Raw genomic sequence first — 507642 nt, 5'->3', positions numbered from 1 at the left:
GGTTGTCAGTTTAGTATCTGGGAGGTGATTCTGTAGGTGTGATGGGGTCTCTTGTCAATTCAAAAAGGACATAGCAGCAAAGTATGCAGATAATGGAAGGGAACAAAAATCACTTCTGAACCAGTGATACAGTGAGAAGTTTGAAATGTCTTAAATTTGGGGGCAGATGAGTAAGGGAATTCATGCATTAGATAACACAGAAAGAAAACGTTAATATTCCAAGTTATATTTAATTTAGAAACAAGGTGTCAGTGTTTTGCAAAATAGGCTCAATATTTTGACCCGCCGCTGAAGAATGCTGGAGGTTTTAATGCCCGAGGTAAGTTGAACTTCTCATGCATCTGCTACTTTGAATCCTACAAACTTTCTCTGTAAGTCAGCTTATTCTACACCTGTCCACTGTTAATCTTTCTCCATCTTCTTCTCAAGCTGCTTTATTGTTTGTGCTGGATCTACCTCACATTGCTCCCTGCGTATCTATTCCTGTGAGTTTTGTTTTCTTTTTTAATGAGGTGTGATTTTTTTAATCCACTTCCTTGGCTATAATGCTGTTTGAACTTACTATCCTACAAGGTAGATTTGAATAGTTCAAGGAGATTCTTTGAAGAATCGGCACAAATGGGTTCTAGTTTTTTCTCCCATGATATGTTTCTGCATTCTTTTTATATCTTTGAAGACTCCTACTGCTGTTCACCATTGTTTTCTTTCTTGCACAAACTTGATTGTTTTCTTACAGTATACTGTGGTGGAGGGCACAAAAATTTTTCTGATTGCATTTTCAAGTGTGCAGATTTTCAATTTCATGCCTTTGGTTTCAAGTCCTCAGAACTGAGTCTGAATTCCACATGTTGCTCACTTTTTTCTTTTTTTTTTCCCAAAAGTTCCAAGTTATCTAGATATTCTACCTATTGTGAAGAAAGTGGAGTGTTTACCTAAATTTTCTAGATGCCAGATTCTCAGTAAATGTGGTGCTGGTCCTCACACTTCCCCTTGTACCAAATATTATCTGCAACATGAACCATGCATATGTAAATACAAGATGCAGAAAACTGTTGAATTAGAATGCCAGTGATACTCAGTATGTTAATTTGGATTAAACTCAAACAGTTCTACTGTCTGGAAGAACAGTTTACAGATTTTTTTTTTTATATGTCCTGATATGCCTTATTACTGAAATAAGAGATTTTGAAAGTGAATCAGTAATCATTTTAAGGGTTTTCATAATGGGATATAAATAAAAAGTAACACAATTACCTAGTTGCCTTTATGCTCACTGTAGTGTGTAAGCTGCTTTATTTTTCATCTTTTTTTTGTCAGTGAGCGTGTGAATTACAGTTCTCAGTAACTGTATTTAGGCAATTTCTATCCATTGCCTGGGAAGATAGGTCAGCTGCTAAACAGTAGCCCTTGCCCAGAAATTTTATAGAAAAGAGATCTGGATGGGATGATGCCACTGGCAAAAGTGTTGGAATAGAGAAGGTCACCTTTCAACCTCTACGTTATACCTACCTGCAGCTTTCCCAGTAAGCACTGGGTCTTCTTTAGTAAAGTTCCCAGAGTAATGGTGTTGGGAATCAGACCTGCAACCTGGAGTCTTAGGATTTGATACGTGTTTTACTGTTATTACTTACTGACATTAGAAGTGTTTTTCCCACAGCTGGGTTCCCTCTCAAACATCCAAGGCTGTGAATGGACAACACTCCAGAAGAGCTGATAGTAGAGGCACTTTGCAATGGGTAGGGTGCCTCAGGTGCTGATTTCCTTTTGGACTTTCCTTTAATAGAATAAATCCAGAAGAGCTGATAGTAGAGGCACTTTGCAGTGGGTAGGGTGCCTCAGGTGCTGATTTCCTTTCGGGTTTTCCTTTAATAGAATAAATCCTGAATTTGCACTATGGTTAGCCAAATCTGTGACTTCAGAGGAAAAAGATCTGCTTCTTAGAATCAGGGTATTCTCATATGAGATCTACATCTATATTCATTGAAAAAGTAAAACTTTCTTTTGTGTCAGATAATGTTTATTCAGCTAAATCTAGTGGTTTGTGGAATTTTCTAATAAGCTGCAGCCAAGACACAGTGTATTCCATGGGTTTGTCAGAAACTAAATTATCCCAGTGTTCAGTTCTGGGCTATCAATCCTTTTCCATAGGCTCAGATACAGTCTCCCGTCTGGAAAACAAAAGAGCCTGGAAGCCTTGGAAGTTTGAGGCCCCTGAAACCTTCTGGCTTCTGGCCGTGCAGAGGAGGTCTCCCAAAGTCTCTCCAAACTTGAATGCTCCCCACCACAGAGCAAAGAACTGGAAAACCTGAAATCACCTTGTGGCTTTTGTAGTTCTAGTATGGGTCAATCATTGGAGGCTGTCCTTACAGCACTTTCCATGCTTCCTGCTCTGGAGGATGTTTTTTGGGAGGCTGGGGAGGCAGGGATGGTCAGGCTTCATGCTGGGGAGTGCTGACTGGACAGATCTAGAGGCTCCAGGTACACACCAAGGAGCACCAGCTCAATAAATTGTGTTTTGGACAACACATTCTTACTCTTCAGCTTCTTTTGGAGTTGTTGGAATGTTTTGTGAGGAACAACATCCAAGGCAAATTTCACTGCAGGTTTAAAGAAGGATCAGCACATCTCAGTTTTTGAGAGCATTCTGAGTTAGCAGTAATGTCCTGGTAAATGAATGTAAATACAGGTTTGGACTTCCCACAAGGATCAAATGTGGTTATTATGGCATTTGTAGCCACTGTTAATGGGATTTTGTTCCAGGCACAGGCTGCCATTTCACCAGCCATCTGAGAGGTTGATGCACTTCAATGCAGAATGGGTTATAGATGCAGATTTTTAGGCAGTGGTTTGAGAAAGAAATCACTACATTAATTATACTGGCCCATGATAAAATGATTGCAAGAGAAGTATTCTGTTACGATTTTTGTCACCATCCAGGATAGTGGATCTTTGAATATTTTTGGCCAGACCCACATCCCTTTGCTGTCTTTGCATCTGGTGAATCAAAAAAAAAGCAATACTAAAAAAAAAAAAAAATTTGCCTGCATGTGTCTACACAAACAAACATATGTGTATGCATAGAGCTGTAGATCTCTGCAAAGAACAATGTCATACATGAAATAATGGAAACAATGGTTAAATACTGGACCATTTGGTACGTGGCCACCCCATGAACCTCACAGAAGTGTGACAAAACCTCTCGTTCTGCTGAGCCTGCCTGACTTAGAACGGGGTGTGTTGCTTCCACAAAAGTCGATAAATCTGCAATGTATTGTTTCATATTCTGCCTTTATGTAAACCTAGCCAGGTTTTTTAGTTGTCTTCTTCCTAATCAGTGGTAAAGTGCATTTAATAGCTCACTTAAGGTGTCATCCATTACTATGAGTTACTGTTAGAACTAATTAATAGAGCTGAAATTATTTTGTAATGAGAAATTGAAGTATTGCAGTGTTGAAAAAAAATTACCATTCATAGCTAATTAATGTTTAACAATGCAAATAAGCTGATAATTATTTTTCAGGCCATAGAAAAATTCTGTGACATTTTATATACTGCCTTTGTGATCTTAATTGTTTCTGAAAAATACCTTTAGAGATAAATAGTGCAAAGACATCTCCCTGGATAAAAGGCATATTCTGTAGTGCACAAAGAATGAAAGCTCTCCATTGCTTCATGTGGGGCTGCATTCAGCGGCTCTTTTTCCCTGTAAATATTAAGTGAAGGAAAAATTAAGGGTTCCAAAGTCAGGTGGAAGAGGAAATTACATGGGGTCTTGGGGAAAATTTCCTGGCTGCTCCAAATCAGTCATTCTTCTCTGGCTGCTGTAGATACCATAAACGTGGCCCCAGTGGGCTGAGATCTTTTGGATCCTTCACAAGAGAAGATGATAAGTGAACACAAAATTCACAACTGTTTTTAGGTCATATATGTGTTAAAGGAATGCAGAAACAAAACAGAAAACTGAGTCTGACCTTGTGTGGCATGTGAGATCACAGTCCCCCAGAAATCGAGATGTTCATTCTTCCCAAATTTCATCACTTAGGACGCTGCTTGAAGCAGGAATTTTCAAAGGAAACACTGAATTCTCAGTGTCCTTTTAGGTGCCCAGCCTCGTGCCACAGGCATTGCCTGCTGATCATGCAGGAGCCACTGCAGGCACAAAGTTTTGTTCCATTCTGTGGCACTTTTCACAGTCCAAGGCACCATTAAAATCTCTTCTGTGGTGGCACAAGTGGCCACTCTTGTGACTGCTAATCTTGATAGATGAAATATACTCTTACTGCACCCTGATTTTTATCCTAACTTTGTAAACTTGACTGTATTTTACTATGTCAGTTTAATGCAACAAAAACTTTATCACAAGTTTTTCTGAAAGTGTTCATGTTTGGTGGTGGGTTTTTTGGAGTCAACTGGCAAGAAGTACTATTGTATTTAGCAGGTAATATATAATCAGCTGGCAAGTGAATCGCAGAGGCTCCTGGTTGTGTCCTACTAAACACACACCTGTTATACACGTGGTATTTTTCAATGTATCCCAATTTCTCTTCAGCAGGATGGTATCACCAGTTGCCAAGGGTGTGGTCTACTCTTGCTAATTTTTTACCTTTTTCTCTATATATTAGAGTTGCCTTCTGCCTTTTAGTTGTCAAATAGCATAAATAATCCAGATTTACTCTCAGTGCCACAGAAAAGCATTCCTTGACAGTTCTTAAATTTTCTAGCAGAACACAGGGTGATTTTTGTCATCCTGCTCTCAGATGCCTGTTCTTTCCCCCACTGTGAACTTTCTCTTCAGGACTGTCCACCACTGTTTTTTTAATATTGAACTGGTATCAACCCATCTTCCTTAGAAATGGATTTCAATTTTTGTGTTGGTTTAGACCTCAGATAAGGCCTTGTGGCCATGCCCTGTATAATCTGGAAATTTCCTGTAATACCAGATGTAATGTTGAAAGCCACCATTTCTGTTTGTGTATTATCCTGCAAAATTTTTATCTGGAAAACATCACCCAGTTGTGTCTGGTATTCCTGTGCCAGAGGAAAGGGAAAAGAATGGTGAAAGTAATGTTTTATTTTATTAATTTTTGTTAAATTATTTTAAATTGAAATTATTGATTGATGAAAGACAAGTTCTGAGTCAAGACTACCAAAAGTTTAGTGTTGGCAGAATTAAGCCTGTGAAGCAGGTTCATCCTTTGGTTGGCACGTGAGTCATGTAGCCTCTTAAAGTGGGGGAAATGCTGGTAGGCCAGCACAGGTTACTGTGCCAAGGTTTTCCTGCCATCAGAAATGTTTGGGACAGCACTCAATGAGGTTGTCATCATTCTGTTTGCTGATTTAACGATTAAAATACTAAATTCATTCCATAGGCAAACCTGTCTTTGGACAGTATTTTATACAAGTTCACGTTAAATGTTTAATAACTGATGTGCTTGAAGGCTGTGACTTTCAGGGTGTGTTGCCAACTTTGATTCAGGTTATGATGAGGTCCTTCCTGGGTGGTTTCCATATCCATTTTGAGTCATCCCACGTCCTGCTTTTTGTTCCCTCCAGGACCAAGCACAGGCTCCCTCTGATGCTGACCTCCTCTGATAGTCATTTTCCCTGCTTCACTCAGAACAGTCATTAATGACAGTTCGAGCACCTCTTGGTGCAAAATTTGTGGGTACTTCACAATTAAACATTTTTTCATATTTTAATTTGAGAAACGTAGCATGAGAAGTAATGCTTTCAGCAGTTTTATTCTCATCAGTCTCTTCTTGTGGTTATCATCTTGCAACGATGGTGTCTGAAAACCTTCCCCCATGTGTTACAGAGCAGTGAAGCAATTTAGAGAGGAAGACTTTCAAGGCACTTCATAGCTGAAGTAGACAAATCTTTGCAACTTGCACCTCTAGTGCAGCCATAGGCTATCAAATGTCTTAAGGTGTGGGCTTAATTGCCACAGCTCAGAGTGCACACCACAGAGCCTGGTGCTTTCAAACACTAAGTTCTGAAGACGTGGATAAAAAGGGTGGGGGAAGGCTGAGAATCTTTCCTGTAGCAGCTCTCACGCCGCTTGTGTTTCTCCATCACGCCCGTTAACAACTACACGAGAGAAACAAGCAGCAGATTTTTTTTTTCCCACTCTGCAAGTAATTGTCTGCACAGCAGTGACAGATGTGCAATATAGCAGCTTCTTCAGGAAAAAATTAACAGTTTGTCCAGCATGTCAGCTCGCTCTTTTTAGTGCTTTGGAGGTCTTGGCCCCATTATGGATGATTTAGAAATTGAGGCAAGCTAAGACCAGCTGCCTGGGTTGAAAGCCTTAGTTAGTAGCCCTCATCTGCATTCCAGTATTCACTTACATCTAGAAATTGGTAGGGCCCCTCTGGCCACAAGATGAGTATGGGCTGACAATGCCTTGATTTGTTGAGAGAGAGAATAAATGGGTTTTTCAGAAGATGAGGAAATATCACCATTACTGGCCAATTTACAGCATTTTATCTGTTCTTCAAACATGTCACTTTTGTTATTGTTGCATGGTAATTACATAGTGAAACGGAAAGAAAACAAATTCTGGTTACATATTCAGATGGATTGCAAAATCATATAATCCTGATAAATGCCCATTTATGATACACACGGATGAAAGGTTCATTTTAATTTTGAATAGCTAGCACAGCCATAAATAGGATATAGGATTAGATCCCACAGAATCTGATTACCTAAAAGCAAATAGTATTTTTCTTCACTTTTTTCATAACCAGGAAATTCACTGTGTGCAGGGTATTAAAATAAGCAGGTTTTCCACTAAAATATTTGAAGTATATACTTCAATAAATTCTATATTTTAAATATAATAATTTAGGACTATTCAGCTAAGTCTTTTCTGAAGTACTTGTTTGTAAAAAGACATCAACCCACCAATACTGCTGAGAAAGATATCTCACAGCTGTGCCCTGTTGCAAGCTGTACATTTGTGACAAATAGAAGCAGCTTTGCTTCTCAGGTATCAAGTGCAACAAAGCAAAAGATGGTCAGTATTGGGCATTTATAGGGAATGGCAACTGTTAGACCTTCATAGTTGTTTTAAACAAAGTTTCCAGGCAGATCATGAATTTTAAAAAGCAAGTTTTGACAAAACATCAGGCAGCTGCAATTTTGGCAGTAGCTTTTACACTTGAAATAAAATACAGGAAGCTCCATTTTCCCCAATGGACAGGCACGAGGAAAGGAGTGGTGTGAAAATACAAAGATTAGCAGAAATCTGTGCAATTGGTTCCTGATCATTAAAGAATCTGCTTGGTAAATTTATCTGCTTCATACATCATTGGTGTCCAAACTATCTTCATGAGTTGACACTTTGTTTTCCCAGCTTTAGGGAGGGTTTATTACTGCTTCAAGAGTAGGGATGGCAGGTAAGTTCTTACTGAACCCCCTGCCCATGTCAGACATCTCTGTCCCTGAAGAGAAGCCAAACTCTGGGCATCCTGACAGACGTGGCACAGGCTGCCTGAGCCACCTGAAGTGAGCTTCCTCACAGGAATGGCTACTACAGCTTGCAAGTGCTTCCAAGAGAATAAAGATTTGAAAGCTTCAGGTTTGGACGTGTCTAAGTACAGTGCCACATAGTGCCAGGCCAGCCTTCATGTTAGAGGTTATGTTCTGCAGCAGAGAGTTAATGAAGTTGGTTAATCAAAAGGAATATAATTAGGCCCCTACTAAATGTTTACATGTAGCAAAGTCTAGCCAGAATTTTTTTCAGCTCTTTGTATTCAAATACATCAGAAGTGTAAGTAGGTACCAGTAGTCTGAGGAAACAGACCCCAGTTGGATCTGGTCTCAAATGATTATAAATCTTATCTGCCTGAACATGTAATCATTTAAAAGTTTATAGTTTGGGATCAATTGTTACAGTTCAGTTTATGAGTAAAATAAGCCTGATGCTATCACAGGTAAATATGACTTAAATGGCTGGTATTGTTGTCTTCCTCAGCTTCACACAGTATTTGTAATATCATTTCTCTTCCTTTCTCTTGGCAAGTCCTTAATCTATATATATAGCTATTGACTAGGCTGGGACCAATGGAAGATTTGAAATGGCAACTTTACTGTGGGTCAGACTTTCTGACAGTGGGAGAGGGAATATATAAAAAGCCTGAATAGCTGGTCATCACCTCTAAAAAGACCATAGTTTTTCCATAAGCAAAACTATGAAGAAATCCTTCATTATTATTATTATTATAATCTTTAATTCCTAGTGTGCCTGAATCTTCCATAATATGCAGCCCTCTGGAACAATTGCTTCCAAATACATCCTTACATTTGATTGTAGTTCCTGGAACATCAGCCTGTAGGAATATGCTGCTAAAAGCGTCTTCCTTTATTGCCTGATGTGAAAAAAATGTAGGATGTTACAGTTTATTCAAAAGCCCTGGTTTTTTTTTATCTTAGATGTATTCAAAATAGGTGGGATTGTGCAGGCAATACCCCGAAGGAGGCAAGGAGAAAGCCACACCAAATTCCAACAAAGCACTGTAAGGATGTGGATGTGCTTCATATATAATTAAGATGAAGTGCAGTTATCTCAAGGGTACTTCAAACCACTTGTTGATTTAAAAAAAAAAAAAAGCTCTTTTACTGGGGACTGGTGTAAGGCCACTAAAATGAGGTTCAGCAGCAGGAGTTAAAACTAAGTTATAACTATACCATCTTCATGTTAATAACAGAATAGGCACAGAGCTTTCCAACCTCTGCCAGGTCCTGCAGAGAGAGGTCTGGAGCAGGCAGAAGGAAATACAAGGCTGGCACAGCCCCCAAAACTGGGAAACATTGATTCTGCTGCTGCTCCTCAACCTGTGCAGCAGGACAGGGATGCTGCTATGCCCTCCAGCCCTTCTCCTGCAGCAGGGTGCTTGGAGCAGGTTGGGAATATGTCCACATGAGCAGGAAAAAGGCACTTGTCTGCAGGATAGTTTCTATATAATGCTCAAGGAGTAGCCAAGATCACAGCATATAAAGATTTGCATCCCTGTTCTCAAAGCCACCACATTTTTGCATGGGTGTAATTGTGTTTAAGGGACTGCTCTTGAGATTTAGTTAGAGATCACACCAGGTTTTCCCTGGCACCTTAGCAAAGGCATTTATTCTCTCTTTGATACTGTTCTTCCAGAGAAAACCCAGATTATTCCTCTATGTTATTTGTCTGTATATCCATTTGTGTCTCATTTTCTGTGACAGCTTCAAACTGTAACCTTAATCCAGCCCAAATACAAGAGCAATCCATGGGTTTAGGTCAGTCCTAATTTCCATTCTCCCCTTAATATTTTCCTTTATATCTGTCAATATCGAGATGCTTTAGGAGAAGATGCATCTTTGCAAAAGTCAAGAGCATGGTAATCTTAAGGAACTGACTACACCGTTCATAACAGATGCTTCAGCCAGGTAAGGGGTTAATGGCTAGTCCTGAAGTCACAGCTTGTTTTGTTTGGAATTTGTGTATTCAACCTGCTAATTACTCTTCATTTCCTCCGATAGTTTACTTACACAGTTAATTAATAGGGCAGTTTTTAAGGTAAAGCCGTTGTCATAAATTATGTGGCTAATCCAGTGTAATATATATACCAAAAATATACATATAAGGTACAAAACGGACCAAAGAAATGGAAGTGCTGTTAAAATAGAGTAGATCATTGTGCTGCCTGGTTCCCAAGTCCTACGTGCCTCGTACCAGCACTCAGACCCTTGAAAAGCACTGCCATCAGCTTTGAACAAAGACAGCTATTTTCTCCCAGGGTGTGGGCTTCACATTCATAGCTGGGATTAGCTTGGTTACCCTGCACGCTGCTCTTGTTCCTCATGTGAGATGTTTTAGTTAACAGTGCGACCTGCTATTGAGTGCGAGACCTAATACCCTTCAGCCTCAGAAGGAAGGATAAAATAAACCTTCAGAGGTCCCAGAGCTTGCCAGGTGATCTCAGTGGCGTGCTTTAGAGAGCACTCCTGGGGTCTGTATGCACTCGTGGAGCTGCTGCAGCTGCGGATTTTTGTGCAGCTGGGGGGGATTTCCTCGGGGAGGCTGCGGCAGAGCGCAGGGAGGGTCCCGGCGCAGGGGAAGGAGGGCGCTGGAAGCGGGGGGCTCCCGCCAGCCCACCCGCCCCGTGGGTGAGCGCTCACTGCTGGAGACGGGATGGAGACAGCTCGGCAGCAACACATACTATTTAAAGAATAAACGCTGCAGGCTCGTTTTTAAGGGACCTGGCGGCTGAAAGAACGCAGATCTCCTCCCGTAACAGCAGTCATCTCCGCTGCTGACAGATCACAAAACCAAGTATAAGCAACAGCTATTTTTCATAATGTCCTCTGCCATTCCCTCCTGTAAATAGCAGGGCCTCGTATGTTAATGTTTCTATTGTTTTAATATTCTTATTTTCCTCATTCATATTCGAAGGTATTATTGTTACTGCCAACTCACTTGATTTATTATTTAGAGCAAGCATTTGTTCAAAAAGTCAACACTGGATATTAAATGATGATTGCTTGCAATGAATTTCTTCTTAACATCTGCAGAGACAATTTTGCCTTTTCTTCTTCCACTTAACTCTAAATGAGAGATCTTAAGCATAGTTAAATAGGATTCATAATATCATGCTGACTGAAAATCATCTTGAAGTGGGAGCTATGAAGGGAAAAAGTTATCTGCATACAAAGTCCTCTTCCCTCTGAATTTTAAAATGAGAGGTAGGGCAGAGTGTTTGCTCTGGTTGTGCACTGCTGCTGCTGGCAGTGCACGTAGTGAAGAGAGAGGAAACTCCAGGGTCAAAGCCACGGGTTTCGTGGAGATGCAGGTCACAAACACTGACACCCTGTCCCTTTCCCCAGATCTCAGGTGGTTGTATATGATGTTTTAGAGTGTGATCAACAATTGGGAAAACAATCGGTGAAATAATGCAAGTATTTTTTATCCTCTTAAGTTACAGGCTACCTAAAAATACAGCTAAAGCCCAGTGGATTCAGGAAACATTTTCCACTGATTTGTGTAAATGTTCTATCAGGTTAATATTCAGTCAAAATTTTTTTGTCATTATTATTTTTTGGCCCAGAGAGTAACATCTCACCTTTTCGTTAGCATCAGCATCCTGGTAAAGAAGTAAGATAATGTCTCCATATTAATTATCATTTTTACAAAGCTTATTTTAAAGTTCTTGTGCAAGCCAAGCTGCTGAAGGCACTTCATTTCATTATCCTTGAGGAAAAAACATGAAAGCAGCTGTAAATAAAGGTGCAGTCTAGATGTTCACTGCTACTAGCCAGGTTGCAAAGCTGGACAAAATGAGAAAAAAAGGTAATTAAATTACAGATTTAATTCAAGATTATCATTGAGGAGGCTGGTAAAATAAACAAGTATAGTATTTTATAAGTCTCCCAACATGAAATATATGAAGAGACTGAACATTCTAGCAGTGCTTTTGGCTTTTTTTTTTTTTTTTTAATGCAACTAGTTTTCCCCAAATGAGAAAACACTAGCAGATAGCAACTGAGCGCACTGATGTTGCACTTTTCCATAGGGGAAAATTTTAAAAAGCAGCTTTGGTTTAAAATAGTTGACTGCTTTAAAACATACAGCCACAATAAAACACTGAAGCAGAAAATAGTTTTTGGCATAGGATTTAGCATTGTATTTCTGAATATATTATTATGAAGCTAATTGTCACAGAATTATGTTTGAATTTTATGACACATCCGAACAACAGTGACATGAGCTGCAGAGCAGGCATTTCTTACATAAATATTTTGCCCCCTTTCCCTTTAGACTGTGACAAACAGCAAAAATAACTCCTGCTACAGCACACTTGGAAGCCACAAACAGATTGTGCTCTCACTTTAAACCTTGTAGTTTGATTACCTTGCTCTTCTGCTAGATCTTACACATCTGCTAGAGAAGGAGGAAACATCATCATACAAATTGATTTGATACTTGGTAATTATAAGGGAATCAAGAAGGGCACAATAATAGAATATTAGCTTAATTTTTTCTCATTTTATTCATAAGATGTAGTTGTTTTATTAAATACCAGCATGCTTGATAATGCGATGTGACCTAAAAGTTTCTTTCAGCATTCATTAGACATGGTTTTCTTACCAAGAGGAAAATTCAGACTTAAACCTGCCACCTATGTCTTTTTTTCTGAGCCATTATGTATTCCACGTAGGCCACACAGGTTGCAAAATATTATTCTGCAAACAAATTATTCTGTTGCATTGGCTTTTTTTTTACATGTCTCTTCATACTCCAGTTTGCCTTATTTTCTAAAGGCCATATTATGCATTTTGAAGAAGATAAATTGATAACTAATGTATTTTAGAAGTCTCTGTGATTACTTTGGAATGGGTAATTTTCAAGACTATATGTAAATGTGTGTATGAATATAATTCTTCTTATCTTGATTTCTAGAGAAATTTTTAAGCTGTAATGGGCTGTCATTGCGACAGGTGGTAACAAGCCTGTGTTTAATTCTCAGTGACTTCAGATAAAATGTGTGCCCATTGCCATTGCTCTGAGCAGGAGCACTTACTTGACCTAGGACTGTGTGGAAAAGATGCTTTAGAAAGAAGATGGAGGCACATAACTGATGTGTTTGTGCACCTGCATTTTTGGGACTTGGATGTGAATCCTTGGCCCAAGGTAAGGCATCAGAAGTCAGAGTGCTGGGAAGGTGCAGCTGGCTGGCTGTGAAACCACCAGAGCAATTTCTGCCTGAGGCAGGGCAGTGCTGGGAAGGGCTGGGCAAGGCTGGCAGCCTCGAATTTTGTGAGAGCTCCTGGGTGCTGACCTGCGTGGGACAAGGTGCACAGGGACACTGCAGGGGTCTCTCTCTCACACAGGGGACGTGAACAAGACCAGGTGATTATTGACCCATGGGCTATAATGGCTCTTTCTGAGCCAGCAGAGATCTGATGTATACATCTGGAATTGGAGACCCTTAAACAAACTCTGTGAATCACCTGACAGTCTAAAACTGCTTCCAAAGTGATGCAGCAGTTGGTGGTATAAATTCACAGTTCTCAGATAGCTGAGCATCATCTCAGAGACTGCCTCACACACCACACCCAAGAGCTGATAACATTAGTGCTAGGATTTGTGATTTCCTTAGTTCATGTCAGTATTGTCACAATTTTTAAACCTCTTTTTAATATGGTCAACCAACAACTACCAAATTAAAGAACTGAAACTAGCTGGAGACTTTTTGTCACAGGAAAAAGAAAAGCTTCAGAAACCAGTAAGCCCTTTAGTTGTGTTCTGTAATTTAGAGTTGCTGTATACACAAGCTGCTTTTTTCTTTTTTGTTTTCCTCTTTATTTTCCCTTTTTTTTTTTTTTTTTGTCTGTTTTTCCCCCTGTAGTGCTTCTGAATTGCATCTTTGCATATGAGATTTTGGCCTAGAGCTAATTGTTACTGTTAATGAATTATAAACTGCTTTAAAATAGATTATAAAGAAATTCTGGATTCTGGCACATTCTTGACTACAGTAGCATGATCTGGCTTCCCTGGTACCAAAATAAGCCATAGTTTCCTCCTTAAATTAGTTCTGTTAAGTCATCCACAGTTTTCAGATCCTCGTGCATTTCTTTCATGATTCCCCTGTGGAGTTATCCTTGTGGTTTTAAGGATAGTCTCAAGTCTGAGCCTGTACTTCCAAGTCCTGCTCTCTGTTGCCTTAGGAGCATACAAAGGTTTAGATTGCATCTTTTCAATGCATTATGGCACTGCAGCCTGAAGCCAGTGCTTGTTTTTTAACTGGCAACCTGCCTGTACGAATGGAGAAAGCAGATTGCCTCTTTGCTGAACACTTAGACAAGGTACTGATTTAACAACAGTGGACAAGCAGCTGGGAGCTGGGCTGTCAGCCTGTCACACACTGACAAATCTGTTGTTCATATTCAGGCAGGATGTTCCAGTTAGATTGCCATCAGTATCATCCATCTACCACGGGCGTGCGAGCCACGCCGGCCTCTCCCGCATACCCAGAGACCAAATGCTGGTGGTTCAGTTTCTTGGGCAACCTCAAGAAAACAGACAATTACCTCTTTTTCCTTTTCTTTTTTTTCTTTTTTTTTTTCCTTTTATTTTATCCCTTTGCAGTGGTCTCCTGCAATAAGCCCAGGAAGGCAGCAGATTCAATTTTTGCCTCTCTCTTTGTTCCCTCATTTGGTATGCTGGAATTATGTGTGCAAATTGTTGGTTGCTCCAATTTCATGTCTCAGGCATGAAAGGAAACCTCTGAATGGAGCCTTCCCACTTTTGATAAAGCCATGAAAGCTTTTTCAAAAGCAAATTCAATAAAATGCAGTCTAACTAAATCAGAAATAATAAAACCAAAAATGGTGATTAATAAAGATACACTGAAATTTCATTGTTCTGGCTTCCAGACTAATATTTAACATATTTTCATACAGCTACTAGATTTGTAACACTAATAATATTGTAAAATAATACAAACTCCCAAACTGTTTCATTCTCACAGTCAGGCCTAGTCTGTGGGTGAACTCTGGGCTAAAACCTGTCTGTTTTTTGTTTCTAAATTCATGTTAATCAGTTGAAGTTAATCTCTATTGGCTTTGTGTGTAAGACTGGGTGTGGAGAAAGGGGGTTTATCAAAGCTGTAGAACATGTGCTGTAATAATTTTATCACAGACCTATACTTGCCTTTTTCTTTTTTAATTTGGAAAAGCTGCTTTTAAATATGCTGATTATATATTCAACAGATTATAGTTTTATATTATCTGTCCTTATGTCAGGGTTACCCAATTTGTGGCCCCGTGTGCCCTTCTCTTGTTCCAGCTCCAGATCTGTAATCCTAGAGCCCACAAAAAAAAAACTCCTGAATTTACCTAGGGGGGAAAAATTGCTACATCTGTATAGTTTCATCTGAATTGGTCATCTGATTTTGCTGCTGCCTGTTCATCACCTCTGAGTGATAGAAATAACCCACAGCTTTCTCAAGGAGGTGACAGAAGAAGGACTCCAGTTAACGTGCTACTTATTCTCACAGTGGTATAGACAATTTTACATTTTTAGACAAGCACTGGTGTAATTTAAAACAGTAATGGCTCTGAAAAGTGGTTATTCTTAGTATTAATCTAGGTCTCTTTACAGGTTTCCTCAGTGCTGTAAAAGTCAGAATGTGGCATACATTTACATAGTGTATAATTTAATCAGCTAAGATCTCCAAGTGCTCTTCCCAACTTCTTCATTGTAATACCTTTTCTGGTCAAGAAAGCCATTTACCTTCATTGTATTTTTCACAGTAAGGTTCAAGATCTTCTGGAAAACACCAAGTTTGTGAAGATTAGTAAAGTGACCTGTCCAAAATCGAAAGAATCTTGCAATTTTTTGCCACTTTTGTTTTTGAAGTATGGCTTTCAACAAGAAAACTTGTATGTAGAAAATCGTGTAGTACACCCTGTAGTAAATTTTCACACAATGCTCAGAACAATATAAAAAGTCAGTAAAAACATGCATAAAGAATGATGGACAATAATCTGTATTTCTTATATGGTATGCTGTTGATTCTTCAGTTTTAGAATTAGTTCATTTCATGTATTTTTTCATCCCTCCCTAAAAAGAATCTCAGTTATTATTCCACACATAAAAATGTAAAATCTGAAATCTCTTTAAATTGTTCTTCCTATATATATATATACAAGCTGTGTTCCCAAATATGAACATTGGGAAGAGTGTCCAAGTGAAGATGCTTTTAAATTCATTAAATTTTCTTGCTTTCAGTCATATTGAGATTAAATAACTACATAGCAGATTTCACAAATTATCAGCTCCAGCATTTTTTAATTTGTTGAAGTCTACTGATTGTTTTTTCTAAAATAGACCTACAACTTCATCAAGCAGTAAACAGGCAAAGAAAGCAAAAGTATTTCTAGATTCTTGTTTAAAAAAATAAAATCCAAGGGAATGAAGCTCCTTGGTGGAACATGAATAAAAAGCACTCTTTGAAGTCTTTTGTACATGGCCACATGTCAAGACAAAGCTCCTACTTTTCATACACAAAGGTAACAATATCAGTTCCTTATGTTTATAAAATCTCTGGGTGTTCTTTACTCAGAAACCTCTGTGATTTTTGATTGACAGAAAGATTACCTAATAAACCTTCACCACAAACTAATTAATCACTCTGAATACAACACTAAATTGGCAAGTATAAAAAAGCAAATGAGATGGGTGTTAAAGACCGATTTCAAATGACCTTAGTTAAAAACCAAGTACAGAATGTTGATAGCATCAATAATACTGCACTGCTGGTAAACTTCCCTCTTTACCAGAGCTCCTGCTTCCAGGAGGCATGGCAGGGTGAGATATTAAGTTGCACCATTCCCAACTGCACAACCCAAAGACATTTTGGTCATTGGGACCGCAGTCAGAATGGGCATCACCTCTGCTGAAAGGACATGGGCAGGGTTGGGGATCAGGTTTCCAGTACTTCTTCACTCCCCTTGCAATTATTATTTGCAAATATTTCTCTCAGAGAAAATATATTGTTGTAGTAGTTATCCTAATGTAGAAATGTCACTGCATCCTTGAGCCAAGGTTCAGTTTTACTGCACAAGGGTGGCACATTGGCAATGCACTAAGTGGGGTCATAGTGGCTCCTTCAAGATGTGAGAATGCATCTTCCCCATGCACAAGTTTAACAAAGATAAAGTCACCACAAAGTGATAGTGCTGACAAGTTTATCTAAGTCTGAGGCTTAGGTCAATATAAGATCTTAGTTCTCTGCTTTCTTTTTTCTTTTCTGATGATTGAATACCACCACAGTCTCATTTATGGCTCAGGTATAGGGTATACTAGCATCACCACAGGAAATACACTTGTCAACTTTTTAAGCCTTGAAATTAAAGACAGGAGAAAGCTCTGATGGTTTTTATCCTAGTCAGACTGTTGCCTCCATTCAGGGAGGCTAATATCAGGGATTTTGTTCTGGCAGTCCCTGCCAAGGTTGAGATGCACAACCCCCCCGGGAATGCATTGCCTTTGATGGAACAGCTACCTCTGCTGCTGATCCACTTCCCTCTGCAGGGGTGGCTTGGCTCATGGGGCAGAAGGGACCATAGCACCAGCAATAGGGGTAGAAAGAACCTGGGGTGCAGGAAAGAATTGTGAAGCCCCTCAAACACTTAGAAGTGTGAAGGAACAAAAGAATAAAATTAAATTAGGAAAACCAAAATAGTAGGATAGGTGCTGTGGGGTTTTTGGCAGATGAGAGAAGCAGGAGGCATGTTTCTGTCAGGTTTTTACCTATAATTGCAGCCTGTTAACCTCTGTTTCTATATCCTCTATTTCTATTTCTTTCAGCTGAGTTCTGCTGCATATCCCAGCTTAACATCAGTGATGTATTGCATTAGGGTGCTAGTTTACCTATTCATTTTAAGAAAGGGTGAAATAAGCTTTCTTTCCTGCAGTTTTCCAACTATTATCTGCACAGCATCTCAATGGCTTGCTAACTTTCTAGTTCATATCTTCTGCTTCTTCAACAATTCTTATGTAATCTAATGGAGAATGTTTCTGTGTGCTATCTATCTGTGAGCACACTAACTTCAATCCAGCTGCTACCTCTGCATTTCCCATTCATCCACTTAACTGGAATTCTACTTAAAATAATCATTTCAGATAGGTGGACTTGGTTTTTGGTGTTTTTTTCTTGCTGAGGCTTGGTTCATGGTTTAACTGGCTTCTAAAATTTTTATTTTGTAAGTTAATCTAAAATCCTAAGTAGGCTGGTGGTAAGGGAATAGATAATCATAAATTCATGGAGTCATAGAATGGTTCGAGTTGGAGGATACCTTAAAGACCATCTTGTTCCAGCTCCCCTTGGTATGGGCTGGGACACTTTCCACTAGACCAGGCTGCTCAGAGCCCCATCCAGCCTGACCTTGAACATGTCCAGGGATGGGGCATCTACAGTTTCTTTAGGCAATTTATTCCAGGGCCTCACCACCCCCACAGTAATTTTTTCCTAATGTCTCATATAAACCTACCATTCTTCACTTTAAAGCCATTCCCCCTTGTCCTATCACTTTGCAAAAAGTCCTTCCCCATTTTTCTTGTAGCCTCTTTAGGTACTGGAAGATGCTATAAAGTCTCTCATGGCCTCCTTCATCTCACAGTGCCCTAATGCACAGAGACCCCTCTCCTCTCCAACCTCCCAGCACCCTGAAGTTCAGCCCTGTACCTGCTCCATCTCAGGATCTAAAGAACAAAACCAATTTCCAATATTGCAAATATCCAATTCATCTTTGGTAGGCTTCAAACTAAGCAAAAAGGGAATGGTCTGCAATGGGTTGCAAGGTTGAAGCCAGGGAGAAATTTTAAACTGGGTCCAAATGAGCATCAACCAGAGCTGGACTGTCAGTTCTCATAACAGCATTTTCATCTTTTGTCCCCTCCCAGTTGTTTTTATGGGAGTTCAGGGGCAATTTGTGCCCCCACTTGCCCTGGCAGTGGTGGCTGCCTCCCTGGAGCAGGGTGATGTGTTGCTCACCCAGGATGGGTGGGAAATGCCTGCTCAGCTCCCAGGCTGCCTGCTCAGCTCCAAACACACACATGGCCTTTCCCAACAAGCAGCAGCCACCGCTGATTCCAGGGATTTGAATGAATTGGCCGCTTTTCTCCAATCCACTCATTTGCCTCCTGCAGCCCCCCGCCTCCCTCTGCCGGTCTCCTCCCTCCCCGCTCCCATCCTGGCTGCTCCCAGGCAGAGGGAGAGAGGAATTATTTATTGTGTGCCTGTTGAAAATGAAAGGCTTTTACATTTTAATGAGCACTAAATAGGAGCGAGGAAATATTGTTCATTAGCTGTAATCTGTGGAATTGCTTGAGTGAACTTCCTTTGGAGGCCGCTTTAAACGGTTCACTCAAGTAAAGCAGTTTGTATGGTAATTAAGGGAGCATTTTTCTGTCAACATCTGTGCTGCTATTTATAACACCGAAGGTATCTTATTACTCCACCAGAGAAGCATTAAAAGAGATGGGCAGAGAGGAAGTTGTATTTTATATATATGTTTATATATATATATATATAATATTACTGGTTTCTCTCTTCAAAACCCCTCCCTTTTCCTTGTTTCCCTTTTTTTGCTTTCTTATTTTGTTCTCACTCTTCCCACCACCCCCTAATTTGCCAAGGGAAAAAAAAAAAACAATCCTGTCCACTATTTCCTGATAGTAAGGATTATCATTCTGACATCTTTTCATTAATCACACCCTTTGCTGAGTAGTCAGGCAGGAACATTCAGTTGCTTGGCAGAAACAAGAGGCCTGTGTCTTTGGAAACCATTCCTCTCCCACTTCTCTCCAGAGGAAAATACATCCCTTTTGGCTGGGCTGTTGCAGTGTCCCCAGAGGGGCAACACAGAATTGCCTCTGTCCTCCTGGCATCCCTCGGGTAGCACTGCTGCACTGAAGCCAGCCCAGACTCCTTCAGGGAGGGATGTGAGAGGACAGGGAGGCATGGGGAGAAATAACATTTACCTTACTCAGTGTTGTTCTGCTGTTTGAAGTTTAAAGTCCGTGTTTTGACTTTGCTGCTGCGAGGAAAAGGATTTGAGTTTAATGGCAGAACCTGGGTTTTGCATGCAAAAATAAAATAATTATTTGTTTGCTTTTATTTGATTAACACCCATAATTTTAACCCTACACAGCTACACTGTGCTATGGCAAACGGAAGGCATCACCAGATGTAGTTTTACCCTTACTTTTCCCTGTTTGATTCTCCTATGTTAATAATAATGGTGTTTGCACCCTGCAGCTCATCACCTAGGGATATGGGAAATTATGGGAAATTATGTCCTTTAAGAGCTGGAATTGCTGAAGAAAAGAGTCACCTTACCCAACACTGCCCAGCAACTTCTCCCAGCCCTCATGGCTCTAGGTGATTTCCAAAGACCTGCAAGCCATCTTCTGTCATGGATATGTGCAGTCCCACTTTTCCAAGTCTTTCCCCTATCACATCTTCCTCCTTTCTCATGTTAGGAATGCTTCATTTATGCTTCTGCTGGTTTACTTCTCCCTATGACATGATTTTCTTCTTTACTTTATTCTACCTTTAGATTGAACTAAATTCGAACTTGGGATGCTTAGATGGGTTTTTCATTGGTGTTATGAATATGTTGTGAAGATTTTACCCTTTTTACTAAAAAGAACCTCACAGTGCATGTGGAAAAATGCATAAGGAGAGGCAAGTAGTGTTGAGCTCACTTGAGTGCCCCAGATACATGGCTCTACAGAAATTAAGTATGCTGTGCCAGAGCCAATAACTTGTATAGATTTTTCTTTACCTGTAATGAAGGAAAAACATGAATGACTATCATAAAAAGTAAACATTAGAGATAGAAAATCCCTTTTACAGCATTCAGTCCATCTTTCTGCCAATAATAAGTTGTTACCTGTATTATATTTTTCTAGTGATTCCTCCAGTCTGGTGTTAAACATTTCAAGTGATGGGCCTCCCTGTTCCCCTGAGAGATGAGCTGAAAGCTTAATGCATTTCAATGTCAAGAAGTTTTTCTTGGCAACTTTGATTATCTTATCTTTATTTCCTCCTATTTGTCTTGGGATATCCCTATAATTACAAATATTCCTTTGAATCTTCTGGTTGGTGCTGTTTTGGAGTTTTCTCTATCACCATTTCGTTACCCTGCAACAAATATTCTGACTCCACATTTATTTTTCGTTCTTGGCTTAGAGTTTGATGAATCAGTGAAGTTTTCTTAATGTCTGCATGGCATTTACAGTAAGAGAGTTTGTCATATCACCAGGCTCACTATCACTGTTCTTTTATTTTAATGGGTAACCAAATCACGAGACTCTGACATCTGCTACTTTTGGTAAGGGGCCAGCATTAGTTTTGGAATCAGGAAAGGGCTTCCAAAGAGAAAAATTACAAGTAGACAGAGGAAAAAAAAATGGAGAGAAAAACTGTAAAAGTAAAAAATGTTTTAAAATTGTAAAAAAAAAAAAAAAAAAATAAAAGAGGTCAAAGATGAAAAGGAGAGGTTTTTCAGAAGAAAGCAGGTGAGTGACAGAATCTGGTACAGAAATCAGCCTGGGAATTCTGAAGATTTTGTAGTCAAGGAGCAATAGAAGTTTTCCTGGACCTGTTATGAAGGGGTTCCATCACACCTTGTGTGCATCCACCCATCCAGGAGATCAGAGGGGCTGCCAGCCCTCCTGTGCTTTGGGCAGAGGATGTCCAGTGTACACCCTCTTGCAAACTGGGATCACAACAAGCAGCTGGGGGCCATTCTGGGGCTGAAGAATTTGCTCAAGAGGTGGAGAATTTCCATTAAACCACTGGCAGGAAAGGCAGAGGTTTTTTACCATGGTCCATATGAATCTAAACCTGCATCTTCCAGTGATAAAAAGAAGGGAAATGCAGTCCAGATTGTGAGATATCAGAGTGCTTGAAAAATTCAGACTCTGTCTGGACTTCCTTATGTCTAATTAGTTGTGTGATAAATGCCAGAATATGGAACCTTAAAATTTTCTCTATCTGTATTTTGTTAATATTTGGAGTCTGCATAAAAGGTCTATTTTGCAGGCAATTGTGTTTGGAAAATCATCTCTCCCAGAGCATCTGAAACCCCAACAGACATAGTTATATTACAGGTAGCACTGGGAAGAGACTTTTTAATGTATAAGGTTGACACAAAATGTTTCAGGACCCAGCCACCTTCAGATGAATGTGATGCTGCAATTGTATGATCAGCCATTAAAGGACTAAAAAAGAAATCTTCCTGGTAAGTAGTTACTTATGTCTCTTACAAGATGCATTTTACTTATTCTTAATAAGCAATTTGTTTGGTCCAGTTGTCTAAGAAGCCTCTCAGGAAAATAATATAGCCTAGTCAAAAAATGCATGAGAGGAGGAACATAAGCTCATAAGCTGTGCAGTAAGTTCATTTTCTCCTCTATTATATTTTTAGATGAGATGCCAAGTGAGGAAACAACTTACGGCATATGGAATATTCTTATTTTTTGCTTCTATTAAGGTAAGCAAACTGTATTTTAGAAAGCTCTTCCTTTCTTACTTGTCACCAACTTGTTTTTCCCAGCTCTTTTATGTGTAGCATTCCTTGGCATCATGTAGAAGGCAACTGGCTTTGCAGCATCCATACATTTCCTTCCAGCAAGAAGCCCACATGTGTGCTTGTCTTTAGGAACATGTAACTTCTACTGGAGCTCAGTGGGACTTAAGCACATGGAGAAACTGTGATGCTCTGCTGAGTGGGAGTGCATTTTAGTTTATGCTCAAGTATTTTTCTCAAGAGGCATATGTTTATGCATAAGACTTCTTGAAAGGCCCTTCTGAGTTAAAAATACCTGAAGTTCTTTCTAATGAGGATCTGTAGCATTCTGCTCTAGGTAATCAAGGCTCACAACATCTTATATTTCAAAGTCGTCCTTATGAAAGAATAAAGAAAAGTTGCAGTAGATAAAATAAGCACAGGTTAGAGTGAAAGATAAAAATGAAGGAGGGAAATAGAGCAGAAATGTGTAGGCATCTCTCACTGAACTTCTTCATTCATAACCTTTCTTAAGCTACACTCTATTTACCAATTATCTCTACAAGGCAAGGATTCATCATTCTACAGTACTTGAGAGTTTGCTCATGTTGTTCAGGGTGCAATTTAATATGCAAAAGCAGATCATTTTCTACAGGTTTTCTAGAGTTTATTTGCTCTAATACCATTGTGTTATTTATTGAATATTTGAACAATACAATAAGCACAGACAAGCAATTAATCATAATATTTTACAAAGCTCAAAAACATTCTCCTTGGTTTTTGGAAATTATTTCTGAGGCTTCCCAGGTAGTGCACCACTGTATTATGATATTAATAGGTGACAAGACATGTTTCAGAGGTCCACTAATGCATACTGTGGATGTGCAACCTCATGCATTCAGTCACCTGAGGGGACTATTAATGGACCATTAAAACATGCCCAGGAGTGTCTTAATGCTATTACAGCATGGCTCTACAAATTTTAACTCAACTTTTATATAAAACAATTCTTTTCAAAAATACCTTTTTTACTATACTCTGAAATCTCTATTCTGAAAAAAAAAGATTTTTTTTTTTTGTTTACAGAATAATACAGGAGGACATGGATTTAAATAGCTTTTTTTGCTACCATTTTAATACATTCTCTTTTGATTTTATATTTTTTATAAATAGAATAGTCCTAAGGCTTGATTATATTTTTTTTTTCTGACCTACCTTTCCATTGCTCAAGAAGGGTAAAGGAGTCTTAAAGTGCCATAAATGTAAATCACACCACCATACCACTTAGCTTGGTTGCTAATTTCAATAGACATTTCTAGGTTTCTAGGTGAGTAAGACATTTAAGCAGCTTTGGACTTTTGTTGAAGAAGCAAAACTAGAAATCCAAGCAGTAAGTTCTGTGCTAGAAAGGTAGAACTAGGGAAGGAAAAACTGGGCTATCACAGGAGGTCCTACTCTCTATACCCCCAGTAAACTTTGCAACTACATCAGTGTAACAGCTAACCCTCAATTTAATTAATTCTGTAAAGTTATCATTTGGTATTGTAATTTTATTGTAGTTGTATACCAATAACACAGAAGATTTTGTTATGCTAGTACAGCAAACAATCGTCCATCATTTCATACTAAGCCCTGTGTGAGCACATACTGCAAGCTGGGAAAGAAAACTTACCCTTTTATGTCAGCCTCTCATTTAAAAGTCAGGAGCAGCATACAGAGCTTGGAAGTACTTGAGCCTGATGAGAGAAGATGTTTTTAATAACAGTACTTCGAAAGAAGACCACACTTCAAAAAATTTACTATCTGCCACAAAATAAAATGCTGTCTCAGATTAATTAAAAATTTGCATTTTGGTTTTTGCCTTTATTTATTTATCTATTGATTACTCTGTGCCATTACACATAGCTGAAGGCAGCAGTCATTTTGAAATGGAATGTTGTGCATATTGTTCACGAGAGGTTGTAATTAGGTATCAAAGCCTGATTTTTCTGTTTCTTCCTAGGAATTATTTAAGGAATTATTTTCCTCTTCCTGAGTTAGTTTTCTGATAGAAAGCACAGCAGTGGAGCTCAGCATTTAGACTAGCATCGCTCAGGGCTGTGTATAAATCATCATTATCATAAAAACAGCATTACACTGTTATTACACATTACTCCTCCTCTGAAGTGGAGCAGGTACAGTGAGCTGCAGTTTGTAAATACAAGCACTGCTTCAGCTCCACTTCTCATTTGCAGTGCTGCATAGGAGCACCAGAACAATGCCAGGTTTAGGTGCAGCAGCATCAGCTCAGAGCATCAGGTGCTCAGCCATAAGCCCTGTCTGCTGATCCACGTGCAGGTGGAAGGTCTGGAAGGATATGTGGCTGGCAGGACAGTGGATTCAGCTGGGAATCTTCTTTTCCTGCTGTTTTTCTAAGAGAGATGTGGTCTCTGTCAGCCCCAGAGCAGGAGGATCTGCTCAGTGTGACTTGTTTGATAATTTAGAGCATTGTAACAACCGGTTGGATTTGAGAGCTTTTTCTCTGTTCTTCCTGACTTTAACTGTGGGGACAGGAAGGCTTTTTAAGGAGCTCTTTTGAAAAGAGGAAGAAGGGATGAGAGGGCACTTGTGTTTGGGTTTTGGGGGTTAGGGGGATTTCACTGGATGTGCTGCAGACTTCCTGTGTCTGCAAATAGAAAGGAAGGAAGCTACTATTGATATCCCTACCCGTGAACATACCCTGTATGTTCATAACCCAGTGATGATGACTTAGGTCTTACCATGGCTGATGGGGTCACTGTCTTTTTGTGGTGCTCAATAGCCATGGCAGTGCTGTTGTTGACTATTGCTTTCCAAGAGGAGCTTGTATCCTTCCTTGTAATTAGATTTTCTGGTTGTAAAGGAATCCATCAAAACTACACAAGTGATGAAATAAACCATACTGCATGTTTTCTTTGAGGCTGAAATCATATATACGTATAATCTCCAAATGCCTTTAAATTATGTGATCCAATTAGAGCAAGATACGTGGTTTGGACCAGGAACTAGAGACAGTCCTAATTAGGCACTGTAGTTTTTAACTTTGAAGCCTGTGGGTGCCAGTATTTGATCTAATTCAGCAGTTAAACACCTCATCTTTCTCAATAATTTAGGTCACATGCTCCCAAATTGTAATCCAGAATCCAGTAGATTTAGTCAGTAAGCAAAGAGCTGTCTCTAAATTTATGACACATTTGCTTTAGGGCTTTTCATGTGTGTGAAACAAGGACTAGGATGTAATGCTGAACCTGATTACATGGGGAGAATGAGCTGAGAAAAGGGATCTAAACAGAGAAGATCAGGATAGGGAAAAGGAGAATCTATAGAGGACCAGGCTGAGACTTGTCAAGTTTGGGGCAGACATGCAAAAGCATGGATCCATTACTGCCTGCTCTCCTCCTCTGCCTGCAATAGGCTGGATTTTTACCTTGTATTTTATATTTTTATGTGTTTTATGTCTTATATAGTTGTATATTGAATTGTATATTTATTGTATAATTTCATATTCTATTATTATTTTAATCTCATGCATTACTTATAAGAGGTCCATTACTATTTATAGCCAGGATTCCAGGATCCATCAGTGATTTATAGCTTATACAACCTTAATTTACTCCTTTCAGCCTGAAAAGTATGTACAATGTGGTTTTACCATAACTAGCACAGTAACATAGCTGCTTCCAATATATGACTTTATGGAGACTGCTGTTCCTTTCCTGAAAGGCAGCTCGTGCAAGTGTCAGCTTTTAAGATATTTGGAGTTACACGTAAAATAAATGAGGAGAATGTTGTGCATTTATTGGTCATCATAAAGTCAGGTCATAATTATTATAATCAGTAAGTAATGGAATAAACAAATATTTGTTCAGCAGTTTGAAAAAAATCAAGACTCATGAAAGTGCTCTGTACAACTAAGTACAGGGTTTAGTGTTATCATAAATGATGCAGGTATCCCACCCCTCAGCAAGTGCCAGTTGTCTCTAGGGTTGTTTGAGGATTACTTTTGTAGGGTTTATTAGGCATGTCAGGAAAGAGAAACTTTATATACAGTATGACACAGAAGACACCACTGCCCCTATAGATATTCTGCTAGCACTTCAGCTGGCTTTTCACCCACGAGCCACATGGCTTCCTCCAAAATGGTCCCACACTAATTGCACCTCAGTACTGAGACTGAGGCAAATATTCAAATAATGTCTTTTTTGCAAATGTAGTGATATCTAAAATGTGGCACTGTTCAAAATAATGTGGGCTTTTTTATATAAAGGCAATTCTGAAAAATAATTCTGATTCCTACCCTAAGCTAGCATTGAGTTTTAACTTTCCAGAAGCAACTTTCCAGACAAAGCGCATTTGTCCAAAGTCCTGTTTTAATCGAAATAAGAATGCTAGAAGTTAATTAGCCAGCACAGGTACTTCTCAGAAATCCTGCAGCTTTTTCAGCTTTCCAGATAAGGGGTAGGAATTTCCAAATGGTTGCATTGAAATGGTTTCTCCTACCCACTCTTTGTTAGTTTATGTCATGATAGGAGAAGACAGGGAGGAAAGTACACACAAGTTCTGATTACAAAAAGCCACATTAATTTTTTTCTAAAATAATGCCCCATGACATGCTCAGAGATTGATGTATGATGGTAATGATGCATAGAACAGCTCCTCACTTTTTCTCTCAAAGGCTCTGTGATTGCCTCTTACAGGGAGAGCCCTGTCACTGATGTGGTTTGGAGTCCCTCCTGGCAAGCAGTAGTAGCAGCTACTTCAGACAAGGAAGACTGAAAGGAAGGGATCCACACCTCAAACAGAATTGCCCTGGACATCACTCTGATGCCAAGTTTCAAAACAAATCATACCACATTACTTGAAATAGCATGATACTGTGATATACATGCTTTTACAGCAATGACTTCATGAAGAAATCATTAATTTAGTCATTGCTAAAAGCACATATCACTTTTTAAACAAGACAACAAAAATTATCTTAAAAACGCATCACTATAAGACAGATGTGGGGCAGAAGTATAAAATTAGACTGCAGAGTATTTAATGAATTATCTTGAATGTAGCACTGCTGTTGCTGTGGTAGCATTTAAATCCTGCAAGGTGTTCCTGGGAAATTCCTTCACTGGCATGGCTTTAACCTGCATTAAATGATCTCATGATGGACACTGCCACTTAAGCAGCAAATACTAATGGAGACGAGATGGGTGGTGAGAAGGGAAAATCAGAGTATCAATGCACAAATGCTGACTGCCATCTGGCACAGATGTCATTTACTGCTGTTCATGAATCAGGAACCAGTTAAATTTAACTGATGTAGCAGTCCATCTATCCTTGTGCAGTGCTGGGTAACACAATAATTATTCTTTGAGATTGCAAATTGTACAGTTCGTTATTTTGTGAGCAGAAAATCTGGAGGTTTTTTAATTAACATTGTTTTTAGAGTAATATTCTAAATACACAGCATACAAAATCTAACAACAACATAAACCTTTGACAGTAATCTTTCAGCTCTAAAATGTGTGTGTTTCAAGGTTGCTTTTTGAAAGAGAGTTATCAGGATTTCTAGCTGAAGGAGGAGCTGCTGAATAGGCAGGTGTTTTGATTCCCTGCATTAAAGATGAAAGTTTCAGGTTTAAATTTTTTAGAAAAATTCATGTAAATTTTTTTCTAAGAAATATGGTTATTTTCCTGAGTATCTGTGAATAAAGCTTTATATAAGGGATTATATAGCCATACATAGGTTTTTAAAATATATTACATAGTACTAAAATAATCCATAGCATAATTCCAAAGCTATTTTATTTTTTGCATTTTATTTTTTTAAGAATAATTACATGTTTACATGATTGCCTGGTTTAGTTAAATGCCCCCTGTCTGACATTTCCTTATAAAAGCAAAGCTGAACTCTTGAGCTCTTACAAGCTTCAAATTAATATTTTGGGCAATCACCATTAATAATGACAACTAATCTATTTAGCTTATATGTTGAGTAACAAAAACCAGTCTATATGGGTGATAAAAGATATTATTTTTATTAAGGCTTTATAAATTTCAGCCATCAGCCCCTTGGACTCTTAAAATTTGATGTAACTGGGTGAGACAAAGGTGTTTTCAGAAGTTTGCCTTGGCAGTCAAAGGCTGGGAAACAAAATGACAATGTTATTCAAAAGAAAACTGAAAATGCTGTTTAAACATGAATTCTGGCCTGCAGATGGGATAATGGCAAAAAACAGGGAAATGGGGAAGAAGTGAAAGCAAAGGGAAGCAGAGCCACTACACCAGCTATAAAGCCTTTTTAAAACATGGTTGCTTCTAGAATTATACTCATAGCATTAACTACTCTGCTAAATGTAATTTCAGAGCAGCTTGGCTATGCTGGGACCAATAATGTTTCAGCAGATGTTAACAGTGAGGGAATTTAAAGATTACAGAGTTTCATGGGTGTAGTAAAGCTGCAGTGGGAACAGAAATATTGCAGTAGCTGTTATGTTCTGAGTGCACCACATTTACTGACAAGTAATACATGAGTGATAGTGAGGACCATGGGAACAGAACTTTATACTTACTGGTCAGCAGCCTATAAATTCCATAAATTAAACAAAGTTTTATGTATTTTTCATTCCTTTTCAGAATGATCTTCTCTAAGAGCCTCTGCTTCATGTTAATTCCATCAACAAAGCATAGCTCTGTCTCTGAGCTTTTTTCACAAGGGTATTTCCCCACATGCATGTTCCTTTTTCCTTCTCCCACTGCCCTCCCACTCAGGTTTTCCCCAGCAGCCCTTTTCCCTCAGTGATCCCCCATGGGCCAAGCCTTCACAATGAACCAAAGAGCCACAGAGAGCAGCTCCTCTAGGAAGGAGGTCATACACAGACAAACCATTTCTCCAAAATGAGACCAGCCATCCTGTGCATGACTTCTGGGCATTCTCAAAGTAGGGAAAAAATCACCACGACCTGCTGAGACTGCCGAGATATTTATAGAGATTACAGAGTTGATACCTTTTTATTTGCCTCCCTAAAAGATTAAAGTTGCAAGCCTCAGATGAGCAAGGCAAACTAGAAAGGTTGTGGAATCATGTAACAACATCCCTGCAGTACAAGCAGTGAATGGAGAGTGGGGATAAATAAATTGGCCAAACATTGTACACAGATCAGCCACAAGGTGCATATTGGCTTGTGGATCTAGCTGGAGAGAGAGCACAGGACAGGTGGGCACTACAGAGACCTAAACATATGGAAACATGAACTGCTCTATGCAGGCTTACCTACCTCAGTATGGCTAAAGTGTTAAGATTAATTAAAGAGTTATGTTTGGTTGATATTTAGCTGGTGTTCAGCTTCTCATGATCACGCTACTCAGCAACAGCGTGGCTTACCACTCAAGGAAAAACAAATTAGTCTGTTCAGAGAAACAAAGAAAAGGGATAAAATTTATGTTGTTTTCTACCAAAAAGTAAACCAGATTATAGTTTAGAGTGAATGTTTCCTGTGCAGCTATGAGGTCAGGAGGAGATAATTAACATATGATTATAATTAATATAGTCACATTTTAAAGGCACATTCTCACAGTGCCTGCTGATTTCTTTCCTACTTTCAGGTTGGGCATTAGTAGGTAAAGAATAGCCTTCTGTCAGCTTTTTCCATCTCAGTGTTCACTAAAAGGCACCACAGCTGTAAAAGTTGCTTTTCCATCTTGCTGACTGTTCAGAGCCCTGCCAGTGCTGCTCCTGCCCCAGACCTTTCCCTCAGTGAGCTGGATGAGAAAGGGAGCAAGGCAGCCCCAGCACGATGCTCATCAGGGTAGGAGATGCCAATACAACACAAGACAGAGTGAAAGCCTTTTTATTTTGATGGCAGCCTTTCACTGTCTATCATAAACTTAGTGAAGCAGGCTTTCTCTATCCAGCTCTCCTTTTATTGGGCACAAATCACCGCTGACAGGAAGTTTTATGCCTAAATCCGTTTACTGTCCTTGTTGGTAGTCTTTAAATTAATATTTATAAGCTGAGAGAGGCCTAAAAGGATGCAGCAGTAAAATATCTAAATGCTTCAGTTTGGCTTGAGCTGAATTTTCTCCCTCTCGACCAGTGACTTTCCTTAATTACTACTGACCCAGGCATACATTGTCTTCACTGCTCTGAGCCTACAAATCACCACCCTCCACAGCGTTGTGCCTGACAAAAGGGGAGGTTCAAAGCAGACTAGTTTGTATGATATATTGAAAGAATAGACGTGGAGACAGGCTGGAGAGAGAAAAAGAAGTAACCTCAGACAAATGCCTCAAGAGAAGTAACTTTGAGCTGAAACAAATGACTTGGCTTTGAGAAAGATTGAAAAATGTTTGAATTGGCAAAAGAAGCAGATTTGGCTGCTATAATTTTTTTTAAAGTGAAAACAAATCTGAAAGAAACCAGAGGGCATACTGAGCTCAGAAAAAAAAAAAAAACAACTCAGTTGAACATATTCACATCTTGACTGGACGCTACATAGCATGCCCTCAGCAAAATGACCACTTTCATTAAATCAGGATGAAGGACAGTTCTTTTGCATATTAAAAACTGCTGGGCAAGCTGAAATTAGACCAAAGCTAATTAAAAGTAAAATTTTGTTGCATTCAATCTTTTCCTCCTTTTTGTCACTGTCATTCTGTTTCTTGGTGTCCTATTTCTGTTCAAGTAGGCATAGGGTGTACAACAGAAAAAAAGCAAATATAATAAAAACCAGATCAGCTGCCACCACCTCAGTCCATAAGCACTTAAAAATAATGAGGCTAGATAGACTGAAAAGAAATAGAGATAACAAATGGTGTGGTCTTTTTTAAAATGCTATTCCAGGGGAAAAAAAACAAACCTGTAAAAGAGAAGAGGTGCAAAGGATTCTAATGTGTAAGACATGAATCTGCATTCTCTTGCTGATGCAGTTCAAGTTTTGGCGCATGAATCATTTCATGACTGCGTAGGAGGTTTCCCAAACAAGAGCAGGTTGGTGTCCATAGCAAGATGTAAATGATCCGAATCACCACTCTCTGTAGATTGTGTGAAATCTTTTTTCCTAAGGAATGAATGAGACTATTTGGACCCCAGGTAACAGTGAAACTGAATAGTTTGTAAGAGAGCCACTTAAAGATGCAATACCAATCTTTCTAATCTACTACTCATGTCTTTGCACCCATTAGATCTCTGCCTAAAAGGAAGGTCTAAAAGATGGGTTAATGCATAACTGTTTATATTTGGGAGTGAAGCCATGCATCATCTTATTTTATTTACTCTGCAAAGACTAATTTGAGGACATAAATGATACTTATTTTGCTTAAGACCTCTGTTGACTCCTGTATTTGCAGATTTGACTTTTTTACATTTGGCCAAACTTTATTCTCCATCCCTGACTGCTTTACCTCTGAAACCATGTGCTGGTGAGTCATTCATCCCCTCTCTTCTCAGGAGTGCTATACCTCATACATGCTACATTCACACATTACAATAGGATATATTTGATACATGGAAAGAAGACTGGACAATAAGACACTAATTCTGTATTGCCAGTAGGTTAAGCTGCCTCAGTTAGTCTGCAAACTTCCTTATAAACAGTGCCCCTGCCAGCTGAGATAGCTAATTGTGAGCCTACTCTCACAATTATCAAATAGGCACAACTATCTGTTCTATTAGAATGACTCACATTCCCCCTAAATCCTATTCTTTCTGAGCAAGATAAAATTATAAGACTTGTAGAATAAGCCGATCATCTGCTAAAGGCAACTAATTCCCATATAAGTCTCCCTGCTCTTGGGTATTCAAGCATCCAAAGTGATTCATTCTAGAGCTCAAAGAAAATTGGCATTTTGACTCCTGGGCCACTACCTTGAAACTCCAGATGCAGACATGTGAAACTTGACATAAATGATGGGATATGTGTGACCACACAAAGAGAGACATAAAAGGCAGATGAGGCCAGACAACAAATGTAAACTCAAGAAGTGCTAAATCTGCCCATTAACTCTTAACTCACTGTTTTCCAACCTCATTCTCTTTCTAAGAGCACAAATTAGCAGGTTGAATAGGCAAATTGTGGCAATATTTCCCTTTGCTTCTTTTTCTTGAGTTTTACTTTGGACTCTTTCAAAACCATGAGGTATGTCATGAGCACAGGGGTACCTTTTCTTTCTGTCAGTGGTTCTCTGTGTCTGCAATGAGTTAGCCAACCTTTCTGGACACAATGCTTCCATTCTAGTGAGCCATAGTGACCACTTATCAGGGCTGCATCTCTCCTTAGGCCTTACAAAAATCATAGCTTTAGCCTCCTTTAGTTCAGATGCTCATTCCTAAGTCAGACTAGTACACTGTACAAATTCAAACAATTTATTGACACTTCACTTTTTCAACATCTTTTGGGTTATTTATCTGGTTGGTTTTGTTCATGCTCTTTCTGAAAGATAAACATATAGCTGAAGCACTAAAGCAGTTTACAAATGCTTAGAGAAAAAGGTCTAAATGCCTTAATCTTATTCTAGCTGTTCAGCAGTAAAAATAGCACTGTTAATAAATACACGGTTTGTTGTTTCCATCATCAGGACCAACAGCACAATAGTCCTCAGTCATGTTTCCTGAGGCTGGCCTGACAGTCACTAAAAAGCACAGCAGTAACTAACAGCTCTTACATAGTCAGAATTTTTTTTTTTTTTTTATGAGGAGGTGCCTGTGTGGAACTTTACCACTGAAACTCCACTGAAACTCCTTGCCTTTTAGTGGTGTTTTTCCTCCAAGTTGGACGAAGATTAGGCGCGCGCACAACAAGCATTTGTGGAGGGAATCTGCCTATGGCTGAGGGATGCCTGCTAAATGGACTGTCATGCTTTCTAAATGCACTTTCCCTGGTGCCTCGACCTGAAACAAAGCCCCATGGCAATCATTTTCCATAGCTGAGAGACCTTTAAATTGAAATGTTTGGAAGTTGCCTTTCCATTGGCTCCAACCCATTGTTCTCAATAGCCCATTTACTGCAACTTCCAGCTGTCCTAATAGGGACAGAATAGTCAGTTTCCCCTTCCGTGCTGTGCTATCAAATGCTTCCCTGTGTCCTGGTGTGCAAGCTTTGCTCCTTTTGGGGAAAATCCTTTAGAAATTGAGTATTTCTGGTCTGCACACCAGCATGCTGAATGTCTTAGCCAAGATGTAAATTTTCTGTTAACTTATTTAGGCTAGCAAGGAAACAGCTGTGTCTGGGCTTTGCATTGGGAATCCTGCATGCTAGTCCCAGTGTTATGGAAAGCACAAGAAAGGCTTTTTTTTCTTTTATTTATGTTCTGCTATGTCTCTGCAGGTGGCTTGTTGTCACCTTGTCTCAGTTCTGTTCATTTCCCATTGCTCTTCCTCTGCTTTTCCACTCACTATCCAGAACTGGATAGAAGCATCTATTTGGACTGGATACAATCCCTTTCCAACTCTTTTACCTCACAGCCTTAATGCCACCTCCTTGCCTTCCCTCCCTCTCATTTCCCTAATTAATTTTTTTGGCAGGGGAGGAGGTCAGAGTAACAGGATTTATTCCTATGACCTGAGATAAGACAAGGCAATATTTGTTACCAGTTTCATGTGTCCTGCCTGAAACAGAATTTTCTTCAGCTCAGGGACTGCTTTAGAAAGGGGATGGGATTTAGGTATTTAGATGCCTTGAAGTCTGATCCTCTATTTCTTCTTCCTCTGGGCTAAGAGATTAAATCTTGTGGTACTTTGCCTGGTGAGGTCTCAGTACCAAGGCTGATGCTGTCCTCAGATTCTGAGGGAATTACAGCCATCTGTGTTTGGCCAGAGTTATGAAGGGCTGGACAGGAAAGACACTAGAAATAAAAGGAAAAGGAAGGAATCTTCAGGCTGCAAGAAGGCTTTGGATGTCCACATCCAATCCACTCTCTAACCAAACTCCTCTGAGAGTTAAAGCCATAAATAAAGAGCTCTGAGCTGCCACACAAGACTTCAGTGCTGCCACATCAACAGCTGTAAATCTGCTCTCGAGCACTTCTTGCTTACCCTGTAGGGGAAGCACAATTCTGCCTGGATGAGGCAGGAGCATTTGGCAGCAGCACTCTGGCAAACAGATTTCCAGATGTTTGATGAGAATGACAGCCTCAGAGTGGGAGTGCTTGAGTGTGTGCATGCGTGCCACTTTTTAAAATTCAAGGCTAGCTTGCAGCATTATCAGGGAGTGAAAATGTCAAAAGAAGACAGTGTTCATAGCAGGCATCGCATTTCAGGCCTTAGGAGGAAAAAAAAAAGAGGAAAGACAGCACTGAAGCAATTTAAAACATGAAGAAGCAGAGTTGGGGGGAGGGTTGTAGTAGTTAGAACAAGTCTCTGAAATATGGAACAGACTGTTACCCCCAGTCCAAACCCATCTGCCAGCACTTATCTGGTCTCATTGTGCAGTATTTCAGATCTCTGTGCCCATCACATATATTTGGTACCACCATACCCTTTCCAGAACCCATTTCCTGCTACATTGCACTCAGAAAACTGGGCTCTATGTTCTTGCCTACAATGTCTGACTCTTGCATCTGACCTTCTACTGATTTCTTCAACAAATGTCCTTCACTGCCATGCTATTCCTGCAGTCCCCTCTCATACTTCTGGGATTTTTGCTTTCCACATGTCCCAGTTTCCTCTATCCCTGAGGTTGTGTGTCTCTACTACCATCCATCACCTGCAAAGTCAATGCCATTGCACAGCACACTCTTACACCGTATCCTGTTCTCTCATCCTTTGTCTATTTGGCCTATATATGTTCTATGTATAATACCAATATGTTAACCTGATCTGATTTTTTTTCCTTTTTCCTATTATCTGGAATGTGATATTAGATTTTCCTGGTTTATTAGACACCTGAGTGAAAAAATACATAGATAAGGAAATCTAAGTAGCATTATAATTTGCCAAACACTTTTTTTTTCCAAGTTTGAGAGCTAATCATGTTCTTAAGTATCTCAGCTGCTGTCATTTCCATATTGGTTTATTTCCTTCTGATGAAAGCTTATGAAAATCACATACTGAGACCATGAGTATTTACTTGTAAAAATATTTTTGCATCCTCATTCGGATATGCTCCCTTCCATCTGGAATTCCTGCTTTCCAAACTACCTCATGTATGTTTCCCATTGCTCTAGTGATCTTTGCAAGTCTATGCATTGTAAATATGAGCTTTGCTACCCCTGCAGAAAGGCAAACCTTTTGTTTCACAAAAAAATATATTACAATCTCCTTTCTTTCTCTTCCACTTCAGTGTAAATCTCCTGTAATATGACCCAGATATTGCAAAGAGAAGAGTCTTGGCTTGCTTTTGTTTGGAAAGAGATTTCAGGTGGATCTGGCAGTGTTGGGAAAGGTATCTAAGGGTCACACTGGCCGAGTGCAGTCATTGCACCTTCTCTGTGAGCCATGCTGGAGCACAGGTTTTGACAAAGTACTCGTACATGACTCTGATCACCAGCTGCCCTTCGTGTGAAGTACCCACACCGCGCTGCGGAGGGGAAGGGAGCCCGTGGCTCAGTGCACTGCTCTTATTCCAAAGCCTCTGCCATCTTCCCTAAATAAACACCAAGGGCTGATGCTTCCCCTGGTGTAACACCAGTGACCTCCCCGAAATTACACCAGGCATGAATTTGATCAGATTTGTCATCAAATCCATTTTGTACCAGCAGGAGCACAGACGAGCCATCCCACAAGTCCCATCCAGGGCTTTTCTGTTGCCCCTGCTATTACCCCAGGCTCCTTCCTCACCTTAGGCTGAAGGGAATGATAAGGTCCAACTTGTCAGGACTTATTACTTATTCACAAAACTATCACACCTTTGACACATCTGTCAGTTTTTATACAAAAAACGAATGAGCAAGGATGCTGAAGTTTCCTTTCAGCACACTGGAGGGCAGTCCTTTTTACCACACCCTTAAGGCTTTCATGTCAGGGCTTAGTTGCAATGACAGAGCAGTGTGAGAGAGCTATCATTTTGTCTGGCTATACTGTGCTTTCCTCTGGACAGATTATACTTGCCCCCTGGTAGTTAAGAGAATTAAGCTTTCATCCTTTACATAAAAGATAAATAAATAAATGTGGTATGTAATTGTTAGAAATATCTATCATCAAACATCCAATTAACATTAGTTATGGATTAGATGAACATGTAGCCTTTTCTTTTTTTCAACACTTCCTAAAATAACTTTAGCTCATTGCCACATCGTAGAGATCAGTCTTTTTGCAAGAGCAATGACAATTTTTTTCTTTTTTATTTCTTCTTTTTTTCCCCCCAAAAAATATGAAATCTGGACAAGAGAAGCTGAGAATAGAGAAGCATATTTTCTAATGAGTTTGTGGTCAGATCTGTAATTTAAACTTGACAGTAGAATCACAGAATTCAGATTAATACTGAAGCCACCAGGGACCTCAGGAAACATTATGTTCGATAGAGTGTATGGCTAATGGTTACAAAGTACAAAGGATATGGATAAGCATGGCTGATTTATGAAAATTCTGTCTGTATACTGAATGTATTTATTCCAGCATTTGGGCTTTGGTTGCATTTAAAATGAAAAGGAAGGCTGCTTATTAATTTTACATGAGCTTTTTTGGCTATCTTATTCAAGGCCAAGTTCCAAGCGATTTGCTGCATCCTCCTGTACACACAGTCATTATGTGGCCTGAACATCAAAAGTGGTTCTAAGTTTCCAATGGTTTGATAATCCTGTTTTCACAGTTCCCATTTTCTGAAAATCACCACAACTAGCAACAATGCCTTTTAATGCTTCGAATCATTAACATCCCTGCAGAACAGAAAGGAAAGGGCCATATATGAGAAAGTTCTTCAGTGCCAGCATGGACTTCAGTGTAGTCTGAGCTTTTTTTCAGAATCCATAATGCATTCCAAACCTGAACCTCACAGACTTGACTTCATGGCATGTTCCCATGCTGGCAGTAAGTTTGTCATTTCTTGTTGAGCTCATTTGGCTTATCTCTGTTGCAGTTCTCATGAGTGTTGGTGACTTCTCCTTTACAAGAAAGAATGCCAAAAAAGAGGCAAGGATTAAATGATAGTATTTTCCCTTTGCTTTTACATTATGAAAATAAATATCTATGAAAATTAGTATCTACTGGTGTCATATAAAATTGGGAGCCACCTTTTGTAAAGGGGTAAGGCTTACTCAGTCACACAGTTTGCATGTTTGTGTATATTTTGTATTTAACATACATTTTATCGTGTGTTTAATTTAACCTACTCAGGTTTTAATCTCTTTGGTGATTTCTGACAAATTTGGCAGAGAAGTAATCTTTAAGATTAAAACAAAATCCTGTACTTGTTGTAGAAGGATAGAAGGAGGAGGATGGTGAAGAAAAGACACCCATAAGGAGCCTGCCTAACAACAAGACTGCAGAGTGAGTTCATGCATTATTAACCATAAAGAATCCACACAGTATATCTATCTATATATTTCTCAGAGAGTGTGAGAGATGGACCATATGTGCCCCACCCCTGGGAAAAGCTTCAACTGTAGCTCACAATTAATTATGAGGCACAAAGCTGCAGGAAACAGGGCTTCATTAGTTCTGCTCTTGCAAAACTACTTATTTTATGTTTTTATTTTCTTTCCATTGCACTTGCAAACATAGAAATTGTGACAATTGAATGTACCCCAGGACTTCTTTAGTGAGTTATTTTTCTACCACTTTTCAATCTGTGGTAAAAAAAAAAATAGCACATACATTAAATAACATAAATTGAGTAGAATTATTATTCCTTGTGCACCTCTAGGTCTCTTTGTCCATATCACCTCTTTAGTAGTAGTAGCAGTAATAATAACAATAATTTAAAAACCCATAGAGTCTCCTCTGTGATGCCAGAGGAAGTCAAGTTGTTCCAAATATTATAGCTAAAAAAAGCCAATTCAGGAAAAATAAAGTGGACTGACCTGCCCACACAGCATTTCTCAATTTGGATCTCTGTATTAGCACTTAAACGTGATTGTCATCATCATCCTTAACATAAATGAAATTGAACAGCCTTCCTGACTCTCACTGGTGGCTGGATGTGGATATGGAAAGGGTGGCAATTGCTATAAGGAACATCTTCAAATGAGCCAGAAACATTGTATGAAACAAGCTCTCCTGCCTGCTTTGTATTCCACCTTCATTTCCCACTTACTGGAGAGATGAATGAAAGCAGTACATAGAGAGAATAACAAGTTGATTGTAAAACAATTACATCATCAAAACTAATGTCATATGCTATCTCCTAATTGCTAAAATGTTGTAGTCCAGAAATTATGTTTTAGTTCCTTCCTCAAAGCACCCCGACCACAGCTGAAGTCAGATCAATTTTGAATCAGCTAAAGCCTTGTTACTGTGCTTTTGTGGCAGAAAAACCTCCCTACTGCACTGCCTTTCCCATTCTTCGACAACTCAGTCCGTGTACAGCTGCAACACATCTGGAGCATGGTCCTGACCCAGCTCCCACTGGAGGCTGCAGCAGGACTCACCCTGACTTCAACTGCAGATGGATCCAAAGTGGAATGGGAACGAGCAGATATGTTCTGGATGTTTAAGGAATGTATTGACCCCCAGGCATGAGTTTTGCACAAAGCAAAAGGAAGTTAATGGCAAAATAATGATTGTTGTTTTGAAGAGAGCAATGGGTGAGGTAAAAGAGCAGCACTCTTTCTAATTATAGGACAGACATAGCAGGATGCAGAAGTGTGTGACGAGGGCCCTGCTACAGCAACACAGCTAAGCATAGGCTTAAAATTAAGAATTTATTTAAGGGTTTTGCTGAATAAGGATGAGATCATTCACATACTTAAAGTTAAATGTATGCTTAAGTGCTTTGCTGAATCTGGGCCCAGATACATAAACCATTAAACAGTCACTTTAAGAAAGCAGTGGAAAGCTGTTACATAATTTCTAGACCTTTTAAGTTACTTCTCCTATATTTCCCCCCTACCTTTCTCTTATTAGCTCAAAGAGGAGGTTTATAAAACTCCATTTCCCCAAAAAAGATAATGCTCATTGCTACCCGATTGTAATTCAAATTGCTTCGTGCAGCCCCAAGCATGTGTTCAAACATATAATCAAGCAAACAGGAGACCTGAGACTTGCCAGTTGGAATACTGTCAGTCGCAGATGCCACACTTTTATTTTTGTTGGTTTTTTTTTGTTGTTGTTTGTTTGTTTTTGTTTTGTTTTATTTGTTTTATTAAGAAATAGGGAGGGGTAGAGAAGTTGATAAAAGCTGGCCTTTGATGCCCATTTTTGGCACTCTGTTCCTGTGGCTTGGGTTATTTGGGTACATGTTGCTTTGTGTCTCTGAGGGCTCTTTTTCATCCCTAACTCTCTCTCTCTCTCTCTCTCTCTCTCTCTCCCCTGGTCAGAGAAGCTGTACTCATCACCTGGAGTGAAGGCTGACAGGAATGAACAGAGGCAGGAAGCAGCGTGACACACACATTGTCATGCATGACTGACCAGCAGCCATCAACAGCAATTAAACATTGAGAGCACTGGATCCTTTTGGACAGGTTCAAGTTTCCTGGCACTGCTGTGATTAGATGTTTTGCACTGTTTCCCTGTAGTCAGTATGTGACACATTCCCTTTTGCTTGCTCTTTTCTGATATTTATTTTTGCACTGTCCTGGTGTTAGCATCTTCTCATGGAAAATTAATTACTTAGAAAGGGATCATTTTGAAGGAGACTTGTGAGGTGGGTGAAAGATAAAATAGATATAAAGAAATCAGCTGGGTTTTTATTAAAACACAAAATTCCCGGCCTTCAGATGAACATTGTAGTGTTTAAGCATTTTTGAGCAACTATAGGTGAGCATGAGAGAAAACTCAGTGAATTGCAGAAACCAGCAAAGAGCAACACGGGCCTTTGGGTTTACCCAGCTGACTGCAATTTTACTGTAATTTAAGACGACAAAAGGCAAGGCTTAAAGGCAAGACTGAAGTGAAGAGCAGCTGCAGTTGTGCTGGGCTGTCAGTGGCTTGCCCTCATTTCAGGGCTGAGATCCAGAGCAGTCCAACTACCCGGCGTTTAACGCCGGCGCAGACTTCCAGGGCAAGGTCTGTGGCTTGGCATGAGGTGCCGCAGCTCCCGAGGCCGGGGCGAAAGGGCTTCTGGCACGCGGCGAGGTCTCGTGCCTAATTGAATAGTCACAGGGTCTAGGGCCAGAAGGGCTCGTTAAGGTTCCATTCTGACCTCGTGGATTGTCGTCCTCTCCATTCCCCCGGACTGAGTCCAGCAGCTTACATGTGAGTAATTAATTGCTTCTGTTAATTTGCACTCTCCCAGTCTCTGTGAGGACCGGGGAGGTCCGCTAATGAGTTGTAAGGGACTGCCGGACGTCTGTGTAGGAAACCTTCGTGCCCACACCCTTTCCATCCTTCATCTTCTGTGTGCAAGGCGTGCTCCATACCCTGTTTTGACCAGCTGGAGTAATCAAATGAATGAAGTGATCAAAAGTAGCCTGGTTTCAGCACTCTGCAAGGATTAACGTGAGAGGGCAGTGTGATTTGAATGGGCTGTGCTCTGCTGTGCCACCAGCCCAGCCAGGGCTTGGAGCCAGTCAGTGTGGTAGGCTTTTCCCCTGCTAGCTCCTCTCACTCAGTTAATGGGGGTGGCTCCAGCCATGCCTCTGTGTTACCTTTATATTCCTGCACTAGCATTTAGAGGCCAGAGCAACCCTGGGGCTTTGACAGTGCTGCCTTTCATTGATAAAACAACTCTTTAAGAGCTTTTTTCCTCAGATGGATGCCTGGAATCATGAGGGCACATCTAAGAACTGCTGTGAGAACTTCTGCTGAATTTGTTGCTTTCAACAGTCATTCCAGATTGACATATTTGTTAAAATAATTCCACTATTAGCATAATGAAGCATTGTGTATTGACAACACTAAATAAGCCTCAGAAGAACTGTGTGAAGCAGAAAATGTAATTATTATTTCTGTAATGAAGATACAGAAACAAAGACACAAAAGGGATGAGTGACTCGCCCAAGGTCATACAGTAAATGAGAAGAGTAAATATACCAGAACCCCATCCACATTTCATTTCCTTATGGTGTGAGTATAGTCAGGGGAAAATAGCTGACTTGATTCCATGATCTTTTGCAGTCTTTCAAAGGCTTTCTATCTTTCTCTTTGTAGGCTTCCAGGATGTCCTGATAGACCAACACAGGCACTTCCATAGACAAAGGAAAGAGCATCAGGTGGTAACAAACTCGTGCTTGAGTTTCTGTTACCAAAGTAGATGGCAATCAAATGGACTGGGCACCCAAGTCTGGGATGTCTTCTTTACCCAGGACCTTCTACTGATGTCTTGGCAAACTAATTGTGGCATAAACAATGAGACTTTGGATTTCCAGCCTTGGGGAGGCATTGTACATGTTCACAGACAATTGTCCAAATGTAAATGACGATGAGGATAAAAAGAACGTGGAAAAATTGAATATGCACTGGAGAGATAGCACTTATTTCATTAAGTAACTTCACCATTGACTTCTTTAGTTCTATGAGTAAATCCATTAAATCATAGCTGAGATGCATCAGGTTTTGCTCTAAGAATTGGAGCAGAGATATATAAGAACACAGCAAACCAGAAGATTAAAAAGTACTACTGCATAAGTCAACTGCTAGTTGCTGACATCAATAAAATATTGTCCTTTATTATAGTCATTAGGGAACCTTTTAATAGTCATTAAAATTTCTTAATGCTGTAGTAAAATTTTTAGCTGTTGCCTGGAAAAAAAGAAGGTACTCTGAACTATATGGCGTGCAAATATTTCAGACAAATGCTGTCGTATGGTGGAGGCATTAACAAGTGCTTCTTAAAGCTGATGGGCTGTTTTTGGAACATGCTCAGAAAAAATATATATGAATATATATTATATTTAATACAAGAATATTGAGATTTTTCTGGCAATGAAATAGGAATAAATTATTTAATCCCTTAAATCCCTTTCAGGTCCCCTAGGGAGCTGAAACCTATTAATTATGAAGTTCTGATATATACTGATTGGGCTTTAGTGTTGGTTTCAGGTCCTAGGTAGTGTCTTCCTTTTTTCTTCTGCATTCTGTTTGAAAAATATGAAACCATGAAATTAAACTGAACAGTTTCTCCAGGTACAGGAACTATATGATGATGCCACCAAGCAGGGGAATAGTATAGAAGCATGGCTATTAATTAGGAATGTCTTGGAAAAATAGTGGCTTAGGAAGATAGAAGGATTTTTTTATTATGATTTAATTAAATTTTGAATAGAATAAACTGATATTCAGTGCTACCTATATAATGTTTTCACTTCAAGTGCAGGCACACAGAGCCAGGATTTTACTCTTAATACTGTAATGGTAGCAGTGTTTCTCTACTTTGTCTGAAGTTCAGTTCATATGAGCTTGGCACAGGATGTGTGAGACCAACCATGTGATTTTTTTTGATTCAAAAAGACAGGGAGCTTAGAGAAGCTTCCTACCTGCTCTGTGTGCTGCAAACAGCCCACTGTGACTATAAAACTGGGTCATATTCTGATGTATTTTAAATCACAACTGGTAGGAGAAGGCAAGGGGAGGCACAACACATCTAATGGCAGCGGTGAGGATTAAGGCAAACAGAGCATAAAGTTCTTAAGCAGCATGTTGGCTGGGGAGAGGGGTAATGACTTGAGCCTGGTTACATCCTCCGAGACCTTTTACAGCCTTAAGTATTCAGGTTACACACCATGGGAAAGAGAGCACTTCTGGAGCTGCAGTGCCCCACAGAACAGAGAGAGAGGACTGATGAGAGGGAAGGCTGACCAGCAGCTCGGAGTTGTCAGCAGTAGTTTCTTACCTGGGGGTACAGAGAATCTCTGCTCATTGCTCACAGCTTTGATCGCAGAGGGGTCTGGTCCAGACACTCTCAAACTTGCAGTATCTGTTTAAACAGGCTAGTTTCTGGTCCTATTTTTAATCTCATCTGGAACCTAAGTGAATCTAAAGCTGTTAGTAAAAATTATATAAAATACATTTCCTTTCTCGTAGAAACCATTTCTATTTAAATGCACAATCCACAGATTTTCTCAGTTCTGAAAAATCTCTGTGATTATTCAGATCTGAAGCAAAAACTCAACCATTTGAGGGAGGAATTCTCATGACACCCTCAAAGAAAGAGGTGGCATCTATTTTTTCACTTTGCATGAATGTTCAGTGATGGATCCAAGCTGAGTGTGATATACCTGTTCCAATCACTCTTATCCAGTACCTAACTTTCATAAACTCTTTGCAGCAGCCAAAACTTTCAAAATCTAAGGTTCTGGTTGTATCTGCAGCACAGCTTGATGCAAAATAAACAGGTGCAGGAAAACCAGTACTCTGCTAGAGGTGAGAGAATTGGAATGGATTTATTAAAGTTGGAGTAAGTATAAGGTCTTAAAATGTACTATGTTCAACAAAATTCATGTATCAACATGTCCTGGGAGGGAGTTCATCTTACCCTTTGCAGTGTTCTATAAATGGGTGTTACAGTAGAGTGGATTTTCAGGGGATTTTCAGGGGAAACTTCCTAATTTGTCTTTCTCACAGTTAGGACCGGCTTATAGCTGTGATTTTCTATAATAACTAGGAAAGTCACTGTGAAAATTTCTAGGGGGGAAGTTTCCAGAATATTGGATGAAAAATTTAAGAAAAGCAAATAGAGTTGAAGGATGCATTAGCCTATTTCTTATAATTTTAACTCTGTTTTTTACCCTCATGGCACATTTCATCCTGAAAGAATACTCTGGGCAACATGGAAGATCACAGTGCTCAAATGAGGAAAAAGAAAATTGCTACCCTTGGGCAGAGAAAACAGAAATTTAAGTTAGGTCACTGTTAGCAGCTAGCAGTGTTTTGTCCACATCTCCAACTCACCAGTAACCTCCATTTGCTGCCTGTTGCCACCAGCTGGTGCTTGCCCTGTCCCTTCTCCTGCCATCATGAGACTGTTACAGATCTCAGGAACATGGATAAGGTTATTTTTCCTTCCCCCCTTCCACACTGCACATAACCGAGAGCGGCAGTGGGGCAGTGGTGCGGACGAGGATCCCTTTCAGCTCCGAGGGCCGCCTTTCAGCGTGTGCTCTGTTACTACCTAGTTTAATTAACATCTGTGCCAATCAGAGCAGCTGCCTATAAGATAGAGAAGGTTAGCCGAGCATTCAGGAAGATAAATGAGACAAGGGGTTGCCAAGGGGATGGTGTGTCAGACACGTGCCGTGGTTGCAGCAAGCGTACACACCCCCTTTAGCTGTACCGCTCTCGAGTCTGGGGGCAGAGCTAAGGCTTGGAGGTAGGGATGGTACATACTTTAATTTCACATTTTTTATCTTTAAAAATGGGAATACAGATGTATTGGTGATTCTGAAAAGGTATGCAACCCCATGGGTCAGCTTTAACTCTGTATGAATAGAGCATTAAAGCAGCTAACAGAAACAATTAAACATTTGACATCTGAGGAAGATTTCCGGACTATGTGTGGTGTTTCCTTCAGAACATTTAGGAATATTATGTTCAAATGCCACAGTATCTCAAAAACAGAATATTTAGAATATCTGATAAATTAGGGTTCTCCATTCCAACTGCATGCATCATATCTCAGAGTCTCATGACCCAACTGTGCTATAATAATATGGAAGATTCTGAGCTTATGTGCCTCACTAAATTGGAGTGCCCATAACAACCTTGTATTGTTTTTTGATTTGTTTTTGGGGTTTTCAGTTCTTTTTATCTGTTTTTTCTTTTAAATTTATGGGGGAAACAAGCTACACTGAGATCATCGTATCTGGACGTATTAGCTTCAGAATGATTGCAGTAAAATCTTTATGCCCCAGCACCCTGACAGCATTGTAATGCAATAGTCAGAGGGGCTAGGCATACAGTGGAATAGTTTTACCATCACGATCTTGCATCCAAATGGCCTGATAAGACAATCCCTGTAGACATGCAATGAAATCCTTTCCTCCAGTGACAGCATCACAAACTCTAATTGTTAGGCATTATTCTTTCTTTGACATTGACGTGAAATCTCTACTACAGAACACAGATTTCATGCAGGTTTACATTGCATTAGCACACTCTATTATTTACCTATGTACTAATTATTCTTCAGTTATACTGAACTTATACAAACGTTTTGGCTTCTCAGTGTTTTCCTGGCCTAGGTACATTACAGTGGTTTTGTAGGGAAGAAAGCCTGTTCATCCAGGTTTGAATAGGGAATGCTAGCATTGGTCTTGAAAGCATTCCAGCAAAAGGTGTGCAGTTCTACAACAGAACATTGTTTCTCCTCTTTAACTTTTTTTTCCCCCCAGAAATCTAAATTGTTCATAAAGCAAGTAATCTCAGGTTTACTTACGGAAGGATTTGCCTTCTATTTTTCTCCATACCCCTTCATAAAGAAATCCTTTACAAGGTACTTGTCAATAGCAAGGTAAGACCTACTGTGCACTTATCTAAAGCTTTTTCTGAAATGACAAAGAATATTAACTCCTACTTTCACTTATGCATCTGCAGCAGTGATACATTCACAATAATTTATAAAGGTCTGGGATTTTTAAAAACATTTCTAATTTCCTCTCAGCATTTCCTCAAAAGCAAATGATTGGTCTTGGAAACTGAAGCACACGGAGGGTATTAGTGTGCTTAGCTCTACTTTTGATTTTCAGTGAAGTCACTTTGCTTCAGCAAAGGTTGGGCACCTCTGTGGTGAGGAGCACAGGCTTCTGAGGAGACAGAGGATGTATGTACAGAAGTGGGCAAAGACAGATATTTGTTCTTTTACAGCAGATGTGTAGTCTAAGGCAATGCTGTTTCTAAGGATAAAAGCTGAATGAAAGAGCTATCATAGCACCAGTCAAAATATAAAATCCTTCCTTTGTTGGCACTCTCATCTCTTTTTCTGTGTGCTCTCATCCCAAAAGGGAGCAAGGGTGGGAGCCACCCTAGCTGCACAGGGCAACTGAAGTGGAGAAAATATTTTCTGTGAGTCTGCCAGGGGACCCTTATTGGTACCCTGGAGAAGACCAGGGAGCAAAGATTCATCATAATGGAAAAGACCTAAACTTACCATGGAGATAGTGGGAAATCACCCTGGCACCTCTGGACAACCTGGGCAAGGCAAGAGTGTCTGGAGATGTTTGCTTAATACCGGGAGTGTGCTGGTAGCCAGCAGTGCAGCTCCTCATTGCCACACCTTCCAAGAGGGAAATAAGAAGATGCTTTGCTCTAATGCAAGATTTTGCATTTCTGTAGACTTCCATCCACAAAAATCAAAGAGATACTCACTGTCTGTGTGATGCCAGCTGTAGCCAACGGAGATGGTCCAAACAATTTTGCTGACATGTGGACTACATTTTATTGGGACATGCTAAAAAGTTGTCCAGCCACTAAAGGTTCTTTCACCAGCTAATCTAGGTTTAAAACACTTAGTTTTCCTTTGTAGTGAGCAGGCAGATGCTGACAGAAATCAAGACAAAAATGCAAGCCTGTTTTTACTACCAAAAGAGAGTGTGGGTATTCCACCAAGTCCACTACACACTTGAGCATCATTGTTGATTTCACTTGCAAGGCACTACTCCAACGGTGCTGAGCAAGCAATAAAAACCCACTAATAAAATGTCCTAATAAAGAAAAGTTCCAGTGAGTGGCAGGCACTTAGGCTGAAATGGGAGTATTGGTCACATGGGAGTATATGGTTGAAACAGGGGTTTTGGCAGATGAAGATAAAAGACACACTGCCACCACTCTCATGGTGAAAATGGTGTGTTTTCATCTCAGAATAAAACTGCTGTGAAGGTTTTGCCTTTGAATATTTTCACCCACGTAGAGGAAAAGAAGTCTTTTCATTAAAAAGTCCCCATATATTTTAAAAATGTTTTGGTACGTTACTCTAAATTTAATTATGCAAGTACATTTGCAGTGGACTCATTTGGGTTGCATGCATGCATACTTTGTGGATAATGAAGTCATCAGCAGTTGCTTGGCATTACTGGATAACTAAATAGGTACTACAGCATTGTTGTGAAGAACCTAAAACAGCCTGGGGCAGCCCTATTTTATGCACCTGAGTTTTCCCAAACTAATTCTGCATTCATGAACTGTTGCTATTTGTATCTGGAAGGATGAAGCTTCCAATTTTTTACCCTTTTTTCAGCCTCTTTGGAAAATTTCCTCATTTCCTCTGTTCAAATAAATGAAGTGGGAGTTACCCTTCTTATGAAGATGCAGGGAGGGGATGATGTACACATGAATGCAAAGAGTCCCTCAAAGGGCAAATCACTTCTCAATCTGTCATATGGTAGAAGCACTTTTCAGATGAATCATTACTAAAATACAGCTTCTCGTGTATCAGAGTAACTGAGTTGTTTAATTCACTAATGTATCCACTTGATGTCACTGTCACTGCCCAGTAGAATTGTTAATGTCAAAGGGTTTTCTGGTCACAAAAACTTTGCACCAATAAGTAACTGAGCTGCACAGACAGCCACCTTTTGGACCCTTCCAGGTAGATCTAGCCCTGTGACAGTCCATTTTGGTAATGTGGACACTTCTACTTCCTGATTCTCTTCATTCATGTTTTGCATATCCCTGAAACAAAAATACTAGTTTTTCAAGGTTGTCTTTTCCTGCATAGAAACATTCAATCATTCTCATTTTCTTGAAAGTACAGAAAAACCTTGTAGCATTACTTTAATGGTTTGTTGTTACTCATTTCTTAAGGATAATGACAATTTTTTCAGAAGTCAGTGAACAGTGTTTATTTGTTAATTTAATTATTTATTATCGGCATGAAGCCTAATGAATGCAGGTTTAGGTTGAATATCAGGAAAATGTTCTTCACCCAGAGGGAGGTTGGGCACTGGAATAGGCTCCCAGGGCAGTGGTCACAGCACCAGGCAGCCTGACAGAGTTCAAGAAACCTTTGGACAATGCTCTCAGGCACACGCTGTGACTCTTGGGGTGCCCTGTGCAGGGCCAGGACTTGGACTAAATGACTCTGATGGGTCCCTTCCAATGCAGAATATTCTGTGACTCTGTGTTGCATCTCTTGGTACTCTTGTCATCATTAGGCTTCTTAATTTTATGATGAATGAATTACATATTTTCCTCTCTTTCTCTTTCCAGCATGTTTTTTTGTCTTTTGTTATTTCCCATAATTTTGTTCGCCCTCCATTCTATATTTCTTTTCATAATAAAAATAGATGTTTCAAAAAATATATAAAACCTAATTTTTAGTTATTTTTGCATCCCTTTCTCCTAGAGTTATCAGATTGAAAGATCATCATGTGAGGGGGAGTAGAACACTTAACCACTTTAAGCTGGGATTTAGGCAATCATCCACAGCAAAACACAGCTACTGCATGTGAACTGTTCCTTGCCAAAGCCCGTTGGCCAGGATCAAGTTCTCTGGGGACAGCTGTATCCAGGTTTAACAAGCCTTGATCCTTTCACTGTTGTCTTCTTTCTGCTCAGGTCATAAACACTTTCTGTCAGTCTATAGCTCTGTCTTCAGAGCCAGAATAAAGATCTGACCTGACAAAGCATTTTAATATGTTCTTTGCTCCTTGTTCTGGGTGTCAGCATCTTAACTGTCCTCCTGCCCCCTCTCTAATGCCACTCTGCTGGAGTCCTTGGAAGGGCTGGAAAGCTGAAGAACTGGCATGTGGTTCTGCATATTTGTACACGAGACTTTATTATTTTTATGCACGTAGGTATTATTGTGGGGGCTGGAAAAGAAGATTGTAAGCATTTCATGGAAACATGCACTCGGAGCCAAATCCTCATTAAAAACTGCCTTAGCATCCAGGCCAGGAGAGAATTGCAGGCACAAAGATTATTTGTGTATACTGCACTTTTAGAGGGTTACTGAGATTCATGTTCCTCTCTACAACATCTCAGACAGTCAAGCTTTGCTCTAAGAGGAATAGCCAAGATTTTCCCCTGTGGAGCTACAACAGATTTACACTGCCCCAGAAGACCAAAGCGACCTTAAAACTCAAAGTGAAGCAGGAAATAAGAGGATTATATTATTTCAAGAGACAACTTAGAGATGGCATTCTCAAAATCAACACCTCACTTTGCTGCCAAAAGAGGATGCATGGCAATGGTGCTGCCTGCCCCAGTTCATGCTCAGCTCTTGCACTGCTGCCCTCTGGGCTGTTGGTAGCCGGTGTAATTTAGAGCTGTCCTTATGCTTGGACTGCAGAGCACTTGCTTGGCACACAGCCACTGCAGGCTCTGAAGATAGCAGAGGCCAATGGTTCTGCCCTGAGCTGTGCACTCAGGCCGTAGCAAATTATCAAGATCAAAGGTTTTGGTTTTTTTTTCTTTTCAAAGCTTTGGGGTTAAACTCTTTCCTATGTGAGGACTCCCTTCAATATATTCTTAGGGGCTGTTTTGCAGGCATTTTGCTCCCTCCCATGGATAACAGCAATTACCAAGTTATGCTGAACTGTAATTTTGGAATAGACCATTAGTGGATGGCTGTAGCAGTACACCACCATTCCCACGATTTACCCTTCATCACACTATGTGAATAAGAGAAGGACTCACATGAAGGAAACTCAAGTCTGGCATGCTTAGGTGAGTGCAATTTCTTTTTTTTCCTTCAATATCTTAATTCTTTATAAGCTATTTGTGGCCCTATTAGCATCCCTTTGCACGGTGTGAGCAGCACAAGGAAGCTGGCTGTGGAGAGTCTGGTTCATTGCCATGAACAGGGCAGCAGATGCAGCACTGTCCCCACAGCAATCTGCCTTGCTGCCACGTGAGCTAGCAGCAGCAGCTGCAAAGATGGCTATTCTCCATGTTTCACCCTATTCCTCATTGAGGTGTGAACTTGCACACCCAGATAATGAGCTTAAAATGTTAGTAACAATAGAGTTGGGATTTTGTCCATTATTCTTGTGTCTACAGTCTTTTTTTTGCTGGACTGAGGATAAAATAAGAGGTAAAACCTGAAAAGAGGAAAGCTTATTGTGAACATTATAGAGAAGAATGAATCAGTTTTAAAATTTTATTCATGTCTGTTGCAAAATTGCAGGAGAATGAAACTTAACACAGAAGTCAAAAGCCAGTTGTACACCAAATTTTATAGACAACATGCCACATCTAGCTCATCCATTACAGGTTTCTGCATGACCTGCTTCACTGTGCTTCTCAATACAAAGGTTCTGACTCATAAGTCTGACAAATCATCCTCCATGGAAAGTAAATTCTGCAAGGCTTCACCTGCTGTGCAAGGCCTGGCCCAAATATCAAGGAATAATAGACAGGTTTTGAAAGTTATGCTTATAGAGGTGCATAACATAATGTTTTCTGAATGCCATCAATTAATTTAAAAGATTTGTTCGATTTTTCTTCTGTTCATTGATGGGATTCCAGAATACACTGCTAAAAATGCCTTGGCTGACCCATGGTCTGACAAAAGCAGCATAACTCTTAGCCTGATCTTAGAGACAAAACAAGAAGTTTAAAGTGTTATGAGAAAAATTAGTTTATACAGATTTAGGTAGAAAAGATTAAGCTGGATGTTAACACGCTTTGACAACACACTGTCTCTACTGGCCTCAGCAGAGTGAATGGCTACTATTGAGAGCTGGCCATAGAGATGGAGAATGTTCTTCTATGCCTACTGGAAAAGCTTCTCAACTGAAAGGGTTGTCAAGCACTGGAACAGGCTGCCCAGGGATGTGGTTGAATGACCAGCCCTGGAGGTATGTAAAAGACATGGAGATGTGGGACCTTGGGACATGGTTTAGTGCTGGACTTGGCAGTGCTGGGTTAATGGCTGGGCACAATGCTTTTACAAGTCTTTTCCAACCTAAATTATTCTATAATTCTGTCCAACTGACTCTATCCACAAATAACCCCAGCTAGTCTTTAGCTAGTCTTGTCTCTTGTATCTTTGGTGCTGTGTAACCACCAAATATTTCACGTGGTCTCTAATGCTCCCACATCTAATTGCCCTCCAGGTGTTTACAGTTAGAAAGGACACTCATAAAACTACCTTCAAAAATGTGAAGGGACAGTAGCTAAAATAATTTTGGTTTGTTTTTTCCTCTCATGCTTCTGTGTGAGAAATGAGCTGCAAGGGGCAGCTGGGAGCATGCATAAACACAGTCTTGAAGAAGTGATCAGAAATGTTTTTTTCTAAATTGTAAAAAAGTTGTGCCCAAACTACTGATCAGTCTTTCACCAGTCCAGCTCTATTCTGGGCCCTAAACTAGTCAGCAGGTCTATGAAAGCAGCAGCTGAGATTCTTTCTTTCAGCCAAGAGCAGTCTCAGGAGCCGCAGACCTCTCCAGCTTACAGCTGCTTCCATGTAGATTTTATTTGTTGTCTGAAGAAACAAATAAAACTGAATCCATTTCTTGTTCTTTGAGACAACAAAGGCCTTTGTGCTGCAGCATTAGGCATGCCATGAGGAGAAGAGGAATTTCTGCTTCCAAGAAGCAAATGTTTGTGGGTATGTGAGCCAGGCCAGAGAGAGGTCACTTGGATCTTCAGGTTTTCCAAACTCTCACACGTCCTACAGCCTGTGGCACTGGAGAGTGCAGCAATGTAATGCAGCACAAAGGGACTGTGACACTTTAACAGCCAGTGAGGCAAAGCAGGAGCGTGAGGGGAGCAAGCTCACACCCGTGTTCATCCTCCAAATGGCTGCTGGTGCTTGGATTATTAGCAGGAAGGACATTCCTTCATGGGAAGCCCCCTCTGAAGTCATTTGCTACTGGAAGCAAGACCAGGCAGCATTTCTTGGACTACACCTGCCAGGTGGGCAGTGCTCTCCCGGACGACTGCACAGCCCCTCCGTGGCTCTGGGAAGGGTCAGACAAGCTGTGCTCACCACCCAGGCTTGGCCAGTCCCTATAAACTCCCTCGCACAGCGCTGCCCTCCTGCAGGAGCTCTTTTCCAGCATGCCTTCCCCTTAGGCAGAGCCAAGCAGCTGCACCCCCAGCAAGCTGCTTCCCGGCCACCTGCTGCCCGTTTTGGTGGTCCAGCTGGTGAGCATTCCTAGGCTTTCACCCCATCGGCCTCTCCTTACCCCCGAGGTGATGACATGTTCTCAGAGGGGGCCTCAGACCCGTGGCTAATGAAGCAAATTGTTCTTGGAACTATTTCCTGAATATTGGCAGCCTTGCTCCTTTGCATCTTAAAAACAAACTCAGATTTTTAATATCTCTGAAAACAGTTTGTGAACTCAGGGCAACTCTTGCACGTCAGAGATGGTTGTGCTACTACTGTATGACACAATTTTTTCTTAAATTCCCACGATATACTGGAGCTCCCTAGTCTGTTTTAAAACCCCTTCTTTTTGTCTCAGTGCCCTTAACAAAGTATGTAAACCGTGGCTAAGCCCTTTCCAAGGTGATTCCTTTGCCAGTTTTCAGGAAGCAGACGTGGACCTCCCACCCTGCAGCCATTATCCCACATCAACCAGCGCAGAGCCATGGCAGAGCCACTGCTCCTCATGAGGGAGCCCAGCCTGGAGGGTGCTCACTGCCCACACGTGAAATGCTTGCTCTGGCCGATTTTTATTTTTTACACACAGCCTCGCTACCAGCTAAGTGCTCTGGCTGAGGAGTGGCTGCAAATCAGGGCTAAAATGATTTCAGGTGTTCCGACACTGATTGGGTGGTAAATGTGTATAAGCTTGAGGCTGCTTTTCTTTATCCCTATCAGGTGCTGTTTAATGAGGAAAGCCCTTCTGATGAAGCTGAGCCATCCAGGGTGGAACCCCTCTGCTGCCAGCAGGTGAAGTCTCTCCTGGAAGTGTTCTTCCAGTCTCCCCAGAGTGAGCCACCACACCAAGGACAACCCCCTGTGCCCAGGCTGCTTAACTGAGTTGTGATGAGCTTGTGTTTTGACAAAGTTATTAAGGTAAGCAGAACATATAGAAGTTTTTATTTTTCTTTATCTTGTAGTCAAATTTTTAAAAGTCTATTTTAAAATCTTTTTTTGTTTTCTTTGCTTCCCCTGTTAAGGGAGAAATGTGTGTCTCCCCTAGGAGTTGTTGTGAGAGGATGGATATTTTGCTGTGGTTTTAATATGGAAAATCCAAGGTTGCAAAAGCAGTATGCTTGTCTCCAGAAGTTTTGGCTTATGCTTTTATCAGAAAATATACTTTTGTGCTGGATCCTCTGACAAAACACAAATAATGTAAATGTTTTTTCTTGGTTGGCAAATATGTTTGTGTTGCTAAGTAGCAGAACCATGGATTAAATCCTGGAAAACATTGTGAATAATTAGAAGGAAAAAAATTATTTTGCCTAAGATACCCAAAAGCAAGGATTTATTTAATTTTTACCTTCCGATTTTGTGGTTTATCTGAGCTTTCTGGCTGACTTTGTATCTTACTTGTGCTGATCTGCTCTGGGTTGTTTGGGGCTTTTTTCTATTATATTTTTAGTTGCTGCTTGGGCATATTAAACCTCTGGCATAAATCACTTATTGTATTTTGAAAGTTGGATAATGTGTTTAATGCACCCAACATTGAAAATACACATCTGCTTTGATGTTAGGTGCATCATGGCAGTAAATAGCATCATTTATCTTAATACTTTTCACTTCATATATAAATGAATAATGAGTTTACGTCCATAGAGGCATTTGTAAGCTGCATGGTTTGGTGGGGTTTTTTTCTTCTGGGTTTTTACAGTACACTGTTACAGATAAAAGTTTTTTTTAATGTATTTTAGGTGGGGTTTTTTGGGTTTTTTTACATTTCTAGGGGTTCATTAGCTTATCTCTGCTTTCCCCCAGATACAATGTCTCCACTCTGCCTCTGGTCAGGCTGCATTTCATACTTTGTGCCTAGTATGGATGCTTCTGTGGTTTGTGGTGGTGCATTCTTAGCGTTCATCACCAGCTGAGCTCCCTGTGTCCCTGGCCTGTCTGAGCCCAGAGCTGCCATCTATGTGTGTCTGCTGAGGGGGGAGGATGGGGACAGCTATCCTGCTTTCCACTTCTTTGCTGATGCCAATTCAGCGTGGATGCTGAATCATGCAACAATCGAGTTATTGGGTTAAGTACCAAAGCTGCAATTTTTATTGAAATACAATAATTCAGGCATCCGTGGTGCCTGGCAGATAATAGACCCCAAGGTAGTGAGTGTTCATAAAGCTTGAGGCCACCATATGCCCTGGGCTGCAAAGCAATGTGACCCTCAAGGACCCTGCCCCTTGCTGCCCTTCTGTCTCCCAAACCACAGTATTCCTGTCAAGCTGTTTAACAAGAATCATGTTTTCTCAGGGTAAATTGTACCCATGCACTATTTTACTCTTCCTCCTGCTCCCTTTGTACGGATATAGGGCTAGAAGAAAGCTCTTGGCTTCTGAAACAGTCTGTACTATCATAGGTATCTATTTCATATTGTTCTGTTTAAAAATAATTGGTTTGCTTGCCCTCACTAGGAGACATGTCAGGATTTCTAGGTTTCTGAGTCTCAGAAACTTAGCTTCAGTTTGCAGACTTATTTGGCCCATCTCCCATTTCTTAAAATATATACACTGTCTTCTAGCTTAAGCAACTCTTTTGTCTCCCTGGTGTCTACTAACAATGACATGTTAGGAAACATCATTTATTTCCACCCTTGCTCTCTTTTTCTACTAGACATACCAAGACCTTTAATTCCCACAAAGTGTCCCTGCTGTATAAAACTGAGTAAGAGGTTTGTGGAGTCATGCTGCACCTGGCCTAACATCACCATATCCTTCTAATTTTGTGTCTGGCTCCTGCAGTTCTGAGGAAGGTGTTCCTTCAGCTCATAATTTGCTGCTTGCAGATAAATTCCCTGATAATGAGACTCTTCATCCTACTTTCAAAGTTGTTTGTGAATGCCTCTCCCTGCAGAGGTAGTCCTCTCAGATCACAAACCAGATGTGATGCTAAAGGCACCATCTGATGTTGGTACCAACCCAACCATTACTATTTGCTTCCTAATTTTGGTTTTTACACACTGTCAGATTTGCATCTGTAATCATCACTAAATTAAGAAAATTAAATTAACAGCACCAGACTGTGTGGGAAGGGAAAACAGGAATAGGATATGTTCTAGGTCTCTTTTCAGTTGGCTTCCATCACTCACATCGTGGTGACACTCCTGGGGACCGTCCCATATTTTATATAGTATTTATCTCTATTTACATATGTGTGTGTGTATTTTTCTTATTTTATATCTATAAAATAGATGTGTGTGTACATATAGAGGGAATTGGAAGTTATCAGTACCTTACCTCACCTAGCTCATGGTTCACAGTAGATGAATGAGAATTATATCATTTTCTGTCACAGAGACTGAACAGCACTAGACAATCTGAGTTCTATTCCTGTTTTCCCTGTATATTTTTGGGGAGATGCCATGTGGTAGTGAAATCATTCCAGAGAATCCACAAGTGCTTCTGTTGGACCAACAGACATCATACAGAGCACATTTGTCATTACAGCCATACATTTTCATTGTTTTAATGGCTCATTGTCAACATTTCAGGAAGGTTGCACCAATGAACCATCATAGAGCTCCAGAGTATCCTGAAAATAGATAAATGTCAAGCTTATCTTGCTGAACTTTAAGGGCCACTGCACTTCCATGGGTTGGTGTTTCCAGTCACACAAGTACTTGCATCTCAGACCAGCTGGATTCAGGGGAGTGCTAACCAGCCTGACACAATGGATGCAAAAACTCCCAGATGAAATTAGTTTGGATGACCTTGGTCCTCCATTCCAAGTGAACATATTCAATAAAACAGCAGTGCACTGGCATCAGCTTCTCACTTCCAGCTGTGGGAGGCCCACAGGGTGGAGGGAGAAGAAAGAAATTTCTGTCTGTGGTAGCAGTGGGTAGTGGCCCAAGGTCAGGTGTGATCCTCAGCAATGGCTTGGAGGATGTTATGACAGTCTCATTGTGCAGCTGTTCTCCCTCTTTCTAATCTATCCAAAGAGAAAAGGGGGGAAAAGCTTCTTTTATTTTTAAAGTACATGTTCTTTAATGGCACCTCTTGGTAGTATCAGTGACTGTGAGATCTGCTCTTGCAGCCAGCAGCGTGTAGGCACACTGATGACACTCTGCCTGGAGCCATGGAGAAGTCCATGGGACTCAGTGTGGACAAAGCAGTCTGGCCATGGAGTATCAATTTTGGGGCCAGAGCCTGGGAAGATGTTTTTTTATATCTTTAATACAATTTCAGAACTGCAAATAAAGCAGAGTAAATAAATTAATGAAGTAGAGGTACCTGGGGATTCAGAAGTTGCTATGTGTGTCTCTAGCCCGATTGCAATCAAAAAGCATTTCTGCACCCTTGCATCAACTAGGCAGACCAAAAGAATGTGATATTTTTAGTGGGGCTGCAGCACACTCTGCAACAGTACTTCAAGAAATGTGGTGTTGTGCATCCTGCCACTGTACATATGCACACTAATATAGATTTGCCTGGATCTTTTATTCTTTGTTAATAGATAGTGACTTCTTTCTCTATTGTATAAAAATGTCTCTTGACTAAATTCCTTGAGCTATGAAGCAGTTTAATTTTTTTTTTTTTCACCTATATCCTGATGGACAGCAAAATCCAGGGTGTGACAAATGGCACCTGACATCCAGGAAGGAATATATCCTTAAGAATAAATCCATATCTCCAAACTCTCTCTAATTTTCTGGGACAGCCTTTCATTCTAGATCCATATCTAGTGCAGTTTCACAAAGACTAGATCTTATTTCTCAGTTCCTGTGAAATACAGGCATTACTAAAGTTCAGTTACAAAACTAAGTTTCTGTTTACTTCAAAAACCTGGCTGAAGTTCCTGGCCATTCCTCTGTATTTTATATTAGTTTCAGAAGGCAAAATTTAACTTGGAAATATATGCATAATTTGTGTCAGAGAGCAAAAGGCAAAGCAATTACTCCTCTGGAGATGTTTTGTATGTAGCCCAAGAGATCTATGGTTTTTTGTTCAACTAAGATATCCTTTTTTAGGGTGGAAAAGGTATACAAGAAAGACTAGAAACTAGACATTATAGTATTTGAGTATAAATTTGCTGTGTTATTACTAGATTGTCTGGAATATTGAGCCTTTAGCAGTTGTTACTGAAGTGCTGGAGAGGAAGAGAAACTGATCCTCTTTTCTTTAATTGCTTGACTTAGTTTGAAGAATTCCTTAGTTTGTTATAAATGACCAAAGGTTTTGCATAGGGGCACATAGATGTGGTTATAAACATTCATCCATGATCCGTGTTTCTGAAACCTCTCATTACAATATTGTATCAACATCTGTGATTGATGGACATTAATGTCTTTGCTGCAGCTATAAATCATTCTTTTTATAACACTGAGAGCACTTCATTCCCTGCTGCCTCCTTATGGAGGTCCTAAGTTTTCTAATTGAAGAGGATTTTATGTTTCCTCATCTCTCTTTATAATCTGGGTGATATCTACAGTGTGGTTTTGTGGTTCATCATTTTTTCATCACAGCATTTTGGAGCTACCTGAAGTTTTGAAATAAAAAGGACCAGGTAACAGGGGAAACTGATCCACCTGTAACACAAGGTGGAAGAGACCACATAGAAAAAATGCCACAGGTCTTCCACAGAATACATTCGAACAATATTTTATTTCTTTCTCTGGATTGCTCTGTGTCTTTTTCAGATGCTGATTTCTTTGCCTTTGGATAGCAACAAGTTTCTGACTGTGTTTTAAGGGAAGAAACTTAGAGGGCAGGGAGTGCAGTGTTGCACAAGCCATACATGCTCTGCCTTGGAAAACCTGTCAGCGGTTTGCAAACATGAATACAACAGAAAGGGTGTCTGAGAGGTGGGTCAGAAGTTAACAGGATTTTGCCCTACTATGGAAACTTAAGCCTCAGATCGGAAAGTGTTTATGTGATATCACAGTTTGAGTGACAACTGTCAATAGGTGTTGGATGGAGGTGAGGTCAGTATAGATTTTTTTCAAAGGCTGTCTGCTGGTATTGCCTGTCATGAGATAGCTGTCATTTCCAAATCACTCCATACATTCCATAAATGTAAGGCATCAGCATGCTGGCAGAAACACTGAGGCAGCAACTGTTACGAATTTATTTCTTAGCCACAGTGCTATTCTTTGAACTGTAGTGAGTGTAAATTTTCTACACTTATAAAATATTTGGGAGGACCCATAGATTTAGTAAAAGCATTAATTAAGGTATTTTTCTTAAATTTGTGTGTGTTTGGTGAATTTATGGTGTGCAAATCGGTTCTAAGACTTTTAATTAAGTACCCCAATGTATTTTATGTTTCTTTTAATGGACAGAAAATGACTTTTGCTCAAACGGACTTCATTGTACAGTGTTATGCATTTTTCATCTGATGTGGGGAAAAATCAATTATTTTATGAGTTCCGTTCTTCTGGCAGTTCATTTAAGTGAATTCTTACTGTGTTAAATGATCATCGGTATTTTCTTTTTACGTAGCAACTCTTGTAAAAGTATTGTAATGCACACAAAAAAGTGTAATTTGAAATCACGTAGAGAACATTAGTCTTGTGCCTTTTATGGACTCATGAAGCTCTCAGTTTCAGCCACAGTGCTTTAATTTCTATTTGGGTAAAGTTTGTGGGGAAATGAAAATGAAAGATCAAGTAATAGAAAATTGCTCACAGATTTGAATATATCTTTTATTTATTGCAGCTAAGGGGCTGTAATTCCGATGAACCCATTTGTCTCACAGTAATTCCAACAAGTCCAATGGAATAAATGATTAATTGCCTCCATCTGACCTCAGAATTACATCTGCAATAGTTACTATGTGCTTTGGGTTGTGCAGAAATATTTGTGTTGAAAGTAACACCCAGGTAAATGTAATAAAACTTTAAAGAGAAGTTAAATCTGATGTTGTTGCTACTGAATTAGAGCTTTTGACAAACACATGAGTAAAATATTAATTTGATGTTTTGTCTAAGATAATTATTTTATCTTCCAAAACCACAGAAAGAGGTTGGAGCTTCCACTTTATCTCGCTCTGGATCTCTTAGCTCAGAGGCTGTTGCAGATGATTGGTTTCATCACATCATACATTTCTTTATTTTCGCCCTGGGGCGAGGGTCTACAACTCTGAGAAAAACGTTTCTAGAACAATAACATGCTTTTCAACTGCCTTTACAACTACAAAATGAGAAAGGTAATTGCTAACAATGACAAGTTCAGCAGGCTGTAGTACACATATGTGTGTGGAAAGTATTCTTCTAATATGGATAAGAATGGAATCAAGTATGAATAGACCAAGTTTTCCATCCTGCTAACTATCTTTGGTTTGTTGCTAAACTTTGTATTTGGAGTAATTATAGTATTATGATGCATTTTAGTAGAAGTGAGCCTTTTAAAAAAAATATTTAAAACAATTTTACAAACATGAAAATAGGTTGGAGGCATGAATTTTTAATGTATTTCCAGAATAGTGTTTTCAGAACTTTGAATCACACTTCCTAATCCTAATTTTCTATGAACAATCACAAACAAAATGTTGGGTACACAACAGCAGTCCCTTAAGAATAGAAGTACGGCTTAATATGTAGAAATCTAGGGGTTGGGTTTTTTAGTTTTTGTTTGGCTTTTACTCTTAAAAAGATGCAGAACTGTGACTTGGGTATGGTGCAGGTTCTTTCAGGTTTTATTTTAAAATGTTTACACTGGAGCAGCTCAGGAAGAACCAGATGTCCAAGGGTTGCAGGCTCAAGAGGTCTGATGATTCATGGAGAGGTGGGGTCAGATGTTCCTGTCCCAGTGATTCATCCCTCCTCTGTCCTGGCAACTGACTCTGTGGCATGGCCAGAGCTGAGGTCCTGGTACCATGGCTTAAATCATTATTGATTTCAGTTTATATGGATATCCCTGGCTGTGAACTCCTGCAGCTGAGGGCTCTGATTCACAGTCTCTGTCAGGCTTAGAAGTGGTGTCTGAGGAGCTTTCTGAGCATAACAACCTCTTTACCAAGTGCATTCAGTATTATACAAGTTGGGACTGATCCTGGATTACTTTGCTGTCCTTTTGTAAATATTTATTGTGTTCTGCTTAGTATTTGTATGCTGGAGTGTAAAATAGACAAAAGCACAGTTGAAAAAGTGCTTAAAATAAAGATCTCAGCAGAAAACAATCATATGATGGGAAAAAGGCAGGGCCACAGGCATGTGATCAAACTCTTGATCGTATCAAGAAACAGCAATTACTTCTCTGTAAGTTCTTGTAAATGCTAGAAATATTCTGGTGGAAGAACCTCATTTATATCTTGGTGGGAAAAAATAAAATGGCAGAAGAAAGTATCTTTTCATGGAAGATCAGAAACTTTCTTCTGCCAGGTTCTTCCTATGGTTGAGAAGATTTTTCTTTCAGCAGAAAAGAATTCAGACAAACTTTGCAAAAGTAGATGCTCAAATGTCATAAGGGACATTGTCTAAAAGAAAAAAAGTGTGTGTTGGGTGAGGATTGTATGTGCAAACCAGTGTTTTATTGGGACCAAGAGTCCAGGGTCTGTCAATCCAGTAGCTGTAACAATTTCACCTGTCTGTAAACCCACATGCAGGTAAAATAAGTAGATGGCAGCAACCTGCTGAGCCACTGATTCATTTGTAGATTAGATAGAATATGGACCCTTAGATTTATGCAAGGGTTGTGATATCTTCTAGACTAAACTGAAGTTTCAAAGGGATTTTTCCTTATTTGCTTTTTTTCAATAAAAACACCTCACCAGCTGTCCAGAATTCATGTGCTTTCCGAACCACTGTGTGCAAACAAAAGAAAATTTGCTTTGCCATGACCCCCTGGTACCTCACACATATTAAAAGGACTATACTTCACTGGCCAGGTAGCTAACTTCAGTTATTAGCCTTTTTGGGCAACTATTAGAAATGTTTCTATATTCTTGTACTACATAGGATGAATATGCAACCCGACAGACCACTCTTAGTCATGGCGTTATGATGGCCAGTGCACGTGAGCCGACAAGAAATTGGATTATACCTCAGACTTCCGTTTCCTCCTTTGCTCTGGGGCAGAACCTTTCTCATCTCCTGTGAATTTCTCTGTTCCTGTCATGCTGGGCCTTTCGGTCAGCATGCAGAGAAATGCAAACACAGGCTGTGCCCACTTCTTCCCTTCCCAAGGCTTTCCTCTGCCTCTTTCTGTCCCTCTGAGACCACCTGGGAACAGTCCAAAGGAGAACAGTAAGATTGTCAAAGTGATTTTAACAAAATATGTGACTTTAGATTTTAGATTTTTAAATCTAAATGAGAGGAGTTGGAAGAGTTGTGTGGTTTAGTGCAGCAAAGAAGATGGGAAATGGAGGTGCAAGGGAAGGATGTGGTAACAGTCTTGAAATCTTTGAAAGCCTGCAGTAGGGGGTTGACTCTGTAAATTGCCTGGGCTTCGTTTCACATCTGCAACAGGTGAGAGGCAGTGGTTAAAGTGCAGTAAGACTTCAAAAAAGTTGTCACATGTTTAAGGCAGTTGGGCAGTGGGATGAACAGGCTGTGGCATCTCCATCGTTGAATGCTGATTTTTGAACCAAGATTTTTGGATGTTCTTCTGTCAGCAGCAGCTGATTCTGCTTTGGGACAAGGGAATGGACAAAGTGATCTTTTGGGAAGATCCTGGTTTGTTCTAATCCAGGAAATAGGGTCAGAAAGGGGGTTGAAACAGTGATATGGCAGGGCCATGCACAGAATAAGATGCAATTAGGATGCATGGAGACCAGTCTTGTTGATAATTCAAGTATGCAATAAGCCTGTACAAAATGCTGGTTGGGCATCATGTATCTTTACAGTCACCTTTCTGTCCTGGTACTGATGTCACTCATCATTAGGGAAGGGGCAAGAAAGTGTAATTTCTTTCATTCTTGTAATGCAACTATCGGATGTAAAAATTGCAGCCCACAGCTTCCACATTTTGAAACTGCTAGTGCACTTCATTTGGAGGTATCCTTGACCCCCCTGGAGTGGGTTAGTGACTTCCTGCTTTCTTAGTGATATCTTGACCTGCTTCAGACTTGCATTTTATTTACGGGTTTATTTCAAAGTGCTGGTTTTGATGTAGAAAGCTCTTTTTGGATTGGATCCTGTATATCTCTGAAATTACCTGTCTTTTGTATTTTGCTTCAAGAGTTGAAATTACCTAGGAATTTTTGAGTTAGGGTGCCTTAAGCCCTACACCATAAGGTGCTGATGGTAGGTTACATTTGCTGTGTAATATCTTTCCTCAGTCTGCCTTGCCCTTGTGGATACCTTTTCTTTTTTCTGTAAAGCAAAATAGATGTACAGAGGAATTATGGTTTTGTTTTTTTTTTAACCTGAAGACTGCCTTCATGTTAGATGCATTCAGGCAGCTGCTTTGGTTAGGTTTTTGCATTTTATTGTAAACACACTCTTAAACATTCCATGTGACTCATTAAGTAAATGGACTAATCAAGTAAATAGGAGTAGTAGTTGTAGGTAGCAGTACACTGGCTCATTGTGTTTGTTGGAGTTTTGAAATCTCTTTGCAGTGTCACCTGAAGTCTTTACCTGGCCATTTAAACATGACCTTTTCTCATGGACCACTGGAATAGAGCGCTGACAGCATAGGTGTTAGAATGTGCTGTGAAGCCAATCAGCATTACACATGATGGTGGTGCACAGATTTTTTTCAGTTGCCTGAGTTGCTGAAATAAGCCAATTTACTGTTGGATAAAAGCAGAAAGGCTCATCCACATCACAGAAGATGAATCCTCTGTCCTGGGATTGGAGGTCTCCAAAGGGGAGCAATGTCAACAACACCCACGTGGTGTGTGTAAGGAAGTGCTTCTCCAGGAGCTGATTTATAATTTACTTATTCTAGCCCTAGGCTTTGAGGATGAAAAGTTCTCCATGGCAGTGGAGTTTCATTATGGAAATAGCACAAAATATTTGCTGATCAGGGGCATTCTTTGGGGTGATTATTTACTGGTGGCACACCTTCTCTTGAGGAATTGCTGTCTGGTGTCTTGCTGTGGCCATGCTGCTTCCCAGGAACTGCTCCAAAGTGTGTCAAACATTCATTTCACTGGCTGTTTAAGTTTTATGTATTGCTTTGAGGAGCTGGTGATGACAGGGATTTTTAAAAATGCATACCAGATAATGGTAGCTGCCAACTCTAAAGTTGAAAAACGTTTGTTCCAGTGTCATTATTTTTAAGGCAGAGAGGGAAACAAAACTTTCAGCTAAATTCATGTGTCCTAGAGCTGATATTATTTTATAAACTATTTTAATCTCAGCATAGCATATTCCTAGGTTTTCCCTTGGGCAGTTTCTCATTGACTTCTCTTAACAATGTGAGTTACTCCAAACAAGAACTGTGACATCTTTCCATTTGCAGCTCTTCTGCATGTTTTGGGATATATTTGCTTGAATAAAATGGGAATTGGGAAAAAAAAATATTGAAATAGATTAAGGACTTAAGAACTTTTTCTTCTTGAATATTTATATTGACAAGAGTTCTGCCATGCTAATACATATCGATTGTCTTTTTCTTTTTTTCTGTTTTTTCAATCTTTGATCCTCTTGTTTGGGTGTTCTCTTGAATTACATTTTTTCCAAGCTTCAAATGTTAACAAACTTGCACAGGAGAAAATAGAACAAGTTAAAAATGAAGACAAAAAAAAGAAAATCCTTTCCTGTCTCTGCAGCTGGCATGAACCCCTAAACAGCAGGACCAAGCTGTTCTGCTCTGTGTGGGAGGAATAACTTGATAGCTAGCTCAGATTCAGCAAGACAGTGTAAGCAATGCTCCCAAACCACTTTGATGTAACAGTTCTTCATTACCAAAAAGAAAAGGTGGCAATCTTCTGCTCTGACTTCTGGCACATGTTAACCAGCTTGGCCATGCAGGGAAGGAGCAGGGTAGAGTTGGGAAAGACTGGCAGAGCCAGTTGTGCTACCGTTGCCTGGAAAGGGTCCAGAAACATGCAAGGAACATCTGACCTCAAGGTATCAATGAGCACTTCAAAGTGCCAATCTGTTCATTCATTCTGACTGCCATCGTGGCCAAGGCATTGGGAAGATGACAAACCTGATCAGGACCATGCTGTGTATGTTCTCTGAGATAAGGCAATTGGGAAAGCTGCATAATCGTGCTGACAACGGTGATAAACCTTGCTCCTCCCATGCTAATAATATTGTGACTGAATAATGGAATTCATGCCCAATTCATGCTCGCTTTGGACATTTGGAAATGGATTGAAAATGCTATTTAGCAGTTTCATGCAGCCAATTCCTGTTTTTTCAAACTGATAATTCAAGATGTGGCCAGTTAACACCAGGGAGTGGGAAAGGCTTCTCTCTTTGACTTGTTTGGTTGCCCAAGTTTGAAAAGCCAGGTCAGTTTCACATATTTTATGACACTCTTAAATGGCAGGCGTGGTAATGCTGCCCAAAAAAATAGACACACAAAAAGCTGAACATCTTGGTAATGGTTGAGGATATGAACAAAACCAAACTTCTTCTTGCCTTGGCTCTAAAACACAAATTTCTCAACAGTTTTGCAGATCTTCTGAAAAACTCTCAAAGTGAAAACTTCAGAGTTTGGGGGACCTAGGGTTATAACATGCATGGGTTCTGGTGGCTGCTCTTGGTATGATTCAGCAGTGTATGGACAGCTTTCTGAGCTTTTCCTGGAACACTGGATGAAAGGAGACAACTTCTTGTTCAAGCCTTGTTAGGTTTGCTGCTGCTAGGAAGAGAATTAAATGGGTAATGTGAGTTTTGCTCAAGGCCAGAACCCTTGATAGAGTAAATCAGTTCCCTGTATTGCAATGACTAATACCATTGATTATCACCAGCTGAGAAGTGGGCCCCAAAGAGTATAAAACAATAGTGGATTAGAATGAGCAATCTATTTTCATATATCCAGAATGATTATGACTCTCCAGGGATGGAGCCAGGCAGAGTTACAGTCAATTATAACTAGTTCCTTTTCATTGGAAAAATAAAATAGAAACTGTTACATCCATTCATCTTTGTGCTTTTCTGTATCAATACTGTTTGTAGCTTAAAACTAACAGATACTCTGGAAATCAAAATGATATCCTCTCAGATTAACAATGCACACTTCTGTACTTATATCATTAAGTTCTTCTTTTCATTTATTTGCCATCGCATGCTTGATCTTTATTTGTTTTCCTTAGAAATTCAGCCTTATTTACACTATTTTGTGCTTCTCATACTGATTTTTTTAAGTTACACCTGCAGATTTTTATCTGCTTTCCCTCAGCATAAAAGCCTTGGGATCAGCACTTTTCCATTCTCCCATGAAAAGTGATGAGGTCTTGCAAGGGCTTAAGTCATATGATCTGTCTCATCGCTGCCTCAACCAGACACCAGGAGCAACAGCACAAAGCCAGAGCCGTTTTGGCAGCGCTTTCCTGAAGTCCCCATGCAGATGCTCTGCATGTTTCACAGTAGAATTAGTAACAGCAATCATTGTCGAAGGCCGAAAATGTCCCTGCCCGGGCCCGCTGCTGGCAGCGGGCGCTGACAAATCTGTTCCCTTCACTCGGCGCCGTGAGATGTCCACGCGCCGCAAAGCTGCCGGTTCTGAGACACTAAATCACATCCTGGGAACAAGCACGACTTGGCCCTGGTACCCGAGGCTCTCCTGGCCTGACGTATTACACTGTCAGGCTTTACAAGGCACAGTAGATCTCTGCATTTGGACTCCGCTGAACGCCCCGTTCCCTTTCTTTAATTTGTCAGATGAAGTTCTCCGTATTCAGAATACATGTAATCCTGATCTGTACATAGAGAATTTAGTAAGAGTTCACTTAAAATGTGTGGCTTGAATAGATAAGCAGTCCTTTCTGAAGTGTTCTGTGATGAATTTTAAACAGCAGCACTGACTTGTGCTGTTTGAAATAAATTTTAAATGCTTTCTTCTACCTGAAACAAAAAAAGTCTCTATCACTGTTTGCAACTCCTAGTAGTGTCCTTAAAAGTGCAGCTTTTAGTATGAAGTTAGATATCTTGCACATAACAATTCCACTTAAAATTTCTCAGCCTTAGCTAGGGGAAGGGATTTTATTTCTTTTATAGTAAAAATAGGTATTTTCAAAGTTTCTTTCAGTGGATATGGCTAACCTGAATTGTTGATTTTTAGTACCCAATGTCTCATCAAACCTAACTTCAAATCCAAAAGTGTCTGTGACTTGTTCTCCATGTGTTCAACTCAAACCAGTATTCATTTATAAAAATGGGGCTTTTAAAAGGTTTAAACTGTCAAAAGAGCAGTGTTCAGAAACTAATTCTTTTCCAGCGTGACAGTGAGAGCTTTAGCATATGTTCTCAACAATTATGTGTTTTCAATTACATTCTTTTTATGACTGGACTTTAAAAAACAATGTGTGTCCTACTGTTGCTTATATTGATTTTGCTTTTTTGATTTAGGGAAACCAGCATGAAACGGAATTGGGAACTGTACAATATTAGAAGTATTAAACATTTCAATATTTTATTCATTGAATCATGGCCTTACTGGATGCAGGTTGTCAATCAGTGGAAGTGGCCAAAACTAAAATTCTGTAGAAGGCAGTGGCATAGAAGTAAAATAGTGGATTCTGTTTCAGCATAACCCAATGAAAATAGTGGAAGTGAATGCATTTGTGTATGGATGAGTTTGCTCTTGGTCCAGAAACCATGATTTCCTGTATCTCTTCCTTTTTTTTACTGCCACATTGAGGGCACCAAATGGCACAATGCAAGTTTAATTCATTCTGAAGACAATGCATGTGAGAAATGAAAAGGAATTTGAATACTGAAATCAAGATTTGGTCATTTGACAGTAATGTAGTTTTACTAGTGAAAAGATGATGCCTTGCTTGAAGAATAGTATCAGCTTTTCCTTGCAGTCAAGAATCTTCCCCTTCCCGCCCAAATAGTAATAGTATATAAAAAGTCAAATTTGGAGTGGTTTTTGGTACTGGTTGGACAAATTAGAAGGAAGAATTGGAGGAGCCCATCTCAGTCTTAAGAAGTAATTATGTGCTTATTGACATTGAGCTGAACATATGATTTACTTTTCAGCCCAGATTCCAGCCCACATTCTTGGGGATTACTCATGTGACCAGTGGGTTTGTTAATTGTAATCCATGGAGATTCTTCAGCTTCTCTCTCTATGCCCATTCACAAAGACTTCCTGTCTTGGACAAGATTAGAGAGAAGGTCTAATTTCCAGATGTTTCACTTTTTATTACTTCTCCTTTTGTGGGTGTGGTGTTCTTCTTTAGTTAGGACTATTAGTAAGAATTTTGCAATGAAATGTTAACATTAAACAAAACTGGAAGTTATTCAAACTAAGAAAAGTAATTTAAAAGAGCAGAAATAATTTCTAAATGTCTGTAAATTTACATCTTTTATAGTCTTAACTAGAGAAGTCATTCTCTGCTTTGTTATAAATGGGGAAATAATGCAGTATACCCTACATGATGGTAATTCTCTTTAATTAAATTGCAAGCATCCCCAGCTGAGCACAATGAGCTCTTCTCTGCAGCTAGAGGTCCTTATAGAGCCTTGCCAGGAAGGTCAGAAGGTTCAAACATCACGTGATCTCTCTCTTGGGCTATATTCCCTTTTTTGACTGGATCAAAGGCCATCGTGTTGCTGTTTCTTACACGTCTGTTGATAAAGGAGGTCTTCATACTGCCCCAGATTCATACATTAATCTGTATTCATCTGAGAAAATAATAATCTCAACTTCAATATTTGCAAAGTAATAATTTTTTCTCTCTCTTTTTTTTTTAATTTTAATTTTACAAACCCTTGAAGATCTAAATCATAAAATCCCTCTGCAGCAGAAAAATTCAAAGCCCTTTAAAATTCAGGCTTTGGGCAACTCACTGGGTTTCTTTGCTCCCTGTAACTGGCAACACCATAACAATTTCACATAGGAATCTGCATGCCCTTTCTTACTTGGTTTCTGCATTACTTTTCAGTAGGGAGGCTTACGTCTATTGTGTTCAAATTTTTATTTTTTTTTTAGTTACAGAATAGGCACAGAGATGCAATCCACAGTGCACAGTGTCATATTGGTTTCCCATTATGTGGCTGAAGTTTGTGCCTGTTGGGATATCAAAGTAGAAAGTGAGTGAGATGAGAAGTAGTAAATGAAAGTAAAGCCTAACTTCTTGTAATGGAGAGGTTATATTTTGCAAAAATGTAGATTTATGATGCCAGCTAAAGACTCCACATGTAAGCTTTCAGGATGATTAGTTGTTCCTAGCCCATTTTACTATTGTATGTTCACAGCAATGCTGAATTTTGGCTGTAGACCTTGATGAAGGCATCTAAAACTGTGATGTGTTTCTCACCCAGACTTTTTCTGTTGTTTTTTTTTTTGTGGGAAGACCCAGAACCTGTAATTCTAAAGAAACATGGTCACCATTAGTACTACAGATTAGGCACAATAGAAGTGTTCAGGCATCACAAGATCTCACTTTTAGGTTGCTCTCACTAAGAAACAGAGAGAAGGGGATCCAATAATCTTGTAATGTGAGAAGTTGAATTTCTGTTTTGGAGATGATTAATAAAGCTTGTAAAATTTAGATGGGACTTTAGAAAAATTCTTTACTGAATGTATTTTCAAACACTGGAATAGGCTGCCTAGGGAAGTGGTTTTGTCACCACCCCTGGAGCTATTTAAAACACTATCTACTCCATATGGCACAAGCTTCCTCTTGGCAATTTAAAGTTATTTGCTACCACCTCTGAAGTCCAATGCACCTTGGGACAGCGTCTCCCATCTATCATTCTGAGCCTTTCTTTCTGTTGTGACTGTCACTGCTTGATGAGGCATTGTGGCTGCTTGTTCCTGCATGTCATTTGACCACACAGGTGTCTGTGCCTTCTCAGTGGAAGGGCCATGTCTTGAGAAATCATTGATCTCAGTTTGCCCTATAAATTACTCCACAAGATTACTTTTTCCTGTCCAGCTTCCTGTATAGCTTATTATTCTAGGCTGTTGCTACGTTAAATCTTAGGATAAACCAGAAACATTTAGGAAGTGTCAGCAGTAGAATTTACTAATACACTCACTAGTTTTAGTTAATTGGTAATCAGTTAACCTGAAGCAAAACAGTCTGTTATAGAAACACACTAAGCCAGTGCTTGCTATGAATTCCCCAAGTGCTTTTTGTTGCTCTTTCTTTCTGAACACTTTGATTTCCACAGGGAATTGTTAGGATTTTTAAATATGCTCAGCTCTAACCCAACTTTGAAATTTTCAGCTTCTTTCTCCCAGTCAAATATTCTAGAAAAGGAAATTTTTCCCAAAAACTGTTGTCAGACCTGCTGAATCATCACATTTTATTATAGAAAACATCTTCTAAAATTTAAAAAACTGTCCTTTCTGGGGAAATTAGTTAAGACAATAGCTCACTCTTCTTTTTTGTTTTTTGTCATTAATAATATTATAGTTTATTATATTTAATTCCTTGAGCTTGAAGTAGTGTTAAAATGAGACCCTTCTGTGTTGTTCTCATGGCTCTTGCAGAAAAATATATTCCAGGTGAACAGTATATATTTATATTTTTATATGGTTGATTTGCAATTATTGGTTGAATTGCAATTGCAATTATTATATCAGGCAAGTAAAATTTAAGTTCCAAAAACTGAAATGAAATTTTGGAAGCTCACTCAGGTTCTCTAGTTTTGATCCTCACCAGGGTTCTCCTGTGCCTGTTCCATTTCAGTAATAAAAGCCAGGCTACACTGGCTTTTGCAGGGACTTCTTGGCAGTGAGTTTCAACAGCACTTGAACAGCAGACAACAGTATTGTGTCCTGTTTTCTATAAGATGAAAGCAACGTGCAGCAAATCAAAATATATGTCCCCAAGGTCATCTATCAAGGCAGGGGTAAAGATAAACTTTATGACTCCAGAGAAGTAGCACAATGAAACATTTCTTAAAAGTCACCACGTTGGCTTTTTCTGCACAAGATTTAGTTGTGAAGGCATTCATAATAACAGTAGGTTGTGTCTAACATTTTTCTTTTTTTAATACTAGAATGTAACCATTGCTCTCTCTCTTTGTTCTTCACAAAGATATTGTTTAAACCACAAGTGTAGGTTATGTACTGGGGCAAAATCTCTGTAGTCTTAGATCATTTGTGATGGGATGGAATGTACTCTCTGTTCTGCTTGCTGTACACCATTGAAAATCCAGAGGACTTCACAGCAGGAGTGAGTGTTTTAGGTTTGCACACATTTGTGAGAATGTTAATACCGCATTGTGGGAATAGTGCTGAGTTCCCTGTTATCATGCAAGCAATTGCTAACTGTAGACCTCTGACTTTGTAATTTGTTCTTTATGGACTAGCCTGCAGCCAATAAGCAAAATCAATAGTCTTTGCTGAAAAGTAAGCAAGTGCCAGTGTGTTATGTGACAGGTGAAGATACATGTGCTTACCAGGGGTCAGGGGGCCACATCAAATTTCTCTCTGACTTCTTTTCAAAAAGCTAAATCCATTTAGGGAGCATTCGTCATTGGAAAATGTTGCAGTGGGGAATTAGACAGGCTCCTGCTCTTCTTTTCTCATTTAACGATGTTTGTTTTCAACAGTCTGTTCAATAATGTCACTGAGAAGAAATTATGTGAGAAGAATAAAGTGCTTATAGTCTATTTATTTATTCATTCATTTCTGTAGAATAACACTAGCTGTTGCATTCTCATGTTTATTAATGCTATTGTGACAGTCCAAATATTTGTTTGTTCTCCTTTTCCTTTGGAAAAAAAGGTGGGACAGAGCAGTGTGGAACAGATTACCTCCTACCTAAGCCTGAGGTGAAGGTTACACACCTCCCAGCAATGTTACATATTACATGTATATATATAAGTATGTTTTCCTCTGCTTGAGTACGGTATCTAAATATATGCCATAATTTTAGTACTGCAGAGTTTGGGAAGTCTCTTGTTTTCCAAGTGGAATGAGCAGGATTGAGGCCACTCAGAAGTCTGCTGGAAAACACAGCAGCCCCAGCTGAGACGGATGCTGCTGGCCTGTGATAAATCATGGTGGATGATACTGGTGCAATTCCCTCTTTTGCATTAAATGCTGACAGTGTTAAGTGTTCTGGGTTCTAGGGAAGCTGTTGTTCTAACCTGCCCTTCTATCTCAACAGATCAGGCTACAATGAAAGGTAGAAAGTGAAAGGGAGCTTTTTTCCTGAACAACTAAATTAGCTTAGCTTCATAAGCTACCCAAGAGAAGGACTCTCTTATTTAGAAGTTTAAATTATATTAGATTTCCATGTTCAAGCACCTGACTTTTATTCTTTTGAAAGCTTTAGATTCTGTCTAATAGCAAAAATTATAGAAAGCTTAATGCCATTGTTTGCTTCTTATTTAATGTAGTTGCTCCATTTAATAGCCTGGCCTGCTGCTACAGTACTATCACATACACATGTTCACTCCCAGTCAGGTAAAACAAACAGTCACCACACCAGTTCAATCAGACTAAAAGTTCCCAGTATGAGAGCTGAATACCAAAAACCAGATTGGTGTGTTATATTTCTCTCATGTCCTGTTTGATTGTTTTTGGTTTTTTTTAGCATGCATAGTAAGTGCCTCCTAATTTCTCTACCCAGCTTTCTCTATGACTGTTTGTAGGCTGCTGACTGCACAGGTCATCACTGTAGCTGGGCACTAAATTTAGAGATGCTGAGCAACACTTGAAGCTTTCAGAAAGCTGTAGTTGAAGCCCTTCATCCTGCTTTCTGCTGTGCTTCATGGCAACTTTTGAACTAAGTTTGAGGGTTCACAGGCTGCTTTTGATACTACATTGTACCTAATAAATGTCCAGGTTCAGACTGTTCAAGAAGATAAATTTTGAATGTGACTCACAGCGTCTCTCAAACACCAAATGTAAGAATTTAAGAAAACTTCTTTTCAGCATACTTGAACAAGACTAATGTCTCTTTAGCCACGAAATAATTAATGCATTTTGGATAGAAAACCTGTGGACTTTTTAAAGTTTTATACCGCTAAATTAGGTTACTGTAGGAACATCTCTTCCTACTTGATTTTAGTGTGTCAAGGTACAGCTCTCTTCCTGACCAATATTCCCAGGCAAATTCTTGGAGTTGTGATAGACAGCTGAGGAAAAGAAAGAGGCGGGGTATGGATCTTGCAGCTGATTTTTTTCTCAGGGAATGGGTCTGTCAGCAGACTACAGACAAATCAAGAACATGCCTTTCTATCTAAGATGTTGTAAAAATAAATTTATTTTTATAGTTTGAAAACTGGAAAGATAAACAATTAGATACTCCAACCTTCCTTTCCTCATTTTCCCTTCAAAGGGTAGCACAGTTGTTGTTCTGTAGTGACAAGATGAGATAAAACTCAAGTGATTGGAGAGATCCCCTGAGCTTCAAGCTGCAAAGGGTTGAGGTTAAGCTTGAAGTTTGCCTGCTCAGCTCCTTTTTTCTTTTTTTTTATTGGGTCTTAAACCTTTCCCACACTAAATAAACACCCTTTTATAGGCTTTTTTTCCTCACAAATAGCAAGTTTTGTAGCTTTATATGAAAAAGTCTAGTTGCTGATTCAAACTAAACACTCTTTCATTGCCACCACTTCCTCTGCTCCTGGGGACCACGGCTCACACTGGTGGTTGCCTGGCCCTGCTGGGCTTACACTGGAGCTTCAGGTCTAATCTGTTTTGAATTTTCTGTCCTGGATGTGGTTTTGATCACTTGGATGATGATCTTGTATACCTATTGATCTTGTGGCATGCAGCACATCATCCAAGGGCCACACACCAGCCCCACTGCCCTGCCTGCACGGCCGAACAGCTGTGACTGTGACATGATCAGGTGTGCGCAGGCTCTCTGTAATTGAGTTAGCACAGTTAATGCAAGAGTGCAGAGGACACGGGTCCTTTAGGGGCCAGTGCTGCAGCTGCAGCACCATGCCAGGTCTCCAGAGGCTTTGGCAGCTCGTGTCTGTGCTGCCACGACCTCGCAGCCGCTGTTTTGTTTTTTACCGCTTTGTTACCACGCCATCACTTGGCTGCCAAGACAGAGCATCCAGTCCAGCTTAACCAGGAGTCTCTTCCTCTTAACTCCCCCAGAACCCTATCATTTATTATCTTGTCTTTTTTTCTTGCTTTTATACTTGCAAGTATCTCATCAAAAGAAATTACCAGCAAAATTTCTCTGGTGCTTGTCACTTCCCATTTCATCACCAGCACGCAACGTGTACCATTTACAATAACAACTCCTATCACTGGTGTGATGGCAGAGCTACGCATTTGGTGTGACACATGCAAAGAGAGAGCAGAGCAAGAGGCAAGCAGCTTGTGTTCTAATAGATAACAAAACTTTGGACATGCATCCTTCTTGGCAGTGGTCTCCAAAACTGTGATCTGTTGAGATTTTAATTTTGAGGGCTATCCAGATCATGTCACTTAAATTTATTTTCTTTTCTGCCCAGCTCATCAGCTGCAAGATGTTCTTTTTTTGTTATCTTCATTCTGGGCATGTTAAAATCAAACAAAATCTTCCTGAGAGGAATACTTTATCACAATTTTATTGTCCTTTCTTTCTCAATGTCTTGCTCTGCTGTCATATTTTATTGAGGAGGATGGGTTATATATACTTGCAAGATCATCTACAGAAAATTTATCTTACTGTGGACTTAAGCCTTTCTCTGGAAGGGAATCAAGTAAACCTGTCTAGAAATCAACACAAAGCATCTTCCATATGGTTACCTATTGCATTATTCTATATTAGCCTGTTTGCTTTCCTTTAAGCTATTTTAAAGTAAAGTTGATACTTTCATCTTTACTAATGGGGCTACAAATACATCATATATTAGTGCTGCATTTTACTTTTTACTATTTCTCTCCTTTTCAAAACACACTATAAATATTTCCTACTTTATACATATGTTCTTGTAGTGCTTAGCATTGTGCTGCTGAAACAGAAATATTGTTAATATCTATATAAAGCCTAGAGAAGAGCAGAGGCAAATTCTAAAACAGTTTACAGAACCTGATCTTGCCTTAATCATTCAGAAATAGTTTCATAAAGAATCAGTGATTTGGAATATTTCTGTGCTCTTTGCTTGTCCACTATATAAAATGATTCATGCTGACCTTAGTGGATTTCAGAAAAGGTTCCTGGCGTGGCAGAAGGAAAGCAAGAACGAGATCCATGATCAATAAAATTTCAAGAGACCATGTGTAATTGTTTCTTAACCTTTTTCTCAAAGGTTTATTTTCTGATAATCATAAATTGGACACATTTATTCAATTAATTTAGCTTTTTCAGTTTCTAATAGTAATAGTCTAATGATTTATTATTTGAAATTCCTTCTAGAGCAAGTTCTTCAGCTGACACCTTTTTTAATCACATGAATATATTTTTGTCAAAGTAAACCTTTTGTCTGCAGTTTTTTACAGGTAGTTCATTACAAATGCTTAATTTTTGACATTTCTTTGTAGTGGAAGATGTAAAGCACATGATGGTTAATACTGAATTGTTAACCATAAACATTCCTACCGATATAACCACTCTAACTGATTTAAGCCTATGATGACTATGTTTGGTAATTTTTATACACATACACTGGTAAAATTTGCTTTGCTTTAATGTTGCTATTTTGCAATGCTTTCTACTAGAAAGAGAAATACTTTGAAAAAGCAAGGTCTGTGTAATTAGAATGCAATTCAAGTCAATCAACTTCAGAGAAAAAAAAAAGCTCATGCACTAGTTTTTCTTTCCATAAAAAACTTTTCTTTAAAGAAAATATGAAATTAGGCTGTCAAATGGATCAAAATTACTCAAAAAGGGATTAAAATTTCTTGAGTAGATTTCCAATGTGAATAAGATTGAAACAACTGGTAGTTAAGGAGGTTCTACTAGTAAGAAGTGTTATGTCTGACCAGCTCTCTGGAGAAGTTCTGCTGCTCTCCACTGAGCAGTAATGTTCACTTCCTTCTGTATCTCTAAACAGGCTGGAAAAAAGGTATCAATGTTACCCAGCTGCGATGCAAATAAATATTCATAACAATGGCACATGCATAGCTAATTGAACAGTTTTTGTTAATATTACACTAGATATTCATGGACATGTGCCTTTTTCTATAATGAAAATACTGCCTAAGGCTAGCTTTGTTTTTCTTGTCAAGAACAATTTATGTGCTTTCATTTAAATTAATATAAACTTCTATTCTCATGACAAAATAATTCACCATTAATTTGGGCAAAGAATTTCTTTATTCCCTTTGTGGTGCATTTTATTGGAAAAGAAAAACCTAAGTGTATCTCAGAAAATTTCTCTGTGCATTCTCTCTAATTTCTGTAACAACTGGCATGAATATGTAGGAATTTGAGTGATTACTTGCTAAGTAAATAGGGGATATGGGCATATATTTGATTTAAAATTAATCTGAAATGAATTTTCTTGAAGTAAATTATTCCTTCACAAATGTTTTCATTGTTTTACACATACAATTTAGGAATATAAACATTAAAAACATCGCTCTTCCCTTTTCTTTATTTCCTTTTCTTATTGTGGTTCTTCCTCTCTTATTTATAGCTGGGGTTCTGACATTCCTGAGGTATGTTTTGGGAGATGAGTAGAGCTAGAGTGAGACAAAAACAAATCTCATAAATGCGACTGAAAAGCACAGCTACTGAGAAAGGTCTGAGTATTTTTTTCCTCCTTTTTACTGTGTAGCAATGTCCATATCCCTTCTTTCATGGGACTCTTACTTTCTCATCTTATGAACTGTTTACACGATCCTCTCATTTAAATTTCAGTGATGTTACTTAAAGGAAACAAATGGTGCTGCACGCTGATTTAACTAATGAATTAATTCCATTCAGATGGCAAATTAAGGCTCCCTAGTAAATAGAATGTAACTATTTCTATTAGGAGAGTGAATCTTAGGCTACTCTGCTGTCTGTGCCACCCAGGTTATTGACTACATTATGATTCTTTCACTCAGAGCCTGAAGAGCAGTTCTTGGCAATGCGCTTTTAATCAAGTGTGGATTCTCACTCTGGAGTTCAAGCACCTAAAGAGGGGGAAAGGGAAATGTGGAAAAAGCAGGCAAAGGCTGACTGTTACTGAAGATGATGAATCTAAGGCAGTACAGGCAGGAAGTTCCTGACTTACTTTAAAATTAGTACTTTTCAGCATTATAAATTAGTACTTTTTAAAAAGTACCACATATTTGGCTTACAGGAGTGATAAATTCCACTGGCATAGTGGTTTCATAGGTAATTAAAATGCAAGGCATTATATATTCTCATAATGCAGACCTGCAGAGACTCCTTGGCATCCTCTCTTTTTGGATTTGGGAGCCTATTTCCAGCCAGGAGATATTAGTCAATGTTTCCATCACAGCCATCTCGTTCTGGGTGAGGGAGGTGACATTTCCTTTGCGACATGTAGCCTTACCTCATGCTGGATCTCAGATGGTGTCTCAGAGTAAACAAGCTGCCTTCATTCTTCTGCTCCTGACATCATTTAGACCAGTCAGACATTAATTAACCTGGAAAGCTGGAGAGGAAGTGATTTTACCATTAGGAGGGGGCAATCTAATGTGATTGGTGTGGCCCGTGGCTTGTGCTGCCTTTAAGTTCAGAGAAGCTATTTTAGGTTAAACATATGCTGCATCCTGACAACCTGCACAGCCTGCAAACGTCTGAGTGCACAGAATATGAGCACAATACTGAGTTTAGGAGAAGACAAATCATGAGACCAAATGGGGTGTATTTTGGCATGCCAGGTCTTTAGAAAAATTCTCTGATCTCTGGACAAAAAGGATTTATTTATTTGTGGCCTGCTATTTTTCTTACAAAAAGAATACATTAAAGAAAACCAAACAAGCTGTCCTGCATGGAAGGGTGTTCTCTCTGAACAGGACATTAAGCAAATCAGAAGTTCTTACCAAGTTAATTTAAGAAGAGGACATTTCAATTTGACTTAGTAGTTGTCTCTTACTAACAAGTTTTCAAACCACATGACCACAATTTTCTGAGAATTTTTTTCCCATTTAAGAGATATTGTAGATGAAAAGAGTGGATTTTTAAATAAATCTTAAAGACAATCATGTACCCACAAAGGAGTAGTACATCTTGAAAAAAACACAAAATCTTAAAACATTATAAGATTTGGGATTCTTTCCTTTAATTTCTTTTTCTTTTTTTCTCTCATTTAAGGTGAATGAGTGTAGCAGAATTTCCCAACTAGCCCCAAAACAGAGACAATTCTCTGAATGCTGCTACTTTGCAAAGGGAGCTATGAGCTACAATGAATTGTGATTTTCATATTTCCATTCCTTTCTTATTCTTGTTCATACGCTGCTCTGACAATGTCTCTAATATTGAGAATGACTTTTGACTTTCTCCCCTTTCTCTTCATCCTGTTTCCTGTCATATCCAAAATTTTTCTACTTTTGGGGTATTTTTCATAGCAAAATACATTCTTTCCTGGTTTATAGGTTTATCCTTTTACTGATGTTTTATAAATGATATGCAAAATGAGAACCAGCATGGGATGGGTGGAATATGCCAGGAGTTGTCCATAGCAGCACAAAGCACCACTGGCACCTCTGGCCAGCTCCAGTCTGGGGCAGCAGAGGCAGGCAGCAAACACGACCCTTCTCAAGGCCAACATTTTCTCTCCAGAAGTTCCCCTGCTCAAGAGAAATCTGTGCAGGTTTTAATGGTGGTATAAAACAGTGCCACCTGGTGATTTTTCCATCACCAATGAGACTTTTACAAAGTTCTTGGCCAATTTTATCTCCCTCCCTGTTGGTGGGAATTTACATTTAGTGGAAGGATTTCCACTGCTGCAGTGGGCTCTTGGAAATACTGGATCATTTGTTTTCCATACTTTGTAAACATTATCCTTCCTCCTACTCTTACCCAGTCTTGCTTTTTTGCATCATTCAGCTTCCAGTCTAGCAAGTGGTATCAGTGTACTGGGCTAATTGTATTTGATGGGTAGTTAACAAACAAACTGAGAAAGGGGCTGATTCAGATTCTTTGAGCCAGATCATGCCTTGAAGATCTGCAAGAAGAGAAAATGGTGTGTAAATAATGTTGGGTACTGCTAAGAATAAATAACTCAGTAAAACCTCTAATTAAGTCAGATTTCATGGCATTGCTCTGCTCATGCGTGTTAAGAAGTAAAAACCTGTGAGTAAAAACCACAAGAATTACCACCTTTTCAGAGGCAAATGTATACTTCTTCCAAATCAATGGCCGTATATTTCAATTCTAGTTGCTGAACCTGTCCAGATTGTCTAAAACAAGAAATATTTTTTCCATTTATAGTGCATAAAAACATGTTCATGTAATTTAATATAAAGGTCTTAGAATTAAATCCTTGTAAGATGTTGATATATTTTATTTCTTGTCCAACTGTTCCTGTAAAAGCTGTTTAAATACTGCTAAAGAGAGAAACTGTATTTGGCAGAGAAGCCTTTTACCATCAGCAAACAGAAATGTATTTTTGTGTAATGTATCAGGAAAATGTTTTGTGTACAGCAAATGCAGGAAAGTCTCATATAACTCATTGAACAGGATAAAAAGCTGAATCACTGTGCGCTGCTGCGTCCTTTCCTAAAAAGAAGTGTTGTCATCAGTACTTAACCTTGCATACAGTTGAGAACTGAATTTGATTCTTCCTGTCTCACAGTCAAGCATATTGCAAGAAATAGATCTGCAAACAGATGATGCTCCTTTCATTACCATGCACTTTGTAGTGAACTAATGCACTACAATGGATGACTTCAGTTTTATTTGTTGTGTGATTCCATGGAGTAACAAAACCTGCAGAATCCCTGTCATCAGACATGCAAAACTGAAATTAGGAATCTTATGAGAACGTATTCTTATTGTGATTTTAATATTCATAGGTTTCATTAATATAGGGGGAGGGTTAATTTGCTAACAAGAAAAGCAATATTGGTGAGTGTACAGACCATGTCTGGAAAGACATACCTATTTTCCTCTGATGCTGGCCTCAGGAGTAGCTGTAGATCACACCTTATCTTTTCACAATCTTTTTTTTCATCTGATAAATAGCATCAAGGAGACCATTCTCCTTCAGTAATGGGCCCAAAGACTACTGATGTGAGTTTTTTTTTGTTTCAGTTAATTTAGCAAAGTAAAAAACATTGCACCATAGTATTCATATTTTCACTCTCTTTGTAGAAAGTGACAAACAGGAGTAGTTCTGTGACTACCGCTTTGTAAAACTCCTGATCCACCTATTTGGAGGTGTTTCATGGAGATTTGTTTCTTCATGGCCTTCATATGTCCTTTAGAAAACAAAAAATTGTTTCTCTGCAACAGTGACCTGAATGAGAGGATCAAGTGCACTCTCAGCAGGTTTGTAACACCAAGCTGGTTGGGAGTGTTGTTCTGTCGAAGGGCAGGAAGGTTCTACAGAGGGCTCTGGATCAATGGACCAAGGCCAATTTTATGAGGTTCAATAAGGTCAAGTGCCAGGTCCTGGCCTTGGGTCACACCAACCCCTTGCAAAGCTTCAGGCTGGGACAGAGGCTGGAAAATGGCCCAGTGGAAAGGAGCTGGGGATGCTGTGGACAGCTGAATGTGCCAGTGTGTGCCCAGGTGGCCAAGATGGTCAATGGCACCCTGGTCTATACCAGCAATAGAGTGGCCAGTAGGACCAAGGGAGGGATTGTCCCTCTGTTCTGGGCATTGGTGAGGCCACACCTCAAATCCTGTGCTCAGTTCTGGGCCCTTCACTGCAAGGAAGACATTGAGGGGCTGGAGAGGGTCCAGAGAAGGACAACAGAGCTGGTAGAGTTTGGAGTGTGAGGAGCTGCTGAGGGAGCTGGAGTGTTTAGTCTGGAGAAAAGAAGGCTCGGGGGGATCTTATTGTCCTCTCCAACCACGTGAAAGCAGGGTGTAGTGAGAAAGGTCAGTCTCTTCTCCCACGTAACAAGTGACAGGACAGGAGAGAATGGCCTCAAGTTGCATGAGAGAGGTTTAGATTGGATATAATAATTTCTTAACTGAAAGGGTAGTTCAGCCACTGGAACAGGCTGCCCAGGGGAGTAGTGGGATCACCATCCCTGAAGTGTTCAAAAACTGGGTTCATGTGGTGCCTGGAGGTATGTTTGCATGGTGGACATGGAGTTGCTGGGTTAATGGTTGGATTCAATGATCTTAAAGGCCTTTTCCAACTGTAAAAATTCTATGATCTTAGGAAAAATAGTGAAAACTCTTTGTTTTGCTTGTTTATTTGATAACACTGCAAATGGAGTAACAGCTGAAGTCCAGTTCACCACCTCAGACTGCATTAAAAGTGCTACACCATCACACCATTTAATGATGTCTTTTATGGCCACAATAAGATATTTAAAATGAGAGACTTAAACTTCCATTTTTCTTAATTAAAGAGATTTTCTAAACTAGTTGTAACCTGCATTTGGCCTTATGATGCCTCCCAGAATAACAATGATCTACCAGTTAATATGTAAGGGCTCACGACTGATTGTTGCTTCTCTTCTTCTGCATATTAAGTAGTGTTCATTAATTAATATTCAGCTTGCTTGCTTCTTGCACACAGGACATCATCTTTGCACTGGGTTCCCAGTAGACAAAAGAATAATTGTAGTTTAAATGAAAAGCTTTAGAGATCCCTTTGAGTGGGGTGTTAAGATTACAAACATGAAAAAGAGTTCAGGGGCTAAAGAAATTTCAGATTTTTTTTTTATATAGTAACAGAAATGTGGCTCTAACTGGTTTGGTTTGGAAAGTCAATCTACCCGTTATCTCTGTGAATGTCCTAAATATATTCTCTATTACAGTATAGAAACTGCAACAAAATGGTTGAAATTTATACTATCAGGTAAATCTGTCCATCTACATTCCCAGAGGATTTTTTTTTGTTGTTGTTTTTGTTTGGTTGGTTTTTTTACCAGAAAACACTATTTTTAGAACTGGTTTTGAAAAAGAGATCTTATTTATATACAAGTTCATATCAAACAAATGACAAAATAAGACCTGATTTATCTGGTTTCTGTTTGCACAGATGAGATTGAAGTTTCCAAGTCAAATCTCTTTCTTGTTGAGCTGAAGAATAAAATGCTGTACACAATCACTTTTATGGCTTTCAACTAATTGCTTAGCCAAGACTATCAGATGGCAAAAGCTGTTTAGTTTGACAACTCTGCAGAAATTCTGAAAAACAAAGGTGCAGCAGCTCATCCCAGCCCTCTCCCCTCTGATAGTTAATATTGCATGGAAGCATGTCTTATTTTGGAAACATTGATTATAAAGAAATCTTATTTATTTAATTAATATTATTAATTTCTACAGAAATTACAATATTAACCTACTCCAATACTGAAAGCAAAAGTTATAAATAGATCTGATTTGTGTGTGTGTGTGAGAAACTAACCCATGAAACACATGCTGTATTCAAGCATCTTCAAACTAATAGAGAATTTACAACCATGTTTATGCACTGTGGTCTGACCCCATTTGCAGTCACTTATAAAAGCAAATAAAAATACATACATTATGAAATTTGCCCCACCAGAATCTTAAAGTATAGTTAACTCTCTGGTCACAAAGGAGATCTGTTTTGCAGCTGCATATTATTTTTTTAAGTACCTCCCTCTCATGGGACTGAGAATCTTTTCTGGTTTGTATCTGTTCACATTTTTTTTTCTTTTTGTTTCCACACTTTTTTTAAACAATAAGTCTCCCTTTGGGACTTGTCACTTGAAGCTTGTGTTTGTCATGCTCCTAGTGCAGGGAAAAAACACACACTAAATTCAATCTTGAAATTAAGCTGTAACCAAGCTTGTATATTCATTAGAGGAGAAAAATTCTCTTCTGAGAAGTTCAAATTGTTTATTGATTTTCATTTCTGTGTTCAAGTGAAGCTTGAGTAAGTCTGTCTCACTGCAGTCCCTCTGGGGCTACACTGCCAACAAGTGCATCACATTTCAACCCAAGTGAGCAGTTATCAACAAAAATCTGAGAATTCATTCAAAACTGTATTAATAAATAGAGGGTGATATTTCCAGTTCAATATAGATGATTCTTTTGCAAAAAAAATAGCGAACTTAAATTGCAGGCTATAAATGACAATCTTCTTGAAATGCCTTAAAAATCAGGTGAGTGGCAAATACAATTAATGCTGTGCTGTCTGGGGGAGTGGGAGGAGGGGGAAAATGAGAGGAGGGGCCAGCTCTGCTACATCTTTCTTAAAATTGTGTGGTATCAAATTGACAAAATTTTGTCCAGCTGTAATCACCTTGTTAATTTATCAGCAAGGAGAAAATTATAAGTAGTTTCCAACATTTGATATCTCTCTTTTCAGTCTCTTCTTAAGAAAATGTTTCAGCAAACAAACAGCTTATGAAAGCATAGAAGTACTGCTGACACAAAACCAGAGCCTGCCTTGGAGGTGGGGGCACTGAATGGCTGAGCTTTGTTTTTATGGTACTAATATCTCCTACAAACCATTTAAATATCACACTGTCTAGTAATGAGTAGGTTGAGCCACTTCCCCTTAGTTTTTCAGTGTTAATTTCAATTTTAAAAATCTGATTAAATTAATTTAAATTTATTAAAGATATCTTATTTTCACCAGGATGTGTGTTTTACCACTTTCTGAGTTCTTATATGGGAAAGAAGAGCTTTTTTTAGAAATGTAACATGTTTGATCTGGTCTTGTCACTGGCTAGGAACAGTTTGTGTCAGCAATGTGCAGTAAGACCATGAAAGATATTTCCAGCTTCTCTTCATAAAGTTAAGCATGGAAGCAGCATTTTGTGGCAAACAGAGAAACATTAATTCAAGTACAGAGAGGATGCCTTTACTTTCTCTGACCAATCTGGAGGCAAAACTGAATATTTCTGAGAGAAATTACCAGCTATGTTCTTCAATAATCCAGAAATTAGTGGAGGATGTAAAAAAAAAAGTTAAAAAGGGGGAAAATAAGAATAATCTGGGTATCTCTTACATTGTCTTGTAATTGTGCCTGCACAAGAATAATGATAAGGTAGTAATTGCTGAATTTTCTTACTGAGTAAGATTTGTAGGGGTCAGTGGGCATTTGTGTTGCCAGTCTTGTGGAGAGACACTCTGGTCCACTGGTACTGTAGCAAATGGGTTGGTTCAGAGGAAATGATGAGATTGCATTTCAAAATATGGGTGGTGTGTTCAAACTGTCATCATTTCAAAGCATTCTACGGGTTTTTTTTCCTCCTGAGATATCCATGTTGCGTGTAGAGCGTGAGGGTTTGAAATATTCTTTCAAATGGATGTTGACTAAAGTACAATGGTTAGGTCATCTATTTCTGACAGGTCTATTTTGGACAAGATTTATTCAAGAAAAAATAGGTAGGGTTCTAAAACTTGCTCTGAAGATTAATTCTTTTGCTTTAAGAGGGTGACTGAAAATGCTTGAGTGATGACTTTTAATTACTAAATTATTTTAAATGCCATGTGGTGGCTTTTAATTCCATTTAATTTTTTTCAGCCAAATTATTTGGGCACATTTCAAACCCTTCAACTCCCTGCTGTTAATGTGTAGGCCAGAAGAAAAAGCAGTTGAGGTATTAGTACTGAAGAACTGCAAAAGAACCCATTCCCATGGACACAAAGACTCAGTGTCAGAGCTCTAGATTGACTACTTCCTATTATCCCAGTCCTCCCTTCTACCTCAGCAGACAGATTTTGGCTGCCCACTGGTTTCAGATTCCATCTAGGTCCAACAAGGTTACTTCACCTTCTGTCTTTTGCTTCTTGCTGACCCCATGTTTCATCATTCTTTTGCATGGCTCTTGCTGTGGATTAAAATGAGAAAAAAAACCATGTGGACATCCCTGCTCTCATTTGTCTGGCAATGCAACAGCTGCTGGTGGCTGTGATGGAGCTTCTTCCATCTTTGGAGCTGTCCAATTACATAAATACATCACAGAATCCAGATATGTGTGCACAGAAATGTTTCTTGGAACAGACTGTTGAAAATGTATCTCCTACTTCACTAATTGTTGGAATATTTGTTATAAGGAAGAGTTGCACGTACATGAGAGATCAGCTGGGCTAATAGTTTGATGTTCAACAGAGACCTCAGCTGGGCCTTGCACATTCCAGAAAATACTCCCAACTGGGGGCAGCTCTGAAATAGCAAAGCTACAGACAAAAGAGCTGAAGGGGGGAAAAGGGATCATCAATCCCTAGTCAGTCATTTGGGGACTTTAAATTTTTTCTAGGTAAAATGTCAGCCATAATGTTTATAGGTTACCATAAACGCTTCTGATAGCATCAGCAGCTCACTTCCCAGCTCAAAACAGGCAACAATTTGCTGGGAAATTTCCAAAATAGTGTTATTTAGTGTCCCAGTGACAGACTGGTCAAATGAATCTGCAGATCCAAAAGTGAAGGAAAGCTAGAATTGAAATAAGATTTTGAGTATGTCCTCTATTTAGCAGTCAAATAAGAAATGTCACAGAGAAACTGATTGCTAAATCTCTTGGTCTTACCTTCATTGCTTATGGTTTATTAGGCTCTATGTTTCTTTGCTACTTCACAATTCTCCTTTCATTTTCTCATGTATTCTAGACTGTTCTGGCCTGTTCTTGGATCTTTGTTGATTTGCTGTAATCTTGACATCTAAATTTTACAGAATGCTATATAAACAATGTGGCACACAATAAAATGTTCAAGGCATTCTGGACTCTCTTGCTTAGCTGCATAACAGAATTAGTGTGCCACGCTTGCATAGAGCTGAAGGGAAATTTAGAATTTCTGAAAATGGCAGGGTGGTTTGAAAGGTGAGTGACCTGCTCAAAAGAGCTACTTCAGTGTGGGAGGTAGTAAAACCTTCCATTTCTTAGAGGGATTGATTCAACCATACATAGAGTGTGTCAAATTGCTTTTCTTTATATAAGCAAAAACATGTAGAGATTAAGATGCTTGTTTTTTTGTCCCTGAGTCCTCCAGAGAAAAAGCTCTATCTCCATCCATTTTGAGCAATGGCTTAGGTTGCTCTGGATCATCATACTCTGAGGTGGAGCTTGGTGCTCCATCAGGCTCCACTGTCCTTCTCACAGGTCTGTGTCTCCTGTTCTTCCCTTAACAACAGCTTGCTGCCATTAACTGGATGCTTCCAACCACCTCTGAAGTCCTACAGCATCTGGTCCCTGGGCCAGATGCCATAAATGATAATTTGTGCTGGAGAGAGCCCCAAATCCAATTATTACTGCTTAAGGACAGATTTTTTTCCCCTCTGCCAATGCCATTTCTTCCTTATGCTCTGCCTTTTGGCCACAGAGGACTAAATCACCCTGAGTAACCTAGATGTGCAAAACAGCTGAAGCTTCACCCTGTAGCACTTCATTGTGAGCCACCTAGCCAACTAGCTCTATGACCAGTGACCAAGACACAGGGCATCTGGAGCTTTCTGTTGAATTGTTTGTTCAAAAAAAAAAAAAATCTGTCTTGTTGTTTCGATTTTGTCTTGGTTTTAATGATTTTCATTAATTTATTTAGCATAACTTGCAGTTTGCAATTTGTGTTGAAGGGAAACATTTGCATGACCATGTCTTCTCCAGGATGGTGATCATTCCTTTCATGAGGCCTTATCAAAGGGTAGGGAACCAAAATGAGTAAGGAGAAGGATTCTGCTAAAAAGCCTTCTCTGTATTTCTGTAAATAGTTTCCAAATTCTCTGCTTCACAGAATATCAGCTGGCTTCTCTTTTTTATGAGCTATGATACTTTTTTCAAGGTTTTCCCATGCATATGATTTTTGTGGGGTTCTGGAGAGAAAGTAATTTTATTCTTTCAGAATATTTAATTTCTTCTCCAAAGCTTCTGTTCCTTTAAGTGTATTTTCAGCTGTCCCAGGGAAGTGTTGTGCTTATCTTTACCCATCCTCCTCATCAGCCTTGAATGTGTATAGGATGGTGATACTACCAAGACACAGTTTTTCTGTGGTGCAAAACACTGCACAATTCTCCATCTGCTCTTTCATATGCAAGGGCTTGCTTGTCATCAAAGAGGTCCATTTTTTTTCAAAAATAAATTTTTATAAGAGCCTGCCAGCCAAAAATTCATTTCATTGCACAGTGAAAACTCTTGGGCCTCTTACTAGCTGATTCCAATGAAGGTTCCCTGAATTAGACCCTGTGAGGGGACAGGAATCAGTCTGTAATACCTTTAATATTAAGGCAGATACTGAATATACAGTTCCATCTATCCAAATTCTGCCAGGCAACTGTCCCAGAAGGAACTTTAAAAAAATCTCAGAATTAAAATCACTTTAGATTAGGTGAAACAGGCAAGGGCATAAATTTTAAGTTTTTGTTTCACGAGGAAGCCTGTTTAGTTGCCTGGTGTCAGAGGCTTCTAATTATTCTGGATCTAGGTTTTTCCTTCTCCCAACCAGTCCATATATTCTTCCTGCAATTAGTACAAAAGTCTGTCATGTGTTTTTTCAGTAAGCATGTTAATCTGAACACTGACCTTCACAGCCTTGTCCCTGGCTATGCTCAAAGCTGACTTTGTGGGAAGCGTTGTCATCGCCGGTGTCAAAAACCTTCAATAATTAAAGTTACTATCACATATGTACATTTTTTCCTTTTCTTGTAATAAAAGAAGTCTCCTCTAGAGCAAACAAAGAGAGAAAAAATTAATTGATCTGACACTTGAGCTGAGAAGACATACTTTAAGGAATACTGCTTAAAGGACAAGGAAGTTTGGAGTCTCAAATAATTAAAATGAGAATTTGGCCAAGCAAATGAATGCATCTTCTTTCAATATACTATTTAATGTAGACTTGCAAAGTCTTTCTAAATGTCTTTTAATGCTGGACCTTATTTCTGAACTTTAGAAAAGCCACATGATTAAACTCAGAGTACATTTTTCTGTTAGAAAGGCAACAAAAATAAAATTATAACTATGCAATTGTATCTAGTATGTGTAAGGTAGAAACTATTTTATTTTCACTTCAGTCTGCACACACTTGCTCTGTTTTCTATAAGTCTATTGTAGGCTTGGATGCTATACAAGGAAGATATTTGCATCTTCAGAGTTAGATTGCCAGTTACCAATACTTACAGCTCTTCTACAAAAACAACTGCATTGCCTAAGGAAATTTTATGAACATGGGAGAATGCATTCCAATAAATCAATAAACACTTTAGAAAATGCAGGTCAAGGGTTGGAAAAAAGAAGGGGCAGGGTGAGAGACAAAAACACTCTCTGCTTTGGAAGTGGATTGATAATTAATGAAATAATTAAATCCTTGCTATTGAAGCATTTGAAAAGTATTTTTGAGCCCTTTATAATAGCAATTCTCCTTCTGCAAATGCAGGCCCTAAAATACAGAATTTGAGGTGATATGTGCCATCTATGTCCCAGTCATGTTCTATCAATCATTCTTATGTAGAAGATGCTCATATTCTTATTTCATCTGTTTGAAGTCCTTCATGACCAACTGTCAGTAGAGGATATGTCAAGGCCCCCAAAACTTTTTATAAAGGCAGAATACGTCAACCTTTTTTTAATCTAAACTTGTAAATTATTTGATACTATAAACTCTCTTTAAACAAATGACACTTCTTGTCAGTAAGCAGCTACAGGATCAGTCTTTAACAAAGTATCTATCACAGCCTGTCTTTATCTTTGCCTGCAAGTTCCTTTGCAAGCAATGAAGAAGCCATAGTAATATAACAATAGTGAACATTGTCTTTGATTATATAAATAAATAAAACAAGGCAGACACTTGAAACATAATCACTCCACCAGTTTGTGGCATTCCCATGAAAGGGAGGGAGGAGAAGACAAACATTTACAGGAAGGGAAGTTTTCTCCCCATGTAATGGCCACAATAAATTTGTGTGGTGAAAAAAAATAAATGTGAGGAAGAGACGTGCTCACCTGATGTTGAAGGAAAGCCTGCTCATGCTTAATACATTGGAGAAAATGTTCAAGAGCTGCTCATCCATGTTAGAAATTATTACCCCTGTAATCCTGCCAAGGACAGTGAAAACTGTTGTCGTTGACTGAATAAGTACTGGTCATTCAAGTTCAAGTGTCACAGGGCAGCTGTAATTTATACCAAATTTTTTTGACACATCCAAAAAAATTTTTTTTAATTTTTAGATAAAAAGGCCAGAATCTTGGACAACATAAAATGGTACAGCTAATTAAAGAGAATGGCTCCATTCCAGGTTTTCTGAGCTGTGTCTCTTGTCTACAATGCACCATGTTGCCAGTTTGCTCAAGTTGGTCACTTTTAGCTCTGCCTGAGATCTTGTGTGCTTCTATTTGTCAGTTGCAGAGATTGTTTAATTTTGGCAGAGATCATGGCAGAGAATTGTTTAATTTTGATTAAGACTGGATTTAAAAAGTGCTAGTCTAAACTTACATGAAAAGCTGATATGCGTAAGAGGGTCACCAAGGGCAGGACAGAGACCTCAGTGTGTGCAGGATTTATTGTGATCAGTCGGCTTTATGCCAATCACCACAATTATCAGGAATTGTATTGTGGGTCAGCAACCAACTTAGAAAGGAGATTGACCATATGGACATAAACCTAATGGCTTTGTGTTTTAACAAACAGCACAGGCTGATGTAAAAACAGAGACACGATAAACTATCTGATGCCAGCTCACTGGTTTGTAGGTCTCAGTAGAAAAGGGGAGTCATAAAAAATGCATGTTGGGGTGCAGAGGAGGGGAAGAGGATTCTGGCTGAAGGAGAACCAAGCCAAAGCCCAGCATATCAGGTCCATAAACAGCACATTCACACAATCTGTGAGGGTGGGCTGTCCCCAGTAATGATGAGTCTCAGGACTGTGGTCAGAGTGTGACTTTGCTTTTGCCTGCTCTCTACAGGAAGGCTCTGACCATCTGATCCTGGTTAGTCCTGGTCCTGAGATCCATCACATTGAGAAAACAGCACCAGAATCTTTTTGATGCTTGCCTCTGCACTCTGGGTGCCAGCACCTAACCCTGTATTATGCTTTATCTGCATTATAACAGCAATGACAGTTTAAATGTTCCCAACTGCTTCCCCCCTTGCCAGAAAGTCTCTCTGTCCCACCATCCAACTGGGGCTTGTGTTCACATCGTAAACCTGGTTAAGAAAATGATACATTTTCAAAAAAATGCCTTTTAATTTGGTTATTTGTTGTTTCCACAGAGCAGAGGGTTAAATGAGTTCAGATAAGAAGACAGTAACCTATATGGGGGTGGGAGTAAATGATGCAAGAGGACTGAAAATCTCTTTATCACAAAGGAAAGGAAAGTTTAGTCTGGATCCAGAATTAAGATTTCATGGCCTGGACTTGTTTGCAGCAATTTGTGTGCGTCATGGTGTCTGCTGTAGAGCAGGTACAGAACAGAGACTGGAAACTCAGAGAAAACTAGGGGAAGTGTTGAGGCATATTTAATAATCAGAGGAATTAGAATGGGAGGGGGAGGGAATCAGGAATCAATTACTTGAGAGTTTCCCAGTAGAAAATACCTCATAGGTTCAACATTAGAAAAAGATTGTTCACCCAGAGAGTGGCTGAGCACAGGAAAAGGCTCCCTGGGGAAGTGGTCACAGCACCAAGACAGTTCAAACAGCGTTTGGACAATGCTCTCAGGCACATAATGTGGCTCTTGGGGTGTCATGTGCAGGGCCAGAAGTTGGACTTTGCTGATCCTTGTAGGTCCCCTCCAACTCAGCTTATTCTGTAATTGTATGATTCAGTTGATACCCATTCACCTTTTAGACAAACTCCTGTACATCAATTCATGGGGCTTGCCTGTAAGCATTGATAACTTTCTGCCTGGTGCTCCAGCTATCAGGGTAAAGATGAGTACCAGCCTTGGCTCCTGCAACTGAGCAAGCCCCTGCCACCTGCAGGTACTCCAGCCCAGGGCAAGGAAGGAAGGAGAGGTCTGTCACAGATGTGAGGGATGTAAGGAGCTAATACAGTCAAGAGAGAAATTTCTTTCTCCTTCATTTTCTGAAGGTTAGAGGTGGAAATGTTTTGCACTTTGGACTGTGCCCTTTTGTCATCCCTTCCTTAACTTGTCTATTTTCCTTCCCTTTTCTTTAAGTCTGGTCTCTGAAGGCTGCAGCAGAAAGAAAGGGGTGCTTCTGCTCTCCTAATCAGCAATTCCTTTGCTGTAATAGAAAAGTGTTAATACACAAAAGATCAATTCCATACAGAAACTGGGGAGACACAGTTTAGTCCCCATACTTTTCTAATCAAATAAATGTGAGTGCATCCACTTATCTAGTCAGCCAAACACAGAAAGTTTCCAGAACCTATATAACTGGTAGTAATGACAAAAAGGTTTCACATTATCTACCTCATCCACATTTCCTCAGAGATCAATATAGCTGAGCACATCTTCTGCATACTTCCTTAAGGAGACAAATATAAAACTTAGCTGCAACAAATGTGTTTTGAAATAAGTTTTTAAATTGAAAATAGGGGGGGGGGATCTAAAAGAATATCAATACAATGTTAGAATTACATTTTTTGAAACAAGGATGAATGGAATAACACAAAGTCAAAAGGATTTACTCAGCAATTTTCCAGTGGTGATAAATGATGTTTGTTAAAACATGGTTGGTACATTGCCTTTTGCTAGCATGTAAAGTGTTTCAATTTGGTAATTTGAAAATGCCACAATGATGAAATTCCTCAAATGGCTTTGCAGTGAGGGGAGATTAAAACCTTATATCTGTTTTATTTTGCTAATTTCGGGCAAATTCTAGCCCCTCAAAGAGCTGTAGTTATTTGGCAAATTTAGGCTTTCACTGTTTTGTAGTAAACACAGTAAGATTTCTGCCAATATCCTGAAAGGTGGTTCAGTGGAGGTTTAGGACTGGAACTTCTACAGCCTCTGTTTAGAAGCTCTTTTTTTACCTCAGGCAAAATACTTTGTGGGGGAGGAACAGACCTCAAAACTACAAAGAGCCTTGGAGGCCTCCGGTGCCATTCACCTCCCTGGAAATGTCTCTTTTGTTTTCTGAGTCTTGGTTCTCCCCTCTGCAAGAAGAAATAGCTGCCCATCCCTGCTGTACAAGGGTTCAGTGATCTAATTAATATCCATGATTCATTATAATAGCAGTGCAGATTTTTTTGTTATTTTCTGTCTGGTCCTGTGCTTTCATACTCATGAAAATGATGCTTATTTCTCTCTTTTTCTGTCCCATGTTTAATATGATTGTTGGGCGTGTGTTCATTGACTGGTTTCAAGGCCATTGTAATAACCTGGATTTGTGTTATGGATCATCTAGCCCATGTGAGGCAGTGGGTCTAAGTGGATGCCATGTCTACACAAGCTGGGTTCATCTACTACACCCTCCATTACACACTTGGTTTTGGCCAAGTAGATGCTAAAGTACGCAGGACAGCCAAAAAAGCCTGGCTTGTAGAGAGTCACCAAAAATATGCCATGTCCTGTGCTGCTTTTCTTACAATTAAACATGTGAATTTGCCCTATTGAAACACCTTCAATCATTTTTTACAGCTTTCTAAAGCAGTGTGAAAATTTCAAAGTCTGCACTGTCCTGTGCAAAGCAAGCAGCAGGTCCCACACCATCACTTTTCTTCAGGAGTCCTGGACAGCTCACAGGTGTCTGAGAGATGTCACTTGGGTATTAGTGCTCCTGTTGGCAATGCCTGGTTCCTATAAATTCTGTAACCAAACCTGCATTCAAACCCAGGGAAGCACCCAAGTCAGTCTGCAGGATCCTACCTCTGTGCTCCACAGGCTACTGGCAAACCTTCATATTTGTCTCATTTGCCAGTGCTAATTTTGTTCTTGGACTTGGGCTGAGGCAATTTTGAAGCTGCATTGTGAAGAGGGATGTCTAAACGTACCTTATGATTGGATTAGGAATAATAATTTTTAACTTCTAGCTGCATTTGTAATCCATTCTTTTAGCAGCCAGCCTTTAAATCCCCACACCCTCATGTCACCCCGTGCCCCTGACAATTCACACAAAGCCACAGTGCGTGCACAGTGCATGTTCCAGTGAAATGGTTATCAGCTTTGTTTCTGGAAAAGGAGAGGGAGATCCCTTTTCAACAGAGCCCCACAGCAGGAACAAACAGCACTGAAGCCATGCAGAAGCAGGTTGCCAACAAGTGTTTCATTGAAACTTATTCATATGAGAAATTCTCATAAGGGTAAAATGAAGTCAGGAATTTCTCCAGGGCTCTTGAGGGAAAATTCATGAGCTCCTGTTGTCCATCAACTGCTCTGAACTCTCTGCCATATGGAAGTGAAAAGCAAACCATGACAGATCTATTTCCCATCTTGAACTTGCAACTAGCAAAGGCAGATGTAAAATGAAAGTGAGACTTCTCTATGGCCTCTGAAATAAATAAATTACTTGAAATAACAGCTGCAGCAAAATGGATCATTCAGAATACAATATGTCATTCTTCAAGCTACAAAATGCATGGCCTCTTTATATTTATGGATCCCTTACTGCTTGTGATAATGGAGTGATGAGGCAGAAGAGTAAAAAATTGTCCATTAACACAGAAAAGTCATTTTTTAGCTTGCTGCTTTTGTCTTCATGTCATGGTATGAAAATAACAAATAACAAGATTTTTATTTATCAATGTAGATGCATGGACTTTTAAACATATTTCATAAAGAAAGATTTTACTTATTTCCCGTGTCTTAGGAAGTTAGTTTCAGTAAAACCAAAATAAATTTTTGGATCCATTTCTGCCCCTCTCAGTTTTATTTTTATCTTTATAGGTTAAATGTGCATTACTCCAGGAGTAATCCTGTTCTAGACTGTAAACAACAGAGCAGAAACTGATTCATTTTCTTATTTGTATAATTTCCAGCACTATTGTAATAAAAATATTTAGTAATGGTAGCACAAATTCTGAGGAACACTCATGCTGTACAGAACTTTTCCATGAAGAGATAAACATTAAATGTGAATTTTTTTAATCAACTTTGACTTGTCAAAGAATAAATCCTTCATGAAAAGTGAACATTGATTACATTCTCATTTACAGAAAAATGTTTGAAACATTTTAGAACTGATAGCTATCACGGTTTTGCCATGACTTTTCATTTCACAGTGTGTGAAGTCATAAAGAGAGCTGAAAAAGTAAAGAAAACCTTGAAACATAATTTCAGATTCTCTTAATTGAACTATATCACCTGACCAATATTTTTTGAGGGTCTGGGGATGTCAGTTCAAGAAATCGCTCCTAATTTTTAGCTCTTTCCTCACAGACCTGGAAGTTGAGTTTAAAATTCTTAAATAAACAAGAAAGCGATTGTTTCCTAAGGTGTATGTGTGCAGTGTGAGGAACTGCAGCAAAATGTGGCCTCACTGGATGTGAGTATACAATATATTGATTTTTACAAATAAATCTTTTGATTATTTTCTTTCTTTTAGGGAAATGCACTGTTAAGCTAGTTAAAAAAAAGAGAAGCAAACCAAGTCCTGAGTTGACTTTAATGCAGCTTTCTGAAGATGGCTTTATAAAACCAGAAAGCAAAAAGCCATTTTGAAGTGATTTGCAGGAAGGGTATATACCTCTACAGAGAAATCTTGGTTTGGGTCATTTGGATTTCTCTTTTCCCTGGAAGCGGCTAGTCAAAACTGTCTGTATGCAACAGAAAGATAAAAATTTCAATTAGGTTGAGTGCTGTCATAAGCAGACTACATGAGAAGGTTTGAGATAATATGCATTACATATTGATGTCTATCATTCCTGAGAACATAGCCATGTTTTATTCCATGCCCCTTTTGTAGGTTTGGCAGCAGTGGCACCCAATAAAGGCCTAATCATATTAATTTATGCCCCTATCAATTATGCATTCAGATTCCCCCGATAGCTTGTCAGTTTTTATTCACTATTTTCTGAAAAATACGCCTATTACAGTTACTGAGCAAATAGGAGGACTGTCAGAAACTGAGATTTAAAGAATATTACTTAAAAGGGGTGGGTTTCTTTAATTTATAAATCTTGTACTATCTGTCATGCATTTGTTAGTTTTAAAGGAGGTGACAGTGCTGGGACAGATGTCACGTTAAGGACTTTCTGAAGACAAGGAGAAAAGTCTCCTTAAGAAAGCTGTGTGGTTTATTCAACTTTTCTTGGAAGAAAATTGTTCTGTGGTCTGTAGACCTAGAAGAAATGGATCATCTTTGCTAGTTTAATATGAATTTTATTTTGTGTCTCTCAATTGATGTGTACCTATAAAGAACTTACCAGTTTAGAAGGAGAAAATACTTTTGTTTTCTGGTATGAGCAACAGTTTTATAGCCAACGGCGTGGCAGTGTCTCAAACTGTGTTCTAGATCCAGCTCCGTCTTCAGGGCTGTCACAAGTGGTAAGACACAAAAATAGTTGTAGACAGATAAGACACAAAAATAGTTGTATTGAGTGGAGGACCCAAATTGCCCAGTTCAGTGACATCTACCAAGGAGTTGTGGGGCACTCTGTGCTAGCAACTTAAAAATGGCCTTGGTGTCACTGTGGGATGCAGGACAAGTCTAGCCTATCTTCTCATATGTACCACAATGTTTGAATGTGTGTGACAGAGCACTGTCTTTAGAAGTAGAGGTGCTCTTTGGAAGAAAATCTCCCAGATTTCTCCACGTACCATCCTTTGGGTGGTTTCAGAGGTGACAGTCGGGACTCCTTTCTGTGGACTCACCTGGGCAATAAAAGATGCAGGACAGGGCAACATTTTTCAGCCAGGATGTGGGCATTCAGAACAGGATGATGGTAGAACTGGTCTGGAAATAGGACCAGTTCTTAGTCCTTTCCAGACAAACCAATAAAAAGGACTAAGGTTTATCACCAAAAGTTTGAGATCCTGTCCGAATCACTGGCCTCTCAACTTGTTTTCTCAGGCTTACTACAAATGTATTTAAAAGAATAGATCTTGGCACTAATTGTCATAATTCTCATTTCCTAATACTTGAAACCTGACTGCTGCAGCTTCACCTGCTCCCTAACTCTGATCAAGAGAAGTCCCTTTTTTTCCTTCCTCTGCATCTCCCTCACTCCAAGACCTCCAGCATCTCCTCCTTTTCTTTGTTCAATTCCAACCTCTCCCTCCTACTCCTAGAACAGCTAAGCTGATTTTACATCCTGTTATACCACTCTTTATGCTTCCAGGCTTTCCCTCCACCCATTTTTTAAGAATGTGTTTTTTTCACTAGGGCCTTTAAGTGTGGAAAAAAACTTTAGAGAAGGAAAAAAATCAGTGGAGGAAAGAAACCTCAGAAGTGCTAATGTTGCTGTTTTATCTTATCTGATATTCTGTGTGTGGGATTTGCCTCTCTCTGGGTGAGCCCAAAAATGCATTCCTTCTGGTGTAAATGGGGCTTAAGATGAAGACAGGCTGAGAGAGTTCAGCTTTTTGAGCCTGGAGAAGAGATGGCTCCAGGGAGACTTTATAGCACCTTCCAGCTGCCATAAAGGGAGCTATAGGACCAGGACAGCTGGAGAGAGATGTTTTTTTCCAAGGGCATGTGAAGATAGGACAAAGGGGAATGGCTTTGAAGTAAAAGAAAGTAGGGTTAAATTAGATATTGGAAAGAAGTTCTTTATTTTGAAGGTGGTGAGCTACTGGAACAAGTTGTCCTGGCTGGAAGTGTGCTAAGGTTGGGCTGGAGAGAGCTCTGAGCAACCTGGTCTAGTGGGAGGTGCTCCTGCCTGTAGCAGGGAGGTCGGAACTAGATAGTCTTTGAGGTCCCTTCCAACACAAACTAATCTGGTTCTGTGATTAAGGATTTCAGGACATTGGTTGCAGGCCCAGAGTCTCCAGCAGAGGTCTGGGGGCTCCGACTTTGTCCTCACTGCAATGAGTTCAATGTGGTCACCACAGGATGAGCTCTCTTCTCGGTGCCTTTACTGGGCCCTGTCCTCTAGAGGGATTTCCAACCCGTCTCTCACCATGCCAGGACTTGTCCCCTGCTGAGAAGTTCAGCAGGATAAGCATCATCCTTCTGCATGGTTCAGTTCTGGGGAGCTCTCAGAGCATCTTGTGCTGTTTTGGAGAAAACAGTCTCCCCTTCCTGACAGGAGAGGGAAGTCTGAATGGAGGGGATTTCTTTTGAAATTTGTGTTTTCACATTATATAGAAAATAAAAAAACCCCTTGGGTCTTTTCTTGGCAAAGTCCTTTCTAGCTCCAATACAGGGGGTAACTGAGGGTATGATTCTTATTTTCTTCACCCAGTCCTGAGCATGTGCTGCTTTTCAGCACTGTCCAACCACTTCAATAATTAATGAAGGATGAACTCTTGCCTATTAACAAACTTGTTCTTCTTCCCTTACAAATTCACCCACCCTTGCAAAGTGCTTCACCTTCACAATAGGCTGTACCTTCCCTTTCCTCTGGCTCTTTGAAGATTTTGCTCTTTGTTCAGTGAAGTTCCCCAGTTCCAGGAACATGTATGGCATTACCTAAATCATCCGGTGTTTATTTTAGTCTGACGGTGTTAATGAGGCTATGTTACAGCATTTAAAATCTTTGTAGTATCTTAAACATATTTTATCTTAAAATATCCCCTTCAGGTATGTAAGTATTATCCAAATCATATAAATGGAGAACTAAAAACAAATGTTTAGGGATTTGCCTGAGGCCATGCAATAAGTCAGTGTCAGAGCCAAGAGTCTAACCCACCTATTTGTGGTGAGTCAGCCCACGCTGGCATGGTTTGCTGTGTTCCTACCATGGAAATCAGCCTATTCATTGTGCATAGCACTCATTTCAATCATTTCATAAACTGGCTCTAGTAGTTGCCTTCCCTTTAATAACAACTTTCCCAGAAATGCTTTAGCTTGCCTCACTCCGTATACTTCCTACACATCTACATGGGGAGCAGCATGTGGCATCCACAACTTGCATAGTTGCTGGGGTTTCTTGTGTTTTGAGGCTTTTTTTTTCTTAAAAAGGTCAGAAATTAAGAAGAGGGGACTGTATTTCTAAAGGGTTATGAAAATTTCCTCTGTCTGCCCTTGAAATTAAAAAGTAGCTGGACAACCATTTACCTTGTGGGGTTTAATAGTTGTTCACACTCCATAATTTTCCTTTCTCTGCTTTTTAAGAATCCATCAAGGCTTTTAGGGAAGGAAGTAGCATGTGAAAGGCGGACAAACATACAGGGTGCAAATATGTTTGAGAACATTTATGCTGAGAGTCAGTAATCAAAAAAGTGATGAAATAGTGAAGTGACAAGACCTGGCCTGAACATCAGGAACTTTGATGATGTTTGGCAGAGAAAATGAGACCAATTAAAGGATGCCTCTGGGAAGTTTTACCTTGCATGACCAGAACTTCTACACAACATCTCGGTGTACTCAGTGTTTTCACAGGGCTAATGCTCATGTGAATATGAATGGGTTTGCCAGTTTAGTCATCCACAGGAGTTTAGTCTGCTCTTGGTTCAGATGTGTTTCTGTTACACCTTTTGTTTCTTGAGAAGACCTTGTAGTAATGAGTGGTTCAGCCTGACCCTCTGCTGTTGTCTCAGTTCCCCTTTCACAGTATTTTGAGGTATTAGTGGAGTGAAGGATCCTCTCTTCACTTTCTTTCTCAAACTTCCCCATTTAAAACTGAAGTGCCTGGGGGTCACTGGTTGGTGTTTAATAACTGCACTAGCAGCTTTCTCTCCATCATTATGCTAGATTTTTATACTTCAGTATATTTGAGTCTTAAGTGTTTTCCTTGACTGGCAGCCTGAGGATTATAGCATAGTATTAACAAAAAGGATAAAATTGACATAGCTTTTAAACTCCAGAGACAAAAGCATAAGAACACATTACTGGATAATACTGAGATATTTTACCTCTTCTTAAAAAACATGTAAATAGAAGCAGTAGCATAAAAAGACCTAGAAGGAGCAGAAAAGTAGTTATATAATAAATTAATCTATTTGCAAGAAAAACAAAGCTGATAACAATATTCTCTGGGAGACAAAACAGTTTCTGGGTGAGAAAAAAAGAAATGTAGAGGCCTCTTCAGACAGCCTCTTTACTGTGAGCTGTAATCCATAGTGGGGGACAGAGCTTATTTGAGAGGCATCTGGTGAACTGCACAGGAAGAAAGCAAAGCAAAGTGCCTCTGCATGTGATTTCAGAAACAGTTGAGCCAGACTTTTTTTTCTGTACATCTTATCACCTAAACTATTCAGGCATGAGCCCCTGGTAAAATCAGAGCTACTGGTATGTGATACTGCAGTGACTGACCTCATACCTAATACCTTAGGAAGAAAAGCATGTGGAAGGGTTTAGAGACTAAAAACTTCAGGCTGAAAACATGCTTCATCTCTGTTTCTGGCTGAGGAGAGAAGTGTGTGCTGGCAGTCAGCTGGTTTTCCACATGACTTTTGGGTTTAGGTGATCATGTGAGTGCCTGACAGGCAGAGTCATCAACATATTTTCAATTTATTACTTTTCTGTTGCAAAACAGTGTTTCATAAAAATGGAGATCCCGATAAAAAGATCTATTTCTATTCCACTTTCCATTCCTTTGAAAAATAAAAGTAATAATTAAAAACCAAAAATAAAAGAGGGGGTGTAGAATGGGAGTTCCGCTGCACAAAAGTTTTCTGACAGGAAAAGAATACACACAGGTAGTACCACATTCTATTATTATTGCTTTAATCATTAATTTCATACACTTGTTTTAGATGCAATAATTTCAAACCTGGATCTCAAGGAGAATACCCACAATAACAATTCATAGAGAAAAAACTTATGATAACTGATTGGAAGGATAAAGAAAGTTCTAAATTAGGAGGATCTGAAAATTTTCCAACAGTATTTCCCAAAATAGGAGTAATTAAACAATCTCCATGTGTCTGAAAATGGAAAAAAATCTACAAGTATCTGAAAACTTGAATTCCCGAAGATTTAAAAAATAATGCATCTTAATGTGAAGATGATAAAAAAATAATAAATTAGAGAAACTCTTAGAAGTCTAAAGTTTCTGAAACTAAAGCCAAAATGTGCTTGAACAGTGAGATTGCTTCAAACATGAAATAATTTCTAAAATAACTGGAGAAACTATAGGGATTGCAGCACTTGTAAGAAAGGGAGTACACTGCCAGATTGAAGTATATTAAAGATGGTGAATGTACTATTCCTCATCTTTACACATTGACCTTGTTTCTGTGTTCAGAAACCATATAGAGAGTTGTTGAGTTGGTCAATAAACTAATCCAGCCATCAATAAAGCACACCTTCTTGTTTATTAATATGTGATTAAAAATGTATATGATAAAAAGGTATTGACTGAGCAGAGTTTGGGTGACAAGAACAATTATAGCTTCAAGCCTAATCAGTACATGAGCTGCTTAACCCAGTGAAAGTCAATAGTCTATTTCTGAACAATTACACATTTTGTTTTAAATAAACTATTTGGATTTTGCTAGTGGTCTCATTTTCTCTTCATGATTTAGACATGAACACAGAAGCAGAAAGAAACAGCCACAAAATAAATCACCCAATATAATTCCACTTTATGGTCCTCGTATGATAAATTGGTAAATACACAGCAAATAGGATTTGTTTTAATTAAAACTTGCTAGCCACAAATAAATTAAACTTGGAATAAGTATGTCCATATCTCTTTTTCAGTTTTATTACTAGCTGCACTGGTTTTAATCATATTTCTACAATGTCCTAATTTATTTATTCTTAAATATTTCTGTTGTTATTTCAAGTTAAAGTCATAATTTTGCTGCATCCAAAGTGTTCCATCTTGATTTCATTAAAACAGTTTCTTAAACCTAATAAGAAATTATAATCAAAAGCCATTTCATTTCTCCTTGAGTGATCTTTAGCTTTTACAAACTTTCCTCACAGTGCAATGCAGGATGACGGAATATTCCATAAAGCAGGATGTCTGATGGAAAGTCAGTAGCAACACAGAAAAGTTTGAGCTGAGTGCATCTTTGAACACCAAAATATTCCAGCCTAGTGGGCATTCAGCACAAACTGATTGCTAGTGAATGGGTCATACATTCCTGAGAAAGAACACACGGTCACTGGCTTGTCTCCAAAATGTTAACAATTAACCATGGGCCCAAAGCAAGCAGCATCAGATGACTGGGCTATCCACAGGCAGAACTTTTAGTGTTTTCAGCACTGGTTTGTTGTGCCAGCGTTCAAGATCCATTTAAATCAATGGTACTCTGCAAAGTGTTTGCAAGTTGTAAATCTTTTAAGTGCCAGATCAGAAAGCTCCTTATCTATTCCTTAAGTATCATGTTCATCAAACAGTTATAGTGACAGGCACATCCACAGATATTTTTCTAACCTGCTAATCATGTCATCTTCTTAATTCCTTTGCAGGAATAAAATGATAAAGACTTCAGAAACACAATCTTTTGCATTAAAGCTAACAAAATTCCCTAATTTATTCTTCTTAAATGTGTTTGGTTTAGGTGAATGTAATATTCACCTTGTTCTTGATTGCTGCTGTAGGAAGGTATAGTTTCATAGGGAAGAACAAATGAACAGAAAGAGAAATGTGCCATTGTGCTCACATAGCCTTGAAAATTTTGGCTTCCTAGAAATCACTCTTGACACTATAAACACTCTTTTCTGAGTACTTTCATATTAATATATCACTTCTGATCCACCTGTAAGTAAAAGCCAATTGTATTTTCTCCAGACTGAACAAAGAGTCAGTGACTCAAAACCAGAGTCAGCCCTCCAGGAGGTCAGTTCCACTTATTGTGGTGCAGTTCCAGCATTTTTCCTGGACATGTCTGATTCGGATTCTGGCTTGTGAGGAGGTCACAGACTGGTGTAGGAAGACCATTGGTACTTTTCCAGCATGGCACCTGCTGGTCAACAAGTAAAGTTCTCATGTTCTCGTGCCTTGTGAAAGAACATTCAGAGTCAGCTTTGGTTTGTTTTGGATGGTGATGTCTGAAGCTTGGGAGAAGCCACATAATGCTTCTCCAGCCATTGAGGGATTTCTATTTTTAAAAAATTCCTCTTTAGATGGTACAGACTGTGCCTTAGGAGTAGGTGTGAGGGTGCAGCAGCTGTGAGTAAAGGGATTGCCCAAAAGACAAGTCAGATCACCTGAGATAAGAATCTTGGCTGAAGTTGCCTTCAGGAGAAGACAACCCTGTAGCTGCACAGTGGAGCTTAGGGGAGTCAGCCCCAGCAGCTGATCACTGTGGAGCTTACAGGGCATAACTTCTCTGCTAGATAAGACAAGTACAAAAAGAAAGGTCTGAATCTCTTTTATCTAGGGTACTAATACATCTGAGCAATTCCTAATACATTCTAATCTGAAGAAAGAGTTGGGTTTGATATCCATCTGTTTCAAGATAAATGAGAGTCGCTTCATCAAGGCTGTGGAGGATATAAATATGCACAGAAGAAAACTTCTTCCTGAAGAGAAGATCCAGTGCACTTTCAGATTAATAGGTGTGACTCTCCCACCACAATAGCATACTGCCAAGCAGTAAAAAAAGATACTCCGGGAGGCAAATTTATTAGGCTAAAAATCTATTTTTCTGAGCTTAAATTTAAACAGACTTCAAACAGAGTCTGAATACATCATTGCTGATTATAGGCTCTGTTCCAGTCCATTACTTGATTCAGTCACATGCTTAAAAATACCAGTTCAATTAAGATTGTTGGTACATTTATGGCTCTACATATGTGTACTGCTGTTCTTTATTCTTCCACTGAATAAAACAGGAGTTTAATTCATTTTAGATTTTGTTTATTTGTAATGCTCTTCCTCAGCTTTTCAAATGAATATTCTAACACTAACTGTATGATCCTCTGTATTAAGAAAAAGTGAGCCTGCAAAGCAAATACCCAGCATGTGTTGAGTTTTTAGGAAGGTGAATTAAATAAGTGTGCAGTTACTAACAGACAATACATATTTTTCAGGTGCCAAGAACTTACGAAATCATTAAAATAGGATAGTGTGGAGGATTTGTATGATGGCTAAGAATTAATTTCTGGTTTTACTCATCTCAGCATCCTTACTTATCAGTAAGGTTGAAGTCTGATCTTCAGTATCAGTCCCCTCCATGCAATTCCTACACCCTCTACCTTCTTCATTGTCATTGCCTTTTTTCCAGACAGAAGATGCTGGCTTACTGGACCTTCTGCACACTGTTGTCCTCTATATTCTGTACAAAACATAATATCAGTGTGTTTCTTGCAGTGAACACATGCAATGTCTGCATTTACAGGAGCTTCCCTTAAATAGTGAGAGTTCAAATATACAGAATTTTCACTTCTGTTATTGTCAATACATTTTATAATGGATAATTATTTTAAAAGCTATTCCATTTTTTGAAGGGAAAGCTAATCTGAAAACTTATTAAGAGTCATAAATTAAAGCTGCCTCTTCTCAAGCATTCACCACTTCTCTGATAAATGTCACAACTAAGCCTGCATATGCTCCTCATTCTCAGAAAGGTGGAGTAACCCTGAAGGAAAAAAAAAAAGGAAAAATCACCCCACAGAAGTAGCTTAAGCACTGTAGCTCTTCTTGTCAAGTTTAACTTGGTGAGAGACCAGTGCTCATCTGCCTTTAGGGAGGCTGGCTATTGCCTAGACAAAGGCTTCTCTTTACCTCTTTGCAAACCTTCCCCAGGAGTGAGGCCACACAGCAGGTCCAGAATATATTCCTCATCCTAAATTTACTTTCCCAGGCAACTCTGCCTTTCTTTTCCTATGTATTGGTGGTATGTGTGAGTGAATGTGGAGTTTTTAAACACAAGTGACAAGGATGGACCAGCCACTGCTAGTGGAAAAGCCATCCTCATACCCAGAAAATCAGAAGAAACTTTAATTTCACTCCTCTCTCTGAACTCACACTGGGAGTGTCCAGTTATTAGTCAGAGGTGTATTTATGAACAAACCCTTTCCCTTGGAGCATGTGTCTATGAACTATTGCAGTGCTATTGCAGTGAGGGCTTAATTTATACTCAAATGATTTATTGTGACCACCCCTACTGTTGTTTGGAGGCCTTTTGTATCACATAGCGATCCAGTCAGATTACTGCACATCAAAGTACATATTTTTATATAATGATCTATTCATTCATGATGAGTTATAGCCACCTCAGGGGTGGGATGATACAGGATTATCATCACAAGCAATAGTAAAGCTTTATTGACATGAATACCAGACCTTAGACTTGGTCTGATACAAGAGAAAAGGTTTTTTCCTATTCTTTTCTATTATTACTGGCCATGGTGAGAGGAATCTTGCTCTGCAAAGAGGCTGATAAAGTATAGGATATAAGTATAGGATATACATACAGCAGGAGATACACTGTTTTCCATCAATATGACTTTTGTGCTACAACTTGAAATTTTGTTTTGTCATTATCAATGATAATAGGAGAGATATGGATGTCACACCTAAATTTTTGCCTCTGATATGAAAAACATTTGCTGTTATCTGGGTCAATTGCAATTCCTAAGCAGACAGATGGTCACCTTTGCATTGCATAATTAGATTGTATTAGTTTTTCTGTCTTGTATATTGGTTTAAAAGTGATGGATTTGGAAGCATACATTGCTTGGTTAGGCAATCCAAGCACAGTACCTAATGTGAGCAGGAACAAGGCAGAGGCTCTTTTCTCCAGCAGGTCAGTTTTGCTATACTTGGTTTTGAAATAAGCTTTCTCTTTTATGCACTGGGTACTTCACATATTTGAGGTCTCTAGAAAGCATTAAGCAATTTCAATCAAGCCTGTGGTTTGTTAGAGAAAAAAGGAATTAGGCTGTGGTGGCAAAGGCAGTGCTGTAGAGGTCTTTGGCTCAGAGGAAATGACACTTCATTTGTTACAAGTTACCACCCAAAATAATGGTGACCACTGATGGCATCAGGACTCCTGAATCTCTGTCCTCTGCTCTCATGCAGTCTCTGTGCTACTAAAAACAGGATGACTTGTCTCTTTTTACATCTGCATTTATTTATCCTACTTCTTGAAGTTACTGGAGGTACAATTTTACAATGCCATCGTGGTTACCGCTGGGTAAAAAGACCTGATGCTTAACTGCAGGTTTATTCTGAATGAGAATCTGCTGCAAAACAAAGCAGGAGTAGCAAATTATTGTCTCACTTACTATCTTGGATCAGTGAATGAATTTTAATCCATGGCTAAGCAGAGAGTTAATTTGGCTGTTTCAGTGAGCGCAGCGACTGCTTGACTCCAGGCCAAGGATCCTCCAACCGAGGTCAGAACCATGTGCCTGGTGAGGACACTTCCTATCTCTTGACTAAAAGAGAGGACTTCTACATTCTAACATGGAAAACAGAAACTCAGAAGTTCAAGAATAGGTTTTTTCCCTGTGGTTTGTTTAAATCCAGCCAGATGCATGGCAATCTGTAGGACTGTAAGTGTTAAATCCATCCCCCTGAAATACTTTGCAGATTTTAGTTCAGTTTCAAATAGATTTAAGTGCTATCCATTAAAAAAAGGAGTTAAATAGGTGCTTTTTGAGCATCAAAAAAATTAGGAAGTATTTGGGCTGTCCTGTTTGATTGTCCTTTTGCTATTGTGATTAATTTTAATAAGACACACACAAATTAAAAGAGCATTTCAGGCTGTATAAACATTTAAAACCAGTAGGAAGTGAGAGAATAAAAGCTAATCACACTGCTCAGGACCAATACCCACCTGCTTTATCATTACACCATCATGTACTAGATGATGAGGAATTTTCCAGGAAAAAAAATAAAGTTTTCCTCAAACATCAGACTATGTAAGAGAAAAATTACCCAGAAACAAAGGGAAAGAGACTGTGCAGTAACCAAAAGACAAGTCACCATGGCATATACCTGACGTGAAGAGTCCCCAGATACAAGCACTTTCACTGGCAGAGACATGCTTTTAGTCTCTTAAGTACCTTATTTCCATGATCTCTGGGATCCTGGGCTTGTTCTCCTTTTTTCCTCCCTCTCCTTCCTGCTTTTCACAAATGACTTTACAAAGCCTTTGTTTCATCTGCTCTTGTGCAATGAAATATGAACACAATTTGACAGGGCAGTGGGGCTTTTCTGCTTGATCCTCTTTACAAGCACCCCTTTGTCTTGCAGAGTAGGGCATGGGCAAAGCTTTCTTCAGGAGGTATTTCATCTGTGTTCTTCTTTTTTGCAGCCTGAAACTGAATGGATTATATCATCCTATCCTTTTTATAAATCTCTGTTCCAAACAAATGAGATTAAAGTAGAAAATGCCTGCTAATTTTGGGTATCCAATTAGAGACATTATCTACTTGATTTTCCAACCTGTTTGGCATTCTGCATTGCTTGGCCTAGTCCATGCAAAGTGAGTGATTCACTTCAGTCCACCAGACTCCAAAATTTCAAGACAGGCCCTTGTCATATGAAAATCTCAACTAATTATTGCCTCTTGAGGCAAATTTCCCCACACTGTAGAATCTCTGAGGTGGAAGGGAATGGAAGCAAACTCAGCAGATAAAATTCAGCAATGGTTCTGCCACCAAGTCCTGCTTTCCCTGCTTGTAATTCTCTACCTTGTACATGAGCTGTAGCCAGCTCTGTGACAAATTAGACAGGAATCCAGTGAATAAAACCTACAAAGTACTGATCTGTTCCCAGAGGAAGGGTACCTTGCAGGGTTTCATTTCTGCTCCAGGAACTTTGTGGAATATAATCTGTGTGGTCATGTATCCTAATGCATGGAAGCTGAATGGAGGGGAGGTGCTCTGAAGCCCTCAGATAAGTGATTTCCTTAACATCCACAATGTGCCGGCTAGTGTTGAATATATAACACATATCCTTAGTTCAGTGGTCACACACACACAAAAATTAAGATATGTTTTGAATCGTCTCAAGAACACTTCTCTTGAAGGTCAGTTCTTGTTCAGCATTAGAAAGCAGACTCTATTCCAAATAAAAAGCATTAATTATGTGGCTAAACTGCATCGGCTATAAATAGTGGGAAAAAACTCCACATTTTGACTTTCAGAATTTCTTGCATGCTTCAAATGAAATTCAGCCCAGCTACTCTGGACATCCTGCAATTAAGCATCCTTGCTCTTGGCTGACAGCATTAGTTGGTTTTTCCAGCCTTGCCCTCCTCTCTGCCCTCCAGGCTCCTGAATAGAACAGTTTCTCTCTGCTCTCTCTGCACAACCTCTGTGTCTCCTTACCTAATCAGTGCCAGGCTCCTGTCTCCAAACACCAGTCCCAGCTTTTCTCTCTGGCTGGCTTGGCTGCTTCTGTATCCTCTGTCACAGGCTGGATGGGGTTTTTTTTGCTCTGTGTTGTATTCACATGGAGACCTTTCTTCCTGACACAACTTTCAAAACACTTGGAGCTCAGGAGAGATAGGATTCCTACTTCTCAGATTCTGCCAAAGCTCAGGTTCACGGGGGAAACTTGTCTTGTGGGGATTAAAGTGGAAATCTAGCCTCACCACTGTATCCTTAAGCTTCTGTTTGCAGAGAGGGCCAACCTTTAGCAATGCCTTTTCCCTGTTAGAATAAAAGAAATCATTGCTGGCCGTCTGTTCATTACACAATTTCTAATATTTGCAAGTTAGACACATTTAGATAAATTTTCAGACAGAGTGGGAAAAGCACATTTTAAGTAAAAAAGGTCACATTTTGAGGCTGTGCTTCAAAGCCTGAGGGCAGCAGAGTATTTCAAAGGAAAAAAAGTTTCCATTTTAGTATGAGCAAAACTGTTTATTTTTCCATAACCTTGTTCTTAGAAATGGACAAATTGTTTTGGCAGGTATTTTCAAAATAATCTGCCCAGTACAGACAGTCAGCATATCAGTTTTCAGCCTAAGTGATGATGTTTTTTCTACAGCTACATGCAGTAGAAAATGTAGTCTCTGCTGAGAAATGTTTGCCAACCCCAATATAGGGAATGGCAGCACATCTACCTTAGAATATACATTAGCACAGATTACGTCCTCTGAGGATTTCTGGGTTTTTTTCAAACACCAATTGCCTCATGGAAAGGCAACAGGGTCAGTGACTCTTACTTCCCTATTTTAGAGGCAGAGAAATTAAAATAAAAGGAAAGGAAAGGAAAAATCAGGGACAGAATAAAAAATAAATTCCTGGTCTGCTCCTTATTTCCTTATTTATGCACCCATTGGTGCCACCTCTGAGGGATGTAATTTGTGCAATGGTCCTCTAGTCTGGAGTATTGCAGGTGTCCTTTACACTGTGCAGACATGCACATCTAAGATAGCATCCCTGGCATAATTACTGTGATTTAACTCTCTGTGATCTAAAGTTTTGAGGGCTGTAAGAGAAGCCACAGCAGGTGCAGGAGATATCTTCAAATAATAGTTTAATTCAGCTAAGAGCAAGCAGCCTCCCACACTCAGCTTGTACCAGTACATCAGTACAGTATAAAAAACCCAAAATTCAAATATTTCAGTGGTGTCTGATGAAACTCAGGGACAAGGCCCTGTGGAAGAGAGAGGTGTGAGTGGAAAGCTGTGGTAGGGCTCCACCAAGACTGAGCAGGTTGCTGATGTGACCCACTGGGTGATGGTCACTACATTTGCTGTTGCTCCAAGCTCTCTGGCTGGGGTGAATCCCAACAAAGGCACTGGCCAGAGATGCTGGAGACCTGAGACACACAAGCTGCATAAAAGTTCATGCCACAGTCTGGCTTACTTGGGAGAGTAAGAAACACAATTAAGTGTTAACAGTATGTGATGAGATAGCCCCATGCAGACCAAAAACCTCCACTAAAAACCATCCCACCAGCAACAACAAATTCCTCAGCTTAAACTGCGGCTCTCTTCAGAGGGGAAAAAAAAAAAAAAGAAAAAAAAAGGAAAGAATTGCCAAATCAAACTGCTGACTCCTTTTTTCTTATCAAAACACCACAGCATACATCTTAACAGCCTGAAGTAAATCAAATGCGGGACCAGCTGGAACTGGCCAACTCTTGACCCTCTGTTGATATCAGGTGTGTGCCACACTTCTTTGGCAGATTAATTTGTGATCTCAAGTAACTCAGAGCCCCTAAAACTTTGAGCACAGCTGTTAGGACAAGTCTTGAAGGTTTTGTTTGGAAAGTCTCGCCACTAAAAAGAAGTTGGAGTTCTTTTCCCTAGACGGAGATACTCCATTACTGATGTTAGATGACTTTGTTGCCTCTATATCTCTTATTTTTAAACTCGCAATGCAACTGTGGGACAAAATTCAGTCTTTATGGCCAAAGCCTGCAGATGTGCATCTGAGTGACTGGCTGTCCCCTTTCGCACGTAGAGCTTCTCTTGGGGGGATTTGGGAGCGTTCACAGAAATGTATCCCTAAAGAAACCTTTCAGCTTGGGAAAAAAAATGGGAGAAGATTTGGGAAAAGTAGCACAGAGCGCACGGAATTGAGAGCAGCTCACAGACGGCGGCTCGGAGGAGAGCGTGCCCGTGTGTGTGATCAATATAATATATTGCGAAAGAGAGCTTCGGTGTTTCTGTGGGGGAATGAGATTTAGAAAGAAGGTCTTTAATTATTACCTGCAGAGAAGTTAAAGTGTAACTCAGCAGTAACGTACTCCAGTGCCAGTTTTGGGGGGTGAGTGCCGCGTCAGGCATCCAGCCTGCCTGAAATGTGTATGTGAATAGAAACAAAAATAATAATTTTAAAACCACATCTAATTTAACCATGAAGGGAAAAAAATAATACAGAGCATGCATTAACGAGGCAACAGCAGAAAGAAAAGGAGTTTATCTTTCAGGCTGCTGACCTCTCTTTGTGCTTCATGTGGGGGAGCTGCCGAACAGGCTCTGGAGCTTGTAGCACCCACGCGTGAGCTTGTGCTCACCCCCTCACTGGTGTTTGTGTCACACCTCCCATTCAGCCCAAACCCTCCGCCTTTCTGCCACGGCCTTTTTCTCGCAGACGCTGCTCAGGGGCTCCGGTCATAATGCCCCGCCCGCTTCGACCGCCTCCCCCCTTCCCGGCGCTGCGCGGCCGGCGGCGGCCCGGAGAGGGGAGGCGGGCGGGCGCTGAACTTGCGCATCTCCTCGCGCCTTTGGAAAATCACCTCCTTCCTACAAAAAGGGCAAGGAGAGCCCTGGGGTTTCCAGGGTCACGCCAATGCATATATATATATATTTATATATACACTTCTCTTTTTTTTTCTTTCTTTCTTTTTTTTAAAGGGAGTTTTGGTTTTTCGGCGGGTCAGTGTGTCAATTAAAAGTTGGTCCAGATTGGTCACTTGCAGTCCCAGATGTGCCATTAACAAACAGGAAAAATACTATTTTTTTAAAGATACCAAATGCAAAATCTCGATAGAAACCCCATTTCCTCCTTGCTGTTAACTAGCAGTCGCACAGAGAAAATCGTTAGAGCTATAATTAAATATGAGCCCATTTTTGAAAAATGTCCTGTAAAATAGCCCCAAAATATGATGTAGTAATATATTTTTTTCCTTTGGCACTACAGGTGCTAGCTATGTTTTCCCTCCATTTCCCACACCATGTATATTAAACAGGGATGGAACATTGCGCTGTTGTAGGTGATGACCCCAGACTTCGCCAGAATATTTTGCTCCTCGGTATAAAATTGTGAAGTGGGTCTCTCTTTCAAAATCTCTATATTGGTTTTTATAATTACCTCGTGGTCTAAACTTCTTCACCGTCTATTTCTTAAAGAATGAAAAAAAAAAAAAGTAATGAAAGGAAGTTGGGGGGGGGGGGGAAGAAAAACAAAGTTAGCTGTATTAACATTTGTATTCGAGTCACCTAGGCTGTCAGTAACTTTCCCTGGATCGGGTCCTATGTTTCTCTAGGCGCCCTGCCGCTGGCTGCCCCGCCTGCAGCTCGGCCTGACCCCGGCCCCTCGCAGGCCTGGTGCCGCTGCCGCCGCCGCGCATCCCCGCCCGGCCGCTGCCGCCGCGCTCCGCCGGTCCCCGCGCTCCGGCCCTGCCTCCGCGGAGCGCTTGTGCTGCACGCCCCGGAGTGCGATCTGTCACATTCCAGTGGAGAGCTAAATAACTCCCAGTGTTATTTATTGCAGAACAAGAGGAAAGAGAAAAGGAAAACAAGCAGATTGCTCCCCCCCCGCCCCCCTTTTAATCACCAAGATTTTATTGTTTCTCCTGGAATATTTTCTCCGCGGCCGGTAAAACGCAGTTCACGGCTTTGCTTTGCTTTGCTTTGCTTTGCCCTCGGCCGAGGATGACCTCCGCAGTGCCTCCGGGACAAGCAGCCGCGGCCGGAGCCCAGCGCCGCAGGGAGGAACTCGGCGGAGCCCCCGCGGCCGCCAGCCCCGAGCCGAGCCCCGAGCCTGCGAGGTGCTGGGATATAAACCCGGCCCGGTCTTGCTGTTACCAGGAGCGCGTGTTTTGTTGGTTTGGATGTTTTGTTGGTGTTTTTTTTTTTTTTTTTTCTTTCCCTTTCTCCTTTGTCAGATACGGAAGGTGAATAATGAAATCCCTTCGCTAATAGTTTATGAGCCATGAGATTGGAAACGTGCGCGGATGGACCAGCGCGCCGGGCTGCGCGTCACTCGGGAGCTGCGGAGAGCGGGGAACGGGACTGATGCCGGGGTCGCCGCTCCGGCAGCGGAGCCGCCACCGGGGCCGGGGGGCGAGGGGGCCGGGACTGCCCGTGAGGCCGCTGCGTGTCCGTGTCCGCGCCCGGGCACTGCCCCAGCGGGGCCACGGGAGGGAGAGCGGCTCCGAGCGAGAGGCTCGGGGTGCGCTGCCTCACACGGGCTCCTGCGGGCGGCACAAAGGCAGCGTGAGCCCGGCCCGGCGCTCCGCCGAGGGGCGTGGGGGCGATCCTTAGACCCTGTTTGGAGGGAGCTAGGGGCGCGGCTCTGGCACGGATGCCGAAAGCCCCTTGCCTCGGCGATCCTGCGGCAGGTCATGTACGCGGGGACGGGGCAGGAGTGGTGCCGCTGCCCCCCTGCCCTCCCGGTGGACATTTCCCATCAAGCCCTTTGCCACGGGATGTCCGAGAGCATCGCTACCTCCCTGCCATAAAAACAAACCACTCATCGGCTCCGCTCGGTGTGTGGCGTCGAGAGAAGTCGCCGCGGTGCGAACGGGCACCATCTGTCCTGCCATGCCGGGAGACGCAGATATATTTCTTTAGACAGGTCAGCAGTTCTTCCCGGCCAGCCCTGTCAGGCACCTGTCAGGGGAGAAAACCTCTCCATAGCTGCCGCGGTGGGATACTTATCGGCGGCAGTCCCTTTGCCGACAGGGCCCAGCCTTAAGCTTCCCGCAAATCAGTGTCCTCGGGGGACGGGGCTGTCGTTGCCGGGGGACGCCGAACGTGCCGGTACCGCTCAGACCTCCGACAAAACACGGGAGGGAGGAGCCGGCCCCGAGGAGCCCGTAGGCTGCCCGAGGAAGGCCGAGGTGGGCTCTGGAGCAGGGGTTTTCCCCCGGGCACAAGCCGTCGGGCCAGCCCCGCTGCCCACCCGCGAAGGGCCGGGCGCCCGCAAGGACGATGTTCCCGCAGCGCCCACGCGTGCCCGAGGCTCCGCTGCGCCGGGCGTGGCGGGACCGCACCGCGAAACCCCCCAGCCACGTGTGTCGAGGCGCTTTCTCTCGAGTGGGGCCATCGCTCCTTGGCTGACCCAAAGCCCCAGTCACACACTTCGTCCCTACCAAAGTACCGCCTTCTTCCCTCCTCCCCCCACCTCCCCAATAATTCCGACCTGTTTTCTTTCTGTTCTTCACTTGCTTTCAAAATGAGGGCACGTTCAGGGAAGCCTGCCTGCCCGCCTCCTGCACTTCCACACGGTATCGCGTAGACATCTTCCCCCCCACAACTCCCAAAAAAAAAAAAAAAAAAAAAAAAAAATTAAAAGCAGCAAACCAACAACAGGCACCACCACCAAAAGAAAAATCTCAAATGTGCCGTGTGGTCCCAACTTGGAGTTAAAGTCGGTGCTAACACGGGGCAGTTCCTGCCCCTAGCTGGGAAGGCAGGGAGGAGGATGTAACATATGGGTCGGTGGGGGTGGCGGTGGGGGGAGGAATAAAAACAACCCCCAAAATAAACAAACAAACAAATCTCGCGCACTATCACAATAAAGTGAAATTCCTTTCTACACACCCACAACTTTAGCTCTGTCTGCTGCCTGGGGGGTTTTAATCTTGCAAAGAGAAAGGGGGGCTCCCTGCGCAAAATTACGCCTTCTCCTCTCATTTGTTAGCTGATTCCATCAAAAAGTTCGCTATTTATAGGCTACACACACGAACCTGGAGTAATACAAACCCTCCCGTGTTGTTGCCCTCGCAAAGTGGCCGGTCCTGCAGCATCAGATCGGGTTTGGTGTGTGCGCGCGAGTGAGAGCGAGCCACGCAGAGAGCGCTGCCATCCGAAAGGGGAAAGAAGAGCTCAAGCTGAGAGACTTATTAATTGCTAAGAGCTGCTCTGCCACCAGCCATGTGAGTACCTAACAATGATCACCTTTTGCACAGATGGTCAGCGATCATGCACAGACACTTTCTGTCCTTTTCCTCCTCCCTCCCCTTTCTTATTTTTTTATTCCCCTCCTGTATCCTTCCCACCCACCTTTCCTTTTCTTTTTTTTTTCTTTTTTTTTTCTTTATAGTTTGAGTTTGCACGATTTATTCCTCATGAAGAGGAGGAATGAAACGTGGACAAACGCGGGGGAGAAAATGTGCCGGCGAAGAGGAAGGAAGGAAGGAGTGGTGAAGGGAGAGGAGGAGGAGGAGGGTTTGTTAAGCGATCGCCTTGTCCCCTGAGTCCGAGCCGGCTGGGAATTAGTAACAGCGAGATAGCGGAGGTTGTATCCCTCCTTCCTCCGCTTTCCTTTTCCTGGAGCGCTCAGACCCCCTGACAATTATTGCCCTGGTATGAACGCGGACAACGAGCTGTATTCATCAAACCTCATTTGGGGAAATGGAAAGGGAATTAAAAATAAATAAATAAAGAGAGAGAGAGCGCAAGAGATCACGCGGGGATAAGGGGGTTTGATCGCTCCGCGCACAGCAATGACAGTCCGTCAGCTCCCAGCCCGCTGTGCAGGCAGGTAGAAAGCGCCCGCAGAGCAGCCCAGTCCCGCGGGCTGAGTGTGCCATTTTGGGGGGCGAGAGAGAGAGAGAGAGAGCCCCGGCCCCTCGGCCCCGCCGCCCCTTCCCCAGCGAAGGGGCAGTGAGGGGCGCGGGGGGCGACAGGCAGCGCCTTCCCTCCCCTAGGCGAGGTCTCAGCGCTTTCTGCAGTGGCAGACCCGGCGTGGCACAGTGCGTGAATCCAAGCCCCACGCAGCACGCAGGGCACGGCACGTGGGTCTGGGTAATTGCACAGTTTTTTTTCAGAGCGGGCAAAATATGCAATCTGTGCTAGGGAACCTGGTAGCTTCTCGGAAAGGTAGGTGTCCTGGTTTGTGCAGGAATGCAGGGCTGGGAGATTCCGCGTGGAAAGGGGGTGGGTGTGGAGAGAGAAAAGCGAATTTGTTTCCAGCGTGGAGAGTCGCTTTTCTAACCCGACGCTCGAGCTGCAATCACACACTCTGAGGTTAGCGTAGCATTAAATTAACAGACAGGGTCGGGGTTATCCAGGGCATTATACCGCGTGCCCGGGATGTAACCTCTGCTCATTTATATACAAAGACGAGGGAGAGACGGGGTTACATCAGGAAAGCCAAAGAGCACGGTGAGTATCGGTATTCGCTGCTCTCCCTCCCATTCCTGGGAACAAAGTTCAAAGGCGGCCGGTGCGGGTCTGGGGCTGGCTCCGCCGAAGCTCTCGCTCCCTTTGGAGGAGGCAGCGCAGCCGCCTTTGGAGCCAGGACCCCCAGCGCAGCCCCTCCGGGGCGAGCCCTTGCTGAGCAGCAAGGAGAACTTGCGGTATCTTGGTTAGAACTTTGCTACCTTATGTAGAGAGAAAAAGAAAAAAAAAAAATTTAAAGTTGACTTGGATGCAACGCTATTTATAGGTGGCGGTAAAGGCTCCTTTTCAATAAGCAGCCGTGGAAAAGAAACGTCAGAAAACTGGCTGCTTTATTGATCCGAGGTGCTGGGCGGTCACAGCCACGCCAGCCAGGCTGCACCTACAAAGTCGCGTCTCCTCTCGGGTTAGGCAGCGAGAAGGGGAATAGGGTGCAGGTTTTGCTGACCACTAGCTTGGACACGATTCAATTCCCAAGCACAGGTACAGGGCAAAAGAGTGTGAGATGGAAGACTTTTCGCTTTTCTTTCAGACACGCACACAATGCAGGGCACCCGCAGGGCTGAAAGTGGGCCAGGGCTACACTGTAGGTATCAGATCACACAAAGCAAAGGAAAGAAATCCAGTTAAAAATACATTAGTTGAAATCAGAGGACGAGCTTGATTATTTTTTTTTTCTTTTAAACAAAGGTGCACGTTAGAACAAGCTGGGAGAACTCTTTGTGCCTGACGGTATCCCCCACGCCCACTGGAAATAAAGCAAGAGGCTTGCTCTTTCTTTGCATCTTTTAAACCTTGTTTTAATTAGAATTGCCAAAGTAGGACACCCCAGTGGAAGATGTTTTCAAGTATCCACCTACCTCTCTGCTGTAAGCAGAATTGCTGTCTGCTAAATTGCTTGAAACGCAAAATTCTGCCCCACCCCCAGCTTGGTTTGGCACCTACTCACTTTTTCCCCCCGAAATTGCAATCGTTTATGAAAGGTTACTCCATTGGGAAGAAAAGAGAAACCCCAAACACCCAACAGTAATGAGATCAGTGGATTCCGAAAGCCTCGCTTTGCTCTGTACAAGAGGAAAGGCTTTGCACAGGGAGCGTCCCAAAAAAAGTCATGCCCTTTTTTTTTTTTTTTAAAGTCGCAGATTGGGCGTATCCTTTCTCTTCTCCTTTAATTTATTTGATTAAATCATAAGCAAAACAGACTCATCAGCTTCTCGTATTTCCTCAGCTGTAACCATACGCAAAACCTTTTATACGGAGACAAGTAATTGGCTTTAGTTAACTCAGGGCATAGGCTGCGCTCAAGTTTTCCTCCCGTTCCCAGGGCAGCGTTTCACGCAAACGCCTGTTCCAGCTCTGCCTCACGCTCCTCAGCCGCCAGCCTCAGGTTTTTAAGCTGTTTGTGCCATTCCCCACCATTCTCTGATTTCGCTCATGCGGGATGCTCACGGCAGAGGTTTGAGGGACGAGGGGGGCTCTTCTCCCTCAGGATTTGGGAGTGGCAGGACTGGTTCAGAGGGAGTTCAGCCCGGTTTGAACTCGGAACCGCTCCTGGACCGCGCCCCGCTTCGGTACCGGGCGCGCGGCTTGTTCCCGCTCCCGATAAGGACCAGATTAATTTCACCTTCAAGAAAGAGAGGTTCTGTTAGCTCATTTCTGTCTTAAATCAAAAAGAAAGAAAGGGGGAGGGAAGAAAGAAAAACCTCTTAAAGTTTTTCAGGTAAAGCTCGGCTTTCCTTTGGTCGTTACTCAAATGAAGAATCGCGTCAATTAACTCCAAATTGGAAATGCCTGCCCGAGAAGAATAATGGTAATTCCCCGCCGTTCTCTAAGAGGTAGTTGCAGGATGGCACTTAGTGCGTGTGGTCCCTAATGACAGGATTGCTGCTCTGCCCGGGGTTTGGCGCTCCCTGCCCCGCTGGCTGAGCTCGGGCAGCGACCCCGGGCACGGCTGTCCTGCCCAAACCTTCCCCCTCTTCCCTTGCTCGCTGCCCGCAGCTGCACGGGGTTCACACCTCCCACAGCCAGCACTGTATGACCACACCACAACAGATTTAATTACCCCCATCACTCGATAAGAGGGCAGGGGCCTCTCAGCAACAGGTAACCGAGGGCACCTGCAGCTCTTCAAGGTTGTTTAACTGGGAACAGAGGAAGCAGGACAGAGGGGTCGCTTTCGGTAAGACGGGGTGTGAGAGAAGCGGACAATTAAAAAAGGGGTGCACAGCGATACTTTGGTCAAAGTTCATCGTTGCTGGGAGGGGAGCGGGACTGCCGCAGCGAAACGGGACGGCTGCTTCGCCTCGGCTTCTTCTTCTTGCTCGCTGTTTTCAAGCTGCCCCCAAAAGCCCCTCAAGCCCTCCCGCGGAGCGGCCCCGGCTCTGGGACCGCGGCTGGGAGGTGGACACGTGTTGCTCTCCTGGGGAACGGGTCGCCTCCGGCCCTGCGGGGGATGCTGCGGGGGATGCTGCGGGGGATGCCCGGCGAGGCCCTCGGCGGGACGGGGCTGTGCGGCCAGGAAGGCACGGCCGTGTGCGGGGGTGGCGGGGCAGCCTCCCCTCGCTCATCTCATCGCTGGGAGCACGGCAGGAGCGGGCGCTGCGCGGTCGGGCGCCAGCCAGACCCCGAGCAAGCCCTGGTAGGGTCCGTGTGGGGGCTCAGAGCCCGGGTGGGCGCCCACGGCCAGCCCGGGGCATCCCCGCTCAGCAGCGCCGGGGCCGGGGCTCCGTGGCGGGCGGCAGGGCTGACCCTGGGCGGCCGGAGGGGAGAGTCCCCGGCCTGACCCGAAAGGGGGGAGCTCCCCCACCCCTCCCCTCCCCTTCCTTCCCCCCCCCGGCTCTTTGTTCTTTGCCCCTTTGTTCTTCTTCTCGAAGTTTCCAGGCGAGTTGCTGGTGCGGAGCGAAGTTGCCGAAAGCTGAGGAATTACATTTAGTGGGTGTCTGAGCAAGGAAAGAGGGTGGGGGTCCCTTCCCAGGGCTAAGAGCTATTTCCCAAATCCCGCCGCGTTGTCTGCTTGCGCAAGGGGGTCGGTGCGGGGTGCTGGAGCCGGGCCGTGCTCGCAGTGATGCCGAGGCAGAAGAGGCTCCTGCGGTCACAGCACCAAGGGACCGGACACCCCTTTCGCCATTTAAACGCATATTGGGGAACTAATGTCCTTTCTGGTGTGAAAGGGAGGAAAATAATAGTAATTGGTGAACATGTGGTAATGAGATGAGGCAGTAGGTGACAGAGATGAAGGTTTTCTGAATGTTAGATTTTAGGGCACACATATTGGTTTGAGATGCACAATCTTAGGATGGTTTTGTCTCCGTCACTTTCTTGTTGCTGTTTTTCGTGTTTGCTTGCTAGGGCTTTGGTAAAGTGTTGTCAGGAGTTAAACAAGTTGGGGCTTAATTTCAAAGCTGATGGACTGTCTTCATAGAGCAGCATCATATTTTAAAATACAGGTTTAGTGTGGTTAATGGGAGATCGCAGCATGATTAGTAGTGACAATAATACTAAAACTTCCTTGGAAAAGGAAAACTCCTTTATTTGGTACAATGTGGAGCAGTCTTATCCCCTCTTTACTAATCATTATTAAATATTAGGGATCTACAAGCTTATTTTGCTTGGTACTTGGAAGCAATTCCAAATAACTAAACAAATATCTGTTATGACAGGATTCTTACCTCTCCTCCCGATACATGAAAGTAGGAAAACACTTTATTTGGGTGAGTTAGTTATTAGGAAGGCTAATGTGAGAAAAGAAATTTTGATATGGTGCACTGGAGTAGGTCACAGCAGGTTACAGACAAAGCCAGGTCAGCATCCTCAACTCCAGCAGGCTTCCCTAACTGTGCTGCCGTGTTCCCACCTTTATATCTGAGGATATCATGGATGATTGTAGCACTTCAGCATTTGCTGAAAAGCTGCACGAATCTAATTCTTGTAATCATGAGAATGTCCACAAATATTTGTTGTTTTTACATAGGTAGAGATCCTACAAAATTATAGGATTTATATTTAAGAAAATATTGTATTTGCAGTAGTTTTGTATTACATAAAAGTGCCACAAATGTTTATTATGATGTGCTATATTTCCAGAATTTGTATAACTTTTTTTCTAGTATTCAGTAAAGTTGAGTAATGAAGTGAGATAAGATTTGGGTTGTCTAAGCAAATGTTCTAGACTGGGATTTTTTAAATGCAAATATACTTACAGGAATCAGCCCCTCTTTTTGGCAGAGGTTAAACCTATGTTTCCAATGAAATGAGGTTTGATTTGAGGTGATGGGAGGCTTTGTTTTTTGTGATGTTGAGGGCATACAATTTGGGAAATTTGGGAATCTTGCAACTGTAAAACACAGCTTTAGCTATTTCAAGGTGGCAACTCAAACACAGAAAATATCCATGAAAACTTTGACCTTTATTATTTAGGACTGTGATTCAGAGTTGAATGTAATAATTAGCCACTAGCAAATTAGAGAAAGATAGAGATATTTCATCAGATACTTTGGTGGTAGCTCGATTTTCTATCTGTGTCTCCACACACAGGTCTTCTGGCTTATTGCTTAAATCCAGAGGCCAGCAGCATTGCTTACTGTTCTGTTTATATCCCAGTGCTCATAATGTGGTGTTGCAATATCCAGGTAAAAATGTTCAGTGCCATTTAGAACAAGGAATCTGCCTTGAGCTATGCTGTAATCAGTAATAGCCAACATTACTGAGAGCAACAGCTCCTGCAAATGTCTTACTGCCACAAGTTAACCCAAGTACCACTGTAATTGTGCTCAAAACTAAATAAAAGCAGATGGATGAGAAAGAGAATAAAAGCCTAATTGGAAAAATGGATTTTAGAAAATGCTATGTGTGATCAACAAAGGCTGCTTCTGTCTCAGTAATGATGACAATTAGAGGGACAAGTGATGTTAGTGGGTGCTCGTTCAAATAGAGGGCTTCTGCAGCATGAAAAAAATTACTTTCTGATTCAAAACCATTCTCTAAAGAAAGGGTGGTTGCATTTTTTCATGTTAATTAGTCTTTTCACCTGTGCTTTTTGCTGATGCAGGTAGATTTCCTTTCAGCAGGTGAGAAATGTATATACATTTTAAAAAATCAAAACAGACAACCCCCTCCTATTTCCCTCGGAAATTCTGCCATCGAATACAAGTTACTAAATATTGCACAGGATTTTAGAAGGCAAATCTAAATATATAGCTCGAGATTTTGTCATCTTGGTTTTTGGAGCAGAGGACAAAACTTCTCTTTTGCAGCAATTTGTTAAACTACTGAGTTTAAAGGAGATGTAAGGCAAGACCTTTTACCTGTGCTTTTTTATCACCTTTGTCTGTCAAGAAATACTTACAGAAAATGAGGGGGAAATTGCCATTGTTTATGGCTTTACTTTCTTTGCATTTGTTAATATATCTAGGGTAATTCCAAACAGCATCAGTGCAGAGAAATATGGCATAAAATCAGAATAAGGAGGAGATTAAAAATGAGCACTCACTGCTTTGTAATGGATACTTTTGGGCATAGGTGTGAATGAATACTGATTCATTTATACAGTTCTTAGATGGAAAAGCCTCAAGTTTACAACAAAGGTAAACAGCATGTCGTGCTGCATTTAGCAGATGTTGGCTTGCTAGGAAAATAGAGCGAATGGTACCCTTGACATCCCTGCAGAGAATTACATGTTGCTAGAAAGGAAAGGAGAGCACATAACTGTAAGAATTTTGTTGAGAATAGAGCATTGGCAACTTTAATACTGTATTTATTTTCTATTATTTGCTAATCCCAGCCTTAACAGAACTAATTTTTTTTTTCTTGTAAATGCCCATCTTTAATTCTGTCAGTATATACCTAACAAAATTAGAAGAGCCTATAGGATAACGCAAATCTCGGGCTTCCAAATGTTACAAATGCCTTATATGCTTACTATATGTGTAAAATGACCACTGACCATAGTAAATAGTAGTTCATTTTGGCTAAGATTCAGTTGCTGAATAAATAGCGTTTAGATTTTATCTTTTTTCTTACTGCTATGCCATGTATGGAGAGAGCTGGAGCTCATTTCATCATACAGGATGTATGTACATCAGTACAATTAGGATGTTGACTGAACATTTGCAGCAAATGCTGGAGATAATGGCATGTTTCCATCTAAATATTTCAAACTTTCAAAGTTTGTCATTCTTAATAAACAGACTAGTAATAATAAACTTAGAAACTACTTCCCCACTTTTATATTCTGTCACAAAAGACTTCTTATTCAAAGCACAAAAACAAATATTTCTCCATATTTTCTTAGTGACTCATGACCCTGAAGTACAGCACTAGCTGTACAGGTAATCCCTTCCCTCAAAATACTTGCAAGAATTGCATGTGTGGGACTTGGAAAATACATCAATAATGTGTAAGTGGCTCTGGCTCTAAACACGGAGGGAGAAACTATGATAAATAGTGTCAGTTCATTCTAAGTAACTGATAAAGGCTCTGGTCTGTTTTCATTGCAGTTAACACTGAAACTCTTTTGACTTTGAATAGCTTCCTCTTACTGTTTGGGTTGTGGAAATGCTCAGAAATCCCAGCTAGCAGTTTGGTTTTCTTGCGCAGGAATACACAGAACTGGCATCATTGTCTTTGTTGAAAGCTGTGGTCCCAGACCTTAATTTCTTCAAATATTTCTACTTAATACTTTCATATTTTTCATCATGCAGTGGGAAGTTTGCCCTCCTCCCTCTCCCCGAAATAGTTATCATGCCCGTGAGTGGCATATTTGGTGTTTTGCGTTTAACTATTTCAAACCTTCATTCAAATACAGCATTAACAATGATTTTTTTTTTTCATTCATATCAAACACAAATTCTTACATTGAGGCCAGTCTTGGGAAGCTGCCAATGAACTGTTGCTGCTAAGTTTAACATCCATTTATGACAGCTGTTAAAATGGGTGAGGAACTTGCACATTTTCTTCCAGTTTGAATTTTCAAGTAGAACTGAGCTATGTAATTCCATGTAGATGCTTGTCATTCAATGCTTTCTGAATAAATTAAATCACTATTTAATATACTTTTTTTACCTTATTCTTTCATATTTTTGTATTCACACAAGAAGAGCAAGATATCTGCAACAGGCTTACAATATATAATTTAAAATAGTTCTTTAAGTGAGGAATTAAAATAGCACAGATCTCTGAACAATAAATAAGATTTTTTTTTCACTTTCTAAATTGAATTTTCTTTGAATAATTTTCTTCCCTCCTCCCTCCATATTCATCTTGCCTACTATAAAAATGTTGGATGTAGTATGCGTTTTAGTAGGATACAGGGTAGTGATGTCTCCTTTTTCAAAAGACATTTGGACTTCTTCATAACACGTCTTTGTAGAAAGTGTTGAATACTTTTAGGCTGACTGAATCTTTACATATATCAGAAAAAATACTGTAATCCAGTGGTGGTTTCCAGTGGCACCTGGATATCAAAAGATTTTGCAGCTGCACACATACATGAACTGTTACTGACATCAGATGCTACTGGGGTGGGTGGTGTATTCAGGTGCAAAAAAAAAAAAATGGAATTTACATTTCTAAATTCAGTGATACCAACTTCTCTTAAACACTGAATAGAGAAATTTGTCTTTTTTGTTTTTCAAATCTGTAATAACATCTTGCAGTGGAGTAAGTGTGATAGATAAATGTAGATATCTATGACAGATACAGATGTGTGTGTGTGTATATGTATCACATTACAGCCAAGGAAAAATTTACTCAAGGGGACAAATTTGCTTTAAGGGAAGTGACACCATAAAAGAGGAACTTTATGCATCCAACATTATCTGTCTCGGTAGAAGAAAGAAAATACTGAAAATGTAGCATCTAACCTTCCTTAAGCATAACTACATTTATATAAGGAAGGATTACTTGTAGTAAACCCATGCAAGTGAGAGTGACTATAATGACAGGATTATATGTCAGTCCCTTTACTGATTACCTGGCAAATATTTTTTCATCAATATTTCAAAACAAAAATTGTTTAAGAGGGAAAACACAATAAATTTGACCATAGAATGCTGGGGTCTGAAGTTTTATTTTTTGATAGTTTGTTAGGTAGCAAACAGAATTCATCGGGAAATATTCAAAGTGGAGGAAAACAATAGCTGAGGGACTGTATTGGGACTGGCATAGATCTTTCCTGAACTAACAGAAAATGCAGAACAAATTATTTGTCACTGGAGTTATGGGATCTTTCCAATCACATTGGAGCTAATCTCCTCTCTGAGGCTGGCATCATATCCATTGAAATCACTGAGATTCACGTTCCACAGTCTGGGACTTCTTCAATCTTTACTAATTTTTGAGTGGCTTATTTTGATATTAATAGTCTTAAATGGTTAGGTAGAAAAGATGTGGTAAACCTGTGATTGATTGTAACACTTGACATTTAAAAGGTGAACTTGTTCTGTTCATCCAAGAAGCACCAAAGACATAATCCTGACTTTCATATGAGGGAACTGAGGCACAGAGAGAGAAATAACTCTCAGAAGGCCAAGTTCCCAATGATATGTTGGTGATCATTTTAGGAATACAGAGCAGGTTGCATATACCTTCTACACACACGCTGTAGCCTCATAAAGTGTGCTCATTTCACGGTGCCTTCACAAACTCCTAAAACCTTGTTGCAACGATTTCCTCTAGAGCTTTGTGATAGTGGCTTTCATTTAGTGGCAACCCTTCATTCATCAAATGCCTATAATGCTTGTACCTTGTGGTCACCTGTATCAAGATTAAAAGACTTGTTAATCTTTCCAGTACCCAAAGAACTTCTTGACTATTAATTCCTGTATTTCTAACTGCAAGAGCAGAATTATGTGAAATCAGACAGAATTATTCTTTCATAGCACTACTTGGACTGAGGGCAGAGGGACAAAAACTAGCATCCCATTTTGTACGTGCTCACAACAGCATAAAAGCTGAGGCAGAAAACCTGAGCTGCAGTGGAAATTAGTGAAGGGCCATTTCTATTGGACTTTTACCTAAAGAATTGTCCCAAGAAGTGGCAACTAATGCTGGAATAGAGGAAACTGTTTGTGGATGTTAACTCTGAATGGTCTTGGTAACTTAGACAGAAATGTGATATCCCATCTGCACAGGTAGAAATGTGAAGCAGCATAACAACTGAACATTACTACACCAATCTCTCAAAAATCATCACTCATACAAAAGAGTTAGAAAGAAAAAAGAAATTGGTTCATGCAAAACCAGGTCTCCTACCATATATTTGGCTGTAGTAAGGTTAGGAATGTTAGGAATATGTTTTTACATTAACAGCCATTAAAATAATTGACTGTGGCCCTGCTTTTCCTTTCTCTGTAGTCTTAACTGAGCACCCATGTCCCAGGGGTTCAGAGCAGGGGCACATGGATTTAGCTGTGTGTGCAAGCCTGGTAAGTGTAACACAGGCTCTTGGGAAGGCTCAGTAAGGACTTGGAAGGGGTGTTTGTGAGCTAGTGCCTCTACTTCTCAGCAGAAATCCAACGGCAAAACATTATGGTGGGGTTTCTAAATGAGTGAAGTTGTTCTAGAGCAGTGAATGTACCATAGTATCCAGTAGTACAGTGCAAAAATTTGATCTAAGTAAAATCACCTTTGCAGAAATGAGTGAGTTAAAGGAAATAATGGACACAGCTAAACTCTGGGTACAGTATATTTTAAAAAGTGTTAGGAAAAAGTGGTTTGGTATCAGTCAGTAGTGTCAGTCTCCCTAATGCTTCTTCTAATTCTCCTGTAACTGAATGATGTTTTATGTACATCGTGAAACGTGCTGGTGGACACAGTAACATACTCCATACCAGGTTGAACATTTTCTGCCCAATAAGAAGCATGTTTGGCCCTCTCATGGGAGAGGGTAAATGGGGACACAGATTTTTGCAAGGGAAGCAGTTCCCCAATGTTACCTTCTCTGTGCCCTCCCCTGCAGAATCCCATTCAGAGGATGAGCTCCAGCTTGGCAGCCTGGCTTGTAAGTCCTGCCACACCTGGCTGGGTACCAGGTCCCTTCTCCCCTGTCTGCTTTTTGCTGTGCAAAAAGGCAGTGCCAGGTGGCTATGGCTGTCCTCTTTTCTTCTTTTTCTTTTTTTGGCTGGAGCTGCCATCTGACCAGAGGGGTAACATGGGGAAGGCTGATCCTTTCCATGACCTGTTTGGGGCTATAATTGCATAGCCCAAAATTGAAAAGACAGTCCTCTGTAGTGGGTCTCCTGCTTTTGGTGAAAATTCTTGACACTCTAACATCCAACTACAGAACAGATTAAATAACTGTCACTATTTTGAAGCATCTTTTATTTTCTATTTAGCTATCTACAATTAGATACATACAGATTCTGGGACTACCCGTTATATTCCTTTCTGAATTTTCTAAAATGAAACAAGACCAAAATTACCCCTTCTTTATTAAAGGCATTAAAAACCCCCACACTGAAAACCACAACCCCAAAACCTATTGGATTATGCATTTTTATAGAAATTGATAAATTGGTATGTGTTGTCTTAGGTATGACAAAATTCCTAAAGCTTTTTAAACTTAATGTTTGTAAGCCATTAACAAACCATGATTCAGTAATGCAGTGGAAATAGCATAGCTAAAAAGGAAATAACTTGCCTTCTTGGCAGAATTATTGCTACCCTGCATGTAGGAAAAGCCTTCATAGCTTGCTGCCTTTGCTGTAATCACTGGTGTACTTTTTTTCCCAGGATATCCCATTGTTTGCCACTCTCCTTCCTCAAATCATTTTTGTAGTGCTTTTGGATGCGGGAGCTTTTTCCGGTTAAATGTTTTGTGCAGCACCTAACAAATTTACCATTCCACCCTGGATAATGCTACTATGCTGTAAATACCTAATGATAATACACTACACATTTCTGGTAGTGTAAATCTGGTGCAGTTACCCTGTTTTTGTAGCCACTGCTCTGCTGTGACTCTTGGTTGGGTCTGACAGCAGCAGGTCTCTTGCTCTCCCTTTTGAGAGAAGGCAAGAGAGAAGGACCCTACTATTTTGGGAGTTATTTCTGCCAGAAGCTGAGACCTGTAATCCTGCTAACATCAGGAGGAGAGGAGAACATGGAGCTCTTGGCAGCAGCAAGCCCCATTAATTTCTGCACTGCCCAGAAATTAACTTCAAGAGTCTCAAAATTGTCATTAAAATTCAATTGTTTCCCTCCACATTTAAACATCCGCCCATAGAAAAAACACCTATTGTGTAACTTCTCTCCCTCTCCCTGGAGGATGGGAAGGTTGCAGCCCTAATGGTGGCTGAAAAGACAGAGGCAAGAAAATGAGCTTACCTCGCTGCCCTAAAGTTAAGCAGTAATCCAAATGGCACCAACACTGAAATACCTAATAATTTGGATGTAGAATTCCATTGCTAAAGATTTCACATTGGTTCTGCTTCTGTCTTGGTTATATAAATAGCTACAACTTTATTTTTTATTTTCTTATTCTTTTCTCCTATATAATGTGACCAAAATGCCATGGAAAAATGCAACTTCTCAATTTTTTAATTTGAAATTGGTGATTGGGTTCTCAGCTAATATAAACTGGTATGACTCCACTGGGCTTTCACTGGCTGCATATCTTGTTTCTAGTCTGTGGCTCTGACCAGGTAATTACCAAATTAGACTTCACCATACCATAACATTCACATAGAGTAATGGAATTCAGGGTTCTGACTGAGGTTAGGCAGTTAAATGTAAGAAAATGCCTTGGTCTGCAGAATAAGATCTTTTCACTTTTCTCATCATTTTCCATTATGAACAACTGGATTAAAACTGGTGTTCTCTCCTTCCCATCAGCCTCTTGGCCATCTGCTGAGGCCTGCTGGTGTAAGAGGGAAGAATGAGTTCAGTATCACATTTCACTTAGGGGTCTAGAAATGAGCATCCTTAATGCACACTAAATGAGCTAAATTACAGGGGAGTGTTTCCAGCAGGCATTCCAGAGCTGTGAATACAGCCTGGGAACCCATGGGCCAGCACACTTTGTCACCCTGGCTGATGCTTAGAGAGGTCTCCCTAAATGCTTGTGTGTACCATTTTCTACTTGTATCTGTCCCATCTTTGCAAACACAGCTCTTTGTGTGTGCCTGGGGATGTACTGACACATTCTGCAAAGTCAGGAGACTCACCAAACTTTTTAAGCTGGATAATGTCAATGGGCTTCAAGCAGGGTCTAGATGGAGCTGAGGTCCTTCTATCCAAAATTATTGAAGACCCAATATTGACCTATTTATCTTTTAACTTTACATGCCAGGTGAAGTTGTGCAACCTCAGGGAAAATAATTAATACAAAGAGTGTTGGGGTTCCATAATGGAGTGTCTGAGTTGCTTTCTTCACTACTGCAATAGTCCCTCTGTCATTATATAAAACAGAGCACTTGCAGAATTCAAGTTCAGGGATGAAGGGTTTTGTTTGCTCTTCTTCCAGTCTATAAACTATTCTATGCATAGGCTGCTTCCACTCTCCTTTTGAAGATGTACCATCAGCATTTAAGGTTATTCAGGCAAGAGAAGGGAAGCAGCAGAGAGCATGACTGTAGCCTCCTGTGAAAACATTGAATTATGTGGGGTAATCCTGGATTTCTGGCTTCCAGGACTCCTTTAGCACTTGCACATTAAGAATAAAATACATTAATGGGTTTTTGAGAATTCCTGAGATATGACCTTAATCATAGATAGAGCCTATCTGCCATTAAACATAATACCTTCTTGACAGCCACCTTCTGCAACCTTTGGCATTGAGGTCTGTTTGGAAAGGCAAGAGGCATTCTGGAAATCTTGTAGGGAGGACCTGCAGCCCCAGGAATGGGGCCCATCCCGTACTTTCCCCAGTGTGCTGCCTGTCCCTTGCACATGCAGCACGGCTGCTGAAGTGCAGACTGTTAATCACTTGTTGCTTTAATATTTGTGCAGTGTGTCAAAGGGGAAAGGGCTTAAATTCTGTTTGCATTTTAAATAACTGTCTTGGCAGTTGCACAATCCATAGTGTTTATGTTTTTATGGAATGCACCATTTGTGACTGTTGTTTTAAGAAGTACAGATATTAAACATGGCCAAGCAGGTTCTACAGTGGGTCTGGCCTGCACTGGCTGTCAAGGGCATTTGGAGAGGTGCCACTTAGCACTGCACAGTTTGCCTGCCATGGATTGGCATATTATAGCTTGGTGATGGCAGTTTGGCAACTTTTATCTCTATCAAGCAAGCCAAATTCTCATCCCTTTACTTAGAGCTAGTTCAAATTCCTCTGATACTAGACTCAACTCTTCTAAGAAGCCAGATGGGAGAGACTAAGAGGTGAGCTTATTCTGAGCAAACTTGGATCTCACATTAGTTGAGGGCCCCACCCTGAATCCTGATCTCTGATAAATTAACTTTTTAATGTTTCATTACTGCTAGAGCACAAGCCAAATGTCTACGCAGATATTTATGTTCCAACAGACAAATGCAAGCTCATTTTTTTCTTCTAAGTATGTTATGTTTTACAGACATGAGTAACTCATGTGGGATCTTTCCCACAGAGTAAAACCAATGTAAATTCACATGACTCAGGGATTTGTTTCAATGCTCATGTATAAGCTCTCATTAGAAATGATTATGCTTGAAGATCAAAAGAAAGTACACTCACTTGTATTAATGTTTAATGAATAATTCACATTGTTAGAACAAAAAACAAAACAGTCGGTGGTTGTTACGACAAATATCAAACATTGGCACTACTAACCAACTCCCACAGAGGATCCTTCATTGCCTGGCATTGGCTGTGCGCTGAGATTTCCTCTTGTGTGTGCTGTGCCAATCGTCTTGGGATTTAGGACATCTTCCTCTCTGGATGAGTAGTGCCCCTGTAATGACAGGAGTGGGGGAGAGCCAGGATATCCCAGCACTGCAGGTGGATCCAATGCTCAGAGATCTCTCAGTGGAAGCAGAGTGTACAATAAGCCAATCCATTTTTTTAATTCAAGTAGGATTTCAGATCAGGCATGCTCTTACAAAACTCTCATTGCCTTCAATCTGAGTTTAATACCAGGCTTAGTATTTGAGCCTTAATATCAAGACCCGTGGTCAAAGTCATTCAGCACCACAGAATTTAAGTACTTAATTTCTTGTTTATGTTTCTCCACATTTACCTTCTTCAGTTAATGCTTATTTTGTTACCAGAGTAATTATTCTTACTTAAATAAACAGGTTTGGCATGAGGGAGTTGTAGGTGAAATCCAGTCTCTATATCTCTAACCAAGACAAGCACAGGAGGGCAAAGCCCATGCTGATAATCACAAAATGTGAATCCTTGCCTGTTACACAGAGTAGCTGGAACTACCTTATCTGTGTAAGGGAAGACTCCAGGTTACCCTCTGTAATGTGTGACACATTGCAGTCTTTGGCACAAAGCAGAAGTTGGATTTTTTCATCTTCATAGCTTTTAATAGCTTCATAGCTTTTAATGGTTTTTCCTATGTCAATGTTTAAAGCATCAGCAATTTGTATCATTTGGCTTTTATATTTATGCTTCTTTCAAAAAATTGGCTTATTTACTACCCGAGTTTACATAATTTCTCCCGAATCTAGTTTTTGTTTGGTTTCATCCCCCCCCTCCTTTGACAAAAGCAAACCAACAAAAACCAACAAACAGTCTTAAGTTTAACGTTTAGGAGACTTAATTCACATTAGAGAGTCACCTCTCTTCCAGGGATGTCTGTGGCATGGAATGACACTGAGTGACATTTGACAAACTTTGTGCTTGGCACAAAGTCAGAAAACATCTTGTGTGTTTTCATTATCAGTTCACTTTCCTGTATGCCAGTGGTGCAATACACCTGATTCAGAGCAGAGGCAGAGAGGCTGCCTGTGGTTCATGTAGGTTCTTCCTGATTTAGACCTCTGTAAAGAAATGATAAATTAGTTCTCTATTCTTAAGGTGCCTCCTGAAGGCCCCCTTGTTCTGCCAACCCTTCTGTGTGAGTCTGTGAGGTTCCTCATTCAGGAGCTAATATTGCTGAGTCAGACTGGGCGCTATTACTATGAATGGAATGCAGTCAAATGGATCATGGGTGTCTCAGAGGCCAGAGCAAAGCTTTGGGGTTTGTTTACATTTTGTTTGGAACAACCCACTCAAAATATTTATGCTTGAGAAGCCGGTATTTCTTCCAGTAAAGAACCTTTTCTCCTCTTTAGGGCTGTTGAGTAGGTATTTAGAGTATACACTGCTTAAATTGTTTATTTTTAGTGGAGTGCACGTGGCATTGCTATCATGAAACTGATCATAATACATTTCTCTTGTGGGGATTTCACAGAGGAAGAAAAACCTGTAATGAATTAAATATGCTTCATGAGAAAAGAAGTAGGTCAAATTTTGGGCTAAATTAACCTCATGTTATACAAAATGACTAAATTCTCTTGTTTTCACCTGTGGGACTCTGGACTTGTCTACACACCAAGTTATTTCAAGACACTTATTAGGTACACTGCAGTAATTATGTTCGACTAAACCCATGTGTAGACAACTCTTATGCCAGTGTAAGAATTCAGTTTCTTGAATTACCTTAATCCACTTTGAAAGTGGATTAAGTGAAACCAGGAAACAACTTGGTCATTCCAGAATGAATAAACTATCTGAACATAGTTTTGCTTTACATTCACATCCGACCTTATTCCAGTATAATTTTCCTGGGCTGAGAGGTTCTTAGGATATATCTACATAGCAAATTAATATGTGATTACCAACACACCAACCCTTCCTTTACTCTCACTGGCATGAGTAACAGCACTAATGAAAGATGGTAGCACAGACTCCAGTACAGCCCATTAACTGCAGCATATGTATGCATCGGGTTGGGATGAAATCCACCTCAGCCCACCCTCACTTCAGACACAACTCACATCCCTAAGACTGACACAGAGGCTGGGAATACCTCTCTGCATCTCAGGTGTGTATGCACACCAAAAACTGCATGTGTGATAGGACTGCACAGCAGAGCTGAATGGGAACCAGGTGAATTTCACTTCAGTGGTTAATCACACTGGAGAAGCAGCATGGCTCGAACATTTTTAATATACACACCTCTGAAAACCAAACAAAGCGTCAGCTGTGTGACTGCAGAAGCCAAATTAAATGTGCTATAGACAAGCACAACTCAGATGATTTCACTAGGGCTGGATTTGGCTCCATAGTTGAGATCTTGCTTATTTGGCTGATTCTTGTTTTGTTACCTATTTGCTCATTTATTTTAATGAAATTAATGTGTTTTAATGTTCCTTTAAGTGCATTCCAAAAATAGCAATTGGATTAACTCACGCACTTTTAAGTGTGACAATCACAATGAAAAATCTCTGTTAGCTGAGGTACGGTGTAATTTTAAGTAGCATCTTGGGTAGCTATGCCATACCCTTCATCCTTTCAAACAAATTCCTTACATCAATCAAAAGAGCCTCACTTAAAAATTAATGGGGAAATACAGACAACAATCAAGCTGTACACACCGCTGCTCTAATCTACCAAAATCATGTATCAGTAATGTACTCTGCTGAGACAGTAAAGACAGGTAAGAATTTAGACTAAAAGCAGTTCAAAATTATTCCAGAACAGAAACTTGCAGCAAACTTGTCTTTCTAGCTAAGCCAGAAATCATCCTGAGTAGCTTGGGTTTAAAAAGAAAAAAAAACCACAACCCAGTGCTTTCAATTTCAGGCTTCTGAAAATGACGCTTGGACTGTATGATATTCCAAGAATGATTTCTTTCTTCCCCAACTCTTTTCCCAGCTGCAATGCATGATCTCACCATAGCTGCTCTGAGGGCAATGAGTCCAGTAACAGAAAAGGTGCGCACTAACTTCTCCCTGAGTTTATCGCCTTATAAAAACTGGGATTGCAAAACCTGAGTAGTAACAATATTAAGCAAAAGCAATTTTCCCTTTTATTGTATTTAAATGAAGAAAAGTATTAATGAAAACTGTTAATGAAAGTATTAATGCTAATATTAAGGCTGAACAGAGGCAGTTGCAAAAAAAAAAAAAAAAAAAAAAAAGTTAGTTACAGCCCTGCTACATACATCCCTTCACGGACTCCGCTGTGCTAGTTACCTGTGCACTGGCGATGTTGTAACTTGTTATTATAATAGGCGGTGAGAAAAGCAACACAGAAGAGGGAAACTTGTCTCAGGGCTCTGCTGGGACGCTCTGCGGTCACAGAGTAGGTGGTGTGGTGCTGCAGCAGTTTGGGATGCAATGTGTGGGTCACAACTGGTTTCTAGATGAGAAGGCACTTAAGCTGCCATGGACAGCTTAAGCGAGGCCTAGTTCTGGGAATACTTTTGCAGGCGAGTTAAGTCTCACACGTGAAAATGCCCTCGGAATTTAGTGGGAGCGTTGAGGGAGATGTGCAGGACCTGGCTTTGCGGAGCACGCGAACCCGGGGCAGCGGCCGCGTGTGGTGCTGCCATGGCCGGGCACAGCGCTGCCAGCCTGCTCGGCGCTCAGCGCGGCCGCGGGGCTGCCGCAGGCCGCGGCTCGCTCGGCTCCAGCGCAAACCCTCCGGCTCTCGGGAGCTCTGCTCGGCTGCCCCAGCAGCGGAGGTGCGGAGCGAAGGCTCCGGCTCCCATCACCGAGCCGCGCCGGGCTCTGCGCCAGCCCTCGGCTCTGCTCGGCGGCCATTGCGCAGCCGGGTGCCCGGCGCGGCCCGGGCCGCCCGGCCGCAGCCCCCCGGGCCGCCCGGCTCCCGCGGGGCGCTGTGCGCCGGGGGCTCCCCCGCCTTCCCCTGCAGAGCCTTGCAGGGGACGGGGGGGGCGCGCCGCCGGGCCTGCACGGCAGCAGCGGTGCGGCATCCTCGCTCCTCGCCCGGCCTCCTCTGGCATTCCGGGCGCTTTTTTTTTTTTTTTAATTTACTGATTCAGTGTGTGCGGTGCCCGCTCCCCCGCCCCCGCCGGCCGCTCGGCACATGGCCTGCCGGCGGCCGTGTGTCCCCGCATCCCCTGGGCGAGGTGTCCCGTCCGCCGCCCGCATCCTAGGCGGCTGGCACCTTCCCTATCCCCATCCCCCCTTTTCGGCAGTCGCCTTTTTTTTGGTGCTGTTGTTCTTGTCGGTTTGGGTGGGTGTTTTTTGGTGTTTTTTTTTTTTTTTTCCGTGGTTTTGTTTGTGTTTTTTCCAGGTGGGACGTGGCGGTGACCGGCGAGGCTCGCCCGGCACTGAATGTCACCCTGAAGGTAAAATGAAAGACACGGAGATGAACGCATGCCTGCGCCCCGCGCCGCCGCTCCCCCGCGCCCGCCGGCGAGCGGCCGCCACCATCGCGGGGCGGCAGCCCCCGCCGCGCCCCGGATTTCCTGTCCTGGCTTTTCGTTACTGCGCCTTAAAAAAACCGAAAAATCAGAAAAAAAAAAAAAAAATCCGCATGCGAAAGAAACGTGCACGTACCCGGTAACGAGCCCAGGAAAAACCCGGCCGCTTCCCCCTGCTGCTGCCAAGTTATCATTGGGAACACAGGCAGGCGCCGTGACGTCCCGGGTCAGGCCGAGTGCGGACCGGCGCTACCAAGGCGGCAGGGAGGCGCGGGGACGCTGCCGGGGCCGGGGCCGCGGGGCCGGGGCCGCCGCCGCCCGCCCGCCGCCGCTCTCCGCCCGCCGGGCCGCGCCCGCCGCCGCCGCTGCCCCCCGCGCCCCCCGCGCCGCCACCGCGGCGCCGCTCGGCCTCCCGCCCGCCGGTGGCTCCCCCCTCGCCGGCGGAGGTCGCGGGAGCCCAGTTAAAGGAGGCGTGTGTAAAGATTTTGCAATGTCCCTGCATGGTGTTGTAGACTTTCCTAGCAAAGAAACCGGCTTCGGCTTCTTTAAAATCCCCGACGACTCACCTGATTAACCTGCCTGCGGTTCTGAGCTGACCAGGTAAAGCGAGCGCCCGCACCCCGCACCCCCCCGCACCCCTGCCAGCTGACATTGCATGGGGGGCATGTTTGTGCTTGGAGATGAGCCGCTGCCAGGAGCGCTCTACCCCCCACCCCCCCGCCCCATTCCACCTTCAGCCCTTGCCAATTGCACTTGCTCAGAGTCATTCACCCCCCCAAAAAAAAATCTAGCTTTGGAAAAAGCGGCACGACAGCGCCGGCCACCCGGGGTTCAGTGGCTCTCGCCTCTCGGACAATTATTTAAAATTACTGGCCTTGATGAATATGGGGGGGGAGGGTGGGGGGTGAGGGGAAGAAGGGAAGGAGAATGATTTTTTGGCTGCTGACAGATCCTACCCCGCAGGTCTTGTGTGTGTGTGTGTGTGTGTGTGTGTGTCCCTCCCGCCCAGGGTCAGGAGTGCCGGGAAAGTGACGAGGCTTTAGCCAAGCAAGAGTTTAGGGCCGGGGGTCCCGGGGTGGCTGCGAGCGGAGCAGGGGGAGCGGGCTGTGCCAGCCGGTGGCGGGGCGCGCGTGGCTGTGGCGCGGCTGCCCGTGCCGCCGTGCCCCCGCCGTGCCCCCTCGGGAGCCCGGAGTGTCCCGGCTGCGGCGCGGGGCGAGGCCGGCGGGGGGCCCGTCCTCGTCCCCATCCCTCCCCCGGCCGCTCGCTCCTTCCTGGAACACTCGCGCGGGCGGCAGCGGAGCAGGCCCGGGGGAGCCCTGCCCGCCGGGCGGGGGTCGGGGCGCAGCGCTGCCCGGCGGGAGCGGCGGCGTGGCCGCCCCACGCGGGACGCGCTCCGAGCCGGGTGCCGGGAGCCGCGGGCGGACGCGCGCACACAGCGGCGGCGGGGCCGCGCTGCCGGGATCAGGAGGGGCGAAGGAAAGTGTGCAAAGTCCGCGCACTGCCCGCTCCTCCTGGCACTTGGCCCTCCCAGCGCGGCGGAGGGGAGGAGGAGGCGTTTTGGGAAGTGGCTGCCTGTGGGGTCTGAGTTTGACCTGGCAGTGAGGAATTTTTTTCCCTTTTGTCAATTTTTTTAAAAATTCATTTTATTTTTTCATTTTCTCCTGGTCATTCATGCCATAAAAGCATGACTGGTCTGGAGGTACATTTTGAAGTGTTGCAGGGGATGCACTCCGTCTGCTGATTCTAGTTAATATGTTTTTCGTGATCCCAGAAAAGAGAGGACTGCATTTAAGAGATGACTAAATAATGGGGGAGGCAAGTAAAAATGAGTAGAATATAAAGGAGACAAAAATGAAGGTGAATGGTAGTGTGGGAAGGCAGGCATTGAGCAGCTTGGCTTTCTCTCCTGTAATTCTCTCCCTCCCCTATATTGTACCCCCGTCCCACTGCACCCCTACCCCTGGAATCCTGTCTTTTGATACTATTAAGGATATTCTAACAGTAAACATAGCACAACAGAAAAACAGATGACAACCCCCCCATGTCCCCCCTCCTCCTGCGCTTCAGCCTATCGGTGTCTGTGACTGTGAGGGAAATCCAAGTGCCCTTTGTAAAAACCCACCAAAGTTTTAGGCATTTATTAGCTACCCTGTTTAAAATACAACATATAAAACTTGCTTGATACATTTCGTTGTTACTCCCCTGTTTTATTTCAGAGGACAAAATGTTCTGGTGTAGCATGCCTACCCTCACTTTTAGAATGGGAGTAGTTTACAATATAACCTACATTAGATTATACATGGTGCGTGCATTGCATTTCCACTGAACATAGTCAAAGACTTAGAATGACGAAGCGACTCATGTGGTTATGATCTTCCTTGTCTTGGGAGCATCAGGGTAGCTGGGTGTCAGCGTGCTGGGGAGGGGGGCTCCGTGGTGCGAGGTGTTTCACGTCTGTGCAGGAATCTGGCAAGTCTCCTTTTAGAGGACTTGAAAAATGTGCCGGGGGCAGGAGAAGGTAAACACGAACATTCTGCATGCTCATTATCAAAATAAGGAAAACAAATCAATTGCATTAACTGTCTGTGCAGTAGCACAGTTATTCCACAGTATTTTGTCAGAAATTAAAAGGTTACCACTAGAGCACTATATCCGTATCTCCAGCCTGGCACCACTTATTACTGCAATGGTATTTCAATATTAAGTGATCTTAGAGATATTTCGTCTTTCATTTTGAATCCCGAATTTGAATCAGTATTAGGATGTCAGGGCTGTGAGATAAGGTATAACAAACTAAGTAGACAGCTGAAGGGCTCCTGGTGAAGGTGTTGCTGAGAAGGATATCTTGGGCCGTTCGCAGTAACCTTGTTTACAGGGACATTTCAATTGCAACCTGAATTTCAGCGAGAGGCTGCCTGGACTAATGCCTGAGTGTCTGAAACCCATCACGAGTGTCTTTTGCACTCTAAACCTTCTCTCTGCCTTCCTTGCATAATCGTAAAAACTTTTCTGGAAGGTTAGGATGATTTTCTGATATGAAAATTAAAATGTTTTCCTAAGAGGAACACTGCTCTTTGAACTCGTGTACATTAGCAACAAAGTATTCATGAGGTTTGATTTTTTTTTTTTGGTTCTCTGATGTGGCAGGATCAGTAGTTGCACCAGTCTTTTTAACTTCACGAATATGGCTTTGATTTATTGTATTTTAGCCTCGGTGGTTTCAAATGTATTTTGCAGCACATGAAGTCGGTTCGAGTCAGAATGTGAAAAAGAGGCATATAGTAACAAGGAACAGTTTTGTAGTGATCTGCTAATTTTTTGTTTTCTTTTCCTAAAGCCGTTCCAGGAAAATCACGTGAATTTAGCGAGTGGGTGCTAAATGCCAGCAGCCACATTGATGAAGAAAAATGCTGTTGAAATACTTTGGAATAATAAATAGGATATGTAATGGTCAACCACAAGATAAACATTTTACATGGTGTTTTTATGGCTCTAAATTGGCTGCATTGTAAACCAAGCTCACTACTCTATTAAGACATCAGAGTTTTCAATTATTTAAGATTTTCAGTCAGGCCATCTAATACAGTCTTCATCATCCCCATCAGAAAATTATGCATAAGGTTGTAATTCCTTGTTGTTTCTATGTGAGGGCTTTGTTGGGATGGGGGTTTAATTTTGTCTTATCGGGACAAATATTACAAAGCCCACACACAGGGAAAAAATGATATGGAAATAGCCCAGTCCTAGAAAATGAGGATAGTCATGGCACTGAAATGTACCTAATACAATTTGAGATCCACTCACTAAGAAACCTTGACAGTATCTGCCTTGCAGGTACCGTGCATTTGGAAATACTATATCTCCATTTAAATGCAGATCTTCAGTTTTCTCCAGGGGGCAGTTGGCGAATCTTTCGATTGAACCGGCGGTACTAGAAAAACTAACTGAAGATTTACCCATGAACAAGAGACCCTTTCAAGTCTGCTTTTTTGAAATAATGATTATAAAATTTCCTAATATTGCAATTTTATATTGATTTTGAATGCCTTTTCAGAAGTCACAGAGAAGGAATAGTGCCTTTTACTCAAGGTAGGCCAATGTCTGCACGCTTGTTTAGCAATCCTAACAGAAATAGCTGCTACAAATAACTTCTTTGTTTTTACATGGGTATTGTGTTTGCATGTGAGTTTTGTGAAACGGACAGAGCAGTCTTGCTTTGATTTTGACCTAGATTCCTCCTGATTATTCCAATACAGCTAGTACCTGCTTATTTCCCACTGTGAAAATAGGAGAACAACTGTTGATGCTATCTTGCTGGGTCTGCATGGGCAGTAGGCACGCATGTCCAGTCCTCTCCCCTTCTCCTCCTCCTCCCTGGCTTCCTTAGTAATGGATAAAATAGCACTGGGGACCAAAGAGGGTGTAAGCCTGTATTTCCCTTTCTGTGAATTTTCATTCTTTGAGGGTTTGATTCAAAGAAAATAGGGGAGGGAATAAAAAGTGGAATGAGTGATTATTTCCATCTCCCTATTTGGCATGCAAATATTTCACACTTACAGGGATGAACAGGGCCATAAAACAAGTCATACATCCACCTTATGCCATATTTGCTGGAAACTCAGTGTCAGCAGGTGCCAAACCTCCTTAGAGGGACTTGTGTCATCTAGTTTCTAGACCAGTTTTCTATATTGTTTGTCAGCTCTTTAGTTTGCAGTGTAACCCAAGGATTGAATTAAATGCCCAGGGCACAGGGAATGGCAGCTTTCTGTTTGGGATGCTCAAACTACCTGAAGCGGGGCAGGCAGTAGGTCCTGATCTTTTCTGTGCTGGGAGTGGTCTATGCACTCACTCTGTGCATTCCCGGCTGCTCCTGTCTTTTCACCATGGGCAAGGGCGCTGCCTGGGGATGCTTCCCTTGTCCTTGTGCCTGAGCCATGAGACTGTGGAAATACCATCCATATTATGCTTACCTGTTACTGGCATATAGCCCACTGGCCTCAATACCCCAGAGAAAACGTGCACTTCAGCCACTGCGTGGAGTTCAGGTAGATCTGCAAAGTCCAATCTTACGTGCACCAGCATTAATGGCAGAGCTTCCATTCAGCTTAATTGATATTCCTATAAACATCTTCAGGTTTCTGTTTCTAGTGGAGGCTACAGCTGGGTGGACTTCTTAAAGGGATGTTTTGCATATTGAGGTTGAAAGGGAAGTTGAGCCCGATACATTAACTTATCATCTGTGTCATTCTCTTGACATCATTTGGATTACTACAAGCATAAATGACAAGCAGATTAGGTGCAAGATCTTCACACACACATCCTTTTTTAGCATGTTGATCAGTGGCGATGTTACTTCTCTGAAAACCTTATTCTAAGTCAAGTCCAGGCAAGCACAAATCTGTGCATGCATATACAAGTGGAGTAAGGCCTATCCTTTACAATACATTTTTTTCCTTTAATATCTAGGCAAGATCTCTTATTATAACTTGACCATTAGGGGAAAGAATATGGAACTTTTCTCAAACAGCTTTTCTGTTGGGGAATCTAGTGGCAGTTGCTTTGAAGCATGTGTAATTGATTATCATACATTTATTTTAAAAAGGAGACATAACAAGGAATCTAACATGATGTTTTGGAATACATCTTCTCCCCACAATGTTCTTGAGGGAAATGTAAGGTTGCAGGCATCATTTCATGCCCTGTATGTTTTTGAACATAAATCAAAGAAATTGTTGGAGAGTTATAGATGTTCATAGCAACTGTAGCTATAATAAACACATGCAGTATATATTTTCTAAGCTATTTTGTATGGGTGAAAAGCTGAAGCTGGCATTTTGTATGAACAATTCAACTTAATCACTGAAAATTTATTTCCTAGTTAGGGTGGTTTACCAGTGTAGCATGAAGTTGTACACCTTCGTTTAAGTTCATCTGGTTATTGAAGGCTCAGTTAAAATTGGAAAAGAATTTAAATTGGATCTAGATACCTTGAATGAATTATTCCCAACGTCAAATTTATCATGTATCCTCCATGGTGATATTTACATCTATATTATCACCTATGCTGGTTTCAATGCATGCTGGATATTTTAGAGAGCAAATAAAAAATAAGAACTGTGTGAAAACCCAGACAATTTTAATTGTACTCATAGCACAAAATATGAGCATATTTAATACAATGGGACGGAGAATCTTGAATGATTGAGTAGTGCAGAGCGTCTAATGGGAATAGCAAATAGCTTAGGCATACACAGTTCCCAATGATTGTATTAGTTTTGGTTTAAAGTTTTAGTTTAAAGCAACTATTATGGAGGAGAAGAATATAGCCACTCATTTTTGTGATGATGCATAAGGTGTTCCATATGTTGATTAGGATCCATGTTCATTTAAAAGTTAAAAAGAAAATCCAGTAGTCACAGTTACTATATATATGGATAGATGGAAGAAAGGATACATTCGGGACCTGTGCAGGAATCACAGGTCTAGATTAACAGTTTCAGATTTAATATTTAAGCAAAGTCCTAAGTGTCTGAATAAAACAGGTAGGATATGTTTCTTGGAGTCTCTGTGTACTGTTGGATTCTGAGACTGATAATTAAAACTGATAACTGCTTATTGAAAATCTTGAGACTAGCTGAAAGGTGTGACTTGAAAAGTGTCATTATGCTTCTGCTGGACTTCGTTTCATTGCAGTTATCCTCAGTTGTTCCTCTTTAATTACAAATCTCTTTAAATGAGAAAGCATGTCTCTTATTACTTGACTGCTGGAAACAAAGTTTTAAAATCTAAAACAAATGTTTGTGTAAAAATGGAGAATCTGCTCTCATTTGTGGTATTAGCTGTAAGTGTCTTCTTGATGATATGTTTGGATTTTAAGGCCGGCATGAATTAAACAAGCTTTCTAAATTGTTTCAAGTGACAGACGTCAGGGAGACAGGGCATGGCCCATCTTGGACACCTGTACTAGTTTAGACTTTAGAAGAGCAGGCAGTGGGATAGGTTTCCAAGGGCTACCTTTTCCACTGGGGATAGGAGGTATGGAGACCTAGAGCTTCTAACATCACGTAAGCCAAGGGTCAGCCTCCCCTTCATTTCTCTCCTAGCTTTTGCTCCCCATCCTCTCTGAACATTTTTGTGGTCCTGCCTTAATAGCCAGACTACTTTACCCTGCCTTCTGAAGGTTGGAAAATAGGCTTTGAATTGTTACTATTCTCCTTGCTGGATACAATGCTATGAAAACAAAATTCAAGAGAAAATCAGAAAGGAGAGAAAAGGGAAGTCGGGGTGCTGCAGGTTGAGGTGTATCTGGGAAGTCTGGGTGGAGAAAGATTTTGCAGTTCCAGTTTGTCCCATGTTTTGGCCTGTGTATACTTTTACAAAAGAAGGTAGCTGAAGGAACTGCGTCCCTGGATTTATATTGACCCAGCTGTGGCAAGGGGGCACAGTTACATAGGAGAGGTAAGGAGGAGTGGAGTCAGACTGGATGTCCTCCAGCCTTGACAAGAGGGTCTGTGTGGGTAGGACTACTGGATATGGTTGTATTACTGCTCAGGCAGCATTCAGAAGTCTCAGCTTTTCTGTGCTGACAGTTGGGTATTTAGAGGCTGTTGAGGAGGAAACTTCATTCACTGAAATTCCTGCATCCACTGGGATTTTTTTTTTTTTACTTGTTTTAAATTAGTGTCTTGAGTTTCACCTGGCAAAAATAACTTGTTTTACTCTGTGCTGAATTTCCAACAGAATAAAAACCCCTCTTTTGCTATACTAGAGTCAAAAGGTACCAGGTGGACAAGTGCTGTGAGTGAGTTATGTGCAGTGTGGGCAGCAGGCTGGGCACTGGAGCACAGAGAGCAGGCGGATCAAGGTCACTCGTGGCCCTTTGTATGGCACATCTGGGAGCAGGGTGCACAGCTGTGAGCTTCAGTCCTTTACTTTTCTCCAGCATGCAATCCCTTTCTCACTGCTTGAGCAACAGAGGGACAGAAGCTGTGCTTTTGCAACATGCATTAAATGTGGTGGTGTCAGCTTAGGCAGGGGAAGGTGAGGTTATGTGTGAGGTGACGCAGGCAGACAGGGAGCCCTGCCTTGTAACCAGGATTTTGAGTCGCTGCCTTGCAGTGTCCCTTGAGGGAGAAGAGCAAGATTAAACCTGCTGATGCCACCACACACTTCCATTTCTCTGGTGTGACACAGTCCAGGGGTGGACAGGAGCCCCTTCCCAAAGGAGGGAGACAAATTTGGGAGAAACACATGTTAAATCAATATGGTTCCCCTCCTGTAAATGGTGCCTACTTTTAACAAAAATTATTTTGGATGTTTCACTGATCAGATTTTGCTTCTTCTTACCATTTTTTAATTTGAAGGGAGGTGAGGACATGAACTATGAGTGTCTCAGAAAATTGGGCCAGAAGCCCTTACACTTGTTTGTGCTTGTGAATGAGTGTGTGCACACGTGTGCAACGTGCATACACAGACTTGGAGGTTGTGTATGCACAGGACCTCAATTATTTTGCTGTTTGAATCACAGAGCACGTTGTCTTGATGTACTGTCAGTTTTGGTTTCTGCCCTTTGGAATAAAGTTCAAAATATTAAAGAAATAACACGCAATATACTAGTAGCTAGAATAGTCATAGTGCCTGAGGGGAAAAAGGGGTGGTGATTAATCAGTTTCACAAATGCCCAGGAAAAAAACCTCAACTCCTCCTAACCAAACCCTGCGATGGTGCACTTTTAAAAGGGATTCTTCTAAATTTTGTTTCTGAGGTTTTCTGGCTGTCCTGGAGAGAGAAGTAGGTCCTGTTTGGGAAGCAGCATGCAAGCTCATGCTGTGACTGAGTGCCAGGGGCATGTGTGGTCCCAGTTGTTCTTTGGAGAACCACCCTGGGCTAAATGGTGAAACAACTTCGTCTGAATTAATTATTGATAATTCTTTAACAACAAATATGAGGATCTGTTTGGAGTATTGCTTCCCAGTTAAGAGTTGAAATCTAGTTCTAGTACACGTATTCTTAAATGTTGCTTTTCTGGTCTTACCATTTGCTTGGACAGCAGTAAGAGCTGCAGAAGCTGGTGCAGGTTCTGCCCATCCCTGGTTTGGTTCTGGAGGGCCAAGGCAGGAGCTAAGAGGGCACTAGCAGATACTGAAGCCCCACTGAAGCTTTGGTCAGAATTTTGCAGAATTTGGGATGTTGTGCTCCATGGTTTCAATCCAACAAGGACCAGGCTAGATCTGACTCTAGATAAAATACTAAATGAAAAGAACAAGCCACCTTCCACTTCCAAAATCTTTTGATTTGTATTCTGTATCAGAAAAAAAAGCACCGAGCAGTGCGTGACTGATGCAGGGCAGGCTCAGGATTAATTTAGGATAAACAGGATGCCTGTTGCACTTAATTTAGACATTCTAAGGCAGAAAATGCTTTTGAGTGCAGCTAACAGCTTCTCATCTGCAAATGTCACAATCAAGACAAAGCAAAAGATACTGTGGCGAATTCTGCAGTTCACAGTCCTGACACAGTCAGAACCTCCTATTACAGTGAGGGAGACTTCTGCTTGTATCACGGCTGCCTGGGATGCAGGATTTCAGAGCGGCATTAATAAAAATAATGCAGTAAAAATACAATTTCAAAAGTCCTGCAGGGCATGCAGCAAACGCCGGAGGTTTGAACTGGGTGAAGTTGTCAAAGGTTGCTTTGCTCCTCAGAGCCTGGCAGTAGCTCCAGTGAAATGTGATGCCATTGGTTTTCAGCAAAGGTTTCTTTCTGCAGGGCTGCAAACAGAGATCAGCTGCTACTGTGTATACACAACTAGGGAGCAAATCAAGCAGCACATTTAAGCAGCCTTTTTAACCCTGAGACTTTCCAAGATTTCTTCTTCACGCAGGAAGTTTCCTTTATATTGTCAGCAGTAGCACTTTGCTCATGTAATGAGATCAGAGCTAGGATCACTGCTGCACAGTAGAAAGACTTCCTTAAGACATTTGTCCTTGAAACTGCACCAAACTCTTGGAAGAACCCAGAACCTGTAAGTATGTATGATATAGGCAGCAATAGCACGGTGCAAAGCTGCAATCAACCATTATATGATATCCGATTAGCAGAGCAGGAGGGATTTCTTTTTTCGGATGTTATGTTACATTCATTTTCAGTTTGTTCTAAGGAAACAAATCAATTCGGGCTTCTGATACAGTGACTTTGCAGTAGATGAGCTGGTAGTAATATGTTTGATTTAACTATTTGTTGCTGACATGTAGCTTGTGGGACAAATATTGTAGCCATCAAACTGTAAAGAACTTTTATGATGTTTTTAGGCATTTTTAAGGGATTTGGGGGTCCATCTTGCAAATAAGTTTCTGCTTTGCTCTTTGATTTTGGCAACCCCACCCTACGCCAAACTATAAATAACAAGGCAAACGGAATTAGTCCGTATTGTTCTTAGGTGGCAATAAAATATATTTGTTTGCAGGCTTAATTTAGTCGTTAACAATGTTGCTCTGTTTAGGGTGTTTTTTGTCTTAATTGGATTCTACTCAAGGCTGTCTATTTTGTGTTTTACTATCTTGTCTGTGTCTATTTAAGTTACTTTGACGGGACTGCAGTCTGGTTAAACCTGTATTTAAGCACTATTTATATTCCAAGCACATTTCTGGTGAAATAAGTGTTTGAGATTTTTATTTTTTTTAAACCCTTGAACAGTATAGTTGTATTAGCAGTGAGCGCCAGAGGAGGCACAACATGGATGAATGTCAGACATAGACCTCATAACCCAAGTCTTCTCTGTACTAAGTCTGACCCAGACGTGTCCACTTTGGCAACTCCAACTAATAAATGCCTTGAGCTCCCTTTCAATAAATTTTTCATACACAGCAATACTTCTGCTTATCAGATTAATTTCTCCCAGGTTAGCCTGATTGATAGCTGGACTGTGATTTCTTAAGAGCTTTCTCCATGAAACCCCACTGAAGAGCTGCATTCCATTTAACCAGTGAATGTAAAAACTGGTAACCATGGATTCAGCCACCACTAACTGTCGAGAGCAATGACTTGTTGTAAACAATACAAATGAGCCAGGATAGCAGAAGCAACCAGACATGAAATTATTTTAATAGAAATTACGGTAAAGGTCATGTGATACTTTATTGGCTTGAATTCAGTGTTAAAGGGAAAGTATTTCGGTTTTTCAGGTTTGATTTAAATGCACATCTCCACTGGCTTCACGTCCGTGTAAGACCTCCAGAAGGGCAAATTAAACAGTTCTTTGGAAAAGCCTCTGCTTAATTGTACGTTGTGACTTAGGCCCTGATCCTGAAAGTGTAGGAATAGCTACAGTACATGAATAATCAGTGGGATTATTCCATACTAAAAAATAAGTATGTTTGTAGGATTCAGACCTTTAAAAATAAGTTAGTAAGAAAAAAATATATTCTAAGGAAATAATAACCTGTCACTAAAGGTAAATAATGGAAATGCAGATTTTACTGATGGTGTGTGGTTTGACTGGAGATTTTTGTTTGCTTGTTTCAATAACATGAAAAGAAGTTATATTTATCCCTTTGTTTTTAAATGTTCTGACTTTAATTTCTCATCCAATGTGCCTCAAATCCTTCTCCTAATTTATAGCCTCTTGTATGGAAAACTGGTAAACCATGGTGTCAGCTATTATAATATAGCATGACGATAGGCACATGCAGATCGCATGAGCAGTCGTGTGTCTTGTCTCAGGAATTTCCATCCCTACGAAATCTTTGCTGACTCCCAGCTGTCACATGGCTGTCACTCACAAATTCTGACCATAACCAAATCCTCCTTGCCTGGGCATGCGCTCACCAAACCTCTCTATGTACCCATAGACACAGCCACCAATGTCGCTGCTTAAGCACTTTCTCTGCATAAATGTGTCTCTCCCCCAAACCTGCTGCATTCCTCTAATGTATTTCCCTTAATTTTTTTTTCCTGGGTGCTTCTTCCTTTATGTGCCTTCCTTTGTAAGGAGGAACCTGGAATAGGAATAGTAGTCAGTAAGAAATGAAAACAAAATTACCTTTATGTGTTATTTAATATAGCATTTCAAATTGGTGAGAGTTTAAATTCACAATTTTCATGGCCCCCTATACTTCTTCAAGAAAATTAACCCTTACTGGTCTGTAGAGAAAATACTGTCACTTTGCAGTATACTGGTTTACTGTTTTGTGTATTTATGTTTTGTGGCATTTATATTATTTGAAAAATTTAGAGAGTCGTAGGCTGGAACTTTGGTTATTTTTATTTTTCTAGGTTAATTCTATACTTCATACATGTCACATACATCATCTCTTTTGTTTTACCAGTAATTTTGATTCATATATTTTTCAACCAGAAGTATTTCAAACAATTCTCATCAGTCTCTTACAGCTGACCAGTCTTAGCCAAGCACGGGTTGCCACTAAAATGCATAGATAGATGCAGGAGAAATTCTGCTCTTCCTATTTTTCTGAGCTGCATTGCCAGACCAAGGGGGCAATTGCTTCTGTGGGTCAGGAAGGTGAGATTTAGTTTATACATAGATTAACAGAAGGCATAAATAGACTGTCTTTTCTTGATAATACATACTTTTGAGAATTAAAGGGAAGCAATTTAAACAGGAATATTTGGGGGGGAAGAATACCAAATTGCAAAATATTTTCTGTTGTTTGACTTTGTCCATGTTAAGAGTGTATTGGCATCCTCCTATATATCAGACCTGTCAGTATATTAACATTTAGCAAAAGGGAGGAGGTGGCTGGACAGGAAAGATACCACCTTGACTTTGCGTCTTTATCCTGGAAAGAATCCAGAACCGAAAGTAAAATGCAGGTGAAAGCACAGTGAGACTCCAGACCAATATCCAAGTAAATCAGGGAAATCACACTGGCCTCCTTACCATGAGCTGATTACAAAGCATCAGTAATTCCTTCAGCCCTTGAAAACCAGGTAGGAGCTTTATCAGTCTTTGAGTCTGCCACAGGAAACCATGTTTCAGGAGAGGGGATAATGCAGTGTTCAGGAAGCAAGAAAGGAGTCCACCTTGACTCCATGGACTTCAGTGGCATGGGAGAATGGGTGATTTTCCTCTGCTTAAAGTATGTTTGGCACCTTTGTGATCTGTGACATACATGCTTATTCTGCTCTCCTCAGTTTCGCATTGAATTTCATATGCAATATGAATTTTGATTGCACTGATTTTGTAATGCAAAATTTGCAGGAGTTAGTGAGTGAGCTGCCAGAACTCTTGGCCTATCTGCAGATGATGGGAAGAACTGGGAAGCAGGTTCCTTTGTTTCTCCCATGGTTTATAAAGGTCAGATACTAGTTGATGGGTAGCTGCAGGAAAATTTTCATTTGAAGCAGAGCTCTGGGAAGATGTATTTGAATCCCCAAAATGCAGACCTCAGTGTTTTAACCATAGAGGAATATTAGTGATTGCAGTCAGTTAAATGTTGCAGTGCATACCTAGGATCTGCCAGAAATATTTACCATTAAAATAATTAATGATATCTGTTTTGTAATAACAGTAACATTAATTTGTATTTTATTGTTGTAATTCTATTCTAGTTTTATGCCAAGATCACTTTTATCAATAAGATAGTTTGTATATGAAAATATTTTATTAGCAGTCCTTTCAACTAAATTCAAGGGGAGTAAGTACAGGCATCTTTAAAAAAATAAAAATGGTTTTGTGATATACAGATACAAGATGTAGGGAGTGTAGGGTAAACTGTTATCCACATCCACTCACACTTTACTTCATGGTTGAGACAGCCAACAGCACTGCAGGTAAGTGAGAAATAAATTGGTAACTTTTGCCAGATGGATTCCTGGCTATTAGAAACTCAACTGAAATGACTTAATTCCATTGAGCATGGTAAACTAGTTGGTCACTGAATAACAAAATATCATTCTTTGAATTATTAACCCTTTGTAAACATTACAGTATTTTATAAATTTTTCCTCCTTTCTAGTTGTGCCTCTTAGTTGGTGTGATTAAGAGAGGTGGTTTTTTGAGGGCTTCTGTAGTCATTTTGTCTTTTGGACATTTCCAAATGTGCTTCTTTCCACAAGCTATTGAAGACCCATGATTTATGGGTTACAATGTTCTCCAGGTCAGCATAACTGTCATAGGGTCTAAACTCAGGACTGTGATCTGTATCATCTGCATTAACTTTCCATTAACTTTCTGTGATTAGAATGTGTCTTTGATTATTCTGCATTATTCCTTTGTACAAAATAAGGTCGTTCTCTGTGTAGTTTAGTTTTAACAGAACTAGACTGTCACTGACCATCAGCTTTTGCATGCATAGACTCTCTCCTTCCTGGCAAGGCTTTAGGCCCAGATCCACAAAAGGATTAGATGCCTTAAGTGGGACTTAAGTGGGATTTAGGCATTGAAAGCCCAAACTGAGATCCTCAATATCCCCACTGAACTGCCACCTAACCTTAGAAGTTGCCTAACCTATGTGAGTGCCTATGTTTTCAATATCCAGCTTTCCCAGGTGGCTAAAGATCTTCTTTGGATGTTCTCAAGCACTTCCATCCTGACAAGGTTGAGCCTCTCTGCTTCTGTTTTTCCCCTCACATCCCAGCGGACTTCAGAAAGTGCAAGCTCTTGTTGCAAAATGGTGGATTTCTGTGTGTGATATCTCTCACTTTCTCCAGCTGTGTCCTTGAAGGAAAGGACCCTCCAGTAAGTTTCTTTCAGGAGCAGCCTGGGAACCTTGAAAAAGCTACTGAAACGAAAGAATTTGAGTATCACTGCTTAAAAATGGAGCTCCTAGTCATGAAGTGGGGCTGCTTCATGATGAGTGTGGCCTTGGCCTTCTCCTGCTGGCAGCATTGGATTGTTCTTGCTCGGTGATGACCGCTCCTGAGTTGAGTGGCACAGGAGTGACTAGCAGGGCTGAGGGCTTCATGGCACAGGAACAGCATCTAAAAGCTGGGCACTGGGATGTGAAATATATAATCCTGACTACTGACTAATTTTACCCTCTTCCTTCTGAGAAAATTACTTTCCGTGTCAAACTATGACACTCAGGTCTTCTTGGAGAATCCAGGCCCTGGTGTTTTGTAACAGCAGTATTTGGAGGAAGAGCTCTTTTCTGCATGAAGTCACTTAGGGTTTTACCTGGGTGTGATACATTTTGGGTATTTTGTGGGTGGGTATTTTGTTTTTTGGAAGCCAGGCTTATTGGGGTGTTCCATGTGCACACCCAGACAATAATAACCACTTTTTTTAGGGCTTCAGGCTCAAGTGTTTCTGGAGCTGTGGCAGGATTGATGTCTGTCTCGCTCTGCAGAGGCCAAAGCAAATGTCTTGTTAGTAGCAGAGTAAGTGGTCCTGTGCCATCAGTTATTTCTCAGCTGTACTCGTGACATTTCATGTGTTCTCAGCCATGTCTGTTGTTTGTTTAAATCCTGCTAGGTCCTTGATTTATCAATTTTCTGTAGACTTTTGTTCGAGTGGTCCCAAATGCTATCCTATTTCAAATAGATGCATCCTTATCAGCAAATAGTCTTTCATCAATATCTTTAACTCTTTCACGTAACTCTGCATATGTCCACTTTGACTTTCTCTTCTTTAAAATACTGATTTTTAATTTTTTTTTTTAATGGGGGCAGTATTTAGGAAATCTCTTTGAATTTCTCCTGAATCATTCTGTCTTTTTTGTGACAAAGTACCTTTTATCCACATTATTAGATAGGCATATTTTTCTCTTCTCTTATTTTTTTTCCCTGAGAGACAGAATTCTTCTCAGGGAATCCCTAGTTTATTAGTTTGTTAAAGATAGCCAGACTGGGTGCAATCTTAATATTATTTCTTACTGCTTTTGATTTATGGACCTGTGTATAGTTCCTAAAACAGAAATACAGAATGTAGGACATATTTGTATAGAAGTATAGCCTAGAAATTGTAAAGGCACAAAAAAATATTTGTAAATTTAGAAACTGTAATAATGAAAAGCCTATATACAATGAATAAACGTAACATGTAATGATAAGTGCAGTGTATGCTCCTTAGAAAGCCTAGAAGTGTTTATATACAGGTAGGTAAAATTTGTATGACTATCTATGATAATGACACCTTACTACCTAAGGATATTATTAATGTATTTTTAAAACTGATACAGAGAGGTCTGTTATTTTAAAGGAGAGTGTATGTTGTAAATTAACCCGTAACTTTCAGTCTTCTCACTTTGTCTTTTCAGAATGTCATGCTTGAATTATTATACATTTATTTTGGCATTTCAGTGCACCCAAACATTGTGAGCATTAGTTCATCATACATCATGAACATATGACTATTGTATGGAACCAATTTTAGGTATAGGATGTTCAGCAAGTATTGTGCCTTGGTGGCTGCCAGATCACTTGCATGCTTGCTAAATCCTGTGCACAGGGCTTCCGTTTGCTGGGTTACTCATTGAGCTTTTAATAGTCAACTTAATTTTAGTTAAGGTTCAGTTTAGTAACTCTTGCAATTAGTGGAAAATATTGCCAGCATTCATCTGGTAAACCAAATTACTTGTGAAAGGCACACACGGACTGTGTGCGGAGGCAAAAGATAACCGATCGATTCTGGTGGATCCCAGCATGACTGGCCTTTAAGGGTAAATTTCAGAACATTTTAATCATTGGGGGTAACCTTGCAGAAAATGGAATATCAAGTTTGCATGTAGGAGGACGTTTGGTCTCCCTTGCTCACCGCTGCTTCCCAATGCTGACAGCAGCTCTGTGCGTGGGGTCCCTGGCTCCTGTCAGGCCATGGGTGTCACATCAATGCCAGTGAGGTTCTACTCCTGAGATGGGCTTGGAGCCCTCAGAAGAGCAAGGATTCCTATTTTGGGGCAAGCTTTTGAGCCCTGTCTTGCTTGTTTGCTTTTCCTTTCTGAAAACAACTGAGCTATCGGAGGCAAGTCTTCTGTTTGACTCTTCTGAGGCAGTTTTTATGGGTTGTTTAATGGGTACAGGTGGAGGACCTGGGTGAGATTTTCTTGCCCTCGTATAAATGAAGATATGATTTCAGCAAGCCTGTTAGTATCCTGAGAAATGAAATACTGGGGACAATAACTCAGGTAACTAAGAAATAACTTGGAAATAAAGGTAAAGGCCTAACAACCAAATGCAGCAAGAGAGCGTTTCTTCTGTTTTGACAAATGAATAGGTTAAAACGGATGCATTCGTCTGATGTTACTGGAAATTGAAACCCATGTGTTCCTACAGGATAGACACTACAAGGACAGTTACAGCAGTGTCTTGCCCTGTCAGTGATGCTCATGTCTGAGCTGGGATTTCTCAGATCCATGAATACCCAAAATGCATGTCTCTGACAGAGTAAGTAGAAATTGTATGACAGAGGAAGCACAAGGGAAAATGCTGTCTTTATCATAATTGTGTCTCTTGCTCAGAAGTAAATGCCAGTTACTTCTGAGCGGAGAGAAAGTCAGGAGTGCATGTCCCAATCCAGTCTACTGGGCTACAAGCCACTGTCTAAAACCTGTATTGTGTGTGCAGGGTCCTATCCCAGTTAGAATACACTAGTTTAAATAAAGGTAATGATATTTTTGTGCCTTAGAAACCTGGGTAGAAAAGTGGAGACTGTTGATAGGCCCCCTGTTGAGTTGGGTGAAGAGGAGATAGTGGAAAACTCTGATTTTTAGAAGGCTATAGGTAAGTGAAGATCTTTGCATATGAAATCACTGCCCAGCTGTATGGAGAAGCATACAAGATAATGTCTTGACATCACTGAGATCAGTGGGAATCAATCCGGGTATCACTGTAGGTTCTGCACCCTTGGGTGCTGCTCTTGCCAGTGACAGAAACCCCAGCAGAATCCTCACCATTCTGTTAGATTTGATCTTTACAGGAAAGGTATCACTGCTGGTAATATTGTGAAATAAAAAATTACTACCAAAGACAGGGGATTTAAAGCTTTCTGTTTTATATTTTGACTCTGTTATTCTGAGGGATACCAATATAGAAATTGAAACATCCTTGGGGCTTTTTGCAAAGGAGGGAAAGAATGTTGTCTGTTTCCTCATTTTTTTTCCAGTTACAGGAAACTGGAGATCAAGGTTTTGGATGCTAATCACAAGAGGTCTTGTAAAAGGAAAAAATAGCAATATCTACCTTAGAAGAATATTTGTTTATTTGTAAAGCTATGTGAACTCCTTGGCAGAAAGGAGCCATAAGAAGTTCCAGGCGGTTATTCCTCAGTGACAGAAGTCTGTATTTAGGCTTCTGTTAGTCTTTTATTTATAACAAAACCTTTGAATATCATTTCCAAGATGTTCAGCTATCAGAAACTAAGTGATAATGAGGACAGAGGGTAGGTCATGAGTCTGCAAATAAGTGTGAGATTGTGAGCTTAACCTACCAGGTGAAAGAAAAGTCAGTATAGCAACTGCATGAACACTTCAAAGCATGCACCTAGTTTGCTGCACTAACTTAATTATCCCTGCTATAGATATGTTTGACAAACATATCTATAGCCCAGATCCTGTTACTTCGCAGTGGGAAATATCAGAAGGCTTCTGTTTAGTTGCCAGTTGACTGAATCCTTCCTTCTACTTTCTTGCATTAGTCTTTCCAAGGACTTTGTCTAACTCTTTACTGATCTGATGAACAGAAACTTACCTCTCCTTCTGTTTAATGATGGAAAATATTAATAATAAGAAAGAGAATGATGCACACTGATGGGATGGGTGTAAAATGATTTTTAAGCAAGTCTGATGAGGATTTAATCCTGTTTTAATCAAATACTGCCGAAACCAACCAAAAATAAGCTCTTACCACTTGTGCTGAATCAACCATATTCTGGTATCAGCACTATTTCTTAGCAAGCATCTTGCTTCCTCTGTATAATAGTACAGGGTGGTTTTGGGCATCCTGGTGTTGTCAACTTTCTCCACAAACAGTGAGATGTGAAATGTAAAGAGACAGGAGTACCACAGCTCTTTCATCACACAGAAACACAAGCCAGTGCCCTGTTCTTTGACATTAAAACGTGCCCTGCTGTTGGCAAGTTGTGGGATTTAATAGGCAAAGACTGTGGGGAACTTTTCAGCTTTTTAGTCTTTCTGCTTCTGTAAAGTCTGTTACACAGGGAGATACACTTTTTAAATGTGGTCATTTTTAATTCCTGTCCCTGGAGTCTGGCTGACAGATTGGGATTGTGGAGGATGGGAGTGGGCTGAAAAGACAAGCTGGTAACACAGGATGTATACATACATTAAAATGGAGCAAAACAAAAATACACTAACTTAGGTGAACACAGATGGGATCTGTTTCAGGGCCACTCTTAACACCTGTTTCAAATGGCCTGTGGTGAAAATCATTAGCTTAAAAAGATGCTGTTTATGTCTTCCCTGAACTGAGTTTACACAAACACCAATGGTTCTAACTGGCGAGAGTGGCGATCAAATTTTGGTAGTTTTTTCAGTTTCTTTGTTGGTGTTTTTTGTTTTGTTTTGTTTTTTGTTTTTTTTTTTTTTTTTTTGGTCTGAACAAGAGCATTTTCACTGCAAGCCTTAAAAAACCCCAACCAAATATAAAAACTTTGACAAGTGTTTGTTTTGATACACCATTCATATTAGCTACAGCCCTTGATCAGAAGCCCAGAAGCCCATAGGCATTGATGTATGCAAAATATAAGTTGTTCAACAAATATTTAAAAATCTGACATCGATCCTCAGCCTTTTGAGGTGTTGTTGTTGATTCCCACTTTTGTAGGAAAGATCAGAACTTGCTGACAGAAGCTCTCTGATTTGAGAGTGCAGGTTGACATAGGAATGTTTTACCAACTGACTTAGCTCTCCATGCTGATTTTGACAGGTCATGCTCAAAGTAAGATTTTGAGCTTTCCAAGTATTTCTGCTCCATGTTGGCATTTGAATTTTGTTATGAAGCACTCCTTCTGTGATAATTTCTGCAATCTTGTCTCTTTTGGAGAAAGGCATTGACTTTTTCCTATTTCTACAAAACTCTTCATGGTTTATCTTTGTTTCCTCTATCATCATATTTTTTTTTCTTGATGATTGTTAAACCTTGTTTTAAGGTTTTGAGAAGAGGCATTTATAGCTTGATTACTGACTACATTCCTACTGCAACTGAAAGAAGGACTGCAACTTGCATAAATATTACCTGCACAAGTAGTAGCAGTTAGAGTAACATAGGTGCAAGGTCTGCTGTTGCTTTTACACACAGAATGTCTGAAACAATGTATTAAAAGCAATCAGTGCGCAGGGAATTAAGGAAAAACTATATCTTTAATGCACATCTTCATCTCTCCATGCCAGCTGCTAGAGAATTGTGCTCATATTTGGAGGTGGTGATGGAGTCTAATGGAAAGAACAAATGCCTAGGAGTAGCTTGCATTCTGGCTCTTCCCAATCTGCACACCTTTGTAAAGTATTTTGAGATTTCTGGATGATACAAAGAGCTAAATATTATTTAAGCCTATTTAGTTAAATAGTAGACTTTAGTCTATATTATTTTTGGTATTACATGAATAGAGTGTAAAAATGCTAGGAGAATCTTTTGTTCTTGGATACTGCACTTCTCTTTGGCCTCTCTTTTTCTGGCTTAATTTTATTGGGCGTTAAAGAATACAGAGCAAAAGTAAAGAATACAGAGCAAAGATAATTTGAGCAATGAGAAGGCGCATAAATAGCAAACATATTGAACTGTGAACAAGAACTGGTTTTTTGGATGCCTCTTGGAGAGCGATGACCCTCTCACTGTGTTGCTGTGGGGAAGTGACAGGTGCATGCTGTCCCGTGATTGTCCTGTAGCTGGTATTTCTTCAGTGTCCAGCAGTGTGCTCCCTATCCTGTTTTGCTAAAAGGCCACTTACTTAAACAGTGACAGGAGATCAAAGAGTAGTTTCAGAGCCTCAGAGATGACAGATCTGTATTTATGGCTTTAATAGTTCATGTGCAGCTCAAAATCATAACCTATAGGTCAGCATTGCCAAACTTCCACCATCATACAGGGCCTTTTCCTGCTGTGCATTGTCATGGCTGCAGCAGACTTTTTTTCTATCTGGACTGTGCACAGCAGCTCAGGGAGCATGGGCTGCCTAAATACTCAGTTTGCCCTTCCCTCTGGGATGAGGGCAGCAGGCTGGATTTTTCCATATCGACATGTAATAGCTCACTTAGTACAAGAAACATGCAATGTAGCTAGAGAACCTTGCTCTGAAGTAATCATCTGTAACTGCAAGTGAAGATTTCTAAAAGCAGATCAGTAATCTGGAAAAACTGTATACATTTTGTTAAAGGAAGTTTCTGAGCCACAGATAGATGGATGTTGGGAAGAGTAGTCTGGGGAATTGTCACTATAGCCCTGCTCCGTGACCTTCACTAAGCATCTGCTGTTTGCCATGGGCCTGGACAAGCCAACCAGCCTAAGTGGCCCTTTGGTTTCACCTGCTGGGGCATTCTAGGTGCAGCAGGGCACAGATGACTGTGAATATATGTGTGTGTATATGTGCAGGGATGGCTGAGTGGACATTCACTGGGGAGTATACAGCAGTGGGCACATAACTGCAGCACATCATAATCCCTTTTCTGGTACTTTGTCTTATTTTCATGCTATTTTTGCAATGCTCTTGACTGCTTAAAGACCAGCATATTTAACAAGCTCATTTACCCTTTGTTCTTTGTGTGTCTCCTGTAGTGAGAACCTAAACTCCTGCAATTTTAGCCCTGTGTTTGCAATTCAGTGTGTATGGTTACCAGAATGCCATGGACTTACATTATTTTTATTATTATTATATTATTTTTATTATTTTGTTTAATTTACTTATTGGCTAAGAACCTGTAAAAATAATGCTGAGCTGTGACAAAAAGAGGTAGTCTAAAACTGATGCTAAATTGTCTCTTACCACATCAGAAATGGAGATGGGACCCTTGCAGAGCAGTTTTTAATGTCTTACAAAGTGTGGGGGGAGTGACACTTCTCTTTGGCATGTGAACGTTGCCTTTGTGAATGATGTTATCCTGTGGCACAGTGAGTTCACCTGCTGATTTTTAAGGGACTGTCCCACCTCTGAAGCCTAGGGACTTCTGTAAAATATTATTTAGTTGATTCAAACCCATACTTGTCTCCAAAATATCCTTGTCTACAGTATCTACAAAGTCTACAGAGGCTTGATGCATGATGAATTTTTTTTTAATCAAGCACCTGCTTTCTTTGCCTAGCTCAGTTATGCAGCAAGGTTGTTTTTATAGTATTAAGAAGTGAGCAATATATTCCATATGCCACCAAGCTTTGTAAAGAATCCTGCTGATGACAATTTCACAGCTGCTGAGAAATAGGCCAAGCCTTCCCTATAAAGTGACAGTAAGGAAAAGAATATCTATTCCATTTGTATTGGCCATGCATCCTCCCCAACTTTTTCCCTCTTGAAGGAAAATGTTAGACCTTCCGAACTATGGAACAACAGATGGTGACAGAAACCAATTTCTACTGCAAAGCCATTTGGTCTGGAAGTATCAAAAAATGTTTTGGAATTGTGAAAATGAATTCTTGGCTGCAGGGCTACCAGCAGCCTAGTGGAAATGAGACATGAAGCAACCGCTTAACAAATCCTGCTTGGCCTGGAGAGAAATGGCTTTGGTCAAATATTTTGGAAATTAGGAACTTTATATGTGTAGGGTCTGGACTTCAGAAGTGTTCTGAGTATTATGGATGTTATACAGATTAGGTTCTTAATTTCTGGTCACTGGTTGCTTGACCAGCTACCAAGAAAGTAGCCTTCAAAATATGCAGAATGACCTCCAGCTGAGACAAGCTTAATATAGCTCCTCCTGGCCAAGTCAGGTGGAACCTTCCCTTTTGGCTCAGCCGATTTGCTGCCCACAGACCATGAAAGTCCCAGGGATCTGGTAACATACAGGGACACAAAATTAATGCAGAAACAGCACAGGCCACTCTACTCTCTGGTTGTGTTTAGTAGAGGTTGTGTGTGTTTGCAAGTTGCTAGATGCAGCAGGTTCCTTTGGCGATTCCTGTACCTGGCCAAATGTGTCTCCTTGGAGAGCAGTTTGAGGAGAATTAGTTTATTTTTTGGAAGTGCACATAGTTGTCTGTTTGTGCCATTAACTCTCTGAAATAAACAGCAACATGTTTTTCCCCTCAGAATTTCTGTAGTGAGTCTCAGCCACTCTATAGAAAAGGAGAGAACTTGAGAGAACTCCCCATACATGTGGAACATAAACGATAGTAGCTGAGCCATCTTGTTTTATCTATTCTGTTGCAAAGGTATACCAAATTGTATGGTAATGTCATGTCACCAGCAACACAGAGCAGATGGAAGTATCTTTCCACATACTGACTCATGTTACTCTGATAACAGGAGTTTGTTTCTCTCCTTCTGTCAAGCTGCTAGCCTCTGGCAAGGGATGCAGGCCTTAGTGAGGAGAACTTTACCAATAACATTCAAGTGACCATCTGATTAAATATAATATCATTGGCCAGCATAGTTAGCCACACACGTGTGTGGAGTAGCCAGTTCTGTTTCTTATGTCTGTGTAAGGTAAATTAAACCAGGTAGTGTTCTTCTAGGTTGAGGAGACCTTGAGGAAGTAGATATTTGGATTTTATAAGGATCCACTCAAGGCCACAGTATTGGGCTCTTTGGAGACTAATCCCAATAAAGCAAGTGCCAAGTCTCTGAGCTGTATGTTCTTACAGAAAAGTGGCAACCCCCTGAACAGGGGTTGCACATGCTGTGTGTTAGCTACAAAAAATATGATTTGCAAATCACCAGGAAAATCCTGACAGATAAAATAACTACAGTTGTGCCGTGAGCATCTGAAAGGCAGATATCTTCTGTATTTCTCTTTGTGGCGAGTGATATTTGACTTGATGAGAGCGCTGTTCTCAGATTGAAAACACATGAAGCTGAAGTCAAAAGGGAGTCAGTGTAATCATTAACAGACTCACCTTCTAGATGTGACAAGTAATGAACCATTCTAAACTTGCCTGGAGCTTTCTTTGGGACAATACCCACAGGGGAAGCCCTCTTACGCTCAAGTGAAGCATTATCAAATGGGCCCTCTATTTTCCCCAAATGCCAGCTCTTTTCTGTGTTGTCTCTAACCACCTGAGGACATATAACTGCTGATCTCAGCATCCCAGCCAACATTTGCATCTCGGGGCTGGAGTACAGGATAGCAAAATCCCCAACGCAGCCATTTTTACGAAAATTGCATATGCTTTTTGTTTGTTTCTTCTTTTCTTCTTAGGCTGCTCCCACAATGGGGAAATGTTTTAACTGCCCGTGCTGGGATTTTCATGCTAGCAAACCTCTTTAACTAGCATTTGGCTCTTTCCACTTTCTTACTTTGATTTGGATGACTGCCTGAAGCACCTGGTAATGGCCTGAAGCTGTTGGAGCCGAAATTTGCAGTTTGTGTCCCGGGCTCAGCTCCCTCTGTTTCGTTACCTGCCTTCTGGAGCACCTGCTCCGTGGTCTGGGCTCAGGAGCCTGCTTTTTACCTGCTGACAGCAGCACTGCTCGGAGCTCTGCCTCTCCTCAGCTTTGTCCTGCTCTCTGGAGTCCCTGCTTCAGCTTTGCCCAGGTCTTCAGGGTAACACCAGCGTGTCCTGCGTGTTCCAGTGCTTGAGGGAAAAATGGTTCCCCCTGGTACTCGGGAACATGCCCAAGGAAATTGGTGGTTGTGGTCATCCTAAAATCTTTGCCATGGCATTCGCCAGCGGATTTTTTTGTGTTTTTAAAAATAGGTTTTATAGGGAAATCGTGAACTAGGACAGCTGGCTGAAATCAGCTTGTAGGTCAGCAGAGGTCAGAAGCCACCTGGCAATTCAGTGTTCAGGAAACATAGGAAAAAATGTGCCTGCTTAACAGGGAGGGACCAAAAGAAATTCAAAAGACCTGAGGAACACTTCTCTTTTCTCCTGTTCCTGCTGCCTTTTGAGGATCTGCATGTTTTTCCATGAGGTTGCTTGTTATACCTTAGTGTAGGGAATGCTGTTAGAAGTAGCTCTTTAGGCTGTGTGAGAAAATCCTCCTCCCTTTCAAGGGGCAAAGCTAATGGTGGATTTCAGGGGCAGCAATTTCCAACAGGGAATTTTCTTTCCATTCTACCTTGGGAAGCATTCATTTTTTCCCAAGAGTCTTGGTCTGTGCCAAGGGTATTGTTTACATAGACCTTCCCTTTCCAAAAAGGTGGGTTTGTTTCTGTGTTAGAAAGATGCTGTTAACAGCAACAGAAGAACTCAAGTATTGGCTTCCTGCTGGTCCCCTTGCTGACAGGATCATCCTCTTCCCCAGTGAGCTGTATTCCTTAATACAGCCACACTGTGCCCTCCACCCACCTTCCACATTGGTGCTGTGTGGGGTTTTCCCCAGGAACCATCTCCCTGAGAGCCTGGGCTGCACACTTGAGGCTTGTTCATACCAGAGACATCTGCTCTTGCAGAACTGGGCAGGGCAAGGATTGATTTTTTTTTTTCCCTTCCCTTCTTGCTTTCCTTTGGTTGCCTCAAAATAACCCTAATTAATTTTGTGGAGAGTTTAGTGTGCTCCCATCATGGGATTGGTCTTTGTGCAGATCTCTTGCATGCTATATTTAGGTATGGTTTTTGGAACACCATGTGACCCGAATCAGATAACTTCTGAACTACTAATCATGTCTTTGACACTGACTCCCTCCGTGGCTTTGGGGCATTTTGCGGTTGTTTTCTTACATACAGAATGAAAACAGATATACTCGTCTGCCTTGTAAGAGCTTCTGCCAGGGTTAACAAATATTTAAGACATTGGTTTAAACTAAATTTGACTTTATTGTTTCTGCTGTAATCTTAGTTTTATTGTTTCTTAGATGTTTGTCTATCTACAATGATTAGTTACCATCTTAATTTCCCTTAATGGATGCCCCTATTACACAATTTTAAAAGAAATTAGTTTCTTCTGTGTTGTAGGTGAAAATGGGGCAGAAAGATAAAAGCTAAATGCCCTCATTTCCTGCCCCACACAAATTTTCTTCCTATGTTTGCTTCCTTTGATTGATCCATGGAGATGAAAAGCCCGAAACATTGACCTGAACTATTTCCCCTTGTGCTAGCTACATCCATTTTTTAACATGGGAAGTTAGTTATCTGCTTGGTTTTTTCCTGATTTTTGGAGTTGTGCAGCCTGACTTGTATCCTGTCCTCTTGCACTGCTCGAGGCCACTGCAGCCCTGGAGGAAGCTGAGCTCCCTTTGGCTCCACATGCTGCATGGCTGGGTTTTGGAGCTTGTGGTCCATTTCAAGGGATCATCTCTTTGTTGTTCACGTCCATAATTGCTGCTTTTTGTGTCTTTGGTACTTCTGCAGGGAGCTGGATTACTGGGATTTCTTCTGGCTTCACCTTTTTTTTGCCATAACCCTTTAAGACCTTTTCATAGGCAAGCAAATCAAAAGACCTGTTTGGCCTTTCAGTGATAGGAAAGGAGCTCAGTTTGACCAGGTAGGTAGTCAGATAAAGAAGAGGAGAAATTATGGCAATGCTTCCTATCCTTTAGGAAGTAGTGAACAGAGAGGAAGAGGATTCTTCCTTATTTAAGTTACATTTATTGTCTAATTATAAATAGTAGCTTCCCCTCCTCCCTTTTTAATTCCTTTAGAATTAAATCCTTTGCCCAAGTGCTTATTCTTTCCCTCCTACAACAGCAGAAAAAAGCAAAGTAATACATAAACTAAAAATTCAGCTTTGAGAAAAAGGCTGATAATGAAATATCTGCCAAAGACTCTGCAATATGTGTCTGTCAGAGCAAAAAAGCAAACATTCTTATATTTGAATCTCTGAAATGTAACTGCACTAGGCTAGTTGGGGAAAATTTGTTTGAAGATGTATTACGTTCCACGATCAAATGGAAAAAATGGCACCTGTCATCATATTTAGAAAACAGCTGGGTAACATGGCCAAGTGCCATAGTCTCTTTTCACATGGCCTTTATGCTGAAACCATCCAAGCTCCATTCTCAGCAACTGGAGAAACCCTGTGCCTTTAAATGGTTACAGAAACATCTACTTAGGGGCCAGCTCTTATTGCAGCAAAGCCTGCTTCTGATGCTTCTAATTAGCAGTTAATGGATTATACTTTACTTTTATAACCAACCCAGCAGGCACTCTTCTATAGTATTTTTCAGCTATTTTTGGTAGAAGATATATGCCATTGTGCTGCTCTTCATGCTTTCATTTTGAGCATGCAGAAAATATTAGAAATAAAGCACTATCTGAGATTATTCTACCATTCAAATGCTTAATTTAAGTCTGATGATGCATTTTCTAAATTCCTTATGCATTTCCTAATTTCCTATTTCCTTTCATCTAATATCTTACAAAACTGTAATGGGTTAATTGCCCTAACTGATCTAGACTTTGATGCAGAATCTCCTAAATGCATACTTATTGTTAATTAAAATATTTATATACCGAGTTAAATGCCTGGCTTTTTTAGACTTGCAAACACAGTTCCAATATGTATTCATTTTTCTAGGTGAGTCAAGTATGGGTGCATTCAGAAGTTTAGATGGGCTTGTAGAAACTAATGATTTTTATCCTTGCTTGGAATAAAAATAGCAATGAGGTTAGTAGCATTAAATATTTGCAGTGCTACATGTGTGTGTGTGCCCATACGCATGTGGGTATGTATGTGTATATATTGTATATATACAATATCCATAGTATGTATACCAACTTGGCCATGTGAACAAAAATCTGTGTTTAATAAAGAAGTAGTTTTTCATAGGTTTTAGTTGGAAGTTTATACTCCCTCAGAGAGTATTTTTGATGTCAGTTTGTAGCAAGAAACCTAGTTTGCTGAGACTCTCTTAGAACCTGCTCTGTTCACTCAGGCCTTGCTTCCAGTAGGACAAGGTCTAAAGTTGGTTAAACTGGAACAGGAGAGGGAGCTCTCACAGCACTGGCCAGGGAAGGGGAGGATGAGCTACCCAAGCCTAGGAAAAGAAGGGTAGAGGTCACTAGCAGCAGGTGAGATGCACTATCACTCTTTTCCTAATTACTGTGGTCCCTTCAGCAAAGTGGCTTCTCCATCCCTTACTTATGTCACATAAAAGAAAAAAAAAAAAAAAGAATGGGCTTAAAAAGACAGGGAATGGCTTAAGAGAGAAGCAGTTACAGGTTAGTTGATGAAAAGCTCAATAAAACCCATCAATGTGCTCTTGCATCCCAGAAAGCCAACCATATCCTGGGCTGCAGGAGCAGCATGGTGAGCAGTTGTGGGAGGGGATTCTTCCCCTCTCCTCTGCTCTGGTGAGACCCCACCTGGAGTGCTGTGTCCAGCTATGGAGTCCCCAGCATGGGAGAAATGTAAACCCATTGGAGTGAGTCTGGAGGAAACCACAAAGATGCTCAGAGGGCTGGAGCACTTCTATGCAGAGAGAAGCTGGGGTTGTTCAGCCTGGAGAAGGCCCTGAGAAGATTTTATAGTCTCCAATACCAAAAAGTGACATGTAATGAATAGGGACACACTTTTTAGCAGGATATAATGATAAGACAAAGGAAAATGGCTTTGAACTGGCAGAGGACAGGTTAAGATAAGAAATTAGGGAAAAATTTTTACTGTGAGGATGGTGAGACACTGGAACATGTTGCCAAGAGAAGCTGGATGCTTCAGCCCTGTCAGTTTTCAAGGCTGGGTTGGATGGTGCTTAGAGCAGCCTGGTGTAGTGGAAGCTGTCCCTGCCCATCAGAGTGGGGTTGGAGCTACATGACTATTAAGGTCCCTTCCACCCCAACCCATTCCATTATTTTATGGTATTTTGACTTGCAGCAAAGGAAGTGCCACCTGCAAGACTCCTGCTTTGAAAGCACTGCACTTGCTGGGTACAAGACTGTACAGCACTAAACTGATATGGTCATGTTTGTTGAATGCAGTGAATTTCAAAAGGCTCTCCAGAAAAAAATTATTTTTACGCTATTATTTTTACAGAGCAAAGGCTAAAAAGAAAAAGAAGGGAAGGAAAAAGAAAGGTTGGATAGTGGTTATTATGTGAAATAACTCCCTGACTGTGATGAGACATGAGCAACTTACTTTCTGTCCTGGTTCTTGAGGAGGATGGGTTTGGACTTTTCCTCTGGCTTGTAACATTCCAGTGGAGTAGGAGGAGGAGGCTGGGTGTGCAGGGGATGAAGAGCTGTTGTTTCCCTGCCCCTTGCAGTGCCTGTCTTTGCTGTAGGTGGGGAACAGAGGGGATATCTTCTGGGCAGGACCAGTCCCACCTTGTTCTTGGAGCAGGTCCTCACTGTTTAGTCCACGTTCCTTTCCATTTTCTTCAGGACAGAGCAGCAGGAGACTCCCTCATTCTTGAATGAAGGCTTTTCTGCAATTGTTTAATATTTGCTCGCTTGTAATCAGCAGAAGCTCTTCTGACATGCTCAAATGTGCTGTTATGTTTCCTTTAAGAAATAATGAGATTAATGAATCTTTTTTCTTTTCCCCTTAAAAGAGCTCCCTCTCCCTTAGCTCTGCTTTCTCCCTAAACTTCTGCAAAGGTAAAGTCCGTCTCTGTGCCTGCACTATCTTGTCATAGTGCACTGTAAATAGTGTATGAGGACTGCAGGATTTGCCTTTTCCCAGCCTCTGCCTGAAGTGTTGGTCAAAGCACGTGGGTCCTTAGAGCTGCATTTCTGACCCCCACGTCAGAGAAGTGAAGACAAGTCAGACACCTCAAGTTCAGTGGCAGCATCCTGAGATCTCCATCAGCCAGAGCTCTGGGGTTGCCCTTCTGAGTTTTCTCTCTCAGCAGTTTTGTGCCAGGCAAGCCGAGCTTTGCAGTAGTTGAGGTTATTGAGGAGAACTTCATCCAGAAGAGTAAGGCTCCCTCAAGCAGAGTTTGGTTTAAGTTCTCAGAAGGTCAGCGTGGGAAGCTCCCCATAAAAGCTGAACTTTGATGTTGTCAGCCAAGACAGATTCAGAAGATTTGGGAACATTTCTTTTCCTTCTTTATAATTATGTGAAACGCGGGAGACCTGTGAATAGGGTATTTTTAGATTGTACTTTCACATATACAGTATCATAGTATGACAGCAAATTAAAATTCTTATCAAATCCTTTTTATTTTTTTTTTAAGAAATGTAACTCATAGTGGAAAGTTTGATAAAGAGCAGTATGCTGCTTGGCACAGGAATTCTGCTGTTGTTACTAAATGAAACATCAGTGGTTGCTTTCATTTAGATGAACGCTTTTGGAAGTTCTTTTTTTTAAGGCTAACGGATTGGACTTCTAATTTTAACTCTTATGGTTTATAATTAGAAACATTTCCAAACTTGTTTACAAACACCTGCACTTGACAGTATGTGTCTGCAATTTTAGAAGGACTCACTTGTCACTTCCAGTGGGGGTTGAGAGGGCATCTGAGTTCTTTGTGTTTGTACAGTTAGTTTCAGGACACTGGAACAAAAGTGCATTTTTAAAAATAAGGGTATGAGAATGTGATGTTTTGTGAGGGGGTTGCATGCACCTAATTAGCAGACAGGTCTTATTGAGTAGTTGTGGGTTGTTTCAAAGTCAGTAGGATTGATTGTTAGTGGTCATTTGGAGCAAGATCTCAACTGGCACCCAAAGGAGAAATTCCAAGAACTAATTTTAGCAGTTGAGCCTCTCAATTGGAAAAGATGCTTTACAGGTGTTCTGGTTTTATCTGTACTTAAGACATATTACTTTCTTGCCAGCTGTCCTTAAGAAGTTATTCAGAAGGAGTTTTAAATGACTTTTGAAAAAATGATTACACTGTTATTTCATATTAATTTGGAAGTGAGTTGCTGAGTGTACAGTGAATGGTGGAGCATGGCTCTCCTTGCTCCTGAGTGGGATGTGTGTGTTAAACAAGTCTGTATGCAATTTGTTTGCAGTGTGGTGGGTATCATATTATGTTACTCACTGGTCAAGTGTATAATCACATTAGAAGTGATCAAAATAATTTACCAAAATTAAAAAAATAGTCCTTTTGACACTTTACATCTGACTTTTAGCTGCATCACATAGGTTAACAATGTTGCTTATCAATTTCTAGTGTAATGGGAAAGGTTATTGTTGCTAAAAATTGATGGTGTGTGGGAGGGTGTCAGGAAGAACCCTCCAAATATGCTTCAAGGGTACAGCTGGTTCAAGGGACCCAGAAGCAGCCAAAGCAGACTTAAGCAGTAGTGGCATAAGGTGTCCTATTGATTGCCTAATGCTCATGTTGTTCCTAATTAGTATGAAAAACTCTGGTTAATTAGACCAGCCTGTTTGGCTGTTGTGTCCTCTACCAGGAGCCATGGTCTTAGAGAAACTCCAGTATAGAAGAGGATAAAGAAGCCACACAGCAGAATGATTTTTACTTTCTGCTGTTTTGGTGTCCATAAAAGCATGGACCTGGATTCATTCGAGGAATCCACATTGATGTCAAAAGATGATGTCCTCAGAGGCACTTACTCTCACTGAGAGTGGATATAAGTGGACTTAGGCACCTAAATACCTTTGTGTTTGCTTGTTCTTTGAAGGCAAACCTGCAGCGTGCAGCCTGTATGTTGTGCTTGACCCCTCTGCAGGGCACACAATATCACTCACTGGGGGCTCTTCCAAAGCAATTGCTCAAAAATAAACAAGCAGATAATTACATCAAGCTTTTGGAGTATGATGTGCAGGTCTGAAGATTAGGTTTTGCCTTCTGTAAACCAGCTATGTCTCATATCTGTGTTTCTGAATTCCTTTAAGAAGTACAGTTTTAACAAGCATTCACTTTCTGAAGCAAACAGGCTTTAAATTTTTTTTTACTTTTGAAACAAGTAGGCTAGCTAAAATTATGATGTTACTTAGATACTGCACAGCATAATTTCTTAGCTCAATTAATAAATTGTGTTGTAACCATATTAGGCTGTTACCATGTTTGAAAATAACTTCAAACAGAGCTTACAAGCTCCGGTGTTGTCAGGGTCCCAGTTCATCAGAGTTAGAAATACACAACATTTTAGAAATGGCTTGATACAAATATGATCATAGAAATTGGACTTAAGTGGAATTTAATGCTACTTCTTGCTTTACTAGAAATTTCTCTTTTTATGATGAATTAGATCTAGAAATAGCACTTTCATAACTGATGTACTGAGAGAAATGCCAGTGTTTTCGGTTTTCCTCTATTTTGGTTTGCTCATGTCTGCTCTATGCCTGCTTTCTTAAGTGCTAATATGTTTCCAAAAGGTTAGAGGGGGCTTGAAAGCAAGATCTATAAAAGTGTATAGAGATCCATTGATCCAGCAATGCCTTGAAAATGGGCAAAAACCTCTTTGAAATCAGAAGTCTTGACTGACCATGAAGTTAGTGATAAGATTTCTCAGATGTACCTGATGTGAAAGGAAGACCTCGATGGAATATTTGTAGAGTTATCTAACCTGCATGGGCCTGACCAGTTCTTCAGTGTGAATGTTTGGTGTACATGTGAAGTGATCTGTTCTCAGGATAACCTGCCAAGTTCTTACAGGGAAACTGCATGGAAAAATCTTTCTTTGGGGGCATTTAAAATGATACTATCTTCCTCAGGAATGGGTAATTAAAGTAAATACAGGAGTCGTGAAAAGAAGGAAAATGGGCTTCAGAGTTCTGCTTTAGTTCTTCTTGTAAAAAATAACTCTTCAGGTGAAATCATTGCTCCTTACAAAGAATCCCATGGTATGATTGAATATTTTGAGCCACAGCATGCACAGTATACCAGAATGATCTGGGAATTGAATTAATATCCAGGTAACTGGGCATATAAAGGTATGTCAAATACCATCACATACCACAAGAGAAGACTCTTGAGGAGGCAATATCTGGTTATGGTTAGAAAACAGCTGTGGATATAAGGGGACACCTTGTATATTGACAGAGGGAGTTAATGTAGGTTCCCAGCCCATGAAGTCCTAGTTACCGTTGCATCCCCAGGGCTGGAACAGATTGCAAATCCCTGAGATGCAAATTCTTTGCCTGCATCTCCCATGGTACATAGCTGTAGACTGGTCTTTGGAAGTCCATAAATAGGTGTAAAACATGCATTTTCCATAGAAGTAATGACCTTAAAGAGGGACTGTGACTATTACAATGGCCGATTGCAAATGATGTGTAACTTAAATTTTTGCTTTTATTTTTTTATTCCTGTACATATGTTTTATGTGAGCAGCTTTTTCATATTTCTGCAGTAATTCTATGTCATAAAAATATCTGGGTTTTCTTCTTAAAGGTACTGTTGCAAGCCAGTTGTACCTGAGCTGAAGGGTTATCCAGAGCAAATGTGTACGAAGTAGACATTTCTTTAGGAAATAGCTTCAGGATAACCTGCCTTGGTTTAGGGGAGAGTTAATGATAAATTTATTTTCGTGACCTGTCTGCCAAATATTTGTACACTAATTAGGTCCTATTTTGAGGGCAGAGCATGTGAGCTTGTAAGGAACCCCTTGTACGGAATGGGAAGGGCAAGAGGATTTTTGTCCCTAATGAGTGCAAACCCCATCTTTTTTATGTAGCACCACCTAAATATGTGCATTATTTCTAAGTAGCCTGTGAATCCCAGGGCTCATATGGAGGCACTTCTTAAATTTGCTTGTGGGAATACTGTATCCAGCTCAGGTATTCAAGTGTAGAACATTGGTGAAGAAACTGAACTGAGTCAAGGCATAATCATGGTTTTAACTTTGTATGTCTTTTGCAATATAGTAGAAAATGACCCTTATGACTAGTGGCAGGACCAACATGTTGTATAAGTAATCCAGCCATGGTGCTGGTCGGTATCTTGCTTTTCACTTGAACCTCTCTGCGATGCAGGTCTTGGAGGAGTGAGTGCCTGGTGCAGTCTCTGCCTGACTCCTTGGTAAGTCATTTAAGTCTATCTTTCTGTACAGTCACTTTCCAAAGTGCTCAGCAAAAATAAGGAAATTTTTCATAGAGTGCTTTAAAAGAGAGCTGCTAATCAATTTTTCTTATTATTTTATGCCTTGTGATTTTTACACCACCCCCACCAGCTGGTTAATCATGCAAAAGCTGAACACTTCATTAGCCAGAACATGTTTGCCCATGGGCATTTCTGTAGTAAATTAGTTCTTTCTATTTATACAGGTAAGTCATGGCCAAAAGTCTTTAAGGTGCCAAAGGTAAGGGTTCGAATTAATTCTTTTTCTGAGTTTTCAAAAGAACTAGGTTTAACTTTGTGTGCTGTTGATTTGAAATTACTTTTGAATTAAAGATAGTGTGAGTAAAAGAGCATTGTCAGGCTGTTCAGAGATGCATTGTGCCTTTCTGGACCTCAAATTTGGCCTTTGTAGTACAGGCTGCCTTAAAAAAAACCCCAAAAAAACCAAAAACGTAAAAAAGCCCAAAACACATACATGCACTCACACACACACACACACACACACATACATATACATACCTGTGTATGTATATGCACAGGATCTTCATGCAGCAGCTCTGCTTCTTTGAGTGGCTTGTGGCATATTGACCTGTGTTTTTCCTTTCTTACTCTGTGCCTTTTACACTATTAATTGAAAATATGTGGTTTGCAGATGCTTTTTTGCTTCAAATCAAATGGTGCCCTCTGAAAGCCTAGTTTAGCTTGACAATGAATTTAGCTTTCAGGCTTTGGCCATTGCAATATTGTTTGAATGCCACCATTTCCTGCAATCAATGTAATTTTATATCTACTTGGAATAGAAAGTCAAGATGGTGATTGCCTTAATTTAACTCAGTGTTGTATTCATTAAGGAGCTGATCCCGAATTCCTTTCAGATCAAAGTCTGTCTTGATTTCAGTGGAACCTTTCGGCACACAAGGTGTGCAGTAGCCTTCTGAAATGTTGTCATTGTGACTAGTGAATAAAAACTAAATGTGTTGCTAAATTTAGGTTGTTGCTCATGTCAGCTTCCTTTTCTAAATGACGGTAAGTGCATTCCATAAATAGTATGCCTCTTATGTTGTCATATCTCTTTGGCTTGCTTTGCAGTATTTTACAGGATATTTGCAAATGAATTTTGTATTCAGTAGGCAGGGGATGAAAATAACACTACTCATTGGGACTCCATTAACCCGCAGCTAATGAGGAACCATTTCGAGGGCTGGATGAGTGTAATTCAGATTAGCCTGCGTGCCAGGCTGCTCTGCTCCCGCTCAGGCTCTGCCCGTGCCATGCTCCCTGTGCTCTGGACAGACGGAGCGCGGAGCGGCACAGCTCTGACACTGCCTTTGGCCAGTTGAGTTTGCTGTGCTTCGGTTCCCCTTTTGGAAGGTAGGAGAGGAGAGGCAATGTGTGTGTGTGTGTGTATAGATAGGTGGCAATGATCTTGACCTCCACAGTCAGGTGTTTTGGGATGTGATGAAATACTCCTCAAACACTCCGCTTGTGCTCGCTGGTTGATAGCATTGTTACTTGTAGAAAAGGGTACCACATGGTGACAGTAAAGGTGGTCCAGACTGGCCCTTAATTAATTTTATTTTCGAAATCTATATTAGTGACTGTCGTGAGGGCACCTGGGCACTTTACATCAATAAAAGAATCAATTTAAAAAATGTGTAGGCCAGAACTCGGTGTTCGCTAACAAAACTCCTGATCCCCGTTACGACTAAAGGTCAGTCCAAGGCTGGCCAAGCGGGCAGGACTCGCATTCCTGCGCCTTGGCACCTGCCAGGCGCGGCTCTGGCGGAACACCGGCAGCAGCTCCCGATGCCCGCGGCCCCTGCGGAGACCGGCTCGCCGGTGACCGGTGACTTGTTAACCCCCTGCATGTCTCAGCTGGTTTCAGGACTGAAGGAAAAGGTGGGGAAAGTCCAATCCCAGTTAAAACGTGACTTTGCCAGTTGCCGGCACTCCACTGAAGTGCAGGCAACAGGGACTTGGTGGAGCTGTGCTGCTGGAATAGAGGAGGAAAAAGGAGATCTTCTGGAGAACAGGCTAGAGATCTCTTAGCTGAAGAAACTTTATTGACAACAAATGTTACATTATGCAAGCTTAGCAAATTCTCTAGGAATGTAATGCTTCCTAGTGTTTTCTTAACTTGTGTTAATATTTTATGATACCTGTGCATTAAGAGCCAGTTGCTACAATATTAAAGTGAGTTTGGGCTGCTAAATTGCTTTTGTGGACTTTTAACAAAACACTACTGGTCACTGCAAGTTAGCTGAATTCCCAATCTCACTTAACACGCTGATAATTTAAAATCAGATTTTTTCTGGTTTTATGTATTAAGTGGGTATGTGTAATTAAATTAAATGTTGATGCAAAGCTGCATTTTACTTATTTCTATTAGGACATTTGAGACAATAATCCCACTTCAATACATATCTAATTGTGCAAGTGGCATTGAGTTCCTGGACACATAGGAGTTCCTGGACATTGGTGTAATTTTTTGAATGCGAAATGATAATATATTTTCATGTCTTGAAATCCAATTGAACTCGAGCTGAGCTTAAAAATCCAAGATCTGATTCGGGAGAATTCAGTCCCATCTGGCTGGTGGGTAGCAGGTGTGCAGTGTGTGTTTGAGGGAGGGAGGTGATTGCAGGGAGTGAAACATTTCTCTTTTCCTGTAGAGCTTTAATTCCAGTTTAATGCTGTGGTCTGAAGCTCTCTGCAGTTTAAGTTCTTGTGTAATTACCTACATCTATTGTTGGTCTCCATTTCTAGACAACATAATGGTGATGGTGAATGGCAGAAGCAAGTAAATGTCCAGCATTATGAAGAAATATGGTTTCTAATTCTCAAAGTTTGGATTTATTTTATGTTACACCCAAGTCCCTTGTATGGGAGAGTGTATTTTTACAAATTGATACAGACATGATCTTGAAGACCAAATGAGAAAGATTTCATTGCAACGTTCAGGATCAAGGTTTCTTGAGTATTTTTACATGTCCCTACAGCAGCATAGAGAACGTTTGTGTCGTGTATATTTTTATAAAAGAAAAAAACCCATATTATGCAGTTTCTGTTTTCATGACATAATCGACAGGTTCCACATTTTTTATTACTGTGGTTGTAATGAAGGAGGAGATTTTTTAATCTTTAAAAGTATTTTAGAAATCTATTGAATACTTTTTGCCTCATAACCTTAAGAAACTTCTCCTGAGAAGCCTTGCTCATTTTCTTCTTTCTCTTTCCCTTCCTTCATCTTTTGATCACATACTGCCAGTCAACACCCGCCTCTGCCTGGGAGCTTTTTGCTTGGGATGTTCAAGAATCTGCTCTGCCTTGACTTTTGTCACTAGCTACCAAGTCAGCTCCCTTTCACACTCCTATCAACTCTCCCTCTTCCAATTTTTAAATATTTCCTCTTCTTTTTACTTGTCTTCACTGCTATATAACTTTGTGCTGAAGAGTCTTCCAGCACACGAGTTTTTTATGGGAGTTGGCATTCAAAGCACTTCTTACTTAGCAAAATAAGTAAGCAAGCATACTTCTTTTATAGTTTTTGAGTTCACATTACTACAGTAGATAACACTTTTGCCACTGTATTTCACAGGTTTTTTTCATGGTGAAGTGACTTAATTTCTAACGTAGACTGGAGCATGTGCTGTGTTGCCAAGGGAAGTCCATCTGGTTTGACAGACTAAATGATAAACATTTCTCTGGACATCCCTGTAAAGTTCTCCCTTTTATTTGTTTACTTTATGAAGTTAAATGGAAGAGGTCACCCCCTTTGACAGAGCAAATTCTTTTTTCTAGCAATCGGGCTTTGCAAGAAAACATTTTTTATTAAGCAAGTCATCCATACCACACCGTAGGCTGTTTGAGTGTAACAGTATGTTACAGTCTGCAAAGTTAATGCAGTTAATATTCAACTGAACTTTTGGGGGGTTGCTAATCCCTTAGGCGGGCTTAGCAGAAAGGGCAAACGTATTTATAGCACTTTGAATCAGACTGCAGTGAACAAGTAAGAGTATGTGTTATACCATGCAAATGTTACACAATTTCAGGAAAGCTCAGTGCATGATCATCTTATACTACTATTTAAGTTGATAAAATATCTTGTCTGTAAGCAACAGAGTTGTTGGTTCAGTGGACAACAGGTCTGTTAAAATGAAACTCAGTGAAAGGTCTTGAGATTGTTGTTCTGGTGGTAAGTTCTGAAGGTCCTGAACAGATTTATGGGCTGTCTAATCAGGAGCTAACTGTATTCTTTAATCTCTGTCATTTGTATTATTCCCTAATAGGATTTAATTGGACTTTGTCACGTATCTGGCTATGACTGAGTGTGTGTGACGTTGTCAGTAGCCTCTTCCATGTAGACCTCAGTCTCTTACTGTCTTTGTAGAAGTAAAAAGATCATTCCTGAGGGGTCTTTGCTCCAGAGTGGAAGTGTGACACTGGACAGAGTTTTCTTTGGTTGGAGCCGTGGGCACCCCAGGCAAAAAGAACAAAAGTCAAGTCACAAGTTGCAGACTGTTCATGGAAAAGCTGAAGTGCTCAGGCTGAGAATGTCCAGCAGTGAGGGTCACACCTCTGTGAGACAGAAAATCTCCACGTTTATGCCATGGACAAAACACATAGAAAAGCACATGAAGGGCCCTGTAATGCTGCCATCCCATCAGGAGCCAGAGAAAAAGGAACTATGATCTTGGATTTTACACACAGTTTGGTTGTGTAGGGTTTTTAGGCAAATAAAAGAGAGATCTGTCATTTGGCAGAAAAAAAATTTGTACTTTAAAAAAAAATTTATTTTATTTTGAAAGAGATGAATGCAGTTGCTAGCAGCTGTAATCTGAGTGATAAATGTTTAAGGTCAATTTCTGATGCCCTATCAATGCAAAATGGAGGCCTGACAAAGTGTCCATTCTAATTAAGATTTTTTATATGCTTTACCTTTTAGCTATTTTTTCCATTTTTTCTATATGTTAACTATTGGAAAGAGTGACTACAACATGGAGCATGACTTTAAAGGGGGCTCAGGTGGCTGAATTTATACATGCACTCAAGTTACTTACTGATTTGCCATCTTACCTGTACCCACTCCTTTCCTTTTTCTTTTGCTCTTTGAGAAGCATACTGGACATTCATAGTCCTTCAGGAAAAAGCCCAACAAAATAATTGATGTGTCAAAATTGATGGAAAAATGGAAATATGTTGCTAAAGATTTTCAAATCTATTTGTTATTTTCAGTTAAAAATAGCATGATTGAGTACCAGCGCAAGCTAAAATTTTGTATTGGAGTTATTTATATCTGAAGTACCTGAAAATAACTAGTTTATTATGTACAAAATTTGAAATTCCAGAATATATTAAAACATTAGCTCAAAGGTCAAAAGCCTCTCCCAAGGAAGGAAGGAAATCAGAAGGGAATTTGGGCTAATCAGGTTAGTTCTGTCATGGTTGCACAGGGGTGATGTGGCTGACACTGTTTGTGGCTTTCTTAGGTTGCCCATCCTGAATGTCCCCAGCTCATCATTGTGTCAGCTTCCATGCAAATCCTAGCAGGATTCAACCTTAAGCCTTGACCTCTATAACCTGATCTCGTAGCATTTCTGTGGTTGTACTGAGAAGTGCAGGGGTCCATTGCAAAGGCCTGACTTCACAGTGTCCTGGTGGAGGAGGTCTGCTGCATGTGAGCTACTCATCCTGCAACTATCTTGGAGCTTAGAAGTGGATTAAACTATCTGCAGTTTTATTGTGAAAACAGAGTTAACAGTCTGATGATGTTAACTGTGTTAAAAGGTAGGTAGGTAGGTGTGTGTGTGTGTGTGTTACTGAGCTGAACTCTATACATTTATGAGCTCTTTTTATAGCGCGGTTCCCAGCAGCATTCCCAGGAGCAGTCCAGGTCCAATCAGGACTGGCATGCCATTGTGCGAGGTGTTGTTCTAATTCATGTGTAAATGTGGAGTGGCTGCTGCCCTGAGGATATTACAGTGAAATTACAAACAGGATGAAGAGTAGGAGGAGGTGTGGAGGAAAAGGAGGGCAGCTGCAGCAAGGTGCACTTGTCTGGTCAGGGTTGTGGTACGTAGAGCCTGATACCAAGTGATGGGCATTTCATTTATTTATAAGTCTGCTGCCTTCAAAACAATTAGCCTCTTTGTCTTTTGTTTGTGTCTTCATGACTATTTAAGACAAAATGTAGAGAGGACGAAATTAATCGTTCCCAAGATCCTCCTGCTCTGTCTCTAGCAATGACCAACCCCAGGCACCTCAAGTACAGTTGTAAGAGCCTCACAATGGGCAGACTTGGGATAATCTTCTCTCTACACGTTCTCATCCTAATCTTTCATTATTAGGGATTAATTTAAGCTTTGAAGCATGAGGTTTAAAAAAATATTCTATTTGTTGTTCCCCCTCCTCCACTGTCAACCTTGTTTAAAATATGAAATATCCTCCCAAGCCTGTCAGCTGAGCTGTTTTCAGGGTAATCCTACCTGCTCCTTGGTGTGTTGGTCAAACCTGCAGCTTGAGAGCTGCCATGGTGGTTTTGCTTCCTTTGGTGCCAGAAGGCACTGGTGGATCCCTTTCCCCAGGGAGCTGGGTGAAGGCAGAAGCATGTTGAGCAGTTATAGCCTGGGTGTTCCCATGTCACCATATGTCAAAGCTGTGATGCTGCAGCTGGATCTCTCCCCTTTCTTTTAATATTTTAGTGGCTAATTTGCAGTAAAGCAGAATAGGAAATAACCATAAATAAATCTGGGAACCTTTGTATTAATTTCTTTTGCTAGCTGTGTACATATGAGCAGCTTGCCATTTGCATATGTGAATCTTGTCATAACAATTTTGGGAAGTGATTTGTTAATAATCAAGTTCTCAGAACAGCTCTAAATCAGTAATTGATGTAGGTCTGGATAAAGCAAGCCTTCCGCCTGCCTGTTTTGTGGAGCATTTTTGGCAAGTTTCAAGCTAGTGTGAAAACTAGCCATCAGAATAAAATTTAGGACAGCTGGGATGCTTTGCAGTGAAGACTTTTGGCTCCACAGTTCAAATAATCACAATAGCAGCTCAATTTAGCCTTTGGCTGGGTAGGTTTGGCAGGGCACAATGAAAAATAATTATTTCATGGCCTGCTTATTTGTCCCTTAACAAATAAACTCTCTGACCTATGCAGGCTTATGTAAATATGCTGCCGTATGTGGGGTTGTAGAACACTGTCATGTCCCCATTTGGAAATATGTTTTATTTGCCCTCATGTTAGAAACTTTTTTTAGAGTTCTGTTTTGGAAGCAAAGAGAGGGATAGGATATATCAGATACTGAAGCCCAGACAGCCAGGAACAGTCGAAAAAGCCATCTAGCAGTCTTTTTTTTTTTTTTTTAAAACATCCATTAGTATGCAGTGTTTTCACTGCTGTAATAATAAGAGCAATCATGATACGAGCAAGTCCGTCTCTTCGCAGCCTTCCCACGCGGGATGGAGAATGACAGCTCCTAAAGCATTTGGATATTTGCCTGAATGTGTGCTGCTTAGCTAACAGCAGTTCAACTTGCTCTCCATCTTATGGCTTCCTGGATATCCTTCTCAATTTTTTCAGTGACAGCTTAAAATGCGAGATGTGGAGGGGGGAGATAAAAGCTCAGCAAAAGGCTTTCTGTGTGCGTATTTGAGGGGAACTTTTATTACACTTGATGGTGGAGCGATGTGCCATGCTATTTTCTGTTGCCACCATTTTAGTATTTGCACTTTCTGTTGTAGTGGCAGCAGCCAATCCATAACAGTATCTTTCTGCTTCCCCCTCTGGAGAGGGGAAAATACACAGAAGATTGCGTATCAATGGTTTTGTCTTCTGGCACCACCATTTTGGTTGTGCAGCAGTAAAAGAAAGCGTTTTTTCCAAAGAGCTGAAAGACCTCTCTAGAACATCTGCCATTGCACACTCATGCACAGACACACACACCCGTGCACAGGCTCTCACTGAGGTGGCTACAATCTGTTTTTAATAGTGGCATTCCTTCTCAAAGTGTCATTTAAAAAAACATCAGCAGTCATGTCATGCATCGGGATGAATTTCTAAATGTAAATGAGATTCTCTCAGTAATTTATTTACATTTGTTTTCAGCACAACAAATGAGACATCACGTAGCTTCATAATTTCCCATGACCGAGTCACCAGCATGAGGTGTGTAATTTACTCTGATTTAAGATGCTTATCTAGAGGTTCTTGCAACAATACCTGGTGGGCTTTTTTATACTACTTTTTGCTGGCTTTTAACCCATCTACTTCACCTCCTTCTCTGTATTTTCAGTTAAAAAGAAGTATAAATGTGTCTGGTTCTTGAGGCCTTTTTTCAGTAGAGCTGAAAGGGGTGGCTTTGTTGCCTTTGTTTAGTATGTTATTTTCCCTGCCATTCCCTTCTCATTTGGTAAAACCATTGAGGGTTTCCAGAATGTATCTCCATTTACATTATGATGATGTGGAAAAAGGAAAGCAATGCTGATTGTGGACATTTCTGATGGCAAATTGTTTGTCCAGAAATGAAACAGTGCAGTGGGAAGCATCCTGCAGCTGTTTGTTCTCCCCTCTTCTCAGCTGAAATACTAAATTTTAGACCTGGTCTTGGCTCTAATACTGACTTTAAGTTTCTGATCTGCCTGTAGCTGAAATTATACTTTGCTTGAGATGGGATGTGAATGCGTTTTCATATTATGTGGACACAGTCATGTACTACAAAACTCATTTATTTGAAGCCTGTAGTTGGACCATTTAGATGTCTAACTACTTGCTTAAGTATTTCAGGTAGGTAGATGATTAAAGGTGCAATGTACCATGCATACAATTTTGTACCTCTTATCTTACAGACCTGGTTATGGCTTGAGTAAAAATCAGGGCAATGGCTTTTGCTATTTTACAGGTTATCAGCACAGGAGAACTGAGATACTTTGGTGAAAGTTACTGGTAAGTCCAAAAGTGGTACAAAATGCTGTAGTTTGGGATGTTACAGTCCAAAAATATTGTAGATCTTCATGGAGATCTTCAGGATTAACGCTGTGTGGGTGACCTTTTCCTCGCAGGGAGGAAGCATGGCATTTCTTTGTGTTAATTCCTAATGCAAAAATCAGTGTCTTCCTTTAAAATGAATAAGCATATTCCAAAAAATAATAGATTTGGACTGTTTTTTAATGTGCATTGTACATACTAGGTCCCAGTTGATTTAATTTTGGCCTGCTGGCCATTTCCTTAACATTGCATGGGTCTAGCACCAAATTATGCTGATGGCCTGTCTATCACCAAATTATTTACAGAACTGCGGTTAAATTATAGAAATCTTCCAGACAAGCAGTGCTCTGGGCAAATTATTTCATCAAAGTTATTTTCCATGGTATACTTAAGCAAAAGCTTACAGGAGCAACATTAATCTTTTTTTGGTATGTGATTATGCAGACGTGTTAACAGCCCCTTTTTAGAAATAGCTTCCTACCTGGGAAAACAGAAGGAAACCATGATATGAAAATTAGTTCTCTCTGTGCTATCCTTGGTTTGAAACAAACGTTTTATGTCAGGGAAACACAGGACTGGGGCCAGCAGTAGCATGGCCATTTCTGCACACTATCAGCTCCTTTCAGGTCTTGGGGAATTTTCTTTTTGTAAACTTTTAATTGCACACTCCTCTGAGTTTGTAAAATTGGGTTCTGCAGAAGCAGGTCAGCTGGCTTTACTAGTTCTCCATTACATCCAGGGCCAGTGGTCACTGCCCACTTTTCCAGAGAAGGTAATTTGTGTATCTGAAGGCAGTATAGGCATTTTCTGCATTACCCCCATCTAGAAGATCTGAGCTGCGATATGATTATGAAACACACAAAGAGAATATAAATCCTAAAAGCAGCCCTAACTCCCTAGTGTAATTGGCATTCTTTCAGACTCTGTTCCAGTGTTTAGAAATATATTTGGGGTAGAACATCTATATTTGGGTTTATATGTAATGGTCATACCTCCTGGTTCACTTGGAAAAATGTTGGCATGGATCACTATTTAAGGACCTTGGATGCAGCATTTATGTTTAGCTCAGTGTTTTTTATCACTGCATTTTTTTTTTTAGTATCCCATGTTGCTGTGTTTGCACCATGAGACAAGAATGCCTTTCCAGCCTCTGCATGGTTGTGTGCTTTTTGTTGAATGAATATAGAAATTCAGGTTTTAAACTGACTCCCATGAATAAATTCCTCTGGGGAAACAGGTGCTGAAACTCTGTGTTTTTCAGATCTCTCTCTGCCCATGTACTTAGGGTAAGGTTGAGCCATGTGTAGATGGCAGGTTGGAATGGGACCTCTGTGCTCAGGGCCCAGATGTATGTGAGGAAGGGTGGCAGACTCATGAACTTCAGCATGAGAGCTAAAGATTTTTGCAAGCTGAACATCTGATTTAAGTTGATTTCTGTCTGGTGTTGGGTGGTGGTTGCTGTTATGTGGGGCCACACCTGGGGAACCCCTCTTGGCAGCTCACCCAGGGGGACTCAGAGGCAGCTGGGAGGTGACACTGATAACTGGGGTTTCACAGTGTTGTTTGAGGATTTTTTTTTTGTGTTTTGTTTTTTTGGTTGGCAGGATGTGAATGTATGTGAAAGCTGGATCTCCTTTATTTGTGATCCTCAGCAGATGCAAGTCTGATTAAGAATCCCCTTAATTTGCAAATGCTTGTAAAGACAGGAAGTTACTTAAAGCTGGCTTTGTCAACCAAATGGAGGAGCTGTGCTCTTGGGGCCCATTAACAGCAGAGCCAAGATGGCCACTGCTGCACAAATACTGGGAAATAAGTTTCTACAAAACCCTAGAAGCTCCAAATTGTATATCTCACCAGTTCTTTACTCCCCCAGTTATAATCCATATCTCACTTATTGCTAGAGTCAACAATCTAATGGTAACAAAAAATACAACCTTTTATCATCTATTGATTTTCAGTCTTTAAAAACTGACAATAAGCTATTTTTTGTCCAATTTCTCAATAAATAGGAACATTTATTGGTTTTTCAGTTTTATTGTATTACATTAGAATATATTTTACTGCATATAGTGGGTAATGTAGCATTGGGAGAGATGTTTACATTCAGCAAGTAACTTTTGAAACTGCATAGCTCAACTGAGATATGTAAACAAATTTGTAATACTAGTTTAATTTAGATTACAATGCAGAATAGTCAGCCTGGAGCTCATTTTTCTATTTATTCCATTATGATCCTCAAACTAATGGAAGAGAATTGCCATGAAAATAATTACAGTTAAGGTGAACATCTACTTTCTTCTCATAAAAAATAATTACAGTAAAGGTGAACATCTACTTTCTTCTCTATCTGAGGAAGAGGGAGGAATTTTGAGGTATAGTAAGCATCATGATATTGGGGTTTATTTCCTGGAAATCCACCATTGACAGTGTTGTATAGGTTGGGCAAGCCATAAATTCTGTCTGTGTGATACTGTGTCAAACAACACGGCACAAACATCATCTTTCTCAGTGACCTCAGTTACCTTCTCTCATCTTGAAAAAGAAGACAAATTATGATGTAATTTAGCTGTAGCAGGACTTGGGATGTAGATCCTGAGTTGCCTCCCCACTGCCACCTGCCTCCACAGCACAAGATCACCTGGTAGGTTTTTTTCCTTTCCAGAGCCTCTCAGGAGGCACTGAAGATCAACAGTTGCTTCTTGCATACTCTTGTGGTGATAAATGGCAGTTTGATGGTATTTTTATCAATGCTATAATAATATCAGTTTAAGCTTTTTTTTTTTTTAATTAAAAAGCAGTTAATTTTTCTTCTGGTCACGTTCTGTCCTACAGCCAGAGGCAGTAAGCTCTTAGATGTTTCCATTCTAGCACCAAAAAACCTGAGGTGGAGGTGCCTCTGCTGAGGTGAGGATGCACAAAACCAGTTCTGCTTTAAACCAGCTGTGCCACCGTGCCACCAGCGCTGGCCTTTGCTGACCCAAGGGGTTCTCTGGCTTCAAGGCTGTCAAAGTGATCATCCTGGCAGGCTTCTCAGGTGAAAACATTCACTGAGATGATGAAACCTTTTCCTGAACACTCTAGATGGGGAGACAGTTCTGGCTTATGTTTCAAAACTCTTTCACATTAAGCAAAGAGGGAACCACTGGGGCAAAGCACTTCCTTTTGGGTGTCTTGGGTATGATTTACTGAGGCACAGGCCCTTTCTCATAAGCTGTCGATTTTGCTATAATCTCTGTCTTACAGGATCTGATGTACAAGGAGTTAATAGATATCCAGTGACCAAAACCATCTATATTTCTCTTTATATGCAGAAGTGAAGTGGAGCATGTAAAATTGGGAAGCAGAACCAAACCTGAAATTCTCTAACTTTATGACTAGTGTGTGTGTTATTTTCCCATGATCTTTAATTACATTCTGTTCTGGAGCAGGGAGAGGGGGAATGCTAATCTGGTGCACTAACTGGGGAAAAACCAAACTGTTTTACAGCAGGAGTCTAGATGACAGCACACAGCAAATGCAAAATATGACATTCATATGAAAGTGGGCTAAGCAAGACCATAGAAGAGAGGCAAAATGACTGCAGCAAGAGGGATGCAAGTGGTTTAAGGAAACCGTGGTTTCTCTATTTATTGAAATAGCACAGCTGACCTTTGAGGTGGTGCTGATACAATGTAGATTTTGTAGAGCAGCACCAAGAGAGATGGCTGTCATAAAGGGAATGTGTGATTGGATTCAGGTTCATGAGAAGCTAGGTTTAGAAGAGTATTGCCCTTCCCTCTTTGAACATATAATATAGTGAGGCATGTCTCATTGCACTGAATGGAAAGATGCTATTTTCAGGACTGCTGTTGCTGTGCTTGCTAATGAATTTCCAAGGGGTGTTTGAGCCTTGGATATTGACTGTAGAGATGCTTGCATTCAGTTGGAAGAGATGTGACTGAACATGAAGCTTAGTTCTGTGTGCATACAATCCTGTTCTCTGTGATTTTCCCTCAAGTTGTATATTCAATATCACTCTGCAATCATAAATAATTTGTAGAAGTCCAGCTGTGACTTAAGGCTTCTCTACAAACAATGGCCAGGGTGCAAAGTCATGTGATGCCCTTTTTCTTCTTTCACTGACTAAAATAGCCTTTAAAAAACTATTCCCAGTTCCAGTCCAAACATTAAAACCAACAAACTGGGTGGATGCTTTTGCTGGGGTGCAGCATGAATGGCCTCTGCCCTGTTTCTTGGTCCTGCTGTCTTCTTCATCCCCTTGGCTGGGAGCTGGGTCACAGCATGCTGATGTGCTCTCCTGCACCACGGAGGCTGAGTTTCTGTGCAGAAGTAAATGTCTTTGCTAAACAGCGTGACTTAGCAGCACTATACACTTACTATTTATTTGAGTAAAGGATGAGCAGGCAGTTTAAAAACAACATTCCCAGGGTTGTTCTAGTGTCATGTTTGAAAGGCAATGGAGAGTCTGGCTTAAAGGTATCCTTTGTAAATAAAGGTTTAGGAACAGGTCTTACCTTGAGTCTTTCCCCTCACGTTCATTAGCCTGCTGTTCAAATGTGAGTGGATTTTTTTGGCTTGGTGGATTAGCATGTTCATTGTTCTCTGGGAGGAGAACCTGGGGAAGCTCTGATGTGCAAAGGTGTCAGTATAACACCTTTGAGTGGCATGTGAGGGCATCTCTCCTGCTCCCCAGCACTGGTAACCCATGAATAATCATGGAGCCAACGGGGCAGTATGTCTTATACCTCTCAGCATCAGCTGTGACTGGCGTGCATCCCTGGGGTGAGATCAAGGATGAAATGAACTCTTGTGTGCTTGAATGTGTTGATTATGAGCAGATCATCACTCAACACCCATGTTGTTATCACGTTCTGGGCAGTTTACCTCTATCCCCAGGAACAGTTGTAGCAGTGAGCTTTAATCTGCATTCCAATTTTAAATTTAACTTCTCTGTGAACCCCTGGAAAAGAAAGTTAAATTGTGCTTTGAAATAGAAAATAAGTGAAAGGTGGAATGAGAGGGTGTAGAATAATCAAGATGCTTTTTTTTTTTCTTTTTGGTAGATGCTAGGAAGGAACAGGAACATACTGTGACCCCTTTCCTCTCTCTCATTGTTTTTTCATCCAGCCGGTTACATACACAGTGGTCCCAATACCTTCAACCATTTCCTACCGACTCTGTCACTCAGAAGCCAGACTTCACTCCTTTAGCTTTTAGCAGTGCTGTGGCCCAGGGCATTCCCTTGGGACATCCTCTGCACTTGCTACTTCTTATCACTCTCCGCTGGAGAAAGCACACTGCACTTGCTGTCCAAGCCCAATGGCACACTTAAGCCGTATAAAGGGCACTTGGCATCATTTACAGTTTTCATTACCCTTCTAAAGGAATTTCTCGAAAGGTGCAGTGGCTTTCCTAGCTTTTGAACTCCTTTGGAAGACTGTAATAATTTTGAACCACTAGTCTACCAGTGGCCTATAATTGTTACACAAAACATTGCCCAAACATAACATAACTAATTGCACAATTAAGATTGCTTTCTCCTCATCATCCCATTCATCATACTCCTCATTCACACCTATAGTCAGCATCTGGCATTAACAAAGGCTCTATTTGTCACATTAATGCATTCCTTTTGTAGTGAAAATGTCTTTTGTATATCTCTTTGATACTTAAGGGTCTTGCTAGCTTGTTCAGTAAGCCTGAAAATAGTGACTTGGAAGCTTTGTAGGGTACATCCCTTTTTCAGATGTTTAATAAGAATGTAATGCAGTGCTACTCCAGGATACAAACTGCAACTCTCACAGCTCGGAAAAGGAACCTGATACAAGTCAGCAAAAGACCCCCCCCTTTCTTTAACAACGTTGAGGTAAGTAATGCAATGTTTTGCTATTTTTAAAAATCTGAGGCAAATAATGCAGAATAGCTTTTCTTCACAGCGGACATTTCAAGGTCATCAGTCCTGTTAGTATGACGTAAGGCGCATAATCAGTTCCTTCTGACAGTCCACACCAGAACTGAGCAAACCAAACCAACTTGGAAAGTGCAGGAGGTAGCAGGGAAAAGTCCAAGAATATCTGTGAATCAAAATGCAAGAAATGTCCTGGTACCTTTACCAGCCAGACTTACACAGAAGGTTGTGCTTGAGGGGGTTGAGGGTGTGTTTGCCACTCACATAAGGACAGGGTGGGAGCGGCTTTGACTGTAAGCCTAGGAGGTCTGCAGCACCGTAATTCTTCTCAGGAAAAGGAAATGATGTAAGTTTCTACTTCTGGAATCTCTCCCCACTACTCTATAAATTTAAAGAAATAAAACACAAACAGAAAATTGATTTTTGAATGACAGTGAATTATTGTCATTAGAGGAACTGCAGTTTTGTGTCAAGGGAAAAAAAAGCTCGGTGTACTATATGGTACACTGTACTATATGCTACTTTCTGAAGCATTACTTAATGTACCAGTCATTGCTGGGAACATGGAGTCCTTTTAATGCTAGTCAGGTAATATGTCATTCTCTCTGTAGAAACTCTGCAGCAGAGACATGAGTTATATACTGATGTAGTTATCAGAAGATCATGTGGTAGCACTAATGTGAGTCACTACAGTGGAGTTTGCCCCATTTGAAATTTTTACATAATTAAAGTGAGTCATTGTCCAAATTCTGCCAAAGTGCAGATGTCTTTAATTTAACATATGCAGTTCAGCTTGCATATGCCTTCCATAGGTGAACATCTTTTCCTTTATGCACTACCCTGGGTGAGTTCTTGTCTGGGAGATGCTCCCCTTTGCCATTCAATGTCCAGTGCTCCTACTGAAATCCATAGCAGCTTCAGGAAAATATCACACAGACCTCAGATAGTTCTCTCCACTTTGTTTTATGTTCTGCTGGTAATTCTTTAAATACACATAGATAGATCTTTTTGTGTCTGTTATAATGAAGGGGATGGCCCACATTTCCTGGTGAAATACATTCAGTTGCCTTCTGTGCCTTGTGTCTCTGGAGCAAGGCAAAGACCAGGGAGAGGATCAAAAAGGTAAGGAAGGTTTCTTTAAGAGAAAGCAACCTAGACACGCTTTCATAGATATTGGACTTTTAAAATGATACACTTCAAGATGGTGGATGGCTTAGTACTCAAGGGGAGTTAAACCAGGTTGTTTTAGCAGAGAACAAAGCTACCCTCCATGCAGCTGGCTGAATCATCAGTGTTTCTGAGGATTCTACAAATAATTTGGTTTCTGTGCTGTGAAGAGGACTACTCTGAGTCATTTGGCTGAAAGGGCAGTATCTTTTCTTTCTTTCTTTCCCTCTTTCCCTCTTTTCCCTCTTCTCTTTCTCTCTTTCTTTTTGTCTTTTTATTTCTCTCCTCACACTCTTTCTGAGCTGCAAATCTAATTGTTCTCCATCTAATGCTGAAACATAACAAAAATGTGGTTAACCATCAGATCCAGATGAAGCTTGTAGTTTTGCTGGGCAGGGAGGAAAGAACAGGCTTATTTAGAAATGTTGGGAAATTTTTTGATTAATTAATGAGAGATAGAGAAAATTACTAAGGCTGGTCTGCTAATTTCTGAGTCACTGGGTAAATGCTGTTTTTTCTTATTTGCCAATTCCTCAGTAGGGACATTAAATAATGTTTACTACTGTATATTCTTTCCCAGGAAGTGAAGGAGGTTGTGATACAGGAGAAACTTGTATATTTGATTTAAAAAGTCAGCTCTTCTTCTGCAGAAGGACTGCAGCCTTACGCAAGAGGGCATCATGCATACTGGTCAATCCAGAGAGGAACCAGCTGAAGGGCCATATGTTTCAAGCACCTTCTGAGAGTCCTGAAAGCTACCTTAGTAATTTATTGATGATGGAGATGAAAAAGAAAATCTTCCTATAGCCTCCCTCCCCATGCTGTCAGTTAGTACAACCAACAAAGAAAGAAAAGTTCCCACACCTTCACCTTCCTGTGCTGCAGAGAAGGGGTTACGCAGGTAAGCAGTCCTGTGTGACAGGCAAATAAACAGTCAGAAAACAGACTCAGGAGCATGTGATTTTTGACACCCTCAGTGCCTTCTCTACATCTGTTATATTTAAGTGTTCTGTCTTCTGTGGTTTGTGATCTCTGAGCTTGTTCTTCTTAACTTTTTTCCCTCTAGTAAAATCTTTATGGCAAAAAACGAAGCTGCATGGATGTGCCAGAATAGTGAGGCACAGTGTCCTAAATGATGTAACTCAGGTTTTGGGAGCAGGATAATTGCAGTAGTGCGATGCTTCTTTTAGAATAATTAGTCTTGCTGAGAACCAGGGTATAAAAGCCTGTGCAGAGCACAGCAATGAGGCAGTTACACCATTTCCAGTATTTGTGTGCCCCTGCATTGCACTGCAGATCAGAGCAGGCGTGCCCACAGTGATGGTCAAGGAATGATTTCATCTTTGTAGCCCTGTGCCAGGACTGTGATACAAAATACGTGGGATTCATTCTAAAGGAAAGCAGCACTCATCTTCCATACTAAACCAGGGGGCCTTTGAGATCATTAAGAATAATTTTTACAAAGGAGAGGTTTATGTTTCCGTTCATGGAGCCAAAGTCTGCTCTCATGCCCTGTTACTGCCTGGCACTTGCCCATGCAGGAATGAAATCCACTTCAGCTGCGTGCACTTGCAGATGTTGGGATTTCAATTTCAAAGTACAAACAATTCTAATATTAAAAAGACTATTTCCCCAGTGGGAATGTGGTTTGTATGGGTTTTTTGACTTTTCTGTTTTATCTTTTGGTTGTATATGATATCACCTTTAGATCTCTCTATCAGTTTGTTTTTTTTTTTTATTAGCACGACAGTGGACAAAATGTCAGTAGAAGTTAAAGTGGAAAGAGTCCTCAGAGATAAAGGTTGTCTTCCACTTTTCACTATATGGTTGACTCTGCTGCCCTTTTCAGTTAGGGTTTAGTCTGCTGGGGCATTTCTTTGCTTAAGTTAAATTTACTTATCTGTTATATAAATAAGGGATAGCCTTGGCCATTAGGTAAATCTACTGATGGAGGGAAAAGGGATTTTCTAGAGTGCCTGTGTGCATTTCTGAGACATGGAGTTCAAAAACATCTGATAAGGTAACCTTCAGCTGGTTTTCTGCAATGACTTTTGTCAATGAGCCTTAAAAGCATTGATATTTTCAAGCATTATAGCTGAAGAGTACTGCAATGTCCTTGAACTACCCACCAGCCAAAGAATGACATCTCCAAACTCAGCTGGTGAATTCCCATGTACTGTCATATTTATGACTTTTTTTTTTATTATTTTTTTATTTTTTTTTTTTTTATTTTTTGCTTTCTGTCTGGGGCATCCAGCTAGAATTGCCAGGACCTTGGCTCTACCCAGTGTGCAACACTGGACTGGTACCACTCTCAGGTGCTCCCTGGATTTGCTGTTGCCCTCAGAATATTTGCACCTATATTGTACAGTGAGGATAATCCTTTGTTTAATTTTTTTTTTTTTGACATTTTGAAAGGAAAATAGGGGTCTCATTCAGGTCTTTCCATTTCTGCATGATAGTACAGTTGAACAACGTGTACATGTGTTAATTAAACATCCTGTCTTATCACTGTTTTGGTAAGTGTCCTGTAAATTTAATCACTACGACACCTCTGTACACATTACAATCCTTTTAAAGATCTAGAGAAAAATCCTGGTGGATTATTCAAAGCACTAAATCACACAGAATTACAGTAGTTATTAGAGGCATTAAAACCCCCGATAAGAAGCTTTATCATGCATTTTTTGGGAAGCTTAATCTTTATCAGAGATGACTGTAAATAGAAGGGAACAGTAAAAAAACTTGATAAGAGTTTATTTTACAGTACATCAATAATCAGGTACTGTAATTACAGTATAGTTGTATATTTATTGCATGGTAAGCAACTACAGTTTATTAGTTTTCTTGCTTTTCTGTTATTGCAATTACCTGGAAGACCTGACCCAACAAGGGGCCTTACTTTATTTTTTTTCCATTTCCATTAAATATGTTTACACACACATACACACGTATTTCCATTACATATGACTACTTCAGAGGAGTTGAACCTGCTAACATGAAGGAAGAACAGGCAGTGGACATGCTAAAGATCTCTTCCACGTGTACATTTATTCAGATTCAGAACTATAAATGAAGGGGTTCAGATATTAACTGTGGTTACATTTAGCTATCTAATTTTTCTCCTCTTTTTGGCACTGGAAAAGTTGTGGTATTCTTAATCACTTAGATAAACCTCTCAGTTACAGACCTACTTAGTGTGTGGGTGTTTATATTATACCTGTACATTATTTACCTCTGTACATCCACCTCTGAATATAGATTAAGTCTCTGTTAATTGTTCTTAGGCTGTGTATGCATGCCTGTGTTTATGTATTTCCAGGAGTAACCCTGAAATGTTCTGTCATTTTGGGGTGTAGGCTAAGTGAAGATAGCCAATTAGGTGTGATTTCTAATTTAGTGCTGCTTACCATGTTCAAGGTTCTAGCTAATTCAAGAGTTACTGTGAAGCTGGCAGAAGAAATGTTCATGTTGGAATTCAGACTTTTCTTGATAAGAAGTGGTGAAGGTGTAATTCAAAATGCAGCCCATGAGTGGTTTGGAGCGACTTGTGCTTATCATGCCTCTGGTAGGAGCTCAGCCATTCCTCTAAGCACAGATTTGGGCAGCACAGCCCAAATAAGCTACAGAGGATTGGGTGAAAGTCCAAAGCAAAAGCAAGGAGGGTGATAAGAGAGCAAGGAAATGTGACCTGTCAGGAAATACTGAAGATATTTGGGTGCTTGGCTAGAAAAAGAGCTCAGTGAGGGACAACATGGCAAAGGGCAGTAAGAACACAAAAGGTCAGTAATTTATTCTCCTTGGTGAGAAATGGGAGGGTATGGGATGTAATTGGTTCAACGGGACCAAACAAAATTCACATTAGGTATTAGTAATGACCTTTTAAAGCAGATAAAATTTGGGATGTTATGGAATTTCATCTGTTGGAAATTTTTTGGAAACAGGCATAAATGGTCCTGGCACACAGGGGGACAAAGGGCATCAAGACATCTTAACAACACTCCTAGCCCAGTTTTCTGTGCCTTGAACCATCTGTTTAAGAATCATGGTTTTGAGAAGGTGGTGTGTTCCCAGTTTGCTTGCCAGTGGATCAAAAGAAAAACAGGTGAATTGCTCATCTGAAATGAAACTTCTATCCAGTAAAAAGCCTTGGAAAGAATCAGCACTCACATGTGTCTAGTAAACTACTCAAACTTCATTTCTATTAAGATCTGAGGGCAGATGCTGCACTAGCCAAAACTGATGGCTAAAACTTCCCCTGACAGTAGTGGAACCAATGTTAATTTATACCATAAAATCCCTGTTTTGCTGATTGTTTTCAACTAGTGATTGCACATGACAGGCATAGTTCATACTTCTTAATAATAAACTAGACAGTAAGATGTGGTTAAAACCTAGTAGCAAGTGTCAATATATACTTAAACTGTTCTTATTTTCGTTTTCTCATTGTTTTGATGGAGTAAAATTTCAGGTAATATATTTTCTATCCAGTATTTGTTGATTGGGGGACTCCATGTTTAATTTTCAGGTGAAATAACTCAATTTTTTTTTTTTTCCAGTGTGATACAACTCTGAGATAACAGTATAACTTTTACTGTTATTCTGCTATTTTTCTAGAACAAATTTTGGGTTTATTTCTGTAGTGTCTGGCATTTGTAGTAAACAGGGAGAGGCAATGTACGAGTGTGAGAATGGTTTGCTTGCCCTACCAAAAATTCTTCCTGCAGATGATGATGGCTCTGGTATGTTAGACTGGTTTTATACAATTCAGTACAGAGGTACAGGTAATTGTGTGGGTTTTTTCTCCTTTTTTTTTTTTTGAACATATGACTGATGGATAAGTACTGAATTTCCAACTTTCTACCTGTACTACAAAATGTCCATACCCTTGGCCATATGGAAAGAGCGTTGCATTAAGGAATGCTGTACAGCTTCCAAATGCTTTCCCTGTGGGAAATGCTTCAAACTGAGATTTTTGAAAATCATCATAACATCCTTTTAAGTACAGGTGATCCTCATGGACCCTTTCCCACTTAGCCCACCTTGCTTCCAATAGTGTGCAAAATGCCAGGCTGATGACTAACATGGAACTGCTGCAATAGCAGGACAGAAAGATTCAAATCTGATTTGGGAGGTCTGATTTGGAGGTTGTTCGTTCCTTTGCAGGTATTTAACAGGAAACATGAATAGAAAGATGCTGAGGTTGCTGTTTATGGCTGAGGCCACTTGCATACAGTCCACCGAGTGTGTTTACAGTGTTCATAGTACTGCTGTGGGGTTTTGTCTCCATTTCAGAGAGAAAGGGGTCTCCAGTGGTTTTATGAACACAGCAAACAAAGGACTTTCTAAATTTATTTTTAAACTTATGCTATTTCTAATGCTAAGAATAAAGTTTTTGAAAATTTTGTTTTATTTTGGTAAACATTCTTTCTACAGCGGCACTTTAGAGAGGAAAGAATAGGATTATTTAAAGGAGGGGAATTAATTGTGTCACTTCTATAGGCATTAGGCAAATTGCCTCACTTATAGTTAAGAGGTAGCATGGGAGTATTTAAGTATAGGGTACCTGCAATGCACTTTATGATAGTCTTAGCTTATGACCTTATATCATTTTATTTCTCTATTAAAGCAAGACATTCCTCACAGAGACTGGGGTTGTGCACAGTGCTGTAGTTAGCACCTCATGTCCTCATGGCTGTGTGGTGCACCATGGTGAAATAGGGAAGGGGGTGTGGAGTACTCAAGAAGTTTGTATGGGAATCCAGGAAATAAAAGATGATATCTGATATGTGGTAGGGTGGGAGTTGTGTAAATGAGATGTGAAAATGTCTAACTCATAATTACATGCTATGTGTTTTACCCATAAACCTGTTTTAAATGGATACGGCAGATGCCACAGTTAAGAGGGTGGCTTAAAAAGTCATTGTGGGCCACCCAAAAATAGTAGACCAAATCCCTGACTCCAGAGGTAGTAGAAACCTCACAGGTCAGTCCACTGACGATGCTCAGCATTTATGTGTGAATTTGGCATTTCACAGAGGGGTACTCAGATCTTGAGGAACAGACTGTGCTGACATAGAGCATCCCCCTGCCTTGGGGAGAAGGGAGAGTGACTGATGAAAGATACCGTTTCTGAGTTTTATTTTACATGAAACAAGTTGTCACAAGAGGTACAAGAGAATGCCTCTGGACACAAGCAGCACTGGGTTGTTTTCTGCATGAGAACAAATGCTGACCCTGCTGGTGAGTGCTCCCTGTAGCCTGACACTGGGTATTGCTGCTCAGGGACTTAGGCAGAGGTAGTTTATGGCTCCCTGGTAGGTTTTGGAGCACATTGCATGTTACATTGTCCAGTCTTTTGTAGAGGGATAAATGGGGTTGTGAGGAGAGATGCAGCTCCAAGATTATGTGGACTTTCAAGTCAGAATTGAAAAACATACTGTGTATAAACATTTTCAGGGTTGGGGAACGGACAGATTCTCAAGCTTACTGCACAGGGCTCTGAGTTCAATAACTAAATTACTGCTGAAAGCTTAGATACTATAATGCTTACAGTCCAAATGTCTCATTCTTAAATAGTGAAATGGTACTTGTGGTTTGATTTTGGTTTTTTTTGGTTTCTTTTTTTGGTGTTTTGGGGTTTTTTTCCCCAATTAATTCAGTGGGAAATACTGTAAATTTGGCATAATTACCACAGAAGGTAATAACTTTAGTTATGACCCCAAACAACTGAGAAGTGGGTGATAATTTGAGTATCAAATATCAAATCTTAAAGCATCAGACAAACTTGTAAAGTGTTTCCTACCACTCTCTGTATGATAAACATTTTACAGTTGCACTTTGAGCTGAGTGTAGATGGAGGAACAACAGGGAGGGTCTTAGCACAGCCTTTAATGTTCACAGCTAAATGGCAAAAAAAAAAGGAACGCAGTTTAAATGTTCCTGTGTGTGATTAAAAACTTACACATTCATTTGATTTTCCTCATGCAGACAAGTTATAGTGAAAGGAATATACATGCTTAGGCACCCAGAGTTTCTTCCAGGAAGGTCAGCTCCCAGAAATTTAATGGAAAAATAAAATAGGTAAGAGTAATGGCTGAGAATAAAAATGAAATTTATAACTAAATCACAAAAGTAAGATCTCAACATAGGAGATTTTTTTTTTTCAGTGCAGGACTGAATGAGAAGTAAGTTCTTAAGTTACCACTGCAGGGGAAATAATCTAAATACATAGACAGAATAAAACAGGTTTCATTTTCTTCTCTCAGTGGTAGCTGTTCTGTGGTTTGTGTCGTTATAACTGTTTAGAAGCATTGTTTACACAAAAATCACATTATTCTGGCATGACTGACGGAGCCAGTGATGTAAATGTGCTGCTCAGGGGCTGTTCCTTGGTGAGGCAGAGCACGCAGGGCTCTCTGAGCACCTCGGGCTGGCCTGCAGCTCCTGGTGCCAGGATTTTGGGACCGGCTGCCTTCGTGTTGAGCTCTCTGAGCTCCTTCACTGGAAACGAGAGTTGGTACTCAAGGAGAAAGGACCTTGTTTGAGAGCTGCAGTGCAGGGTAAATCTCCCTTTTCCTTTAGCAAAGCATTGCATATTCTGTTCTGAAAAGAGGTGCACTTCTGCGAGTTGCAGTGGGGAGGCTGGCTGGCAGGATGCAGGACACAGGAACAAATTAATCCAATCTCTGCATTTAGCAGCAATGTTAATATTTTCCCAGTCAGCACTTACAATGTATGTCTGTTTGTTTGGGGTTTTTAAAGTGACATTAAACTACCTTCAAGGTATGTCTCTTCCAAAATCCACTGCAGACAGAGAGGAGGGATGCTCTGACAGGAGCTGGCGGTAGCAGGATGGGCTGACTGCATGCTTGCCACCAGCAATGAGGGCTGCTCTGAGTTAAGACATCAGGGAAGGACTTTGTGCAGGAAAAGAATGAAAACACTGTCAGGCTGAGACCATATGCAGAAAGGGAAAACTTATTTCCTTAAGAGGCACAATCATGCTTTGTTAAAAGAGCATTGTAAGGAAACAAATAGGATTTTAAAAAACTGCTTCTCACAGAAGCAATAGAAAAGGAACTTCTCATAGGAAAGGAATGGTAACTGAATTATTTTTGTGCTATAAAAGCATTCCAGTGTTGTGCTTGCAGCCTGTGAGGAAGAGAGAGAGAAAGTGAAACTAAATGGGAACAGCTGAAAGCGCTTCACTGCATAGACAGAGCAATGAGAGATTAACAAAATAATTAAATCAGTTAACAGTGCATTAGATAACTTCATAAGTGTTTACTTTAACAAAGAAAATATTTGTTCCTGTGTGTATGAATGCAGCCTTTATTTTCATCAGTTTTCATCTACTTTGCTTCTAATGGTAGTGAATTTTCAGCAGAGACAGCCCAGCAAGACTCCTGGTTGTTACATGTTTAGCTGGAGATTTTTAGCAGATCTAAGTATACAGGTATAGGAGCAGAATGTATCCTGTAATTCTACATTTAATTACTAACTTTTAAATATTTTCTGGTTCTGAGCAAAGGTTCTGTAGTCAGTCTTCTGCCAAGCATGGTTAGCATTAAACCCAGACCATGCATTATGCCTCTGGACTAGGGAATGCAGATTTGCTACTTAAAACTTGGTTTTTTTCTCTCTGCCAACTGTTTTGTTCTGACTGTCTGTTGTCCCAGTGATCTGAGTGATCTTTTTTCTTTCAAGCAGCTCTTAAGTATCCATGTTTTCATGAGGAAATGTGTAATTCATTCCCTCCTACAGTCCAGAGCATGGGGAATGGGAGGTGATTTGGGAAGGCAGCAAGATAAATAGCATAGCACTCATGCAGGAGGGAGAGGTAGAGTCCTAATCCAGGGCTGTCCTTTTAGAGACAGTGGGGTTTGGGAAGAGAATGTGCCCAGCAGAACGTGCCACAGAGGCACTGTCCCCAGCATGTCCTTCTATGCCACATGTAGCCACGAGGAGCAGCAGGCACAAGCAGCTTCCCACAGCCGTGGCCATCCTGTCTGTAACCTTCAGTGACTGTCACATTTACCCAAATGGCCCTGGGTTTTGATTTGTGTGGTTGAGACTCATTTGATTGAAGGAGATGTGATTTTGGGATGAAATGGCAGAAGTGGAGGTATGTGAGAGCCAGCATATAAAATGGTATAAATTCGATACCATTTGGGACTCTTGCATGGTCTCAGCGCCCAGGGATGACTTAGGCTCTAACACCCCTTGGCAAAGTGGGAAGAGAGGTGTGTGATTCTCACTTTGGAGGCAAATACTTTCTTCAGTGTCCATGTGCCAGCTGCATCAACTCAGAACACTGTAAGGAGCTCCATTAAGTTCTATTGGGTCCATAATCTGCACATTAAGAAAAATTTACATGATAGATGGAGCTGTTAAAATCTAATTGGGTAATCAAAAATTAGTTAATGTGCCAAAATATGTATTTAGCTGATAAACTCTAATGGTTCCAAAGGGTTCTAGTATTAATAGAAGGCATGCTTGCACGCTAAGGAGTTGAGAGTAAGATATTGCTCTTGTTACACGCATTTCAAATAAAGATCCCAAAGCACTTGACAGATATTAAATCACTTATTGATTTGATTTTTCCAAAATATGTCCATCCAAGGCTCTGGGGGAATATATGTTAACAATAATGTCAAAATTGCACATAAGTAATAAATTATAATTTCCCCCACTTCCCAAGTCTATCAAGTGCAATAATCACTCCTGCCCTTAAACCCAGTTAAAACCTCTCTAGGCTGGGTCTTCCTTAATTGGACCATATTAGGTCCCCATGATATACTGTATCCACTTGAGTGACAAATAAGTTGAATCCCAGTGAAATGATTGGGTTTGAAAAGGGTTAGAGGTGAAGTAAGTGGCAGAGTCAGTAGAAGAACATGTCATTGCTGGTTACTTCTCCTTAACGCTGCAGAGTAACCAGCACAGCATTTGTGTACTCACTGAGCCAGAAGGATGTTCCAGCATTCTGCAAATAGCTTCCTTACCTATTCATTCAAATTTCATTCTATTTTACATGGAGGACATTTATAAGAATTTTAAAATAACTCTTCTGCGTAATCTTTCCAAAGAGTGCTAATGTATTATTAATAGCATGCCACTCCCACATTATAATGGCGTGTGGTTCTGTGTTTGTACAGCATCTAGTGTAATAAGAACCTCATCCAGGAGATTTTTGTAGGCTCTTCTACAGTTCAAATAGATAATGACAGCTTTATTTTAATATGGAATAAGGTTATCCTTGTTTTATGAAGAAAATGGAGGCAGAAAGATAACACCTGTCATAGGAGTAGAACTATACTGCAGACTCAGATGTTTCTTTGCTGCTCTGGCTACTAGACCACAGCACAGAGGCATTCCTAAAACTTGCAACTGTTAAACATGATTTTTGGTTTTTTGATACACAATGTGCCTTTATTTCTGTATGGAATTTATAGCAGTAACTGTCTTGGGTGTATCAGACCTATTGTGCTCTAAAAAAGCCTCCAGAGGCTTAAAAGTGCCAGACAGCCAAAGTCCCTTCTGTTCAACTAGGCACACCTTTGATGGGGGAAAAGAACATGTCCAATAAAACTCAAGCTTAGGGCAACCTAATCCTGTCTCCATACCATGTAAATATTTAAAGAGAAAATACAACAACCACATTGTTGAATTTCCTACTTTGGATGAGTGTCACATTTTTAATGACAGCTGAATAGTTTTGTATTTTATTTATGTGGTATCATTTGTTTGCTGGGGAATATGAATTGAATGGTTTCCTTGCCTCTGAATTTGAAATTGTATTTTCCCCGATATCATTAGTTGAAGGATGTTACCACATAAATAAATAAATAAGCCAAGTGTTGTGATTGTTTGCTGTCTAATATACATAGATCCAAAAGTATACTGAAATGCTGTTTGAAACAGATGAGTCAAAGCCACACTTTCTGACATCTGCCTAGAATGAGAGAGAAAAAAAAAAACCCTCACAGAGAGGGAAAAACCAGAAACAGTCGCCTGGTTTTTTGGGAAAGCTCTGGCCTGAGAAAGGAGCTAAAAGAGAAAAAAAAAAAAAAAAAAAGTGGGAATAATGAATTCATCAAGCTGAAAATGCACAGGCCAATGGAGCGCTTAGATTTCAATAGAAGGCAAATGGAAAGAGAGCCCCCATTACTGCTGAGATGCAGCGACACGGCTGCACTAATCGCTTGGTCATGCTTGGGAGACACTAAGTCATCATGGGCCATGACATGGGGAGAACAGGCGCCAGGGTTTGTTGTAAGAAAAAAATGTTTATTTAACATCCACAGCCAGCATCATCCCTCTCCTTTACCTTGCATCCCTGTGCCCAGATCCATCCCTCTCTGCCGGGGAAGCGCGTGCCAGGCAGCAGGCCTGGGCAACTGAGAATAAGCAGGTAATGTTTTTGGTAGGGTGTGACCACAGATTTGTCCTGAAGTGGGGATTAATGTCTCACCAAACTTGTCACCCCTTTATACAAAATTTATAGTACTTACTAGTTTCAAAATTCATATAAGTGCTGAGATTACTTTTATGTGAGATATGCCCCCTCTCCTAAAAACCAAAAGTGCCTTGGCTGTTATTTGGACAACTGGCCATTTCTGTTTGAACAAAATGTAGAATGCTGAGCCAAGTGATATTGGGCTGAGAAAATAATACTTTCTGGGGAATTATTTTGGTAATATTGAGGAGAGCCTCCTCAGAGGCCAGTCTTTCAAGGCAGGTAAGCTTTGGCACAGTTGTGCTCCTTGAATAAGGCAGTGCTTAAAAGGAGTGCAGTGTTGGTGCAGGAGCTTGCAAGTGCTGGGCTCTATTCTTGGCTCTTGCCACAGACTTCCTATGTGCTGAGGAACACATCTTTTAGATCGTGCTGGTTTTTTTCCCCTTTTTTTTTTCCTTTTTTTGGATAGAATTTCCTTGCATTTTAAATCTGTGGGGAATTAAATGGAACGGACATTTAGATTCACTTCCCTCACTCCCTCAGTAATAGATGAAATGGGGAGGATATAGAATCATGTTTAAAAGATCAAATCAATGTACTTATTTGGTAAGCAGAAACTAAAGGGAACAAGCTGTTGGTTTCTTTAAAAAATACACAACTGCTTTTTTCCCCCCCAGCCTCCCTCTGAGATAAATCAAAATCCGTCTGTGAAAGATTAATTGAGGAGTCCATATCTCACAAAAATTCAGGCAATGACTGCAAAAAAAGGACACAGTATTGACTAATAAAACTGTCTAGCTATACAAACCTTTAAAATTAAGAAATTGCCCATCTACATATTTTTTTCTGCCACATATCTTAATTAGCTCCACAAAAACCACTGCCTCCTTCCACTTTCCCATTAATTAGTCCCATGCTACTGTGAAGTGAGCACTGAAAAAACAGCCATTCTTAGTTCCTTGTGTAACAGCACAGGACATTACCTTCATTCTGACCAAAGGAGAAGGGCAGACACTCTATGAGAGCAGAACTGTCTTGTAACATTCCTGAATTAATTTACAGATTTGCATTATATCTTTAAAAAAGAGAATTTAATGTCCTGAACACACACACATATATTTTCACACAAAATTATTTAATCTAGAGTACTGAACTGTGATTTGCTCTAGGGTGTTCCTCTACAATAAAACTAATATTAGGGAAAGAAAGAGACTAGGAGACCAAAGTTAATAAAAATAAAAAAAAATCACATGTATTTAAGGCAGAAATAAAGAACTGAGAATTCCTTGTTTTCTTCTTTCTCTGGTCCAAAAGGAGAAATAATAATGAAGAAAGAAATACTAAATTGAGTTCAGGCTACTCCTGAAGAACCCCCCCCAAAATTCCTTGAGTTAAAAATGAATCTGGATAGCTATAGCAGATTCATCTACAAAATGATCATTGTTCCTCTGGTCCTTACTCAGATAAGTTCTATTTTTGATAAGGCATATGTGTGAGCTTGTTAACTGAACCCATAATTAATGGACTTCTAAGATCATAAGGCCCAAATGGCTTAAAATTACAATATCTTGAGGGTGCTGACCTGTGCAAGCAGTGGTTTACAATCACTTGTGGTTTTGGCCTTTCTGAGGAGCCAGGTAACAACTGTAGTTTGGATATTCTCCAGTCAGGTGAAAACTGTCTAATCTGATGTCAAAAATTCTGTTAGTACTGGCTTTAGTTTTATTCTTTGCAAACCATCAAGTTGTTGGATTAAGCTGAAATTGATGGACTCATCTACTACCTTAGAGTTTTCCAGCACCAGGAGACCACAGACCACTTTGTGGGGCAGTCTGCAGTCAGAACAGAGCAGTTTGGAGGGGCTGGAAATGTAGGGATTTATGGCACAGTATCATAGTGCAGGTTGGTAACCCTGGCAGTACCCACCCTCCAGAAAAATGTGATCCTGCACAGTCCTGAGTTTCCACAAATTTAACATTAAGATGTCAGTTATTCAGCATCTCTCTAGTGAATTAAAGTTCAGCCTGAGGATTTATCTGTTGTTTCATCTCGGTGAGGCAGGAATGATTGAGTTTAGGCCAGGCATAGCTAATTTATTTTAATACAGATGAAGCCTGTATACCATCATCAAGTAAAGATCATGTTTCTCATCGTGATATCTGAGAGTCTTTAACTCTCTATCATGAGAACTTGCAGTTCCTCACTTAAAAAAGAATAATTACAGAATTCACTATGCCAATTTTATTTGATTAAATAAAAGCATGTAAGCTTTTCACCCATAGTTTGTTGAGCTTATTTTATGTAAGACCAAAGTTGGGTAAAGAGATAGGTCATTCAAAGAAGACTGTGTGGCATAGTATGAAGGTTGTTTTTCAGGTTCATAAAGTGATCTGATTTCATTTTGAGTTCCCAATTGATGTTTGTTTTTATTTAAAATGTCTGTAAGGGTAACTGTTCAGAATGTACTATCCAAGGTAATAGCATTAACTGGCATGGCTGCAAAATCAATAATAGTAACAAAAATATACTTCTACTGATTAAGAGTGACATAAAATAAATTTGTTAACTGAAATGGATGTAGTCAACAGTTTAAACACGTGTCTTAAATATTGCAATGCAATTCATGGTTTTTATTTTAACTTCTAACTAACTTTTTAAAAGAACCTTTGAAAATATGTGTTGCATTTTTCTCCTTATAAAAAGACAAAGCGAACTGAGATAGAAGAGCATTTCAGTTCTCCTAATAGAGCTCCCACCTGAAAAACTAAGCTTGATAACAAAACTGGAGTGTACTTCACCTAGAGAAAGTAATTGAAATTGGTAATTCATAAACTATAAACTAGCTTTGAAGGACAGGTCTTTGTCATCAGGCTTCATGAGAAACAGCAGAGCAGAAATAAAAATAGATCATTGACCAAAAATATCCTTTTCCAGCTGGGTCATTTAAAGAACTGTCCTTTTTTTTTTTAGGCATAAATACAGCTGATTCCAAAACTACCCCAAAAGGGGTCTAACTCTAGAAGTCAAATACTCTGGAGGGTTTTGTTGTTGCTTGCTTGCTTTGGAATTTTTTTTTTTTTTTTTTTTTTTAGAGCAGAAATGGTTATGGGGAGAAAGAAGTGTGATCTGCAAAAATGTAAAGCCTGGAATAGGATCTTTGTGTCACATACACAAGCCTGCATCTGCAAAGCTGTGATCAGGGCCTGTCACTTTCAAACCCAGTAGATGCAGCTTTTTGAAGTCTTCTCTGCACTGACTCATGGGTTTTGGATTTGGCACATAAATCCAGATGTGTGGGCCACGTATGCATTAACTTACTAAAGCTAATTATTAGTGTCTATCACATAAGTAAGAGCTGAATGGGAGTGCCTTGGGCACTAAATATAGCATCATCATAAAGACACAGGTCAACAATATGGCAAGCTGATTTTTACCTCATTTTGAGGGGAAAATGAAGAGACTTAGCCATTCATTTAGAGGTCTTTGAGCTGTTTGGAGATACTGCAGTTGAGATGAGATTCTCATATATAAGGGGATTTATATATATCTATATATACAATTGACAGTAATGAAAATGCTTTGTTTTTGTAGATTTATTTTCTGTTTTTCATTTAGCTGTGAGGATAAGACAGGTAAGAAGTAAAATGACCCCATGTGGGTAGAGAGGGCACGGAGGAAGTGATTTTCACTGTGCAAGGACAGGAGGTCACCTGGAGTTTAGCTATGAGGATGGTGTGCAGGTACACGTTGCACAATGTCCTTGTGCCTCAGCATGCCAGAAGAAGGCTGAGGAGCAGGAGAATGAGCAGCATGCTCAGTGGCAGGAGTCCATGAATGTGAGTGGCAAAAAGCAGGGGCTGCAGGAGAGGGTCCCATGGATGTGCTCTCTGAACAAGGCACCTGTGCCTGCTGCAGCTCCGTGGAGCTTTGCTCCATCCCAGGGAAGCCCAACAAGACCTGACTAAAGTCATGCAATGCAGCATAAACACTCTGACATTTGGGGAAGTCAGATCTTCATCTTCTGTAACAGCTTTTGCTCCAGTGGGGGCTGTTTGTTCACACCAGCTACTTGTTCTGGCTTCCAGATTAAATGAAAGTTTTGCAAAACTTTGTGTCCCCTTTATGCAGTGGAATTTCAAAGGAAAGACACATCTGGAAGACTACTACAGATGCTTCAGATGTGTATAAAATATTTATTCATTCTATCTCTTAAAATTATTTTAACACATAGACACATCTTGGAGCACAGATATAAAACAGAGTATTGACAAGAGACAAAAAAATTAAGAAGATTCTAGTTCAGGACTATCAGAGATAATGATACCTAAACACCTTAACCTCAAACTCATTAGTCTCACATATCTCAATCAATATGGATTCTCTCAGAAATCAATTTTCAGCAGCAAATATGATTGTTAAATAATTCACAAGTTACAGGCCTTCAGGCAAGAAGAGGTTAGAGAAGCAGAAGGAAGTGGTGATCTTGACCTGAGATGTGATTTCAATTAAATGAGGAGAGCATCTGTAAAACACAGTTTTATGTTCAAGGTGTCAAACTGTTTAAAGAAAAGAGGATTACAGATGTAAATTGGAGTCTAAAGTATTTAAAACACATTCTTATTTTTCATATATTAGCAGAAAGAATTGATCAGCAAGGAATGTGCCACTTTTAGGCATCCTAGCCAATACTACTGGCATGATTCTTTTGTGTATTTGCTTTTACTTTTCACCAGTCTTTATTTCACAGCTAATTTATTATAAAGTCTCAGTGAAAGGCAGAAGTGGTAAAAAACTTCTGGAGATTCTCTCAGATCTTTGAATATTTCTGATCAAAGGCATAGGAATTTGTGCTTATCATAAATTTTACTTTCTCACATGTGCTTGATTCCATACTCATGTTTTTATATTTACCATTAGGTGAGTGACAATTCTTAACAGAAACATAATTTTAGGGATGGAAAGATCAGCTTGGTGGGATGGTACTACCACTTCAGCACTTTTCGCAGGGCCTTATCATGACTACTGCAGCTCATGGAAAGATTTGTATTGATCTGCTGAATCCTGGATCTGGCTCTAATTATGCTTGTGTAAATTTGGAGTTACATCACTGAAGTTAATGGTATAATAACTGTATTAGATTAATTCAAATATTCATGTTAAGGCGCTGAATTAGCCTGATTTGTAGTTTAGTTGTGATGTCCATAGAAGCAAGTTGTAGTTTTAACACAATTTAGAAATCATAATTTAATTAAAAATATTTACTAACCTAATTATTTCTATACCAGACATCTCTTTGAAGTAATTATAATGATACATTTTAATCTGATGTTATCTGTATTCTGCCAGGGATTTTTCAATGGGCATAATTTGGATAAATATCAAGCACTCCAAATGCATTTGAATTCAGCCCAGGTCAATAATGGTATTACTGTCTGAAGGCCCTCGATGGGTTTAGTCAGATGAGCTGGTGAGCTTATTCCAGTTTTGACAGCACTCAGATGCTCTGATGTCAGATACCAGCATCACAGTTCAAGTAGGTGGAAGAATTGCTGTGAAAAGGTACCTTTAGGGAGGCGCACCTGAGGCTTTTGTACAAAAACCTAAATTCATTTTTAGTCTTTGAAGTGATCTGAGCTGAGGTTTGGGGTAACCATGCATGAGACAAAACTTCAGTCCCACACATGTTTTTATTTTCTTTCCAAAGCACCCCACACTTCATGGTTGGCTACCTGCATGAAGTTTCATTTACATCAAAAGAAAGAGAAGAAAAAAAAAAAATCCCAACAATGAACCTTTCCCTTCAGGTCTTAGAAATGCTGCATAAGTTCATAATCTCTAAGATCGTTCAAAACATGAAAAAACATTACTTTTAAAAATTCTTCTACTGTCTCTTAAATTTTTTCAGCCCTTTTCTCTGTTAGCAAATGCGTGAAAGAGTAAAAGGCTGTGGTTTTCTCTGCTGTGGAAAATGAGTGAATTGTGGGCAGAAGTGAAAGGCAGCTCCTGAGAAGAGGGACAACACTAAGGAAGATCATAGAGATAGTTTTGTTATGGAGTGATGGCAGTGAAGGCTCGATCCCCTTTTCTGTGTCAGATTACTGTGAAAACAGTAAATTTGTGTCTATGAATAGGGTCATGGTCTGAGCTCATGTCCAGGAAAGTAAAAGAGGGATCAGGAAAAGCATTGATGTTTACTGCTATGGAATTACAGCCAACCACCTAAAAGGGATTTCAGTCAAAAATGGGCTAAAGTGAAGTGGAAAAGGTATAACATATCCTTATGTTACTCTTTGTTTCTGTGTTGTGATTTTGTGTTGAATGAACTTTGTTTTTAAAAATACATTTTGCAATGTGATTAGTGGTGAATGTCAGTGAAATTTATTGTACTGTTAAAATCCTATTGGGTCTTTGTTTATGAAATGTATTTTCCTGCATTTGAGGTTTAGGGAGGCTTGATAATGAGGCTGTGAAGATTCATGGCCCCTTTTCTGCAGCTTAATTTAGGCTCTATATCAAATATGTAAAAGAACATTATATCTTCCTGCAGCCTGTCTGTGTGATACATTTTGTATTATTTCCCTGCCAATGTTATTTCTTTTACAAACGCAGAGATGGAAAATGGTGACAAACTGACAAGCTTTGCTTTCTGTTATTTTCTGGGCTAGGAAGAGTAAATCTGAAAGCTGCTGTGGTTATAAGTTTTATTAAGGTGAGACACATACCCATGGTCCCATGTTCACTGAAGATCGCATCACTCTTGATTTAAAGAGTTAGTGGAGAGCCAGCAGTGCAGTTTGTCAGGCAGTTCCAGAGGGCCACTGTCTCTGCTGCCAGCTGAGACCTTCCCCCTTGCAGGGTAGGACACCTGAAGATAAACGTCCCTGTTGGAGAGCAGCATGGTGCCCCAGCCATATGGCAGTGACCTGGCAGCGAGCTTTATTTAGCTGTGGAGCTGTAGCTGAGGGATACTCTCGTCCTTGACTCTAACAAGCTTGGGAGGATGGTGATTACAGTGGAAAGGTGTGACTTAGATTTCCACAGAGCTGGTCCGATCTCCTCCTTGTTCTGCTGATTCTTCGTGCTGCCATCTGTCAGTGCAGAGAGGCTCAGCCACGGGAGGGTTGGTCCCCAGGTGATTTGGGTCTGTTGCTCTGATGTAACACATCTCTTCCAGGGAGGTGTTGCTGTCCCTGATTGAGGGAAACACCAGATATTGATCTGTTCCATAATTTAGGAGGCTCTTTGATGGATGTTTTCCTTGTACAGTGGATTATTTCCCCCTCAATGCTCAAATCCTGCCCAATATCCAGGTTCACCAAGGGTGATATGTAGTGTCTCTGGACACAATGGCTACCAGTTCTTCAAATATACTTTTTTCTAACTTGGTCAAATAACTGTCTTTGGCCACAAGCAGGAGGAGGATTTCTGAGGAATGGATATATAAGAAGAGTAGGGCAAGATGTTTCCATTTGTTACAGGTGCATCCTTAAATGCAAAAGAAGGGCATTGTTTCCTGCACATATCACTGTAATTGAAATTAGAACCCTGCCCCAGCAGTCTGTAAAGAAACTGATAAAGATAAATTTTGTTGCCAAAAACTAAAATACTACAAATTGACCTCCTCTTGCTTACACAATAGAAACTCTGCATAATCCTACTGAAGGCTGGGGAGTGACATATGTAAAATTCTTGTTCTCTGATCAAGCCCAAAAGCCTTTGCAAGTGAAAGCTTTCATTTGTTGGCATCTTTTGAATTGATAGGAGCAGTTAGGAAATGAATCCATCAACTTCATCTCTGAGATCTCCAGAAGCAGCTCATCCCTGGTTTGAATTGTTCTGTGTTGTGTCTTTGAATCCTACCTCTGCTACGTTTGAGATGTTGTTTAGCCAAAAAAAAAGCCCAAATCTTTAGGGCCAAGCTTTCATTTCAGCTGTATCCTGGGATGTCAAGAGAACAAAGCTCTGTTAATTGTTCCTCATTCAGGATGCGTGGCATGGCATTATAATATTCAAATAATATTCATTAAGAAAAACAATTGCAATAATTATCTTATAAAAAGTCAGGCAGGGTAATTTCTTTTAAAATGAAGATAATCTCCAGAGGAGATTCTGCTCCAGTTTTGTTTTTGTTTGGTTTTTTTTTGGCTGAATGGTTTTAAATAGAAACTACTTAGGTGTCAATGACCTCTGGGTTCAATTGAATTAAGACATTTAAATGAAGTTTAAGCAATATTGGTATTTTCTGGGCAATAGGAAATGGTGTATAGGAAACATATTGCAAATTTTGTAATGAAGCAATGGCCAAAAATCAGATGGTAGAGTGCTTTTAAGCATTTCAGTAAGGCCCTTGAAATTTGGAAAATGAGATCTTATCTTTAGTCATCTCAGAATTTTGATGCTTTGTAACAGACTGCAGTTTTTTGTTCATCTGTGGGCACTCGTACAGGGCATGAAAAACAGCAATAGCATAGCTCCTCCTCCTTAATTTCTTTTGCTTGTCACTTTTAATGTCATTCTCAAGTATTAGCAAAACCCTGTGCCTGGGTCTTATTATACATGATCAGCAAAGAAGAAGGACATGCCAGTAGCTAAGTATTTAAAAAATCAGTCATTTTTACTGGACAGCATGACAATTATCCTTCAAAAATCAGGAGCATTTCTAGCAAGCCAAGGTTCTCCTTTTTTGGATTCAGTACAGTAGTTTCCAGAAGACACCAATAGTACTGTGAGATTACATCAATATGAGAATGCAGCTTCATTGATCTTTCTGATGTCATTGCCTTATGTTATTATAGGAAACAACTAAAAAACATTGAGTATTTCTCCTCATTCTAATAATGACTTATTAGACCAAATCTTTGCTTTGAGAAATCCAACTTTATTTCAATTTTCAAAAGATGGAATTTCATTTTTTAATTTTAAATATGAAGGGGGTGGGTTGTAGCAAGAAGATTGATCACTGACAGAGAAGGCTGGGAGCTAATCTGATCACATACTCTCCTATTCAAATTCATGAATAATTTTCACTTGTATGAATTGCCCATTGGAGTCCGTAGCACTTCTTGTGTGAGACAGGATCACTCATGCAAATAAAGGTTTACAGGATGAGGACCTAGGTTGTTATTACAGGGTCATTTCCTGATATAGTCTTGCTTTTTTTTTTTTTTACTTCTTACTCACTAATTTTGTGGGTTCGATTTTTCTGGCAGAAGAGGTTGTTGCATCATTAGTAATGGAGCTTATTATTCTATTTAATATTAGAATTATTTCTGAAAAAGCTTGAAGGTGTATCCATTTCTTCAGGAGCATTAATATTAAAAGATGCTACAGTCTTTGAGTTATACTATGTATAATTTTAAAATAATTTTGGCACTTTTCCCCTCTGGCAACTGAAGCCTTTAACCTTACAGGACTCTAATTTATAGTGACACCACAGTCTTCAAAGGCAACATTATTATGTGACTGATGCTGAAATGGTACAGTCAAAAGTAAGCATAAAGTAATTAAGGAACAAAATTATTACAGTAGGGCAGACCTGAGTTGGAGACCAAGGGCCACGTTCTGCTTGCTTTACTTGAACAAGGAATCCCACTGCATCTCATTCAGATGTGCAGCAATAGCATAAACCCAGGAAAAAGCTCCCATGAAGTCACCATTGTAACCAAGACTGGAATCTGAGACAGAATTATGCATGTGTATGTAGAGGGAGGAAGAGATTGTACAAAATATTCATTTAATTTGAATATGTATAAGAAGTGAATGAAAGTGTTGGGCCAAATCCTCCTCTCATTTACATTAATGCAGCCCCACAATGTCTGCTGAGGGTAGAATTTGATCTGACATTAACACAAACTAACTTTTACATTTGCCAGATTCTTATTTGCTCACAGCGTGTGGCCAGCCAGAAATATAAATAAATCAAATCTGTTTCTAGGAAGATTCCAGCAACCCTTTGAAACTTTCCTTCTTTGCATTACAAGAAAAGAAGGGGTAGAAAAAGGGGAGAGGATGGAGGGTTACATAAATGAGAGCAGGTGCGGTCGTGCAGAAGTAACTATTCAGCATATGTAAGTGCAGTTGGAAAATCATTGTCTTGCAGAGAATACTTGAAATTGGTCCCTAATGGCCTTGGTTTTTGTCATATGGTCTTGATTATCAGGCTAAAATTGCATTGCCGATGCCTTTAGTGTGAACGAGATGGATGAATAATTATTACGTGCGCTGAATACCTCTCTGCGAGGAGGAGCCGGGACATCCCCTGGTCACCACAGCTACCATTTCACCTTGCTGTCAAGAAAACTGCAAGTGCCAAATTCATCACTTCCTTATTGTTCTTAAAATATATGTTTATAGTAATAAGTGCTCATACCTGCACAAAGAATGGGCAATGCAAAGCCTCAGAGTTGCGAGGAATAGCTGCGAGACTGCTTATTTTTGGGACTCGGAGTGTGCAAGCCCTAAGTGCCTTATCCTGCTTGTAAAGGCCTCGCTTTATCTTTGTGTTTGTGCAGACCTCTGTGACTATATTAAGCAGCAAAATGAATTTCTAGTAAATAAAGCAAGCATGTACAAGATACCCCAAATTACTTTTGGCATCTGTTCAGAAATTAGTTGACATTTTTTTCCTTTTTAGCTGTTAAAAAACAAGCTCTCTGCTGTCTTACTTTCTTCTGCCTACCTTTGCCTCCATTGCCAATTACTAACACAATAACAGAAGTGGTCATAATGAGGTTAACAGGAATCTTATTGCTAGCTCTGACTCTCTGTGGTATTGAAAAGATCACTCCATTCCCCAGTGGCCCCTCCACAGAAAGGGAGATGTGATGATGGTAAGGTTCAGCACAACTCTGAGATCCGTGAGCAGGGTCACACTGCTTGGTCATCACCTGGATATTTACATTAGCTCATGGCTGGGTGTGACTGCTGCTCACTCTCGTGCAATCCTTTGCAATAGTGGCATTTAGCTGTGGGATCCACTGGTTCCTAAATGATGCAGGTTGAGCCACAAATAGAGCACAACAACCTGTGCTTCCTCTTGGCATCTGATCAGAAGGATTGCATGTGTGCAGGGTACAATTGCTTCAGGACAAGATTTCCGATGTCTGCAGGTTTTTCTAATTAATTGTGTGTTGCCATTTGCCATTAAAACCCTAATGAAGTGCCTAAAAACAGTTTTGATTAAATAATCAGACAATCACCCCAACTATTCAAATCTACTGATTATCTCCTACCAGTTATTTCAGCAGTGACTGCCTATTATGGACCTAAAAAAATATGTGTGGGTTACATTTGAAGAAAAGAAAGAAAAAGGTAATAAAAAAATCACATTTAAGAGAATGGATTTTAACCATGTTTTAGTATCTTCTATCAAATTCTCCAAATACTCGTCTTGCATGACTAAATTAATCGTTGCGAAACATTTCCCTTGAACTTACATGTTCTTTTATACCTGTACTACAGATGTCTGTATTCAAGTGTGCTGCATCCCTGCACTCACAAAAATGTGTAGTTAAGTTAAATATGATCCAATGATCTGGATGATGATTGATCAAATTAACATCTGTATTAAACCTGAAGAGAACACTGAAATAAAGCATAAGCTGCTAGTCTCAATTTTCAGTTTTCTCTCATTAGCTATCCCAGGTTGTCTGGCCCAAGGTAAGGTGGATTTCATCTTCCCCAGAGTACCAAAAATACCTGAGGAAAAGCCAAGTGACCTGCCTAAAGTTAGTGCCAGAGCAAAATGTGAGGATTAGGACTTCAGCCAAGCTGCTTTGTAACCCATGAGCACTTGCAGCAAACTTTGGGTAGCAGCCTGCCCCCCTTGTCTTTCTAAACCAAATATAACAGGCATTGCTCAAGTGGAACTGAACCACTGACTAATCAAATCACCTGAAGGAAGATCTGATGGTGAAAACCAGATGTTCTGACTTTTTTTGAGATGTTGTCTATCCATTTAGGTAGGATTCAAAGGATCTGTATTTCCTCCATAGCACCTCATTGATTTCTGTTGATATTGATTTGCTTTGGAGCAGCCTCTGGCTTTTTTGAAGTACCATTTTAAATGGCTTAATCTGTTCAGATAGTGGACATCAGACTTAATCTGGGACTGTGATGGAATTTTTTTGAGATTGGAGATTTTGGCTCTCACAAAGGTCTTGGACTCCTGTATCATGCAGTGATGCAAAAGGTCATGCATTTCATAGTATTCCCTGCAATCCCTGAGCTGCTGCAGGGTGTTGCCAGAGGTCACAGCGATGAGAATGTCAGGATGTCCACACGAGTGGCTTCCTGAACAGGCTGTGGTAAATTCAAACTGTGCCTCTTGGTAAAAATTACTGGAGCCATCCTGCTATGAATTCCAACCATAGACATCAAGCATATTATTATGTAAACGGATGCTATTGATATGAAAAAAAAAAAAGACTTAACAACATAAAAAACTTAGATGCTAAAATTTGGTAGTTTATCATGTCTCAGGGTTTTCTTTTAACTTTCTTCTCTAATTGAAAAAGCTAAATTGATTGAAGCATTTGAGCCCTGATTTAGCTTTTAAAAAAAGAAGCAGAATCTAAAAATGGCTCAGCAAAGCAACTGAAATGCTATCACCAGCTCTTGAGATCGATAAGCTGGGGAAAAAAAGGAAGAAGAAAAGTTTTTGAGTGACAGTGTAAAAATGGGAAATTTAAATACATCTATATCATTGCATTTTGCTCCATTGTGGATTGCGTAAAATGCACTTTGGCAGTGTGTTTTCATGCAATCTAGAAGGTGATCTGTTAGGAACACTGAATTTGTGTTTATGTTCCAAATTGTAAGCTACATTTATAGCAATATTTCTATATTAAGGTATTAATGCCAGAAGTGCTACCTAAGCTTAACTTTACCAATATAACTCAAAATGTAGTTTATAGCACTATAAATAGTAACACTGATATTGACACTTACAGCAGCATCTAACTCCCTGGAAAGCTGTTTCTGATGCTAAATGAAAATGCAGGGAGCTGACAGTGTATTTATACATACCAGGGAGTACAAATACTACTTTATAGTTCTCATTGTTGAAATTCCTTGTGCTAAAGGATATTTAAATATTTAGTGGCATTGCCAAATTTTCCAATTTAAAAAAAACAATGTTTGCATGTATATTAGATACATATAATTACTATTGATAATAATGCTAACCTTATGAATAAAAATGTTAAACAATAGGCTTAATGGCTGTTACCTGAGGTTGGGGACTGGTCATTCATTATGGTCTTTCACTTTGTTCCTTGCCTGGTTTTTTGGAGTCTTCTTGTTTTTTTTTTTTTTTTACTAGAGGTCTTTTCACATCTCTGAAAGATCTGGAAATTACAACTACAGCTGTTGCTTTCCCCAAAGCCCCCTTTAATTGAAAGATCTGTGATAGGGAGCCACTTAATGGCTTCACCTCTCCTCCTGAAGCACACATGGCAAGCTACTGCATGCAGAACTTCCCCTTGTTTTAAGAAAGAAGGAGCAAGGGTGGGGGGGTCATCAATTCATCAAAATCCTGATTTTGACTATTATGAAAGTAATACAAAGTTAGTTCATGTTTTCCATTCTTTTAATTTAGAATAGCATGTGACAGGTTAGATCATTTAAGAAGTTGTTAATTTACTTTTGCCTCATTTTAGGCATCAGATCAAAGTGCTCACTCTGGACCTCAGAAACACAAATCCAATTCCTTTTTCTTTCTTGGAGGTCTTGAGCTCTATTCTCAAGAGAAAACCCTATGCACTATATGTCTGAAAAGGAAAATTTCTGAAGATTGCATATAACAATCTATCCAACATGAAGTTCTAAAAAAAGTATCTGCTGAAATGCAAAATTAATTATTCTCTGTCTTTTGAGCTGACATTTTTACTTGCAGTTTGTGGCATAAAAGGGTTTATGTAATTTTTGGCTACATTACACATGCTGAGTATGACAAGGATGATGTTTTGTGGTTTAGAGTTCTAGGTTTTATTCTCAGCACTCCTAGAAAATCACTGTTCAAGTATGGGCAAGTTTATTTACTGTCTTGTTTTCCTCATTTCTAAATTAGCTGTGATTGTTTCCTTTGATGATACCTTACATAAGCATTATGTATTCTGGATTAGTGTGGGCCTCATGAGAGGTGCTTCAAAGTATAAACTATTTTATCTAAGGTAGATATGTGTGCATGATGTGAATGTGTACTTATGAATATGTTTTGTGTTAGAAGCATTATATACATTATAAGTTTATCTAGGTTTGTGATGCATATATACTGTAGCAAAGAACACCAAATGAAATTCCTTTAGTTGGTTAAGTACCATGCTATAGTATTACCCTTTTAAAAGGGTATTTTGTCCACTTTTAACAGATGTTTAAGGTACTCACTTAAGTGAGCCAAGTTATACCTTCATGGAATATTTAGTACTCGTGTCAAACTGATTTTAGGATTTTCTCATAAGATTTTTGGTCCTTGGTATATTTATTCACCGGAGATAAGTAAGCATTGAAGGATGCAAATGTCCCACATTGACCTGAGAGGCATAGATCCCCCTGAGATTAAGAAATATGAGAGGATCCACTCTCTGCAGACCTCCTGAAGTTCCTGCACTTGACTTTTAAAATATTCTGCTCTGGTCAGAGCATGTTTTTGTCTGGTGAATAACAGGCATAATTTGGAGGGGATGCTTTATGTCAATAGGATAGTGAGGGTGAACATGAATGAACCAGCACAAAGATCTGGATATATCTATGAAGTCAGGACTGGTTGGTTTTGGGGTTTTTTCCAATGCTGTGGTTGTGCCCAAATCCCCAAAAGCTCACTCAATCCTAACCAGTTCACTTTTTCCTTCATTTTAAAGGAGTGGTAAATGACTGTTCAATTTCATCAATTGTGGTTCCTCATAATACATCTACATAGGATTCTGGCAGCTGCTGTTGTAAAGAGAGGTTGGAGCAAATGTTCCCTTTTTTCAGTCCAGATGAAAATACCAGTGAAGAGCTCAGTTTCATAATTTATGATAAATTCTGGGATTCTTCTTCAGATTTTTATATTCTGAAATTAAATTCTCAGTTTGATCCACCAGAGCCCATGTTTGGTGTCTCTTTTCTGATGTAAGTTGTGGCCTTCTCAAGCTTTTCCCTGAGAAGCTGACTGTAGGGTGGAAGATTTTTTTTGTCTATTTTGGACACCAGTCAGTAAATGTTAAGCTTTGTTGGAAGAGTATGCTACAATAAATGGGAAGATGGTTTGCAGTTTTGTAGCTCTGTGCCTTTATCTGCTCAGGAAATAAGACATGAGTGTATTAAACCACACTCTGAGAATGCACTCTGATTTTAGAATATTGCACTTCTTCTTTGCATTTCATTTAAAATACCATCTAAAATCATTCATACAGTATTCATGAAACATCCTAACAAATACTCTCACTACAAGAACTTTCAAAAAATTTAGGAATATGCTGTTTGGATTAGCTAGGGTTTCTTTCTAAAATTTTTGCCCCCCTCTTTTGTTCTGTATTTTCTATTTAATTAGATGCTTTATCCTCCTTTCCCTCAGAATATTTTCCTTTTATTCTGCCACAATTTGTGACTTACTGGCTAATTTGAACTGTAGTTTTCTTTACAGTTAAAAAAACCGTCCCCATATATTCAGATTTGTGACTGTGATTAATGTATGGAAGATAAGATGATATAAAACTACAAAAGCAGGAGAAAAAGACCAGTACCTGTATGTATGGCAACTGTGTCACAGCTCTCTTACTTATTCATCTGAATGATGGATAAATGGCAAAACTCCCATTGATTTCAGGGGGAGCAGAAGTTAACTCGAAATGAGCAGCTTTCCTGCACATCTAATATTCTGAGGACTCAGGTGCTAATTTGCGAAGAAAGATCAACACAGATGGGAAAAGTTATGGCATGTGGAAGAATAGCTGGTTGAAATGCAGATCCACACAGTAAGGGCCTAATCTGCTTGGTGCCACATACTGACTTCAATAAAAGTCAGGGCCTTGCAGGAATCCAAGCTAAATGCTAGTAAAAATCTCAACACAGGCTAGAGAAAACCCCTCACTTGAGTGAAATGTGTGCACATTCAACCTTCCACGTACAGGATTGTACATACGTTTTCCTTAGAATAAAACGTTAATAAAAAGAAAACGGCATCCGGGAAGACAAAGCATCCAAGGCAACCCATCTGCACTCTTGTCATATGATAGACTTGGACAAACCTAAAGCTGCTGATACAACTGCTCAAGAAGTATGCCAAGGGAGCAGATGCTACCTCTGCAAGGATATTTTCCAAAGTTTGGCATTCGGGATCTTGTGGTTATCATCCAGAGAGGAAGAGGTGAGGAGAAGTGGAATGATGTTGCCTTGGCACCTCCTGGTGTCAGCTTTCTCGTTCACTTGAGTTAGGTCTTTGCAGTTCTTTCTTTCTTCTGCCTAAGTAAGGCATCTGAGGTGGAAGTTAGAAAGGAAAGCTGCTATGTATGAAAGCAGAACACTGTGAAACTTGATACTGCCTTTAAAATATTTATTTAAAGTCAAATTCATGAATGTATTTAGATTTATGATGTATAATCATGTTTGGGTTAGTGAAAGGCCAACAGAGATCCTGGATAAATCTGTGAGATCAGAAGCCAGTGGGGATTTTGTGAACTCAAGTGGTTGGAATAGAAGACTATTACAGTTTTTAGAGAGCAGCCTTAAAACAATGCCTTTGGAGAAGAGCAGGTCCTACAGCACCTTTGTTCCCTCAGAAGGGTGGGACATCCCCACAGGGCACCGCCTGGGTGCTGGGTGAGCCAGCGTCAGTGCAGTTGTTTCTGTGAATGTCTGAGGAGCAAGGAACTGCTTTTGTGTAGACTCTTGCTCACCAGCAAGAGCAGGCCATTGAGCTGTTGCAGCCTGTGCTGAGGCACTGTGGAACACGGTGTGGGAAATGGGGAAAAGCAGGGGCTGCTGTGCTACCACTGCTAACACCTGCCTGGGTAAGCTGGGCTTAGTGCTCTGCCCTGTGGTCAGCACCACCCACTGCCAATAATAGATAGTTTCCTTTTAAAAAAATCCTCTATAGAACTGCTTAAATATTTCTCATTGTTTTCATTCCCTCTCATTACTAATTGCAAAAGGGTAACATGACAGCCAGCAATCCTGTATTCAAGCTCTCAGCCTCTTTTGGTGCATTGCTTGCAGCCCCGAATGCCAACTGCATCCTAGGGCAGCACAGCTGGCAGGGTGAGGGTGGGGATTCTGCCCCACTTGTAGTACTGCATCCAGCTCTGGGGTCCTCAGCATAGGAAAGACATGAACCTGCTGGAGTGAGTCCAGAGAAGAGCCACAAAAATGATCAGGGATATGGAGCACCTCTCCTGTGAGGACAAGATGAGAGACTTGTTCAGCCTGGAGAAGAGGAAGCTCCAGGGAGATCTTCCAGCACATGTCAGTACTAAAGGAGGCCTTTAAGAAAGATAGACAAACCTTTTAGCAGGGTAGGGTGTGATAGGATAAGGAGCAATGGCTTAAAACTAAAAGAAGGGCTATTTAGATGAGATACAAAGAATAAAGTTTTTGTGATGTGGGTGGTAAAACACTGTTGCGAGTGGTAAAACACAAGTTGCCCAGAAAGGTGGTAGATGCCCCATCCCTGAAAACATTCAAGGTCAGATGGGATAGGGCTGTGAGCAACTTGATCTGGTTGAAGATGTCCCTGCTCATTGCGGAGGGGTTGGACTTGATGACTTTCAAATGTCCCTTCCAACCCAAACTAATCTGAGTCTATGATTGATGATCCACATTATGCTGACATTAGACCATACGTGTGAAAAGGTCCCTCTCTGAGCAGATCTGAGGAAACACAAACATACCTGGCCAGTAATGGTCCCCGTTTCCAAAGGTTTGTAGTTTCTCTCAGGCTCATGCTGATAAATAATGTTCCAGTGATTTCTTTGACATGAGAAAATGCTCCTTGAGGCCATGTTACGGTTCTTACCAAACTTGCTTGGATTTTGGACTGAGCACACTTTTAATCACACCCTGCCAGCAGACGAACTAGTAAGTGATGACATTTGTTTTGTTTTGGGGTTGGAGCAGGGGGAGAAGGAGCCAGCCTAAAACCTAATTCCTAAGGCTCATCCCTGCCGATCATGACTTCCCTGCACTCTCCACAGGCTGGGGGGAGTGCCAGAACCTTGACTCTGGCTCCTCCAAGGAGAAGAGGGGTGAGCAAGGGGACCTCAGCTGAGGCCCCCAGCTGCTGGAGACCACCTGAGGTCTCGAGGATGGAGCCCCAGCCCTGGGAGGAGGCTGAGCCTCTCCACCTCGCTGTGATCACGCGCAAGAGAGCTCCGTGTTTTTGTAAAGCGGCATTTGCCCTCTCCAGCTGCTGGACGCCACAAAAGGTCACCCAAAATGATCTAAATGCATCGTTTCCCTGGTGTGAAGGATGAGGCAGGGAACGTTTGAATGAAGGCAGTGCTTTTTTTTTTTTTTTTTTTTCTCCTGCAAGTGTTCCCTTTGCTGTTACAGCTCCTGCAGTTGAGTGCTGTCACTCGGGTTGCAATCAGCCTCCGCTCACTTTCTGTCCGTGCCGCAGCCTCCGGCATGGCCAGACCCTGCTCGCAGCCCTGGAGGGACTCTCTCAGCTGTGAAGTCTATAAGCCTGACCAGGTGCAGACCCAGGGACTGAGACCTCGGTCTCATCAGCTCTACTCATCCCTGGAGCGTTGCAGAAACCCCAACTAACATGTGCCAAGGAGGTTTTGTACTGGTTTTGGCAGGGTGTGTTTGACTGGGGTTAGCGGTGTCCTGAGCAGAAAACTAATGGAACCAAATCTCATTCGGCCTCATCCTGGCTAGGATTGAAATACAGCAACCAGGGCAGATCATCCTGTCTCATTGTTTTTATGTGTCCCTGAGTCTAAAGTCATTTTTAAAATGTGAGTGATGCAATTTCTTGCATCTTTCATTTAATATGCTGCTTGGTAAACAGTGTTTTAGATTAGTATATTTGTAATTTAAATGAAGACAATACATCAAGTCAAGTCAGAAAAGAAGGAAGAAGTTTAAGGAATGATTGATGCCTCTTTCAGTGTTGTGCCCTCGTGAAAAAGAAAAAAGAAAGTGTAAGGAGAGGGGAGAGGTGAGATTATTGAGGATCTATTGGGGTAAAGGAAAAAGACAGAAACTGTTGTTCATGGGCAGAAATACACTATTTTTAAAAGCACAGTCAGCTCTGATAGCTGAATCTGTTTTCTTCAAGCGCACTAATAAATTCTGCCTAATTCATTTTTTATTCTCTCTTGGGGTCTGCTTGCAGATTTGCCTCAACAAAGGAAGCATCATGTTACTTCTTTTAAATAATTGATGGCTCTTGGTCCAAGCCAGCTTGAAGGAAATTCAAAAATAGGTACTGATTGAGTAAATACCCTGCCTCCCCTCTGCTCCCCCAGCCCCCATCCCTTATTTATTTTTGCAGCCTGGGTGACTGGCAGTTGCCTATGATGTCATTTGGGTACACCCAGCACTTAGCAGCTCTGATTTCATTTATGTATTTATTTATATTTAAGAAAAAGAGAAGCTGTTAATTGTAAACTGTCTGATGGAGCTAAGAGCTCTTAATAAATCATCAGCAACCTTGTGCCATGACAACCAGGGATGGACCTTAACAGGTTGAGGTTGGAATCCGTACCAAGAGAGGCACTGGGGAGACTTGCATGTATTCAACTCCTCTTGGCTGTGGGATGTGCTCTTCTCAGGGCACCCCTGGGGCAGTGTTTTCCACAGTGGTGGTTGTTTGCAGGTTTTGGCATGCCATCTCTGAGAGTAATGTTGTTTCCAAATAATAAGTCATTTCCCTGGACAGCATGGATTTGCCAAAGGTCTGTGATGTCATCTAAAAAGGTACACCCTTTATAATTTACCTTTTCAATTATTCAAAAATCAGTATGGTTCAAATTAACAACAAGAAAACCCAGCCACTTTTTTCTACTTTTTTTTTGTCTTGGCTTTGAGATGCAGAATGTTCTTACACCAAATTTTGCTGCAGTAAAAACATTTTTGGCGTAAAATAATGCAGAGGAGAAAACAGTGGCAGAGTTCACATCTAGTGAGTTTGCATTCATACTCTGATTTGCTGTCCACATGGCTTCATGCCTCCCCAGTTTTGATAGCAGTGAGTTAAAGGACTGAAGAAAAGTTTCAGAAGATGGCTTCTGTGTGAAATTGTTATCCCTCTTAGGTTTTCTTTGTGAGATATGTCCATGTTTCATAATGTTAATTGTGCAGTGTTGAATAAGTGATGTTTAACTATAAAAGGGACTGATAGAAAACAAAATAGGGAACTTCAATTTTTTTTTTTTTTCTAAGCAGGCAAGTCCTCCTGCACGTCACATCTTGATACAATATTTTAGTGCACGAAACCAGCACTCTCCTAGTAAATAACATAAGGTCTTCTTGACCTTGCAGCCTTACGTGGGCATGCATGCTATTCAGCTAAACTACTCTAGTGTCCAATACCTTGGAGAAATTGCCAAGTATTTCCTCTAATGCCACGGTTGTCACCCACGCTGGCCCGGCATTCCTCGCTGCCCGCTAATGGCGCTCCGGCCGCGGAGCAGTTTGAGCGCCAGCAGCCATAGCGGGATCAGGCAGGGCCTTCCCAGCTGGAAGAGCAGAGCACCATCAGGGGCATGTCCACATGAGTAGGTGCAGATGGACCAGAGCGGACTGGACGTGGCTTGGCTCTGCTCTGGAAGCCATGGTGCTGCTTAGTGCAGTGCTGTCATCAGGAAAATACTCTTATTGTTTCTAATTAGTAGTGTTAGATCTGGAAGCTCCGGTATGAAGATTGATCTGTCAGGAATGTGCCATGTATTTTGTATATTTATTGTTCTTCCTCCTGTAAAGTGAGTATCATCTCCAGTAAAGTAAGCATTGTAAAGCAAGCATTGTAAGGTAAGCATGGCCGATAATCTGATTTACAGAGAAAGCTTTCTTTCAGAAACAGAGTGATGGAGACAGGTCCATGTATTTCTCCTCTTTCCCTCCAGAAATGAACCTCTGGGGTATGTATTTAGGGAAACCAGTATAAGGGGGGAAAATGGAGATGGGAGATCAGTATTTCTGTGGTGTTACAATCAAGGCAGAAAGAAGGCAATGCAAGAATGAAACTTGAAACAATAATATCCAAAAATGCCTTCTGGAGTGAGGCATGTGATTGCATATTTTGATATCTACAAAGTGCACTGTACTCAGTGTACTCTGAGTAGTTCCTCTGACCAGTGTGGTGCACAAGGAGATGTAGGGTCTTTTTCAAGTGGTTGTGAGTGCTTACACATTTTTATTCAAGTGCCTGCAGTATTTGGAAACTTCTGTTTGGTGCAAAGTTTGCAGACAGGATTTAGAAATGTTCCAATTGTCTCTTTATCATCCAAAAGAACAGGTTAAGAATTACTCTGGTGATGGGAAGAGCTTAAAACCAGCACACAAGCTCACTTTGGGTGTTAATACAGTCTTTAGCCATAGAGGGAAATCTAAGCCTTGCTGAAGGCACAGCATACCAGAGTATATCTAATAGTGTGTGCTTGACTCTGTTGCCTGGGAGCTTTTATTTAATGCAATGGCCAGGAAAATTGACCTCATGTTTGGTTTTTTTTTTCCCTTTTGGATTTGGATCCTGACTCACATCATCTACATGTGTAAAGCTGGCAATTTACTGATTTATCAATCCAAAAAATACTTAGTTGGAAAAAAGAGGAAAAACTTGTGATAAAAACATTGTGCTTCAAAATATCAGCTGCATCAGAGGATATGAGTGGGTTATTGGTGTAATAGGGACCCTTCTATCTGTGAGCCTAATGCTATATTAAAAATACCATGAGCCAAATTAGTAGCCAGTTTCTGATAGCTGAACTCTCCAGTTCTAAATGCTACTGCAAGCATTCTGTTTAGGAAGGGAAGCTAAAAGCCTCTCAAGGGTACATTGAAAATGCTGATCCTAAATGTATAAACGGACACATTTTAATCCTTAAGTTATTAATTATTTCTCATGATTAATTGTAATTATTTTATTGCTACTCCAGACCCTTGGGTCAAATTGCACACTGAAGTTGGTAAGAAATTTGCTGAAGTATCTCTTGATTTGGTATGTTATCATTTTTATATTGAATATTGGACATTATCAGTTGCATTAAAGAGACCAACAGCTATCATGCCATCAAATTACAGGATATATTTGGGTTGCAGGCGTAACTCCATTTCTTTCAGTGTCATCAGATATAACTGTAAATTTAATGCACAAAGGGAAGGGGAAATAATCCCTTCACCCACAAAGACATAAATTAAATGTTACCCCACGCTAAAAAATGTAACCTTAAATGAACCTTACGTTAAAGAAAATTCAGTGCATGCATTCAGTAGATATGCTCTGTACAAGGGGATGGCAAGTACTTTCAGATCAGTCTGAATTACTGAGGTTTTTCCAGCGGGAAAACTGGGTACCCACCCTTCCCTCTGGCCAGCTTTACCTTCCCAATGCCTCTCTCCCCTCAAGTAACCAGAAGAATCTTTTTCTTCTGAACATACAGCTTGTAATATACATAAAAGCAGAGTTTGCTTTGATCCTGACAGCAAAACGTTTATTTTTAAACTGGAACTGGGCTGTTGTCCAGCAATGCTCTTTCCTTTGCATCATGCCCTGCATTTCAGCTCCGCAACCTGCCCGGGTGCAGCTGGACCTGCTGCAAGAGGGACCTGGCGTGATGGGTCCTGCTGAGCTCGCTCCCTCCCTCTCCCCCCCATTCCTCCTTCTCCTCTCGTTTTGAAATTCAAATTGAATGCAATTTTCAGCTCATTTGAGCCAGAATATACTCTTGCTGAGCTTCAGTGGCTCTTAAATTCTAACTCGAAGGAGAAAACAGATATCATCTGTCACCGAGGGTGGGAAAGGGTGTCCTCCCCACATTTTATTCATGGGAGACAGGGCTTCACTGACTAATTCCAGTCTTTCTGACTAATCACTCACTGGCAAACTAATCAGCTAATCGATGTGACTGGTTTCATGTAGTTTGGTCCCTTTCTGCGGGTTTTTTCTTTTTTTTATCATTTCTCCAGCCTATTTACTATTTCTATTTAAAGTCCTGGAAGTGCCCTAGCTGAAATGCCTGAGTCTGCATTGGACTGTACCTGTTCCTGGTCTCACTGTCCCCATCATGGACTATTCCCTTTGAAGAACTACAGATGAAAATGCCCTGAATTGGACGGTTGGCAAAGAAGAGGCAAGGGATGAGGGATTTTCTAAATAAGCTTAAAAGATAGGAGCAAAGGGAGAAAAAGTGTTAAATCATTAGTTGTTGTTACATCAGCAGGTTTAGAACCAGGTATATGTACAGGGTACATACCATAGCTACTTTTTCTATAAAACCTGTTTCATATTAACACATGTGGCAATATCTTGTGAGTCACCTGGTAGGAGTCCTGCTTCAAAGTAGAGAAGAAATACGACTCACTGTTTTTTTCTTTACTGCTTTGGTTTTTTTTCTAGTATTATTTTGGAAATAGCAAAGGACTTGCAAAGAGGTCCAGCTCCTGCTTTTACTGTACTCCTTTACAAACTTCTCTTTCATTTGGTGAAATTAGCATTGGTTTGGAGATTGGCAACTACCTTCAAAGGGAAATGTTGCAAGAAACAGCGATTTGGTAGGTGTGAGGGCGAAACTAAAGTACAATCTGTGCTAGTAGAAAAAATAGGTTGCTTAATCTAACAGCATGATAGCATTTTAATGCTGCTCTGAGCAGCATCAGCTTGCCACTGGCAAAAATCCACAACCTGAATTTTTGTTGTAACAAAATCTACATGCCATAAAGGATGTCATAAATAGACGGGACATCTGCAAATGGTGAGAACATATTAAAGTCAGACTGGAAAGAATATCAAACACCATGCTGGTTCCTTAATTGTTTTATATGTTCTAAAGCCTTGATACATTACTAAACCTGGCTTAAGCTTGGAAACTGCTGTTCTGGAGCTTTCTTGGTGCTTGTTCCTTGTTCCTCATGCTGATCAATGATTGGGCCCAGGGCCCAATCCTGCAAATAGTTTTGTGTTTGGTGTGCTAACATCACCCAAACCGAAATGAAACTCCGAGGCAATATTCAGTTATTCCTTTGGTCACCTTATGTGCTTCAGCTTAGTGTGTGGTAATCCCTAAAAAAGACCCAAACCTTTTTGCTGTGGGTTGAACCAAAGCAGAGATTGTGCCTGTGCAGCTGGCTGGTTCATGACAGACACCTGGCACAGAAGCCAGTGTGCTGTTATGGCAGAACTTGGGTATTTCGTATTGGAGAGGCTCTGGCAGAAAGCAGGGCTGAGGAAAGAGGGCACTCTTGGCATGTGATCAGAAAAGCCCAAGCTCACCATCAGGACACAGGCAGTGTCGAGAGACCTGGATCTGGATCTCAGTGGAGTGAGCTTAGAGAGGTGATAGGCACACGGCTGCCAGGATAGCAGGAATTGATTTCCACTGGTCTTCGTGGTCATAAACGTTAGCCCCAATGCATTTGCAGTTACTGAAGCGGGGGATTTTGGAATCTTTTTATAATTAGGCAATTAAATTCAGGTTAAGACCTCTTTCAGGCACCTCAGTGCCTCTCTGAATCTTCCCCTTTGTCTCCAGTGGCTCTGTTAGACATTGACACTGACCTGCAAAGCTGGTACTACAAGTCCTTATAAAGAAATCTGATATTCCTATGGAAGTTATGATGATGTATGTAAATCAGCTGCCATATCCACACTGTCACCTCTTCAGCTGAAAAAGAAGGGCAAATCATTTCGTTGGTAGCTGCTGAAACCGTCAGCTGCACTGTCATTAATACTCTCTCCTCTTTCCTGGAAACTCAATATGTCAGCTACCTGATGTACCCTTCCTCTTCCAAGAATACATCCCTCCATTCCTTCAAATTCTTGAGCTGGGACCTCCCATCTGCCAGTTTATTGTTCTTCTGGCCCATTAGTTTTTCCTCCCATTCTCTTTCCATAGCCTCATCTGTTTTTTATAGAATTTTTTCATGTTCTAATACCTAGAGTATCTGAGCTCTATCCACAAGTGTATAAAGTGATGTGTCCAAGTGCTGTGATGCCTTTTTGTTTTACCCCTCCACTTTCTTTGGGGAAAACAGTGTGGGGTAAGGCATTAGGTTTTGAATTTTTGTATTGCTGTTACATACACCTACACTGTCATGACTCCAGTTACCCTCTGCCTTTAAGGCATGCCCTGGACTGTCCTGTTTGGACTTTGATGCTGCATCTGTTCCTCAGGGAGCCACCCAGATTTCTTTTGCTGCTGTCTGAGAAGAGAGTGTCCATGTGGTGTCTATTCTCTGAAGCAGATGTTCCCAGACCCTCTCCCTAGATGCCATTGCTGAACTCCCTTGTTCTACACTCCCTACTCTCTCTTGCTGCTTAACTTTCATGTTCCCAGAGACATTCCATGATCCATCCCCTTATCTACAATTGATCTTACAGGGGCCACGTGGCAGCTGAAGTGTTTGCACACAAGCTTCACGCTGGGATTTGTATAATAGAAAGTATTTTGCTTTGCAGAAACACAAGAGCCATAGTAATCCATGTGATATAAGAAGTGCCTGCCTCCTTGCTTGTGTGGCTCTCCTGGATCTCACCCCTCTCTGGTTCATCTTCCAGCCCACAGCCATCTCTCTTGGTTTGTGCTTGGGCCAGATATGAAGCTTTCCATTCCAGAAAGAAACAAAACTCTGACTGTTGTTGACATACATTGGCATCATTGAGATTTTTACATAAGTCTCTGCAACTTACCTTTTTGCTGTAGCAAATATTCCCATGCAGCTGCTTAAAAGTCACAGTTGGCACCTGTAAGTTTCCCACATGAGTAAACTCTTCTGCACCTCAGGAATCCTATAAGAGATTTCCACTTAAGAAATGACAAACTAAAATTGTTGTCCTATCCTATAAAAAACCTGTTGGTGTCTCTGTGTGTTATGCCTATGTAGGTGTGTATCTATAGAAAGAGTTGTGTTTGATGATATTTCCTCAATCAGAGATTACTTGCTGCTGTTCAGAGGTCATTGAGTGACCTGTAAGTTCTGCTTGATTAAAACATGCTCAGTGGAGATCACAGTTTCAGATTAATAAACAAATGCTAACAAAACCAGGGGTGTTTGTGGTATTGAACCTATAATCAGGTTTTTGCATTTGAATTTTGTATCTACTTTTAAGAATATGTTTATTAATCCTTCTGACTGGCTCTTTATCATTCTCTATACTTTTAAAAAAATTCTTTCTTATAGTGCTTTGAGAAATTTCATAGTGCAGGATCAGAACTCTTCTCTTTGAAATTATCTTTAAAACTGCTATTGACTTTAACAGGATTGTGGTCATATTAGGGAGCCTGAGAAAGTGGTCTCACAGCTCACACAACATCTGATTCCTAAATAACAAACCTCGTCCAGTCAACTATTTCTGAGTCACGTTTTGTTCCATCCTGGCACAAGCCAGGCTGGGACAGCAAATTGTATCACCAAAGAGGCATGACGTGAGCCGTGCCTGTATTTTCAGCAGCCTTTGTATTGCCATGGCAACAATAGTTTTAATTATGGAGAGCCAAAACAGTAAGTTGTATATCAGATGGGGCTCAGTATTCCCTGTGGACAGAACTCTGATTAGCCACTGGAGAAAAGCTTTGTATCTCGGTTTTCCTTCTAGTTCTGGATTTTATTCGCTGCTTCAGCAGCCAGCTTGTTGTGTTCAGCGTGTGAATTTGGAGGGGCTGCAGCCAGCTGGAGGACAGTGGCACTGAGGGAGATGAAGTGACCCTCCTGTCTCAGGGGCAGCCTGGCACTGTGCTGGTTTGGATGTTTAGGAATGGTTCTCGCACTAAAGGACTGCTCTCGGCTTCCCTCTAAACCACTGGAGATCTGTGGATTTGGAAAGGGTTGGTGTGAAGTGATGTTTAATAATCGGCCTTGACAGTGTTCAAGATTGTGCTTAGGGGGACAAACAAGGACTCTACTTCAGCAGTACACATGAAAATTTTCAAAGCAGATCCACATCTACATCCAGCTGTGGCAAATAAATATGTCTGCATGGTAGGAAGCAGGCCAGGAGTGGGTTTTTCCAGAGTGGCAAGGGTGTTGTTTAAGTCACTTGTCCAAAAGGGGGTGTAAGGGTAGTGACCAAAAGTGTGTATGTCACTTGGTAAATTCATAACAAGAGAGGAAAAGCTTCATTGATGTAAATCAGTGTGTTCATATATATGTATAAATCAATTATGTGGCCTTCTAATGCACTGATTTCCTATTTTGTTTGAATGCTGGCCCTTGGTGGTTATGGTAAGGCTGCTTCTGGGTTTGTGAACTTCCTGGCACTGTTTGAAGAGTAGTAAAGTTGGAGAAGAGATGGAACCCTGTAACTTTTGTGTGGATCTATTCTGATCCTCTGTGATTTTGAGAATATGTTTTCATGATCATGGGTTTGAGGCACTGCCATCAGGAAATCATGGCCAGAGATCATGATGTCACAAAGAATGAGAATTGCAAGATCACACTGTTAACTAGAAATTCAGTTATTCAAATGTGGTTCCAGGGTGCAAGGGGCTCAGCAAGCATGTAGGCTAATATTTAGACTTGCTGAACCTGTTATTTCACTCCTTACAGTGTTATGACAGCTTTTTTTTTTTACAACGCACAAGTAATTATTTATTGTTGATTCACTTGTATGTCTTGAAATTTAAGAAGTCCTGCCTTTAAGATTTTAATTTTGGAATTTGAGATCATAAATTAAGCCCTCTTATGAAATAAAAAAAGAAGTTTGCTGTTGTTTTTAAAAAGATTTTACAGTAAGTATGGCAATGGCAAGTCTGTCAGTCCCAGCTTTAGTGCACGTGTGTAGCTCTGTGCTTTGAGACCCTTGAAATATCTGGTTTTAGGACATCAGCAGGGGGCTAATGAAAAGGCTTTGTTGATTTTAACGAATTGCAAGCCACTGTAGCCAAAATAAATATAATCTGCTTTTTGGATTAGTTGTCACACATGATTTTACCTACTAACAGTGATTAAAGAACCCTGGTGGACCAGAAGCATAGCTACTCTCTGGTGACTCTTGCTAAAATAGCAGTAAACAGAAGTAAATAAAGTGTTAGGGCATTAGTTATCTTTAATAAACACTGACATATAATGTTTGGGAGGAGGCTTGAAAAACCTCCATTGAGTACAGACAGCAGTGTCACTCTTTCTAGCACGGAGAGCATTGGTCATTTTAGATGTCTGGAAATGATGGCATGACCAAGCCGTGTTCCTTGTACCACTGGGCTGCTGTCCCTCATCACTCAGCCATTTTCATCCAGCAGCAGACACCAGAACCAAAGTTTAAAATATCCCAAACTAGAGGGATTGCAACAGGAAAATGAAGGGAGTGTTAATTCCTTGTGTAATTCTGCTACCCCCAAACTGCTGTAATTCCATCCAGTTAATGAATGAGAGCTGGTGCTGGTCTGTGTAAACTGATGAACAGAATTACTTGCCCCTGCTGATATATTTTATCCCTGATATTTTCCCAGTAATCAAGGGTGGGTGTGTTTTCTGATCCCCTTCACATTTGTTGTGAGAGGCAACAATTACACTTGATGGTATTGTACTATTCCTTTGGACTCATTGTTGCTTTTAATCAGTGGAGAGAAGAAACAAAACAAACGAAAACATGTTCCTTCTTCCAAGAGGGAATTATTGCTGCAGTACTGAATGTTGGGAATGATTTTAGGTTCCTTTTTTTTTTTTTCGGGGGTGGGGGGGGAATAACACCTTCCTGAGAGTGGCAGAGAATTGAGAAATTTTCCAAAAGCAACAAAGTAATTTAGGGCTTTGGAAATTACAAAAAAAAAAAAAAAGTCAAGGGATAGCAAAACATTAGAAATATTATTTTAAGGAAAATCCTACCAAAATAGGGAGTGGGTGTGAGGTTTCTAATGAGTCTTCAACTTGTATTCATCTGTTCCTAATTGTACACCCCTGGAAGGCACATGGCGCTGTTCTGCGAGGATTTTATCTTTTATATGACAGCTACAAAACTTCAAACTCTTCAAGTAAACATCCTCAGGCTTTCTAAGAATTGTATAACTCCTTTTTGATGTATGGAGTTAGATTCTTTTGTGGTGTTTTTGGTGAAGTCATCCAGCAGTTACAACCCACTTCTGGCTTCATAGTCTAGGGAAAAAAAATGCTTTGATACCGTGCTCGGGAAGGGAGTAAGACCCACCAAGGACCCATCCTTCTCCTGGCTGGCAGTCATTAGGAGTTTGGAGACTTGCCCGATGGTGTAATTCAAGTCCTGACTGCATCTCTTATTGGTTAAAAATAGGAGCCAACTCCAGCTCATCAGTTTTTGCTAAGAAACTATTGATTGTGATTAGCAAGCTTAAAAATAATTACCTTGTGTGTTCATTGCTATCTTTGGACATACTCTCATATTCCTACTGTTATAGAAAGTATTGAGCAGCACAATAGGACAATTTGATGACTAAGGTGTTACACTGAGTGGGTGGCAGAAGGGTATTGAGCACGTCTTAATTGTTCCATCTCCTGGGCATGGAACAAACACACAACACCTACACAGGGGAGAAAACCCACTGGCCTTGCTGGAAAATACAAAGTGAGCTATCCCTCATGCCCTTGTTCCCATGGGGGAAGGTATATCCAGTCTTTCCCAGTTGCAGTCATCCCTTTCACCATGTCTTTGGCAGAAGCCCACCCAGCAGACAAGGGTAAAACAGTGGTTTCACCTGGGGAATGGGGAGAATGAGTTTCACCTGGGTTTAACACCTACTTTAAAAGCCTGGTGGTGCTGATTCATACCTGGCTGCAGTTGACCCTGAATGCCTGCCTCGGTTAATGATAACTGAAAGCCTGTCTGCCTCTGGAAGGTGTTGTTCTGTAGCAGGGACAGTTTCAGCAAGCAGATGAATTTTACCTACTTGCAGCCCTGTGTACTCAAGTGAACCAGTATCCACTTCAGTCTGCTCAAGTCTGGGCCACCTGCTGAGAGTGTGAGAAGAGCTCCCTATACCTGTCAGACTCCTAATGCAGGTCAGTAGCCGCTTCAGGGGGCCACCTTCTCCAGGCTTTAACTCTTGAACACCTCTGGAAAAGCTGTTTTCTTGCTGTGTTGTTCCTCTCTGCTGAGAGAGCCAAGGAAGAATAGCTTCTCTATTTGAGTTTGGTGTCAGAAGTTGGGTGCTGAGACCACTGTGTGTGTACATATATGTATATGTATTTTTTATGCCTATGGCGGATTGCTTTACCCTGTCCTTTAGATTTCATATCCCCTATGAATGTGTCAGGAATTTCAAATCCATACCAGTCTGGCATGCCCAGTCTGAGTTTACGTTTTCAATTTCTGCTTCTCCTAAAGGTTTACTCTCATATTGGTTTGATGTGTACCAGGTTTGCCCTGAGCGGGCACCTTGCAGATAATGTGGGTTAGAATGTCAATTATGGGATGTTTTGTAACCAGGGCTGCTTACTGCAGAGCTGTGCCTATGAAACGTGGTCTCATTGCACAACCAGCTAGTGATGTGTGGGGCAGGGTGCAAACTCTTCAGGCCAGCTGCAAGTCATGTGAAACTGAGCATGTTTGCATGTCCAGGAGAGGGATTTATTCCAGCTTTTTGTGTGTTAATGGCAGCTTTTGAAATTCAGAGCTAGAATTTATCAACGGAGAGGGAAGAAAAATCACTTGGTAAAGTATTTCCTGGTGCAATGGTCTTCAGGTCAGCATAGGTGGGAGAGGTGAGTGCTGGGTCACACCAGAGTGACTTCCTCGTGTGGATTTTGTAATTTATGGTACTTCAAGAACGTAAAAAGAATGAATCACAAGGCTTTGGTACAGTAGCAAGGGAAACTGTGGGCATGTTTGCTTTGGTGTGTGTCAGAGGAGATGCAGATGGACTGCAGCTGCAGCTCTGGGGAAGCAGGGCTGGAGCAGGAGCCCTAAGGGCTGGCTGAGGAGCTGGGACCTGCTGGGGAAGGTGCAGCTCTTCTCCTCTTGCTGTTCTACAAGGGGTGCCACAACAGCCTCCAGGAAGGTCTGGGCTGTATGGACAGAGAGCAGGTGATGGTTTGGGGAAAAAACTTCACTGACAGGAGTTCTGACAGCAGCTTTATGCACTCAAGGTATTGTCATATGTTTTTTAAGACTTTCTAAGTGACTAAATCTGTGTACTGCAGTAATTTCTCTATAAATATCTGTGTAACTCTCAATAGACTGGTACGTGTAAGCTATGTATTCCAAACAATTTGCTTCGAAAATATTTGGCCTGACTGAGAAAAATATTGTTGGAAGAGCTATTTCTTTTCCCTGCTGTGTTTAAAGGGGCTTAGACTTGAGTCCTTAAATTCAGCAGCCTTTATTAGCATGATTCCAGGATTCTCAAGGATTTATATAAGAGCTTGAAACATTTAAAATGTTTGTCACATTTGAAAGCAAATGCTACAACTTTAAAATTTGATCTATTGGGCTGTACCAGAGCTAGAAGTGAATGTTGTATTGCTTTTCTGTGGTTTGAGTACCTTCTCCTTCACCCAGGAGACTGCAACGTATTTTTTCGTGTCTGGCTGTCTCAGATACTTACGTGGCTGCAGCTACTGCAGTTTCTGAATGTTTCACAACACTTTGGGGAGAATGTTATTACCTTACACGTATCACTGGCTCATGAATACTGAGTGCCACTTTGAGATGAACTTTGAAAACGTGTTTGGTACCTTTTTTTGCAAATAAGGGCGTGGTTTTAAAGTAAATTTACTAACATATAATGAGCAACTGCAGATTTTGTTCATCAGCAGGGAATGCTCAGCTGAAGCCCATCAGGTCTGGGCCCTGGAGAAGCTAAGCTAATCACAAGTCCCTCATTTACTTATTTGCCATGTGAATATAACTGTTATACAGCCTATTGGCTATACAAGCAACTTGTGATCTTACACAGTTATTTTTTGTGTTATATTTAACACTTTTCTTGTCAGAAGCAGTGAGAAACACGGAGAAATACTTCTACTTGTATGTAAGCTGATGGCTTCGAGTCAAATACAGCTGCTAGCCTGGCAATAATTTGAATTGTTGCAAACACATGGAAAGAGTAAAATAGAAGATACAGGGAAAAGAAAATAATCATCACCGGGGACATTTCTTTAGAATAATTTTATTAAAAGTTCATGTTTGAAGTGATGTCATCCTTTTTGTTCTCTGTATTTAATTGTCCTTCTGAAGCTTGGCATAGCTATTCTGATGTGCAGCAAAAATATTACATCAAAGGTGAACGTTTGAATCCTGGCTGAAAAATAAAACAGAGCAGGGGGGAGAACCCCCAGATGACTAAGAGTTCTTGAAAGTAAAATATAAAAGAAAATAATAATTTCTCTCCCCTGACAAATAGTTCAAAAAGTAGCCAACAGTTTGGATCTGGTATGTCACATTGCATACAAATGAAGAAACTGTCACCACCAGTTTCCTTTGAAACCTTTTGATCTTATCTTCTGTAGTAAAGGGCATGTGACTTGATCAGGGCTTCTCTTCTCTGATACATAGTCAGAGTCCTGATCTACTGAAATATCTGTGACAGATTTCTCCACGCAGTTGATATTTCTTTTTTTCCTGTTCCCTTCAGTCTTTGTCTGGTGTAGATATGATTTACCTTTCCTTCTCCATTCAGGAAATCATGTTTCCTAATTTGGCAATTTCCAGCTAATCCTATATATTATGTCCTAGTCAGAAGTAGGCTTACACCTTTCTCTCCACTTGCCAGGCTGGCTTGTTTTTCTAGTAAGAACAGGAAAGTGGAGTTATGAACTTTTGTAAAGATGCATTAGACACTCAATTCTTCTGAAAAATCGTGGCATGTTCTGGCAATTAATAAAGGAATGTTTCATTGCAGAATACCTTTGAATGGAGGATTTGAATATGCATAGTCAGTAGTGTCAAGGGATAGCAGTGGAAGGAAATGCTTTATAAAGACCTCTAAAACAAATACTTCACAAAAACTGTGCTTTTCAAGTATTTTTAATGTAAGGTGCAATAGCTATTACTTGAATAATGTTTTAGTCCAGAACTAGTGAACTTAAGGAAAATTTTCCCAAAGGGCTAAACCTTGCTACTGTGCCAATTGATGGCAAAGCTATTTTTGACTTCTTTGTGGTGAGACTGCTCTATGAGGGAGAGTTGAAAAAGAACTAATCCCCAGGAGGTCTTGCTGGGCTCCTCTTTGCAGGATAAAGGCCAGAACAAAATATCCTTGGGTCCATGTGTTGTCACTGCTGGGCTTCACTGCCCAGTTCCTGGTGTAGGACACCCTTCTTGGTGGTGGTCACAGGGTGGTTTCTGCCTATGTTGGGACCTTGGGAACAAGTCTGCAAAATTTGTGAGGTTTGCAGCAAAGATAGAAAGTTTGTGGTTTTCACTTTTTTTTTTTTTTTAATTTCCCTGTGGAAAGTAAGCAGTGATTAAGATGTCCAGGAATTCTTTCTACCCAAATTTGCTAATTAGAAAAAATGATGGAGTTGCGGAGTTGAAAGCGGTGTTTAAATGGGTGAAGGTTACTGGGCAGTGTTTGCACAGGAGGTCAGGCTGGGTGATCTGGCAGCCAACTCCCACTCCACCTGGAGCATGAGGTGCAGCCGTGCAAATGGGGAGTTCTCAAAGAGAAACCCAAAAATTTGCAAGCTCATGGGAGCAACCGTGGGCTGCCTGCTGGCCAAATGGAGCAGGCTCTGCTCCGTTTGGTTTTCTGCTCGGTGGCTTTTGTCAGCGTGTCCCTGTTAGGAGGAAGGAGCTGAGAGAGACTGGAAGCAAGGCTGCAGTGTGCCAGCTTGTCTGGGAGGTGCAGCTGGGTAAAGTGCAGCAGCAAATCCTTTGCAGTGCTGGTGCTGAGAGCTGTTTCAGTGGGTGATTTTGTTCTCCAGCGTTTTAACGCCGCACACAGTTTGAGGCGTTTGCATGGCGAGTGTCCCTCTGCCTGCTGAGGTGGCTTGTGTCACTGTCCCTCAGAGCTGGGAGTGGGTGGCTGTTGGGCTGCTTGTACAGAAAGGTCCCTTTTGGAGTGTTTGTGTAAAAATCTGGGAGAACCAAAATACACGTGACTAGTCCAACAGCATGTTCTCTTGTTGCTGAAGTGCTCAGATCTTGGTTCCTGGTTTAGCAGAGTGGGAGAGCATGTCAGGACATCCTGCTGGGCCCCACATATGTGCTTAGGAGGGTCTGCTTCTGGGCTAGCAAGGAAAGCTAGCAAAGCTAACTTGACTTTTTCATCTGAAGAATTTAGCTCTTCCCATGTCCAGGCTTTTTCCTATTCTGTTTTATCTTGTGTGATGAGTAAGAGCTGGTATTCAGAAGTGGTGCCTGAAGAGCAATGGGTTTGGTTGCCAAGTGGAGCTGAAGGTCCTAACAGTTGGGATCCTGGAATGCAAATAGCATCCAGAAATGGCTTTGCCTTTTATCCATTAACACAAACACAGGTCAGATGTTTTAACTATCAACATGGGTGAAAAATCAGGCTTCCTGATGCTCTACAGGACTACCAGTTCAGTATATTCTGGATGCTTCAGCTCTCGAGTGTGAAAGGCCAGGGATAGAAGCACAAGGAGGTTGCTTCCCTCTGCAGATTTTTGCAGCCTCTCTGGCATCCTTTATCTGGGATAGGCAGCACCTCATCAGCCAGCTGCCAAGCAAGGGGACCTGCTGATGGTGCTGAGGGCTGGAAGGAAACCTCAGATGTGGATGGAGATATCACAGGCTGCCACTGAGACCATTGCTGGTAAGAGAAAGATGGTGGAGACCTGGCAGACTCCCCATTTCCCCATCAAGGAGTGAGGATGTGGGGGAATGTGATGCTTAGCACTCAGCACCAGGGCTTAAGGGACCCAGAAAACCACCCATTTGCTTTCAAGGCTTATTCTGCAATCAGCATTATTTCTCAGGAGGAGAGGATTTTACTGTGGAACAGAAGGTTGGGGAATGGAGTGTTTGTAAAGGGAAAAGTCATTCTGTTTATGGGCTGGGAGTCAAAGACCTTTTTGGATGTGATCACCTCTATCTGTCTGCTTTGCATAGAGGAGGCAAGTTGCTGGGCAGTTTAAAATGTTGGCTATTTTATAATAATACTAATAACAATTTAAATATTTTCCCAGCTGTTGGAGGATGCAATTTTTCTTTGATAGGCCATTATGTATGCAAGACCAATTGGTAAACTGCAAAGTACTGTTCAGTAATTATTCTCCTCTGTAGCTTTAATGAGGAGATCTGCGTGCAGTTTGATGGGAGAATATACTCTGCCGACAGCTACATGGAAAATCAAGACAGGTGTAATCTGCTTACTGTAGTCTGTGAATCCTCACCATGTGGCTATGTTATCTCTAGTGCATGTTTATAGAAAGATGCTTGTAAAAGGATTTAATTTAATGGAATAATGGTAACTGACACTATGAAAATGAAGGGGCTCAAATAATACGGTGAGCAGAGTGGTATAAACACTAAAGTAGATGATTAAAGAATTGGTGTACTATGTCATTTAGTTATGTGAAAGGAAATTCAAATCAAGCATTCTCTGTTACTAACCCAGTCCATACCATTTGAGGTATGCATGTGGCAATATCTGGTCAGTTGTGCAGATGTGCATGGCTAAAGCTCTCTCACTAAAGTCACTAAAGCTCTGCACAGGCCCATTCCAGGACCCAAGTCTGAAGAGCAGGATGTCTTTTAGAAGGCAGATACTCTGCTGAGCTCTAGCCAAAAGCTGCAGCTTTCTCTGAGGTGGAAGAGTAGTTGTGTGATGAAAGGACGAGTTCAAGCTTTGTTTAGGAATCTACTCTGTGATGGGGAAGCTTTGAGACTCTCGCATGTGATGGGTCTCTGTTTCCTTACCTGCACAGTAATGATAACAATAAACTATTACTAGAAAAGGAGCCCAAATAACTTACTATTTTGAAGCCTATTGGAAAAAAAAAAGGAACATCTTGCTAACAGCAGTTGCACAGGATGGTTAATTTGGAAAGATAAAATTACTTGGGCAGAACTGTGAATCTAGCTCTTCTTTTCAGGGGCTGAAAGAAATAATACCCAGTCACTCTCTGTGGGTGTGATTTATTAGTTATCAGTCATTCTTAATCACTTGATACTGACATATATCTAACACACTGGAGAGTTTAATATGGGAAAGAATACTTACCATGATTTTTCTCAGCAGTCCATTTTTAAGTGCTCGGGAGATAATGTGGTGCCAGCACTTTGGTATTGTGTTTCAGATCCTGTGTGACTGTCCTTGAACATGGAGAATGAGTGCACAGAGGGTGGCAAAAAGTTGTTAGCAAGAGCTGTGCTAAGTGTGGCCATCCTCCTCACTGAATTGCTTGAAAGCCTTTGGCTTATAGAATTCACACATGTCATGACACATAGGTTGGTGTTTTTTTTTATTGTTTAATCTTTTTTGTGGTAAGGCAAATGAATCTGATGTGTCATTCATACCAAGGATAGTCGAAGTACATGATTGGACATACTATGCTGCTGCATCAAGCAGAATGTGTTTAAAAAAATACTGAGAAGCTCTTCTGCTGGAGAAAGATGGGGATTGGATGGAGTTGGGCATTGCTGTTAATTATTCTTATTATGCTGCTCTTGCTCAGATTTTTGAGTCTGGTGATTGCACTGATAAAGGAGCAGCCTTGATTTCTGCACATATGTTACATTAACTTGTAAAACTGGGCTCACAGATTGCTCTGAAGCTTTTACTGTTCCTGCAGAACATTTTGGTAGTTCCAGCAGTTTGATCACAAATGCAGCATCTCTCTCCTAATGCTGTGCAGGTTGATAAAACAGTTGCCGAGCTGGAGTCCCTAAAGAAATTATTAATTATCTGGTTAATGTGCATCAGGCTGTGGGAGTGCGAGATTAATCACCAGTGCTGGGATGAGTTGCTGAAGTGGATTTTGGTTTTTCGTCTCCTGTCACTCGGTAATGGCTTTTCCTTCCTTCACCATCAGGTGAGCAGGTGCGGAGATGCTGTATTTTCATTTTCCTGTGGTCGGGAACAGCCGGTGACCAGGCAATGCCTCTTTCTCAGTCCTGCTGCATGAGCAGTTTGCAGCATGGATGCTTTGGATGTTCCAGCTGCAGGAGATGCTCCTACAGCACAAGACTGACCTGAGCCTTTGCAGATAAACACATTCAAACACATGTGCCTGGGGAGGAATGCCAGGGAGGAGTGTTGGGCTGAGCTGGGTCTGGCTCTCTTCTGTTTCCCAGGTCTCAAAGGGGTTGACTTATATTTGGAAGTGGAATTGCAACTTGACTCCTATTTTGAGTGTATTTATATTACCTGGAATTTTTCAGTAAATGAATATTCAGCATGTCTCCTTTGTTTAATGTAAGGAAAGAAAAATGTGCTCATTTATTGCAAAGTTACAGAAGAAGGTGGTTTTAACTCACTCTTTAGTCATACCATCCTTAAAGCGAATGGGTTGCATTCATATTTGGATACTTCAGATACTGGAGAAGGAGTTGGAGTCCTTTCCAGTGGTGCTGGATCAGAGCATTGAGGTGCAACACTGCAAGCACTTGTCCTGCCCTGTTGGCCATCACCAGCTGCCTCAGAAATGGTTCAGTGAGGCCCTAATGTTCTTCCAAAACTCCCTACTGTTTCACACACAATTGCACCACACACTGTATTGGTAGGTAGAAAATTAAAAAAAAAAAGTGTTTTAAATCTGACAGTTGTGTTGCGATGTCAGTGTTGTACTCAAAGCCATTAACAGCTCTGCCCCAGGGCCTTTAGTTTTAGTGACTACTCTGAGGAGAGAATGAAGGTGAGATGGAAGGAGCTACACACCTAAAGCAGAGTTTGCCCAGACTACGAAGTGTCTCTAGTTAAGAAGAGAAAAAGCTGTAGACAACAGTGCAACAATCATTGTGCTGAGGGACAGAAGTAGAGTTTGACCCTCTATTTATAATATCTAGGCATTTGGATTACTTTATCACCTCTAACCACAAGTAGTGTTTCTCCTGGAGGAAGTCCTGTGAATAACCACAGCCAATGAAGCTGAGTTGTGCAGCACTTGAGATTGAAAACCTGTTTTTAACCTTCTACTTAACTATGTTGTAACAAGTGTTTGGGCTTCTTTTTTTGTTGGTTGGGAGGGTTTTTTTTGTTAATGTGTAGATATTGGCCCTAACCAGCTTATGGGGTTTGTTTTTTCCTGGCTAAACCAGTGGTGTTTTTTGTCCCTACTGAACTGAAAATTTTTGATTACCTTGCCACTTCAAGCAGGCAGAGATGTATTTGAGATTGCATTGCACTCATCCATTCTTGGGTTTTGCTCTCCTTATTGTACTGTCCCAAATCCCTCTTCAGCTAAAGATGCTACCTCAGGAGGGGAAGAGATAGGTGTGCAGTTTTCAGAGAATTTGCTTTTTATAATAGCTATGTGCTCCACTCTGTAATCCCTGAACAGCCCACGATGGCATAAACATCCATTTGCGTTACAAGCTATGGTATAACTTCACATTAAATGTAGATGACCAATTTGTGTTTGAAACCCCCTAACCAGCAAGTCAGCATGGCAGCAGTGGGGCTTTAAATGTTAAGCAGTCTTCAGGGCTTCAGGCTGAGCATTTGCACTCGAGTTGTTTGGGTTTCTGCTCCTTGCAGAGCTTCCTGAGCTTGTTGTGATAACTAAAATCAAGTTTACTTTGTTAAGCTCAGCAGTTCCCAGAACTGAAGAGATAACAGGGGGAAAATAAGACCTTTAGGAGACAAGAAGTAAATTTCTGTCTGTATGGGGATGCAGGTCACTGTTTTTGTATGACTTTTTGGTTATGATGTGCCCATTTCTTTTGGCATGGTTGTGTGCTCATGCATGCAGGGGTACTTGCCCACAATGATGTACAAAAGCAATGCAAAAGGAATGTTAAACTTGGGAAATGTATCAAGCATAAAGGCAGTAACTTGCCAGCCTCTTCTGGAGCTCTGGATCTCTGGTGCTTAAAAATAAGTGAAATAGAAGGTTTTCAGATGAGTAAATTGTGCAAATTCATGCCTAATTTACATGTATGATCACCTTCACTGCTTGTACAAATCAGGTAATTGTGCATGCAAATAGCTAATTAACAAAATTAGCTGATCTGCTGATACAGTCTCAGGATCTGTAAGTGTATACTAGCCATGCAGTTATCATGTATCTACAAACCAGTTGGATGAAGAAAATCTAAGCCCTCATAATGTAGCAGCTGTGGGGAGTTGCTTATTTTTTAGTATCGCCGGTTTTGGGGTGGAAGTGTCTGATGGGGGAATTGCAACTGTTACTGCACTTGGGATCTGAAATCTCTGAGGTTTAGTAGAAAAAATTAGTAGAAAAATTTCACTTCAAAGTAGAAAGTCAGTGTTGCTGCTGATGCCCATTCCCAGTGCTGCAGCCCATGGCAGACTAGCTGGTCTGATTCATGAAGTGCCCTTCCCATAAAAGTTGTTCCATAGTTTGGCCCTATGGCTTCATAAAAATACCTGTGAACAAAATTTGCTAAATGCCTACTAGTTACTATTCTTAAATACATAAAGTATTACACTTTTTAAAGCTGCCTGCCTCCTTCCACATTGGTAGAAAAGAATTGACTCAAAAAAGGTTTAAAGGGCAAGTCTCCCGATTTTGTTTATTTGTCTTAGCCTCTTCCTTAGCATATTTGTCTGCTAAGCGAAAATACCCAGACAAGTCTAAACATGCAAATAGACAAAGTTCTGCAACTGCATTTATGGACACCAAATATGAGTGCAGGGAATTCAGAAGTGTTTCTCCCATCTCTGTTTCTGTTACTTTTGTAGCTGTTATGGGGTGGACAGACAGCCTTTGTCATAGTATATTATTTATCATTTCAAACCAAACATAATGTGAACTTGCAGTCAATTCCTACAAGTAATTTAACATCAAAATTTGAGGCTTCACATTGAGTGTGCACAAAAGTAACAGCAAAATCTTCTGAAGGCAGGTATTTCTTGAGCTATCTCTTTAAAAATGTCTCCTAGTTATAAAATAGATAAATAAAAACCTGTGTATTGTATTTGTGACCTATGTAGGGCCTCCTTTGCTCTCTGAATTTCCTTTCTTAGAAGTGTGGTTTTGTTTTAAAACAAAGATGAAATATGCCATTAGCCCATAATGGACCAGGATTCAAATCCTAGCAAATGTTTGTGTCCAAGACCACAGGACTGTAGGTCTTTCATAGTTCTCACATGGGTATCTGTGGTCTGTAGCATTTTCAAAAGTACTTCAAAAGGAGCACCTTGTTATATTCTCAAGAGTAACACTCATTTCCTTAAAACCTGCTCTGTGAAGGGAATTATGTGGCTGGGATATGTCTTTAGAAAAAATGCTATGAAATATTTTGCTGTCATCTAGGTGGCCTCCAGACAAAGAACCAAGGGACTTCAGTGTAAAACATGGTGTGCAAAAAACCAGCCTGTTTCTGGTAGAGCAGCATCCATCTAGTGGTAGTTGGGTGCAGAGTCAGGAGAGAAGAGTGCCAGCCCTGGTGTGGTCACCAGGTCTCTCCTCTGAGGGTCAGTCTGCTTCTAAGCATGTACAGAGGAAACTCTCAAACACAGACAGAAAGTCTACTTTAAAGATAATTTTTTTTGAAAAGCAAAGTAGTGGAGACTTCCATGTTTTTTGTCTGCAAACAACACTGAAGAAGTTTAAAACCCATAGATGATAGCCTCCTTTATTAAGCTGTGTACTGGTGGGAATTAACATGCACCCCCTTTAAAAAAAAAAGCCAAAGCAAAAACTAAAATACACTAAATCCTGAGCAAATATCACCATCACCCACCCCAAGAAAAATACCAAAATCCAGAGGAAAAACTTCCAAACCAACCAAAAGAAGTTAAGATTTGAATGCTAGTTAGCATTCTGATACCTAAAAGCACATGCAGCCCACGGCTTGCTGTTGTCAGCTTGTGTGTCCCAGCCCTGGGAACAGAAGGCAAGGCCTTGCTGGTGTGTGATGGGCTCCTTCCCCCCTTCCAGTTCGTGCTTTGCAACTTAAAAATGCAAAATTCATTGAGTGATAAATGATGATTAGAGAGGAGGTGCGAAAGGGAACTGGGGAGGATGACTTTATTCCTGGTGGTGTCAAGTCTTTCACCTTGCTGCCCTATAAAGGAACAGTGGCAACTGTTCCTTTAATTTTATTTACAAATTTGTTTCAACAAAAGCAACAGTTTTATGACTTTTATAAGTTATTATTTCTCAATGAATCCTAAAATGTAAATAAATAGCTGGCTGTAAAAATCTTTTTCATCAGCCAAATTTTCCTATTGACTGTACTGGTGACCTGGTATTAAAAACTAATGAGAAGAAAGCAACAATAAAAATAAGCAGTCTGGTTTTAAATGCCAAGCATAATGAGACTAAGGGAGAAACAGAACTGAAATAAACTGAAAATAAGACAAACAAAGCTGTGTAGGCCTTCATGTTGGGACAGTGTAAATCTTTCTTTCTCCAGGAAGCAGAACTGCTTGCAGAACTGGGGCTGAGGGCTGCATCATGCTGAAATGTCTCATAGGTGTGTGGTGGTTTTCCTTCCTTGGATCTGGCTGTGGGCTGGCTGTACAGTGCCAGTCAGAGAATGAAGGAGCCATTTACTGAACTGTTTAGAATTGGGAAGGGCAGAGGAGACCCTTGGCTATGGTGATGATGTTTATGACATTTTGGTTGTTTGAAATCCTGTTAACATCCATTAATACAGGCTTAAAGCCTTCTCTGAAACTTTTGGAATTGCCTATTTTCTATTATTTTAAGAGACAGTTCTTTTTTTTTTTTTTGGATCATTGATACCCTATTGAATTCAGTGGGAGAACTTGTACCTGTGATGGGATAAGGTTTCTAATCCCTGTTTTACTTCCTTAAGGACTAAAGGAAATGACAGGTTTCAGGTGATCATTTAAAAGAAAGGATGCATGTGCCAAGTGGTAAGGTGGTATTGTACAAGTTCATATTATTTTTTTCTCCAGTTACTCATAGGCACTAAATAAATGGCACCGAAAATGCAGTGCTGATGCAAGTGCCAAATTGCTGCCATATGCAGATAACTCCTCCTTGCCCTTTCCTGTCAAAGGCCTTAGTGCCAGCCAGTGACATGGCTGATTGCCTTTGCCTGATGAAGGGACATTTGAGGGAACAGCTGATGGCTGAACTCCTCTAAAATGGAGTTTATGATTGTAGTGGTGGAACTTGTCCTAAGAGTTGGTACCTATGTTTTATCTAAAAATATGTGCCCACAGTCATTCCCTCTAGCCTTCATTTCACAAGCCTGCTTGAAGTCTCTCACATTGCGAGGGCTGCAAAGCATCATCACCATTATCTCCAGGTGATCAGAAAATTATAATCCCTTCAGGCAAAAGATGGCTTCTTCTTGGATAGTTACACCTTTATCTTGCAGCCCAGAGCCACTTGGTGTCCTTGAATCTGCACCCAGGCTAATCTCTCTTGTACTGTGTGGAGGAGTGTTGGTTCCAGCAGAGCAAGGCTCTGTGAGCATCCTTGTGCTGGCTTCCAGGCAGTTTGTAATCCTGGGTGTTTATCTTCCAGTTTCTTTGTGGCTGTGCCTTGCTAGGGTATTTTTATTGAAGTCCTGTGACAAAAAACATGACAAGTGGCTTTGTGCCTCTAGTACAATGGAGCTGTGCAATAACGGTGCTAACATTTTACCCCCAAAAGAATCTTCAAGTGGAGTCACAGACAGCTATTCAATGAGTTTAAGTGACTGTTCCTCTCAGTCATTTCAGGGGTTTTTGGTTCCATCAATTGAAATCTGTCAAAATGCAGCGCTCTACAGCCAGTGCAGAGCAAGTCTGTGTTCCAGGCAGGATTTTCTTGTGGGATAGTCTGAAATGGTTAGGTGGACTTCTCCCCAGCTTCCCAGTCATGTGTCTGGTCCCATGCACTGAGCACAAGTTGTACTTCATTCTTCTCTCTCTATTACAACCACAAGATCTGTTTACAGCACAAACAAAATGCTGTTTCCTTTGTGGAGGGGATGAGAGAAGAAGCAATGTCTGAGAGATGATAATGTTTCCTTGGTGTGGTGGTACTGGTGGCTATGTGGTGATACCCCTAGCAATTCTTGATCCCTGTTTCCAGGAAATATAGGCTGTTACACCCTTCTGAAAGCAAAGGAAACAGGCCTTGGAAGAGACAAAGAAAAAAGAATGGTGCTTTGTCCTGCAATGCCTTCATTTACAGAGTTTATCCAGGACCTCAAAGCTTCACTAAACAGAAACTCGGTGCACAGTGAATTACCTCTCCCAAGGAATGAACAAGCATATTGCATTGATATTTAAGTTTTGAGGTCTTTTTATATCCCTGGTGCAAGAATGAAGCTCCCAGATCAGCTGCTGCTGGTGATGAGACGTAGATGCTTTATTAGGGATAACTTGGTTTATCTCCTTTGACACTTTTCTGATATCTCTTGATCATTAAGGTCTGGATTAAGTGGAAAAAACATTGCTTGCACAGATGTTATGTAGCTTATGCCTCAGATCTCTTATGAGAGAGTTTGGGTGCTTAATGTCTCCTAATACAAAAAGAAAAATCAAAGTCTTGTGTACAGCTTATTTCTGTCAGGTGCCAAGATGAGGGTTAGGTGAGCACATAACAAAAACCTGGATATTTGAAAGTCACATTTCCAGCTGCATTTAGGAATTGTAGATAAAACACATTGAAAAGAAAAGGGCTGGATTTGCATTTCCCAAGTGGGCTTAATGAAATTTAAGATGTACTTCTCTGCAGCAGACTTAGGAAAGTAATCATCTGTATTTTCTTTCCCGTGAACTTGCATTGTGACATTTTTTGTGATGTAATGCTGTATGTCAGGATCTTGCTGTATGTTCATTGCTGGCTTTGGGAAGAAAGTGTTCTCCAATAGCAGCTTTGCAGAGATGAAAAAAGGTGCTTGGCAGCAGGTGTTGGAAGACTATAGGAAAGTAAGTCTGTATTTATTTGTCTGCCCCCACAAAAATACTGTTTTTCATACAATTTGTATGGGTTTTCAATATTTTGTTCCCAATCCCTACTCCAGTGGAAATGTAGCTATTATTTATAATCAGTAAATGAATGGCTTTGACTGTGAGCCTGTAACAATGCAGAAATCAAACATTCCTGTCTTTGAGCCTGACAATGTTTCACGAGAACACAACAGGTATTTCTGCTCCTCAAGCTCAGGGAGGCTGCTGTGTCAATGGGATAGTGGAAATACTGTGGTAATTTTGAAAGACCTGTCCTGGGGACTGATGAGTTTAACAGCTCGATGCACCCTAACCAGGGCAACCCTTTATTTGTCCTAGTTTGCTCTTCTTCAGCATTTTTCAGCTGAGGATTATGAAAAGTGGACTTCACCCTGTGAAGCTGTTACTGTAGCCATTTATGGAGGGAGAACTGAGATTCTGATAAAATGTGACTTTCCAAAGGTTAGCTCTCGTGCTGGTAGCACAAACAAGGACCTGTGCATCTGTTTTCTGAGCCCTTACTCCTTTGTCCCACATTTACTTTAACCAGGTGGGAGGAAATCCATTTCTACACAGAGTCTAGCACAACTTAGGTAAGGATCATGTGAATTGTCAAATGAGAGCTTCTGCTGGTGCTGCACAGAGGGGTAAATTGGTTGAGAACTTTGTGGGCTGCTTCACTAAAGACAAATAACCGTGTGAAATTTCATTTGCAGAGAAATTTTCTTCCTAGGAGAATGCAGAACCTCAGCATAAGTAGATCTGCAAGCTAATGACGTAAAAATAGCTTGGATAATAAAAATCTGGTAAATAGAGGTATGATAGCAATTGGGGTGTATGGAGAGATAGGCTAAACTGATCTGACTTTATTATGAGGAATTTATTCTCTCACAGAGCTCCTCTGGTTTAACTCAGTCAGTGCTGTGTCACTTTTAGCTGAAGCAGAATACTTTTTGTAGAATTCTAAAGTCATCTTCCTGTAAAACGATGCAAAAAATTGTTCAGCTGCAAACTTGAGCTCGCTCAGAATAATGCAAATTTGTTTTGAAGGACTTCAGAGATGTATTTCCTTCTGAAGATTCCCATTCTTCTGTATTTTCTTTGCCAAATGAGTAATTAGTTGCTCCTTGATTATTGCTTATCACTTTATAGTTTCTCATGGAGGCAGCAAGGGACTGTGAGGCTGTTAATAGCTATGCTCAGATCACCTTTCCTTCTCAAGCATGGTTTTATTAGCTTAAAAATAACAGTGGGAGTGAAATGCTTTTAAGTTCTTGTATTTATTGGTTTTGTTACTGGAATCCTGAGTGCTTCCCAGTGACCACCAGAAGTGCATAATCTCATTTTTCTTCCCTTGAATCGCTACACCCCAACACCGTTGATGAACAGCATCGGGCGCAAAAGCTTGACCTAGGCAGTCTTAGTGTGGGATGAAGAAGAGACTTGAAAATTTTCTTTGATCCTTTCAGATGTTCCTAAACATGGCAACAAGCATGGCTCTGCAACAGATGCAATTCTTTCTGGGTCTCTAGGTAACATTTGAACCTGTGTAATGTTCGCAGCACAGCGCCGTAAGTAATATTCCAGGAAATGCGCTGCCGCTTGTTAAAAAGGATAGGACCCCAGAGATGCCTTTAAATATGCCTGTAAAGTGAGAGGTGCCAAGAGAAAGATAATATGGCTGATTATAGTTATTTACCTTACATTTTCATTCGCCCTTAACTGGGTGTAATTTAGGGGCATGAAATCTCTTATTGGAAGTGTATTTGCATTAAACAGCTCTAAGCAACCATGAAAGTGCAGAAGCTGAAAAATTGACAGACTGGGTTTCTAGAATCCCAAAGTAGCATTTTTTTAATAGGCATACAAACAAATCAAATAAACATGTTTTGCTTCAACGATTTAAAGAATATGGTCTTTGGAGTAATTTGTCTCCCTTTTTTTTTTTTTTACCCTATCATTTCTAACCTCTTCACTGCCTATCTCTAGTTTGCAGCTCCTCCTAACAATCTGCAGCAATTTCCAACCCAGCTGTTGTGGTTGCAGTGCATTGTGCCTTTGTTTAGCTTTCCCTGAGCTATCAAATCATGCTATAAAGGGGATTACCTGGCTAGTGATGTTGTTTTTGAGGTCTGCACTTTTTAACAAATAATTGCTTCACAGTGGCTCTTCCCCATCTCCTGCTGCTGAAAAACAAAAAAAAAAAAATAAAGAAAAGAAAAAAAGAGTTCTCTGAAAATCAAACTCTACAGTTGGATGGAATCAAGTCTTGCTAGTAAGCACCTTTGGTTGGCTTTTATAAAACACCTTTGCTTCCTTTGCAAGTAATCATAACCAAGTTGAAATCAATCGAAGAGTTGCTGATCTTTTCAATCAGCTGGTGTATTTGTAGCAAGACTTGGATGTTCATGTGTGCTTTTAGAAAAAGGCAAACATGTTTTTGCTCTACTGTGCTGGCATGTGCTAAGCTTGAGAAGTTTATAATCCAACTGTGTGCTGTTAAACAGGTATGGTCTTCCACCTCTACACCCAGCAGTCGGTCAGTTCTTTTATAACCACTGCCTCTCCCACAAGGCAGTTTATTTAACTGATGTTTGTGAAATGTTGTGATCTTTACATGAATGGAGTTATTGAAGTGAAAAGCATTAGCAATATTTATTTCAGCAGGTTGCGGAATTAATGACTAAGCAAGGAAAACTGGTAGAACTTGCTTTTTATATGCACAATAGAGTCTTTAAGAAATGTAATTCATGTGTAAGAATGCAGACATGTCTGAATTTATGTTACAGTACATATGCTTTGTTAGGTTTCTAACAAATATATGCTATTGAAATATATCTATAATATTCATTTTTTAGTATCTTTTGAGTATTATAAGTAAAAGCTAGTGTCTGTCTTGCTCTGCTCAATACAAAAGATATATTTACTGTACTTGAGTGTCTTGAATTTTTGTTCTCATTTTGCAAACACAGTACATTTTAATTAAGGCTTGTCACTCGAGATCTAATGAATACATTTACTGTAATGTCTCCATCTTCAGGAGGTGAATTTGACTTAGAAATTGTCTCTGCCACAGAGGGCCTGATAATATCAGTTTAAAGATTTCTTTCTTTCCTGGGGAAGAGCAGTTTGTGTTGTTCACCCAGCTCTTGCTTAGTTTGTGCTTGCCTAAAAGGTTGCAGAATTATGTTTATTGCAATATACAGACAAAGAAAGTCTCTAAAGACAAGTATGTACATTTAGCCCAGACAAGCCTGACATACCTACATAAGACTGTCCTCTTTTTTCTCACTTTTTTCCCTCCTTTTTTCTTTGACACAGTTTGAAAGGTGGTTTATTGATTATATTTGGAAAGATTAAGAAAGTCCTCTCCCCACTCATGATTCTGTTGGCATATGAGAGGACTTTGATCAAACAAACAATGAATTATCCAATACACACAGTAAAAAAAGGAAAAAAAAAAACTCTTGTAAGAGCTGGTTTCAATTGACCTTTTACCTGTGCCTATTTCTACTCTGGTGGGTGAGGACTCTGCCAGATGAGGGTTGTTGTCCTGTGTCTCCAACTCATGTTATGGTTGATGTTAAAATTCCTGCTCTTAATGTCAAGTCTAAACCATAACTACTTTTGCTGTCATGCAAATGCCATTTTCTGTTCTGCTGTTGTGCATGAATGTATGAAAAAGTGAATTTGGAGTCTTCAAGAGAAATGAAGTAAAGCCCCAGATTTTTTGGTTTTCACTGTTGCTGTATTTAAAACAGAACAGTTTTTTCAGCTAGGTAAGTCAAGATTGTGTTACGGTGCTGTCTCCTGGTGTAGTGTTCTAGAGGGAAGTCTTTAGCTCCCAACCTTCTTCTCCAGGCTCTATGTCACTGTGTTCCAAGTGTGCTGTACCAGCTTTGTTAGATAAGGCTGAGGTTTGCTTGAAGGAAGAGCCCAGTGCAGTGTTGAGTTAAAAGGGAGATGCTTGGGGGGCCCCACAAGACACAGGGGTGCCCAAAAGAGCAGCCAGTGGGGGAGCAGCCACATCCTTATCCTTGGATGTCCTGGTTAGTGACTTATTTGGCAGATAATGTGTGATTCACCTGTGGTGATCCAACACAAACATTTGGGAAGCGCTGTTGCATCTCCTCGGCGTGTGAGGAGCAGCGTCACAGTGAGGGCAAAGCCCAGATTTTCAAACATGCTCAGGCACTGTGCCCTGGTGTCCTCATCCAGGGTCATGCTGGAGCTCTGTGGCAGCAAGAGTACCCAGGCTGCCTCACCCAAATCATGCCACAGGACTCACACATCCTTCCCTCTGGCAGCCCATCCCTGCCACAGGGATGGCAGGAGCAGGCTGGTGACCAGGATGCTCGACCCTCTGGCTGCCACTGCAGAGGGGCAGGGAGTTAAGTGCTGCAGAGGGCCCTGAATGGGCCACCTGTGAGGTGGCAGCTTATGCTGGTGACAAATGTGTGCCACTGATGGGTACATGCTTTTCTGACCTGCTTTAATTTTTCTAGCTGGGCCTTTAATTGCCAGGGAGAGATATAGACAAATGCAATAAAAAAATCCAAACAAATCAGAGCTATAGCAAGGCTCTACAAGGAAATACGTTTTAGAAAGACTTTTTTTCCTTAATTAATCGGGATTTTGTTGTCAGGCTAAAACAGACTAAAAATAAACAGCTGTATAGTACTTCATTAAGCTGCCTGCTTGGAGTGATTTTCCCATTGATTAGTCTCAGGGCTAATGCTGGTTCATTCCTCATTTCATTGCTAATTAACATCAGCTCTGCTCCTGACCACTTGACCGCACTCTCTCTATGAACATGTGCCTGTTTGGCATGTAATAACTGCTCCCTCCCTCTTAAAAGGGAGAGTTAAGGTACAAAATAGCTATCAAGAGTAGATCTGTGCCCCTACTGTAAGGACAGCAACTGTAAAACCATGTCGGCCCGTAAGAAGGGTCATAAACGTAGTTTACAGAGCGCAGGAGTTTGATTGAGGAACTGTGTAAATACAGACGATGAGCTCAAGCTGCTCTGTGAATTGTCAGGCTTGGCTCATCTCCTGTCAGTTGAGTTGGTTCAGGCTCTTCTGGGATGCTCGTGGTGCAGATGACCTGTCCCAGGGGCTTAGGGCTGCTGGGTGTCAGCAAGAGGGCAGCTTTGGATGGGCAGCACTTAGTTTTCTCAGTTTCCTCAATGTTCTCAGAGTTTGACTAATGAAGTACATTGGCAGTGCGTACAGAAAGAGCAGGAATAAACACCATGGTTATAGCTTTGTCAGGACACTTCCATGCAAGAGGAATATAGACGAAAACAGGGGAATTGAAATACCAGAATTGGCATGGATGCCCTCTGAGGAAATATCTAACAACTTCAATGAAATTAGAAGCCTCTGTTCTGGGTGAAAAGGTCAATTTTTCCATAAAATCCAAGTAAACTGGCATTTTGGAAAACATCTACTACTTGGCACAGAATAAATAACGTTATCCCAAAGTCTTGGTTCAATTCCAGATAATAGCTTTTTCTTTTAATTGAATTGGATATTGCATTTCATTTTCAGAAAGTCTTTTTTTTATTCCTACATTTTGAAGCTTTCATATCTCAGAACTAATCAGAAACTCAGCCTTATACAAATCTATCAATCAGAAACAGTCACTGAAGAAAGAGCTTGCCTGAGTGATAATACTTTTCTACCTACTTTTGAGTAGAATCCTAATTCACTTGTTCATCAATTATATATTTTATATATTTCTGCCATTAATTCAGTGGCTTTAGGGGCTCAGTCTTGCAAACACTTGTGCACGTGAGTAACTTTAGTCATACAAGCAGGTGCTCATGTGAACAAAATTAACCATGTGAGTTATTTGTAGAATCAAGATTGCTGTAGGTAGATATCCAGACACAAAGCCATTGCATTCCTAACTTCATTTATCCATAGTAACAAGAAACATTTCTTATTGAAATGAGTAAAAAACACAAACAAAAACAAAAAAAACCCTTAAAATATTAGTAACTTTACTAGTTATGGAAAAAAAGAAGTCATTCCTATGTTTAAGAACATAACCACTTCGGGCCAGGAAGCACTGCCTCCTAATTAAATGTTGCATGGTTGGTTACATCATGTAACCTTCATGGATGGTTCTGGAATTCAGAGCAGAGGCAGAAGTGTTAGGAAGTCCCATGTTATTGTCAACTGAGTATATATAGTGCTAAAACCATATTGTGCTGCAGACCTTGTTGGGTTGGAAATGGAAATGGAATTTTGGTTCCTGTTCCTGATACATGTGGCACCTCTTTTTTCTAAAATGATGCCTATGTTATTTTTAACTTTTCTCATGTTACTTCCTTTTCCAGTCCTGGTCAGATGAAAAGAAAAATTGCAGAAAACAAATACTTACATTAATAATAAATAAGCACAAGAAAAATATTTCCTTGAATGTTCTTTAACTGTAAGGAGTTTGGTTTGAAGGAGTGTCTTGGTCTGCAACTTCCTTGTGGTAGGTTGGGACTTACATTCTTTTGCTTACATTAATTTTTTGCTCTCCTGTGGAGAGGTATCGAGAAATGGTAAAACACTTATCCACTGCTGGCATAAAAATGATCCCAAAGTTGTTTTCTTTCCTCACACTTCTGTAGTGAAATAAGCATATCCATATATGTACTTTTGCATCCATGCATTAGGAGCAAACAAAGTTCTTTTACCAGCAGTGTCCAAGGCACTTGGTGGTCCTGTGTCAAGGGAAGCTTTCTGGGCAGCTTCATTGGCTGCATCTTGAGGGGTAACAGAGCTCTCAGGACACAGGGACAAGCTCTGAGGCCCCTTTCCAGGCTTGGAGGGGACTCCAGCAGTGATGGAGAGAAGAGCAGGCAGATGAACCAAGTAGCGTGGGCAGGACTGGCTTGGAGGCTGCTCAGGGTGACCTGGGGTACTGCAGGTTTGGCTAAAGCAGTAAATCTGTGGATGGTTGCTTATCTCTTAACAGAGAATTTAATAATGAAGGTTGGGCATTTTCTGGTTTTGTACTTTGCCTTTTCAATCAAAGAATGCAAAAGGAAGGAACCAGGACAGCTTTAAAAACCCCTATGAGAGTGGCATGCTTGAAATAAGATCTTAGAGAAAGCTAACTTGGATGACAGAGACTTTGTGATCCTCAGCAGTGGGACTATTTAAGATGTAAACCTTTTGATAAAGTTGCCCTCTCTGGCAACTTGTTACCCTCACTATTTAAAAAGAAAATTAATCTTTGAGTTTTCAAAGATACTGTCAGGGCCTCCAGTTATATGAACTGTAAGTTGGTGTATTGTATTAAATAAGATTCAGTAGCTTCTTGTGTCACTACAGGCTAGAATTTGGTGAATAAAGTATGATTAATAGTTCTTACAAACCTCTGGATGGACACCCAAAGGAGAGGAATAATACAGTTGCAGTATTACAAGCCAGCAACATATTAAACATTTTTTTTTCCTTAGGAAAGGATTTCCTGTAGAGGTCCTGAAGAAAAATAAGTTTCATTAGTCGAGCGTCGAGCAGAGATAGAGCAACAGGATTGATTGTAATAAGCTTCTCCTTTTTACTGAAATCCATTACTTTCTGTGCTATTAAGTGATGAAAGGGATTAAGAGAATAAAAAAATATAAGCGGGACTGTATTCGTAAATCTAATAAAGTTGATAACAGTAGAGCATTTTGTGAAATTTGCATGTGAATTTATAACATCCTAATCCATCGGCAGGCAGCGTCGTGCTGCAGAGGGAAGCGGGTGCACTGCATACAGGATAAAAATGCAAGCACAATTTCTGGCCAAGAAGCTTTTTTTTTCCCCCTTTTTTTTTTTTTTTTTTTTTTTTTTTTTTTTCTCCTCCATATGGATATCCATATGTTTTTATCACAGATTCCATACTCTCAGTGCCAGGATCCATATGTTTAGCTTTTTCTCAAATAAAAGACTATAAAGTCATTCTTCATTATCTCTTTCTTCCTAGCTGGTGTTTTTGTAGACATAACCAAATGTGATGCTGGATGGTTGGGGCATACCCAGATAGGCTGCAGTTGGATCTCATCAGAGGTATTTAAAACCAGTACCTAGGGAGTTCAAGGGCTGGATTATCTTCTGAGTATCATGCCCCTTGACAGTGCTTGAACAATGGAGGGGGTGCTATCATCAGATTGCAAAGGCCTGGCAAGGCCTATAAAAGAGAAGCTCCTTTGGGGCCAGCAATGAGAATTTTCCTCCTTTTTATTTTGTTTCATTCTCAACCTGCACCTCTGCCTCTGTGCTTCTGCTGAGGGGTGTGTGGTACAGGGAGATGACATGACAGGGCTTTATTTCACTTCAGCCTTTTCTGCTTGCCCAAGGCCTGCAGTTGTAGAATAGCAGCAGAATTTAGAAGTGCTGATATAGGGAATTTGGGGTTGGCGTAAGGATGGTGTGTATCACCATCTCCTTGACACGACCCAGTCTGCTCTGTGCCAAGCAGATATCACTCACTGAGAATTGTGCCTAATAAGGTTTTATTTCTCCTTTTTTTTTTCTCTTTTGATGGAAATGTTAATATAATGCTTTTTAAATATGTAAAACACAATTCAGTGTCCATGGTTAGACCTTGGAATAGGTACCAAATAACCTTCAGTGGTAAAATCTGCATGTTGGCTTTGCAGTCGGATCCAGTCTTCACTTGGACTTTCAGTCCTTCTTTGCTGGGACAGCATGTGGCAGAAAAGCAGCTGTGGTGTGTGCATTTCCATCTCTTGGGAGTTTGATTGCCTGCCAGCAGGTTCTGACTGTCCTATGGCTGTGGTATTTAATGTGCAGAAGGGGTAAGGAATACCCTGTAATTTTGAATAGAAGAAAATTAGTGTAGTCATAATTACAAAAATTACAGTACAGTTTCAAAATAAAGCCATCAGTGTGAGTATTTTATTCACAGTTCTGCCTCTAGCCCCTAAAACATAACCCTGAGGTAGGCTTGGATTTATGCTTTATCCTCTGCATTCCTGACAATAATAGAAATTATTGTGAAAGGTTAATAACCATTGTGCATTGGAGCTGTGGAAGAAGATGGTAGAAAGAAGGACTTCCTTCTCAGAATAAACCAAGCAGTAGCATCTTGGCTTTAGAGAGGAGACAATCAGTGCCCTAAGAACCTTACTACAGTAGCTACATTTTGGCTGGAGTCATTATATTAATTTTCAGGTTAGCCTGACTCTCATCAGAGACAAAAGTGAAACTTACTGCTGATATCATTCAAAGCAGACATAACTCCTGATAGCATCTTTAGAGAAACTGTAGAAAAATGTAACCTTTCTTCTGAGATTTTCTTGTGGAAATATGATCCATTTGAGGTTGGCTTTGGCTTGCATTTCTGTAGAATTAACCCATCATTTTTCAATGCTACTTTTCCTTCCCAGGGTTGTGGTGGCTCTGGTCAGACTGGTGGTAGGTTTGTAGGGAGTTGCCTCATGGGTCTTGATTGGCAGTGCAGAGAGCCACTGTTCTCCTTTCAGAAATGATTCTCTTGTAAAATTGATGTGTTTTTTTTTTTCCTTTTCACTTCACCCAGCTTTTGAATGCCAGATTGAGCTAATTTTAAGATTCCTCAGGGCATGGCACTGCATTCCTTCCACTCCGCTATTCCTTACCACATTACCTCACTGCATCAGCACTCGTATCTCCTGCTGATGGCATCCAGTTTCCATTCCATTCACAGCAGCCAAGGATCATATCTCTGATCCACTTAGAAACACAATGATCTCTACCCCTGAGAATGCAAACGCTTTCTCAGTCAAATCTATTGATCTTCAGGACTCTATTTCTGGCTTTCCATTCACTCACTCAATGTTTGGGATGCTGCATATTCATTCTGGGCAAAGAGTTAACTTGGCTACTAGGAACACAGTAAAAAAACACTTCTGCAGAATCCAAAGATAAACATGATCTCTTATATATTATTATGTCTGTACAAATACTATACTTCTTAATTGGGCAAAACAAAAACCTCCCAACTGGCACAGTGACAATGACAGACCTGCTCGTGCCATCATATTCTTATCCCAAGCCAACTCACTGAGCATGCTGATGTTGAGATGGGCAAGCACGTGCTGAGATCTGCAAGAGAGGAGGTAAACACAAAGGGTCTCCAGGCTAGAGAGGGATTTGCAGTCTAAAAGGAAAAGATGAGACCAACAGGCAAGGACATTGAGTACAAAGAAGGACCTAGTTTGACAAACAAGCAAAATGAGTGAAAGCACTTTAAAGAAAAACATTTTTCTGAAGATCATTGCTGTCAGGAAACTTGGCTCTTCAGGGCTTGACTCTGGGCTCTCTCAGAAGTATGGTTATAAAGAAAAGCAGGGATTTGTAGGGTGAGTATTTCAGCATCTCCTTTCAGATTATGTACTGAAACAGGCCTCTCCTGAAGATGTGCCCAGTGTGTGCTTCAGATGGTCCTCAGGAAGCCACTTCTTCCATCACCAACAGCACAGGCTAGAGAACAAATGTACTGCAAATATACCTAACTTTGGCTTTGTTGTGTTCAGGTGTTCACTATCCCCCCTGAATAGGATTTTGCTTCTTAAAAGATGGCATTTTTAAGGATTTTCAGGTATTGCTCACCATTGACCTTGAACCCATATTTAAAAGACATCTAGGCACCATGATGTTGAGTGAGCTATGCCTGAGTTAATTTAATTATCTAGACCTTAGACAATTTTGAAAATATTACCTGTAATTCATATCTTCAGGGTTCCAGCTGAGTGCCCTGTTTTCTCTACTTGTACATGACAAATGAATTCACTTTTTCTGTGTGAGGGCTTTTTTTTTTTGGCGGTGGTGATTTGGTTTGGGGTTTGTTTGTGGTTTTTGTTTTGGTTTGGTTTTTTGTTTGGTTTTTTTTTAATACAGATATGAGGTTACTGCTTGGTCTAAGAGAAGACTTTCATTATTCAACACGTACACTGCCGGGGGCACAGCAGCTAACCTGGTTTGGTCTTGATTGTGTCACACTAGCTACAGTGGTTTCCCACAACTCACGGTGCTCAGTCTAAAAAGCTGACACCATATAGCTAAGTCAGGCAGGAATGGAAAGGGTCCCAGGTGAAATAATTATGGGGTTGATTATTGTGATTATGTGTAATTATAACCTTTCTTAGTATATCACTAAGAGTGCTGAGGTATGAGGGAATTTGACATGTGAAGGAGTATTAAATTTTAACATGGAAACTTATTCTGAACTTAGTTATTGGTTCCTGATGTGCAGGATTAGTACGGAGTTGGTAGTGAGCTGCCTTACTTCACTTTCTTCTTTACCCACAAAAGTTTTCTCTTCTTTTCTTATGAGCTTTGCCTATAAATTTGGGAAATAACTAGTGCACTTCCTTGTAGCTTGCCCATGTAGTGATTTCCTCTCACTGTTCAGCATGTTTGTCAGTATATCTGAATTTCAGCTGAGGGAGAGGCAGGAAATTTTTATTTTTCCTAATAAAAAAATGCAGGAATAATAGTATGAACACTGAAATTAATATGTAATGTGATATAATATCTTTGTCTGGACATTTCATTGCCTTTACAGGAAGATTTTTGTTTGATGTTCTAAAACTTCAGGGGCATAACAGTACATAGATGGTCTGTCCCTGCTTACAAGCATGAAATAGGTCTGCATGCATACATACACACAAGGGAAAGCTTCCTCTCTCTTCATCTTTCCAGCAGGTACAAACCATTGATCGTCTTTGATTCCTGTAGAAACTGGGGGAGTGGGCAGGCATTTCATAGGAAAAGCTGAGAGATGCTTGCCCAAGGCTTTGCTAAATCTAGTCCTCTTGACCCTATATCTTCTACCTTAGCTGCCTTCTCCTAGCCAAATGGTACAGATTGTAATTCTTTGGCATGAAATAACGAAGACTAATTGCTTTGAAGATTTTATTACTTTGTTTTTCAGTCCTTTGTCCTAGTACATCGTTTGCTAAATGCTTTTCTCTCTGGAAGAAAAGAATGTTGAACTCGTTTCCATCTCCACTGCTTATCTCCACCTGCATGTCCGTGCATGTGCACAAGAGGTACCTGTAGGTCTTGCTAGAGTGCCATCATTAGAAGGTTATGTGCTCACCAACAAAAGTACTTCTGTACCAGTTTGGGCAGTAGATTTAGATTTCAAGTCTCCCTCTTCTTACCCTTTCCCAGTTCCAAATAAGGAACTTCAGAGGGCAAACGTGCCACTGCTGGTAGGCATGTAGCTACTGTTGTGTTGTGGGGTTTTGGGTTGGTTTTTTTGCCAACTACTTGACATTGTTTTACAGCTGGACTGTGCAGCTATTTCCAAAAAGCTCAGCTAATTCTGTTGTCCTTTTTTATCAAGGAAATTCTTGAGAAACCACAATAAAGCAGCTGTAACCCTGGTGATGCTTACAACTGTGGCCAAAAATAGAAATCAGTGCTTCATGCATTTTCTTAATGAGGGTATAGGGGTTTTTTTTTCACTGTGGTCCTTGACACCTCGCCAAGTTAGGGCTTGGCTCTAAATGTTTAGTGCAAGCTTTATAAATAGCCCTGGATAGAGGGGGCATTTCTTTTCCCAGTGTCTTGCTCCCTCTCGGGGCTGGGGCTGCTGGGGGCAGCTGTGCTCTCGGGGCATGGCTGAGTGTCTGCAATGAGCCCTTCAGGCCACAGTTGCCAAATGCTTTGCAGGAGGTGCCGATCACCTTGGGTTCCTCTTTGCTCAGAGTGGGAAGCTCGGCATCTTGCAGAATTAGGTCTGTAAGCTGTTGTTATTAATAACTGCCTTCATGGTCGTTTTGCTTACAGACAGGATTTATTTGGCTTTTGACTATCAGTGAAAGTGTCCCTATAACTGGATTTTTATGCTCTCTCTGTGCAAATAGAAAACCATGGCTTGTTTGCCAACCCAAATAAGAATTTACAAATGTGGTTTTTTTTTTTCCTGTGGCTAGTAAATGGGTATGAAATGGCTGGATGCAGGGATTTCACAATGTTCTCACAGGCAGAAGAGAGAAAGATGAGAAAAGATGAATTAAAACTTGGTAAAGTTCAGTCAACAAACTAAGAAGTGCAGACATACTGATTTATAAAGAGACTATAACTTTTAAACATGTACTTTCAATCTGAAGGACCGCAGTAGGGATTTAAAATATGACTATTTAATTTTTAAAAATTACATAAATTAAGTGAACAGCCCATTAATGGGATGCCATCAGGATCACATGGCCAATTCAGTTCAAGTTATATTATCTTGCTGGCCGGATTTGAATAAGAATTAAGAAATTACTATTCAAAGTAGTATGGGACATTGATCCTCATTCACAATGAAATTCGTCACCATAACTACCTGGAATTCCACTGCTTTCACAGAGGTATTCCACTGAATCTTCTTTATGGAGCAGCTAGAAGGGAATTGTATTAGTCAGTGGAAAAAAGCTGCTAATTAGTTGTTCGGCCTTCATGTTAAGTCCTGTCTTGCAGAGGGTTTGGGGATAGGCAGCAGGATGTATCTAATGAGTGGGATCCCAGATCCAGCAGGCACAGAGCTCCTCCAGCTGGTCCATACCTTGGCTAAAGGCCCACCTCAGGGACTACTTACCTGCCCCAGCGAGAGCACCTTGCCTCTGATTTGCAGCTGGTGCTTCATGTTTGAACTTGGCAAATCGAAGCGTGTGGTTGAGTTAACCAAGGTGAGGGGTGTGAATGAATTGTTCTCAGTGCGGGATCTTCCGGAGTCTCTGTCAAATGGAGTAACCCAAACTCACCATTACACACAACTGCCTAATTGCTTTTCACAATTTTGGAACCCCACTTGGAAACACCTAAAATACTAACTTAGTTCAGTGCTACGCTGTGTTTAGAATAGGGAAAGAGTAAAACAAAAAGCTGCTACAAATGGTCAAGCAACTTGTGCTACACTTTAAACAAACAAAATCAGTGTTATTAATCTTAACTATGTTGTTTTGTTTATAGATATTCTGCTTTTTTCTTGACTTCACTGCAGTGCATTTCAAGTCTAATTTCTGTGATAATTAAAATAGGAATATGAGAATCTTTGTAACACTTTCCTTCTTGCTCCAGTTTAATTCCATTGACTTGTTGCTAATTTATACTGGCATAAATGCGAGACTACTGGGGTCAGCAGTTCAGCACGTTGAGATCAAAACCTTTTAAAACCTTTCACTGACAGAGAACACTTGAAATGGCAGATGCTGAGTATTTGCATTGTTAATGGCTTTAAAAATGTGATAGTTGTATAAAAATACTAAAAGATAAGTTATACATCCACACATCAACTGAAATTAGCATTCTGAAATTTGCAGTCCACCAAAAGAATGGCAGTAGGTGGTCATGAATATTTGTGTTGCTCATTGTTACCTGAAGATTCACAGTCTGGAACCTGCATCTGATGCAACGCAGATGTGTTCACTAGCAAAGATTTCAAGCCTTTTCTGCACCTGGGCTCTCCTAAAGTCACAAATTATGATCATAGGCACTTTTCCCCATTTTGCTTGTAATGAGTTGGTACCAACAATCCATTTTAAATAATCACAAACAAAATATGAAGAGTGTCTGTGTAATGAATTTAAGCAATCTACCACTCACTGATGGTTACCTACATTTGGAGGTAAAAAAATAAAACCATACTATTTTTTTATGGTTTTTTTTTTTTTGTTTGTTTGTTTGGTATTTTTTTTTAACCATTCGGTAGCATTCTTGCATATCTCTTCACTGCCAGCATCTTACTGGAAACATTATGGGAAAGGGACATCTCATAGGTTTTACAGCTGTGGCTAAAAGCAGAAGAGCCTAACAGGAAAAACTAGGCTAGTAAGATTTGAAGTCACATTTGTAGTCCCAATTGAATCAGAGACACTTGTGGAGAAGCAGATGATGATAATCTGAATTTGACCAAAATTCTAAACATTTGATTTAGCTCATGTACTGATACTGGTCTTGAGTACCCTTTTTTTCAAAACACAATATTGAACTTAATTTTAGGATATTACTTGGTATCAGTTTTTTAATTTTGAGTTTAAATTCCAAGTCAGCATGAGATAGTAGATGAGGATGTCAGTGGGACTGTGCTCTGCTTTATTCAGGTGATAGGGGGAAAATTTGTACACACTCATTGAAAAATGGGAAAATTCAGTTTCTTGATGTAGCATAAACTACAATGGAAGACTTAAGAAACAAACTTACATTACTCATCTCTTTTGAAATCACTTGAGCTTTAAACATGAGCTTGAGCATTACTTGATGAGGATCTGCAGTACAGTGAATTTCCAAATCTCATGCTTGCCATACACTGGTGTTGTTATATGACTTATGTGATGTGATACTGATTTGGAAAACCAGGTGAAAATTCTCAGGAAAGAAGCAAATCAAGAATGATAATGTCAGATCTTACTATGACCACAATATACAATTTTTTTTTTTTTTTTGTGTAAACGTTAACTGAAAAAACTTAAATTCCCCGTGATCTGGTCATCTGAAAGCAGCCTGAGTTGGTTTTTTTTTTTAGGTTTTACTTAAGGATGTCCAAGTATTATTGTGTGCAGTGTGGTAGTAACTAGAGGCTTCTATCCTTTTGGCCTAAGCAAAAAGCTGCTAGGTATCAAAATTAATTTCTACCAAATAGTGACTTAGCTGAGACTGATTTTTCAAAGGAGGTTTTTTTGAAATGCCTATAGTTTGCTGCTCTGTTGTTTCTTTAAAGATTTCAGTTTTCACTGGAATTTGAATGGTCTTGACCTGTCTATGGAGTTTTGCTCATCTGGCCAAAGAAAAGGGGTTTTGTGTGGCTAATGGCAATTAACCAGCAAAATATGGAACTCATTTGTTGCTGGGTTAACAAAATCCATTTTACTTTAAAAATAAAAGCATCTAAAACTAAAGTAGTAAAAAAAAAAACCACCTGAAAAGGGGACAAATTACTTCAGGCAGGTGTGTGTTGAGGGATTATACAAACAAGTTGTTTAAAAACTGGCTGGCAAGCCATCTACCTATGCATCAGACAATTTTTTATGGTATTCTCCTTACCAGCCTCTCATTTTAGCTTTGCCTGTCTGAGGAAAACGAGCCTATATGACACCAGGATGGAAAACTTGCATAGTCCCCCAGTTTACAAGTTTTCTGTTGCTTATGGATCGAGGGAATATTTGGCCTCAAAATGAGTACTTAAGCAAGTTGTGTGGTTTGGGTGTTTTTGTTTTGCTTTTGTGGTTTGTGGGGGTTTTTAAAACTCCTTTGAAAACACAGAAGCACAATTTGTGTGTAAGACTCATGTTCATACAATGGCCATTTGATCAGAGATGATGTTGCGGTGCTGTTCTTTGAAAAATGTATTGTAAGTGGCTGGTTTTTTGTTTCTCAATTACTGCCAACCTGTGTTGGATCACATAGCTCTGGAGAAAAAAAAGTATATTTTAATTCAGCCTTTGCTTGGCATGTAAACCTCTTGTGTTTTGACTTTTAGCTTTAGGCAGTCCTTAGAGAAGTGCTTCGGCTGAGCTTGGTCAGGTAGATGCAGAAGGCTGTGCTCATCTTTAAAGCTTCTCAGCAAGGCTGAAGCAAGTGTTGCCTAAACTCAGGGTGCTCTCTTGCAGTGGTTTGGTTGGGAGGGAATCTGTGCCAAGGAGGTACTTGACCCTCCTGCCCAACCTACATCTCATTTGCTATGGGAGCTGTGGCAGATTTGCTGCTGGGCCCCACTTTGCTGCAGCAGAGCACGTGGCAGGGCTGCTGCTGGTGGGGTGTCACTGCAGGGGGAAGGAAGGACCTGCAGGAAAAAAAGATGGTGCCTTTCCTCTACTGGGGCTGCATTAATGCAACGGTGTGGCCTCAGCTGTTCTTTTTAAACAGCTTTATTTGTATTTTTTTTTTCCTCCCGTAGAGTAAGCTGACCAGATTTGCAGTTTATAAAACTGGGACAGCCTAGCAGGGGATAGGGTTGTCCATGCACCATCTTCAGGGGATAATAATATCTGTCAGGGAATGGCTGTGATGACAATTGCAGAGAAAGGTGAATTGCTGTGTGTATGTGCCCACGCACTAAACAGTTCCCTTAAAGAGAGAAGGAAGGAGAAGTCTCCCAAACTGGGTGATGCCTTGTACTAGAGCGAAGCACTTGCTGAACTCTGGACAATGTGCTCCTGTAAACTCTTCACCTCAGTATTGTTTGCAGAGAAGGATAGCTGCAAGAATTGGTTTAAATAAATAAACAGCACTCACAAGGATCCTTTCAAGCTCCAGGTTTGCAGCTAGAAGTAAAATATTGTGGATAACAAAAAGAAATTGCTCTCCTGCGAGCAGTGTTTTTCTTCTTGCGCTGTGGATCTCTCTTTGTACCAGGCACCCAAGCGTGACTCCTCCTATTTCTTAATTTCTTCTGTCTCTGCTGGTCCTCCAGAGCTGGGGTTACTTGGTGCTGGGGGCACACTTCAGGGGCTGCCTGTTTGGATGTGGCTTTTCCCAAGGGAGTGGATTAGTGGGGTGAAGCGAGGGAGGGCAGAGCTGTGGTACTTTGGGTGTTTGGAGGTTTGTTAATGTAGCTGTCGGATGAGCAGTGCCTGCTGTACAAAACCTTCTGCGGGTTTGTACCCTCACCAGGGGTTTTCAAAGAGAAAGATCTTTTTTTCCCCTGTATATTTTCAGGTGATGTATAGGAAAATTAAAAAAAAAAAACAAAACCAAAAAAACAAACCACAATTTGAAACAATCTTTGTTCCTTGTGTTCTGTTGAGGCCTTGGGGGCAAAGAAGAGCAAATAGCCCCAAGCCTGCTCAGCTGTTTGAATACAAGTGGGTTTAGAACAGATTCAACATAACCCTCTTTACTTGTTGCTCATGGGATGGCTGATGCTCTGTTCCCCTGCCTGTTTTGCAGTGTTCCCAGAGGCATTCAAAATAAGAATTGCAAACTTGTGCAGAGAGAAAGGAGGGTTGGATTGCCTAGGGAAGGCTATAACAGCATGGCTGTCAGTTTTTCACATTTCCTCAGTCTTTAAAATTGTAAATGTGGTCTTGTATCTTTCTTCTGCAGAAGTGATGTATGCACATGTGCATCATACATATGTGTGTGTTTGTATACACTTCTCTGGCAGCCACCCAGACCTGAATACTTGGCTTTCAAAGTGCTTTCCAGTCTCTGAACTGAAGCAGAGATAACCAATAATATTATTTAATATTCTTCTGTTTGGTCACTATTAAAGGGTGCTAGAATATATCCTTGGTGCTCATACAAACTAAGCCATTTAGATTTTTCCATCAAAATTGATGTTTTAAATAGTCAATACAGCTGTGGTGTAGCTTGGAGAGTGTCACTAGGAGCTAGATGGCAGTAGGTTTTAAACAAATATTTGAAAGAAAATGGGAAAGGCACAAGAAATTAGAGAGTCAGGAATATATTTTTCTTTTAATATTATGATAGGACCAAATTTAAATGAGGAAAAACTGGGGCTGTAAGTCATGTTTTACAGAAGACACAACTGATAAAGGCAGGAGGAATATTGTATTTGTTAAAAGCCTCTGGTATCTTGCAAGTGATATACATCATTCCATTTCTCAGCTTTCACTCTTGTCTAAACAATTTAAAGACAAAAACTAGACCATCTATTTTGTGTATACATGTGGTTATCAATTTAGCCATACACATCAGTGTGCAGATCTATATATACCCCATAGGGCTGCTTTTAGAATGCTTCTCAGTGATTTTTTTTTTCCCCTCAACTCCTGGATTTCAGTGTTTTACCCCCTACTTAAAAAAAAAACAAACAAGAGATTAAGCAGGACCCATTATTTTGACATCAAATGCAAGCCCTAAACTGTTGCTAGGATACAGGATGTGGCACTATAATATTGCTGTGGTGTAGGGTTATATTGTCTTAAGTGTGGGGAGCAGGCCATATTATAAATCTAACTGAGTTGATAGAAGAGATAACGATTGCTGCTCTTACTCTGTAATTAAAAGGAAGGGCATGTGTACAGAACAATTTGGTCATATACTCCTTTTTTTATTTGGACAGTAAGTGAAGCACTATCAATAAGCAATTTCATTACAGTTTGTATGGGTTTTATCTACTTTCATTTTCTATCTGCATTAATTTAGAGTAACTCTTTGCGTTTGTTATTGATTGACATCAGTGTATGCAATGCTAAAATTTGGCTTTGATGTCAGACCTGTTAATTTTCTTGCTTTAGTTTTCTTTTGTGAACAAATTAATAGAAACTTAGCTTCTGATTTCAGCAGTATTAATTCAAGTCTGCTTCCTTACACTTTCAGTGGGGCTCAGATAAACTGCAAAGTTGCTATGTTGAGGGACAAAATAAAGTGTTTTTGTTGTAGACTTGATGGGGTTGTATAATTGTTTGGGATGTCACATCTAAATTGGCTCAGACCTAGTGTCTAAGTGAGCCAAATGTAGTGTCTGTGTGACCATACAACAGAGAAGCGGATGTTTTTATTACTTGTAATTTGTTTTGTCTTTTTAGAATGGGAAAAAAATCCAAAACAACCAAACCACAAACATACAAAATGCCTCCTCATACCCCTCCAAATGCAGCAAAACAGAGATTCCTTTCTTGTGTTGTTTAAGTGCAAGTGAGTTGTGTTGAGGAATGGCAGTGTTGATATGCAGCCCCTGCATGCAGTTGGCAGTCACAGAGCAGCTGGCTCATGCAGAGTGAAAGCCTGCACTCTGCTGTAGAGCTGGAGTCTCTATCACTGAGCAGAAATAAAGACCTCTGCCTGCATGGGTGGCACTCAGGGGCAGGTGCAGGTGGAATGTGAACACAGCCACCTCTTGGCCAGGTTGTCCACTAAGTGCATCGTGTGCCAGATAAGCACAGCAGCCTCCTCACCAATGAAAATTAGGGATTTTGGTAGGTGAGGATGCTGCCAGTGACTCTTGGCTTCCTCACCGCTGGAGACAAATCATAGGCTGTGCTCCATGGGTCTCAACCCAAATGCAAAAAGACCTTTCAATGTACTTAATGCAAGTGTGTTTGTCCTTATCACAAATGCCAATCTAAGGGACATGACAGCTGACAGCTCAGAAAAACAGCGTTAAGTTGGAGATGGATGAACTGTAAATGTGCTTATTTATGGGGCCAAAATAATACCTGTTTGGATGGAGCACAAGTGTGGGCCAAACTGGTGATTCTTGAAACGGTGCAGTGAGTGAAGCTGCTGGAAGTGGTGAGGCTGTGCTGAGACCATGGTCAGAGCAGAGGGCAGCACTACCTTAGAGCAGCAGAATTACTTCCAGCAGGTTCCTCTGTCCTTGCTCCTGCAGCCATTGAGGTGCATCCTCTTGGGGAAGCACAGCAGTGTAAAAGGCAAGGACCACGTGCTCCATGCTCCCATAGCCCAACCTGCCTGTTAATGGCTAGGATGGTGTTCCCTAGCCAGCAAATATCCAGCCCACTGACTGAGAAAAGAGCAGATTAGCAATTATTTTAGGGTCATTTTAGTAGAATAATTAAATACCTCCATACCTATTTAATCACACCTGTGTAAATATCAAATTGATTCTTGTGAAATCTCTTTTAAGATGTTAGTTTTGTCTTCCCAGTTTTATGCATAAAGGCATAAGGTAGGTTCACACCTTAGATAACAGACATCTGAAAAATCAGATTTTGGTGTCAGGGGCCTACTAATTCTCGGTTTTCAGGACATTGATTTAGAAGTCTAACTATGAACTTAACCAAAATGAAGTTAGATGTGCAATAATAGAGGTGGAAAACAGTCCACATATTTTGGCTAAAAAGCCTTCTCCAAGGTCAAAAAGAGAACCAGTATCAGAGCCAGGAATAGAACTGTTATCTCCCAGGCCTTTTTCTTTTGCTTCTGTCCCAAAAGACACTATGAAAGGTACAATATCCATTTGACAAATTGCACAGTTATGTGATGAATTGCATTTTTAATGCACATTTTATGGCCTCTTTTGGCCACTTCCTACTAATCTGTCTTTCCTGGGGTATATTCTTAACACTCCACAGCTCTCAGTGGCTATTAGACAACAACACAAAAATGTTCTTCTCTTCCAAATGTAGAATTTACCACAACTTCTCTGGTCTGAAGCAGAGGTCTTGAAATATCCCAGTCTGATCAGGTGACAAGTTTAAGGCCTGATGCCTTCAGCCTAAGAGTAGGAAGTAAGATGTGTATGGCAAAAGGGAGATGGGAATTCCTTCTCCTCCTGCATGTTTATAAGGTCTGGTATTTATCCATAGTTTTGTGATTCAGTACTAAATGTAATCTGGACTTTTTTTCATAAGTTTTTTTTTCTTTCAGGCAAAGTTTTGCCTCTCTTTACTCCCGTCAAATCTGTAGCAATCGGGGCATTACCAATTGCTTCTTAACGTCGTGTGTATAACGTTCCACATATATCCACACACTGACCTACCAGGAATATGAATATTCAGAATGCAAAATGGCTATTTTGCCATTTGTGATTCTAACTTCTTGGATTTCTTGCAGTAAATATGAACTCCAGTACTATGGTGCAGGATAAAGGGACTGGACTGGGGCCCAAGTTGCTAGGCTTATGCAAAGGAAGTGCCTCTAATCAGGACAGCTGGGTGAATAAAAACCAAGTGTTTACCTTTATTCTAAATTAACACTGTGAATGCACATAATTTCCAGCAAGCTTGATGACCTTTTTTGCTCTCCATCTTTCTCCCTAGAAGACTGGGAGAAATAAACTTGTTACCACATCAGCTTTATCCTCCTGCTTTGGCATTTTATATTGTGTTTCAGAAAACACGAACCACGAAAAAAAATCATGTTGATTTTTAAATATGATGGACAATATTATTGCATTTCTTGAAATGTGTCCAGAATTCAAACCTGGAGGCAATAGATGTTTGAGAGTGAAATTGGCCCCAGCCAGTTAATAAATTCTGAGCAGAGATGCATAAATCAGCGAGAGTATTTCAAACTTTTTTTTTTTTTTCCAAAGGGTGGGCATGGGAAAGGGAAATGTCTTTGGAGAATTGCTTTCTATCAGTTCAGAAAATAGAGAAAAGAATTCAGCAATACCCAGTGCTGGTTAGCAGATTGTCATTTTTGGGTTTGATGTTCCTGGGTTTAATTGTCTTTCATGTGAACAATGGCAGGAGCTCTCTAGTGTGCCATGCGAGCATGATAAAAGGGGGCTGTTCTTGCATAGCAATGCCTTTTTTTTATTATTAGCGTAAAAAATTAGCAAGCTGGAAGTCGTTAGAAGGAGTTCCATTGGCATTAATTGTAATGCAGCCTGAATTTGTTTGCAGACCAGTGCGGCAAGACAATAGCAGCAGGGAAAAAAGCAATATTAATAGCCTTTTACTTATTGTATCATTTTAGTGAGCCTTAATAAGGTGTCTGCTGTCAACTGGAATTTATTAAAATAAAAAAAAGACATGGTAGTTGATGTATTGCAGTAAGTATGGATGAGGGCTCAAGTTGATTAATGTATGAGTTGGCTTTTTAAGGCATTTTAAAAAGGCTTCTTAACTGGGTCTTAAGAGACTGGCACAAGCCCACTGTAAACTACCTCATTGCAGTTGGAAAACAGCCTGACAGCTGCTGATGTCTCCTGTGGCTTTGCTTTTTTTTTCTGATCAGAGAAAACTGAAGTAATATAGTCCTCGTCAATAATTGCAGTGCTTAAAAATCTTATAAAGGGATTTCTATTCTTCCCTCCGGAGATAACTTTTCAAAGGTTAAATTAGTTTTACTTGTGTGTACTTCAAATATCTAGGCTCCCAATAAGGATCAAGTTTTGTTTTAAATAAACTGCTCGTTTGTGTGTTGCATTGGATTAGCACCTTGCTGAATACCCTCTCTTTCAGCATGAGATGGACACTACAAAGCACTCTTTTTAAGTCTAGCTGGAATCTCCCAAAAACCTTCAAAATATCGACTCACTTGGGCTAGTTCAGTTCAGAGAGGGGTCCTGTCTTTTATTATTCTTTGTGGTGAACACCTGAATTTATCAGCTTTGCTGCGCCATCTTATTACTCAACTTTAAGTAGTGGAGGGAAATGGGAATTAGAGACCCAGCTATCTTTTTGACTTCAGTGTGATTTCAAGAAGGTGTCAGCCTAAAATATGTTGTGTAGGTAGTTCTCACCCTGCCAAAATGCCAAAGCATGTGTGGTAACAGGAAGACCCTAACAAATGAGGAGGCTGGTTTCTGTGGATTATGAGGAAGCAGTTTTGTGGAAGTATGGCTCATAAAACAATAGTATTTCTGTAACTATACATTGTCCTTTTCCTTTACCTACCTGTCTTGTCCTGGATCAAAACCCCAAGTATTTGACACACTGCATGGAGCAGTCACTTGTGCTTACTTTGTGTTGCATTTGTATTTGCCAGGTAGTCTGTGGACGTGCAGACAAATGCCTTGTGAAGAACAGAATGAAGGTGTCCCCTATAGAAATTGTTCACTTAGTCTGAATTAATATGTTCCATACTTTCAGCTGGGGTCACCATGAGCGTAAGGTATAAGGTGAAGTGACAGTGTCGAGTTCTGTTAAAAATTTCCAGATTTGTGTCCTAAGATAAACTGGCTGGACTAATCAAGGTTCTTCTTTCCATACTGTTGTCTCCATTAGTGCTGCAAATGTCATCCAACTGGGGATCAAAGTCAAAGGGAAGGAAACAGACTCTTAATTTGTTACAGTGCCATGTTGTCCTTCCTGATAGTTCTGGGCCTTTCCCAGAGGAAGTGCTTATGCTTCATTAAAGATGTAAGCTTTATTAGGATAGACGTCATCAGGTTCAAGTGTTAGGAAAAGTCGCTGCTTGTTAATAAAGGTCGTGGCCTTGGATAATGCAACTGTTCTCCTTACTGAAGGCTGTAAGCCAGTGTGGATGATACTATTCTCCTTGTATTTTTTTTTTTTTCTTCTTAAAAACATCCTGATCCTGCTTGGAGATCTTGTGTGATACAATTCTCATTTTCCAAAGGCTAAAAAAGGAGAGCTTGAGTGCTCTGTTTTCAGTAAATTCAATCACTCACCAGAGAAAAAGCCTACCTGAAATTATTTCAGAACTCTGTGTATAACTTAGTCAATTAATCCACAGCCTGCCATATTATAACAAATATTATTTTCTTTAAGGTTTCAAAAAGAAGTGCTGCAGCACAGCATACGCAATTGCAAGATTTTTTTTTTCCTTTCTGGCAGGATTGCTATTAAATGAAATTATTATATGGCTCATATAATTACAAGTTTCAGAATCTTTTTATATTAGAAGTGTGAACTTCTGCTTCTTTCTATGCAGGCTCTCTTCCGCATGAGAGATGGAACTGTGGTGTGATATTTCCAGTAATGGTTTTTCCTGTCACCTTTATTTTATCCAACAACACTTCCTTCTCCAGTAGCTGTTTGGTAAAACCTTTGTTTCTTCTGTTCTCTGTCAGCAGCTGAGAAACTTGAATGAATTGATAATGATATGGCGTTGTATTAATTGCAGTTCCTGCCCCTTCTTCAGCCCATTGACCTCTCATGCTTTCCTGTTCCAAGCAACACTCCAGTAGCTCTGATCTGGCATTGAGGATAATATTTAAGTATAGACATCTTAGATCTTTACTCTTCTGGTTACACCACTGTGGCAGATACCGCAGTGGTCCAACATTCTCTGTGATTTGTGGATAAAACACCCTGCTGTCCCAGTGATTTCTTCATTTAGCCTAACTCACAGTTTACATTCACTCCAAGGTGTGATTCACCTCAAGTAATTTTCTCCTCATCTCCTCCTCACCTTCATTTTTAGGCATGGACTTTTTGAAATCTGTTCCTGAATATACCCAAAGATTGCAAGCACTTGAAAGCTAAGTGTGGATTCTGATCAAAATTTTACAAATGGTTTCCATTTTATTAAGGAGTCAGATTGAAGACCATTAATAAAATGGAAACTCTGCAGCTTAATCTAACCTTGATATATTTCCAGCCTAATGCATCTGCTTATAGCCCTGTCACCGCTGGATCTGAGCACTGAGAGCATTGTTGAATACATTTTCATACCTTTGCATTCCCCCCCCCCCATCCCAAGATAGGCCACTTCTCCACTGTTCCAGGCATCTTTCTTTCTCCCTCTGAGTCTGGCTGTGATTAGAAGAGCAGTGCCAGCCTTTATTTGATACCCTGTTTGCTGCTAAGTGTGTAGCTTGTTTAGTGGCAGAGGAGTGCTGCAGAAGGGGCATTGAACTTGTGGCAGATTTTGGAGGTGTGCAAGACCAGGTGCCACATTCCTTAGCTACCTGTGCTGAAACTTGTGCTACTGAGCAACTCCATAGGACATCCCCTTCTGAAAAACCAGTGGTGGGGTGACCGAGCAGGATTCCACAGGCCTGAGATTCATATCACAGAATTCCTGTTGCCCACCACCTTTGCCTCTGCTGAACCTTCTGCTTTACTGTGATACTGATGTGGGGCCTTGTGTGTGCTGGTGGCTTTGCTTCCTCCCACCCAAAAATTCAGCTTTCCCAGTTGATGTACAGAGGTGACCTCAACTTTTTAGGCTGTAGGTGTGCTGCAAAATGGAATAAATGGATTTATCACTGAATTGTGAGTTATCCCTGAGTGATAACTACCATACAACTACAAGATTTTGATTCAGTATTTGGGGGTGATGGCAAATTTGCTTACACTTGCAGTTTTTGAGGTGTTTGCCTGAAAACGTCCCATTTCCTCTCTTGCTCAGGTATCATTTCAAAGCCTGGTGTGAAGTCCTTTCAGTGGCACCAAAAGAGGACTCGTCTCTCACTGCATCAGAGCACAAATCTCAGATTCCCTCTTCTGAAAGTGGCCTCTAGTTATTACACGAGTAAAATAGAGATGCTCTCTGCCAGACGTACACGGAGACTAGGTGTCTGTGCTGACACATCAATACAAAGAACTGTTATCAGAGGAAAATTTCTCCTTCTAAACCAGGGCTTAAACTAATATGAACAGACATATAAAGGCCCCAGTGGGTGACCTTTCTTCACACGAGAATATGTCTGCTCAGGGATTTCTTAGTTCATGTTAATTGATTGCCTGATGGGATTGATTAACTAATTGATTCACTGTGGTTTGTGATTTAACACAAAGATTGGCCTAGGGTAATCTTCAAAAGTTTTCAATGTAGAAAAGATATTTGGGAAAATTGGGCAGTGGCAATGAGTGTGAGCACAACTCTGGTATCTAGTGTTGGGTGACCCCCATCCCTGAGGGTGCAATATTTGGCATGAGGGGTGCTGTATGGGCTGGGTTTAGAGCAAAGCAAGCAGGGGAGAGGAGTGAATTTACAGCATCTTTGTTAACCACTATTCATTTCGTATGCTGTCACTTCAAGTGCATGTTAATAATTCCAGTGGGTGAGATACCCATCCTCTCTCTTACCCTTTTGCAGGCAGAGTGAGAGGGAATACTGACAGGGTGTGTGCTTAACACCATTGTCCTTTCCCCTCTTTCTGCAAGAATGGACTCCTAAGCATTATTCTCTGTGTGCTTCTGCTCCCCCCTCACCACCTTGTGTAGATACAGAGTTTTTACCGTGGAGGAGCAGGGAGAAGCAGGAAAATCCTCTCAGGAGAGCAGCCTTGCAGCAGAGACTACCCCTGGTGCTCTGGTTCATGGGTGCCTCTGCCTCCTGGTGAAAAATGCCCTTTAGTGTGAGGCACCAAAACTAAAATTCACATCCGTATGATAATTTTAAAAGCACGGCCCAAGCGCCTGGTGGCTGCACTTGGAATGGTATTTCTCTTGCTTATATAAACTTGCTTCAAAGAAATCGTGCTTTAGACACACAGTGAGGGCGCAATAGACTTTCTGTTCATGCTCTGGGTATTTCTTGGTGCTTGGGAGACTTGGGAAAAAAATAAATATATATATTTCCTATTAACCTGTTTTGAAAATAGTCTTCCCATATCAAAGCGTGTTTAAAAAGCAGATTGCATTTGATAGCAGTAGCTAAAATGCAGTAAGAAGCAGCCTTTTGATCTGTTGCAAATAAACTCTTCTACAGATAAATACGTTACAAGTGTATTTTTGTTCATTTGCTATCAAATTTAATAACAACCAGTGGAATTGAGTTCAACCAAAATGGGTTCATATCAGACTTTGAATACATACTTTTAAATATTAAAAGATAATGATTTGTATGGCATTGTTATATAATGCATTTCTTGTCTTCTCTTGTGTGCATGTGACAAATTCCAGTCGATAAGCCCAGGACTCTGGAGTCAGTTGTCTGGCTAGTTATTAAGATTAAGATAAGTGCTGAGAAGGGAAAGATACAGCACATTGTACTGCCCTGCTGGGACGGGGCCACCTCGGATTCCAAGTGTAAGCAATGCATTAATTCTCCCTGGCTTATTTCAAACCCGAGGTGTGCACTGTAAATATTTGGGAAATATGATGGAAAGAGTGTGGAAAGACTTTTCTTTTTTTTATCCATTAAATGTTATTACTACAAAGTGAACCTTACCTCCCCCTTGGGTTCTAATCATTATGCATCCGTAAAAATCCAAGACTAATTTTTGTTAATTACTTATGAAAAGTAACTTTTTTCTCCTTACCCAAGCTGTAAAAAAGCAGACAGACATTTGGACAGCATTACCACGAGTCACTTCATGCTGAATATGCCACAACAATAACAACATAATTAATGCTCACACACCAGAGCTCAATTAGGGTTTGAGGAGGAGAAGGGGGGCAATAGGACTGGAAGGTCTGAAATGAAGAATGCTGAAGCTAATGCAGAGTTTCCCTATGACTTCAGTAAGCTTTGAATTGGCTCCAAGATGAATGCTAGTGAGATCAGGGCTTTCTGAGCATGTTGGAGCTGTTATTGCTGATTTCTCTGCAGGAGAGCCCTCAGGATATCACTGTGCCTCTGCCAAAGGGGGAGAGGGGAGAAAGTTTTGTTATTCCAAAATATTAATGAGATATTAAAAACAAGACAAATTTCCTGAAGTCCAGTTGTTATTTTTCGCCAACTTAAATACGAGCTTTGCTACAAATTGGTAGTCAATGCCTTCAAGGTAGTAAAGTTTAACTTGTCTGTAAGATTGCTGGGAGGAGTGACAGAAAGCAGTAATTTAGAAAGCGTATTGAAGCTCTGTGCAGTGTAATGTGGACCACTGGGTAGCAATTAATTTTTGTTAATGAAATTAAAACTAGATGTATGGAAGTGGTTATATGAAATGTATATGCTGCTAAACAGCTAACTGGTCCTTGGGGGTCTGCATTGTCATTATCTGTATGTAAATAATTTCAGCCAGCACCATCTAATGAGTCAAAATCTGCTCTGAAACTGTAACTGAGATTTGCGAGACACATTTTGAAAAACCCTTCTTCAACGTGTGGCCCTTACAAAGAAACCATGTCTGTCCTCTGATTAATTGTGTCTTATGTGGAGATATTTATAGGTTTTATTGTGTTTCAGAGGGGTTATTTCTAAACTCTAGGAATATCCCATGTTAATGGAGATGGGAAATTAAGGAACATTCAAAACCATTTAAGAGAAAGAAGGAGCACAGCTGAAAGGTCCCCAGTGATCCTTCCTAAATCTTATAGTTCTTATGTGGTGGGAAATAGATTTAAAAATAAAATGAAATAGTTAGCTGCGAAAGATTATCTGACTAAACCATGAAAACTGCTCTTTTCTGAGCATCAGAAAGTTCTGTTATTGAATTAGAAGCTGTCTCTTTCCTTCATATGCTTGTTAAATCATTGTGCTTCCTTAGCTCCCATAAGGTATATGGTACGATTTCCTCTTAACAGGCAATGAAGATAAATAGATCCTGTATCTTTGCTGTTTGCAGTTATCTTAAGCAAAACCAAAATTAAAGCAGAATCACTGCAGCATCATGCTCTTTACAGACTCTTGAGTACAAAGCAAAAAGTTGGAATACATCAGAAAGGATATAATACATGAGAACTAAAAAATGCATGTGTATATATATTTATAATTAATCACTAATAAGACCTCAAAAAAAAGTAATTAAAACAATATCTGAGCCTGATGTACTGTAACCAGATAAATGAAATTTACAGAGCGGACTGGAATATTTGGAATACCACGCTGTGTTTCTCACCTCTTTTTTCACAGCATGGGCATTATATCATGGTTGTGTACATTCCAGTTAGCTGCAAGTGAGAAATCACCGCTGAGGTTGCTGAAATGTCAGTGCCACAGATGCTGAGGACAAAAATGGATGGAGTTCCCTGTTAAAACTCTAATTATCAAAACTTGGAGGATCCAAGAGGAAAATGCGTGTGTCCTGTATGCTCTGAACTGCGGTCTAGCAGAGACACTGCCTGGCTGAAAAGCTATACAAACAAACCTGTGCCATAACCTATTTCAGATTTTAAAACACTGAGTGAATTTAGTCTCTGGTACACAAATACAGCTTTATGCTCTATAGTCTCGGAATACTCTTGAAAGTGGCTATGTGGTTTTTAAGCTCTTCAGCTGAACCGTGTATGGTCTGAAATACCCAGGTAGTTAGCATTCCTGCCAGTTTGATATGATGGAGACCTTTACTTGAACTGACCTCAGAAGGAGTAGAAGACTAATTGAGGCAGCCCTAGTTCTAGCTCTCTAGAGGTGCAAAACTGCAAATGGTATCTGGTGCATGCATAAAAAGATTTATGTAGTGGGAAAGGGATATAGGAAGGAAAAGACAGACTTTTCTGTCTCCATGTCTCATCAGCCTATTTCCCCTTCCCCCTGAAGCTTCAAGAAAAAAAAATTCCCATTTTAATCTCATAGCATGGTAAAATAATAAGTAAAATAAAAGATTAAAAAAAAAAAGTGCACCCAAACAATCCAGAAGGTAAAATTAGGACACTACTTGGGTGCCTCAGGGCTGTAATTAAAACTATCTAGATAAAAAAAAGATATTCTGCCTCAGATTTATGCTCTGAGAATAAGAAGAAAAAGGCTGAAAGTGAAACACAGCAAAAGAAATCCGTAATTCCAATGTATTCAACTTGCCCATCAGAAGAAATGGCATTAATTCAGGTACCCAATTACTGTAATGTGGTTCAGAGCACCTCAATAGGTGTTTCAATCTCAAGCCAGGACTAACATTTGTAATCCTTTAAATGCACTTAAGAAATTGATGTTACAGCCCCACAATCTGTTAGGGGCCTTGCTTCCTGGCTGATTGCAAAGTATCCCACCATTAATTGGATCATCAGAATGTGATCCGCGTTCTGGTCCCCGGATTATGTAAGACTGACTTTGCTCTGACGCGCTGAACCAGAGGCTTCTTTTGCTGGATATTTTGACCCTTAATGTAGATAAGTGGTATTTTTCATCAATCTTAGCTTGCATTAAAAAAGGGAAATGTCAGTTCAATGTGGGGCGTTTAACTTAATTCAACATCTTTTAATTTAATACCTTGGAAAAGTTAGTCCGTCTCCGACCTGCTGGAGACTTCTGCTGATGGAATGGTTTGTGGAGCAGGGCTTGGAGGCACGTCATTCCTGCTCCATGACACAGTCAGGTCCCAAAACTGTGTGTGTTTCATCCTTCATGAAAAGGAAAAAAGAAAAAAACCCCAAACCAAAACAACTACAACAACACCCCCACCTCACCCCCCAAAATGGCAACCTGGCCGTTCTTTATTGGTAATGAGTTTCCTTAGCTCCTTTGGACTGTTCTCTAATGACTGCTCTATATGCCTGAGGGAGAAGAGGCAAAAATAAATTAATTCAGTTTTTACTACCCTGGTGTTTTTTCTTGAGCTTCAGGTTTTCTTGGTTTTTTTTTCTTTCTTTTTTTTAAAAAAAAACCTTATTTTTTGAATCAGAATGCTTTGATTAATTGGCTCAATGTTCTTAACGGGCTTTAGTGCTGCAATAAGGCCTGGTCTGAAAATCCTCTACATAGACAACCTAAAATCCTGTTGAAAATATGGGACACTTTTTTCTGATAGAAGGAGGCTTTATGTAAAAAGAAAAATATTAGCAGGATAGGAACAGGACATGTTGTAACACTTTTTTTTCCCCTGTCTTTTTTTCGTGTACTGCATCATAAAAGCCCTCCTGGTGCTTCTTTCCCTGATATTGAGTGCGTTTATTCCAGTGGTACAGACAGAAGTTCAAAGGCGACTGCAAGGTTGCCTTTTTTTTTTTTTTTTCCCCAATGAAAATAGTAAGTTTTCCAGTTTTTTGAGCATTGCAACAGGCATCAGGTTGATCTGAGTCTTACCAAGGTTTTGGGAAAAGTGTTATGGGTATGGTGTCTTTTGGGCTTGTGATTGTTAGGGGTGAAGATGATGAGGTCAAGAGACTAACATCAGGTATTGTGGCCAGGGCTTGATATTTCTCATGGAACTGATGCTTAATAAACTTAGGTATGGCAGTGATTTCAGTAAAATTAGTGCTCACTTCCTATATAATTATATATATAGATATATGTGTGTGTTAAAAATCACGTGTGGAATCTGACATTTTTGGTGTCTCAGAGAAAGAGCAACCTCTTCATCTGTGTCACACAGAGGCAGAAGCTCATGGAGATCATTTGCAGCCGAAGCTGTTTGACTTGGGTCTCCATTCTTTTGTTTTCTGTCAAGATCTCGGTCTCATTTTTCCAACTCTCCCCTCTCCCACTTCTTTTGCAAGGTATTCAAATTTAGTGCCATACTGTGGGCAAGTAGTGCTGAGGCACAGCAGTGGTGAGGAGGTGGTTGGATTTCATGTTTCACTGTCATCTTCTAGGCTTTTTGGAGACTTTTTCTGAGAGGTTTTTAGAACTTCAGAGGTGAAGGAAAAAAAAAGATTTTGAGGCAACACATTTGTGAGAAATGTTTGATCCCAAGGAGAAGCAGATGGGAGAATGGCTCTTGAATTTCCTCCACTGTCCTGCTGACCAGGACCAGTTCAAAGTCTGCTGTGTAGGGAAAAAAAAGGTAAAAATTTTGAGCCAGTTTAAATGTGAGGTTTGGGTCAGTCTTGTTAGGCATCTCATCCATATGGTTTTTGCAGTCACTTAGGATGACACCTTGTGAGTTTCCTTAGCATGGCAGAGAACATAACTCTCCTTCCACACTACCTAGCTTTTGTAGATTGGCAGAATACCTAGATTAGCCTTCTCACTGGCTTCAGAGACAGTAAATACAGATATGTGAAAAGCCTTTTGGTGGGAGATGTTTTGTCGTATTAAACACAGGCAGGGAGAAAATTGTTCTGGCATTCAGAGTGAGATGAGTTGTTAACATTGATTGTGAATTGAGCAGGAGGAGGGAGTTTCTGGTGCTGCTTGGGGGATTTGGGTCCCTGTTGCTGGTACTCATACAAGGTATGTGGCTCATACATAAATGCCTGACCTTGCTTGCTTTTCCCCCTCTCATTATTTTTTCTCTTTCTCTTTTTTTCCTGATATGAACTGAATAGGTAGGCAGATAGATCCAGTTCTGGTCAGCCTAATTGGCGCTAGAGGTGATATGGTGTTATACCAGGATAGGGTCACCTTTAGGTTTAGGCTGCTGGCTGGAGCACAAGAAATACCTGTGCTTCCAGCAGCTCCCTGGCTGGTCCCTTTGAACTGCAGGGTGTAGTGGGCATGGTGGTCTTCTCTCGCTGCACTTGTTCCTGGATCTCACCTGGAACAATAGATACCCCTGAACTGTAAATAAGAACCCTGGATAGAGATTCGTATAAGCAGGTGATCAGCTGCTTGTTTATATTTGAAAAATATAATATTCTTCTATCAGGCATGTTTCACGCTACAGTGTTTGAATCTGTATTCTCCTTTAGAACTGCCCCCATGGAAGAAGAATGTGAGTTCCTGCTGCAATGTTATATTGTTGCTACACTAACATGTGAATAGAAGTCTGAAGATGTATACTTTAATTTATTGTCTATGAGGGAATTACACTGTTTAAATACTTTAATGGTCAGTATTGATTATTTGGCTGTGTTCAGTCCTGGCATACATAGAATCGCCTTTCCTGAAGTAAGTGAAGCTCTTTCTACTTCTGCCAGACCTAAGTTTAGGTTGGAGACTTCCAGTCTCATAACTCAGCTTGTTCAACACCAATACAAAGCTCTTTTATGAGAAGAGAAATATAAAGCAATATACGCAAGTCTGTAATTACTTTGGCCACAGAACAAACATATTGTTTCTTCCTGCTTGGAAGGGCCTAACCTTCTGCAGGGAGAATAAGATCTGTGATACCTCTGGTATTGATAGCATTCCTACAGCAACTGCATTTTCCGGCAAAATTTGTACTAGCATAAGATGCTTCTGGTTTATTCTGTTGTGTGGAGGGGAAAGGAAACTGTTTGTAGCTTGTGGCAATTCCTTCCTGGGCAATTGATTTTAAACAGTGCATCTCAGGGTGTTTCGCTGTATGGAGTTGCACTGGAAGTGTGTCACTTCCAATCTGTTTAATTGGAGTCTTGGATGACACTTCTTTGTTGCCTTATCCACGGATAGAAAGATGATACACATTTTAGCTTTAAGTACACTACAAGGTTGGAAAGTAAAGTTGAGTTTGCTCTGAAGCAGATATATTGGCTTCCCATGCTTTGAAGACAAATGGAGGCTCATCCATCGCTGCTACACGAGTATGCTGGTGCTGTTTCAGGTTGCTTTGGGTTAGGATTTCAGTTTGCCCTTCCTTCCTAATGGGGTCCCTTGGTGGAGAATGCCATCCAAGTGCAGGATGGATGAGGTGCCCTAAGGACCTGTATCATGCTTGCTTTTTAAGCAGTTCCTTGCTGAACTGTGAAGTAGACTTTTCTTGGAATGCTGTTTGAGGATATGAATTCAACTTTGAGACAAAAAACCCAAAACAAACACCACATACATAGCATTTTGTCAGCCTGAAAGCACACAGTAACAGTATTCATATGCATCTAAAATTATGTTCCTGTAATGCCTTCAGTACTTCCCCAGGGCTCCTTTCTTTGTTCCAACTCCCTGTGGAAGAAGCTGAGAAAAATAGCTGGTGTGTTCACTCCGGCCACTGTCAGCGCCAGGCTCGCAGCAGAATTAATTCTGTCCTCCCTAATGACCATCAGTTACCTCATTGCCAGGGAAGGGGCTCCTCTGTCTGTAGGATCACAGTAACCAAGTTTGGTTATGCAAGAAAACACGCTGCAAAGGCTGGAGGGTTCCTGCTTGCCTGTGTGGCTCGGTGACATGGGTTTCTCTGTTGGGTGACACTTACCTGTCCCCAGGGTGGGCTATCTAGGAATAGCTGGCATGCCTGATGCTTGGTGTGTTACTGGTTTTGGTTTTTCTTTGGAAACTTAACCAAGTGTTTCCTTCACATTATGGGGAAAAAGATTTAAAAGAAGGGGGCAGGATGAAACAAACCCATGTGTTATATCCGTTGTGATCGTGTCCTGCCCTGGGGTTCTTGCTTCCCTGAACACGTTTGTAAGACCAAGTGCATTTCTGTACAATGTTTCTTTGCACTGGGATGCGTGCTTTTTTGAGGTTGGACTTTTCTTTAAATTCAGAGTCCACCTTTCAACAGGTCGACCTGCACACAATGCAAATATTTTTCAAGGCAATGTTGCTTAATTTCTGCAAATTCAGACCATCTTATGCAGTGATGCAAAACTCATTCTCTGTTTCCTAGACTGGCTATGAACTTTACCTGTACACTTAGTTGGATGCTGTTGGCAAAAATGTAGGAGAAAAATGTCCTAGAAGGGAGCAGTAATCAGATTCTGCTGTGTTGTGAGCAATAGCTCACATGTACTAGGGTGTGAAGCTGAGCACATCCCTTTTAAATGGTTGGTTTTGGTTTTAGTGTTGAGCCCAGCTGTTCCTTGAAACACTCTGTACAGTACAGTAATTTAGAGTGTAATGATCTCGTATAAGGAGGCAGATGTGAATCACAGGTGAACTGCTTCGGAATGATGGCAAGGGTGTGAGCACTTCCCCTGCCCTTGTCTTCCCCTCCCAGTCTCTCAGTCTCCTAGATTGATTTTCTCATCTCCCACTGCTTTTTTGCAACACAGGTGGGCATGTTCCAGTATGAGTCTGATGAGCCTGCTGTGTACTGGTTGATCTGGTTCTTATGGTTGATTTTAATGTCTTTTTTCACTTTGCGTACCCTAAGAAACCCCTACTGCCTCAAGTAGCTTTCAATATACCAATAATTGTATGTCATAGTGAGACGCAAAACAGAGAACATGTCTTCACCCAAGATTTGGAAGTGGTAGGAAATGAACTCTTACCCTTCTTTTGCTTTTTAGATCTTTAAGTCCTAAGCCACCCTAAATCTACTGTCCCTATAAAAAGCTGCATTTTAAAAGGCTTTAGGAGGCTTGCTGACCTTGCAACCTACTTTGTAAGGAGTCTGCACCCACAGCTATTAAACAAAATTAATTTCAGCACTTTTAAATTGTTAATCTTGCAAAAGACAACTTGCTTGCTCTCCAGTGATCCCACAGGTCATCATTCTGTGAGCTGCAAGCCATCACCAGGGTTCATGGCTCTCAACATCATGAGAATGCTTGTGGTCTCCCAATTGCCTTAAAAAATTAATTCCTCTGCCCTCCACGTTTCCTCCTGAGCAGCGCTTTGAGATCTGGGCTGTTCGTGAGCTGGTTGTGTGTAGCAGCTATTCATTGGTAGCCATGCCACAGATTATTCCCATTCTGAAGTTATTCTGTCCTATCTCAGTTGCTTCTCAACTCATGGGAATGAACTTGGGGCAGCAGGACATGAATTCAGGTAGGAAATGACAGGTTTTTTCTTTGGGGGTGTTAGGGTTCCTATTAAAAGGGTGATGTCTCTTAAGTTACATTTCCCCATATCCATGGGGCAGATGCCTTACCAGGTATTAATTTATTTTGCATCTTCTTAAGTATATTTGTTATTCCTGGCCATGAAACTTGGAAATGTTGCCTTTTTTCCCCCAGGTGGGATATGTGTGAAAGCACTGGGGGTGGGGGAGAAAGTCCACGCTGTATCTGCTATTATCATGCCGGGTTGTCCCTGCTCCTTCCACCTCTTTTGTCTCTGCCACTCAAGCCAATTTCAGCCATCCGCCGACTCTCATTTGGGATAATAGCCTCTCTTTTTACTGTTGTCTTGTCATGTTTGATTCGGCAGCACAAGGGTTTTAAATTAGCCAAAACGTTTGCATGCTGGGCTTACTCCGCTGCCACTACCAGTCGTAGAGCCACTAAACCACTTGATGCTGAAATTGATGATTGCTCGGAAGGAATAAGAAATTGTTGGTGGCTACCGGGAAGATTCATTCACGCCGAGCCCCTTTTAAGGAACCTGGGGGGGAGGGAGAGAGAGATTTCCTCCAGTTTCCTGCTGCCTGGCTGGTGGTTGCATTGTGCTTGTGCCAGGTTCCTGCTGAGTGATTACAGCCTTGCTAGGCTGCGTAGTTCCTGTGATTTCAACATAAAAACAGAAGAAGAAAAATATAGAGGGAAAGGAAAGGGGGAGGGATGGAGCTCCAAAGACTTGTAGTTCAATTCAGTAACGTAGAATTGTGATGTTTTAACTCACTGCCCGCCTTTTTGTTGTTGTTGTTGTCTAATTTATTCCCCCTGGCTGAAAAATTACTTGTTAGAAGTTCTACTCGGTAGAAAAACTACTGCATTGGCCTGCTTTTGTTGGTGATACTAAACTGCAGCTGGGCTGTAAGCAGTTTTTAATATTCTCTGGATTAAAAATGATCCATCAGCAATGGGATCAGGGATCACCAAGAAACTGTACAAACTGCCTAATAATACCCCCACATGCCCCCCCTAAATGCCTTTTACTTGTTTACATTCATGCTTAAAGACATGAGGGGACAGAAGTTCGAAGGGATAAGAAAATGACAGTGCTTAAAAAGCCATAAAAAGAGAAATTAATGTTGGGTTAAATGTGAACAGCTTGGCTTGTATGATGGATACAATTATATTTCAGAACTACATACAATCACATATGCAAAGTGAAAGAATCTTTTATTTCTATTGAGTGGATTTCTGTTTGAACAAGGGAGTATTTTGTTATTTTAGTTTATTTTTCATATTGCACCACTAACTCCTGGGTTCTAGTGATGACAGGTAGTCGAAAGGCTAGTAAGAGATCCGTGTAAAATGGCTCAGGGTTTCCAAGTCCAAAGACCAACACCATCTATCAGAAAATAGTAGCAATTGTTAATTTTAAACAAAACAACCATCCAGACCCTCTATTAGCCATATATGCAAGTTCCCAGACAGTTAGAAACATGGCTTCAGATATATAATTCATTATACAGTGTCACAAGTAAGACCCTAAATAAACACGTGGGAATATGATTGCATAGCATACAAGCCAAGAAAGATGTTCTCATTGTATGTAATGTTGCCAACATTATTGTTACTAATATTCTAGCACTTTTTTCCTGATTACTAAGCCACATGTTCTCTTGAAAAATAGAACCTTTTTCTGCCAAAAGAAAAGAAAAAAAAACTCGTAAATTTGACGGTGTTGGCATTCAACTTTTTTTTTTCTCTTGCATGTAAATAAATCATGAAGAAATCATATAAATTACTCAAGCTCTAAAAATACAAATCTAACTAAGAGGCCAAATCTCTGGGGCCCAGGAGTGGTGTGCTGTTGTGCAAGCCCAGCTCTAAGGGCTTCTGTCCATGCCAATTAGCAGTAGATTGGAAAGCCAGGCGACCATGATGGGTTTCGTCCTGTTATCTAACTGCTGCACTGTTCAGAATTGCTGATTTCCCTGCAAAATCATGACAGATGTATTACAGGAAAATATATTGGCTGAGTAGCTAGTGAGAGAGTTAATGCAAGGGATAATAAGTAGCTAAGGCTACGTCCTCCAGCAGACTTTGATGTGGTTTGATAATATATGGGGACGGGTCAATCTGCCCTATTAGCAAATGTAGCCCGTTTATGCTCTACATACAAACTAGAGATTTGATAAAGCACTAAATTAGTTTTCACAAGGTATTAGATGTTAGATACTTAATGGGATCATCATGCTTTTGCTACACTTGGTTAGGATGTGTTCTGTAACAGAGGCATGCGGCAGCATGACATTTCACCAGGAAAGGAAGCATGTCTTGTGACTGAATCACGAGTCTGGGAATTAGAACATCCAGGCATTGCTTGGCTTCTGAATTACTGTCTCCCTGACTTGGAGAAAGGTTTCTCTTTTCACATCTGCAGAATGGGACTGTGTTCTTCCCTTTCCTCTTGGCCTCTTTGCAAAGCCTCTTTGCTTTTAAATTATTATTTTTTTTAATCCTTGGGAGTAAGTAATCATAAATCTGTGACGCTTCAGTCATATGAGAATAATTCTGTCCCACTCAGTAGGTGCTGAGAAAGTCCCTAGACTTGATATCAGAGAATTTACAGGTTCAAGCAAATCTGGATAAGAAACTTTAGTAAATTGTGAAAGGAGAAGCTGACAGTTTAGATGTACTACTGCATTCTGCATTTCCTCTGTGCCAGTAGTCACCTAGTAATTTACAATGTAACTAAGACCAATAGTTTAGTGAAGCCAATAACATTTTTATAGTCTAAAATCCATTGGCAAGATATGTCATGTGGGTACAAATGTGCATACCTGTACCCATTCTAGCAGTGGGAAATGTGGGTGAAAAAGTCAGCCTTCCTGGGGCCATGCAGAACCTTCAGAAAATTATGCTTAAAAACCCATTAAGTACTTTGTGCTCCTCAAATGGATCTAATTTTTTGCTAACATTATTTACCCTCTGTTTACAGACAATGTTCTTAAATACATTTGGAATGAATCATTTCACTTTCTCTAACATCTCACTGCATATGCAAGTAACTGATCCTGAATGACCGCTGCCAGGCTTTGCACTTTGAGCGCTAGGGAGGCATTCTTGCTTTTTTGTGAAATGCAGCAAGAGTGTCATGTATAAAATGATCCTGTTTGAAAGGGATAGAAGCCGTATCCCAGTACAGATCACAGTGGAAAATTACTCAAAATTACATGACAGCTTCTCCCCCATTTACCTTCTTCCCCTCCCTTTCCATTTCTCAGCCTGTTTCCCAGTTGGGCTGTGGTAAGAAACACATCATGTATTGTTATGTTTTAGTTTACTGTTACTAATAATGCCTTTGCCTCTTTCATTAGCATGTTCTTTATAGGATTGTAAAAGGGCACTGGTACCATTTGGCCTCTGAGGTGGTACTGCCGCTATCCCAAGGACTGAGATGATTTTGAAGGGGATGGGTTGCACCCTGGCCTTGGCAGTGGGATGCATAGCTCCAGCAGAAGCCTTGGGTTAAAATCCTATGGCTCAAAACCCGCTGAGGCCAGTCTGGACTTTAGATTCTTTTATAAACAAGAAGACTTTGCCTTGTAACTCCTGCTAAGCCTGCACCTGATGAGCTGCTTGGAGCTGGAGGGCTGTGTTTTCCCTAATAAATTCCTTTTTTTGAACCCACTTGTTAGTCAAGCATTGTGCACACTAACTACAGCGAGGGCCCTGGGCATAAATTACTCTCACGTGGCACTGTCTCCGAGCAGCCCCCCAGTTATGGATTACTTTGTTCTCGACTTGACAGGAACATAATTAGAACTGTTGATGAAATCTACCAAATTGTTCCTCCGTGGCCTCAATGGTCAGGAAATTTGGCTGAGTCGTATTTGTCACCGACGTAAAGGCTCTAAACACTTCATATTAACTATGTTATTAATGTGCCCTCTAATCTGTCCGTGAATTGGTAACACTTGGAGGGAGCTTGTGCTCTAATAGCACCTTGTGATGAATTCATTGCAATGCTGTTCAAAAGTTTCTGGAGGGTGGGGAAATAAAAAAAAAAAAGAAACCTTAATAAAAAGTGCATATTTCTAGGTTGTTTCTTTTTTCTGTATGTGCATTCTTATGTTATACAGTTTTGTTTTGTTTTGCTTAACTGGAGATTCATTTAGGCTTTACATTGACAGACCGTTTTCTGTTCTATAGGATTTGCTGACATTTGGGCTGTTTCATTGCCAGAGGAGGCTTTGTGTGTCCCAAAGGAAGTGAGTGATCTGGCCATAACAAATCCTGCCAAAATATTTTAACACCGTTACGATTTTCTAATGCAATGCGTAGTGAATGTGACTAGAAAAGGATGGTGAGTCCATGAAGGGGGTTCGCTCCCTCTCCTCTGCCATTTGTCTGGTGAAACGAGCACGCCGCAGCTGCCGGGGGGTGGGAGACCACAGCCAGCAGTGGGGGGGGGTGTTTGCCTCCTGAAGTGTGTCCCTTCAGGTGCTGCGAGGCTTAATCTTTAAACCAACCTTTCAAATTTTGCTCCTGCTCTTGAACTTTGTAGAGTCGCAGGGTCGTAAGAGACAGCGTTTTGGTGATGTTAAAAAATGTGTTTAGGCTGATGGAAGTGTTTAGTAAGTTTAAAAGGGAAATGTGTTAGACACTTATGGACAAGAGAAGGGTTGGTGGCTGAAGGTCCTGGAAGTTGACAGACTCTTGCCTTCAAAATGAAGAGTTGTCTCATACTTCAGAATAGTTTTGATGAGCATTATGGTGGCTCTTAACTATATGCAACTCTAGTTAAAATGATAGAACACAAAATTAAGTTCTCACATCTAGTGTTCAGGGGTTGAAGACAATTCAGACAACCTAATGTTTGGCTTAGAGCTGTAGGTATGGGAAAGCTAAAATTTATATTCCCAAGCTATTCTCTAGAGCAGCAAGTAAATTAACTGCTGTTTTTATAATACCTTGGTGATTTGTTTCTATTAAATTTAATACCATCCACTCCTCTCTCTCTCCCCCCCATCCCCACAAAAAACCCAACCCAAATATAACTAAAGTTAGTCTTTGGTGAGCAATTTAAAACCCAAAACCAGTAAGCAATTTGAAATGTGCTGACTGCAGAATATCAGCCATCATTATGTGTCCAGCATGTACTATGTTGGATTACTCTGGCAATTGGTTTCTGCGCCAGGGTAAACTCATGTGTCTTTAGTCAATTTTACATTTATATACTTAAAAATAAACAAAGTAGCTGTGTGCACCAGCAAGTTTTACTGAAGGTAGAAAAGCTACAGAGAAACAGAAAAATTGAGCAATCCCACAGCTTTTGCTCAGGTGGGCATTAGTAAAATGGCCTTTTGCTGTTAATGGTCTTTCCCACTTGGATGTTTCTTTGTCTTTGAATATCAGATAGAATTGCAAGTTCTCACACTCATCTCCTGAGCTCTTGTTCAGGTTTTCAGCGCTCACACAAACATTCTGTTCCCTGTGGCCACCATATATGGCATTTCCCAGGTCCCAGGGGCAATGATGCTGTCCCCAACAGGAGGGAAGTGTTAACCTGGGAGTTAGGACTTACTTTCAGATTTTATTTTAGGATCTTAATACTCATAAATGAAATGGGATTCTTAACTCTGCATTTTTCTCATGCAAATCAATCTATTTCTAGTAATGAGCAATTTAAGTATTTTTTTTAATATTGTAGTTGCCATCTCGGGAAATCAGGATCAGAATTCAGGATGCTCAAATTAGGTGTTAGTGCATAGAGATATTCTGTTGATGAATCTATTATTAGAATGAAGCAGTACTTTCCCTGGGTCTGTTTCTTTTCACTGCTTTTGTCTCTTTTTCTCTCTCAAGTCATCTTGTGTAAGTTTATTCTTCTATTCTTTAATTTCACCTCACCATTTAATTAATTTCTACCAAAGACATGGGCTCTTTAAGGACTTTCTAAATTATTAGATCTTGTTACTTATTTGCAGTGAGTTCAAAACTGAGTTCCATTTTCTTTTGTCATAGTCTAGTTTTACCACTGTTCTACAATGGGACATTATTTGGGGCATTCTTCCCCAAATGCATTCTTTATGCTGTCCTGGCTGTACTTTGTCTGCTTTTATAATATGCATTTGCTACTAAAAATTTTATATAAGTGAATGAGTGTTGTGTTATCCTTAATAACACAGGGATATAAATGTCATTCATTTTCTGGGTTTGGGTTTTTTTTTGTTTGTTTGTTTGTTTTAAGTTTTTAATGGAAATTTCATGATATGCATCCTGTACATACAAATCTAATTTGTCACTCAGTAGAACCAAATGCATGAGGAGCTTAATCCTGATTTAATTTGTTTAAGAATAGGAAGTAAAACTACTTCTGTGGAAACCAAGGCACTTACTCAAGGCAGGGAGGTCAGGAATGGGATTCTAAAATCATAATTGGGTCCTGGAATATAAATTTGGTAAAACTGTATGCTCTCATTGTATCAGCTGTGGAGAGCATATGCTAGGAGATGCTTGTGTTCAAAATCAGGTTGCATAGTTAATCATTCTAAGAAATAGACTTATCACTTCATAAACTCTAGCAAAGACTGTTTTCTTTTCCAAACATTTAAATTACTGAGCCATTTTATACATTAGAACCCAATTATGACTTGCATGGTATTTCAAAGTTTTCAAAGCTGATTTTTTTTTAGGAACTGTGCACAGTCTGAGGCTTTAGCACTGAGTGGTTCATATTTTCAACTGTAGGGTTTTTTCTTCCAAAATACTGTTTCGAGAATGTTCATAACCAGACTAATCAGTACAAATCCCAAGCAGCCAGTTCTGGAACATGCTGCATGTCTCCTAAAACTAGCAAATCCCAGTGTGACCATTGAGCTCCGGAATATAGCTTAAAAATACTTTATTTCCTTTTTCTAAGATGGTGAAGACCAGGTTAAAGTAAAGGGTTTTTCTGCCACCTCTTTTTTGCCGCATTATACAGACTGTGTGCAAAACACATTCAGAAAGAAATAAAAATCAAGATATGTTGCAGGATTTTAAGGAATGAGATTTAGCTGCTACTGATCAGAAATACTTCTTTTAAACACCACCTTCTTGTTTCTAGGGGTCAGCTTAGCACTTGAGCTATATATCACTTTAAAAAGCCCCAAACCATCCAAAACTCCAGAATAATCTTTTGTCTTACTCATTTGGGTGCCGGGTTGTCAGCAGAGAAGTGTATTAATGTGAACCAGATCACACTGATTTGGTCAGGAAATTACCACTGTGGTTCTGTATAATGCAGTAGCTAGGCAGAGGTGTGTTACAAATATGAAGATATAAAAAATGCACATGACACTGGCACCATGATGAGACCACTTGCCAAAGGCACCCTAGTCCTGAGCATAGAAAGTTATTCCCAGACCTTTTGGGAATTAGTAGGATGGTGTTTGGTAAACATTACATTCCTAAATCAAAGCTTAGCTACCATGAATATGAGGGGAAATTAAGTTTATAAGATCAAGTACTCCTACTTTAAAGGCCAAACAAGAGTGAGAATAAGTTTTCAAAATCAGGAAGCTGCTTTATAAATACTGTCATGGACCCAGGATCCCTGTATAAGAAGAAACAAAGCTATTTGCTTTAACAAAAAGAACTTTAGAGTTGAGATGCGAGCCTGGTGCTTCTCTTCATGAAGAGATTGTATGAATGAAAGGTTGCAAAGATATTAGAATTTACTAAGTCATACTTGTCAATGACTTCTCATGCTAGATATTTAAAGTTCAAGTGCTTGTTTGCTTTAGTTAAGTGCTCTGAAGTGCTTTTAAAAGTGTTGGCCCATTTATATAAATAAATTGAGAAACTCTATTGATAGTCTTCCTAGTCAGTGTGTGTTACCCAATATTTGAATATCCTTCCTTAAGTCCCAAAAAGATTTGCACTAGCGACTTCTAAAACACGTGAGGCTTTGTTAATGGAGCATTGTGTTATTTTATCATAGACATTGCCAGAAATGCAGTTTCTTGGTTGCACACAACCAGGAGGAGGAAATAGAGGGCAGTCAGTAGCTCAGAAACTTATTTATCCAGAACTTAAGTGTGACTTGAGAGGAAGAATGAGCTGGAGGCCTGATTTCCTCTTGGAACATTTGCAGTAGGGAATTAATACTTACATCTTTCCCACAGTTTTTCCCCTCTCCTGCTTAGCTGTGCTAACTCAGGAATCTCTTTTAGTGCTCCGAGTCAGGCAACCAAATTTAAACACATTCTCAAACCATGGTAAAATCCTGTTTGCACACATATGGCCACTCACAGAAAGGAAGGAAACTACCAACACTGCTAGTGAAGGTGAAGGTTGGGATGGTGATTACTGGCTTCCCCACAGTGATCCCTACCTGGCAGTGCTGCAGTGCTTCCTTACTAGTTGTTCTCCTCAAAACATTGCTCTTCTGGAGTCATGTCCTTTAACCTAATGATACTGTTTGATACTGAAAGCCAAAGAATGTAATAAGATTGTGTATTAAAATTTAGCCTTTTTCTGTGGATAAAGAAATAAGCATTATTTGGAGGGATCATGGGGGAGACCTTATGCAGGAAGATCAGGGCAGTTATCTCCAGAAAAAGTAAAATGAATACCGTTATCAACTATCCTCCAAAATGCAATGTAGTGTGATCAATAGAGTGCTGTCTTAAAAATAAAACTGCATCCTTCTTTAAAAAAAAAGCAACAATCAGCTTGTCCTAATAATTTTAATCTGCATGTCCAGTCTTTTTGCCTACTTTAGTTACTGTTGGTGAGATAAAGGGGGTGTCATAAGCAGGTGAATTTAGAGCTGTTGCTAATTTAAACTGCATTTAATAAAACACAAGTTTGAGATATCTTACAAATCAGTGAATGTGGCATAGTTTGAAGATTGCTTTTGTCAAGTTTGATTAGCTCAAAGAGAAACCTTTTCTAAATATTGGTTGAGAGATTAATCAGACAATGTAAGACCTTGAATTATTCCTCATCACAGGAAAACAACATAATGTATTATCTCATTTGAAGACTGAAAAAATGTAACTTTTGAGGAATTAAAATTTGTGTTTTAAATATTCTACTCAAGGCAAAATTTCAGGCTGTTCCTTTTTTTGAGTGACTTGTAATTTTTCCATATTATGCTTCACTTTCTACAGCATATTCCCATATTACAAGCTGATAGTACCAACATCATTACATTGAAGGATGTTCTCATTATTGACTCCATTCTCAATTAATTATAAGTTTGTCATGTTTTAATGAGTAGGATTAAACTTTCATATTCCAAATATATGTCTTGCGTTGCTTGCTTAGAAGCTTTCTAAAGAGTGTGGCAGATCAACTTCTCTGAATCTTTAGAAGGAAACAAAATATTCTTTGTGCACATTAAAAAGTGTTTGCTGTATTTACAAACACTTGCAGAAAAGGTTTAATAGCTCTCTGCTTTGGAACAAAAGTATAGAATTTGGGCAAAAGCTGTGCTGGTCTTTTAGCCTTCCCTGTCACAAAAACTGTTGTTGTCTTCACTAAAATAGAAATTCATATAGATCTCTGCTATGTCCTGTAAAATAAAGGATGGCAAAAGGGAGAATAGCACTGATATATTTCAGGCATACCCTAGTTTTCACTGGATGATCTGTATTCCTCTTCAGTAAATCCCAGCTTCTTTCTCTGGCCTTTTTTCTCCCCCCAAAATGAGAAGGTACTTTGTACTTTTACTTAATTGCCCTGTCTCACAAAACCGTGGCACATTTGCATGGAAGCTGCTGCCACCTGTGCTTTTCAGATTCGGTCCAGTGCAGCTCTGCAGGGCGTCTGTCAGGCTTTCTCTCCTAACTTCACTGTGCATTATTAGGTCCTGTTTGCTAACATAGATCCTGGTCATATTTTCTAGCAGAAGTTTTGTGTTCATTTGTCTTTTATTTCCTTCTTCAACTTCACACTTTTCTCATTAGTATAGATTGAATAATTTCTAGGAGTGCTTCTTCTTTTGCTTATTTGCCTGCAAAACATACACACAGGATGGATGTATTCTAGCCCTCTTGTGGGTTCACTTCTGCTGATTTCAGTATGCTTAGGGGGTTTTTCCCCCCCAGTATATCAGTAATAATTAGGCACCTGTAAACAATAAGCACCAGTAAGTTTGGAGTCTGTGTCAATGTAGATAGGTATCATAGTAAGGGCAGGTAAGGAAATTCTGCAGCAAAAGGATCTTTCATTCAATATGTTTTTACATTGCTTGTTTAGCCTGTGTTGAATTAAAAGTAACCTTGCAATGTGAATAGCAATGTCAAGTGATATCACAGTCTGGCTAATAACACATGAGCATGATTTCGAGAGGGCTGGACCAGCATGGCCCACACCAGGTAGGATCCCAAAGTCCTGGAAAATGCTGGGCAGCAATCCACACCCCAGGCCATTTCTCATGAGACCTGTTACTACAAATAGCCCGTGGCTACATTTGGGTATTCAGGTTTCGACAGGATGTGGCTGCTCTTTCTCACTTACCAGATGGCTTTTCATGTACCATCACCTGTCCTCCTTGCCTCACTAACAGAGTTGTGACAAGAGCTGTCCTGGTGGTTGTGAAAGCTGCTTTCTGCATGTGGCCATCATAATTATCACATGTGGGCACCTTTATTTAGCAAGTCCAGACATACATTACTGGTGTGAATGTCTTATGTTTGGGTACATTCATTTTATATCATTTATACAATGAGTGTGGGGTGGTGATATTTCACAGCCTAATCAGAGAGTTAAACCTGTGCAAAACCTGCTTGATCTAAGGACCAGGCTTTGCATGTCTGTATGACAGGGGATGAATTTCTTCATACTCTCCTGTTTGGAGGACATCTATGGCGCAGTTGTGCATTTGCACTAGTTGAAAGTAATTTGGTAATCCCAAACAAGTCAATGGAGGTTTTGTACTCCACTTCCCCATCTCCTGTCCTCAAGCACATTTTGTGCAAGGACCATCCTTATCAGCATCTGTCTTTTGAGTGATGATTTACTTGCCTCTGGGTCACTGTCCCTTTATGCAATACCAGATCTAAAATTACATCTGTCTGAGATCTTGACATGATCTCAAAGAATTAATACTGATTTCAAAAATTTATTGCCAGGAACTACATGTAATATTGCTTTAAATTAACCAGTAATTATTCAGAATCATGCAGGAAAGAGTTAAAAATACTAAACAAAAAAAAAAATCCCTTTTCCAGGCAACTGGACTCCTTCCTTTCAACACAGCTGTTGCAGGAGGTTTCAATGGTATGAATAAATGTATTTCTTTTAACACTTTTGTTGTTTAAAATGCTATTGTTTCATCTGAGGTGTGAGGAGATGTGCTAACCTTGTCAATGTGGGTGCAGTAGAGCAGAAATGATAACTGTATATACTTTTTTTTTATAAATATACAGAGAGTGTGTGTGTGTGAGAGAGAGAGACAACTTATTTAAATCCTGAATACAGTCAGACCTCATATGCATTGTTAAAAAAAAGCCCTAAAGAATTGCATATGGATTAGGGGGATGAATATTCTATTATTTCAGTCTGTTCTGCTGATCTTCTTATTGTGACTTTGTGCTTCAGAAATCTGCCAGGAATTTGGCTTTGCTGTACTAGACAGTAATTTTAAATGTGTATCAAGCACTTGATAGTGTATGATTTGCGTGCTGTTGCATTCCCATTCCCTAAATTTTCCACCAATTTATTACTTTTTTCATAGTGTTTTAATATTTCAGGATGATGAATATATACAGCATCATTAAAAGTAAATAAAAAATGCATGAAATTAAAAAATGGAATATTAGATGTTTCTTTGCTGTAATCCCTAGGTCCAATAGGAATGAAATGTCTCTGTTCTGTCAAGTAATCCCTAAACATGATTAGGGACCTTGTAGTTTCCACATAGCCCACATAATATTTGTATCATATAAGCCTATTTATGTAAGGTTTGAGTAAAAGTTGTTATTAGAAGACCTATAAACCTATTCTGCAATTCAAAAAGATATGCTTACCTCTTAATCTCTGTACTTCTATTATTTTGCTGGAGATGGCAATATGTCTTTAATTCATATTTCAGAATTCTGTTGCATCTTTTGGGTACTTATATTGTTCATTAACAATCCCATTGAAATGTATTTTTAAGACAGAGGACTGAGTTCAACAGTTCATCTACTCATGCAGCTTCTCCTTAAATCCTCATTGGAAGGGATGTGCATCTCTTTCTAGGTCTCTCCTTTGGCATCTGGGTTTAATCTGACCTGGGGGTCTGGAGATGGAGAGATGGTTTTTCTCATTTTGGGGAAGGGAAGGTGGAAAGAGGGAGGGGATTAATTTTCTCTGTTTAAGTCCTGTGATAATATATTTTCAGTGATGGAGGTGCTTCTGGCAGCCCCACAGAAAGTTTCAGAAATCAGCTTTTGATTTGATGAGTCCATAGCAGAGTTTTGGGGAGAAATAGCTAGGAAGAAGGAAAATGGGGAAAAGCATTGAATGACAAAAGAATAAGATAGGAGAGACAATGGGCATTTCCAGCTGTTTCTTGTGACACAGTTGTGTTGCAGGTGCAACAAACCAACACTTCCTATGTTCTGGCTCAGCTTCTTGCCTGGGCAGCAGAAATGCTCATAGTCCCAGTGTTGTTAGGTTGAATTCATTAATATGCAGAGGTATTCCAGTTCCATGGTAGCACAAGGAAGATCAATAAATAAATAAGAATAGTAACTTAAATACTTCTATGATTTGAGTAGGCTTTCACAAATAAAATATTTTAAAATGATACTAGGGGTCAGCTGTGGCAATTCCATATTTCCCATAAGAAAATTTGAGATTATATTAACCTTGGGCTATTTACTCAGAAAAACCCTGTGGTAATACACATGTATTGCTTTCCATACTGCACTGAAACTTACTTTTATTTCATTTTCAGCTGTTAGGGTGGCATTTGAGCAATAGCCCTATTCTTGTATTTATGAACTAAGAGAAGCAAAAAACAGCTCACTGCTGAGCCCAGGGATCCTCTTCCAGGAAAACTGAGATCAATAACTGTTATCAAGTCTTCATTTATAGGGAGTGTTAAATGACCACAAAGTCCTGACATTCTTCAGTTAATATAGGTTATGCTTAAAACCAGGCTATCTACCCCCTGCCCCCCACACCAAGCTACCATAGTCAGAAATTTTGATCTTTGGTATAATTTTAAGCAGTCACTTTCTGTTGTTACAATTCCTTTTTAGCTGGAGGGACTCTATTACAGCAGAACCAATAAGTTAGAGGTGAACCGTGGTTTCCCTCACCAACCTCCTCCTTCCTGCAAGTAGTAGAAGGTGGGAATGAGATGATGATACTTGAAGCTCATTTTGTCATCCAAGGCAGAGATTTATAATTATTATTGAAGTTACTCTTGGGTTTTGGTAATCAGCAAAAAGGGAAGTGCACACCCCAACCAGAACAGAACAACCCCTGAAAACTGAAAAGCCTTGCACACAGATGAGTTTTCAGATGCCTTTATTCCCTCAGTTTAAGTGGAAAAGAGGGATTTGGGAAAGCAAGAGCTTAATTTAGCAAAATAATATTATGCTTTCGATCCTTAAAATGAATGAATTATTTGGATACTTAGCAGTATAATGTCTTTGAATAATGCTGGTACTTAAGTTGGAAAAAATGATATTGTCAGTGTGCTGTGTTTTCCTCTTATGATGTTTTTACCAATTTGGCATTTATGGGAAGCAATATCATTGTTGAGAAGTTTCCAAATTGCTTTTTATAGAAATCTGCAGAAATTAAATCTCCTCCTTGTTATGAAAATGAAGTGATGTCTTGAGACACTGGTATATTAGCACAAATCTGTAGAGACAGTAAGCCAAATTCTGCTTGCAGTTATTGTGTGACCACTTTTAATAGCTTCAGGAAGCTGTGTTAGGTGTAGGCTGTTGCAGGGCATTGTAAATAAGCACCTGCTTAACTACAGCATGTGAGCAGCAGTGAGAGGCAGTGAAACATCCCAGCCTTTCCCCTTTCCCCTCAGACTGTGTGACTCAGGACATATTGGAAAGAAACACAAAAAATGGGTTGGAAGTGAGACCAGTTCATGGGCAGTCCAAGCAAGCCACTGTTTAGAGGGGTGCAGTGCAGAATTATTTTGACTCAGAACCATAATGGGTCTTCATAGCTGGATTTAAACCACATAAAAGTGCTGTATGTGATGTGTTTAAATTCACTGACAGAATTAAGGCAGGACCAAGGCAAGTGCATGATTGATTTTCACAAATACAATCAAATCTAAGAGATGGAGATGCAAGATGGATCAAATTTTAAGACCTGATTTACCTACATCAGGTATTTAATGGGATGCTTAATTTGATTGCTTCACCAAAAACTACTCACAGTAGTAAAGCCACTGACTAAATGTCTGTGCAATCAAGGGATCTGTGTGCATCTACATCTTGATCATCTTGATTTCCATGTACAAATAACCAGCAATTAATGGTTCAGAATTACTGCAGGGAGTGGTTTAAGGTTCAAAACGGCAACTCTAGGGTTTGGGGGTCCTTTAGCATTCTTTCACAATGTTTTTTAGGGGTACAGACAGGCTTGTGCAAGTCCATGTAAAAAGGTGATTTTTAACTTGGGTTGCAGAAGGCTCTTCACGGCTACAGCTAGAAGCCATCTCTCTTCAGCAAGGTTGGATGCTTTTAATAATGAGATTTAGGCACTTAATATTAAACCAAACATATTAGCCTACTCCTGTGTAGCCTAAGTGTCCCATTACATGGGTTTGTTGATAAAAAATCAGGAAAGATCTTTAAATAGAGAGATGACAGCTATTACATGTATTTTGTAGCAATCACAAGGCACTGTACACTTTCTTCTTGGGATTTAACACATTTCTGAGTGAAAAGTCAGCAGTCAGTCACTCTTGTGACTGTTTTTATTTATTTTTTTATAATTTGTCTCATTGTAATGTGTATTAAGTACATTAGACTATCAGACCAAGAGTGGTGAAAATACTGATAGAGTGTTGAAAATACTGATACGTCCTCATTATTTTTACTGTAGTATTTCTAAAGTAGTGAATCATCAATTACATTTAGTCTTTTTATTTCCCATAGCACAGCTACAACAATTGAAATGCTCACAGTCTTTTTCAGCACTCATTTGAGTTCAGGGAAACTTTGGCTGTTTTCTCACAGTAACCTTTACAATGCAACCGATAAACATTAGTTTTGTTTTAATGACTCCCAAATAATGTCATATTTAAATGAAATGCAGTTTGCCTCAGCAGGGTTCTTTGAATTTATGAGCATTTTTGTCCCATATCCTACAATAATGTGACAAATATTTGCATTTTTACTGTTTTCTTGAACACTTTTAAACACCCGTTTTTAGGAGACTTCAGATTGCTTTTGAACATATTTGAATGCATTTTTAGCTATCACCAAGCTTAAAATAGGAACCCCTTTTTCAGCTTATCTTTATTAAACACCTGTAAAAATCAGTGGTATTTCTTTTTTCTTATAAAGCTTTCTTCCTTTAACAAATGCCAGAAATGCTGCACTGTTTGTTGCAGTATGGGCTTCTTTTCTTGGTGGTAATGGGCAATAAATGGTCTGGTAATGTCTCTTCCATACACACAGGCATTTGCCTGCCTGAATATCATAAACAGAAACTTAAAATTGTAGTGAAATGCATCTGATCTTTACTTATAATCAATTAATATTAGAAATGCCAGGCAGCTTTTAGAAGATATCCAGAATTAAATCTTAGAAATTGATCATTCTGCACAAATGAACATGCTTACAATAAACCTCTGATTTGAAGAGTAGGTGGCGAGGCATGGCAGTGGCCAATTATTTATATTTTCTTATTGAATATTCACTTCCATTTTTTTTAAAACCATGGGTTTATTTGTCAGGGGAGGGATTTTTGTGGTGTTTGGGGTGTGTCTGTTGTTTGGGGTTTGCTCAGACAGGTACTTCAGAAGAAATGTTATTATTAAGCATCTTTATAATGTAAGCATGGAGTTAGCAGGTTAATCTTGTTCTTGGAGGCAGTTTCACAGAGTTTTTCATGTCTTGGCTGGGTTAAGTTTTGTTTTCACGTGCTTTTTTTTAAAGAATGTATATTGGCTGCTTATTTTTAAAGTAAGTTTTCATGTGTTGGACCAAATTAAAAAGAAATCAATCACATTAATTCATGCATCTTCATCCAGTCATATTAAGAACTCGTGAACATTTGCGGAAGTCAGTGGGAAGGTTTATGTATTGTTGTTCTCCTGCAAAAATAACTTCTGTGTGTGGTTTCTAGTAAAAAAACCCGGCCAAATAACATGTACAGAATTTTGTAAGTGAAAGAAAATAATTTAAAATAAGATGGTGGTTACTTACCAGTCTGCATTTGAGCACTGTGTTAGATGTTGTTTAAAATTAGACTTCCTTAATGGACTAGTGAGGGAAGGCGGGAGTGAAAACAAGAAAAAGATGACAGAAGTAAATATGCTCATAAATACAGAAACGACATGTTTGCTTTTGTGGCCTTTGATCAAGCCCAGGAGTTTACTTTCAAAGGACGTCGCGGGATGCTTGGGAAAGGAACAAGCACCCGGCGTAATTGGGAAGGGGGAAGGTGTGCAGCAGGGCGGCTGCTGCTGCTCCTGCCTCTCTGATAAGATTGTAAGAGTTGCCAATATCAGTATTCAGCCTTGTAGCGTGTCAGGGCGCTTTCATGTGAACTGAAGTGAACTGTCTGTACGCGCTCCTTCCCAGCGCTCGGCGCCGCATTGAAGTCAGGGGAGAGCTAAAAAAAAGATTTGAGGATTGCCCAATTTGTTCTGACATAAAGAGATGTTTAGCTCTGTGAAAGGTGGTGGAGGCAGAGCGCCTGACTGACATTTCAACAGGCTGTCTGCTGGGATTGCTCACTTCATGTCCCTTCATATTCCTGCTGTGTCCTGCGCGAGTGCTCTTGTCTAATCTTCACAGCGAGAGAACCAAGAGTCCCCTGGGCTTCGGTGCTCAATACCTTGTTAGACGGGGCGTACGATGCCACAGCTCCTTCTTTCATCCTCGCTTTTGCTCTAATGTTTCAGGCTTCTTTCAAGTCCAATTATTTTTTTTTTTTTTAAAGTGATTTGCTAAAATAACTGACTGTGTCTCCTAATCGCCTTGGTCTTCTCTTGGCACTACTAGATGTGGGCGATAAAAATACATGGAGGGGAAGAGAATAAAAAATCCCATTAAGTCAAAGCTTTAAGCATCGTTCTGTGCTTTTGTTTTTAAATTAGGGTGCATTGACCTCCTTTGGCTGGTTTAGAAAACAGATGATAGAGAATACTCCTTGAACAAGCAGTGGGAGGTATAACATGTTGATAATAAAGCTGAGACAGTGCCTGATCAGGAATGGTGAACTGCATACCAGGGGCTGCAGGGAAGTTTAGTTGTTGAGGGTCTGTGTGCTTTTACAATTCCAAACGTGTTGTGATGCATTCTGGCATGCCACGTCCTGTTAGATCACATCAGGGCAGACCATGGAGCCAAATAACACTAAGAACATGAATTAATGGGAGCTAATGCTCACCTCTTATTCCAGGAGCATTATCAGGTACCTTGTTAGCCACAGTTCCTATCTGGATTCAATCCTCCTAAAACAGAGATGATATTAAAGATATATGTATTATGTTTTGGACAGATAGATACATCATTTTTCATTAGCTTTCTCAAAATACATTAATTAATGGATGTAGTTTAATCCATGTTAAGCCTTTAAAATTATTCACATACTGCACTCATAGTCTTCCTTTACATCTTTTTAAAGGCACTTCTTTCCCTCAAGTGTATTATTGCTGGTGGCAAAAAGCAGAATGGTAACATACTCTGCTTCCTGTAGATCTGGGATCCCTACACTGTGAACCCAAAAACACATTGCATGGATTCCATGGTGCATATGGCTGCCACTGCTCAAGTTTCCCCTCAGTTTCAATAAACAGCTCTAATAAACATCTCCTCATCTCTCTCTCATCTGGAGATGCAATTGTGTTTCTCACCAGGCTAGAGATTTCTGATGCAGACCCCTATTCCCAGATATACCTTCCAAACTTTTGTATGTAAAGCTGCACCCTTGTTCCTTCCACAGTTGAAGGACAGCTACAAAAACCAGTGACCATGAGTAGCTGCATGGTTTCCCTCAGCCAGTGGCATATCTAGTCTCATATTCTGTTTGCTAGAACCAGCAACAACTTCTTTTCCTGCAACAGACTGAACAGGTGGATGTTAAAACTAACTTCTTATCATTTCTGTAGCACCTACAGCCCAGAAGAACTGAACTTATATCAGCACACTGTCACAATTTGAGGGTGTTGTATAGGTGCTGTAGAGGTCTCGTCAGGCTATTCAGAAGACAAAATTCCAGACCTTTGAAGTTAAAATTACCAGGGAATTACCCAGTGAGCTTCCTGCTGTAGGTACAGTCCAGGTAATACCAGGAGGTTTTAAAAAGGGGCTTGATAGATCTCAGACACACCAGAAAAGGCTCTCACAAAACACAAGGATCATTTAGAAAATGGGATACCAAGGAGGTAGTGCCAGTTGTGCCCATCTTAGTTGGTGGGGTATCCTGAACTCCTGTGGGTATTTCAGGGTGGAGAAGCATACTGGCAAAATGTCTTCATCCTTCAAGCTGCGGTCCAACAGTTTATGGTCTAAGTCTAATTTAAACATGTGAATAATTATTCAGGAGATGTGTGGGGACAGGCTGTGTGTAGTGCTACATACATTTAGTGGTTTACTGCGTTGAATGCTAAGCAAGGGCTGTGTGCTCCCAGTAGAAAGGAAGCCAGTGCACGCAAGATGTTCACAGGTACAGACAAATTCCTGTTGGTGTGTGTGTGCTTGCAGGCTTGCTTCCTTCCTATTTGCTTTTGTATACACGTATCATTATGTAATATTTCACCTATATCATTAATTTAATAGTTTTATGAAATTTGTACTTGCTTGTGCAAGCATAATAGGGAAGCCCATGCTGTTAACTGAAGTTGATTGTTTTCAAACCACTGGTTACAGAACTTACCATCAATTTAACAGAAGTTGTGTTTATTTAAAAATTGACTTAAAAGACAGTAAATGACTTGATGACTCATTAAATCAATTTAAAAATTGACTTAAAGTGCAGTAAGTGACTCATTAGGTTAAGCTATAGGAAAACACCCAATAAAAAGAAGAAAAAAAGAAACCTGGCAGGAAGTTGTAGGTTCATATCCTGATTTATTTTTGTTCAGAATAAAATGGTCTGATTACCAAAAGTGGATGCAAGGACATCTACCTGACTATTATGAAATACTCAGGTAGTAAAAGCAGTGCCATTAAGCAAAGGGCCAAGTGTCACTGAAATACTTCCCTGATTTTTATATCAGTAAATGAAGTTTACAATAATGCTTTGGCTGGGAGATACTGAGTTGCATAGCAGGATGCTTTTAAATTACTAATGTTGAGCAACTGTTCTATATGTCTCAGATTTTTTGAACATAATGTCTATATGTTAAACAGTTTTCTATGGTATTTAAAAATTGACATTTCAAAGAGTGTAATAGCATAATGAAATGTAAACTGAGAACAGGAATGAGTTAATTAGACTAATGATCCCTTGACTCCTTTATTAGCCAGCTCTTTAGAAATTGGGATTAGCTTTGTTTTCTCTGCTGAATAAAGACAGGAGGGATGATGTTGATTCTAGTAAATGACAGCACCAGAAGAAATTAGTGTTTTCCTGTTCGTTATAGGTTTCATCATCTGAGATAAAAATTTAGCCCTCCTGTATGCATCCCTTGTTTCATTACACTTTGAGTTTCACTTGGATTGAAAGAGAAATCAGGAAAATAATTTAGGAATGCCTACTGATTTCATATCATGATTTTAAGGGTGATCCACTCTATGTGATTTCTGGTCTTGAAACTTTACAACTCTTTGTGCAAACCTGGAGTAGATTGGGTTTGAATTTAAATGAAGTTTCAGAAAAGGCCAGTTTACAACTTTTTAATCTAGGTTTTGAACACTTAATTTGTCCTCTCTAAAAGAGTGATTTGCACATCTCTATTGCTTTTAAGGGCTATCAAGAAGTATGAGAATTATCTCTATAGTGGTTCAAACCAAGCATGCACAGAGAAACAAAATCTTTTTTACGACAAATAGGAGGATTTGTAAGTCAGCAGCTGCTAGTGAAACAACATCATTAAAACTTCTAGCAATTCCAGACCTTGCTCTCGGGACTTGCTCAGGCCAAGCAAAACCTTAAATAAAGTGCTGAATTATAGGCAGGAAAAAGAAAACCAGAATTTAAATTGGCAGGAATTAGCGATGATTCACTAAGCTAATTTCTTCCCTCTGTTTCCCTTGTGTGATGGCGCGTGGAGTGGCGCTGGGATGAGGGAGGGCAGAGTTGGAGCTGCTGACAGCCAGCTTTTAAGTTTGGATTCTTTCTGGTAGGTCTTTATCCTGCAAAGTAATGAGCTCGTCAGCTTCCCCTGAAACCTATAGGTATCGAGGGCACCCAGCGCCGTGCAGGATCAGATCTTTAACGAATGCCTGAGGAATACAAAATTTATCACACAAATGAGGCGACAGAGAGGAGGTGGCAGCAGCTGAGTTATGAAGCTTTTTACTTACAGGCAGGGTTAGTTTGCTATCCTGCACGCCCTTGTTAAGCCTTCTGTGAGCACCACACTGAAGCAGAAGTAATAATGCCACTTGTTTATAGTCCAGTGTTTCCAGCTTTCTGGAGGGTGCTTTTGGTGGCGGGATGGCAGTCAGCAAGCTCGGGTGTCACTGCTCCTCTCCTGCTTTGTGGAAAGGAGCATCTGGAGCCCATCACATGCCTGTTGGTTGTTCCCTAGGTGCTGCTGGGTGGCTCTTTGGTGTGATGCTCACTGGGTGCTTGGTTTTGGCCTGTCCTGGGCAGGGGCTGCAGCCTGTGCATCGCACGTGGCAGAGCCGAGCGCTGCTCGCGGTCCATCGCCGCGCCCGACCTTGCGGCTCGCTGTTAATTTGAAGTAGCGGAATTAAAATTTTCCATTCTTTTGCATTGTCATGCCTCACGTTGATAAGCACAAAGAAATGTAAATAAAAAAGACCTATTTCACAACCCTAGCTACAACCTTTTTGTTTTATGACAAAAGACAGTTAATTAGCATACTAGCAGTAAGCAGCCTTCCCAAACTCGTGCTAATTATGTATTCTGTTGACCGTGACTCCAGTCATAAGGTAATTGGCTTGCAGCAACATGACATTTCAAATCATCTCTTGAAATTACATCAAAAAGCCAGCCTGTTTTGTTTTGATAGGGGAACAATCAATTTGATAAGTGGTAACACAGCTCATTGTTTCACATTAATTAGACTAATTGCAGCATGTTAGCCTCTGAAATAGACAGAACTTGGAGAAGACAAAGGCTGTGGCCTTTAGCATGCAGTGCATGTGGTGGTTCCACTTGCTTGCACATACTGTAGGCAGAAAACAGAGTTGTTAGGATTCAGCCTTGCGGGAGACTGGGTGTTAACAGTGGTTTGATGTGTTATGCTTAATCCACTGGCTTTCAATTATAAGATCTATGTTCAAAAAAATCCCAGAGAGAGGAAGAGGGGAAGAAAAAAAAAAGCCATTTCAATACTAATGGTGACAAAAAGTTTTTGGTTGTCTTCTGTGTTGAGTCTCCTGAAAGACAGACCAGGGATCTGGCCACAAGATCTCTTCTAAGTTTTGGCACTGAGAGATATGATTTAGTGGTGGACTTGGTACTGCTGGACTCAATCTTCCAGCCTAAATGATGCTATGATTCTATGTTTATGGACTAAAAGACTTCTCTTTGAGGAGCCTTTACTTTTGTTCTTGCTTTTCCTGCCTGTTCCCTCTAGTGTTTTATTTCTTAGGATACCTCAGTTAGGTGATTTTTATTTTCAGTTTCATATTTGCTTAAGAATAATGTATGGGGGAAGAAAAATAATGCATAATGGATGGATTACTGAAAACAGATAGTAGAGATGCATAACCCACCCACGCATTTCTAATTTAGAGCATCTTTGCCCGCTGTTGAGATTACCAATTGTACTTAGCTCTGTGATGATTTTTGTGATCATCTGTAGATTGACATGGCCAAATGAATTTTGCTTGTGACCTAATTGAAATATAAACCAAAGTTTTAAGAGATGAAAAGTTTAAGGGGTTATCTCAGTCCACAGGTTAGGCTAACTTCATTCCACAGCCTGGTACAGTGGTTCTTGCACATCAAATCCAACATCAGGCCACTGGATATGTAAAAATATTTTATTTGATCAGTACATTGCTGGTACATTTGGTAAACACGGTAATAGCAGCAGCTTTTCAGTCTTTGAGAGAGACTGGATCCCAAAACTATATGCATGAGACCAACCCTGCCTTTTCTTTTACATTTCTGTAGTCTGTATGTACCATCAGATTATTTTACCTTCTGTAGTTACCTCCATTCAACAAAATCAATCTTTCTTTGCTTGAAAAAAAAAAAAAAAAAAAAAAAGGTAGATTAAAACCAAACGAAAAAAGAGAGAGAGGTTAGGGAACAATTCTTAATCATTGAATTGCTTACATGAAAGCTGCAGTTCTTCAGTTGCTCTCTGTGGAAGGGAAGATTTTTATTTTGAAGTGAGGTGAGGAAATTTAGGCAAGTCTGGGTACAGACTTCACTTACACATCTTTGCTTCTGTTACTCCTCCTCACACACATGCCCCAGTCATTGGCTGGTTAGACAGTAAAACCTCTGGGGCAGAGATTTTGATAAAGTCACCAAGAGTCTGTGTTTGTGGAAGTGTCATTTCATTTAAATTAAAGACTTTGTTCTAACAGCTGAACATTCTATTTGCTCATGGAAGCTCTATTTTTATTAGTTTTGCTTATGCTTTATGTTGGCCCCTTAACAAGTGGTCATAAACTCTGTTTTAGATCCAGCTACCAGTGACTTCATACTACTGATTTATTTCTATCATTTACCGGCAAGAATATATTTTTTAAAACTTAATCTAAGCAAATCATGCCTCTCAGTCTTCTTTCTCCTGTGCCCTCCATTTACTTTGCTCCTTCTTCAACATTTAAACCACCTTCCATTGAGCTTAAAATTACGCCCGGATTAGCGATGTAACTACCCCAGTGTGCTGCTCTTACTAAAAAGTCCTGCGTTTATACAGGAGGTGAATTGGAAAGAAGCAGAAGATTGGAGCCTTTTAGCATTCAGCTTAAGTGCTGGTTCCACTTGCCTGAGCACAAGCTGGAGCTGGTGCTGTTAGGATGCAAGCCTGCACCCTCGCTGTCACTGCTGGTCCTTCTCTAGTCAGGTTCCTGCTTGGAGCAGAGCAAATCTTTGCTCAGTTAAGCGAGCGTCAGTCACTGGCAAGCTTGGCTGCCAGCCCAGGTTTGTTAGACTTTTCTGTGCTGCACCTGAATGAGATATTGAGAAGACATGGCTACCTAAACAGAGCCTAGAAGCTGTAGATGTATTAAAAAAAAATAATTAAATTGTCAAGGGGATGACAGAATAATTTTGAGAATATAAGTTATACTTCCAGCGCTCGCCCGGGAGGTTTGCAATAAGGAACCTGCACTGCCTGCTTGGTGACACGTCCTGTGTGATCTTGTTTAAATACCTTTCTCTATTTTCTTGAAATCCAAGACTAGAAGGTATTGCTGACTTCTGACAGAGAAACAGGGGCATGGGCAAAACATAGCTTAGCAAGCTAAAACACATTGATACCATCCTGCAAAGGTGCTGAGCTCTTTCAAAGGTGCCAAATGACTTTGGCTTGCATCAACAGTGGGCACTTAACTGCATGTAGGATTGTGCTTTTAAATTGCTGGGCTACTATCCAGTCAAAGTCAACAGGACCACCTTCAAATGGAAAAGGAATGGTGAGAAATAAAGTTGCAAAGTTTTTGGGTTGCATGAAGGCATAGGCAGCGGGTACTCTGCACAGCAAATTGAGGAAAATCAGGAAGAGAGTAAAACGAGATAAAATAGGAATAGTTTTTAAATAGGAATTGCTGGCAGAGCTATTAATCACACAAGTCTTTGAGCTGTAAGGATTGCATGAGCGGAGCTAATACGAAAGGAGAGAGATACTTTGCCGATATCCTGAAATAGACTGTTAAAAGCAACAAGGAAAATTTAAGGGAGATAATGTCTGAACAGATTAATGACATGTAATGATAATTTTTAAAACCCCAAATCTACAGAAAAACCCCAAATCTCTTCAAATATCCAAATCCCCATGTGTGACTGTTTTTTTTTTTGGGTTTTTTTGTTTGTTTGTTTGTTTTTTTTTTTGTTTTTGTTTTTTTTTTTGTATGGGACAGCCTTGTAATAATCGATTTTGCAAGTTGCTGGTGTTGTTATACAGTCTCAGCTCTGAGCTTTGACTCTGATCTCATTTGCACTAGTCAAATAAATCAAACTTTCTGCTGTTTCTCTGTCTATACACTGCAAGAGGGACCAGAATGTGGACTCTGCTAGAGTCTGTGTGGTTTTTAGCAGATTTCACAGCACATCTGAAGCAGGTTTGAAAAGGAGGAGAAAAAAGCATTTGTCATTGCTGCCTAAGGTAGGCCAGCACCTGCTTTCTGCAGACTGCCAAACTAAATGGGGGACTTAATGCAGGTAGGGACCTTTTGTCTGAAAAGAGGAATCAAGAATCTGTGAATATAAGACAGAGACCTGAGACATAACTTGTATTATTGCATTTCTTGTCAAAATCTACGCCACCATCTTTGAAATGATGGCATCATTGCAGCAGATTCAGGACAAATTGACCACAGGTTGAGGACTTTGCACAGGGATTTTTTTTTTAAAGTCCTCTTCTTGCTATTCCTATGACCTTCCACCCCTAATGTGCAATTGTAGCTGTTTAATGAAAGAAAACAAACTTAAATTCTGCACTGACCCAGACTTGTGAAACAAGGAGGGTTTTCAGTGAAGCTTTCATAAGCTGTAAATCTGTAAAATTTAGCTCATATTACATTCTCATTGAAAATGGGTTATATGATAATTTATGTTGAGCTGATCATAACTAAGCACCTCATAGTAGTGTCCTTCAAGAAATTTTAATCAAGATTGTCTTTCTCTCTCCACCTCTCTTGGTGCAATTTCAAGAGGTTTATTTGCATGTCAATCCGCACGTGTCACTGGAGTTATTCCACTGAAGCAAGCACAACATCCCGGCTGCGTACGTGTTTTACAACAGCATAATGTCAGGTGACTCTCTGCATTTATTTCTGATTTGTGCTAGTGGGAGAGTCAGGCCCTTAATTCTCTTAAGCCCTGAAAACAGGGATATTTCCAAGTGCCTCTCAGATCTGTTTTCCAAGTCTTTTTGTGCTTTGCAGTGACTGTGCAATGAACAGTGTAGGGGGAGAAAGTGTGGATCCTATGAAAATCACTGAGCTGGTCCAATCTTTTATTTTAGAATCAGTGTCAAAAGGTGTTTCTAAGTATATTTGACATTTACTTTTAGAGGCCTGTTTTCTCTTGAGGTTTTCCCCCTCTTTGTTGTATGGTGCACAGGAAAGGGATTCCAGAGTGGTGTCTTGGGCAGCAAATACCTGGAGAGTCCTCTCCAGAACCAAATTGCCAAAAGCTCTTTACATCTAGGACCATCTTTTTTTACAGTATTTATGCAGTCTTTAATATGGTGGGGTTGTACGGCAAGGCCAATTACTCCATAATTGGTGATAATTAACAGTTTCCCACCTAAGTATGTATAATCAAGACAAACAGGGTGGGGAGAGGTGTGTTGGTAAGAGTGGGTGTGTTGATTTCTCATGCAGGCTTTTTTTTGTTTCATAATTAAAGGCTTATGGTATGAAGTTACAAATGGGTGGACTCCTAATAGAATCCTAGAAAGGATAAACAAGTTTTAAACAGATTTTTGAATGGATGTTGAAGACAAAGACTACAAGCTATGGCCAGGGACGTTTGTTTCAAGAAACGCAGCAGAACAGAATTTTAGATAATGCATTAATCACACTACGTGTCAAGCTTGACAGCCAAGGTCTAAGTAGTTTTCATGCCATGGTGAAGCTTTGGATTTGAAGGTAGGAGACTTGGGATTTGTTGAGCAGGGACTGAAGTGGAGGAGTAGGAAAACAGAGGTACAGGAAACATAGTTGGACAATGGTAGTTGTAGCCACAGCAGGTGAAGTGGCTGGGGGAGGCTGGGACAGTGGAAGTTGAGACACTGGTTTGTGGTCAGACAGTTTGCAACTTGCTCTGTATGGAAAAGTGAGGGATGTTCAGTATATTTGCCCCTGGAGCCTACAAAATCAGTAGTCACTACCAGGCTTCAGATTTTCTAAGTTACATAAAATTAATGGAGATATGCTGCAAACCACTCCTCTCTCTCCCACTCTTTTGCTGCATTTTGTAGGTTTTTGTTTGGTTGGTTTTTTAGCTTTTCCTTCCTGCCAGTAAGCATTGAAAGTTCAGGCAGAGGTATTTTCAAATTTCTTTTACGTCCCATCAGTTGTTTCTGGCTATGTTCCAGAGAGGGAGAGAAGATGACAGGTTTTCATTGGTCACTTAATTGTGTGTGTCCATTGGTTTTTATGACTTTCAAATTTATATTTTTGTGTGCTTAGGGGCTTTTGTGACAAGGTGCTAATGGGTTCCTGGCTGGGCAAGCACCTGTGTCAGAAAGTGTTTCATTGTGTCCCTTGTTTTTCCACCTCTGACTGCTTTTATTAACTTGCATATATATACCTTTATTGCAGCCCCCCATGTATTTTTGTTTTGATGGTGAGGGGGCCGGTGGAAGGGTGGTAGTGGTCTTATAATCTGCATGTACACAAAGGAAACTATTAGTCTTATGTGGAAAAGAATCTTTTGATATAGAGAGAAAACAGAAGTTGGAAAATGAGTTTGTATATGTGCCTGAGAGACAAGAAAGCTATAGAAGATACAGAAACAATTTGGACCACTGACTTGTCCAGGGGTTTATCTCGTATGATCTGAGAAGTTCTGAAGGGTGGGCTGAGGGTAGCTGATAGATATCCTGCTGATGGAAGATGTCATTTCCCACTGCTAGGCTCCACGAAATGGTAGATAAAGGTATCCTATGTGGTTTCCTAATAAAGTGCTTCCAAATGAGCACTTGCTTCAGCTGCTCCAGCCTAGTGATTGTGAAAGCAAGGAGAAATGGCATCTGTGGCTTTAAAAGAGAAGCAAAGCACCCACAAGGTGATCTCTGCATTAGACTGTAATCTACATTAGGAAGAAGACCTTAAGTCCCCTCAGGATACTGTATTTAAACCTGTGCTCCTGTTGCAGTAATGCAAATTCTGCTTCTGTAAAGAAGATAAAGGCAAGCTTTTTTTTTTAAATTTTTTTTGCTTAATTTGCTGACATTTCCTCTAAGATGCAATATATTGATGACCTGATGCATTTAGGGAGATAAGGTTTGTTCCCCATCTTATTTCTATGCAATAATTTAGCATTTTATCCCAGTCCAAATGTGGAAAAAATTTGTTGCAGAATTTGGCCATTTTAGCAGTACAGCTAAATAAATTATTATTACAGAGTATTCTGGCTCTTGTTCTAAAGAGCTGTCATCACCTCTTTTAATGGAGAATTACTATGTTTTTTGTGCTTCCTAGTTTGCTCTTGCACATGGTTTTGCCCTCTGCACTTCTCCAAAGGTTAAGACCTGCTGATCAACTTCTAGGTGGGTGCAAAAATCCAAGTTTTAGTGAGCTTGTGGTTCCCTTAAAATAGAAGTAGAGTAGCTTTGGAAATGTGTTTAGTCAACAGACCTTCTGAATAGAACAAAGACCTTAACTTCCAAATCTGTAGGACAAATCTTGAACAATAAAGGATCTCTTGAGACCCATAGAGTGTCTCCTGGCATAGGATCTTAAAAATGGGTTTTGTATATTAGTTTATGCAGTCATGTTATAACAGGGAGATGGCCAAGAATGGGGGAACAGTAAATATAAATGATCTTTTTATGACCCAAATGTGCATATGAAATGTAGGACAGACGGGTTTCAAAATCAGTTCCCTATTGTGGGACCTGCCTTTAACACTGGAATTGCAGGTTTTTTTCTGTTGTGTTCCAAAGACAAAAGATTATGTGATGCTACAAAAAAAAATGATTATATCTAAGCCTCTACAAATTTAAATACATCTGTTGTTTTTCACTCCCTTTTCAGACAGATTAGCAGAAACTATACTGCATGTGTTTGTCCCTTCCAACTGATAGACATCTTTCATAATTTTAACTGATCTATAAACATCTTTCCTACAAGAAAAATGCCCATTAAAAAACAAATGTGTCTGATTACTGCTGGTCTGGTGATGATGTATGGATGGTTTTGTTTTCTCTGTACAAGGAGGGAGAGAGATGATTTTTCCTTGAAATTTTCTGTCTTTATGGTTTTTTGCAGACGCTGCTTTATTGGTGGTTGGTTTTTAATTCAGTGTATTACAAAAGCTTGTCTCCTTAGAAGCCTTCCATCCACCCCTGGCTAATAACAATGACAGTGCACTGGGAGCTCATTTAACACGTGGGCTGGACTGCAAGCTGTGCCCTGCTCCTTTTGCTGGGAAAGCAGCTGCTGAGATGCCTTTTGAGACACTTTGGGCTGACTTCTCCTCCATCCCAGCACTGCTGTACTTTGCAGCAACTTCAGGGCTACTCTCTGTTTGTAGATGGGTATTTATACCTGATACCCACAAAACCAACAAATTACAGAAAGAAATCTGTTCTGGTGGTCTCTGTCCAAATGCCAGCACAGTTGCTGAGGAAAAAAGGCAGCACTTCTAAATGAGACGGATATTTGGGGCTTGGATCTTGCACCTTGAGTCCTCATAATCTGTTGTCCCCACAACCAAATTCACCTTCGAGATACACTGCTGAGAGAGTTTGAGTAATTCAATGTCATTAATTAAGTTATTCTAGAATTACTCTAGTGTAGCTGTGAACAAAATTAAGCCTCTAGTCTGTTCTGGGAAATTGGACAGATCTGTTTTTTTTCTAGGTGGTTTCTAATACATTTCATTCAGAATTTTTTTGATGAATGTCATCTAGTCTTTGGGCATTGGCTCAGTGTCTGGTGTTTGAGCACCCTGACAATTTGTCACTGGCCAAAAGGAATGAAAGGCTAATTTCTGCACAGAACACTTCAATATTTTATTTTTTTTTTCCCTGAAGCATGGAATGCTTTGAAGGTGTCATAAATACATGGATAGAATAGGAGACTCATTCCTAAGGATCTCAGAGTGCTCCAACTTATTTACCTAAATGATCCTGGCTTGTTTAGCTCAGTTGTTTGGAGCACGGTGCTAATAACACCCAAACTGAGGGTTCCCCATATGGGCCAGTCACTTTTGAATAATCCTTGTGGGTCCCTTCTAACTCAGAATATTGTGTCCTGTGATCTTAAAGCTTAGTCTTGTCATGGTATTTGTTTTTGTTGTAATTGTTGTTTTAATCACTGTTGCTGTAATTCTCACCAGGAAACAGTCTGCAAGTGAGAGGCAGAGATTCAACAATACTTTTCTTTAAACTGCATAAAAAAAAAAATCACTTGGGTGTTGCTCTGCCATGACTTCACAGTTTCTAAGGTCCCAGTAAAACTTTGTGCTAATGCTGATGCAATATTCTTGGCCAAAGAACAACTTATCTAAGTTCACTGGAAACCTGAAGGGAGGTGAATCCACCAAGGTCAGTAGCACAATTATATAATTTTGCCTTGTGAATAAACAGATGTTCTATTTCATAAGTATTCACACCTATAGTATTGGATATTAGGTGAAGTACCCCAGCCTGCTGATGCATCTAAAAAACCATTGTTACTGCCAAAGCCAGGGAAAACTTCTAAATTCTGTTGGATGCAGTCATAAATGCTGAATATATGGGACTTTTGTTGGTTTTCAATTTTATTTCACTCATGTTGGAAATAGAGGAGTAGACCAGGGTCTTGGTTAAATTTGCAAACTGCTTGGTTTTATTTTGTGGGTTTTGAAATTTGGGGTTTTTTTAAAAATATTAGTGGGGTACTTTGGATTTTTGCAAACACAAGTGGAATCTGACCTACTCCTGTTGCTTCCTCAAATTAGGACATTAAATGGGGTTAAAAATTAAAAATTCCTGCCATATACAGGAAACAAAACAACTAGTCAGCCAAGCAGTGGGCCTTGAATTGTGCTTGGGGCCATTTTTTCAGATACTATTACTGTATATTAATTCATTTTTCTACATTAAATTGATATGTCAGATTTTTCTGGTTTCTCCAGTTATTCTGCATGACTCTGATGATTCAGAAAGAAAAAACATCCTTGTTTTGGCTGGTTATGTGCTGGTGTCTGTTTCTCTTACACTGTCAGAACAATGCTGAGCTATTGAAGTTTACCTGTAACTTCAGCATAATGAATTCTTATTGCTTTGAACACATGAGCTCTTTCCTTGCCTATTTCCCTTATTACCTTTAAATCATCTCCTCTGCCACTCTCTTCTCAGGTCTGTTTCTTTTTTCTTACATGCCTGTCAAATAAATAGTTCTTCTCCCTTCACAAATACACACCTGACATTAAGTGTGTTAATATTTGCCTGCCAGAGAAATGAGTGCAGGGGTGGAAGAGGACCAGGACAGGCAAGAAAGTTTGTGAATGAGCACATTTCCCTGTGTGTCTGTCCAGTCTTTGTCTTCTAAACTAAACTATATTGGCTGTGATGTTGATCATAACCTGTTGGCAGCACGAAGCATCATTTCAGAATGCACCTGCCTGGCCTCTTTGGCTGCTGCCTTCCAGTGACAGGGACAGAGTAACAGTGAGAGAATTGCAAGACGTAAGTAAGTGGAGGATCCTTTGCCATGTATGAATGTTTGCCTTTTTTTTTTTTTTTCTTTATCTCAAGATGCAAATGTTAGCTTGACAGTGGTCAAAGAGAAATGTCAGGAAATGGAAAAGTTGAGAGTATTTGTTGTGCTGGTGTGTCAATCTCTTATACACCCTGTATTAAAGCCAAAAGAGTTCAAGCCTATTACCTGAAGCCTTTAAATTGTATTAATAAATGTCAGTATAATCCAGCTTGGTTAGAGCCTAACCACACCTGTATGAATATCTTCAGCTATGCTTAAACCACTTCTTACAAGAAAAGCCCCACCCTTTGCATTTTTTATGGAGGCACTTCACCTTCCTCTGTGCCTTTGGTTTCCAGTCTCTGTGGTTTTATCTGTAATCACCAACAGCACTTGGACAGTTGTGTGTACAACCTCCAATGGTCACATCAAGTTTCACCAAGCTAAGTGGACACACTATAGTTAATAAAAAGGTTTTCTTAAAGCTTAATGAGGCTTAACAACAAATGCAAACTGGGAAATGACCTTTTTTCTTTGTCTTCCTTTGAAAAAATAGGAACAGCAAAATGACAATTTTTTTCTGCTAGAACCTCTTTGGAAGTATGTCAGGGAGCAGCAGAAAGAAAGTTAGAGGAAAAATATTAATACCTGATATTCTAGATTCCTTGGTGCAAGGTTTATGGTAATTTAGAAGATGTGTAGTTGTTGAAGTCCCAGTGAACTCTGTCTACTTTTATGAAGGGACTGGTGGAGAGACAGGCAGATAAGGGACTGTGAATGGGACCCAAGAGTCACTCACTTGGAGGATAAGAACAAAGGGGAAAATTCCTCAGATGCATCTTATGTTCTGACCCACTTACTGTGTTGTTGCAAACAGAGTGAAATAACTCTGAATGTGGTGTTAAACCAATTTTCCTAAGGAGAAATGAGCCAAATTTAAAGCTGGCCATGGCTAAGTGAATTATTTCCTTTTTTTGACTATGACAGTTATCTTGAAATAGCTCTTTGATGAAATCTCCTCCTCTTTCAAGTCCTTGGAAAAACTCCTACGATGAGATTCATTTCATCTAAGTTTAGACACCTCTAGAGTAAACTTCTATATCTGAGCTCCACATCTTCAACTCTCTTTATAGCTGGTGGAGAGAAACAGGGCCTTGTAGGGTGTGATTCATCTCCTTTGTTTCACAGGGCTACTTTAGAAGAGAGAAATTCAACACTTCCAGTACCTGCCCTTCTCTCTCTCAGCTTTAAAGAGATACTAAACTTTGGTGGCATCACACTCATCTAGTCAGAGGAAACCCACCTGTTGTGACTTAGGAGGGGAATTGGATACCCACTTTTTTCACTTGGGAAGACGTCACTGGCTGTGTGTAGGAAAGGCTGAAGACTGCAGATTGGCAATATATTTTGGTTATGGTCTCAGTTGCTTTCCCACCTCTACCTGTAATCTCAGCATTCTGTTGTGTGAAAATACATTGAACTGTGGAAAATCTGCTAGAGTTACATGCAGGGTGTTTAAGCTTACTCTCAAAGATATTGCTCTAATGTATCTACAGTGTCTTCATTCCTTTTCCTAAAATGCTGTGAAACAGTCAACTCAGTCATTCACCCCAAAACATTCTGGGAAATCTTTAAGAATCTGTTCAGAGAAATGCTAAAAGATAGTAAATTAGCCTGGTATCTCTTCACTTCTTGGACAAGTAATCTTTCCATTTGTAGCTTAAGGTAACAATGAACCTAAGGAGAAATAGACAGAGACCATAATGAAAAATGGAAGATTTAGAAAATCATCAATGTGCAATTACTTCATGGAGATCAAGACTAACACTGAGGCATGTGGAACAGCAGTCAGGATGTAGCAGCTCATCTTTATCACAGCATCTTGTGAAACAGATTTGATCACTTAAAGGTGGGAAATAGTAGTTGGACTTTTTTGGAGGTTTTAAGTGAATAAAAGAGATATGCTGGAGTAATACTGAAAGTGTGGTTTAAGTGCTTTCACTTGTAATTAGGATATTGCTTAGCAAAGGTTGTCACTGCAGGAGTAGAATAAAACCAAGGTAAAAATCTCCTGTGATTTAAACTGGTCTGGTATGTTGTGACTTGCCATTACATATGGTGATGGGATTGGTGACATAATTGCTTAATTCACTGGAATTTCTCCTCTGGGGAGTGGGTATGTAGCAGAGCCCTTTGTTTCCTTGCAGCCCTTGCTGGCCAGGTGTCTGAGTAGAGGCTGATGTTGGTCTCTGCCATGGTGGTCACCTGCTTTGGTCAGTGGGCCATCTCCTTGCTTTGGTGTATGTAATTCAGCATAGCATGGCATGGACATTCTCATGTGATGACTGGCACTCTGGCCTGCTGGTTTCTTAGATAGTTTATTTTTCTGGGCATTAAGAAGTGGAGGTGTGGACTTAAAGGAGCAGTTGTTGTATCTGAAATGTGTGTGTTGAACCTTTCATGTCTGTGTGGGTGAGAAAGGAAATCAGAGCCTTGAAAAGGTCTTAACAAGACCGAGACTGTGGGAGGAAAGCAGGAGAAAAGTTGGCAAAAGATGAAGGAAGAAAGAGTATTTAAATTGTCTATAACTCCTTGGAACCTTATGGGTGGAGGGTTGTTCTATCCATTTAAATCCAGAATAACATAACCACACCACTGACACCACTCTCTCCTCACCCCCAAAACCAAAATAAATGGAAAAAAACCCCAACAAATGATAAACAGCCAAAAAAGGTTCATGTCTTCCATATGTTTGCAAGGGAGTAAAACAATAAACAACCTTTTTTTTTTTTAGATTTGCATAATTAGTTGTCTTTTTGGGGTACTTAACTATACAATATTTCAGTCTTGCTAAAATCTAAAATTGTGCTTAGCTGTTCTGTATGAAGTGCTTTAGGATTTTCTTAAGATGAATTGTTAGAGCAGTTGAAGACACTACGTTGTCAGTACCCTGTGTGATACCATTGTGTCCCTTCAGTTCTGTCAGTCTTCCTCTTTCTTTGCCCCCTTTTTCTCCTGGTGAAAACTTCTACTTGATGTTTTGCTTCAGTGGTGTTGCTTGGCAGTTTATTTCCTATAATTAACACATCTGTATGTACCTGATCTAAAGACAAGTGAAGATGAGGGAATGTTTTCCCTTCAGATCAGTGGATTTCAGACATGACCCTCAACAGATGATTATCAAATGCTGAAATTCACATCTGAATAAAGGGGGTTGTGTGTCTCTGTTTGTAGAAATGCTTTCTTTAGCCTAAGGGATAGCAGTCAATACTGAAAGTGAGATGAAAACTGAATTTTTGCAGAACAGAGATTTCATTTTAACTAAGTATTTTTTCCTTTTATTCTTCTCCTCTCTGTTTGAAAAATATGTTAAATGCATTGAGTCAGGGAGACGTTCTGTGCTGCATTAGAATAGCCCATCAACGTCAGTCGAGACCATTTGGATCATGTCACTTGTCCTAAAGTGTGTAGCTGTTTTTAAAGAAAGAACATGTCATGTTCTGTACAGGGATCTTTAATGCATGAAACTTGTTTGAAGCAATAATAAATCAAGTCCTTGCTGCTAAAACCAGTGTCTGATTTTTCCCTTGTGACAATCTCTATCCTTCTGTGTGTAAAAACTGAGACAATAGAAAGAACAATTCTGCACCCACAGGTATTGCAAATAACTATGATCACAACTAACTAAATACATAAATCTAGCAAAATAAGGAACTGAGATATAATTGTCCTATGCATTTGCCACAATGTTTAATAATGTACTCTTTTCCTACAGCCATCGTTATAGGAGGTTGCAAGCTGTGTAGAGATATTTTCATTATTCATGCTCTATTGAGTAGGCAGTTCTGAAGACATTTTTCTCACCTCTCTGAAAAAAGTGGAATAATTAAGAGCAAGCAGTGTTTGAGATGTATTTGCCTATCATTTTCCACTCTTTTACGCAAGTATTAGTTCTATTAGATTCAAGCAGTTACCAGGGATGCAAAGAAAAATTGGTCTTTTGCTTTTTTTTCTCTTTATTAATTACTGTTTTTGACTGTGCATAGCCATAACTAATAAAAGTAAAGGAAATGTAAATGGAAATCCATTTAAATTAATCTCGAGTAGTTAAGAATTGCAGGCTATTTTAGCAGCATGACTTAGTTTCAACAGCCCTGTGAGAAGATGACAGAAATCTTAGGCCTGGTAAATGTTATTACTGCCTACAGTGAATAGAAATGGGTGATGTAAGATCCCCACTTGGACTTCAGCTGAGGTTGAAGTTTAATCAGAGAAGGGATTCAAGGGTTTGATTCTTTTTCACCTTGTAAAATTATTCTTTCCTTCTCTACAGAATCACCACCTTAGTATTTGGGCAATAAATTATGAGTATGAAAATTTATATTTTTTCCTTTTATGGATAGACAAAATCCCCAAAATTCCAAGCAAAGTGGTGGGGAGTATTGAAGTGGCAGCACTAAAGGCTGGAGCCCCTGTATTGCTGTAAGAGCAGACTGAGTCCAGAAGCAGGTCCTGGCCAGGCACTTCCCAAACTGGGTGATCTGTATTGGGATGCTCAGGAAGCCTCATGTCAGTGCCCTCTCACTCCTCCATGAGGATATCAGCAAAGTTGCCAAGCAGTGCCAGCTGAAATTGTTTGGTTTTTAAATATTCCTGGGCTGCAGTCCACTGGGAACTGCAGAGGGACCAGAAGTGCATTTTGCATAGAGCAGGTTTTGAACAGGAGGTTGTAATGACTTTGTTTACATCAAGAAAAAACTTGACTTCAGCCAATGACCTTGAGCTGAAAAACATTAGCCCTTTATCAGTGCCTTGAACCGTGATGTCGCTTTGTATGGTTTTGCTTATGTAGATTGGTTTATTTATTTTTTTAATCTGGTGCAACATAGTAGAAGTAACCATCAGTTTGTTATAAACCCAAGTGCTCTGTTGACCTTTCTCCTTCCAGCCCGAGTGGAGTAAAAAACTGAGGTAGCAATGGCTTGTTTGTTGTTCCACTCGCTGGGCTGCTGAGAACTTCCAGTCTCCAACAGCTCGGCTCCGAGGAGCAGGCTCCGGCGTGGAGGAGAACACAACACGGGAACTGTTGTGATTTGTTGCCATGATGACAGTGTCAACTTAACTACAGCTGACAAACAGTTTTTAAATAGAACATTTCAATTCATTATAGTACTCTCCATCTGTTTTTTTTCACCGTCTGCATATATGCAAAACATCTGAGAAATGCTACCACAATGGTTTAGTTTACTTATCTAGCCACTAACATTAATTAGTTGTTGAGAGTGGTAGTTTAGGGAGTAAGTAAAATGATGGAATTCTCCCCTCAGTAAAGGAAACTATTTTATTTATTCAATGAAAGATGCCCAGTAGAGTTGTTTCCACATTTAGAGAGCAATTTTCCAATTGATTTGTTTTGAGCATAGGTTCTACATTGTTGGGGATTTCTTTTGCTACTTTGTTATCTCTTGCTTTTCCCACATTTTGCTTCCTTCCCAAAAGCATCTGCCACTTCTATTTCCAGTGTGGAACTGGTAACAGAAGGCGAACAGCATTTCATAATGAAATCAGGCTGCTGGGGTCAAATTTAGAGAGTTTTATTCATGGCTTTGCCACTGGCCCACTCTGTGACCTTGAGCAAGTTGCTCATTGTTGTATCTCAGTTTACCTATAGGTAAACTAATATTGACTTCCCTTGAGGGGATATCATGAGGCTTAATTAAGCATCTGCAAAGATCTGGAGATGGAGGACTAAAAGCTGCCGTAGATATTCAAATGACGTTGGTGATGATGATTTGTGCCCAATTGCACCGCTTCCCACAGACCCACCATAGCTGCTTCGGGGATTAGTTGTCAGGTGAACTATGCATCCATCAATTCATCCATCATTCCCCTCCTTGTAGATTGAGCCCAGCTGGCTGGCTTTGCTTATTAGGAGCTTTTAATAAATCAAATCATATTTTCTCTTTTAATTGTGTCTTAAAGTGTATCATGGCTCTTTGCTTTTAAATTAAAAACAGTGTGACAATATAGATATTAGAAGCTGTGCTGCCTCTCTTGACACTGCTGCTCTCAAACTGTTGATGTAAAACTAGGTTGGAAATATATGTAGAAGGAACTTCATAAATTCTGGCAGAGGACTTTCTCAATGCTGAATGCCTTTTGTGCTAAGTTTGAGCACTTTGGTTTGTAAACCCTCTCAGAGCATTGTCCCAGTAATCACAATTTTAAAATTTTAATCCAGACATTCACAGGAATCCAGGGTGAAAATAGTTGAGAATTGCTGTTTGTTGACAGTAACAGCCATACCCGTTTGGGGGTGGAAAAAAAAAAAGGCCCAAATTATGTAAAGGCAGATTAATGAATTATTCAAAGTATACTTTATTGGGATTTTAATTTTTAAATTACACTGGCTAAAAATGCAACGGGAATAACATATTGGCATGTTTTATTTTTAATCTGGGGCCAAACCTGTATCTTACAAATCTTATTAAAAAGGAGTATATCCACTAAAATATTGATAACATAATTTCCTTTACATTTCTAAGTCATGTGAAAAGCAAAGGGCCTACATGGAAGTAGCTACTCTTAAAAGATGCCTACACATTGAACTCAGTGTAAGCAGCTCAGCTGCCTATGTTGGCCCATTACTAATTTAAAGTAATTTGAGCAATAGCTCCTTTATTAACATAACCTGGATGCCAAGTCATATAAGAATTCCTCACTAAGTACTGAAAAGGGTGAGGGTTAAAACCAGCAGGAGTTCCCCATTGATTTTTGGCAAGCTTTTGCCCAATGTCTTACTGCATTTTAGATCATCAGCCTTGGAGGTTTGGAATTTACCTTTCCATCATGTGCAAAATTTGATTTGAGTGTAGATAAAATCTAAAAGGGTTGTTGGCCTCTTTAGCTGTCCAGACAAGCTTCACCCTCAAACTTGACTGTTTCTAAAGGAATTACATAATGATGACAATTCGTTCAAATGGCAAGCAGGAAAATCAACACAGCATGTGTGGTCAATAATTTCTAACTTCTGAGAGCAGATCAAAGAGGAAGGCAGCAGGGAGGAGGAGTAGCCTTATATAAAGGTGTAAAGGAAAAAGTCTCAGTAACTGAGATAGCGCTACTAGGAGATAACAATTCAAAAAGATTTATTTAAAAAAGCAAACAAAGTAGTTAACTGGAGAATTCAACTACTGGAACATAAACTGAGCACACTAAATCAAGCAGTAATTGTGAAGCAATATTTTTTTGGACATGTTGCTCCTATATTTGATCTGAAGGCCCCCTTTTACACTGTAAAAGCGTGTGAAAAGCACAGGCAGATTTGAAATCTTTACCACCAAACACTAGTGATAGGAGGAATATGCACTGAAGCTGGGCTTCCGTGCATAGCATAGCACAGATCCTTGTGTTCCTTGGGGCCAGGAAAAAATGGGAAAAACCCAGGGGTGGGCAGGTGTCCTCACCAGTGCTACTGGGCAGTTGTCCTGATGAGTGTTGTGGAGGAAGGGCAATATAATGGTATTAGAGCCCCAGTTCTGCTTGTGGTGGTGTGCATGCCTGACCAATGCTGGTTTGTTTAGAAGTAGTAGGGTTTAGTATTTTTCTCACCTAGTTATTTAAATTTAAAAAACCCTACAGCAACAAAGGAAAAAGGGATGTTGCAAATAAGCAGAGCACCTCATGTGAAATAGTGATGTGTACAGAGCACACAGCTACATTCAGCATCTTTGAAATCAGTCAGGAGAGTTCAAGAAACTGAAAATCAGTGAGAAAGTGTCCCCAAGAGTTTAAGGCAGGTATTGAGGTGGATTGGCAAAGGAGACAGTGATTTGGCTGAAAACACTGTCAGGAATGGAGCAGGCAGAGCATTGAAGGCTATTTGAGCAATGATACACATAAGCACAGGAAAGTACAACTATACTTACAGCAAGGACCCTGCAGTCAAAGGATTTAGGAGGAATTTTGTTACAGTGAAATAAACAACAAAGATCAAGAATCAAAGCAAGAAAACTGTATAGGGAAAATAATCTTGTCTATGTATTAACGTTTGTTTTATAAGTCCCCCCAAAACTAATAATAAAACTATATTAATAGTGTGTCTTGAGATATGTGGTTTTTCTATCATCAGCCTAAATTGGAGGGGACTATTTTGTGTTGAAGTAGCTTGAATTTTCTACTTGCAGAAAATTTTCCTTTTGCTCCCTCCCCAACATCTTTATTTTATTATTTATTTTTTCTAAATTTCAGCAGTTGTCTGAAGTGACTGTACTCTAGGATCCCACAGTTGGATAAAAAGAACAAATACAGAAAGATAAGTTCTTAAAATCACTCTGGGCTTTCTTTAATGGTAATCATTAGCCCTGTTCTGAACTCTATTGACAAAATGCTGGAGTAGTCTTGAAAGCTGAGCAAGTGCTCTCTTAAAGGAAGAACTGGTTAATTAGAAGATCTAATGCAAGTGACCTAATTCTGCAGCTCAGCGCTAACTTTCCCAGCACAAAATAACGTGCAGATTGGAAATGATATGTATTGATTCGTTTAAGTCAACAAGTTGAAATCTTGAGTGGAAAGTTAATTTCTCCTTAGCTATTTAAAATCATCATCTTTACAGGCCACTAGTAGGTATTTTTTGCCTGCAATTTGATCAGCAGCTTGGAACTCACGTATTAATATGTACAGGGAGGCACAGACACACATAGAAGGTATTTAATGGTCAAAGAATGAGGGCACCATGCCTTTATTCATGAGAGGCAGAGCTCAGTGTTACTAAGTCACCTAGTAGCAAGTGTAGTTGTTCCTGATTAAAAAAAAAATAGAAATTTACTTTTAATCACTTAAACAGCTGCTTAAGTGTTGAAAGTTATTGTTAAGGTTTCATCATAAATCAGAGCATACAAAATGTCACTGCATTTTGGAGTCCAAGTATAGGCTCTTTTAAAGGCAACAGTGTTTTCTGTCCCCTCCCCTCAGCTTTAAGTAGCAAAAGTGTGTAAACTATTTTTTTTCTGAATTCAGATGAATACTTTAGCCATAACTCAAGAGGTTCCTATAAATTATTCCTCACTAGTCTTGGTAAGATTTATGTGTGACCTACCAGCATTGTTCTAGTTTCCTTTTTGTGAAGATGAGATGCTGGTAAACTGTGATTCCTTACAACCTCTTGCTGTAGTATTCCACCTGAATTTCAGGAACAGTTGCATCTGTGTATCTTTAGAAAGGTGTTCTTCAAGGAAGGATTTTCACATCCCACTTTAGGTGTTCCGTTAAGGAATATGAATATCCTTCTGGAGGACCTCCCCTCCACCCACTGACTGTGTTTGGATGTGTGCAGGATCTCTGCACCAGAGCTAATCCAGACACCTGTGCTATGGCTCCAGAGAGCTTCCCTATCCGTGACGCCCTGTGGGATGTGCATTCCGCTCTGGTGCCTGCAGAACTCGCGCCCTTAACTGCACTGGATTTCCAGAAAGGGGCTTTGGTCAAAGCAACTTCTTAGTTTTTTGCAATAATTAAGAATGAAGACTTTGGGGTCTTTTCAAGAGACATGTTGGGAATTTGGCTGTAGATCAGACTCATTGTTCTTTCAGGCTGACTTAACACTTCCATAGTGCGAAGACTGAGCTATGAAGATCATGGCCAAGGAATGAACTGGTCGTCCTAAAAAACTCAATTATATTTTCTTTTTTTTCTTCTTCCCTTCTTAAAAAATTTTAATTAGAGTCTTTGATGCTGTTAAATAAATTAAGTGAGCCTGTTTGAAAGAGATAATTTGTGGGGATCATATATATCAAAGAGAAGAGTTAGCTGAGAAAAGAAGCATTGAAAAAAGTCCTCAAAATAATTGGCAAAAACTATTTGATACAGGTTTTTAGTCATAAGGAATTACAGTTATATGAACACAATGTAACTAATGCTCAGTATTGCTATTTCACTACTACTTCATAAATCAGACATGAATATAACATAGTTTGAATCTTATCTGTGGCATGATGGTGCAATGTGGGTTCAGGTTGTTCTATCTTCTTGATCCCAGGATTGCTGGCTGTAGTTTATCCTTGTTCTGTAATGCATGAATTAACAGCCTAGCTTTTTGACTGGAACTGGAATAAGCTGGGGAAGAGTGCACTGGCTTGTGATGAGAGATGGGACAAAACTCATATACATGGATGTCCCTTCACTGGGAGGGATTCAGACTACTTTTATTTTCAAGAATTTTCAGTCTGCTGAGTTATAATAACAAAAGGAATTGAAGTAAAATCCAGCATGCTGATTTCAGTAGAGTGCAGTCACTTCCACAATACAGGAAGATTTACCTCTAGTCAGTTGTAATTCAGCTCCTGTTTTTAGAAACTAGATATGATTTTAGTTGGTGGAGTTTTAGGTGGAGGGTTCAGTTCTGTATAGATAATTTTTACCTGTGTAATAAGTTTTTCCCATCTAGTTGGTAGTTTCACAAGAGAAACCGGCAGGAGCATTCCTATACCTTCTCACCTTTTTAAAGCTTTGTTTCCTTACAGGCATGAGTTAAGCCATGTTAATAACCTAAGGAAGCTGTTGCATGTCTGGTTTTTGTTTTGCCCTTTTTTTTTTTTTTTTTTTTTTTTTAAATCTGTAAGAATGAGCCCTGGGAAATTGGTAGATGTAAAATTATTTAGTCAAATCTAGATCAGAGACTGGAGGAAACTTCTAAAGGACTTAATGCATAATGATACATGAAATTTATTGAAGATGAATGCATAGTAATAACAACTGGGATGGAAAAGTTTTGCTACTTGTCTGTCTGAAAATTTTACTGTTTGCCTAACTGCACTATAAAACAACTATATGAACTCGGGAAAGAAACCCAGCCATCAATACCAGTGGTTACTTGAAAACATCTGTTCACTGCACAGCTTCAGTCAAAAGACAGGTTTAGGTACATGAGGAGAGAATAAAGAATAATATAGGAAATACATTAATGCCATTATGTAAATGATGCTGGTTCATCAAGTGCGTGACACCGTCTCAAATAGGGTATTACAGATTTACCAGGAGCTCAGAGTGTGAGGCAAGAAGAATGATCAGGCACATGGGAAAACTGTCATATGAGGAGAGATTGAAAACACTGGGATTGCTGTCTTTGAAAAGAGATGAATAAAAACACGATAAGACTCCAGAATTCATTATTTTGCATAGAGAAGGCAGTTTGGGAAGAGTTTTTCTCTTTTTCTCATGATACAAGAACAGGGGAACATTACAGAACGATGGCTGATAAATAATAATTTTTCACCTGGTGTGCAATTAGGTAATGGACTTCTTTGCTCTGGGAAGTTGCTAAGGGATTTAATGAGTTTTAGGAAAAGGTCTGGCAATTTATATGAATGAGAATATTCTGTGTTATGATCTATTGAAAAAAAGACTACTAAAAGAGATCTGAAATTATATGCTTTAAATTTGCACTCTTAATTGCTAGGAGACATTGCAAGGATGCTTTCCTGGGGGATGGGTTATCCCAGATCTGCCTAGTGCAGAGGGCTTTTTTTTCATTTTCTGCTGACGCATCACATTCTGCTTATAGTTCTAGATTAAACTAGATTTGAGCCTATGTGGCAATGGCTGTGTTCCTGCTTGTTTCATTGTCAGGCTATTTCATTGGCTGTTGATGCCAGCTCAAATTTACAGCCATATTATGTTGTGCATGCTACTTGTGGCATGAACTGTCCTTTTGTTTGGAACTTCTTCAGCATTTACAAGACAGTAGGTCATGGTCTATGAGCACAGTTATAAGCACAGTGGTAATACAAACAATGAATAGAAATTGTCCATGTGGTCATTTAGAAATCATTCCCCAATTACAGGAATAAATCAGTACTGGTAGTAGCAGTTATGTATCTTCTATAGAATTGTTTATTATTGCAATTGCCACACTTTCATCTCTGTGTAGGAAAGAGCTTGTGGCAGGAGAGAAAACATTTCCCCTTGAAAACCAGTGTCCAAGTCCACTTTGAAGGCCTTCACTCAAATAATGTTTTTTCCTTCTGCCTAATCCCAAACTGGCAGAACTTCACACCACAAGACCTGCTTTACAAATCTTGACTCAGCATTTGAGTTAGTCAAGAAAAATGCAGTACCTTTGGCCTTTGGAGACTTTCAGGGCCATATCCTTCCCATGATACTTGTGTAGCAGTTAACCACACTCCTACAGAGTGCCCTAGAGAGAATGCAGTCTGTGCCATAGTTGTCCATTCGCTGTTCCTCCTGTGACTGCTCGACTGTTGAAAATCAGCCTGTAGACTGCATGCACACACAGCTCTGTGCACATATAAGTTTGTGTGTATACACCCACAGATATATGTACCTGAATATATAATTAAGTGCCTGCACATCTTAAAATTTTTCAAAGGAGATGACCACCTCCTGCTGTTGGAAATTCTTCTAGGGAACTCAGCACACCCATGTGCAGTCCCAAAAGGAAATGCTGAAAAACTTGGCAATCCCACGAGGTTAATAAAGTTCACTGTTGCTTAAATTAGATCAGTGTAATTCACTGCATCTCTAGCGGAAATTAAATTTGTGCTTAAAACTAAAGAGCAAGCTAGCCAGGTTCAGGAGCACATTTGGGATGCAAAATACATTAGGCCTGTTGCACACTGGTTATTGCTTCCAGTGTCTTGAACTCTTCAGATGAAAGTACTCTCTGACACAAGAAGTTACTTGTAGTATTATGTGCACTATTTGTGATCTGAACTCCTTGTATTTTTATTATTTTATTTTTATTATTTCTGCTCAACCCTTCCAAGAAAAAAGGAGGAGAAAAACTGGGGAAATTTGTTCAGTCTGTTCAGTCCTTATGGCAGACTAATGAGATACTAACCATCAAGCTGCCTCCTTTGTACAGATATTTATCTGCATTGACAAGCCAGTTTGCTGCACTGCTTTGATTCTCACGAGTATACAAGAGAGACTCAAATGGGGTTGTTAACACAGCCTGTAAGAAGCCATCAAACTTTCCATCTCTCTGACATAAACCTGTGTTTTTGTTGTTTTCTGCAAACACTGTATGAGGTTTCTGCTGTGTTCAGAAATGGATGTGCAACATGGCTGAAGGATTATTGTTTTTCCCCCTCCCTTGGAAATTACTATGTGGAGCTTTCTGTAGATACTTAGCATGGAAGAGCAGCTGTGGTTTCTCATCAAATGTCATTATTAAAAAAAAAAACCAAACCTTATAGGTTGTAAGTATGGGCAGATTTTTTTTTTTTGTTAGGGTGCTACTGCCTAGTAGATTGCACAAGGAAGCTGGAGATGAAGCTACTGTATGCAGACAAATCCATATTGTTGCTGTCTGAATGCTCACTGTGAAACTGCTCCACAGCTATACAGTTTGAAAGCAGAATCTCATGAAAGTAAAATCAGCATAAAAGTCAGGTTTAGACTTCTATATTCATATTTATGAATTTGAAAAACCTCCACCATGATCTTATCTGGAGCTGTGGTAGCAGTTGACAACAAATGTGCCCTTGAGAAAACTGTGTACGGTAATGCAATGGAATCGTGGATATTCCCTCCTAGTACTAGTTGCTTGCATTGATTTTGTTATTAATAACAACAGTGATAATTATTTTTAGAAGCTTGGGTGCCACAGAAGGTTTCTGCTGGCCTGCAACTATTGCTCAGCCAACTGTCTTTGTATTTGTAGTAACTACTGTGTGATGGGTTTACCTTTATACTCTATGCAGGGTGACTCTGTTCTCCCACACTGTTGGGTTTATGGGCTGATGAAAATTCAAGGGAATTAAATTTGTTCTTCTGAAGTACTCAGCTTATTTCACTACTGCTGTACAAGCCACATTAGTTCACATTCATTTCTCAAACACAGAATCCCCAGTTTTCCCCATTAGGTTTTCTATAGACTCATGAGCATTCTAAATAAAATTCAGTCTTTTTTAACAAACTAGAAGTAAAATTTCCTCTTGTCTTTTTTTGTTATCATGATAAAAAAGTTCAGGTTTTTTGCAATTACAAATACTCTGTTTAGGCTTTTGAGGTGGTCAGGTAGAGATGCCTTGGAGCATACTGTGATGTTTGACAAGATTAGGTAAAAGAATTAGGTGGTTTTTTTTTATTTTCTCAGACAGCAATCTCTACTGTTACCTGAAAAACGTCTTAATAGAAAACTTGACACAGAAGGCTATCTGAGGACTAACAGGCTGAATATGCCACAAGGAAGATACTCCATAGCAAGTGTAAATATAGCAGTGTAAAAATAAGAAAATACGATAAATCTAATTTTGATTCAACCTATATGTATAAAATTTTAATACCATTTAAAAGACACAGCATTTGGATTTATGAGGTGAATTCTCCTGTCTTTGGCTAGAAACCCATTAAATTCAGGGCCTGAAGACTGGACAGTTTAGAATATGCAAAGACTAAGCAGAGAGAATTTTGGGAGTGTTATAGAGACAAGGTAGCAGTTGGGAAGGAGAAACATTTCTATAATATTTATAACAGTATTTCTTATACGAATAACTGGGACTCCTAGTGAATAGATTATAGAACCTCCTTTCCTATGGGAATTTCATTCATTGATGGTGTTCAACTGATTAAATAAACTGCCCAGAGTGCCAATTAAAAGGGTAGACTTAAATTTTCCATATTTACAGTACTTAGAAGTCAAAGCCAACCTGATCTTTATGGCAACCTCTTTTACAAAGTCCAAGTGTCTGCGTTGTTTAAAGTGCTTGTATCTCATTGTTTAAATAGCCTTTTGATAAGTAAAAATATAATAGTGTTGATGATTGCCTTCAGGTTTGCCTATCAGGATGGGCTTTCAGGGCTGTAGTCCTGATTGTTTCTTTTTGCTTTGTACCCAGATTATTAATAATTGAAGCACACAGGTTTTGAACTTCAACAGGCACAAATGCCTGTGTCTCTGTAAGCCTGAGGTCATGTGTTCATGTCCGAGTGTGTGGCACTTGGGTCTAGTCTGTGTTTCTTTTTCAATGGAAGTGGTTCCTGAATGGAACATTTCATCAAGGGTTTCCAAATTAGACTTCTGTAATTCAGGTGTAATTAAAGCTACTGGTCAGGCAGAGGGGAAGTTGTACAAGTAGAAGGGGAAAAAAAGGACAGAGAGGAATGAAATGAGTAAAGTAAGGAGGAATTAATATATGGATAAGATAATAAGAAAAGTAACTAAGAGGAGGAAGAGCAGGAACTGAGAAAATGAAGATGAGAAAAACTGGGAGGTGATTATTTGCAGAGATTATTTTATTTGAAGAGTTACTAATCCCAGTGCTCTGAGATGTTACTTGTTTGGCAGCGTAGTGACATTTTCGTTGAGAAGGAAGAGGATGGCATAAGTTTTCCAGGATGGATGCAAGGATTTGTTTTGTTATCCAAATACAAATAAATCTGAAGCTTATGGAGATCAAGGAATATTTTATGTTGTATCTGCTGGGAGTTGCCCTTTGGTTCCTTATTGTAGTTCCCACCTGAACAAGATCTTCATGGATATCTTTGCATTGTTGAGAGGGGAGCGACAGCATCACCCAGCTGTTCCCTGCTCAGGTTTTGCTACCAGCTTCAGCAGCAGGTCTGCTGCCCTCCTTTTGTACCTGCTGGGGAAGAAGGATCAGTCTGTGGTGGGAAAGGGAGCTGGTAGGTGGGTGGGGTTACTCTGTGTGACAGCATTTGACATCTTAAAAACAAGAGAATAGACTTTGTTTCAGATTGGGCTCTAAATAAACTCTAAATTTGGGATTAGGCTTGCAGGATCTGCAGAGAGTTGTTGGTTGAGTTTACTCTTACCAGGACATAATTTGTCTGACCTGCATTGGCCCTTGAAAGTGGAAAGTCTGCACTTGATAATTACGACTTTATTTTCACTTGCCCTTTCAATAACTGGGCTTTAAAACTGGGTACAATTTCTTGATTATAAAGCAGAAAATATTAACCTAATACACTGGTGCCTAATGCCCCAGAGGGGCATTTTCAAACAGTGACCTCTGCTTTTTTTATAATCTGTAAAGTATGGGGCACACCTATATAATGGTGAGCATGGAGGACCTGCAACAGGACTCACTCCACTTGGCTTGTTCACCTATGGGGCAATATAGGATATGCACTGCAACATATTTCTGTGAAAATATGGCTTGTGATAGTATATGACTCACATAATCAGGAAATATTCAGCATTATGGACCATTTCATATTTGTCTTTGAATTGCTGTAGACCTGAATACTTCTGATGCTCACAAATAAATACAGTGAAGGAAAAATACTGGGATCAATCTTGATGGCTGTTACTAAGAGTAAATAAAAGTACAAGTATTCATTCAACTGTTTCTTATAAACCAAAGATATTCTGTCAGCTACTTAGTTGTGAACATGCCTGTTTCTCTTTGATAAAAGTACTTTTTGAAAAAGGGATCCACTGATTGTCCAATAAGCTATATATTACAGATTAAGTTTTGTAACTCCACAGAGTTACAAACATCTTTGACCAAAATTTTGCTGCAGAGAGCTGTTGGCTGTTTTTTTTATTTCTTAGCAGTGTTTTAACAATTGTTCTTCAGAGGAATGTTATTTAGGATTCAAGATTATTTTTGAGCACAAGAGGGGATGTATACCTGCCAACATTTCTCCTCTTTGAAGAGAGATTTGTAGGAAAGACATAAAGATACCACTTCTACCTCACACTGGAGAGCTTTCTGGAAAGGTGGCAGGCTGGAAACACAGTAGCTAATTTCTCTCCAGAAAAAGGGATAATTTGGAATTGGCTGGTTTGCATGTTATGTTGGTTTTTTCTTCCCCCCCGCCCCCTTTTTTTTTTTTTTTTTCTTTTTAATTTTCTTTGTGGCCTCTTCCAACCCTCACCCCTCCCAACACGAGATGGCTCTGTGGGATAATAAGCCTGGCTAGTTTGGGATCTGAACACAATCTTACTTGCTCTCATGTTGCTTGGCACTTGAACAGGAGTGACAGGCTTTGGTTCCTTTATCAAATAACTCAGTGTATCTATTTTTGTAAGCCGTGTCATTGGCTGAAAAATGCAGGTCCCTCTACAATTATGGGGCATGACCGGGAGCAACAGAGGCAGCCGGGCTTCTCTTGGACTCCTACCAGTTAATTGAAATTCTACTCCAGCCAGTTGAGATGGGAAGTGATACAAAGATGTGGAAAAACCTGAGTTGAATTGATTTTCCTTCTCTCTCTTTCCCCCACCTTTTTTTTTTTTTTTTTAATGAGAAAAGAAAAAGACAATTATTTGTGTTTATTAAGGGAGCTTAAAACAAGTCCTGAGGGACAGACCACAAAAGAGTGAGGGCTTATATGTACTGCTGGTTTTGGTTTCTTTTGCATTTTCTAAATGAAGAGAGAGAAAAAATTTGCATACTTTCACCATGTTGACAAGTATCTGTAGCTTAGTGTACCAAATATAACAAGGGAGCATCTATGTAAACTATATAAGCATTAGTATTGTGCCATTATAGAAGTTGGTTTTGGTACACCTGCCCACCAGTGTTTGCTTTATGACTTTTGCTTACCTCTAAGAATTTTTAGATGTAAGCACCAATTATACTTAGTTTTAATTCTTTCTTGGTGAACAAATGCTCAGGATTCTTCTGCTGTTGAGGCTTTTGTCCATGGGGTTTACGGCATCGTACATTGGTAACAATAAGGCCAAAAAATTGCTTCAGGCTTATTTTGAGCAGCAGAACTTTTTTTCAATTGCCCCCATCATGTGAGCACTTGCCATAGGAGATGTCTGTCCTCTTACTCAGCCCAGTCACTGGGATTACCTTTTGATCAAAAGAAACTTTTTTCTTCTTACTTTGCAAGAACACATGTATGCATTCGTTTCAAATTCAGGACTTTGTAATTCATGACGGACACGACAGATTTGAGAAAAGTGAGAAGAGAGTTAAAATCTATTGTATACAAGTGCATTAAAGATATTACCTCTTTATTTTCATGAATACCCTTGTAAATACATTGTAATTTGCCAAAATATGCAAGCTGCCAAATATGCCCACCCTTGTGTATTGGATAAGGGTGTGGTAGCACTAGAAAGCATATGGGATAAATTTCATATTTTTCATGGAGCAGTATGATAAGAGGCATTTGGCAGAAACTATTGTGAAATTTTCTTCAGCTCTAGGATTGTTTATTGGTTCTTTTTGTGTTGTTGGATTCTATTGGCTGCTGCTGCTATAAATTTGAACCCGTGAAGTGATGGTAACCTTTGCTTCTGCAAACACTAATAAAAGTTTAAGGTGATTAATACTCCTTTGACTTGAGCCTTTGTATAAAAACCTGCAATTGTTATAAACACATGTGCCATTATAGGCTTAATCCAGAATGAATGATTTTCCAGCACAATTAGGTAAATCTCCAAGTTATCAGTTCACCTGGCTGATTAAGCTCATTGAAATACCCTTGTGCACTAACTTGGAAATAGTTTAACTTAGCTAATACTGAAAAATAAGCATGAAATGGTGTAAGCAATAAATAAATATGCCTTAGGCTTTGGCCACAATTTAAGGAGAAAAAAATCTTTGGGAAAAGGCTGGAAGCATGATATTAACTGGGTTTGGTTTGATATTTGGACAAAGAAATCACTGCTCTGAGCTGAGCAGAGAGATAAGCGCCCCGACTTGCAATAGATTAAGAGCCCTGCATTGGTTAGAACAAACCATGTTTGAGACTCTCCCCAAGTGCCGCCACGTTTAGATTTAAGATTAACTGCAGCAGAATGGTGGAGCGGCTGTTTGTTTTATGAAACAATCACTAATGACATTAAACAGACGGTGCCCCTTCCAACACGATTGTTCATTTGCGATAAACTGAGAGAAGCCCACAAGAGATTGGAAAAGAAAACTCTTAAGTGCTTCATTTTCAGGCTCTTACAATGTCCTATTGGAGGTGACAATTAGTGAAAGAGAAGAAGAATCTAGCTCCTAATGCATTTACAATTTTTTTTTTTTTTGAGGGGAGGGGATTGACAACAACAAAACAAATAATTTGTAAATATTAGCTTTTCTCTATCTTTATACCAAGGAACTGCATGGTAATAATATAATGACAAGGTTTTCTATGTGAATTTTTTGGTGATTTTCTCCCTCCCCTTGCTTCTGTCAGTGTGAAGCCCACACTAAGCATTAACAGTATTAAAAAGAGTGTTATCTATTAGTTCAATTAGACATCAGACATTTACTTTCCAATGTATTTGAAGACTGATTTGATTTGGGTCCAATCATTTAAAAATAAGAGAGCAGAGCTGTGTACAGAGCTGTGTACAGATATCTGTAGCTCTGAAGTCTTAATTGCAAATTCAGATAAGGATTAGAAGGGGCTGTATCTCTGTAGACCAAAGGTATTTGCTAATACCTGAGATATAAAAGTGGTTAAATTCAATATTTACTAATTTAGGATTTCCACTTTGGATTTTGATTAAGCTTTTTGGTTGAAAACCCCATGTTATTAAGCTGTGATGAGGGGAAAAAGCAACTCTTTCATAAGCCTCACTTTAACGCTTTATTTAAAATAATTTATCTCGGACCTTCTAAAAGCTGCTGCAGTACTTCATTTAAAGAAAAAAAAAAAAGACACAGCAAAACAAACAAAGACATTGTCCAAGGCTTGTTGTAGCATTAAGCTTTTGTTTTGTACACAAAGAAATATATTAATAAAAAGTGGTTTTAAATGCTTATTACCGAGGTGGTTTGTTTTGAAACACAGGCTTTTTCACAGCAGTTTTTACACTTCATTGTGTACTATGAAAGACACGCTAAGTAGAGGTTGTCAGGTTCCCATCTGAAGTAGACTACTGCTGGGGAATGGAGCCATTTATGATGCCACTCAAGCAGGACTAATCTAGAGTAGATCTCTTATAAATAACCAGCCCACAAAAATACCAAATCATTCTCTCTTTCTGATTGAAGCGGGCAGAATTGCTGTTTTAAAGAGCAGGAGATGCTCCTTATGAAGACATATTGCAAGAATTAGTGAATCCCCTGAATGTAGTTGCCCAGCAAACCTCAGCCTTCTGGAGGAATCAAGACATCATGTAGACAAGGTTTTTGAGAGTTGTGCTTTGTTTTTCAGACTATCATTTGATAGAAATGTGCTCTCTGGTTATGTTTTTGCGTTATTGACTCTGACTGTTGTAAATCTCTTGTTGTAAAACTTCACACTGTACTTGTGTTCTAACCTGCTGTAAGTGGTCTCCCTACATGGTGTAAATGCTGGTTTATGAACCCTGCCTTCCCCAGCCAGAGTTCCTGAGATCACATCCTCCTAGCAAGGGATGGGCTAAAACTGCCTTTTGTGTTTCAGATGTGTTTTGGCAACATGGTGTTCAGCCTTCCAATTATTATTTACATGGCTAGTCCTTCTTATGAATAATTGAACTTCTGTATATTGCTTATGGAAAGGAAAAAAGACAAACCACTTCAAAGTCATGTCCTCCCATTAGGAAATAGGTTCCTGCTTAAAAGGAATGATATTTGTAAATTTTGGAGGCTAGAGTGACTTTTCTGTGTTTATGCTTAGGCATCAGGAGTATGTAATTAATTTTAAAATAATAATTTTGCATTACTGACATAAAGGACTGGGAGGGAAAATAGGAGAATAATTCTGGCTCCAAGGATATGCTCAGCATTTTGCTATTTAACTTGCCTCTTGTTTTGAAAACTACCTTTTGCTTTAGGGACTCATAAAATCTGGAAGACACCAAATCAGTGCCACAAGTCTCCCTGGTACAGAGTGCAGCCAGCACTGGTACCTCACAGTGCACCTTTGCCATGCCAGCATCTACACTCTTGGCTCTTTTGGAGGAAAAATGCTTGGTGAGAAGTAATCTCTGAATGAATAACCACCCCTCACACTTTTACGGCATAAGTGAGCTTCAGTTTACACCTGGTTTTAAGGATAGAGAAATTTTGTCAAATTTGCTTTATTTCCATCATCTTTCATTTAGTTTCTTTCAAATTGCAGATTGACTATTAATATAGTTCTTTTTATTAAAAAAATACAGAGATCAAATAATTAGTTATTTATAAACTTGAAGGATGATTGCTAAGAAAATGTAAGAAACGGCATCTGTAGACTTTTCTACAATAATATTTATAGGTAAACCTTTGTTCTGGCTTTGTACTAGATTAAGTATCGGAATTGATTCCACAAAGATGACTTAAAGGTTCTGTAAAATCATTATGCAGGTGATATATTAATGTTTTCTAGGACTTTGAATGTTTTCTGGAAGTTGCTAGTGTCTAAATAGTTGTGCATATAACTGCAGTTTAGATATTTCCTAATGAATCTTCAGGCCATGTTGGTTAGTGTTCCTGGCAGGTCAGTAATAAAGGGAAATAATAAAAATGACCTTTCTGTAATTGTTGTTTGATAAAGGTATTTTCTTAATTTATCTGTCTCTAGATTAGTTTTGTGCTGATATGAGTACATTCTGATTTTATTGAAGCAAATCCTTTCAAGTCCAAAGCTGGTGATGTAACTAGCAATAACATTTGGCCCATTGTAGTCATATGCATCCATCAAATAAAAATTGTGGACTAAAAACCAGTAAATTCTCATACCTGTATTTAGGTGCGTACACTATTGTCTGATGTGGAGAATGACAGGAAAATAATGCTGATACTGTTGCTGAGAAGACAGACAGGACAATCAGTATTTTGATACAGTGGACAACACCTTGGGAAAAACATAGAGATGGGGACAAGTAGCAGAGACAAGTTATACCATGTGTCCTTCAGAATATGTGAATCTATGGGTTTGGGATCTAGCAAATTTGTAATAAACTTTCCTTTAAAGAATACTTAGGAGAAAGAGGAATGCGAAAACAGGATAGTTTCTGCCCTAGGTAAAGACTGAGCAATGACTGGGAGACAACCAAGTGTGTTATCTAAGGTGATGGCAGAGGTAGTGTTCATTGCTGAGTTGCCAAAGGCTGGTCAAGGAAAACAGACAAGTGATTGTAACTTGAATATTTATGTAATTTTTTTGGTCTGAGTTTAACATTTGTACAGAACTTCTCTGGTAAAATGGCAATCAGTTGCTCAGAATGGTTCCTTAAAATAGAGCTCATCAAAGGTTCTTGTCTTTATCCTACTTTTAAGAATTTCTCCTTTTTCAGGTACTCTACATATGTATTATCTGTCTGTATATTTTTTTTGACTTTTGGCCTACTGCAGTTTTTTTGTATACAAAATGTCTTAGGGTCCACAGCTCTGTCTCTTGTTTACATTTTTAGCATAGAAATAAGCAAGAATTTGTCTGTTTCCAATGCCAGAATATGTTCTCTTTTGTGTTGGGCAGCGTCACAGATCCTCTTTGTGTCTGGTTGTTACTTGTCTCTCAAGATGGTCAGTAAGATACAACTGAGTGTCACCAGTATGACAGCATTATTATAATATGCTGAATTGGAATGATAATCCCTTGTAGCAAGTCTTGTATTTTACCTGTTAGCTTACAATGTCTCTTATGACTGCCTGAAATAAATGGAAAAATTTGCAAAGGCCAGTCTCTTCACTGGCACAAAAAATAAAGATACAAAAGGCAGAATGCTTGTGTTAAGGTCATATTTAAAAAGAAAAAAAATGAAGAAAAAAACAAACAAACCGAACAACACAAACCCCTTTGAAGTTAGGGAATAATCTTTTGACGTCAGAAAACTCCAAGGAGAGTTCCTTGAATAGTATGTAGGCTTTTGACCTTTACAGTATAGTCAAATAAAGAACATCTAGTACTTGCATTAACTATTCAGATCTGTGGCCAAAAAGTATTTAAATGTTCCAGATTGGAAGGTGGCAACTCATTATATTTCAGGCTGACTCGGGACAGAAATTTGTGTTATTTTCCCTAATTGTGCATATCTTGCCTTTGTGGTGAAAGTAACTTGAGTCCAGCTTTCACATTTGAGCCTAGCTATTAAAACGGTCTTAAAGGTGTCTTATTTGACTTGGACAATATGCTAATATCTGAAGATCTCCTAGAGATCTTGGTAGCTTTGAAAAGCCAATCCACCTCTTCTAAAATTGAGAAGTCAGAAATTAAGCCATGTAATTCATGAAGACTTTGCTGTCTGCAGTGTGAACTTGTTTCATTTTTCATTAACAATAAGTGCTGAAATTACTGAATCAGAGTATTAGTATTTCTTATGTTTCTCCATATAAGTTACTCTGAACTAATCACAGTGCATTTACCAATTTTTCACAATATTAGCAACAATCTGTTAGTTGGTATTTATTTATCTCTTGCCAAAGTTTCAATCTCCAAGGCTGAGAAATAAATCTGTTTCCTTGAATAGCAATGAGAGACACTGGTAAACTTTTAAAAAGGTAGACATTGTTCAGCTACTAGTATTACTAACAAAGTTTTTATCTTCTTGAGATTTATTCTGGAGGAAAAGGCTGAATTATTTTCTAAATGGGTATTTCTAGAGCGTGTATGGAAAAGATAGTTTAAGGTGCAGAACCATTCTAATGTACTTGCTCTGCATCTTTTATTGAAAGTACCCCTTTCAGCAGCTGCATCTTTCCAGAGCTAAGTGAAAGTGCTTAGAATACTTAGAGTGGTGTAAGATTCCCTGATAAGCCCTTCTAACTTAGAGCTTTCAGGTGGTGCCCCAGGATCTCCCAGTTACTGATGTCACTAGCCAATATTTCTGCGTTAGATTGCAGGGAACGCAGGTAATGCACATTAAGCATCCTTCAGCTTCCACATTTATCAGTGGAATTGCTTTACCTTGAACTACTGTACACAGCTGTAGGTAAACAGAGAAGAATGTGGTGAGAAGGTACACAGGAGAAGGATTTATACAAGGAAAAGTTGCATCTGCTTTGTTCAATGAACAAAAGAAAATAACGCTTTGAAAGGCTGCAAGTATTAGCGTGTTATTATCACACCCTACTTTCTGCAGGCAAAAAAAAAAAAAAAAAGACAAAGTTTAAAGGACAAAAAGAACTTTTCTGAGAGACAGAAATCCTTTCTCTACTATCTACGTATTTAGCATAGATGATGTGGTTTGTGTGCTACAAGTACCACGGCTATTTTGTCTGTCTGGCGCGTGATGCGTTTGCCAGATTAGAAACATTAGTGCCCTCTATTGTTCATCAGAGAACTGCAAATATTTTTACAGATTATGATCCTTATTATCGTTCTTGGTATCAAACAGATTTTAACAAAACCCACACACAATAAAAAGGCATACTTTCTTGATGCCAAGGCATACTTTCTTCAGCTAAACTGCTTAATCAAGAAGAGTGCATATGTTTTTTCAGTCTATCAACATTCTGCTACAACTTTTTCTTCTTTATGAAATGCAATAAAATAAATGATAAGCTCCACTAGGGGAGAATGTCTTGAAATACCTATAGAAGTAGATATTCTTTTTGCTCACATATTTGCTGACAAGTTCACTTCTTTCTGTGTGTAGTTTTTTAGTAGCAAAGACATTTTTAATCAAGCCATCCTTGAGTGTCTGAAAGTGTTTTGAAATAAATACTGCCTATTTTCCCCTCAAAATTATGTTTTGTTTCAAGAAATTGGATTTTTATTATTTTTATAGGCTAGCAGAAATAAGAGAGTGCAACTTTTAATAAGAACAATAGAAAAATAATGTGGCCAAGCTGTGGTTTGTTTTCTTGGTTTTTTTTTGTTTTACTACATTAAAGTGAACTGCAAGAATGACAACTTCATTCAAGCAGATCATTTGGAATTACATTAAACAGCTGCTATTAAACAGCTGACAACAAAGGAGACCATTTTGATCTCGACAGCAGAGAGATTCGAGCAGCATGCTCCCTCAGTGATGCTATGAAGAACACATTGTGCTCTTGTATACCAACACGCAGTGTACTCCCCACTGTGCTTGTTGCCAAACACCGTTTTTTCAAATCACTTTGTATTCAGTCAGGGATCCGGGAAGTCCAAATCCAGCCAGACAAATGCAGAACAGCTTAGTTGAAGCAGCTTTAACAGGTGCCATCAGCACAGACTTGTCGAACCAGAGAGACAAGGCAAACAGCTATGGAGTGGTGGTCAATAGGGTGTGGATTTGCCCCACTGCACATGATGGCACGGGGCACTAAATAGCTTTGTTGGCACAGAGGCTGGTTTGTGGCACTTGGGTAGAGGGGAGGGAATGTGACAAGAAAAATACATGGTCACTCCTTACAGACAGAGCCTGCTAGACTTTTATGCTCACATTAATTTGTTCTTCTCAGTCGTGCCAGACTCCGAGTGGACAAGAATAAAATGAGCATACCTGTGAAGGGATAAATGCAATGAACGTAGGATTGATTTAAGAGGGTGCTTCCCATGCTTGAGATAGTTGACTGAAGGATGAGGAATAAAATAAAGAGTGGAGATAATTGGATGGGTTCTTGTCTTGTGCTGTCCTTGTCTTTCTGGGTGCGAGAGGCATCCCTTCATTATATCATTGTAATCTGCCACTATTTGTAATATGCCACGTGTGTTGCCCACAGAGTTGTGTTACCCCTTCCCAGTGTGGAGCTGTCCTGCACTTTCAGTGCCTTTTCAGCCATAGCCTTGACCCAGTCCTGCTGATCTTCTTCTGGATGTGTGCATTTTTTCTCAGGTGGTGTAACAATGGCAGGAAATAGGTAACAATACTTAAAGCAATTGGTTATTTTACCATTTTCTTTAAGTGAAGACATTGTGTAGTCTCTGAATACAAAGGGACATAGTTGATCAGTGAACTAGAATATGTTTTAGTGCCTTCTAGCAAAGGAGGCAAAATTCAGCAACATTGGCAAATGTTCAGATTTTAATTTCAGTTTGAAATTTAATATCTACAGTATTGAAGAAATATGAAACTTTAGTCCCCTGAGAAATTTTGTAAGGAATTAAACTAAATTTTTATGTTAGGCCTTAGTTTTAGTTTTTTATCTGTATTTACATCAATAGTTCTTGTCACTCTCACAGAAATTATGTGAAAAAAGATGTGAAAAGTTGTCAGATGTGGCTCTGCCAGTCACATTTTGCAGGCTTGTTTTAAAGAATGCATAAAGTATTGGTAAGGATGGAAGTTATAAGCTTTGCATTAGAAGATGCTTAGCTGGGCCAGAAACCGGATATTTTGTCAGTTTTACTGTAAGAAAAATTCTACTTTTATTGTTGCTGTCATACTAGTGATGGGCAAAACGAGGAAGATGGCCTGGACAGAAATGTTTGGAAATAAATGATTATGAGGAGTGTCTGAGCTCTGTTCTTTGTCACACAGAATAGAAAGCAGTGAATTCTGCTCATGTTGATGTGTGCACTTACACTGTAGAAGGAATAGAGTTTAAATCAGACTGTAGTCATAATGAACTGTATATTTTGAGTTAAAAAATCCTTGTATGGAAATTTTGTACTGCACTTTATGCAAAATAATTCAAGCTACATCATATATGTGTTACCACAATGGTTAATTCTTCCCTTTTTATCATGATGTCTCTCAGCTGCATTTGTCTGAAGAACTGTCTTACCTGAAAACCATTGTCATGTGTATAATTCGTGAATTCTCATCAAATTAACTCTCTCCTTGCTAAGTTAGATTCTTATTGTGTTTTTATGTTTGTGGAACTGAATGTTGTCCTTAAAAGCAGTGGTTCTGGGCTGGTGGCAGGTGAACCCATCCTCTTGGGCTTAGCCTCAGGGGCAAGGCTGTGCCTCCTCCCTGCTCAAGGCAGCAGAGGAGGTGGGTGGAGTTTTGCTCTCACTCTTAGCAGAAAGCCAGCTAAGTATTTCTCATTTACCTCTGACTTCTTTTCTGCTGAGCCCAAGATGTCTCTTTTTCTGAGTTGGATTACATTTAGTGAAACACAAGTCTGTATTGATGTGAAAAGAAAGCATTTACTGAAGTCAAGCATTATTATACGACATTATTAAGTCAAGTATTCACATTTACAGAGGCCTGCCTGCATGTTATGCCCAGCCCCATACAGTGTCTTGTACATTTATTTTTAGCCAATAAAGAAAAAAATCCTGTAGAGATTACATGAAAAATCAAATAATAAGCAAATAAAAATCTTCAAGAGATCAGGCTGAAAAAGTCTAAAGCAGCCTTGTTTCTTCATGTGCTTTTATATTGGCTTCAAGTAATTTGTCTTTAACTGATACATATTCTTCTCAACATACAGCTCAGTGTTAAGGAGCTGACATTCAATGGCAAGCCACAAGAAGGCTGAAAAGGCAGCATCATGAATAGTGAACTCTCTCTTGGTTTCCTTGACACCTGCATAGTGCATACTGCCAACTATGATAAATGGAGCAGAAATATAGACACTTACTAAGAAGATGGAGCAGAAGTTAAAGGCTGGAGTGAGAGACATAGAAAGATGTATGCTTGATCTCACTTGGAAAGAGAAACAAATGGGTAGGGGAGCAAGTGAAGTTGAATGACATCTTGAAGACAGGAAAGGACTGAGGCTGAAATGGCAGGAGGCCAGCAAGAAGAGCAGATGGGAGGTGGGACAAGTTTATTACCAAAGAGGCCATTGGATGGTAACAGTGCACATACTGCTAGAGAAACAGATGAGGTGAGCTGATCATTTTTCTGAATTCTATCTGAGCGAGTCTCCTATTCAGATTCCTCATTTCTTGAACTTGGTATACTTTTTGGGAAACTTCCCTGGCAGATGGAAGAAAACTGTGCCGTGTGACGCTCAGAAAGACATCAGAGCAGGAGGGGGGAGTTGAGCTGTGTTCCAGAATATTTGAACTTGTGATCCAGAATATTTTCGTAAATGGGAAGTATTGTGTTTGTAATTCTAAACTATTGCCCCTGGGAGAGAAAAGTAACATTAGAGAAGCATATTTTAATAAAGCTGAATTGGCCAGAACAATTCTTCCCTTACTGTAGGGTTTAGAGGAAATGTGCCATGTTGTTTGGCTTGATAGTGGCCGCTATTGTCTTACAAATCTTGTGTAAATTGACAGATGAGTGTCTGACCTGGTGCTGGGAAAAAAACCCAACAAACCAGCTGACCTTGTAAAAGCCCCAAAGAGCAGAAGAAATGATGTTTTGCCTGCAGGGCTCATTAATTAGTTGAATTTCTCATCTAATCCTTCTGGGTCAGCTGTGTTGCTTAGTCTACTCCAGAAGGGACAGGCTTGTAGAAACCATCCTGACAGGTATCTTCAAGATGCAATACGCAGGCATAGACTGTGTATGCATTCAGCAAGGTAAATGCTACAACTTCTGCCCTTGCATGTTAATGAAGGGGTAGAAGGAAGGGGTTATTTTCCTTTCGTTACAAGGAAGCCTTTTGGATTATTTGAGGCTAAAGTAAACCTTAGACCAGTCTGTGGAAAAATGTTTCACTTGGTTTCTTTTCTTCTTTACTCAGCTACCACCTCTTGCTCCCATCTGTACTAATTGTTATTTCAATAAATCAACAAAAACAAGCAGTTCCAACAATGTAGTAGTGTGTGATAGCTCACAATATCTCTGACACTACAATCTAGAAAAGTGTTTCAAAATACTGACATATTAGTAGCAATTATTTAATTCTGTCCTGTGATTTATTTTGATCACACCAAGTGTAAAGGATTAAATTTTGCTCTGCACTGCACCCTATTCACATGCCTTGTATGAAGTTTGCTCGTATGCCTGCAGAGTAGAAGGTAAAAGTGATCTGTCACCTTGACAGAGTTGGAGGGATCTGCAGAGCTTTAGGAGGTGTGATTCCATGACAATGCTAGTTTCATGCCTTCTCAGCAATAAAGCCATTCTTGGTGCTAAGGATAATAAAAGTTGGCTGTTCCCTTATGAGCTGAGCACTCCAGCCTCTTGCTCCAACTCACGCAAAGGCAACAACCACAGAATCTTTTGATGCATCAATATTAGTAACATTTAAAACAATGGGCTGCTTTAAGGAGCTTTGGGTTTCCTTTGAATCTGAGTAAATGCTCTGCCTTTCTCAATCTCTGTACTTAACTGCCTTGTTTTTTGGCAATAGCAATATCATTTTGTGTTAACGCGATGATATTCATGCCTGTAAATCTTCAAAACTGTGTGAGTGAGAAAGAAATAGAGAATCACTACTCATTGCAACCACCTCTAGGGAGAAACTCAGCATTTATTCAACAGCAAAGTATAAATTTACCTGGAAGTTCAGGACAATTAAAGTATAAGGCAGCAGTTTAAAATTTGGTGTGTTATATAAAAGCATATTCTGATTTAGGATTTGGGACAAAAAGAAGAACACTCTCCCACCTCCTTCTCCATACTTGCTACCCCAGATTACTTCTCTGTATAAAAATAAAACACGTGGATATCCCCCTTCACAATGAAGTTTCTTGTACTTGAGATTGAGGCCTATTTTGTTACCTACCCTGAGTATTTGAGAGCAAGAGAGGGACAAGAAGACAGATAAAATGTGTAAGTGCACATATATAGATATAATGTAAAGCCAGACTAAAACCAAAGTGCCTGCAGAACAGTGTCACTGTAATTTTTTTTCCTTGCTGTTTAAAGCCCTAGCCTGTATTATAGCTGGCTTAAGTCCTGTCATAACACAAGTTTGATCTGGAGGTTTCAGCTTGTGCAGTTTTTTCGTGTCATTTCCATCTTTTAAATCAGACGATATTAATTTTGAAGGAATTAGCCGGAAATTTCCTCGTAGTGCAATGAAATGGCATGAGTTAGCCAGCCTAGCTGCTAAAGGTTTTCTAATGAAACTGGGGTGATATGAAATTTCCCTGATAAAAGGCTCTATATGTTTCATCTGCTGTATTAAATACCAGCCTAGGCAGGAGTCACAAATGGTTGACTAGATATTATCTACTTTTACATTCCAGGGACACTCCTTTACCCTCCAAACAAAGCCTGAAAATCTGGAGGGTTCGGACTGTTTTCTTCCTGGAGGCTGGCGAGCTCCTTCAAAGTCTCGATGGCTTTTTCTTGTAAAATTTATTGTTATTCTCTCAGCCGGCTCCTTTTCGGATGCCGTGCGAGGGTGTCGGGCTGTGGCGCGGCCAGGTGTTTGTGTGCCCTCCATCCCCCCGGGGCCGGGGGATGCGGGGGACGCCAGGAGGTGTTGAGTGCTGAATGTTAAGCTCGTTCCTTTGTATGGCTTAGAAATCTCTGTTGTCCGGAATTGTACAGATAAGGCCAGGCCCATTTGCTTCATTGTCAGGCAATGTAGCTGAATAGAAATGCAAATGTGACATAAGGGGACTGCGCTGGGGAGGCGTTTGCTGTTACCTCCTCTAACAGTGCTCCTGGCTGTTGGAAAATTCCTGCAGAATCCAAGGGGTATGGGGGGTGTGTGTGTATTTTTTTCTTTATTTTTTTTTTTTTTTAAATAATTACCTATAGGTTCTAGGGAAGAGTCTCCTAAAGCAAATGCCTCTCCCTTTCAGATGCTTTTATTTTTATGCAGCGGAACGGCTCGGTTTTAACTCCCTTATCAAGAACTGCATGCACTGCCCAGACTAAATTGGGAGCATCTCCACACTGTTTGACAAATAGATTTTTTGTAAACTGATTTAGCCTTTTCATTGTTTGCATTTCATTATATAGCAGACTTCATGTCACAAAATCGGTATTCATTCAAAATAGAGAATTTAGAGATAGGACTGTAGCCAGATAAAAAAATATTGCACAGCTCAGGTCTATTAACCATAGAATAATAGCAAGTCAGTGATCCAAGGGGTAGTTCTTCTGCAGGGAAGGGCTAACATAACTGAGGTCAGGAGTCAGACCTCAGGACTTCAAATGTGGCTGTCACCAGATTCACAAGTAAATCTACTGGGAAAACAGGGAGAATGAAGGGACCTTGCAGGATAAGGAGAGAGAAAGGCAGCCCAGCTCTTTCATCTTAAATCTGAGGCTTCTCAGTGGATGAAGAATAAAAGTCTGATTTGCTTAAGTGCTTCACTTTATTCAAAAACTGCAAGTTGAATCTTCCAAAGCATGATTCAAGGATCTAACTCAATCAGGTTTAGAGAATTTATTTAGAAAAATAACATTAAAAGAGAGACGATTCTTGTTTTTCTGCCAAATTCATTATTGAATAAAAGACTGTTAGCATTCTGAAAATATGTGTACTAAATGCAAACAGTGCTAAAGAATGCAGATAGGGCCTTTAACAGCACTGGAGAAGTTTATGCTAATACCTTGGGAGCAGATAATCTGAAGTTGGAGTAAACGGGTCAGTAGGAAGACTGAGTTGCAACTTTTCCTTTTGATATTTTATGTTTTAAAGTCTTTCCAAATTTTTAAGCCTATTGTTTCCTTGACAATAATAGAGAAATTCTTATCTGTCTCTTAACAGTCACATTGTAATGGTTGTATGCAGAAATTGCTTTAGATTTTCTTGCTGTAACAGCTCCCTGGCATTATCCTCCAGCTTATAAACTGCAGCTGCTTTGGACATAGTCCTGGAAGGGTTCAAGGCAGGTAACAGCAAGGGTGTTCCCCAGGATTTCAGTATTTCATTGGGTAGTATTGTTTGAAGTCAGGCTCAGATAAATTGTATGCATATTATTCTGGGTTACCTGGTCAGTAAAGATAAAACACTATGGGGCTAGTGTTAAATCTGTTTTCTAGATGCACAAAAATGGATGTACTTTCAGGAATTAGGTAATCAGGAATCTGTTATACAATGTTAAAGTATTGAGCAGGAGGTGTGTGCTGCTCAAGTCAACATGCATTTGTTTGAGAAAAGAATGTAAAATCTGACTGTCAGCTGGAAGCTCTGTAAGCTTGGAGGGACAAAATTAATAAAGTGGATTCTGGAATGAAAGATGGAGACACTTTCATTCCAGTAAGCATGTGTTGGTTTAGTTTACTTTCTTACCACCTCTTTGTGTGCGAAGATACGTAGGTAACCAAGAGCCCATAATATAATACATTTCCATGTGGTTTGTGTAGGTATAGGCATATAGACAGACAAATACCTGCAGTAATTGAACCAAATTGTTTTTGATACAAGTGTCAGAAGTGCGGTAAGTCTAAAGGCTGTATTTTCTGGATCAATTCACACCTTGAGTGACTGCTTTAGCAATGAAATATTGACTGGATCTGCTTAAAAGTCATACTGCTATTTTATTGCTTTATTCAGCATAATCAGAATCAAATAATTATCATTCTTACTTTCCCTTTTTTCATCTGTGAAAGACAGACATTTATGTCGTAGGCAAGTTAAACTCTATTTCTGGAAATGTAACACTTGAAACAGGGGCAGAGCTGGTGGGAAGGGTAAACAGCCTAATATGAAAACTGAAGTTTGCATGTTTCTTAAAAAATAAGCTATAAATTCAAATTTGCAAGTAAATTAATTAAGATGAAAGAGCACGTGTGTACTGTTTACACCTTAACTATTATACGTGGAGCTAAAATCTATTGATTTGAGATTGAATAATTGAATAGGGCTAACTGTCTGGTCAATAGAAGTGAAGCTTCTATAGGGCAGAAATAGAGTTGATAATAGAAGGCTTCAGCTGCAGAAGGATGTCATTATGATTACATGCTGTCATTTTAACATAGTTACTAATAGAGCCAGAAAAAAAAGGTTTTCATTGCATTAATGTAACACAGGTATGTTTGTTAAAAGTGTGACTCTTCTGTATTGTATTAATGACGTTAATGTTCCCTTAAATGTTAGTGTTGGTTTGCACTGACATCTTCTTGGTGGGTGTTCTAAACCGCCTAGCCACCACTAAGGGAAAAGGAATATAGCAGTGGTCAGCAGCATCTCAGTGCACCCTGACACATCAGGCCTTGGGCTTTCAGGGGGCTGGAGCTGAAGGACTTGGGAAAAAAGCAGTTGGTGGTGAATTCCACTTTTCTTTCAAACTTCTAGAACCACACAGTTACCATCTGGAAGCTGTATATCCATTATAACCTCTCTTTTAAGTCTCTTCATCTTAAGGCTGGGAGAAATACAAGGAGTTCTTAATGTCTTCCTGTGCTCACAAGTGCGTGTTCAAGAAATCGTGTAACCTGGAGTCAAAATATGCCTTTCGACAAATCGTACATTTTTGAGTGCTCAGTCAGTCAGCTGATACAGGCTTTTAAAAAGGCATATATACTGAAAGAAAAATCAGAGTTCTGTTACTACAGGGGCAGGGTTTAGTGGCCTTCATGGAAGCACCTACCTATTTTAGATCTGGGTGTCTAGAGATAAGGGTAGCTATTACTTTATGGGAAACAAAGATTTGTTTACTCTTGAGCATCTGAACTCAGCCTTTGTTACCAGTGGTTTCAGAGCTGTTAATTTCCCATGGTGAGAGCTCTTTCCACCAGCACAATCAGGTTATCCTGAGCTGAGGACGTTTCTCTAGTCTCATTTGTCTTTAGTATTAATTCTGTGCCAAATTCTTGTTTCCTAGGCCAGTGAAATGTTGGAAGAGAGAGAATCTCACCTCGATTTTGCAGAGAACAGGCTGCTTTATTATACTGAATTGTTCTTTAATAGTTATGGATTAATAGGACAACCATGTGGAAAGTCCCTACTTGACAAACAGACTGGGGGTTTGTGATTTTCAGTAGTTAAAATAGATGTTTTCCTGAGGTTGGTGTTTATTGTAGCTAATCTGCACTTAATTTGGCGTTCCTTCCACCTTTAAAAAGTGCAACCCTTTTAATCCAGTTTTAAAAAGCACACATTAGATGTCAGAGAACATAAAGACAGCATGTAGAGATAACCCTAATGTAAGTGATAGTTCCAGTCATCTAGTGTATGGATAAAAGATTTCCAAGGCTTATGTTACTTGGCAGTTCAACATGATCTAGCTGTTTGTTAATCAGAGAACATGTGAAGAACAAAGGATGGAGAACAAAAATGTTGAAAAAAAGTGTTGTATAGCTAGAAGATGTACAGTGGGACAAGTAATGGGGGGGGGTAGGATTGGATAAAGCAGTCATGGAAACAATGAGCCATAAGAGGGCAAAATTTGTTTCATTTTGTTTCTCGTGACTCGAGTTTGTTGGTAAAGGGGATAACATTTTGTATTCAGGCAGAGAGCATGTTCTGTAAATCTCTTCAGTTACCCGTTCCCTGGGTGTCGCAATAGATTAAGTCGCTGTGTGATGATATGACACCGCCATCACTCGTCTTCCTGGGATATTGCTGGAGGCAACAACAAACCTGTGTCTTTGGCACATGTGAAGGAATTTAGTGCTTGAGGGGTTAAATTACACAGGCTCCCCTGTGGATCAGCTTATGCTTGGACAGTAATAATAGCAATAACATTAATAATAAAAATGCCAGAGTGAAGGGAATGGAGGGGGAGCAGGGGGAGAAAAAGGCAGCAGAGTGATGGAAGATGGGCTGGGAGTGTCGGGGGTGGGGGCAGGCAGGCTGGAGGATGCGTTCGGTACAGCAGGTGTCCCGGCTCCACGTCAGAGGTCGTAGGAGCCTCTGCGACATGGACATGCACAAATAGACGGCTCAGAACCTTTGAGGGTGGTTGGTGGCTCTGTGCGTGTCTGCGCTCTCGCTTCAAGCCACGATATCCTAGGGCAGTGTAACAAGCAGTTCTTGTCAGCTCGCAGTAAAGATTATTGGTGTTTTCACTGGGGACATATTTACGCTCCATCTTCTGTTTTTAGCGTTTTGAGCTTGCAGTCAGGTAGAAGGGCAGGTGGGGGAGTGGGGAGAGACCCATTGAGGGACATGTCTCATCCCTCAATTAGATGGAGCTAAACCCCTAATCTTGCTTAGGAATAGCTGCTGATGCTAAGTTTTCTTCTTTCCCTTCTGGTTTAGTGGGATATTACATTTCACTGCAGTATAGGTGATAGAATGGGATGTCAACTGGTATATTTTGATTCTAATAGAAAGCATAAATGCATTTTAAGGAAGGCACTTTTACATAGGTGAGGCCTCCAAAAAAAAAAAAAACAAAACCAAACAGCCACCGTGCAGAATAAAGTGTTGAGTTCTCAGGTTTGCTTTCTTTTTTTAAATTCCTGGACAGAAAAGCCATCACAGCAAAAGACAGCAATTTATTTCATTGCTGGGAGACAAACCAAAACAAAACACAAAACTGCAAACAAAAAGAGAAATCTGAATTTGTTCTCTTTCAGATTTGTTGTTTATCATAATAATCCTTCTAGTGAAAGGGGCTAATTTACTCTTTCTATAGGAATATTTTAAGTGTGATTATCATAATATCACAGCTGCTGAAAAGGTCTAAAATAGGGCATTGACCTTGAACGTGTTCCTGCGTTTAGTATGTGGTGCTTAACATTCAAGAAACAATACAACTGCAACTCATTTATTAATGTATAATCTCAAAATGTTAACTCTTGCTCTGTAAAAACATGCCACAAGGATTGTAGAATGCTTGCAGTATCCCATGAAGTACATGTAGTATTTTATCAGTGTAAATATGTATAAGATTTTCAAGATTTCTACCGGGAATACTCCATAACTAAAGTAAGTTTTCCCTTTGGTACTGCACTAGTTTATGATTTAATTTTTACTGACATTCCACCAGTCATATTATTAGCTTCACAAAATGAAAGTGAAATAATCCTGTATTAATTAAACAGAGCAACTGAATTCCCTCAGTCATCTTATCCTTGGCTGTCTGAGACAGTAATGTACTTCAGTTTCTCTGAAGAAACTTACACTAAAAAAAGAGCTTGGGGTAACAGTGAGATATCCATATTGAAGTGTGTGCCTGAATTATCTTTAGGGAGGAAACCTTTTTTGGTGGGTGACAGGCAATGTGCATGCAGCTCCCTTCTTCTGGTGGGCTTTTTTTTTTTTCCTTTCTCTTTTTTCTTTCTTTTTTTTTTCCCCCTTTCTTTCATTTTGTCAGAGGCTTTGGAAAAGGTGTTTTATCAAGAGAATATTTATTTATAGCAGTGTGAACAGATTCTATTCTGTACCAGTGAAAGCAGTCATTTAAATACCCATACCCATGCCCTTGAAAATAAAACAAGGAGAAAATATGGAGTATTTATTTGAGACCAGATAAATTGAATGTAGTTCAGTAACATGGTAAGGCAATTGCTGTTATTTCACAGAGACATTTTTTATATGCTGGGACTGAATGTAGCAGCAAGAGCTAAAAGCCTTGCTCCATGTATTTGTGAACACACTGTGGAAAAGTTCTAAGGAGCACAAGAGAGTGTGTTGTGTGAGCTTTTCCCCCTAAGATCAAAACAAAGAGTAATTAATGCTAAATACAGACTGAAGAAGCAGATGGCTTTCAAGTAGTAACTTGATAGCGTTTGTCCAACTATGTACAAACAGGTGAGCAGAATTTGGAACTTTTGAGGCGTTAGTTTTTTTAATTCATTAGCAGCATATCCAGGGGTGCACCGAGTGCCCTCCAATGAGGGCCACAAAAGAAGAGTAGACAGTGACAATACTGTTCTAATGTTAATTTCACTGTAGATTCAGTGAGATCACATCTGACTCGTGTTTCTTTAATTAGTGATTGTGAATAAAGAGAAGATCACATATTTGATGACACTTCAGTATTTATTTCAAACTCTTAACAATGGTATTTTCCAGCTGGACTTTCAATAAGGTTCCATGGTGTATTGCAAATCTTTATCTAAAGTATGCTTATTCCCAAATAAATCCTCAGCAGCTACCAGACTTTCATATTCTTGCAGCTTCCCTACTGGCTTGAGCTTGTTGCTCCTTTTGGTAAATACACATTTGACACAATGCACTGTGAGGTTTCTGTGAAGTGCCACTGAACCTCACTTAAGTTGCCTTGAGGTGGTTGTGCTTTAAGAATCTGGCTCTTCTGATGCCTTGAAATGTCTGTAGTATTTAGATGTGAAGATGCTTAAAGATGTACTCTTTGGCACACAGGAAAAATTAGATGCACAGAGAGACATGGAAATGTAGGTGCTGCTCAGCAATGCCCCTTGACTGCTATAGGCACTCCTGACGATTTTTTCCTTCCTCTCTCTTGACTCTATTACCACTGTTTTGTATAGACTCCTTGTGGTAAGATTTTGCACTGTACATTTTGGTAAGTTATTGCAGATGTATGCTTGCATGCATGTTCTTGTTGTGTATTCCCTGATAATATTCATTAAACTGGTACCTGGATTGCTTTCCCCCCTGTCCCCTCCCTGCTACTGCTTTTATTTATTTCTACGCAAGAGCTTAAAATGAAGGTACAGTTAGCCCCAGTTTATTTGCTGCGGTAATCTCTTTCTTATCTTCTTTTTTTTTTTTTTTCCACTTTCCCCAACTGATCTGTAACTGTGAAACCCAAGTTCAAGAATGTAGTTGGAATTCCAGGCCCCAGTCTGGTGGAGGTGACACTTTCAGTCCCTGGGGGAAGAAGCCAACTGCTTTGTTTATCAACATGCAAAGTACAGCACAGTATTTCTGGTTCTCCAAGAGGCAGCACTGGCAAGGCAGAGAGCTGCTTGCTTGGATGAAAGATGCTTGATAGAAAACTGGTGACGGCTCACAGGGGGAGAGGAAAAATGCGTTATTTGGGGGTGTAGAGGAGGGTGGGGGACAACAAGCTCACAAGGTAGTGGAAACTATGGGAATGTGAAAATGAGAAGACAGACCCTGACAGAAGGAAAGACCATTGTGTTTCAGCCTCTGAATATAAAATCTTAGGAGATAATCAACAAAAATAGGAATGAAACTAACCTGTGCTTCGGTAAGTTTCAAAATGGATTAGCTGTCAGATTTTCAGGAGGGTGTATTCCAAGGAATGTAATACAGAAAAGTGACCATATCAAATCACGCATGTACAGGGAGTAATTTATGGCTGATTTTTATATAGGAAAAAGACATATACATGCAAAAATTGGAAGCATTTTGGAATAAAAAATATTGAAAAATAGACATTTTGGGTATAAATCTATAAACAGATAACCTACAAATCTATACACAGAGATACTCGGTACAAACAATATATTTGTATTTGCATGTTTTGCCCGTGTGTACATGTAAATCGGTTTGTAGATATTGTATTTTGAGTTTATATAGGCATACAGATAACTATACATAAAGACATCCTATTCAAGTTCTGATTTGATTCCAAAATCTGCATTTATAAAATTGTTACTTAAAGAGGATGTTCTAACAGAGTAACATGATTTAATGCCTCCTGTTCTAAAATTTGGTAAAAACTGATTTTTTTTTGTCCCTAATGTTTCTACAGACTACTTAAATTTTACTCTACATTTCAGAGCTTTTTAATTCACTGCTCACAAGCAAATTTACATCTTAATTACAGAGTCCACATTTAACTATATAGACAGCATAATGCTACTGTAATTAAGCTTTTACTACCTGCTTTTATACAGTAGTCTGAGCTGTACTTTTGCTATGTGAGTTCTGATTCCTAAAATTGCAAGTATTTATACCAGGTTTGTAGGAAGCAGGCCCAGTCTTCACATAAGGTTAAATACAGAACGCTGGAATCTCTTTGCTGTAAATATACACAATCAAGCCTATTGAACCTATATATGTTGGAATTTGGTTCTGTTGCTGTATATTTTTTGGTAAAATGCTGTGAGACGGATCTGGAGAGGGCATTTCTGTGAATAGTATTACTGCATTCTGAGGGTTTGCACTGATTTGTTTTGATCTAAAAGACTGCCATTTGCATCATGTTAGGGCTCCAGTCACAAAAGATTTTATAAGAGTTGAGCTGCATTCTAAGAAATTATTGTCTTTCCAGTGTCAGTTTCGTTTTTTTCTGGACAAAAACAGCCTACATCTGTTTTCACTGGTAGGGACAGAAACGCTTTGAACCTAGAAAATATGTATGCTGCCTTAGTTGTAATATTAAGTAAAGGTGGTAGCTTTTAAGAAAAAAAAAAAATCATCCCGTATTCATTACTGATACTTTCAAAACAGGATATGTGCATGTGTTTCAGGGCAAACAGTGTCTTTAATGTCCCTAAATTTGAGTACATTCTTTGTGTTGGAACAAGTTTAATCAGGAATCTCTCATACGACAGAGAACAACTCTGAGCTGGCTGTAAGCAGTATTTAGCTGGAACCGGGCTTGGTGATGCAGGCATGCCTACAGGGATATGTGCTTATTGCCCTTTTAGTTCAGCAAAACTTACTTTACAAAAAACACTGTAGAGGTCTAGGCACCCTCCCAGGTTTACTAATACAGAGCTACTCCAGTGCAGCCCTTATCTCATTAAAATGAGGCAGGCTGAGTTGGTCCACTCTAATCCCTGCACAGAGGAAATTGATCAGTTCTGGATCTTTTCTTTCTCATTTCTAAATATACACATCTAAACATACAAATACTCTTATAGGGGCATACGCTTTTATATATATATATATATGTATATATATATAAATAAATAAACACACCACCCCCATGTTGTATAGGAACACGCGTACCTGTATTTGCTCCCAGTTGCACCCATTATGTTAAGGACTGGATTTGTGCTCGTTTTGTTAGGAATGTCTTATTTTTTTTTTTTTAACTAAGTAGAAAAGGAAACTTTTAATTTTTAAATAGGAAATTATATATCTCTATATTAGCTAGTTGTGTAATGTTTATATGTTTTTATCATACATAGTAAAATACCAGCCCGCTCCCCCTCCCCTTTCCCCCCAAAAAGCAAGTCGCACGACAATGAAAAGTTGAGTTACCCAGAAGCTTCGGCAGGCCGCGCTTGGCGTTATAATTATTTGTTTTTCCCCGGCGCGCAGCAGTTCCAAAGGTTAGGGAAGCGGCGTTCAGGAGAGCGCGCCGGGAGCCGAGCCCGGCTGCCGCCACAGCGAAACGCCACGACCAGCGGCGGCGGCAGCGCAAACTTCATCCTCCACCTTTGCGCGCAATCCTTAACCGGGAGCCTGCCAAGGTACCTGCCGAAGTTGGGGCCGGGCGGGAAGGGAAGGGGAAGCGGGAGGCGGAGCGGGCAGCCCCCGGCGGTCGGTCGGGCTCGTCCGCGGGCTCTGCCCCGGCCGCCGCCGCCGCCTCAGGCCGCTCCCCCGTCCCCACCCTCTACCTGCCGCGCGCCCCGCGCGCCGGGCCGCCCCGGCGCCCCTGGCGCCTGATTGGCCGCGGCCCCACCAATCGGCCGTCCCCCCGGGCCGGGGGGATGCATATGTACAGCCCTGCTGCATATTCATGAGCTCCGCGCGGGGCTTTAAGTCCTTGATTAGGCGCGCGGGCGAGCTTTTGGTCCCCGCCCGCCGCCGCCGCCGCCGCCGCCGCGCCCGGAGCGCGCCCGTGCCAAGTGCGCGGCGCTCGGCCACGGAAACTTTGCTTTCACCGCGGGGGCGCACGGAGGATGGTCGCCGGGCGCACATGGATTCGGTAGAACTTTGCCTGCCGGAGCCGCTCTCCCTGCACTACGAGGAAGAGTAGGTACCGCTCCCCGCCCCCACCCCACCGCCGCACGCCGCCTGCCCCAAAACATGACAGGCGCCTAAGACGCCGCTGCAGGTAACGCTGCGCCGCGGCCGCGGGCGGGAGCCGGCCCGGGGCGCTGCGCGGCCGCGGCGCGCCGTGGGGGGGACCGTGCGGGAGGCGCCCGGCGGGAGCGGCGCTGGCGGCGGACGAGCGCCGGCCCCGCGGCCGCCCCGGCGCTCGCCGTCTGACAGGTGCGCCGGCTCCCCGGCAGCGCCGGCGGAGAGGCGGCGGCGGGCGGGAGGGAGGGAGGGAGGGCGCCGGCCGGGAGCGGCCGCCGGCGCGGTGCGCGGTGCAGCGGCGGCCGCCGGCGCGGTGCGGTGCGGTGCGAGCGCCCTGCCGGGGGGCGCCGCTCCGGACCCGCCGTGTCGGCGGCCGGGGAGGCGGCGCGGGGCACTTGGCGGGGTCCGCGCCGCGCGGCGCGTCCCTCCCGGCGCCTGCTGCTCCCTACAAAGGGCAGCCGAGCACACTTTTTGAGGAGCCGCAGTTCTTGGCTGACACTTCCCGGCTACCTGGCGGAGCGACTCCGGCGGAAAGCGTGGCGCCCAAACAGAACCGGGCGGTCTGGGGCTGAGGAGCGGCTCCTGAACTTGATTTCAGCCCGCAGCCGAGATTAAATATTAGTATATCACGGGAGCTGTCACCGGTTCATTTTTCTTCTTGTCGAGCCACTTACGTCGCTGTGCCCCGGTGTTAGGCCGGGAGTGACAGGCAGGAGCGCCGAGGAGAAGCGCCGGCCGGCGGCCAGCATCGCCCCAGCCGCGGCCGCGGAGAGGCTGCCCGGGAGGTGACAGTGTACTATAGGTGGATGCCCACTAGCTGTCCTTACTGCCTGCACAGTGCATGGCTGGTGGTAATTAAGCCAGGCATGAAAAGTGAATTGCCGTGATCGCATGTTAGAGAAATAAGACGGGAAGTAACAAATAGCCTGGTTCTCAGGAATACAGTTTGGGAAAGGGGGCGCGGGGGAAACCCACTGTAGTGTTTTGGGGGTGAAGAAAAAAAAAATAAACAGAGGTAGGGTGCCCTCTCAGCTATGGCTTGCAGGTCAGCGTGCTGTATGTATATAGTGTAAGATAGCTTCATAATGTAAGAATGCAGTTTCTACAGCTTTTAGTAACAGTGACACGTTTTTCATAAAATACATGAAAAGACGATAAGTTGTGGATGTTTCAACCCCCCCACCACCCCAAAGGAGCTTTCTTGAATTTACCTTCTTACAGCTAATTTGAATGATTAGTTTAGATAAGCTTCTTAGAGTAGATGCATTTAAATGAAATCGGGGCACATGTCTTTTTGGCTCTGGTGCAAGATTCAAACTAATTTTTTTCTTCCTCTGACTCAATTAAAAGTCATCTCAAAACACTCTTAATATATTGTTTGAGTGCAGGACTAGAGGCATGTGGGATTAAGTGGACATAGAGAAGGAACTAGCACTCAGAAACATAGATATGTTTCCATCTCAATAAACACCAGAGTTTTACATGTTATTAATATCCATAATAACTGGGATTTAGCTACATACTGTACCATGCATATGCACATGCATGAGGACATACAAATAGATGTAGGAATTTCTGCAGTTCTTACGGATGAGGGCAGAGAGGATTTGAGATAGAAATTGTCCGAACATTTTGGGAGTGCACAGATATCTGTCTGACCATCACTAGGTATGCTTTGATTCTAAGGCAGAGCTTGTTAAAGAATGCAATAACTTAAAGCCAGCTGCAGTCTTAGCTTTTTGCTCTTTCAGCAATAACAATTAGCACTAATAATTACTAATAGTTAATAAGCTAACAGATGCAATTAATATATCTGCTCATTTTGACATATGTGTCAGTTTAATAATTTTAAATGAATCACTGCGTTCATAACGGGAAATCTCCTTCAACCTCTGATTAAAATGTAACGTTGACTAAAGGATTATAGAGCGGACTTAATTTTACCGACTGTTTTAACAGTTGTCACAGCTGTTGGAAGAAGGAAAGGCAATTGAAACACTCAAAAAAAGCAGGGGGGGGTAGGGAGGGGGGAGAACAGGAGTAGTTTAGTAAATTTAAACGCAGTCTCTGAATGCCAAACATAGAAAATTGAGATCTGAAACTCCAGAAAGCTTCTGTACGCTATGTATATTTGCGTTTTGTGGCTCACTGTGTTTCATTCATTTGAACATTTAGCTGCTTTCCTAGTTTCTCTATTTAAAAATTCGCAATAATGTTTGTACGTGAAACAAATTCATCTCTTCCCTTGCATAGATTTTCGTTTTACAACAGAACCAATAGAATACTCTGGTGACAAGAAATAAAGGTTGCGTAGAATGGCAGTAACATTTAAAAAGTGGACGTAGGTGTCACAGCATGTGAGTACTTCAGTGCAGTGATGGTTGGTCTACACAGATTATATTTTTCTAACCATTCTCATGTTTTGATGTGGGAATGGTCTGTGGAGTCACCCTGTAAGTGTGGCCGGGTTGTGTTTGTGTACGGATGAATATGAGTGTGTGTGTTACTCACATGTACATATATTTGTGTGTTTGCATGTGCACTAGGCGATTACGTGCTAAACATAAAAGAGTTGATGTCAGTTTCACTCTTTAAAATATTTTGGCATAGCCTCAAATTGCTGAAGAATTCTTTTAGAAGTGTCTTTCATTCCTGAAGGCAGGAAAGGGGCAGACTGAAGAACGCTTCTTTGTGAAGTGGGAAGCAGCTCTTGATTCCACTCCACGGTTTCTCCAGGCTCAGAAGGTCTTTAACCTCGCCCATTTGTCTTATTAGATAGCTTGTTACAGCTCCTGAGAAGTGAAGCCCCAGGCTGGTGTTCCTGTGGGTACCCGGTGCGTGGGGTGGCACACAGCCCTGGTCTGTGCGCAGCCCCTGCCTGGGCTCTCCCCTTGGGCAGCAGGCAGGCCTTGGTCCCTTCTTCCTTCCCTGTTTCCGGTCCTAGGGCTTTGATTTTTTGGTTCTGCTACACTGCTGGCAAGTTTTTGAATCCTGCAGGAAGTATAAAGGGTTTGTGCTGAAATGCCTGTCTGGGAGATTTTCCTTTACTGGAGCTTACCCCTCTTTTAGTGATGGGTGCTCATTTTAATGTGTTTATGGTTGTGCTCTTTTATTTACTGAGCCTGGTGTGTTGCAGCGGTAATTAACCCATGTTATTAGCAAAGCCCTTGTGGATATCCATTAATTCTCTCAAATGGCTGATCATTTTTTCCATACTTTTCCCCCCTGTTTTTTCCCTAAGAATCACTGTCCTTTTTCGGACACACCTTAAGCTTTAACATTTCCTACAAATTTGTTTTTAAACTGAGGCAGGTAGAAGGGCATCATCCCCATAGTTCCATAATAAAGAATAACTATTGTCTTAACAAACTGTTTTAAAAGATGCTAATGGGAAGCAAAACAACTGTGAGAATCTATAGGGAACAATTTATTTAATTATTATTTTTCAAAACACATGCTTAACGATAAGAAAAAAAGATAAGAATTTTCTTAGCTTTTTTTTTTTGCGTAGCTGCATTAGCTGTTTTGAATATTTTAGCGTTCATATTTTAATCAGATTTCAACTTAGTTAATAGCACTTTGGGCATTTAAAAAATATTGAGCCAGCAGAAAAATACTTGTGCTTGCACTGCTGAGAAAAGATAAGGGCCACCTCATTAGCCAACCCTACTTTTGCAATTAATTTCAAATACATGGTGCTATTCATCAAATAGAGAAGGTAACTTGTCTATGATAATATTTAACAATACTTGAAGCCCACTTTGCTTAGAGTAGCTAAAAAGTATGATATTTCTGTTCTCGCAGATATGTCAGTCCACATGCTATGCTGCTATTTTTGTATGTTACAAAGTTAACGATAGAAAAATTGTGGTATAAAAACATAATACATTCATTAATAAGTGACAAGCTTATTTGTTTTACAGAACTGTTTTTGAAGGACTGACCCTGGGCCTGCAGGGAGGTTGCTTGCACCTCTGTGGAAGTATAAGTAGGAATGAAAAAAATTGTTATTTAACCTTTCAAGGAAGTATATAAAATAATTTTTTGCTTAGAATAAGTAAAATGTATAGGAGAAGTAGGAAAAAATATTAAAGAAATTCTTGCTCCTATTGAAGCTTGAAGTAGCCTCTGTATATAAGATAAGCTTTGCTATGAAATCTTTTTCACAGCAAATTCATGGAGGGAAGAAACAATAAAATGTTGATCCGTTACAAGTGCATATGAGCCTCACGCTGCCGAGCTCTCTAGAGGAAATCTGTGATTATGCTGGGCCAGTTTGTTCAGTTTTTATCTCTTTTACATCCACTGGCCTTGTATTAAATTGTCATTGTCCTAAAGCACATGAGAGAGAAATGAATTGCATTTCTCGACATGCTCTGACAGTGAAATATTTAGCCTCTCTGTCTCCAATCATACTCATATGTATGTTTGATAGTGCAGGGATGACACCAACAGTCGCTGCAGCTTGACACTTCACTTATTACATGTTCTTTTACATTTCGTGTATCGTCTTTTAGGCTTGGCTTAGGGAGTCATACGTGCACAGTCCTATCTGTAGCAGCATGTACATGTGGGGTTTTGTTTTGTATATTTGCGTTCTGTGTGCAATCTTCTGCCTGTGCACAGCAAGTTTTGTGTTCAAACACGTTTATATCCGTGCCTCTGTGTGTGTTCCAGGTGTATAGCGTATCCCTTACGCAGTTTTGGCAATGTACATCTATTGTTGTGTGTTAGCCACAGACATATACACAGTAAGTATATATATATTGTATGCAGAGCTATATAACTTCCCTCTGTGCAGTTGCTTGTCAAAAAGGAGCTGCCTTTAGGTGGTTTTATGTGGGTTTTTTCTTATCCATGAGAAAAGAGCTGGCCAGCAATGTAAAGTATTTCCACCTCATTTTGTATCAGGTTCTCCATGCAATCTAGCAGGTTTTGAATTGTAGTCATAGTTTTGCTTTTAAAAGATGGTGTATTTTTTTATAAAATTTTTCTCTTCCAAGTAAATGAGAAGTCTAATATTTTTTCACATTTCTGTAAGTTTTGGCTGTCAGAGATTTATTTTTTTCAACTACATATGTCCTTGGACACACAGTTATATTTACATCTAAAGAATATAATTATTTTCTTTGGGGGGGAAGCCTCCTGCATATGGTTGTTAGCATACACCATGATGTCCTCAGACAAAAATCTAAAATACATATGCAGTTTTAATGCTCCTTAGTCCTCTCCAAAAGTCACATAGTTATGGGGTTTTTGTTTTCTTCTTTTGTTATGGTTCTGTTTTCTAGAAGTAAAAATTATTATGAAACATTTAAGAAAAATATTAAACTGAATTTGTATACTGCTATTTCAGATAGTATTGCTTAGTTATTCTTTAAAGGACTTGGTATTGCTTTTTCAGTTGCACTTTGGAGAGCAGCTTGTATAGGATATTGCCTTTTGACTTCTGTGTGTTATGAAACAATTTATGTATTTTCTGTGTTACAAAAGCTTTAAATCTCTTGGGTTTGTTTACATAGTGCTGGTAATGTTTTTCAATTAATTTGTATTTCCTTCAAACAAAGAAGAGCTTTTCTCTTTGCTGTTCCTTAAGATAGCAGGTTTGCATCAAAGAGAATCTTATCTAATTTCCAATTATTTTCCTCTTTTAAGTAGCATTGCTTTTTAATCAGAGCATCATTACCCATTTCTTTTAAAATTGAAATAAAATGTATTTTTTCACTTCAGCTTCTTATACTTGCTAGAAAAATGTCTATTAGCAGCCTAATGATAGAGTGGTAGAAGTACTTTTGCAGAGTATAAGACAAGCATATGCCATTTTTCTGTACCGCTGAATGTCTTATTTTTACCGTGGGTCACCAACCTGAATTTTTATGTCATCTAGGTGAAATTTTCTTATTTAGATCTTAATTATTTAAAAGGCAAAGCAGAACAAACAAAAAAAAGCACCCGTAAAACTTAGTATTTTGTGACACTAATACAGAACCTTAAATATGGAATTGGAGGAGGATCACCATACGCTGTGGTAAGTTAGTATAGTAAGGTGTATGAAATGGAAGGTCCTGTCCTTGGTCTAATCAAGCCACTTATAATATCCTTACATAGAATTGTGCACATTTATTTATATGATAACCTGCTGAAATGTAATTAGTTACCCCATGTACACGAGAATAGTCTTTCATCATACAATGAAAACTATATTCTCTTTTCCTGAGTAAAAACTCTTTGCAGCTTTGAGCTGCTGTCTTTATATGGGATGGCAGATTCTCTTAAAGGGTTGTATTCTGAAACCAAACTTTAAGATAAAGTGATTAGAGGTTTTTCAAGTTATTACTCTGTAGCTTTGCGTAGGTGTCTCTTAGCATTCTCTGTGTTTTCATGTTGCTATAAGTAAAAAAAACAACCCTGCACATCTCCTTTTCATCATTTTGATTGGAACTACATACCATATGTAATGTGTTTTGGCAGCACTTACCTAGCCAAAGAAAACAAATTAATATTAGCCATGCTGAGGGGTGTCAGAAGTATCACAGATGTGTCGATTTAGCTTTGCTCCATCACACACTCTTTCCTTAAACAACTGGTCAAGCTGTCGCAAAATGTAGTGTTGGCTACAGTGAGATTCTAATAGGTGTGATCAGAGATTGATGGCTTTGGCAAGTTAGAATGAGAAGATGCTGTGGAGTTGCTGTTGCTTGTTTTCAATGGCATCAGAAAAAAAAAAAACCACCGCTAAACAAACAAACAAATAAAGAAACAAAAATTTTAAACCCACTAATATCTAATTAAAAAAAATTAAGCTGGCTACATGTGCACACACACCCCCGTCCCCCCAAACCAGCTAGATATGAAACAATTTAAAGTTCTGTAGATGTAGAGATGCTGGTGAGTGAAATGAAAAAATAATATCTAAAATGTACTGCTAGCTTGTTCCTAAACATTTCAGAAATTCCTTCCCGTGTAAAGATGCCATGATGGGTGGGGAGAAGGTGACTTGTTGTATTCAGTCTGTTCTTACTTGTGATGTTGCTGCTTTCTCTTCCCCCCCCCCCCCCCCTTCCCTCCGTTTCTGGGTTTGTTTCTAGAGCTGTTTTTGGAAGAAACGCTTTTTTCAATCTCACACATGAATATTTTTAGGGAAATACAAACCAGGAAAATCTAGTAAAAACAGTAGTTAGCTAAGAAGGTGAAATCATAGTCTTTTTTGTATGCTTTGCAGAATACTGCTGGCAGTTTGTATAGTTTTCCATATATTGCAAATGTAAGAGAAAGAATCAAGCAATTTTCTGTGTATTCTTTATTTACTTTTAAATACTTTTTCTTTCAGTTTTCAAATTTGCTGTACGATTTTTTTCCTGTCTTTGTGAAGGATGAATGCCAGTGCCACTTTAAGTTGATATTTTATTGCTTTACGTGGACTGTGATATACTTGATTGGCAAGTATTAATGCTAAAATAGTTTTCAGAGGGATTAATTTCAGCAAGTCTGTGAGGCTTTCTCCTGCAAAATTATTTTTTCACTTTTAAAGGGAAAAAAAAGGAAAAGCATCTAGTTTAGAAAAGCGCTAAATCTCACCTGTCATCTAAAGTAGATTTAGAGTGTGTTTCCAAAGCAAATGCCCATATATTGCTAGCAAAATCATCTTTGAGGAATGGTAAAACTCTTACATCAAAAAGTGGATTTTTTTTTTTTTTTAACCCCTTACCATGGTAATTTAATGCTCTATGAATGCAAGTTTTTCTCTACTGAATTATATTCACTTTCCCATCAAGGAAAGTATTCTCATAGCAGCCGCCACCATGGTGGGACAGACGAGATGTCCCGAAGTGGCGTGAAATGCCACGTCTGCAACAACCATTCCCCTCGGCATTAAAGGGGTGACGCTGGGGTTCCCCGTAGCCGAGTGACATCCAGGGACACCCCGTCACTCTCCTGGCAGGAGTCGCTCTGGCCCAGTTGGTGCCGGGCGATCCGCAGGGCGCGGAGCGGCCACGGCGGGTGGCTGACATTGGTATGAATGACACCTGTCCCATCAATCACCGGGCCCCGTGTCACAGATGGAGAAACAACAATCGGCCGCCTTGCCCGGCGCTGCACACTTGGCTTAGTTCGGCTCATTGTTCTCCCACAAATCTCGAGGATGGCTGGTTCTGCGCCGGGAGTCCGGGCAGAGGCGTGGGATGGGCTCAGGTGGTGGCACGGGGCTGCCCTTTGCTGCTCCATCAGAGGTGCTGTCACTGGGAAGGAGCCTCTCTGCACAGGGGCTGGAGCTCCAGCTTCCAAGGAAGGCTGTAATTAATCAAAGAGCCGAAACTCAGGATTTCTCCTGGCTTCCAGAAGTTTTCATTTAGCCAGCTGAGAGTGCACAGCCAGGTTAACCTTTAACTCTTCAAATGCTGCAGTCATCCCGGGAATACACTGTCACCCTGAGGAGAATGAAGGGGATGCTGTGCCTGTTTCCTATGGCAAGTGAAATTTTCAAAGCCATGGATGGCTTTTCTGAAGTAGTTGGTCTGTTATTACTCCTCAGGAGTTTGCACTGAAAATTCTGTCTGAAACACTGAATGAAAAGGAGAGTTACCGAGAGGCTTGTTTGGGTGAGAGTGGGGGATTTTTTGTTTTGTTTTTTGTGGTGGGTGATCATGAGAAATCACTGTCTCATTCTGGACAAAACCAGTAAAGGTACTTAAATGCCTTCAGACACTGTAACCATTTTCCTTTCTTTCTTTCACTTTCTTTCACCCTTTGCGAATTGGAGACAGTTCTTGGAGGACAGGAGAACAGAATAAACAAAAAAGCAAATGGAAATTATTCTTTTCTACTGGCAAGGCTTGTCTCAGATCTGTTTTGAATGCATTTGAAACTTACTGCTTCCATGCTGTTTTCCAAGTAGTATCAGATAAATACCTGTGAAATATTGAGATGGAAGTGATCATTCTTCACAAATTTTTTCTCATTTTTTCCCTCCCTGTGTGCCTTTTGTGTTAAGCACTATGGAGTTGACTGTATTTTTGTTGTAAGCTAATTCACTGCTGCTGGTGTCATTACAACTAATGTCAAGCAGAAAACCTGTGACGTGCCAGAAACAGGCTACAGTGTGCTGAAGACACAGCTTATGTTTGATTGTGTGTAAATACAGTTAGTTAGTTGGGTTTATCTGATAGCCTGGCAGAAGGAGAGAGGAGCAGTACAAACTGTTTTCAGTAACTGTGCTGTTCATACACCTGATAAGATTGAGAGTGCTTTTGAACTACTGATATGCTTTGAATAAGAAAAGAATAATCACATCCATTGGCACCGGCTTATCAGGAATGAAGTAAAATGCCAGCACTTTTACATTAGCAAAAGTAAATGTTTTAGACACTTTGGGCCTTTTTTCCATTTAAATTAAATAGCAGGGTGCTTTTGAGTGTGCTGTAATGAATGGAAGGATTTATTACCTTGACAAAATTACAGGTGAATGTGTTGAGAGAGGAGTCCTCGGCAACAATAACAGCTCTTTTGATAAGTGGCTACATCTATTCATGCTTTTGGTACAGAAATGCAGCAATTTTATCCTTTCTTGCTTTGTGAAGTGCAGTGGCTAACTTACAATGTGCAGTTCTTCATAGTGTAACATACTTGTGCTATTTGTAAAGCACTGGCAACAGATTTAATATTTGGCAGGTAACAGGGCTGCTCATAAAATAATGCTTGATCATTTACTTGTGTGTCCTCTGCCTTCAGTTGCTGTGTATTTCCAAGTTTGAAAATGAATGTATTTCAGAGCATTTGCTGGTAAGGCAAGGTATGATTCATCATTAACTTACCCTAGCAGGCATGAAGCATGCTCAGATGCAGTATTATTTTCTTAAAGTATTCTGATTTGTATTTTTGTATGCTTTTTTTTTTAATTTGAGGTTCTTCTTCTTTCACATGCCTACAATTAATTCTGGGATATTCAGATTTGACAAATGATAGTGCAAGAGCATATTTGATTGATTTTGGATTATTATTGATTACTGTCAATGAGATCACTGTGACACTTTGAGATCAATGATATGTGATTAAACCAAAGCTCCACTGTTCTGTAGGTTAGATAGCAGTCAGGAATTTAGGAACTGAATGTTCACAAGCTATAAATTGAGACAGTGCTCAGATTTAAATAGCCCTTTGTTTGGCATTTATTCACAAAAATATGTTTCTTAAGAAAGTTAGTTTTCCCAAGTGCAAGCTTTCAGTAAAAGAAAGGTCATTGATTTAAGGTTTATTAAATTTTAGCTAAAAACAACTGGCTCCATTTGGGTGTAAAATAATTTAAGTACTTACTGCAGGCAACCTTCATGCTTTAGAGCTGTTGCTCAAAGGTTTCATTCTTCTATGAAGATGTCAACTGTAAATATAAAAATGCATCACTAGAAATGTAATGGTTTAAAGATTCTAACTGAAATAAAAATTCCTGCCTGGGGAAAGCACTATAATCAAAATAAAGTAGTCTTAACTTTTTTTTTTTTTTTTCCTGTGGAGGCTGCACTTGAGAAGAGTGCTTCAAGGCAGCAGGTAGCAAGGTTGGTAGGGAATGACAATTTTTTATTTATTTGTTTATTTATTTATTTATTTATATTCTCCCCCCACAGTCGATGATAGTGTCTTTGGAATCAGCAATACACTTCAGCCACTAATACAGGCAATATGTAAGGTGCTGCCACTGCCTCTAAAATGCAGTATCCTGGCATTTAAGTCAACTTCATAATCTGGCAAAAACACTACTTGGCAATATTAAAATACAGCTTCTGAAGTGCTTTTATTTCTGAAAGCTTTTTATGTCGTTTTGTATCTCTTTAGCATATATTGGATATCTCAGGAGCATTGGCCTGAATGTACACTTGATGGATGACTGGGGTGGGGATACTTTCCCCCAGACTGCCCCCCACCACCCCCCTCCCAATTTTAAAAAAAGGTGTACTACTTTTGCATTAGGTAATGCTGAAACAGGAATACTGCAGATGCAGCTGTTTGACAAAATTAATGTAGGGCTTTTGTACCATTGTTAGGGAAGTTAGGAGAGATTTTCCAAGGTAAGAAGGACAGTCTGCTGCAGAGGTCTTGCTTGCATCTGCTTGAAGAAATCTGTAGCTTCTACTGATAGTGGACTCATTCAAGACTAAATGGAAAGAATGCCATTCATTTTAGCAGGTTTTGGATCAGTCTCTATAATGGATTTAAAAAAAATGAATGATTTGGTAGTATTTTAAAATCAGTCAATCAAGAAGTGGAGCCTGTGTCCAAGGACTCACTGCCAGGATGTGACATTTGCACCAGTATAGAGTTGCCTAAGGGAGTGTGACCAGGAAATACTAAGATTACCCCATAATATTTTCTGTGTGAGCTTAAAAGCAGTGTTGGCATTATGCCCACATCTTCAGCCTTGGGTTGCCTAAAGAGGAGGTAAAAATCCTTCAGATGGAGATGGTAAGACAAAGTGAGTCTAACCCCTTTTTTTCTTGGTTTTGCATCTGAATTGCAAGAGAGTTTGAAATGCTGAATTTACATAAAGATTGATTTATCTTGGTTTGTTTCTTATGATGAATTTGGGATGTAAAGCTGCAGCGTGGAATACATATGTCTGCTTGATGCATGTCACATTTTTATATATGTGCTGAAACACCTTGGTGTTCCTATGCAGAATTCAGAAATCACCAAGGGTCATTCAGTGTGTCTTTGCCCATGGGATATAAAATAAATTTTAATGGATGGAGAATTGCCTTGTCTGGCCTCCAACCAACATTTTGTTTATGAAAAGGTTTATGTAGTGTTTAAGAGATATAGGAACTTGGCTTTTGGACAGAAAACATTTTTCTCTTTGTAGAAAGAAATAGGCCAAGATGGCATAACAGGATAAAGGAGAGAGTTTGTTCTTCAAATATTCTGATGCTTGTTTATGTTATTTTAGTCGTGTAAAGAGTATCATGAAGTGGGCTAGAAAGCACCTTGTACTGCCCTCCATTTTGGAGATTTTCTAGTGTAAAACTTCATTATAGATAACAGAGCCTTCATCTCAGTCTGAGTTGGAAAATATGCACATGATTTCTTGTCCCTGATCTCAATGAACATTTCGCTTCCATGTGTTCACTAAACAAAAGATTTCTGTTTTCATTTGGTTTGCTTCCCTTGAGTTTCTTATTCACATTGGCTATAAGTGCTTTGTACTTTCAGACCTATTCCTTTAATCACAGGTCATGTTTTTGTCTTGGATAAAGCATTCCATTTTCTGTAGAAATGGAGCCATAGGTGTGACTCTATGGCCTTTTTTTTAGAGCAAATTTTATTATTTCATTAGGCACAAAGGAAAAGATGAGTTACACAGCATATATTTATAAAGGTTTTGTCCATGACATTTGTCTCTAAGATTTGCTGTCTGGAGAACTCCTAGAAAAGTTAAGCATGAGGCCTAAATGTAAGCATGTGCACTTGAACATTGGTTTTAATTTGAACAGTTGAGATTAGTGGAGTAAGGAAAAGGAAGCAGGAATGTCAGGTCTTTTCTTGCTTTTTACAGTTTTTGCACAGCAGTTGGGTTTTTGTTTCCACTGTGGAGAGAAGTTTTTTGTTGGAGCTGGTGAGGATTGTGTGGGAGCGGCACAAGCCACAACCCATCAGCAGGCTGCTAGTCAGCAGCAGGTGTGAACAACATAAAACAGGATTAATGCTGAACCAGAGTGTGCACTAAAAACAGAACCCCTGTCTTGGTTTTACAAGGGCAGTAAGATTAGAAGCACTCTTGTCGTGTTTACTAAACAGTGTTTAGTGGACTATGTAAATGGCTCTGCTCAGCTGCAAAGGAATAAGTGCAAGAATTATTATGCATTTGAGATTTTTAAAGACACTTTTTCCTCCTTTAAGAGTGCACCTCTGTTGCTGTTAAAGCAAAGGCAGAGGTAAATGTCAAGGTGTTCAAAGTTAGTGCTTCAAAACTGAAGCAGAGGAATGGGAGGATGGAATGTCAGCATTCAGTGTTTAAACTTTCTTAGTCATTGACATAGAGGAGGAGGTAGATTTTACTGTCTTTTGTAAATTACACCTTTGCAATTTAGGGTTTAATGTCTTCTTTCATCTATACACCTTCCTTTTAAAAGGCAGCTTTTCCATTCCTTTGTGTTTGCATATTTGGGAGCTGCTAAAACCATGCATTTATTATATTCATTACATTCAGCATCAACATCTGCCTTCATTTATGCTCTGTATTATAAGTATTTTTTTAGTTCCCATTATTCCTGGAACAGATTTGAGAAGAGATTGGAATCTATCAAGCTGCATTTACACTAATACATGTAGTTTCATTTGAAAAATAAGAAGACAACAAAAGAAAAGCAAAACAAAACAAAAAAACTCCAACCAAATCCAAAAAACCCACAGCAGAGAAAACTCTTAAAAAATAAAAAAACCCACAAACTCTCAATTCCAAACCCCTCCAGACCCAAAACACTAACCCACAAAAACCACAATTCATTTTTCCTGAACTGGTAAGCATTTTTGTAAGTTCTGCACACTCAACCTTAGGGAAAATCATCAGATCTGTTTGCAGAGCTGTGAGGAAAATCTGATCCTTTTGAAAATCAACTTCATGGTATTTATATCAAGTCCAGTTTAAGTGTAATTATGTTTTCTTTCCTATGATGTACTTACAGGATGGAAATTGACAATTACTTTTCTCATAGAACAAATGAAGTTTTTTTTAATCATTCAGCCTCCTTTCATCACCCTAATTGCTTGCAAGTTGCCAGGTTATAGAGATATATTTACCCATGTGGGGGCTTTTTTGGTGTTTGTTTGCTTTGTTTTTTATTCTGGAATGCTTTTATGAATTATAGCTGCTTTTGTAGGGTCCAGATAATGTCTTCAAAGACAATTCTGCAACTCGACTTCATTTGCTTCAGAACATCCCTATACACCTCTTTAGAGAGGTACAGGTCTGATTTTTGAGGGAAACATTTGGATAGGATGAGAGCTTTGCTTATGCATGTTGACCACAAGGCAATGGCATGCATTACCCAAGCAGGAATACTGCATTCAGAGCTTAAATCTGAAGAGAATTGAGTAGGTTTGTTTGAGAGCAGAAAATAGTCAAGAATTAATCTATTTTCTAAAATACCTGAAGTAGTCACTTTACCTTAATTAGTGGATTTAAATCCATCATTAAAAGCAATTGCTTTAATACCTACTCCATGAAAATATGCCTAAAACCATATAAAAATAATTATTTCATTCTTTCTTATTGCATTCCCCCCCCACACAGAGTTAAGTACACAGTTGCAGTGCTAAGAATATACATGATTGTTTCAACAATGAGTTTTGATAATGAAAACAGAAGGCTTGAGAAATCCTAATTTTCCAATGTATTAATTAATTATCAGTAGTGAAACAAGCTTACCAACATAATACACATTTTGAATCCTAGGGTGGTTCTGAGTTTGCTGCTCCAATAGTGTGCATGTTACTGTTGTGGCAACCTGGTGGTGGCTCAGAGGTTTATTTTTAAGGAGGGTGTTCCTGCATGCTCAAGAGTTCTGTTCATCTGTTGTAGAGAAAACAGCTGATATCATTGTAGTGAAATCATGACTTGTGTGATAGCATTTGTAAAGTGCACTGCTTTTACTGCTCTCTGTGCTGTTGTAAACTGGCTACCATAGGTCAAAATGCTTTTCTGTAGCTGGTAGTACATAGTTCACCATTTCCAGAATTTGCTGGTCCCAAAATCTGTTGCATGGGTTTATGAGTTTGCATGTATGATTCCCTGGGTTTTTTGATATTTTTTTTTTCTGCTCTCTTTTTTTTTTTTTTTTTTTCCTTTCTTTCTTTTTCTTCTTTTTTTTCCTCAGAGGTGGTAATGTAAAACCTTGAAGTTCAGGATTTTCAGTTAGGACATATGAGCATACAGAAGTTGTGCTGCTTATCCAAAGTTTATCCTAAGTGCTTAACCTCTTTGGCCTTAGAATCAGTGCGGGTATCCCATGAAAGCAGTCTGTCCCTTGAGGTTTTCTGTAATTCATGGCTTCTGCCACATCAGAAATACACAAGAATAGACTTTCTGATAGTGCTGCTATGTCTTCTCCCTGGACCAGATGAAACTAGATGCTGTATTATTATGTTTATTATTATTTGAGTCCCTAATGAGTGTGTTTAAATCCCTGAAGAGATAAGTTCTTGTTTGTTTCAGGTTTCCTTTGCCAGTTTGGACCAGTTCTCATTTACCCATGCAGGTTTATTTACAGTCAGTTTCTCTTTCCAGTTATACCAGTATGCTCAGGGGAAGCAGAATATCACACAGGACATGTCTCAACTTACACTTTTTCTTTTACCTTCAACATCGTAGAATTGCTTATTCTGATTTAAAAAAAAGCACCAAAATGATTTTTTGACTCAGTAGCTGAGTATAATTGCCAATCAATTCCATGCAATATACCCAGCTAATACTTAATATCAATATTAAGGAAGTGTAGAGGCCCCTGTTGCACTCCTGTGTTTGGTGTACAGGGAGTAAATACGTAGGTGATTCCTATTCAAGGACTTTGCTGACTACAAAGACAAGAAATTCATGAAAGCTGCAGAAAAGGGCATGACATACTTTTCTAATGTGGCAGGTACAACCATACTCTCTATGTGTGCATATACAGTTGCATAAAATCTCTCTGTGTGATGTATCTTCAATTTAAGCACACCAAGAAAGGCTAGCAAGGAAGTATGCATTGTTTTATTGTAGATCAGCAGAAATCTGCCTGGTGTTTGAGGGAGAGATGGGTGGTTTCATCTGTATCAGCTCACAGAAGGTGAAGTTAATGAGGAGGGGGTAGAGGGAAAAGCACTGTGGAAGAAAGAGAGACCAGGGAACAACAGGCTGCTGGTGTTGACATAGCACAGGAGGTGGGTAAAGACATTGGAGAGACAAATCTGGATAGTACAGGATTGCACAGAGCATCTGACTGCTTGCATTTAATATTTTTTTGCAATATTTTTTTTAAATGGTCCCTTTAATATGTTATATCAGTTGCCTGCTGACTTGAAAAAGAAAATGAAGTTAATTGCTTCTGCTTATTTGGACAGCAGTATGGTTTATATAAAAAAGGGCAATTTCTGTGTAACAATGTCAGTCAAACTCTGCCAGATGTGTCACCAGATTTCTTTCTTTTTCATTTATATTCTTGTTCAAATCATGTTTTATAATTTTGGATGTCTTCTTCAGTGTGTTTTGCCCAGTGTTCCATAGAGGAAAGCATCACATGAAATTATTAATTTTTTTCTGTCAAAGACAGACCTACTGCCTTAGCTTTTGTTTGCATTTTCCCTAGGAGTGCCAAATATTTTTCAATAAATTTAGTAGTTCTATATATCTCTTAAGATAGGTAGAAGTCATTAGTCAAGAGACATAACCCATGATGGAAATGGAGGCTTTTCACTGTAGATATACTAGGTATTAAGACTTCATTTAAAAATTGTGACCATGTACTAGAAGATATATAGATTTATATATAAAAAATGAGACCAGTTACCTGTGAAATAGTAGAAGTATTTGAAAACTGAAGGAGAATCAAAATTTTTGTGAAGTCGTGAGTTTAAGATCTTGCTAAGATTTCAGGCCTGTTTCGTTTTATATGCAGGACTCAGGGGCTTGCTGGGGAGTAGAGATGGACTTTTCTCCACTAAGGGGAGAGAGAGGGGAAATGCACTGTCGGAATCTGTGGTATTGGTGATTCCAAGATAGTAGAAAGTCTCTGTCTCTCTGCCCCGTTGCCAAAGCAGAAGCCATAATTGGTCTGTGCTGGTTTCAAGGTTGTTTATTCTGTTTATCTCTAACATGTTCTGCTGCCCTGCCCAGCTCTGTCCTGCAGGGCAGCGTGTGGGGCTCTGCCCTCAGTGGGATGTTACAAACATTAAATACCAGAAACTCCCTGGGCTGGATTTACAATAACGTGCCAATATCTGTCACCTACGTTGGACAGTGTGTCCCCAGCCTGAACCAACAGAAAAATGCCAACACCACAGTGAAACATGGAGGGCATGAAGGAGAAAAAGGACAAGGCACACCCAATTTCCTCCATCTTGTCCCCTTTGAACCCCTAATCTAGAATCCTAAAATTTTACTTTTGCCCCCATGCCACACTTAATTATTACTTATATCAAACATTCAGAGCTTGTAACTCATCCTGTAAGATTGAAAACTCTTTTCCATGGACAGAGATCAGAGAGAGTGTCTCTGGGGGCTCTGTCCAGGGGGGTTCCTGACCCCTGCCAGGGTCCCAGACCTGCCAGGGCAGCCAGAGGGAAGCCCTGGATCCCCACAATGCACCTTAAACACTCTTAAGTAAGTTACATTTTAGTTAAGAAAGCAAAGAAGCATCTGGTCATTTATACAACTAGTTCCCACAGTATTGTATGTAGAGGGTCTTTCCCCTCTGTGCTTGCTGCTTTCTGCTAGGCTGATGCTAATGTACCTGGAAGGAAAAGGCAGCGTCAGACAGGGCGGGCTGCCATCTGTCCCACCTGCTGCATTCGTGTGTCCATCTGCTTGCTGCAATAGCTCATCGCGGGCTTCAGCACAGCAACATGCAGCCTGAAAAGAAGGCAGCGTGAATTATTTAGGCAGCTAGTGTAAATAAAGAGGGGGGGAGAGCAGCAAAGGAGAGGGGAGTTGTGAGCGGGAGAAAGCACTCTCTTACTCCTAGATGCTTTGGAATGTGTTAATGCATGAGAGCGTTTGATTTGCATATAGATTTAGATGTATAGATCATTGTGAAGATTACAAGCCAATGAGTTTTATCTAGATTTAGATAGCTCTCAGCCCGGTTTGCACATAAAATATAGCCAGTTTCAGGAGGAGAATCTTTGGGGACTTTAAACCTAAGTGAAACTGATGAAATGTAATGCTTGTAGGTATTAATTTAGCAGAAATAAAATATTTCCTTTAAGGGCTTTCTGTGCCCTTTGTTAACCAAGAATTTATAACTGTTTTGCATAGTCAGTGCTTTATACACACTATGTGGTTTCGATTTGGCTATAGTTATATTTGTAGTCATATGTACTTTATTCTAAGAGGAAAAGCAGTTGACAAATGCTTTTTCTTATTCTCTCATGTTTATCAGGTGAAGATTAAATCCAGTCATCAAACAAATAATTTTCCAGCTGTCAGTGTGTATATATATTGTTACACAAATATATATCTGCTTTTCTGCCTGCATAAATATACATAGAACACTTAAATACTGTAAAATATTTTCAGTGGAAATTAAAATAAATGTAAGGAATTATGTAAGAAAACATAATTTCATAGTTAGAGCAGCCTTAAAAAAATAAATAGGTTTATTTTCAAGTTGCTTGCTTGATGAAAATGACCACCAGAATATTTTGACCATAGTGGATTATTTATTCCTAAAATTGAATTATCTTTAGAAAAGAATACTCATTAGTGCATTGAGCATAAAAATTCATCTCCATCCTTCTGTTCTAAGCATTTTAATAATAGTCATGCCATGTCAGATTTTTATTTTTAAATGTTTGAAGCATTAGTCCAGTGCTGTGTTAAAAAAAAAAATAAAAAAATTTGGGTTCCTACTTCAGCATGTTTCCTGATGTCAGATTCTTCTTGCCCTCGAATTTTAAACGTCACACTTCCCTGGGCCAAAGAACAAAACCAAGATCATCTTAAGAGGAATCCTTGAAATTGTGGGAGGGTTTTGTGTCATTGTTTTGCCTGGGTTTAGATCTGCAGAAGAAAGGGACACAGCATCTTGAAATCCCAGCAGCCTGGCTACTTCTCTAAGATTTGCATGAAATTCAGCTGCAGCCTTCAAAGGGATTTGAGTGGATTGGATTCTTTAAGGTTAGTCCATGTCAAACCTGTTAAGTTCAATTCACATGCAAAACCCTTTTTACAATTTTTTTTAAGCCAATAAGGCTCTAACTACTATTAAGGAGACATTGTGTGTACTGCAGTAGAGCGTCCATGGTAATGGATCACCTTACTGGCACGTGTAACTAACCAATAATCCACTTTGTCATCTTTCAAATTAAAAGATCCAGTGTCCTGTATCTTCCTCAGATTGAAGAGGTGTTGTTTGTGAAAGTGGACATCCTGGAGATGATTTTAAAGTATCTGAGTCAGTTTGCATATCCATCTTATATCTAAAATGTGATTTACTTCCCTCCCCCCCTTAAATGAAGATTAATTTAGGCTTCAAAAGGAACTTCAACTCTATGATTCTTAACTTTCCAGGTCCTTGAGTTCTTATTCTTTCTGTAGATTTACACCACTGTTTAATAATTTGAGGAGTACAGTACTGTGCCACAGTTTGTGGTGGTGAATCAGGAGACAGATGCAGGGGGAGAAAAATGATGGAAATATTTTATGGTATATAAAAGGATTAGTGACTATTTCAGAACAGCAAGGAAACAACTTTAAAAAGAACAGTTAAATTTTAAGTTTAAAAGCCAATTAAAGAAATTCTGTGTATCTCGTGGACATTTAGGCAGAAGCATCTAAATGCCTTGTCCACCAGCTGGCTGTGAAGGAAGTACCAAATGAACACACTTTGCCTCAGTTAGGTAGTATCAGAATAAATGGATGGATGGTTGTAGAAATTTTGGTTAAATAAGCATTCTCTTATTTAAGCATTCTCTGAGGTTGCCTCTCATCCTGGAGCTTTCTGCCCTGTGTGACGTGTGAAAGATTTGCCCTTCATTTTGTGGATGGCTCTGTGTTTATGCTTTGGTTTGAACAAAGCAGAAGTTTTTATAAAATGCTGGCCATATTCTGTAACCAGGTGAGCTGAATCTTTAAATCAGTTGTGTCTTTACTGCATGGTGTCAAATTCATTTGCTTCCTCCGTGCCTGCGCTGCCAGCTGGATTGTCAGTGATCTGGCAGGATGCTGGATTCAGGATTGTGATAACCACTCAGACTGACTGAATTTTGTTCTGTTTGAAAGGGTTAAGTGAGGGGAAAGTAGTATCTTCTCCCTGTACTTTCTCTTAGCACAGCTTGAACATCATGTTGCCTGCTTAAAGAACTGCTTTCAGTTTAGATCAGAAATGGTTGATTTGTATGTACTGGTTGAGAACGGGATATCTTCCATTGACTTAGGGTTCCAGGTGCTCCAAGTCTTTTAAAAATATAGTTCTGTTAAACATTGAAAATAAGCATTTTTTCCTGTTCTATATTTCAAGGACACATATTTCATATTTAGAATGTATGATTTTTTTTTTCTAGCAGAAGATGAAGAAACTGCTTCTTGATGAAACAATTTGGGACTATATCCTGCAAAGCTTGCATGCCCAAGTCACTAGTTACAGGTAGTAAATTTCCTGGCAAAGTACTTGAATGAAGGAGTTAAAGGATAATAAACTCTTTCCAGTTGGCCAGGTTCACTTGCATCTTGTGAAACAAATACTTAGATTTTTCCAGTATAGAAAATAATGGAATTAACAAGTACTATAATTAATTGTCTTGTGGGATTTTTTTTTTTTTACGTTTTTGCTGGGTTTTATTTGTTTGCTTGAAGTTTTCATCTGTTTGAAGACCTAAAGGTGCTCTGACCTATGTTCAAAATTATTTTTTGTGTTTCAAGACCTCTGAGAGTAATTTTTTTTAGAAGTACCTAAACCATAAACCAGGAATGTTTCAGTAGGTAAAATATTACATGTAAGATATGGAATTCTGTATTTGCCTGTAAGTTCATAATTTTTCATCTAAACATTCTTTACTGACAGCTCACAAGTCATTCAGAGTTGTACAGAGCTTGCAGCTTTTAATATTGTGGCCTTGTAGTATTAATATGCCTGTTTACAGCATTATTAATTATATAGCAATCCTTAGCATTTATGTTGCTATTTGATTGCATTCCATAAATGCTGCTGTTAGCCTGCTTGTGAGTAAGTCATGTTATATAAATTTTTCACATGTTGGTATTTGGGGAGGTGAAGTTAGTATTTTGCTGAGGAAATAAAGGAGGTGCGAATCCTCTTGTCCAAGGCACCCAGAACTTCATTGCAGAGGATATTGTAAATATCTAATTGGAGAATATAATCACATTGTAAGGATTACATATCTTGATTTGGTGGAGTGGTTCTTTCAGCAAAAGGGTGATTTACTATCATACTTCTTCAGAGTATTTGAATAATGACAAAAAGCCTGTATTGGTACTACTAACTCCTGGTAAAAAATAGCACATCTGGCTAAATTAAATTTAAATTTTAAGTTTGTAACAACTTTAGGTTCTATTAATATAAACAGAAGTTGTCATCCTTGTTCTTGTTTATACTTGTTGGCAGTCCCTGAATGAAGGTAGATCTGGGAGTGCAGGGCAGAGGGAGAAAGGTTAAATGGCAGAGGAGTTGAATTGCTTTAGTGACAGATTGTCTCCAAAAAGGCATTGAGTTGTTTTAAGGATTAGTTTGGGAAAACTTGAGTTGAATGCATTTCTCTTCTGTGCATATATTGGATTACTAATGCTGTCAGTCACTTATTTTTCATAAAAAACAAAATTTACTTTCCTGAATGAGATTAGAGAGCACTGGGGAAATTTTAAAAAGCCAAGTTAAAAATCATGTCATCAGCTGCAACACTGGTTGGAGTTGTACCTGTGCTATTTTATTGTGAGATTGTTAAAACACTGGAGCAGATTATTAAAACAGTATATATTTACTCTTACATTATGATAACAATAACACCAGAGAAATGTTGCAGAAGTTATTATCAGTGATCTATGGGGAAAAATGTCATTTCTCAGTTAAAACCATTACCAAGTTCTTTATGAATTTCTGTTTGTTCCCAGTGGAGATCTGTCATTGCTGGAAGGTAGTTCCTACAGGGAGGATCTTACATCCTATCAGTTATTCTGAAACGTTTTCTCCTGGAAAAGCCGTGCCATATGAGCTGGGAGCGCGGGAGGCTGTGCGCGCAGTCCCTCTTCGGAAAAAATGCGCTCAATCTGTTTCAGACGAGTTCCCCGAAAGATGGGTTAAATCAACTGATTGAGCTGATTTTCTCTCTTGAGGTGATATTTTATTTATATGATAAAATGCTTGGAAAGTGATTAATTTGTCAGGGGAACATCTTGTTACTGTAAATTTGCCGAATGTGTAATAAAATTGCCATAACACAGATGGGAAAATGAAGATCTTTTAAAATGAAATAACTGAGCAGTCTGCCTACATTTTCAGCACTTAAAATTAACTTGGTTAAATTTCTTTGTCATTTTTACCCCTGGAAAAATGCAGGCTGAGGAAGATTATTGGCAAATGTGTTGTGTGAGTTTGTGTGTGTTGCAAGTGGAGGATACAGGAACAGGCTCTGTAGTTTTCCTTCCTCATCTGAAGGATCTGATAGATTTATAAAACTTCTGCAAGGGATTGAGTGAATTTAAAAAAATAAAATATAAAGTTCAGATACTCCTTCCCAGTAGCAGAGAATTTAAAGAATAGGTGGCCTTTGTGGGCACAAACCTGGAGTCGTTAAGATGTACATGAAATAGTGCTTTTGTGCCACTTCGTGCAGAATTGCTTTTGAATGAGCTAAATAGTGTAATACATTTCTTAAGTCCTTTTATTGCAGTCTCATATTGTAGGGAATATAACTCAGATTATCTAGGGGTATACTTGAAAAGGCAGAGGAAGGAATATCTTCCCTGTGCCTGCATTGCAGTGTGTAACAAGTGAAAATAGCATTAGTGAAGGAACAGTTCCTTTTATTCATACATTTTACTATTGCCTGTCCATTTGTCCACCAGAATGAGCCACTTATCATACTTCCATGTTTTTCCCTTAAAACTTAAAGAATTATGAAAAGAAAATTCAATTTTTTGTGTCCTTGTATGACAGGTAGAGTGGATACTGTGGTCATTTGGATTAAAAACATATCCATCACCAGGAGCTGACAGGTCATTATTATGTCTTCTTTGAATATATGAATTTTATCCCTACATGTTGGAAGTGTAAGAATGGGAACTTTTTATATAAATAATTATCCTGGTAGTGATGTACTGCATACAGTTGCCATATTTTTTCACTTTTACAGCATTCTTGGCCTTATCACCCATAACATAAATCTCAGGCTCTCATATTTAATACAACCTGTAGGATAACCATGCCTGTGTAATGTACAGTCAGCCAATCCCACATCATCATTTGGCTATCATTATTTGTTGTCCTATGACGGATGTTTCAATTGATGTCCCGTTTTGGATTTTACAGAATGATGCAGCTGTCCAGGGGTAGATGAGAGTGGCCTCCTTTAGGTGTTCATGCTGATCTCCACAAGCACCCTCAGTTTATTAAACTTCCAACTATAGGCAGTTAAAGTCTTGAGTATATTGGTGTTATCTTGGTTGCTCATAATTTATTTTTCAGAACACCAGGCTATTCATCCCATGAAGTGATACTAATACAAAGATTTACTGTCAGACCCTCTACTGTGTAAAGAACTGGGGAAGAAGTGAAGCAGATTTGGTAGATATTCTAAGCAGATGCTTAGTGAAATGGTTCTTATTTCAGATCTCGGTGTTCCCTCATGGGAAAAAAAATCTGATTCCCAGTCTGGTAAAATCATCATTTAATGCCATCCTATTAACTGATCAGTGTTTGATGAACACCCTGAACTTGAGCTGAAACTGGTGAGGCACAAAACTTCTCTGGATTAGATATGTTCTACTTGAATTTACTGGTGGAATGCCACACTTTCTTCATGCTGGTCTTCCTTTCACTGCTTTACCCAAGGACAGTCAGCTTAAACAGAACTTTTAGCTGCACAAGAAACAAATATTTGATCTAGACTTAATACTGGTGAAATAACTGAAGCAAATATGTAATTAAAATATAGCTGAAATTTGCAGCATGCAATGTGGAGTAATTAATGCTGATCTCTTCACATAAAGCTTTTCTTGGACAAGCCTCTCATGGACATTTTCCAGAAGAGATGGCCACAGGTGAAGCATGTAATGATTGCAGTGTATTGATAACAGTTGCTTTATAATTGCAAGTAACAGAATCCCTGTACTACATATTATAATTGAGCAGGTACATATTTGTTACTTAGGTGATTTTTCTGGAATATGCCGAATTTCTTTCTTCTTCTCCCTATGACTCCCCCTAAAGAAAACGCAAAAGTTAAGAGAGTAAAAACAGTATCAGGACTTTGTGAGAAGCTTATCCTGGAAACTTCTGGAGTCATGCAAATATTTTAAAAGTGAAAGCCTTTGCTTCCTGACTTTTGCTGCAGATACCAGAGGCAAATCTCTGACATGTAAACCCAGTGGCATAGATAGGTTTGAATTACACGTAGTATGTGAAGAACAGGGAACTGTGAAAAGCCAAAGGTTTATTTGTTTGTAAAAATCTGTAATCACATTAAAATCCAAGATAGACTAGAAAAGACTTAAGCTATATAGGTTTTGCTTCTATGGATTCTCTGATTTATCTCAATATATGATGAGTTTGGTCATCAGTACCACACCCAAGTAACATACTAAACTAATTATTTAGCCTGTTTCTATTTCCGAAACATATTTCTTACACAGACATTTTTCTTATACAAAGAAAAAGTAGAGTTCAGTAGAAGAGGTTTTTTTTTTCTTCTTACAGTTTTCACTTAAAACTTTTACAGGGCTTCATGGTGTAGGAATAGAAATGTTCTGTGTTAAGAGACAGGGTTCATATCACTCCAATGCTTTTAGTTCAAGTAAATAAGTAGACCGCTGTTTTCTCCAAGTCCTTGCACATCAGTGTGGCTTTCTTTTAGTGCAGTAGGTTATGGTAATCCACTTGCATCTTGTGCATCAAGAGTATGAGGACCTTAGACCCTTTGAAATCGCAGGCTGGGTTAGGGAATAACACCATTAGCTGGTATAAATTTGCAGAGCTTCAGAATTGCTGGGTCTATTCCCCTGTACCCAAGGTGTTGACCCACTATGAATGGCAGATGTGCTGTATTTGGAACAAATTTAATTTTGTTTTTCTAGCTACTATTTCCATTAAAATAACAAACCCAACACCGTTTATAAAATTACCCAGACAATTTAAGCACTTTGAGAATCAAGCAGTGATATTGGAGGAGGAGGAGGAGTCTTTTTTAGAATTCATATTCATCTTTAGAACTGACATGTCTGTTCACGGCTGTTTCACAGCAGTTAAAAATTTATTTAGGCAAAGAATAGTAGAATTTTTTTAGGTATTCGTCTTTCGCATAATGAAAACTAGCAATCCTTTTTGCATTTTGTAAAAAACAAGATATTCTGATAAATTGTATTTTCAAAATATTTGATAAATACTTTATGAAAGTATTTATTTGCCTAGTATTGTCTGCTTCTTTAATTTCAAATCCTTAAAAAAATCCCCACCCCACCAATCATAAAACCTTGGGCTATTCACAACTGCACATTGCTCACACATTACCCTATGTGCTGGCTAGTTCTGTTCTTGCCATAGGCTTTATATCTGGAAAGGCTTCACACAAAGAAATTTGGATTAATATAACAGAAAAAGAAATATTTTAAATTAGGAGTAAGAGGAAATTTAATTAAGTTTTCCATTTAGGAAAAAAACTCCTTATACATTTCAAAACAATGAAGGCCCCATTTTGGAGGTGGAAGGCAAGCTCCCTTCTCAGACATAAATAGTCAAACTTTCAAAGCATGTTTTAATCAAAGCCACAGAAAACAAACAAAATGTACTGGATTGGAATTCTCCCAAACCATGACAAGGTTCCTATGCCCTGATGTTGCTCTGTTGAGCGGTGTTAGACAGCTCTTCATCTTTCTGTGTTTTGTGCATCTGTAGGAGTGAGATAGGGGGTACTCTCTGGAAATGTGTTAAAAATCAGTAAGTTAAAGATCATTATTAAGAAATACTACCATATCATGGTACTATTACGATTAGAAGTATTTGCCTAAGTAATTTTCTTTGCTTGTGTATTGATTTCAAGTGATTTGGTCAGAGTTCTGTGTGGGAACCAGGAAAGCTGAGTCAACCCTAGACGCAGTAGCTGAGAGAATCCTGGAGAACACTTAGTCGCAGAAAAGACCTGGTCCCCTATTTAGTTTTCAACTCCTGCAAAAGTAACTGGGATTTTTGTCGTCATAACATAGCTAAAAGTAAGACTGTGGCACTCTAGAGACTTTTTTTAAACCACTTTCAATTTTTGTCCCTACCTTTTGGGTTTCCTGAAGATATTTGCATCTCATAATTTGAAAGGAATGTTTTCTCCCATGTAGAATCTTACATCTCTCTCCTTTTAGTTTCTTTATCAAAAATACAGTTTCAGGCTTTCAATATGAGACCGTGACAAAGTGATTTTATAGCCAGTACTGAAAGTGACTAAACTTGACAACAATTGTATTTTATGACAACCACTGCTTTCATGTCCACAGCCTAGTTTCCCATCATCAGCCGTGATTTTTCCTCCCCCCTCCTTTTTTCTCTCCCCTCCTCCCCTCCTGACTTTTTTCAAATGTGAGCAATTCTGCATCTCTGCTCTGACTGAAAACAAATCCTTTTACCAGGAGTGCATTTTAATGGGCAGCATGCTTCACTTAAGTCACCAGAACCTAAACTGTATAATATTCAATTTTTTACCAACCCGGGACCAAAGCTTTTTCTTGAGAGCGATGTTCATAAGAGTAGTGGAAGAATTAGTATTACAGAACTAAACCAGATTAGGAGGGAATGTGAATTAGATTTGGTAACAGATGGTGCCGTGGAAATTAAAGGTGCTTTGCGAATGGAAGCGACAGCAGCTTGCCTCTTTTCCTCTCCTGTCTCTCTCTTTCATGCGCTTGATAGACGGGTATAAATCACAACAATCCCGTCTTGACAGCCAATTTCGAGAATTTGATCTGGTTAAAGACATGGCTTTCCTGCTCCACTCACTGAAACTGGCTGCTATTTTATTTTTATACAGCGCCTTGTCATATTTAGGAAAGTGGAATCACCTGCCTCTCTTTAATGAAATTTTCTTTAATTACAGTTTTAGCTCTTTAGTGTTAATTACTTTTCCATTCAGCCTGAATTCTCGGGCTGTCTCTTAGGGATGTGTTTCTCTCCCCCACCCTACCTCCTTGTACTATTCACGCATATGCTTTCATTTTTCTAAAGATGCTTTTCGTTGTTGGAAGTTGTTGTCAGATCCATTATAATTAGATTCTAATTATCAAAATCATCATTATTGTGTTGGAAGAGGAAGCATTGTAAACAACTGTTAAAGTTAGAGGATCTTGTTTGACAGAGCAGAAACCTTTCAGGATATATGTGAATAATAAGCATACAAAAAACCCTGCTGAAAACTCTGGGAGGCATACAAAGATCTGGAGAGCAAACCCTCTCCTTGGAAGGAAAATGTACCTATGTTATCTCTCCATATCTATTCCTCAGAGTCTAATCCCATATTTTTTCAGAAAAGATCAGAATAAAATTACCCTGTTTCAGTTTGCTTATGTAAATTTTCATCTTTGCTCCTCTCATTCAGGTTCTGGATACAAAAATCACTTTCTTTATGTGTGTCAGGATTGACTTATGGTTGCCTTAATACAATTACTTTTTTGTATATAAGGCAGCAAGTGTAAGTGAAGGGACTGCTGTGATGCATGGAGATGTGGAGATGCTTCTGCCATACACTAAAATCCTCAAAGTGAAAGAAAAAAAAAATTGGCTCTATCTAAAATAAAAAAATAAAAATAAAACCCTCTCAAACTAGGAGAAGATCGTAGAGCTGGCAACTAACAGTTGGTAGAAATAAAGCTTCCTACTGGCAGTCAAATCAAATGTAGTAACAACTCAACGACTCCCTGCTGCTTGCTGACAGCATGGTGTAACACACTGGGACAAACATTCACTTAAACACTGATTGCAGGAAACGTCATTTCCCCACTCCCCAAGTAGCTTTTGGGTTGCGTGTGCGAGCGCACATGTGTGTGTAGGGGGTGTTTAAATCCAGTGCCATGTGTCTGGGAGGGCAGCACACCCTGCAGCCAGCTGAGTGAGGGGGTGGGAGAAGGATCACTTGCTTTATAAGTTTTAGTGCTGAGTCTTCTAAGACGCTCACTCTCTGATACTATTTCTGGTGTGTTCTCTCTAATCGGTTCTCTAATTTAACAGAGCTTGGCGTGCAAATTATAATTCTTCTGCTATAAATCTGCAGAAAATCGGTGAGGGAGCTGGGTGGGGAGACAGGTACATGGTGTGCACACACCTACACTCTGCTTTTCAGCCATGCAATGAAATTGTAAAAAATCTTGTGGTGCAAACTTGGACTCTCTTGAGACTGAAGGCATTTTTTTGGTCTGCTTTTTCCTTTTGGAAAGTGATGAATGACAGCTATGTCTCTCTGATCTGCAGTACTGGCTTTCTGACTGGTGCACGTAACTGCTTTTGATGCTGTAGTCATTTCAAAATAATCCCTCTTTAGAAAGCCTGTTATGTTCTTGAATGAATCTTTATGTATTTTTGTAGTTTTTTATTTTTATCTCTTGAAGTAGCTGAATGTAGCATTTCATTTTCTTTTGCTCTTTCAGCTGATTTCCCTTAATAAAAAGAATCCTCACAATTAATAGCTGACTCATTCACACTTTACCATCTCCTCTGGGAGCTGGAGACATCAGGTGGATTCCATCTGATACCACTGAAATACAACCACAAGTAGAATGATGCTCCATAACAGAAAAACACTTCTTAACTAGAGTTTTTGCTCTCTTACAGCATGTGACATGAATTGTTAGTCTGCATTTGGACTAATAAAATCTTATTCTTCCTGATCAGTTTACTGATTTAGATATGATGAGGCTTGGCCATCATTCTGATTATCACATGACAGCCTTTTTGATTGGAACTTTTTGAGCATGGGAATTCTCGTGGTTGGTATAGATCTCAACTCTCCTCTTGCTGCAGAGCTGGCTCTTTTCGGGGATATTAAGTACTGTAACAAAAAAAAAAAAAAAAAAATAGGCTAAAAGTCAGTAAATGAGAGAATGTGAGTCTAAGGAATTACAGTGGCAGGATTGTTGCTTCAAACAGCAGCCATGTTCTAGCTGTAAAAATGTTAAAGATGCAGGAGAAAAACGTTAGACTAAAAACTAAGTAGGCATCTGAAGTATTCCCCAAGATTTAAGTTGTATCAGGACCATAGTATATACACAAAACCTAATACATTTCTTCTGTGTTTAACTTTGAGGCATTGTAGAATGATTTTGTTTTGAAATGTTTATTTACCTCTTTGTGTTGCTTTCTCTTGAATATTTGCCTCTTTTTGTTTTAAAGTATTTGAAAACTATATTAACGAGGCATATTGAAAAAGGTATCTTTACTTTAAAAAGACATGAGATTCATATACATAGGCAAGTCTTTTCTGCAGGGAACTTTTTTTGGTGGTGGCTTGCCTAGTAGTAGTACATAACAGCTAATAGGATATTTTCTGCATAAAACACATGAAAATATTAAGGTCACTGGTGCAGTTTTTATATGTGCTTTTATTTTTTGCCTTTCAGTTAGAGGTTTTGTTTGTGTCAATGTGTTACAGTGACATGTATTAGGTACAGTGGAAAACTGTGCCACTGAGGGCTGGCACCTTTTCAGATGTCTGGTGTTTTGGCTCAAAGGTGTGAGGTCTTTGAGTATTATTCCTCATTTTTGTTCCTAAAAGAGTACCTGATGTAAAGAATAATAATTTTTCAGTTTGAAAATATTTAAATTATGATGCCTTTAAGTGCTTCAGCTTTTAAATTCAGAAGAATTATGTTATAGTCTGTCAAACCATAGGATCTGTATGCTGGAGAGCCTGTGCATGTTTAAGGATACATTTAATTAAACCAGCATTAGTGCATCTATACAGACTTATTAAAACACTTAGTTTGTCTCAATAATATTGATTAAATAGCAGTAGTTTGTTTAATCTAAGTGTATTTTTGCTATTACTACATTACTTCCAAGTAATCAGGGTAATAGTCATCATCAGTGAAATATCACGTTAGTTATGAAGTAATGCCATAAGAATTGATTTAGACTTGGCAGGAAAGGAAGGCTTTCTGTCATATAGTGCCAAAACCTGATTTGGACTATTAGAATGAGAGTTTTGCACATAATTTCTGTTCATATAAACAGGGTGTGTTTTATAGGCTTATAGGTTATTCCATACTCTGAGTATCCATTATATCAAGGAACACCTCAGACAGTTAATTATGCAAAACATCATGTAAGTAATTACACAGTATTATTATGCATCTAACAGTTTTATTGATTTGCCAGTTGTTCACTTACAGTATTTAGAGCTATAAACAAGAGATGCTCACCCTCACTTGAAATAGATCCAAGGAAATGAGCTAAAGATAAATGACACTAGTATGCATTGTTGCATCAGATGTAATCCTTAAACGTAGGAGCTGTCAACAGTAATAATTTGCAACACATTGGGGTATCTCAGGATCATTTCCTTCTTGTTAACAAAGTTTATCAACCAGGAGGCATGGGGAATCAACTTGAAATAGAACGGGAAACAATAATGAATATTTATATATGGTGGGTGTGGAGGTTTAAATAATCCCTCCTCATTTTGGAGAGTCAACCACTTGAACATTTTGCTTTTTTAAAAGCAGCACAGAAAACAAAAAGTGTAGCCTTTCAGATGAGGTGCAGATCTGAAGGGTGTGAGGTTATGGTTTTTTTGTTTTGTTGAGCTAAAAATGAGCACACGGTAGTGCAGTTCTCCACTGCTTCGTGTGCAGGAGGTGCTGTAGCAGAGCTTGAGTAGGTGGCACACGGAGCAATAGCAACTGTTGGGGAAGCTGGATCCCCTGTCAGCAGCCATCAGCTAACTCAGACCATTGCTGGTAACAACATGATGGCTTCAAGCATTGCTCCTTCTCTTCCGGCTGCTACTGGCTTTGACAGCTGCTCTGGAAGGAGTCACTGGCTTGCTTTGCTTTTCCTTACCAAGGTGAAGTGGGTAAGCTTCAAAAAAAACATAAAAGAAAGAAGGAGTTGCAAAAAGCAACAAAACATTTTTGAACAACTCCCCATCCCACCCCCAAAAGAACCCCACCAAACCACCACAGCTGTTCTCTTTTGCATCAGGTACTCCTCACTACGTGGTTGTACATGTGTGTTGATTATTAAAGACCTTGAGCCTAAGAACAGTTTTGTTTGTGCATGCATAGGACAAGATTAGCAATATTTTGCGATTAATAATCTCATCCACTAGGTTAACCAAGCAGGCCTTACCATATTTCTTATTAAAAGAAGAAATCCTTTCTTTTCCTTCCTCCAACTAAGCCAGTGCACCTTAATGCAATGATGATATGTTAGACCCAGCAGTTGTCAAAGCATCGTATTACTGTGATGCCATAATGACACCCTGTCTCTGTAAAGTAGTCATGTTTTCTCAAATCACACGTTGCACCGTTGATTTCTGACATGACACTTCATTCAGTCACTTTCCTTTTCTTTGGTGTCTCCATTCTGTGACAATAGCAGCTGGTGCCCATTTTCCTACTAAGTGATTCACATTTTACCACTTTACTAGAGTGCAATTAGCTGAAGCAGAAAAAAAATGCTCAGTGTAAAGCAGCTCAGCTGAAATTGTTACTCAGCTCTTTAACAAGATCTGGTGAATGTCTTGAGGTGTTGTCGTGGGTGTCGGTGCGAGAAACAATGTTTTGGTTTCTTTGCACACAAGTGTTTTTTTTCTGTGTTACAGTCAGGGAAACCGATTATGGGAAATTCACTGGAACACGCTGACTCTTTTTTTTTTTTTTTTTTTTTTTTGTTTGCTGATTTTAATATAGACCTGCAAAATGATAATGAAAGTAAGCACAGTATTTAGAAGGAAATGTGGTATTTATAGTCAAAGCAAGGATCTGGCTTCCATTCCTGACTGCTGCAGATTTACTGTGTTACTTAGACAAAGAGATTCTTTAGTGCATTGGCTTTCACAGTTAAGGTCTGAAGAAAGCAAGACCTTTTTGGTAGACATCCACGTGAGACAAAGATATTGGAGGAAAATCAGATGGGTGGTACTGTTAGCATGAAAAGTACCTAGTTGTGCATAATACCTACCTTGCTGATGCTCCCACATAGTAGCTGTCATTACAAATGTCAACTGCTAACAACCTATTCTGATATTTATGGAAGTAGGGCAATTCTCTCCCCAAGAAAAGAAAATACTTTATGTGCGGGTAAAAGTGGACTTTAGTGTTAGTCTGTAGTAAAAGTGGTCACTTTAATTATTGTAGCTAATTATTACCACCACTGATACCACCAGCACTGAAATATCGAATGATGCTGTAAGCAGAGCTTTTCCATCTTAAAAAACAAATGTGAAATGTGTTCATGGATTATGAGGTATTGGTATGTTGTTTTGGCCTCCTTTGGGTGTGGTAATAAGGGAGATGAGGGAAAAGTAACTTTGTGAACCATTTATATCTACAGATGCAATATAAAGATCTCCCAGTAGCTGGAATGAGGCTTTCTTTCTTAAGGCTATATACTGTAATCAGATGCAGCTAATTTTTGCATTCCACTTGTATATTGATACTGATTTAGCCAGTGTCAGCACTGTCAATATCATTAGTAATGTGGCAGGTAGATGGAAATATGAATGTGATTGCATTAATAAATTCTTAATATATTCAGCCTTTCATAAGCTCATAGCATTACAATTTATTCGCTATTGTTTAAGACCATTTTAAAGAAGAAGCTGCCTATTGCAGTGCTCTGTCATTGTACCTTTCTGCCAGCAGATCCTGGCTTCAGGTCTTTCTTAAATGAAGAAGTTTTGAAGTAAATTTAGTGTAGACATGAAGAGTTAATGCTGTATATTGCACATTAGCCATGGCTTGCAGCAGCCTGTATAGTTTCTCTTGTATATGGCCATGGAAATGCTTCTAGAGCCTGTTGTTGCTTTTCCTGAGGGTACGGAAAGGAAAGTTTACCTGAGATTTCCGGCTTCTTAGAAAACTTACTTCAGAACAGCACACCACAAATGGAACTGCCATTCATTTGACTTAAGATCTAGTAAAGAAAAAAAACAACCCCACCAAGGCTTTAAAATAAATACTGTACGCTTTTATATGACACATGTTATTTCTATTCATAAACCTTAACTAAATTTAGATTTTTATTAATCCAATGTGACCTAAAAATTTTGCATTAACAGCACAATGTGGAATTGGGCTTATTCTCTTTGAATGCAGATAAAGCCATCATCTTGAAAATAGCTCTTTCTGACAAAAAGGTGTTCTTTTGAAATAAAGTCTTATTCACTACATTCCTCTTAGAGTTAATGTGAATTTTAGTGCCTCTAATTTTAGATTGAAGTGAGGTCTAGAATAAAACCCACCGGCTGACAATTGAATTTATAGATAGTTGTGAATATTTCAGGCTTGAATAATAGAGCTGTAGAATTTCAGACACAGAGAGGAAGAGAGAATTAAACTCCAACTGTAGTTTTACACTATAATGCAATGGTGTCTAGGAATTCTTCAGTGTAACGAGCTAAGTAGTAATTAGGAGGGAACTGAGGGAGGGATTTTACAGAGATCTAGCTTAGGCATTATTCCAAATGTTCAGCATGATAATTTGATGGTGGTCACACCTGCCATCCATTTTAGATGGCTCTTGAATTACTTTTGTTCAGGAGTGGTGCAGTAAGGAAGGAGTGAAAGCCGTAGGTGTCTGTTGCCCACCCACAGCCAGTACCCAGCCTTGTCTGTGTTTCACCTTCTGGGGGTTGAGAAAGTTTCTGTTCTCAGAGTCAGGCGCTGTTGTTTTCGCTGTTCCCTGGTATCGTTAATGTTTTAACCGCGTCTGCGCTTTGCCAGCGTGCACCAATCCGGTCTGTACTCTTGAAGCTGGAGCCAAAAGCAGCTCAGCCTTGGTTAGAACCAGAACCTGCTACTTCAGAGGCATCAGCACACTGGCTTTAGCACAGGCAGCACTAGTGATCAGAGTTTAGTGCTTGTTAGAACTGAGATGGTATTTTGGTTTGGACTGCTTGGAGTGGGAGATGGCCACTTCTGTACTGGCCAAAATAACATGCAGTTGAGCAGCTGATGAATTGCAAATGGGTTTTTTTCAGGAATAGGAAGGGTGACATTCGGGCTCATTATTGCAGAAATTAGATTTAAAAAATTGTCAATGGAAGTTTCCTACAAGAATGTGCCATCAAGCTAGTTGCGGCAGACTGTAGGCAGTGACTCCTAGTGCTGTATTTTGAGACTTTACATGTGGAATCATGGGAGGTGAAAAAAGAACCGAGTACATGTTTAGTCAATAAAAGGATCTTAGTGTGTAGAACAATAATACAAAAACTCAGTTGGTAAAAAGGGGAAGTTAATTGATAATCTTAATCACAGCTGTATAAAATTCAGTGTCAATGCAAGGGGAGAGAGAGACAGAGAGACACCATGTTTTAGTACCCTAATAACTTCTAACTCTAGTCTAAGATCGTAATGTATGTGAGAGCGGTCCAGTAATTATAAGGTAATAAGTGGAGTGGTGGTGTAAGTGCTCTAAATTAAAAGGAATTCGCAGAGCTGCTGTAAGTCAGTGCCGACCCGCTTTCTTTCAAACGTTGACTTGAGAAAAGTGCTTAGCCCAGAGTGCAAGTAGAAAGACAAGAGAGAGCTATCTATTAATTACAGCGCTCATTAACAATGACGGCTACAAGGCAGCAGATGCAGAAGAAAAGGCACACGCTACTGCAGGCTGGCAAGGGGATTTCCCCCCCTCCAGTTCTTGAGGAAAGGACAACACAAGCAGGTGGTCCACTGTAATAAGATATTTTCACGGCTTTAACCTTCCCATTTCCTTGGTTTATTTGCTGACACCAGAGAGCTTGCACCTTCCACCTCCCCAAATAAGCCCTGATTTTAAGTTTAGATGGTAACATTTCTGTACATCAATCTGGCTGTTTTCCAAATATACACGTTAGTTGTTTTCAATAGAATTTTACAGTAAAAATCACAATTGAGAAGTCTAAATAAAATCCATGGGTACTGATTTTAGAGTGAATCTCATCTTAAACACTTGTCTTTAATGAAGGGTCAGACTCTTATCTCCATTACCTTCATTGGGAAGGAAGCCAATAATTTTGATTTATGTCTTTTTTCCATTGGAGAATTTGATTCCAGATATTAAAGTAGAAATTGATGAAAATTGTTTATTCTTAAACAAAACAAAGTGGAAAGGTGAAGAAAAGATCTCAAAAATTACTTCAGAAAACGACATCAGTCAGATTTCCTGGACTTATATATTTGCTTTGAAAACAAAAATCCATAGGTCCAGGTGGTCTTATGGGATAGTCGCTTTTCTGCAGTTAATGTTTCTAAAGAAATGTTCATAACTATCATCTGAACTTTGGCTGCTTCTGAGAGTACTGTCAGAGAATGCTGGATAGGCCATTTGCTACTCTGGTCTCATAATCACGACTGGAGAAAATGAAGATAATATCTGAATCAGAGCTTTCTAATTATTATTTTTGTCTGTTGTTCACACCAAAATGTGTTAATAGTAAAAAACTTGGGGATGGAAATAGACAAAGATCTCTCCTCCAGTCCTCCCTCCAACAAATTAGTAGAAAGCATTAATTTGTTGTGTAGTTTTATTTCAGATGCTTAATTCTGAAACTTTGAGAACTGAGAAGACAAAAATCTCACTTTCTGAAAGACAAAACTTATATGTAAAATTTCCTCTAATACATGTTTTTAATCCAAGAATGTAGCACATAAAATGTCAGATCCTATAGAGCTGTAGATATATGGCATAGTGCTGTAGTTATTACTGGTTAGTCTGAAGATAATGGCTAGGAAGTAATTGCAGCCTCAGCTGATGAATCATTTCACTTAGATTTTGTGAAAATGGAGTTCAGCTGTAATTATTTGTTAGAGTACCCCGTTGATGTGCTACTTCGTTACTAAATAGCTGTATCTATAATAAAGCAATATTAATGAAGAAAAAATATATTTCAAGGGATTTACTCTTCAGTTCTTGAATCAGATCTATAGTTAATGGATACGTGTTTTAGTTAAGTGTCCTGACAAATATTAATTACAGAGCAGAGCATTTATGTGATCAAACTTGAAAATATTTGTTTCTGATAATGGTGAGATTTACAGAAATAAATTACAGATGGAAAAATGAAGACATTTAATAGCCAAGCCATTCAATAGGAATTATAAAATTTTTTTACTTACTCGATGACAAGTTCAGAATTTAGAGTTGATGTGAAGTTGACATGTAGCCTAGAGGGCAGGTGGAGGGGACAACAGAAGGATTTGGTCTCTTTAAAGTTTTTGTTTACTGCCTGTCTGGAGCTTTGACAAAGCTCTGTCATGCCCTTATGCTGATTACCTTCATGTAGAACAAGAAGTATTGACTAATGAATGAATGATGTGCAGTCCCTAACCCTTCCAGAGCAGCCTTAAAGAGCACTGTCTTTAATACACACATTCTTCTTTCTCTCTCTCCCCACTGCAGGCTTCTCTGCAGAATGTCAAGCAAAGATCGACACATTGATTCCAGCTGTTCGTCGTACATCAAGACGGAACCGTCGAGCCCCGCCTCTCTGACGGACAGCATCAACCACCACAGCCCCGGTGGCTCCTCCGACGCCAGCGGGAGCTACAGTTCCACCATGAATGGGCATCAGAACGGGCTGGACTCGCCTCCCCTCTACCCCTCGGCCACAGGGCTCGGGGGCAACGGGCCGGTCAGGAAACGGTACGATGACTGCTCCAGTACCATTGCTGAAGACTCACAGACCAAGTGTGAATATATGCTGAACTCGATGCCCAAAAGACTGTGTTTGGTGTGCGGTGACATTGCGTCAGGGTACCACTATGGAGTGGCCTCCTGCGAGGCCTGCAAGGCTTTCTTCAAGAGGACAATTCAAGGTTGGTTATCTGTGAAGCTTCCTTTCCTTTGCTCAAAATGAAAATGTATAGTCTTTGGCTGAAGCCTGTTACGACTTTAGACCATGCCTTTTCATGCACGGTCCTACAGATGTTGTTCATGAAGAAGCCCCTTTGTGCTTCTTTGGGTGTTCTGTCTGTCACGTTTAGCCCAATGCTATTTTTATTTTGATTCCAAAAAACAGAAAAGCACTGGAGCTAACCGGTGGACGTTCAGATTTGTTTTCTCTGAGAGTTTGTCTGGATTCCCATAAATGATTGTTGCAAAGAAAGCAGAGCATTTTCTGAAGGTTGTCATCGACACCTTGTGAGCACACCCTGTGGCTGGCACACAGGATTTTGTGTATTGCTCCTAAGTACACCACTCTCGTACTTAAATTGTTACAGAAATCCAGTTTATATTTGTTAAAAAACCAGTGCATGTGAAATTGGAACAAAAATGCAGTGGTGTAATGCTTTGTGCCTATCAGTATATTGATAACTGGTCTTTCACCCGCTATATACAGTCATTTTAAATGGGTTTGTCAAATCACATTCTAAGGAGAGTAAGTTGGCAGCTCACATTCTAAGATCACATTCTAAGGAGAGTAAGTTGGCAGCTTTTGGTCTCTGCTCAGTATTTTTTACTAATCTGCTCTTGATAGCTATTACAAATATGCCACATATTTTGGCAGAAATTAGTACAAATGGGAAAATTTGCATGACTGCTTCTTCTAGCTTCAGAACCTATGGAGACAAAATAACCTTCTACTTTGATTTAGATATCATCCTTTCAAGTAAAATTGAAGGTGCTTTATTTAAAGAACATGAGGCCAAGCTTGGCCTGTGCAGGAATATAGTGTCACATTAAATTAAACTCAGACTTCAGAGACTAAAATTAGGTTGGTAAGTCCAAATTTAAGCTTCTCAATAAAACCTGCTTGATTTTCATACATGTTGAGCACCTGAAATTCTCAGGAAAGGCAATGCAATCTGGTGATATACTTTTCTTTTTAAGAATGAACATAAAGTGAGCTTCAGTTTGTAATTTCACATAACCCCAAATTAAAAAACATTTAGTCTTTAGTATATTGTTTCCATATTTAATGTAAAATTAGTAAGGAAAAATAATGAATGTTAATTTGATTTATCTATTGCTGAGGTGGCGGCTCTTTTATTCTCTCCTCCATTTTGCTGCTGGGAAGATTTGAGCCTTTTACCAGCAGGAAGTATGAGGGCCATACAGCCACTAAAAAGAAACACTAGACTTCAGTTGTTCTAATGGAGCTGAATGTTACATTGTTGGCAACCAGTAAACAAAGATTTGTACTGGTGGCCTGGGTTTATATGTAAAATAAGCACACACACGGAGACAGTATGCTCATTTCAAGTCTCTGTTTAAAAAAAAAAAAAGAAAAAAACAAAGAGTTAGATGATTTCACTTGACCTTCAAGAACATTTTCAGAAAAGCTCAAAAAATGTTTCTACTGAATCAATTTGTATTTTGTGGTTGCTAAACTTCAAGCACCAATTTCAACTAGCAACTTTGTTTTTATAAATGGTATTTAATTGCTGTGTAATAGCTGTCCTACAGGACTGAATTGATGCACGATTATTTTAGTGGCATTTTGAGCACAAAAAAAAACTGCTACAGAAACAAAAAACTGATTGAAGTGTTGACTTCTGGCAGTAAAAGGTAACCTGCAATTTTACACCACACCACAGACAGCAAGTTTGTGGGCATGGGAGCACAGGGCAGAGACGTCATCCTCCAGATTAGCAACCTGGACTTGGCCACCGCAGCTCAAGTTAGAACTGGCAGCTGTGCAAAAAGTCTCAGTGAGGTTACAGCACGAGCTGCATCAGCAGGTGACAGTGCTGTGAAGACAAAAAAAAAATGCAGTAGGGCAAAACCAAGCTTTGAAAAGAAAAGCCAGAATGAAGAAACTAAGAATAGGAAGTATGTTGCCCATCATAATGTCATGACAGCATCTCCAAGCAATGGTCCTGACTAAGCTGGCATAAATACTGAGAGTTTTCAGGTATTATCCAAAATAATGGAAGCTACTTGGGTGAATCAAGCCATGAATTGTGGTAGGTGACAAAATGTATATAAAGAAAGGTGCTTCCTCATTATTTGAATGGGAAAATTCTACCTTTAGGCTTGCATGAAGTGTAATTCCCCTGAGGTTTTTTGTTCTAATTGATAGAATTTAGTTCCAGTGCCCTGCAGGTCATTCTTCCCTGCACTGTTTCATTTCCTTGTTCATATCATGTTCATTCTCTCTGCTTATTTTTAAAATGAGTTTGCTGCTGCATTACTGCAAATAAGAAAACAGGAAAACAGAAATAAATGCAAAAGGCTTTGAAATGCAGAATAGAAAACCAGGCTGCCTGAAGAGTCAAATATAGTAACTGTGCATATGTAGGGATAACATGTTTCAGCTCAAAAAATGACTTATTTTAAATGCTAATAGCTTAATTGTGATGGGTACTTTATTATAGATTTGATGAAAAAGAACATAGGACTTCCCAAACCTTTGTTGATCATCCATCAGTTTACTAATTTAGCTCAGGCTTGTAGGTCCTCAGTGCTCTTCCTGTTGAAATCATGGGCACAACTGCCCTGACTTCTGGGAGAGGAAGGCTGAGCTGATAAAGTCAGATTATGAAGCACATCCTGTGTTCATGTAAGGCCTGATGTCCTTTCCACTGAGTCAACGGGAGTCTTTCCATTCCAGACGAGTCTCTTGAGGTCTCAGTAGGTGGAGGCCACAGGCAGCTGCTCTGAGAGCCAGCACAGTTATTTGTGCACCACCAGCATCTCACACAGGACAGAAGCATCACAGTGCCCCTAGTAGCTGCTACACAAGGCCCTCTAGTCTTTCTCACTCTAATGTAGAGTATACATCTGTTTTTAAGGGTAATGGAGATTATCATTCCCTTTCAGATTTAGCAATTTAGTCTAAAAAACATCCATTCCTGTCTCCTGGAATCAATTCCTGCTCATTTCTTTAAACATTAAGAAATTAAATGAACCCTGTTTTGAAGTATAAGAAGGAGTAATTTTGTCTTTTTAGAATATATATTTTTAACATGGACCAAAAATACATTTGCAGTTTTGGTAAACTATGCATAATTATGATAAAATCAATAATACTAGAAAAAAATAGAAACAAGCAATTTCCTGGCTAAAAGAAATGAAAGAGAACAAACCCACCAAAAAAGAGCTCAATATATAAAATTGATGTCTTCTTAGGTCATAGTAGAATGTAGTGATGTTCTGCCCCTTTTGTGAGATATAAGGTATGGAAGAACTGGATGTTCTCCCTGTTCAGCCTAGCACTCACTCAGCTGAAGCTCTCAGTTTGCTTCTGGGATAATTTACATGGTGGCTGATTGCAAGTGTCTCACAGAAATACACACACAGCCAAATCTTCCCAAAATTGGCTTAACATCAGGGATAGTAGAAAATAGCAACATCTAAAAATAGTTACAGGTCTATTGATTTTTAGGGTCTCTTCACAGTTTTTGCTGTGCACTGTATTATCTTGAAAACTCTGAGCTTTCATTAAAAGCAAGAGGGAGGGAAAAAAAAATTTCAGTTGTCAGCTGGGTGCAGTCTTGTGTTCAACACAGAGGTCTTGCACTTGCTAGAAATCTTGTAGTGAATATTTAATGTAAATATATTTCTCATAATTTTTATTTGGTCAGTTATCACATATACTAGTAAGTACACATTTTTATTAATGATATGTAATTGCTCGGTGTTCATAACCTAAACATTTCAGGAGGGGATTGAACTGGTGTTCTTGCTTTCAGGAGAGGGCTGAGATGATAGGACTTACAGGTTCAAAGACAGTTTATGATCCTGTTTTATGCTAGCTTTTATCTTCTAAAATAATGGCCTGCATGTAGAAGACTTTCATCCTCCCTCCTTCCAAATTGTCTTTGGACTCTTTAAACTAGCCTGAAAAGATAGTGTGTAAAACCTGCACATTCCTCCTAAGGCTTCTCACAAAGTCTCAGATCTTACTTATAATTTCTCTGGATACTGTTTGAATTTTCCCTAAAAAAGCTAAATATTTTGCATTCAGTAGTTTTTGTTCTTGAATTTCTACTTTTTTTGTGGTTTTTTTTGGTTTATATGTTTATTTTTTGAGGAAAAGCTGTTGGATGAACAGTAGTGAGGCATCAATCTTCTGTGTATACCCCAGGGTGAGTAAAGCAATAGTTGGTAAGAAGCCCTGCAGTCAGACCCTCACTGTCTCGTCATTTCATCCCTGAGAGTTGCTGCCTGTCTGTGTCTCCTAAAACAAACAGGAACTACTTTATCCTTGAAATGCTGTTGTCTTCTGCCATCTCATTTTATGCTGCTCAGCTAAGAGCCTTCAGCTCTACAGTTCTGCAGGGATGTTCCTATTGTCTTCAAAGCCTGCCCAAACTGCCTTGTACTTTGTTCAGCACTTTAGTTGCTCAGAGTTTTTTTTAATCCCTCTAATGTTCAGGTTTTCCAATCTTCTTTAGAGTGATGACCTGTTATTGAGCCAGTTTGAACTGTAAATGTACAAACACTTTACAGTAAATAAATTTTTATTTTTCCATCAGGAAGTTTTAATCAACAAAGATAGGACTATGTACATTCAGATAAGGCAACATAAAGTTTGATTTGAAGTTGCACGTGACTGAAGTGGCTTCCAAAGGGTATTTTGCATTTCTGAAAGCTGTCTTCTGCAACACATTTTTCAGGAAGAAATGAAAGCAAATTAAACAAGATTTTATGGCTTTTCAGCTTCTTTGCTGATAGCTAAGATTATTGTTGTTTACAAGGATAGGGTGGAGGCTCACATCTTGGTACACTGGCCTGTGGACCTTGGCTGTGGTGCAGATGGCAGCCCTCCAGTGAGCTGAACACTAAATGTCACCTGAATCCATCATTACCTGATTTGATCATTCACCTTCTTTATATAAGTGAAAGTCTGTGCATCAGCACTTCTTTCAAAGAATATTTTAAGCAAGCAGTGATAGATATCTTCCCTTTCCCCCAATTTTTCTGTGCTTGTGGACCAGCCAGACTAGCAAGCAAGTATTTTAAATTCCTTCCAACTCATCTTTTTATCCTGTCATAATGTCATTGCGTAGCTGTGGCAGCTAAACAAGATGAGACAATAAAATAGAAACATGCTGAAATCTGAGAACCAGAGAGAAGTTTAAAAGTATACAGATTGTTCTGTCTTTTTTACTATCCCTGCTTTCCTTACAACCTTGAAAATTGTAATAAGCATTTAGATGATTTGGGAGTAAGAATGAGCATCCTGATTAGTGCATGGCTATTTTGAATCCATCAGAAATGCTGAAAAAGAGATGTGATTTACACTGGTAAATGTAATACTAGTGTACTAGCTGGTACACTAGTATGTGTCAGTGCCATTGTAATTAGGTCTGGATCTCCTTTTGTTATAAACGTCTCTGAAAGCCTCCAGCCCACTTAAAAAGCTCTGTCTCATTTGAAATCAGAGACACAAGAAGTCTCAGCTAGCAAGTGATTTATGTTTATGTTTGTATAACTTTTTAATAACCTTTCTTTCTGGTGTGAAAATAATTCAGTTTGCAGCTTTCCAGACTGAGATATTCTTTGTGCTTATAAACAAACAATGACAACCGTTCATGCTATCATAGTACAGTGTATCAAAATTGACCTAGATAAAATACCAGTAGGGACCATATGTAGATAGTTCAATCTTTCTGACTTGAACAGCTCTTAAGTGACTACCAGGTAGCAGGGGATCAGTTCTCTCTGTGCCTTCAAAGCACTGACTCTCTTTTAAGGTGACCGAAATGCCCTTCATTTCTCTTGAATAAGTTGAGTCCAGGGGGATTCAAAGGTAGTTGGGTCCTTACAGATTCAACACCCCCTAATATCAGCCAGATACTGAAAATTATGGTGACTTTTTATGATGCTGGAAGCCAGTCTACCTAGTTAGAGGCTGATACAAAACTGTCATGTCGTCAGAGTAGTCAGCATCACCTTTACATTTTTGCTTTAAATCACCATTTTGCTTTCTAAAAATTAAAAAAAAAATGCAAATTCTAAATATGTTTTTGTTCTGTAACACAGTACACTGATTTCTTCAAAGCAATTCAACATAGTGATTTCACTAAAAATGTACTTTTAAGCTGTTCATGTCCCTCTCTCAAACACCATGTTTAAAAAGTAGCTGCTTCTCCTTAGTTACTTACTCTAACAGAAAAGATAACATAAGCAAGAGATGAAACATATCCTTCATACAGGAAAAGATGCTTGAGATATTTGGGAATCAGATTTTTAAATGTTCTGTAACTATGTATTTCTGAAGTCACCTGGTTGAAAAGTTGTGAATACAGTCAATTTTAGGCTTAATCATCTCCAGTTGACCTGTAGCAGAATTCATAGAGCTTTCTTACAGTATCAGGTGAATCTGTCTGAGGATTTGCCAGGCAAAGCTGGATTCAGTTATTTATGTTCAAATCTGACCTCATTCCATCCTGACCCTACTTCTGAAACCTTACCAGTGTGGGTACTTTTACATGTGAAAATACTTACTCAAACCTTAATTCAGCTAAGTTTTGACTGCAAAGTAGGGAGCAGAGTCTAGAAGAACTGAAACTTTAGCTGGAGAGAAAATATTTTTACTTTCCTCAGTTCAGCTTCATTAAGAGAATAGATTTTCAAGTCTAGGACTTTTTCTCTGTCCTTCTTTTCAGTTAGCCTGTTACTCTTCATTTCTAAAAGCTCCTCATTCTCAGATTCTCAGGAACCATTCTTTTCCATTCTGGTTAGATTATGTATAAAGGTGTAACCTAACGTAATGAAATTCACTCTCTGTGCTAGCTTAGATTCTCCTGTGTCTCTCTTTCTAAGAGTTCTCTTTTATTAAGTCCCAGAAGACCTGTGGCTGTAAATCCTGGCTACTTCCCATTTTCAGAGTTTTGATGCATAGCAATGCACAGACAAGCAGGTGTATTCCTTCAGGTCTGTCACCCAGGAAAAGAGAGCATGAAGAGGTATCTGGGGTAAACCTCACTGCAGAAAAACTTAAATCCAGTTAAGCACTAGTCTCTATGAAGAATGAGAACACTTAATTTTTGAAATACAAGCTTTTGGAAAAAAGGTATTAAGTTACAGAATGTGAAAGAGAAACTTTGGGAGAAAAATGGAACTTTATTGAACTGTAGTGGAGCTTCATGAACAGAAAATTACTGCATTGAAGGAATATTGGTTCATTTGGTTTTTTCTTTCTTTTTTATTTCTGAACCTACATTCCCACACAGTAAAAGTTTTGATACTGATATCTTCAGTATTCCTCTTGCTTTTTTAAGTGGCTCATGGCTATTCTTTCCAAACACATTTTCACCCTGCACTTAAGTCTTCCTCATAGCTTTTACTTGTCCAAGGATTTTTTGAGTGTACTTCAATAGCTTGTAGCAATCCTTTTACATCTTTGATGTTATAATGTCTAATATTGCAGCATGAAAAAAGGAAATAAAACTTCCGCTAGGACTTGATGTCTGCAGCTTCTATTTTTGTTGGTATTAGTGGAAGAGAGACCCCTGGTCCAGCCTGTTTCCAGAGCCAGCTTCTGCCTCTCTGGGAGGTATCTGGGAGGTTCTGAAGTCATGACTGTTGATGACAATAGCTTCTTGCAAGGCAGGAGACCCAGTGTTTTCAGTGAGCTCTTCTTAGCTGTGGTTCTTGCTTGTCCTGTCTCCTTTAGTGTCACTGTCCATTCTGTGCAAGAAATGGCCAAAATGGTTTTGAGAATCTTCGCTAAATCCACTCAGTTGCCTGACTTGTAAAGGTATCAAGTAAGTCCCTGTACCACAAAAATTGTTCTTTCTTCACTCCTCATTCAAGTAATATCCAAACCTCATCTGTGAGGTAAAAAGAAATGGTACCTCAGCCCATTTATCCTGAACTGTGTGTGAAGATGTGGCTGTCTGAAGCATGTAAAATTGGAGAGCTGGGTATATGGGGTAAGTTTTAGCACTTCACCTGCTGTCTCAGGATCAAATGGCATCATGCTTTCAGTTTTTCAACTGCTCTTGGTAAGCACAGTGTTTTAGAAGTATTTTCACATCCAGCAGCTGAGGTAATAAAATTTAACAAATCAATAGAAAAAGGAACTGGTTTTAAATAAACACTCCTTGGTACAGGAAGAAAGAAAAGGGGCTTAGGCTGGTATAAATCCCATTATATTCTAGCACAGCGAAATGTCTTTGGGGAGTGAAGATTTGACATATATTTTTATTTTCAAGCGTCATACTAATTTATATTACTCAGCCCTTTAACTGCCAAACTGTAAAAGTCCATTATGCTACTGAAAGGAATATACAAATTATCCCCTGGCACTTTAGGCAGGAGGTTTACATATATGCCGTTATTCTATCAGCCAGCTAGCTGCACGATTCTATTAAGGAGTAAGTGAGAAAATTATATTGCCTGCAAACTAATTGTACAAAAGACTCTGAAATAAGTAATCAGAGCCCAATTCTTTCTGAAGACTAGCCAGGAGATGATATAAATCACTCAATCACTCTTGTCAGCCCAGTGTAAAGACCCTGAGCTGCCATGTTGATTTTGTTCACTGTATAACACAACTTCCTCTCCAGCTGTTGACAGGACTGGGCAAACTCAGCTTTTACTCTTCCTAGCTGCTCAGTTTCAGCCTCCAGCATCTTGAAGTAGGTATCTTGAATGGAAATTCATATCTAGAAGTAAATAAGAAATTATGAAAGCTCTAATTACCTGGAATGTGTAGTGAATTCAGGTTTTTAACAAAAGTAAATCCACTAATACTTGGAGTGCTAGGTAAGATGCATTTTAGTATGATATAGATAGCCACTGCATCTACATGTGCACTGGAGACAAAATGTTAATTCTTTGAACCCTTACTGCAACATTCTAAAATGCTGGAACACTTTATGGGGACCAACTATGGTCATTGGTAAGATGTGGATCTTTGTTTCTATTCTTGTCACTTTACTGAGCTCATTGGAAGAATTCTTTGCAGCATTTTCTAAGTTCATTTTACAACACCAAAAATGAATATTGAGTGTCAGCTGTAAAATACAAGTCATTAAAGAAAAGCTGTTTAAATTGAAAGGTGATTCCCCCTGTAAGCTAAAATCCTAGAATCCAAGTTACTAGAATAATAGCTCCTTTTAGCATTCTTTAGGTGTCAAGAATTTGCAGGAAAAGTAAGTTACACTGTGCCTTCTGCATACTGTTGCATAGTTTGCAGAAATGTGAAATGTCAGGATATGGATTGGAAGTGTCTGTGTAATGAAACGAGCACTTGCATTTATCTTTCTGGTTCTGAATACTACTTCTTGGTGTTGGCACCTGTACCTTTGTATCTTGGGACAGAATCTCTTCATACAGTGAAAATATTCCACCTGTCCTGGTAGAGAGCTTTGCTTCCTGAAGTTCTCTGTTATAATCTTGGTCTTGTGTTTTGATCAAGATTGTTTCTGACCTTGTGCAAAGGTATCTTTGATCTTGTGCAAAGCATTTCTGATTTCCTGTTTCTTTTTTTTTTTTTTTAAGATAGGGATGGTAATACATTTATTTCTGTAGTATAATGAAGTTCATTAGATACAATTTGTGAAAGCTTTGAAGGTCTTCTGAGTAATGGTTGTGCCTTTCTAAGAATGCCTTGTTAGAAGGAGAGGATAATGTGAATCCTTTTTTAAGCTTATCCTTGCCATCATTTTCTACCTATCCTTCCAAAAGTGTTATTTCCTAACTTTTCTAATAAGTATTGGAAAGACTTTTTGCAGGAACTGTTATGCCGAATTCCCTACCCACCATATCCTTCAGTTTCTTAAATAGCTTTCTCCACAGCAGCTAAGAAAGGGGAAAAGGACTAAATTGCTTTGACCATTGTCATTAGCATGCAGACATACTAAGATCTGTTTTACTCACCAGCATTGCTAACTCACTCATGCAGTAATGTCCAGGGCGAAGAAAGCCAGCAAAGGCCTGAAAAGGTTGTGCCAAATGTGCTGGTTGTGTTGGCAGAGTGCACATTTTGCCATGCAGATCTCCTTTATCATAAATACTTAACCAATTTTCAGTAGATGTAAGTGGTTTAAGTATTACTTCCTGTTGAATTAGCAGTTGCTGAGCATTTGAGTCTTTGTGCAATCCTGCAATCCACTAATGTGATATTTAATGAGGAGACATCAGTCTGGAGAAAGGTAGTCAATATAAATCAGTGTTTACGGAGTGTGATTAACTCTGAAATATTTCATCAATGCTGTGGTCCCAGGCAGACTCTATGCTAATTATTAGAACCTGTGCATGTTTCAGGGGACTTCGATGGACCCCGAGTGCAGCAAACATGGAGCAGCAAAATTGCGATTATGCTCAGACTGTCTCTGATGACAATTTATGCATTTGGTGTGATGACCTCTTGCTTCCCAAGAGGGCAATAAACAGAATGCATTTTCATTAAGATACTAATGCACTTTATCACAGGGGGAAGGGGTTAGAAAATAAAGAAATACCTTTAAAGCAAGATGTGACAGACTGATCGGGAAGATACTTTATTTAAAAGTCGGTTTCCAGTGTAACTCCTGGCTGTTGCAAAGTCTGTCACCGTGGATGTAGTGCTGGGCTATAGGATGCATGGCTGGGCAGATGAATAAGCTGAGCTAAGCTGTTTTGTGAAAACTGCAGTGATACTAGGGCAAAAGAGAACAGATGTTCTCGCATTTGGACTTGGATACCCAAAGATGTGATTTTAAAAATGTAAACTGCTCATGTATTTTACTCAGGCTTCTCTGTTCTTTTTTTTTTTTTTTTTGAGGAGAAATAGTATGAATTAAGCAGTAGCAACAAATTAAAAAAGAGACTGCTTTGCTCAGGAGGGCTCACATTTAAGGCTCAAGCTTGTTGTAGGCCTTAAGAGGGGACCTGGGAGAAGCAGAGGCACAAAGGCAAGCATCTCTTCCAGTTTTTGTTATTCTGACACCTTGGCAGGATTGATCGTGTTCCTGATACCTCTTAGTACAAGAACTTGGTTGAAAGTATGGAGAGAAGAGATGTCCTGGAGCAGAGGCCTGGCCTAGCACCTGTAGAACATGCTAGATGTGGTGGTAGCAATCCTGTTGAGCCCTGCCTGATGCTCTGTGCCAGCTGTAGTGAAAGAAGAAAGGTGAAAGTCCATAGTACCTGTTATAGTTGATTATGCAGTAAAGCAGTCCTCCTTTTGAATTTTAGGCCAAGGGAGACCAATGAAATTGGCTAAAAAGGAAAAGAAAGAGTACTCAGAGAAGGAGCCTGAACCTGTGGCTTGGTACAGAAAATAAATGACAAAATGTCTTTCTTCTATCAGCAGGAATAACATACATGAAGGATTTTGCTAGGGACAGTATTTGGAGTGAGACACAGACTCACATTAATTGTGGTTTTGTATATTTTTTTTTAATAGAGATGTCAAGATTAAAAAAAAACGGGGTGAAAAAAAACATCATCTTTTAAGTCAGCTAATTATTTTTACTTGAGAGGCGTTTCCTTTCTGTAGCACTGCTTACTCTTGGTACATTCCAAAATGAAATGCAATGGCCAATTGTATGAGTACTTTTGTATATGTGTTGTTTTGGTTAGTCAGTGACTCTGAACACCTCTTCCCCTGTCTGTTCCATCACAGGTAACATAGAGTACAGCTGCCCAGCAACGAATGAATGTGAAATCACAAAGCGCAGACGCAAGTCCTGCCAAGCCTGCCGCTTCATGAAGTGTCTAAAAGTTGGCATGCTGAAAGAAGGTAAGACTGACCACCTTAATCTGTATCTCTCTGCAAACACTTGCTACAACTGTAGGGCAGTCAGGAAAGAAGAGAGACTGGTGAGTGTTCTAATCAGTTATTGCAAAGGCTATTTTCATACATACTTGCTCTTTCTGACATCTGCTTCTAGGCTATCAAATTATACTTTATCACATAGAGTTCATAATCTTGTGTAGTACAGCAAAATGCACCTCAGCATTTAATCTCCTTCAGTAAGTAACTGATAGAATAACCATCAGAATTCTCAAAGATTTATTTCCTCCATTCTTTATCCACTGTTACTCTGTCCCTGTTCTGGCAGAAAACCAAAACACATACTGTGCCTTCCTTTTATTTAGTCTTCATTCCATCAGGAAAAATGAAAAGGTTACTTCTAAATTAAACAAGTATAAGTGTTTTGTGTGTGTACTGAAGTTACTCTAACTACACTGGAGCAAAATATGGGATGCAGAAGAGGAGAATCTATCCCCCTTTTTTTTTTCCTAAAAGCGTCCGAGGACCCCTGCCCCTCACTGTAAGTATATATTGAATGTTTAAATTCATCAGCTATATTTTGAAGATATTGAATCCAAGAAAATATACTCAAGAAATGGTGCTGTCTTACCTGTAACCTGCTTCATCTATGTTACACAAAGAAATGATTCCTCAAATCTTGGTTGCCTGCTATACACTTTCATTGCTGTTAATGTATATGCAAGAATACACTTGTAAGCGCATGTATTACGTGCATTGTTATTTTAGAGCACTGTCACCACCAAGAAAGATGCCATGGACTTCTGAACTAGATAAACATTTGAAATATAATCAGCACAGTGTTCTCTTAAGTATTGTATCCAGTGGAGAGTACTTTGTGTTAAGCAACCACTTCAAAACAATCTATGCAATTTTGCTTGGTCAGTGCTTGAAAACTCAGTTTTAGTAACTGATTTTTGCAAATGAGTTGGTGGTAATGCAAAACAGGGTAAGTATGCAGCTCTTGGGGTAAAAATCGAAGAAACAGCATAGACCAGTGGTGAGATGATGGGCAAATCAGGCCTATCACGTACCTACAGACATATTCTTATTGGATTATACTTACTAAGAATAAACCTTGTTCTGTGCTACTGCTTTGGCAGATGCTATGATCCTGTGAGCCAAATCCTGCTGTCCTTAGTCTTACTTGAGCAAAACTCCTGTCAGATTCGATGGAGATATTGCCTCAGTAAGAACGGCAGGATTTGACCCTCTCTTCAGTGGTGATAGGAGAGTTCTTACTTGCCAAAATGCTCCTATAACTGACCTCTAGGAGCAGTTACATGAAAGTGAAATTATGAAGCTTAGATAAAATGTAAAAAGAAAGGGATGGCTGGGGGTGGCACATTTTGAAAGGGAATGTGCTTCTTAGTATCTTTTTTATTAAGAAAAAACAGTGTATCATTAGTTACCTAATATACATATACATGGAGCAACTTCTTTGAAAATGAAACAGTGCTACCAAGAGCACATACAGGTGAATTGATTTAATCCTTTTCCTCTAAATTTTGAGGGCACTATTGTGCATCCATTAACATATATTAAAAAAATGTAGGCTGTGTGCAGCTTCTGGGACTGAAAGAGGAAGTTGTCTCCTCTACAAATAAGTAACTATCTGAGCAAATTTGTGTGCAGATTTACTGTTTCTGCATACAATTTTGTTAACTGAGCTAATTTAGTTAGATAATACAGATGTACATTGTGAGTAATATTTTTTTTGTTTAAATGTTCATTGCCCATGGATTCAAATCATTCCCACAAGTTTTTTTAATAAAAATTGCATGAATTTTCTGCTCTAAAAGTACATACCTTTTTCTAAATGGCAAAATAACTAATTACTTTGAAAATACAGTGTTGTTCATCTACCACCTATTATAACAACCTGCAAGAACCTATAAGGGCATTTTATTTTCCCCCCCCCCTTTAGTGGCCACTTTTTAAATCATTCTGATTCACAGCACATTTGTAAGACTGTACTTGTAGTAATTATTTTTTTTCTTGTTGAAAGGTAGTTTTAGAGATGGGTGTTGTTGTTTTAACCTATGGGAAAGTCTGGAGATGAGTTTTTGACTTGGACCACATCTTTTATGTACAGAATTAACGAAGATAATATACTGACTTCTTTTGTGTGTAAAGTGGTAAAAATTTATTGATGAGCATGGACTTAAAAGAAGCTGAAATTATTCTTGCTGTATCTCAAGTGTTTCTTTATGTACAGACAAGGATTTCTGTCCCATGCAGCATGTCAGAGATCATGCTGCAGTAAATCTATTCAAATGTAAACCTGTTCAATTCAATTACGAGTTTATAATAAAATTTGCTGCTGCAGCCTCCACGTTTGTCACAGCAGTCTCTACATGCTGATGGCACAGCATGCCTGGAAATTGACAGCCTAAATCTATTTACAAAAAAAATTTAGTTGCAGACCTGAAATAAAATCAAGTTTAAGCAGCTTTGAGAGGAGCATCACATTCCTTACAAGAACAACACATCTGCCAGGGTGCATCTTCTCCAGAAATCTTACCTTGTTTGTGGAGAGTTTTCTTGAAGAAATTTATCCTTAACAGTTTTTAAATGTAATCCAAAGTGAAACAATTATCAGATATTGTGCTTCCCTTTCACATTGGAAAGGACTTTACTACATTGTCATTTTGTGAATTGTCATATGAATTTCGTGGTAGTAATCACAGTGGCTGGAAACAGATTCTGGGTTTTAGCTTGGCTTGTAGGGCAAGGTCCAAAAACCACTTACAAGAAGTATATAGAGTGGCTTCCTTTCAACATCTGCATGTTGGATCATTTATGTGACAAGAGAATGGTGTTAGGGTAGTGAGGCTGTGTTTTAGGGTCAAATCCTGGAAAGCAATTGGATTTCTGGTCACATGAAGTACAATGTGGAGTAGGCATTTTCTGTACATATTCTCATGGATGTTGGTGGGGCTTAACCAGCAGCACCTAGATCAAGATTCTTAATAATTTGTAAGATGTGGGCCAGGAGTCAGAGAAGGAATTCTACTGCAATGCCATGCTGGGCTGGGCTGGAGTGGGATTGAGGCCCTGGCATCTCCTGTTGAATATAATAAAAAAGTTTGTACAGACTGATCTGGAGGAACACATAATTTTGTTTTAGACCATGGACTATTACTTGAAAACATGAATGGGTCTATGGATGGCTTTTGAGGATGTTTTACTTCATACTGTAACATTCAGCAGAGGCTGATGAGCTTTTAAGCACAGGACAAATATGAAGGTGTTGTGTTTTCATTTACTTTTCTAGGTAAGGGTTATTAGCAGCAAAGCAGAATACATTGCACTCAAAGAAGAAAATTTACATTTTTCTATATTTAATTTTGTGTCAGTGTTACAAAAAAACAGGTTTTCAATTATCACAATTGATTCTTCTACTGAAATGCAGTTTCTTTGACTGCACTTATGTTTTGGTGGGTTGTCTCAGATTCCTGAGAACAGCTGAAACAACATTAAAGATTCTTGTATAGTCTAGGGGAGAAACTTTTCAAATACATCCCTTGAGATTTCTTGAAATAATATTGCAATTGATAAAAGGGTGCAGGGAGACATGTACAACAATTTGCCCTTTTTAAAAATGAACATTTTGAAGAGATTCAGGAGTTTGCAGTTCTGTTGGGTTATAATCTGTCTTTTAAGTTTGGCCTTTCAAACTTTTTGGAAGCCAGTGATTAGTTTGCTTCAGGTGGTAGAAATAAATCTGTGTTCATGTGCAAGATTGGGTTTTTTGGCTATTTCCCTTTTTATATAGCTAGTTGGATTGAGAAAAAGGGGTTGATTTTTTTTCTTTTCTAAGAAGAAAAATTGAATGTAGAACTATAAGATGGTATGGGCAATCTTAAGTAGATATTTGACTTTTTTTTTCCTCTTGCTAGGTGATCTGAGTAGAATTCAACTTCTAATCTTTAATTAGTGCTATATGCCTATTAGTAATATTTGTGGGATTATTTACTAGCATATGTTTGTGGTAGAAGATATTATTCCAAGTTTATTATAGGACAGATCTTGCTCTTAAGAGCTTCCTGTGTGTAATAATTCCAATGGAGTAATTATTCCAAAATAAAAACACTTTTTGTTTCAGATGGAGCATTTGTATAACTGTTTTTACCAGAGGTTATTCCATATGTTTTAATTTTCTCTATAGAGTTCTACCTACCCCTGTATTGTAGGGAGGTTAAAAACTACAGTTCAGAGAAGAATCTGTTGAGTGGCACTAATGCAGCTTTTAGACCATCTGGAATATTGTATCCTGTTTTAGCTCTCACAGTTCTGTGCAGTACTAGTTTGTATTTCTTACAGGACTGTTGATACCAAAACATCTCCCATGTATCTTGCACTTCTGGTATTTATGTGTTTTCAGAATTTGTTATGGACTCTGTGCAGTGGCTGATCTGCATTGCTTATTATTACAGAAAGTCTAATTCCTAAATGAGTGATACGTGGGTAAAAATGGAAGTCTATATTAAAAGTAAAGTATACTAAAATAAAATGGCATGGGTCACTTCATGTAAGTGTATTTGTATTTTCCTTAGGAATGGATGGTCTTTACAAATTATCGTCAGTCACTTGGTACCCAGTTAGAATAGGCAGAGTAACAAAATTCCAGTTTAATTAGTCCTGCTATTACAAATGAGAAGCCAGACCTTCACCAAGTATTAATGGAAGCTCTTAGAGCTGTGTTAGATTGCTGCTCATTTGGTGGGTTTAGCAATCTGTGCTATGAGGAAATCAGCAATATACCTTTTTGTGTCTGTGAATCTTCACAGTTGCTTGTACATGAGCCATCACTCGGGTTCTAAAAATGAACAGAAACTCTCTGAGCTTCTCATCTGGTGGTGCTGACTTGAGGTGTGACCCTTCCCAATCACAGCAGAGCAGTTTGCATGTTGTACTTGCACTTCTCTATGAGTAGCCCTCAACACTTCTCATTCATTAGTTTGCGTGGGTTTTTTGAAAATTCATACAGGCCCTCCTAGAGACCTCAGCATCCCTAGGGAAATGGTAAAGAAGTAGTTAGAATCTGTTATGCAAAGAAATCCTGGACTTGTGTTTTTCTTTAGCTGTGATCTGAAGAAAAGCAATTACTGACAGTTTTAAAAATGCTTGAACATTTTAGATGCTCATGTAATGAACCAGAAGATTATTACACATGAGTTACACTTTTTCTGAACATGCTAAAATTGAGGGTCTCTAAAATATTTTGCTTCACACTTTGAGAGATTTCATTACAAATATAAAAATACATTATACATACCAATATAAGAGTACATTTTTAGAAAGAGATATGTGTATTTTAAAGCACAAATTACTGAGTTTATTATGGAAAGATTACTGTGTGAACATCTTTGGCTTGTGTTAAGCAGCAGATCGGATTAAATTATCATATTGATCCTTTCTGGCTTTGACAGTCTATGAAAATGAATCCAATACAGCAAGGAGAACAGGCAGCTTGAGTTTGTCTTACATAAAGAGATGCGTGATATGCAGAGGAGCAGATTAATGGATTCTCTCTCAAAATAATAAATAAAACTAAGCAATCTTCTTTATGACTAAAATTGTGTTATCACCTATGATTTGAGGGTAGTGAAAAAGCCTGCTTAATAGGATTCCTTATAACAACATCTCTTTTGAAAAGACCTGTGCATCAGACATTGCAAAGGTAAATTTCTCTTACAAGTCTAATACCATTAGTCTGCCAAAATGAAAGCAGAAATTATTGTGGACGAAGTTTTAGTTTCTGCTGTCTTTAGAAATCAGAACAAAGGAAAGGAGAAAGCATTAATGGTATTCAAAGAAAATATTTCTGTACAGGATGACAGTTAATAGAGCAGCAGTGACCTCAGTGATATTTCTTATGCTCTCTATCGTAATATTACACTTAAGGAGCTTCTCCATTAATGCAGGATATTAAACAAACCTCCTGTGTTATAACATCAAGAGATAACATAGTGTGTCTTCTGTTGATGTCTCAGCTCTCTTCTATGTTTCAGTGTATTATAAAGGAGTTTGGTTTCTAGTGCAGATATTTTTTTGAAGTGTTTCTTTTCCTCTCCTATTCATTCCTTTCCCCCTTTCTTTACTTCCTTCCCTATTCACCCATTCCCCCCTTTTATTTTCCCTTTCCTTCACTTTTATTTCTTCCTTTCCCTTTTTTCTTTCCCCGTTTCCCTTTGCACTCCCTTTCTTTCTTCCATTCAGCATGTGCTTGGATTAATATATACTGGGACCTGTTAAATCTCCTTGGAAACAATAGAAGCTAATCTCTAAGTGCTGTTGGTGTTCATAAGTAGGCTTCTTTGCTCCTAACCAAAATGTGACCTGATAGCCCAGTTCACACATTAGAACTGACAGCCCAATTTGTCTGCCCTAAAATGCAGCTCATGACTATCCACTCTCCGTAACTGATGAAGGACAAACTATTCAAGTTAGTGTTTATAGTCAGCTCAAGCAACTAGCATTTCTATTAATCCACTAGAAAAATACCCCAGAACAAGCAAATATTAGGGATGTGGATATTTTCCTCAAGTCACACAAAAGCACCTACAGCTCCTACCAAGTGTTGACCTCCTGAGAAGCTTTCATGGTGCTTGTGTTCCAGTGCTGTGCCACTCTGGTTTGTGTTCTGTCTCTGAATATTTTGGGGAATAAAACTGATATCCCAGCAGTTCACTGGACTTGGTCTTCAAATAAAATATCTCTCTTTCTACGTAAATTTTTGTTTTACTGCTGCCCATTTATACAAATGCTCCCCTTGCATAAAAGAGAAGTTACGAAGTGGATGTGGAGAAAGCAATATTGTTTGTAAGTCTGAGTTTGAGAACTGTTTACATTTCTTGGCTTTACACAGATCCATAAGTGGGGACATTTTTGTGTTAACATTTACAAATCTGAGGTCAGAGCTGTTTGCTGGCTCACTCACAGCAGCTTCCTTGAGATTAACTGTTAGGTTAGGTCTGCTCACACAATCGTTGCTGCTGAGAATCCCAGTGACAGCAGTTGTTTGCAGGGTCAGACAAGCAAAGAATACTTTCAACCTAAAGTTACTTTGTACTTTTGTTAATGAGTTTGGAGGATTCTGAATAGGATTAAATTTTACTGCAATTTTCTTAGTGCACATACCTTACAATACTCAGAATTGGAAGGAGTAGGTTCTGCAGTTCCATGAGACTACTTAAATTACTACTAAAAATTAATCACTTTATACTAATATTTTCTCATCATTATCTGAGGTGGTTAACTGCACATCCTCATTTGTCATATTTCTTCTTTGGATCCTAAAATAAGGAAGCAGTATTTTCTAGAAAATATTCCATTGTCTACAAAACATGTTTGTCATGCAGTATTGAACATTTGCTTATGCACTGGAAGTATAGTGACAGCAATATAAGAGACAAATCTGAAGGATGCAGGACTTTTCCCATGATCTCACAGACAAGTAGCTGCCTTTCATTCTTGGTCTCTGCCACCCATAAACACACACATCAAATGTGGTACTGCCCCTTATTGCAGAGTTCTTGAATTCTTGCACATGGGTCATGCCTCATTTTAAATAAGTCTCATTTTGTAAAGAGTAACATTAATGTAATTTGTATTCTTCACTTCTTTCTGTTTCTATTGTGCAGATACCTGTACATCCCCTGCTTGGGTAGAATGGGTGTAGGATCTCTGGTAGAAATGCATTTAAAGGTAGTACATATCCTTATCTCTTAAAGTGCCACTCTGGAGCCAGCCTTTCTGTATTTTACTCAGCCCTTGCCTGGGTAGCACTTGCAGCTCCTCACTAAGACTCTGGCTGTGTAAAACCTTTGTCAAAACAACAGGATGTATGGTAGGATTATTTGGGGTGAGGGCTGAAATGATGCAGATGCTGTTAACTAGAACCCATGTGGCAGGTGTACAGGCAGATTTCTGCCACTTGAGATGGATTGGCACTGAAAAGCTGAGTGGTTGAGGAACTCTCTTGGCCTCTTCACTCAGTCAAAGCAATAAATGTGTTGAGAAACAAGAAAATTTCCACCTGCAGTTGTTACATCTGATCTCATATAGTGTTATCTCTGAAATATTTCACACTTCTAAATCTCTACTGTCTTAAAAAAAAAAAGTTAGAATCAACGTGAGATTTTAGACATTAATATAACCAAGCCACAGTCTTCTCTCTGACCAGTCATTGCCCTTTTATAAGCTGAGGAGTTATTGCAAATGGTAAGCCTCTGCCAGTTCTACTCACTGAGTCACTGGAATATGAAGTTGGAATATTATTTCATTTGGTGTTTGTAATGTGGCTTTTGTGGTTGAAAGTCAGCAGCCTGAATTCTGAAATAAATGTGATCATCTGGAATGAATTGTCTCTTTGTCAGGTTTTGCCATGCTTACTAGCTATTCTAATAATAGATCTCATCTAACCAGCTTTTTCTTTTTTTTTTTTTCTTTCTTTTTTGTTTTCTTTTCTTTGGATATTTATATGACAGAAAAGGGAAATTATGAGAGGAGTCTGTTGTGCTCACAGTAGTTGCTTAATATAGCTATTAATCTTTATAAATGAAAAAACATAGTTTTATTTTAAGCCTCAATAGTCTTTTATTAGATAAATGATTCTGGAGAAAGTCAAACACAGCTATGTTAAATATATACACTTACTGAATAATATCAATATTTTCCTTTTTGCTCTTTATTGTTCCAGCAAAGTTAATACGTGTATCTGTTTTTCTCTTAAGTATCTGGTTTACATCTCAGGATCATCAGGTCTAAGATGATTTACAGTTTTGGTGTAGCAGATCCAAAATCAACATTCCATACAACTTGCTTGCATGGGGTCTTCCTGCAGTCCATGTTAAAACAGTTAATGATTAAAATACTTAATTTAGAAAAATTGAAATACTTTCTAAAAGGAAGTCTGCGTGATACTGTCCCTTAATAAGCTTAACTCCCTTTAGTCAGCAATGTAAAAATTACTTCACCAATGCCCTGTCTCTTTCTAATACTCCTTTCAGTTCCATGGGTGGGTGACTGAAGATGAGCCACATCTTTTGTTCTGATCTGAATCAATCAACAGATCAGTCTTATTTGTTCAACACTTGTACAGTCACATGTTGCTTTTCATGACAGTCTGCCAGATAGTGTTTACAGTGGTCTGCAGCATCTGAAGTTCCTATGTTCTGTCTCATTTTCATGTTTTCTGTAGTTCAATCCAAGCTTTATAAGTGGGCACCTGAGATTTCATTGCATGGTCAATCTCAGTGGATAACATTTGGGAAGAGCATCTTGTTCTAAGTCACCAGAACTGCATTTCTGGATAGGAAATGGTATCAGTTATGGTTAGATTACTTAAGAGATGGCATAAATGCACTTTGGATCCAAGTGTACCTGCATGTTACTGGTGAAGTGTTAAGAGAAGTCTTCCTCTGTATTGATTTTTCAGGTCACAAGCCACTTCCTGGTTTCCCTGTCAAACTTTTAATGAAAGCTCTTAAGTTTCCAATTTGAAGACAGAATAGACGGCTAAATGTCAAAAAAAAAAAAAAAAGGAAAATGAATGTTTCCCTTAAAAAGTAGCAGTCTGTTTTATAATACCAGTTTAAATGCATTCTTGCTCAAAGATGTATTAGAAAGTTTCTGTTGAGTTATAAATCAGGTGAAGAATTAAGCTGAGATAATAAGGGACTGAATAAGCTCTTCCTTCTCAACAGCCCTCAAGAACATCACCCAAAGTACAAGTCTCTGACTGTATTTCAGACAGAAAGAAGCTGGAACACCTCTTGAGTCTGGTGTTCACAGCCACAGTCTTTGCTGGTCTTCCATCTGCTGGAGTGTGGATCCACATGGCCATTGCTTGATCCTGCATGAAATACAGAGAGATGAAGTAATTGGAGAACAAAGCCCCAGAGTAGCTAAGATGACATAAGGATCCTTCTCTTTTCTCTTTTTATCTTCTGTCACTTTCATGACTTTCTATTCATTTTCCTCTTCCAAACCATGATTGTATCAGAAGAATGCTGATGTGAAAATAGTTGCTGTGAGCACATATCCTCCAAGCAGGTTTTTTTTTCTGGCCAGGTGGGAGAGAGAATCATGAATTTCTTGAGGTTTTTGGTAGCTGACTAGTCAGGCTGAATGACTGTATTTCTTCTGGGCATCCTGGTATTGCTGGAGATATCCATCCTGGCAGGATGCTTCAGCTCATCTCCAGTTAAAATACTTGTTATGGAAGTATTCTTAAACACAGCTAATTAATGAAGTTAGGAAAAGCATTTGAATGCAGAATGTTAAGGCTTCCAACATTAGTGCTCCTCTCTAGGGAGGTCTGTGTGCAATGAGAAAGCATTTGGAATGTTAGCAATCCATCCCATTTTGTTTCCATTTGTTTTCTCTAATTTCCTTTTTTAATGCTGGTTAGCTGAAATAAGTCCTTTTTCCCTCTTCACTGTTCCCTCCCCCTTTATGGAATAGCCCATGCCACGTGCCTGTAAAGTGGCTTCTTGGGAATTTGCAAGTCTTTGAATGTGTTATCTGATTAAAGGGATGTATGTGTCTTTAATTCTCGTCTGCAGTTTCACCTCTGACCCCATCTGTTAAAGTGGAAAGGAGCTGAGAGTCAGCAAAGTCTCAGATTCAACCCAGATAACCTGCAGTGTGCACATTTGAATGCTTTAACTCCTTGGTTGCCCCTGAAAATTACATACTTAATTAAGTGACAGATTTCACTGGAAAATGTGGAGGGTCTGAGACAGGTGAATTGTTATTTTGTTGATGTGCTTATGGTAGGATAATTTAGTCCTGGCTTTGCCTTTTCTTTAAAGAAGGAAAAAACAGAGGTGTGGCATAAATGTGTGCAAGGTCTTGTTCACACGTGTGTATTTTCATTTATGTATTATTTTAATATACCAGTTTTTTGCTTACAGGAGTGAAAAGTCAAGCCCCCATTTCTACTTCCTTTTTGAAAAGGAAGCTGAATTACATGGTTGGAAATGATGTTGCAGTTTTGGGTGGGATTTTTAAATACCCCTGAATAAGGCGGTAGAAGTAATGTCATTGAAAGATATAAGTAGATGACATGAGGGTCATTTACATTATATTTTGTTAATATTGTGCTTTTTTTGCAGAACAGTGTAATTGGGGTGTTTTTTTCTGCTTTACAGATAGATATTACAAGTGATGAGAATATCCCACTATGTTTGGACCTGTGGGTGTTTTGATTTTTCCTCTGGCTATTTTCTTTTCTAGCTTTCAGACACTCTTAAAACTGAAAGGATTTTCAGTATCCCAGATCCATCCCTGTTCTCTGAAAGCTAGTGCCAAATTCTTCCCCCACTTACATCTGTTCAACTTCGGTGGTTTTACTTATGCTATGTGGCTGTAACAATGCAGAATTTGTCCTAATCTGCCCTTTCTTTTTCGATGGAGAATATGCACACGCAAAATGTACGTGAACACAGTAAGTTGAAATGCAAATAGAAAAAACATATGTATTATTTTGCGTGTGTGTGTGTACACACTCATAGATAAACAGCACACAGATAGGTTTGATAGTATATCTACTGTACATAATATTGTAAATGGTATCTTGCTGTGCTGGAATCCAGGCAATATGAGTTCAGTACTAAAGTGTTCAAGTTGCACCTGAGCTAGCTGGAGCCTGCCAGCCTCTGCAAGCCCACTGAGAGCATCTGTCTCGCCACCACCTTGCTCACGCTGTGTCCTCTGCAGGCTCTCCGATTCTTCCGACTATGAGCATAAATCATCCACCTGTCAGGAGCTCGAGCTGCCTGGATTATGCAATGCCTGCCTTCATTTGGAGGTGGTGTGAGCAGAAGATTGCGGCAAATGGTTTGCATTCATTTTAATGCCGCTCCTGCATCTCTTCAGCTTTAATGAGGGTTCAGGGTGGTGACAACTCCCTGAGACAATGAAAGTCCTAGAGACCCAAGCTTTCTTTGTGCATTTGTACGGCCTAGTTTAGATTTTTTTTTTTTTTTTGGCTTTTTTCCCCCTCCCTTCCCCCACGCACCCCCCCCACAAGAAATGAATGGCTTGAAAATTGAGGCAGAGAACTGGTACTGCACAAAGCCAGCTGTCCATAGCTCTGCTTTTTGGCCTTGTAATACTTCCCTCCAGCTGAGCAATGAAGAATTTCAAAATCAGTCATGTTTAATGTTGATTGTCCATTTGTGCTGTCTAAAGCTGCATAGTGCCTAGTTGGCTTCACTTAAAAAAAAATCTTTAGTAATCCTACCTTTGCATATTTTTCAGTTACAGGTGTATCAAATTACATAATCAAGATTGGCATACCATATTGTATATTACAAATTTAAAACATAGATCCTCTATATTAAGGTCTCCTTGTATTAACAAAATAAAAAATAGACTTCCAGTAAAATTGTCTTATTTCTGCTTGGTAGACCTGAATTAATCAAATTCCTTGTTCACTCATAATTTTCATCATGAATTATAGGCAGAATAAATATTGGTATTTATTCATCTGTGTAAGCAGAAGGAGAAAAAAGAAGGTTGGGAGACAAAAGCAGAGAAGTCCTTTCAAAGACAAATGTTGAAGGTGGTGAAGGGGTAAAGATAATTTGTGCCTTCACACCTGTAGTATCTGTGTGCTCCTAACTTCATACAAATCCCATCAGATTCTTTCAGGTGCAGCCTTTAGGCTGTAACCCTATGTTACAGGTATGTATGTTTGTCAACCTTATATTCTTAGTGGCCTGAAAAACACGTGGTGGTAGTAATAGTAAAATACTTAATTTTGATACTATTCAGTAGTTAGTAAGAGAAGTCTATGTTTAGCATCCTAATGCTACAGGTTTGCTGTTTTTCACCATATTTAAGGAAACAAGCTTTTTCAGTACTTTTGAAACACCTTGGGTTTGTGTAGCATGATTTTTCTGCAGCAAATGTGTCATGGTCATGAGCTTGTCAAAATTTTTTCAGGGAATATTTTTTATATGTTTTAGAGAACACCTGTGATGTGTAGAGTAATAGCCCCATTTTACAATATTAAACCACAGAGAAAGAGAACAAGAGTTGCTTAGTAAAAGTCACATGTGGTGTTAGAAGCACAGTTAGAAGTGGAACTTCTGCTCTGAGGTTAATGTGTCTTTCAGCCTGGGACTTCAAAGTCCAGCCATGTCCACCCCTTTCTCACCGAGTGATTGAAACAGAGAAAGGTTTATTGCTTGTTCATTTGGGTTTTACATTTCTCTTTTTAACACTTCCCTTTACATGTGAACTCCTCAATCAGCTACTGGTGAAAAGTAACCCAAAAGGTGAATTGAAATTAAGGGCAGATTTTGCCAACAGGGAAAATAAGGCACTGTATTTCAGTGTACCTCTGTATTTTCCACTGATATTAACAGAAGATGCTTAGACAAATGGAGAGGAATCTTGTGTTGCCAAAATATTCAAATTTTTCTCTCAGTGAAAATTTCCCCAGCTGACAGGTAGCACTAGTGGCAGCTGAATGTGAAATACAGTGTGTGGAGCACACGCTCCTGAGTTGCAGCAGTGCTTGGAAGCTCTGCCTGTGTCTCTATTCTGCCACCAGAATTTCATGCAACTTGGTCGTACTTAACTAGGACCACACAGAGCAGGGAGGTTTTTTAATAGGCTGTTTGGAGAAGAGTGGAGACCCTAGAGTGTGTAGACGTTGAGATCTTTACTGGGAGCCTTATTTGCTTTTGGTTGCAAGCTACCCTTCCATGCCATTCCCTCCCCCCTCCAGTTTTAATTTGATGGAAAGCCAGCAGTACTGCAGTTTTATGCAAAGCCTCCAGTGAACTCCAAAAATATTATTATTTCTCACTTTGTCTTTACAGACAACTTTAAAATTTTATGCGTCAGAATACAGGATTATCTGAAGACACAAATGCAACACAACACTGACAAAATCAGATGAAAAATCTCACTCTTTTAGCTATGAAGAAATTAGATTTATCATCAGAAAAGCATTCTCTTTTCATTTTCTGAAAGGTGCTTTTTGACAGACCCTTTGCAGTGGACGTCATGCTCACAAAACATGCTGTCACAGGGCTATTTGAATATGGTGACAGGCTCATTATCATGTTGAAGACAACTGACAACACTGCAGAGTAGAAATGGACAGGCTTGCCAATCAGCTGTTGAAAGGATTGCTGTTGAAATAGAGGTTTTTTTTGTTCTGAGAACAGTAGTACAAATTGACTACATTAATTCTTTTTATTATGGTTGCATACACTGTAGTTAAGGGTCCATCACTGTTTCCATTATAAATCCCTGTTTTCAAGGATTTATTAGTAGACCATAAAAATGGTTCCTGTTGAAATTTTGCATTAAAAATATATATTACCCTAGCATAACAAAATTTCTGTGGTAACTGTGTGGAGGTGGGAGGGCAGAGAAAGAGGGATTGACTGATTTTCAGCTGAAAATTGCATAAAGCTGAATGCATTATTATTTTTATAGAATCTTAGATGTCCAAGAGTTTTATAGACAGGTTTGTGCCTCGGGAGTTTACAATTTCAGAATGTGGTGCTGCCAACACTTATTATGGGGTGGGATTTTCCTGGTAGTTTCACTGGAATCAGTAAAGTACCAAACGTTATCTGCTGTAGTAGGTATTTGCAGATTCAGGTTGAGTAGTCAAATGATCTTGAAAAGTTATTTTGCCTTTTCTTGGACCTCAAAAATAGTCAGGTTGGGTTTGTTTTTTTTTTTGTTGTTGTTTTATTATTAATCTGGGATGTTAAATGATTACCTGAGGTTCAGGGAGTTTTGCATGTATAGTGACAATCCGAGCAAAAATTATATCATCAAGAATTATATAACTGGAGTATATAAAAAACTATATACTCCATTTATGCAAAATGAAAAGATTGGTGGAATTTATCTGCTTTCATCCATAGTGGCAGTCCTGGGATATCATTTAATAGTGGAATTTCCCAGGAGTTGGAGTTCATACCACTGTAGTTTCTAGGGTGCCCTTAAAATTTCTGTCCATCTACAGCATCATCCTTCTGTGCAAATGCAGGAGTGTCTGTTTTGACAGGTCTGAACAGCTCACAAGGTATCTTCTGTTTCGCTCTGGAAGCAGGGATGTTCCTCTGAGTCCCCTGAGGGCCTGATGTGGCAGGCATCCTCAGAGCACCCCCCCACACCTCGGCACAGGGACACCACGCACAGTGTCCGCAGTCGCCTTCTCCTGTGCCCTCCTTTTGATCCCACTGCAGTGCCTCAGCAGCAACCAGCTTGGGGAAAGGGAGTATCTTTTCATTCCTAATATAGAGGAGAGTGTTCATTGTGGGGCTCTGAACCAAGGGAACTGAGGTTATATTTTTTAAGAGAAACTATCTAAGTTTGCTGGAGAAAAGGCATGTTGACCTACCTTCCTGCAGAAATGGAATAGGAGGCCAAGAGTCCTGAAAGGAGCAAGGCATTTCCAGGAAGTCTGGTGGAAGCACAGGTCTGAAAGTTACTCATAAATTGTACACATAAATTAGATGTAGGTGGCAGCACTATGTGTGTGTTGACTCATTTATATTCTGCTCTGAAAGCCTGCCTTCCTCTATGCTTTGTACAGGAAGCCTGGATCTCTGTTCATGTTCTAGCTCCATTTGGTGGGTCAGATGGAAGAAGCTAGGCACTGTGTTGCATAGGAGCTACATATCTTTTTGTGGGAGTTAGTTAAGTATAAAATGAGATATTGGAATAGAAAAAGTCCACATGTAGACCCCTCAATCATTAAATTAATTTATCACCCAAAATGAATCTTAAATATATTCACTAAATATCTGTTGTGAGGCTGATCCAGAAAGAAGACAGAGTTTTGCTTAGTGTATTTTGCTGGAAGCTTACAAGGAAAAATAATTTTGCTTTGTAGTTCCGTGGCTTCAAACATTTGCAGCCTTAATTGATGCTCATTTGATTACTTGATTTCAAAGCACAATCAATTACCTTAATGCATATCACTGTTCTCACAACTACAGTGATTGCAAAATTGTGAATGTAAAAATGGAAGTCACTTCTGAAAATTAAGCCTGCAATTCTATTTGCAAAGTCAGAACTCTGACTCTCATGAATTACAGAATCACAGAGCGAAGGTGTATATTGTCATATTGTCTGAGCTATTACCATGTATCAGGTCACTTGTGTACATACTTAAAATCTTTTAAATATTTATGCTTCTCTGTCAGTTATCTATTTCTAGGAGGAAACTTCATGAAGATATAATAACTAATGCAGGATGTTGAACCTAAAAAGTAGTGTTTAGTTGCAAATTACTAAAGAAGAATTTTGTCTTTTCATGAAATCATGGCTCTATGGAAGTCAATGACAAAGTTGCTTTTGGTCTGGGGACAGATGGATTTTCATGGAGTGAGTAATTCTAGTGATTCAATCAGATGATTGGAATCAAGACTTAATTTCTATTCCAGAGCAAGACACTTCTACTTAGTGTGCCTCCAGCAAAAATATAATAGATACAATAATATGGAGCTCACTTGCATGTTGTGAGGCTTATTGAATTAATATTTATGGAACACTTCAAGATTGTTTGATAAAAAGTGCTATATGGCTGCATACTATTACAATAAAGTCCTGAAAAGCAAATCAATCTGGAGTTAGTCTTATCTCATCCACTTATAACTGACTACTGGAGCTGCCTATCTTGTTAGAGAGAAGAAAGAAAAGAAAACTAGAAGCAGTTAGTATTAAAAAGAAAGCCCAATTATTTGGAAATCCTTGGGCTTAATATTCCAATTAACTTTTGGGTTTTGTGGTTCTAGACCCTTTTTTAATGCTTTGCCAGCTAGATTCCTGATTGAAACCAAGCATAACGTAGTAACTTTTGTGGTTTGGGAGAGTAAATTAATATTTCCTTCTTCTGCTGTAAATTGCTTCAGAGAGCATACATCCTACACCTCGCCTACCAGACATTTAAATAGCATTATCTTTGAATCATTGGTTCCAGTGATTCCATGTATGAGCAAACACTGTCAATTCATTGATGCAGGGGTTTTTGTTGGCTAAGTATTTTTGTATTTGCTTTTGAAAAGAAAACAAATATTCTTACCATTAAAAGTTGCATTGATTTGAAATGAACTATACATAAGGGTGGACTAATTACCTAATTTTTTTTCTCATCAATCAAACTCTCATTACCTTTAACACCTCTCTGAAAAGTTAGTAGAAGACCTGCTCAGCAGTCTTTAAAGAGTATTGCAAACTGCACTGCACTGGAAAAAGCCCACCACAGTTGTAAGTGTACTGAAGGGAAATTGGTTGAATAAAACTATTCCCCTCATGCAAACAAAGCAGCTTATGAAGTGTGTAACTTCATTTTGCCTATCACCAAGAGCAGGAAGAAAACTCTGAAATCTAGGCTATGAAGCCTGGAGGATATTGATGTTTTAGCGAAACAACACAGGCATGGAATTTTCTTTTTCCCCAGGACTGACCTAGTAAATTGTGCAAGCACCAGGAGAAATTTTGCCACCTGTCCCTTATAATCAAGGCCTGTCCCTTACTTAGTCTCATTTCAGTGATATAATTAAATGACACCATTTTCCATTTATGTTGCTTGAACACGCTGCCAGAATCCTATAGTCTTATCCAGGTACCCAGGAATGTGACTTAATTTCTTTCATCTAAAGCCAAAAAAATAATCATTTGAACATGGTCCCTTGTCCTAATAGCTAACCCAGCATGGTATATTAGAATACTATTGTTGCAGCATTCCTTGCAAAAATCAATAATCCACTAGATGGAGCAGAATAGAAGTGTAAAAACTGAATTAAGGCTGGTATTTTAAGAAACAGAATTGAGTATCAAAGGGCCAGAACTCAGACAAAACAACAGAAAAACACAACAGTAGTATTTTTGCAGAGTGTAGTTCTAGTAAATCAACCAGCTTTACAGTCATTCATGGATTAATGCTGCAGTTCTCCTTTGTGGTTCTCTGTTTTTCTTTAGGAGATAAAATGAGGATTAGTCTCTGCTCTAGAAAAGGTGATGATGAGAAAATTTTGGGGAACAAAGATGTTTCTGGGAAAGAGAAGTTAATTCTTCTCCTTTCCTAAAGCAGAAGTTTTTTCATTGGAGAAACAATAAGACAATCATAGAAAGGAATCCTAAGATTTATTTTCCAGAAGTTGTTACTCATTGTTTTCTGGATAAACTTGAGCTATTAGGATATTTTGAATGTGGATTTGGGGTGTTAAATCACAACCTTTTTTAATAGAAGTAATCCTTACATTAATACCCCCTTCAGAGATCTGCAGGAACGTGATGAGAATCATATTAGGAAGTGGATTGATGAAGATGGCAGGCAAGGCTCCAGTTGCAGAGTTCATCCAGTTTCTATTGCAGATGTGAATTAGGCATGACTTACAGCCTGCTTATTCTGTCCTGGGCCTCCTGTGAAAAGGGGTGGCCAATTATGCCAATGTGAAGTGGTTGTTTGATGAAAATGCATACGAGTAGGATGGATCTTAGTGCTGAAGTGATACATTTTACAAATAAAAGGAAAGATGCAGCCAGTATTTCAGGGAAACAGCTATTGAATTTGGCTTGTGAAATCTCTAAATGGGCTTCGTTGTGGCCTAAGCAAGGCTTTGAACCCAGGTCTCTGGAGATGAAGGTCCCAGGCATTAACCATTTTCAGTGTCTCACCCTCAGCTTTGTGTTTAATAAATGCTTTAGATAGGCGCAGGTGAGATTTATTTGCTTAATACTGATTGCTTAGCCTTCTTCAAATGAAGATTTGTAGAACTTTAATAAAGTAATTTAAGAGTTGTCCATTTCCATATTCCTGAATATTTCTGTGTATCTGAAGCTGCACTCTTCAAACTTCAACAGACAGGCTTCCCATATAATAAATGTGGAGATAGTACTTTCTTTTTTCTGGTTTATTTTGTCTAAATAGGAAGTTGTAACAATTAAAACCTTCCGATTCTCATCTCTAACTGCCCCCCATTGCTTTAGTGTATTATGGCAGTGCAATCTGAAGTTTTTTCTTTCTCTAGAGAGAGAGGACTCATGCCTGAAATTCTAATTCAAATGATGCAAAGTATTCATGTTACTTCCCATCCTGTACTACTGCACAACATCACTCTACTGGATTTCTCCCCATGCTTATTTCCTTTTGTCAATATATTCTTGATTTGTAAAATACTTTGGGATTTGCTGTTGCTTCAAAAATAGCAGGTGTTAACATTTGTAGTTATGCATACATTTTTGGAAAAGAATAGCCTGAACCTCTTGCATTAGAGGATGTCTTTTCTTTCTCCTCTTTTCCTCTTATAACACAAGTCAGTGTTTTGTCCATCAACAGATTATTTTCCCCTTTATTTCTGCCAAGTGTTCACATGCATTTACTTTAAATCAGTACAGTATGTATAGAATTAATACCAGTTTTAGTCACAGTGGCTGATAATCATTAGTTTCTCTTGCAACTGTAAGACTATTCTGCTTCAGTTTGTTTGAACCAATGCATCACTGTGAGCCCATGGATTACAGGCCACAAAGGTCTTTGTTGAATATAGTCTTAAATTAATGCTTCTGTGTTTCTTGTTCTCAGTGTTGGCCAGGCACCGAGAACCTTCTGAGGTCATGTTGGGACAGGATCTCCAAATGAGCCAGGAACTGTGCAGGAGAGTTGTCCAAATGTTTTTTCTTTTTTTAAAAAGTGTCATCTTGGTGCACACTGGTTGGCACACAGTCTATAAGTAATCTATCTCAATTTAACTACCATTTTGCCTTATTCTTCCTTTTACAATGATTAGTGTATGAGCCTGAACTCTCCTCTTTAAAAGTATTCCTCCTTTCCTTTCCTCTTTTGCCAAGGACATCATGCCAAAGCACAATTGTTCAGAATGCCCATGGTCTGCTCTCATGTTACTGCCATACAGAAGGTGTCCATACTCAGTGTATCTGAAGAAAAGTAGTTTTAATTTTGGTTTTATACTTTCTATGTCCATCAGTTGTGAAGAACACAGAGGGCTAAGACCCACAAGTGGAAAGTCTTGCTGGGTGTCAGTGGGGAGATGTTTGAGATAGTAATGAAGATCATGGACTGTAGCAGGCTTGGGCCCTAAATAAAGCACTGGTTTTTTGAAGGGTGTTGACAGGGCATAAAGCCCTCTTATCCCTCTTTTTCCTGTGTTGGTCACAAAGAAATTATTTTGTCTGCATTGAGAGAGGAGAAAGAGGGAGTTCTTTGTCTGAAGAACAACAAAGCAATAACCAGTCAGTCACTTTTATGCTATTAGTGTGAAATGTTTATTGCTGAACTATGGTGTCCTACCTATTGTCTGGTGTGTGATAAAGTAGGGTTGTAGACGGCTTTCTCACATCCAGACTGGGGAAAGGGCAAGTGAATCTCAGTGAAATTAAGTCTGCAGGACAAAGTTGCAAGCTGAGTCAAAAATGATGATGTAGGGTGGGTTCAGTTCTTTGCAAGTGGGTGTTTGGTACAATATGTGAAGGATGACATTGAAACTTCAGCACGTAGTTCTTCATTAGTAGCAGCAGCAAGATACTCACTGCAGTACAGAAAAGACTCAGTCTGGCATCCTTTGTATACAAGTACTCACAAAACAACTTCTGTTGAAGTTAGCCAGATAGGAAGGGGAAGTGGGCTCATTCTCCTTGCACAGAGCATCAGGAATGAACAAAAGCAGTAACAGCCAATTTAAAAAATAAAAAACTAAACAAAAAAAAAACCTAAACAAAAAAAAAAAAACCAAAAACAACAACAAAAAAAAACCAAAACAAAACAAAAAAAGGCACTGTGTGTTAAGCAGTTTTGATCTGTAGGAATACAGACTGTGAACTTGTTTTGGATGTTTCCGTGCAGCTAATTGAATAAATATTTCCTAAACATTTCTGTTCAGTTCTCAGGAGAGGTGTGCTTTTTTCAGAATTTTGTGAAAGCACGGTCTTAGCCAGTAGTTTAAAAAAAAAACAGTAAGACCCAATCAGAACAATATTAAAAAGAGGAAAATAAAATATGTGAAAAGATGGTGAGGCTGAAAGTTCTGATGGGATTGTCCTAAAGAAATGGAAACTGTCCTGTTTGGGAAGGTTTTTTGTAAAACTGTGCCATCACACAATGAGTCCTGCAGTGCTGTTCTGTGGGGTTTATGTGTGTGGTTGCATGAGGTTTATTAGCTCTGCAGTGCTTGAAATTCCTGCTCAGGGATAACCTAGTTAGAAAAGAGAAGTTAGTTTTAAATTGCAAAGTTTAAGAAATAAGTCTTAAATAGAAGCCAGCTTGCTCTCAAAGATATAGTCTGTGGTAAAAGAGAAGTGTTTGAAGCATTTCCAGGTAAATATTTGTTTGCGTATTAATAGTTTTGTGCAAGCAATGAAAGAGGAACTAAAACCCAAGTACAGGTGGCAAATAAGCTACCCTGTGCAACATGATTGAGGGTCATGAGCTTAGAAGACTGTTTTGCATGTCAGTCTCTGTGAATGTCTCTAAAAATGTTAATTTTTTTTGAGCATGAGTACTTTACCAATTCTCTTGTCAATGTATACTGATAAAGCAAACCCTGAAGCTTGATTTCAGTGATGTTTAATTTTAGTCTCACATTTAAAATAAATTCAGTTTTACTACATACTACAATGTTACATGATGGCCTAAATAGCATGAAAACAGCAGTAGGTCATCTGTTTTTTCAGTTACTGTTCTAATACCCTGACTTGTCCATCAGATGTTAATGGCTATTGTCTCATGTACAACAACAGCTGTATGATTGAGTTATTTTGTGATGCAATACAATATCTACATTAATTTTTGCATCGTGTTTTAACAATATGAATTTTAGTATTAAAATCACAATAGTAAACTATCAATGTAATTAACCAGCAATATTGATTTACTATAGAAATTTAGTTATAAAACAGGCCTGATCCATAATCTATTGAACACTTGCTGAAATCTTGAGACTTCTGTGACTGCACCTGGTAAATGAGAGAAATTTTCCCACATTTTTCTTTTGATTAATTTAAATTACTATGCAGTTTTGTTCAAATCCAAGTAGTGGCACTTTCACACAGGGCTGTCTTTGGATTTTGGTTTTTCTATTTATTGAGTTTAATGTCTGGAATCAGAGGCTACCCCAGGAATATAAGAACTGGAAGTGAAATAGATGTTTCTCTGTTCATTCCACAGCCAGAAAGAATGAACAGTAAACTAGCAGTACACTTGACAAAATAAGTGACAAATACAGATGCTTGAGGAAGAATAGAAAATATTAGTAACAGAACGCAGCACTGATATAGCATGGATGGCATTTTAAAAAAGAAAGAACAGAACCCCTATATTCTAATTGGATGTTATCTCCATGAATTCAATTTCCCCCTTTCTCTCATCCACGTAATTTTTAATAGTAAGGCTTCACCATGCCCAGTAAAAGTTAAGGAACTGACTTATCCTTTCCTGATGTATTTCTGCAGGGATGCAGAAGGTGCTGATGGTGCCACTGCTCATGGAAAGCATCATTACAGTGCACAGAATGGGCAGCATTCCCTTGGGACCCAGATGGTTTGCTCAAGCAGTGTGTTTGTAGACTGCTGCTAAAAAAAATTTCACTCCCAGACCATTGGACTTCTTACAGTCTAATTTTGGCCATATATGAGGGTTACTTAAATGCAGAGATAACATTAATCTTTCAGTAGCAACAAGTGCTGGCTGAAGTTAAGACCAGAAGCTTAGCATTCCTGCAATCAAAATGTTGTTGCTGGACATGAGTAATATAGTATGTGATCATTTCTGAACATTAAATCTAACCTGGATTAGGTTCAGCTCTGCTATGTGATACCATGTTGCCTCACATGGCACTGTTCTGTCCCTTTGGTCCTTGAAGATACGGGATAGCAATTAGCAAGTACCTCATTTAATTGGCAGGAGTTCATAGAGTATCCGCCCCCGTGCCCTCATGATGCTTGCGTAAATAAGTGTTTCTATTTCTGTAGACAGTAGGCATTTGGATTTTTTTTTTTAAACAATATAACTGCCTGGGCTTAGTGTTACAAATCATGAAACATTTTGTTTATGCATTATAAATAGTGATATCTATTTATAAATCAAAGGCACTGTGTTCTCGCTGTATTCCTAGGAGGCCTTTGGTTGTGTTAGCATTACCACACACGTGCTTCCATTTTGTTGCCCAGGAAGCTAAATAGAAATATATGGCTCTTAGCTGGCCTCATTAATGAAACAATAGATACGAGTTGGGTGCAGAATCTGAAGGAGCAAGCCACTGAGAAACATAATAAGCAGCGAGGGGAAGAAAAGAAACCCCAACAAACGCAACATATTTTAAATTATTAAAAAGTGTTATTCATGAGAAGCAACGCAAGGTTTTATTTAGGGAGGTAGAAGGAAAACCCTGAGGTGGTAGAGAGCTCCTAAAGGGTGGAGAGCAGTTTATCTTTATACCACATAGTCATATGGGGACAATTTATTCTCATCTTTGAGGAACAGGAAATATTTTAAAGTTAATAATGTTTCTGCCACCTTTCTCTCCCCTCCTATCATGCTTACAGTCAAAGGTGAAAGCCTACCCTGCATCCCTTGTGGCTAGTACAGAATCTACATCAGAAGCAAAGAGATGAGGGAAAGAAGAGTGGAATGAGATCAGCTTTGTGGTTTGTGACAGCCTGTAAAACTAGAACAGCCTTTAGAAAAACTGGGGCTGAGTAGAACGCATAAAAAGGCAGTAATCACCTCTAAACATGGGCCAGTTGGCAATCCCATGCTGTGGTTGCCATTACAATAGAATATCTTGCTGCAAATCAACAGATAATGTTCTAATAGTCATATGTCCTAACAGGACAGAAACATGTGTTGCTGCCCCGTGGATGGGATTTATCACTGTGTGACAATCCCTGGACCACTGATCATGATCATGCAGTTTGAAAGAAAGTACAGATTCCAGTCCAAAGAAGTTGCTGGAGTAACTGATACTGGTGGGTGTTTGCTGTGCTCCCCCCTCGTTGAAGCCTGGGAAACATTTCTTCAGCTCTTCAGCTCAGCTGGTACCTTGCTCCTCTGGGTAATGTATTAGCCCTAATACTGAATTTGGAGCAAGTAGTTCTCCGTGGTAGTTAACAGCAGGAAAAATGATGTAGTAATGTGTTACTGCTCTGGCTTTCTTGTGTTATGGCTCTGTTTGTGAACCCACTGTTGCAGTTTTCTGCACAGCCTCTCCCTGCTGGCACAGTAGCGCCAGTGCATGCCCAGCGAGGGCGTGTGCAATTCCCAGCACAGCTGTAGGGATAAGTTACTGCAGACACCTTGGATGCACTCCTGCCACAGCAGAGCTGCTGACCCAGGGCCCTGCAGGGCTCTCAGTGCTCTGTTCAGGGTGAAATGCTCTTTGCTGCCCATGTAAATACACACACGCCCACCTCCCCCTCCCCGTGTTAGACGCCACAGAGACCCTGCCTTTAATAGGCAAGGTTAGAAGGATAGAGGTGGCACATGGGCCCAGTCTTCCTTTTTATAAATCAGTAACAATGGGGTGTTGACAGGCCTTGAAGCCTAGGCAGGCTTCGGGGGTCATCACGATAAGGAAGGATTAGTGTATATAATTTGCCAAATATGGCACCAGCCACCAGCTGGGTTTCTCTGCACATGGCAGATTATCTACAGGAGCTTCGTGGCATTCACCTTAGCTGCTGGCTGTTTTTATTAGCAAATGTGTTGCTGTTGCCAGTTTAAGAACTATACACTAAGCAGGGAATGCATGCAAATGAGATGAAAGAAGCTGTCGTTTAAATTTTGACTGAGGACAAAAAAAATAGTGTGTGCTGTAGAGTCTTTAAGTATAAATACTTTTCAGTGTACCGTATCTGTTTTTCCCCTAAGATTTTCACTTGAGAGGTTTTGTATGCATCTTCATTCTCTGTAAATAAAGCTGTTTCAAACTTAATTCCCTGGAGGATATAGTTATCCTGCCCGAAGATCAATGGTCAACAGAAAATATAAAGAAGCCCTAGATCAGATCTTTGACTGTTTTGTGGTAGATAGCTAAACTGCCCACCTTAAAACGTTAAGAGAACGATAAATGCTGTAAATTCTTGGCTGTGGTGAAGAAGAACTTGTTAACCCCAGAGTTACTGGAAATAAGATATGGTCAAATTCTAAAAGCATTGCTGTGTTATAAACTGTATTTATTCCTTAAAAGAAAAGCAAGAAGAGAGAGATTTAGTCAATGCCTGCAAGTATTCTCCAAATCAGATTTTTGCTGACTGTGTTAATTTGCGGTTTCAGATAGAGTTCATACTTTTGATCTTCCAGATTATACTATGCCAATTTATGGTAATTTTTCCAAATGCTTAAAAATTAATACACATGCAATAACTTTTTTGTTTTTGTTTACTTGAAGGTTTTATTTATTAGTATGACAGTTTCTTTAAAGTAAGATGCTGCAGTCCTTTTGTGCTTCCTTCCTCAGTACCTGGAGTAGCTCACCCATAAAACAAAAGACCTGGTGTAAATAAAATTTTGCAAGTCATTCAAGGATGCAACAAAAGACATAATTGACTTTTTGGACCATTTTTAGAACAAACTCTCTCAAGGCCTTTTTTTCCCCCTCACAGCAACACTTCCCACTGCACTAGATCTGACAAGACTGTATGCATTACTTTATTTTGATACTGACATTTAAACAATAAAATAAGGCCATTTAAAACAAATAGTGGTGCTTCAAGTGTCTGAGCTGTCAAGATATCAAATTATATAACTTGGAAAAATCAGAATTCATTGTTAATGGTATGCACTTAACACAAAGGGTCGCTGGAGTACTAACCAGATATATATTCAGCTACCATGTTGGAGCTAACAGGCTGTATTCCTTTAGATAGAATTGACTATATTCACTTAAATGGACTTGACTCCAGTACAATCGCTGTATTCAAATGTCAAAAAAAAGAGAAAGAGGATGTCACGTAGGGTCACAAATTATGTTGGATTTTGACAGATTGTAGCCTTGCTTTACAAGAGCAGTAACATCTCATTTGTCACCGTTTGATCTGTAAGTGCGGGAATGAGAGCGGAAGGCCCTCCATCTCCACCGCAATTTAATCGCTCTGAGGCCGACAGTGGCAGCTCAAGCCACCTGCCCATGCACTGTACTGCTGATCTGTTTTAATTTAATCGTCCGTCAGCTGGGATGAAAGCATAAATCGTCTCCCTTTGATCTGCAAACGGTGTGGTTCTTTTGTAAAGCGTGGTGCAGAATCAGGGAGACAGTTTTCACATTTAGTGCAACAGAGACAACATGGGCTTGAAAAGCTTGTAATTGATATTTTGCCGTAGTGGGAAGGCAAGAAGTTATTCTTTTTGTAAATTTATACAAAACAGCATAGGTTTGGGGATTTTTTAAGAAAAGAAGATCATAGAGGAGGTTATTAATTTAATAATGTGTTGATTAGTCAACACAGCTTCTATTCTTAAACAACTCAAACATCTTTAAAACTCAGAAGACCCTTAAGTCACCTAGCTTACGAAACCTGGGATAGGAAAAATTATTTGGTGATAACACATAATTTTGTGAGCTGTCAGTTATATACTGGGCATGTTATTTAGTTACATTGTTGCATGTAAATGGATAAGGGAGGATCTTTACATAACAAACAAACAGAAAAAATCTGCCTTCTCCAGTGGAAAATCTTGCCTTTTGCTGGAATTGTTGGAGTTTTGTTGAAGGCCAAAATGTTATGTGCACATGAATTATGTTTGGTAGGCCAAACATTGTTTTGGGATGCACACCCTTTCATGGAAAGAGCCAGCATGAACACAACTGAAAGCAAAATGATAACATTTGGACAAAATCTTTCTCATTATTGTTTTTTTGCAGAGTACTTGCTGAGGGTAAAAAAGGATTTGTACATTCCTCTTCTCCCTCTCAGCCCCTTCTCACCAACCCTTTACAGTTTCTTTTTTCAGGCTTGTGCCTTTCTTAATTTTTGCACTTAGCCTCCCACATGAGGTACATTATTCATAATTTTGATGCTGTACATTTGTACAGCACCTCCCTGAGCCAAGTCAGTCCTTCCATGTAAAGACTGAAGGTCTTTAAATCTGAAGCAGAACAGCAGTAGAAGGCTCACCACTCAACTGTGAGAATTTAGGCTGACCACATAAGCTTTGAAATGCACCATCTTTTCTCCCTTTCTTATGAAAGCTTCAGGGACTGTACTCCTGGGTCAAATTCCCATTTGCCAAAATAAAAATCAAAATCTCAAACTCTCCCCAAAATTCATACGAGCCTGAAGAGTTGCATATGTTCTCTGCAATGAAATTCTTCTGGTTGAGATTGAAGGTGTGAACTGCCCAGTGAGGTTTATTAATATATTTCCATTAGTGCTGAGACTATACCATGATTTTCCTCTTGGGAGAAGGGCTTTTTTTGTGGTCACATGTCAAAACTGGGAAGTTCCTTTCTCTATAAAACACACAGTGTTTGTTCTTGACCTCTCAGAGAGCAAAGAACACAAACTAAAGTTTGTAAGAATCCCTCCTCTTTGAGTGACTAAACACATTTTATTTACCGATCTTGGCAACGTCTTACATGAGAAGGTTTTCTACCTCCATTATTTGTTGCAAGATTTTATTATTTGGCAAAAGACTCTATCTTGGATATGTTTATGCTTTCTCCTGTAAAATTCCAGTCAGCATACTGAAATACAAATACTGAAAAATTGTCTTTGTTCTTTTTTTGCTTTCATTCACCATGAAAATTTTGTCAGGCTGACAATAGAATAAATAGTTATGGAGTTGCTGTGGCCCTGGAATGGGGAAGGACAGAGAACCATGCTGCTGTCTCCCAATATAGATTCAACTTAAGGTGCAGCCAGGCTCTGACTGCTTTGAGAGCCCTGGTTTGGTATAAAACAAATAAACATATTTTCTTGGGGAAAGAAGGAAAAGAACACAGAAAAACCTTATTCTTGTCCCCAAAGTTGACCTCTGAGACTGACCCAGATCCCTGGGTCATAAACCCACACAGCATGGGACCAGGGGAAGACAAATAGGTCAGACTATTTTTAGCCCTGCTAAGTGACCCTTTCTCATCCTGAGTTTTTTGTTACAAGTTGAGGTGGGAAGGAATCCTCCAGTAACACTCAGTGTTGTAGTTCTGAAATTTAAGTGTTAGGATATTGCAACCACAAAAGTCTTTCTGTTTTGTGTGCTTTATCAGCAAATACTGCAAATTGTTTTATCTTGCTCAGTTTCAAAAATATATCTGTAATGTTGCATATGTTCAGGCTAGTAACAACATACAGCAAAAGGATATTAATTTGCAAAGTTCAGCATTATTTGCCTAATTTTCTGTATAAAGTCTGATGCAAAAGAAAGCAGAAATTAAGGCTGGATGAACTATAGCCAGTTCTGATGTTTTCTAGCTTCTGACTTATTTCCTTTGTGGACAAAACCTGGGGATGGCTGTGCAGTGTTTGTAACTGCAAGGGGTTCTAGATGGAATAATGAAGTACATGGATGTGTGCGCCCTGCGTAGTGTAAATTATGGTGATAGTTATCTTAAGTCGTGTGTAGGTAATGATAACACAAATAGCAATAAATGTCATATAACCTTATACAGAGCCATCATCTAATCAGTCCTTAGAAGGTTTATTTAAATGTATTTAAATAAAAGCAATCTAAACTAGCAAAAGAGGACAAATTAATTTTCATGCTAAATTTTTATCTGAGATAAAATTACTTTGCAAGTCTGAACAGCTTGGTTTTCCTAAAGAGAAAAGATTTCTACAAAAATTTAGTCCTCACAATGATGCTTCATGTTCATGGGGCATTGCTCCACTGAATTTTTAATTGAGACGATGAATTAGCTCTTCATTTTGACTACTGATTAACAAAAGACCTGTTTTCTAATCCCATTGCAGTAACTGGCATAACTGTCACTGAGCTACTGGATACAGGATGGACTTCATAGTATTTAACCATAACATCCTGAAAGATATTTCCAACAAGACTGTCTTTTTATTACAGCTTTGCAGAAGATGATGTCAGTCTAGTTGTGTATCCCCTTCACATATCCAGTCTTTTCCCCTCTTACTATTTTGGGTGTTTTTTATTAGCTTTTGTATTGGAATTCTGAACTCCATTACACTGCAGTCAGATAAGTACAAATACAAACCACACCATGCTCCTATCAATACAGTCCTCTCTTAAAACTCCAGCGCACACAACAAACACAGATAACTCCTTCCTGATAAAGTCCTTGTATCTACTTAGACTAAGTCTAAGTAGTGTAATGAAAGTGAAGGCAAAGACAGTAATGTTTTACAACATATGATAGGTTTGTGGAAAGTACAGTAACAACTAATAAGTTGGGAGAAAATAATTCAAGAATATTGTGGTTATTTATGGGCTCTCAAGAGTCCATTCATCTGCTTTGCATTTGTAATATTTGTATTGGTTTTGCCAGAGTGTGTCCTTGCATTCATTCATGCTCTCCATTCTTCTGTGTTGATGTCACTTTTGACAGCAGACACCAGGAATTCCCTCTTGTTGCAAAAAGCAGAAGCAATAATTAGGAGGATGTGGCTGTGATATCCTGGTAGTAATATGGTGCTAAGGTATAATTAGCACTTCTGCCTTTGGTTTTCTCCATGTATTTTGATGTTCTGTTTACAGCTTGAGCTATATTGCTTATATCAATTTCCATAGTCTTCCTCACAGTGCGTGTGGCTCCATGTACATTGTGAGTGGCGGTGGCACCACTGTGTGCTGAGTTCTGTCTGTACACCTGCACACACAAGTGGGAACACCTGCTCTCTCCTCAATTTACAGATGAAGTTCCATGTCTTATTTTATGTAGTATTGGGAAACCTGTTTGGTTCCTTCAGCCAGGTATTTATGGTTTCTTAGCATTAAGGGGGAAGAGGATTCAATGCCTCCAGTAACTTAGTTCTACATATAAAAGGCCAGTTGTTTTATAGCTAGAAAATGGAGAAACTCTTAACTTCTTTACTATTGCTTTTCTTACTGGTTTTTGAAGTAGACACACACACATTTGCCCGCATCTGTCACAGATTATTGTGAATTACACATTCAGGAGGTCTCCATGATCTAAATAGCATTATTAAATATTCACCTTAACTGTACCGACCATGGCAGCCAGAAATTGGTTGTGGGCACAAATAATTTTTCAGCCTGTCTGTTCTTAAGACAAAAGCAATAAAGCAAGCTATTATTTAAATTGATAAAAGATGCAAACACAGCTTCCCTGGGTTTCTAGATTTATAGTAAAAGAATAAATATTTCATTGGTGATACTAATTAAAGATTGGTCAAAGATTTATCCATGTCTTTTATTTCCAATATCCATCAGACCTGATTAGGAAAAGTAACATTTGTTGTACTGTCTCCTAGCTGGGGAAAAAAAAGTTCCATGAAGCCTACTTTACCAGATAATTATTGTTTTATTAGCCTTTGTTTAGTTAGGCATTAGTGAAGAATTGAAGAAACTAGTTTCTGGTAGGAAAAAAATGAGTAAGAATTATTTTTTTAAAAACTCAGATCTTTACTGTGGCAAACATTGTATCAGGGGAAAACTATTAGAAAAAACTACCATTTTCCTAATTAATTTCCATGTGGATAATGGATATACACTGAGGAATGGCGATAGATTAAGATCTCGACAACACAGGCAAAAATTAAGTAAAGCCTAATGATAATATCCTACACCCTTTTTTATAACATTCAATTTTAAAAAAATAAATAAATTTTTGTAGTGACACCTAAATTAGAAACTTGAAATTTCCCTAATTTGGTCAGGTTGAAAATCTGTCACTCTGTTTCCATTGGAGATTGAATAACGGTTTCTTTCAAGACAAAGCATACAAGTAATTAGCATCCTTATGCAGTTAATATTTGTAAAGTGGAGGAATATTTCTTCAATATCCTTTAAGTGTCTGTCAAGTTGCTAAGGCATATTCTACTGATTTGCCTAACTATTCTTAATTCTGGTCCTTTCTTCAGCAAATGCTAAATCTATCAGCTCACTTGACTGCACGATTTGGCCCAAGATCTATTGAGCTCAGATAGTAGCTTGGGGAAAAAGCTGCCAGTGCTTTTCTTCTTGTGTTATTTATCTGAGAACCTTTTTCTGTCTTTGACGTAAGATTTTTTTTTTTAATATGACCTTTAATTGGATGTTTTATTTCACAACTAATACAATAAATACAATAAATGCCGAAAGTATTTGTAGCTGTGAGAATGTTTTGCTTTCAATTTTTTTTTCTTTTTTTTTATATATGTAAAAATTCTTTAGATTTAATAAGTTCAGTATAGCCACAATCTGGTTGATATATTAGAACTTAGTTCTGGAGATTTTTTTCAAAAGACCCAAATAGATAAAACAGATCAGTCCTGGGATTTATTTAAAAAGCAATTACTCCTCTTGGTTCCAGGGAAGAGAGTTAAGAAGTTACATAAAGTCTCTTCTTCACCAAATGGTTAATTCAGAGAATACTAACTTGATACTGTTCTCAATAATGAAAATACTGAGTAACTGTTAGTTTAAACCATGTCTTTAGTGACCTCCACAAACTAGGTTCCTGCATGTATTCACCATGAATTCATATTTAAATTTCAAATGAGCTTAATAAACAGTTTCATTCAGATAAACAGCTGATTTTGTTCCCCTCATGTTATATTAATATTAGGATTATGGAGTCTTCTGTACCCTTGCTTTACTTCCTGACTGGCTGATAATTGGGTTGGCAGAGTATACCTGAGGTCATCTTGTTTAGCTTATCTGCACATGAGGAAGAGTGGCAAATAGTAAGGGAAAAGCAGCAATAAAATAGTGGGAAAAAATGAAATGAAGATTTAATCTTTGACCAATTTGAAACATATCCTAGAGAATCCATGGAGAAAAAGATAAAGTGTGACTATGAGTAAGTTAACTAAACACATTACAGTGTGTGGGAGCAAATGGAGTTAGTCCATTGTACACGTTTAATTTCCTATTAGTCTCTGGCGTTTACTACTCCAGTCTGAGTTGGGGCATCTGTAAATTCAGTTAAATACAGTGCATTGTCTAAACATATCACAGCTCCAATCAGTCACCCGGGCTGCTGATAAGAAGCCTCTTGTATTATTGAATCTACAATAGGGAGGCTCTGCAGGCACAAAGATAACAGCTAGGTATTTCACTTTAAGTATGAGAAAAAGCAGTGATTCGCTTTTGCTGTTGCAGCTCTGACATTTATTACTACTCCCTGATTTGTTTTATACTACTGATGTGAATTTGGTTTCAAGTGCTTTGTATCTCCTCTTGCTCCTAACTCAAGACCTCTATCTGGAAACAGTAAGGGAAAACAAGCAAACCAAAATCAACTTTCATGATATTGCATAGATAGTAACAACTTGAGCACTTCCTAGTGCTTTAAGAATGTCTTGCTGCTTTCGTGCCTAAAAGAAGAAACAGGCTTTTGCTTGTTTTGAACCATTTTATTCCTTTTGAATTAAAGGAATTTCAGTGATGTTGCTTTAGTAGCTGCTGAAGAAGAAGTGTGAATCTGGCTGTTATAGTTGGGGATTTAGACTTTCCAAATGTTTTAATAGTTCTTTCCTTAGAGTTGGAAATAACATAATAAACAATTCCTATCAGCAGATGCTGATGCAAATAGAAGTACTCTGACAACATGTGCAGACTGTGTTAGATACAGAAGGAAACTGTGGATAAATATGGGATTGATGGTAACTATCTTTAAGGGTCCTTTATGTTTCTCTATTTAACAGTGTCTTTGTAGTCATCAGGTTTTGGCAGACTTCACATGTTTATGATAAAATTTCTTCTGCCCAAATATACACTTATTTTCTATAACATAGATATATATTAATAATTATATATTATTAATATTAATATATCACTGTTAATGCACCAAGGATATATATACACAGCAGCTCTCTATATAACCTAGAGTATTGGTACACATCATATCATAGATAATGGAACATTAATATGCTATTTATTTACCCATAAGCTACATTATATTTAAAAATCAGGAATTCTAATCCTGAAATGTCATGCCAGGTAGTTTCCTATTGCTTCTGCCCTCTAGAAATACGTCTGTTTTATACTATTGTCCAGATATTTAATTTCTTAACTAATTGGTGATTTTATAGGTTTTCTTTATGGTTTGATACATTTATGTGGAGGCAGACATAGGTTTTCAATGACTGCAATAGAAAGTTTTTAGCCTCTCAAATACTAATTATTCTTTTCCTAAGGTTTCTTTTGTTGTACACATATGTTGAATTACAGTTGTATTTCTTGATGTAGTTTGCACGAGTTTGTTCTGCCTAAGCCTTCAGTTATATCTGTTTTATTATAGTAAGTTTTATTTCTTCTGCCAGCTGAGAGATAACTGCATAAAGTTCAGTTGACTAGTTGATGCTATGAAAGTAAAATTTCTAAAGGATATGCCCCAAAGATAAAATAACCTCATCAAAACCCCCAGCAAGATCCCTAGCACAAAACCAAAATAAACAAGGAAACAAAAATATTTATGTCCATCCTTTGAACCAAGACATTGGAGAATGTTGAGGCAGGGTCCAAAGCAAGTTATTGCTCTTGCACTGCTGGGTAAAAAACAGTTCTGTTGAAATACCCAGCATTGTGTCTCTTTGATTGCTCCTAGCAGAGTTCCTGGTAGCAAATGCATTGTGGCTCTCTATGGAGCTAAAATTCAGCAAAAATCCAGCCAATTTATAGCTTTTTTAAACTTTCTGCGTGAGCTTACATCCTTTCTGTGATCCTCCAAACATAATTAAAAGGCATTCTGGAGTTGGTCTGTATGTTCTGAAGTGTGCACTGATGGGCTTCTTAGGGAATTCCATGTGGTCAGCTCCTGCAGAGAGGCAGTCACAGTAATACACATTCTGCAGGACAGAAGGGATGTGCAGGACTTACTTGTAATAAGAAACAAAAATGATGAAAAGCCTTTACCCTGGGCATTTAAAAATTAAAAGTATGTAGTATTGCAGCTTTTTGCCCCTTTGCTTTCAAATAAAACACTTGCATTTATTACAAGATTTTTTGGTTTGTACCACGCATTATTTGCCAAGCTGGTGTTCATTCATGTTTGCAAGTTCACGGAGCTGGGCTTTATTGTTTCTGATACATTGAGCACCCAAGGTATGGCTAACGTGGCAGGCCAGCACATTGCTCACAGCCTAAAATGTAAGAGTGAGGCTTCGTGCAGCCAAACATAGACACAAGAAGAAGTAAGCAGCTAAAGGAGGTGGCAGGTAGGAAAATTGCAAAGGGGAAAGTGCTACCAGTTGATGATAAAAGCAAAGTCAAGGGTGGCAATTAGGCTGCAAAAAACAGTAGCATTCATGCTAGAATATAAAATTGCTCCCAGGAGACAAAAAATTTGAGCTGTTGCCATGCCTTTGGAAAAATGTCTTAATTTTGTAGAAAAAAATGTCAATCATTTCTATCCATAGATACAGCCCCAAGTGCACACCAGCAGTGATAGGCAGAGATCGCTCTAGTGAGATCTGTGGGGACCAAGGAAAGATTGCACTTATTCTAGTCAAATGTTGCAATTACCAGGGAAAGCTATGGAGGATATTTATTTAGAATTCACCAAAGCCAAAATTCTGAATGGCTAGAATTTTAAGGGGTAGGAGGAATCATGAATTGAGAGTGATCTGATATGAAATACTCTGATCTAGCAAAGCCAAAGTTGATTAGAAAAGGGTTTTATACAAAAGCATAATAATTTCCAACTTCTCAGTGATGATTGGAAGTATTGAAATACATGTTTCCTCACAGTTTTCTTGAAATTTAGAAAAGAGAGCTACCAGAACGATTGTAGGGAAAATACTTAAGTAAAGTTTTATCAGTGTAACTACTCAATTTTGTAATGGCAGTGCTTGCTCTGGTGTGTTTTCAGCTTGTTGTTATTCACTTAAACTCAGTATTTGTGTTGGAAGAGACCAGTTACACTCCAGGTTAATTTGGTGTTGTGTTAAGTGGAAAACTCGGATCGGCAGAGGTTTACCTAATGGAAATGCGCTATTGCAGTTGTTGCCCAGTCAATTTGGAGTCTGTCAACATTGCCAAACCAACATCCAGATTGGCATATCTTGAAACACTGGCATCATCTGTGCCAGGATTTCATTATCCACCGTGTTACAGGTTGGTTACAAACGTATGGTTACAAACATATGTCAGGATTGTTTGGAAAGCTTGTGAAATGTCTGTCTGGAGTGGCTTCCAGTTTCTCCCATAAGGTAACTCCTAAATTTTCACCAACATCTATGTATTTGACCTAGCTGCTGGAGTTGTCCTTGGCTCAGAGCAATAGAATGGGACAGTCTGTTTCCTGAGAGTCAGAAAACCAAGAGACATCTGTGTCACACGATACTGAGGCTTGACAAAGAGCCCCCTTACTGCTCTACCACTCACTTCTGTCTGGTTACTCCATACAGTTAAAAAAGTGACTGTGAAACAACCTCAGTGCAAGTGTTGGACCTCCACTAAAGTCAGCCTGGTAAGCAGAAGCTTTTCCAGTGTCTTCCTTGTCATGATAAAGTGGAATAGTGTCAGTGTCCATGCTTTGGCACAGCTCCAGGATGAATGTTATGTGTTGCAATTTTTCATTGACCATTGCATATGACATCAGTAAATTTGTAATTAAAAGTTAATGTTACTCATTTATCAATATAAGTGGTGAGTACTTTTTGCTAGTTGATAAACACCATAACCTGAAAAGTACACGGAATAATCACAATTTTGAAAATAGGTTTTTGTGAGAACAAAGTTAATTGTAGGGGGTACAAGATGGAAGGAGAGACAAAACTTTGTCTTTCCTTTTTTAAGCAAATCAAGGGCCAAATAGATTGGATCTCTCTTCTGTTAAAATACAGTATATGGGATTTGAATAACTGATTTTTCTTCAGGTAATTCAGCTGGGTTTTTTTTTTCTTTTTAAAAAGTCCCAAGATCTTTCCCTTCCCTAGTAGACAGGCTCTACCTAGGTATTAGCAGTTTGAGGAAGGTTAAATTCCTCTTTCATAGATTAGGGTGTGTTAACAGATGTGGTTTATGGGTACTGTGTGCTTTCTTAATCCCTCTTCAATATTGGTGCATCTCCAACCCTACCAGTTTAATTAACATTGAAATTCTCATATTATTTTGGTGTACTGATTACAGGCAAAGACTAAGTGGAAGTTAGTTTGGTATCCCAAGAGAATTCAGTGTTAACAATGCAGAAAGATTTTTTTTTTCCATTTCTCCCCCTTCCTGAACTCCAGATAAGCAGTAGGCCCCAGTTAGATTTCATTACTATCACGCACTCTTCATGGTCATCTTTTAATATTTGAAAGGATCATTTGTTAACTGGAAATGGTCAATTTTTTTTTCTTTGGCTTTTGAAATATAATTTTCAATTTTTAATTTGATTCATTTAGATGAAATCATTAATCAGGGTTGAAACTGAGTTAATTTTCTGGAAAATAAATGAGGTTGTTAGAGTGAACGTTATTAAGTGGGCTCTTTGCTCGAAAGGGATAATAGCTGAAAATATGGAGGACTTTGAGAACTATAGCAGTTGAGGGATGAAAAACAGAAAGGTTTTTTTTCCCTAGCTAAGTGCAGTCATTTTTTAAAGGAAACTAGGCATATGAGGAATACTTCAGAAATATCATCATTGAAGTAGGCATTACAGAGTAAATAACCTAAATATATATATATGAGTTAAAATCCTACAGAGCCAGGGTATAGATGGTGATTTTTAAAAATGTTCTATTTTTACAGAACATTGTGTTCCTTCTAAATCTTAGTATTTTCTATTCCAAGCAATGCCCATTTAATTTTTGAGACAGAGAAACATTATTCTCAGTAGTTCAACAGAGTTACAGCCATCCAGGTAGAAAGCAAGCTTTGGTAGACAGGGAGTACAGGCCACTAAACCATTTTTTTCACTCTGACCCAAATTCAGCTCCTGGCCTTGAGAGGGTTCTGTTTGCTTATTCTCTGGAGTTTACGGCATGATACAAAGTGATTAAGATAGCCAGCAAAATCTCTTATAAACACAAACCAAAGAACAAGGGATTGGACTAGACAGGCAACATCCTAGAGTTACCATTTGAGCTTGTTTCAGTTAACTACAACATTTGTTTTGCACTATTTCCTAATGCCATCTACATTCTGCTAATCTTCTAGTTAAAACCATGGTTTGTTGGTTTTTTTTTCCCCTGGAAGATAGGGCTGCATCCTCTGTTCTGATAGGAAAGAATTTTTTCCCTTCAAGTGCTCTAGGCTTTGCTTAAGAGCTATCATAACACTAAGCACTTAGCGGCCTTAGGTCAAAATTTTTGATGGAACATTTCAAGTCTGTTTAGGTTTTCCTTAATGCCTGTGTGCTCATTAAGGACCATTTCAAAGTCTGTTACTGGGGATGAGTGATAAAATCTGTAGGTGCCTTAGCTAACAGGTGTTCCCTTGTATGTGTTTTTAAACTGCCCTGTTTAACAGGATATTAAATGCTGCAGAGGGAAACAGGAATACATGTCACACCAAAAAGAAACTTCTCAAATGGAGAAGGGTGGAAAAGTTTCTGCAGTAGAGCAGAAAGTCATATGGAAGTGAAAATTATGTGGAATGCATTTATTTTACTTTTGTGAAGTGCCTTTCTCTGATAAAAAAAGAGAGACAGTAATAATAATCTAACTTGGTTTAAGCTTGAAATACTCTTGTTTCAAAAATTAAAATCTTGGTATGGGTTCACTTTTCCTTTCCCTTTAAAATGGGACAAACACCAGCAAGCAAATCTGAATCCTGGCAGACAGGGAAGTTGAATTTGTATATCCACACTGCTAACAAAGTTGACTACAGAGAGGATAACTGCAGCCTTCTAAATGGCTAAGATAGTATTTGAAAGATAGTTATTTTAAGACTGAGCAGAACAAATGTTGATTTACCATTTCATTTTCAGTTGTACCATCATGATGTAATGAATCACAGTGATGTAACAACGTCAAGTTGTTGAACAGAGTATATAGCATGTTAAGCCAAAACAGCATTCGTGTGCTATGAATATTCTTGGGCAATAACTACAGGAAGGAAGTACCTCTTTTCTGGAATAAGAGAAGGTCCTGAAGTCCCTACACATGATTAAGATCAGTCACTTAGCATCAATTAGTCAATTGCAATTAGTTACTACTAATGGGTTTTGTATCCAGCCTTCATTGTAGACCCTACATGCTAATAAGAACAGATTAGTGGCTCAGCCAGGGATGCCAGAGGCCCCAGTTCTTAATAATATAATTCATTATTAAGAATAGTAGGTAGTATTAAGAATAGTTTATGGTACTACTATGTAAATGCTACAGGAGTACGAAGGGGGCTGGCTAAATCTCAGTAACTTAGTTCTGTACCTTCAAAGTCAATAAACTGCTGTAAGTTACAGAAGCAAGATCATGGCTATGCTGTGCTTTCTTACTTTCAAATCTACTTTCAAACTCACTTTCAAATCTATCATGCATACACACCTTCAGGCTTAATTGTTTTATTTTCAATATGGAGTGTATTTTGGGATGCAGAGGCTATTTCTGTAGGATATATTGACAGAACTTCTTAAAATCATTCCAATTTTAAGTCAGGTGTTGAGATGTTCATGTTGTGAATACATTTGTTGTTTCTGCATGACTTGTAGTTTTGCTTCTTGATTTCGTTATAATACTGGCTGCATATCTCACAATTCTACAAAATGTCCAAAGTCTATCATGAGCCATGTCAGACACTCAAACTCGTAAGTGAGTAAGGTTGGCATAAAGATGTTTCTTAGAAAGGCTGGGACTTCTCCAGGACTTTCCTGCATTTGGTTCTCAAGGATAAAATAGCTTGTGGTGGGAAAGGCACTGAGGGAGTGTGAAGCTGGGATCAGGGCAGAAAGATGGCAGGCACTGTCCCAGTGCTGGTGTGTAGAGCAGGACCCACTGGTCAAACTGAGCACGTAGGGATGCCATGGTTACTAAACAGTGCTTTGCAACTTGCTTGGAGGCAGCTTCTGACAGTGGCTTTGCTACTGCCTGTGATTTCAGAAGCTGAGCCTGTGAAGCCAAATCAGATCATCTCCCAGCTCCCCTTTTCTTTTATGGTGTCAGAAAGTCCAGCTTGCTGTTTCTGTTTTCTTTGGTGTTCAGTCTTGGACAGCTTTGTATTTTCTTGTAGTGTTTGGTGGTATCTTTGGACACAACTATTCATAATCCTTTTTTTCATCAAGAAGTTTCAAAAAAGGATGTTGTGTTGCATTTCTTATTTAGAAATATAACAGAGAATTGGTTTTATTTTGAATATTCTGGCCTCCAATGATCATTTGCAGTTTGTGAATAACCTTTAGTGTTTATCTTAGGATGGTGTAAAAGAGTCCATTTCATTACATGCTTATTTACTTTAGAAGTCTTTCCAGTTGGAAAAGACTGCTTTGCTTCTGCTTTGTTATTGACTCTGCTTTCAAAGTGTGCCATTAGATCTCTTTAACAATGAGAAACTTGCTACCTAAAACTGCCCCAAATTTAGTAGGGAGAGCAGTGAATGGCAGTGTTGGTCTTCTGAACGTGAATCTAGAAATAGTAATAGCAGTGGTAAAAAGGTGGTATGGGTAAACATTGGAAATTATGAAATAATGAATTGAGAGAGTACCCTGAGGAAAACCTCCATATCTAAAAGTCTTCAAGAATTTTTGCAGATTTATCTCTCTTGCTCCCATGTGTCTTCCCTTTCTGATAAGCTTTAACTGCACACACCTGTATTAGCTGGGCCTTCATCTTGAGCTGAACGATATATTCTACTTCTTCAGTACATTCCTGATGTGGACAGACTAGGAATATAAGACCAGCAAATAATTTCTGATAGAGTGGATTTTGAGCCAGATGTTAGATGGAAGGAATGCCTGAGCCCTGAGACATTGCTCACTTGGTTCTCCACCTGGCCAGCTACACCAGTTGAAGAACTGCAGCATTTTAAGAGATGGACAGTTAATTGTTTTGTTCCTAAGGATATATTTTGTATAAGCTTTAAAAAATACAACAGTTTTTTGTACTCACTACACAGTTATAACTATCTGCTGAAATAAATTTCATCTGTAAAATCCAACAGCAGAGGAAGTATTTGTAAAATTTTGTTTTTCTTTGATGTCTCCTTATTGTGCATCAAACAGTGCCAGGAACTGGACATTCACAAATAGTTAGGATGTCAATGAATGAAACATGTCAATTCAGGTTTGGTCCAAGTCATTCTGTACACAGAGGCAAACATATGCCACTAATTACAAAAAAGTTTTAATTTATTTGCTGTTTGGATAAGGAAACTGAAGCTGTGATTCACGTGTTTCTGAACTGAGTGCACTGGGATGGGATAACCATCTGTCCTGAAAGGGAGATGCTCAGCTGTATGTGCCTGCTGATGATAACATGGGGTACTGGCCAGCAGTCTTATCGAAGCAGTTGCCAGAGATTTAAGAGTACATAAATAAAAATGAGTTAAAGTGACCAATTTTAAGGGGTTTCTGAAGCTTTTAAAGAAAAAGCAGTGTTTGTGAGTGCAATAGTCCTGCTTCAAGTTCCCTTATTTCAAATTGAGTTTACCAATTTAATTTTAATCCCTTTCAAACGCCTTGGTCATGCTTTGAAGATAGCAAACCGCCCCCTCAAGCTCTGAAGCTGAGCACTGGCCCTTTTTGTTTCCACAAGCCGAAAATAAAGTGTTCGCATGAGCTCATTTACAGAGAGTAGAGCTGGCAGCCTTATCAGGAGAGGAGAAAAGAGCTCTGAAGATGAAAAGCTATCGCTGTGACAGAAGTCTTTATTAGGTTGGGCAGTAACGGAACGTAGTGTACACAGGATAAAGTGATGGCTACCTAGAGCGTTTAGGGAAAACCAGAAGAGTAATAACGTTTTATGTTGTTCTTAGACTGGCTTCTTTGGTGATCCCTCTGGCCTAGGGATGTTTGGAGTGAAAAAGGGGACTATGTCAACAGAATACTGTCTGTACAATCTGCAGCTTCTGCTGGTCACAAAAAAGAGCATGTCAGGAAAAGGAAAAGTAAAGATGAGCCATTATGTACTTTCATAATGACTCAGCATTCCCTGTTGTGGCAACCCTCTGCTATAGAGTTTGGTAGGAGACAGATTTTGATTGAAAAGCCCTTTATCCAGTTTCACACATATGTCAAATCCCACTTACAACAAATATTTCTGTGTTGAAATTCACATATTTTAGGACAAATTTTTATATGAGACAGATGATATGCAAGGTCAGCTCTATATCATTGTAATCTTCCTCCAGTCATTTGCTAAAGATTGTGTCGTCATTAAAGACTGTGTCCTCTTGCTAACCCAGGATTAAAGCCATGGCAACATTTTTTAGGTAACATCTTCACAGCCTAAACCCATTAGAAATAGTGGAACGTTAGCTAAAATAAAAAAAAAGAGGTAAGTACTTGTTTCTGTGATCCTTATAAATTTCACAGCTGCTCTGAAATTCAAATAGAGACCTGTATTGCTTTTATGGGTATCTCTGTTCCCCAGTAAAAGCAAGAAAACCCTTTACTTGAAGTTTTGAATTACCTTCTTTAATGCCTTTAAACAATAGACCCATTTCTTCATTTAATTAAAACAGTAAAAGTTGTGGCTCAACCATACAGATTGACAAGAGGACTGTAATTGATTTGGCTCATTTCTTTTTTTTTAATCGCAGTTAACAATAAAACACAGTGCATTTTGATGGAGAAGTAACTGAGTAAAAAACAATGCAAAAGAAAGATAAATGGTACTGATACTGCTTACATTAATTAGATGGGTATGTTGGATATTATGCTGGAAAAAGTCTGCAATGGGGATTTTAGTGGCATGGGAGTTAGAGTTGAAGTTTCCTCTGAATAAGGACTGCAGGCTTTTGTTGATCAAGGAAATTGTAAAATTGCTGGATCTTAATAACAGATCTTTGTGCAGTGGAATATGGCAGTAGAGCATCTCTAAGTGCATCCTCAGGTAAACTGTCCATAATAAAGATTAAAGTGTGGTGGAAAACCTTCTCTTGAAAGACAGACTTACCAATTTTTTCCTGGACTGTGTCAAGTTCTTGTATTTGAGTGGGAAAAAAGCGTCAATATTTATTGGTCCTACATCCAGATTAAATATTTTAAGAGTTTTCAACAGTTATACATCAAAACTGAAAGGGAGGGAGAACATATTCACAATCCAACTGACTTTTTATATGAGCTTCTTGCACCTTTACAATAGTTTTGTTCCTTCACTGTGCTTACTTTGTTGCTAATCAGTATTTAGTCTGCTTCCTCACATTAATAATGTAAGATGAAACCAGCACTAAATAACCCACTTTTTTTTTTTCATGGTATCTATTGATGAATGAAAAGGATGTGAAGGAATTCTTTGTCTCGCTCTAGCTATTCTCAGTGGAGGAATTACTAGTCTAGCCATTGATCTTTGCCATTGGCAGGATTGACTGTGTTGCAATTGCATGTAATAAGATACATTTTCTGTCTTCATTTCCAAACTGATGTAGTTCTACACTTTCTTGAATCAAATAATATGCATTAACCAGTTTGGCACTGTATTTTTGTGAATCACCATCCATTTCAGGATTCATGACGTGAGAAGTATTTAGAAAGTTTTTGATTATGGCCCAGTTCAGCAGCAATAGTCTGAGATGAGCAGGTAAATCTCTCTCACTGTGAGAGTGAGAGGAGTGGTTCATGCAACTGCCAGCACTGGCAAAATTCTTCACTGATGCTTCAGACCTCTTGTGCATAACAGTTAACCTGCTTGTTTGTTTATTTGTTACATGCTGTGAAGTACATTCATGGTAGAAACTTCTATTTTCAATTCCCTTTTAAAGCTCAGCCTCCCTTTCTTATGCACATGCTGCCAAGGAGGATTGTCTCTAGATAAATTATGCCCTCTCTTTCTTAAACAAGATTAAAGAGCTTCTCCGGCTGTTAAGTATCCAGCACTTGAAATCCCCTTCTGTTTAGTTCACTGTGGCAATTGCCAGCTGTGTGGAGTTTTGATGAGGACTGTGTTACCTTAGTGGTACAATGTACAACATGGTTTAAGAAATGTAAAGTGTAGAGAGCATTTTTTTGATGTTTAGCACAAAGATGAAAATCCATTCCTCAGAGTAGAATCGATAGAATGGGACAAATAAAAAACAAGCATATGAAAAGCTTTTTTACTCTGTCTTACATATTTATGTGACTACAAGGAGAATTTCCTCATCTTTTAATTAGATAGGTTTAAAAATGAAAAAGCCCATGTGGAGGATTTAAAACTTACTTTTATGCTGTTCTGTACAAATTATTTTGAATAAAAAAATGGGCTACACCGTTTTAGATGTAGGGAAGATGCCAATCAAAATCACAGAATTCTGGCTCTGAATTTATTTGAGGTTTAAGATTTTTTTGATGTGGATTTAGTCATCTTTGGTCTGTAGAAGTTATACAAAAAAATTACTCTGACTATAAATAGGCTGTCAATATAAATTTTGCAGTGCATTCTCTCCTTTTTTTGGTGGGCTCATAATCTTAATTTAAAAGTCCAGTTAAAACTAAAATTCTGCTGGATTGATGGATATATGGCCAAGCTTAATATTGATCTAACTGCAAGTTAACCTAGTTTCAAGAAATATGCAAATATCATCACTGAGAGAGCAGTAGTCCCCACAAAAATTTGGCACAAAGTAGAGCTGTTTATTACACTTCCACTCTTTGTGGATAGTTGAAAAGAAGATCACAGAGCAATCTAAAAGGAAAGGCACAGGCTGGAGAGAATAATAAAGAGGTATCAATCCACCACACCACACCATCTCTGACACAATGGCATGACAAGTGGAAAATAACTTAACTCTGTAAAATAGGGAAAAGGCAGTAAAAAATGAATTGTGTTACAGTTTCTAAAACCTGCCTCACTTCAAGAAACAAATGCTTCTCAGCAGTGCCAAGGTGTACAATTTTCACATAAATCTCACATGTCAGCAAATGGGAAACATGTAAAACCTGAAAAAACAGTGTCAGAAAATATCAGATTTGTTAAGACCATTGAGATCACTGATTTTAGGATGTCCCATTGCCAATCCCAAAGGCGTTCCTCATAGGATCCATCCTCAGTGCCATGTGTTTTGATTTTCTCCAATAATCAATATTCCCAGAAAACAGTGATATAACTGATAACAATTTTGTTGTTATATATAACTGATGCACAATTTTGCTGCATATAATCATAACTAGACGTATTTTATTCAGTGGTTAGTTCCTTCCTTTTCTCCAGGTTTAACTAAGTTAAGGCTTCAAGGAAGAACATTTGAATGAGTCCCCTTTGAAAATACAGGCAAGATCTTATTCCTGTTATATCACTTTAGAGTAATGCAATAAAATGTGCTTTCTTGTTCAAATTTATCTGCATGTTTTTATACCATTCTTCTGAATATATCTAGTGCAGATTAAAATTAGTAGGAGAAAACTTGAACATCTGAAAATGGATCCAAATTTGAACTCAGGATCAAAATACTTTCTGGAACAAATCAATACATTGCAGGAGGAGGTTCTGATCCAAAGTAAAGATTCTAAGGTTAAGAAGAGGGAAAGATGAAAGGAAAAAACAGGTTTGTTTTATTTAAATAACAGTCCTAGGTACAATTTTGGATCTTGAGAGAGTAATGTGGAGATGCAGTGAAGGGCAGAATCTAAATGTGGAAAACTGAACCACATAGAGATTTTATTTGCCAACAGCTCTCCAGACCTTCTCTTATTATGTATTTACATTCCCAGATTGCCCATGTAGGGCAGGATAAAAGAGTGAATAAGGAATTTTGACTCTTAGCTTGTATTAGCCATTAAGCAATGCAGTGTCACTGGTTTGAGTTACACTGTGCAAAGCACACACAGCCTTTAGTGATCATTCTCTGAAGAGTTCCTGCTGGAGAAAGAAAAGTTCTCACTGCAGGCCATCATGGATCTTGTCATTTCTTTTTCCTTTAAACCTGTGTCTGTTTCCTGATCATGGAGTGACATCAATGGCATTTATTTCATAAAGAATTCATTGAACCCAGGCACCGAAGTGTACTAACTGTACACACACTTCCTAGTTAAGATGTTCAAAACCTGTCCTAGGAAGAGTATTACACACTTTTGTTCATTTTGAGGGTGCCAGTTACAAATATCTTGAAATGCTCTTCTAAGATTCTATTTGTGGGCTTGGTTCATTAAGTTATTTTATATATACCCTGTCATTTTTTTACTCAGTAAATTCTGCTCTTGAGTCATAGTGTCTTTTAAATTCCCAATTTCACATTCCATAGGAATGTATAGTGATATAATTAAAAGAAAAAAGAAAGAGTGAACAAGTCCAATGTATGTGTTTTAACAGAAGGAAGAGAACTTTGTGACATAAAGCAGAAAACTTTGGAAGGAACACAGTGTTTGGAAAAAAAGACAATGTCAATTAAATTCTTTGCTCTTCTCACCCTTCAAAGTAACTCTGGAGAAATGTGCAGACTTCAGTAGAGCTATAATAGATTTGCAGTGCACTGAGTGAGAAGACTTTGGTCTCCCGTTTGGTAAATATTCTTTTCATAGCCCCTAGGAAAACAAAATATGTGTGTGTTTAGCATTGCTCATGGTGAATATTCCCATTGACATCTGCATTCAGAAGGAGGCTAGGTATGTATCAATTTAAATAGGCTGTGCTTGTCAGGAATTATTGACTTAGAACTATTTTAATTTTTTTTTCATTCCACATCTGTTAAAATTCTATGTAAAAATAATTTATGAGGAAATTTTATGCTTTATTTCCTCTTTTAAATAATGCTCATGTAATTATGTCGCCCAATTACTTGTATTAACATAGCCTTGTACATTGTACAGGTTTTCTTCATAGCAGTTGCCATTACAATTTAACGAAAAATATTCTCCTCAGACAAGCGTCTTATATAAAGGCATTTTTAACAGGGACAAATTGTTTCTTGTATAAAAGAATAATTCTTGTGACAAAAATTTTTGGCCTCTTTTCCCTTTGTTTTGTTCATTTAGGCTGGCTAAAATTACATACATATTCATGTATTTTAATAAGAACAAAGCATTACTCTTGGATATTTTCCATAAATTTGTTCTCATAAGCAATCTGATAGACATCTACTATAAGTGTAATGGGGGAAGTTTACAGTAAATCAGTCTGTCTGGTTTAGAAAACTAGAATTTATTAACCCATTTCCCAAAGGCCCAGTGTTACCTATGAGATTAGAAGAAAATTGTCACCGTTTCTGTTTTAGAGCAGGGGCACTTTATAATAAAAATATATCGTCTAATTGTTTAAAAATTTATTGTATTTTATTGAAGTGAAATCAATTTACCTCATACTATTAATTGTTTGTAAGATTAGAGGCAGTCAAAAAGTCTGGGGAATGCTGAGCACATTTGCAGTTTTTCATCTGGGATTTTCACATAGGCTCGGATCTGTTCCTGTTGCTAACCACAAAAGAGCTGTCAATACACTGGTTAACCAATATGCTTCTGTATGGAAAGCTTCTAGCAGTGGTATCAGTGAAGTGGCACCACTAATAAACCTTCCATTAATTGCTCAAGTAGTACTTCGAGGAGACTCAGAGGCCAGAAGCAGGGTAACCTGTCACTCCAGTGTGTCAGGCAGAATGTCAGCTTCTGAGGCTGGCAGGATGTGTGAGCTAAGGTATAAATCACCCACACTCAGGGCATGAATGAAGTGCTAAGCATGTTTGGGAGAATACTTAAAATTCTAAATGAAGAGTTAGGGTTTTTTTGTTATTTTTTTTATGGCTACAGAACCTTGTACCTGTTAACTCCTTGTGTGTCATTTTCTTTTTCCATTGCTTTATGAAGAAGAAACACAAATACATACATTTCTTATAGGAATTGTGAAATAATTAATCTTCTGTTCTTTTCACACTTTAGCTGATATCACAAGATATTCTATTATTATTTTTATATATATGTATATACAGTAATATTTCAGTCCTTTTTGTGTTAAGGGAAAAGAAGTAAACAATAGAAAATTAACAAAATAGTATGCATCTTTAAATCTTGCCATGTTCTACCACATCTGATAGTTTTATATATTTTATATATCTACCCATATAATTCAGTTGAAGGACTGGAGCCTTCTCTTGTGAAATTGAATAACTTTAAAAAAATTATTATTCTGTGTTTTGCTCCTCACTTAACCTTAGCATCAGAACTTGATAAATGAATTTTGGTGGTTTTCTGCTCAGTTTCACTTTCAGATTCTCATGTATGCACAATTCTTTGATATTAGTATTCATGGAAGAACAGGGTAAATGTTACATACAAAGAAAAAGGCATAGTTCCAGTACTCTGGAAAATGTTTGTACAAATGTTTGTACCCTGGATGGGATCGTGGTCCTCCATTAATGGCCATTTGTAAAATCCCTTCTTGGAGGGATTTTTTCCTGCCTGATTTTACCTGCCACCTCCAGAAACCATAATATATGCAAAGGACATTTCTCCTTTTTTTGTTTCCACCTTTAAAAGCAATGCTACAATACTAATAGGAAACAATTCCACCACATTGACACTTTATGCAATTTTCTTTATTTTACTCTGCTATGTCTTGATTTGATGCCCCTCTAGCCACTGCATTTTGAAGTTTTTGTTGCTGAACAGTCATTACTTTAGCACATTGCAAATAATGAAACAAAAAACCTTAAATTTTTTGTTCCATGTGAAGATTTTCAGGCAGAAGGAACACTGAACAAGAAGGTGCTGTGATGTGCTATGTCAGTGCCTTCCAGTCCAAACATATTAACCTAGATCATTGTTTTTTTCCTCTACCTAAAGAATAAAAACTGTACTTTTTAAAATAAGCAACTGTTCAGACAAATCAGAAAGGAAGTAGAAACCTGGAATTTCAGATCAGCCCAGCTGAACTATGTACCCATATAAGCCACTGTTGAACTTCACTCTTGTAGCAGACAGAATTCTAAGAAACAGAAAGTTGAAGTACATGGACAGGAAGTGCAAAGTACAGAAAAGCCCTGTCATTTGCCAAAAACATCTGAAACTAGTAATATAAAATCTTGAGGTTAGAATTATCTTGTAGTTGTACTGCAAGATTTCTCTGGGACTCCAAATGAAACCCTGCTGTGTAACTCCTATCTAGTTTTGAAAAACATGTGAAAACATAATAACAATGCAGAAGGCAAAATGCTCATGTTATGACTGCAGAAAGCCAAAAAGTGAGACTACCTGCCACATTTTCCAAGTCAAACCCATATTTTCATATTAAGTGTGTGCATAGGTTTAAAAGTACCCCTTTTTTTAGCATCAGACTGGTGTATGTACTCATTAAATTACTTCAGCTATTTTACATTTCCATTGCAGTCTTCCATATAAGTCAAATTGTGATATACACTTTAACACACTTATAAATCATGATAAGATATAATTAATGCTCCTAAAAATCTGTTAACTGCAAACAGAAGCTGAGACATGGTGTTAGGTTCTTGGACTGTTTTCCCAGTGTGCCCCCTGCTCTAGATCCTGTGGAGCCATAAAGTCGCATGCAGAAGACAGAGAGAAGTTCAGAATTCTGCCATACCCTTTGAGGAAGCTTGAAGGATCAAGTCTGAAATGGATGCAGTTCCACATATTGATTTGTCACTCTTTAAAATAATAAAGAAAAAGTAGGGAAGAATTGCACAGTGTTTCACCAAACAAAAATTATAGCTCTTAATTACTTAATGCATAAATACGAGAAAGATTGCAGAGATAGGGTTGTTATGGGTGTACTAAGAGAAAAGACAATGTCAAAATGATGCTTTCATGAATAAGTCTTGGAGAAATACGGAATTCTGTGAGAAAAATATATATTTGCACTGAGGCCAATTTAGGCTCAAGTGGCATTATAAAGCCATCTGAGCTGTAAAGGTAAGTCTTAGTTAATTTGCCAGATGAGTGCAATTTAGAAAGTAAATTTTGCTTGTCTTACTCTTGTACAGGTCATCACAGAATGGCTGCTCCTTGAGGAAGATGAGAAAGATTTTGTCCCTAAGAGGGAAAAAAAAAAAGTCTAATAAAACAGAAAAAAACACCAGAGTTCTGGATCATATTTGTTAGGGTAAAAAACTTAATACTTCAGTGAATTTTACATCTGTTTTAAACCTCTAGTATGATAAGCCATCCTTTAGTTTTCTCTGATTCTGTTCCAGCAGAATGAAATCACTTCCTCTAGGTAGAAATCCAAATTCTAAGTGGAATATTTCTTGGTCCCAGTAGAACTGATATTATTTTGTATAACTGTTTCAACTCACACCATTAAGAACTTTCGTGTGATTTCTGGATCGCAGATTAATTCCACATCCTCCAAGTCACTAACTAAAATATTGTGAAACTGCACATTATTGTATCTGAAAAGGGTATTGAGATCTTGTTCATGCTGTGGGTACTTCACAGTCCGATTATTGTAATGCATTTCATTTCAATCTTCCTTTGTGTCTTGAGAGTTGCCAGCAAATGGTCCAGAACTTCAGTTAGACTTCTTTTCTATTACAGTTGTCACCAGCATAGCTCCTGAATTCTTTATAAGCTCTAGTGACGTGATCTAGAGTAAAGGCCTGCTTTTGACCTTCAGGTGTTGGCATGGCCTTGCTCAAACTTTCTTTTTGACCTTTCTGTCTCCTGATGTTCTGTGCCCTCTCCTTGGATCACCAGCCAAGCCGCCTTTCCCACTCTGGGCTTGTCACCTTTAAAGTAATGGTTACAAGTGTATTGATGCAGTAATGACTTTACAGCCCAGCAAGCTCCACTTCATTAAATTGGTTGTAATTTGAACTCTGAAACAAGATAGCATCTTCTGTAATTATATTTAAATAAATTAAGGTTAGAGCTGTGGTATTTAGTTAGTGATAGATTGCCTTTATTTATTCTTATGCCTTGTCCCAGGACATCGTATGCATAATTAAAAAAATAAGGCATATACTCTCATATAGTATGGTTATGATATATAAGCACATTGACATGAAATTTAATGGTGCAATTAGCAACAGTATTTTCTGTGTTATTCATAAAAGCTGTTGCAGTATTTTACACTGCTTCCTAGTAATTAGTATATTAGTAAACCAGGTGATGGGGAGAGAAGTATTATGTAATGGTAACTGCTTCATTTCAGGAACACCAGGGCTTTATGTATATTCAGCCTTAGTTCTGCATTCCTTTTTCTTTGCAGTTTACAAATATGCACATTTTGCTGCAACACAGGCTCTTCCTCACTTCAGAAATGGGAAGGAAAGGAAGTGCAAGCTGTATAACCTCTGTTTACTGGTCTAATTTCAGTCTTTTTTAAAATCATCTTGAGTCTAGCATAATTTCACTGAAAGTCTGGTAGTATAAAACTCAGAAATTATCAAATGTAGGCACTAGCAATGGAGTGCATAATATACCTCTTCCAAAAGAGAGACAGATTTTTTTTTTTCCCAAGTTCTTGTGTGACGTGTAAAAGATATTCTTTTGTAATATTTGAGAGCTAATCATTAGATAATGGGTGTTGCATGTTTAATGCAACATGCTGTCATGTTTTTCTTTTTTTTTTTTATTTTCTTCTTTCTTTCTGCACATTCACCTCTTCTTGAACAGAAATAAAAGGTTCAAGGCTTGTCAGCATCAGTTTATAGATAGCTGTTTAAAAATAATGAGGTATTGGGTATTGTAAGGCTCAGGGCTGTCTTGCCAGACTCATTTATTTCCATTCACCTTTTGTCAGAATTGCAGACAGAAGACATTCAATTAAAACTTGTCACCTGTTGCATGTGCCCTAATTTGTATTTGTGAGTGTCACAGATTAGGATACATATGGAGCCATTTAAAAATGTAAAGGAACAATAGGATTCTTAAACATTTTATGCCACATTTTCTTCATGTGAACATCTTTGTTTATGGACCATTCTTCAAGGGAAATCACTTGGGCTGAGAAATAATAGAATTTATTTACACAAAGTCTCATTTACATGAGAAAACTAAGGGGATTTTATTAATGTTCTTTTGTGGTTTAATGCATAAATGGCAGTGCACAAAATTTCAGCATGTAGATGATTAGTTCATGCAAAGTTAATGTTCCTTTCAAGAGAGGTTGAGTACTGAGCTGTGTAAGTAATGCATTTATCAGTTCTTTTGTCAAAATGAAAAAAACAAACCACTGGGCTTTAACCTAAGAGATGTGTTTTTCAGCTCCTTTGCAAAAATCCAGCCTATCTCATCCCCTCCTCCCAGGACAAAAATGAAATTTCCCAAATATTGCTTACATTTGGTTGCCTTGAAACTTTGTTTAGTATTAAACATAAGCAAAATCTGAAATACTGGTTTGAAGCATTTGTTTTGCAAAAGCAGTATTTTTCTTGTTTGTTTTTTTCAACCTAAAACAATTCACTAAATATTTTAATTAGCCCAATTATTTTGGGTTTTTAATAATAAAATGGTTTTTACAAATCATTGCAAAGGAACAGATAAATTAAACAACTTGTAGTCACAGATGAAGTTAGGTATTAAAGTAATAAAAACACTGTTTTGTTTTTCAGTCAATTATATGGGTCAGTTCATAAATTAATTGTTTTACAGGCACATCTTGAGAACAGCCAATTTTATCCCACATTAATAAATACTTTTTGGTACTAGCTGAATGTAAAGTAAGAGGATGATTTTTAGACATCCTGTGGCACTCTAAATTATATGTTTAATTGTGGAGATGGCTATAGGAAGACAAACCACTAAAGACTTCCCCTGGTAATTGTTAATTTAGCCATAGATCAGGAAAACTTTAATGTGAGTCATAGCTTCTATCTTCTTTGATGAATTAGGGCTCTCTTTTCAAAATTCTATATGCGTAGTAGACACATATTTTACATCTCTAGTTGAATTTTTACCTGAATAAGGCATTATCCAAATACTTTGTAAACTGATTGCAGAAGCTCTTTGGCATCTTTGTAATTCAGCACATAAAATAAGTATGCAGATCCAGAAAAAAAAGATAGCTGATATTATCTTATTTCTTCAGCTGTGTTACTTTTCTGCATGTTTCTACTGTATTGGAAGAGGTCTTTCATGGTTTAAAGTATTTTTTCCACTGCAAATCTTTCAGACTGCAGAGTTAATGCCCTGGACTCTAAATTATAGAGATTGCTGAAGTGTCTAAAGAATATCTAGATGAGTGTGCATTCTTAAACCTCAGTGCATTCTGTCCATGTTCATAGTGGAAAAATCAACTAGTTTTTCTGGTTTATGTAAATAAAAGGAAAATGGAGTTTATAATATTCACTGAAGTTTATTCATCAATCTTAGAAATAATCACAGTATGTTCAAGTGAACTGGAACACTCTCTTAAGGTATTGTCCCAAAGGAGAACCACACTGGAACCACACTGGAAAATTATATTTGTGCTTTCCACTTTTGCTGTTAATCTGGGGTTTTTCTACCTCTGCTACCAATGTTCCTCTAGAGCTTGGCAAAATGCAGTTATGTGGGTATTCATTTTTACCTGTCTCACTGTTGAAGACAATGCTGGGAATCTTGCAGACATCTGTAGAAAATGGGTTGTTAGCCAGTTACATATCTCAAAAAATGAGATAGAATATTTTTCATACATGTCAAATGCTGTGTTAGAGGTGGAGCTTGCCAGAGTGGCGTTGATGCAGAACATATCAGCTTGCCATGAGACTGTTATATAGGGGAAACATGAAGGGAGCAGAATATGAAACTCCTGAAGGAAGTCAATATTGCACATTTGAGTCTGATTTCAAACCTGTTGTTTACTGATTAAGTAAATTACACTTTTTTTTTTCCAAAATAAAAAGTTCCCCAATTAAAGGTAGTGAATAATTACAGGCAGTCCTGGTGTTGGTAGGACTTGATTTGAAGGATTGGGCTAATGCCTTCCAATGTAAATTCAGAATTTCTTGTGGGTAATAGAGCTCTGTGGAAGGGACAAGAATGTTTATGGGTCAGGTGAACAAATGAACCCTGGATGCTTGTAGCCAAGGTAAGGAGGAGGGGATGGAGAAGAATAACAGAGATGGATGATAAAGGAGTAAATAGTGGTGGATGATAAAAGGAGTAAATAATACGCTTTTAATATGGCTTGGATCTGTATGGAAAATGAGATGACATGTTAAATAGTATTTTCATACTGAGGATCTGAATTGCAAAATCAGTAGTATATTGGGGCATGGGTATTCCGTTTGGTTATGTAGCATCATCACAGTGGGTATCTGTCCTTGAGATTTTCAAGGCAGTAGGAGGAAAGGACTGCAGAATAGGAATAATAATTTACATTTATTGGTAAGGAAGAGACAGATGAGGAAATTCAGAGAAAATGAGTTCAAGTTTACCTGTGTTGTTTAGATTTAATGTGGTGGGTAGCTCATGTGGCTCATCTGCTCTGGCGTTCAGTTGTTTCTGTGCAAGGCTGCATTTAGTGTAGAGTAAGTGCCCAATGTGATTTTGTTGTGTGTTGTGTAGCACTTGATAAAAATCATGCAAAGATTATGTAAGGAACCAGGAGGCAAACTTTTTTTTTGTAGAAGCTTATGTAGTGACTATATAGAAGCATTTATTCCCTGAAGAATAGGTGGAGAATTTCTTACATTGTATCAGTACCTGTAATTGCTTTGTTTTAAAAAGTAGCTATTGCATTGAGTTATACAGTTTCCATCTCTCTGTTGCAACTCTACAGCCAAACCCTCATTTTCTGAGATTTGTAAGTCATGTCTAAATCTCTGACCACTCGTCACTCCTGAACAAACGAGTTCATGCGTTGTGCTTGTCCTCATATATTAAATGAACGTGTTGCACTTTAACATTGAAGTTAGCTGCTCTCTTAACTGGTGGCAAGCCTATTTCTACTCTGTGGTCATCCCTGTTTTTTCCCTTTAGGGCTCTTGGTGTTGTTTCTCTTTTGAAGGCTTTTCACATGAGCATTAGGAAAGGTGAAGAGTCAACTTCCTTATCTGTGGTGGAGCTGTGTTCAGTGACATGAGTGGATGTTTTGACCCTGAAGAGCTGGAATTATAACATGTACAGTGCAGTTCATGGGGAGATACTACATGATTTTTTATGAGTGGGGTGGGTATCTTTCTTTTCACTTCATGGTTGAGTACTGATTGGGTGAGTGAACTGAGAGCTGAAGATTTTGTGAAGCCACAATGCACAGCAGAGCTGAAGCAGAGGTCTACTTAATTTCTCCAGATGTCACAATATCCTCCTTAATAATCTGAATATAGACTGTGTGGAATTCAAACAGCTAAATCTGTGACTGATGTGAAGCTCCTCCTTCCCCAAATAAGGATTTTTGTGGACAAAATTACTTTTATTTCTTTCCTTTGTTTTTCGAACAAAGGAGGCATCAGTTGCTACTATCTGGGGAACTACTGTCTTGATAAATAAACCTTTATGTAATGAATTCTCTCATACAAGCTATAGGAGTTACAGAGGAATATCTACAGATATACTTTGGAATCTCTGGATTTCAGTTTGCTACCTGACAAACTACAAAGTTTTTTGAAATGTCAGATGGGTGTAGCTAAGCAGTGTCTTGCACTGTGTTTACTTCTGTAAAGACCCTTGGGAAGTAAAATTCCACATAGGGTGTGTTAGATTATCAGAAATTAAATCCAAAGTATCTACTTTCCTATAGATACAGAAAAATATAGATACAGGATACATTACAGATAAAGGAAATACTAGGAGCCAAAATGATGATAAACTTTTATCAGTTTTAATGGAAGGGTTATAAAGCTCTAATTTATAGTCTGTTGGTGTTATTTTATCAAAACTATTTTCACATTAAAATTTGAATTAGTTCTATTATAGACTTAGGTAATTTTACACTGTGCAATACAATTGCTCCCCAGTTATATAGAAGTTAGGGTTTTCTAAAAGAAAGTTTTCTTTACAGATATAGCAGTGTATATTAGTGAGGGCTTGGATCTAAGTAAAATTTTGTGACATTTTTCTGTATTTCCTTCCATTGAGTAGTAAATGGCTTGAATGTGTATCTCATCTAATGCAAAGGAGGTAAAAAAAATGTTAATCCTGGTAGATTTATATTATTTTAATTTAAGCTTCAATTCCATTACTTTTTGATTAAACATACTTATGTCTGATGCCATCCATCTTTTATCACTATGAAATCTGTTCCCAAGCAGAAAGAAGGATGGCATCTGAATTATGCATTTTCTATCTATTTTTCTTCAAATGCTGGGCAGTCTTTTTCATAATCCCACCAGTATTGCATGTGGCTTGTTCTAATCCTCTGCCTATTTCTGAATATTCAGCTATCAAATCTTGGTCTTCTGCTGTTTGTTTTTATGGCAAAGTATTGTCCTGGATGTCATTTACTTCACGTGTAGCTCAAACTCCCAATTCAAGTGTGAAGAACAGTGAGTTATCATTTGTTCTGAAATGTTTGAGCTATCAGTTTTAAAAGTGATCTTTAATGGAAAGTGGAAATGCAGTTTCTAAGTATAACTTTAAAAAACAAAAACAAAAATAACCATGCTCTGTTGATTGAATTAGCAAAAAATATATCAAACAGCTTAGATCACAAATCAGTCACAAATTCCATAGGTAACTACCATAAAGAAGATTTCATTCATAGTTATGCACTGACCTCTTAGGGTATGTGGTTCATTTGTTACTGTTTAAATCTTGTGCTCTCCATAAATGCAACTGGAGATGCACAATGAGAAATTTACTTCTTGGGTTTGACGGACTGACATACACAGTCTTCTGCAGTAAACAAGGTGAAATTTCACTATTAAGTAGGGGTGATAATAACTCACTTTCCTGATGAGCAAAAGCTATTGAGCACTGTTGGATACAACTCACTGAATTATAGCTGCAGGTGTTTGTTGTGTCCTTAAAGCGAGCATCTCCTTTGTGTGTTAGTAACCCAGGAAATATAAGTGAAAATAAAAAAAGCAAGACCACCCCAAAAATAGTTGGTCTTGGATTTCTGGCTAGTTAGCAAAACAGTTTTCTTTTACCAAGACCCAGTCAATCCTTTTTGGTTTCTGAGAAGGAAAGAGGACTGACAGATGCTTCCTGTACTACCTGTGCAGGTTCAGAGGCAGCACATGAACTCTGTGCTGTGTTCTTCCTGCTGTGCACATGAACTTTAATTTCTTTGGTGGTGGCTTCCCTTGCTCTCCAGAAGCCAGTTCTTGTGGTATTTTGTGTATAAGGGAGAGGTCAGAGGCATGGGAAGTAGAAGAGTGGGGCACAATAATAGCGATAGGAAATAGGCATAGAGGGAGGAGAGCTAAAATAAACAATGAAAAGAAAAGTGAGAATGTGAGTTGCACTTTATTACATTGCTCACAGGGGCCATAGAGACTTAATGTGTCCTTGCATTCTTGTGTTGTTAAATCCGTGTCATCAGAGAGGGATTTTGCACTTTGTATTACTTGTCCTGTTGTCCTGCACATGTGCCAAGTTCATCAACTTCCGTGTTATGTTACTGCTTGGTTTTAGTCACATTCACCCAGGCTATCTGGAAATCTGCCTCAGTGACTCAGAAAAAAATAAAAATATTTCCTTGTTTTGTAAGACCTACTGTCTTTGAACCCTTTGACCTTGTTTCATTTTGTCAATGAGAGCAGCTATAGCTTGTTTCAGGAAGGTAAATTTCTATATATCCATAGAAACCAGACAGCAGAATGGTGTATTGAAGGAATGAATATTATGGAGGTAGAACACAAATGTTAATTCATCATTGATGACATCTAAATGCACAACTGTACAATTTCTTTCAAATCCTCATGAGCAATTTCAGTCTTTAAGCCACATATATATTCTTATTTTTCTAGGGACACTTACTTTGTATCCTCTGGCTACATTAATCCATCTTAATTTGATTTTGACTATCTAAACTCTATACAGAACTCATTGTTTCTAAAGTTCTAATTCTCAGCACTTCTCTGCTCGTAATGTTATGCTTCTATATCCATGGTGTCTGTTACAGCTTTGAAATTCTGCTTCTGGCAAAGATGACTTAAGATTAGGTTCTTTCAAATGGAAACTAAACTTGCTAGCTGTTTTTAATAATATGTAAAAATGAATGAATGGTTTTAAATGAACAGGAAATTATGTTGTATACTTAGTCTTGCATGTGTGGAACTCTAAACTGCTTGCAAATACTTGCAATGCTGATTTCCCATGCTTTCTAAAATTAATCTTTTGAAATAAACATGCTTTTAATATAAATATTGGAAGGCAGGAAATAGAAGATTGCTACCTGAAAGGCATGCTCATAGTGTATTTAATTACATGTTTGCTTGTGTTTTCAAATGTAGGTGTGCGCCTAGACCGAGTACGTGGAGGTCGCCAGAAGTACAAGCGCAGAATAGATGCAGAGAACAGCCCATACCTGAACCCTCAGCTAGTTCAGCCAGCAAAAAAGCCATGTGAGTACACCACATACACAGTATTTCCCTCTCTGTACAGGCTATTGACTTCTAGCCCTGTTTGCTGAGCTCCTTCTGGGTTGAACAAGGGTTTGGTCAGAAAATATTACCATGAAGACTTTATCGATTTGGCTGTTAACAGCTTTTGTTTTAAATATGCTCATCTTTCTCAAGTGGAGTTGAACAAAGAGTGTTTTTACAGGTGGGAGTGTGTAAAAGCATGGTTTATGCAGTGCGAATTTTACATTTACAAGTTATCTTTATTTTCAGTGGTACATAAAATGGTTCGTACTGTGATCATTAGCTCATTGAAGCTTCTACTTTCAGATTTCACAAGAAAGTGATTTTTGTAGTTTTCACTAACTAAATGAGTTTGACTGCTCAACCTCCCAATGAAAACACATTAAGAGCCTCATTAATTTATACCTATAGATTAATACACTACCTAGCATTAGATTAAAACAGCAATATGCCACACTAATAACAAAGCAGAAAGTGGTAGTTTGGGCTCTAGTACCCTCATGGATTTTTTTTTTCTTTGTTTTGTTATGTTTTAATAATGTCCTTGATTGTATCCCACCAGGCTGAAATTAAGAGAGAAAGAGATGATCATCTCACTGCTAAAATACAAGTTCCATCCTCTTTGCGATTAACTAAAAATAGTTAGGGGTTTTGCTTTGCAGCTTATATAAACTCAAGCAGTGACTGTACTAATTCCATGAAGTAAATTTAATAGCATTATAGCTGTAGTGCAAGAGGCTGGTGTATTACCCTGCAAAGACACACAGGCTCTGTATCAAGTGTTGTAAACTCTTCCAAATTCAAATGGGAATACGCACATGCAGTTGCTCCTGCTGAGGAGGTTAATTTGTTCCTAACATGGATAAATAAGCCAGTGAAATAAGGAGGGCAAATTCCTTCTTGTCTCCCATTTGCCTCTGCCCCTAAGCTTCTGACAACACACGTGTCAGTGTTAGCCCCTTGAAAATACCTGTCTGGATGGAAAATGGAATCTGTTTCTGGTGGTGTTCCCCAATAGGGGACAGTGCTGTGTACAATACATTTGAGCATATGGGGATCTGGAGAGCAAATAAACAGTCTTTGAACTGTAAGTGAAAGGGCATTTTAGCTGTGTCAAAGAAAAACAGCCAGTTTTACATAAAATTAAGGCTTAAGTGAACATATGGCATAGTTTCCTTTTGCCTTTCCAAAAAACATTATGCTGATTATATTCCTTCAATTGTCCAATCTGGCATCTTCTACTCAGCCTCCATAAGCTGTCCCACTGTTCTGTAAATACAATCTACGGCTGCACTAAGCAGATTTTGCACATTATAATAAAAACTTTCTGATAATACAATAAAATTTAATAAACTCTAATGCTTAATTTCATTAGAGGTTTAGTTTTCCTGGGTGCACAGATTGTCAGTTTTTCATTTACTTGATATTGTCATTGAGTAGAAATGTTGATAGCCTAACATATACCAAAAAAAGCCAAGGCCAAACAGACAAAAAAAAAAAAAAAAATCCAACCCAAAAGCCCCAAGCCCTTAAGATATGAGCAGAGGTTAATGCAGTTGTACTGAAATACAAGAATATCTGTGTAAACCCAAGATTATTTCAATGTGGTGTATTGCTTTACCTATAAGGTGATAACTGCACGAATTTCTGTGAGCTCCAGTAGTCTGAGATAAACTAACCTCCTCATAAATCATTACTCATTATCTGAGTGCCTGCCTCCATTTTTCTTAGCTTGTCCAAGTACAAACAATTTTGTCATAAACATTTTTAAAACTTAATTTTCAAATCCTGGCAGATAAGTGTCCACACTTGAAACGGTTGAATCAGTTTTGTGTGGAAGTAGCCTGGGAGATTTTCTGGACCCTGACTGATAGTTTGTGTATAACAAAGGCACAGGAATGAAAATGGGGTTCTATTGATTCTAATTAGGGAAACATTAAATAAGGTTTACCAAGAAAAAGTGCTTATGGCTATTCAATTTCCTGAGTGATGGCGTTTTCAGAGTGCATTCAGAATTTTCCTATGTTCTGTGGTAATGCATGTGCTAATACATGTAGCTTTTTCCCCTGTAAGGAAAGAGCAGGTGTTTGGATGATCTTTCCTACACCTACTTCTTATCTCTATTGTATTTTCCAGCTTCACCATAGAATTTAATGGACTGGCCATAGATTTTATTGACTGGAAAAATAAAAAGGATTTGAGATTTTGCAAATCCTGAGTCAAAGTAGACAATATTCCTAAATTACCTATGGAATGCCATTGGTAAGGAGCCTCATACACGAATGAAAATTGTTCTTTGGCTATTTCTTCTGCTGCAGGGGAAAAAACCCCAGAACTTGGGGATGAGAGTGCTTCTTCATTCATTTATCATGGTTAAAACCCAAAAAGTAGACCATTTGGATGTTAAGAAACTCTTAATTAATTTATCCTATTTTCCTAACTGATTAAAAATAGTGCAATTTGGAAAGAAGTAATGCTATCTTTTCTCACTTACATGTTTTCTGTGTGAAATGCAACAGGTTTAAAAATTTTAAAAAAGAGACTATTTAAAAATTTTAAAAACCTGCAAAGGCTGTTGGCCAATATAAGTTAAGTCTACCATCTGTCATTTGTAAATAAGAATAGAATTCTTCATTAATCAGTTTGATAATCAGTCAACTATTGAGATCAAAAATTGCATCAGTTGGCATAGTTCCTATAGTTCATATAAAGCATGAATATGTCCCCTTGTAATAAAACAAGCTTGATGTGATGGTTTCCAGTTTGCTCTTGCACTAATTATATAAGTGACTAACATATATCACAACTTCTGACACACATATTTGGAGTAAGGCACAAATAGTAGAGCCAGTAGATCAGAGTCAAGGAGTCTGTGTCACTCAAGAGCAGTAAAGTATCAGAAATCTGAATCGAGTGAGCATTTTATGGAAATATGTCATGGACTAGTAGAGATCTTTTTGACACTGATGCCTCAGATTTTAGCTGTTACATTTTTCAGATTCTGTGCTGTTCTGAGCTTCATATTAAGGGATGGTAAGTTCTCTTCACAGAGTAGGTAGACAAAACAATTCCTTTTCTAGCTTAGGACCAAGGACAGCTGATCCAAATTTCAGGCCCAAGGGCATAAACAGTGTGAATTGAAGAGAGAAAAACAAGAAGGATGGGACTTCATAACTTGCTATACTTAGACAATTAACTCCAATATGCTAATTGACCAGAACTTATAAAGTGAGAGACCTCATGACTGGTTGTCCATTTTGTGATCATTTTGGTCCATCTTGGGTGCATGGCCAGGCTGTTGTACTGCCCAAGGTGTATCCATTGAGGCCTTTTAATAAATCCTTACTTCATTCTTCAACTCCATCTAGCCTCTGTTCCAGGTCAGCCTTCACAAGGCATCAACACTGCTGTGCAGATCAGTCAGCTTCCATTGCAGGAGAACAGTGTGCTCTGTCCTGTGACTTAATGCAGATTGGGGAAAATTATACTAATTCTGGCAGCATTCTCTGCACTCAGAAAATACTTGGTATCTTCTCACAGTGGAATCCCATTTATATCAAGCCTTATAAGGTTTTGTCTCACTGAAAGGAACAGATTCATGTAAAATCACTGAAGAGTGCTGTTTGGGCTTTAAATTCTGATGGTGCATTTGAGGTCAAAAGATATAACTACCAGGAAAAGTAAAATGTAAATATATTGGGAAGTATAGTAATGTACCCTGTATTAGGAGGCTTAATGAATTAGTCCTTTTCCCATTTTTCAGTTCTGCCTTCTCAGAATAAATCAGGTGCCTGTATAGAGATAAAATATCTCCATTGTGTCTTCACATGGATATAGTGCTCATATTATGTTTGTCCTACTTACAGAATAGCAACACTGTATTTTAATTCTCTTTTTTTTTCCTCTCTGCATTTTTCCTTATAACTTAATTGATTATTCCAAATAGATGTCACAAGTCAACTGAATAAAAAAGTAAATATTTAACATGTGAATGAAAATGCTATATAGATAAAAACAAGCAGTGTGGGACTACAATAAATATTATTCCTTGCACAAAACTAGTTTTCTGAGGTAGAGTTTGCATACTTTCATACTTTGCTTAGTTTTACACTCTTTTTTATCTTTGATTTTACTGGGTTTTTTTCTGTTTAAAAATGAGATGGAGATCATTAGTCTGGGTTTGTAGGTAAAGAATGGTAGTTGGGGGTTCACTGACAGAAGTTACACATTTCAGTGGTTGACTAATTGCATGTGGTGTTTACTCACTCAAAAATACCCCTGCCTTTAAGGGTTGGGGTGAGTTGCAGATAAAATGAAGGCAAAACTTTTCTTTTTGAATAGTGCAAAATGCCTTGTAATGCATTAATCTTTTCCTATAAGGTCTGTACTCCAGTAATAAAAGGGGATCATGTATTTAAAAGGGGATCATGTATTTCTGTGTTTTATTGAATTTATTATCTTAAGAACATACATGTTTGGCTTGATAAACACTATTAATGGATCAGATTGTTTGTGCTGTAACCACTTGTAGGAGGTCATGAAGTTACAATAAGGTGTAATTAGGTTCAGTGTATTAAGACAAATTTTTGTGCACTTTGAAATCTGAGCCATCTGTTTGAAGTACAGAATGATGCTACTGGTGATCTTGTAATGTTCTGGACCATTTTTGCAGATAACAAGATTGTCTCCCATTTGCTGGTGGCTGAACCAGAGAAGATCTATGCTATGCCTGACCCCACTGTTCCAGACAGTGACATCAAAGCACTTACCACTCTTTGTGACCTGGCAGACAGAGAACTGGTGGTGATCATTGGATGGGCTAAGCATATTCCAGGTACGTACAATATTTCTTGCACATAGATAATGTACAGAAATAATCATTATTATTCTGTGTTCTGTTATTCTGTGCTGGTAAAAAATACTTTTTTTTTTCTCTCCCTACAATTCATAAAGTTTTCCTAAGGCTCCAGAATGTTCCCACAGAACATAGTTTAGATGGTTCTGTATCATACCTTGGAAGCAGTAGTATTGTTGCTGTGACTGTTACCATGTTAATAAGTTTCACGTGCTGCTTAAAGAATCTTTTTTTCATGTATTGCTTACATTACTTCATTATTGAGATAAACTCCCCTTGCTATCCAGAGTGTTAGCCTGGCATAAAGGGTCATACAAGTCCTCTCCTCTGTAGTCATCTGATTCAGCAGTATTTGAATGTAAGTCTGGCTCCTGTGTTAGGTAAATGCAGCACTACTGACCACAGGAGGTGAAAAAATTCAGTTATATTTTGGCAAGGCACAGAGGAATTGTTCTCTTCATTGACTGATCTAGTGTGAAAACTGAACTGTACCAGCAATTTAGTACAAAGAACTGAATTGTCCCAAAAAGTCTCCTCTTAAAACTTAGTATTTCCTTGATCTGCACAGAATGGATTGCAGTCTGCATCACATAAATGCTCTGATATTATAAAAGCTGACTGGCAATGTTATTAGCAAGAAAAATGGAGGTCATCAAAAGCAGTTTCTCAGAAGATTAGCAATTCCTTCAGATATCATTTCAGGTGTATTTTTACCCCTCCCCAGTGCTGAGGTGTTTGTTCTTGCTCTGTGGGCCAGCAGACAAACTTACAGAAGTCCCCAGGGTTCTCAGTCTATCACCTTTCACAAACGGTAAAGTCAGACAAAAAAGGTCAGCTTTTTCTCTTGTTTCTTAAGGTATTTTTCTTGTCCAGCAGATGAGTGAGCATGTTGGTGTGTTTTCAACAGCTCATTAGTTTTCTAATTTTGATAGTGGAACCTTATTAAGTATGAGAGTGGATAGCCTTTCATTCCGCAGAGTAATAAGTCATTCTCATTTTAGATGTGATTTTGGGACACCTTAATAGTAGAATAAATAATCCAGTCAGTTGTTTGTTTATTGGAGTTAAAGCTATTTTATTTGTAGTTTCAAAAGAAGTTGCAAAGAAATAGTCATGCTGTTTGTTTCTTTTCCCTTGTTCTAACCAGTTCTGGGTCATCTTGGATAAATATAAATACAATATATATAAATACAATCAAAGAAAAATAATAATTTGTACCTTTATGAAGTGTGTGTTGCTTTTTATTTTTAAACTTCAGAGGAAAGACAAAAGCCTACAGATTCTAAAAGAGTCAGTTGAATTTTAGTCATTCGCTGTGCCACAAACGGTGTACAAACAAGCTCTTGTATCACAAGCAGTGTTTTTCTGGTACAGTTAACTTATTTCTGTCTCCTTAAACTAGTTTGTCTTTATGCTTTGAATGCTACAGTAATTTCTTTAATCAAATTGATGGAAGTCCCTTTCCCAGCCCACACTGAAACCAATTTATTGGTCATGATACGCCGGCTATGTTGCTAACAGTCGTAACGAACTGTCAGGCAATATCGCAGTGCAGCTAATTTGAAGTCATTAGGTGTGCAGCGTTCAGGCAACAATTTGTTACAGTGGTTAGGAACACAGCTGACATTTCTGAATGGCTTTGTTCAGAGCAGTTCTAGATGAGCCCAAGCAAATTGTAAACTAATTTAAACATCACTCTATATTATAGGAGCTACTTTGTCTTACACTGGTTGCTAATAAAGCACCCTAAATTAAGTCAAAATGAGTTAAGCAGGTGAGTTTGAATTTCATCTTTGGAAGATACCTAGATCGCCTTAACCAAAATAGAGTAGCTCTCAAAGAAGTCAGTCATGGTCCATAGCAGTTGCAGGGGAACTTTTGTCAGTCTGATTTGTGAATATGCTGTGTAGCTTGGATTTGGCTTGGAGGGATGGGAAGAGGAGAGGGATGAGACTGAGCAGCCTTTTAAATTATGGCTTTGGTTAGTGTGGAAAAGGTATTGGATGCCATAAAGTGGCCCTGAAAATATAAAATCTGAATCACTTGTGGAATTTACCTGCCACAACACAGCATTTTAGTACAAAGTAAGCTCAATCCACCCCTACAGTGGTAAAGCCACCCTAGCTAGGTGTACTTACCTGATTTCATTTACAAATGAGAATTTAAAAAAAATAACAGGCAATAAAGACAATATTTTTATAAGCCTTCAGGTAACAAAGTACAGTGATAAAATCTGTGCTTGTTGTCTGGTATTTTATCACAAAAATCAAAATGCAAAAGGGCTGGACATGCTGAAGGGCAAATACGATGATCTTTTGTAGCTTGGTTTTGAATGTTGGAGTAGGGCAGAAGTTGCACTGGCTACGCTCAGCTTATGTCTGGCACAAAACAGCATCTGGAAGAGCCTGCATTGGTGCTGCCTGTTTGCAAAACTAACAAATGTTACTATAGGCAGAGGTGTAACGGGATGGGGAAAAGGATGAATTAGGAAAGGGGTGCAAATTGTGTAAAAGTTCACTGTAGCTTGGCAGACTAAATAAACCCTTGGTGTAAATCTTGTAGAGTCGATTAATTACACCACTAGTGAATTTGTGCCTAGCACAGCAAAGCAGCAATCAGCAAATCTTTCTTTACTATAGTGATTTCTTAAGGTTCAGTGTAATTAAAGGCCCTTATATATCAGGTGCTTAATAACTAATAAAGATCTCAACTCTAAAGCATTGCAATGTAAAATTTGTCTTTGTGGAGGAAACCAAAGCAATGTTTTTCTCTTCTGAAAAAAAGCCTTTTAATAGGATTATCTACAAAAATGTAACAATGCAATATTCATTCTGCCCTGGCCAACCATTTCCCATTTCAGTCACAGGCTAAAAAATGTTTTCAAATTATACAAAGTTCAAGTCCTTTCATAAAATCATTAGTACTTTTGTCATATTGGAAATATTTCAATAGTTGCTTTTATTGAACAAAAAGTCTATACCATATACAAAAGGAAATATTGAAAGAAAAATATATATGGAAAGCCTTTATCAGTAAATAGAATTAGTCTCCTTGCATTTATAAATCAAATAAATGGAAAGTGTGTTGTTATGAAACATGACCATGTCTTATCTGAAGAAGAAAAAGATCACAATGGCATTAGGAAATGCTTGACTTTAGTTAGAGAGGCGTAAGGGCACAAGAACAGATGATGGTGCCCTAATAGCCCTTTTTAAGAATGACAGGGCCCCGCCATTAGCATCCTTTTATATCCTTGGAAATTGCTCATGCCTCGCTTTTATGGTTCCTATCTGCCTGACTCTTTTTTATTTCTCTTTCAATTTCATCCGCGCTCGGATAAGCGCATGCTAACACAATATGATTGAGCTGTAAAATGGAACGCTGTCGCCTCTAATCTCTTTTATGTAGATATGGAGGTACTTCCACACTCCACTTCATTCTCTCTCCATTGTTGGCCTTTTTAGAATGTGTTGCCGAGTAATGGAGGCTCAGTCAAATATTAGAGCTAGGTTTCACAGGGTGTGATAAGAAGATTATCAGGCCAGCAGTCAGATCTATTGTTGTTCTTTGTGTCAGATTAAAATATTCTGATGTACTGTAACTTCGTTAGTAAAATACTGAAGGTGTTTAGGGAGAGAGTCTGATGCTGCTTCATCTCCTGCCTGATGAGACAAAACTCCTATTAACTGACCTAAATAAATTGTAAATATATTAGGAAGCCTCTGCAAGACTTATTTTATTTTATTTTATTTTATTTTATTTTATTTTTTAAATTTTATTTTATTTTATTTATCTTTTAAATATGGAAACCTTTCTTAATTCAGTATTTTGTGGTAGTTGAGTATCCTACCCTTCACATTGTATTTTGGGGAGTTTCCATTTCATTGGTTGCCTTATATTAATTAAACTTCCAGTGTCTAGGGTGGTTTTCTGCTGATACCTGCTCACAGTACCAGTACAGTTTCAGCTGGATTTTTGTAACTCTCTCATTGACATTCACCAAAATGTGCAACATTTTTTCATATTAAGTGGAGGCAGCAAACATTAAGCTCTTAAAAATGTGCATAACAGGAAGTTAAAGAAAAAATGTTCTCTACAAAATTTGCATGCATGAAAAAACATCAGCCAGACCATAGAAATCAACTATTTTGCACTTAAGATAAAAAATTTGTTTGGAAACACTAAATCAGACTAATACATCAAAAATAACTAGTTACATTATTTAGTAAAATAAGCCTGCTTGTCTTCAGCTGTTGTCCCTGTTCTGTTAGCAGTAACAGTGTTCAAGGAAGGGAATAGTTAGAAATTGATACTGCCACTGGTGCTAGTATTGGGAAAAAAAAAAAAAAGGCATGATTGTGATGTAACAAATACAAGGATGTTTTGATTATTTTAGTGTTAATGTTTTAAGAAACACTGTTGTTCCAGCATACTCTTTGTGGAGGACAATATTTAAGCTTTCCCTTCCAAAGCAGCTCTCAGGGGTGTAGTTTGACATTGTAATATTGAACAAGAACATGATTTGCTGCAGAGTTGTCATTTCTAAAATGCCCTTTTCTCACCATGTGTTTCAGAAATACCACCCCATGTAGGTAGAAGTTGACCACGATCACTTGTGTGGGTTGTTGTTGGGGCAGCCCATAGAGAATCTCAGCTCTGCACGGGGGACGGGTCGTGCCCGTGCTGCATGTCTGTGCCGTGCTGCCTGCTGCTGTGCAATTTGGTTTTTGTGCTCAGCCTTCCCTAGTCCCTCGTGCTGCTGGCTGGATTTAGGGCCATTTCAGACACAGCCCTGCAGCTTCTGAGAGCAGACCATCACAGGCTGCCTGTCCCTCCACAGACAGCTGGGCATGTAAGTGTGGTGTTCACTGCTCATGTGGCATGCAATGGAGGATGAGTTGTGAGGTGCTAAGAGGTTGGCAGGAATAATAACTTGAGCCTCCCGGGGAATCAGGACATCCTGCCCTTTCTCAAAGTGCTAACTGGGACACTTTATCAAAAGCTTGGTATCTGCCCTTCTTTTAACTCCTTCTACAAACATGCTTTAAGTACAGAAGCCAGACCTGCTCTCCCTGCGAGGGAAATGTTCTTGAACTCACAACTAGTGTGACATGTGATCTAAGGCAGGCCATTCCCTGGGCCTTGAGGGTAGAGATTTCAGCCAAGAGGTTTCTCAAAAACGAATTATTACTTCCTTGACCTCTGGCACTGAATTGTACAATATGAGAAAAATCAGCAATTGGCTACGAGTTTTATTTTTGAGCGTTAGCTTGGATGGACCACCCAGCACTGCCAATGTTTAGATCTCCATGTTGATTCAGGTTTCTCTAAGCAGAATTGGACAGCAGTGTGCCTAAAATGCCAGCAGTTCATCTGTCCTGGTATTTGAAGTGCTGGGAATCGTGGCAGTTTTTAATTTTTCATATTTTGAAAAGAGTATCACAGAAAAGGGTTAAGTGATCTTGCAAGGATGATGCATGAATAAACATGTCCACAAGTCTCCTAGCATTTTCAAAACAAAACAAGGGTCTGTAGTGTGGCAAAAGGTAGTAACCAAAGGATCTGTTCAGGTTTTTAAAAATTTTCCACATACCCAGCTGAAATACAGAGCTGATCTATTCTTGATGAATCTGTTGCTGAAGACAGTGGCAAAATTTCAGCAGATTTCAGTACAAAAGAGTGGTAGGCTTTGTGTACAATTAGAGATGCACACACTCTTGATGTGTCTGCTAGTTCCAGTTCAGAACTGAGAGAGACAGCACTAGAGAGGTGAGGCTTCTAATAATGCTAGACATAGATGTCCTGGGGTAAAAAAAGCACTTTAGTTTCCAGGTTAGTCACTTTTGGCATTTTTTTACTTGCATTAAATTAACTGAAAGGAAAAAAAAATAATCTCAAACATATAAACATCTCATCACCTGCAAATTATACGTGAATATAAAATAAATGTGCAGTAAAACTCAAAAAGGCACCTGAAACTCTCACTAGTTATGACTTCAGAATCTGTACCTATTCTTGAAAAAGCTTATCTAAGAATAATCATCACCAAAAGCATAATAAAGTCAAAAAATGAAATTAACAGGTAATAAAAGAACTTGGCTCAATCATTATCTTTTAACATTGTGGGGGGTTTTAGGGAAAAAAAATCCCTTATTTAAAATGGCTTTCTCACAAGATCACAATTAAACAGTGACTTTGTATCTCTATTAAGTTCACCTCTTATTCCTGTACAAGTACTTGCTTTTTCCTTCTGAGTGACTGTCTCCTTTTCTTGTTTTGTTGCTTTTTTTTTTTAATCAGTCCTCTCCCTCCACTCATGCCTCCAACATTCACACTACACTGTCTGACTGTTGCACTTTTTTTTTTTTCCCAGTGTCCCCCTTTATCTGCCTCAACCAATCTCCAAATGAATGCATGTCTATCATGGCCTTAGCTTTGACACTCTGGATATATTGATTAATAGTTGCCCTAAGCTCCTTTTAGCAAATCAAATTTTCACTTTTAGCAAGGATTTCGCCTCTGATTTATTCAGCAAAGTGAAATGCACTAAATTGACTTTGACATTCAGGGAAAATGGCTGAAAAACAAAGAGGGGAGGAAAGAGATATAAATTGTGTGGCAGCTGGAGACTTCAAGCATAAAAGAGGCCGTTTTCTATAGAATATCACTGGTTAATTTGGAAACATGCATTTAAACAGGAGTATAAATTATTTTCTTAAAATTAGAGGTTTTTTTAGACTGAGGGTTTGGGATATGGTAAGGTTTACTTAGCAAAATGCAATATATTCAACCCAGATTCATCACTTGCTAATCATGGTGCAAGTGTGGGACCCACTTTTGTTGCCACTAATAATTATTATGTTAAACGAGAGACAAAGAGGTTTCTGAGTAGTTTTATAATGAGGTGCTAAATTGGTAAATATCTTCCTACCATTGCATTATGTTGTTCACTCCTGTAGCCCTTTAAAAATAAGAAATGATTAATAAAAAGAGAGCAAATCAACAGTAATGAATGCCAGTGCTTTTCATTTTCTTTCTATAAACAAAAATGGCTAGTTTCTGAGTCTTAAATGCAAAAGTACAAAATTATATAGCAGCCATTTGCTATTATTCTTCCAGCAAAATCAAGAGCGTTGTATTACCCTGGGTGACTTGTAGACTGAGTTAGAGATGTTGTATGCTCACAGATGTTGCATGACTGAAGTACCAGAAGGCTGAAAATGCCCCCTTTCATATCTGCAAGTGCTCAACTGCACTGCTAAATGGAATAAAGGAGAGGGGAAAAGAAGGAGAAAAATTATTATTCTGTTCCATTAGCAGATCTGGATGTTTTTGAGGGGGGTGTACAAATATGCAAACTAAAACTGCAGGAAATTGTTTGAATTTGTTCTGTGATCTGATTCTACAGCAAAAATTAAGAAAATACAGCTAGTTGTTTGCTCAGTTAATCTAGAGAGACAGACCAGGAGCCTTCAGTAGGATCAGTTGTCATGGATGTACAAGTCAAATGTGCTGTTCCAGCCTCTGTTGTTCAAGGATCTGGCCCTGAAGGGATAAATCCCCATCAGTAGTCAGTGTATCAGTGGGAGCTGAGAGTTTCCTTTGTCCCCTGTGTGTACTCACCACCTCAGGACTCTGCAGCACTGTGCAGAATCAAGGTTTAAGCAAGTATTTCCACTCAGGGGACAACAATACTCACCTTTGTACCCACTTCTTGTGTGACAAACGGGTTTACTAGATTAGGTCTGTGTAAATTGCAGATGACTCAGTAGCAGTTTTCCTTCTTCTAAGCTAACAAGGAATTAATCTTATTACCAGAGGGTAAGAGGTCTAAGTGTATCTTAACCTTTTTAATTTTACTGTAATATCCGTTCTTTTTTTTTTTTTTTTTTTTTTTAATAAGCAAGCTGGATGCGAGGCTTCAATAATAATGGCCTTTGCAAGTGGAACAAGCATCCAGAATGCCATCCCCAACATAGTGGGGCACATTAGATTTGCAGGCATGTGACTATTCCATCATTCCATCACCACCCCCCATAATTTATCTCAACTTTATTAAAAGACCACTGGTTAAGAGTACACTGTATGAAAGAATTGAAACTTCTGAAATAGTCTTTGAGGGGGTGTCCTTTCCCAAACTGTACAGTTCATACCTCAAGGGTGACCAGCTTCTTTCAAGTAGTGCATGGCTGCAAGGCAGGAAGATGCCTTGCTCAGAAATACAGGAAGAAAATTGGAACAAATCTTGATGTTATTCCTTAAGTGGGGAATTTGCAGAGTAGACAAATTCAGCAGAACTGAGCTTGTCATTCATGTTCACTAAGTATCACTTCTGTTTTTACAGGACTCCTCTAGAAAAATAAAGTTTTTTTTCAAGCAGATTCACAGTTTAAAGAGCATTCAAACTAAGAGTGTTTTTTTTAAGTTTTAAAATTCCTGAAGTCTTTATTGGAGATAAGATGATCAATTTTATATGTAATTTAAATTGGCCTCTGAAAGGATTGTAGCAAACATTGAGAATGCAGAAGTAAACTTGGAGCAACACAGCCCTCTTATGGGCACTATTTAGGCCATTTTAAGCTAAACATTTGACTTAGTCATCTAACTAAGCCTCCAGCAAAAATATATTTACTTTGTTCTGGGTGGGGAAGAAAAGAGCACCTTCTCAGTCATACATGTTGACACTGTAAATCCAGGATGGGAGGAAGGAGGGGGGAAAGAGCCAGTTGCTGAGATTGGATTTAGAGCAGACAGGTCTCCACCTGTATGACTGGGTCAGAGACACAGGATGGTCTAGTTTCCTAAAGTCAGCTGAGACCAGTTAAATACTGTAATTCTAAGAATGCCTCTACTTTCTCTCTGGATAAGTTCAGCTTCACACCTGCTTAACCTACATTAGAATAGGATTAATTACCTGAATTGCAACACCCCCTTAGCCAGTCAGCACGTTTCTGGCAGGGCACATGGTGACCTAGGTCTGGTTATATATAGTGTATGGATAGCAGGGGAGCACCTGGGTTGTAATGGCAGGGCTCAGTCCAGCCTGATATAAGAATCAGCAGTTTTTAAAAAATGAGTGTGCAGTAATTGCCTTCTGCAGCAGATGGATCATACAAGGGCTTTATGAACTCATGTCTTCATTGGTAGTAAGCTTTTTTGTTGGACAATGCTCAATTTATGCATACACATATAAATATACAGGCATGTATGTGTGTGTAGAAAGAATCCAAAGAAACACAGAATCCAAAGAGTGCAGGTGCTGGATGCTTCTGTATTTAATTACTTAGATGGAGCAGTTATTTGACTGTAACTTTTGACTCTGTTCAGTGTTACTTTAATTCATCATCCCCCATATTGCACAGTAGGCAGTATTAAAATATTTTGGTGATTCTTCATGCAAGAAAACACACAACTTTCCTTTCATTTGAAAACACATTCTGGAAAGTTCTCTGGAAATATGTTGGTCTGGCCAAGATATTTTCCACACCAAACTCCTGAGGCGTGTATTATAGACGAGTGGAAATTTCACAGCATGGCTCTGACCCTTCTCCCCAAGATGTTTTCATCTGCCATGTTGTGCACCATCAGTTTCAATCAGCTGCATTAACAGCTGAGGTGAAATCAAATACTGAAATGAGAAACAACTACACTTGCAGAAGGCTCCAAGTTCAATGGAAGTGGCACTTGCAGAGTCAAGTCAGCTCACTCAGCAAGTCCTGACATGTTATGCATGAGAACACTGGAGCAAAGAGTTGTGGTGAGGGTGGAGAAGAGGCGGGGGCAAATCCGCAGTTTTCGTGCATCCAGCTGTTGGAGAGATTAAGGGGAACAGTTTAGCAGATAATGACTGCTGCTCATACATTTGTTCAAAGAAGTTGCACTTCTGGCATAAATACATCATGACACTGGCAGGCTGCAGGGTGTATTTTTAGCCAGAGATTTCTTCTGGCTATGCTTTAGCATCATGCCTACCCTGCTGAACAGGCATTAGACTCCAAACTTGTACGATTCCAGCTATATCTGGTAACATAAAACTTTCTGTGACCCTTGTGTCTCTCATTAATTAACTCTGCTTGCAGTGAGAAGAATTTAAGAGTTCTTCCCCATATCAGTCTCTTGTACAAAGCCATTCTACTCTGTGATCTCTCCTTCACTTTACTACTTTGAAGTTTCCCAGAGATAAAGTTAACTGTTGGGTGGATTCAGGAGCAGGTTGCTTAGTGTCAGTGCAGTGCTTAGTCTCAGCTGCAGATATAACATGCAAAGTGCATTGTGAATTCTAGATTATCTTCATTCAGTGAGATTATAGGAGTAAATTTTGAAGAGTTTCTTTGTGTTTTGAGTTACTTGAATGTTTTCTGGACCCCATCAATGAATTATGCTGAATGCTTTGCTGAATATCTTCAACCCACATTTGGAGTTTGCAGGATTGTGCCTTGCACATCAGTGGTGATGAGTGATTTGCTGTGTTCTGTAATCCTCATATGTGAAGCACATCATGGGCTCTGTAATCAAGAGGCCACTGGGAAACAGGGTGCCCCAGACAGGCAGTGCAAGTAGGACAGGGAACAAGCTGGGCACTGCTCTGCAGGGTTATTCCTGCTTCCTCTGTACCATAAACCTACAGAGGTCAGTGTCTAACAAGAGGCTTAGATGGGCATTTCAGAAGATAAAGTGAAGAAAACAGGCTATTGACAAGGAACATTAGCATGTTCATAACGAGCAGCATCATAATCAGCCAGCATCAATGACAGACATAAAATCTTTCAGAGAACCTGCTAGGAGGAAGAAAAATTATACCTAAAACCAGTTTGCAACAGGGTGATGGGAACACGGGCTGCTATGGGTCTCCTTAGTTCCAGCACTGTGGCCAACACCGATGAACTCCAGTTTGCCATTGATGGCTGCACAGACAAGTGTACTGTCTCCGTGGTAGAAAGTGGTAGCTATTTATATACTGAATGGCAATACTAAACAATTTAGGAGATGCAGTGAAGTGTGTCGTATCCAATTAAAAATGCAGTGAGAATTTTAGGTAGGCAAAATGTAATTATTTAATTGGAATTTGACCAGGATACTTTTCCACTGTTAAAATAAGTATAAATTACGTGAGCTATAAAACTTTAAATTATGAAAATATTTTGAGGTCTTTGAGCATGGTAATTGGAGCTATATATTCAGCTTTGTTTTTAACCTGACACTTCATAATGGCTGTTCCCTAAAGCAAGGGTTTTTTTTTACATTATCGAATATCCCTTAGTGAAGCAAATTAGCAATCAGTCTGGAAAATATTTAAGTAGTACAATCACATTATTTACACAGGCCCTTCCATTGTGCAGTGTTCTCTGTGTTCCCAAATATATGTAGGATCACTTCCTCAGCTGTCAGCATTAACGCTTGAACTTTAGAAAAAGCTTTATATGAAAATCTATTTAGGCCAATAGAAAGACTTGCCTTGATTTCACTGCTTTGGATCAATCCCTAAATATGCAGGTCACAATCCGTAACCTGTATGGACCTCAGAGCTTAATCATTTGCCTTCTGCTTGAATTACCACTTTTGTGTAAATGGTGGGGGACTTCGTGCAATTCCTTGCAAAAAGCTTTTTTTTCTTTAAGTGCTTCTTTTTATTATTATTAATAAGGAAGAGAATCTTACTGTGGAGAATTAGAGTCATTTACTTCAAGCTGAACAAGAGTCTGCTCTTATCTAGAACCATATTTCAGTGCTTACAGGAACATCAACATCTGGCCAGAATGATGGAATGTTTGCTGTGACAGAAACCCTGCATTTAGTATTTGGAATAATTTTAAAACGGCATGCAGCATACCCCTGGAAATAGGTTCTCTGATGCTGTGGCCACAGTCAGTGATTCCAGTTCCTTGAATCATGTTGTCCAAAATACGTTCTCCAAATAGATTGCTATCAGGTTGAGGAGTTCCAGGTATTTATTCTGTAAATTTTGTGCTTGTGGGAACTGTTCTCCTGGGTTCCCTGAATTAGAACCACTTTTATTTTTTTATGCACTTTTTCCCCCCTTCATTTAGTAGAAGGTTTTTTTTTGCAATGGAGTTTTGCTCTTTGTGTTTTTGCTTGCTGCTTTTTAAGAACTGAAGGCACCGTGAGTCCTCTCCCGGTACTCCCATTGATACATTCATGCAGTGCTGAGGTACAGGTTCCATGTTACATCCATACTTGGCTCGTTATCCTCTTATCAAGCTCTTTGCATCCCTTTGTTTATTTGAGGAGACAGGAAGACTGTGTGAAGGCTGCTTAGTCAGGGATATCAGCGTTGTTGGCAGGGGAGTGATTGCCAGTTGAAAAACAAGGCATTATTGCTCATTTTTTCCCTCTTATTAGTTTGATTACATTTGCAAATCAAATCAATCCATCAGACATGATCAGGCCTCGTCCGCATTTTAAGGAATAGTAATCTCCGTCTAATAAGATGCAAATGTGTCACATCGGTAAGTAACCAATAAATCATCGTCTTGTCTTTGGCAATCATTAAATATCAGAACCAACAGTCAATTTTTAGTATTTTCAATTTGCGATATGCCGCTGGAATATAAAGATAGATGGACGTAATTACACAAACCAAACACTATTTCAGTTCATTCCAGACAGCAAATTTAGTGGAAGGTATAACTGGCTTGTCATCACACTACATTATTCCTGGCGGTTCATGCAAAGTTCACAGACAAGCTTCAAATGGACATCGCTTTTTTTACTCTCCTTAACAACATCCCCACTACCACCACCAAACTTCAATAAATGACTTGAAACGCTGTAGGACATCACTTCCATCAGTGCACAAAGTGACGCAGGAACAGAAACATTACCCCTTTTCTTAGTTGCGGGCACCTTGTGCATGTGTAAAACTGAAGGCCAGAAGTTTCCTAATACTTGCTGCATTATTTCTCTCTCCTTTCTCTTCCTTCATCTTTAGATGTTTGAATCTGAAATGCCAGTATTTCCTCAGAGTAACTTTTCACAATTTTTTAAAGTTACCTCATGTTTAGTAATTACAAAACAAGCAAAGAGAGACAGGGAGAAGGATTGGCACACCAGCTTCCCTCCCTCCCTCTCTCTTCTCATCCCCATCTTTTAGAGGAGTGAAAATTCAAATTGTTTTTCTTTATCCTTTTTTTTTAAATTGACTTGGGATTTGGGAAAATTGATTGCCTCATGTGCATCCCAGGCATTAATTGATATATTTATTGTCTGATTCGCGATGTCTTGCTTTCCATTAATGGCTCTATTTGTGTACAACAATTTACATGCTTTTCAAGAAAGAAAGAGGCATAAGATTACACCCAGGCAGCAGGAGTGGCAAAATAAACCAAAATATTATCTTAAGCAGCATAGCTTTTACCTGGATATTTTTGACTGATTTCTTATTGTAGGGTTCAGGCCCTAAAATTGCATACCTGCAGGGAGACTGCTAATTTCAACAGGAATTTGGGCCTGTTGGAAATTATATTACTGGTCCTTCTTACAGTGCTGAGTGACATGAGAGAGAAAGAGTGCAAAATACTGTCTCTCTGCTCTGACACAAGCAGCTATGTGGAAATAAGAAAAGAGGATTTTGTAGGATTGTGCTGACTTAATGTAGGTTTCCAGCACACCGAAGCCAGACAGTGGGCTTACTGTGCTTGACCTTAAGAAACTTATTGCCATGAGCTGTGTGCCCTTAGTGGACCTGCTGCTGCAGCATCCTGTTAGTTGTGTTTGTTTCAACTAACTTGCTTTGGGAAGCTGAATCTCAGGTGCTTTGGAGTGATTTGTGGAGAGATGCTTTAGTCCCCTCTGTGAGAAGATAGTTTTCACAGTAGCAGTTTGATTTGATTTGGTAAATGAATTAAATGGAAATTAGTGAAGAGGCTTTCTAGTGGGCACACCTACTTGCTTTGGGTTCCTCATCATGTTGAGCAAAGGGGTGGGGAGAGTGGTTGTAAAAACATGAATATGTAAGTCCTGGGTAGACACTGCATGTTACTCATTCTTGGTATCAAAACTCATGTTCTTTAATGAGAGGAAATTGCAAAGAAATAGTTGTAAGGGGCACAAAGTGATTCCACATGCCAGAGATTTAAACTTAAAATGTATACCATCAATTAACAAAAATCTCTTGTTATTTTGAAAAAAAATGTGTTATTACCTGTATATATGGATTTTTATCCTCCAACTGGTGTCAGACTCTGGTAGTTTTGTGAAAACGAGAGGTTTATGCCAGATCTAAATGAAGCAACTAAGTAATAAGCTCTAGTCTCAATATGTCTGAGATTCCTGGCATTTTACATGAATATATTCCTGGATGTTCCATACCTAAATTGCTAGACTACTGCTGCTGAATTGTCTTGCAGAAGTTTCTCATTTTTGTAGTCTCCAGTACAAAGGAAAAACTGCACACAGAGGTAATGTGCCCAAGAAGCTCAGCACCAGAACCTTATGTTCTGTCTAACCATTTTACATACTACCATGGTATGTTTAATTTGCTTCTTCATCAAATCAATAATGGGTCTAATTGAAAAAACTGGCAGAACTACAATTCTACAGTTCAACCTAACTACCAGTGTGAGTGTTTTCAGGAAATAAGAGATGTTGCACAGCTACACAAGTGACATCTGTATTAGTGCTGCACCTTTGCTACCAATGTGTACAGAAACAAACATTACTTAGGTGCAGCACCTGTACCAATTGATCACTATGCTATCAGAATTAATCACCTGGCATTCAGCACAGAGAATAAAATTTACATCTTAATGTGTGAAACTTATTCTAGCATGTACACTCATGAACTACTAAAAATTATACTATTCACTCCTGTTGGAAGGTGTGCATCAATTTTTGTGGGCCTGGCAGGTCTTGTTCTTAATGTTAAATGTTTGGGATAGGTGCTACAGCCTTTCAAATAGAAACTTATACAGGAGTATGTAATAAAATACATTGTGATCCTGGAGTTGTATGTCTCATATCCTGGCCTTACTCTCACAAGAAAAAGGAATTTTTGAGGATATTTAGTGCTTTGCAGAAAATAATGCATGTGAGAAATAAATAAGAGAAATAAGTAAGTGAAGTTTGTCAGTGTACAAAATTGGATAGCCCAGTAATGGTGCAGGTGCATTGGCTGACAGTGTGGAGGAGCTTGTGTGAGAACAGAACAAACTCCTACTGACAGGAATGTTCAGTTATGCAAAGTCTGGTCAGCATCCGTGGGGCTGGCAGGAAAATCCAGGCCAGGTGCACCAACTGCAAGATGAGGATTCCAAAACACTGATTTTAAAAGGAAGAAATGAAGATTTCAAGTTTTCATTTTGTATAATTGCAGAGCTAGTGGGGTTTTGAATTATGGCAAAGCCTTAGTCATTAGCATAGGGTAATCACCTTTGCTGTTAAAAGAAAAATAATAACAATAGAAAAGGTATTGTACATTGACACATGGAAATATAATGCTTTTCAGAGAAATTTTGTAGGGATTTTTTTATTATGGGGCTAATTACATATTTACTTGTAATGGCACTAGCAGAGCCATTACAGTCCATTGGATAAATAATATGCATTTTAAAAACCATTTATAAATATGTATTTATTTGATGGACCAGAGCAGGTTTTTGAAGTCATTCTCATCCACTGAGTAAATAATATATGGATTGCTTTTAAAAAATAAATATGTATTTCTCCAAAAGACAGTCCAGGCAATTGGGTAAATAATATGCATTTTTCATATATTTAAAAAAATACATAAAATGTATAGAAATCTGGTCTAAATATGTATCTTACTGAGCAAAATTACTCGAAAGGTGTCAGGCTTAGCTTTGAAATTTCTGTTGAGAATTGTCAGTTTGTATCACAGCCCAGAGTTAATTAAATGTATTTTATGCATTTTCAAACATACAGTATAATATCAATGTTCACAGTTTTAAAACACTGTTGCACCTCTCAGTGCTGTAAAGTCAGCTCTACATGGTTAAGGTCCTAGTTTTACTTTGTGTTCATCCTAATGCAATGCCAGACACATTCATTTTGTGGGCATAGTCCTGTATCCATAGAAATACATGGAGAAAAATTGTCACCTAGTAGGGGCTATCTTGTATTGCACAATTTTAGCCATGAAAAGGTCTACATAGTATATTCAACATTTCTGAAAAGTAAATGATGGAGATAAAGGGATAAATGACCTAAACTACTTAGAAAAGGGGCTTCATGTTTTCTCATACTTAGCCCACTAGCCAGCAGTGACCAATAGACCAAACAAGCATGAAGAGGAAGGTAAAGTTGAGCACCATAATTTTCTAAATATTTTTGCCAGTTTATCTCTTCATATACTTCACATATTTTACGGAAGTGTTGAATATACTTTGTAGACCTTTTTCTGGTTAAAATATTTGTTGTTGTTTTCAGATGTTAAATGAAAAACAACAGCACAAAACCCTGTTAATTTATTTGTATATATTGTATCTGTAGTTTGCACAGAAAGACTGAGAAAGAGAAGGACTTTGTGACTCCAGCAGAATTACAGAGTCAGTGGAAGATTTGGGAGGCCAAATTCTTCCTCATATTTTTCCTGTATAAATGTACCTTGTGCTACATCTATGCTTCTGACATCACCTGTGATACAGGTGATGAAAACTGCTGATGTTAGTAAGTTAGTTAGCTCTTTGACAGGGGTGTGTTTGGCAAATGCCAGGTATAAATGACTTGTGCCCTGTGCAGTCAGGATAGCTATGTGAGATTTTGACAGAATAAATGAGAAAATTCTCACTCCCTTCCTTCTCAGATCACTGATAGGGCGCTTAACATCCATAAGGGAAACCACAGTAAATGTCTGGTGACCATAAAGAACGATCAGTAAGAAACAGACATTTGAAAGCCGACATCTGGGTCAAGGAGAAAGCCAAAGAAACAGGACATGATCCAGCAGTATTGGCATGTGAAAATTTTGATTTAGACCTTTCTAATGGCACATTCTCACAAAACACAACTGTGCTTTCTGTGTAATCTCTAAAATTAATGGTGAATGTGCCCAAATACCTGATGGTAGAGCACACTTGAGGTATTTGGGCCCATCAGAATACGTAGTAGGTGCAAGAATGTAGAAATAGGGTAAAGATTGCAAAATAAATCCCAACTCTTAAGCTTTTGAGAGCACTGAGAACTGCATAGTAAAAAAAAAAAGTGTAGGTAAATTAGTGTGGATCAATTAAGGAGAGGGCATTGCTGGTGGCACTATAAATTGACATACTGGTGCCCAGAGGGAGTAAGAGGGTCTGATAGCAGAAGAATGCAAAAAAAAGGAGGAAGGCTGAAAGCAATGGTGAAGGAAATATTGGATACATGAAGTATCTCTGGACATACCTAACACTTCTCTGTAAAGCACAAAAGTAACTGAGATACTATGGAGTGCTTGCCTGGTCATTATCAGTCATCGCTGTGCTGAGGCACGGTTGCTGGAGTATGTCACCATGCTGAACATGAAGGGAGAGAAGGAAGGTAGTGATACTGAAGATCAACTAGGGAAGGGAGTCTGTGCTTTTAAAAGATGGGAGACATGAAATAAAATCTGAAGGTGCTGAGGGATAAGATGGCACAACTGCAAAAGAAAGAGTTTGTATCTCAGTCACTCTGTGGCCATATTGAATATGACTCAAATTCTTTGCATAATTAAAAGAGATAGGAGCATTCATACATTTTGTTGCAAATTGATATGATCTTTTTTGCCAGTGATCTGAATGAGATTGTACTATAGTTTTTAATTTAGCAGATTAAGAAGCACAATTAAAATATCATGAAAAAGATCATAATCTAAACCTCTGGGGTTTTTTTGCTTATCCATGCCAAGTTGATAACAAGAGCCGGTGTATGTAACAATTACCTCCACTACTGTAAATTTACTCTAGTTTGTGGGCTGAAGTGTTAATAAATACCTTGCAGTATTCCAGAGGGAGAAGCTTTCCATCTAATTAATAAAACTGGGAAGAATACCCAGGACGCTGAACCATATCTTTCTTATTAGTGTTGGCTTCTACAAAGGAGAATCCCTCAATCTCAACACATTAGTAAATGTCATACTCCTGAGTTGCACTGAGACCTCTTGAAAAACTGCTGATTTGCTGGGGAAAAAAAATCACCATAGACTTCAGAAACAATTCAGCTAGGGAATACCAAGTGTAGAAAATCAGTGTAAAGCATGGCATGCATTATAGCAGCTACAATTTCTGCCCCATTTGGTGAATATTCAAAGAGGAAACATGCAATTATACAACCAAATCCCTTCCTTTTTTGGTCTGTCCTAATGCTAATATCTTTTTCTGTGTCTGAATGTGGACTTACTGCAGTCAGGGTTTTTTTCACACTCAGCAAAAACTCTCATTCATGTGTTCTCTAAAGCAGGTATCCTAAAAACACTTCCTATTCATATGTAAGATACATGCAACTGTTCATTAAAAAAAACCCAAAAAACCCAAAACTCACTTGAAGAAGGAAAATGTTTTGAACTCAATGCTGAAAAGAACGTCTTTCCCAAAATATGTAAACCTAATTACCTTTTCCATTGCACTAATTCATATTTGGCAAAAATAATCTCTAACTATGCCTCAGCTAATTCTGTTTCAAGGTAGTCTGCATTAAACTGCAAATTAACTTTCTGACATGCACAAAATTCCTTGCTCTACTTTATTGAAATCTTGCAGTAATCTTAAATTATGGAATATTGATAGGCATTCTCTAACAGACTAGACATTTACCACAGAGGTTAAAACTTCATGCATTTTGTTTGTAAAATAAAAAATTATAAGGTGGTATTTATGTGTTTTCTCACATTATCGTCATTCTTTTTATTAGATCAGTGTAGCAAACTGGTCTTACTGCCTCAGATAGAAATATAAATAATATCTTTGCATGTACTTCCTACTTGAAGTTTTTTGCTCTTAAAAATTCTCCTCCTGTATATATTTGTAGCTGCTTTTTACTTTACTGATATGAGTGATGGGGAGGATAAAAAGATAGCCACAGAGCTTATCTGTAAGGTTGATGCTAATTTGGCTAAATGAGTCCACCTGATGGAAAGCAGAGAAGGTAAAAGATCTGCCAGTTTCTTTGTCTACATCCATTCTTCTCAATTTTCCTAGTAAATTTTTTAACAGAGGTCTTCACCAAATTCTGGTAAATTCTAAAAGTATTAGAAGGCAATTTAAAGTCCTGTCCAGGAATTATAGCCTGGTGGTGTTTGTATAGTCCAGTATGTAAATGTTGGGTTATTTTACCCATTAAAAATGTTTATGAGGCTTCCACGTGCACTGTGAAGAGCAGATCAGTTCACACCATGTACAATGAATACTCACCATACATACAGTTTCAGTAAAGCATATTAAAAGCAGATACTGATCCTTAAAGACCATCTATCAAGCATCCTCAGCATTATGCCAGAGGAACCTGAATCATGCATTCCCTTGCCTGTCTTCAGGTGCAGCTTTGTTGACCAGTGACCCTTTGTGACTCTGTTCATGGTTTCAGAAAATACTTCTTTGATCTGACCTGGGTGATTACATTATTATTTTGTCCTTCAGCAAAGACAGGTTGTTTTTTTGGTTTTTTTTTTTTTTTATATTAGAAGAAAGGACATATTTAATAAGCAAAGAATACAAGTTAATGAGCAGGTGATCTTTATTCATTTTGGTAGCTTTCAGCATACCCTGGGTTTGCTGAGTACAAATGCATGCGTACACAGGCTTATGCAAACACACACTAATACATGCACCTGCCTGCTTTTGTGACTATGATAACACCATGGATCTTCCATATCCATTATTTTCCTCTTTTCACAATAGTAGTACATTGAGAGCTCAGTTGCTGTGATTTTGAAATTCTTACCCTGGGGCACATCTCTCTAAGCTCTTCTGTTCTGAGCTTCACTTCTTAGGAGTAGTCCAAACACCTCAAAGAAAGGTAGCCCAAATTCTGAAGCTTCAGGTTTTGGGAATCTATGAACTGAATGCTATGGGTCATGGACTCATGCCTTCAGCAGTGATCAGTCTCAGGGGAGGGGACGTGAACCCCATAGTAGGCAGAAGCCTCAGGAATTCCTTATGCTTAGAGATTAGGTGAAATAAGAAGGAAAAATATCCTTGTCCTCTTAATTTGTATTTGGGATATTAATACCCAGAGCTATCCTGGCTGTCCATGTAAGCATCAGCTCCCTCTCTGAATTTTTGGCTTCAGTGACATCCTTTGGCAAGAAGTTCTCTAGTCCAGGTACTCTGTGAATGAAGAATTTCCCTTTGTCTTCCATTTTGAATTTCCTGCATTTTACTGCAGTGCTGCTTGGTCTGTGTTTTTAGACAGAATAAAAGCTTTAGAACTACTTTTTATATCATTAATTTATTTGCACTTCTACTGCATTCTCTTGTACATCACTATTTTGAGGAAGACAATTCCTGCTTTCTGAGTCTCTTTTCATAAGAGTTTTCTTAAGTACTGCTTTACTTTCTCTGAACCTCATCTAAATCCGTAGTGTTTTCTTTGGAAAGGGCCAGCTACTCTGTTAATCTATTAGAAATCAGAGACTACTGATGATATTTTTATTTTTAACTTTTCTTGCCTTCTGAAGTGCTTTTAGCCTCAGCCACAAGCATGGCATCAGCTTCACGACTGACCATGGGCTACTGGAATGGGTACTAATAGATGCAGTTTCCAAGCTAATGTTTTTACACTCCTCCCTGGACTCTTTCAAAATTGGTCAGGAGCTGCAGCTCTCCATTTCTTTTTCTCACCTAGAGATCATTTAGTCAGCCTTGTCTCACTCTGGAGGGACTAACACTGCATACTCAGAAGGCCTCCTGTCTTAAATTAAAGAGGGCATTGATGGAGGTCACCTCCATAACTAGGACATAAACTATATTCTGGTGTTGCAGGTACCTAGAGCATATATAATCCCCTTGTTTCTTTAACTTGCTCTGAATTTTAGAAGTATTTTCATTTTCAGACTGAAAATAAAATAATGTCGGACAATGTTGCATGAAATTGCATCTCTGGTGCTGCCTCCAGTGAAAGCCTATCATCTAACTTCACCTCTGTGCATCTGCTCATGATAATGCATTTAGAAATCAGGGATGGTTGCTTTTTTAGTCTCAGAAGCAAGTGACCTGGATTCACTTTTAAAAATATGATTTGCAAACTTGTTGACTGGTATTCTTCTTTTGGAGAATAACTTGATTTGTCCACGTAAATCCCCTTTGTCAGATTTAATAGATGGATAAAGTGACCCCTTGACTTCCATATAAAAATTCAAAAGTCTTAAAAATATGTAGTTTTGTGGGGGAAGTGTTAAGGAGTTTTGCATCTTTAAGAAACCAAACAAATTCCAAACTGAATAACAGAGATAGAGAGGGAAGGTTGCCTTTCTGCAAGGCGCCAGCTTTCCCAAGTGTCTCATCCTCTCCCCTCTGTCATCCTGAGGCAATGTGCCTGCATTTGTGTGTAGATTTATAGTTTATCTTTATCTATGGCTTCATCTGTAGGTAGCTATTATAGCCGCCTTGCCTGGATATTGTTTGGGCCTGATAGATCTGTCTGTAGTTCATCAAAGGGGAGCTGAGTGGCTAAAAGCCATTGGGTCCAGCTGAGGATGAAATACGAGCCATCAGCCTTGGTAATGGCTGTAAAATTTCATAATTACACGGCCTTTATTACATTGCATAATGATCCTGAAGCAGTATGGAACAATTAATTAAGATTTTCAACCGTGGCTCTTTCAGAAATTAAAAGGTGCTAGTGGCTGAGAAATGGGGAAGTGTCTTGTCCTAAAAGCATTAGGGATGCTTAAGAAGTACTTCCTGGGTACTTAAAAAAAAGGTGGGGGGGAGGGTGGTGTGGGGAAAGAAAAAGAAGTGAAGAAAAAAGACAAGAAAAAGAAGATAACTAGTTAAGCAGCTAATATCAGAGTAAAATTTTTGTACTTAACTGCTAATTCTTAATGTCAAAGCTGGATTTAAAATTCCTGTGATAGTCACTGCCATAAAGTTGTTCATTTTTTTGTTCTGTAAAAATCTTCATGCCTTTTTTCCCCCCTGTTCTGTTCTAGCCATTTGTCACATTTATAGAAGTTGAGCTCTGCACATTATTAAATAAATGCATGCCGTGACTCAGGAGGAGGGTCACTTAGCTGTATATTGGGTGTACTGACCAAGGATTTACTCTTACCCACTTTCTCATGTCTGAGGCCATTGAAATTCTTTGAAGATCTCTGCAGTTTGACAGACATCCCCAAGGAAGATTTTTTTTTCTTTACTGTTTTGTTATTTTTCTTCCTTTCTTTTCATCTTGTAAATGCAGCATGTCAGATGTAATATAATATTTTCCATGAGATTGACCTCAGACCTGATCAGAAGTAATTAGATTCCTAAGGTGCTGCAAAGGTGTCTCATGGATTTCTGATGTACATACTGAAAGAAAAAGTGTTTATATACATGCAGAGAATAGGCAGGGAGAAACAAGAGGCCTGAAGCTGTGCATGTGCACATTACCTGTTGTGATCACCTGCTGGGTACAATTCTGAGCACCAGCAAATTGTGACCCAGGTGGGATGTGGAGTACTCACTGTGCCAATGGCAGTAAAACTGGTGAAGACAGCAAAAATAACCCTGGTGATCTCCATGCACCATCAAGGCTTTTGGTTTTTTAGAGGAAGGAATCTCCTTTTCACTGTCTTTCCATCTCCCTCAAAACTATTTTGATTCATGCAAACTCTCAATGTAACTCTTAGCATTGAATGTTACTGTTTTTAAATTGATCAGTCATCATGTAAGGTCCTATCATTGTAAATATTTGATGAGAAGCTAAGGTCTCTCCAAGGCACCTCTAATCATAAACTTCCTGCAGGAAATTTAGAAAGGATTATGTGTTTCAAGGAGGAGCCGGCTGCTTAAAGTAAATTCTCTTGTTGAGTCATTTATTCCCTTAATAGGAATTTTCTGATCTGCTGTCATTCTTGTTCACACACTGGGTGTCACTGCCTCTAAAACACTTGTCATTCTTTAATGGAAACAAAATAGTCATTGCAGTCAGAGCCGCAATGTCATTCCACTACCCCTTGCTGCGTCGGCAATAGTGAAAATGACAGAGCGGCTCTCAGTAGGGGTAATTAAAATGTAAATATTGATATTTTATTATTTGAAATTACTTTCCAGTGCGGCATTTAATATCTCTCCATCTGTGCGGCTCTGTTTAGCGGTCACTTTAGTGCAGCTCTGGGATGCCAAGCGGCGGCTTGATCCCCGTTATGTCAAAATGCTTGTTGCTGCTTAATTTTGATATCTAATTAAGTGGAAAAGTACAGTCCACACTGTAATCCATGGCATCTTAACCAGCTGCTTGGGTATATTTAGAATTAATCTCCACTATGGAATCATCCTAATGTATGCAATTAAGAGTCTGCCGATGGCTAATTAGGTGTATTAGAATCAGGCAGCTTCCTTTTTTTTTTTTTCTTTTCTTTTTTCTGTCTTTTTTCTTATCCTGTGCGTGGACTGTTGCAGACTTAAGACACAGCCTCCAGAGATGATCTTAATGGTACATGCACACTCAACTAGGTAAACTAGAAATTTCACATTAATGTAGGAGAATATCTGTCTCTTTTCCCCAAACCAGGGAGACTGTAAACATCATTTGAATTTTTTGGCATCTGCAGCACATTAAGAAAATCAACTAACCAGCAGAAAAGTTTTAAAAATTAGGAAGAGGATGGAAGATATGTAGAACAGTGGTCTGAGCAGTTATTTTCCTGCCACAGGGTGAGAGGGGGATATTTATCCAAAATTCTGCAGCCTGAAGATGCTGCTTTGGCAATGGAAAGAGATTTTAGGTAGCTCAGCACACACAGGGTTAACAGAGGTACGTTGATTGGATCGTGAGCATGGTTGTCTCCGTATGCTAATACATTCCTGTATTGGATTCATATTATTCACATGATTGGGGAATTCCTGGAAACCTGACTTTGCCTGATGGAAAGGTGGAGGGAGCAGGGATTGCCACAGCTCTCAGGGAGGAAATGACTGGTGGCTTCCCCAGGGGAGCAAAAGGCAAACAGCAGTGACCCAGCACTGAGGAAAAGCACTCTCAAAGCAGACCCGTAGAGGTTACAAATAAAAGGCAACACGTATTAAATGCACATAAGATCCCTCCTTTCTGTGGAAAAAAAAAAAAAAAAACCAAAAAAAACAAACCCAGAAGTGATACTTTACAATCCAGCCAACTTGATTTTGGAGACAAATATGCTGAAGAAACTTGAACTCTAAATTTCTTGATATTCAGTCAATATATGCATTTGTTGGGAGGCTGATGTGTACAAAGGTTGAAGCAAGCAGAACCTGAACACTGTTGTTACTAATTTAGCAAGCTTTCTCTGTCAAGGTTGTCCCTTTTTTTCCTTTTATTCTTTTTAATTTTGTTTAGTTGAGTAAAAATTAAAAAGGAGGAAAAAGGGTCGATACTTTTTGTTTAATTACATGTGACTTTAGTTTCTTTTCTGCTAGCTGATCTCTTTGAAGGGTCTAAGTAAGGCATTCCATGCACAGGATATGAAGATATTAGGCTGGCTATTTTAATCTGAACTGTATTACTGTTCTCTAGAATGGATTTTGGAGGAAATTCAGCCCTATTCATTGTACTCTTTATTTATCATCTATGTTCACTTTACTAATGACTAAGTAGTAGTCATTAGTGTAGTTTTTATTTTTCTACCTGCAAAGCTGGCTTTATTGTACTCATAGTCAAATACATATATCCACAACAGATTGAAGAAGAATTTGGGTGAAATCAATATTTTTATGTTGAAAATATGATTGATGATTTTTTTTTTTATAAAGGCTTGGTGAAAGAAAAAATCAGGACCATAAATACAATCCTGCTTCATTTTCTCCTGTGATTTTAGGCACACACCATATCATGACATCTGCTTCTGCTATCTTCAAAAAGGGGACCAAAACCAAAAATATCCTATAGTCTAGTGAAACCATATTTGAAGATTAAATTTTAAAGAACTGGAAGAATTAACTTTTAAGAAGCAGATCAGATCACATATGTAGTGCATTAAAAAGATCACCCTTAGGAATCTGCAAGTTCATTCTGCTGACCTGAAGGCGAGTTACAGCTTCATTGGGCCATATTGCACTGCTAGTCTGAATTTTAAAACTTTTTCGTTGAGAGGTAATGCACCATGAGTGCATAGAGGGGAAAAAAAGGAGTTAAAAAAAAAAAAGCAGTTTCCTGGAACACACTTAATCAGGTGTTTCTCTGTTCTCAGAGCACCTGGTGATAAAACAAAATACAAGTGTTTCATCTTACATCTTTTTAATGTAAGATTGGTGTGAGTTTGCTGTAAAGCTGTTTGAAATTGTGGAAGTTCCAGTGGTAAAATCAGCCCAAAGGGAAAATCAGGTATTAATCTGTTTAATTCTATTGTCTTGTATTTTCCTTTTTTCTCGGTGAATACTGAGATAATAAGGTGTAAAATTAAAATTTATGGAAATAAAGAGTACAATACTTTCCACAATATGTTTCCAAAAATGCTATTGTAAAGTACTCCATACATGGAGGTCTTAATAACTCTGTTCCTGAAGCAAGGGCAACTCACCAGGTTTTTTTATCTTTACTGTTTCACTGCATAGTGTTAGCAACTGGTTACGTGAAGTCAGGGAGACATCCTCGATCAGTCCCATTTTCCAGTTCCTTTCCATTAGTAATACTAAAGAAGCAGCTCACAAGAACCTGCACTTGAACTAGAAATTAGAAATTTCAAAGTAGCTGCCTGGAAATACTTGGACGGTTAGAGAGGGGTGTCTCTGATTTCAGTACTGAAACCAGTTTGAGCTGTTACATCTCACTATGTGCATCTGACCCTGGGAAGAAATGACAGCCTCAAATTGCTCTTGTTTAGTGTTATCATGTAAGGTTTCACAGAGCAAAAGACAAACCAGAAATATTCCTAACTGGTATTTAAATTGCATTAACACCTTTTTGTATAACTTGAGTGAAAGGTCACGCTAGACAAGCAGCATCTTCACTGTTTGTAAATGTCTAATTTGCTGCTTTTAAATTGCTGTGAACTTCACTTACTTAGTCCTGCTGAATGAATCCAGTGTTGCAAATACTTCTGACAAGCGAATATTTGCTTTAGCGAGAATCCATTGTTCATAATGGATTGAGAGGGACATGCAGGGTGCATGCATTTTTATTGCCGTGCCATCTCTCTGCTGTTGTTTCAGTCAGATGAAAGTAGCGTTGTGATAACAGCCCCGGGTTTCTTAGTGCTCTGTGTGGCATTTCCCATCCTCCTGGTAGGTGTTAGTGAAAAAGTGCTTATCACAGGCATTTTTCTATGTTATAAAATATAAAAAAAATATGTATATTTTATAAGAACTTGGACAGCAAGAGTTAGGAATACAAACACACTTAAAGAAAACATGAGGAAAGTGCACAGGCTTTGCTGAAAACATCCCAGCGCTGTCCAAATGTATTCCCCCCCCCCCCCGCACCTTTTTTTTTTCCTTTTTTTTAATTTTAATCCAAGGCAGAGTGACTCCTGGGCACCTCTGTGAGTGCAGCCCGAGCTGCCCTCTCCCAGGGCTGCACAGATAACAGATGGCAGTCGCCACTCGTCGCGCCGCTCACGACACAGCCCTGGTGCTGCCTTTGCAGTGCTCTGCTGTGGTGGCAGGAGGAGAGCGGAGGCTGCACAGCAGAGCATCATCGCCCAGGAAAGGCAGTGCCATCACTGTGCAAAAGTTGCTGGATGCAATCCATTTCTGAGCTTACCTTTATTTGCAGAACATCAGTTCCAAGGAGCGTAGAAGCTGAATTCAGCAAACGGCATAAATCGAGCCTTTGGTTGTATTTCTGGTCACTCAGAGTCTGTCCTTCTGGAACTTGATTTTTCATTTTCAAGTCTGGGCAAATACCTGCGTTTTTTATTTTGTGACATGATACCTTTCACATGAAAATTCTGGGTCAGACTTGAATTTCAGCTGGTTATGGCATCATGTGCAGTTATTAGCCTTTGACCAGGGGCTCCATAAGCAGAGGGGTATGAAAAGAAAACCCAAACCAAACCTGAAATAATGGATTCACCCTGGCATAATGAGTTGTATCTGTTTCTGTTCCAGCTTTCATGAAATTTCATCCATAATCTGGGAAATATGTTTGGTGATTAGTGACAGCACTCTCCTTCTGTTTAATGGTTTTCAAAACCACTGAAATGTTTGTGGGTCGTGATACATACATATTTTTAGACTACACAGTGTTTGAAATGTAATTATATCCATATTTTCTTTAATTAACATAATAAAAAGGATCTCTTAATTCAGGTATATGTGTGAGATTCAGCCCTACACACATGTAGCCTAAAAAAATTAATTATGCCATCCTCTTGGATTTTTGAGAGAGTAATAGCAAAGGCCAGTCAGGCTATGCAGGTTTCCTTCAGCAAATGCTATGATCTTGTCTAGAAAACATTACATTGCCCTAGCAGAAATTTCACTGGTGAAATTTCCCTGGCCTTTGTTTACATCCCTGGAAGGCAGCTGAAGTTGCTGGATGGATCCAAGCGCTTGGCTGAGAGTGCGCCAGGGAGGGAGAGGAGGGCAGACTGACAGCTGCACATCTGAGAGTGCACTGGACACAAACCTGATCTTGGAATGGAGGTTCTTTACATTCTCCTCAGTGCAGCCAGGATAAGCCTTTGGTCCACTGTTGATTATTTGACCATGAGGCCACACACTCTATAAATAACGTAATCCAAGCTAAAATATATATTTTTAAGTATTTATGATATCAGTTTCTTCTTTTGGCAGTGATGACTATACATAATTTTTGAAATGAAATAAAAACCTGTGCTGGAAACATCAGTACCCATAAAACATTTAGAAAGAAGTTAATCTATCAAAATTAAGTGTAAATAATTTAAAAATCCTACTCTTGATATTTCAACTGTGTAAATGTATTGCATCTGTAACACACTAGTGAACATGTCATGAGCAAGTGCGGCTTTGATTATAAAAAATGTAAATGAAGATATTTGAAGTACAAACCAGGGCAAGAGGAATATTTTACGCATAAAGTTAACAATCAGACAAACAACCAGTAAAATAAATGGGAGGCAATTACCAGAAAAGGCAAGCAACTCCCAGATCTGCCAGCAATTTCATACTTGGTTTGATCAAATGTTCAGATTTCTAAACACATATCAGACTGAATGAAATTCTGTCCCTGAAAGTGAAATAAACTCCAGGATTTAAGTCTAAGTAGCCTGATTGAGGCATCACATCAAATGTTTACAGATTAAAACAATGGTAAGTCCAGCCACTGTCTTTTTTTTTTTTTTTTGTCCATTAGTTCTTGAAGTGCTGTGTGCAAGGCACAGATCTTACTTTCAGCACTTGACCATCTGCAGCTGCTTCACTCTGGCCCCTAGTGAGTTACTGTCCATGAAGTCCATCGTAATGAAGTAGAGGAAAGGGTCTTCAGGAGTATAAAAGATTTACCCTGCTTAGCATGGAGCTGTGTGCAATGTGAAATAGAGAGCAAGTGGTGCATGTGCTGATATTTGAAAAGATCTGTGGTTTAAACAGCCCCATTGAAGAGGCTGTGAGCTGTGTTTGGAGCTGGCTTGGAGTGCTGAGCACTGCAGAGTGCAGTCAGCTCGATGCTCCTTGTTCCTATAATAAAAATGGTAAGGCCTTTTTACCTATTTATGTCTGCTTCCTTTGAGCTTTGGGTTTACTGGTATGCAAAAGGGAAAAAAAACAAACATATGTTCAGTTGCTCAATCAACCTTTTTTCCAAATCCACACTCAGTGATCTCAGTGAGTCATTACGGCATAATTACAATTTGAGTGTGATACACTGTTTGTAAAAAAGTATCTATTTTTAGCAGAAGAAGCACTACAGTCCCTGAAAGGAGGAGAAAGAAAGGGAAAAAAAGGAAGAAAATCTGTAACCAGCAAATCAAGGCTATTGTTAACTGATATTAGGAGACACCCCGTAGATTTACAATGCTCGCACTCAGCCACATAAAAACCACACTGAGCAGAATGCCTAGCAGGGGTTAAATTCGTATGCCTGCGCTGCAGCCTATTTCTGTCAACACTCAGCTCAGGAAATAAACATTTATGCTTTCTGAAATGAAAGTGTATTTTTGAAGACTAGCCGTCAGATATTTTTTGCCCTTCACACTTTCAAATGCTTAGCCTTTTTTGTAAGTTGACTGCAAAGTGCATCAGTTTGCTAGGCAAAAAAGAAAAAAAAAAAAATCTTGACAAGTGCCCATGGCATCATTGTCAAGCACGAGCGTCTAGTGGAAGATGGCAGGAGGGTTGGCACAAAACATGCTTCCTTCAAGCTTCTTACCTCAGGGGTACCTGACTCTTGAGAAGCCTTTCAATCCTTCCAAATGACGTTATTGCAGACTGTCATCTGGTTTATTTGGAGTGTGCTGTATCGCAGATAAACACGCTGTTTGACTGCAGGTCAAGGTACACAGTCATCCTGCCAGCAAACGCCTCAGATACATCAGATGGCACTGACTTGGGGAGGGAGATGGAGAGAGATCAAAGTTGTCACCAATATGGTACATGATAAAGGGGGAAGAAAGATGCACAGCATTGTATTTTAAAATGTCATTACACAGTTCTGCGTTGGAAGCGGTGACCTGCAAGACTCTGAAGGATTAAGGACCCACACAATGTATGACAAAGTTCCAACCCACACCATTATGCAGCATCTCAGGGTGGTTTGGACAGAGCTTGGGGATGGGACTGGAGAGGCTAACACTGGTCAGAAGGCTGGAAGGCTCCAAGCTGAAGACTTTTTAAAAAATAGTTACAATTTAATATAGAAAATACCCCCTTGTCAGAGAACATGGCTGATCTGGGGGATTCACATAACAAAAGCTCACAAAAGATGCTGAATTTAGCATGAAATAAGTATAACCTTCTCCAAACAATTAAAAATAAATCTCTGTATATAAATATATAAGCCTGTGCCGTCTTATTATTTTAACTGTGACTTGTTGAACATATATTAAAAGGACATTGCTGTGATACAAGAGACATGCTGGATGCTTTCACATTTTCTGAAGAAACAAAACAAACCCAGATTAATTACAACTTGATTCAGCTTTGCATTCCCATGAGGGATGCCTTTAAAAGTTAAAACATGCTTTCACTGAACAGGCTTTCAAGGGAAAGTTACTTCGATCAGGAACAAAATAGTCATGTTGATTTGATTTATTATTGAAGGGTGGAACACCATGCTTTATATTTGCCAGTTTTTCTATAATGTAAAAAATTTCTTTTTATTTTTTATATGTCATATAAAAACAACTGGTATATTTACTGCTTCAGAATGCAGATTTTTCAAGAGTGCAGTACAATAAATTATATCAACATCCTATTTTCCCCCCTCACAGGGCATATGTAATTTTCTTTGACTGTGGCACACAATAAATGTTATTGAAACATAGTATTATTTCTTTTTTAAAAAATAAACCAATGCCACTGAACCTGTATGAAAATAGATAAGTGAATAGAAGAAGGAAGTTGGGGATTTTCCAGGAAAAAAAATGAATACAGAGAGAAATTACAGGTTAAAGTTTTTTTAATCAAAACAGATTTTATTGCCTTTTGCTTAATTAAACTCTCAGAAGTGTGTGAAACATTGTTATACTCGAAAAATTGTTAATTTGTAAATCACAGGGACAAAAGGGCTCCACTGCAACTTTAGAGTTTCTATGCACGTAAATGTCAATAGAGTGCCTTCTCCATCATCAGCACTAAATTCACATTGATGCCTCTTTTCTTCTCTGTATTGATCCTTCCATGAGAACGTAGATTTGTATCTGTTAATTAATGCGTCCTGAAACAGCGTTTGTATTAATCAGGCAGATAAGAAAAATTGGATGCCTGCACCCTCATGACAACCGTAAAAGTGCTGGCCCTGATAAAATCGTGGATGGACCTCAATAAAAAAGTTCCTCCTTCCACTCAATAAACTAATCATCCTGCTTTTAATTATTCGGCAGAAAGATGTGTGGAGATTGGAGAATGTGTAAATCTATTTACTAACAGCAGTGTCTGGGAGGGAGAATGGGGCTGTCACAGGACGGTGCTGCAGGCTACGTTCTCTGTCCATCTGCTGCTGCAGAAAAACTGGTTCTTGAAAGCCGGCGAGGAACAGAAATGTTGGAGCTAATTGAAATCATGAATTCCTCCCTATAACCTTTGAAATGATTATTTCTTCTCCATTTCCCTCTTATTTATTTTAATCACAGATGTGTTATTTTCCACTGTCACATCTTTAAGGCTTTCCTGTTGTCGTTGGACCAGGTTTTGTTGTTTTGTTTTGGTTTTTTGTTTTTTAAGGCAGAGAGCTACAGTTCTATCACAAGACTCAAAAGACAGTAAGAGAAAATGAAAACAAATAAGGAGGGAGAGAAAAATGAAAGAGAGAGCACATGCAGCCAGTTTTATGTTTCATTTTTTATGGATGCCTGGTGGCTTGGATCTGGGCTTTTCTTTTTTATTGTATTAGTTTTGCTGCTTAGTGCTTATAGAGAAAATCTTGTTTGGAGTAGATGCCTAGCAGATTTGCTAGTTTATGATATATTCTTGCATGGCTGTAACTCTCGACTTTAAAAACAGAAAAATGCATGTAAGTGTAATTGAACGCCAAAAAGAACGTTCTTACAGCGGGAAACCTGTCAAAGGACATGTAAGCAACTCCATAAACAACTAAATGAAAGCCTCAGACATGTCTTAAGACCCTTTAAGAAAAGCTTGACTAATCCCCTTTGATGATTTTATTAAGTACTTGTGGTTGATGGTGCCAACTGGCAAACTGCTGCGTTTCGCCAACAGGCCAGGAAAATCACTTCCTCTCCCATATTGTTTTCTAGCACCTAATGTGATTGGGATATTAGCAGTTTGGTATAATAAATTAACAGGTACTGTAAACAAGGGTCTAAAAGGTAAGGCAGCAGTGATGTTTGCCCTTAGTGATCCTATTAGGAAAGACGGAAGGGAGAGGAGGGGAAAAGCCAAGCAAAAGTTAAGTTCATTAAGAGGCATTTCATAAATTTTTGGTTGCTCTCACAAAAAGGATGGTGTGATTGCTATTCAGTTGGCACTTCAGTGTGCCACCCTGTTATTTCAACAAGTGTAGTAGGGGCAGGAGCCAGGACAGAAATGATTAGTGTCTTTCTGAGAAGATTGGGTGTTACTTCTCTTTTCCCTGAAGTTAATCTTCATGAAGAATTTTTTTATTTTTCATTCCTGCCTTAATTCTATTAAAACATCAAATCTTCCCTTTTAATAAAGCTTCTATTTTTTCTCATAAATTATCTTTCTTGGATTATGGTAGTGGTGGATAGAGTAAACAGATCCCTGTTTTACAGCATTAGGTTTTTACAACTAAGCACAAGTATGTAGCAACAAAGAGGATATCATACAAATCACAGATTGCCACTGAAGTACCTCACAAATTAATATGATTTTTACAGGAAGAGCCTGCAAATTCTTGCTTGTTTAAAACTTTTCTTTTGATTAGAAAACATTTGATTTTGTATTGTTTTACTTTCCTGTAGTAGGATGGGGAGGAGTCACGCAAAACCAGAAAGGAGAACAATAGAATGTGTGTATGTTTTGTCACAATATGCATGAAAATAAATCAAAAAGAGGATCAGATTTTCAAATGTACTTAATATTTTTCCTGTATTTTTATTTTTTCCTATTCAGGATTCTCCACTTTGTCTCTAGCTGACCAGATGAGCCTTCTGCAGAGTGCTTGGATGGAGATCTTGATCCTCGGTGTTGTATACCGGTCACTTTCTTTTGAAGATGAGCTTGTATATGCTGAAGATTATATTATGGATGAAGACCAGTCCAAATTGGCAGGCCTTCTTGACCTTAACAATGCCATACTGCAGCTGGTAAAGAAATACAAGAGCATGAAGCTGGAGAAAGAAGAATTTGTCACCCTCAAAGCTATAGCACTTGCTAATTCAGGTTGGCAGACTGACATGATGGTTGCTACATTTTTAATCTCTTCTTTCTTTCTCTCTTACTCTTTCTTTTCTTTTCTTTTTCTTTTCTTTTCTCTTTTCTTTTCTTTTCTTTTCTTTTCTTTTCTTTTCTTTTCTTTTCTTTTCTTTTCTTTTCTTTTCTTTTCTTTTCTTTTCTTTTCTTTTCTTTTCTTTTCTTTTCTTTTCTTTTCTTTTCTTTTCTTTTCTTTTTCTTCTGAAGTATTTTCTGTGGGCTGGTTGAAAACAGGATTTTGGAATAAGAAATTGCTAATCAGACTTTAAACCTAAAAGGCAAGAAACAAAAGTTCAAACTAAGAACAAGTTTCTGGTTCAAAGTAATTGTGGAATATGTTCCCAAGGGAGTGGAGACTACTCCACTGTATTATTTTGAGAGTATTTTACAGGCAGAGATCCCTTCAAATGAAAATAGATGTTGTTCTCCTAAATCCATTTCATAATATAGACAAGTCTAATCATTGCAATTAAAGCAAAAGAAAGAATATTTGAGAACATGCTATATATTTTCTCTTTAAAGGGAGCTACTGATTAATTTGATAGACTAAATTCAGGATATGGGAGGAGGGAGGAAATCCATATTGAGTCTCACAAGGACCACACCTTACCTTACGGATCCTTTGCGTTTATGAGAGTGCTTCTGCAAAAAATTATTACCTATGCAGCAAGAGTTAAAAAATCTCAGAAAGAATTTTTTTTCCTGCATTTGAATTTAAAAGTGCTGAACCAGTGAATACTGTCAGATAAGTAAAAATCGTTTGTGCTTTGTTGTTTTTCTTTTTGTGTCTCCTTAATGCTTTATTGTGGTCTTAAGTCCCTTTTAGCATTTGCATAAAGTTCACGATAGATCCCTCTTTAATGACGTGCCGATCATTAGATACCTGTGTGTCAATAACATGCTCTGATGCTATGTTCCATTGACAGTCACACCGTGCCCCTCCATCTGCTTTTGTTTTGACCCTATCTTTGAACTTTATCTTGGTTGCTGGCCAGTAGTTTTCCCTTTAATTACAAGAAGGAAACTGTCAATAAAATCTGTTAAATGGGATGCAATGAGTGGCTTGAATGGGCGGACGGCTATTTGTTCAAATTCTGCAGCATTCAAGGTATTGACAGTTTGTTTTCTGGGGCCATATGTGACGATCAATCTCAGGCTGGGCTCAGCCGCGCTGAAAAATGAAAAACCAGATTGCTTTTGCTTACTTGTGGATGACGACTTGTGATTTGGCGCGGTCCTAGTGAGATGAGACCTTCTGCCCAAATTGCCCCCCTGAGAGCCAGGACGCGTGACTGTTTTTAGAAATAATTTTTTAATTGATTTTGTAATTAACAGTTCATCTACAATATTGATGCATGAATCCTCAGATTGATAGGAGGGAAATTGTTTTCAACAATGAAGTTGTACTTTCCTATTTATCTTTGTAATGTGATTTAGCACTCTGCATTTTTAATTGGAAATATAATTCAAAAACATGCAAAGCCAAAATGCTTATTAGTTTGTTTGTAAAATATTCTCCACCCCACTAACTCTGTTCTTAATTTTAGAATATTATCTTATTTCAGATTTAACAAAATACTGAAATGCCTCTCAAAGATCAAAATTATTCTTAATTGAAGATCTATTTATAATTTTTGACCATTGTAAATAGACACTTGAGGATGCTTTGCAGCTCCAGGAAGGTTATTTCTCAAAATTGGTCATGGTTAATGATCAGAGCAAGAAACTTATCTGCAATTAGGAGTCTAAATGGAGAAGAGCTTTTGTATTTATTTAAATTATATAATTCAAAGACTGAATTAGAAATACTTCTGCAGTTTACTTGACAAAAAGGATGAGGGCTAGCAAAGACAAATATGATGTTTATTATCACCCCTACTTTCCCCCCCTACCCAAAAAAAAAAAAAAAGTGTTTAAGTAATAATAAAAATTAACTGCTGCCAAAAAAAAGTTTAGTCATACACTGTGCATAGAGTGTATCAAAATCATCTGTAGCTTCATTAACTTCACTGGAAATTACAACCAGGATAATGTCAGAGATAAATACAGTTCAGCATACAAAAATTCGGGGCACATTGAAGTGAAAACATTTCCTTTCCTCATCGTCAAAGAAATAAAATTGCTGTCTTAAAATGAAACTGTTGCAGGGAGGAGTTAAAAGTAGCCCAGCCATTCCACTTTGCCTTCAACAGTGTTTCAGATGCTGACATTCAGCATTTCAGCTTCAGCTTGTGCATGCAGCAGGTACCAAACTTCTACCAGCTGCAGCTACAGTAATCTGTAGGTGTAAAATAGCACCTACAGAATTACAGCCCATCAGTGGATATCAGGCCCTTAGTGTTTCAGTTTCCAAATGTTCTTAAAATTAAAATATAAGTTGGATTACATATTTTTGTTGTTTTGGTTTTTGGTTTGTGTTTTTTTTTTTTTTTAATAGACAAAAGCAGAATAGCTTATTTTCATGTATCTAGGATCTTGGTTAATGAAAATGTAGCTATATAAAAAACCAAAATGCCATTAGAAAATCAACCAGGTAGCAATTCATATTTTAATGTATTTTTATTGCTACTTCTGCTTTCTTCCACTGTTTATTTTTTCAGTTTAAAATATATTCGCATTTTTGTAGCTGTGGAGAGTATAATAAGAAATCTTGGGTGTTTCAGACATTTTTGCCATATCCACACTGTCTAGAAAGATTCCCAGGTTGACTCTACTGTTAACAGTTGACAAAGATGGTTCTATAGCTCCGTATCTGTGTTAGTGATTTATGATACAGTGTCATAGTACTTTCCCTGCTGGTGTTTGGAGGCAGGAAAAAGAAATTGTAGATTGTCTTCATATTGATTGTATTTTGTTTGAATAAATACCACAAGCTTTGTTTTGGCCAAAGAAATCTCCGTAGCGTAAGCATTGAAGCACACACTCTTCTTTAGGTCTACAGAGCCCATTTGTGCAGTGCTGGATGTGAGATAATCCTGCCATTTGGTCCCTAAAAGGTGGGGAGGAGTAGCAGTTTTTCAGGGAGATTTTCTGACAGCCACTATCAAATGTTCCCCATGCAGGGCTGGCAAAGCCACACCAACTTCCATAAATTTCCAGAAATGCAAGATGTGGTTATGTTGTAGATTGTCACTCATTTCAAATCAAGTGCATATAGACTTTGAGAAGTTTAAATAGACATATAAGAGCACAATGCTGAAATGTATAGACATTTCAGTTGTGCATACGTTAAGTCTGTACAGGCATGATTTCAACAGTTACATTTAATATGTAAATATCTAATTTATCAGGTTAGATTTAAGCATCTGCATTGATTTGATAGTAATTAACAGAGCCTTTACACTTCAGAGAAGTCACAATTTCCTTGGCATTGTCCTTGTCCTGCCAGTATCACGAGTTCCTCCCTTCTTTCCCTGCTTCTGTACACAAAAGCCAGGAGGTACCTGGAAGCTGGGGACACGGGGCGGCCGCGTTCCGCCTCACACCGCCCAAATGAGGCGAGCTGGCACCAATGAGCACTTTGTTTACCCACGCAGAAAATCAACTTTGAATGGTTTCCAAAACATGCATGTACCAATTACTTCCTCGTGTGTAAGGGAAGGTGAAATATTTACAAAATATGCTTGAGGTGTACGCGGGCGCAGGCACGCGCACGGGAACGCTCCGGCATGGAAAAGGGGAGCTGCTCATCTCTGCGTGCTGGGACGAGTTCCCGTGTATTGATTAGGGTAATGCTAAGCAGGGAGTCGCAGGTGAGCAGTTTTTTGAAATTGCCTAATCAGTAAGGACTAAATTGGGCCTCCAGGCCAAATGTTGCAGAAGGGCTTTAGGAGCACAACTGAGATCAGTGTTGTAAGAGAAGCTCCGTTCCCATCTAAGACCTAACATAAGGAACTGGACTGTCAAAATATGTCAGCACATTTGAAAATCTGATCTCTGTGCATCTGCTTAATAGGCTGCTGGCATCTTGAAAAACCTGACCCAAATGTGGATGCTAGGCACTTAGAGGTGCAGCCTTGTGCACTGTTGAAAATTTAATCTTAAATGCTAATACTGGCTGTGTAGCATGTATCACAAGAAGGAGGACTTCTGCTCACCCTTACATTTCTGGTCTTTGATATTAACTCTCATTTAAAAAAACCCAAAAATTTAAAATCACCTTTTCAGTACAGAAGGCATGTAAAACAAAAAGTAGCTTGTGCATTTTAGCATAATGAAGTGCAGATCAATATTGGTGCCAGTAAAGTTACGCTGTTGTCTCATCCTGTTAAAAAATTCTTAAATTCTTATAAATTTTTTAGCTTTCCAGACACAGTATACTCAGAACACTAGGCTGTCACCATTATATGATATTATCATAACAGAAATTAATTGGTAGAGCCCAGTAAATCACTTACTCCACAGGACGTCATCTTTATTCCCAGTGCATGTCACAACATGCTGTATTTGATTTCTAATAATGTTTTTCATTTGTTTTATATAGTCATCTTGTTAGTGTTTGAATTCATGATTAAGATATATCTGTCTTTACTGGACATATAGATGTATATATTCACAGACACATATAGCTGTGTGTTAAGGGTGTGTTACCAGTCTTTATTTTGATGAATATAAATAGCAAGGTCTTAACTCTTTTATGTAGTTTTGTATAGAGAATACTACACCATAGAAACAAACTTTTAGAAAAGGAAGTCACCACCACAGTCAAAGTTTTCATGTTGCTTGCAAACAGTTTATTCATCATATTCCATTTTCATGTAATCATATAGATGATACCCACAATTCTTAGAGAAAATAAATAACTCTGTTACCAGTTGCTTAATGTTGGCATTAGGAAATGGCAGCTGAGTTGATCAGTGGTTAACTAATGCTTAATCGGTGGTTAATCATATTTTTTTCTTCTTTTCTTCTGGAAGCTACTCATAGTAACTGAGTAACTTGAATCTATTCCTCAGTTACGGAATAAGCTGATACTATTTACATGTTAGTAGTGTGAGTCTCACAAAGGGCAAGAAATAAGATCAAACTTAGTTGCCCTCAATGGTAATTTCTTATATCTTATAGTGAATAAAAAGTACTTCATTCAAAATTTTCTTTTAGTTGGTGTCTCTCCCCCTAGCTCTGTCATTCGAGTTCCCTTTTTTCCAGGCTTTTATTAGCTTTATGTTGTAGGGTCTTGAGCTAGTTCATATTGTGCTGTTTGTTCTGCTTTGCAGCAAATATTCCTGTGTTTATTGCCCTCACTAGCTCTTTTAGTGGAAAGTAAGCCATTTCAGGAATAAAAGAGAAAATGCTGGTTTACTATGTTTTAACTTCTTTGTGCCAGTGGTTGTAGTTCACTGCTAATCCAGTTAGCCCCTGAAATGAAGTCCCCATTCTATGAAGTAATTTCGTTTCTTACTATGCCTTCATTTCCTACTGTGTTTTAAAAACTGTTTTGAGGCTTCAGTTTTTATCTCTTCTCAAAAGTAGGCCAAACCAGGGCAATCCAGACTAAGGCTTCAGTCACTAAAATCAATCACACAAGCCTTTGTTTTCAGTTTTCACTGTCTGTAATTCCTATGGACAAGGAATTCTTAATTTATTCCTCTTTCATTTTCAGCATCTATTCCAATTGACGTGTCCCTTTCCAATAGAATATTCCAGATGTCAGACCATTTTTGCCATATTTTTTTGTAAGAGAAAATAGCTCTGTGCTTGTCTCTTAGCTTAACCATGCAGATCCCAGCAGACAGTTCTGCTCAGGAAAAACAGGCAGGTCAAAATGAAGTATATTTGTTTACCCAACACAGGGAGGACCAAAGGAAGTGTCTGGGGTAATTTCAGCTCTGGATAGAAAAAGGACAGGAATTCTTGCTGGATGAGGGAACCAAGACCTGGTTTGATTTGCAACTGGCCATTTCCATGGGTTGCTTCTATCTTAAGCAGAATGCTTTTTAAAATGTCACTGTCTTGTGTTTCTCATAAAGATACACAGAAGCATAATGTGGGCAAGCACTTTATGTCCTTGTGCAAATCTGCCACTTGTTTCAGGGGGTGGGGAAGGGGTTCTGCAATTCTGAGAACAATTTACCCATTTATAAACACTGCAGTGGGTTTTGTGGGGTTTTTGGATTAGCAGTACAAACTAGATTTAAAAAAAATCTCATTTATTTTAGACATAACACAGATTATGATTTTTTTTTCACCCTTACATAAAGCAAAACCATTTTGCTTTTTGTTTTTAATCTTGATCCCATCCACTTCTTCCAGGATCTTACAGCTTTCCAAAGGGATTCCTTCATATTGAGTTTGTGAATTGCTCAGCTGTATGGAATCAGAAACATCACAGCAGTTGCTGTATTTCAAGTCCTTTTTGGTATCTACCTCTCCAATGTGGTTTACCAGCATCTTAATGTGTGTATTCAGTGCTGCATGCTCCCTGCTGCTTGATTCACTGTCCTATTTTCTTTTTGTTGTCTGAATTTTCTGACATAAAGAAACACTTCACTTAAGACCTCTGGTTTTCTTCCACCTCTGAGTGATGTTATATACAAAATATATAGATACCAGCCTTTAACTTTCCTCAAAAGAGGGTTTTGAGAGGTTTCCTTGTCCTTAGTTCAGGTGCTTTCCAATTTTTAGCTAGTTGTCGCCCTTTGTGATGTGTTCTAATTGATTCCTGGGTGGCTGGATGTTTGTTTGCTGCATTTGAGATGAAGCTTGAATTTTAAATTAGGTAGATTGTAATCTGAGTTTCTGTCTGGACCTTGCAGTGTTTTTCTTGAATGAGAACTCCAGTTTTCTCCTATTTCTGTGCAATGATCTGATCAATCAGCTGATCAGAAGAGCTACAATTCTATTTTCCCATCTTGTGATGGTGAAAGAAATCATTTGCAAGGACAGAATGAGATTCTCCAAGCAGAGTTCAATGAGTCCATGTCCTCATTTGTTGATCTCACTCTCTTCCATGGCAGTTTTGATCAGGGACAATTTCTTCCTGCCAGGGAAATCCCATGTATTCAGCAGTTGTATCAACAAGTCTTGTGTTTGTCTTCAGTTTCACCAGCCTGGGATCATGTTTTTGCAGAGCATTTGCCATCAAATTCTGCTGCCTTTCAAATGACAGCATGAAATTACCCTGTTTAATTTCATTATTTATACAGACGCTGGTGTTTAAGTGTGTTACATATGGCTATAGGTTTCCTCTGGATATTACCTGTGTGAGATGTAATTGTAAATTATTCAGACTGCCTGCAAAGCCACTTAAAAAACTCCCAAACCAACCAATAAAAAGGATTTTCACGGTATAGGAAGAACATTCAAACTTACTTATAATTCAATTCCATATTTTCTGTGGAATTCTTTCTTTATTTCTAGACTGTCACACAAATTGTCTGTGTTTCCTTAAATTATAGTGGTTCTTGATGACATTGCAGAGAATTGGGTTTATCCCAATACATGAGCAATGTTTAGCAATGTGTTAGCCTGCTCTGAATTCACTTCTACATCTGCCAGTCTGTAGTTACTGGAAAGATTTCTCTCTTTTATTTTTCCTCCTCTTTTCCCCTTGGCTAGTTCAGCATTTTCAACCATTTTCCTTATTTTCAAAGGCTCACACCTGAGGGATTAAGATCTACATTCGTTTAATATCAGGAATAAAGTGGAAGTTCCAGACTGCAAGGCTAAAACTTGAAGAAGGATTTTTGTAGAGATTAATATTTTCCTGAGCAATCTGCAAGCTGAATCATGGTCTAATTAAATACCACAGATTTATTGAGTTTGCATTTAAACATTGGCAGACCCTAGAATGAGTACAGCTGAAATGAGTTTGAATCTTTTCTGTAAATGGGGAGTTAAATTATCATAATAATTTGATTACATAATTTTTAAATCTTTCAAGCTAAATCACCATTTTAGAAGAACAGTTTGAAGTCTTAATCATTACTGGAAGTGCCCCTCTCTGTGCTGTTTTTTCTTACCCCATTCCTTGTCACCAAATCTGTTCCCCAGGGCACAGCTTCCTGAACTGCTTCATTTGAGGGAGGCAAGCTGGCTGGGCACATTCTTTTCAGCTATTAAATGAATTTCAAAGACAGCAACAAATACATTAAATGCTTTTGTACTATTATTTCTCCATGTAAATAATTACCTTCTTTACCAAAGGGATAGTACACAATCACCCCTGCAAGGAGAAGGTAAGAGCCCTTGTGTTTGGATGCTTTCCACACAGTGGAAGAGTTTTAAAGTATGAAATGTAATAGCTGTGTCTGAGGGCAGGTTTTGATGCCTTTCTGGGGGGTGTTCTCTTCTTTCCTCCCACCCTCACTTTCATTATAAGTAGTATGTGGAATGTAGATATTCCTAACGCTGCAGGCCGAATTGCTCTCCAAACTGCAGAGTTAAATATCTTAGGCAAGTTTCAGCTCTGTGTGAAAAATATATTTGGTCTAGACTCCATCCATCTATTTGCAAACTTATGGGCACTGTTAAGAAATACTGATTCTGGGAAAAAACAAACCAGTTTTGTAAAGGGTTAAAAACTAAACCTTTATAGTAACATTCTCAGGAAAGACCTGTCTCTTTATGCAGCATGGTTTAAAAAAAACCATAATGAGAGCAGTCAGTCTTTGATTCATCAAGGATTTGTTGCAGATAAAATGCTCCCATTTGGTTCCCCAGCAAATCTGGCCTTGGCACTGTGGATCTGGGGAGAGGAGGGAAAGGTGTGTATTTTCTGTACAAACAGCATGTGGTTTATGGAAAAATTACTTGGAGTAGCAGATTGTGTGTTCTGTAGCACAGCAGTGAATATCCAAGGACTTGGTAAGGAGTTAGGGAGTAAAGACAACAATGTTTTTGGAGATTGCATTCCAAATTAAGCCTGGTGGCTGGACCCTGTGCTTAAGACATCAGTCACGTCTGTATGTGTGTGTTAGCATGTCTGTATCGATTACATCTGTTTGTAGGACACAGAATTCAGGGCTTTTCTCTTATTGACACAGAATTACTGAATAGAATTACCATATTAGAAAACTATCAAAAATGTATGGATTCAGGGAATGGTCTCACATTAATTAGAACTAAATTTTGCTAGAAGTAATATTTGCCTGTCATCTTTTTCAAAATGTTGTAGCCTACTTTATCCCTAAGAGAGAGATTTCGGTGTCTGTGCTTTCAGCACAGTGCACCTTGATGTACAGCCTCACGTCCCAGCAGCGTATGTCTTAGCTGCATGCTTCTTAGAGCATGTATTCACTAAGACTCAGAATTATTAAACATGTAAAATTCCCATAGGACTCCATTATGTGTAATTAACAGATAAACTGTCATCAGAATCAATAAAACGTGCTAAATGATCCAAACTTGTATATAATTAAGTGTCTGTTTTAGAGCGGGAGCTGTAACTTTTATTTTTTTTTCCTTTTCAATTTGCACATTTGTTGTGACAATAAGAGCTGGAACATTTTTGTTAACCTGTTACTTACTGGTTTGTGTTTCAGTTTACATGTTTGTATTTGAAAGGAGACAGGTATTTACAATCTGGCTTAATTATGTGAGGAAACAGTTGCATGTCAGCTTTTAGGAAATGAATCTTAGATGCATCTTAATTCTCTGAATGTAATTCAGATATTTGAAGCACGTGCAAAAGCTGACATTTAATCATCAACAGGGTAAAACATGACGCTCTGTCAAATACTGATCCAGAGCATCAGACTGCTGGTTACAGGTCATGGAAACCACGATGGAAGTGGATTCTTCACCATCAGCTCCTCACTTGTTACTCTGTCTGTGAATAGGGGTTTTACTCCAAACCCAAAAATTAGGATGCAAAGCAGCAGAGTTTTCTCTAAGTAAGGATGGACTTAATTCATGCCATGTCCCAGTTTCAGCCTGAGCAAAGCTTGCAGAGTGTGGCCTGTCCCTGGGGCTGGTACCCCTTTGCAGCAGTTGTTTTTTCATGTGGTCCTTTATTGGCGCTGTAAGTCTGTTGGCCATCCCAGTTTTGGTAGCTGATAGGGGCTGTTTGGTGGCCTCTTTCACCTACGACTGTTTTTCCTTACTTGCATTCACCTCACTTTGGACCGCATCAGGGTTTCTTTGGCATTTATGACTACATAAAAGTCAGAGAATTAGGGCTGCTCATCCAAAGTAATCTCAGCATGGTCCAGTAACTGCGTGTTCTCAGGGACATCTTCACTTTCTGTATCCAGTTGAGGGGTTTACAGTTATTTCAGTTAGATATTTTCTCTTTATTTCACACTTCCATTGCTTTAATCTTTTCAGGTCATGTAGCAGTTTAGTTTAGTTCCTGGTGTGTGTTGCATCTGGGCCTGTCACTCAATACTTACACCATCAAGGCATCTCACCTGCAAAGGTGCAGGGCAAGGTGTTTGCTTTGAGTCTTTTATAAAAAATGCAAAACCCCGACACTAACAAGATAAACCGCTGTCTGTGGGGGTGGGAGAGAAGGATTATAGACCTTGTAGGAGATGTTAGCTTCACCAAACAAAAGCTGTTCAGGAACATGCTAAGTGTTGCTGTCTGAATATGCCTGAGGGAGAAAAATTTTGCTGAATATATCAGGAAATCCCTTCAAATCAACATTTTCCTTGTGTTGATGCAGTGGTCTTAATCCCACAGTCATTGTTTCTGAGAGCTGGTTATGTCCATGGCTTCCAAGTGGGCAGCCATGGAATCTGATACAGAATTCTGCTGAGCTTTTCCACAGCAGGGCATCCTTGCTTTATCCTTGCTTCCCTGATAGAATTCAGCCCTCCATTCCTTCAGCCCCTTGGTGCTGTCATTCCTTCAAAGCAGTAACCCTACAGATGGTTTGGGGAGCACTGAGGGTGACTGTTTCACTTATCTGAGGAGGATGAGGAGAAGAATTACCCAAGAGTTAATTGTACGTTTGTAGTTCCTCAGCATTTCAATACACTTTCCTAAAGGTCAATACAGAAATTAATGGGTAATTATCTTCCCTCTTTGTGAAAGAGGATGGGCAGAACCATTGAAAGTATCGTTATCAAACTCCTGGCACACCAGACTGAAACTTCCTGTTGCTCCTTTGTTTTGCAGACTCAATGCACATAGAGGATGTTGAGGCAGTGCAGAAACTTCAGGACGTCTTACATGAGGCTCTGCAGGATTACGAGGCCGGGCAGCACATGGAAGATCCTCGTCGTGCAGGCAAGATGTTGATGACTCTCCCGCTTCTGAGGCAAACCTCCACCAAGGCTGTGCAGCATTTCTACAACATCAAACTGGAAGGCAAAGTCCCCATGCACAAACTTTTTTTGGAAATGCTGGAGGCCAAGGTCTGACTAAAGCATCATGGGCTTCCCCATCATGCACGTTTTAAAAAAAAAAAAAAAGAAAAAAAAAAAGGGAAAATAAACAGGATAATAATGGCAAAGAAACTTAGTGTTTAATTAAGGAAAAAATGACTAAATGACTGCACTGATATTTAGCAGCAAGACTGTGAAGCAGCTTTCAACTTTTTCTTCTGTGTCTTTCTGATGCAGTTTTTTCTTTTCCTTTTCCTTTTCTCCCTTTTCCTTTCTGTTCTTTCCTTTCCTTTTTTCCTTTTTCTCTTTTTTGTTTTCCTTTGCTGCTGAACTTTTTAAAAGAGGTCTCTAATTGAAGAGAGATGGAAGCCAGGCCTGCCAAAGGATGGAAATCCATAATATGGATGCCAGTGAACTTATTATGAACCATAATGTCCCCAATGACAAAGGAATCAAAGAGAGAAGCACCGTACCTAGCAGTACAGTACAACACGAGGAACTGACTGAATGCAGTATTAGATTTCATAGGAGCAGTCTCTAATTAGACGACTAAAGCGACGATGCATCGGCTGCTTCTTATCATTGCATTTTCCATCTAGATCAGTTACAGCCATTTGATTCCTTAATTGTTTTTTCAAGTCTTCCAGATATTTCTTAGGTTAGCTACGATGTAACTTTTTCAGGGAATAGTTTAAGCTTTATTCATTCATGCAATACTAAAGAGAAAGAAATACTGCATTTTTGTGCTGGCTTGAACAATGATGAACAATAATGAAGGACAAATGAATCCTGAAGGAAGATTTTTTTAAATGTTTTGTTTCTTCTTACTAATGGAGATTTTTTTGTACCAGCTTTACCAGTTTTCAGCCATTTATTAATGTGGGAATTTATCTTACTAAAGCAATAGTCGAAGGGAAGGTGCATATTATCACGGATGCAATTTATGTTGTGTGCCAGTCTGGTCCAAAACATCCAGTTTCTTAACATGAGCTCCAGTTTATAACTAAATGTTCACTGACTCAAAGGATTAGATTACACCTGCAGTATATCCGAGTAGTCTACCATATAAATACTCCATTGTCAAATACCAATCCGTAACCGTGTTAGGAGACAGCGACTGCGCAGGGGCGCGGTCGCCGAGTGATTTCTAACTGCTTCAGTTGCAAATGAACGAGATACTACTGCCTGTTTGCAAAATTGTAACCTCACACGCAGAAAAACCCTATGAACCAATAGTAGCTTAGAGGCGATGAGGCGAATGCCGCCGTTTGCAAAATTAAGAAATCAGAGTAGTAGACTTCTGACCAAATTGAAGAATTTAACACTTCTATACCTTATTTATTGATTTAGATTTTCGTTTGTAAATGGCGATCCTTAACAAGTAGCTAAACCAGTATATGTGCTTTTCAACCAGTATTGTCACAGCATGAAAGTCAGTCAGTTTCAAGACTGTTACGAGGTGTAATCTAATGTATAAACCGATTAGATGCCCCCAGAAAACTACAGTCGCTAAATAACCAATAAACAATAACCTCCATCAAATGCTATACCAATGTACCAGTGTTAGTAGCTGCTCCCTGTACTATGTGAACATCCTTATTCTATGTACACAGATGTAATTAAAATTGTAATCCTAACAAACAAAAGAAATGTAGTTCAGCTTTTCAATGTTTCATGTTTGCTGTGCTTTTCTGAATTTTTATGTTGCATTCAAAGACTGTTGTCTTGTTCTTCTTGTGGTGTTTGGATTCTTGTGGTGTGTGCTTATAGACACAGGGTAGAATTAGAGACAATATTGGATGTACAATTCCTCAGGAGATTACAGTAGTATATTCTATTCCTTACCGGTAATAAAGTTCTTCCTAGTAATAATTAAGAGATCGAAACTCCAAACAAATACTCGTTATGAACAGATACACACTGAAATCATAATATTTTCAAAACAAGGGATAATTTCTGTAACAGTTTATTATAGAATACCAATGTATAGCTTAGAAATAAAACTTTGAATATTTCAAGATTATAGATAAGTCTAATTTTTAAATGCTGTAAATATAGCTTTTATTCAATCATCTCTCAGATGTTGTTATTAACTCGCTCTGTGTTGTTGCAAAACTTTTTTGGTGCGGACAAGTTTCCAAAACTATTGCTACGTTGTGTGCTTTAAACAAAATAACAATGGGCTGATGCTCTCTCGGCCCTCATGCTAGGGAAAAAGAAAAAAAAAACTGTGTATCTATCATTAGCTATATGGGACTATATTGTAGGTTGTGTTTTCTCAGTAGAGAAGTGACTGTAGTGTGATTCTAGGTAAATCATCATTAGCAATTCATTCAGATGGTCAATAACTTGAAATTTATAGCTGTGATAGGAGTTCAGAAATTGGCACATCCCTTTTGAAAAATGTCAAAAAAAAAAATACAACTCCTGGGAAAAAGGTGCTGATTCTATAAGATTATTTATATATGTAAGAGTGCAAAAAAAAGTTTATTTTCCAGAAAGTTTGTGCAGGGTTTAAGTTGCTACTGTTCAAGTACACTATATATATATAAATATATAATATAAATATTGTTTTTGCTGTATCACATTAAAGAACTTGGGCTTCAGGGTCAACAGCCAATCAACTAGAAGTATACAAAAAACACACTAAAAATGGAGATGTGTTAAAGGCACACGGTGCAAACTTTAGTTTTCATTTTCCGTAATTTTTTGGAGCTGCAAAAGAACAAGTATCTCAAGACTGTAAAACCATTACCTGAAACTTAGCTAAAAAAACTGCACGGGCTTTATAATGTTGTTCATCTTAAACCTTGCTGGAGAAGAGTTCTTTCAAGACCACTTACTTAATGTGAAGTGTTGGGAAAATTTCAAAGGGTGTATGTTTTAGCCATAACAATTTAATTTCTATTTTTGCTTCATTTTTTAATTTTTTCTTATTTAAAGCAATATGATTGTGTAACTCCCAGAAGTTACACATTTGTTTCAATCAGATCAGATTGTTGTATTTATTCCACTATTTTGCATTTAAATGATAACATAAAAAGATATAAAAAATTAAAACTGCTATTTTTCTTATAGAAGAGAAAATGGGTGTTGGTGATTGTATTTTAATTATTTAAGCGTCTCTGTTTACCTGCCTAGGAAAACATTTTATGGCAGTCTTATCGTGCAAAGATCGCAAAAGGACAAAAAAAATTAAACTGCTTATAATAATCCAGGAGTTGCATAATAGCCAGTAGTTAAAAACTGAAACAAAACAACAAATGAAAACAAACATGTCTATAGCTGTAGATGGGCTTCACATCTGTATAGCAATCAACTGTATATTTTTGTGATGTGTATCATACCGTGTGCTCCAACCAATGTCCATTTGTGTAAATGTATTTATTTTATATTGTATATATTGTTAAATGCAAAAAGGAGATATGATTCTGTAACTCCAATCAGTTCAGATGTGTAACTCAAATTATTATGCCTTTCAGGATGATGGTAGAGCAATATTAAACAAGCTTCCACTTTTGATTGCTTTATTTTATTTTTTGTGTTGTGGGGTTTTTTTGGTTTTGTTTTCTTTTTTGGAGGAGGAGAACAGAACAATTAGCTTTGCCTTTTGTTACTTCCATTCAAAACGGAGCCAGCGTTTGCACTTCTCCCTTAAAGTATGATATGAGTGTAAATAAATGCTATATAAAGCCTTGTCAAAATGAATTCCAGTGTGGTACAAGACATTTTGCATACTCTTAAATATGCAAAATGTCTCATAGCACATTAGAATTCAGGCTGGCAGGCCTTTATATAGCACTTATTTAATCTTAAAGCATCTATACACATCAACCTGCATTACTCAAAAGCATTGCCTCTTTGTCAGTGTCTTAAAAGAAAACTTTCCCACTATTTTAAGATCACATTACTATCATATAGAAATAGTTTTTTGCTTTCACCATCAACAACTGAGTCTATCATTCATTTCCTACTGCAGGAGACTCCTTTAATGTGTTCTGAGTAAAAATAAAAAATAAATTAAGAAAAAGACCCTGTATTATTTGATCCAGTGTTGCTGAATGGAAGTAAGCAGCCCCCAGAGCAGTGATACAGACTGGTGTGAACGAAGACCCCCGAAAGCTGTCGGGGTCCAGGCGAGTTAAACAGCACAGGGGCAAAGTGGCCATAAATGGGCTCTGGGCCCCATCCCTGCAAGGGGCTGCAGCCCCCCTCGCTCAGGCTCAGCCCCTCTGTCCTGTGGACCCTTCTGGAACCATCGCAGAAGTGCTAATGTGTGCTTTTCTTGCTTTGTAGCCTATCTTGATAGTGTTGTCGTGTTCACCAGCGTGTTTCTCACCTTGGCTCCTGGCCATCCTCAGGAGGCTCTGGCTGATGGCACAGGGGCTGCTCGGGGACAGGAGCCGTGTCAGCCACGGCACCGGGGCAGCACCGAGGCCTCTTTGTGCTTCACAGCACAGCAAGAGGCACCCCTGCCCTGCTGCCAGGGCTCTCTGTGCTATAGCTGTCTTGGGAAACAGGGATTCTTCTGAGTGGAAGGAGCAGCAGGGCAATAGGAAGATGAATTCTGCATGGTCTCTGCAAAGATGATCAGAATTGGGCTTTAGTGTTGACACTGCCGTGTGCACAGGCATACTGCTATATACACACACAGTGTGCTTGGACAGAGCTGGCTTTCCCCATTTTTTAGTATTTTCCCCCCTTTTTATTAGTTTCCTGATTTTTAATTATTGCAAAGTATCTCTTCAAAAGAAAACCTAATACTGCACCTTAAAAGTAAAAAAGGCACTGTTACAAATTTTCACATACAAAAGGAAAATAATCTGTAAGTGGCACTCCTAGACTTCCTCAGCATGTGTTTGACCCTAATCATTGACTAAAGTTTTCACATGCACTTAAAAAAAAAATCATGTTGTCTGTACCATTTTTCATGAGAGGATCATGAAGTACCATATAAGAGAAATTGAGCATCACAGAAGAAAAAATACAACTCTCAGATGAAGCCTTTTCTAGGGCTCTGTCTATGCAGGGTTTTTCTCATTTGGTTTTTCTTTATTCTGCCTATGCTGTCTCTGCTGTAAACCCAGGATGGACATAGAAATCCATTGGAAATGTTTTAGTAGGAATCTGTGGGGAATTTGGCTGAGACCACAAACCTTTCTTAACTACAGAAATAGCTACTTATTCTTTAAAGAAAATTAAAAAAGGGCTTGGGATTCTGACAATTCATAGCTCAGACAGCATACTCTGATGTAGCTCTCAACTGCTGCAGCCCTAACTTGTGGCTACCACAACACCACTTGGCTAAAATAAGGCAAATCAAGAGTCTTCCCAGTGGGGGTATGGCTCAGTGAAATCAGTTTTGACTGATGTGCTTTACATCCTCCTTCACCTCCCTTACTCCACTTGCCCTGCAGATAAAAGAAGTCATCCCAGTCCAAGAGTGGGATTTTTCCTCTGGAGGTGTTTGACAGCTCCACTGCCCCTCACTGGCACCCGTGCCCTCAGCCAGAGCCATCGGTGTTGACTTGAAAGGAAAACACCACTCCCTGAGCTGGCCACTTACATCATATGAGGTTTGTGAGGGGCTATGAATTTTCTCTGGAGCTTTGCAGTCAAATAATGGCCTAACTTGATGTCATTTGGGCTATCTGTTTGGTTGGAGGGGATTTTTTGACCTTGTGAGTTCATAGAGTGAGAAGGTCTGGCAAACACCAACTAAAAGTGTCCTCGTGTGGTCCCTGCAGCTGATCCTTTCTCAGGAAATGGCAAGAAAATTCTGTGCCAGTCAGTGCTCTTGCATATGTAGTTATGTGTGTTTCTTAACAATGCCAGTGCTGAAAGACTAAATATGGATAAAAACACAGACCACTAAAACTAAAAGGAAGATTTTGAAGGAGAACAGAAAGGGGAATACTGTCCTTAGACAAGCCCTCATGTTGTACATTTTTAAGTGACCTCTAGCAGCATTGCCCAGTCATACCCTAGTGGGAAAAAACCCTACCATAAGCACAAAAACACCTGAAATTTTTTTGTGCACAGGCTTCTGCTGAAGAAAATGCCTCTTTAAAAATTTTGAAGATTACCTGTCCTGAATTTTCACCAAACTCAAGAACAGGACAGCTTCCATCTGTTTTCTACATTTTCTTCTATGGCCTTTATTAGCTTTCTTTAATGGCTTTCTTCACTCACACCTTTCCTTTCCTTTGCATTTCATCTCTCTTGTGTAATGTAGGTCTCTGATATCACATGGCACTTTGCTAATTACTCTATCCTTTGTTATCCAGCCGTAGCTGCCTCACAAGGCAGAGTGTGTTTTCTCTTGCAATGAAAAGCTGATTCCATGTGTCCATAGGTTGCCTTTAACATACAGACCACAAACTTCCTCCTTGGGGTTGCTATTAGAGAAGGGGAAAAAACCCCAAATAACTGTGGAAAAGAATATGGATGCATTTATTCTCTTTTGCCATTTTTATCCCAAAGTGTTTGTGCTGCCACATCCCAGCCATGCTAATCGTCAGTGTTTCGTTAAGATTAAGGGTTGCTGGCTCCTGGTGTTCACATTCCCAAGCTGGCTCCTTACAATCTCCGTTAATATAAAGGAGCAAGTGGCGGTAGATTGATTACATGCAGGCTCTTATTATTAAGCAGAACAGAAAAGAAAGGAATTTCAAAATATAATCCTCTGCTCCCAGGAGTATTTGTCTTGTTCTCCATGAAGTTAAAGGTCTGAAATAATGTGCCCATCAGGAGCTCAATGTTGCATGTCCATGCCAGTTGGTCCAAGGGCTTGTTATGATGGTAATGACCTGCTGAAACGTGAGCTTTGATGGCAACAATACAATTGCTACCAGCTCACCCGCTGGGAGAAATATTTTATTATTGTCAAATGCCCTCCGCAGAGATTTGTTTTGCCTGTTCTTGTTTAAATTAAATTCAGAGCAGAACTGCATTATTATTTCTCTAGAGTATATTTGAAATAAACAACTAGTCTCCAAATTTAGGATTCCTGGTTAGTTTAAATTTTCTTATTAGCAGAAAAATTACAATAGGTGACAACATAGCTGCAGGAATATTATTATGGCAGCCATATGAGAGATTTACACACTGAGAGCATGGCCTAAAAGCACAAAAACTCCCTTCTACTTTACAAATTCCAGCCAAATTAATAATTAACTGTGCCATAAATTCTGCAGCCTTCAAGAATGATGTCAGTGCTCTTCTGTGTCACACTAGAGGAATTTTGTCATAAGACTAAGTGGTGTTCTTTATGAAGAGTGTTACTTATATGTAGAAAGTGGCCCAGGAAAACAGCCCTTGCCACTCCATATTACAGCAGCTCGGTGAACAAGTGACAGCAGGACTTCAGAGTCATTTACTGCTGCTTTCTCAAGGCAAAACTATCTCCTTACGCCTCTGTGAAACAGAGCAAATTTTGTTCCACATTAAATGGACCAGATTATCTCTTCCACAAGCTAAAGAGACAACACTAAATCCCAGCTCATGTAATTTCCTTCAAAATTGTTCTGCTTGGGCTGGGTGTTCCCAGGAGCGCCACCAGCAGAATTATCCAGCAATTCAGCTGTACTTAAATTGGCAGATGTTGGAGATTTAAGACAGTCCTGGAGCCTTAGCACAAATCCTCCACTTCTGTGCTGCCTCGTGGCCTCCTCTCCCTCTCCAGCCCACGCCACAGTGGCTGCCCGCTGCCAGCACTAATCCCACGGACTGCCAGGCTGCG

General features: G+C 39.4%; 2 protein-coding genes and 2 long non-coding RNA genes across 56 annotated transcripts; 2 read left to right on the top strand and 2 right to left on the bottom strand.

Annotated features, from left to right (window-relative positions):
• Positions 1–107266: 107266 nt before the first annotated feature.
• On the bottom strand, positions 107267–132376 carry LOC116183364 (uncharacterized). The gene is made up of 4 exons (XR_014954515.1): positions 132175–132376; positions 115443–131957; positions 111758–115363; positions 107267–111225 (listed from the first exon to the last, which is right to left on the bottom strand). It is a non-coding gene; the product is annotated as an uncharacterized LOC116183364 (long non-coding RNA).
• ESRRG (estrogen related receptor gamma) lies at positions 131830–503423 on the top strand. Of its 50 annotated transcripts, none has more exons than XM_085577119.1 (13): positions 132511–132638; positions 136093–136127; positions 165865–165910; positions 166156–166190; positions 174060–174119; positions 174853–223585; positions 277415–277473; positions 380900–381315; positions 393006–393122; positions 450562–450672; positions 455366–455527; positions 488332–488601; positions 499693–503423. In XM_085577119.1, exons 6-13 carry the CDS (start codon positions 223580–223582, stop codon positions 499935–499937), a joined length of 1386 nt encoding a protein of 461 aa, XP_085433245.1. In that variant the 5' UTR covers positions 132511–132638; positions 136093–136127; positions 165865–165910; positions 166156–166190; positions 174060–174119; positions 174853–223579; the 3' UTR covers positions 499938–503423. The 50 variants fall into 50 exon arrangements, with proteins under 50 accessions (XP_077638005.1, XP_085433245.1, XP_085433247.1 ...); XM_085577121.1 differs by having other exon boundaries at positions 166138–166190; XM_085577138.1 differs by lacking the exons at positions 136093–136127; positions 166156–166190 and adding an exon at positions 284428–284476 and having other exon boundaries at positions 174853–174896; positions 277415–277568.
• LOC146768048 (uncharacterized) lies at positions 284483–334386 on the top strand. The gene is made up of 2 exons (XR_014954516.1): positions 284483–302933; positions 305791–334386. It is a non-coding gene; the product is annotated as an uncharacterized LOC146768048 (long non-coding RNA).
• LOC146768047 (uncharacterized) lies at positions 351463–361818 on the bottom strand. 4 transcript variants are annotated; one of them, XM_085577156.1, is made up of 4 exons: positions 358831–361818; positions 354729–355563; positions 353289–353327; positions 351463–352709 (listed from the first exon to the last, which is right to left on the bottom strand). In XM_085577156.1, exons 3-4 carry the CDS (start codon positions 353295–353297, stop codon positions 352290–352292), a joined length of 429 nt encoding a protein of 142 aa, XP_085433282.1. In that variant the 5' UTR covers positions 353298–353327; positions 354729–355563; positions 358831–361818; the 3' UTR covers positions 351463–352289. The 4 variants fall into 4 exon arrangements, 3 of the variants coding, with proteins under 3 accessions (XP_085433282.1, XP_085433281.1, XP_085433283.1); XM_085577155.1 differs by having other exon boundaries at positions 354729–354792; positions 358831–361817; XM_085577157.1 differs by having other exon boundaries at positions 354729–361818.
• Positions 503424–507642: the final 4219 nt, after the last annotated feature.

The sequence above is a fragment of the Lonchura striata genome, chromosome 3 (genome assembly GCF_050655825.1).
Source record: "Lonchura striata isolate lonStrDom1 chromosome 3, ASM5065582v1, whole genome shotgun sequence".
Taxonomy (NCBI): Eukaryota; Metazoa; Chordata; class Aves; order Passeriformes; family Estrildidae; genus Lonchura; species Lonchura striata.
Note: the sequence above shows the minus strand (reverse complement) of the source record. Positions and strands in the feature narration are given on the sequence as shown.

What these genes read in the sequence shown, in the direction of transcription:
- ESRRG (XM_077781871.2), top strand. Translation starts at nt 141,965, where the DNA reads ATGAGATCAGAGCTAGGATCACTGCTGCACAGTAGAAAGACTTCCTTA. An exon ending in AGTCTCTGCCTGACTCCTTG is followed by an intron (nt 165,911 to 277,414) that starts GTAAGTCATTTA and finishes TCTGTTCTATAG; the next exon opens with GATTTGCTGACATTTGGGCT. An exon ending in TATAGCACTTGCTAATTCAG is followed by an intron (nt 488,602 to 499,692) that starts GTTGGCAGACTG and finishes TTTGTTTTGCAG; the next exon opens with ACTCAATGCACATAGAGGAT.